We start from the raw sequence: 576,716 nt of genomic DNA on the forward strand, positions 1-576,716 counted from the left end.
TGTAGAAGGAAATAAATCATAAAACTCAAAGCACAAATAAATGACATAAATATATATATATAGATCCATGAAATAAAAAACTTATTTGAAGATAAATGAAATTGATAAACACTTAGACTATAAAACAACAGAGAGAATTCAAATATGTAGAATCAGAGATGAAAATGGAGACATTGAAACTGACGTCACAGAAATACAAAGGATTTTTGGACATTATTGTAAACAATTATATGGCAAGGAATTCAGTAACCTAGAAGTAATGGATGAATTTTTGGATACATATGCCTTGCCAAGAATGAGTTATGAGAAAACAGAATACCTAAATAGACCATTAATGAATAGCAAGATTGATCAGTAATGAAAAGCATCTCCCATAAAAAGGAAGCCCAAGAATGGATGGCTTTACTGACAAACTCTACAAAGCTTTCAAAGAAGAATTAACACTAATCCTTCTTCAAGTATTTCAAAAAATGGAAAAGGAAGGAATTCTTCCAAACTCATTCTATGAGGCTAGCATTACCTTGATACCAAAATCAGACAAAGACCTGACCAAAAAAAAAAAAAAAAAAAAAAAAAAAAGGAAAGAAAGAAAGAATGCTACAGGCAAATATCTTTGAGGGAAGTTATGGGGGGGGCATTGTAATCCATAAACTGTACTTTGGAAATTTATATTTACTAAATAAAAGTTTAAAAAAAAAAACTCAACAAAATAATCTCAAATTGAATCCACTAGCACATTAAAAAGACTTACCCTGATCACTTATCGGGATGCAGGGAAGGTTCAACATATGTAGATTGGTAGATGTATTGTGCCACATCAAAAGAATGAAGGACAAAAGTCATATAATCATTTTCATAGACGCAGGAAAGGCCTTTTATAAAAGCCAGCAATGCTTTATGATAAACGCTGATCAAATTAGGTCTGGAAGGAACAAACCTCAATAGTTTGAGGCCATATATACAAACCTGTAAGCTAATGTATTACATGAAGAAAATCTGAAGGCCTTCTCTAGCATCTGCAACAAGACAAGAATGCCCACTTTCACCATTTTTATTCAACATAGTACTAGTGGTCCTAGCTAGAGCCATTCAACAAGAGAAAGAAACGAAGGGCATCCAAATTGGAAAGGCAGTCAAACTGCCCATTTACAGACACCATAGCCTTTCAAAAGGAAAACTCCCACAGACTCCACCAAAAAGCTGTTAAAAAACGAAAACACAAATTCTGGGAAGTTACAGGAAATAAGATAAATATAAAAAATCAGTAACATTGGTATATACCAAGAATAATTACTATAAAAAAGAAATCATGAAAGCAATTCAATTTCCAATAGCTACAAAAATAAAACAAATGAGTAAAATATCTGAAAATAAATTCAACCAGAGATGAAAGATTTCTACAATGAGAACTTTCGTCATTATATATGAAAGACCTTGAAAAGGACACAAAGAAATTGAAGATGTTGTGTATTTGAATAATCACTATCATTAACATGTGCATACTATACAAAGCATTTTTGGATTCAATGCAATCCCTATGGAAATCCCACATACATTTTTCACCCAAGTAGAAATAACTACAAAAGAATGCAAATAGCCAAAGCAATCCTCAGGGAAAAGAACAGTTTCACCTTAGAATGCATTACAAAGATACGGTAACTAAAACATCATGGTACTGGTATAAAAACAGATCCACAGACAAATGGAACAAAATAAAAACCTTAGAAGTAACCCACACATATAAAGCCAACTGATTTTTGACAGAAGTGCTAAGGATATATATTGGAGAAAGGATAATCTGTTTTTAATAAATAATGCTTGGAAAATTGGGTATTTACATGCAGAAGAATGAAATCAGATTGGTATCTCTTGCCATGTATAAAAATCTACTAAAAATGGATTAAAGACCTAAAATTAAACAAAAATAGATTAAAGTCCTGAAACTTTGAAATTATTAGAAGGAAAAATAGGGAAAACAAATTCAGGACATTGGAATAGGCAAGGATTTTTTTGGACTGAAACTCCAAAGCACAGGAAACAAAAGCCAAAATAGACAAATGGGATTTCATCAAATTACAGAGCTTTTGCCACAGAAACAGAGATCTTCAACACAGTGAAGAGACATTCTACATGAAAAATTTATTTACAAGGTATCTCTCTGACAGGAGGTTAATATCCAGAATATATAAAAAGCTCAAACATCTTAATAGCAGAAAATCAATTTTAAAAATGAGCAATGAGCAGTGTGTCTAAATGAGCAGTGGATAGCAAAGGAAGGCTTAAAAAATGCTCAGCATCACTGATCATCAGCAAAATGCAAATCCAGATCACAGTGAGGGGACAGCACCACATGTTAAGCTGCCACCTGCAGCACATCCCACATGGGCACATCTTTGAGCCCTGCTGTTTTATTTCTGATCCAGCTCCTTGCTAATTCACCTGGGAAAGCAGCAGCAGATGATCCATGTGCTTGGGCCCCTGCCACCCATGTAAAAGTCCTGGATGGAGTTCCAGGCTCCTGGCTCTACCTTTCAAATAAATAAGAAAATTAGATAGATGATAAATAGATAGATAGATAGATAGATAGATAGATAGATAGATAGAGATATTACCAGAGGCTGGGAAGGGAAGTGGAGAAGGAGGGATGGGAAAAGGTTGATTGACAGGTACTAGCGTACAGCTAGATACAAATAAGAAGTTCTGAGATTCTATTGTGTAGTAGGGTGACTATAGATAGTATTATTGTACTATGTATTTCTCTATTTAAAAACCCATAACATAGATTTTTAGATGCTTTCACTATAAAGGAATGTCAGATGCTTGAAAGGATAAATGTATTTATCCTGACTGGATATTTCAAAATGTATACATGAAACAAAGCATCACATAACACTCAATAAATATGCACAATATTTACATGTTTGTTAAAAAATAAATTTAGAGAAAGAATTAAACATTTTTGAGACAGTTGATCTCCCAGAATTACAGAGTAGAATTGTGGTCACAGAGGTTAGGAGAGATTGAGGGGAGAAGGAATTGGAAGATGTTCGACCATGGCACCAAAATGCAATTACATAAGGAGAATTAGTTCTGGTGTTCTATTGCACGGCAGGGCAACTATAATCTACAACAATTTATTGCACATTTAAAAATAATGAGAAGAGAAAAATTCAACATTCTCAACACATACAAATGATAAGTGTTTGAATGCATGGAAATGCTAATTACTCTAATTTGGTCATTATTCATTGTATTCATGTATCAAATTAGCATACTTCAACCTATAAATATGTATAATTATTATGTGTCAATTTAAAAAAATGAAAAAAATTATATGAAATTTGAACTGTAAGAAACATTAAAAGATATTCTTGAGAAATTTAGAGCAATGCAAAGAAGTAAAGAAGCTTAAACATTGTAAATATATAAGTAAATTAAATTTTTTCATTTTCAAATTTCTTCAAAAGATGATCAACGGTTTGAAGCAAGAGTAGTAATACATGCAGATGTAAAATATGTGACAGCACGAAGGTTGGGAGGGTGGAAATGGAAGAATACTGATGTAAGTGGTACAGTAGTATTTGAAGGTAGACTGTGATAAATAAAAATGTTTATTTTAGGGGCTGGCTTTGTGGCGTTAGCAGATAGACAGTGCCTATATGGGCTGGTTCTAGTCCCAGCTGCTCCGCTTCTGATCCAGCTCTCTGCTAATTGCCTGGGAAAAGCAGTATAAGATGGCCAAAGTTCTTGGGCCCCTGTCACTCACATGGGAGACCCGGAAGAAATTCCAGTCTCTTGGATTCAGCCTGGCCCAGCCCCAGCCATTGTAGTCATTTGGGGAGTGAACCAGCAAATGGAAGATTGCCCTCTCTGTCTATCTCTCTCTGTGTGTGTGTCTAACCCTGGCTTTAAAATCAATAAATAAATTCTTAAAAGAATATTTATTTAAAACCCTTAAAAGCAACCACACACACACCTCCACATGCAAACAGAAAATTGAACAACAGAAAGGTAGAGATGTGCCAATAGTAGAGATAAAACTCAATCATAAAATACAGCATTTAATTTAATTTAATCCAAAAGGAAGTTGGGAAAGAACATAAAAGAAATAATTATAGGACAGATAAGAACAACTATTGAGACAGTCACTTCAAACTTAGCCACAAAAATAATCATGATAAATATAATCTCTTCAGACATTTCAGTGAAAGAACTGACATTAGAATGAATAAATAAATAAAATCAATTATTCTTATTTTTATACACATATGAAAAGTTTATGTGACTTTAAACAAAAAGTCACAAATAAAATAAACAGATGAAAATATACACTGTATAAGCACTAATCAAATCAAAACTGGAGTCATTGTTAATAGCAGAAAAAGTAGATTTCATAACAAGGTTGTATGTTACCAGGAATTATGAAACAGGAAAAGCATTTCAAAAAATATAATCCTGTTCATGTTTCTAAGTCTTAATAAACAAGGGTTAGAGGTACATTTTATTGTGCTTCTGACTTAGAGTGCCTACAAAAAACTGCAGTGAATATCATACTTCATGACGAACAATCCAATATTTTCCACTTAAGATTATGAGCAAGTCAAGGTTGCTCATTTTTTTATTATATTTTTAGGATGTTTGTTTCCATAACATGTATTGAACAGTTTGCCAGTAATCCCTAGCAGGTTGTGACGGTTAATCTTATGTGTCAACTTGATTGGGCTAAGGGAGGCCTTTATTAGCTGATAAAATACATTTTCTTAGTGTGTCTGTGAGGGTCCTTGTGTAAGAAGTTAGCATGTTAATGAGTAGACTGAGCAAAGATTACTGTTACCAGTGTGGCTGGGCACCGACCTGTCAGCTGAGGGCCCAGCTAGAACAAGCAAGCGGGTGGAGGAAGCACACAGGCTCTCTGTGCCCACACCAGGGACTTCCACTTTATCCAGCCCTGCTACATACACATTCTGGCCCTCTTGCCTTGGGGCTTGGCCAGAGGTACACAGCCAGCTCCCTGGCCCTCGGACTCAGGGTAGGACTTACACGATTGGCTACTCTGGTTGTCTGACCTTCGAGCTTGGACTAGAGTCACATCATCAGCTTTCCTAGTTCTCTAGCCTACAGACCAACTGTGGGTTTCTCATCTTCCATAGTCATGGGAGCCAATCCTTTCTAATATATTTCTGTATACTTATAGATATCCTGTTGGGTCTGCTTCTCTGAAGAACCCTGAGTAATTCACAGAAGGATTTTACACACACACACACACACACACACACTCATGCGTATACAATTGCAGACAGCACAATGGTTGTTACGAGGTGACTTGTGCTTCTCTCAAATTCATATGTGGAAGCCCTAACTTCCAGCACCTCAAAATGTGAATGAGGCTATTAGGATAGGCCCTGTTCCAATGTGAATGGCGTCTTTATAATGAAAGAAAATTTGGACACGCGAAGAGACATCAGGGGCGCACCTGTATGGAGGAAAAACCACCTGAGGGCACAGAGGGAAGACGGCCATGCTCCAGTCAAGGAGAGAAGCCTCAGGAGAAACCAGCTCTGCTCCATCCTGATCTCGGACTTCTGACCCCCAAAAGTGCGGGTGATGCTTTTCTGCTGTTGAACTACTCAGTCTGTGGTATTTTATTAGCAAACTAATGCAATGATATAGTTTAATTAAAAACCTGAAAATATTTTAAAATAAATATATTAGAACTACTAAATAAGTTTTCTAAGATCATAGGGTACAAGATTAATATATAAAAATCAACTTTATTTCTACATACCAGCTACAAACAATTAAAAAATTTAGACTGAAATGTAATACCCTTACAATATCCAATATAAAACACAAAATCACAAATTCTTAGGGATAATTTAGCAAAATACTTTTAATGCTTGTGTAATGAAAACTTTAAAGCATGGATAATGAAAACTAAAGAATTAAATAAATGGAGAGATATGGCATGCTTCTGGATCCAAAGACTTAATATTCTAAGTCAGTTCTCCCTCAAGTTGGTTAACAGATTCACTGTAATCCCAGCTTTTATTTCATAAGTTCTGTGTAAATTGACATGCTCATTCTAAAATTTATATGGAAATGTAAAAGGTCTTGCATAGCCACAACAATTTTAAAAAAGCAAAACAGAGTAGGAAGCATTATACAAAGCTACAGTATTCAAAAGAGTGTCCTGCTTGTGTAAGGATAGTACATGACACAAAACAAAGTCGAGATGAAGACCCCTATGGATGTGGCTGATTCGTTTTGACAAAGGAGTAAGGCAAAATTCAATAGGCTAGTCTTTTAAGTATATGATGCCAGAACTAATGACTATTCATATGGCAAATATCAGCCTTGAGCCTTACTCTCTATCTTTTTTTTTTTTAAAGATTTATTTATTTGAGAGTTAGAGTTACACAGAGAGCGAAGGAGAGGCAAAGACAGAGGTCTTCCATCTGTTGGTTCACTCGCCAGTTGGCAGCAACAGCTGGAGCTGTGCTGATCCAAAGCCATGAGCAAGGAGCTTCTCTAGGTCTCCCACATGGGTGCAGGGGCCCAAGGACTTGAATCATCTTCTACTGCTATCTCAGGCCATAGCAGAGAGCTGGATTGGATGTGGAACAGCCAGGACTTGAACCGGCATCCATATGGGATGCTGGCACTGCAGGCTGTGGCTTTACCCACTACGTCACAGTGCCAGCCCCACATAAACATTCTTTTTTTAAAATATTTATTTATTTATTTATTTGAAAGTCAGAGTTGCAAAGAGAGAGGAGAGGCAGAGAGAGAGAGAGAGAGAAGTCTTCCATCCCATGGTTCACTCGCAAGATGGCCGCAATGGCCGTAGCTGTGCCAATCTGAAGCCAAGAGTCAAGAGTTTCCTCCGGGTCCCCCACGTGGGTTCTGGGGACCAAGGACTTGGGCCATCTTCCACTGCTTTCCCAGACCATAGCAGAGAGCTGGATTGGAAGAGGAGCAGCCGGGACTAGAACTGGCACCCATATGGGATGCCGGCGCTTTAGGCCAGGGCGTCAACCCACTGTGCCACAGCGCCGGCCCCCACATAAACATTTTTAACATAAAAGTTTAAACTATGAAACTTCTAGAGGAGAAAAAGAAAAAAAATCTTTGCAACTTTGATAAGCAAAGCTGTATTTTGACAAAGAAAATATGAAAGAGTGATGACTTAGACTGAATCAAAATACAATCTCCTGAAAAGCTACTATTAAAGAAGTCAGGACATGGATTGAGAAAGAATACTTGTGATAGTGTATAAGACAAAAGACTTGTATTTAGAATATATAAGGAACATTTGCAGCTTCAAAATAAAAATAAACATAGTCCAATAAGAAATGGCAAAATGTTTTATCCACTTTGCAAAGAAGACATAGCACAAGCATTTAGCCCAACAGACAGATGCTGGCTTCTCATATTGTAGTGCCTGGGTTTGAGGCTCAGTTCTGTTCCTAATTCCAGCTTTCTGCTAATATGGGCCCTGGGACATAGAAAGTGATGATGGCTTGAGTAGCTGAATCTGTAGCACTCATGTGGGAGGTCTAGGTTGAATTTCTGGCTTCCAGTGGGCATTTGGTGAGTGAACCAGTGGATGGGAGCTTGCTCTTGCTCTTTCTCTATCTCTCAAATTATATTTAAAAAAAAGAATACACCTAAGTGGCCAACAAGCACATGAAAATATACTTAATAGAATTACACATCAGAAAAACAATTAAAATTACAATGACATTCCACTACATATTTACCAAAATAGAAAAAAAAATGACTACATGAAGTGCTGACAATAATGTGGCACAATTGAAACTCTTATACCTTGCTGGTACAACCAATTTGCAAAAACAGTCTGGCAGTTTTTTTAAATAAAGTTACACATATGCTGTACAACTCAGTAATCCCTTTTCAAGAGAAATGAAAACACACAAGATTTGTACAGGATGGTTCATAGATACTTAAATCATGATAGTTCCAAACTTGTGGATTGTCTACTTGTATGTAAGATGTACATATTACATGCCCTTGAGCAGTCTTGACTAGCACTTTCTGCAAAGAGCACTACACACACACACACACACATGTGCACACACAGATTTACACACACACAAGCTCTGCACACATGTACACACTCACACTGCAATCTCAATATGACTGGTTGCAGGAGGTTTGTTACATATGACAGTGAAGAAAATAAACTACTACTAATATGTGCAACAACACAGAGGACTCTCAAGCGCATTATGCCATATGAGAGATGCTGGATAAAAGAATGCATACTCCATCTTTCATTTATAAGAAGTTCAATAACTGATCAATCTAATCTATAACAGAAGTCATTAGCTGTCTAGAGCAAGAGGTAGAGAAATTGACTGGAACAAATGGGAACTTGAGGGTGATGGAAATGGTATATAATGATACTTCAAAATACTCATGGAAAGTGTAATTAAAGCATGTATTTATTTATTTGAAAGAGTTACAGAGACAGGTAGAGACAGAGAGAGAGGTCTTCTATCCACTGGTTTACTCCCCAAATGGCCACAATGGCTGGAGCTGAGCTGATCTGAAGCCAGGAGCCAGGAGCCAGGAGCCAGGAGCCAGGAGCCAGGAGCTTCTTCCAGGTCTCTCACATGGGTTCAGGGTCCCAAGCACCTGGGCCATCCTCTGTTGCTTTCCCACGCACACTAGCAGGGAGCTGGATCAGAAGTGGAGCAGTTGGGACTCGACCTGGTGCCCATATGGGATGCTGGCGTTGCTGGCTAAGGCTTTAACCTGCTGAACACTAGCGCTGGCCCTGGAAGTGTAATTATAAGGTAGGTTTATTTTGGTGCCAAATTATTTTTTGAAATTCATGCACATGGAAAACCTCCAAAATGTTCATAAAATATGTATTATGAAAAAACCGTGCATGGAGTATTTTTTTGCCAAAATAAAATTTGTCTTTTAATTATTTCTTTTCATGAATAGTATACTTAAATTAGGTATTTTGGTTTGTGAAAATCATTGTTCACTAATGATGACAAAAATATTTTAAAATATTAATAAAATACTAAAATAAATATAATTTGATATTAAAATATTTATGTGGTGCCCTTTACAGAAACAATGCAAGAGGGACAACGCCAGGCCAGAAGACAATGCTTCTAAGCTTCAGATTAAGCCTGAGTTGTTCCAGACATTTCGTGGGAGAGTATGGATTTTGACAAATTTAGGAATGGTATGACTCTTCAAACTGTGGAGGGCTCTGTGGGGGTCGCTGGCTCCCTCGCTTCTCAATGAGAACTACACCACTGACTTTCTTGGGTCGCCATGATTGTTGAGCTCACTCTTCACAGCCCCTCTCTCTTTCTCTCATCATCTACATCTCCTGTTGTTTCTGTTTTTCTAGACAACCTTCACTGGCACAGATTATCTTTCACTTGTTTCCCTCAAACTCTACAGCTCTCTTTCATATTTCTCTCATATTCTTGTTACTTGGTTATAATGTTCTAGATTTTTGAGCAATTTCATTTTTTCACCTTTTTAACTCCAAACAACATTTTCCCTAGTTTCTTCATAAATTGTTTCAAAAAGAACCACCTATTTCTTTTCTCTCACCCTCCTCTGCTTCCTTCCCTACTTCCCACTTGTTAAGATGTTTACCAAAATGGAAAGTATGAGAAGAAAAACACAGCACAGGTTAGACAAAAGGTTGGAGAGTGGATTTCTCATCTTAGCACTTCTATAAACCAGTTGTTTTATCTTGTTACACTTGGCTAATTGCTCATTCCACAAACTTTCCCTGATTCTGGCCTCAATTTCTCCATCTGTGCAATGAGAGGATTGAGATCCATTATCTCTTCTCCCTCCTACAGGTTTTCACTGAAGGACTGGTAGAGGCCTCACAATTTTCTCATGGATGCACTGTGTCCTGAGTTAGATGACGTTCGTGTCCTGCTGGCGTCTTGAGAGTGGAGGGAAATGCATTTCAGGTACCTTCTGTGGGCTCAGGTGAAAGGCAGGCAGCCTATATGAGCTTGCCCTTGAGGAGTCATGACAATGACCACTTTCTCCAAGAACACCCCTGCCACCCGTACCCCACATGCAATCTCAGTGTGGCTGGGTGGGGGGAGTTTCATGACCCTCGTTTTGCAGTAACTACCTGAGAGAGACTAGAGGATACTCCATGATACTCCGGAACGTAGCCCAGATCCACCTCTGGAGTTTCCCTTCACCGTGTTGATTCAGGTTAGCAGACTGCGACCCCAGGACAAAATCCACACAGGCTCACTTTGACTCAACCCTTGATTTGCTGCAGCTGGGGCTCAGCACGGATAGTAACCTTTTGATAAAACAGACTTAAAAAAAAAAAGTAAGTGTATTTCCCCCATGCCTTCTTCATGAGATGATTCCATTTAGAAGAAATTTTGACTTTAATCAAATTTTGGGCATGCCTAGGACATCCTGGTGGCAATGACAGACTAGAGAGGGCCAGGCTTATCCATGATAGAGGGCAGCCATCATCCTCCACCACCAAGGTGACCCTCACCCAGGGTGAAAATCTCTTTTGAGCTCCTGATGTGTACTAAGCATTGTGGAAGAAACAACACAGAATAAGAACAAAGGCCTGGAGTCCGACTGCCTTGGTCCTAGCCCTGTTTTACCAGCTGTGTGATCATGGATAAGATACTCATGATATTCCCTAGACTTTAGTTTTATCATCAGTAAATGAGGGAGAACTAAAATATATACCTGCTAAAATTTACCTGAGATAGTGCCCATAAAACACAGAAAGCTATATTTGGAACTTGGAAAATCTGTAATAACTGTTTGCAAATATCATTATCACCAGGGGAGAGGAACTTGTAAAAATGATAGCAGGGCAGCACCCAGAGGAAGCAGCCATTATTTCTGACCAGGGTGAGGGGAATGCTTTCCAGAGGAAAGGATCTGAGACAGCTCTAGAGAATGGCTGGGCTTGGACAGAAGGGAACTGCAAAGGGCACGCTGGTGAGATGGGTCAGCAGTGCAGCTCCCACATGATCTCATCCAGGAGGCTGCCATCACCCAGACTCTAAAAATAACGAGCCCCATGCTCGCAATGGGGGTGACCACGGTGGAAGGTCGGTCAGGCAGCAGCCTGTTCATAGACTTCCTGCTGAACCTAAACAGATTTCTCAGACCAGTGACTCATCAACAAGACAAACTGGATGTACCTGTTGCATAAATCCGGTGCTTTTGGTTTATTTTTATCTTGCCTCTGTAACTCTTCTTTGTTGCATTATTCATACCCAGTGCACTGGATGAGATGGGCTCAGATACAGACTCAGACTTCCATTTTGGAATTGTTTACCTTTTATGCATTTTTGTGGCCAAGGGAATGAGTTTTATTTATTTATTTATTTATTTATTTATTTATTTAAGAAGTGGAGCCACAGACAGAGAGAGGGAGAGACAAAGATTCTCCATCTGCTGTTCACTCCCCAGAGGGTTGCAATGGTCAGAGCAGGGCCGATCTGAAGCCAGGATTCAGGAGCTTCCTCCGCGTCTCCCACATGGGTGCAAGGGTCGAGGCTCTTGGGCCATCTTCTACTGCTTTCTCAGGCCATAAGCAGAGTGTTGGATCAGAAGTGGAGCAGCCAGAACACAAACAGGTGCCCATGTGGGATGCCAGCGCCGCAGGTGGAGGCATAGCCCACTACGCCACAGTGCCAAAATATGGGGAAGAGCTTTGCCTCTGCACTCCATCCCACAGTGTGGAAGCCATTATTCCCTTTCTGTGGGTGCGTGAGTAGAATTAACATTTACTGATGTTGCATTAGGCACTTTCGTCTGTTTCTCATGTAGTCCTCACAACAACCCTTGGAAGGAGGTGTTGCTCTGTTTTGGGGGTGAGACTCACCCTGGTGAAGTGAGCTGGCCTGCATCAGCTGGAGCAAATGTGAGACGTTCTGCTTTGGGGGGACTCTCTCTAGTGGCTCTTGCTCTTGTCACAGGATGGCATGTTTTCAAGACAGCAACAGTTGGGAAGGGCAACCGTGTGTGAGAAGGCAGAGCTAGGTCTCCCTCAAGCTCATGTCCATGGTCATGGAGTATCTCATCACCAGTGCAAGATTTTCAGCCATGTCCTTGGAAGTCAAACAGGGAGAGCTTAACTCTCCACTTTGTGACAGGCTTTCACACACCTAACGGAAGTGTAGTTGTCAATACCATCCTCTCACCTGCTTTAGTATTTTCTTTCGATGGCAAAACAGTTCCCACTAGGAGGCAAAGAAAAGTAAGTGGCAGCAGTGGTGTGATTGCTTGTGTCCCTCCTAAATCCCTGTTGTAAGTTCATTGAGTAGTGGGACCTTCAGAGCTGAGATTAGTGCCTTTGTTCAAGGCTTGAGGGGAGATTGGGCTCTTCTGTCCCTTCTCCCTCACCAGGGCAGAGTCTGTCCCTTCAGGAGGATGCAAGAACGAGGTGCACTCTGGGAAACAGGGTGGACCCTCCCCAGACACAGAATCCACCTGTACCTTGACCTTGCATTTCTCAGCCTCTAGACTGAGAGCACTAAGTTTCTGATGTTTGTAAACCACCATGCTGAGGTATGCTGTTAAAGTAGCCAGAGCAGACTGAGGCGGCACTCATGTGACAACCCTCAGAGATCTGAGTGGCTGTTGAATTTACCGTATACATGAATGACATTTGTTTGTGTGAATGGGTTTTCTCAGCTACTGAATGAATAGTGACACCTGTCTTCGCCGTTTTCCATTTTATTGGACTTAAAACATCTGTATACTTCCTGCTCTGTGATGTTAATGTGAATAAAATAGGAGAACTCTTAAAAATGAGTAAATTTTCAGAATGAGTGAACCTACAATTCCCATACAAGAGTTCCATTCCTCCCACATTCCCATCTTGATAGAGACTCTTCCTCGCTATTCCTCATCAATTAGGAGAAGATTTCTGTTAGTTAAAATGCTCTTTTCTCATGAAAAAGCCAACACCACAATGGCACGGTCCCCTTTCTTCCCCCGCCTGCCTTGCTTTGACTGGTGCTGAGATTAATTGGGCCACTATCAATCTGCTAAAAGACAGCAAATCAGGAGTGGCAGGTGCAAGGAGGGAAGCATGAATATTAATTAGCTGAGATTCCAAACAGAAGCCTTTTAATTATATTAAATTGTACAGGCCTGCAGGCAGTGAGGTGGTTCCTGCTGTAAATCTGTCGACAGGCCATTACCCTGGCAACGTCAATGCGTTTTAATGAATGAATATATACATTTCAAGTGGGGGAGAGAAAAATACTTTCATGTTTATAAATATTAAAAAGAAAACTATCAATGTGAGGAGATATCTGTGACAGCTCTTCACAGGCCGGAGGTGTTTTGGGGGAGGCAAATCCCAGGCTGTGAAACTAAAGCCTGTGGCTAATATGGAGACTGATACAATTAAAAACAGGTGCCTGGAAGCTGGGGCAGCCAGAGGCTCCACTTCTCTGCAGGGCAGAGACTGAGGCACTTAAGGAAGTCACACTGACCTTTCAGGCCAACTCAGAATCCTGCACGACAGGAAACCAGGAAGTCAGGTGTCTTTCTCTGGCCCTTGTAAACATGCAGGAAATGTTGCAAGGTTGAAGGGTGGCTGGCCACCATGGAAGAAGGAGCCATAAACTGAGAAGACCTCAGAATTCCAGGCCAATAACGCAGTGAGATTTGGGAAAGCATACTTTAGCAGGTCTACGGTCACCTTGGAAAGGTCCATGGAAGAAAGAGTACATCAGGGAGAACGGGAACACGGGTGGAAAGGAAGGCTGGTCATGGGTTGCTACACAGAGGTCAGGATGCAGTGCTCAGCTCGTCCAGCCCATCCGATTCTGAGAACACGAGGAGAGCATTGCCAGGGAAGTCTCTTACCCTCCTTCCTCCCTCCTACTTAGCTATTTATCTATTCATACACCACTTCTTTCTATTGAGTATTCAAGGTTTCCCACAAGTTTCCTGATTCTAGATCTGTCCAATTTTCTAATGCTTCTGAATGTCCTAATTTTAAATAATAAAATGCATTTGAGGAACCCTGGAGTGCCATGTCCTATGAGCACCTTAGATAATCTTGAGAGTGTCAAGTCCTGGGCTTATATAAATGCAGAGAATTGAAAAAAATCTGTCCTGGTTGATGGAGATGTTAGCCAAAGACTTCATGCCTTTCTGGAGCTACTCTTGATTTATGCTTGATTTTGGAAACCCTGAGAGGAATGAGGAGAAGGGGTAGGAGAGAAAGCTGTCCAGAAGACTCCTAATAATACTTAGACCTTTCTCGTGTTGTAGCTTGATGCTGGCAGCCCGGAAGGGATGATAAGCAGAAAATAATCCTTTTAAATGCAGTTATTTTATCTTTTATTTATTTTTTTTTGACAGGTAGAGTCATAGAGAAAGAGAGACAAAGGTCTTCCTTCCATTGGTTTACTCCCCAAATGGCCACCATGGCTGGCGCTGCGCCGATCCGAAGCCAGGAGCCAGGTACTTTTCCTGGTCTCCCATGTGGGTGCAGGGGCCCAAGCACTTGGGCCGTCCTCCACTGCCCTGCAGGGCCACAGCAGAGAGCTGGGCTGGAAGAGGAGCAACCGGGACAGAATCCAGCGCCCATATGGGATGCCGGCGCCGCAGGTGGAGGATTAACCAAGTGAGCCACAGCGCCGCCCCTTAAATGCAGTTAAAAATTATTCCATGCATTTGGAAATCCAGTCAAAAGTCCTTATTATGCTACAAAGTTTTGTGTGGGTTTCTCAAAGTTAAACTCAGAAGCCATCCACAGTCATGAGTTGTTCCCCTCAGTCTGTGGGGCTGCACTCCCAGAGTGGATGTATATCTCACAGACATTTGCCTAGGAACACAGGCCAGAATATGGAGAACTTAGCAAAAGAAACTTGCGATAAAAAGAAACTCAAAGTGTGTCTCAAATGAAAAAAAAAAAAAAAAAAAAGAAAGAAACCTGAGAAGTATTGCTGTTCAATCACAATAACGGAAGTGTCACACATGTTGTTTTAGAGAGCAGGGATCTCTAAAAAAGTTTAAAAAGTCTTAGACTGCCCTTAATTTAGCATCCTGACTATGAGACATATCAGTATAACTTACTTGCTGTCATTAAGGAGAAAGAAATGATGTTAAAATCACATAGCAGTATGTCTGATATCCATTTAGTTCAATTCATTGGGGACTCAACACCTGCCATGTGCCATTCGTGGGATTAGAATCAAACGATGCAAAGCAGAATAAGACATAATCCTTCTCTCTACCAGACCCTCTTCTTGAGAGATACATGCACAGGTCCCTTGCACACCTCCGGGTAAGTGCAGTAGCAGGGTGTGTACAGGGAAGAAATGGCCATAGAAAGAAGCTCTTGGCCTCACCTGGAGGGTCAGAAGAGGCTTCTGAAGAAGATGGTCTGAGAATGAACCAGAAGGGCTGAGACGAGGCTCAGGGAAGGGGATGTGGCAGGGAGGGGAGAAGGCATGACCTTTGGGCCTGACAGCAAACAGCACAGGGAGGACAGTCTGGAACACTTCATGCTTTTCCAGTCCTTGCTTTCTTCTCCTTGGAGAAAAACCTCTTGTGTTGTTCTTGCCTCCAGATGCAGCTCCAAGGTGTTCTGAATTAGAAATTTGCCTATCAGTGGGAGGATAGTAGGGAAACCAATGAAACACAACATTTAGCAACCCCAAGTCACTGCACTGAGTTGTTCCTGTTTTCCCACCTAGGTGTTTAGAAGATCTGGCTGCTGATAATCCCCAGGAAGTGGAAGCAACACAAATCCCCAGGAAGTGGAAGCAACACAAATCCCCATCACCTGTGTGGATAATGAATTATAATTAATCAATAGAAGCCAAGATATGGTGATTTATTACCAACTCCCCACGGTTGTTGATAGCATCTTTCCTTTTTAATATTCATAAGTAGACAGCGAAGCTGGAAGTCAGAAGTAGGCTACAAACTGCAACAGGAAGCAACTTTTGTTTTCCTTTGATTGTTATCAAGTCGTCCTCTCCTGGGCTGCATTTCTCCCTCAGGGAAACATGCACTGGAGGTCACTGTGCTTCATCCCGGGCACAGAGCCAGTCAGTAGTATCTTTGGGACAAGGTCTTCACAGTTGGTCTTCAGGTCAGAGTCTTGGCTATCTGGAGAAATGATAGTAAGAAAGTCATCTTAAAATATTTACTTGTTTTCTTTATTTAAAATGGAGAGAGAGAGAGAGAGAGCTCTCCCATCTGCTAGTTCTCCCATATTGGAGTACCTGGGTTTGAGTCCTGGCTCTGTTTTTGACTCCATCCTTTTGCTAGTGTACACTTTGGGAGGCAGTAAGTGATGATAGCACAAGTGACTGGCTCCCTGTTACCCTCATGGGAGACCCAGATAGAGTTCCCACCTCCCAATTATAGATGGGTTTTGGGAGCTTTTGGCTTACTCTAGACCAGGAACAAGGTGGGACTTAGAAATATCACACTACTCTTCTTCCTCTTCATTCAACTCTGTCTTCTATCTCCCTACCCCACACCTCCCCAAGCATTTTGCTGGTCTTGGATCCACATGCTAGTCTGGGCAGGGTCACATACTGTGGAGGGAGAGAAGATGAGATTTGGAGATAACACATTCATGAGAAGACATGAGCTACAGTACCTCAATCTGTGCAGGTTTTTGTTATTACCATTGTAACCCTGATACTAGCCTTGTCTTCTCCTCTCCTCAAGATCAAAATGAGGTTGGTTCAGCCAGCAATTCCACATTCCATGAGACTGTCTCCAAGATTACTATGAATTCTCGGGACATCATGTTTTCCTCGCTAGCCCTGTATCCAGACTTTTGCTTCTTCCATTTGTGGTTGGTCTCATTGTCCCACTTGTGCTGTTTCCATTTCATACAATATCTACCAAACCACAAAATTAAAACCACCCCTTGCATTTCCACAGTTTTTATGCCTAAAAGCAATCTTTGTGATCAGCAGATTTTGATAAGGAATTTTGAGGTGTAAGAAGAGAATTTGAAGTTGTATCAATATGACTGTCAACTTGAACCTGAGATGATCCTCATTCTTTTTTTCCCAAAGAAACTTTTTATTTAATGTGTACAGATTTCAAAAGTGCAACTTTAGGAATACAGTGATTCTTCAATTTCCTTGGTTGCCTTGACACTGGAGAAATTTCAGTCACCCTCCAATTTCTATGTCATGGTTCTTCTCACCTCCTTCCATCTTTCAGTAGAAGACAAACAACCCAAACTCCTCTTATTCTCTCCTGTAGAACATCTATATGTGTATTACACTCAGTATCTCACCCTCCATCCTAAGCAGCTTGTTAGGGTATTTTCCTCTGCAAAGACAGTTGTCACTCCAGGAGCCATTATGGTGCTAGTGGTCATAGTAAAAGGACTACAGTCTCTCACTTTCTACCTTGCTGAAAACACTAGCGTTTCCCACATGGGTGCCCAGTGTCGGTCTCCTGCTCCTGATCTGGCTCATTGCAACTCCTCTTTCTTCTGCCCACTGAAAGATGGAGACAATGCTCCAGTAGGCATACTCTAAAGTGTTGCTCTCTTTCCAAGTATTCCACCTTGCATGGGTGAGGAGGGAAGAGTTCCTGCATCTCCTGACACAGGGGCTCTTGCTTCCCAGGTCAGCCTCCTCTCCTGGACTCAGGGCAGTCAGGCCTTCTGAATGAGAGATATGTATGGGATGTAGGTGGACTTCTTAGGATCAAACGGTGCAACGTCTTGGCTGAACATGAGTGCCACTTTTCACTTTTCACTGCTGAATAAATTAGGCAAGATTTCTGCCAAGCCCAGAATTCCCTAATACACTGTTTATTGTGCGCTTGCTTCTCTGAGGGTAGTATGGCTAAATCTCCAAGCTGGTTTTTCAGGCTACCTTATCCAGAGTAAATAGAAATGATTCTGTTCTTGAGTAGCCCCTGAGTAGGCTGAGAATTGGCATCATTTTGTGGGATCTAAACGTACTCGATGCATAGCTGCTATTGTGTCCTGACCAACGCCAGCCTCTTCCCATCCCTATCTGCCTTCTCTTTCTCTTCCGAACTTCCAGAGCAGTCTAATCTCTCCTCTGGTCAGAACTGCACTCTTGGGTGTGGGCAGAATTCCCTCTTCATTCTTTTCATTTCACTGCCTCTGCGGGATTCTTGATATAGATATAGATCTTTCACGCCACTACCTCTGCAGAACTGAGCCTGTCTGGGAATCCTGATGCTGTCAGCTTATCTCTGGTCCTGAAAAGTAAGGCTGCGACAAGCTTGAGCGCCGTCCACAGCTTGAGCCTGATTCATCCCTAGTTCAAATTGATTTGTCTCCTTTGGGGAGACCTTGACACTGGGGATATTTCAGACCAAAAGAATCTATGTGGACCGGCACTGTGGCTCACTAGGCTAATCTTCTGCCTGCGGCACCAGCACACTGAGTTCTAGTCCCGGTCAGGGCACCGGATTCTGTCCCGGTCGCCCCTCTTCCAGGCCAGCTCTCTGCTGTGGCTAGGGAGTGCAGTGGAGGATGGCCCAAGTGCTTGGGCCCTGCACCCCATGGGAGACCAGGAGAAGCACCTGGCTCCTGGCTTTGGATCAGCGAGGTGCGCCAGCCGCAGTGCGCCGGCCGTGGCGGCCATTGGAGGGTGAACCAAAGGCAAAAGGAATACCTTTCTCTCTGTCTCTCTCTCTCTCACTGTCCACTCTGCCTGTCAAAAAAAAAAAAAAAAATCTATGCTCAGAACTCCTGAGATTTTACATATACATATATAAAATACACTACATATACATATACATATACATATACATATACATATACATATACATATATATGTTATAAGCAACATGCCAGAGCTGGTGAGTGGTCTGTCTCACCTAGGAATTTATTCATTTATTTTTAATTTCTTTGGCCTGACTCTGTAGTAGACACCCAGGAAGTCATATATGAATGCGGCATAGGATCTCTGTTTAGAAGAGCTCATGATTTATAACAACCATACATCCCCAGGTGGCAAAATAAGTGTCCTCTGAGAAAGGGGGGCCCTAACAGATCCATAGTTACAAGGGTTCTATGTGGCACAGTCCCCATCTAAATACCTTTTTCTACTTGAACATTGGCAAATGGCTCTTCTCTCCCCTCCAAAGTCTGAAGCTGCAACTGCAATGTTCCTTCAACCACATTCCCACATTTATCTGATGTCCTCCTGGGCCCCTTGTGATATCACAGGATCCCTCCCTCTGGTTTCTTCTCATCCATGGATGTTTCCTTGAAAAATTCCAACATAGTACTCTTTGTGTGTTTCTTCTAGGGCTATCATTTGTAAATATTTTATCAGTCATTATTTGTCAAAACTGTTGTCTATCTACATAAAAGAGATGGCGGAGAGACAGAGAGTGTGGCTATAATGGAATACTCCATACCCACTGCAGACACACTCAGCTCAAGGTAGCAGGGCACATGCTCTGTGGCAGGGAGAATTCGCAATAGGATTCATTAACATAGCGTGCCCTGGAGCTCCAGATCAGGCTGCCATGCCAGCTCTCATAGGTTGGCGCTTAGCTCATGGGGAAAACAACTGTATAAGTAGCACTGCTTAGTAAATTTCTTTCCTTTAAAATATCTCCAAAATTTTTTCCATTTAACAAGTCATCAATACAAGGGCATGGGAGATAAGGTTAAAACAAATATACAAGGATAGGGGACTGGCCTCACATAAATAAAATAAATAGAGAGCTTTCAATTTTGGCTCTGATGATGAGGGAAACTTTCTAGAGGAGGTAGCTTTTGATATGGCATTACCTTCTTTAGAATGAGTAATGAGACCATTCACCATGTGGTAAACAAGTTGCCTCTAGATGGATGATATATATTTAAAGGAGAAGAAGTCTGATTCCTTCCTGTGGAGTTGCATTTGGCTACTTCCAGGAAGCAGCTATAGCTGTAGCTTTTCTTTCTTTGTGTCTGACAAATGGGAGCTATTTATTACTCATTTTTATATTGCTAGACCCCAGCATGGTACCTGGAAAATTGCACAAGAAGAATTTGTGGACTGGTTGGCTGAATGAGTGAGTGAATCAATCAGCCTCATGTCTTCATTCTTTTTCTTTCTTTTTTTCCCTAAGGTTTATTTATTTGAAAGTCAGAGTTGCAGAGAGAGATTGAATGCTGGTTCACTCCCTAGGTGGCCACGACAGCTGGGGCTGGCCCAAGCTGAAGCCAGGAACCAGGAGCTTCTTCCAATCCTCCCATGTGGGTGACAGGATTCAAGCACTTGGACCATCCTCTGCTGCTTTTCCCATACCATTAGCAGGGATCTGCACTGGCAGTGGAGCAGCCAGAACATGAACCAGTGCCCATATGGAATGCTGGCATCACAACTGATGACTTTATATGCTACGCCACCGCCCTGGACGTCATCTCTTCATTTCAAGTTCAAATGTCTTTACTCACATGGTGGTGCATTTCTCTGTGCGTGTCAAACTCTGGAAGGTATAACACATTAGGGTTGCATTATGCTTTACTTAACAAATTACAAAGTAGGCAAATGGGGATATCCAAAATGTTCAAGATTCTTTTACTACCTAAGCACAGTGCTTTCTAATGTGAATTCATTGCATTTTCTCTTTCTCCAAGTGGATGTGGGTAACCATGTGTATTGGGATTTTCAGTCAGTTTTAGTTTCAAGTAACCTTTTCTGTTGTTCTCATGAGAAGAGAAGGGCTCCCTGGTGTGCATGCCTGGAGACTTAGTCCCACAGGCTCACCAAGGTTATGCAATCTTCCCAGTGATCCGAAGCCATGAGGGATCATCTCACTATACTTGTTGCCTCTCCTTGGTGATGCATTGACTGGAGGCTTGGAAAGTCTTAGGACACGTGCATGTATTCCTCTGTCCTTGCAACAGCCCTGCAGAGAAAATGATCTCTGGGGTCCTCCCTTTGGTGGGTGGAGTATTCCGAGGGCTGATAAACTCCAGATCATTGCTGGTTACATCTGGGAAATTTACTGTTGCTTACTCTAGGAGCGAAGATTGCTATGAGTCCACCATACCCCACTGCCGTTTCCTCGTGGGTATGAACCCTCACTACATTTTCCAGCATCCCCTGCCGTCAGGCATGTGACTGAATTCTGGGCAATAGAATATGGGCAAAAGGGTCGACTTCTGAGACTCTCCAGTGTAATTCTGTGCCCCTTTGTCTTTCTTACATCTTCAGGCTGAATGCTGCAGGCAAGAAAGCCTTAGAAGACAGCAGAACCTCATGGAAGGAGAACCCCATGGAAGGAGCGGGGTCTCGGGATGATGCTGTGGGTCTTCGCAGGCCTTCCTGGGAGGTCAGAGAGCCCCGGACACGAGTCCACATGCGAGAGGGCTTCAGAGGCTCCAGGAAGCAATGGAACTAAAAGATAAGTGCACCTTGGTATAACAAAAAACAACAATGAAATCCATGCATTCTTTTTTTCCATAATACACATCTTACTTGAACCCTTTGAAGACCTCTTGGAGGACTTCTACACAGGCCAACAAGAACTGTCACGTGGCTCTGCCAGGGCTGCCGTGCAGGTCGGCTGGGGCTCTCCTGCCATTGGCCCTGCTGAGCCATCACAGGCCAGGCAGGGCAGCAGGGCGGTGCTGTTAAACCTCAGCTCTTGCTCTTGCTACCTCCCTACCTACATCACCACTTGCTATGCCTTCTCCCTGGAATGGTCTCCTCTCCCACTTTCCTTCTCAGGATCCTGCCACCCTTCATAGCCTCCTGAAACCTTTCTTGGTCCTTTCTTCTCTTGACCTGCAGTCAAAGGCACCTGGCACCAGTGATTGCCACAACAGCTCGTTCTGTGTATTAGGTCCCATGGTCCTTATGGGCAGGAAACACGCTGTCCCTTTCATTTTACGACCTCCAGGATGACCTGCACAGGAATCTGCACGTAGTAGGCAATCTACACATATTTGCTGAAATGCAGTGGAGAGGATTAAGGGAGGTGATTTTGATTTTCCCTAGAGTGCGACTTGGATTTGGGGCAAAAGTGAAGCTGGCAGGGTGCATTTGGGGAAGATCAGGTGGGAAAACAAAATGAACGATGGAAATAAAGGTGAGAGAATGCAGCCAGCAACTGTTTCATTCTGGGTTTCTGGAAAGCGTCCTTGGGAGCCAGAGAGCAATCTCTCTGACCTCCAATCAAGTGTCAGAACACGCCTCCCTGTGGCTTCTGACCTCCAATCAAGTGTCGGAACACGCCTCCCTGTGGCTTCTGACCTCCAATCAAGTGTCGGGACACGCCTCCCTGTGGCTCCAAAGCCTGTTCAAGGTCTCCCTTCTGGTCTGCAGTTAACCGAGGGGGCCAGGCAATCCCAGAGCATCCCGGATCTGACCTTTGGGCTGCTGAATTCACTGAGGCCCACACCGTGAGTGGCGGGGAGGTCTGATACACGAAGGTCCATGGCATAGCCTTCTATCCTGGGGTGAGGGGAGAGGAAGGCAGGAGAGTGGTTATCAGCCCAAGAGAGCTGCTGCCCGAGTGAATGCTCGCTGAGAGGTTGGCCCCACCTCCCCTTCCACACACGGCTCTTCAACTGTGCCCTGACTCTGTACTCTCCAACCCAAACAAAGCACTTGGAGAAAAAGTGATTTTGTGGCTAGCTCTGTTTTCAGTGCCCATGGAATATTTGCCCCCATGGTGATCCATCACCAGATTTAAAAAAAAAAAATCTTCAAAATGGCCACTTGCCTTTTTTATTGGCATGTTTGCATGCATGTTGCTACTGACTTGCACTCAAGGCCAAGGTTTTTTTTTTTTTTATGATTTTTGCCATCTGTGCCATATTTCTTTAGCGTTTTTCTTCTCCAATCCCTTCTTTGATGCCAGGAGAAGTACTAGCAATGGGCTGGAGAGATTCCAGAGCCCGATGCACAGAGACTGGCTAGAAACCTCAACATTACTTCACATACATTTTGGAAACTTCTGTCTTTTCTTTTTGCAAGGAGACATGTAAAGTTCCCAATCCAGCCCTACGCAGAGGCTGATGAGCAACCTGCTCTTAGAACATAGAAAGGTAGGCCCAGGGCCCCTGCTGCTGCCTGCTGTCAGGGGAGACATGAGACCCCCTGTGATTTGAGTCAGGTCTATGAATTTCAGCTTTAAGTAAGAGAAGAAAAATCTCACCCTTCCACCAGGACTTGAACTCGGTCATAAGTAAGGAGCTATGCAATCCATCAGCATTTTCAGGAAGGTTTAGAAGACCTCGGTACCCCCAAATACCATACTCAGTGGGACAAGACCAGCCAAGAATGCAGGTAATGACCAGATTAATTAAACAGATAATTAATTAATTTTAAAAAGCCAAACTGCAAAATTCCACATCTCACTGTCTAGAGACCTTGGAATATTTTGGTCTGGCCTGGAGAATAGGTGCTCTTACATAGTGTGTCTGCAGAGGAATATTTAGTGACCACTGTACCTTTTAAAGTATTTAAACACATATACGTTAAAGCAATTATATCTTCTGTAAATGAATGTAAAAAATCACCTCTTGTTGGAGAAAAATAAAACAGCTGTAGGAGATTGTCCTTTTCCTCTTAAATTGTGAGACGTCTAAGAAAAGGAGACTTTCACCAAATAAGTTCGTGGTCTTGGGAAAGTCATTTAAAGCCCCTGGATCTTCATTTACTGATTTGTAAATTGTATGAGTTGGAAAAAATCACATAAGTCTATCTTAAAAGTATATATTTCTCTTGGACAGTAGAGTTTCATTGATATAGAAAACAGGGCCTTAAAATCTGGAGCCCAAAGTGTTATGGCCAAGGAAATTTGTGCATTTGTTTTCCTCTTACTTTTCACCCCACTTTCATACATTTCTACTTTTTACTTCCAACCGGGAGAATCAATTCTACAACCACATGAAAGTCTCATTAGACTCAATATCTTAGGCCATTTTGGTAGTTCATAAAAGACAAAGCTTTAGTTCGGTCTACATGAGACTACCAGGCCAAACTGGAACTGAATGTTCTAATTTGTGTTGAATTATTTGCCAAGCAAATATGGAGCTCTTTGGATGTGAACAGGAGCATTCACACTAACAGGGTTCCTAGCAGCAAGCAAGCCAGCCAGATCCAACTTGGATTCCATCTGCTTCCAGTAGGCCTGCACTGTGTTGATGTGGGTCAGTCCAGCTTGCTCCTGGTGATGATCAGGGTTCACCATCACTGGTTTTCAGCATCTTGTATCAAGACCCAAGGCTGTCAGACAAATGACTTCCTGAACATGATGGGAGCTGCCTGGGTACAGGGCTGTTTAGAATATTAATACACATGGTGTAAAGGTGTCCATGATCCTAGAATCATAGCCAGAGGATCAATCAGTATTTATTGAAAACCTGTCCTAGGTACTAGAGATACAGCACTGATGACTCTTTCTTTAAAAATGTGCTTCTTTATTTGGAAGGCAGAATTACAGATGGAGGAGGGGAAGAGAGACAGATTGAGAGAGAGAGAGAGAAAGCGAGAGAACAGGCACACTATCCCTTCCACCTGCTGGTTCACTCCCCAAATGGCCACAACTGCCAGTGCTGGGCCAGGTTGAAGTCAGGAGCCTGGAATTCCATCTGGGTCTCTCACACGGGTGCAGAGGCCCAAGCACTTGGGCCATCTTCCACTGCTTTCCCAGGCACATTGGAAGGGAGCTGAAGTGGAAGAGCCAGGACTCACCTTGAACCAGTGCTCATATGGGATGCGGGAATCACAGGCATTGGCTTAACCTTCTGTGCTACAGCGCAAGTCCCTGATGGCACTTCATGAAGTGTTATTTACCTGTTTTGAGTTTCTCCATATTGTCCACATTCCACTAATTTCATTGAGAAAAGCAGTCACTGTTCTACCTTCACAAAGGTGGGTATAGGAGCTGCTTTTCTTTCAGTCATGTGGGGCAGCTCTTTGGTGAGGATAGGCTAAGAAACTGTTCAACAAACAGCTGATGCCCAACTTAGAGCACAGGCAGACCAGAGATTCTCTTTACACCTATCCGCAAGATTTCCTTTCCAAGTGACGTGTGAACAATACACAGACCAGTTAAAAATACAAATATAAAATCAAGCGAGGACCCTCTAGTATTTGACAGACTTGAGCAGAGCCTGAGCTGGTCCGCTGGGTGCTGGCCGGTTGATGTGAGCAGTGGCCCGTCTCTATCTCGGGAACGGGGCTCTCTCAGGAGCCTCCTATGTTAAGGGCTGCCTGTGGCTCAAGAATTGGCCCTAACATTTTGGCAGCAGCACTGAAGCAAAGCTGTCTCTCACTCGGAGGTTTTTCAGTCCATAAACCAGCAGCAATTTGGTTGTGGAAGACCCCGGCAGAAACAACAAGAGAAAATTGAAAACACAGAAGCACATTTGCCGGCTTTAACAGCCCAGCTCCCTCTCACTACCTCCGGTACCTTAGGCATAAATTGCTGACCTCTATTTAATTTTCTGAACTGCAAGAATTATGGGCCCAAAGTTCAGTGAATTGGAAGAGGTAAGCTTTTATGCCTCTGAGCCAGCTTCCCCATAAGCATTAAGTCTACAAATAAAAGCAACACTGCTATTTATACTTCCTGGGGTTTGTGTGTTAGGGAAGCCAAGCATGTCCCCGCCGCACGGCGAAGGTGACTGCATGGTCAAATCCACGTCCAGTAATGCGACAGAGCCTTCCGATCTGGGCCAGAGGGAACAGCTGAAGCAGATGGACAAGAGATATTAAAAACAACACACGCAATTTCATTCGGGAAAGGGCACCTGCTCAAACAGAGTTTGTTTGACTCTGCCCCTGGTCCCGGGGAGCAAATGTGTGCTAGGGGAAGTCCTTACGTCCATGCCCTTCCTGGCCACTCACCTCTAATCAGCACAAGAACCTGACAGACCACCTGGCTGCCTGTGCGCCGGGGGCTGCGGTCAACACAGCCGCGCCCTGTCACTTCCTGCCACATCCACATCACATCTTCTCCGTGTGCCTGCCTGACCCTCGCTGATATGGGTACTGCGGATCTGTCTCTGCCTCTGCCTCCAGCTCTGATGCCCGTCAGCACAGTTGTTTGATTCCACACGTGGGTTGGACTCCCCCTGGGGGCACCTGCTGCAGGACTAGAAGCTTCTCTGCTCACTCCAGCGTCCTCTGGATGCCCTGGTGGAGGCATTGATGCAGGCTTGTTCATGGCTGGCATGTAGGTAGCTCACGGCGAGGGCTGTGGAGGTGGCAAGGTTCCTGTCTGATTCCTTATTGCTGCCTGTCACAGCCCGGCCTTCCTCTCTGGGCGACTTTGCTTGTTTCCTGTCTCAAAATGTTCCCTATTCCTGTCAAAGCTTTGATTTTCTACTCTTTTTCTCATGCATGTGACCTGCAGACAAATTCTCAGTGTGGTGTGTCTAAGCCTAAATTAAGCACCTCGCCTCCAGGGATGAGCTTTGCATATTGCCAGGAGCTTTTTGGAAGTAACCCCTCCATCCAGACATGTGAGTCACACAGTGAGGGCTTTAAGCACCTGGGCAGATGGCTGAGGGAGTTATGTTGGAGAAGCCGGGGTCTCTGTTGGAACTACTCCCTGTGACTCTGTTCATACACTCTTCCTTGTCAAAGGCCTGGGTTGAGGTCACCATCACCTTAAGGCTGAGCCCAGGGTGCTGCACCATCCTGGCCTTGAGCTGCAGGAGTGTTTTGTTTCTTCATTTGGAGCACTGTGTTATTCCACTGCAGCATTGCTTATGTTTCTTTAACTTATCAGCCAGAGGAATGAGGAAATTGTACATCCTCTCTTTGCCACTTCTGCAGCCACGCTTGTATTTTCATAAATGTTTATCACCTGCTGTGCTCTTCTGATGACTTCTGCCTTTCCTAAGGCAGTATTCTCAAACTTGAACGTGCCTAGGACGTCAAGAGCTTGTCACAAGGCAGATTCTGGTTCAGTGTAGCTGCTTCAGACTTGGCCATTCTACCAAGCTCCACACTGATACTGATACTGGTGCTTGTCCTTGGAACATATTTGAGGCAGAAAGGGTCTACACCTCCTCTTCCAGTTACCCCACACAAGCCAGTGTGGAGCCAGGAGTATAATACCCAGGGGTATACTTGCTGCAAGCACTGGGACTCCCTGCTGGGCGAGTCACTACAAGTGTTGGTGTAGAGACAGTTTCCTTTCCCATGTATGTGGGGAATGAGAGCATGTTCCTTAGGTTTTGTGATTCTCCCGGAATAGCGGTTAGGGCACAGATACACCAGGCTACTGAGCTCTGGAAATGCAGATCATCCCAACAGAAACTTGCCCTAAGTATAAAATACACATCAGATTTTGCAGACTTAGTACATAAAAAAGAATGCAAAATGTCTCATTAGTAACTTATAAATATTATTTTATATTTTGAAATGATAATATTTTGTGTTTTTTTTTATGTTTAAAAACATTTATTTGTTTGAAAGGCTGAGTGACAGAGGGAAGAGAGAGAGAGAGAGAGAGAGAGAGAGAGAGATTTTTCATCTGCTGGCTCACCCCGCAAATGGCTGTAACAGCCAGGGTCGAGCCAAGCTGAAGCCAGAGCCTGGAATTTGTTCTGGGTCTCTCATGTGGGTTGTAGTCATCATCTGCTGCAACTCAGGATGTGCACTAACAGGGAGCTTGATCAGAAGCAGAGTGGAGCCCTGAACCTTGGCATCTGAGGCACAATGCTGGTGTCCAAGCATGCACTTTCTTTCTTTCTTTCTTTCTTTTTTTTTTTTTTTGACAGGCAGAGTGGACAGTGAGAGAGAGAGAGAGAGAGAGAAAGGTCTTCCTTTTCCATCGGTTCACCCCCCAATGGCCGCTGCGGCTGGCGCACTGCGCTGATCTGAAGCCAGGAGCCAGGCGCTTCTCCTGGTCTCCCGTGTGGGTGCAGGGCCCAAGCACTTGGGCCATCCTCCACTGCACTCCCGGGCCACAGCAGAGAGCTGGCCTGGAAGAGGAGCAACCAGGACAGAATCCGGCGCCCCGACGGGGACTAGAACCAGGTGTGCTGGTGCCGCAGGAAGAGGATTAACCTATTGAGCCACGGCGCCGGCCCCAAGCACACACTTTCAAGGAATATTTTAGATAGATTTGATCATATACAATTTTAATCATGTATTTTCTCATATTGAATATTTTAAAATTTATTTTACCTGTGCTTTTTACTTTTTTTAAAATGTGGCACATGGGAGAGTGAGTGTTTAGGGTAACAGTTAAGACACCTCTTGGAATGCCTACATCCCATACTGGAGTGTATGAGTTTAAATCCTGGCTCACTCCCAATCTCAGTTTCCTGCTAATGTGGGTTCTGGGATACTGCAGGTGATGGCTCAACTCGCTGGGCCCAGGCCAACCATGTGGGACACCTGGATTGAATTGCCAGCTCCTGGCTTTGGCTTGGCTCTTCCCCAGTGGTTGTAGGCATTTGGAACATGAACCAAAAGATAGGAGATTTATTTTCTTCCTCTCTCTTTCTCTCTCCCTTTACATCAAATTTAGAGAAAAAAAAATAGACAAACTTTACATAGGGTTCAGGCTACATTTCCCTCACCTTTTTTAAGATTTATTTATTTGGAAGGCAAAGTTAGAGAGAGAGAGGAAGAGAAGGAGATGGGGAAAAAAAGAAGGAGGGAGAGAGAAGGAGAGAGGGAAGAAGAAGAAGGAGGAGGAGGAGAAAAGAAAGAGAGTGAGAAAAAGAGAGAGAATATCTTCCATCTGTTGGTTCACTCCCCAAATGGCATCAATGGCTGGGACTAGGCCAGGCCCAAGCCAGGAGCCTAGAATTCCATCCTGGTCACTTGCATGGTACAGGGGCTCACGCACTTGGGTCATCTGCTGCTGCTGTCTCAGGTGCATTATAAGGGAGTTGGATAGGAAGTGAAGCAGCCAGAAGTCAAAGCAGTACTCATATGGGATGCTGGTTTTGTAGGCGGCAGCTTGACCTGCTGTGCCAAAATGTTGGCGCCTGGCTTACATTTTTATTGTTGTGCAATATAAGAAGATATAAGCAGCCTTTAGAAAGGAATTCTACAAAAGAGTCTGCTACTCAACAGCGTCACGAATGGAAGCGCAGGCCCTGGAGTGAGACGGCTGAGTTCACAGCTGCTCTAGCAGAGTCTGACTAGGAGGAGTCTGCAGAAACTCATGGAAAACACTCAATACCTTTCTCTCAAGGGAAAGTGGAGCCGGAGGAGCACGGTAGAGCCAAAGAGCAGCATCTGTATCTGTTACAAGAATAGGGTCAGACAGACTTGGGTTTTCATCTCAGGGATGTCCCTAACATGTGGCCTTGTCATGGGTGATGTCACTTCTCTGGACCTCAATGTTATATTTTCAGGGAGACCTCAGAAAGCTCATGGAAGATAAGTTTGTTTCGGTGTAAAAAAATGTAAATTGTAAGTGATACAGTTTTTTCCTGAGAGGAATAGGTCAGAGAAGGCATATGAAGTGCTTAGCATAGCGCCTAGCATGCTGTTACTGGAGGGGGAAGGCAGGAAGCCCCAGGGCCACGTTCTTCGTGCCTTCGGTTTTGATGGTGCCCTGACAAGCGCTTTCTTAGGCCCTCACACTGCAACGTCTCTGTGACAACATATAAAGCTGGATTCTAAGCTGATGCAAGCAGGGCTCCTCACTAATTAAACTAATTAGCAATTCATCCTAACAGGCTGTGAGGTTCCACTGTCATGGGTATCTCTACTCACAAGAAAAATAATAGCATCATTAGCAACAACCTGTCAGGAAAGCGAGGCAAAAAGTTTTGAAGTAGCAGCCACCTGCTTCTTTGTTCGAGTGTTTTCTCTTTGTCTGGAAAGAGTAGCAGATTGTAGAAAGATGTTTGCCTTGACAGGTAGGTGGGGCTATTTGAGCCCCTGTGCTCCTCTTGAAAGTAGTGGTTATGATAATAGCGACAATAGCCATCTTAATAATAGCGTATCTAGTTATCTGTCCCCACACTAATGGTATACAGCAATCTGGTAACAACACAAAGCCTCAATGGCACACACCAATCTGGATTAATTTGGCTCATGAGTTTGTTGGGTCAGTTGACCTGACATGGCTGATCTTGGTTAGACTAGTGTGTGTCTGTCAGGTTAGATGCTGTCTGTCCGTGCAGTTCTGTTGACCTGGGTTAGGTTCACTTGCCTGTGGGGCACTGACTAGTGTTGATTCAGCTAGGATGGTCAGGATGGCTCATCTCTGGTCCTGAAGGCAGTTTTGAAGCCTCTGCTTGCTTATGTTTGTTACCCCCCTGTTGGCCATGCCCAGGGTCAGAGTGAGGGCACCACAAAGGCAGATACAGGAAGGGTGAGAGCTGGGGCCATTGACCACTACGTCACATGCAGGATTGCATATGTATAGCACATTCTGGCGTTGTGGCTAAGCTCTGTGTATCACTTCATTTAATCTGTCCACAACTCCATGAGGGATGTACATCACAACTGTGTGGATGAGTACTGAAGCTTAGCAAGCGCCTGTACAAGGGGAGGTCAAAATGTTCACATAAAAATGAAATTAAAAGATAATGCATGTTTTCCATGAACTTTGGAGGACCCCTTATACTTAGTGCTTGGTGGAGCATGTGAGTACCTCAGTCACCTCACTGCACAGCCCATGAGGTTAGCCTCCGTGACACACAGCTTCTGTGCATGGCCTCCTGGAGGGTATTTTCCTGAGAGACTTATTTTTCAAAAGATCTTTTCGTTATAGATTCTTCTAGACCTGTTTATTTTTAATTCATTTATTTATTTGAAAGTCAGAGTTAGAGAGAGAGGGAGAGACAGAGAGGGAGATCCTCCGTCTGCTGGTTCAGTCCCCAAATGGCTGCATGGCTGGGATTAGGCCAGGTTGAAGCCAGGATCCAGGAGCTTCTTCTGGGTCTCCCAAGTCAGTGACCGGGGCCCAGGTACTTGGGAGATTTTCTACTACTTTTCCCAGGCCATTAGCAGGGAACTGGTTTGGAAGTAGAGCAGCTGGGACACAAACCATTGTCTCTATGGGATGGTGGTGTCACAGATGATGGCTTAATCTGCTATGCTGCAATGCCATTCCTAGACGTGGTTGTTAATGTAAGGTAAGCATGTTGTAGAAATTGTTTTGGGGCCATTGTTGTGGCATAGCTGATTGAGCCACCTCCTGTGATGCCAACATCCCATATTGGGGTGCTGTTTGAATTCTGGCTGCTCTGTTTCCAGTACAGCTCCCTGCTGATGCTTCTGGGAAGGCAGTAGATAACGCTCCAAGGCTTGCTCCCTGCCATCTGTGTTGGAAACCAGGATGGAGTTCCTGGTTCCTAGCTTCAGCTTGGATCAGTGCCTTCGTGGTCATCTGGGGAGTGAACCAGTGGATGGAAGAACTCTCTCCTTTCTGACACTGAAGCTTTGAGCAAGATTCCAATCTGCTAATTCATCTTCTCAGCATAGTAACTCAGAGTCTAAGATTCAGGGTTTGTTTTAAGATTTATTTACTTATTTGGAAGACAGAATGACAGGGGTGAAGGTGGTATAGATCTTCCAACCGTTGTTTCCCTCACTAAATGTCCACAACAACCGGGAATAGGCAGGCCAAAGCCAGGAGCCAGCAACTCCATCCTGTTCTCCCACATGGGCAGCAGGAGCCAAAGTACTTGGGCCATCCTCTGCTGCCTTTTCTAGCACCTTAGCAGGAAGCTGGGTTGGAAATAGAGTAGCCAGGACTCGAACTGGTGCTGTACTGTGGGATGCTGGCAATGCGAGTGGTGGTTTAACCCACTGCACACAGCTGGCCCCTGAGATTGTATTTTGGTGTTACTGCTTCTCACTGTTCCCTCCTGACATTTCATTCCATTTGTGTGCACTCCTGGGTGGCAGGTTTTCCTCTTCCAAACCCCTCCCCACCCCTTCCCTCAGTCCTCTTCCACTAGGAAGGACTATTCTTGAACACACAGTAGGTGTCCAGAATGAGCCAAATACTTCACATTCATCATTTTTTTAAAAATCTTCACAACAACCTGGAAGGCCAGTACTGTTATTTTCTCTACTTCCTAGAAGTGAAGAGCAGGGCTCAGAGGGGTGAGGACGTTCACTTAAGGTCGCACTGATAGTAAATAACACCAGGCTCCAGAACCACGCGTGAGCCATGCCAAGGCCTGTGTCTTGATCCACTACATCCTAATCCAAGTTTCCTCCTGAAGCCAAACCAAGTTAGATTTTTCTCTGAACAAGCTCCCGTGATTGCTTTTAGAGATGAGGGGGAAAATGAAACTTAACAACCGTCCTCCACTCTCTGTTGGATCAGCTTGCTTCTCTCTGTCTCTCGCCTTACACCTTCCCTACCCCATCACGGTGGCCCCATCCCTCAGCGGATTTGCACTCAAGCGTCTCTTCATAAAGTCCCTGTACCCCACCACCAGACAATACCTCACAGCTCTGTGCCACCCGTACACCCTGCTGCTGGCTCCGCACTCACAGGTCTTTGAAAGGCAGACTCATCAAAGGGGCCCACTGAGATTCTGATTCTCAAAGTCTCACAGTCTGCTTTTGCTTGGCCTCACAGGTTGAAAAAGTTTTGGTTAAATTTATGGCTGTTGACATAACCTTTATGAATTATCCCTCGGATTCTTGAAGAGACTTCAGTCATCTCTGAGCCCCTTTCCTTTCACCTACATGTTAACACTTTGGCTGGTTCCAAGGCTCACATGCTGGTGAATGAAGTTGGGATTCAAGTTTAATAGGTGCTAAGTAGCAGCCTTTAATTTCCCTTCAGGATAAGCCCCTCACTGAACTCTTCAAGTTCAAAGGCCTGGGTGTTGATTAGGCCAGGCAGACAACAATCCCATAGGACTTAGGAGCTGCTCCAATGTCCTTATCTGGCTGCCAGGGTTGGTATTGAGTATAGGCCTCAAGCTGGGGCCCAGTGAATTGTATGGGAACCAGCTAGACAGAGTTGCCAGGGGCAGGGTGAAAGCAGATAGAATGATACACAGGCTCAGGCTATGGTGGGCTTACCCAGCCGGAGCCAAAGGTGCCTCCCTCAGAAGAGCGACCCCTCGTACATAGCTGTCAGTTCTGTTCAGTTCCACAGCCGCCTACTGTGGGTCCTGTTTTGTTGTCCTGGCTCTGTATCAGGCTCCAGGGACACAGAGCTGAGTAAGGAAACGTTCGTGCGTGTAAGCATCTCCTAAGTTGCTGAGTTTAAGGGGGAGGGGAGACAGGAGTGCTGCAGGTGCTGGTTACAACTTCAGCTGAACCCCACATGGGTCTTCCTAGAAAGCAGTGGCACACATTGGGTGTGTGGATAGGAGAGGCTCGCATGAGGAAGTGAGTGTTGCTGGCACTCAACGTGCTGTAGACTCCTCTGGACACCTTATCTGCTGCCCGCCATTCCACAGGTGTTTGCTGTTGGCCCTGCTCCATTCTCAGGAGCTCTTGTCCTGGGCAGGAGTCACGGAGCGTTTTGGGTGTGGTCAGGCTTTGCTCTCATGTCTGGTCTTGCCTGAGCTGCAAAGAGAAATAAGGAACAAACAGCCTCTTACTGTTCAGACAGAACGTAGCAGTGGGTACTGTTTCAATCCCCACACACACTTGCTGATCTACTCTGCTGGGAAGGGCTCCACATTCATCAACAGGAAGATGAGAAGGGGAAGGGACCATTTGCTTCTCTCTAGGAAGTTCTTCTCTCCAGTGATGAAGCATCCTTGTGGCTCCGTAATTTTTTTCAGACCACTGAGGATGCATAGCTAAAAAGACATAGGCTGCACCCTGGATTGTATTACAAGGTTGTGAGGGACAATGGCATAGCCATGCATAAACTGTAAGACGTTGCAGTAAGTCTATCTTGGAGGCTTGAGTGAAGTGTCACTCCCTCTCTAGCAAAGCTGCGCACGTGGAATCTCAGTCTCTGTTGAAGATGCTGTGCAAAAGTCACAGCTACCCCCGGAAGTCCCTTTGCCTACTGCATGAGGAGTTGGCTGTTTTTCCTTGCTGCCTGGTACTGCTTCTTCAACACGGATGGCACGTGCTTAAAACTTCCTCATGGTTGTGTCTTTTTCCCTGACGTGTCTGTGAGGCAATCTGAGGCCATGCTTGGGTGTTACTGTCAAGGTATTCCCAGTGTGGTGGGTGGTCCCCGGAAGGTGCTTGGCTTACAGTTTCTGGATGATTAAGTAAGATCATAATGACTTAACTACCTCCTCATTGTAGATCTAGTTCAGAGGGTAAGATGAGGCTAAAATACCGAGTTAAGATGAAGTGTAGCACGTACGCCAAGATCTGAGCCAAAGGGCCAGGTAAGTGGACCTGCTCAATTCAGATCAAAGAAAGCGAGAACTCAGACACCCCTGTGTGCTGCTTTGTGTGGTGAGCACCTGTCACCAGCCACAACCAACTTATGAGATTGTATTGCTTTAGCTCAAGAACTTTAGAGCCCATGTTGGTCCTGGCCTCTGTAACCAACATCTTCTGAAGATAAATTGAGCCACATAATGTGGCATTGGAGGCTAAGGACCAGAATCTATGATTTAAGTATCTGAGTCCATCCTTCTTTACTTATTCATCATTTGTTAAGAAAAACAATTACTTTATTTATTTGAAGGGCAGAGTGATGAAGAGAGACAGAGGGAAAGAGATCTTCCATCGACTGTTTCAATCCCAAATGAAGTTGACAGCTGGCGCTGAGCCAGGACAATCCCAGAACCCAGGAAATTTATCTGGGTCTCCCATGTGGATGTCAGGTACTTGGGCCATCTTCTGATGCTTTCCCAGGAACATTTAGCAGGGAGCTGGGTTGGAAGGAGAACAGCTGAGACTCAAACGGATGCTCCAGTTTGGGATGTCAGCATCACAGGTGGCAACTTAACCTGCTATGCCACAACACCGGCCCTTTTATGTATTTTTAAGTGATGGAGATTGATGGAATTGAGCGAAACCCCACCTGGGCAAAGACAAGGCCTCCGGTAGTATTTAGAAAGGTGATTATTTGCCAGGAGGTGCTCTTTACGTCTTCAGGCATATATAAGGCACATAGCTTGATCTCTAAAAACTATTGAAAAATGCAGTTAGAAACCTTCACATGACTTCCTCACGTGTGGATCTTGGCAGTATGTCAAGAGCAGCTATGGCCGGCGCCGCAGCTCACTAGGCTAATCCTCCGCCTTGTGGTGCCGGCATACCGGGTTCTAGTCCCGGTCGGGGTGCCAGATTCTGTCCCGGTTGCCCCTCTTCCAGGCCAGCTCTCTGCTGTGGCCAGGGAGTGCAGTGGAGGATGGCCCAAGTGCTTGGGCCCTGCACCCCATGGGAGACCAGGATAAGTACCTGGCTCCTGCCATCGGATCAGCGCGGTGCGCCGGCTGCAGCACGCCAGCCGCGGCAGCCATTGGAGGGTGAACCAACGGCAAAGGAATACCTTTCTCTCTGTCTCTCTCTCTCTCTCTCTCACTGTCCACTCTGCCTGTCAAAAAAAAAAAAAAAAAAAAAAAAAAAGAGCAGCTACACATATAAGTGTTCAATCAGAATGGCATGGCCAGCATAAGACTTTGACCTTGCTTGAAATGAGGAGTTCTCAATAAGGGATGTACTGCCCCCAAGGGACATTTCAGAAAGTAGTGAAGATGGCTTTGATGTCACAGTGATGAGAAAGTACTGCGGACACACAGTGGGTATGCACTAGGGACATTAGACATCCCGACAGAGTATGGCCAGTCCTGCAAAATGAATTTTACTGCATCCTACTAGACTCTTGGAAGTCTTGCCAAACAGCTGCATATATGAAAATCCCATTTATAATAATCTGAGTCTAGGAGCTAATTCTATTTTAGAAATAAACAACTTTAACACAAAGTATTTTTTGTACTCTTTAAATATACTTTACCAAGAATACAGCTACCATGTTATTAAAGGAAGGTTGTCTTTTAACTTGTTCATAGATTTCAGCAAGAGCTGTCCTCCACTTTGGAAAGCCACACCATCTGTGGCAATGCTGTCCACAGTACTGTGGTCACTCAGATCATACACCTGTCTCATCTTGCGTCTGGACTCTACAAACATACACTAGCACAAGTTAGTCCTTTGTTGGTCCTTAATTCAAAATGTCAATGAAAAGAAAAAACCTGAGTGTAACAGATTTAGACTAACCTAAGAGCAACAGGAACACAGGAAAAGATCAGTTACCTCCCAAGTATAGTGCAAAGCCTTTGAAAAAAGAGTGAAAACTTGAAAGTGAATACAGTTGGAGTTTGGAAGGCTCTGCCTTCTCCAGGAGTGCTGGTGTTTAGTCATTGCTTACTCGATGCCAGATGCAACGGTGAGAAGTTTACTTGCTTATGGCTGTCACCTCAGCTGCAGGCATGCAATGATTCTCAGTGGCAGTGCTAAAACTTGCCAGGAATCACACAGGCCGTGGGAGCAGAGGGCACATCAGAATTCCCAGTTGTCAGCTTACAATTCCTGCCTTCTCCTGCAGGTCACATTAGCCAGCTTTACTCTGTGAAATCAGTTCCTGGTACCTCCTGCACTGGGTCTCTGTTGAATGGGTTGGAGGACATCTAACAAGCTTAGGGGCTCGGGCTGCCGTGGTTTCATTTCCTGCTCCGGCTGTGGCTCTGATCTGTGGAAAGATCAGGCTGTGCTGGGTTTCAGGAAGGGCAAATGTCCTTTCCCACAGGCCCACTCCTTGTCCTGAAGCCATCTGGGGGGCACATTCATTTAGAAATGATAGTTCCACATGGACCACATTTCAGTAATTAAAAAAAATTCTTTAATGACGCAGCCCAGCACCAGGAACTCCTTTTCAAAGTATTTAAAATGCCTTGGGCTCTGCAAAATTCCCCAGTAGGAGTTCCTTCAAAAAGACAGTTTTAACTTTGTCATCTCCACGCTTGGATTGTTGCTCCTTTCTCTGCAGTTTCAAAGCATGCCACCTATGGCATCTCTGTTACTCTGTCTATTCAGAAAGAGGGAAAATGAGCCCCTCATATCGGCGTTGGCTTCTTCAGGGTCCCCATCTTGGCTGTGGAATCATCGGGAAGCACACATAGGAAGAAGAGGCATCCAGGCCCTGAAAGGCGGCCCATCTGTGCTTCCCTGGACTTCTGTATGTGTGTCTAAGGAAAGGACAAGTGTCCAGCCCACTCTGTCCCCGCTCTGGCATTAGGCAACTAACTCTTCACTCCATTTTTGTGTGTCCAAGGCATGGCCTTATTTAAGAACATCCCTCCAGACTTCCCTTCTGACCTTGTGCTCAATTTCTATGCTTTCCTCTCTGTTTTCCAGACATTGAGCCCCAATTCCTGCCCCCTCTCTGACCTGTCCCCTTCTGTTTGATCACTTTCTGGATGCCCTTTTGACTTTTTGGTTTGTGCTTTCCCATGAGGCTTTAGCTCAGCTACTCCTTCAATTTTGGCTTCTTTGAGGAACTACCTGAAGTCTTTCAGAACCTCACTACCTAGGGTCAGGGCTTCTCCTCCTGTCCCCCTCCATCTCCAATGCCATATCCTGAGAGAGTGGAAGGACTGAGCAAATCCTCTCTGGCAGTGACAGCTAGCTGTGTGTCAAAGACTTAGGCTTTGCGCCACAGCATAGAATTATAAGGAAGCCATCCAGAGCAAGAGAAGGTGTTTCCAGCTGTTTGCTTTCCAGGTGAGGACTTTGACTCTTCACTTCAAGTGAACTGTGAACTGTGTCCCTAAAGTGATCAAGATGTGGGCCCCCTCTCTTTCTCTACTCACGAGTTGAAGGCAGAGGACTCCAAGGTTGTAAAGGATCGGGCAACCTGGATGGCAGGGCCATGGGGTCCTCAGTCACCACTCACCACCAGGAACGCTTTTATTGGGTCCAAGTGAGCAAGAAAAAACCTTATCATCTAAACTACTTAATTTTGGGATTAATCTGTTGCAACATACAACTTTTTTCTGATGTATTCCCTGAACAGTGTCACCACTTCTATATACTGAGTCTCCATGGACATGGCCAAAGCCTAGGGAAGACTCAACTAGCAGACAATTGGAAAGGCCATGTGACCCAGACTCACTGATTTACCTCAGTCCTGCAACGGAACCCTCTGTAATGGCCTTGAGCGAGTTCCCCAACTAGTTCAAATCTCAGTCCCATAAAATAGATCCCATAGAAGTGACAATGTTAATGGCATCTACCTCTGGGGACACAGTGCATTGCTTAGTGCTTAGTATAGGAATGCAGAAGATACTGTACTGCTTAACACCTGATTCTGAGACACAGAGCCTTGTCTTAGAGTCAGCAGTGACCTAGAACTCCAGGATTTAGCCCAGGTTCTAAATATTGAGTGGTACACACATCATTTCTCAACTGCTTGTAAATACAAAATCAGGTTGTTGTTGTTAGACTCAATATTCTGACCATCAATTTGTGTGTGTGTGTGTGTGTGTGTGTGTGTTTGCATGTGTTCTACACATTCAGCAATTCTCTAGTTCTCTGGGAAGACTAACTAAATGTGCTACTCTTCAACTCAATTCTGACACTGTCAACCAGAGTTAGCATAGATTCCCACAGGTTCAGGGCTCATTCTCAGACTACTCCTATCCCTTCTTACATCAATTGTGTTATCCACAATTTCTGCCTAACTTGGCTACAAATCAACATTCTCACAAACCTCCTAAGGGCCAGTTATTTGCTGGCACAACTTGCAGAGCTCAGAACAATTTTCCTGCCAGGTTACAGCTTTATCATGAAAGGATCCAGGTGCGGAAGAGAGCTAGATGGAAGGAACGCATACGGCAAGGGACAAAGAAGGGACCCCATGCTTCCATGTTCTCTCCAGGAATACACCACTCCCAGCACCTCCGTTTGTTCATCAACATGGAGTCTCTCCAAAGTCCATCGTTGAGAATGTTTATGGTGCTTTTATTACATAGGCATAATTGATTAAATAATCGCTCATTGATGTTGAAGTCCATCTCCCTGGGAGTCAGCAAATGGAACTGAAATTGCCAACTCAGTAGTCACTTGGTTAGTGCCTCTGGCAAACAGACCTCCACTTGCAGGGGCTTTCCAAAAGCCAGCTCATTAACATCATCTCAGGTGAATTTGGAAGGAGCTTGTTAGGAAGATGCTTCTTTGGCTTTTGTCTCCATCGCTTAGAAAATTCCAAAGTTTGCAATGTCTGTGCCAGGAACAGGGATAAAGCTCAAATACAGATGCTCCTCAACTTAAAATGGGATTTCATCCTGTTAAACTCATCATCATTTGAAAGTATCATAAATCAAAAATGCACTGAATACATCTAACTTACTGACAGTCCTAACTCTGAATATGCCTTGAGCATATTCAGAAACCTGCATTAGCCTACAGTTGGACAAAATCGTCTAACACAAAGACTATTCTACAATGAGGTGTTGAGTTATTTCATGTAATTTGTTGAGTTCTGCAGTGAAAGTGAAAAAGAGAAAGTTTGTGTTAGTATGCTTTTGTGCCATCATAAAGCAAAAACTTGCTAAGTCAAACCGTCATAAACTGGGGACCATCTGCAGCCTTTTTTAGCTGAGGTGAAGAGATGGACAGGGAGCTAGTTTTTCTCCGTCTTTTTCAGCCATACTTGTTTTCTTCTGGCTTCTCTCTGGCATGACGTCATTGAGTCTCAGATGGTACTCAGTCCAAACGTCCAGTTGTTAATGCACATCCCTGGTATTCCTCATGGAAATGTGATTTCTTTGCTTTCTTTGGAGCCACACTTCTCAGGCTGGGGAGAGTAATAGTGCACATACGAGTGGAAGGCAGTAACGCAGGATTAGCGTGACATTTGTTCCTGGAATACCAAGTTTACTCAAAGGTTTATTAATATCAGAATAAGAACAGACAGATTGTAGAGTAACATATAAATTTATTTATCTTTAATGATAGAATATGAAATTTACTTTTCTTTATCTAGGGCTGTTTCTTGGAAAGTTGGAGAAACACTGCTCTAAAACCTATAATGCCCCTTTTGCTGAAACAGGGTGATTTTTGCTACCCATTTTGAGGTAGAAAAAATGACAGACCTATAATTTAGACCCCCTGTCCCTGCTACACAGCACTCACTATATCTTGGGATATTTCAGTGCTATTGTTTTTTTTTTTTTTTTCTGTTTCTCTGGTATATAGTATAGGGATATCAAACACAAAGTAATGGTAGGCAATTTAGGTTGGAAGTACAATAAGGCAATCAGTCCTAGGTGAGAGAACAATTTTGAAATATTTGAGAAAAATTCTTCATTTTATTTTTTGCCAGGCAGAGTGGACAGTGAGAGAGAGACAGAGAGAAAGGTCTCTCTTTTTGCCGTTGGTTCACCCTCCAATGGCCGCCGCGGCCGGCGTGCTGCGGCCGGCGCACCGCACTGATCCGATGCCAGGAGCCAGGTACTTATCCTGGTCTCCCATGGGGTGCAGGGCCCAAGCACTTGGGTCATCCTCCACTGCACTCCCTAGCCACAGCAGAGAGCTGGCCTGGAAGAGGGAAACCAGGACAGAATCCGGCGCCCCAACTGGGACTAGAACCCGCTGTGCCGGCGCCGCAAGGCAGAGGATTAGCCTATTGAGCCATGGCGCTGGCAAAATTCTTCATTTTTTATAGGTTAGCCCCCCAAAATTGCAGACAATCAAAACTTTTTCCCAGCTAATAATGAATATTACCAATATATCTAATCAACAGAAATTAAATCTGATAAAGAATAACATTTCCCATTATCAAATTTACATTTGAAAATTTTGTCCTAGGGAAATTGAATTGAGTAGCAGCACTTACTACAAAAGAAAACTCACAACAGTTGAAGCTGCTCCTGTGGACAAAAGCTGATTTATAAACCAATTTTTTTAAGCAGACAAAAAGCTAAGAATTGGTCTGGGTGAAAATTGATTTGAGTAAAATAGACATATAAATGGAAAATAATTAAAATAATTTAACAGCACTGATAAGAATTGATCAAACAAGTAAAGTAGCTTAAAAATTTTGCTCTTAAAATGTAATCAGTTTTAGGGGTTGGTGCTGTAGCGAAGCAGGTAATGCTGCTGCCTTCAGTGCCATCATCCTATATGGATGCCAGTTTGAGTCCTGGCTGCTCCGCTTCTGATCCAGCTCTCTGCTATGCCCTGAGAAAGCAGTAGAAATGGCCCACAGCCTTGGGCCCCTGCACCCATGTGGGAGACCTGGAAGAATCTCCAGGTTCCTGGCTTCGGATCGGCGCAGTTCTGGCAGTAGTGGCCATCTGGGGAGTGAACCAGCAGATGGAAGACCTCTCTCTTTCTCTCTGCCTCTGCCTCTCTGTAACTCTGCCTTTCAAAAAATGAATCAATCTTTTAAAAAATATAGTGTTTTAGAATTATGCAGAGTTTATTTTTCATTAATGAACCAATACCTTTTAGACTTTAATGTTATTTATCATAAAGTGGGATCAAGTTATTTATGAGAACTCAACATGATGGCTTTGAAAGCTATGCTGCTTCTGAAATTAATCAAAGGAGTGGGCCAGATTATCAGGAACCTTTGACTTGGCAGTGGAAGTTGTCCAGTGAAAGATAAATTATATCAGCATTCATTGTGCCTCTCTCCATGTCAGCATTGCACAGTGCACTTCACATACAATGGTTCATGCTTTGGACAAGACGGTTTAATATCCCTGTTGTGCAGAGGTGGATGCTTCATGTCTGCCTGGTCATGGGACTTGTCTGGAAGGATCCAGCTCTCTATGAGTTTGCCTCTCAAGAACTCTTTACAGGGCCAGTGCTGTGGTGCAGTGGGTTAAGCTGCTGCCGGTCTGTAACACGAGCATCCTGTATCAGAGCACAGGTTTCAGTCCACGCTGCTCTACTTCCCATTCAGATCCTTGCTAATGCACCTGGGAAAGCAGCAGAAGATGGCCCAAGTCCTAGGCCTCTGCCATCCAAGTGGGAGATCCAGATGGAGTTTCAGACTCCTGGATTCAGCCTGGCCCAACTCTGGCTGTGGCAGCCATGTGGGCAGTTAGCCAGTGGGTAGAAGATATCTCTACTTCTCTCTGTCTGTCACACTATGCATGTCAAATGAATAAATACATCTTTAAAACAAACAAACAAAATGCATTTATTGCACTCCCACCCACATACCAACCACCCTGGGATAGCTTCAGATCCATGGTCACCGGTTCATTCATTGCCCTCAATAATAAGTTGTGGTGTTTTGCATTTTTTTTGTAATAATTTGTTCCAATCCCTATAGGAAGATTATATTACCATGCTACTGCCCTGTGAGTTGATTTTCCTGCCTCATTGACATGGAGCTGGATAATTACTTACTTGGGCCAATAGAACATAGAAATGATCTATGTGGCACCCAAACAAGTTTTAAGAGTCATTGCATGGTTTTGTCATGACTACTTTCTCTGTACTCTGATGTTTTGGGCCAGTTTGTTCCTTTTATTTTTTTTTTTTAAATTTCAAGTTATTTGAGAGACAGAGAGAGAGAGAGAGAGAGAGAGAGAGAGAGAAATGCTCCCAACCACTGGTTCACTCCCCAAATACCCACAGCTGTGCAATCCAGGTCTCCCTTGGGTGGCTTGAGCCATCACCTGTTTCCCCACAGGAGTTGCATTTGGGGGAAGCTGAAATTAGGAGCTGGAGCCAGGAATTGAATCCCAGTACTAGGATTTGGGGTGTGGGCATCCTAGCTTGCAGCCTGGTAGATTCTTGGCTCCCAGATAATCCTCTGTTGGTGTTGAAAGTGGGGATTTCTTCTGTGCATTGAGAATGTTTATCAGCGTCGTTGGCCCCTACTCACTAGGTACCAGTAGTTCCCTCTCAGAGTTGTGAACAGCAAAGATGTGTGGAGACATAGCATCAGCCCTGATCCAAAATCCTTCCTCTGCCACAAAAACGGCATGTCCCATGGAGCTGTTCCTTTATACTCAATTCCAGAGTTTCAGGAAAAAACGTTTCAGGGCTGGCCTTTTGTCACAGTGGGTTAAGCCACTGCCTTCAGTGCTGGTTTGAGTCCTGGCTGCTCAACTTCTGATGCAGCTCCTTGCTAATGTGCCTGGGAGAGAAGAGGAAAATGGCCCAATTACTTGGTCCCCATCACCCATGTGGGAGACCCAAATTAGAGTTCCAGCTTCCTGGCTTTGGTCTGGCTCAACCCTGGCTGCTGTGGCCATTTGGAGAATGAATCAGAGGATGAAGATGGCGCTCGCTCTCTCTCTCTCTCTCTCTCTCTCTCTCCCTCTCTCCCTGCATTCCCCCCTACCCCAGCCTCATCACTCTGCTTGTCAAATAAACAAACAAATCTTTAAAAAATATTGTGAGGACTAGCACTGCAAGTGACCCACAAGTACATTTAATATTTGAGAAACCTGTCTTTTCTTGTCTAAGTCTGAGATTTTCAGGTTGTTTGTTTGACACAAAGCAACCTAGTGAAAGTTGACTAATACAAAAATTTAGAAGAAAGAGCAGCATACATTTGGGGGTAATCCTGGCTTATTTTAAATGTGATTAAAATGAAGTGTATATATTTTTAATGTTAACAGACCATCAACTGATAGCCTTTAATAGTATTAAAAGTCAATATTAGTTAAACAGATGACCTCGCATTTGCCCATCTTGTATGACTCCTTGCAGCAGGAGTTAAATGAGTTTGGTAAATGACTTGTTTTTCCCTTTACAGTTTGTTAGTTATTTGTCCCCCAGAAGTCAGTGGAGACATGATGGATCCAGGATGCAAGGGTAGTGGGGACAAAAGCTCTTGTGGCAGATACTCAGCATGGGCAGAAGTTGGACTTGCCCTTGGAGGCTCCTATCAGTTGGGGCCTCTGTTCTTGGAGGCATCTAACACTTACTCAGAGGAGACAGTAGATAAAGGCTTAAAGATCCTTCTGTGACTCCACAGAAAGCAGTGAGATGTCCTCTTCAGGAAAGTCTGGATTTGTCATGCAGGAGTTCAGTCTTAATCGTGTCTCTGTATCTCTGTGCCGAGGCAGGTGCAGTATGGTGAAGAGAGAGAACTCTGGAGACACGAAGTTGTTTTCCAGGTCAGTAAGCTTCTATCTTGAACTTACTGTGCCTCAATCTTCCCTTCTACAGTGAGGCCATAGTGCAGCTATCTCATGGGTCACTTGCTGGATTCAGCAAGGTGTTACACTGAGTATGTGGTATGTGCTCAATAAATGTTAGCTGCTGCCATTATTCTTCATGTGACTGTGGGGATAAGAGAAGTACCTGTCTCCCAGAACCACTGTGAGCGTTGATAAATATAAACACAGAAAGCATATACGAATACTACAGTACACATATACATTTGTAAAATGACCAGGACAGTGCCTACTGTATTTTAAATAATAAATATTAGCTTTTATTATTTTTTAAAGATTTTATTTTATATACTTGAAAGACAGAGTTTCAGAGAGAGGTAGAGAGAGAGAGAGAAAGAGAGAGAGAGGTCTTTCACCTGCTGCTTCACTCCCCAAATGGCTACAATGGCCAGAGCTGAACCGATCTGAAGCTAGGAGCCAGGAGCTTCTTCTGGATCTGCCGTGTAGGTGCAGGGGCCCAAGAACTTGGCCTGTCCTATACTGCTTTCCAAAGTGCATTAGCAGGGAGAAGGATCGAAAGTGGAGCAGCTGGGACTTGAACCAGTGCCCATATGGGATGCTGGTGCTGCAGGCTGAGGCTTTAACCCACTATGCCACAGCACCGACCCCAGCTTTTATTACTAATACTTGTATTGTTACCACCTTGGGGAAATGACTAAATTTTATAATTTTGGCACAGTACCACATTTTAAAACGGCTTCCCTCTGAGTATTCTCACACTAATGCCATGTCCTCTAATATTTGTTTTATTAAATACTTGGCAGTGCGACATAAGTACCAGGCATCTTTCTCACCATAGCAGCAGAACTCTACAACTCCCTCTGTGACACCCCAGTTTCTGCATATCAGCGCCTTAATGGAGTTACATTTAAATATATGACCTTCCTGAAGGACCAAATTAAGTGTACTGACTGTGAATGATTGATGTACACTTGGGTATCTATTCATGAAACATGAACATGAGTTGTTTATTTTTGTTTTTATTTTTTAGTTTGTTTATAGTCAAGAAGGAAGAATCTTAGAAATGTATTGGTGTGGGCTGAAAAATACAGAAACTTACATATGACCTAAAAGAGAACTTGGAGGTGTCCCACTCCAATCTCCTCATCTCACAAAGAGATCAGAGAAGTCTATTAAGTTGCCCAAGGCCAGGCAAGAATGGCAGCACAGAGCATACTCATGGAGCAGGGCTTGGCTAGTGCTTGGTTTCTTGATTTGCTGGGCTCAAGTGGGTTGACGGCGCTGGGACTGTAGGCCCGCTTGGTTCTCCATTCGGTCTGGTTCCCCAGGTTCCTTCAGAGGCTAAATGAGAGAGTTCAGATCCGGAGAGGCGCCTGTCACCTGCTCCTTTGGTCTTTGGGCACCTGTAGAGAGAACAGTGTATTCGACGCTCAGAGTCCCTGGCTCCACTCCTGGCTTCCGTTTGCAGAGGAATAATTTCCACACAGTAATTTTTTTCCAGACACAGTTTCTTGAGTTTTGACACATGCACACACTCATGCACCATCATTACAATCAAGATAGAGAACAGTCTCATAACACCCAAATCCCTTTCTGTTTTTTCTCTTTCTTTTTTTTTTTTTTTTTTTTTGAATCCAAATTTTCACCTACACTCCAGTTTCTGGCAATCACGGATCTACTCTATGTTCTCATTGTTTTGTGTTTTCCAGAGTCTCAGAAATGAAACTGTGCAATATATAGTCTTTGAGTCTGGCTCCTTTCCCTTTGCGTATTGCATAGGAAATTTGTTCTGGCTGTGTCCTGTCTGCCTGCAGCTCTGTGGGTAGGTCATTTAGCTTCTTCCAGCCGCTGTGTCCTCTGTAAAATGGGCATCACACTTGTGTTCACATCGTTGTGGTCAGGAAGAGAGAATGCACACAGATGTGCATCAAGAAAGAGGATTTGCAAGTGTCCGAGTGTACCTATTTTTCTGGTTATGAGGTTGCCCTTTGAAGAGATTCTAGGTGCAGACACCCAGATTGAAGCATAACATGGCGGAGCCTCTGTTCATCTGATGAGCAGGGCAGGATCCAGCATCACTGTGAAACTCCTCCCCAGCTCAAGGGCTCCAGAGGCCGATCTCGAGGCTCAAAACCTTACAGGAAATACTTACCCCACCAGGGCTGTCACCAGGGGATAGAGGTCTCTGGCATGTTGCCTCGGCCACACTGCGCCGAGGCGCTGGGAAGCCTAACCTGTCCGCGACACACTTTGATCTGTTCGGATGAAAGACAGTCCTCAAAGCATGGCCATGGACTTCACTAATAATTTATAATAGCAATTGTGTTGTGGTAAAAATAGGACTGTCTAACATACGGAGCGCCACACAGCTCGGCAAGAAGCTAGGGCTCGTCTTGGCTCAAAACCCACAGGGAGGAGAGTGAGATCAGATTTGCATTTCGCTCTGAGGGCTGCGTGATTCTGACTTACAGCACACACATGACCAGCACACATTCCCCAGGCACTTCTACCAGGGTGTGGGACACGGCAGGCCTCCCCCTCCAGCTAACTGTCGCTTGCAAACCAGCAAGACAGGTGAAAACACAGGGAAAAATACTGGCCTGGGACGCAGGAGATCTGGCTGCCGTGTCTGGCCCTGTCATGAATTCTGAGACTTTACTCTTGTTCCCTCTCTCATACAAAAGGGGGCTGCAACAGGCTACCCTGCAGGCATCTCGGCCACCCCAGGAATGCCAGAGCCACTGACTCCCAGCTCCGAGCAGCAGAGCAGGGAGAGCAGAAAGCAGCAACCTTGAATCTTCAAGTGGAATCCTTCAGAGAGTCTCACTGTTTCCAGCACAAGCTGAATAAGATTCCAATAAACATATTGCTGAAATGTTTGTTTCCGGGTGTCGTTTTAGACTGCAAGTAGCTAAAACAGATCCGGCGCCTATATATAGATACTGCATTTGGTTGTGTTCAGGGAGGTTTTTATTACTACGCTCCCTGGCTGGCTCCCAGCTGAGCTTTCCCTCAAGGGACCAGATTTTAGAATCAGAAAGTCAGAGAGGATCAGTGACCGTGCCCAGGGGTCTTTCTCCTTCCTCTCTCCTGCCTCTCTCCCGTCTGCCTGCCAGCGCTCTCTGCTGCAGGTGACACACCAGCGTGGACACGCTGCCCTCTTTGCTCAAAGACTGAATAATAATGATGACAGTGCTAATGGAGACTGACCAATGCCACTATGGCAGTAAATACAAGCAAAACAGCCCTGACGTCCTGGGCTTAAAGGAAACAATACAATTTGGGTTGAAATGAAGTGCAGATGGTCACAACCGCCCAGGCATTGGGTTCCTATGAGGACCCAGCATTCTCTGAGGATAGAAACAAAGGGGCTGTCAAGGGTGGCTTTTTTGGGGTGTGTGTGCGCACACACCCGTGTCTGAATCTTACTGCTAAACTCTCCAGGGGAAGATACACGAGGAGCAAGCAGATGAAAGAGGGAAGGTGGAGGTGGGTGTTGGAGGAAGAGCTGCAGGGAGGAAAGAGCAGGGAGCAGGGCTTCTTTAAGGAGACAATGTTGAAGCCTGGCAATCCGATTTTCTAAAACTGTGCCCGGCCCCTGATCCCTGCGAGGCAGTCCCTCTGCTGTGTACCCTTTGTTTTCTGTGCCTGGAGCCTACCCCCTGCCCCTCTCGTGGGGTCTCCCTGTGTCACCTGCCCCTGGTTTCTTTGTGTTGGACCACCAAGGTCTAGCTGCTCTCCTGGTCTCCATAGTTTACGTGCGTCTCCACCTCTTGCTCTCTCCTCCTCCTGCCTGGCTCCTTCTTCCCTCTTCCCTTCCCTACTTCTCTTTTTCAGCCCTTTCTCCTCCCAGACTCTTCTCCTTCCCTAGCCCTCCTTTCCTCCCCTCCCCCTCCCCTTCCCCTCTGCTCCCCTCCTTCTCCTCCCCCCCTCGCCCCCTTCTCTCCTCTCCCCTTCTTCCCCCTCTCCATGTTCCAATCTCCCCCATCCCTCTCCTTCCTCTCCCCTCTGCTCTTTTCCCTCTCCCTCCCTCTCCCTCTCCGTCCTGGTCCTTGTTTATCTGTAAGCTCCAATTTCTTGCCTTATAGATTTACCTGCAGAACAAGACACCGCTCCTCTTGCAAAACTGTTTAAGAAATCCATATCCTCTCCCTTCATTCCTTGGACATTTCAGAAATGATATTCCTCCCCCAACTACCCCCGTCAAAATGAAATGAATGCAGCCAGCTCCTGCTGTGTGTCCTTAAATTCATTCCCTCTAGCTTCGCTGGTTTGAAAGCTGTACCCTAGAAGGGGCCTCCTCCGTTTGCTGGCAACCCTGCTCCAGTCTGATCGCCACAGATAGTGCTTTGGAGTGAAAAAAGGGGGAAAAACCCTCTCGTTGGAGATTTCAAAACAGATTCTACCAGCTTTGAAATCTGTGCACTTGCGGAGTGGAAGGCTTTGGGGAAGAGGGGTAGAGGACTTGGGGTGTGGGTGTTTGTCATAAACAAATAAGCAACAGAATTTATATATGTATAAATGTGGGCTTCCCTTGGCATGTTTGCTGTCTTTCTCCCTGGCATCGAGAGTGGGGGGTGCTGTGTGAGTCTGACTTCTCTCACACTTTTGCTCAGTGTGTGTGTGTGTGTATGTGTGTGTGTGTGTGTTTGCGTGTGTGATGGAATTGAGGAGGGGGTTGCTGTGTTTCTGATCTGATTCACTTGACAGATTATATGAATCCAGCCCACCTTTCCGCACATGTCAAACAGATGGGATCATTGTTAAAAGGCTTGAGAGAGCCGAGGCTGAGCGGTGGGTAAGGCAGGGAGGGGAAGAGAGGAGGGGGCCGAGGAAAGGGAGGGGCACTCCTGGTAGCTTTGTATTTTTCACACATTGGAGCTGACAGGAGCCCTTCTTCTCCGTGGGGGGTGGGGGGAGTGTTTGGGGGGTAGGAGGCTGGTGAGGGGGGGTGGGAAGGCAGAGAGGTGGGGTGTTGATGGGCAGGGTTATGATGTCACAGCCAAAGTTACAACAGGAGGAAAACACAGAAATGGTTCAACATTTTTTTTTTTAACTTTGGACTGCCAAGAGCTGAAGGAGAGTGGTGAGCAAAGGAATGAAGGGGAGAGAGAGAGAAACTAAACTGGAAGCTTGAGTTTTGTGTAGCTTCTTGAAACCTTATGAATGGATTACTGGCAGCTGAGAGCCAGGAGAGCCCTATAGGGGATGCAAGAGCCCTGGCACACTAAAAGGGGGAGACAAGCAGGCTGAATTCTTCTTCCTTGCTGGGTTATCCCTCCTTCCTGAAATGAATGGTAGGAAATCTTTTTCTGAGGGTCTTGGGGGGTGGCACGTGGCGGGAGGGGGGAGTTGACTTTGCCCTTTCTTACCTGAGTATCTTCCCTTCCCTTAAGCTAAGACTCCTCTCCTCCCCTCCTCTCTCTCTCTCTGTCTCTCCCTCTCCCCCTCCTTGCTGGCTCTCTCTGCCCTGTCCCCCTCTCCTCTCTGTCCTTTCAGCCTCTGCTTGAGCTACGTCAGGGGACACAGAAGACTGAGTGAACAGTGGAGTGAGCTGGGAAATACAATAGCAAGAAAGGCTGAGGGCTATCTGTGATGACTCCACGTGCCTGGGTTGAGATCTGCTTTGCGGCTCTGCGAAGCAGGGCAGGATGCTGGAGGGGTGTCTGGGGGCACAGCATCTTTGAAGCCAAGAAGTCAGTTGTGAGCTGGGGTCAAGGAGTTTAGTTGCTGCTGAGGACACTCAAGGCAGAAGAGACAGCGTGAGTTTACTCCAAAGTATGTGGCTGCATGTGTGAGACGCAGGCAACACCAGAGTGATTTTTAAAGTACAAGTGATTTTTCTTCCTACTTGAGTGGAGGGCCCCGTCTTTTTCTCTACCTGTTTTGTAGCACCTGTGTTCACCTAGCCTGACTTGTGTAGAGAATTCAGACCCAAGCTCTGTGTGTCCATGTTTACGTGTGCGTGTGTGTGTGTGTGTGTGTTGGTGCACATGTAGTTGGGGTGAGACCCTTTGAGAGAGCCTGCATCCAGGCATCTCTGCAAACCTCACAGAAATCTCCATCACAGTATTTCTGTCCCTGTCCTTTCCATTCATTTCAAAGCAATTGAAAAATAGTCGCTTGGGTCTGGCTGTTCACTTTTGTTAATTACTTATTTTGAGCATCTCATTTGTTTATTTGCTCACTCAGCATATGGTGACTTTTGCTAACTTCAGACAGAGAAACTTCTGGGCAAAAAAGATCCATGTAGTATGAATTCATGGCATTCCATTGAATGCTTCTCAGAGCAGGATAATTGATTTCTCCCCTCTCCTTCTGCCCAACACAAAGTGAATTTAGAGTATTGTTCTTTTAAACCCCACATGATTAAAATAAGAAAAAAGACAAGGTGTTTGTGGCAAAACAAAAGAAAGCCAGGCAAGTGGTCCCTGAAAGGCTTGCATGGGTTTATTAAGCAGTGGGCAGGTCTGTGCCCAACACTTGTGTGTGTGTGTGTGTGTGTGTGTGAGAGAGAGAGAGAGGGAGAGAGAGAACACAGAGAGTGCTCCAAACAGTATTGATCGTTCACTATTGATTGTGTAGGCTGCTGCTGAAAGAGAGCGCCCGAGATGAGATGTTTACTGGGGAATGAGGAGTAGCGTCTGCACCCTGTGCCTCGGTGAGGTGGGGAGGTTTTCAGGAGGAAGGAGGGGACAGGCAGTAGGTGGAGTGATGCACCGAACTTATTAGCTTTGACATCATCATTGTCTTTAACTGAAAAAAAAAAAAAAAAACAAAAAACAGAAGAAGATAATTACAGGCAGAGAGCAAGAGAGAGAAGGGGAGCAGAGACACGGAGAGAACAGGTCCCCTGAGCACGTGCTCTGCTCTCCCTTGTCTTCCCAGGGACCCACCAGACCCCACGAGGGCGAAGTCACGGGCTCTCAGGCTCATCAGGTTATTAGAACAGCAGACTGGCACCCCAGAGGAGAACTTCACGGAGACTTGCACCATACCAACAAGTTGGAAAGGGAGAGAAGTCCTTCAACAACCAGCAACCCCACGCACCCCTCTGAGGGCAACAAGCACTGTGCTGTACACGGGCAGACTGGAAGCCGGATGGGCACCTGGCTGAGCACATCTGCAGAGTGAAAGTTAAGTACCAGCTCGGATTTCTGTGCCCCAGATTTTCCTTAGCCTTTTTAGATAATACTCACCAAATTGTGTGTCTCTGTATACAAGTCGTGCTAGCCATTTGTTTTAAGGTGCACATATTTGGGGTTTGTAGTTGCAAGAAAAGAAAGGTGTCCTAGGGAAGGAAGAAGAGCGAGAAAGGACAATGAGGAAATGAGATTATGTTGAATGGCCTCAGGTAGCCAGGGGGTTGTGAGTGTGGATTTGACAGAGTTTAGCTCATGCCTGTGGGTCTCTTCCGGTGTCCGTGAGGGGAGGGATTACTGAAGAAGGAAAAAAGAAAGAAAGAAACTTGAGCTCTCCAGGAGGAAATTCAAAGGAACCCAGAGAAATTAAGTTCATTCTGCAAGGACGAAAATAGAGGCAGAAGAGCCAGGTCAAGGGGGAGGCGTGAGGGCAGCTCACGCAGCGGGGTGAGGCGCAGGAGCCACGCTGGCACAGTGTCCAGAGCTGGGAGCCAGCAGAGGCACTATTTGGGGACGACTCGAGAAAGTTTGGTCTGTGCACTAAACAATTTCCTGAGGACTGCAAATCCACTGCTAGCTGCCTCCTTCTGTCTCCCCATCACTGTGGTGTGGTACCCGGGAGTTGACTTCTGGTCTTGTACCAAGAGCTGGGGGAGGGATGATGTGCGTGCAGATATTGCGGTTCAGCCTGGTGATTCTGGCTGGGTGGGCTCTCAGTGCTGCCAGTGCCGAGCTGGGCTGGGCACGCAAGCAGTCCTTGGCACAGAGGGGACACCTGAATCAGGTACCGTTGGAAGGAGACCGCTGCTGGCTGGGGGCCAAGCTTCGAAGACCCAGAGCTGTTCCCCAGAATCACCTCTTTGGGGTCTACCCCAGCAGGCCCGGGAGCCACCTGAGGCCCTTCCCCATAGGGGAGCAGGGGACCCATCAGGCTGGGCGCATGAAACCAGACACTGAGGGCAAGGCTGCGAGCCTGGCTCCCCAACACCTGACTGACAAGGCAGGAGGAGCGAGCCGTGCGGTGGAGCAGCCCGCTGCCCCGTGGGTAGGGGACAGTCCTATTGGGCAATCTGAGCTGCTGGGAGATGATGACACTTATCTTGGCAACCGAGGATCCAAGGAGTCTCTAGGTGAGGCTGTGGCTCGGGAAAGCTCGTCCCCGGCTGCCTCCATCACCACGGCCTCCGAACGCCCCTCGGAACCCAGACCAGGGACCCAGAGGCAGGCCTGGGCCAGGTCTAGGCGTCATCGCCCAGTGACCAAGAGGCAGGCAGAAGACGCGCGGGGAGACCCCGATCTCCCGCTCTTCCAGCCCCGGCCTGACCATTCCCCGAAGTCCGGGACCGGCGTTCAAGATGGTGGCGGGGCCCCAGGCTGGGCGGCCGAGCCCACCAGCCCCCCGGGAGGACTGCCTGTCGTGTACTTCTCCGGGAGGCGGGAGCGGCTGCTGCTGCGTCCAGACGTGCTGGCTGAGCTTCCCCGGGAGGCGTTCACAGTGGAAGCCTGGGTGCAACCCGAGGGAGGACAGAACAACCCGGCCATCATCGCAGGTAAGAGCCCCTCCCGGGCTCCCCGGGACCTGGCGGGCGGCTGGCTCCAGTTCTGACAGGGTTCCTTACACACGGGAGGGGACGGGGGGAAGGACAGCCTGGAAGGGCTGGCCCGGAAGACGCGGGGGGAGGGCTTCCTTGGCCGGCGCAGCACTGCGGACACCCACAAAGAGAAGACAGCGACTCTCCAAGTGCAGCACGTGGCCCTTGTATTGATTTCGTGTAGTGCCACTGCACTTGGGAGACCTCGAGCTAAGCCCTCTCACCTTGACTTAAGGGGGGAGGTCTCTGGAGTCCTTCCTCAAAGGGGACATGGGGGCAGGGGCGGTCCCCAGTTCCTCTCTCATCGTCCGGGCTGAGATACCCAGGCCGCTTGGGCAGTGGACGAGAGTCCAGGGGCCGGAGCAGTGAGTCATGCCCGGGCTGGTGCAGACAGCAAGGAGCAGGGCTGCCAGGTACACTGCCAGCCGGGTCCTTGCTGGATGAGCAGCCCTGGCCCCTGGCCAAGATGCACCACCCCAGGCAGGCTCTGGGGTCTCCTGCACTTTGTCCCAACAGTCCTGTCCCCTGCGTAGGAGCGGCAGGATCTCCTGACGAGCCCGGATCCTGGCTTCCAGCCCCGACTGTTGTAAGAGGGACCTAGCAACGAAACCTTGTATGACTCAGTGGTTTTAATCAGAGGCACCTGTCCGGGAATAGGACCCATGTTTATTTTCTACGGCACTCAGACCTTGGCTTTCGTGGAAAGTCACCCAGAAGGGCAGAGGGAAGAGTGGGGTTAGGGGCAGCTCACTCCCTCTGCCTTACTGAAAGGTCGATTCGAAGCAAGGGGTGGGGGACTACACTTCGTATTTCATCATCCTGGGTCTCCTTATCCTTGCTGACTCACCATGACCGCCCAACACAAAGCAAGGTGTGCAGTGAAAACATTGAAATCTCATTTGCTTGGGTCAGCCACGTCTCTCTTTGGTGTGTGCTGGTCCCATTCCCTGGATGGGGAAACTGAGGCAGAGAGCAGCGTGCCAGAGGCAGGCTGGGAACAGAATAGCTGGATGACTCCCCAGATTCCTCTCAGGTTGCTGGGTGCCTGCAAGTAAGCTTCAGTCTAGGGACAGAACTCTGGAAGGAGGGGGCCCCTCAGTGGGGGTTGCTGGAACATCCCTTCTGGGCTGTCTCCCCCTTCTTGGCTGTGATTTCTCCTTTGGAAGCTGGGATTCCCAGACACTGAGCACTCGTGAGTCTTGTGGTTTTGCTTTATTTTATTTTGGGGTGGGAGGGGGTGAAGGAGGGGAGGGAGGGAAAGGGCTGGGCTATGAGTTAGGTGGAGGCAGAGAACAAGGAGAAGGAAATCCTCCTTCTGAGGCCAAATGGAAGAAATAATGTGACCAGAGTTGGCAGCGCACAGTTTTCCCAGATGACATCTTGCTGCCTGGCCTCGCTTCCTGGGACCCATCTTCCAGGGAGGCTTGCAGTCTAGGCCAGGGCCCACAGCTCTGCTCGCCCCTCCTTGCGCAGTAGCACCCTAGGGACCTGGGACTTGCTCCCTGGCTGCCAGGAGTTAGAGAAGGACTACATGTGGGAGGGTCTCAGGGACCACTGCCTTGAGTTATGAAAGCCCAAACCTACAGAAACAGGTTCCAGACCATGGGCACCTGACCTCGGTCCCGTCCCTCCCATGTCCTCTGTCTCAGCTCTGCACCAAGGAGAGTAGCGCCATGACTCGGTTCCCGGACCAGTGTTCCTTGCTGCTCCGTCCTCCCCGGTCTGCCTCCCTCCCTTGCCCTCTTGTCCATTGCCACCGCTGACTGCCCCCCCACATCCCTGCTACCACCGTGGCACACACACACATAGCTCCTTCTGCCAGGCACCCACCTGACCTTCTGTAGCCCCCGTAGGTTTGTGAAGTTGGGCAGGAGGTCGTTTACGGTCTAGCTTCTGAGAGTCCAATTCCACTGGAGGTCTCCTCCGGGAAGGAATACCCAGGCCCATCTCATGTCCACTTCCACCCCATCCCTTTCTTCAGAAAACACCCAGTGAGGAGTCAAGGGAAAGTGGGGGTTGGGAACAAGGTCTTCGTTCTTCCGGCGCGCAGGCTCCTGAGGACGTGGACATCCTTGTCTATCCATCTGCTTAGCTGCTTATACATCACATGAGGACCTGCTGGACCTCCTGGCTGAAAACCAGGAGGCTGCCAAACGTCGCCCCCCTCGGGGTAAAGAGTCCAGTTTACCCTGCTTCACTGCTGCCTATCAACTGATTAGCTCATCTTCCCACTCCCACCCTAGCCCGTGGCCTTGAGCTGCACCACCTGTTGCTACCATGGTGGGCGTTCACCCATGCAGAATGACAGCGGCAGACTCAGGACCCTGGGAGCGACCTACAATTCAGCTATTACCATTCTGCTGCCCGCTGAGGCTAATTCAAGTGCTGCACCCTTTTCTCTAGCAATTTTCAAGCCTCAGCTTCTACCTGCTAGACTGAAACCCGGCTTCCCAGGCCTCACCCTACTAAACTTGGGGCCTTTCCCCTTCAGCGAGGGCTTCAAGCAATTCAGCCACACCAGCCATTGTAGCAGAGACCCCCCCCCCACTGCCCTTAGGGAATACTTCCTGCACTGGGCACTAGGTGGCAGTGTTGCTTCATGCACAAAAGCGTGAGGAGCCACGTAGTGGGGAACCTCTCTGATTTCTTGGAGGGATGTCCTACCCTGGCCCCTGAGCTGTATTTAATCAACCTCTCCCAGAGTGTTGGTAGGCAGCCCTTAGGGTTGGGGTCAGCTTTTTTGTGTGTGTGTGTGTGGGCTCAGGCGAAAGGGCTAAAGTAGCATTTTGGGGATTGTGACTAACAAGCACTTTTAACAACTAGTAAAGAACATAAAGTTAAGTCAAGTTACTTCTCTTTGCTCACTTACAGTTTCTGAAAATAGGAAGCTGGACTCCAGGAAACTTTGATATAGGGTGGGAACAATACAAGGCAAGGCTCACAGACCTCAGGCGCCCAGGGTCTCTCCGGCCCTTGGACAGGCAGTGATGGTGCCTGGGTCTCCTACTAGGGAGAGCCTAGGAATGCACTTGCTTTCCATCTCAGAATCAGAGCAACTGAGGCCCAGGGGAGGATCCTTTGCAACTGCTGGTCAGGGGCCTGGCCGCCCAGGGCAATGTGGCCACCTCAGAGTAGTCTGAGGTCAGCAGCCCATTTGGTTGGGCCATTGGAACTGGGTAATGGACATAAGCCAACTTTTGTCTCGTCCTGGTGAGAAATCTTTAAGCTCCAGCACCCAACCCTGGAACCTTCCTGTTCCTTTCCCTCCGTCTCAACTTCCTTTCCTCTCCTTCAACCCCAACGTACACAGAGGAGCAGGTTTTAATAGGTTCCTCCTCACCCATAATTGATTTCAAATGTTCCCTGAAGTTGCCCAGCTGAGTAACCACCTGCAGCTCCAAGTTGCAGGAGCCTGAGTCACTAAGTCCATGGCGGATTTGGAGCCCAGGCCCACGTTCCCTCATCCAACAAATATTTGTTGAGTGGCTTGCCATGCGAAGCCCAGCAGGGCTCTGTGGGGAATACAAAGATGTCTAAGAAACTGTCCCTGACCTGAAGCGCATTCTCCTGCCCCGAGGAGCCAAGTTTGGGAGCAGGTCCCAGTGCAGGACTTGGGAGGCAGACAGACCTGGACTCAGACCCCTACTCAGACACTGGTCAGGACTGTGGGCCTCGGTACTGCACGGAGCTTTGCTGAGCCTGGGCTTCCTCACATTGAAAAATGAGTTGAGGGAAAGAATATGTTTTGATGTCAGCTGCTATTTAAATAAAATTTTTAAATCTCCAGAAGCACAATGAGCTGATGTCTTACAGGGTTGTTAGGACATTGAAATCAGTCACATATGAGGGGTCTTCGAGAAGTTCATGGAAAAAAAGGATATTATGAAAAAAGCTATGGAAGGCTTTCAAAGCTTTTTTGGCATCAAAATAAACTTACCTTTTTATTTCATTTTTGTGAGAACTTTGTCAAGTACCCAGTATGTGCCACACCCCGCAGAGGGATAGGCCTGCAGGATTGTTTGTGACTTGGTAGGTGCTAATGGCAGGAGGTGTCCACTCCTAAGAACAGTGGGGTTATCTATTTGTCTTTGGTTCTAACTCACTAACCCATCATTTTTTCCTATGGGTAGGGGCTATTTAGTTTCATAGGAATTTAGTTTGCTAATCTGTGAAATGGGACCAATGATAAATGGGGTTTTTTGCCACATGGTTTTAAGATAGTTAAGAGCAGGATAGATCAAGGCCTGAGATGATCCATGTATCTTATTTCTTTTTAAAGATTTATTTATTTATTTAAAAGGCAGAATAACAGAGAGAGAGGGAGAAAGAGACAAAGAGAGTGAGATCTTCCATCCACTGGTTCACTCCCCAAATGGCCACAACAAATGGAGCTAGGCCAGGCTGAAGCCAGGAGCCAGGTGCTTTTTCCAGGTCTCCCATGTGGGTGCAAAGGCCCAAGCACCTGGGGGATTTTCCGCTGCTCTCCCAGGCTCATTAGCAGAGAATTCGATCAGAAAGTGGAGCAGCTGGGACTCAACTGGCTTGCATACCGTATATCAGCACAGCAGACTGTGGCTTAACCTGCTATGCCACAGCATTGACTCCTTATTTTCTTATTTTTTAAAATCTGCTCTTGTTGGTCTGGGCAGTTCTATTTTGAATGCATTGCACAATGGTGCTAAGGTTTTGGGGGGCCATCAACCCTGTTGAGAATCTAACAAAAGCTATGCTCAGGACCTAGGAAAATGCCCATGTTCACCTAATTTGCATAACACTGGCGTTTTCTGGCCCTCCTGATGGCCAAGAACTGCTGCAGTGACGTTTAACACTCCTTGTTTGCAGCCTGTGGATGACCTCTTTGCTTGGGATGATCTCTGGGAAATGAGATTTCACCAGGTGCTGTGCAACACCCCCTTTCTCTCAATAGGGGCACTCTGTACTCAGGGCAAGGAGTTCTGTTCATGTGGACTGTGGAACTTCACAGAAAGTAGGTTCAGGGAGGCATCCAGAGTGTGTAAACGCTGGGTCATGGTGATGTCTCCCTCTTTATCCAGCGAGTGGCTGAATAGTGGCCGAGAGATCTACTCACCTGCAAAGTCTAAGCTACGCACTGAGGACCCTTGGTAGAAAGGTATTGCTCTTCCAGTATTGATATGCACTCTTACGATGTCACGGCTGCTGTAGGAACACACCTGGCAGCAGGTGCAATGAGACTCTGCCTTCCAGGTCTCCAATGCCAGGGAACTCCACTGCCCTTGCACTTCAGGCTCTGTGATCTGCTGGTGCTCACTACAGTTGCACAAGTATACATAATACTTGTGTGGCAGGAATAAAGGCAGACCATTTCCTGCGAGTCAATCCACTCCAGCTCAAGGAAGGAAAGCCTTGCAGAACCCTCCCTAGGATGCATGATGGCCTACCAAAGTTGCACTCAAAGTTCACCCCCTCTCTGCTGCCTTCAGGGTCAGGTTTGCCTTGTGGATGGTGGCTCACCGGCCTTTGCAGGTTCCCTCCTTATTTTCTCTCGCGTTGCCTCCCCTGATGCAGTGCTTGCCCAGTTAGTCTGGGCATCTCTTTCTTGTACGAACACAAATGTAGCTTGGCACTCCGTAGGTCCAGAGCAGCGGGAGTGGCTCCCAGGTGGTGGTGCTGCTGCTCCTGTGTGGACCCTGCTGGGAGCGGCAAGACGCCAGGCTCCTGCAGCTGGTGCAGAGGCAGGCGGACGCTTTCTGCAAAGGGACAGATAATGAACAGTTTGGCTTCACCTGCCTCCCAGGCTTTGATGTGACTGCTTAACTCTGTCATCAGAACATGCAAGCAGCCACAGACAGTCAATACACCTTGCCGTCATGACTGTGCGGAACAACACTGCATGGAGGAAGACAAGTGCTAGCCACTTTGCTGGGGGAACACTCCCGTGGAGAAGGTTCTTCCTGTTGCCAGGATTCTTCCACGGCCCTCTGCACTGTCTCTTCCTACTTCCTCACTATTCAGAGTGATGCCCACAGAGAGACTGTGCACTGTCCGTGCTAGGGAAACCCTTGTGTTGGAAACAAAACTCCCCAGCAATTTCCTGCAGAAAGTAGTCATGTTAACTACTTGGTGTGATCACTTATTTCTTTTCCTTTTGTTTGTTAGTGGTGCACTGAGATTATAACTCCCACACTTTAAGGTTCGCGTGTTTGAAGTGTACAATCCGTGTTTTTAGTATGCTTGCAGAGTTATGTAAGTGATACCACAAGTTAATTTTAGGACCTGTTCATCATACCTGAAAGAAAGACTGTACCCAGGAGCTCTAACCCCTTCCCTAATCCGCCACAGCCATAGGCAACCGCACATCTATGCAGTCTTTATGAATTTGCCTGTTCTGGCCATTTCTTGCAAGATGGGCTCATAGGACACACATCTTCTGACCCTCCCAAATGAGACAGGCTTGCGTGACATCCTTGGGAATCAGGGCTTGGCCACTGCCAACCAGCCTCAGTGGTCTTGGAGAGATGTGTACAAGAAGGGCAGACACCTGGGCCTGAGGTGCCATGACCCCTGCAATGACAGGGAACCCTCGTTGGTTGAGAGGAAGGCTTTCATCAGGCTCCCTCCCTGGCTTCTGGTGGTACCCTGTGAGCACCCTCCCTTCTGTGAGCTGGGCTCTGCAGGACAGCGTTCACCTTGCACTTGAAGTGCACTACTTTCTATCACTTTTCACCTGGATGAGCCCCGAACTGCAGGCTTCCACGAATCACTCAGAAGTCACAAAGCATCAACTCAGAAGCAATAGCGCCTTCAGGAAGAAAAACAACAAGAGAAACAGAAGAGAGGAGGAAGGGAAAGCTCCATAAACTTTCTCCTGGATTCCAGCTCTGGGTCTGGCCCCAGCTGGGTGCTTGGACCAAGTGTTCAGGGATTTGTGTGTGACTCACAGGGAGATATCTGGGACTTTGGAGTCATCCAGTTGTCTGTGGTGCAGGCAAGGGGAAGGAGAACCCCTCACAGGCCATGGCTCAGAGGGCTTGCCTGACACCTGCTGTGGCCCTTCCTCCCGCATCCGCCCATCTGCTGTTGCTCATAGACGCTCTTCTTGATCCAGGCAATGGCTGAGGCTCTCCCCAGTGCAGGAGCTCCAGCAGCTGCTTGCTTCCCATCCTGTCTGCCCTGTGTGTTCCCTCTCAGCCCTCAGGGGCAGGAGGGAAACTCACAGGGACTCTCGGTGCTGTTCTGAGGTGGAGCGCAGGTCGCCAGGATGGAATATTCAGGCTCAACAGCAGGAGAGCTGGAAAGTAGGAATCACCTTTGGCAGTTTGAATAAATCCAGCCATTTGCTTGTCACCACGACACTGTCCTTCCTCACACCTGCTTCCTCCTTTGTGTGCCTCCTTCCTGTCTCTCTGGGGTTGACCGTCTGATTCATTCAGAAAGTGTGTGTGCCAGGAGGTCTGGCTCCTCTTCTTTCCTGTCCTAGTCCACGTCTTGAGAAGGCCAAATAAACACCTTATTTGGTGTTTATTAAGAGGAAGGCAACACCTTAGTTTGGATTCCAAGCCTGCATACCCAGGACATCCGTTAGCTTTGGTTCCTGGTGTCATAAACAAGTACATAAATCCCTTGCTTCTGCCCTGGAGTCCATGGAATTAGGTTACTCTGGGGGCCCATCAAATCTGTGTCTGCTCACACCGTACACCCCTGACTCTAGCACCTTCCAGTGAGCATATTTCTGTGCTGTTTGTGTCCCAAAACACAAAGCATTCTTTCCTTCCCATATTGACCAGTTACCTTAACACAACTCTCCTCTTCAGATTTTTTTTTTCCAAAGGAGGACATTCAGGAAATAAAACTCAGTGGGCAAACAAAAACATCCCAGTTCTTTGTATGAGTCAGAAATGAGTGGGGTGAAAAGAAGTGGTACTGCCTAAATATACAACATGGTAACTGGAACCCAAAGTCTCAGAAGCTTTTGAAGTGGACGCATTGCCATGGCAACCAATTGGGATATCAAGACCAGTCAGGATGGCTCATTTCTGTATTACAAGTCCAGTTATCTGATCAGAGGGGAAGTCACAGAGCTTGAGAGCTCATCAATCAGTGAGTGAGTCATCACTCAAACAGTGACTCAGCGTTTGCTAACTTTGTACAAATAGTGGGCGTACATTCTAGGCAGATTACAAAAGAAGTTGTTTGGTTGCATTTGTTCATTTATTCATTCACTTATTCATTGGTGAAACACTGATCGAGCTTCTCCTGGGTGAGACAAGTTCAGTTACCCACCAGCTGGGGAAGTAAGAGTGGTTGAGGCAGGGGCCTTGGAAGGTACTCACACAGTGGTGGAAGCCGAATGGGAAATGGATTGTCACAACCACGTCCTGCCTGGGTGAGCCCAAGCAGGTAACTAGAGTGACAGAAGGAGGAGCAGATAGCAACATTTGAGGAAAAGAGGAAAGTGTTGCCGAAGCATCAGGGGGCACAGGAGCCCCAAAGGAGCCATCGGGCCTGAAGTGGGGGCCAGAGATCTAGCAGCTAGGCAATGCCTGGTGACTTAAGGAAGGGAAGTTTCAGTCCAGAGTTGGGGGTCAGGGGAGGGGTCCACATTACAGTAGAGATACAGACGTGCAGTGAGGAAGCTAGAGAGCAGGTGCAGGGTGCTGCATGCAACTGTGAAAGAGAGTGTCAGAGTGGACGCAGGTTCAAAGAGACTTCATGTTAGCATCAGAGAGATCCAGGGCCGGTGGCCTGGTATTGAAGAGCTAGTAATCTAAGTGGGAGGCAGCACAAGACCACAGGAAAATAATGGAAGATAAATGAACGGAAATATGAAGCATGCAAATGCAAGCTCCATCATTCCAAGAAGTTATTGCAGGCCGTTTTCTTTGACAAATACTTCTGTAGAACTTACGCTCTGCCAGGCAATACTGTGGTCACTCTACAAATATTAACACTTGTACTCCTCAGCACAACTTGAGGAAGGAGATGGGAGCACAGAGAGAAACAGGACACTGCCCAAGGTCGCACGGCTAGCCCACGTACAGCCACGGACACACGACCAGGCCACGCACAGCCGAGGCCACATGGCTAATCCATGGATGACTGAGGTCGTGTGGCTAGTCCACGCAGAGCCAGGGTTTGAACCTGGGTGGTCTGTCCCCAGAGAATGAACTCTTTTCCACTATGTGATGCTGGCTCCAAGTTTTTACAGCAGGAACAAAAAGCAGTCAGCGGCCTCTTCCTGCCTCTTCTGAGCTCTTCTGTTCCAAACCCACGCCTTCGCCTGTTTCCTTTATCTCGGTGAAGAACCACAGCTCTACAGACTAGAACTCTGGGTGCTGCTGTCTCACACCACCACCCTGCCCGCATTCCAGCATCACATGGAGAACAGTCATCCATCACCAAACCATGCCTCGTTTGCCTTTGCAGGATCTTTCGGCCCCATTGTGTTCATCCTTAGAACGCCTAGCTGAGTTTTGGCCACAGTAATTCTGGCCAGCTCTCACAGAGAGAACAGTTCATTCCTCAGCTATTTAACTACAACTGAAGGGCATGTTCTCAAATATAAAGCAGCTCACATCATTTTCCCGCTTCAGTTAGCCAGCTCTGCCGTGCCCTCGAGATATGGTCCAGCTTCCTTCACAGAGGTCACATGGGGCCTTACTGATCTCCACCTCTAGGTTAGACACACACTAGCACACCCCTAGGTATGTATATCTATGCATGTGTGTACAAACACTCACACACACTCATGTGCACACACATGCCCAGAAGTGTCTACATACATGCACATACGCACACTCACACATGCATATCCATGCACGCCCCTAGCTACATGTGTGCACACTTGCATATACACACACACATAACCATAGGCACATGTGTACACACGTACACATACATCCATACAGATGTACATATGTGTGCACATAACATGTTTACATGCACACACTCACACATGTACACTTCCAGTTCCACTCCAGAAGCTCCAGACTGCTAACAGTGATGCTTGGTAGCTACCTTCAATTCCTTCTCTCCCAGCAGGAAGCCACTTCACAAAAAGACATTTACCTGACTTGCTCTTATTCGCCCTGGGTTTTTAGTGACTACAGCATAGCTTCCAGGAAATCTTCCTTTGTCTCGCTAACAACTGATTTGGGGTTGTTCCCCAGTGTGTTTTCCTGGTGAGCCTGCACTCTTCCTTATGAAGAGTCTGAAAACAACTTACCATAGTGTCCACTTTTTTTATTTACTAGACATATACTCATTGAGTTCCTACTGTGTGCCTAGCACTGTGCTGGGTGTTGGTATTAAGAAGACACACATGGCCCTACTGTGCAACCATTTCTCTTCTGGCATAGTTACCCAATGGGGAAGCAAGCTACTTGGGGTCAGAGGTTGTGGCTGGTTCATTGTCCCAATCATAGCAGCTAGTACCTTGTCTGCCAATAACAAATAAACTCTTCCAGTAAATATTTGATAAGAGAATGAATAGATAAGTGGGTAAATGGAGGGCGAGATTCAGTCTTACAAATTGTGATGTGAATTATTCTGTTTGGAAATAAGCATGGGAAGTTCTGGTCATCTTTAAGTTCTATTGATTTAGAAGATGAGTGAGAGGTTTGAAGTTTCCTCAAACATAACAAGAAGATGCAGGTCTTAGTCTTCTTCAACTTCCCCTTCTCAGCCTTTCAAATGTATCTATATTTGATAAATATTAACCAAGAACAAGTATCCTAGAAAAACAGAGTACAGTTTATAACTTAACAATGATTATTTCTAAACTTTCCAAAATAATCTATCCTGTTTGCTTGTTCCAGCTGGTTAGCACATACTGTCTTTCTCATTCTCATGGAGGTTTTGTTCGTGTATTTGTCCCATGACTCCTGCAGGTGGGAGGAGGAAGGTGGAGGGAATGACTAGAGATAGGTCAATCCCGCCCTGAAGATGTGGACGGGGCCCAGAGCATCCTTGGTGCCACATCCTTCCAGCCTTTGCTTCTTCTCTAGTGCTTTCAAGTTCAGGAGTTTTTATAAAATCCTCTTTGGAGTGTACAAGTTTTCAATGTCAAAGATGCCTAGAGGGAGTTCCTGGTTCAGTCTGCGTTTTATTCATTCACTCACTAGTTCATTTACTCAGCAGATGGGTGGTGAGCACCAAGTAGCTCTTTAAGAACTATTTTTAAATAAATCCCAGCTTTTTACCAGATCACAATGAACACCACAGCAGAGGTCTACTTTATACGCTCTTTGTTTTTGAGACACATCGATATTTTGAAATAATTGCACAATAAAATATGCTCATATTGCCACCCGTGGCAGGGATCCCAAAGGTGGAGGTAGTGTCAGCACAAGTCCCTCCCTGGGTGTGGCATTCTTGCTAGGCATTTGGACAGGGTGCACAGAGCCGCCAGCATCCCACAGGGCAGTGGTCACACCGCCTTTCCTTTGCTCACAGCACTTCTGGGAACTTCGCAGCCACCTGGTGTGTTCAAAGCTGAAAGCGGGGCAGGAAAGAGGGAGGCAGCTGCTTGCCTTGCTGTTCCTCTTGCTTCTGTCATCATGGTTCTTCCTGGTTCTGCCTCTCCCCAGGCTACACCTGCTCCCCAGCCAATGCCATCTCCAGTTCCCACTTTCCTGCCCAGCAGTGGACACCTTCGGATCACCTACAGGCTTTTGGGGGTCTTCTCTAGATCTCTCTGACCTGTATCTCACGCTTGCACCCAGGCCTGGAGTGCAGTGGACACATGGGTTGGATGAATGAATAGAGAATAACCTGATTCCTGGTGTTCACGGAACTTTGTGCGTCCTGACTCTGTAGCATGAACTGTATTCCTGAGTCACCGAGGCCTTACCCTCCTGTCTTCTGCTCTGTTCCAGGGCACGAGCGGTCTCCTTGCCTTGAATGTCTGGCTCCAGTGTCATGCTCTGTCTACTTTCTGGGGCTATAGTCTGGGAGTACATGGTAGGGAGAAGCTGTTAGAAGGATGACCTTAACACCCTTCAAAATGAGCCCGGAGACCCAGATTCCAGGTGTCAACTGGGGTGGGGGAAGCAGCTCAGCCAGGTGACGACTCCACCCAGCCTCTGCCTCTCAGACAGAAAGGCAAGGAACAGGCACTTTCCCGATGTCACACGGGGACAGGCTGCGACCACAATCCAAGTTTCCTGGCTTCTAATTTGGTGTTATTTCGAGTCTTCCAGGCTGCCTCTGGTTGAATCTCTTCCTGGAAAGCAGACGAAAACATTTGAAGAAAAATTTCAATAACAGAAGGAAAAGTGAGGATGACCTTAGTCCCCCGTTTAACCTGAGATTTCAATGAATTCGATCCCTGATTTTCCTTGTCCGTTCCCTTTCTTACTCGGGAGCCAGGTGGCCTCAAGTCACGGCAGAGGTTTATCACGCACCCTTCTGGAGCACTGGACCCTGAAGGCTCACCTGGGTTCAATCTGAGAACACCGTGCTCTGTGGCCTCCACTTTCCCTCATTTGTTGAGACTGGGGGAGACAAGGTGCCCTGAGCCTTTAGGTTCTGACAAGTACAATCCTCTGCTTCGTATGGTCCCTGATTCGCCTGCCTCACTAATACCCTTTGCCTCCTAGACAGCAGTCGCTCTCCTTGGGTTATTTGTGACTGCATGATTGAGGCAAAAATGTGCAGGTATTATTATGTGAGCAACTGGCAGTGCTGGGCATGGAACGAACATAAGACACACTGGACGAATACAAATGCTGCGGACTTCCGTGGAAATCTGACATGCAGACGTCTAACCTGAGCTGACGGATACACTGGGAGTTATTTCCACCCTGAGAGGATCCCCAAGCTGGCTGAGACTGTCTCCTGTGATGTCCCTGGGTTGTTGAGTACATAGTCAACACTATTTAGACACTTAGTCTTAGGGTAGCGTCAATTCTGTAAACTGTACCTGGCAAAATACATGTCACAGCAAATTTCTGAAGGAGATCTCGAGATTATGTATTTTGCAGAGGAGAGGAGAAAGCAGGAAATCTGTACTGGTGCTGCTTAGCGGGAGTTATAAAAGAGTTCTTAGAAGAACCTGCATGAGACGGGGTGAGACTGGAGAAGGGTGGAGGCCTCCAGCTCTGGTGCCACTGTGTCTCTCCCAGGACTCCCAGGTGCTGGGGACTCAACTGTCTTATCAGGATGAAGGATTTCAAAATACTCCAAGCTTTCTGACCTGTGGGACTTCCCACTGCTTTCCTGGCTTTCGCATGACTTGCCTTCTGTGTTTGCAGATCTCTATCCTTTCTGTTGTGCCACTGGGACTCTATGCAGATACTTTTCCAGTTTTGTTAAGGCGAGAGATGAGCTTGACAGTCTGAGAAGGCTGCAGGCAGCTCTCCACCTGTGTTGGGGTCAGCAGCACCACTCCGTACCTCCTCACATGGTAGATGTCCCTTATGAAAGCCACTGGGAGTGGATGTGCTGGTTAGGGAATTCCACAGTTGCAGGTCCAGCAGTGTGTTCTGAATGCACAGGAAACTCCATATTGCTTGTTCTTAAAGGTTATTAAGAAAATGATCACCCTGTAGAAAAAGTCCATGTGTTTAAAATTACCCAGGAGAGCATGTGCACTTTGTCTATCCCTCCTTTTTTTTTTTTTAATAAATGAGGATGAGTAGACATAAGGAACATTACAACTTGAGTTTTTAATTAATTTAGGGAAAGATAATGTAAAGTTTCTCAAAGGTCTTGAGTTAGTGGTTGATATTGGGGCAAAGAATTTCAGAGTGTGGGTGACAAGTCTGATGACAGCTCTTGATTCTTCCTTATGTATAGGGGTAACGTGGGAGTAAGTGAGAAGCCATCATGCTTCTGTATGGAACACTGTGGGCAGAGCTTTGTTGAATAGGTCAGCAGCTGCTGCTCCTGTGGGAGTGACTGGTGTAGAAAGAAGTGGAGTTCCTAGTGTCACAGGATACACCGTCAACTGGGAGGATGCCCTGGCACTCTGCTGACTGCTTCTTGTAGATTCAGTCCATCAGTATATTGTTTATTCCTCTTGTGGGCAAGATGCTGGCCTTGATTCCATGGGGTATGGGGAAATACAAGGCAGAACTGCCATCTCACCAGGAGCTCACAATAGGAATTATAGGAGTTACATACGGTTAAATAAAAATGGTGACATTACCAATGAATGATGCCGTTGAATAATGATCATGTGCAGAGCAATGCTTTATTTGTTTAATATGTATTAATTTAATTTTCTCCTAAATTAGGTACTATTATTATCTCTATTTCATGGGTTAGGAAAACGAGACATTGAGCATCATTCAAATCACTCCGGGTACTTGTAGGGCTATTACGTTTGGCTGATGTACTGGCTCCACAGTCTGCTCTTTTGACTATGATAATATCAGCCCCCCTTTCTGTTCTCAGGTGACTGCTGGCTGGCTTCCTTTGGTCATCAGTGGGTCTGTTTCAAGGCCATGGAGAGTCTGGGGATATGGGGAACAGGGCTGGATTGTCCCAAGAGATCCTGGAGAGGTTCCTGGAGTCACAGGCCACTCTCTGAAAGGCAGCTTAGAGCTCCAGGTTGACCATACAGGTTTCTCTCTCTGGACTTTTTGGGTCACTTTTTCAGCAACAAAATAATAACGTGGGTGATGAATGTTCAAAGGCAAAGTTAAGGTGCTTCTTGCTGGGAGATAAGGAAGCTTCCTGGCTGCCTCCAATTTGCTTCAGGCAGTAGTAAGCTGCACCTGCCTCTTCACAGCTGTGGGCTTCCCAGTGGCCCTGCTCTTGGCTGTCTAGGCTTTATAAGCAGTGTGAAATTCCTTCACTTAGCCTTGGGGCCCTATAGAACTGGCAATGGTCAAGTTACTATTTGCATACTAACTTACCTTTATCCCTATATTATCATTATCATTCTAGTTTTCTAACAAAATTGGATGAGGTCACCCTTTCCCATGTTCTACCTTTCTCCACTTAAAAGCCTTCAATGGGTCTGGTTTGTTATCAGACAGTAAGGGCAAGTTAGTTCCCTCTCATTAAATGGTGTCTTCTTATGCCGTCTATTTCAGTGAGTACATCGGGTTTTAATGCCAATGCCCTATATGCAGTACATAATTCATTAATTTGTTCAACAGATATTTACTGCATATCTAAGATGTACTAGTCTTTGTTCTGGGCACTGGAGAGACAGAAGTAAACAACACAAATATGCCAATAATTAATAAGAACTTACTTTTTCTGAGGTTTTTCTACAGCTATGCTTTGCCTGTAGCTGTATTTTCAATCTTCAAATGAAGTAGGAACATCATTAGTTCCATTTTATGGAAGAGCGGATTCTGAGAGGCTGCTTATTGCAGAAATTTAGATAGTCCTTACTCAGGAAGTCAGAGTTAGGGGCTGGGGAAGAGGGGGAGGGGAGAGGGAGGGGGAGGGGAGAGGGAGGGGGAGGGGAGGGGGGATAGGGAGAGAGAAGTCTTCCATCCACTGATCCATTCCCTAGATGGCTGCAGTAGCCAGCACTGGGCCAGGTTGAAGCCAGGAGCCATGAGCTTCATCTGGGTCTCCCATGTGGGTGACAGGGCCCCAAACATTTTGGCCACCTTCCGTTGCTTTTCTAGGCCGTTATCAGGAAACTGGATCAGTGGAGCAACTAGAACAGGGATCAGGAATCACTGCCCGTAGGGCATGCCAGCACTGCAGGCATCAACACAGCACCAGCCCCCAAAATGTAATATATTTTCTTTCATTTCACAGGTAGAGTAATAGACAGTGAGAGAGAGAGAGAGACAGAGAGAAAGGTTTTCCTTCCATTGGTTCACCCCCTAAATGGCTGCTATGGCCGGCGCTGTGCCGATCTGAAGCCAGGAGCCAGATGTTTCCTCCTGGTCTCCCATGCAGGTGCAGGGGCCTGAGCACTTGGGCCATCCTCCACTGCCTTCCCGGGCCACAGCAGAGAGCTGGACTGGAAGAGGAGCAACCGGGACTAGAACCTGGCGCCCATGAAAATGTAATATTTTTAATGGAAGGGTACACTTGTATTGTTTGTGTGGACGGTACAGCTTTTCTATTATAGTTAATATCCTTGTTCAGCTTTCTGAACATTCCTCCTAGATTGTTTTCTTAATTTCCTAGAAGTGATATTATATGGTTAGAGGGTGTGGATGTTTTTGGCAGATGATTGCCGAATGTTTCTCCAAGGTGGTTTACCAATTTCCTCTGTCCCCAGAGTGCATGAATGTGCCTTTTTCTCCACAAGGTCACCAAATTTAGAGACAATTAAGTTTTTCCTTGTTGCCAATTTGAGGGACCAAAATTTTTATCTTATCTTTATTTGCATTTGTTTGAGCCTGGATACTTACTGCATTCTTACGTCCTCTGTTTTGAGTTTCACCATTCACATTTTTATACCCCATACTTCTTTTTTCTAATGTTGTCACCTAATACTATTGTGCAGATGTTAGGTGAACAGAGAGAAGTGTTGCAAATGGTCACCAGGAACACATGTCTATGGTGTGTGTGTGTGTCTCTGAGTGTGGGTGTACATGTGTTTGTCATCCATGTGATGAAGGGAGGGGTGGAGGAGACTAACCTGTGGGAGTTAGTGGTACATATGTCACCAGATGAACCCCTTACTCACCGCTGATAACGGCCCGGCCTCAGAGACCCAGACCTTGGTCTGCTCCGACTTGGAGCTCTGCTGCTCACAGTGGGTTCGGCGGCTGGGAGCCAGGTGGGCGGCAGACGAACAGGTGCCACTTGAGAACCGCTGAATCCAAATCCGCATTTTTTTAGGATTTCTGAGTTGTTCGCGGTACACTCTGAGTCGTGGAGGTCTGGAGTTGTCTTCCCGGAGGCCAGTACGTGGTTGCAGCCTGAGCTCCAGGCGTGTGCTGTTGCTATTCGGTGGTATACAGGTGGGGCTGTTTCGAGTTAGCATCCTGTGCTCCCTGCAATCAGCAACAGAAACTCAAGTCAGGGACAGTAATAACTCTAAGATTAGCTAACGTGTCTTGACACTGTGCCAGGAACCACGCTCACCACTTTCTCCGGGTGTCACATTCGAGGCACCGGCTCTGAGGTTGTAAACTCCCGAGACTCCTGTGGCACTGTTCCATCTCTCCTCTCCCCCAGTGCTGACTCCCAGCCTACACACGGGTGGCCTGTGGAGAGCAGGGGATTCTCCCCTCCTGGTTTCTCTCATCTTTGCAGGAGAGAGCATGACTGAAGTGAAAAGTGGGCCTGGAAGGACAGGTTGACATGTTTCCAGAAGGACTCTGGTCAGACAGTCTCCGGGAGATTTGCTCCACTGTGCGCTCTCATTTGTAAAAGCTTGGACTCACAGATAAAAAAAGCTGAGCTGAATCCTGCCTTAAGAGAAGTTATCTAGAACAGCTGAAGTGCTTCCCTGGGCTGCTTTTTTTCCCACTTTCTCCCACTTTCCCGCTCCCACAGTCCTGCCTTCTGCCAGCTTTCCTGTTCTTTGATGGGTGGCTTTGCTCCTACTCCTTCTAGCTCCTTCTCATTCCTTTGTACTCTCTGGGGGGCCAAGGTGTTGGATGCATAGCTCTGCTGAAGGCTGCAGACATGAATGTGTCTGAAGTGGTCAGGGCAGGACATCCTGAGAGAGAACCTTGTATTGGGCTGATTTATGGTCATGACCTAACCTGGCCCTGTTTTTTTTTTTTTTTTCCCCTCCTTTTCCTACTAAAAACAGACTTGCACCACATAGCATGTTTTTTTAGTTACCAGGGTTGATGACACGGTGCAGGAGGCCTCCGTTCTGTTGAGCACAGCCTCACCTTCCTGGAAACTGGTGGTGCTTCTTGGAGGAGCAGCCCTTTTCCTCTTGCGTCTCACTCCCAGAGGTGCAGAGCAGAACTCTGCCACGGGGATTTCCTGGAAGTGAGGTTCCCAAGGCTGCGTGTCTGCCAAGAGCAGCGTTTCTCCTGGACATTGTCTCCGTCTTCTCCCACCTTGGCTTCTTCTGAAACCATCTCCTTGTTGAGACTTTGGATGAATGTTCCCTGTAGGCGGGGATTTACCCGAGAAAAGCTCTGAGCACATTTTATCACTTGTACTACAATCCAACTGTGCAGGATCCAGAAGGAAGCAGCTTATGATGTGATGGCTGGGGAAAAAGCACATCCAACGTTGCGGGGAAAGTCAGACCTCTGTGGCTGCACAGCACGGAGGATTCGTAGCCCCACTGGCTCGCTCCTCTAGGTCAGGTGCGATTGCAGGGTTATCAGGCCGCCACCCAAGAGCATGGGCGGAAAATCCTCTTCCTTAAGATCAAGACTCTCATGACTCAGTTTGACTTCAGGAGCAAGATGGGTGCTGTTTAGGGACTAAAACACATCTTTTTTGGCCCCGAGGGAAATTCAGAAGTTGTCTAAGACAGACTGTTGTCAACCAGAGAACTCTCGATTCCGTGATTGGATTCCAAACTCTGCAAGCTGACGAGGGTGACCAGGGAAGACTGAAGCTTCAAGGTTTCTTCTGAAGGGAGTACGCATAGAAGGGAGGTACTGCAGACAGGGAGAGACACGGTGTTGTTCTGGAGCTATGACTGTGCCTGGAATGTCGGTGTTAGGAAAGTCACCGACTACGGCTGAGAGTGTTAATGGGGAGCTCAGAGAGCAGGAAACCTCAGTGTGTCCTTCCAGCACTGAGCCTGCACCGGCTCTCAGAGGGGGGCAGTCTTGGCTCTTCCACTTATCTGAACACTTGGAATAAGTTGGCAGAATGTTCCTGAATTAGGTCGTCTCTGCTTTGAGGATAAAAGGATATAGGATGGCACTTTCCCTCGTTTGTCAATACCATAAAATAAACATGCCAAGGACAAGAGGATTCCTGACAATTCTGATTTTTTTTCTTCCCTGTTTTACTGGCTCTTGTAACTCCTTGGTTGAGGATATTTTTTCTTATGATGGTGCCAGGGGTGGTGTTGATGCGTAAATTCCTCTCTTATCAAGTGGTCAAGGGACTGCACTGCCTCCAGTGGGGGAGAGGGAGCGATCTAGCAGAGAAGGGGTGCCCATCAGAGCAGTCCTACCAGAGCCAGCGAGTAGCAGTGGCTCCTAGCTCTGTTGCTTCCCTGCCTTCCGTTAGAGTCTCGTCAAGTGAGATTCCCCTCTCCCAGGTACACACCTCATGGGGAAGCTGGAAAAGAGGCGATGGCAGTGGCAGCCACTGGCAGGCAGGCAGTTTCCAGTTGCATGCCCTCCACACAGCTTCCCTCCCACCTGCTCCAGTCTGGGCCCGCAGTCCTGGCTTCAGGGTGACAAGGCCCCCATTTGCCTCAGGGCACTCGTGAGGATTATGTGTCACAGCAATCCTGAGGGGGCCACCCAGACCTCTTACCAAACGTGCAGCAAGGCAGTTTGTCAGTTTAGGCTCCGGCCAACAGGGAGCTATAAACGACTGTGACAGTCATTCTGTTCTCCCCTCCAAACTGTTTCCAGGTGCGGCTGGGAATCTGAATGCTTTGTGAAAGTCACATCCAAGTTGTCTTCAGACAATAGTCTGCAAATTTTTTAATGCCATGGTCACCAGCCCATGTCATTCCTCTTGCTCCAAAACAATAACTAACAACCCATTTTTTTTAAGTAGGTGAAACATTGTAGTGTAGTGGAAAGAGCATGGGCTTTTTGGTTGAGCAGGCTTGGCTATGAGCCCTGTCTGCTAGACGAGAGAGTGGTGGATGCCTTGCGCAGCTTTTCTGGTCTTGTTCTGGGGTCTGTAAAGGAGGATATTAAAAGTCAGCTCACATCTGGAACATAATAGACATTCAATAACAGGTAGTTTAAGTCTGTTCTTTCTTGGCATAAGCAGCCGATCTCCTGAGTACAAAGAAAGAACTCAAGAAATGGAAAGAGACAGGATTACTTCTACATTAACACATTAAAAATTCTCCCCCTTAAAGAGTTGTTTGTGACTTTCCAGCTATGATGTTCACTGTTTTATTAGAATTTTCACAATCGCTCTGGGAAGCTGTATTCCAATTTCAGTGAAGGACTTTCTCCTTGAGCGTAATTGGCTTTATTAATTCCAAATGCTGATAGTTACTAATATAGTAGAGAACTAGATGCTATCGATTTTTTTTAAGATTTATTTATTTGAAAGAGTTGCAGAGAGAGGGAGAGAGGGAGAGAGGGAGGAAGGGAGAGAGGGAGGGAAGGAAAGAGGGAGAGATCTTCTATCCGTTGGTTCACTCCCCAGATGGCCACTACAGCCCGGGCTGGGTCAGAAGTTTAATCTGTTTCTCCTACATGGGTGCTAGGGGTCCAGACATTTGGCCATCTTCCATTGCTTTTCCCGGGCCACTAGCAGGGAGCTGGACTGGAAGTGAAGCAGCTGAGACTTGAACGGCATCTATTTTGGATGTGAGCACCACAGGTGGCAGCTTTACCCACTATACCACGATGCTGGCCCACAAATGATTTTTTAAAACACACATGGATGTATTGCCCTCATGGTCTCTAAATATGACTTTTGATGTTAAGATCAGGAATATAATGAACAAAATATATTCCCTTAATTTCCTTTTTGTCAAAACACAGCTTAAATACAAGGTGAGGTTTGAACATTGTAAATTAGTACACAGATTGAAAAGACAGTTGTAAGCAGGAGCTGAAAAAATAATTCTCCGTGAGTTTTAAGATGATGTAGTCCAAAGGTTTGGCTTCACCACTATCCACATCTTTTGAGTTAGCATCATTTGATCTGATTTTTCTAACCCATGGGCTATCACGGTTCACTTAGGCATTGAGTGATTTCATAAATCATACTCGTGACCTGGTCCCTCCATTGGGTAGTTATTAAAAATTCTCCCCCTTAAAGAGTTGTTTGTGACTTTCCAGCTACGATGTTCAACAGCAGTTATAACATGTCTGCTTATATCACATGCACATCCAAACTGATTACAAAATCACAATGTTGCACCAGATCGGAGTTTCACCAACTATGCTGTGTTGGCTGAGACTGTGTTAGTATCGTCAGCCTTTGCAGTGTGAGACTTAGAAGCAAGGCGAGTCTCCTAATGACTCTATAACTATTTTTTAACAGATTTATTTATTTTGCATGAAAGGCAGAGTTACAGCAAGAGGGAGAGGCAGAAAAAGAGATCTTCAATCCACTGGTTCACTCCCCAAATGGCTGCAACAGCCAGGGCTGAGCCAGGATGAAGTCAGGAGTCAGGAGCTTCATCTGGGTCTCTCACTTGAGTGGCAGGGGCTCAAGGACTTGGGCTATCTTCTTCTTTCCAAAGTGCAATAGCAGGGATCTGGATCAGAAGCAGAATAGATAGGACTCGAACCAATGCCCACATGGGTCACTGGGTGCTCAGATAGGCGCCAAACCCAGGGAGAAGACATAGTTGCCCCTTTTAAATTACAAAAAGTTGGATCATCAGCAAAGTAACCACATGCACTTGAATAGTCAGGGGCAGAGGAGAAAGGTGACGGCCTGCGTCTGCTTCCCTTTCTAGTCTTTGCTGTGCAGGACCCAGCTTATCATGGTCCACTAGAGTCCACTGTACACATCTCTTCCCAACTCATGTTTAGTGACATCATATTGGTTACCGGAAACTGAATATTGTGGGAGTAATTTCCACCACAGAAATTATAAATCTCCCCCTCCTTCTTCTCCTTGTGACTGCTTGCTAAACTTTTACTTGCATTCCACTAGTTTTATATCTATTTTGTTTTCCCTTTGAGATCTCATGAAATACCTTCTCCTGAGCATAGCTGTTGTTGACTGTCTTACGTGCATCAGGTACTGTCCTACCATCTTTTACATGTGTTTTTACTTAATGATCACAGCCATCATTCTAGGTAGTTCTGTGGTCTCATTTTCTGGTTGAAGGATGCTGAAAGCTGACCTGGGGTGCACAGATTTTATGTCTCAGGTACAACTTGCAGATGAGGAACGTGGGGCTCAGAAATGTGTGTGAATTTTTCTGGGGACACATAGCAGATAAGTGTAGACTTCACTGGGGGCCGACATTTCTGGCTGACTCAGGCTTATCATCACCCTGTAATGGGGTCTTCCCCAGCACAGGTGTGGTAAGGATCACTACATCCTGATTCTAGCACACCTGTTCTCCTAGAGCCTCCATTTCTCCACCTACAAAAGTGAGGCTGGTGGTAATAATTCTGCTTAGCTCACCAAATGACTTCACCCCTTAAGTGAGAGTATCTACAAGATTGATTTAGAGAGCTCAAGTCATGTATGAATGAGAAGGACAAAGGGAGTCACCAGAAAAAGACAATTTTAGAGGACTCGGCCGAGTGGTCCTTTACAAAGTGTAGGTTCTAAGGAATTTGGCAGTATCTCTGAGTGGCAGGACTTCTGACCTGACAACATTTGAACTTATCTCTTGGAATTCTTTGATATCCAAGAATAATCAAGGTAGCTGTAGTATGTCGGTAGACTTGGAAGGGCAGTTTTTAGGCTTTTGAATTATTAACAAGACAGAGCAATGATGGGAAGTTGATATTTCGTAACTGGAGACAACTTTTGTGTCATGTTTTAGTAAAAAGGCCCTTTGGTTGTTCCTATAGGTTTAATACCTTCTACAGTCAGCATATTTTGCTGCAGTTATTTATCTTAGATTTATCTTCTACATTATACTGAACTTCCCAGGATGCCAGATAATCACTCAATCATTACAGAATCCTTAGCACCAACTGCTGAGATTGGCAGTTAGGATTGCTTCAGGACTCTACTGAACAGGTGCATGGGTGAGCTAATTGATTTTGTGCACTTATTCATAGGGAGTTCTTGTTTCTTTTAACTACCCCTCATTCTGCTAGTCTGCTCTGCTATTGTGTGAAGACCTCAGAGATACCCAAGCTGCCTGATCTGATATGATTTTAAAGGAGTAGTTTACAAGAATTACAGATGAGCTGTCTGCTTCCCTCACTGCTGATAACAACCTTCCCAATTACTAACCTTCCCCGGTTAGTAAATGCCGCAGTTCCTTGCTCTGAGCAGAAGCGAGAAGCCGGATTTTTTTTTTTTTTTTTTTTGATATTGGGATATCCACAGTTCTCAATGTGGTTTCACAAACATTTGTGCTCGTGAAAGCTCCACATGTGATTGTAATCCACAGCTAGGGTTGGGAGGGTGCATTAGAGAGTTCTGATTTCTAAATTTGCTTTTTTTTCTAGAAGGAGCACGGGACAGTATTCCAGCAACCGTTTGCTTTCTGTATAGATGCAACATGAATGATGGAGCACAGAGGGTAAAATGCAGCGATCCCAGGGTGTAGTGAGGTTTCTCATGTGCTGCTTGGACACCTTAATAAATTAAAGAGCAAAGAATTGTTATTTCAGTAATTGTTTAAGAAAATCATCATTCTATGTATTTGCTACACGTCTCAAGTAAAATAGATTATTTTAGTGCCCTTGGATAATAAATCTTTTGTGATATAATTGCTAAATGTCATTAATCAGAACAAAACTAGTGTGATAAGAAAATTCTATATTCTATATGTCTCAAGAAGTTAGAAATATCATTTTAGATACACTATCAATAATATAGCTTCCTATGAGACAGGTAAGTGAAAAGAATATTATTGATAATAGAAATTCTAAGAACAGTAAATTAAAGTGCTCAAAATTGTAACTAGATGCCTGGAAAGTAATCACGTTGATTCCATGGTTATTTATATATCAAGTCTAATAATAATTTATCCTCAAAAACATACACATACCTATGTGTATGTAGCAGATATAAAATAGCTTCTTCAATTCGTTCTGCTAAAAACCAGCAAACAGGGTGGTGCAGTGGGTTAAGCCGCCACTTGTCATGTCAGCGTCTCACTTTGGAGCACTGCTTCCAGCCATGACTGCTCCACTTTGAATCCTGCTTCCTGCTAGTGCACCTGGGAGGGCAGCAGAAAATGGCCCAAGCAGTTGGGGTTCTATTGCCCACATGGGAGACCTGGGTAGAGTTCCAGGATCCTGGTTGGTGCAGCCATTTGGGGAATTAACCAGCAAATAGACGATATCTCTCTCTCCCTTTCCCTTTCTGTTACTCTGCCGTTCAAATAAATAAAATGAAACTTCAGCAAAACAGCAGATACCTGATGTATTCGTAACTCCATGTTTCTATAATGTATATTATCAGAAATGTATATTGTATATATACAATGTATATTGTAGTGCATTCATTCATAGGTTAGCAGATGGATAGGTTAAGGCTAAATAATGCTTATTAAAATAAGTGAACCAAAGAGAAAATTTGAATCAGGGAACATAGTATTGATCTCTTTGGTTTAGCTTGTTTTTGGAGAACCCACACAATATAATCATTCATAAAGCAGTCTTTCTGATGATCCATTACACTTCATTGTAACAACAAGCCCCAAATAATCAAAACTGGAATATCCCCATTGTGTTTTTAATATTTATCACCAGGAGCCGGTGTTGTGGCATAGTGGGTTTAGCCAGTGGGTGTGGTGCCAACATCCATGTAGGCGCTGGTTGGAAACCTGGCTGTTCCACTCCCTCGTCCATGGAGAGGTGCAGAGGGAACAGCAAGTTAGCAGCAACATTTGGGATGGTATAGCTTCCTCCATGAGACTCCTTGATACACCAATTCCTTGTTGTCCCCATAAGAATCATCATTTTATGTTAGGTAGAAAAGGATGACTTTCTGAGTGATACGAGATTTCTCTCATTTGCAAAGTCTGTGACTGTCCTCAGGGTATCAGGAAATTTAAAGGGGCAGGGGTCAGTGGGTGAAGACGTGGATTCCACACGTTGTGGCACCAAGAGCACCCGAGGACATGTGCCAGGGCCTGGTGGTCATTTGCATCAGGTATCTGCTCCCTAGCTTCTGTTCTGGTTACATAGACATGCAAGAATATGTTAAATTGGGTGGAGGAGTCTCCAATCAGATTGTTTCTTCAGATAGAATGGCCTGATGGACAGGCATCCCAGAGGGGGAATCGGCAGCACCTGTTTTTTTCCCCATTAAAAACATACTTCCTTGCTATTCACACGGGTTTTCCTCTCCTTTTCTCCGTTTCCTCTGTGTCTGGCATCTCTCCCCTCGGTGCCACCTTCCTTCCCAGGTGTGTTTGATAACTGCTCCCACATCACCAGTGATAAGGGCTGGGCCCTGGGCATCCGCTCAGGGAGAGACAAGGGAAGGCGAGACGCTCGCTTCTTCTTCTCCCTCCGCACGGACCGCATGCAGAAAGCCACCGTTGTCACCGGCCACAGCCGCTACCAGCCAGACAAGTGGACCCACGTGGCAGCCACTTACGACGGACGGCGTATGGCCCTGTACGTGGATGGCACTCGGGTGGCCGGTAGCGCAGGGCAGACCGGCCCCCTGAACAGCCCTTTCATGGCATCCTGCCGCGCCCTGCTCCTGGGAGGGGATAGCTCTGAGGACAGGCACCACTTTCGTGGCCATCTGGGCACACTGGTCCTCTGGTCAAGCGCCCTCCCACAGAGCCACCTTCAGCACGGTCCTCAGCACCCAAGTGGGGTGGAGGAGCCCACCACCCTGATCCTGACAGCCAGTTTCGATCTTCTGAAAGAACAGTGGGTCCCCTTCAGGGATGGGGCATACCCACGGCTTGAGGTGCTCCAGGGTGCTGAGCCAGAGCCCGAGATTCTGTCACCATTGCAGCCTCCACTCTGCGGGCAAACGGCCTGTGACAACGTGGAACTGATCTCCCAGTATAACCAGCACCGGCCCCTCCGGGGAGAGAAGGCGATCCGCTACCAGGTGGTGAACATCTGTGATGACGAGGGTCTGAACCCCACCGTGAGTGAGGAGCAGATCCTCCGGCAGCACAAGGAGCTGAACGAGGCCTTCAACCGCTACAACATCAGCTGGCAGCTCAGCGTCCACCAGGTCCGCAACTCCACCCTGCGCCACCGGGTCGTGCTCGTGAACTGTGAGCCAAGCAAGATTGGCAATGACCACTGCGACCCCGAGTGCGAGCACCCGCTCACGGGCTACGACGGGGGCGACTGCCGCCTGCAGGGCCGCTGCTACTCCTGGCACCGCAGGGATGGGCTCTGCCACGCGGAGTGCAACAACATGCTGAACGACTTTGACGATGGAGACTGCTGCGACCCGGAGGTGGCGGACGTGCGCAAGACCTGCTTTGACCCTGACTCGCCCAAGAGGTAAGGACCGGGGGGTTGGGGCGTCCCACTCGGAGTCTGCCGTTCCAACATCAGTCTGCCCTTTCAGCTCCAGAAGCCAAGAGGGATCTTGCACAGCCCCTAGATACAATGCTTAGCCACCTTTAAGCTATCTCTAGGCTTCCGTGAAGTAGCAGGTGTAGGGTTAAGTCATGAGGGATGTAGAGGTGACTAAGGCAAAGGACGGCCTCGTGGAACTCGCCATCCATGGAGCAGGCAGGTGTACACAGTGTCATGTGCACTGAACAGCCTGCTCCACCAGAGGAGGCCGAGGGAGCTGTGCAGAGAAGACACCATGCTGCCCGTTCACAGAAACCAAACCTGAGCTTACCCAACTCTTTTTCCTGTAGTCTTACGGTCTGGGTCAAGTAGCAGATTCATAGAGAGGCCTCGTGTCTGCCCTGGCCTGGTGCAGTCTGAGCATTTCGGCAGTTTCATGAACACCAGACTGTCCATCTACCGCAAGCCTCCCGAGGTGACTGGAGTCCTCCTCCACTGTTGGCTCATCCAGTTCCATTCTATGTGCAGTGAGCCAGTCCGATCCTGTCATTCCCCTCCACCGTCATTTCCTTCACTGCACTTGGGATAAAATCTCAACTCCTCACTGGCTCACTCTGCTGCAGTGGGGCCCCTGCCTGTCCCTCCAGCTTCCTCCTCCCCACCACGCCCCCAACCCAGGAGGCTCGGACTCTGGTTCAATGCCTCCCACTGACAGATCACGTTGGCTTTTGTGCCCAGTGCTTTGCACTGGCTCATCCATCTCCTTGGAATTCTCTTTTCTTAGCTCTTCCCTGGGTGCTCTGTCTCTCATCACTCAACTCTCCACTTCAATGGCACCTCCTGGGGAGGACTTTCCCAATCCCAAAATTTGAAACAGCTACGCCATCACTATTGCATCAGTCAGTTTTAACTCCCTGTACAGCACTTACCACTTGTGATATTTTTTTCTTGTGCATTCCTGTGCTTCTCTGCATTTCCTATGTCTGAAATACCAACTCCATGAAATCAGAGACCTTGTGTGTCCTGTTAACCACTCCTTCCCCAGCGCTTAGAACAGCAGCAGGCAACTAAGTGGCTTAGCTCCTGTTTATTTTGATGAAAGAATGGATCTGATGTGTCTTTGGTTCTGAAAGAAAGAAACCAATAAAACAATTATCATTTTGGAGTGATGTGGGGTTTGGAGTTATTAGAATGAGGGAGGCAGGCCATAAACTGTTACCTTATGTTTGTGAAAAGGCTCACCTGAGCACAAAGTACAGGGCTGTGGTTGGTGGGAGGGCTGAGGGCTGAGGGCTGGGTCTCAGCTCCCATCCAGCACCAGGATGCCTGCCTTTGCATGGAGCAAACACCATTCCTGTGCATGGGCAGTCCTTTTGGAGTCAATTAACACTTATGGGCTAGCCAGTGTTGTTGCAGGTGGTAAGATTTGGAATCAAGGGACAAAGATTGTAGAGAACTTGCGACCCAACAAGGTAGGCAAGTTTACACAAATCACTTTCTAAAAAGGGTGTGTGTGCAGTAATATTTTTGCATTGTCTGTATCCTAGAGTTGCTTTGTAATTCAAATGAAATAAGGTACAAGTACATGGTAACTCTGAAGCTTTCAGTTACACAACTAATTTTCAGTATATATTAGTCATCACTATCAATTTTAGAACTGACAGATGGGAAGCCTTTGTTTACTTAATGCACGGTGAGCTGATCACTTTTGTTTTAAAAACCTATTTATTAGAAAGGCAGAGTTACAATGAGGGACACACACACACACAAATCTCGCATCCACTGGTTCACCCTCCAAATGGCTGCAACCGCCAGGGCTGGACCAGGCTGAAGCCAGGAGCCTGGAGCTTCTTCTGGGTCTCCCATGTGGGTACAGGGGCCCAAGTACTTGGGCCATCTTCTGCTGTCTTCCTAGGCACCTTAGCAGGGAGCTGGATCAAAAGTGGAGCAGCCGGGACTCAAAAAGACATCCATAAGGGATGCCCACGTTGCAGGCAGCCACTTTACCTGCTATGCCACAACGCATGCTGATCACTTTACCAGAAATATTTTGTTGCTACACCAGAACACACGCCTCCATGCTGATCACTTTACCAATAATATTTGTGTAGGAAAATTCTGTCTGGACTTGGTGTTTTAGATTTTGATAACCTTAGGCAGACACCAAACTCACTACCGTGAGTCACTGTTAGTGCCTCATGGGGTCCTGGGGAGAGATGGAGAAGCTTGGCCCATTCCCGCTTGTCTTGCTAGCTTGTCGCAGTAGCCACTGCCAGACGAAGGGGACCCTCCTCCAGGGAACTGGTCGGTCCTTCTCAGAGCCTCCTGCAGCTGGCCACATTCCTCACCATGCAGAGTTGTCATGGGAACTCACTCCATTCTGCCTGTAGACCAAGAAGTGTTTTATCCCTTCATTTATAAGCAACTCTCTTACCCCTACGTGCAAAGCCTGCTTTGTGTAATATAAATGCAATATCTACACTTTGTGATACTGAAAAATATTTAAATCAAAGTCATACATGCTCATGGTGAACGCTATCAAGTTGTACCCAAAGGTCTAAGGAAGAGCAACTGGCTCCTGCCCCATTCACCTGTGATTCCCCACAGGCAGCCACATGCAATTCTTCCTCTTGTCTTTTCTGCTCCTTACCCCCAGATCCCCAAATATATTAACATTGCTTAGTTCATCCACTTTAAACAGGACCCACTGGCTACCTCTTCTGGTGGAGCTGAGACTAACTTTCTTGTGCTACCTCCTTACCCTGCTAATCTTCCAATACAGTCACTTTACTAACACTGTCAAACCAGTTACACTTGTCCCTTCAAGTCCTCAAAGAATTCCTCTGGGACCTGCCTGCGGATGGACACCAACATCTGCAAATGCGGAAGTCCTTTTATAAAATGGTGCGACATTTGCATAACCCCCATGCTTCTGTACTAATCATCTCTATATTATTTATGACACCTCATACCATGTAAAATCTATGTAAATAGTTGTTCTAGTGAATGATTGAGGGCATCGTAACGAGGGAAAAATCCATGCGTGTTAGGACAGATGACAATTTATTCCGAATATTTTGGTTCCTTACCCTACCCATTGACTCTGTTTCATTCCTTCTTTCTTTTCCTCCTTCCTCCTTTTACTTCTACTTTATGTTTTCAGTTGCCGTCCAAGGCTTTGTCATTCTGGATAGTTTGCAGAATGTGTTTTTAGACTTCTGTTTTGCGTCTCTCTGGTGCTCTTTTATGGCCTATTCTGTCTGCTCTGCCAACCTTGACCAGTCATCCTTAGACCGCTGCACAGTTGTCCTTTTGGGATTTCACTTAGCTGCTGCTTGCATTTGGTGCCACTGTGCCTCTGAATTTACTACCTTTATTTCCAGGAAAAGATCCTTAAGTAACTTTCTGAGGAAAGATGTTTTAGGTAACCTTCCCCAAGAAAACACTTCTCAGAATGTTTTCCTTCTTTCTGCCTTTACACAAAACTGATCATTTGTCTTGGTATAAGATTTTGAGATGGAAAGCACATTTTCTCTCAAATTTTGAAGAAATGTATTAATTGCTTCTAGCTTCTCTTGTGATCATTGTGTGTCTTTTTATAGTAAATATATATATTTTCCTTCTCAGAATCTTTCAGAACATTACCTTTAGCTTGTTACTTTGGGATTCGTGATAATTTGACTTATGCCTGGCCTTTTATTACTCTTCTATTGAGTGCTCAGCAGGTCCTTTTAATTTGGGTACTCATGCCCCTCAGCTCTCGAAAATTCCCTTCAGTTATTCCTTTGATAATTTTTTATTCAGTTCTTTTTCCTCTTTTTTCTCCCTGAGATCACTAAGGTTTCCTCTCATATATTTTGTCTATTAGTTCTTTTGTGTTTTTTTGAGCGCTCCTTATCTTTAAATTTGTTTTCTTTTTTTTTTTTTTACATTTTAGCAATCATTTTTAAAGATTTTATTTTTACATCATGTATATAAATGTCTTTTATTTTGAGGGTGAAAATCAGATTCATTTGGAATGTGTTTTCTGAATATTTGATTAATCTAGAGTCGACGTTCCTTTTTCATTTATTAAAAATTTATCTTTTATGCTAGTGAACTTCCTCAAATGTGTAGTACTTGCTTGTAGTAGGAGTCACATTTTAAAATCTGTACTATGATAATCTAAAGAAGGATAATTACCTAGGGATTTTTTCTTGGAAGGCGAGATAGGGTAGACACATAGTGAAGGGGAGAGGTTTTCTCCCTTTATGCTCATACGTATCTCAGAGGCCTCATTGGGTTCCTTTCCCCCTGCACTATACTTTGCCTTATATTCTTTGTGGTCTATTTTTATTATTAAGATACTGATTTTTTGTGACTTTTATTGACAAGAATAATATTTTGAAAAAATACTATTTATCAAGTTCCTACATTGTGTCAGGCATGGTAAGCTAAGCAAAAGACAAATATAATGAATATATATGGGATAACAACATAGTGGAGGAGTGTAGGAATTTTATTTAATTCTCTGGGTTTAAAGGTAGGCTAAAAGCAGAACATGGGACATGGATTATTTTCTTGTGCCATGTCTTAGAGTGTTTGAAAGTCTTTTTGGATTCATAGCAACCAAGGTCTCCAGGTTTCTGTGAGGACCTGTGATTTGATGGAGTCACTGGCTGTCTCAGAACCAAATTACATAAATATATATACATGTGTAGCATGTTCACTATTACAATAGAGTCATGGAGCTGAAGCCCACAGTGCATTATAGCATGAGTATGAAGAGGACCCAACGTCAGCAGATGCTTGGGCAGGCGCTTGTTGGGCAGATAGGTTGCTGCAGGTAGCCCTTCCACTCGGGAGCTCACGGCTCCATGGCGGGGAGGGCTGGGAGATGGAAGTCACAACAGCAGATACCCACCATGCTAGCACAATGACTGATAAGAGTAAATTTTCCCCATTCCCCAGACCCGCTCAACCTCTCCCACTAATTCCAGCCAGAAACCAGAAATCTAGCACAAAGAAACTCCTCTCCCAAATGTTCTGAGAAGAGAGCCCAAGTTGTCCAGCATCAAACATCTGTAACCCAGATGGGCCTATCAAAGGGGGAGTATTTATCAGGCTTGGGCTGGGCAGGAAGAGATATGAGTTACAGATACGTTACCCAGCCAGTTGAACAGTATTGCCGAGAGAGGACTTGGCTTGGGGGTGAAGTGGACTACATAAGCCAGATGTCCACTTCTGCAGAGCAGCTTCCTGAGAGAGGGTCTGCGAGGGTAGTGGAAGGAAGGGATTTGGATGTCCACTGCAGTAAAATCACAAAGGTCATTGAGCCTCCCCCGTGGTGCATTTTAGGGAGCCGGGCCAAGGGAATCTCTGTGCCCTCAGGGAGACCTGGCTGCCCTGACCTTCACAGCCTTCCGTTTCTTTTTGTTTGGCATATCTGTCATCTTTCCCCTAAAATGATGTCTCAGAGTTGGGACTCTTTGTGGCTGCACCTATTTTCCATTATTGCTCTCGTTCCTCTTGCAACAAGGTGGAGCTGAGTATCCAGCCAACTCTGGCACTCTGTGCCTATCTCTCAGATCTCAGAAAACTGCTACGATGTAGAGAAAAATCGTCAAATAAAAAGGAGTGGCTGAGCACAGCTTGGGCTAGACATCCGTCCGCTTGTGTCAGACCACCCTGGGAAGCAGACAGTGGGGCTCTGTGCATTTGTTTTGTGAGCCTGCCGTGGACTAATGGCTCTGGGTGTTGCTGACTTCCTGTCTCTTCTCTGCCTCATTTTCTCAGTTTTGCTGCTGCCAAGTTCAAGGGTGGGAGACTGCTATATATGACAATACTAGCACCTGGCCCACTTCTCTCTGAAGAGTTGCCCAAGAGAGTGGGCTGGGAGAGGATGTGCGGAAGCATGGCAGAGTGGGGTCTGCAGTGGTGCACCAGTGGTATCTGCCCCAGTCTTGGGGCAAGAAGGCACAAGCATGTGGCATCAAAGGAGGAAACAGGTGGAGAAACCAGTGCTGCGCAGACCTCAGTGTTTGGGATTAGCTGTGCTTTGCTCACTCACACTCTGGCTGTTGAGCCAAAGCAACGGTCGGGCTGGGCCCCTGCAGCGGCGGGTCTGTTCAGCATCAGCCAGCCTTCATTATAGGTTTCTTTTGAAGTCGACATTCAAAGTTTCCTGAAGCCAAAAAAAACATGCACGAGGAAAATAAGTGTAAGGGATAGAAGAGGGCAGGGAAAAAAGAAATGGAAGAGAAACCTCGAAACTGAAAAGCGAGAAAACCTCTCAATCCTTCCCTGTGCAAATGCATAGTGGTGCAGAGTCCAAAAAGAGAAGTCTCACTTTCCCATACTCAGGTCACCTGGAAGAGAGTAGGAAAGGAAGAAATAAGAGAAGACCCCAGAGAGAAGCTCAGAACGTAAAAAAGTTTGCCTAAAAATAAAAATGACTCCTGCATATTGTCCAACAGGCTGATCTCTTCATAGTTCCTAAAGGGACCATAGTAGTGAGTAAGTTAAAATCTACAGTTTTTTCTGTTCACCTGGTTTGGTGAACTTTCCTCCCCAGGTGAGTGAGGAGAGACTGTTTTTCTCCTTTTTGTGGTTATTTCCTAGCCAAACAGACAGATTTGTGAGTGAGCCATGTGGTCTGTCTGGGTTAAAAATATTTCCTCTTAGGAAATTTTTAGGAGAGACCCTACACTCCAACTACATTCAGTTGTTCAAGAAACCTGGGCCCTTTCCTAGGAATTGGGATCTAGCCATGGTATCCTGTCCTGATGCCAGTCTCTCTCTGTTGATTTCGCTGAGGGATCCCTTGCTAGAACTTAAGCCTGAGAATCTATGACAGTGGCACACTTACAAACATTTTCTCTAGGAAATTCACTTAACGTTACTTTAGTGACTGAATCCAATTCACATCTTATTACTAGGTTTTCTGCTAATACAGAGCATCCTTCTCTTGACTTCCAAGATGTAGGCTGGTGAAGCATATAGTCTGCCCTGCAAGGGGTTTGCATTAGAGCAGCGCCCCCTGGAGGAAGTTGCCGACCTCTTACGTTCTAGAACACCAAGGTTTCTCTCACTTCTCACCCAGAGCTCCCTCCAATGGCTGTGAATCTGATTCTACAGGCACAGCACTTGGATAGCTAACTCCTGCATTTCCTTCAAGTCTCACTTAGGATGCCACTTCCTCTTTCCAGGGAACATTTCTTTGTCCTCACATATGAATTTGCTTTCCTATCCGTAATACTTCTCATCCCTCTCCTGCTACCACCTCATCCTAGGTCCTGTCATCTCTAACCTGGGTTATTGAAATAGCCCCCTAATTCATCTCCTGCCTCTACTCTTGTACTTGTGCCCCTAGTGAATTTCCCACACTGCAAACAGAATAATTCTACTGTAGTATAACTCAGATCAATCATTCCAATAGCTTCCTGGCTCATTTATTATCCAGCTCTACAGGGCAATATCTGACACAGTGCCAGTCGCCCTGTGGCCTTATATCTTGCCATGTCCTGTGCCTTCTCACATTCCAGCCACCTTGGCCTTCTCCTTATCCCTTGGCTTGCCAGACATATTCCTTGTACTTGACCTTTCCAGTGACTTTTCCCTTTGCAGGAATGTTCTTTCTCTAGATTTCTACATGGTGACCTTACCACTTCCTTCTGGTCCTTTCTCAAAGTTAACTGTCTCAGTGTGTCTAAGATTTCATGCATTCCCTCAACTCTTCATGGTTTTCTTTCCTGCTTTATTTTTCTTTTTAGAACTTACCACTAGCATGATATTTTGTTTCGTTTGCTTAAGATCCTTCTTCTCCACTAGGAAGCAAATTCCTCTAGGGAAAGGGGTTTCTGTATGTTTGGGTTTCTCTTGTAACCCTACCATCTAGAACAGTAAAAGGAACAGAGTAAGTATTCAATCAATAATTGTTATGTAAAGCCATATTCTTACTCTAGTACAGTGGTTGGCAAACGGTGGTCCAAGGACCAAATTTGGCTGACCACCTGTCTTCATAAATAGCATTTTGTTGGAGTGCAGTCACACCCACTTGTTTACATATTGTCTATGGCTATTTTCATGTGGCTGGGTTGTGCAGTTACAACAGAGACTGTGTAGCCCACAAACCCTAAAATATTTACCATCTGCCCTTTACAAAAGCAGTTTGCCAATCCCTGTCCTAGTACATATTTATCACACTATATTGTAATTACCCATTGTTGCCTGTCTCTTGCACAAGACTTTAAGCTCTTTGTTCATTGTCCTTGGAACACAGGAAATGCTCACTTGATATGTTGAGCATGAATTAACATAGATGGAAATGAGAAGTCACTTACATGGGGATAATGACCGTGTTGGGCAAGGCTTTGGGAAGGCTAAACATTCATAGGCAAAGTATATAACTTTTATTGAAAAAAAGAGGGGCATTCAGAATCTAATACTCTAATACTACTTGCCAATAATCTCATCACTTTGGTAGAATTGCCACATTCAGCAATAAGCAAAATAACTGAAGACATTCATGAAGTTTGAATATGTTAGGGAAAGATTTTAAGCCATTTTATTCATTAACACATTAGTTGAATGGCTGGGTTCCCAGATGACTCTGAAAGCATGAAACATGGAGTAAATTTTGGTGAGCAGAGAAATAACAATAGAAATAAGATGAATCTCCTTCACTTAGGGAGGCAGTGAATGAGAAAGAACAGACCCCCAAAGAGGGTACAGGAGCCTCCAAACAGAGTCTGTTTGAAATGATGTCATGGTTTAGCCAGCATTACTGCCGACATGGTTGCTGGTCTTCTGTAGTTGTAAGAAACAGAGATCCACCTAATTTAATCAAGAAAATAGGTTGATTGTGCCATGACCTGTGGACTGGAAGTTGAGCTAGAAGGCTGATGGTAAGTGAGGCAGTTTCAGATCTGTTCTCTTAGAGCCTGAATATTTCTCTATGTCTTAGTAACTCTGAACTATTCATTTCTTGTTATCAATACATTGAATACTCAGTTTCTGCTCCAGTATAGCTTTAGACTCTTGCTTTGGGGCAAGCATTTGGCCAAACAATTAAGACATCCGTTTCCTATTGCTTGGATTTTATACCCAGCTCCTGACTCTCCCTTTCTGCTAATGCAGACTCTGGGAGGCAGTGATGATGACCCGAGTGATTGGGTTCCTGCCACTCATGGGTGGTTAGGGTGAAGAGGGGACAGAGCTCTCTTGAGCGTCAGGCTCCTGACCTCAACCTGGCAGGCGTTCGGGTAGTAAACCAGAAGATGGGGGCCCTCTCTGTCTTTGTCTCTGTCTTTCTGCCTCTGAAGTAAATTAAAATATGAGAAAAATTGCTTCAGCTTGCTGTGGCTCCTGGTTTATCTCATTCTATCTTTTCATTTTTTCTTCAGATTCATATCCTACTGCTAATTACCTCTGCATTTTGCAATATCTTGGTTCAAATTCTGAAAACAAGTTGGCCCAGCTTATCTTTACATGTCAGGCCAGAAAGTCATACATTTCTGGCCAACACTGGGTTCAAGTAGTGGTGGCTAAAACACTGGGATAGGTGGAGGACTCCCCAGCTGCTGCAACACTAGGGTAAAGTGAGGGGGGATACAGTTTTACTTCTTGGGGAGGAAGTACCTAGCAGGCATAATTTCTGGTATTTTCCTATTGTTCCATAGACCTTGGTACTCCTGTACTGTAACTATTACTGATTTTTGTTTTTGTTTGGTTTTAAAATATTTACTTAATTTAAAGACAAAGTGACAGAGAAAGGAGGAGTAAGGGAGGAAGGGAGAGAGAGCAAGAGTGAAAGCGAGAGAGAAAGAGAATCTTTCATCTGCTGGTTTACTCCCCAAGGATCTGCAAAAGTCACAACTGGGCCAAGCCAAAGCCAGAGGCAGGGACTCTGTCCTGGTTTCCCATGTGGGTGGCAGGGACCCACGTAGTTAGGCAATCATCTGCTGCCTTCCCAAGTGCATTAGTGGGAAGCTGGATTGCAAGTGAAGGTGCCAGGACTCCACTGGGAGTCCAAGGGATGACTCAAACCACTATGCCACAACATCCAGCCCCTCAGTGAATTTTAGTACTAATATTATTCCTGGGGTTTCATGATTTAGAACACAAAGCCAAGTACCTTAGGACAGTACAGGCAAAGTACCTGGTTCATAGGAAGACTGCATGTGTATATGGATTATCTTATTCATTACTCACAATAGCTCCAAGAGTAGATATTTTGATAAACTCTATTGTAATGTAAGAAACCTGAGTTGGCATCTCAAAACACTAAATAACTGCCATGGTGCCATGGCCGAGGAGGTATTAAACGCTGATCTCAGAACCTGTGTCACTGAACACCCTTCTGGATTGTGGGTCGGGAGAAGACTTACACACCCAGCAAAAGGCTTGGCCAATATGGGTAAACAGTAAGTATTGGTGGACTTTTAATTCTACAATGGTTGTTTTAGAGAATATGTACTTGATGAGATGAGAGGAAAGGGAAGGAAATCACTGCAGGCTTCATGATGAAAAAAAAAGCCTTAAGAGGAGAGAGAGTTCCTGGAAGCAAGAACAGTAGAGAGCAGCAGAAAGACTTAGTCAGGCAAAGGAAAAGATTCAAACTAACTTACAGACCACCGTGGGCAAACATTAAGGCCACCATTAGAAGAACAAGTTAAACAGAGGGTAACTTTGCTAGAGAAAGACAGGAACTTGGGAAAAATTACGTCAGGGTGACAGTCATTACTGATTTGACCAAGAGATTTCAGTGGTAAGCAAGCACAAGTCATAGGAGAGTCATGGGATGTATGTGTCTGTGTTATTAGCTATCACCTCTCTTGAACTCAGGTCTCCTTCTGGGATCCGTGTCCTCATCCCTGAAAGATACCTTTTGGAATTCCCTTCATTAAATATTTGCTAGTCATGCACCTGCTCATTTTTCATTTCTACAACAATGCTTTCATACTGTAGCAAACTTTGTGAAAGGTAACTTTGCCAAGTATACAATTTTACATTGCCTATCATTTTCTCTCATTATTATAATACATTGTCTTCTGGTTTCCATTAATCCTGTTGAAAAATCAGCTATCTAATTGTTTTGTATTTGTGTTGAGTCTGTTCTTTCTCTTTGTTTTGGAGATTTTGTTGTTGTATATTTGATCTTCTGCAGTTTCACTATGATATGTTTGATGTGGATTTTTCTTTATTATTATATTTGGGATTTATTTTGTTTGATTAGTCTGCTTTTCATTACTACAACAAAACTTCCAAGGTTGGGTAATTTTATAAAGAAAATAGTCTTGCTTAGCTTACAGTTCTGGAGGTTCACGTGTATGGTGCCAGCATGAGTTTGGCTCTCATGAGGACCTACGAGAGATGTGTGCAGTAATACTTTTGGGAAGAAGAGGTTGCAGATAGCTGGAGACGTAAGGCCAGAGAGACCAAGGGAGGGACTGATTTCTCTCTTTTTGTAACCATGCTCTCTCCAGAGGAGCAGGGACCACAGGACATTTCTTCAGTTCCTTTCTAGAGTACACCCTGGTTGACTAAGAACCTCCCACTTAGGCGCACCTCTAAAAGTCCCAGGCCTCCTCCCAAAGCCACCACTCTGAAGACCAGGCTTCCAACACGTGAACCTTTGGAGGGCAAACTCACACCACATCTAGACCAGACCAGTGGTTGCCCCTGAATCGGAGCATTCACAGCATCATCGGTTATGGGATAGTGTGAGTCATAGTTCTTCAGATATGTTTCCAGTTGTTCCATTATCTCCTGGGTTTCCTATTCAATATCTAGTACTTCCTCTCACTCTGCTCTCCAAGTAGCTCAATGGCTCTTCAGTTTTTCATTATCTTGGCCTGTCTGTGTGGCATTTGAATAAAAATTTTTGGATGTGTTGTCCAATTGACTCTTCCTTCTGGTTTGGCTAACTTGCTCTTGTAACTCACTAATAAATTTTTTATTTTTATCAGTATATTTTTCATCTCCATATGTAATATTTAGTTGTTTGTCATATCTATCTAGTTATTGTTACTGATTCCTGTTACTAATCTATACTTTAATATATCTTTAAAAATAAAAAAGCATAATCAAAGTATAGATACATGAACTTATTCATGGGGTAAAATTGTCCAGGGTCTAAATATACACACAGATGGATATGATAAACTTGAAAAACCTGAGTAAAATCGGTGGATTGTATAAAGATTAATATCCTGGTTATAATATTGCATTACAATTTTTCAGTATGTCACCATTGAGGACACTTGGTAAAGTCCATATACAATTACTCTGTAATATTTCTTACAAATGCATCTGAATCTGTAGCTTATCTGAAAACATTCATTAAGAATATAATAAGTATATTTCTTTTAATTTTCCTTTAGCCATTCTGACTCTGTTATTTTTTAGCATTGCTGGCTCTTCCTCAAGGTGTCTTGTCTGTTCAGATGTGCTTTATGTTTTCTTTCTGTGATTCCATGTTCCTTGAAATTCTACCTATTCAATTTCTCTTAAGCCTGACTACGAGATACATTATTTTACTTCTGCCAGTTACCTAGGTCACTACTAACACGAAACTACTTTAAATATGCTATTGAGGAGTGGGTATCTGGCACAATGGTTAAGATGTCGCTTGGGATGCCTGCATCCCAAATTGGAGTACCTGGGTTCGACCTTACTCTGGACTTCCGTTTCCTGCTAATGCCTACTCTGGAGGCAACAGTTGGGTCTGGATTGTGTTCCTGGCTCCTGGCTTTTACCTGATTCAGCCACAGCTATTGCAGCTATGGGAGTGAGCCAGTGGGTGAGAGAGCTGTCTCCCTTCCTTTCATATACATATGTGTTTATGAAATAATGACAACTATTATTCTTTACATTTATTATTCACATGAAGTATTTTGGACCATGGGGTGTTATGAATTTGGGTGCAAACCTTTGAGGACTTGTTTGTATTTGAAACTTCTCAGGAGAGACTTTCTTCTGAAAGGTTTTGTCAAGGGCAGTGGACCTAAGTTTTCTTCCTGTCCCTCTTGATAATGTGAGCTTTATAGGTTCTTGGTCTGTTTTTTGGTTTGTTTTGTATTCCATTTCATTGGAAGTGTAGTCTTTAGGAGTCTTGACCTTTTCTGAGGTTTTCTTATTAAATTTACTACTTTGAGTAAGCCCTAAATTCTTTTTGGTACCCAAGAGTCTCATGGGACCATCAAACTGAGAATGTATGGGCACTAGGAATGGATAGGGCCCCGAGGGATGCCACTGGCTACAGGAGATGTTTACTTCTCTGGGTTTCTGTTTTTACCCTGTATGTGAACTCTGAAGATATCCATTGATTTTTTTTTTTTTTGACAGGCAGAGTTAGACAGTGAGAAAGAGAGAGACAGAGAGAAAGGTCTTCCTTCCGTTGATTCACCCCCTAAATGGCTGCTACAGCCGGCGCGCTGTGCCGATCTGAAGCCAGGAGCCAGGTGCTTCCTCTTGGTCTCCCATGTGGGTGCAGGACCCAAGGACCTGGGCCATCCTCCACTGCCTTCCTGGGCCACAGCAGAGAGCTGGAATGGAAGAGGAGCAACCAGGACAGAACCAGCACCCCAACTGGGACTAGAACCCGGGGTGCCGGCACCGCAGGCGGAGGACTAGCCTAGTGAGCCACAGCGCCGGCTATCCATTGATTTTGTTACAGATTTGCAATGTCTTTAAAATTTATTTTGTTGTTATTCTAGTTGTGTTCATCTGTTTTCAAGGAAAGGATGATCAGGGCTTCTGAATTCTTTATTCTAGCGTTGGTAGTATGAAGCCATTGAATGTTTGAGTAATTCTTCAGAAAATTAATCTGAAGGCAGCACACAGAATCAGTGTCATGAACTAGGGAGATGTGTTAGCAATCTCTCACCATGATTTAGACAGGAAGGGCTAATAGGATAAAAGTGGCTAGGAAAATTAGTGTGACATAGTCGAAAGAACTAGGAAACTAGAAATGATAAGAGTTGATACCAATCCTTGTTCCAGTCAGTCACAGATGTAGTCATTGTTCTCTCACATTCATATTCATTCACATTCATCAGATGTTAATTGAGTGCCTATTGGAGAGTAGGCATTGATTTAGGCATTGAAGGTACTGTGGTGAAAGAAGAAGAACAAATTTCCCTCAAGGAGCTTACAGTGTAGAGTGAGGAGACAGAGAATAACTGGAGAAAATCCAGTGGAATAAGACAAACAGGGAATGCTTGCTGTGGGATAAGGGTCAAGGGTGTCTACAGAAGGCCCAACTGAAAAGGCAGTACTTGAGCAGATGTCTGAAAGTGAGTGAGTGAGTGAGTGAACTCCTTGTGCAGACTTTGAGTTTTCTCTCAGTGGCCTGTGCTCACTGACAAGGCTGGGCAGTGGGATGACACAAGCAGTAGAACTTTAATGGGAGATGTGAAGGACTTAACTACCCAGTCTATCTCAAAAGGTAAGGTAAAATTCAAGTGAGATCACATTTATTAGGCATGTTTTACAAACTGGAAATATTTAGTAAATAAGTGTATTCAGTAATACATTGCTTTGAATTCAGTAGTGAGTTTGAAGAGATAATGAATTATATTCAAGGAGATGATTTTAAAACATGTGAAAAAGATACTCATTTCAGTGTGATACTTATGGGTCAGGCTGTGATTTCTGTAGTAACAAGGATTTATCACGAAGCAGAAAGCATGAGACATTAATCTCCTGACCTATAGAGAAGCTATACTCAAACCTCCCCTCGGAGGCCTCTTTCAAAGAAAAGTATAAAATTACAAAACTGAGTATAATGAGAATCTCCTTTCTACTGTACCTTCAAAAAAGGTTTATTGTGGGAGGCTGGCAGTGTGTCACAGCAGGTTAAACCACTGCCTGTGATGCTGGCATCCCATACCAGAGTATCTGCTTCCTATCCAGCAGCCTGCTAATGTGCCTGCAAAGCAGTGGAAGGTAGCACAAGTACTTAGCTTCCTACCACCCACAGGGGACGTCCTGGATTGTGTTCCTGTGTCTTGGACTTGACCTGGCCAGCGCTGGCCAGTGTGTCCATCTGGGGAGTGAACCAGCAGAAGGAAGATCTCTCTCTCTGTAGCTCTGACTTTCAAATACATAAATAAATCATTTTTAAAAATAAAATATGCTGCTTAGAATGCACATATCCCATATTTAGCTTGCTCCCTAGGCACATTCTGGGAGGCAACAGATGGTGACTCAAGTACTTGAGTCCTTGCCACCCACCTGAGAGGCCTGAATTGAATTCTAGTCTTCTGGCTTTGGCCTGGCCCAGCCCTGTCTCTTGTGGGCATTTGGGGGAGTGAAACAGCAGATGAGAGATCTGTCTCTGCCTCTCAAATAAAAATTAAAACAAATTTCAAAAATAAAAGATTTGTTATTCGAGAAAGCTTATATGTTCCAATTATACTGAGTACCTAGGAGGTAATCAGAATTGCCTATTGAATGGCTATTGCAAAGTTTGGGGCAGGTGTCATAGCACTAAGGACTATGATAGGGAAAGAAGGATTCGGCATTATTTAAAAAGGGTTAAATGCTTGGGTCAAGCAAGCATGGGGATTTACACGATGGAATTAGAGTTTGGAATATAAAAGGTGTGCAGATGACACTGGAGGAGACCTGTGACCGTAACTAGCTGTGTGAAAATACTCATGGATGTTGGGTGGCTGTGAGCCTCGTACAAGGCAAAAACATGGTGTAGCTGTTGACCTTTTGCTAATGGTCTTGAAGAACTCTCTTAAAAAGGAGAATGTGTCCAGACTGTTGGAAGAGAGTCTCCTCTAAGACAAAGTCCTGGGCAGATGCTGCCTGGAGTCCGTGCTCAGCTCTGGGTCTCAGGTTTTATGAGGCACATTGTCAACCTGCAGTGCACCCAGGTTTGTAGAAAGAGTGCCAGTGGTCATGGTAACATGGCCCTGTCCCACTGCAATATGGAGTTTGCCCTTCTCCCTGCTTGATGGAGGAGCTCGCACAAAGAGATTTAAGAAGAGTGTCACAATGACAGTTTTCATTTCATTCATTCTGTTCACTCTCCCAGTCATTCATTACTTCTTTTAGCTTACAACACACGCTTATTGAATGTCTGCTCTGGTTCAGACAGAGTAGTGGTCTCTAGGGTCCTGATCCTTGGTCTCTATTTCAGACTTGTTAGACGGATGTGTCATGCACAAAATTTCAGGCATGACTAGAAGAATAATGCCAACTGCTATCTCCAATCATTTTTGCCTCCCAAGTCTCATTTCTATGGTAACTGCCAACTTGTCTTTCTACTTCTAGTCTTCCTTCTTTGTAACCCAAAGTTAGCTGTGTTCTGTCATCAGAATAAGCATTTCAAGAATCATTTGTATGTTCAGTATTTCCCAACTGGAAGACTCACCCTGAGAAAGGAGGGAATTTGAGGCTGTTCTTGAAAAAGGGATAGTAGAGATCAGAAAGGAGAGTTGATTAAGTGAAGGGAGTGCGTTCAGCAGAGAACTGATAATTGGCACAATTGATAAAAAGATTTAGGATAATAACCATAATAACAACTGCCGTTTACTCAATGATATAACTACAAACTGTGGAAATAAGGCAGCATTATGAGGCATTCACAACCCAATATTAGAAGTACAGTTGTTCAGGTTGGCTCCAAGTGGAGCGTGATATTTGTAGCTCAATTTGTTTTGTAATTGTACCTAATTATCCTGTTCAATAATTTTGTTTACCCCTTGTCCATAGATTTTAATGTAATTGAACAGATCATCATCTCTTCCTTTCAGAACCATTGTAGGCCCTTTGTCAACACGTAGATAAAGTCATTGCTCCTTTCTTAGTAGCCTAATCCACAGCAGGTAGTTTTGATGGGGACACATAGTGAAGAGGGTCTATGCAGTAGTGATCTGTCCTGAACTGAGGGTTCTTGGGGAGCTACCGCAGCACCGTGAGGTGAGCAGTTGGAGAGAGTCATCTTGTTCTAAGACTGTACTGTGACCAATATCAAACGTCAGCTCTGCCTATTCCAAAGCCTTCCATGGTTTTACCTTCTTATACTTTTGGACTCCTTTTCTATGGCTAGAAAAGTCTTATGTTTTCCATATATATTTCTTTTTTTTTTTTTTTGACAGGCAGAGGGGACAGTGAGAGAGAGAGACAGAAAGAAAGGTCTTCTTTTTGCCATTGTTTCACCCTCCAATGGCTGCCACTGCCGGCGTGCTGTGGCCAGCGCACTGCGCTGATCCGAAGCCAGGAGCCAGGTGCTTCTCCTGGTCTCCCATGGGATGCAGGGCCCAAGCACTTGGGCCATCCTCCACTGCACTCCCTGGCCACAGCAGAGAGCTGGCCTGGAAGAGGAGCAACCGGGACAGAATCCGGCGCCCCGACCGGGACTAGAACCCGGTGTGCCGGCACCACAAGATGGAGGATTAGCCTAGTGAGCCGCGGTGCCGGCTCCATATATATTTCTAAATATGGGCTCTCTGGAGTAAAATTTTATTCATTTATTTCATTACTATTAATAAAATACTTTAATGCAGGTGGATTTTGTATTTTGATACAGTAATTTAAAATAATACACATATTGACAAGATGGAGGAAACACAGGGGGATGAGGTCATGTAAGACTGGATTAAAGCAGTGGTGAGTTCAGTTTGCGAGATGATGGTGCACAGACTGGAGTGCAGGAGACAAGCCTCAGATTTATCTCTGAACTCCCCCCCCCAACAATATGAAGAGGTGGCTGGTAGGGGTTATATCCTTCACTCTTTAAAGTGAAAACAAAGAATGCTCAAGAGAACAACTGTTTAGGAAATACCACTGGCATAAGAAAGCATGCAGAATTGTGCCTGTGGACCACATCTAAAAGAAGCCAGGTAGTGCAGAGAATATCATGCGCAGCATCATCCGTATACAAAAACCAAATATTCTCGTAAGCCATCAGTCTTGGATCTGCTCTTATGCACAAGCCAAAGAGCTTCATGTTCTCAATTAGCACCTTTTACAGAATTATTGGAATAATTTCTTAAAAAGGATAAGCAACAGAGTAGCTCTTCTGTGGAGGTAGAGAGGAAGGGTTTCAGAACCCAGGTGCTACAGCAGATGGGAGCTGAAGAAAAGACACCGCCTTTCTTTGAGACTGGAGGAGAGGAGGCATGTGGAGATACGTGCACTGCAGGCATGTGAACAGGGATTGGAGAAAGTCTTGCCTAGGAGCCTGGGTGTTTTTGATGAAGAAGTGGGTAGCTGAAGGGGAAGAGGGTTGCTGGCCATGCAGGGGATTGAAGGAGGTAGAGATTGTTCACAATGGCCTCTTCCCAGGCAGTCTTCAATAATGAGACTGATGGGTGTAACCCATTGCCCTTCTTCCACAAGCTATTGTGAAAAAGATTCTGAAAGTAGCTGCTGCCAACCTCTAGGGAGGTGCAGTTCAAGAACATTCTGAAAGACACCGCACCTGCTCAGCTTCAGAGTTATGGCTCCAAAGTCATGCCTGGACCTTGGCATGGTCCTTGGCATGGTCCTTGGAGACCATCTAGCGGAACCATTTTACTCTGCTTCACATGCGAGAAAGCTTGTCTCCAGTCATTGAGCTTGTTGCTTGGATAAGCTAGGGTGAAATGATCTGACTCTTGTTTATTTCCCCACCACACCTGACTACAAGAGACAGAGAACCCTATGTCTAAGTCTCTACCTCGATTTCTCCACTTCGCTGCATGCCTCCACTTCACTCCACAGCCTCAAAACTATTTTTGGAGGCTCAGAGAAGTTGGTGATCATTGATCTAGAACCTTTACTATATGGCCTTGTGTCTATCTGGCATGCTAGTTTTATGAACTGTAGCCATTAATAGAGTAGATGAAGCTAGAGGAAGAGAAAAATAAGGAGAATGATCAAAAAGTGGTATAAAAAGAAGTCCAGAATGTGAATAAAACCCACAGATACCTGTCAGCGTGGGCAGCGTGACTCCCAGGAAACTGGAATGAGCTGCCTCTGGTGTCCGTAGTTGGTCCCCAAACAGTATCTCTCTTCACACCTGGAGAGCCAGCATGTAAATCCCAACTTGAAAACAGCAAATAGCCATGCTCTGTTGTGATTGCCACAAGAGAGGTTGGAAAATAAGGGCAAATTCCAGTGATCATCAGGCTGAAAAAGTTAGTACATATTCTAGAGCAAGCAGTATTCTGTTTTGAAGAATGTAGAACTCACCAGCCCACTTAAGATAGAGGGCGGGGGAGAGGGTAAGGGTGATAAAACATTTGGATGGGGAAGGGAAAGAAGAGTGTGAGAGGAGGTACTTTTCATTTTGTTCAATTGTGAACTTGCTTCTTAACTTACCAGGATCCACTGAGGATCAAATGGAGATCAGATATACCCACGTATTGCCACACTGAAGGTCTACCTTAGCCATTTCCCTAGAGATGCGGTAGCTCCCTTAAATGGGTCATGGATTTAAGTATAGCAGGATCCAGTGTTGGGGTAGCCTTGATTAAAGCCTCTTGAATCATCTCAGTTATAACGTAGGCACACCTAAAAAGTCACCCAGAGATAAAGCACATTATTTGAGGCCACGTTTGCTTCCTTCATTTCCTCCATGTTGATTTTCATGCATGGGCCTTCCCTGTTCTTTGAAACCTTCACATTGTTTCTAAGCAGGACTCCAAGGTAATGATCAGGTGCATTTCTGAGTAAAGTGTCATATGTAGAGAAGATTCCTAGTTACAGTAAACCACCTAGGGTATTTAAGAGGTGCCTCTTATGGAATGAGGACCTTGAATTGGTTATCATGACCTGCTTGGAATTTTGAGCTGACCTAAAATTGTTCTGGAGCCATGAGAGTGGTGCTTGTGGTGGGCCTGACGGCATGCCAAATATCAGGAACACTGTTAAGTTCTATTGTCAAAGACAGCCTCTGCAATTTTTCTTATACCTGGAAATACTGACCTGTATGGTCTCTTATACTCAGTTTATCCTTTTGGAATATGTGATATTTTTATATCATGCTAAACCTTAAACTCCTTGGCCACTATAGATGGTATTTGATGGTCTCTACTCCTGGTTAATGTCCCGAGACCCACCTTGTCAAAACAGCTTTCCCAGAAGGACCACCTGAATCTTCAGAGGACATCAGCTCCATGCCTCATGTTCAGAGATGGGACACTGTTTACTCAATGTTTATTAAAACCATACCAAAGGGCTGGCGCTGTGGCTCAAGAGGTTAATCTTCCACCTGCGGTGCCAGCATCCCATTTGGGCATGCCAGTTCATGTCCTGGCTGTTTCTCTTCCAATATAGCTCTCTACTATGGCCTGGGAAAGCAGTATAAGATGGTCTAAATGCTTGGACCCCTGCGCCCACTTGGGAGACCAGGAAGACGCTCCTGGCTCCTGGCTTTGGATTGGCCCAGTTCCAGTGGTTGCCACCATTTGGGGAGTGAACCAGCAGATGGAAGACCTTTCTCTCTGTCTCTCTGTCTATCCATAATCTCTCAAATAAATAAATAAAATCTTTTAAAAAAATCAAAATACTCAGACAAGAAGAGTGAATCATATTTATAGACCACTGAAGTAGACTAGGAAATAAGAAAACATAACAGTTGATCTTTAGTGAACTTCTGTCTGAACACTCTTCTGTATTGTTGTGGAGAACATCAGAAACCTGAACAATGAGGCCAATTGTATTAGGTGCAATCACTTCTCATTCGTTCAGACAATCTTTGTAAATCACATATGTATTGTGCTTCTGTGAGGTTTACTGAGATGATTAAGGAACAGCTTCAGTTATTAGAGACCTTGTCATCTCAAACATTATTAATTCAACAGTTTTTTGTGCTTCATGCATGTGAGCCAGTAGAGACGAAAAGAATTAATTGGATTTGCATTCCATGCATGTATATTTTAATAACCATGCATTGTAAATACGACTTTCTTCAGAGTATGTCATACAGCCTGGAAGTGTATTGTAAGACCATAAATTATAGCTGAAAATAGCTGTTTTCTAAAACTATTTATTTGTTTATTTGAAAGACAGACTGAGAGAGAGAGAGATCTTTAATTTGTTGATCCACTCCCCAAATGGCCGCAATGACTGGGGCTGGGCTAGGCCAAAGCCAGGAGCCAAGAGCTTGTTCCAGGTCTCCCACATGGGTGGTAGCAGTCATCTTCCACTTTGCCAGGCAGGTTTGCAGGCAGGTGGATCGAAAGTGGCGCAGCTGTTCTTGGTTCACATATGGTATCCTGGCATTGCCTGTGGCAGCTGAACTCACTGCACCGGTCCCTAAAAATAGCTATTGTACAAAGTAAATAATTTGTCACATGAGAGCTACTAAGTACTATGGGGTGTTCGTGGCAGCTGTTCTAAAACTGGATCATCAGTAGGATGGGCCTATCATTTCTCACACGTACTTGGGACACCATTGAGAGTAAAAGGGTATAGGGTTACTTAGTATGGCAGGGTCAGAACAAACTTGAGCTGCCCAGGTAAGCAGGGACATACTGTCACAACTCAGGGAAAGATTCATGGAGAGATTTTTCACTTAAACTGGACCCTGTGGTAAGTTTCAACCAGAATCACAAATCCTCTCTTAATTACACTGTACTTTCACACTGTCCTTTAAAAATTTTAAATTGTCTGAAGTCAGTTGCAAATTTAAGATTGAAATCTCAAATCCAATTGTTCTGTGTGATCACTTATTTTCTTTTCTAAAATTTTACATTTTTAAGTAATTTTAAATAGTTATGTGGTACAATAAAAGAATTTGACATGTGTATACAACATGTAAGGATCAAATCAGAATAAACAGCACTTCTATTTCTAATCTGCTAAAATTTTAGCAACCCATTAGTGAATCCTATTATGCTGTTAAAGAAAACCGAGCAAAGGGACTTAGAGTGGTTTCTAAGAGAAAGCACCGTAAACTCATGATAAAACAAGGCATTTATTTGGGTGGCTAATTTAGGGGAGGTAATATGGAGCATTGAAAATATCAGAGTTGGCATCTAGATATCTTAATCCATTCAATCTTCTATACCAAAGTACCGTAAATGGGGTGGCTTATAAATAACAGAATTTTGTTTGTCATAGTTCTGTAAAAGTGTGAGATCAAGGTGCTAGCAGATTCAGTGTCTGTTGAGGGCCAACTTTCTGATTCACAGATGGTGCATTCTCACTGTGTCTTCACATGGAAGAAGGGGTAAAGGGTCTCTCTCAGGCCTTTTTCATAGAAACCTCAATCCCATTTGTGAGAATTCTACCCTTCTGACCTAATCCATGGCCCCACTTCCTAATACCATCATTTTAAGGATTAGGATTTCAGCATGTGAATTTGATGGAGGTAGAAGAGAACACAGGCATTCATTCAGACCATAACACTAGAAAACTTTTATTTTTTTAAAGATCCATTTATTTATTATTTATTTGAAAGAGTTACAGAGAGGCAGAAAGGGGGGGGGGTCTTCCATCCACTGGTTCACTCCCCAAGTGGCCACAATGGCTGGAGCTGTGCCAATCAGAAGCCAGGAGCCAGGAGCTTCTTCCCAGTCTCCCACATGGGTGCAAAGTCCCAAGGACTTGGGCCATCCTCTACTGCTCCTCCAGGCCTCAGCAGAGAGCAGGATCAGAAGTGGAGCAGCTAGACTCAAACCAGCGCCCACATGGAATGCCGGCACTGCAGGTGGCGGCCCCACCTGCTATGCCACAGTACTGGCCCTGCAAACTTTGATTTTTGCACAACTTTGCTATTACTTATATGATTCCAGAATGTACCAGAACACTACTGCTTAAAGCCAGTTATACAAAAAGAACAACATAGATTATTACCTGAAATTCTCTTTCCAAATCAGTGGTGATCATTTCAAATCAAATTTATTCTGTAAATGCAGGGTTAATACACTTTACCAACAAATGACAGATAGTAAGTAATGGAGTCTTTATAGACCTTGCAGTTTCTGTTTCAGCTACTCAGTGCTATTGTTGCAGTGTGAAAGCAGCTGCAGACAATATGGCTTTGTTCCAATAAAGCATTTGCAGATATAGGCACTGGCCTTGCAGCTCCAGTGTTTCAACCCATGCAAGTATAAATCTATGTATTCAAATATTAGTTATTTGTTGCAAATAACAGATTACTGCGTGGTGCTTAAATCAACAAGTCTCTTTTACATTCTAATTTCTAAAGGTCAGAAATCTGGGAGTGTCTGATTTATCTGGGCAGTTCTTGTGTAGGGTCTCTTAGGAGGCTGCAGTCAAGGTATCAGGCAGGGCTGTCGTTATCCAACACTTGGCTGAGTCTGTATAACTCACTCATGGGTCTGTTGGGAAAGACATGAGCTTCTCCTCCAGCATGTCTCTCCTGGAGGCTGCTTCACTACACGGCTTTCCATAGAGCCTGCAAACAGTAAGAAAACCCAAAGTGGAAACTGCAGTCTTTGTAAAGCTTAATATTAGAAGCACATCCTGTCTCTTCTGCTGTAATGTGTCCATTAGAAGTGAGTCAGTAAGCCAAGTCCACACTCAAGGGGAGAGGATTTATAAGAGAGCACTTAAATTTATCTTTTAGTTCAATATTTCTGTGATTTTTTTATTTGATGTAACATTTTTAAATCCATGCATAGTTTTTTTCCCCACAATATGTTTTCTTTGGATTTTTGAAGACTCTCGATACAAGAATGAAAATACCAGGAGGCAGGGATACTTAGACCCATCATCAAGGGGGTGTAACACATGCCTTTATTATTAATCCTTATTAAGAAATTTAAGAACATTTTGAAACATGAAATAATCCTATGTACTATTTGAATTTAGTGCTGGTGACCTCAAGTAATGGGAATTATTGTAAAGACATAACTGTTCTATTAATACTGAAGTAGACCCAGAAATTCTGTTCAATACTCAAGTAGAATTTTTGTAATTTGTTTTCATTTTATGTGTGTGTGTGTGTGTGTGTGTGTGTGGAGAGAGATTTATTTATTTATTGATTGATTGATTGATTGATTTTCTTTCCACTGGTTTACTCCTCAAAGACCAACAACAGCCAGGGCTGGGCCAGGCCAAAGACAGGAACCCAGAAATTTATCTGGATCTCCCATGTTGGGTGATGGGGACCCAAGTACTTGAGCCATCACCTGTTGCTTCTCAGGGTGAACATTAGCAGGAAACTGGATTGGAAGCAGAGGCAGAGTTGAGACTCAAACCCAGGCACTCTGACATGGGATACAGGCATCCCAAGTGATGGTTTAATTGCTGGACCAAATATAGACACACACATACGTAGAAGAGAGAGAGAGAGAGAACCAACGTACTCAATGAAAATGCTTTCTGTTAAGCATCACAAAGGCACACGGTAAGCATATGTTCTTGTAGAATTGTATCACCAAATTTCTGTTAATACCACTTTGGGTATTAAGAAGTAACTCTTGGCGGGTGCCACGGCTCACTAGGCTAATCCTCCGCCTTGCGGCGCCGGCACACCGGGTTCTAGTCCCGGTCGGGGCACCGGATTCTGTCCCGGTTGCTCCTCTTTCAGGCCAGCTCTCTGCTGTGGCCAGGGAGTGCAGTGGAGGATGGCCCAAGTGCTTGGGCCCTGCACCCCATGGGAGACCAGGAGAAGCACCTGGCTCCTGGCTTCGGATCAGCGCCGTGCGCCGGCCGCGGCAGCCATTGGAGGGTGAACCAACAGCAAAGGAAGACCTTTCTCTCTGTCTCTCTCTCTCTCTCTCTCACTGTCCACTCTGCCTGTCAAAAAAAAAAAAAGTAAAAAAAAAAAAAAAGAAGTAACTCTTGTGAACATATTTAGCAATTCATTCTTGACATGTCAGGTTACTGCCTGGCAGTTAAGTTTCTTTAGATAGTGGAAGTCAATGAGAAACCGTTGAAAGTGTGACTAAATTTATAGAAATTTACTCTGTTATCAATACTCCCAGAAGGAATTGGGTACCCATGATAATGCAAATCTCTATTTACATTTAAATTTTCTGTACATTATCTCAAGGTAGTCATTGCTTAGTTTCTCCCTTGGCACCCTGCCTTCCTGACCGATGTCAGGGGTAAATGACATCTCTGTTAGCTTTTATCTATTCTTCCCAATCAGAGTTTACTTTCTCCAGCAATCTTGCACACTAGATCTTCTATTTTTAAAAACTTGAAAGGGAGGGGGTACATAAAAGGCAGTGGAAGTTGTGTTTTGACAAAACCAATTTCTCAGGAGTAAAGATTAAAATTCCGTTCAAAACTCCAGAAAGGACCAGTTGATGGCCTTGAGTTTTCTCTGGCACAGATGACTCCCACGAGGTACCTTCTCTGTCAGCGAGGAGTTGAATGGGGTCAGTACTATCTTGTAGTAACTGCCTCTAGTAAACATGGCACCACATCACACCAGGAAACACTGCTGTCACTGCTTTTCTCTCTTAAAAACAGTGATTAAGAATGCCTATAACAAGTTGTGAAGTGTCTTGGAGCAGAGCTTTCATTCATGTCTGTTGTCACCTGACTGCACCTTCGTGGCATCCTCCTTACTCAGTTAAGCTCCAACTTAAGATATTCCCAAATTTTATTTCAATTTAACACCTAGAGAGAATGGTAGAATTAGGATCTGGAATGCATGCAGGAGAAAAGTCTTGTGGGAGAATAAGGCTTAGATCTGCGCTGGGAATAGCTACTTGCAGGACCCATGAAGGTGGATTGGAAGCAAAGAGCTATGGATAATCTCCAGTGAGGTGATTCAAGCAGAATTTACTCTGTGGGTTGTCTGAGGGAAGGCAAGTGCTCTGATTCACCTTCATACTGCCATAGGTGAAGGAAATGTCTACTAAGTTCTAAGTTTGTGTCAGGCATTGAGGTAAGTATCTCACAAATGAACTTTGTTCTTATTCGATAGATGAAACAAGCTGAACCTCCCAGTTTTCCTGTATAATCTAGCTTGGAGAATGTAGTAGGCACTCAATACATTTTTGCTAAATAAATGTGCTGAATGTGTAAGTGTGAAACCTGTGATTCAGGGAGCCCATTGGTGCGGTCAGGAAATCCCTGGGGCTGATGGGTCCTAAACGCTTAGCTAGAACAGAAACTGTCCCCAGAGGTTGCGTATCAGCTAATTTTCCTTTTGTGTAATGTCAAAGTGTCTTGAAGTAAACGCCCCTACTTACTTGGCAGTTGTAACTCATGAACATTTCAATTTTCTTCTGAGATTAGGGATTGACTTTGAGTACAGTTGAGGTACAAAGAGTTGGTAAAACATGATGGTATACTTGGTATAATTCCAAAATCACACTGCTGATGTGAACTCTAGTTGTGTTCACTTAAAGCCAAGAGAAATAAATGTTGGGTAAAATGGTAGCTTAGTCCCTTGGCTGATATAAAAAAGTCTTAAACTGTTGTAATTTGTAAACAGCAGACATTTATTGATAACAGTTCTGGAGGGTGAGAAGTCCAAGTTCAAGGTGCCAGCAGATTTGGTGTCTGGGTCAGTTCCTTTTGTGTCCTTGTATAGTAAAAGGGGCAAGGGAGGTCTCTTCAACCCCATTCATGAGGGTGGCTCCCCAGGCCCTGCTTGCTTCCCATAGGTTCTACCTCTCCATGCTATCACATGGGGACTGTATTTCAACACAGGAAATTAGGAGGGGTAAAAACATTCAGACCACAGTGAACGGTAAGGGAAGTCAAGATCAGTAAGTAGCTACCTCTGTTATTATTATCCCCACTCCACATTTGTCCTAAGGACATCCATTTTTAATCTCACTCTCAGGTCTAAGTTTTTCCCTTTCTCATTCTATTCTGAACACAGTCGTTTTGGCTATTTGAGTCAGTGCGCCTCTGATTCAGAGAGGTGAGCAGGTCCTTGTGTGTCTCTGATGATTCACCATTGACCACGTGGCTCTCTGGGCAGTAAAGAGGTTCTGGCAGTCAGGAAGTCATTGAAATGAACAGTGTAAACTCCAGCAATGCCAGCAAGAGCTGGAGCCAACCTTCATTGTGGTCAGGCCGAAAAAAAACAGCCAGTCCTCATTTCACCTGGGACTGTCGCTGTTGAAGATCTCTCTCCTGGAGTAGAGAGCTGCCTTTTCTCCAGGGGACAAGAGAGAGAGATGGAGAGGAGTGAGCTGTATTGGCGTTTAAAGAAATAGAATTGAATGTGCAGAATTCTGGGGAGATTCCCTGAAGGGTCATTTTTAAAATTCAATTTAAGTTCTTACCCTGATAGTTTACCAAGTGCTATGGTCTGAATGTGGTTTGTCCCCAACAACACTCATGCTGAGGCTTTGTTCCCATTGCAGCAGTGTTGAAAGGTAGGGCCTAGTGGGAGATGTTTGCGTCGTGTGGATGGAGCCCTTGTGGATGGATCACTGTATTTCTCACATTACTAGATTAGTCACTGCAAGAGCATGTTGTTCCAAAGGTTTGACTTCCTTGACTTTCTCTTGCTTCTTCTGCGTGCGTACCCATTTGCCGCTCTGCTTTCCGCCATGATGTGGTTACCCAGTATTGGACTTCTCAACCTCCAGAACTATGAGCCAAAGTAACCCTCTTCTTTATAAATTACCCAGCCTTGAGTATTTTGTTACAGCAATAGAAAGCAGACTAAGACACTGAGCATCTCATATGCTCCTGTCTTTACCTTGCGACCTTAAATAAATTCATTAAAATCACTGAATCAAGGCACATGCAGTTCCTGCTTATAGCAGCCACCTGAGGATGTGCTATGGATGACTGAAGCAGTATTGAAAGGGCTCCGAGTTCTGTGAAAGCTAAGCCTCATAAATCATGAAATCATGGGTGAGTGAACTTCACTAATTCCCAAATAACAGAATGTATTGCTTTATTTCAAGTCCGGTACTCCATCACTTTTGTGATTATAATACACTACATGCATGCTACCTTTGGTACATTCTTAGCCCCCACCCATTTCTATTCACTAAGCTCCTTCCAGCCTGTCCACACAGGAGTCTGCCTTGCAATCTGGTTAGGTCACTTAGCCCCAGCCTCACCAACTTCTTGCTACTTCCTCTTTTTTCCTGAACAATCCCAGGAGGCTTAGTTGGTTATGTGTTCATTTTTCTCTTATGTGTTGCTCTAGCTCTAATTATAATCATTGCCCGAATATATAAAACTTCTTGACTTATTGTTGTTTTCTACACATCTCAGACTTCTTTCTAATTGATATTTTTGTGTTTTAAGGGTTTATTTGTTTTTATTTACTTGAAAGGCAGAGAGGTTGAAGAAGAGGGGAGAGAGAGAGGGAGGAAAAGAAGGAGAGAAAGAGGGAGGGAAGGAGGGAGGGAGGGAGGGAGAGAGAGAGAGAGAGAGAGAGAGAGAGAGAGAATGAGAATCAGTCTTCCATCTACTGCTTTATTCTCCCAATGTCTTTCACAGCCAGGGCTGGACCAAGGTGAAACCAGGAGTCTGGAACTCAATCCACATCTCCCATGTGGGTGGCCAGACCCAAGTTCTTGAGCCATCACCTATCGCCTTCCAGGGTGCACATTAGCAGGGAGCTGTAGCTGAAATGGAAGTGGGGTTTGATCACTTGGACGTCCCAAGTGGCTGTTTTACCAGCTGTGCCATAACACTTGCCACATACATTGATGCCTTTGAAGGGGTTATCTCTTCTTTCTGGAATACCACTTTGCTCCTGTGCTTGGAAAGCTTATTAGGACCCGGCGTACCTGTTCCTTCTACTCCTATCCTCATCATGGATCTTCATCCTGCTTCTGTAGCACTCCGTAGGCACTTCTGTTATTGCACTGTTGTGATTTTAGGACACTTGAGATCTAAGCCTCCTGGGATTGTTCAGGAAAAAAAGAGGAAGTAGCAAGAAGTTGGTGAGGCTGGGGCTAAGTGACCTAACCAGATTGCAAGGCAGTCTCCTGTGAGGACAGGCTGGAGGGAGCTTAGTGAATAGAAATGGGTGGGGACCAGTAATAGGCGACTCAGCCTGCAAAGATACTGCAGCTCAGGGTCCTTGAGTCTTCCAGGGTTCCTCCATACAGAGGAGATGAGGGGGTCCACATTCTAGGACATCCCTCAACCCAAAGTAAGACTATGGTATGTGGGAACCCGGCTGGCAGGCAGAGTTCAACACCATTGCTAAAAAGGGAAACTTGACAGTAGACTTGGTCAATATCACAAGGGTTAAGAAGGCAAGAGCTCACTCTGGCCTGTTGACCACTGAGTCTGACAGCACATTAAACTCCATACCACCAAGTGATGGATCCCAAGATTGCTGAAATGATTACTGGCCTGTGAGTTGGCTTGGGAACCAGAAAGTGGGACATCAGGAGGAGAGCATCACAGTAGCTGGGAGGAGTGGTACAGACAGGAAAGGACCTTCACCATGGTAGATGAGAAAGGTGCTAGTCTTCTCACATGAGGTCACGTGCTCTTCCGGAGTGGTGTGTCTGCCTGCTTCGCCTTTGTACCCCTAGTGTCTGACATGGAATACATTCTTAATAACCCTTGATTGAAGCAAAGAATTAGTGAATACACGAATACTCCTCAACCTCTGTATAGCATATTCCTTCTCTCTCTTCCACAGTCTACTGTCAGTTGAATAGGAATCTTAAGCCAATACATTAGTGATGCCATCTGCAACTGTCTGAGTGTAATTTTCTTTCCCATTTTCTTGTCTCATTGTTTTCCCAAACTGAAAAATATGAATCAAATTTGTTTCAAAAAGGGAGTTGGAGTTAAATGTATTTTTTATTATTAAAAGTGTCAAACTTGGAGACAAGTATGTAAAATGGCTAGGCATTACTTGAGGAATGAATGCAAAATTGTCATCCACCACCCATGGTGAGATATAGAAAATTATCAGTGTCTCAGGAAAGGCCTGTGTGTGCTCTTCTGTCCCTGATTTCACCCCTCCGTCTCCTGCTATTCTAATTTTCCTGATAATGTTTCTTCAATTTCTTTACAGTTTTATCTTCTGTACATGTATTCCTAAAGCATATATTTAGTTTGCCTGGCTTTGAATTTTATTTAAATGGAATATTCCTACATGCCTTTGTGTGCCAATATCTTGTTTGTCTAATTTTCGTACTGCTGTTGATGTCAATTTATTTTGAGATTTTCTTTTTAACATTTTTATCACTGAAGGAACTGGAGAGAGTATGTCTGCCTTCTATTCTTGGGATTGAACTTACTGAATGAGCTATGATGTATATCTGTGGTTTTATTTCAGAAAAGTCAAACTGGAAAAACAAATGTTGAGAGTGGTGTTTATTTTACTAAAGGATTCACCATAGCAGCCACTTAAAATATGATTAGGCTAGAAATAAAAAATGTAGACAGTGTTTTGGAATTTCTTATTAATTGACTTAGTACCTGAATTAATTTCATATGGGAATAAAAAGCAACGGCAATTGAGGAGTAGAGAAAAAACAACAGTGTATTTAGAATGGGAGCTAGGGAGGAGGACAGTTGGAAACCCGACATTTGGACAGTACAGGGTGGTGGGAAATCTTACTCTACTCCTGCACAGAGATGTTTTGTTTCTGTTTTTGTTTTTGTTTGGATTTCTTTTTTTTTTTTTTTTGGTAAGAATATTGAGTGTGCAGATACCTTGTACATCATGGTTTTCCTCTTTCTGCCTATTGTTTTCAATGATTCAGACCTTTACATTGATATCTATGTTGTTTTCACCAAAAGGAAGATTGGCATCATACATTAAGGCATCCAGCTGGTGAAAGAAGAACATTTTCCTGCTAATTACTCAGCTAACTTCAATGTATAGTCTTGATTTAAGACCACTTGTGTGCCCACTGGTTTGTCACAAATGCAAAATACTATCAAGTAATCAGTTTTGTCTCTGTCTTTTTATTTTAAAATATCTCAAATAACACCAAAAAGTATAAAGAAGAGTTCAGTGAGCACACATAGACTTAGCTATTTTTAATATTTTTAGTTGTTTTAAATTTTATGTAAGTTAAACAAGTTTCACATATGTCATACTTACAGATTCAGGAGCATAGCGGCACTTCCTTCCCGCCCCTCCCTCTGGCCCATGCTCCAGCCCTTCCTCCCCATCCCTCTTGAATTTCCACTCTTAATTTTTGGAATGATCTATTTTCAATATATGTAATGATCATATATTTAACCATACTCTAAGTAAAAGAGGCCAACAGACAGCATGAAAAGAAATAAAATTAAAGCCGGCGCCGTGGCTCAATAGGCTAATCCTCCACCTTGCGGCGCCGGCACACCGGGTTCTAGTCCCGGTTGGGGCGCCGGATTCTGTCCCGGTTGCCCCTCTTCCAGGCCAGCTCTCTGCTATGGCCAGGGAGTGCAGTGGAGGATGGCCCAGGTGCTTGGGCCCTGCACCCCATGGGAGACCAGGAAAAGCACCTGGCTCCTGGCTCCTGCCAGGATCAGCGCGGTGCGCCGGCTGCAGCGGCGGCCATTGGAGGGTGAACCAACGGCAAAAGGAAGACCTTTCTCTCTCTGTCTCTCTCTCTCACTGTCCACTCTGCCTGTCAAAAAAAAAAAAAAAAAAAAAGAAATAAAATTAAAAAAAAAAATACTGTTCCTCAACAGAAGAGACAAGGGCTATATGCAGTCATCAATTCTTAAAATGTGTATTTCACTCCAATACATTGCATTTCCTGTACTCTGCTAGTTACATAGGATCAGGGAAAACATATGATATCTGTCTTTTAGGGACTGGCTTATTTCACTAAGTATAATGGTTTCCAGTTGTGATATTCTTGTTGCAAAAGACAGGATTTCACTTTTTATTTTTTTTCCAGCTGAGTCATACTTTATAGTTTATATATATCATGATTTTTTTATCCACTCAACAGTGATGAAACAAACAATACAGTTAAGAAATGTTAAAAGGACTTGAACAGGCATTTTTCAAATGGAAATTCAAATGGCCAACAGACACTTGAAAAAATGCTCAGAATCACTAGCCATCAGGGAAATACAAATTGAAACCACAATGAGGTCTCACCTCATTCCATACAGAAATCAACAAACAACAAATACTGGCGAGGATGTGGGGGAAAAGATACCCTAATCCACTGTTGGTGGGAATGTAAACCAGTAAAACCACTATGGAAGACAATATAAAAATACCTCAGAAATCTGCATATAGACCTACCATATGATTCAGCCATCCCACTCCTGGAAATTTACCTAAACCAAAAGAAATCAGTATATTAAAGAGTTTCTGTTCTCCCATGTTCATTGCAGCGCAATTTACAATAGCTAAGATAGGGACAACGCTGATGTCCATCAACTGTTGACTGGGTAAAGCAATTTTTAATATTTTGCCATATTCACATACATGCTATTTTTTCAAAGCAGGAGTGAATATGTTAACAACACATAATGTGGGACTTATTATGAAGATCATAAAATGAAGAATTAAGGAGTATATTATGTAAGGAGTATAATTCAGTGTTTATAAATATCTATGTATGAAATAATATGATACCACACTTTTTAAATCATATATGTATTAGCTGCCACATAGGAGAGAAAGCATGTGATATTTGTCTTTCTGTGTCTGGCTTGTTTCACTTAGCCTGATCGTTCCCAGTTCTAAGCATTTTGTTGCAAATGTCAGGATTTCCTTTTTTTTTTCTTTATGGCTGAAGACTATTCCATTGTGTATAGCCATGTTTCATGATCTGCTCACCCACTGATGATGTTACTGCACAACACCAGCCCCACAATGAGCATCTTAACTGCTAAGCCAAATGCCTGCACTGAGCTCATTATGAATCATATGCTTAGTCCACCCTCCTAGGTGCTCTGAGGAATGCATAAGGAGCTATCCTATTATTTCCACCCTAGAAAGGTTTATTATCTAAGTGATGAAAAGAATATGATGTAAAAAATATTTTAAAATGGGAACTAAAGCCTTTTGTGAGTGTTTGTATATTTCATAAAGCCTTTATTTGATTTCTATTGGATATTTCCTTGGACTCTTTGCTGTCTTTTTTTTTTTTTTTAATTTTTTGACAGGTAGAGTTAGTGAGACAGAGAGAGACAGAGAGAGAGTTATAGACAGTGAGATAGAGACAGAGAGAAAAGGTCTTCCTTCCCTTGGTTCACTCCCCTAATGGCCATCATGGCCGGCGCTGTGCCGATCCAAAGCCAGGAGCCAGGTGCTTCCTCCTGGTCTCCTGTGTGGGTGCAGGGACCCAAGCCCTTGGGCCATCCTCTGCTGCCTCCCCGGGCCACAGTAGAGAGCTGGGCTGGAAGAGGAGCAACTGGGACTAGTATCAGTGCCCCAACCGGGACTAGAACCCAGGGCGCCGGCGCTGCAGGCAGAGGATTAGCCAAGTGAGCCACGGTGCCGACCTGTTTGCTGTCTTTTAAACATGTGCAATTACAGATTGATTTCTGGTAGACATAGCCAAGCAAACCAGAAGTAGTTGTGATAGGCCCAAGTGGGCTGGTTTCAAAAGTTTACTTTAAAGAGGTAATCTTGTATTAGCCTTTTTATTTGGTTTATCTTCTGGCATTGAAATTGTCTGTGTTGAATAAGGATTTGCTGTCCCTTATTTTAACAGAGCTTGCTTACTGATAAAATTCAATCTTTCTTGCTGGTTCTGCTCTTTGCAAGATGTATTATATTTGACAAGTCTTTTATGTTAACAACTGAATATGGAATCCCAGGCTGAAGTTGTGATTTATGCTACCCATAAAATTTAAGGCCTTCACCAGCAATGGAAAAGCTATCAAGAATGGTTGTAAACAGACCAACCTGACCCCCATTTGTTGTGGCTTGGTATTTTCCCAGAGAGACATTTATTCCAACAGTTCTCTGATGTTAGTAGGAGGTTACACATAGCATCACAGCCAGCTTCCTTTGGAGAAGGTTGATAGACGTAGGTGAACACAGATGGTATGATTGCAGTCTCCAGGAGAAATGCAGCCCATCAGTAGGTGGTCCTCCCTCTACTAGATTGATAGTATCTGAACTTTTTTTCAAAGATTTATTTTATTTATTTGAAAGAGTGACAGAAAGAGGCAGAGACAGAGAGAGGGGAAGCTCTTCCATCAGCTGGTTCACTCCCCAGATGGCCAAAATAGCTGGAGCTGGGCTGATCCGAAGCCAGGAGCCGGGAGCTTCTTCCAGGTCTCGCATGTGGGTACAGGGGTGTAAGGACTTGGTCCATCCTCCGCTGCTTTCCCATGTCATAAGCAGGGAGCTGCATCAGAAGGAACAGGCTGAAGAAGCTGAACAGGCTCCTGCATGGGATGCCAGTGCTACAGGTTGGGGCTTTAACCTGCTGTGCCACAGCACCAGCACCAGGTACCTCAGCTTTTATAATTAAAGCACTACTTTTGTGATTTCAGCCAAATAATGATTTATGCCCTGTTAAAATGAAATGAAGCTTCAATCCTATATATTCTTACATTATATATTTATGTAATTTAATCATTGATAGATGAAACATACAACATAATGAGTTTCAAACATGGTTGATGACAGAGATGATGGGAAGTGTTGGTATATATGTATATCAAACACAAAGGCTGGCAGGTGGGCAACTGGCAATGATGGGTCTGTCAGAGCTCAGATCAAGATGGATTTAGAATTTCAGACCCTTGAAGGAGTCTATGTGTGAATTAGGCTAGGGTCTAATTCTGTGTTGGCTCAGGATACTGAATAGGTAATAAGAAAAGGAACCTAGGGACAATTATACAAATACAAGTTCAGTGATCATGACTGGGACAAACAAGGGCACTGCTAAAAGTGCATGGAAAAGTATAATTAAAAGATAAGTTGATTTTGGTGCAAAATATCTTTTGAAATCCATGTGTGTGTGTGTGTGTGTGTGTGTGTGTGTATAAATATATAAAACTATGCATTTTCCATGAACTTTTTGAAATGTGCTCATACGATAAAGAGTGGGTCTTATCATGAAAGTCAGTGTATTCATTCTTACTCATTTATTCTTCAACAAATCAAGTGTGTATTGAGCATACATGGATAGAGGGGTGATAGCCAAAGGATATAGGGTATCTGTCTATGGTAATGAATATATTCTAAAATTGAATATGAGAATGCTTGCAATATTTTGAATATACTAAAAATAATCAGTTGTACTCTTAAATGAATGTTATGTCTTGTGAATTGTATTCGAATAAAACCGAAAGAAAATGGTATGGAGTAAAATCATCAGCTTTAGTGATCTGTAAAACAAGAACAGAAAATTTTTATTAGATTTGACTATGTGGAGAGATCATTGGCAAATGTAGTGGGAAAATTTAGTGATATGGGGGAGTGAACTACAGATGAAAGTTGTTGAGGAGTGAATGAGAAGTGAAAATGAAGAGATTATCTCTGTTGAGAACCATGCCTGAGAAAGGAATGAGGGAGCTGGAAGCTAAGGCCAAAACCGGTATTTCTTACAGAAAAAAAAAAAGAAAAGAAAAGAAAGCCAAATGTAGCTCCTTAGCTGCCATTATGGACTTCCTAAATGTTAGAAGTGAAAATAATCATTAACGGAATTTTAATTCTTATAAAAATGGGGAAGATTTAAGCATATTTCTATATGGAGAGATTCTAGAAAGCATGAACGTTTCAAGATTGAGGTGGAGTGGCTGAGAAAGAAAACTGTGAAGAGATGGGAAGTGATGGCGCCCATTGCACAGCTGGAGGAGAGAGGAGGGAAGTGTAAACCAAAGGAGAAGAGATGGATGATGATGGAGACGCTCGTAGCTGGGGAGGAGCTAGTTCAGGGATGTTGCTCTGTAGACTCTTTTCTCCTTAGGTTGGAAACAAATCTGCTGAGGCTGAATGTTGTTTGGCTTGGTAGGTGGTTTAAGGGGGGAAGGAAGGAGGATTGTGAATAGTGAAGGAAATAAAAGAAGGAGATTACTAGAAACATGTTGGATTGCAGGGAAACAATGCACTTTAAACTGAAGTTGAAGACCAAAAATTAGTAGTGACACCAATGTGAGTGTGTGTGTGTGTGTGTGTGTGTGGTGCTATTGAATGTAAAGAAAATGTTAAATGGAACAGAATGTCAAGATGAATGACTGATGTGATTGGCTGGGTGGGAGTAAGAAAGTGAGGCCTGGCTGCGCTAATAGTGGTTTAGTGGCCTGAGAAATGGTCGTTCTAACCTTAACTTAGCAATGGAGCTATTTTGCTTAATGAAACCAATTTAGTAAACAACATGCAAAGGGAAGAAACAGAGCTAGTCTGGTGGGACAGGACAAATGACCTGAAGATAAGCCTATAACAATGCCTGTGTGTTCTCAGCTGTCCCCAAGTTGTCTTACATGGTTCTAGGGTTCTTGAAACAAAATTTAAAGACTATTGATCTATGAAGGACTTAATGGAGTGGAACAGAAAAAACGAAGGGAGATAATAATATTAACAACCACCACCATGAAGGTGATGACAGGAAAGGATACAGAAGATAAGAAGGAGGATGAGAAGAGGAAAGGAGGAGGAGAAATAGTTATTGGGCATTTACTTGTACTAGGCACTCATCGATGTGATTCACATGTAAGATTCACAGTAAATCAGTAAGTTAGGAAAATCATTGTCTATCTTTTTATAGATTAGGACACTGAGGCATAGAGAAGTCACTCGATGAAGGATACCTGGCTAGCACAGGGAGCATCAACCAAAGTATGTGGTGAGAAACCCAATGCTGATCTCAGAGGAATTGTGAAGTCTCCTGCCCTGGTCTACAGAAGGAGCTTTGACTAGGGCTGAGTCTAGGATCAAGTGGTGCTTGATATATATTTCATATAAATACGCAGAGCTTCTTCATAATATGCCTTTCCATGAATTTTTTAGATTTTATTTATTTATTTGAGAGACAGAGTTACAGAAAGAGACAGACAGACAGAGAGATAGAGACAGATCTTCCATCTGCTGGTTCACTCCCCGTTGGCCACAACAGCCGGGACTGGGCTACACTAAAGCCAGGAGCCGGGAGCTTCTTCTGGGTCCCCATGTGGGTGGCAGGGAACTAAGTACACGGGCCATCTTCCACTGCTTTTCCAGGCACATTAGCAAGGAGTTGGTGAGAAGTGGAAGAGCCAGGACATGAAATGGTGACCATATAGGATGCCAGCATCACAGGCAGGCTGAGGCTTAACCCAACACACCATAACTCTTGGGCCTTTCATTAACTTTTTGAAGACCCCCTTTTTGCATAGGTTTCAATTTTTTGCACTAAAATAAACTTATCTTATTGATTGATTTGAAAGGCAGAGAGAGAGAGAGAGAGAGTGAGAGAGAGAGAGTGTTCATCCACTGGTTCACTCTGCAAATGCCCACAATGGTTGGGGATGGGCAAGGCCAAAGCTGGAATCCAAGAATGACTCAGTCCAGTTCTCCCATGTGGCAAGCAGGAGTCGATTAACTTGATATATCACCTGCTGCTTCCCAAGGTCTACATCAGCAGAAAACTGGAGTCAGGCACTGCAAGCAGGACTCGAATCCAGGTACTTCATGTGGGATGTGGTCATCCTAACCAACATCTTTTTTTTCCACAATAATATGAACTTTTTTCTAAGTTAAAAAAAAATCTCCCCCCAAAAAACCTTTTATTTCAGGAATACAAACTTCACACATTTCATAAGTACAACTTTAGGAATATAGTGATTTTTCCCACCCACACTCCCATTCCTTCTCCTCCTAACCAACAGCTTAACTGCTAGGTTGAATGCCCAGCTCAAGCTTGTATTTAAAAAAAAATTGTTTACTCATTTAGTTGAAAGTCAGTGAAACAGAAAGAGAGAGAGCTTTCATCCACTGGTTCACTCCAGTTACAACAGCCAAATCTGGGCCAGTCCAAATCAGGATCCAGGAACTCCATCCTGGACTTCTATGGGTAGCACGGGCTCAAGTACTTGGGCCATCATCTGCTGCCTTCTGGGGTGCATTGGCAGGAACTTGGGTTAGAAGCAGAGCACCAGGGACCTGAACTGCCACTGTGATGTGAGGTACCAGCATCATAACCTGCTGCACCACAATGCTGGCTCAACAAACTTTTCTCTTAATTTCATTTCCCCTGAACTTTTCGAGGCCCTCTCATATCATACTAGTACACAGAAAACAGCAGAGCCAGACTGAAGACTGAACTGCAGAGGAATAATCACATGTTAGAAGCCAGGAGGTATGGAAGAAGACAGATGTTTTAAGAAGTAGAAAATTTGGCTCCCATAAGCAGAAGCTTTCAATTTTTTTTTTTTATCCTGACCTCTAGTTAGACAAACATTTTGCATTACAACCCAGTGTGTGTGCATGCACATACGCAAACATGAGCAAACCACAAGTTTCTGGAGACAATATTTACTGCTAACAGGGTATGATACACACTGATATTTCTCCTGTTCTTAGTAAAAATGCACGTTAGCAATAGTAACCCACTAGGTTTAGTTCACAACTTTATCCTAAGTTATAATCCAGTGTTTGATAATATTGCCCTCAGACATCCAGGCTGGCTTGAGGACGTGGTGACTCTGAGTTGTCAGGCTTGGACAGTCATCAGACTGATAGCACGTATGAATGACTCTCGAGCAATGGTCTTTTCATGATTTATAATGAGAAATTGCAACAATAGCTCCATCTTTAAGGACCATTCTCTTTCTGTTTCCCTGACCCGATATTTGTTTTCCTCTCCCTTAATTTCCTGTTTTCCACTCAGCTTTCCTTGGTTCCTCTGGTTTGAAAATTAATTCTTCTTGGGTTTGTTCTACGTTTTATTGTTTATTTTTTCTAAATGAATTAAAATAATTTTAAGGCTGACCTTTCCATGTCATTTCAAATCTTCCCTTGTGGCTGTTTTATGCTTAAGTATACTGTACCACAGTAGGAGAATGAACATTTTATTGTGTGGTGCATAGTTTTCATTATATAATAATTTAATTATGTGACAAATGAGGTTGCAAAACTGATGTTACTCACAGCACCTCATACCGTGCTGCCAAATGCCCTGAGCTAACCTGGCTTTACCAGGAATGAATCCTGGAGACCCAAAACCCACAGGTCTTGGGATGCCAAGTAAAGTTTGTCATGAATTCTGAAACCAGGCAATCAAAGTAAATAACATGAAACAGCTAATCCTCAATACTCTTGCCTCTCTCTCTTGCACCCACATAAAATGGCAACTTACTGATGCATTTTGCTTCACAGACTTTGAAAGGGACATTGTCAACAAACACAGCAGTAAAATGGCAGTCACATAAATTACTGAAGGTCCCGTACGGGAACTTCCTCCTCACAGAAGTAATTACAGACTCTTAAGAAATATTGACTTTACCTACTTCTTTTTTTCTCTCTATATTTTAACAAGGGAAATTAAAGCTTGAATGTTTAAGTGGCTTAAAGTAAGGTTACCCTATACTAATTTAGACAGCTTGGAGTAGATTTCAATAGTGAACTTAGATAAGCTCTAGATGTAAAGAGCTGGCAAACCTCTCTGAACTAATTCTTTCTCAGAAAGGATGGTTATATCTGTTAATCCCCTAGAATAACCAGTCAAATAGAAAGTCAGAAGGGGATATTGGGCAAACAAATTTGTTTTTGTTAACTTGGTGTGCAGATGGGAAGGTTGGTAGAATTGGTGGGTTGATTTTAACTTCTAAGCTGAATCCAAATATTTGGGATCACTGACTCATATTTTTTCTATTTTAAAATTCTGTAGATTTATAACTCACAGGTTTTATTGTGCATTGAAATCACCACCAGTTATGAAATAATGTCTAGTGCTTACACTCTACTCAAATATACTTTTAATAAATCTGACAGATGATTGTGATGCTTGGAAAACTTTGGAAGTCCCTCATCTAAAGCATCAAGACCTAGGTTCATGCATTTGTTATATAAAATAATGCAGTCCTTGAAAAAACAAGGTTCTTCCAAACTAGAAGAAAAGCAGTAGACATGTACTTAGTGAATCTGCATTGTGGTAGAGAGGATATATACACATGTAAAGATAAAAAATGTGGAAGAGAATTGTGTTCAAATGAGGTATGGGGTGTCACTGTAGGTATAGCACAACCAGAGTGAAGAGGTAGGAGTTAGGTGAGACTTCTGAAGGAGTCACGTTGGTAAGTGTTGATGAATCCGTGAGAGTTTGTAGGTGGAGGTGTGGATTGCAGGCAGTGGGAAAGCATGTCTGAAAGTCCGGAGCAATTTTCTAGGTATAATTGGCGCATAGAGAGCAACGCCATTCAACTGGATCAGAGTATTCCGAGGACAGGGAAATAAAAGGCAGACAAGCAAGGGCATAAATGATCTTTGACTTAAACTAAGGCTTTTGAGTGACTCACGCAATCAGCATTTTTCCTTAAGAGATTAATCTTGCAGCAAGGTGCATGTTGGATTGGCGGACGGACGACCTGCGTATGAACAGGTGGGCTGGGTGACTCATTACGTTACTCAGGCCAGAGCTTCCCCGGGGCTGGCTTCAGAGCTCTTATCGGTAAAGTTGTGTGCAGGGGCACTTTCACATGCTCCTTACCTACCTTGTGAATCATTGACTCAATTGGCAGGTTCGCCAGGGTCTTCATGTAGGTGGTGAACGTGGCACTGAACTCAGGCAAAGGGGTGCTCAAGCGACTTCTTGAGCCACACAAATTGCAGTGGAAACAGGGGATGCCTGTGGTTTTCACAGGTGTTGTATTACATGAGAAAACCTGAAGACAATGTTAAAATCATAGTGATTGTACTCCTTTGAAGGAATTTGAAAGAACTTCATGATTCCTCTTGATAATTTGGGGTGAGAGGGTAGGGGATACAGTTTCAAGTTCCTGCTTTTAATTTCTTTGCTTGTACACAGATGGACAACAGTGGTCTTGGTAGACAATATGGGTTCTTAATTCCATTATTTGTAGCTTTGTCTATTACAAACATTGTGTTTTCTCTTCTGTCTACTCTTTTGCTTCTTTCCTTATTTTATTCTCTGAACCTAACTATTTTTTTTCTTTCTTTCTCATTTTTCTTTATTTTCTCCAGACTGCCAACCTCTTCTTTAGGTCTGACCACAGGGTCACCATGACCCTTTTTCTTGGGAACAGAGGGGGTGGGGACCATTTGTTAATTGTTGTCTTGGGTGGAGACTTTTTCTTTTTATTTGAATTATCTCAGTGTCTTCTCAAGTTGGAGTGTCTCAATGTCTTCTCAGTGAATGTCTTCACAGGGCAAGGAAACAGCAAGTTCTCAAACATATTTTTGAAAGACAGTACATTAGTGGTGAATTAAGTCTGTGAATATACAGTGGATTAAAATTATGTTCTTGCAAAAAGTGATGAAGTTGGGGGGAACAGGAGAGTGAGGGAAGTGTGATTGTCTTCTTTGAACTATACTTATGCAATGCATGAAGTCTGTTCTCTTTATCATGATAAAAAATAAGAAAGTACAGCATACTACATCAGGCCTGTTTATGCTCTTAATAGTGAAGATTGAAGCAACTTAGTTTTTTTTCAGGACAGAAATGATTTCAAATATCATGCTATTGTCTTAGAAAGTACACTTATACTATAAAGCCATGTTCTGATTTTTTGGTTTGAAAATATGTTCCCCAGAACCATAGCAAGTAAACATGAATCTGTGCCCCAAGCATAATACGTATTGGAAAAGATACATTCTTTGGGTATTTTACATGCTCCTCCTGGAAAAAGCCAAAATTAAAAAAAAGAAAAAGAAAAAATAAATGAGTGGTAGGAAGCAGGCGGTGGTGGGTAGAGATTTGGCGGGCTTGGTTTAGCCCCGGTGGAAGGTTCTCTGGAACAACTTAGCCAGCGTTTTCGTTGGCAAGCCTCAGCAGAACCATTAGAGGTATTAAGCGAATGTATTGTTTTGAATTTTGTTTGGCCCACATGCCCCTTTATTTAGGGAAGGGGAATCGCACATTCACAGGGAAGAGGGAAGACCGAATGTCAGTGAACTCGAACCCTCTGTCATGGCGCTCTGAAGAGGAGCAGGCCAAAGAGCTGGGGCAGAGCTGAGAATCCCTAGCCCCACAGATCTTATGTGCCAAGTGCAGGATTGGATCTGGTTAGGATTCTGGGATGTATTTTCTCTCTTTGGTTAAAAAGTAATCAGAGCTTTGTGAAAGCTCTGCTAATAAATTATGCAGTGGCCTTTTTATATCTGGCCATGGAGCCTTTTTAGAATGTCTGCTAGGAGCAGAGGGCCCTGATCTGGAACACCCAATTGCTCTGGCCTAAAAATAAACCTGGGTTCTAAGAAACTGTGTGTGCGCGTGTGAGTGTAGGAGAGGCACATGGAGAATGCTGAATGTCAAAGTTACTTGGTTAATAGATCCCGGAGTTGGAAATACTGACTTTTTTTTTTTTTTAAATAAAGGATGAGGCTAAACAGACGGCTCATCCGTCCTCCTTTTCAGTTTGTCAGGAGTGACTTTGGGAGAAATGCCAGATGCAGAGAGCTAGGATGAACTCACTTGGTCCTTTATCCCTTGTGTTTCTATTTTCTTTGCTAGTTATTATTGGTTGACCTCCCTTTTGCTTCCAAATGCTAGAGGGAAGTTAGAGGAGCAGAGACTAAGCCGAGTGGACTGCCTGGAGAGGCACAGCACCAGGTTCACGGGCAGGACAGCTGCTTTGGCCACTGCGTCCTGGCCCTTCCCTTTTGTTGCATCCAAAAGGACTTCATGGTATAGGGTGAATACTCTGAACAAAGTCCAATTTTCCACCTTTGTTCTCTAAAAATTGAGTTTTTCTTCTAAAGTAATGCGTTCGCCTTGTGAATTTTTGAGCAGTAAGTTTAAAAAAAAAAGGAAATCAGTTCTTTGTTCTGTTTTCCCTGCCCCTTTCTCCTATCTTTCCACGACTCTGGAAAGCAAAGCCCAATTCTGAGTTTAGGTCGCTTTGTGAAACGGTGTTCCATTGGTTTTCAAGTAGACGCTATTTGAAGAACAACAAACTCTGCCCTTTTTGAGTATATTGGAGGATGCTGGGTTAACTGACTGCTTCCTTCTGTGTACTTGGTATTTTGCCTTTTACTTTCCCTTCATTAATTCAGTTCATTGGAAAGGAGTTACATTTTTAGGTAAGTTCTTGTGCTTAATTTTAAATGATCACTATTCTGATCACAGAAGAGATTCTTATGTAGTGCTCCAAATCCTTCAGAAAGAAAATGGCAAAGCCTGGATGAGCCCAGGTGATGTCCACTCAGAGCCACAGTCCTCATCCCTGCAATTTAAAGAGCTCGCAGTGTTACTCTGATCTAGGGGGCCTCACAGCCTCGAAACTTCTGAGTCTTTGCGTTCAGAACAGGAAGACAGCCCACTCCTGGCCTCCCTTTCACGAGGAGCGTCCTGAGAAGCCACTGTCTTGTCTCTCCCGACACTCAGTCTCATCTGAGTGGGCCTCATCATCACGCTGCCCTTACTTAGGGTTTCTTGATGATGGAGGCTTCCCTGATAGTCCTGAGTGTTGTAAGAGCACTGAGAACAGCCACGGAGATCTAGGTGAGTGTGTACAGGTTTGCATCAAAGCAGGCTCGAATAGTCTCATTGCTCCCGGAAATGCCACTTGACTCTATAACCACACTGCTACTCTTCTCTATAAACAAATTTAGATAAAATTGCAAAGCAGAAAGATCCCATGTTCTCAGAATTTCCTTTTAATTCCATGAATGCGCCAAGTGTCCAAGATGTCTTTTGCTCTACAGGAATACCTCTGAATAATATGGAAAAGTATTTTGCCCTAAAGTATAAATGACTGAGGAAGACATCATTGTTAGTTATCTGTGGTTTATTTCTATTTAAATGGCAATAGTTACAAAGGATACTTGATTGCATATTTGGTTGAATGAAATGAATTCATGCAGTTCAAAAAACTGATAAAATAGCAATTACTGAAGATCCAAAGAGATAATGTCACCAGTTAATGACAATTGTCACCAATTATGTAAATTATTATGTGGCTAAGCACACAGAAAAAAACAATAGAAACAAATACATAATCATACCAGTACCTCTAAGAGATGATAATTTGGCTCCTAAGTAATTTTTTATACTTTTTTTGTATTCTCACTTAAGACAGGCATGCAGTATTTTTATAATTTATAAAGGATTAGGTGGAAAGAATAACACAGGCAAAAAGAGAGGGGCCATAGTTCCTTGATACTGACGAGTCAGAGAGTGACAAAAGACTGCTGTCAGATGGACTGCTCCAGCAGCTAGGTAGCTACTCATTTGGGAAGGTGGAATTGTGGAGAAGACGGAGGACCGCTTCTACCCAGCATTTGGGCAGCAGACACTGAGGGCTTGTGGTGGCGCTGCCGGAGTGAAAGCCATGGAGCTGGGAGCAGTAGTAGAATAGGTAAGAGCCAGCGACGCCGTGTGTATGAGGAGTGGGGGCACAGCTGCAGGTCGCGGGATGGCTACTGCTGCTAGATCCCTACTTAGGGAGACACGTGCAAGCAGCTGTAGGGCAGGTGCTTGTCACAGCGGCTAGCCTGCTGCTCGGGACACCGGCACCCACTTGGGAGCAACTGAGTTGGAGTTCCATCTCTGCTCCCACTCCCAGCCCTCTGCTAATGTGCACCTTAGAAGGCAGACATGATGCTTCCAGTAGTTGGATCCCTGCTTCCCATGTGGGAGACCTGGATTCCGTTCCAGAATTTCTGCTTCAGCCTATGCCAAGCACAGCTGTTGTGGGCAATTGAGGCAGCAATCAGTGGGTGGGGTTTCTGTTTCTCTGTATACCTATCAAATATATACACACTTATATCGTTGTTTAAAGAAGAAAATGTAGCTTTGAAGGCTTCTCCCACCGAGGGACTCTGCAGTTTTATATGGAAGCATTTATCCTATTCATCTCTAATTTTACACAACCATGACTGTGACATTTCCTCCTTTTTTTTTTTTTTTTTTTTGGGAGAGAGAAATGATCCTTTGAATTAAGAAAATTGTTCATCTGTTGGTCTGAAAGTGCATTGTTTTTGTTGGGTGTTGATTTTTTGCTATATGAGCGTATAAACTGTATTAGACCTCACTGAATCGAAAGCAATGACTAAGTATCTGTTGACTCTACCTTTCCTGTAAGTAGGCTCTACGCTAAGTGTTTTATATGATTCTGTTTTTTTCCTCACATCAACTGTGAGAGTTAACTCTTACTTTATGAGAAGATGATGAGAAAACAGAGGCTCATTGAGACTAAAAAATATGTCTAGGCCAAAAAATTAGCAAATGGCAGGACTAGATGGTAAATCCAAATGTGTCTGAATTCAGACCCACGCTCTAGGAACACACCTTGGTATGGAGCAAGAGTTGACAAATCTTCTCTATAAATGTCCAGACAGTAAATATGTTCAGCTTTGTGGATTTGCAGGCTATGAATGACATTGGATCTCTGCTGCATTTTTTTTTTCTTTCTCTGCTTTTTTTCTCATGCCTCAAACTGTAAAACCATCCTTAGTTCCTAGGCCCTACAAAGCCGATCACATGCTGGATTTGACTGCAGTCCATAGCGTGCAGACTGCTGCTCTAAACTCACACACATGTACACACACACAGAGATCTTTTGGAGGATATTTCTAGTGAAGTGATTGGTGGGGAGTGCTGAGGTGGATGGAGAAAAATGGAGAAATTTTGCTTAGCTCCAGGCTTCCTGGGAAAAGGGAAATCCAGCTGGAATAGAATCTCCATGGTAAACAGCAAGACCACAAGAGTGTGCGTCATCACTAGGCCATAGTCTGGATCTGACCACTCAGCCAACAAATGATCCTCAGATGGCTTCAAAACATTGCTGTGCGGGTGGGAGAGGGACCGAGAGAGGGGGAGGGAATGTGCTCTCTAGATAGAATGCTGGCCCTAGCCTTCGGAACAAGGAAGGAAGGCAGTGTCTGCAAGGGTGTGCCTTCCCGGGCACTAGCTCTCAGGAGAGGAGGGTATGAGGGACAAAGTGGGAGGTGGCAGTGGAAAGGGGAGGGTATGGTGGGCGCCTCTATGTTCACTGATGTAATTCTCTTTCCTTTGCTACCACAACAAGCTGAAAATTTTCAGCTGGTCTGGCATGATTTTAGCAGAGGATCAAAGTTTACAAATGACAATACGAAAGACAGAAACTTTCTCCCCTGAAAAGCTTAACGCCTTCACCAGGATCCACGTATGTTAACTGTCTCTGTGGGCGCTTTGGGCTTCTGATCATTTAGCAGGGCGGGGAGTAGAATTAGGAGCTATCAGTCCCCTAAAGCATGATGATAAGTGAATGGTGGCTGCAGGTTCAAGCTACTTCTGTGAAATTTGTGAGCACTTATTAGAAGGGTCCACGTATGTTTGTGGATTGAAATCCACCTGTGTTTTATTTCCTTATAGCCAATAGAACTTGTCCTGGGGTCTGTGAATGATAGGATTTTTTAAAAAAAGATTTATGTATTCATTTAAAAGACAGTGTTACAGAGAGAAAGACACACCCAGAGAGGAAGAGAGGGAGGGAGGGAGAGAGAGAGAGAAAGAGAGAGAGAGAGATCTTCCATCTGCTGGTTCACAACCCAAGTGGCTGCAATGGCTGGAACTGGGCCACACTGAACCCAGGAATGCAGAACTCCATCCAGGTCTCCCCCATGGGTGCAGAAACCCAAGTACTTGAGCCATCGCCCACTGCTTTCCCAGGCACATTAGCAGGGAAATGGATTGGAAGTGGAGCAGCAGGGACTCAAATTGGTATACATAGAGGATGCTGGCAATGCAGGTGGTGGCCTATCCCGTTGTGCTACAACACCATTCCCAATAGTATATTTTTAACTGCTTATATTTTGTCATCTAATTGTCTTCCATACTCTGTTTCATAAAAAGGAGTAAAATATGGCTTGGAAAATTCAGATTTTCTGCATTTATCATCTTTTTTATACCACAGTTGGGTTTTATTTAAATTTCCCCCAGGAATTCAATATTGAGAAATAGTTACTTTATCATTGGAGGTATTAGTATATTATGATTAGAGAAAGAAACAGAGTCAGAAGAATCAAGGTTCAAGTTTCATCCTCCTGTCAGTCACCTGCATAATGTAACAGGTCTAAGGGTGCGGGTGCTAAGAGAATTCTCCAGAGTGGTCCAGCAGTGATGGGTTAGTAGTGGAGCTCACAGCACTGGGGAGGAGGACACCTGCTTGGGTAGGGCACCAGTGGGATCCAGCACATTCCTGAGGTGGCCGCCTCCTGCTGGGTTCTGCTTCTCACTCCCTCAGTTATCTGCTCCCTTTTGTCACTCTTCCTTCTCCCCTTCTTTCCAGCTTCTTCTTATTCAGCCAATCTAGTGTCCCTTAAGTCTCTGACGACAAAGACCTTCCCATCCTCTCCCCATGCTGACGCCCCTCGCCCTCTTCCCTTTCTCTGGGATTCTCCTCTTTACTCTGTCCTGCCATCTGCTTCCAGTCTCTCCTGTTCTTCCTAGGTTGCTTTTGTCAACGTGAGCAGCCTTTTCCTTGCTTCTTCTTCTGATGGACACTTTTCTGTTCTTTTACTTTACTTGCCAGGAACATCTGGAATGATCTTTGCCTGGCTTTGGAGATGCCGACTCTGCTGGATTCGGTCCTGCCTCTTGTTGCTCTTCTCTGGCCTCTTTGCCAGTTTCTTTCCTTCTGCCTATTCCCTAAAATCTTAGGCTTTGTCCTGTGCCTTCCCTTTGCTTGTCTTTGGCCAGACCTAGGTCATTGAGACCCTCAGAAAAGATCTGCCTCTTCACTGTTCCATAATATGTAAACACTTACTTTAAAAACAGAGCAAAACTAATATTGTCTGCTTCTAGATTTTCAGGTTGCATAATGTTGAATGTTGGATATGTTTTTGAAAATGAGCTCTCTCTTTCTGTTTGCTGCTTTCCTAAGCATGTGTTTGCTAAATGAACGTACCAGGAAGTCAGCAAGACAGCACTTCACTTTTTTTTTTAATTTATTTGACAGGTAGAGTTATAGACAGTGAGAGAGAGAGAGACAGAGAAAGGTCTTCCCTTTGTTGGTTCACTCCCCAAATGGCTGCTACAGCCGGCACTGCACCAATCTGAAGCCAGGAGCCAGGTGCTTCTTCCTGGTCTCCCATGCGGGTGCAGAGCCCAAGCACTTGGGCCATCCTCCACTGCACTCCTGGGCCACAGCAGAGAGCTGGACTGGAAGAGGAGCGACCAGAACTAGAACCCAGTGCCCATATGGGATGCCGGCGCTGCAGGTGGAGGATTAACCAAGTGAGCCACGGCGCCGGTCCCCAACAGTACTTCATTTGTCTGTAGCTTTTTTCTTTGTACATGCTGACGTTTTCTAAATCTACATACTGCTCAGATCTACAGAACTATATATATATATATATATATATATATATATATATGTAACTATTAAGCATCTTTAATTACCATCAGCTTGAAACTGTCACACCAATCTGACCCTTCTTCTGTTTCCCACCTCCTAGGGGACTGATCTACCCTATTATGCAGGTCTAAAACTCAGGAACCATTTTGGACTCCTTCTCTTCTTCACTCCACCTCATCCAACTCACCATCAATTTCTCTTGATTCTATCTGCAGATATTTCTCCAGTTCTGCCACAGGCTTTTCACATACTTCTCCGCCCCCTGTCTCGCACTCCTCCAATCCATGTGCCACACTTTGTCAAGACTAATCTTTCAAAGACGTGAATTAATCATGTCACTTCTCTGCTTTAAAGAACTCCGGATCCGGCCACTCTCCATCTCATCAGCATCAGTCTTCCTACTCTCCACCAGTTCCCGTGATCTACTTCCCTGGCTTTCCCAGACTCCTGGAACTTGCTTCCAATGGCTACCTCTTCATCTTTTCTCTCCACCTCTCTTGGGTCACCCCCCTGTGGCTGCTAGGTCTTGATGTGGCTGTGAATTCTCAGAAGACATCTGTAACACACCGAATCCCTGTCACGTGCTCTTGTCTATGAGTTCTCATGGCATCTTTTCCTTTTCCTCCCAACCAGAGCACCTGCTGAGCACTGCTCCTGGTCACCTCCGCTATTGGACCACACCCTCTGTAAGGGTAGGAATGCTGATGCTGTCCAGGATTGTTCAGCAATTTCCTGGATGTTCTAAACAGGGACTGAGACTTTGTAGCTGTTCAGCAAATGCTTTCTGAATTAGTGGAATGAAAGTGTAAAGATTTTTAATCACCGAAATTCTTATGTAATCCATTGGTTTTCCCGCATTTAAGAATTCCCTTCATTAAGAATGAAGCTCAATTTGGTGCATGTCTATTGTCAAAAATAATTGACTTAGGGAAGGGGTGTGTGTGTGTAAGAGACATATTACAGAAAGAATACTTTGCCAGCAAACAGGAGTTGAAGAAAATCTTTTAAAGTGTTCTAAAATAATGGGGAAAGAGCTTTAGGAGTAGAGAAAACAAAGACGAGAATGACTAAAATACCAAGTGACTTCACGAATTTTTACCATTAGCTGAAACACATCGTATCCGCTCCAGTTACCCACAAGGGCCACTCCTCCGGGGAAAAACTTGCTATTTTTAACCCAGTGTAATGCCTGTGGAATCACATTGCCTATTCCCACTCAGGCCACAAGAGTTTATCAAGAACCCACTCTGCCTTTACTCACCGTGCAGAGTTGTTGAAGACAAGGAGGGGGATGTCGGATGTACTCTTGTCCCCTGTTGCTGCTCAGTCTTATATACTGCTTGTTGAAGTTCAGCATTTTCAGATATAATGGGACCCTGTGACTTAATGGGATTCTACAACAGAGGCAGTACTGGTAAACTTGGGAGAGGGGAAGAGTGGGGTATTGTCTGCTCTATGTTCTGTTAGTACAACTTCACTATCAATGTAGTCAACTAAGATTGAGTAAACACTTGATAGTATACCAGGTGATGTACTAAGTTCCTGTCAGGCTGAGAAAGGTGTAATACTTGGTTTTTGAAAAAAAAATGTCCACCTAATGAAGAAAGGAATGCTCTGAGTTATATGTATACATATATATGGGTTTTTCCTAAAGTTGAACTAGGGGTTGGCTTGGAACAGTGCATTAAGCCATTGCTTGAGACTCCAGCATCTCACAGCAGAGTGCCAGTTGGAGTTTCAGCTGCTCTGCTTCTGATCCAGCTCACTGCTTAGGCTAGGAACATAGCAGATCACGGGCCAAGTCCTAAGCCCCTGCCACCTCCATGGAGACACAGATGGAGCTCTAGGCTCCTGACTTCAGCCTGGCCCAGACTGGTTGTAACGTTCATCTCGGGAGTAAACCGGTGGATGGAAGCTCTTTCTTTTTCTCTTTGTGTCTCTCCTCAGTTACTTTGCCTTTCAAATACATAGATCTCTCTTGAAAATTAAACTAAGTTTATTTTGCTGCAGAAATTTTAAAAATCTGTGCTTAGTTTCTACAATATTAATTTTCCATAAACTTCTTATGGATTTATTTCTTTTAAGATTTTATATATTTATTTTGAAAGGAGTTACAGAGAGAAAGAGACAGAGGAAGAGAGAGATCTTCTATCTGCTGGTTCACTCTCCAGATGGCTGCAATGGCCAAAGGCTGGAGCCAAGCGCTTCTTCCACATCTCCCACATGGGAATCAGGAACCCAAATACTTGGCCATCTTCCACTTCTTTCCCAGACCACTAGCAGGGAGCTGCATCAAATATGTAGCAGCTGGGACATGAACTGGCACTCATATGGACGCAGCATCACAGGTGGTGGCTTGACCCGCTGCAGCTCAACAATGGACTCTTCTATAAACTTTTTAGGGGTCCCATACATGTGTGTATAATTTATACTTATGTTTCTGTAAAACTATGCAATATGAAAAAATACAGAATGTGCAAATCAGAAAAAAAGTGCTCCAAGTAACACAGATTTTCTCAACTCCTTCTAGAAGTCTAGATATTTGGATTGACATATGTGTAGCTTTAAATAAATAGGATTACATCACATTTACTTTTATACTGTTTGACTTTTAAAATCAGTAATGTGTTGGAGGTTGTCTCAGTTTGTTAGTTTATTTTGCCATAGCAAAATACCAGAGACTGAGCAATTAATAAAGGTCAGCAATTTACTTTCTTGCAGTTTTGGTGGCCAGGAAGTTTAAGATTAAGGTGCTGGAAGATGTGGCTGCCTGACCTTCTACGCTAAGATGGCACCTTGCTGCTTTAGCCTGCTAGGAAAGGAATACTGTGTCCTCATGTGGTAGAAGGTATAAGGGAATTGAGCTGAGCCCTCTATGAAGCTTCTGTTACAGGGGCATTGATCCCGCTTACGTGGGAGGAGTCCTTATGCCTCAATCACCTCTTTAAAAAAAAGATTTATTTATTTATTTGAAAGGCAGAGTTACAGATAGAAGGAAGGAGACACACACACACAAACACACACACACACACACAGATCTTCCATCTGCTGATTCATTCCCCAAATGTCTACGACAATTGAGGCTGGGCCAGGCTGAAACCCTGAGCCTGGTATGCCATGCAGTCCTCCCATGTGGGTGGTAGAAGCCCAAGTACCTGGGGCACTTTCTCCTGCTTTCCCAGGTGTATTAACAAGGAGTTGGATCAGAAGTGGAGTAGCTGTGACTCAACAGGTACTCATATTAGATGTTGGCATTGCCAATAGTGGCTTAACCTTTCACAACACAACCCTGACCCTATAATCACCTCTTAAAGCCCCTATCCAACTGCACCCTAGTGCCTGTCAACCATAGAATCACCAACCCCTTTCTCTCAAGTCCCCCTACCCCAAGACTCTGGTAACCACTATTCTACTCTCTATTTCCATAACTTCAACTATTTGAGCTTCCACATATAAATGAGAAAGTGCAGTATTTGTTTTTCTATGCCTGACTTATCTCACTTAACATAATGTCCTCCAGTTCCATCCATGTTGCTTCAAATGATGGGGTTTAATTTTTTAAAGTTTGAATAGTACTATGTCATATAAATATACATATATACGGGTGTGTATGTATATAAACATCATTTCTTTATCCATTCATTCATCAATGGGCACTTAGATTGATTTCATGTCTTCACTGTTGTGAACAGTGCTGCAGTAAATGTGGGAGTGCAGATAGCTCTTCAGCCTACTCGTTTTCAGAATGGGTAGATACAAATGAACTAGAAAAAAACAGAAATCAAGAAAGCAATCCCTTTATGATAACTACCAAAAAATTAAAATATTTAGGAGTAAATTTAATCATGAGGTAAAAGCATTCTAGACCTTGTGTTTTTAATTATTTTTTAAAATTTTATGTAAGATATACAAATTGCATGTATTTCCTATATATCAGATTCAGGAACATAGTGATATGTTCCACCCAACCCTCCGCCCAGCCTACACCATGTTTACATGATTAGCCTACTCATTAGACCAAACTTCTTGAAAGCAACAGTCATATCTTAACATCTTTTCATGCTAGGACCCAACATAATGACTCACAGATAATAGGGAGCCCGATTTAGAACTGAAGAAAGAACATATGCTTTGGAGTTAGGGGAATGTAAAACTTACAAGCTGTGTAGTTTTGGGTAAGATATTGCATCTATGTAAAAGAAAAAGATGTGTTTGAAAGACAAAGAGACAGAGAAAGAGGGAGAAAGATCTTACATCTACTGGCTCATTTCCCAAATGTCTCTAATGGCCAGGACTAGGCCAGGCTGAAGCCAGGATCCTGGGAATCCATCAGAGTCTCCCACATGGTAGCAGGGGCCCAAGTTTTGGGACATCATTTTCTACCTTCCTGGCACATTAACAGGGAGCTGGATTGGAAGTGGAGCAGCTGGGACCGTAGCTCTAATATGGGATGCTACACCACAATGCCACCTGAGCCTTAGCTTCCAATCTAAAATAAAACAGCTGTGCTAACTTCATAAGGCTGTTTGAGATTTATATGAGCAAATGAAGCAATATGGCTTATATTTGGAACCAACTTAATTATGCTAACTGCCATTCCTCAGAGAGAATAAATGGTTGTCAGGTAAAGGAATTATTGAATTATTGAGTGTGTTTCCACTTTATTATCTATGCTGGTAGCAAGGCCAACTACTCAGGGTTCAGTTTTTCCTTCCTTTTGTCTCCTCTGTCACTACAGTGTCTTCCTGCTTTGCTTACTAGACTGAAGAATATATATTTTAAAGTTTATCACTTGCAGTTTTTTCCATGTTGATACTGGTTCCAAGGCTTATCTTTTTTTTCTCTTATTTTTTTAAACCATTTTGTGCATTTCTTCCTTCCAAAGTCTACATATGTTCTCTTAACATTTTGACTCAACACTGAATTCCTTTACAGAACATGGTTCTTTTTGAGACTTTGTATCTCCTATCTACTTTATTCAGACCAAATAAGTATAATGTGTTTTTTTTTTTTTTTTGACAGGCAGAGTGGACAGTGAGAGAGAGAGAGAGAGACAGAGAGAAAGGTCTTCCTTTTCCGTTGGTTCACCCCCCAATGGCTGCTGCAGCTGGCGCACCATGCTGATCCGAAGCCAGGAGCCAGGTGCTTCTCTGGTCTCCCATGCGGGTGCAGGGCCCAAGCACTTGGGCCATCCTCCACTGCACTCTCGGGCCACAGCAGAGAGCTGGACTGGAGGATGAGCAACCGGGACAGAATCCGGCACCCCGACTGGGATTAGAACCCGGTGTGCTGGCGCCGCAGGCAGAAGATTAGCCTATTGAGCTGTGGCACCGGCCTATAATGTGGCTTTTAAAACTTATATTCTTCTACCTACAGGGGCCATGCTGCCCTTGGCAATCCCAGGCGGTGGGCTCCTTCCTCTTTTTTGGGGGAACCTGATTTGCTAGAGCTTGAGTCGGTGTGGTTAGTCTTGGCTATTGCATATACTGAAACATCATGATTTCTTTCATTGAAGGAACTCATTCACTCCATGAAACCAGCTAGTTCTTATTCATGAGAATGGAAATCAAGCTATCATATCTCTTTTTCATTTCCTGAAGTTTTTGAGAGTCCACAAAAGTGTTTATGAGAAGGGCCGCTACTGATATTAGCAGAATCTGCCCTCTGGCAGAGCTGTTCTCCCTGGAAGCTCTCACTCATCACGATATCTGTTCTGTGGTTCAGCTTTGGAACCTGCTTTGGGAGGTATAAGCACTACTGTTTGGACAGCTCAACCGTAGCTTTTGCCGAGAAGTTTCATCTCTATTTTATTTTCATTAAAAGGTTCCCATCCTGGAGGTACTTCAGATCTTGGACGTAAGTGTGTTCTCGGCCTTTTTGCACTGTGCCGTTGCCTCTCTTCCATTTCATTAGCTTCCTTTAAGCAATGTATGCCTTCCCTTAGATGCCATCTGTGACTAACTCTCCACAGTCTTTCAGACTTTGCATTCCTATCATTTTCTGAGATCTGTGGATGGCTAAGTAAACACCTAAAGCCACACACATTGCCATTCATAGCAGTGTATTGAATGTTTATATGTCACATTGCATGTTACTGTTTTTCCTCCCAATAATTATAACAAGTTCTCATTTTACAGATGAGGAAACAAAGGTTTAAGGATGGTAGGGAGCTTGCCAGTGCCACCTGGCCAGTGAGTAAAAGAGGTGGGGCTTGAGAGCCCGTGGTCCCAAGGGTTTGATCATTTTTTCTCAAAATGCCTTTCTTATTTGTGCCTTGTATTGTGTCCTCCTGTGATATCTGGGTCTAACGAGTTTTGTGAGTATTTTTACCTTCTCCATCCAGATGAGCTATAGATAAACTGCACTGTACAGTCTCTTGAAATGGTAGCCAAGATACTGCCAAGAACTAAAATGGTGGAATGTACTCTTGTCCTCTCTCTGAGCCCAGCATTCTGGGGCCACAGGACAGGGTCTTTGGAAACAGATCCTTTCTTTTGATATCCTCTTGTGAAGCCAGATGTCCACTCCCTTTAGGCTCTTATTTTCAAGGATATTATGTTGAAGTGAAAGGAGACGTATCAGCTTTCTACTACTGTGGGAACAAGTTGCCACCATGTACTGACTCGAGACAACGTGTGTTTATTATCTTTCAGTTTTGTAGGTCAGAGTTGACATGAGTCTCACTAGGTGATGCGGGTTCCCACAGGGCTGTGCACCATCCTGGGAGCTCCAGAAGGGAAGCCGTTTCTCTGCTTTTCCAATTTCTAGAAATCGCTCACTCTCCTTGGCTGGTGGCCTCCTGCACCTGCTCCTGTTTCCATCACCACCTCTCTCTGACCACAGGCAGGAAATTGCTTTGCTTTCTTTTTTTTAAAAAAAAAGGTTTATTTATTAGAATGGCAGAGTAGAGGGAGGGGGAGAGAGAGAGAGAGAGAGAGAGAGAGAGAGAGAGAGAGAGAGAGAGAAAGAGAATCTTCCTTTTGCTGGTTCACTCAGTTATGCAACAGCCAACACCGGGCCAGGCTGAGGGAGCCAGGAGTTTCATCTGGGTCTCCCATGTGGTGTCAAGGGCTCAGGTACTTGGGGCCATTTTCCACTGCTGTAGCTAGGCCATTAGCTTGGAGTAAGCTGGATTGGGAGCAGAGCAGCTAGAAGTCAAACCGGCACACATATGGGTTGCTGGCATTGCAGGTGAGAGCCTTACCCACTATGCTACAACACCAACGTCAATGTCTGCTTTTAAGAACTCATGCACTTAGATTAAATTCGATAATCCAGAACAATCTCCACAATCTCAACACCTGGGTTTTCAGTCACATTTTCAAAGTCCGTTTTGCCCTGTAAGGTAAAATATTTCCAAGTCCCAGGAATTAGGACATGGACATCTTTGGGGACGTTATTCTGTCTACCATAGAAGATAGTAAGATGTTAGCCTTGAAGTCCTTGCAGTCTCCAGTTACTTGTTTTATTTCAACCTCAAGTTATTTTGACACTAAAACATTTCTAGTGAAACATTCTTTTTCACTTGTAGTAGCATTTATTCTCATGTGAATCAGCAAAAGTGAGTAATATTTTGGGTGTGTCAAGTCTTGACAGGTTCTCCATATTTTGATAGTGAAAAACAAATATATTCTTTTTTTTTTTTTTGACAGGCAGAGTGGACAGTGAGAGAGAGAGAGACAGAGAGAAAGGTCTTCCTTTTGCCGATGGTTCACCCTCCAATGGCCGCCACGGCTGGCACGCTGCGGCCAGCGCACCGCTCTGATCCGAAGGCAGGAGCCAGGTGCTTCTCCTGGTCTCCCATGTGGGTGCAGGGCCCAAGCACTTGGGCCATCCTCCATTGCACTCCCGGGCCACAGCAGAGAGCTGGCCTGGAAGAGGGGCAACCGGGACAGAATCCGTCACCCCGACCGGGACTAGAACCCGGTGTGCCGGCGCCACAGGCGGAGGATTAGCCTATTGAGCCGCGGCACTGGCCCAAATATATTCTTGTTTGAAGATGTCTAGTCAGTGATGCTGTTGGCCTATTGCGTGGCCTCCAGACAGGAGATAATAATCCTACGTGTCTCTCCTTCCCAGGGCTGGTAGCAGGTGGGTGACTCTACTAAGGAAGTGGGGTGAAGGGAGGTGCTCATGGGTGAAGGGGTTATACAGATGGCATAATTCAGAGAGAGATCTTTTGGAGGAGAAGTGGCTGTGGGTAGGACTGGTAGTTTAATATTTAAGATAATCTGGGTATCCCCCATCCATTCAGCTTGGGGCATGAATGAGATCACGCTATATGAACAATCAAGTTATATTAGCCCAATGCATAGGTATACAGTATCTCCTTTCCTTAGTGTTTCTGGGATCCTCCAGCAGGGCAGTTCATGCCCTCCAGCTTCTGCAGTTTTCTTGCTGTTTGCCATTGAACATCAACAATGGCCATTCACCTGTGCACTGACACTCAGCGTCTCCAGATGGTTCTGCACTCAATATTTCTCCGAGGAGAAACTGGCCCATCAGGAGCTGACTTTTTATTTTAAAGATTTATTATTTGAAAATTAGAGTTAAACAGAGAAAGAAGGAGAGGCAAAGAGAGAGAGAGAGAGAAAGAGAGAGAGAGAGAGAGAGGTCTTCCATCCGCTAGTTCATCCCCCAATTGGCCACAAGCTGGATTGGAAGTGGAGCAGCCAGGACTCAAACCGGCACCCACGTGGGCTGCCGGCACTGCAGGCAATGGCTTTACCCACTATGCCACAGCGCCAGTCCCAAAAGCTGACATTAATGTAACTCAAGACTGCAAAGCTTTCAAGTTCCATCAGGGGGTTGATGTCTCTCAATTCTTGCCAGAAATGAGTGTAGTGGCCCTTATCCTCAGTTGGCTCTATGTTTATTGTTGATTCTTAAAGCATAATTGCTTGTGTGTCCTGGGTTCACAAATAGTCTTATGAAGAATTCTCTTAGCTGCTTCTTAAGGAGCTTAAAATCCAGTCTGTAAAATCAGGTAGGGCTCAAAATACCATCATGTTTCTTCCCTTGCCCTTTCCATGAACACAGGCACAGCAGTCTTCTGAATTTAACCAGATACAACCCTTCATGCACACCTGCTCATGGCAAAAGATGACCACAGGTTTGTCACCTGAACCACGATTTCAGGTGCAATGCAATTCTCTGTGTCTGAATTATCTTGTGCTAATGTAGAACCACCCACTACATTGGCATGTTGACTTCAGCTTGTATTTTGGTAAGCCAAGGAGAGGTCTCCAATTTCAGAGGGAAACAAGAATCCATGGTGGGGGAAACGTGGGACTAGATACATATATAAATATTTGGGGGCTGTGGAAATAGTAAAGATATTTCAAAGTTTAAGAATAGGGGAGTTCCCACTGGTGAATGTGGAGTATGATTCTAGAGTGAGCCCATGGGAAATGTGTTGCAGGGATTAGAAGAGGGGAGAGGACAGTCCGTGTCAAACTCAGTAGGAGAAACGGGAAAGAATATGCAGTGACAGCAAAGGAAACAGAGCTTTAAGAAAGACAAAGTAGCTGATGTCATAAAAATGCAACAAAAATTTCCAAGAAAGGGGTGACAACATTTAAAAAAAAATTGTGGGAAGGCAAAATTAAGAGGCCATTGACAACTTTAATGAAAGAAAGTTTGATAAAGTGGTGCAGTTGAAAACCATGTTATAATAGGATTAGGGGATACATGGAAAAAATAAGTGAATGGGAGATGAGAAAATTATTCTTTTAAGAAGTTTGGATTGGAAAGAATGAAGGAAAAAGTGAGGCTGTTAGTTGTGATTTGCTGAGAAAGCCTCCTCCTATGGGACCAGAGGAAATATAAGTAAAAAAAAAATATAGGGGAGAAAATAAATAAGTTAAAGTGCATATCTGTAGGCATGTAGGAGGGAGGGGTGATAGAGTTTATGATGAATTGCCTCAATTTTATAATCAAAGAAGGATCCATGATCATCTACCAAGACTCAAGGGAACATGATATTGAGCTGAGGAGGAAGGAAAAGAATACTGAACATTCCACATCGTCCCTGGAGAGGACGTGGCCATCCATACACATGTAAAAGTCTAGACAAGTGGAACTGGAGATCAGAAATGAAGAGTAATGACCCCGAGTAAGGGCTGCAATGACTACAGGTGGCCAGAGGGGAGTGACTGTGGGTGCCCGAGGAAAGGAGTCAGGAACACTGTGGTTTTAGTGAGGTTTCACATAAATGTTGAAATTTCCTAGCAGGAGCTGTGTAAAGGAGGAGACTGCAGCCCTGTGCTGAAGCCCTTGGTGTATATGGAGGAACCAGGACAGGGCAATAAAAGGAAGTGGAAAGCGCATGGTGATGAGACCGAGGGTCATGTGCCTACAAGAAGGAGGAATTTGACAGGAGCAGAGTTGCACTGGGCAGCCAGGAACTGCTAGTTGGTGTTTCTGGGGGCCTACAAGCTCTAAGGTGTGGGCACAGTGTGAGGGCCAGGGGAGCACATCAAAGGGGATGTTCATTAGGAGGAGGAAGCACAGAGTAGCAGGGAATGGGGGTGGCAGAGTCTTCTGGGTGCAGAACCAGGACTAACAGTAATAGCAAGCAGGTTTAGCTATAAGCAAACCTATTCCTGCAGTTTGGGCACAAGTTCCTTCTGTGAGAGTACTCAGCCTTGGAGCACAGTCAGGGTCCTCCTCTGGGGGGCCGTGCTTTGACTTTGGCAGGTGTGTCAGGGGTTGCACACACAGGCTGCACATTGATCATGCATCTGCTGCTGTTCAACATGCCAGTTTCTTAGACCAGTTCAGCTTCCTTCAGACCTCTTAGTCTTTCCCTTAGAGGCAAAGAAACAGAGGTAGACAGAATGAGCTCCTCTCTGCTTGTTCTCTCCTCAAGTGCTTATAATTTCCAGAGCTGGGCTGGACTAGAGTCAGAAACTTGGAATTCAGTGCATGGATGGATGGCAGGGAGCCAACTATTTGCGTCTTCCACACTGCCTCCCAGTGTTTGCATTAGCAGGAAGCTGGAGTCAGGAGCCAGAGTAAGGAATTGAACCCAGGTACTCTCCTAAGGAACGTAGGTATCTTAATGGATGTTTCAACTGCTAAACAGTTGCCCCTGGCTCCTCTCTTGAATTACTTCTATCAGTCTCTGAAGGAGTTAGTGAACTGACTAATATAGTCAAGCATAGTTATTTTTTCTGCTCTTTTACTTAGAAACTCAACACAAGTTGGTGCTTGTATGTGCACTTAGGGGATGTGGTGTGGCTGGGGTTAGCAGTCAGGCCAGCATGGCCGGAATCAGAGTGGATGCACTGAATCTAGTAGACCAAGAAACATGATGTACTGGAGATCAGGCAGCAGCTGACCTCAATCCAGCAGGCCACCCCTGTGGAGTTGTAAGCTGGTGTGCCTCCTTACAGGGCCACGTCAAAAACACAGAGCAATGGACAGAACAACTTGATAGGTCAGCTTCAAAGAGAGCTTGTTTCTGGGACACTTTTTATCTTCTTATATAAATCAAGATGTACCTTTGGTTCATCAGAATTCTTCAGAGAAGCGTAGGACGAGTATCTCTCTCTAGAGTGCGAAGAATGTAAGGTAGAGACTGGAAGAAATTATGCAGAGTCATGCAGCTCATCACCTTTAATTGCACGTTCATGGTCAGTTCATCACCCATATGCATTTTACTGCACTTATATATGCCATTTCACCCCCTACCTTGAAGATTAAGCTTGTTCGAATGGCAGTTTATCTCTTGATCAATCATTTCTGAAGCAAGATGAATTTAAGAACAGCATCAAATCTGCCCACTCTACATCTGAGCCTGGTCACAGTAGTGGAGAAGCTAAGACATTTATCTTCACTAGCTCTGATTAGACCCGTGTCCCTGTGTTACAATAGGCAGGGCTTTCTGCTTGTAAAGCAGACACTCTAATCTCTATTCTCTTACTCTCTTTGTTTGGAGAACAACCTGGGCACCATTATTTGTTTTCAGCAAAATAAGACTTCCCTCAGTCAATTCAAATACTGACTGTTTCCAGATTTTTACAATGCATTCTCTTACACTTGCCGACTGCTATGTATATTTCTGTGGAGGTCAGGAGTCGGAGTGACCACGCCCATTTTGCTACCATCATGGTGTAAACACTCCCATCTGGAAGGGTTCTATGTGACTGGGGAGAGAATCGGGCAAGGAAGAATAGGGAGATGAGTAGAACCAGCCAGTGAGGCTGGTGGTGGAGGAGGAGGCCTCTCAGAGGGCACTCAAGGGAAATGAGCAGAACTGCTGGGTTGAGAGAGGACAGACAGAGAAGCCAGTAACACAGAGATAGCCCAAATAAGCCATGCCAAGAACAGGGCATTGGGGAAAAGGGAGGGAGGAGGACAGAGAAAACTGTCAAGTTACTGGCTTCCAAATTTTAATCGGAGCCCTGGAATAGGAACAGAGAACGTGTGCGACTTTTCTTCACTGATACCTTGGGTTATGTGTAGGCTTAGTCTCTAATTCTCTTTCTTTTCCCATTCCTTCCCTCTCCTCTCCCCCCACTTCCCTTCCCCCCCTCCTCTACTCTTTCATCCTCTCTCTTCTGACATACTGAAACATCTCCATCTTGATGTCATCATCTCCCCAAATCATCCAGAAAGGAAATCGTAATTACTTTTAATGAAGGAGAAATGGAAAGGGAACGTGACCATTGTCCAGGGAAAACTAGATGACAGCCCCAAAACATTGTGTCTCCAGGAAAGCAGCAGAAGGAATATCCGCTGAACACATATGACGTCACCTCACGGAGCTTGGGTGATTTCTTGCAGCTGAGAGCTATTTTTCCAAGATATTATAAGTCAATAAAAAAATAGCATTTTACAAGCACTTTTTCTCCCAGGAATCTTTTGTTCTAAAGTGAGGTGTTTTTTTTTTTTTTTTTAATTTTATCCCCCTTTTTGGTTCTGTTCCAAAGAACACAAAAGCAATCTTCTTTGGGATCTGTCTTTCTTGGGGGCTCCTTGCCAGCCCACCCTACATGTAGATTAAATAGATGGCATCAACAGCTTGGTTGGGAGGCGGAGCAAGTCCGAGAAGAAGGGTCATGCTGTCCTAACACGAGTGTCTGTGTTGGGGGATTTCAGTGTCTGCAGCTTGTCTGCTAGCAGTAGTAACAGCAACGCAAAGTCTGTGAGAGAAATTCCACCCTGTGTCCAGGGGCTGTCTGCCCAGCTGCAGCTGCGGTAGGAGCGCTCCTCTCTCTGGAATGGCAGACCATGGTCCCTGCAGAGTCTGGAGAGTCTCAGGGTCACTGAGCTCCAGTTCCGTGTTTCCACCTGAAAACCCCTCTCAATCGGGACGGGAAGGCTACGTTTGCTCGTGGTAGAGTTTGACATTTCCCGGATGCCAGAGAGCTGAGGGTCTTTGACATTGTAGGAGCTTATAAAGAGACCAAATGCTTGTTTCTTGTTTTATGGGCCGTGTGGCATGTGTTTTTAATAGACCTTTAATTCTGCCCGTGAGTGCAAACGTAATACTGCCTAGTGCTTTAAAGGCCACCAATAAAGATACGTGGTAAGAATAGAAGATAGTAATAGTAGCAGAGGTAGAAATTTTACAAGAGACCAGAATGAGAAATGTATATAGAATTACCATTATTTGCAGTAGCTTTGTGATGTCTATTCTTACCTATAATTTAACTCACTTTTCCTGCTTTAATTTATGCCTCTGGCTGCTATTTCCTTTTTCCTCGTACAAACCAATGACTGCAGAAGCATATGCTGAAAGAGAGATTCAGCTGAACTCCCTGTCCTGTAAGGATCATGCAGAGTGATGAAAAGCACCAGACACTGAGAGCTGGAAAGCCTTCCCTGCTGTAGCCTGGGGCAATTCTCAAGGCTAAAGGATTACTAATATCATTGGGTTTATCTCGAAGAAATAATCTGGGTGTAGAGTGGTGATTTGAAAAAGACATCAAGCACTGAGTATTCATACAGACACAATATTTTAAAAGGGCAAGATAGTATTTCTCTTGGAACAAATATTACAAATATGTACCAATGTAGTTTTTTCTTTTAAAAAAAAGGCTTTAATTTATTTTGAATGTCAGAGTTAGAGAGAAAGAGTATCTTTGATCTACTGGTTCATTCCCCAGATGGTCATAGCACCCAGTGCTGGACCAAGCTGACACTAGGAGTCAGGAGCTTCATCTGAGTTTCCCACCTGGGTGGCAAGGCCCCAGACACTTGGGCCATCTTCTGCTGCTCTCCCCAGGCCACTAGCAGGAGCTGAATTGGAAGTTGAGCAGCCAGGACACAACACAAACTATCTCCCATAAGGGATCCTGGTGTCGTAAGTGGTGGCTTTATCCTATAAGGCGCAATGCTGGCTCCATAATACCCCTTTTATCCCCTGATCTTCATGACAGATTAATTTCTGCCTCTGCAAAAGGCAATGCTAGTGTTCTCAGAGTCTGATTTGTGCTGGTTCTGCTGTCCTGTAAGTACTGAGCTTTGGCATGACATTTTCTCTTCTTGCTTGCTCCCCAGGGCATATATGAGTGTTAAGGAGCTAAAGGAGACCTTGCAGCTCAACAGCACTCACTTCCTCAATGTCTACTTTGCCACTTCAGTTCGGGAAGACCTTGCAGGTGCTGCTACCTGGCCTTGGGACAAGGAAGCTGTCAGCTATTTGGGTAAGTGAATTGAAGACCAAATTTGTTGTTGTTGGGGGGGGGGGACCCAGGGAGATCTGAGGGGAGTTTATGAATGTGAGTTTGAGGAAAAAAGGAAGAAAGAGAAAAAATAATGGTATGTTAATGAATTAGCTGCTTTGGTCTGAGAATCGCTTTTGAGAAAAATTGTCAAAATGTTTCAAAGTAAACAAGGGGAATTAGAGCAAACAGTGGGAAATATTCAGGATGCATTTATAGTCTAGATGCTGTCATAGAATAAGATTGATTTTAAGTGTTAGAAAACTCTGAGGGGAAAACTATTAAGAAGGTGGCTAGACCGAGACACTTGGTTTATATTAAGAAGGTGGCTAGACCGAGACACTTGGTTTACACTGATCACTCTCTCAGGAGATTGGTGAGCTTCTTGCGTGGATTGGACTCTCACAACAGGTGGGGCTTGCCTTCTCACTAAGGAAGAGCATAAACACCTCAACACTGTGTGTAACTGCTGAGTACTTGTGCAGACTAACCCCTTTTACAGTATCTTACTGTGATAAAAGGATCTTATTGGCCAATGAACAAGGGTCAAAAACTAAGTTTAATAAACATCGACAAAGAAATAATTCCTTATAATTTGCATAGGTTTTAATGAAGTCTTAGAATTCTACCAAAATTTATTTTTGAAATGAATTACCAAAATTCTAAGGGATATTTGCTGTTGGTAAAAATAATTACAAAGGTCAGAAGGAATTTTAGAAATGACTGGAAGAATCAAATGTGAAGCAGGGAGAACAAACGAAGGAAGATCACATAATTCTGTTATCTGTCAAATTGCAGGTGTGATAGAGTCATTGTGAGGTGATGTCTAGAGCATACATTGAACAGACAGAGAAAATGAGCAAAACGTCCAAATAGCTAGTGTGCACTGGGGAAGGCAGAAGATGAGCAGTCGATTCGAAGTAGATGAAAACTTGCTGTTCAACAAGGAACCAAAGCATGGAATCTGTTGTGGAGAGCTGGAGAGTGTATAGATATCAGACCATGGGGAAGAGAATCAAAAGTTAAACATGCGGGGATCCAAGCTAAGATCCTTGCTGCAGGCATGGTTGATTTTCATTGGCTCTGTAGCATCTGGAACAGTTCCAGGGCCCTGCCATCCTCGTGTCCTTAACTTTCTATTTATAGTTCTTAGTCCATGAGAATGAAGAAATCTGTGACCTGAGGCTGCCAAGTCCAGAGAGTTGTATATGGCCATGACTGATTGCCAGCTGTCCCCCAGTGAATCCCTAGGATTTCCAGGGATCTTATGATGAAACAATTAATATATTCAGCTTCATCTGTGATTATTTCAAATGGATCACCAGGGAATGGTGGCTGTCGGGTGGAATGAGGCATTTATAAGTCCCTGTCAAAAGAAAGGGACTTATAAATCAACGAACGCATTATGTAGCTGATAGTTTCAGGAAAAAAAAATACGCAAAGGACTTCCAATAAGGTTGATGGGGGGCATATATAGGTTTCAGTTACTCCTTTCCAAGGTTGACAGGTGAACTGAAGAAGTCTCTTTGCTCCCCAGGTGAAAGCTAACATGAGTCATTCTAGTCTCCATGGTAGCAACAGGTAGACAAGGAGAGCATACAAATAATCCATTTAGTAGTAAAACTAGATGGTAACGGAGTGGGGGTAATACTCTGTGAAAGTACTTCCAAACTGGTGCTCACCAAAACCACCATGGGTAACCTTTTCAGTGCACGTGGGAGGGGTCCTGACAGCAAGCTTCATCCATAAACCTTCATGAGCCCTGGGTATGGCATTGGGAACTGAATCCACTTGGCTAAAACGCTTATAAGGTGATCTTCTTGGCCATCGGGGAGATAAATCTTGGCCTTTTGATGACAGTTATTTGGCTGGAGAATACTACTGCGTATTTTCTACCTTTACTGGGGACTGGGGCCTTGGCAAGAGTCATTCCACTGTAGAAGATTAAGAATAAAACACTTAAAGCATTCACTTACTTGAAGTATCAGACAGTGACCAAGGCACCAAAAATGTGAGGGGCCCAGCCCCAAAGAGAGTAAAAATACATTGAAGCGAGCCTTGTATATAACTCATTTTTTTCTCCTTTCATGGAAATTGCCAAATTCTCCTTAAAAGGAATAGAAACAGAGCAGAAAGCAGCAGCCTAGAGCTTGCTTCAGTCTCACCATGGGGGAGACAAAAACTAGAGTTCCATCTCCCAAGGCACCCAAGGCTTGAAAGAACAAGACCTCATACAGAAGGGACATCACAAAACCACGTGTGCCTGATATTCTGCTGCTCAGAATATCTGTGAATTATTACATTGTGCATTCTCAGGTCAGTGGTACACAAAACAAGTAGGACTGGCCGGTGCTGCGGCTCGCTAGGCTAATCCTCCTCCTGTGGCACCGGCACCCCAGGTTCTAGTCCTGGTCAGGGCGCCAGATTCTGTCCCTGTTGCCCCTCTTCCAGTCCAGCTTTCTGCTGTGGCCTGGGAGTGCAGTAGAGGATGGCCCAAGTCCTTGGGCCCTGTACCCACATGGGAGACCAGGAGAAGCACCTGGCTCCTGCCTTCGGATCAGCATGGTGCGCCGGCCACAGTGGCCATTGGGAGGTGAACAAACAGAAAAGGAAGACCTTTCTCTCTGTCTCTCTCTCACACTGTCCACTCTGCCTGTCAAAAAATAAATAAATAAAAAATAAATAAAACAAGTAGGAAACACCTTCTAAAATATCTAAAAGTTAAACAACAATTTCAGAAGTCTCAAAACAAGGGAGAAGCAGAATTCAGGGACTGGCACTGTGGTTCACTGGGTTAAGCCACTGCCTGTGACTACAGCATCCTGTATCAGCGCTCCAGTTCGAATTCCAGCTGCTCTGCATCCAATCCAGCTGCCGGCTCATGTTCCAGGAAGGCAGCTGGTGATGTCCCAAATACCTGGGCCCCTGCCACCCCATAGGGAGACCTGGGTGAGTTCCTGTTTCTGACTTCAGCCTGGCCCCGCCCTGCTGGCTGTTGTGGCCATTTGACAAGTGAACCAGGGGATTTAAGATTCTATCTCTCTCTGAGTGTGTGTGTGTGTGTGTGTGTGTCCTCCTTTCTCTCTCTTTCACTCTGCCTTTCAAATAAGTAAATAAATATTGAAAAAAGATATCAGAATTGAGTCTCTGTCAAGGAGGAGAGGCTCTGGCACAAGCTGTGTGCAAAGACAGATGGGAACAGTAGCTTACACAAAGCCTGCAATCCAGCTGGAATTTCAGGCCTTGTGTTTAGAGGCAGTTTACCTGCTTATATTCTAACTGTCTAACAAGAGAAAATTAAATATTCTCAGGAGAAAGGCAACATCATTAACTGACTGTAATGGTTTCTTAGTACTCAATAAAAGAATTAACAGCTTTCTCAAAAGACAAGTTCAAATGATGATAAATAAAACAAGTAAACAAACAATAGAAACACACCCAAATTTCATGACACTGGCTTTAAGAAAATTATGGTTAATGTCTTAAAAATAAGAATGAACTGGATAATTTCTTCAGAGAACTGGATTTTCAAATGAATCAAATGGGGCTGGCACAGTGGTGTGGTGGGTTAAGCCTCTGCCTTCAGGGCCAGCATGCCATATGGGTGCCAGTTCAAGTACTGCCTGCTCCAGTTCCAGTCCAGCTCCCTGTGAATATGCCTGGGAGGGCAGTGGAGTGTGGACCAAGTGCATCTGTGTGGGAGACCCAGAAGAAGCTCCTGGCTCATGTCTTTGGCATGGCCTAGCTCCGGCCATTGCGGCCATTTGGAAAGTGAATGAGCAGGTGGAAGACCTTTCTCTCTCTCTCTCTCCTTCTCTCTGTCTGTAACTCTGCCTCTCAAATAAATAAATAAATTTAAAAAATAAAACAAATCAACGGACATTTTAGAACTAAAAGAAATACTAGTGTCTGAACTGAAGAAAATAATAGATGGGTTTTTGCACAGAAGAACAAATTAAAGAACTAGAAAATTATATAAAATTTAAAGGAAGCTAAATATAGATCTTTGTAAAAATTAAGAGTGAATATAGGAGAGAGAGGAGGGAGAAGGCTGGGAGCACAGACGGGAGGGAGGGTATGATGGGAGGAGCCACTATGTTCCTAAATTTGTATATATCAAATGCATGAAGCTTGTTTACCTTAAATAAAATTCCTAAGAAAAGATATTAAAGGCACAGAATTTAAAAAATAGATACTATAGACATAGAATTTTTTCAAAAAAAGAATTTACAGATTGAAGCTCAGAGTGAACATGTGATGGAAAAAGATAGTAAATGGCTTAAAAACACTTGACACTTGATTACAAACTTCTACTGTAAACTAGAGGTTTTTAAAGAAAAGATTTCTTTATTTAGTTGAAAGTCAGAGTTGCACAGAGAGAAAAGGAGAGGTGGGGGTGGGGAGGAGGTCTTCCATCCACTGGTTCACTCCCCAGTTGGCCACAACGGCTGGAGCTGAGCTGATCCGAAGCCAGGAGCAAGGAGATTCTTCCGGGTCTCCCACAGTGGGTGCAGGGGCCCAAAGACTTGGGCCATCTTCTACTGCTTTCCCAGGCCACAGCAGAGAGCTGGATTGGAAGAGGAGCAGCTAGGACTAGAACCAGTGCCTTTATGGGATGCCAGCTCTGCAGGCTGTGGCTTTACCTGCTACACCACAGCACCAGCCCCAGTAAACTAGAGTTTGCATTAGGGGTAAGGGGAAGTTGGGGACAGAACAATATTCAAAGAGATAAAAGACAAGAATTTTGAAAACTTAAAAAAATCAAATTAGAGATTTAAGATGTTTTATAAACCCCAACAGGAAAAACTGAAATAGAATCACACCTAGATGCATTCTTCAGCAAAGATGCTGAAAACAGAAGAAAAGAGATGTCAAAGTAGCTTAGAGAAGGATGGTCGCATTAAAAAGAGCAACAATGAAACTGACATTCTGACATGTATAAATCATAAGACAGCGGATTGGCTTTAAAATATTTATTTGTTGGGAAGGCAAAAGGATACCATAGATTGGTTCTCTCCTCAAATGCCTGCTTTAGATAGGACTGAGCCAGGACAAAGCTAGGAGCCAAGAACTCAATTCAGGTTTCCTTTGTGGATTTCAGGAACTCAAGTATGGAGGCCATCACACACTCTCTCCTAGGATGTGCGTTACAGGAAAGCTGGGAGGGGAGCAGAGCCGGGACTTGAACCCAGGTGTAGACACTCCAAGAAATGGCTCAGAACAGCAGTCCTAACATTTGTTTTAAAATGCTAAAGAAAGCAGTCACTAATTAAGAAGTCCTCATTTGGCAAAAATATGTTTTAAGAGGAATAAAAATTAAAGATATATTCAGACAAATAAATGGCTATAATTTAATGCCAGCATTAAGAGAAATACTGTAGAGAGTTATGTAGTTGGAAAGAAAAGGATCATGGATGGAAGCAGAGAAATGTCAGAGGAGACAAAACATAGAAATAGTAAAAGTAGTAATAGTGTCTTTTTGTCTTCAAAATACATGTAGAATTAAAATATAAAAACGATCTGACAATATAGGAAGAAAGTAATTGAAATTGAAGACTTTAGGCCCTTTTTTGCTCTACTTAGGAAAGGCTCTGATTTTAGATAACTTTGTGCAGCAATAAATCAAAAGTACATTTTGTAATCCTTAGGGTAACCATTAAATTATATATAATTAAATTATACTGATTTACCCAACTAAATAGCTAGTAGGGCATGAAACAGTTCAGATTAGGTAACAAAGAATGAGAAAGTTGGAATAAAAATAGATGGAATAGAAACAAAAGTGTAAAATATCAATTAAAACTGATACATTACTAAGTAAATTAAATGCAAATGGACTAAATACGCTAATTCAAAGCCAAAAATTGGCAAACTGAAAGTCAAACCCGGGCCAGCGCCATGGCTCACTAGGCTAATCCTCCGCCTTTCGGCACCGGCACACCAGGTTCTAGTCCCGGTCGGGGCGCCGGATTCTGTCCTGGTTGCCCCTCTTCCAGTCCAGCTCTCTGCTGTGGCCCGGGAGTGCAGTGGAGGATGGCCCAAGTGCTTGGGCCCTGCACCCCATGGGAGACCAGGAGAAGCACCTGGCTCCTGCCTTCGGATCAGCGTGGTGCGCCGGCCGCTGCGCACCTGAACCAAAGGCAAAAAGACCTTTCTCTCTGTCTCTCTCACTCACTGTCCACTCTGCCTGTCAAAAAAAAAAAAAAGTAAAACCCTACTGAATGGTGTTTGAAAGAGATACAAAATTTGAAAGTAAAATCATGGGAAAATATATACATTGAAAATGCTAAGCCGAAAAAGTCGGCGTAGCTTTCAGTTAAAGTGAACTTCAAGGCAGTATTGTCAGAGTTAATAGTATTTTTATTATTATAAAAGAGTAATAAATTCAACTGGAAAAATCTAACCATGATAAGTTTGTGTGTGTACAGTAACATGTCCTAAAAATATATAAAACTACCTTTCACAAAAAAATTAAAAATCAGATAAATTTACCACCATATTGGTAGTTTTAAATAATTTTCTCTGAATGAATACTCAGTAGAGATAAAGAAAAAATTTGAAAAGCATGATTAATATGCTTGACTCAATTAACAAAATTAGAGCAATATACTTAAACAAGACAGAGTGTACATTCTTCTCATGTGCCATGGAAAATTTGCCAGAAGAGTTCTGTACCAAAATGAAAATTTCAAAGGATGGAAAATCACAAAGATTCCGTTTCTTAATCTGATGGGAAGTGAGCTAGAAGTCAATGAATAATCAAAACCTATGTAATCCCCAAATATTTGGAAATTAAGCAAGATAATTCTAATTACTCAGTGACTCAAGGAATGAATAAAAATAGAAATAGGAAAATATTTTAAATAAAATTATTTTGATAATATGGCATATCAAAACATGGTATAAGCAAGAAAACTTACATAAGGGAAAATTTATAGTTTTTTTAAATTAAAAAAATCTGATCTAATTATCCATCTCAAGAAGCCAGTAAAGAGTAGCATATTGAATTCAAAAAATAAACTCAAAAACTCAAAGAATGAAGACAGAAAAAGATAACAAAAATATGAGAAGAAAAGAATAAATAGAAAACAAATTTACGTTGGAAAAAATTAACAAAACAAAAAGGTTATTTTGGGGGAAAGGTTTGGAAGGAAGGATTGATAATCATTTCTTGACTGAACAAGAGAGAAAATATATAACAGACAAGGAATATATCACCACTATGAGGAATACAGGGTTTAGCATCTTCATGTACACCATGACCGTTAGCAGGCAGTAACTAACAAATGATGGTGCAGCAGTTGGACATCATGATAAAGAAAATAATTCTGGACCTTGTACTTAAACAGAACTAAGTCAAAATGGGTCATAAATTTAAATGTAAAAAGCAAAGCTATAGTACAAAACCTTTAGAACAATCTAGGCAGAGTATTCATATCTGACACTAAAAGCATGGTTTATAGAAATAAAATTTGATAAATCAGAACTTCATTTAAACAAAACTTTTTCTCTGAGAAAGACTCTGAAATGAAAATGCTAATGACCTGATTTGATCAGTACACACTGTATTCATGTGTTGAAATAGTTCACTCTATCCCATAAAAATGTGCAAGTATTACATGTTAATCCAAAAAAAATTTTTTAAAGTTACCAAAAAATAAGTAATGACAATCATGGAAAAAATATTTGCAAAGCAACTATCTGGTAAAACTTTTACTTAGATTATAAAAAGAAATCTCAAAACTCAGGAGGAAAATAAACATTTCAGTTGGAAATGGACAGACATTAATGAAATTCTACCAAAGAGGTTCTATAGGTGGAAAATAACCACATGGGGATGGGTGGTTGGCGTGGCAGTTAGGATGCCACCTGCGACACTCACATCTCACTGGGGGAGTGCTGAATTTCAAGACCTGGTTTCACTCCAGAATCCAGCTTCCTGCTAATGTACCTCCTGGGCAGACAGCCAGTGATGGTTCAAGTGGTTGGGTCCCAACCACCCATGTGAGAGGGACACAGGTTGAGATTCAGCCCTGGATATCCCAGGCATTTGGAGGATGAATCTGTGATGGGGAGATCTCTGTCCATCTCTTTGTCTCTTTCTCTTTTCTCAATCTGGCTTTCAAATAAAATGAACGAATAAAAATCTAAGGAAAATGGACATATGAAAAATTGTTCAACATCATTAACTACTGGGGAAGTGCAGACAAAAACCATGATTAGGTTTCACTACACACCTATCAGGAGAGTTAAAATAAGAAAAATGATGAAGTACTAAGGACTGGTGAAGATATGGAAAAACTGGATCTCTTCTGTATTGCTGGTGGGAATAGGAAATGGTATAGCCACTCTGACAAATTGTTCAGCATTTTTAAATAAAACTAAACATACATTTTTTTTTAAGATTTTTATTTGTTTATTTGACAGGTAGAGTTACAGACAGTGAGAGAGAGAGAGAAAGGTCTTCCTTCCGTTGGTTCACTCTCCAAATGGCCGCCACGGCCGGAGCTAGGCCAATCCAAAGCCAGGAGCCAGGAGCCAGGAGCTTCTTTCCTGGTCTCCCATGCGGGGGCAGAGCCCAAGCACTTGGGCCATCCTCCACTGCCTTCCCGGGCCACAGCAGAGAGCTGGACTGGAAGAGGAGCAACCGGGACTAGAACCCGGCGCCCATATGGGATGCCGGCACCACAGGCGGAGGATTAACCTAGTGTGCCACCACACCAGCCCCCGAAACTAAACATACATTTACCATATGCTCCATTACTTGAACTCCTGGTTATTGGTCTATGTAACAGCACCAAGCTCACAATGACAAAGTGCTGCAGTGATGACTAGTTGAACAAACTGTGGGCCGTCCATGCAATGGATTACTACTCAGAAATAAAACAGAACAAAGTGTTACCACTTAAAACAACTTACTGAGCAGATCAAAGGGCAATCTGTTGGGTGGAAAAAAGTAAACGTCCCAAAAGTTCCACGTTGTATGGTTCCATTTATGTAACATTCTCAAAATGACAGAATTATAGAGAAAACACATTGGTGGTTTGGCAAGGGATTGGGGTGGGCTGGAGGTTGACGGGGAGAAGGTACAGGTGTGCATGTGTCGGGAAGGCTAGCAGATGGGAGAGCTTAGGAAGGACCACTTCTGCTATCTGGTCACAGTGGTAGTTACGTGTGAGTGAGTGAGTGAGTGAGTATGTGAGAGAGAGAGAGACAGAGAGACAGAGAGAGAGAGAGAGAGGTAAAGTTGCATAGACTACTACTGGTGCTGCTACTGCTTCTACGACTAATAGTATTACCACTGACACACATATAATTGCATGTAGAACCCAGCAAAATCTGGCTTAGGTCTGTGACTTCTATAAATAAATACCCTACTTTGCATACAATAGATGATCTGTGAATGCTTAGTGATTGAATGAATAGATCAATAATTATTTATTGATTTATTTATTTATATGAAAATATTCAATGGTTTTGAGCAATGTGTAAAATCATCTCGCGAGTCACTGACTCATAGGAGGTGCAGAAGAAGCTAGAGATGTTTTTCTTTTGTGCTTACACCTTTGAGGGATAACTGCATAAACAGTGCCTGATTCCTAGTGTGCTGTTTAGAGACAGAAGACTGAACTGACAGCTTGCACATCTGACTCCATAGGAAATTGTTTGCGTTTTTATTTATTTAGTCTTGTTCAAACATAACTGTAACTGAACAGGGGAATCATATTGACATAAATCAGAGAGTAGTGAAGAAAGCTGGCACACTATGATAAAGGAAGAGACATTTAGGATTTTCTACACAGCGCTTTCTCAAGACTGAAGATCATGTCATCTGTTTGTGTCAACAAACAGGCTCTGCATTTTGAGGGTCAGCTTAGGGACATAGCAGATAAATACAGAAGCCCCAAAATTGCAAAACTGAATCCAATTTATGACTACCAAAGCCTAACATCACCATCTGGAAAGATCCATGTAATTTTTCTGTCCCATTCTGCCATCAACACCATTTCTACATTCCAGCATGATTTTGTATATTTAATGCTTTAGTAATGAAGGGAAGAATTTTTTTTTTATTTTTGGATGAATGAATCAGACCCCTTGAGCTCTAAGGTTCAGTGTTTGAATGCCTTTAGTGATAGTAAACAGAACTGAAAATATATCTTCAAAGACAGGATACTTAAATCAACAGTGTATTAGCCCTTTTATGAGCCATGAATGCCATACTGACAGTCATTTATGCTTTCAAAGAACACCTGTAAAATCTGCTTTAGGTCTATAACCAGAGATTTAACAATGGAAGAGCTCATCCTTAAGGCATACACAGCATAATTAGGAGATGGATGCATAATTCATACTTGTAATACTGGATTATGGCACCACACAGAAGGCTGGAGGAGTATGGAAGAGATAGTGCCTAATGGTGTTGATAGCACCCCGGAAGAATTCCTAGCAGGGCTGAAGCTTGAGATGAGAACTCAAGGAGAGGCAGTTCAGCAGGGGAAGCTTCCAGAGTGAAAGAGCTTAAAGAGGCCAGTGCTCAGGAGCATTAAAAATCCTGCACCTCCTGAGAAGCAGAAAGGACCACGCATGACTACAGCAGTGCTCATCAAAGCTACACTTTCTCTTGTATCCCCTTAAAGGCTTTGAAAAAATTTAGACTCCCTCAAACATTCTTAGAATAGCATCTAAAAATTTAGCCATGAGTTAAAATAACAGAGAAGATGTATTTATGGCATATTACTTTAATGTTTTAAAACAAATCTTAAATTCACCTTTCCAAATGAGTCCTTGGTACCATATTAATTTTATAACTACTATCATTCATTCAAAAATTCATGGGCATGTATTATACATAACATTTGGACATTATTCATTGTTTGTTCTCTTTGAATTTGTGTTTCTATTCTATTTCTCCCATAGAACTTTACACTAGTGTAACATATACATGTGTTTCTTTCAAAGTTGTTAGTGGGTCAACTGTTTATCTACTAAATATATATTTATTAAAACATTTTTATGATCATAATTAGATTTTAATTTTGAGATAATTGTACATTCACATGTAGTTGTAAGAAAAAATCTTTCCCCAATGCTAACATCTTTTAAAAATTATTTTGTAAGTAATTTTAAAAAATTATTAATATTAAGAGAACAATTTTCATGTATTTCATAGGTAAACTTCTAAGAAGAGAACCCTACATCTTGCCCTGCCTTTCTCCCTCCCTCAACACCCCACTTTCTTTCCTTCTTGTTTTTTTCTTAAATTTTTTGTGGAGACATAATTTCAATGCACTCTATAATGACAGGCTTCACCTACCACAAACCATAATATTCAACAAGTAAAAAGTAGGAAGACCACAGTTGCACAGAAGTATAAACAAGGGCTTAAAAATACCCAATCATATCTCAAAATGTCCATTTCATTACTATATGCTTTTGTGTTCTATATTAACTTCCCCATATCAGAGAAACCATGTGATATTTATCTTTTTGGGACTGGCTTATTTCACTAAACATAATGAATTCCAGTTTCATCCATTTTGTTGTAAGAGACAAGATTTTGTTCTTTTTTATGGCTGAGTAGTATTCCTTAGTGTATATATATATATATATATATACCATATTTTCTTTATCCAGTCATCAGTTGGTAGACATCTAGGTTGATTGCATAGGTTAGCTATTGTGAATTGAGCTGCAGTAACCATGGGGGTACAAATAACTCTTTTAACATGCTGACTTTATTTCCTTTGGGTAAATTCTCAGGAGTGGGATAGCTGCATCATATGAAGATCTATTTTCAGATTTCTGAGGAATCTCTATAATTATATCCATAATGGATATACTAGTTTACATTCCCACCTACAGTGGATTAGGGTAACTTTTCCCCCATATCCTCACTAGCATTGATAGTTTGATTTCTGTATGAGAACCTTTCTGACTGGGTTGAGGTGAAACCTCATTGTGGTTTTTATTTTCATTTCCCTATTGGCTAGTGATCCTGAGCATTTTTTCATGTGCCTGTTGAACATTTAAACTTCATCGTTTGAAAAATGCCTGTTCATGTCCTTTGCCCATTTCTTAACTGGATTGTTTGTTTTGTTATTTATGAGTTTCTTGAACGCTTCATAAATCCTGAATATTAAACCTTTATCAGTATCATAATTTGCAAATATTTTCTCCCATTCTGTCAGTTACTTCTTCACTTTGTTGTATTCCATTGCAGTGCAGAAGCTTCTTAGCTTGATGAAATCCCATTTGTCTATTTTGCTTTTATTTCCTGTGCTTCTGGGGTCTTTTCCAAGCAGTCTTTGCCTGTGCCAATGTTTTAGTTTCCCTGATGTTTTCTTCTAGTAATTTGATTGTATCAGGTCACAGATTTAGATACTTGGTACATTTTGAATTGGTTTTTGTATAACGTTTAAGGTAATGGTCTTGTTTCATACTTTTGCATTTATAGATCCAATTTTCCCAATGGAATAGAAAAGAAACCCTAGAAATTAGTTCATGCAGCTATAACCAATTAATCTTTGACAAATGAGAGAAGATGAATCTCTGGAGATTGGATTTTCTGTTCTCTCGTTTGTCAAAGATTAATTGGTTATAGCTGCATGAACTAATTTCTAGGGTTTCTTTTCTATTCCATTGGTCTACATGTCTATTTTTTGTGCTAGTACCAGGCTGTTTTGATTATAACTGACCTATAGTATGTCTGAAATCTGGAATTGCAATGCTTCTGGCTTTGTTTTTGTCATTTAAGATTGTTTTAGCTATGTGGTGTCTCTTGTGGTTCCATGTGAATTTTAGCATTATTTTTTCTTTTTTTTTTCTTTTTTTTATTTTTTATTTTTGACAGGCAGAGTGGACAGTGAGAGAGAGAGACAGAGAGAAAGGTCTTCCTTTGCCATTGGTTCACCCTCCAATGGCTGCCGTGGCCAGCGCGCTGCGGCCAGCGCACTGCGCTGATCTGATGGCAGGAGCCAGGTGCTTCTCCTGTTCTCCCATGGGGTGCAGGGCCCAAGTATTTGGGCCATCCTGCACTGCACTCCCTGGCCACAGCAGAGAGCTGGCCTGGAAGAGGGACAACCGGGACAGAATCTGGCGCCCCGACCGGGACTAGAACCTGGTGTGCTGGCACCGCAAGGCAGAGGATTAGCCTAGTGAGCCACGGCGCCGGCAGCATTATTCCTTCTAAGTCTGAGAAGAATGTCTATGGTATTCTGATTGAGATTGCATTGAATTTGTTAGTTGCTTAGGGTAGTATAAGCACCTTGATGATATTAATTCTTCAAATCCATGACCATAGAAGATTTTTCCATTTGTGTGTGTGTCTTCTATTTCTTTAATGTTTTTCATTATCATTGTCGAGATCTTAAACTCCTCGGGTAAATTTTTTCCAAGGTTTTTAGTTTTATGTGGTTGTGAATGAGACTGATCTTACAACTTCTTTCTAAGCTGTAGCATTGTCTGTGTATACAAAGACTATTGATTTTTTGGGTGATGATTTTATATCCTGCAACTTTACCAAACTCTTTTATAAGTTCTAATAGTCTCTTAGCGAAGTCTTTTGGTTCCCTTTTACATAGAATCATGTCATCTGCAAACAGGGATAATGTGACTTTCTGTGACTTCGTCCTTTCCAATTTGTGTGCATTTGATTTCTTTTTCTTACCTAATGGCTCTGGCTAAAACTTCCAAACTATATTGATGATGATGAAAGTGGTTATCTTTGTCTGGTTCTGGATCTTAGAGGAAATGCTGCCAACTTTTCCCCATTCAATATGATATTGCCTTGGCATTTGTCATATATTGCCTTGATTTATGTTGAGGCATGGTCCTTCTATACCTGATTTGACTAAGGTTTTTGTCATGAAAGGATGTTGTATTTTATCAGATGCTTTCTCTGCATCAGTTGAGATAATCATATGGTTTTTATTCTTCAATTTGTTAATGTGATGTATCATATTTATTGACTTCTGTATATTGAAGTATTCCTGCAAACCAGAAATAAATCCCACTTTGTCTGGGTGAATGATCTTTCTGATGTGTTGTTGGATTCTATTAGATAGCATTTTGTTAGGCCGGCGCCACGGCTCACTAGGCTAATCCTCCGCCTTGCGGCGCCGGCACACCAGGTTCTAGTCCTGGTCGGGGTGCCGGATTCTGTCCCGGTTGCCCCTCTTCCAGGCCAGCTCTCTGCTGTGGCCAGGGAGTGCAGTGCAGGATGGCCCAAGTGCTTGGGCCCTGCACCCCATGGGAGACCAGGAGAAGCACCTGGCTCCTGTCTTCGGATCAGCGCGGTGCGCCGGCCGCAGCACGCCGGCCGCGGCAGCCATTGGAAGGTGAACCAATGGCAAAGGAAGACCTTTCTCTCTGTCTCTCTCTCTCACTGTCCACTCTGCCTGTCAAAAAAAAAAAAAAAAAGATAGCATTTTGTTCAGGATTTTCGCATTTATGTTCAGCAGTGATATTTGTCTATAGTTCTTGTTGTTTGTCATATCTCTTTCTGGTTTGAAATCAGGGTGATACTGGCCTCATAGAAGGAGTTTGGAGGCTGGCGCTATGGATCACTAGGCTAATCCTCTGCCTGCGGCACCAGCACCCAGGGTTCTAGTCCCAGTTGGGGCGCCGGATTCTGTCTCAGTTGCTCCTCTTCCAGTCCAGCTCTCTGCTGTGGCTTGGGAGTGCAGTGGAGGATGGCCCAAGTGCTTGGGTCCTGCACCCACATGAGAGACTAGGAGAAGCACCTGGCTCCTGGCTTCGGATCAGCGCGGCGCGCCAGCCACAGCACACTGGCCACAGCGGCCATTTGGGGGGTGAACCAATGGAAAAAAGGAAGACCTTTCTCTCTCTCTCTCTCTCTCTCTCTCACACACTGTCCACTCTGCCTGTTAAAAAAGAGAGAAGTGGATGTGAAAATGGGAGTGTTTTTGGATGGTGAAGGTGTGGTAGAGAATGAGGAAAGAAAAGAGCAAATGGGGGTGCTGGGTTTGGGAGTTCTCTTGAGAAAATGGCTTTTGAAAAGGGCCTGCCACTGGAACAGGAGCAGGATTTAGAGGTATTACAGAAAGCAAACAAGAGTTTTGAGAAAGTCTCCTGTGACCCACAAATACAAAGAATGCAGGGAGATGAAGGAAGCAGATGGGCATTTTTCCAGGTCAGAGAGTCTGTCCGTCTGACACAGAGAGGGGATGCCTCACAGGGCTCCAGCCACCACTCAGCCCAGTTGTTCTAGGGAATGTGTGTACTGCCACCATCTATGCAGAGGAGCCAATAGGATCACAGGCACCTTGCCCCAGTGTGCCTGTGGCCAGAGGACCTGTGAGAAGGAACTTGAACCTGGCTCATGGGGATCTAAATACAAGGGATCTTCAAATGAGTTCAGAAAGTATGGCCTTTTATAGGAAAAAATTGTTTTGGAATGATGGATTTGGTCATGGCTTCACACTGGTAGGAGTAAATGGAGTGTGGAATAAATTGCCTTCCTGGGCTTGGTTTCTTCATAAATAAAATGCGGCTGGCAAGTTTGAAGACGGATGCTGAGCTTGTAGCAGGGACTCAATAACTATGAGCTTTAGGAATAGTAGCATGAGTTCCAGACACTGCGTGTTTATGGTTGTCTTTCCTGCGGGAAGTCTTTGATAATCTCAATGGACTGATTTTGTGGTGAGCAAGTGCCAGAAACTAAAGTGTGATAGGTGGAAGAGTCTACAGGAGATAAAGAGAGGTGTGTTTGGCTATGAAGTCATAAAACACTAATATAGAAAAGGTGATAATTGGAGTATAATGGCGAATTTAAAAATCTTTACATTGAAAGAGACTGAACATGTTTGTAGTCAATAGGAGGATGCTGCCAGAGAGGATCCAGTAGGAGGGCACTCTCAGAGGCACTGCAGCAGTTAGAGATGGTGATGGTATTAACGGATTCTGTGCACTCTTACTAGTCCATAAATGGTTGGCCCAGGCAAAGCCCATCCTGCCCCTACCCACTGGTTTTCTCTTTACTATGACAGAGCAGAGTGAGTCCTCCTGTAGACAAGGAATAAATAAGGAGTGTAAACTGGAGTGCACTATGCAAGTTTGAGGGACTGTGCATTCATTCCTGAGGCAGGCTGCACAACACTAATAAGGGCCATTTCTGCCTGATGCTGCCAAATGTTGTTGGAAGATGGCATTTAGCAATGGCATTATTCTGGGTGTTTTGGGGTAACACAGTATCACTTTTAAATATTGAAAAATTGGACAAATTACCTTAGGATTTGAACTTCATGCCCTAAACTTGGAGTACACTATAGGTAGCTTCATGTTCTTATGAGGAGGGAATAATCACTTTTATATGTGGTGACTCAAGAGGTCTTCTCCTTTCAACCATACCCCAGTAATTGTTGAATCCTTGGTACCACCACAACAGTGCCTGACATGACAAGCCACAGGTGTTACAGCTATTTGGGGTGTGAAACAGAAGATGGAAGTGTGTTCACTCTCTTGCTCTCTTGCTCTCTAACTCTGTCTTTCAAATAAAATACATCTGTTTAAAAAGAAAAAAAAAACATGGAATTATATTTTAACTCAACTTACTAACCATGTAGCCTTAAGCAAATCACATCTCATTTCTAGGATTCATCTTCCTCATCTATAAAATGGGAATCATAAAACCCTGCAACAGGGCTAGCACACAGAAAACACTAAATAAAAAGCACCCATAAGCATGCTTCATGCCAATCAAGAACTGGGCATTAACACCTAACTGCTATTGGGTAGCTTGCTTTCATATGGAAAGGAAAAGATTTTGAGCACTCTAGGACAAAGGTACCTTGTATAAGTCTAACTTATAAGTCAGGTCTATGAAGAATGACACTAAAAGGCTGAATTCCCCATCTTTTCACAGTCCCTAATTTCAGGCTGCTTGGAATACTTGATGAAGACCAGGTTGTCTTTGAAGAAAATGGGCACTTGACTGTTTGTAACCCTGACAGAGTCTTGTCTGCTTTCTGGTACCTGTGGGTTTCAGAAAAATGTGGAAGCAAAGTATGAGCAGCGTTCTTTGTGTGAGGGTGGGTTTCTGCCTACCTGGCCTGGCAATGTCTGGTTTCGCTTCAGAAGGTCTGCCTTATTGTGGTCAAGCCCCAGATTGTATTGTCTTGATGAATGACATGGTTGGGTGGGAGCCAATAGAAATTGGGGTGATGAGCATGTCCCCACAGACTATTATGGAATTATAGTAACATGGATATGGGCTCTAATATGTGTCTTCAGTCACTTTGTGCTAGGAAATAAGCCACATGCTTATTTATCTGCATTACAGCTTTGGTCTTCATAACCACCGTTTGAAGTAGGAACTCAAGTTATCACCATTGAACGGATCAGGAAATGGCCTTGAGAGCTTTTAAGGCTAGTCTCAATGCATTCCCAGTGAGCCCCTAGAGCCAAAGGAGACCTGGTCCCTCCAAAGGCTGTGTTTGCAAGACAGACTCCTGCCCAGCAGTGTACACCATTTGTAACCACTGGGAATTCGACCCATGGTTCTGAGCACATTAGTGGAGGGAGTGTGAGGTGTAGGCGTAGCTTCGGAAGATTGTGCTGCTCTGTTTGGTTGTTAATATGAAACGGTCCAGACAAATAGCACCATTTCATTTTTCCTACAGTGGTGCTCTAGGGAAGGGATTTTGCGTTTCCCTGGAAGGGTGGCAATGACCAGATCCTCAGATCCAGCTTGGGCGGACCCAAATGTTGGAGAGGGCAAGGAGGGGCTGTCATACTGGGGATGCCATTTTTATTCATTATGTATTATGTCTCCTTTCCTCTCAATGAAAAGATGTTCTCACCTTCTGTTTTTAGACTTTGGGCAATGTGTCTTTATGCTTCACTTGGGCTTTGGCATGAGTACATGTGTGTGTATGTGTGTGAAGTTTTTACTGAAACATGAATTTTCCTAAACAAAATCACAAAATAGATTAATGTCTTTGCTATCACCCATATGAGTATAGAGTATGTGTGCTTATCTGACAAATGATTGAAATCTACTCCCTAATAATTCCATACATTGGTTTTAGTTGGATCAAGAGTGAGAAGAATAGAGTGCATGTAGAAGAGAGGATGGGGAGTGTAAAGTAGTAGGAGGGGCTGAGGACTAACAAGCAGGAATCCTGGCCACTTGGAGATCTGTAGCAGATCTCAGAATAGAACTCTATGGCAGCTCATCCCCAGCTATCCCCCTTCCCTGAATGATGAGACTCGGAGCACAAACAACAGGGTCAAGGAGACAGTTCATGTTCTCACAAGTATCTTGGCATGGTATTTGTGAATGTCTCACCAAATCCTCAGACACATAGCATGAGGCTAGGAAGAAGTCACAGAGATAAGCCAGGCAAAACCTGTTCTACAGTGGAGGAGGCCTAGGAGTGTTTAAACAGCCAGGTCAAGGCAGGGGGGCTAGTCAGGGGCACTGCCACACTACCCCTTGCTTTAATTTTAGGCCAGGTAATTCCAGAACCTTGTGATCTGGAGCATAGAACTACTGTGAGAGGTCTAGGGTGTTGAACGTTTCTCCCATCATATACTGGTGTGTACACATGTAGGTGTGTACAGCACCTATCCCTGAAGTAGAGCAATATTTCATTCTTTGTGTTCTGGGTTTCTAAATTTTATAAAGTATTCTATTTAATACATACACAGTTACTAAGCCCATTTACTATATGTTCCATACAGGCAATTTTTTAGCACAAGTCCCATCTCTCTGGGGTCAAAAAGGTAACTCTTATAAATGTGTGTTAACATGTTTATGTTTTTAAATGAACATTTAAGTGCTATCTGGTTAAATTCATATTGTTCTGTTTTGGGGAGTGTGCATTATAAATGTAACATAAGAAAACTCCAGCCAGTTGTCCTGGGTTTAGTGGGGGATTTGCTGGGGCGTAGAGGGCTTACGTTTTTATGTGTCTTCCTCTACTTATAAATAAGCTGGTTTGTTGAAAGCTGGCTATAAATCCATTGCAGAACATTCTTAGATTTGGAAATATCTCATTGGGAACTGAGACAGAAACTTCTAGAAGTTGATGCAAAGCCCTCTGTTAGAATGGTCAGCACTGCATTCTCCTCTTTGTCCCTAGGGTCACACTTTCAGTGGCCCTTTCCCCCTGCCACATGCTGCTTTGGCCATTCCTTATTTTTAGGCCCTTCTCTCTGTTCACCTCTCATCCCCTCTCTGTCACTGGAGGAGAACACAAAAGGACTTGGACTGAGCTGGCTGCAGGATGAGGGGATCTTTTCTCAGAGGAAGAGGTCTGGATGAAAAATAAGGATTAGTTGGGAGTTTTCTTCATAGGTGGTAATGTTTCTTGAATTGTGCTGCAAGAAACCCAATATTCTAATGATGTCAAAATGAATTTTATCCCAAGTGGGGTCTGGGTTCAAAAGAGTTTGGTGAGCAAAGGGTTAAACACAGTTGCTTTAGTACCTTTCAGAGCCCTTAGTATAACAGTTCTCAGAGACACTGTGATGTCCAGGAGGAGAGTATGGCAAGCTTCATTTTTCTCAAACATTTAACCACTGATAACAATTTTTCAAAGTATCACTCAGGACCAGAATTTATTAACACAATTTGGGAAATATTAATCATGTGGATATTTAAATCTTAAAGGTGCATTGTAGCTTTTAAGTCCTGTTTCTTAAAAATTTGCTTTTTTTTAAAAGTATTTGTTTATTTGAAAGGCAGAGCTACAGAGAGAGAGAGAGAGAGAGAGAGAGAGAGAGAGATCTTCTATCCACTGGTTCATTACCCATTTGGCTGCAATGCCAGGGCTTGGCCAAGCCAAAGCCAGGGGCCTAGAACTTCATCCTGGTCTCCCTCATGGGTGGCAGAGGCCCAAGCACTTCCCAAGTGCACTAGCAGGGAGCTGGATTGAAAGTGAAGCAGCCGGGACTTGAACCAGATATGGGATGTCTGCATTGCAGGTGGCAACTTAACTGGCTGTACACAACATAGGCCCCTGCTTTTGTTCTTCATGCAAAGCTGCATTAGAAGTGGGGAAAAAAGAGAAGGGCAGGGTTTAAGTATATGTGGAGGGAGAAAGTGTGATGGAGGAAGAAGGGCAAGAAGTTGGAAGTACTTGACAAGACAATTGGAAGGGGACAGAGACTGTTCTCATAAGGGTCTCTTCTCTCCCTTGGTGCTCCTGTGGACATCTGGGAGCCACGGGAGTGACCATATTCCTAAGCACCTGTGACATTCTGAGCTTCATGGTAGTCCAGCTGGACTTGTCTTTTGTCTCACTGGATATTAGCTCCTTGAGTATAGGGATTGATAAATACTTAAAATACAAGACACTCTTGTTATCATCCTTACTTTATAGACAACAAACTGAGTTCTGAGAGGTCAGAGAGTTGAACAGGTCCTCAGGGCTGACATGTGGAGGGGTCTGGTTTCAGAATCCGAGTTCCCTGGCTCAAAACCTCAGCTACTTTCACCAATGGTTCTCCTACTGGAAAGTTCTAAAAACAATGGTGATGCATGAATTCCATATTCAAATATTTGGATTTGGTTCTTTTGTGGTTGGGATTCTGCATTTTTTTAAAGACTCATTTTATTTATTTGAAAGACAGAGTTATAGAGAGGTAGAGACAGAGAGGTCTTCCATCCACTGGTTCACTCCCCACATGGCCACAACATCCAGAGCTGCACTAATCCAAAGCCAGAAGCCAGGAGCTTCTTCTGGGTCTCCCAAGTGGGTGACACTTAAGCCATCTTCTACTGCTTTCCCAGGCCATAGCAGAGAGCTGGATCCGAAGAGAACCATGGAATGTCAGAGCTTCAGGCCAGGGCTTTAAACCGCCTCGCCACGGTGCCGGCCCCTGGGATTCTGCATTTTTCAACTACCCCAAGTGATTGCTTTATTTTTAAAATAATTTCTGTATTTTTTAAAATAATTTGAAAGTCAGGAAGAGAGAGAAAGAGAGAGATCTTCCATCTGCAGGTTCACTCCCCAGATGCCCACAATAATCGGGATGGGCTAAAGCCAAAAACCTGGAACTCCATCTGGGTCTCCCATGTGGGCACCAGGGGCCCGAGTCCTTGGAGCATCATCTTCTGCCTCCCAGGGCATTAGCAGGAAGCTGAATCAGAAGGAGAGTAGCTGGGACTTGATCTAGTCACCCTGATATGGGATGCAGTTGTCCCAAGGAACAGCTTAAATAGCTGTGCCACAATGTCTCCACCCCACCCAGGTGATTGAGTGTGCATACATGGCTGAGAATCCTGGTTCTCTCTTGTGATAGTTTGTTGGTATTGTTATCCCTGGCTCATGTATGGCATTAACTCACAATACAGGTTGAAGGAATGTTTATGGATTACTTCAGGGTGGCTTGTGACAAGAGAGAAGAGCAATGATTGGATGCTGCTGACATTACAGGTGTCATCTTAGAGACTAAAGTGGAATACCTGATGTTATCAGAGGTCACAATTAAGGATTGGAGGGCTGCTATTCATTCTATGCTCAGCAATTGTTTCTCAACACTTCCATTGCAGGTGGTGTGGTCCTCAACCCATCCTATTACGGCATGCCTGGCCACACCAACATCATGATCCATGAGGTGGGTCATGTCCTGGGACTCTACCACGTGTTCAAGGGGGTCAGCGAGAGGGAATCTTGTGACGACCCCTGCAGGGAGATGGTGCCATCCATGGAAACAGGAGACTTGTGCGCCGACACGGCTCCCACTCCCAAGAGTAAGCTGTGCCGGGACCCAGAGCCCACCAATGACACCTGTGGCTTCACACACTTTCCAGGGGCTCCATTCCGCAACTACATGAGCTACACAGGTATCACGGTGGTCTTGATGCATTTGTTTTCTTCTGAGGTTGCCCTGGGGCTCTCTGGGGGCCATGAGGGTAGAGAGGATTTCCATAGGGTCATTTATGTCTGAGTGCATTCATTACGGGGTATTCTTTGTCATGACTTTAAAAATCTTAGAGAAATACTGAGACATGAAGGGGTCTAGTGACTGGATTCTCTTCTACCAAAGATTAAAGGAAAAACATACTTGTATCTTGAATAGTAAAAGGAGCAAAGCCAAAGCTGAGACTCCTCCAACTTCTGGAATATGGCTATTTGTAGGCATGTACTCTGCAGGAGAGTACAGTAGTGATGGGGGAAAGATTTCAGGATCTTTGAATTACCATTAACAGTCAACAAGGTGGCTTGGTTAACTTAAGCTCAGAATTCTTGTTTGTGTTACTTAAAGTATATTTCAAATTTTCCTCATCTATCTCTAGCCAAATACTGATTCTTACCTTGCACCCCATCACCACCCAAAAAGGGGCCATCTCATTTTAAAAACCAGTGTGTTCTTGGCCCTGTACTGATTAGTCTTGCTCTTCCTAGATTTAGCTCCTAGGTTATCTTTCTTTCCTGTCTCTCACATTCCGTGTTACTGGCGGAAAACAGTGCTAACCAGTCTCCTAATCATGGATTCAGATTTATCCCAAAAATTCAGAACTGATTTGGTTTGAAAATCTACTCTAATGGTAGGGAAGGGAATTTTCCTTTGAGTTCCAGAAGGCTTATTTAATGATGGGTTCTAGAGGATTCACCTCTGGTCCCTGGTGATGGCTTTTAAGAGAAGACAGAGTGGTGAGCTGGTCCCATGTGTTACCTATCAGGATACTTCCATCCATTTATCTTTGTGGTGCATAAAATTCATAATCACCAGCACTTCTGCCTCCCACAATAAGGATACAGTGGCTTTTACTGGATGCAGAGAAAGCAGATAACAGGGAACAGAGGCCAGAGCTGTTCAGGTGCCACCTTTGAGGTTTGTGGAAGAAATATTTAAGAAGCAGTTCGAGACAGTATTTGCCTGGTATGTTCTCAATGGAAAAGTCCCTGAAAGAGAGAGAACTCCCTTTCCAGCCCTATGAAAAATGTTACCTAATAGGGAGACTTTGCCTGCTCCAAAAGTCAAGCTGGGACCACCATGCCCAGACCCACTGCCTCCTCCATGTTTTGACTTTCTCCCTTCAAGCACCTCCACTAAATACTCATTAACCTTGGCAAGAAAGCAGGTGTCTGCTACTCAATGTTCGCGAGTGAAAAAGTCATCTGCTAAAACACTGCCATCTTGTGGTTTGTTGAACAAGCAGCCATCCGCTGAGAGTAGCCCTGCACCCCAGGGCCTGAGTCTCAGCCTGGGCCAGCCTGGCCTTAGAGATAACAAAACGCTGTGCCTTTGCCTTTCCTGCCCCACTTTTGGCTTACCTGCTTTCTGGAGAAAATGCCTTTATTCTTTCAAAAATTGTCTACTGATCCTATTGAGTCCAAGGTGTTAGGTTGGGTGCTGGACACTCAGCCGTGAACGTGGCGGGATGTCTCCCTGTGGGGATTTACTTCACACGTTAAAAATTTCTATCTGCTGTGCTCCCTTTTGTGTCTTTGCAGATGATGACTGCACTGACAGCTTCACCCCTAACCAAGTGGCCCGAATGCATTGCTATTTGGACCTTGTATATCAGCAGTGGAGTCAAAGCAGAAAGCCCACCCCTATTCCCATCCCGCCCATGGTCATCGGACAGACCCACAAGTCCCTCACTATCCATTGGCTGCCTCCTATTAGTGGGGATGTATATGACAGGTAAGCTGGTGTGTTCTCCCTGTGGCATTTTGTATGAGCAAAGAGAAGAGTGCGAAGCAAGGGGGACCCTACCTGGAGGCCTGCGCATGTGCAGCACTGCTCAGGGCTGCCTCCTCCAGTCTGCTCTGTGCAACAGAGCTCGTGGGGCTTGCGTGCGAATCCAGTGGTGCGTCACGTGTGCTTCCTGTTCCATGAGCAGCCTGAAGAGGTTGACCAATGTGATGGGGTTGAAGGGGCTGAACTGAGAGGGCTTTTGTCACCTGTCCCAGGCAGCCGCTGCTCTGTGGCGTGACGGTGCAACAGTGACTCACTGCTTGCACACTTGTTGGAGGGTAGCAGGAAGGCAAGTTCTGGGGTGAGGTGCTGCCGCAAGCTGTGCAGCAGGGGCTTATCTGACGCATGAGGGCTTTTCTCGTACATTCTGCCTGCTGTTGCACCCTAGGAAGCCCCCTCTTTTGGCCTGTGATGGATTTGTCATGGTCTGATCATTTTCCTATCTGCCCCTCTCAATTGGCAACTGCTGGAGGTAAGGCAGGCTTGTTTTTTGTATCTTTGCCTCCTGGCCTGTCACAAAAGACACCTAATACATGGTTATTGAAGAGAAGCATGATAATTAAAACCAGCTGTCATTCTTCCTGTCCATATTGGTATAGATGAATGCCAGGGAAATGCTTGTAAAAACAGACAAAGGTAGGACGGAGAATGACATCTGACAGTTGATGGGCAGGAGGAAGACAAATGTGGCTTAACTGGGAGGAGCAGAACCCCATGGGTTACCTGTGCCCAAGCCTCTGTCAACACCTGCCAACATGTTGTGACAGCCAGCACCCGCTGGGTCCTACTTCATGGGAATGTTGTGCTAGGCATTTTGTCAGCCCTTGTCTTGTGCAGCTCTTATAGTTAGCATAATTCCTACTAGATGAGTGAGAGACTTGAGGCATTCAGAAACATAGGGAGCCTGGTCCAAGACCTCACAACTCAACAGAGATGAATTGGGGAGTCCACTGGGATTCAGACACGATGAACACAGAATAGAAATTTCTTTGAATTTAAGGTAGAAATTTAGGTAGATAGCCCCTCTTCTCTGTGTCACTCCCATCTCAGGGCCAGGCTCCAGTTAAGCATCTGAATGACCCTGGAGCAGGCTTTATGTCTTCCCCCCAATTTTGCCTAAAAAGAGAGGACAGGGAGAGTCAAGGGTGGGATTAGGTCAGTGAATCCTTCTTCATGGTGCTGTCCCACCTCCTAAGATCTTAGTACCTGTCCTTACGCATGTCATGTGTAACATCCCCACAATGCTGCAAGGTAGTCTTCCCTATCATCACTCTGGGGCTCACACAGGCTCCATTTGTGAGTCAACACACATCTATGTGGTGTGTGTAAGAACCATCTTCCTGCGAGTGTGACCCCGTGCAGCTTCGGTCGGACTGGCTGAACAGTAAGTCCTCTGTGGGTATGTGCAGACCGGAGTTTTACATCAGTTTATGTAACACATGTAAACAATTTAATCTTTCCATTCTCTCTCTGGTACAAACGTTACGATAAAGCAGACATCAGTGCTGGCCTGCTGAGAGCCTGCTGGCAGAAAAGGCTACAGTTTGCTTCCTCTGCTCAGCGAGGTGGGCTACAGTTTCGAGGCCTCCCAACACGTGTGTCTGGGGGACTCACGTCACATACCCAGCGATTTGTGTCATGCTTGGAGTTGTGTTTACTCCACCCCAGTTGGTATTTGGAATCCTTATGTCAGAGAGGAGCCCCAGCTACGCACTCCACAGCGGCCCAGGAAGGGCCAAGTGCATCAGGGAAATGTGGTTTGGAGCTGTGTCCACGTTAGACGTGAGTGCTGAGTGGAGTCAGCGAGGTTGGATCTCGGCTACACCTTTGAGTTGCCAGAGTGCTAGATACTAAATGGCGTTTGGGAGCTTGCTCTAAGAATGAAGGAGCTTGTAACCTGTGGCAGTTTCCTGAACCTCTCTGAGTCTGACTCTCCTCATTGGTAAACACAGGGTTATTACGGTGATCAGAAATAATTTATGAAGAGCACGTAGTGGCACCACGCCAAGCATGCGAAGTGCTTAACAAGTGGGAGCTGCTATCCTAACTGTTACCCTTATTTAACAATCTGGGTTTGGTGTTTTTTTTTTTTTTTTTTTTTTTTTTTTTTTTTTTTTTTTTTTAGCATTTGCTATTGCTCTTCTCTCTCTACTTTTTTGGAGGCTCCAAACTGAGACTTTTATTTTCATGTGTGTCCTTCACCATTTGACATCTAAAAAGATTCTAAGAATCAGAAATAATCCTCCTTGCTGTTTGGCTATTATCCCTACCTCTCCTGGTTACTCCAAAAAGGTGCTGGTCGAGCTCTTCACAGACTCCTAATCGGCTCAAGGCCATCCCCCAAACCAGCGTTCACAGTGCGACTGCTGAGGTTAGAAGGAGAGCAGAGACTGGTCTGGACCTAGTCACATCAGTGGCGAGGAGAGCGCGCGAGCGGAAATTCTCGGCACCACAGAGCAGTGTCCTGAGCTAGGAGCCATGCGCTTCCGTGGGTGCACAGAGAAGGGAGTGCCGGCCAAGCAGAGGAGGAGGCCACGTGCCTCTGCAGAGGTTCCATTTGACTGGGTCTTGAAGGGTGAGTAGAAGGTTCACTAAAGAGAGAAGCTCAGAGAGGCAGTTTGGCAGCAGAAAAAACAGCATGAGCCCAGAGCTGCGCTGAGGGTGTGATGGCTTTGTGGAATGGCAATATGTTCCTTGTCATGGAAATACAGTGAGTGGGAGCTATTTCAGGAAGAACCTAGGAACCTGGTAGGGCATTCAGAGTAGCCCCTAGGCAACAGAAAGCCCAGGGACTTCATGTTTCGTATGACTTCAATATTGTGTAGGTGGTTAAAAGTAAGCATCTTCAGACCTAAGAACACATACACTCAGTAAATATCTGAGAATTTTGGACAAGTTTGGTATGGGCGGTGCAAGGGGTCTTTGGATGATTTCTTGAGGGTCAGGGTGGAGAGGATTTTTGTGCTGAAGGACGCAGACTGTAATTAGTGTTTCCTGTTCCTAGGACAGACTGGCCAGTTGCGTCTCTATAGGCCTCCTTTCTGACCTAGTTAAATGTTTCTGCTTTGTGACCTTGGGATTTTTGTATCACAAAGAATATTTGCAAAAATGAGGTCTACGTAAGAAAATATATTGAAGTAGTTGTGTTCCGAGTCGCCCTCTAGGGCCTCACTAACTGTCACCCTGCCCTTCTCAAAGACCTTCCTGATTTTCTCATCCAGCTGCTCTGGTGGACTCTCCCCACCTCCGTCCCTTTGTCTCCCCAGGACTCCAGGCAGTGTGTGTGGCTCCTGCAGCGAAGATGGGACTTTCCGTCAGTATGTGCACACGGCTTCCTCCCGGCGGGTGTGTGACTCCTCGGGTTACTGGACCCCGGATGAGGCTGTGGGTAAAGTATCATGGATTTCAGATCTGTTCCCTGGAGGAATGGGGAGAGAGGGAAAGTGTGGAACAGTGGCATGATGAAAAAAAGGTGGGGTGTGTGTGTGTGTATGTGTGTGTGTACGTGTGTGTGTATGTGCGTGTCTGTATGTGGTTTGCTGGACCCCTCCACAGCCTTGGGAAGACTGCCTGTTGCCTCTATGTGCAGAATGTCCGTTATGTCCCTTATGTCCATCTTACCAAGTAGTTTTGGGCAAGTCCATGGGCTGTGGTGAGGTCATGGCCAGCATATGGGACTGAATGATAGAGAAGTTGGCCGACTCAGCTGGTGACTTTAGGGTGAGATAGCTGCGGCCTGTGGTGTTACTTGTGTCAGCTGGCCCTGGAGCAGCCCTGCCACATGGCAGTGCAAGCTAACCTCTTGTTCCTCTGTATCAAGATAGTAACAGAGAACATGCTGCAGGGAACACTCACACACTGGCTGAGCAAGACTGGGTGAGGGTAGGGTGGACTAGGTGTTCCACACTGCTCGTTCTCATCTGTGCTGTTTTATGAGTCTATTAATCAGTGGGACTGGTTGTGCTCTGGATATGACCTAAGCTAGGCTCTCGGATGGGGAAGATGTTTTTCGTTATCTCTTTCCTGTCCCTCCCTCAACTCTTCAAACAGTCACATACTCACTCACATATGCACATCAGTGCCCCTGAGACAAATTACAGCATGAGGTTTTTTCCTAGCTCCAGTCCAGAAATGCTGTTGACATGATGTTTAGCATCCCCTGATGGATGGCTTGACTTTTTCCATCATCACTGTTTACCCAGTCATCACCATATCACCAATCATCATCTCTGTATTTTTCCTTATATTTATTAAGATCCTGAAAACTACTTGGTAAGATGGATTGGCCCAGTCCTGCTTGAGTTCATTTGAAGTTTTGGCTAGGACAAAAAAAAGGAGGACAATGATCCTTAGATCTATGGCACCTGTAAGAGGCCAGAGAGTTGGAGAAGTCCGTCACTGGGTTCCTGGTCACTCAAGTGACAGATCCCAAGGAGAAACCTGGAGGAAGACCATTTACTTGATTGATTGTATACGACTTGCTCCAAATGAGAGTTTTCAGGGAAGAATGGAAAGTGAATATAAAATTTACAACATTGGACTCAGAGAATGGCATTTCATAAAAAGTCCTGTCTGTGGCTAACAGTTTGTCCTGTGCTGGTAGTATAACACCTGTTTAACTCTCTGACCCAGTACTTTTTCTTATTTTTAATACTTGGAACAGTTCAAAGTTATTTCACAGAGGTGAAGGTAATTGGAAATTCTGGGTTCTGATTTTTGCATTGTGTCTTGAGGCAAACCAAGTCCACTTTTAAGGATTCTGCTTCGTGTTTTAGCACGAGTGCCTGATTTAAGTCCTGGTTACCCTGCAGTCCCAGTCCAGCTTCCTGCTAATGCTCCTGTTCTGCTTCTTGTTTCAGCATGAGCTCATAATAATAAAAAGGTTTTATTGGAGTGCTTGATTTAAGTCCTGGTTACTCTGCACTTCCAATCCAGCTTCCTGCTAGTACTCGTGGGATGCAGCAGAGGATGGCCTAAGTACTTGGATCCTTGGGAAATCTGGATGTAGTTCCTGGATCTTACTTTGGCCTGGCCCAGACCTGGCTATTGTGGGCATTTGGGGAGTGAACCAGGGGATAGAAGATCTCTCTCTTTCTGTGTTCCTGTACCCACATGGGAGACACAGAAGAAATTCCTGGCTCCTGCCTTTGGCCCAGCCCTGGTCCTTGCAGCCATTTGGGGGAGTGAACCAGCAGATAGAAGACCTCTGTCCCCGGTGGCTCCATTCCCAATTCCCTGCTAACGGGCAGCCTGCAGAAGTGACAGAGTGAAAAGGAACGTAACACTTTGCACTTTTACACCTTGGTCCTTTGTCGAACTTAAATCTAACCCACTAAGCTGAGCAGTTTCTGTAGGAAGCCATGGTCCTCTCCTTCTTTATCCTTGTTTGGGACACTGGAAGGGGCTGCGCTTTTTCAGATTGTTCATGGCAGCTCCTCCACGTCTGCCCACCTCTCCCCCAGGTCCTCCCGATGTGGATCAGCCCTGTGAGCCGAGCTTGCAAGCCTGGAGTCCTGAGCTGCACCTGTACCACATGAACATGACGGTGCCCTGTCCTGCAGAGGGCTGTAGCCTGGAGCTGCGTTTCCAACACCCGGTCCACGCAGACACCCTGACCCTCTGGGTCACTTACCTGTCTATGGGCTCCTCCCAGGCCCTCTTCGACACAGAGATATTGCTGGAACAGCAGGGGTCTGTGCACCTGGGCCCCTTGGACACTTTCTGTGACACCCCGCTCACCATCAAGCTGCATGTGGAGGGGAAGGTCTCCGGCGTTAAGGTCTACACATTTGACGAGCGGATGGAGATCGACGCAGCCCTCCTCACTTCTCGGCCCCAGAGTCCTCTGTGCTCCGGCTGCAGGCCTGTGAGATACCGGGTTCTCCGCGAGCCCCCCTTCACCAGTGGCTCGTCCGTGGTGGTGACGCATCCTCGCAGGAAGTTCACAGACATGTGAGTAGGGCAGCAGGCGACTTCTAAACCAGGGGGCTTCTTGGGGCTTTGGGGATGGTCTGATTGCTTTTGTCCCCACCTTGTAATGTTCTGGAATGTCCTTAGTTGGAAAAATGGCTAGAGTCTCAAAGAAGATTTTATTCTAAAGCAGCATATCTAAGGCCAGGCAGGACATGTCTCAGATAGGGCCAAGCCTGATGCTTGATGCTTGATGCTTGATGTGCTCTGATGGCTGCTGCTGTCATCATGATGATGGGGAAAGAATGGAGGTCAGTGTTCGAGGGGTTTCCATTGGACTGAATGTAATGGTCACAGTTGAGCTGGTGGGAACTCTCGGTTCCTGTCAGGTGACAGTTTGAGTTCTGATCCCTTGCTGTAGCTTTTGGACAATCTGCCATGGCTCCTATAACATTCGCAAATTACAGTCAACTCTCCCTTAGCTAAGCACAGAGGCCAAGGGCCTGCGGACAGCACGCTCGGTCCTGTGACCCATTCCTGTTGTGTGTTCCATTCTTGCCTCCTTTCCCTGGCCCTCCCTTCCCCTCCTGCCTTCCCTCCCTTCGTCTCCTCTGCCCTCCGCCTCTGCCCATCTCTTCCGACTCTGCTTCCTCCTACTTCTGTTCTTTGTTTCTACATAGAGTGACTCCAGCTATGTTCCTGGCACTGGGTGCTTCAGGGCTGGGGGAACACAGAGGAAGCAAGGTGCTTACCCCAAGGTCCTCAGTAGGAGGCTGCTGTCTCTGTAGATGTAGTTGTCCTGAAATACCACTCTGTGGACAGAAATAGGGTAAAACAAACGTTTTATCAGAGATGCTGTAGCAGTTTTCATTTTTATTGTTTTGTTACACTGGTAGCCATCCCACAACGTAGTGGGTTAAAACAGCAGACCTCATTCCTCATGATTCTATGGGTGGGCTGGGTATTCTTGTCTGGGCTGACTTGGCTGGAACTCAATGGCCTGGGACGACCTCAGGCACATATTGTAGGCCTCAGCTGAGACAGCTGGCATGGCCGGGAGCATGAGGGCCTCTTTCCTCACAGTCTCCAAAGACCTGGCCTGGGCTGCCTCTCATGGCAGTGCAGCAGGGAGAGCAAGCCGCAAGGCGTTTGCACCCCTCAGATCTCTGCTTTATGGACCTCATGAACATGCTCCACCAGCCAGAGCACAGCACAAAGTGGATTCCAGATCCAAGGGGGATCAAGCTAAATAGGCTCACCCTGGGCTGGGAGAGGCAGCCAAGTCACCTTGCTGAGGGTGCCTCTGGGCCGAGGAGATTCTGACAGTCTGCCACAGCCATAACAACACTAGACAGAGTGATCCACCCGGAGTTCCTGACATACTCTTCCCATACCTGTTCTCTTCATTAGCTCTGGAATACAGTGAAGTGGTAAAACAAAGCTACAGTCTCATGCAAATGGAGGATGGATCACTGGGTGAACTTAAAAAGGGAAAAAATATCAGTTTTGAGCTTCTCTAGTAAGACAGTTACTATGACATTTGTTTTCTAACTTGATACATAAATATTTAATAATAAGGCCAATAGAATTCCATTTTCTACATGAGAGAATCCAGACTTGGCTTTCATGTGCTTGAATAGCCACTAAATGGCAGACTCAGAATTAAAGTCCCATTTTCCAGGGTGGGCATTCAGCCTAATGGTTGCCTTAAGGTGCCTGGCATCGCACATTGGAGTGCCTGGGTTCGAGTCCCGGCTCCAGCTTCTGACTCCAGGTTCCTGCCAATGCAGACCTTGGGAAGAAGCAGTGAGAGCGTAAGTGATTGGGTTGCTGCCACCTGTGGAGACCTGCATTGTGTTCCAAGCTCCTGACTTTGGCCCAGCTGAGTCCTGGTCATTGTGGGCATTAGGGGAACTCACCAGCAGATGAGACAGAGTTTCTCTCTCTCTCTCTCTCTCTCTCTCCTCTCTCTCTCCCCTGCCCTCACTCCCTCCCCCCCCAAAGAATCTTAAATAAAATCCAATTTTCCAGCCAAATTTCATTTTCATCGTCTTTCCTCAGTCACATGCTACCTTTCATGAAATCAGATGATTGAAGGCTTGGGCTGCCTACTGCTGAGTGTCTCCCCACAGGGAGTTGATGAATCTTGGCATTTGCATCCAGTCCCATCCCTAGTCAGCCCTGTGAGCCCTTTGTGCATGGCTGGACAGGAAGTACAGTAGAAACCATCAACACTGATTAGGATGTAAAACTGCTTTTGCTTTAGAAATACCTGTCATTCTCATGAGAGGATTGCTCCCTGAAAGGGAACATTAACTTGGAAGTGTCAACGTCTTTAGTTTTCAGGTGTCTTTCCCATGAAAGTGCCTACAAGCCACTAGGATGGCCTTTAAAAGTGTTGTTAAAACCCCAAGCCATGTCCCGTTTGCCAGTGGCTGTCTCAGGTGGGAGTGGAGGCTTTGTGTCTCAGCGCAAGAGTGTGTTGAGGAAGGGAGGCCTTGGTCGATTGCTGATGGCAACTCCCGCAACCCTTTGAGAATCTGTCCTTCAGAGTAGCTCCCATACTGGCTAGACGTCGGCAGTAGTTTTCCAATTAGAGCAGGCACTGGACAAAGTAGAGATGAAGAGCAGATTTGTCTTTGGAACCAGCAGTTCCTCTTCTTGAACCCATTCTCCTTTCTACATGTGCCACTTCTCACGTTGTCCACCAGATCAGTGCACCTGGGCTCTAGGGAGGGCCACTCCTTTTATCCTGATGTCAGCGGCTGCTACTTCGTTCCTGGAATACAGGCATTGGGAAGTAATTGAATGCTTTTCCAATTCTGGAATTTCTTGCATCCCCAAGTTGACAGCAGAAGATGTTCTCATCTCTTCTATAACAGTTGCTCTTACCCCTAAGTATTTATTCTCCCTAAGACAAGAATTATCTTGAGAAGTAAGAAAACTGAGATCCACAGACCCAAGAAAGTCCTTGCAGGGCTCAACCTCTGAAGCGTTTTATTGTCTGGTTTCTTGGATTAAAGCTACCAAAGACTGAATTTTCAATAGCTGGTTTGTTTTGCTCTGGAGAAAACACACTTGTGAAGTACCGTCCACTTAGATTCTCTGGGGCTGTTAAAGTCAGCATTAGTTCAGCAAGCATTTATTGCTCATCTGCCAGGGTGAGTATGGAAATAAACTTGGTTTCCAACATTGTATTGCTCTGTAAGCCTCAATCTGGGTGTCAGGTGTGGTGTGGGTTTAATATGTATGTTCCCCATAAGAGTTCCCTGAACTCCTCCAAAGCACTTACAAAGGATGTGGATGTGTCTTTCTTTGTGGATGTTGTGGTCTCAAGCTCCTTGGTTTCCACAGGGAGGTCACACCTGGGCAGCTGTACCAGTACCAAGTTCAAGCTGAAGCAGGGGCAGAGTTGGGAGAAGCTTCCCCTCCCCTGGTCCACATCCATGGAGCTCCTTACTGCGGAAATGGGAAGGTGGAGAAGTGAGTACTGGGGGGTGAGGGATGTGTGAGCCAGGACACCCTGTCCTGGTCGTAACATACCACGTTCCCAGCAGGAAGCTGGAAGCAGGAATTAGCTTTGTCTTAGATTCTCACTCCTTTGGTTTATTTTTTTAAGATTTTATTTATTTATTTGGGAAGTAAAGCTACAGACAGAGAAAGGGGGAAACAGAGAGAAAGGTCTTCCATCCACTGGTTCACCCCCAGATGGCTGCAACAGCTGGAGCTGGGCCAGTCTGAAGCCAGAACCCAGGAGCTTCTTCCGTGTCTCCCACATGAGTGCAGGGGCCCAAGCACGGGCCATCTTCCACTGCTTTTTTGGGCAATAAGCAGAGAGCTAGATCAAAAGAGGAGCACCCGGGACACAAACCGGCACCCATATGGCATGCTGGTGTCACAGGCAGAGACTTAACCTACTACACCACAGTGTTGGCCCCACGCCTTTGGTTTCTTAACACACCATGTTCCTTTTCCTGAATCCATTCCAGTCTGCCTGGAGTGTTCCCAATATTAACACTGAAAAGTTTCCAAGGCCCAGGAAATCCAGGCAACTGGTCACCCAGCATCAGTGTGCCATTAGTGCTCTCCTAAACCTAATTTATTGCTTGCATTAAACTCCTGGGAACAGGAGGCTAGAAGACCAAGCACTAGGGTCTGCCTTAGATTTATATCCTATTAAGATGGGCTATTTTAAGTTTCCCAGACCAGGTACCTTATAGTATATATTATATACTATATATATATAGTACATATATATATATAGTATATATATATAGTATATAGTGTGTATATATATATATATACTATATAATATATAGTATATATTCCCATTGTACCTTATAGTCAATATGGAATCCACTCAGAAGCCTTTCTTAGGATCCCATTCCTTCATTTAGCAATCACTAAAGCTATAGGGTAAACCTGTTTCTTTTCATGGAAGTATGAATTTCAGGGGCAGGCGTTGTGGTACAGGGGTTAAGCCACCACCTGCAATGCTGGCATCCCATATAGGCACTGGGTGGGGTCCACCTGCCCTCCTTCCAATCCAGCTCCCTGCTAGTGAGCCTGTGAAGGCAGTGGAAGATGGCCCAAGGTCTTGGTCCTCTGTCACCCATGTAGGAGACCCTGATGGAGCTCCAGAGACCATTTGGGGAGTAAACCAGTGGAAGGAAGGTCTTTCTCTGTCCTTACATGTCTGTCTATAACTCTGCCTTTCAAATGAATAGGTATGAGCAGCAATTAGGCCTCTTTAATGTGTGGAAACGATTGGGGTCATGTTCATGGTACCCACATCTTGCTAGTTTGCTGCCCTCGCCTGTCTCTCTCAGCATCTATACCCACCTCCCCTCCCCCATCTCAAATCAGATTTCTGCCTGGGGTGGTTCACATGCCCACAGAACAAATCTGACTGTCACTGCTGATGCTTTCCCTGTTCTGGCCGCTTCATTTTAAGTCTGCAGCCTGCCAGTTAAGATCTCTGGGGGCTGGGTTACCATGATGATGCTGGCAGAGCCCTCACTGAACAAAACCTTCTTCCCTGTGTCGCGGAACCTCTTAAGCCCCAGGATGCCACACCTGCCGTTTGGTGAAGAACCCTCTTACTACTCTGGGTTTTGCGCATTTGCTCCTCTGCCTTCTGGGAATGTCACCTGAGGCAGCACTGCTTGGCTACCAGGTCTCATGCATTTCCTCATCAAAATGTTCTTCAGAATGTCTCCCTGTGTTGTCTCTCAGTGCAGAGCACTTAGCACTGCTGAATGAAAGCTTGCTTCTGCTCTGGGCACTCCATTATACATGGAACTGGAAGGAGCCACACAAATCAGCCAGCCCGCTGGGATATCACTTGTCACTAGGAACATCCAGACGGACACAGTGGATGTCCCTGAAGCTGTGAGCAGTAATCATCCACAAACTGGTCAGTGGTGTCTGGGCCATCTAACCCAGGAGCCACTGGCCACCCAGAGCTCCCGAGGCTCTGAAATGTAGCCCATGAGAGGTAGCATGTGGAACTGAAAGTTTAATTTCATTTCTTTTAAGTATTTTAGTTTAAAAGTTAAAATCAGTTCAGTTATAACATTGGAAAACCTTTCAGTATATTTGGAGCAACCTGAGTAGTTTTAAAACTTTTATTTATGTATGTATTTGATTGACTTACGAGGCAGAGAGACACAGAGAACAAATCTCCCATCTGTTAGTTCAGTCCACAAATATCCACAACAGCCAAGGCTGGATCAAAGTCAAGCTGGGAGCCAGGAACTGCTCAGGACTCCCACATGGGTAGCAGGACCCAGCTACTTGAGTCATCATCAAATATCTCCTGAGATGTGCATTAGCAGGAAGCAGGAATCGGGAGTGGAGCTAGGAATCAAAGCACTTCAATATGGGATGTGGGTGCCCAAGTAAGTGTCTTAATTTTGAGACCAAATGCCCATCCCAACAACAATTTGTGTTAGTTGAACCTAAATACACAAATACTTGATTTGTGCTATGTTGTAACTGTAACTGGAAAATAAAATCCAGATTTCAAAGGTTTAGTCTGCAAAACAAAAATAAGAATGTAACATACTTCATTATAACTTTGCATTGATTTCAGATTGAAATGGTGGTTTGAATATGTTCCATGGACTCTATTGTTGAAATTAATCTTATGTGTGTCTTTTTTTTACCTTTTTAATGGCTACTGGAGATAGAAATTATATACGTGGTTCATTGTATTTCTGTTGGGTATCACTGCATATGGTTATCCTCTAAGTATTTAGGTTATCTTCAAAATGAACATATAAAATTGCCAACCTCCAAGTTACAATCTACATCCCAGGTAGAGAAACACTGATGTTTCAATCCTCTTCCATAGAGGAAAAAATTGAGGCATAATTGATTTGGAGCAGGGTTGGACATCACACATCAGATGGGATACCTAATACAGTCTCTTGTCACTGCATCACATGTCCTTTATGTAGGAAAAGAACTTGAAGTATTCTTAATTCCTCCAGTTTCTTTGTTCTAAATCTCTCGTATGTCCTTTAGGCACCTCCAGCTTGTTATTTAAAATATAACTATTGAATCACTGTAATTACTATATACTTTGACTTCATTTTAGAGCATTTGCATATCTAATTATTTAATCTTTAATCCATCTCTGAGGAACCCTGTAAACAATGGTTAGAGATATTAGTGATGTCCTGTATTGGAAAACACTCAGCATTATAAAGTCCTTTATCTGTAGGGTAAAATACACATTCATTTTGAACACAGTGAAGAATCGAGGCAAGGGTCAAACCTTGCGTTCTGGCAAAGAACTTCAACTCAAGTTTGCCTATTTTGTTCTCATGTCATGCTTTACTTCCTCATCACTATAGACTCAGCTCCCCCAGTTCAAGTCACATTTAGTCATTAGGTGTATGAACATTTAAACTTCCAAACAAAAGAACACCTTTACTGCTCTCATTAGTTTCTCTCTTGAAATACACACTGTGAGCCACTGGGAAGTGGTAAGCAGTAAAACGGGGACTGGGCCCTAGAAACGTGGACGGAGAAAAGATCCTAAAGGGGCCACCTAAGACTCCTGGTATATGAACAGGAGACTCAATCCCACAACATCTCAGACCCTGTCTAGATAGAACAAAACAACGGAAACATACAGAGATAGCAGGCAACACTGAAGAGAAAACCAGACCAGAGATGCAGCTTTTCTCTCTTTTCAAATTTACGTATTTTCATTTTATGTAAAAGGGAGGGAGGGAGGGGGAGAGAGAGAGAGAGAGAATGAATGAATTTGCCTGCCTGCAACAGGCAGTATTTAACCAGGCCCAAGCCAGGAGCCTGGAACTCAATCTAAGCCTCTCACATGGGTGACAGAGACTTCAAGTACTTGAGCAATGATCTGCTGCCTACCAGGGTGTGGATTGGAAGAGGTGGAGCTGGGACTTGAACTAGCACTCGCATATGGAATGTGGTCATTCAAAGTGGAGATTTAATTGAAAAACATCCACCCTCCAGGTAGCTATTTCTAAGACTCTACTTGTTATAAGTCTTGTGGGCTGTTTCTAAGGTTCAGACATTCTAACAGAAACTGTGGGGATCCCCTTATATCTCCTGAGTACTTCAGAGCCCTGAGCTACTTGACTTCTGGGAATTCCCACTCCCCTCTGGAAATGCCAGTCAACACTCATAGCTGAGCCGGTATCCACGTTACATGTCCATATACTTGCATTTTTCTGTAAAAAAAAATCCCTTAGATCCTACTTTTTTCCAGATTATACTTATACTTTTTAATAAATAATGATATGTTTTAAGAATTTAAATGATGGTAGCTGGAAAAGAACAATCATTTCGACTACACACACACACACACACACACACACAATTTGTTTTATCTCCTAGGAGCCTTGGGGAAGAGTGTGATGATGGAGACCTTCTAAATGGAGACGGGTGCTCAAGGGTATGTGAGCTGGAGCAAGGATTCAACTGTGTGGGTGAGTTCAGGACCTCCTTCTTAGAGGCTTTCCTTATTTTTTGCAAGGGTCTCAGTATATTATTTTATGAGTTCTTGATATCTTGTAACGTCTAGTTTAGTGATATTGTAATAATCACAAAACATTTTGATGTATGCAACATAATTATTTTCGCATATATTATCTCTTATAACCCCTAAAGTAATTTTGAGAAAATTAAACTAAGGCACAGAGAACTTAAGCAACTCACTTTCCTTGTATAGCTAGATGTGGTAAAGTCAGGATTTGAACCAAAGAAATATGGCTCTAGAATCTGTGTGTTAAACAATTGGGTAATACAACTTCCTAACTTACTGTTAGTAAGATTTCTCTTAGGTCCTCCTGTGTGACACGAAGCCATCAGATGGGCAGCACGTACAGGTTCTGCCTACAAAGTACCGTAAGGAAACACCTGAACCCAGGGGCTGCAAGATACCTCTGGATGGCAGTGTTTAGTAGATAATATCATGAAGGACATCGGAGGCCATAGCATGTTTCAGTCCCGGAGTGTCACTGAGAATAAATTTTTTTTTGGTTCTATTCTTTTTATTTTTTTTAATTTATTTTTTATTTATTTAATGAGCATAAATTTCCAAAGTACAGCTTATGGACCACAATAGCCCCCCCCCCCCGTGTCTTCCCTCCCATCCACAACGCTCCCCTCTCCCACTCCCTCTCCCCTTCCCTTTCACATCACGATTAATTTTCAATTATCTTTATATACAGAAGATCAATTTAGCGTATGTTAAGTAAAGATTACCACATTTTGCTCCCACACAGAAACATAAAGTGTAAAATACTATTTGAGTACTAGTTATAGCATTGATTAAACACCTAAGAGTAATTGTGTATTAATTACAGAGCTCAACCAATAGTTTTAAGTAGAATATAAAATGCATCTTTTGTATTGTTGTGGCTTCCCCCCGACCTCCCTCCCTCCCGTGGCCCTCCCCTCACCCACTTCCTCTCCCATCCCGCCCTTCATCGCGTTTCATTTTCAGTTACCTTCATATACCGAAGATCAATTTAGTATATATTAAGCAGGGATTTCAACAGGTTGCACTCACACAACCGAACCAGGTATAGGGTATTGTTCGACTAGTAGTGTTGTTTTTGAGTTTCATAGATAAACATGTTAAGGACAGAGATCCTGCGAGGGGAGCATGAACCCAGTGACTCCCGTTGTTGATTTAACAATTGGCACTCTTATATATGACATCAGCAATCACCCGAGACTCTTGCTATGAGCTGTCTAGGCTATGGAAGCCCCTTGAGTTCACCAACTCTGAATTTGTTTAGTCAAGGCCATATCACAGTGGAGGTTCTTTCCTCCCTTCAGAGAAAGGCGCCTCTCTCCTTGATGGCCTGATCCTTCTGCTGGGGTGTTGTTCACCAGGATCCTTCATTTAGATTGTTTTTTGCCACCGTGTCATGGCTTTCCATGCCTGCGAGACACTGAGAATAAATTATAACTAGTGTGTTTGACTCTAGATTCTTGCCACCAGGGGAGACAGTCCAGAGCACTTCCTTCAGTTCCGATTCAAGTCATCATCAGCAGGTTTCTTTGATGCAGATTGCTTTACGTTCCCATCTGCACGCATTGCAATGATTTTGTGGTGCTTAAACACACATCAAAGTTATTTCAAAGAGCAGTGTATGTGAAAATATTTTCATATCTTTAAATTTTTGGATAAAGTTGGATATGATCATAATTACACAAAATTTAATAAGGTGGTAAGTACTACACAGAACACACAAATGCCCCTGCTTTCTAGAGCCAGAGCAAAGTCTTAGAATCATAGACCCTCGGTCACTGTGCATTCATCCATCCCCTCTCCATCCATCCAGCTATCCATCTGACAAGTATGCACTGTGTCTCCTGTATTCCATGTCACCCATCCATCCAGCTATCCATCTGACAAGTGTGCATTGTATATCCTGTATTACATGTCACCCATCCATCCAGCTACCCATCTGACAAGTGTGCATGGTGTATCCTGTATTCCATGTCACCCATCCATCCACCCTATCCATCTGACAAGTGTGCACTGTGTATCCTGTATTCCATGTCACCCATCCATCCAGCTATCCATCTGACAAGTGTGCATTGTATATCCTGTATTCCTTGTCACCCATCCATCCGGCTATCCATCTGCCAAGTGTGCACTGTGTATCCTGTATTCCATGTCACCCATCCATCCACCCTATCCATCTGACAAGTGTGCATTGTGTATCCTGTATTCCTTGTCACCCATCCATCCAGCTATCCATCTGACAAGTATGCACTGTGTAATCTGTATTCCTTGTCACCCATCCATCCAGCTACCCATCTGACAAGTATGCACTGTGTAATCTGTATTCCTTGTCACCCATCCATCCAGCTATCCATCTGACAAGTGTGCACTGTGTATCCTGTATTCCTTGTCACCCATCCATCCAGCTACCCATCTGACAAGTGTGCACTGTGTATCCTGTATTCCTTGTCACCCATCCATCCAGCTATCCATCTGACAAGTGTGCACTGTGTATCCTGTATTCCATGTCACACATCCATCCAGCTATCCATCTGACAAGTGTGCATTGTATATCCTGTATTCCTTGTCACCCATCCATCCAGCTATCCATCTGACAAGTATGCACTGTGTAATCTGTATTCCTTGTCACCCATCCATCCAGCTACCCATCTGACAAGTGTGCATTGTGTATCCTGTATTCCATGTCACCCATCCATCCAGCTATCCATCTGACAAGTGTGCACTGTGTCTCCTGTATTCCATGTCACCCATCCATCCAACTATCCATCTGACAAGTATGCACTGTGTCTCCTGTATTCCATGTCACCCATCCATCCAGCTATCCATCTGACAAGTGTGCATTGTGTATCCTGTATTCCTTGTCACCCATCCATCCAGCTATCCATCTGACAAGTGTGCACTGTGTATCCTGTATTCCATGTCACCCATCCATCCACCCTATCCATCTGACAAGTGTGCATTGTATATCCTGTATTCCTTGTCACCCATCCATCCAGCTATCCATCTGAGAAGTATGCACTATATAATCTGTATTCCTTGTCACCCATCCATCTAGCTACCCATCTGACAAGTGTGCATTGTGTATCCTGTATTCCATGTCACCCATCCATCCAGCTACCCATCTGACAAGTGTGCACTGTGTATCCTGTATTCCATGTCACACATCCATCCAGCTCTCCATCTGACAAGTGTGCACTGTGTATCCTGTATTCCTTGTCACCCATCCATCTAGCTACCCATCTGACAAGTGTGCACTGTGTATCCTGTATTCCATGTCACCCATCCATCCAGCTATCCATCTGACAAGTGTGCATTGTGTATCCTGTATTCCATGTCACACATCCATCCAGCTCTCCATCTGACAAGTGTGCACTGTGTATCCTGTATTCCTTGTCACCCATCCATCCAGCTACCCATCTGCCAAGTGTGCACTGTGTATCCTGTATTCCTTGTCACCCATCCATCCAGCTATCCATCTGACAAGTGTGCATTGTATATCCTGTATTCCTTGTCACCCATCCATCCAGCTACCCATCTGACAAGTGTGCACTGTGTATCCTGTATTCCTTGTCACCCATCCATCCAGCTACCCATCTGACAAGTGTGCATTGTGTATCCTGTATTCCATGTCACCCATCCATCCAGCTATCCATCTGACAAGTGTGCATTGTGTATCCTGTATTCCATGTCACACATCCATCCAGCTCTCCATCTGACAAGTGTGCACTGTGTATCCTGTATTCCTTGTCACCCATCCATCCAGCTACCCATCTGCCAAGTGTGCACTGTGTATCCTGTATTCCTTGTCACCCATCCATCCAGCCACCCATCTGCCAAGTGTGCACTGTGTATCCTGTATTCCTTGTCACCCATCCATCCAGCTACCCATCTGACAAGTGTGCACTGTGTATCCTGTATTCCATGTCACCCATCCATCCAGCTACCCATCTGACAAGTGTGCATTGTGTATCCTGTATTCCATGTCACCCATCCATCCAGCTATCCATCTGACAAGTGTGCATTGTGTATCCTGTATTCCATGTCACCCATCCATCCAGCTATCCATCTGACAAGTGTGCACTGTGTATCCTGTATTCCTTGTCACCCATCCATCCAGCTACCCATCTGACAAGTGTGCACTGTGTATCCTGTATTCCTTGTCACCCATCCATCCAGCTACCCATCTGACAAGTGTGCACTGTGTATCCTGTATTCCATGTCACCCATCCATCCACCCTATCCATCTGACAAGTGTGCACTGTGTATCCTGTATTCCATGTCACCCATCCATCCAGCTATCCATCTGCCAAGTGTGCACTGTGTATCCTGTATTCCTTGTCACCCATCCATCCAGCTACCCATCTGACAAGTGTGCACTGTGTATCCTGTATTCCTTGTCACCCATCCATCCAGCTATCCATCTGACAAGTGTGCACTGTGTATCCTGTATTCCATGTCACCCATCCATCCAGCTACCCATCTGACAAGTGTGTATTGTGTATCCTGTATTCCTTGTCACCACATGCCCAGTGCTCACCTTGTATTACAGTTCTGATAGAGACCTTGTCCCTTCATGCGTACAGTCAAGAGTGACTCAGAGCTCAGGTTCACTGTCTTATAGAAATCCCATTTAACAAATCCTGAGAGATGCACAGTGCTAGCAGTGGCACATGTACATGTAAGCTGACCATTCTGTTTAAAGTTGCTTCGTTAGTTATGAAACACTGATTCCCCCTTTTTTTTGTTTGGAAACTGAGGCTCAGAACATCTTAGTGACTCCTCCAAGGGCCTACAGCAAGTTCTCTGCAGGGCCAGCCCTGGAGCTCAGCTTTCCTCAGCCTTAATCGAGAGCGTTTTCCTTGCTCTGAAACTGCAGGAGGATACACATTTTTCCCCCTGTTTTATTTGACTACCACTCAGATACTTGAAATACCTCCCCATTATTCTCCTTTCCAAGCCAAACATCCCCTCATGTGATTCAGTTTCCAGACCCTTTCCTATTTACCCCAGCCTGGCATGCTTCCTGTGGTCCATGCCCAGAAAGGAATCCAATACTCCAGATGTGGTCTGGCTGCGCAGAAAACACTGAACCGATTACGTCCCTCTGCTGTACACAAGTATTTGCCTATGCCACCTCCATCTGCATCCTTTCTTTTTGGTAGCCACATAGTGGTCTCATATTGAATATAAATATGCATTCTGCAAACATTGTGCCTGCCCCCATGCAGTTCAAGTCTCATTTAACTTCAGCGCAAGTTTCCGTTTCTATCACATCTGAGCTCATAAGGTTTGGCTCATATTTCTTTAGCCTTCAACTCCAGTACGATTATATCTAAATTATCTTAACTATATGTGAATACTATATTTATACATTATTTACAGGGTAAAGTGAAAATGATATATTTTACCATTAAACATCTATTTCAAGGAGTAGGAAGTTTATCACAGGCTAAGCACATAGTGCTATTATTTCTCGAAAGATTAGGTTACAAAAATTGTTGTGAAATGGATTTTAAGTAGCCTGTCATTTTCAGATAGATATGAAAAAAATTACAGACAAAAATTTCAGTACATGATGAAAATAAGATGCACAAGCAGCAAGAAATAGTAGTCATTGATTCACAAAGAGAAAAACAAAGTATACAAACTATATATTTACACTATATACATACATACATAAAAGTAAATTTCAAAAAGGTCATGGAAAATGGGATTAAAAGTAAGTTTATTCTGATGCCTACTTTTTTTTAACATTGTGTCTTTTTTTAAGATTTATTTATTTATTTGAAAGAGTTACACAGTGGGGGGGTCTTCCATCCAATAGTTCACTCCTCATATGGCCGCGATGCGCCCATCTGAAGCCAGGAGCCAGGAGCTTTCTCCGGGCCTCCCGTGTGGGTGCAGGGGCCCAAGGACCTAGGACATCCTCTACTGCTTTCCCAGGCCAAAGCAGAGAGCTGGATCGGAAGTGGAGCAGCCAGGTCTTGAACTGGCGCCCATATGGGATGCCAGCGCTTTAGGCCAGGGTATTAATCTGCTGCGCCACAGCGCCGGCCCTGATGTCCAATATTTTGAAATACTCAAATGTGAGGGATCTTTGAAAAGCTCATGAAACAAAATGCATGTTATGAGAAAAAAACTGAATGAATTTCCAAAAAATTTTGGACCAAAATAGACTTTTCTCTTTTAATTCTATTTTCCAAGCACATCTTGAAGTATCTGTATGTGTGTGTGTGTGTATCTGTGTGTATACAAGTAGGATGGGGGCAGGGCCAGCACTGTGGCACAGTGGATTAATACCCTGGCCTGAAGCGCTGGCATCCCATATGGGCGCTGGTTCAAGACCTGGCTGCTCCACTTCCTGTCCAGCTCTCTGCTATGGCCCGGGAAAGCAGTAGAGATGGCCCAAGTGCTTGGGCCCCTGCACCCACATGGGAGACCTGGAAGAAGCTCCTGGCTCCTGGCTTCAGATCAGTGCAGCTCCGGCCATTGCAGCCATCTGGGTAGTGAACCAGCGGATGAAAGATCTCTCTCTCTCCCTCTCTCCCTCTCTCCCTCTCTCCCTCTCTCCCTCTCTCCCTCTCTCCCTCTCTCCCTCTCTCCCTCTCTCCCTCTCCTCTCTCTGTGTAATGCTGACTTTCAAATAAATTGTAAATCTTTTAAAAAAATGGGGTGGGGGCAATATTGGAAAGTTATTCCAGATGCACATACTTTGTTTCTAGGTGGGTAGTTTTAAATCAGACCCTACAGACAGTGACCTATTCATGACGAGTGGAGAGACAAATGGCAAAAGGGCCTTAGATGGAAGGGAATTTTTAAGGGAAGTAATAAATAACTGTATATTGAAGAGCAGCTGACAAATTCCTGAAAGAGCCTTGCAGTGTAACTGTGAAGAATGAAAAATAAAAAGAATGCTATAGCGAGAGTGAACTTCAGTAATGAGATCCTGAATACATACTTGGATGTTAATTTATTTTGCATATTGATCTTATTTACATGTCCTATAATTATGTTAAAAAGGGAAATTAAAATTATTCCACTAACTTTAATTGTCTTACATTTTGGTAGAAAATGCACTAGATAATACATATGCCATCATCATAAACCTGGAGCCCATAATTGTCCAGACTTGGAGCAGTTACACTGCTGAAAGAAACGTAATTCAGTAGCAAAGTGTGATTAAAAACAGGTTTCTCAAAGACTGTAAGGTTTCCGGGACTGAAAGACACTCAGATACAGAATGCAGCATACGATTAACTGACGTTTCTCACACTCACCCTCTCGCATCTCCACCTTGCCCTAGTGCTTAGGGCTTCCTTGCATATCCAGCCTGCAGAGTTTGCTGCTCCCTGATCCTTTCCCCCGATCAGATTCCTTTCTATACCTGTGCCGTGCAGACGCTCTGACCCGGGTATGTGTGTGCACGTCTGTGTGTTGGTGTATGGGTTAGACAGGCCGGCGATGACAGGATTGTTTTGTGGGCGGGAGAAGAAATGCCATGAGCACTACAGTGTTAGTTGTTATCCGGTGAGGTACAGAAACACTCTTATGTTGCCATACGCTGCTTCTTGGCAGGGGAGCCAAGCCTTTGCTACATGTATGAGGGAGACGGGCTATGTGAGTCTTTTGAGAAAGAAACCAGCATCTTCGACTGTGGCCTCTATACTCCCACGGGATACTCGGATCAGTGGGCTACCCAAGCTTACTCCCCTCATGAAGACAAGAAGAAGTGTCCCGTTTCCTTGGTAACCGGAGAACCTCATTCCATGGTGAGTTGAGTCAGGTGAATAAAGTTAAGGAAGAGCAAAATTGCTCAGCCAATCCCCAGGATGTCTCATGGGAGCGTACTTTTCATTTTGTTCTTTTATTATTATTACTTTGTTTAAGGAATGCAACTTCATGAACTTAATATATACAGATTTGGGAACATGAAGATTCTTCCCCCCACCTCCCTCCCACCCATACTCCCCCCTTTCTTCCTCCTCCCTCTCCCTCTCCCGTTCTTATTTTTCACAGAGATTGATTTTCAGTTAATTTTTATACTCATAAGAACTTTGTTCTTTGGTTTTAGATTTTGTCCATACTGGTTTGAGAACAAGATAATGTTAAGTGAAAAGCTTGTGGGCTGGTAATGAAATCCCCTCCCCCACACTTGTGCCCCGTATCCTTACACGTTGTCACCTAGGAATGCTTGACTGTGTAATAGACACCAAGCTATATATGAAACTCTCAAATTTCAACTCACAGATATACATATCAGAAATTAGACTTGGGCTTTGTGTTTGGGAGGATATATTTTAAAAGAAGAAAAGGAAGCATTAAGGGTACTTACGACTGGGGTAGTTACATTACTGGAATAACTATTAATGCAGTATTACTGTTATTACTAGTTGATATTGGACAAGTCACTTAACCTCTCTGGATTCTAGTTTTCAGTTGGTAAAATGAGTATAGAAATATATTTGCATTTAACTCAATGGTGTAGTGCAAAGATTAAATCAGATTTAAATATATATTGAAAATTAAAATATAATCTGATTTAAATAATTGTTAATGAAGAAATCCTAGAGTTAGTATTAAAAACAAAATCTATAGGTATTCAATTATCCTCGAATATCCACCACCTATAGAAGAGTCTCTGAGGACGTATAAGATACTATACCAATGGCCTCTCTAAATTCCTGCTGAATACTAAGCTGCACCTGGGGAGCAATCCAGATGCTTCCATCACCAGATAAACTGTTCACCATAAGAAGAAGCAACACAGTCCTTTCACAGAAGTGAAGTAGCCCTCTAGCTACATGCTAGGCCAGGATGAAGTCATTGGTTTTTAGAGGAGACATCAACCAGGAGACTGAGGAACCAGCTGATGTTGGTGCAACAGTTCAAGGTCGTCATCAGGAACCCCTACAAGTTCAAGGTCGTCATCAAGAACCCCTGCATCTCCTAGATTCCAGCTCTGGCACCCCTGCCTTACAGCTTTCTTCTACCTGCTCATTGCATGACTGCTGTTGGTTGAGGCATGAGGCCATGATTTCAAGCAGGATGAAGGGAGTGGGCCAAAGTGTAACTGCTGTTACCTGCCAGCTGAGTCTCTCTCCTTTTATTGTGAAAACGGCAGCTCCTTGCAAGTTCAACACCATAGACTCCCACGCCATCGTACTGTCCAGATCCAGGCCACTTCATCACCCTTAGTTCAGGACCCCTGAGGAGATGAGTATTTGTGTGACTGGACACTGTCACCTAAAACAAAACTGGAGTTTGTTAACAAGAAAGCAGGAGGAAGTGGGCATGATTAGGAAGCTAGCTGTTTCTGCTGCCTTCTCTCGGCTGAATTCTGGCACCTTTTGGAGACCTGGCACTCCATGACCAGACGCCAGGGAAGCCGGGCAACTCTGAGTTAGTGAAGCTACTCTCTGAAGTGGCTTTCCGTCTAGCCTGTGGGTCTTCCCTAAGGACAGTGGGAGAAGTTCCCTGGAGTTTTGTCTCTGGCTCCTTTCCTCAGAGGAATGGTCAGTGGGTCCCTTACTCAGCATCCTCCTCACCTTCGCATGTAAGGACCTAACCATCCTCTTGGACTACTTCCATAGCTAACCTTGGAGCAGTGACCTGAAATGCGCTGACACTGTGTTGTTTGTGGATGGTGGGCTGGGAGTTGTCCTGGCTGCCATTCTACCCTGTCAAGTCATATCTTGAGACTAACAGAAAGCATGGAGAAATTCAGAATGGTGAAATGCCATCTGCCGATAGTGTGGTCAGTAGGTGCTGGACAGGTTCATTCTATTCGCTTCTCTCTCACACTCCATACTGAAGTATTTGGCTGAAATTGCATTTCAGATTTGTACCTCATACCATCCAGATTTACCCAAGCACCGTCCCCTTACTGGCTGGTTTCCCTGCGTCAGCAATGGAAATAGACCTCAGGATGAAGGACGTAAGAAAGCAGAGGGTAGCCTGGAGAAAGAGGACGAAGTTTGGCTCCAAGTAAGTGACCGGAATGACTTGTTTTGAAGACTGCAGATAGGGCTGTGTTTGTATGCACGCATGTGTGGGACCTTCAGAAAGTTCATGAAAATGCACAGTTTGAAAAAACTATGCATGGATATAAATTTTTTCATATCAGAATAAATTTGTCACTTAATTCCATTTCCATGAACTTGTTGAAGACTCCTATATGTAAAATGGGGCATTGGAATGGCTAATTTGGTAATTTCCTTTTGTTCTTGCAGTTTTTATATTTTGAATTTGTCTTCACCTCTCTTGAGTTTTTTACTTCTTCCTGTGTGAGTAACTGATTTACAAAGTGTAGCATGCACGTGAAAAAAACACAAAAATCATAAATGCATGATGTCCTCTCTGGTCACCACAAAGATCAAGAAATGACATTAGTGCCACCCATGAGACTCTCATGCCCCAGCTAGGTTAGTATATCATAGAAGTGGCTGCCATGTTTACTTCCATCACCATGGATTAGTTTTCCCTGTTTATGAACTTCATATGAAAAGCTCACAGTCTGTACCCCTTGTCTCTAATTCTTCTATTTTTTTAAGATTTATTTATTTGTTTGAAAGTCAGAGTTACACAGAGAGAGGAGAGGCAGAGAGAGAGCGAGAGAGAGAGGGCTTCCATCCACTGGTTCACTCCCCAATTGGCTGCAATGGCTGGATCTGTGCCCGATCCAAAGCCAGGAGCCAGGAGCTTCTTCTGGGTCTCCCACGTGGGTGCAGGGCCCAAGGACTCAGGCCATCTTCTACTGCTTTCCCAGGCCAAAGCAGAGAGCTGGATTGGAAGAGGAGCACCTGGGACTAGAACCAGTGCTCATATGGAATGCCAGCGCTTCAGGCCAGGGCGTTAACTCACTGTGCCACAGTGCTTGCTCCTCTGATTCTTTCTTATTCAGTCCTACTGCTTCACTTAGTAGTAGTGTTCATTTTCATTGCAACACAGTAATCCAGTGTTGGAACTCACCATATAGTTAATCATTCTAATCCTGATATTTTGGAGCATATATATATATATAGCTATGTTGACTATGTGGGTTATTTTCAGTTTTTCTCTATTGTGCTGTCATAAATCATTCTGCCATAGCATGTCTGCATTTCTTGTGGTGAACACATACAAACAAGTGAGTATGACTGGAATTGTCAGATTATAACTAGATCAAATTTACTATATAATCTTAAGTAACTTCAACCATGGTTACTCTAGTTTATACACTCACCAGAGGTTTATTAGTATTCAGTTAATTGCTTTACATCTTTACTGACACTTGGAATATTAACTCAATTTTAACCATTCTGTTAACTATGTAAAGATATCACCCTCTCTGGTTTCAATTTACATTGCATATTGACTAATGAGATTGGGAGTCTTTAATATGTACTGGCAGCCAGCGCCGCGGCTCACTAGCTAATCCTCCACCTGCGGCGCCGGCACCCGGGTCCTAGTCCCGGTCGGGGTGCCAGATTCTGTCCTGGTTGCTCCTCTTCCAGTCCAGCTTTCTATTGTGGCCCGGGAGTGCAGTGGAGGATGGCCCAAGTACTTGGGCCCTGCACCTGCATGGGAGACCAGGAAAAGCACCTGGCTCCTGGCTTCAGATCAGCGCAGTGCGCCGGCCGCAGCGGCCATTAGGGGGTGAACCAACGGCAAAGGAAGACCTTTCTCTCTGTCTCCTCTCTCTCTCACTGTCCACTCTCTGCCTGTCAAAAAAAAAAAAATATGTACTGGCTATTTGTAGAAATTTTTTTGTGTGTGAAAGGCATAGACTAGTCTTTGATCAATTTTCTATTGGATCATGTGTCATTTTATTTTTCATTTCTTTGTCATTTTCTAAATATAAATCCCTTTGCAACTATATAGTATTTAATATCTTCCAACACTCGATGGCTAACTTCTTGGTTGTCAATGGTATCTTTAGATGAACTGGAGTTCTCAGTCCTGCTGGCACCCAATCTATCCTTCCTTTTCCTTTTTGCTTAGTATTTTTTGTATACTGTGACAAGAAATACTTACATTCCACAAAGACGTGCTTTCCTATATTACCTTCTAGAAATGCATTATTTTATGTTTTCTAGTTAGGTCTGTGATTCCTCTAGGATTTTTATGCATTGTGTGATGTGGGATAAATACATTTTTCCTAAGAATAGCCAATAGATCTAAAACCATCTTTATTCAAGCAAACAAACAAACAAACAAACAAAAAGTGCCCACTGTGCTTCACTATTGCCACTTTTGGCAGAAATCAACTGACAGTGTATACATGGAAATTTTTTGGTGCTGTATTATTCTACTAGTTTGTGTATATTGCAACAATAGTATAGTCTTAAGTGTTGTACATTTTTAATGAGCCTTCACATCTAGTAGTCTTCAAATGTAAACTAAAACTAAAGCTTTGTTCACTTTCTTCAAAGTTTTGTTCACTTTTATTAGATATCCTCAATTGTCTAAGTTTTATATAAATTTTTAACCAGCATATCACTTTCCACATGTTGGAGAAATTGGTGCGTTTTTCATTGGAAAGTTCATTGAATCTGTAAGCCAGATTGAGAAGAGTTTTCTTTTTCTCCAATTCCTCTTATTAGCAGATTACAGTTTTCTGGGGAAACAGTTGGTTTCCTCAAATGCTTTTCTGTATCTGTTGAGATGATCATTATCATTTTCCCTTCCTCTGTTAGTGTATTGACTTACACTGATCAACTTCCAAATTTTAAACCAACCTTAAATACCTGGAAAACAAACATTGAAATAGAAGTGATGTCTTACCCTTTTTTAAAAAGTTGTGTGTACACTTGAAAATATTTTGTAAAGTATTTTTTATCTACATTCTTTAAAGGTTGGCTGCTAATCTTTTTTTATTTTACTGTCTTATCAGGTTGTATGATCAAAGCTAGATTATCTCCTAAACTGAGTTTCTCCCCCTCCCCACACCGAGGCCCCCAGTTCCCTGAAGTGTTTTGTGAAAGGTTAACGTTAATTTTTGACTTACTCATCAGTAAAGCCATTTGAGCCTAGAGTTCTGTTTCAGGGAAAAAAAATGGTGTGTGTGTGTGTGTGTGTGTGTCTATATATAAGAGGAAAACTACTATTCATTTAGTGCACTGTGATTTGAAGCATTAGACTCATGAGGAATGCATGTGCTTCTTTCTCTGTAAAAGAATCCTACCAAGAGGAGTTTGAGCATTCCAGGCTGGTTTCCATCACATGACTTACCTGACCAAACAAGTCGTTTCCCATGCCTTGGTGAATGGTCAGATTCCTGGCTAAGTGTAGATCATTTCTGGCATTTTGTCCTTTATACTTTCAGTGTTCTGATATATCACTGAGTTTCTTTAGCATGACTTTTTTGTAATCACTTCCTCTGGGACACACCTTTTCTGGTGTGACTACCTTTTTCATGTGGTGATGATTTCATTGTCACTAGGTTTCTCTGGATGCTGGAGTCTCTTGAATGAGGGTTACAGAAGCATTCTCAGAGTCACCTGTTTCTTCTAAAAATTCATTTAAGTTTGATTTAGATTTCATTTTCAACACTATCATCTAATTTCTTTGCTGCATTTTCATTGGCCGATTCCATCTTCTGATTACCCATTTTTGTAAAATGGCATGTGGGCTTATCACTGGAGGACAAGGGGGCAACACATCTATGCATTTTTCTTGTCTCTGTGTAAACTGAGTAACGAATACCCCATAACCAATCAGTGATGGACTTTTAACCAAGTGATGTGATTGATCACCAACCACAATCTACATTTGTTATGTACAAGATGGTTTTTGGAATGAAAAGTTAGCAGTGAGGTTTGTATGGAGGTACAAATAACCCTTACATGTGCTGATTTCATTTCCTTTGGATAAATGCCCAAAAGTAGGGTGGTTGGGTCAGATGGTAGATCTGTTTGCAGATTTCTGAGGAGTCTCCATAAAACATTAATGAAAACATTAGTTTACATTCCCACCATAGTGTATTAGGGGGTACCTTTTTCTCTATATCCTCTCCAGCATTTATTATTTTTTCCTTCTTCTATTTTCAATTTTTTTCTACGTGCTATAGTCTGATTGTTTTATACTGATATCTCTTCTGTTTCAATAATCTCAACTCCATGTAATCAGGTAGTAAACTACTTATTAAAGCTTTAATTTCAGTTATTATAATTTAATTCTAAAATCTTTTAATGTTACTTAAATATTCATATATTCTTTAAATGTTTCTGCCTTATGGTGTATTAAAATGTTAATCATAATCATTTTGACATCTACATCTGATAGCATCATTATCCTGGTGATTTGAGATCTGTTCATATTGAATGTTTTTTCTGTTAATCTTCATTCACTTGAACTTACCTACTATCATACTAAATACTGTTGTAACTGAAAGTTAGACTAAATAAATTGCAGGGAATCTGGCTAATAATCCCTTCCTTTTAGATGATTTTTAACACATTTATTTGTATATATATAATAATGTATGTATATTATGCAGATATACATTTGCATAATGTGTTTAACACAGGGCTTTTGGAACGATCTTCTGATCCACTCAGTCCTGGAGAGGTTTTGCTTCTTCCTCCGTGAGCGCTTCTGCAGTCTCAGCTGAGAGCCTGGGTTGGGCAGTCCGCCCTGATCCTCTCTGGAGTACAGCCTCGGGCTCCTCAGCAGTGAGGTCTGCCCATCTTCTTCAGGTTTTGCCCTTTCTCTTGCCGGTTTCTGCTTGGCTTCTTATACTTTCTCTGCATAGGATGTGAAAATTACTCCCAAGGCTAACGTGGCAGAGAACGTTAGAATCCCTTTGGTATTTCTTTTTTTGGATATTGAGTTCATAACTCTTAATTGTATGGGCTGGTTTCAGCATTTTCTTGCACTTACTTCATATTTTGTGACTTTTTGTCAGAAGTGCGCATTCTAATGCTCCTACACAACACACAGCTGGAAGCAAAAATCTCCAACTGGACTCCTTTTTTATATGTCAGTTACTTACTTCACACATTTTAGGTTGGTACCCTATTTCACTACAGGTGATCTAGCAGTAATAATCCTTATATTAGAAAAAAGTCACTAGGGCCAGTGCTGCGGCTCACTAGGCTAATTCTCCACCTGTGGCGCTGGCACCCCGGGTTCTAGTCCTGGTTGGGGCACCAGTTCTGTCCCGGTTGCCCCTCTTCCAGGCCAGCTCTCTGCTGTGGCCAGGGAGTGCAGTGGAGGATGGCCCAAGTGCTTGGGCCCTGCACCCCATGGGAGACCAGGAGAAGCACCTGGCTCCTGGCTTCGGATCGGCGCAGCGCCAGCCTTAGTGGCCATTTCGGGGGTGAACCATTGGAAGGAAGACCGTTCTCTCTGCCTCTCTCTCTCACTGTCTAACTCTTCCTGTCAAAAAAGAAAGGAAGGAAGGAAGGAAGGAAGGAAGGAAGGAAGGAAGGAAGGAAGGTCACTAAATCATTAAAATTGTTAACATATAAACTTAAGGATATTTGGTTTTGCGGTCCACTGTTGTGGCACAGCAGATCAAGATGCTGCTTGCTACTCTGGTAATCCCATACTGGAGCGCCAGTCTCAGTCCTGTCTGCTCTTCTTTCCAGTCCAGCTTCCTGCTAATGCATCCAGAAGGCCTGGAAGGTGGCCACAGGGAGACCAGGATGGAGCTCCTGGGCCCTGGTTTCTGCAGCCACTTGGGGAGTGAATCAGCAGATAGAAGATTTCTCTTTCTCTTTCTGTCTCTTCCTCTTTCTCTGTCACTGTGTGTTTCAAATAAATATATCTTTTTTAAAAAAACAGACTAGCTTTCACAAATCCTCATAATACCAAATAAATTAGTGAGTGATTTTCCAAATAAATTGGTTAGTTATTTTTTTTTTTAAGTTTTCTGAAGGCTGCGAAATCTCTGGGCCATTTATTATTCCTTTTGGTACACTTTAATCTTGAATTGATATACAAATATGATTTGTATGCAGTGGATTAGAGACAAATTTATTGCACAAGTAAGAAACAATAGTACTGGAAAACATTAGTCTTGAAAATATCTTTCCAAAACCCTTCATTTACCAAAATGTGACTTGCCCAACAAAATTTCTGTCGTTTTAATCCACATTTACTGAAGTAACATTCTGTTACTTTTCCTTGTTTTCTTCTGATCTTGAGCCAATAGACTAAAATCTAACAGTTTTCTTTCATAGAATAAGTGTAGATTTGTTTTATTATTTACAATTGTAAGAACCTTTGAAGGAAGGGGATTGAGGGAGGGGGCAGATGAGGAGAGGAGAATATGGTTCTCTTCTTAGAATCACACTTAGGAAATACATGAAATTTGTCTTCTTTATAGTAATAACAATTTTTAAAAATTAAAAAACCACTTATGGTTCACAAAATGCATTCACATGCTTTTTTGGTTGTTGTTTGCAAGAATAGACTGTGAGTTGGCAAGGTAGGTATTTTCTTGTTTTACACATGGGGAAAATAAGAATCAAAGACTCCAAGTGTTTTTTCTGCATCATTCAAAAATACAGTGGTAAACGTGAAACTCAAATTTGTGCCTCTAGACTCCAGTCCCATATTTCTCTATACTGTTGCCTCATTCAGTCAGCGTTCGTTAAGCACCTGCAATATGCCAAACCCAGAACTAAGCACTGGGGATAGACAGGGAATATGACACAAGCAAGAAAACAAACTAAAACGTATGTGGATTTGGAAAGAAAGGATTCTTGTCTTCTTGTGTTGGATTTTTTTCTAAATTCTTGAAAAACCAAGCATCTGTGAATTTAGTTCAGAGGATTTATTAAGTATTTATTGTAAACTCTAGGTGTCATGGGGGGATAGAGAGAAAAAGCAGAAAGCATTGGTCCTTCCAGAAAGTGCTTTGAGTCTAAATTATGGAGACAGCAAATGAAGCCATTTTAGAAGGAGATACTGAATAAGCACTTGTTGTTTGGTTTTACAGGGAGCCCATCAATATATGCAAAATCATATGTTCATGTTTATCTTCATGGCTGTTTTAAAATGTCTCCAATTTGGAACGCCTCACTTGGGCTGGACTGGTTAGCAATCCTAACAGAAACCACTGGGTGCTCACAGTATTTGAAATACCAGGGTCTTCCACATCAGTTATAAATTCAGACCACTGCCTGGAAACCTGTGCTACATAAAGCCCAAAGCCTGTTAACCATAGTTCTGTTCCAGATATTTTATTATTAATTATAAAACAACTCTCTGAGAGATATGATTTTTCCCATTCTAAAAATGATTACCTGAAGATTCAGAGATGGTCCAGGTTTTGGATAACATAACTGGTATGATACAGATAGGATTAAAATTAAAATCCAGATGATTCCAAAGCCCATGGTCCTCCCCCTCTTCCCAGATACTGGGAAACATTTTCTGTAAAGATCCAGATAAAAGATAATTTCGGGCTTTAGGACTATGTAGCCTGTATCTCTACACATTTACCTACTGTTTGCATAAAAGAAGCCATGAGAAACATGGAAGCAAAGAGCACAGCTATGTGCCAGTAAAATGTTATTTATGAAACAGAATTTCGACTTTTTTTTTGGTAATTTTCACATTATTCAGACTATTTCCTTTAGTGTGTTTTTCAACCACTGGAAAATGCAAAAATCATTCTTAGGTCACAGACCAAAGAACGATAGACAGTGGGTCAGATTTGATCAATAGGCCATAGGGTGCTAATTCCTATTCTGTATCACGTTTGTTTCTATAAATATTAAAGATATTTATAAGCATTTACCTTATTCCCAGACCAGGACAATATCCACTTTTAATTCTTCTTAATAAACCCTGCCACATGTGAACAGTACACTATGCTGTGGCTGGATTCAAAGATACATGAATTATCATCTTCACCCGTCAGGTACATATGAGAGGGTTGGTCATGGTGGCATGCACACACCGTCAGAGTGTCATGGTGTTCTGGTCTTGGCTACTGCCCATCCTGTTCACCTTCCTGCTAATTCACCTGGGAATCATCACATGCTGGCATATGGGAAATCTGGATAGAGATTCTGGCTGCTGGCTTTGGCTGGCTCAGTCCTCACTGGTGCAGCCATTTGGGGAATGAACCAGCAGATAGAAGATCTTTTTCTATGTCTCTCTCTCTCTCCTCCTCCTCTCTCTATCACTCTGCCTTTCAAATTAATAAATAATTTTTAAATGTACATATGAGAGTATGTTTAAAACTTCATAGAAAATGGAATTAAAGTTTATTTTGTTGCCAAAGAATACTGAAATCCATGCATAGTTTTTCATAATATGCATTTTCATGAACATTTTGAATATCTCTCATATGCCTGGTTTTCAACATTTTGGGTGAAAAAATAAACTTATCGTAAATTCCATTTCCATGAACTATTGGAAGTATCCTGGGCATGGTTACCCAAATACTGAAAAAGACAGAATGACGTAAATCATGGGCTAGAATTAGAGTGAAGTGTGAAATAGATGCAAAAGGACCTGGGAACTGATTGGACGTAGATAAAGCTTAACTCTGGCTGAATGCCCCCTTTATTGCATTTTCCATGTCCTTTTACACACACACACACACGGCTCAAGGATTATTTACTTTATAAAATCTGTCATTTCTGATCTTCTCTCCAAAACCACAGGTATTATAATTAATCAGTCCCTCCTCAATATGCACTTATATCATAGTGCCTGTAAACTTCACTGTCTTGTTACCTGTCCATCTCTCCATCCTTTGAACTGTAAAGATCTTGTGGGCAGAGACCACATGTAGTCATGGTTGTAAGTCCTATCTCCAGTACTAAGAACAAAGCCTTCTGGTTACCATCTTCAAAAATGGTGAATGCTTGAATAAATGATGAGATTTTAGACCTTAAATCTTGGAAATTGTAAGAATATTAATATATTACTATGATGCAGAACAGAGGTGAATAAGTAGGGCTAAGCAGTGAACAAGTTTGAATAGGGGAGGTGGCAGAGATGAGAAAAGAGAGTCAAGCCACCTGTTTTTGTGACATTTCTTTAAAAAGACAGTGCTACTATCAGTTCATTACATTACTTGTGAGACAGTAATAATATTTTAATGTAGATTATAATTAGAGTTGCATACTATAATCTCTAGAGCAATCTCTCATACACACACATGTATATACATATATACATATTCACAAATAGCTATAGCTAAAAAGTTAAAAGAGAATATTAACCATAATAATAAAACAGCTTGATTCATCCAAAAGAGGTCAAAAAATAATGAAGTAATAAGTAATGGATGGAACCATAATACCAATATCAAGATAGTACACTTAAACTCTACTGTAATATTAATTCCATTAAATATGTTGTCTGACAACTCTATATAAAAGGCAGAGATTATCAGTTTATATGAAATAAAAATAACCGATTAAATACTATTCATAAGAGAACACATTTTAAATATTAAGCCACACAAATTGGAAGTAAAAGGATGGATAATTTAGTACTATGTAAGCAAGGCTTAAAAAATTGATGTTTTATGTTAGTATTTGACAAAATAGACTTAAAAACAAAATATTACCAAAGACAAAGGAATATTTAATAATGATAAATGTGTAAATTTGTCAAAAAGGCATAAGAATATTACAAATCATATCACCTAAGAGCGGAGCTCACAGAAAATGAATTAAAAATTGACAGAAATAATGGAAGAAACAGTCACATTCATAATCCTAGCTGGGGATTTTTGTCATCCATCTCTCAGTAACTGATAAAACAGGTAGACAAAAAGTCAAGATTATTATTAAATATCTTGACCTAATTGACATTTGTGGAAACTCTGTCAAACACATGAGATATAATCTCCAAGATAGACCACATGCTAGACTATAAAAGAAGTTTTCATGAATTTATAATGATTAAAACAAGGTAGACTATCCTCTCTGTCATCAGCACAACTAAACTAGAAATAAATAACAAGATATATGAGAAATTCTCATTTTTGCAATTAATGAATACATTTTTAAATAATCCATGGATCAAAAAATGTTTAATGAAGAAAATTAGAAAGTAGTTTGAGCTGAATGATAATAAAGCAATATAAGAAAATGTGGATGGAATTAAAACAGTATTTATAGGGAAAGTTATGTTTTTACATGTGTAAACAGTATTTAGAAACAAGCAGTATAAATCAATAATCAGAATTCCCACTTAGGTATTTGGACAAAGAACAAATAAATCCAATGTAAAAGGGGACTGGCATTGTGAGGTAGTGAGCAAGGCTGAGTGCAGTGCCAGCATCCCATATGGGTGCTGGTTCATGTCCTGGGTGTTCCATTTCTGATCCAGCTAGTGGCCTGGGAAGTCAGCAGATGATGGTCCAAATGCCTGGGCCCTGCCCCTCACATGGGAGACTCAGAGGGAGCTCCTGACTCCTGGCATTGGCCTGGCCCAGATCTGGCTGTTGAGGCCATCTGGGGAGTGGACCAATGGATGGAAGATCTCTCTGTCTCACCCTCTCTGTCACTCTAACATTGAAATAAATGAATAAAACTTAAAGAAAACACCAATGTAAAGGTTAAAAAAACTGAGAACAGGTATCAATGAAAACAAACTCTAATATTGTGATGTATCACATTTATTGATTTATCAGTTATTTTACTCTCTCTGGAAGTAAAAGCCAGTGCATTCAGACTTGACTTTATGAGACATAAAAATCATTAAGCATATCACATGGAAGAAAGAGGTAACATTTTGGTTGTTTTCTCATAAATTGGGTTAACATATGGAAAGAAAAGAGAGATACCTGATAATTACTTCATTTAGTATAGCAGTGAAGTACAAAGTAAAGATGAAAATGAATGTTCCCCCTTGTTTTATGCCGCTACCAATAAAGAACATATGGGCAAAGAAAATATTTCATTTACAGTAGCAGTAAAATTAGTAAAAGACTTAGGAATAAATCTAAAAAGAAATCTGAAATATTTATAGGGAGAAATGCTGTTGAAGAAGACAATATTACTAAGGAATTGAATAAATGAAGAGCTACAAATCGGTTCTGCATAGAAGCATCATATGAATGTCCGTTCTCCTTAAATATTTAACCTTTACATATACCAACAAAAATCATTACAATTTCTTTAAAGAAAAGATTTATGAGGCTGGTTTCAATGTCTTATGAAGATAATAAAGAAGATGAGTAATGTGGGCTGGCTCCATAGCGCAGTGGGTTAAAGCCCCAGCCTGTGACACTGGCATCCCATATGGGCACTGGTTCTAGTCTCTGCTGTTCCACTTCCAATCCAGCTCCAGGCTAATGCACCTGGGAAAGCAGCAGAGGATGGCCCGAGTGCTTGGCCCCCTTTACCAATCTGGGAGACCCTGAAGAGGCTCCTGGCTCCTAGCTTTGGATTGGCTCAGCTCCGGTCATTGCGGCCATTTGGAGAGTGAACCAGCAGATGGAAAACCTCTATCTCTCTGTCTCTACCTCTCTCTTTGTAACTCTGCCTTTCAAATAAGTAAAATAAATCTTTAAAAAAAGAAAGAAGATGAGTAATGGAGGGCAGGCTTTGTCAGATGGTAAGGTATAGAGTAAAATTATAGTGATTAAAGCAACAAGGTACTGACAGCTGAATAAACAGATGGCTATGTATACAGATGATGGATTTGAAGTTAAACTTCATCATTTGAAGAAAATTATGACAGTGTACTTATTTGTACAAATCCTTGCAGAAATATGACACTACCCAATTGCCTAAATTTAATTAATCCATTGGAAACAAAGCAATATCTTCTATCTTCTATATTTTACATTTTTCTGATTAATAGTGGATACAGCATCACTCCATGTAATAATGATGATTTATAGTTTCTTAACTACAGTAATGATCAGTTTATTCATTTGTGCTAGAGTTGCAGAAATATTTTCATTTTCTTATTTTTAAATTATTTTATTTATTTTTATGATTCTTATTTTTCTTCTTATTTTTATAATTATCCTTACTATTCTTATAGTTTTTTCTTTCATACTTTAGCAATAGCATATTTAAATCTTTTATATAGAATAAGAGATCCACTTTAAAAATATATATGATACATCAAGTTTTCTAACACTGTCCTTTGGAACATTCACCATGTCCTGAAGACTTATGGTGCCACACTGATGATAAACCAAGTTCTGGACAATATTTGACCTATTTTTAACCCTCTATTGTATTTCATTGGCCTCCCCACCTCCCTCCTGCACACCGTTCCTGGTACCAACAATACACTGTTTTTAGTGCTCTAGCTTGTGCTGTGTATTCATATCTGATAGGAGAGGTCGCTCTTTCATGTTTTTGAACATCTTTTTTCAAAGTTTAACTAGTTATATGATATTCACAAACATCCATTTTCTCCATAAGTTTTAATATGAGACTAAGGTCATTTCTTCTATCTCTTGAACAGTGTGCATGTGTGTTGAACTTAATCACTTGATTTGCATAGATTGGTATGATCATGTGATTTTTCTCCTTTAGTCTTCAGTATGTTGAGCCATATTGATAGATTTTTAGATACTAACACTTTTTTGCATGAAACCATATTACCTATTTAAAATAGACTTGGAATTTTTTGTTTGTTTTGAGCAGTAAGCATGCTAGCCAAGTTTAAGGAAAGAATATACGTGGTAGTCCAAGTGAGCATTTCAGGAAAGAACTGAGCACCAAGTCTGTATGCAGATTTGAGTTTTTATAGACATGGATATGCTGTCCCCTCCCCTTCTTCCTCTTCTGGGATATTGCTGGGTGGACGACATTCTGGGCTTAGAATTCCCAAAATTCCTCCCAGGATCTTGTCAGCACAGTGGACCTAATAGCCCCCATGGTGCAGGCCAGGGAAGATTATTTAAGCTGCCTCTGGGATAGGGCTGGGACCCACCTAACAAGGTTATTGAACAAGGACAAAACTTTTGATGTGCAAGTGTTGATCTTCTTCCAAGGCTCACTTGTACCTTTTTTCTCACTCAGACACACAAAAATTTCCATTTTATTGAAAAAGTTCCTATTTTCTTCAGTTTCTGTCACACACATAGACTAATGTCTTCCTTGCTACTTAACATTTCCCCCTCTAGAGAAGTAACCCATAATCTAAACAGGGGGTAGGTTGGCTGAAGGTCCATCTTCCGTATCTTCTTAAGCAGACTATGGGCATAGGGTTGGTGATGAATATTCTTTTGCTCTCTGTACTATGGTATGCAAAGATGGCCTTGGAAAAGATTGTCCAGCATAGCCCAGAGGGATGGTCATAGTGTGAAGTGGGATGGGCTGGATGCCCAGCCTCATGACTATCTGGAGCAGGATGGCCTATGTCTGTTAGAGACAAACTGAACAAGTGCAGTAAAGACACATGGTCCAGAGGCTGGCATTCTGGTGCAGTGGGCTAAGCTGTCACCTGTGATGCCAGCATCCCACATGAACACTAGTTTGAGGAGCAGCCGTTCGACTTCAGATTCTGCTTCCTGTTAATGCACTTGAGAAAGCCACAGAAGATGGCTCAAGTACTTGGGCTCCTGACATCACATGGGAGAACTTGAAGCAGTTCCAGGCTCCTGGCTTTGTCCTTGTCTCGCCCTGGCGATTGTGACTATTTGGGGAGTGAAGCAGTAGATAGAAGACCTCTCTTTCTCTTTCCTTTTCTGTAGCTCTGCTTTTCAAATAAATAAGAAATTTGAAAAATGAAAAAGACACTTGGACCAAAGAGAGTCAGTAAGAATGTGGAAACCATAGGGCCAAGGAAAGACAACAACCAGGATTTCTGTGACCCAGTTCTGGACCAGAAATTACAACTCTGTTCAGCCTGGTCCTGGAGTTGTCTGGGCTCATCCAAAAAATAGTGAATATGGTTTTGTACCTTTGTACCTGTTCAGTTTGACACCAAACCAACAGTTTTCATGTGGCAGGTACAGATGTTCCCTTGAGTCACAGTTACCATGTCTAAGTCCTGCCTGTTTTGAAAGATGGAATTTCACAAACCTAGCCTGGGGTTCCTAGTCATGGCAGCATTTCAGTGAGTGAAGGCTATGTTCAGTTCTTTTTCCCAAAGGAGAAGCCCTGTTATGGCTTGCATTTGAAGGCCTAGTTAGACCTTTGCTATAAACAGCCTTTGCTATTTCCCCTTATCTAGGAATCCATAATCTGTTGGTCTGAAAAATGGTCAGAGCTATCTTCAGGTTGTGGGAGCAGGAATTTGCTGCATGGCTATGTCCCCAAGAGCCCAAAGTAGTTTATTTCTTGACAGACAGTCATGCTTCTTCCTTGTACACCTGGTAGCCACATTCTGTTAGGAAGCTAAGGGTGCTAGTTAAACTCCCAAGATCAGAGTATCAGGTAGCAGAACAGGTAGGCAAGTCACCTACATGCTAGATTATCTTCCCAGCCCCCTAGGTATAGGTACTTGAAGTCTTCCGTGAGAGCCTGAGCAAATACATGTAGACTATTTCTGAAACCCTGCAGAAGGTTGTCTCAGGCCATGACAGTTAACCCATTCAAAGGCAAATAGGAACCCACATAAGGGGTCTCTAAGAATTCAGAAAATGACATCTTTAAGATCTAGGATGGTGCCGGCACCACGGCTCACTAGGCTAATCCTCCGCCTTGCGGCGCCGGCACACCGGGTTCTAGTCCCGGTCGGGGCGCCAGATTCTGTCCCGGTTGCCCCTCTTCCAGGCCAGCTCTCTGCTGTGGCCCGGGAGTGCAGTGGAGGATGCACCCCATGGGAGACCAGGATAGGTACCTGGCTCCTGCCATTGGATCAGCGCGGTGCGCCGGCCACAGCGCGCTGGCTACGGCGGCCATTGGAGGGTGAACCAACAGCAAAGGAAGACCTTTCTCTCTGTCTCTCTCTCTCACTGTCCACTCTGCCTGTAAAAAAAAAAAAAATCTAGGATGGAAAACCATTTAGTACTGGAGGTACTTCCCCTAATATCATGTAGAGAGTGGGCACAATGGATTATTGGATTGTATTAACCAATTGTTTATATTGGATTTTTGCATATATATCATTTGTATATTCATTTTTGAAGCCTTTTAAAATTGATTGTTCAGTTTTCCCTCTTTTATTTTCTGAAGTCACTGGTATAAAATAAGGATTATCTGAGACAGGTGTTCTGATACATTGAGTTAATTGCCACTTGGAATGTGCACATCCCATATTGGAGTGCCTGAGTTTCGGTCCTGCCTCCACTTTTGATCCAGCTTCCTGCTAATATGCACTGTTGGAGGCAGCAGGTAATAGTGCAGATACTTAGGTATCTACCACCTATGAGACCAGTTACAGTCCTAGGCTCCTGGCTTCAACCTGGCCCAGCCTGGCTATTGTGTGTATTTAAGGAGTGAATGAGCAGACAGAAGATATTCTCTCTCTCTCTCTCTCTCTCTCTTTCTTAAAATACAATTGAATTGGTATTGGCATAGTGGTTTAGTGAGTTAAGCTGCCACCTACAATGCCATCTTCCCATATGGGCACTGGTTTGAGTCCTGACTGCTCCACTTCTCCACTTCCAATGCAACTCCCTGTTAATGGCCTTGGGAAAGTATTGGAAGATGGTCCAAGTGTTTGGGTTTCTGCACCCACGTAGGAGACCCATAAGAAGCTCCTGGCTTCTGGCTCCTGGCTCCTGGCTTTGGTGTGACCCAGCCCTGGCTGTTGCAGTTATTTGGTTAGTTAACCAACAGATGGGAAAATCAATCAATCAATCAGTCTCTCTCTTTCTCCCCCCTCTCCACCTCCCTCCCTCCTACCCACCCTCCCTCCCTCCTTTCCCCCTTCTCTCTGAAACTTTACCTTTCTATTGAATGAATGAATCAATAAATAAAATCTTTTAAATTTGAATTGATAAAACTTAAATAAAATAAATAAGATTATATGCTCCTTCACATTTTGACAGGACCCATCTGTAAAACCAACTAATTCTGGGCTTATATGAGGAAGATTTATGACTGTCATTTAAACTTTAAACTTCTTAGGTTTTTATTAAAGTATTCATCTTTTGGTTTCTTATCCATTTTTGGGATATTAGATAGTTGTATAAAGGTATTAGTTCTTGGCCGGCGCCGCGGCTCTCTAGGCTAATCCTCCACCTGAGGCGCCTGCACACCAGGTTCTAGTCCCAGTCGGGGCGCCGGATTCTGTCCCGGTTGCCCCTCTTCCAGGCCAACTCTCTGCTGTGGCCAGGGATTTCAGTGGAGGATGGCCCAAGTGCTTGGGCCCTGCACCCCATGGGAGACCAGGATAAGTACCTGGCTCCTGCCATTGGATCAGCGTGGTGCGCTGGCTGCAGCACGCCGGCCGCGGCGGCCATTGGAGGGTGAACCAATGGCAAAGGAAGACCTTTCTCTCTCTCTCTCTCTCACTGTCCACTCTGCCTGTCAAAAAAAAAAAAGGTATTACTTTTTTCTAATATTCAAATTTAATACTGATAGTTGTTCACATTGCATTCATACTGTTAACTCTATTTTTTCCTGAAAATGAATGTTAACTCAAATTTAGCTATTATTATCGCTTTTATAGGGTATGTTTTTAAACCTTTTTCTCTTTTTGATTGCACATGTCTGAGATTTGTCTAGCTCAGTAGTGTCATCAAAGAACAAGTTTTAGTTTTACTTATCTATTTGCTGTAGTTCTCTATTTCATTATTTTCTACTATTATCTTTATTCTTTCCCATTTCCTTTTGTTTTTCTGGATGTTCACTGATTTTCTTTTTCTAGCTGCTTGGGTTGAATGCTTGGCAAACTTGTTTTTGGTCTTTGCTAAGTTTTCCCTGAAAGTACTACTATACCCTGTGTCCCATACATTTCAATGTATGGAAGTTTTATTGTCGTTTAGCCTTAAGGGTTTTGTAATAGCCCCCACAATTTCTTTTAAAACACTGTATTTTAATGGTATTTTGTTTATTTGATTTGAGCTCTGATTTTTCAGAGCCTGAAAACTTTTTATTGTGGCAGTTGTGTCCTTACTATTTTTTCTCCTGCTTTGACCCTACATTTTATTAGGAAGCAGGTAAGCAGTGAGTGTTTATTCATTCAGGAATTAAGGCCAGTCCGCCGTTAAGATATAAACTCTGCCACCTGTCAAAAACCGTCTGTCACTCTTACTGAGCTTCTCCAGTGTCTCTGAGACCCCTTCCTCTGCTCCTCTGAGCTTGATTTTGATTCCCTGATCTTCCTTCTTCTCATTCCCTTACTTCTCTTCCTTCCTCTCCCACTTCCCATTCCCCATCCTCCTCCTCTTCCTCCACCTCTTCCTCCTCTTCCTCTTCTTGCTTTTCTTATTGTGCACTGTTTTTTAGCTTGTCACACTTTTTACTTTAATAACTGATGGTTAAAAATTATATTTACAGTGCACAATGTGATATATATATGTAAACATTGTGAAATGATTACCACAATCAAGCTTATATAATTACATTCTTTTACATTTCCAATATTAGGTTGCAGGAAAAAAACAGTTAAATTTTGGATACATGGTGAATAATTGTTTTAAGTTTAATTGCATGGATGTAGTTAAACTGAAAAAAAAACATTGTTTATCAGATATTCAAATGTAAGTGATCATCCTGTTTTGTGGTTTTTGCTAAATCTGGCAACCTTTGTCATCTTCTCTTTAATCAGTCAGATGCTAGTTACTTATTCAGAGACAACTTTAACCATTCAGGTGGGATTTGAGCTGGGTTTGCCTTCTTTCCCATATCTAGAACCCTACCCCTCTCGCTATTGGGCAAAACTCCAGCTGATATTCTGTACTGTTCATTTATACTACAAGTGAGGCTGCAAGCACTGGGAGTTTTATGTCTCATACTGCAATCACAATGAAAAAATCCACTGCAGAAGGCACCAAGTCTGATCACTACTTCCAATTCTTTGACTGTATTTATGAGAAATTCGATAGGAGCCTTTGTCATGAGGTCTTACACAGACCTTTAACAATATTTGCTATCTGAATTTTCAGTCTGATATAGAAAATGAGCAACAAATCAGTAGGAGTCTAGAAACTGTCAGAAAGCATACTCAGAAGAACAGCATTATAGTCCCTGTTTTCACCATTAACTAGTAAAATAATATCAAACCATCTATTATCTGCCCCCCCCTACCTGGGCATCACTGTTGCTTTCAAATTTCATCCAAGCAGGCATGGTTCAGTCTGGCTTTGCATTCAAGTGTAAGATTGATCATGATTTTTTTTTTAAAGAAGATAATAAGCAAATAAGAATAAAAGTGTTTCAGTCAGACTAACTGCTGGGGTCAAGATCATTATATCTCCCAACTACCTTTAAAGCCTCCCTCCACAAAGCTTCTTGGAAAGGCAGGATCTGAGGTTTGCTAACTCATATCTGCATCCTGACAAGGTCCTCTGATGGCTTCCCTGCATGGCTGAAGTTGGAGGAGCATTGCTTCGAAGGATTGTTAACCTTAGCATTCAGTGAAACCACTTGTTCAAAACGATTGAACATTGCCTCCAGTTCATCAAAGGAAAATTAGGTTAGGTATAGAATTCTCTGTTCACGAAGGCAGAAACTTTTCTAAGATATGTTTCAATTATTTCTATTAGCACAATTGCAATTTCTAAGAAATCCTTGTGCTTTTTCTGTTGTTTGGAACATTCCCTCTTAAGGGTCCCTGTTTTCGTTGGGAATCCTGTCGCTCCCCCTCTTCGTGGAGGAGCAACACAGGACCCTGCGCTGTTCTTTCGTCTGCTCGGCCCTCCCCGGGTTTGCTGCTGGTTCTTCCCGGGTTGGCTACTATCCCTTCCACCTCCGTGGAAGGGCAGTTCCCCCTGGCCACATTCCCCACTTCCGCAGGGGAGCGGCACACCGCCGGCCGGCTTTCTCGGGGGCTGCACGGGTTCCCTTTAGATGTTCCCCATAGATGTTCCCCGGTGCATGCCGTCTCTCTCCTCCTTTATAGTCCTCCTCCGCCAATCCTAACTCGGCTGCCCACACGCCGAGTACGCTGCTCTCCAATCAGGAGCAAGTCCTACAGTTTATTAGCTGAACTGGAGGCAGCTGTGCGGAAGCTGTTTACTTCTCTCCCAGCGCCATATTGTGGGAGAGCAGATACATAGAATAAGTCTTAATTCCAGTAACTTAGTCCAGTCCGGATGCTCCCCACAGAATCCTGCAAGAGCAAAGGTGACCGTGTGTGTGATTTCCATCTCCACCAAAAACTGTCCTAGTGCACTAAAACAGGAACCCTACCTCCCACCGGCGGCATGGTTTATTCCCAGAGGTTAAAACATGCAACACCCCCTTCCCTCTTTGATTGCTGCTGTTCGCTGATTTTACATGGAAGTTTTTGGAACATCACAGTCTCTAAGTTCTGTGAGTAACTGGGATGCAGGATGGAAGCTTGCCCAGCTGCACAGTACTCTCATCCCTCCCTCACTTACTCTCAAGCGAGTCTTTTTCAGCAGTGTTTCATAACACTTTTTCTCACTTTCTGGCTTTATCTCCAGTGGGGGCTTCTTAGGAATCAGTCTCTGAAGTGAGAATTTACCTGCAGATAGTTTGTGAGAATTCCCTTCAGGATCAGTACTTGTAGGGGATGGAAGGAAGAGCAGGGTTTCGAGCAGCCAAATGCAGGTGTCAGCATCCTGCAAGGAGCGGTGATGGCCTTTCAGGATGATCGCATTCTGTGTCCCACTCACTGCTATCAAAAAGGTCATAGGACGTGAGCTTCCCACCCAACCACCCAACCTTAGGACAGTGGCATGACCCTGATAAAAAGGATTTTTCACTGAGGACAATTTCCAGAAAGGGACTTTGCTATCAGCTGAGTCGTAAAGAGGACCTGTGGCTGCTTATCCCAGTAGTTTGGTTCTCTCCCCTTCTAACCCTCCTACTGAGTCCTATAAGCTCTTCTAACACAGGATCTGCAGTTAGTACTAGTGTCTAAAAACACAGTTTGAGGGAGTGCTGTTAGAATGAATGGAGCAGATTGTCTGTCCCTGGCCCAAGCCTCTCCCACTGACTTGTCAGATTACATATTTTTACATGTCTATCCTGAGATGGTGGAGGCCATAATAGTGGTTCCTTCTTATTTCACAAAATGATGAGTTTATCTCATTCTTTAGAATAAAGAATAACATAAAACTCCCAGTGCTTGCAGCCTCACTTGTAGTATAAATGAACAGTACAGAATATCAGCTGGAGTTTTGCCCAATAGCGAGAGGGGTAGGGTTCTAGATATGGGAAAGAGGGCAAACCCAGCTCAAATCCCACCTTCTCATTTTGACTCCTATGCTGAAGACAGCCCACAGGCAAGACACTAGATGCCTCCTACCCTCCCTCCCTTCATTAGTTTAGAGTTCAGGCCAAATCCTCTGGGATTAATCTCCTCTTTGACAAAATTTCTGAATTCTACATAGATAAAAATATTATGGGGTGATTTATATGAAATTGGCAATATTTGATAAATGTTTTCTACAGGTGAGGACCTGAAGAAAAGGCACATGGTTCAACTCACAGAGCAAGAATTCTTAATCTGATTTCTGTTGACCCCCTGCTGGAACCGCAGTAGCTTTCCATTTCCTAAGATGCTTATATGACTTCATTTTTGAAAGGGCAAGAGTGCCAAAATCTCAGTAAATTTTCTAAGGAATCTATTGTTCCCAGTACATCTCAAATTAAAAACATGGGTACGATCAGAAGTGTACAGAACTCAAAGTGGGGAAACCCCAGTTCTTTCCCATCTATTATTTACCTACAGGAAGTTTTAGAATTCCACTTACCACTCCATAATGTAATCTTTGTATCCCCGGGGCTGCTATAATTCAAAACTCTCGGGTGGGACTAAAGACCCAGTGAGCTCAATACAGGTCCCAGCCGAGGGTGTGCTGCTGTAATGTAAGCAGAAGGGGATGCCTGCCTCCTCTGTCCTGCTCAAGAGCCTTCCCTTCCCCTCTGGTATCAGGAAGTGCCACAGACAAGTGAAAATGGAAAACCCAGAAAGAACAACCACACAGTAACTAACTCAAAGCACTTTAAAGCCTCAGGGAAGATTCTTCTCAAGTTTGTGGTATAGTTTCAGGGTGTGCTGTCCAGTGACCACCGCAAAAGATGACCTGGAAGTTGAAATGCTTGGCTTGGGAGCATGTTGAGTGTGTCTGGGCCCAGCAGGCAGACTGCAGTGGGATTTCTTAAGCCCCAAGGGTTCTGCAGTAGAGAGGCATTCTTTCAGTTTTATCCACCACCAGCAACTAGTGGTTAGGTTGGGTATTTACTGTGCAATCTGTGGATGAAAAAGCAACTGAGTGTGTGGGACTGGCTTTCCCCATGTGTCTGTCAGTGTCTGTCTTTCTTTCTATCCCCCTTCTATTTACTCTGTTTTTTCCTCTTCATCTCCAAGTATTTTGTGATAGATTCAATGAGCAGTCATTGGCAATCCCTCTATATTTAGACCATTCTTAGGATTTGAAATTTGCTTACTTCCCTATATGGCCTTGTATGTTCTCCCAGAGAGCTAGCTGTAGTATTTCTTCCTTGCAAAAAGCATGTTCAAGTTCCTTTCACATTGCCCTTGTAGTCCATGAAGGCAATGTCCTTGTTGAACATTAAAATGTTATAGTTTAAAGATAATGATCCTTTTATCTCTCTGACACTCTGGATTTTTCTCAAGGGGGGAGCCCAGTGCACATCTTAGATCTGAGTGGTCCTTAGGTGTGCTTCAGGTGAGCTTTGCCCTGAAGGGGACAGCCATTAACAATCACGCATTCAATGTGGTGATCAGAGGAGACTCACACGTATAGTTCAAAGGTGACATGTGGATAGAGTCAGTAGAGCTTCCTGTAGCCAAAGATTCAGTTGCAGCCACTTGTTTTTCACATTTAGGAACATAAAATTCATTATTAATTTCATATAAAGCAAAATAGCCTGTACTATACATATATTAAAATATCTTTGAATATGGAATGCAATTTTAGTTTTCTAATTACATTGTCAATTTTAGAAGATTCTATGTCTCTATGTACAGCAGTAGCAGATTTTTAACAAACACATGTTGAATTGAATTTTCTGAAAAGTCTATTAAAAGAATTACACACACTATTTATATAATGTATTTTTTCTTGGATTCCATTCATAAAGCAAAGGTACATTCTATACCAGCAATCTCAGATATTGACGTTTCTATGGAAACAAAACCTGGAGAAATAACTCATATCTGGGAGCATCAGTTGAAAGATAGGACATATAAAATTTCTAAGCCTGTGTAATTTTTCAGGGAAGCACAATTCTCTCTCCATTAAAACATGCAGATATATATTTAATTTTTTGCTTAGACTTTATTTTCTGTAAGATTTTTTAGATTCACAGAAAAAATGAAAAGAGGGTACAAATTTGGCACATGCAACCCTCTTCACCAAAGTGGTACATTTGTTAACAATTGGTGAAACTATATTGATACTTCATTATCACCCGATATCCATGGTTTTCATTAAGATTTATGTTTGATTTTGGGCATTCTGTGTTTGAACAAATTTATAATGATTTTTATAATTGTATTTGTACACCATTATAATATCACACAGATTTTTTATTGCCCTAAAAATTCTCTGAGTTCTATATTTAATTTTAAAAATTTATTCTTTCAACCTTTTCTTCCTGCAGTGTAAACAGGATAAAAGAATTTCTTCTTGGAAGTTAGGATTACTGAGCACTGAGTCCTTAGTTTACACTAGGCACTGCCCTACCTTTAATCTTAATCATAAATAGGTAATATCTCTGTTTCTCAGTTGCAGAAAACGGAGCCCCAGGCTCAGGGAGGAGAGATGAGTTATTCAGATTTACCGAGCTAGTAAAGATTGATTCAAGACTCAAACCCAGGACCTGTGCCTGGCTGACTCTCTTTCCAGGAAGGCAGATTCATCCGATTGCCTTTTGTCTTTCTTGGACTGAGTGTGCATGGCTATTCAAATCAGTCTCGGCGGCTCCAGCATGGGGAGGGTGAAGGCTTTCTTGGGCTTCTAGTTGCCGTTGTGAGGCACACATGGGGTTCAAGTGAGTGACACTTGGCTGCCCTTGCTGCACCATGGTCTGCAAGAGGAAGTGCCCGACACGCGGCATCCATAACTCGATCAAACCCTTTTCTCTCCTTGTTGTGTGTAGTTCAATAGTCCTCTGTCTGTGTCTCCTTTGTAAGTCCCTTCTGTGGTTTTCCTACTTACACCATGTCCTGGAAATCCTGGCGTAGCTTCTTCCCACAAATCACGCAGGCCACCGGGGGCAGGCTTTCAGGTTGGAAGGCCTTCCAGCAAGGAGGCATATTGCTGGGAGATGCAAAATGTTCTGGGAGCAGGTCCTCTGGGTGGAGGAACCCACAGCACAGGGCCTACCTCTTCTATCCAGTTTCAGGTGGGTGGTATCTATTTTGGGATCCAGCTGAAGGTGGGGAAACTGAGCTCTCCTGTTCCTTGTTGAAGCCACCTCATTCTTCAGGTCTTAGGCCCACTGGGGTAAACCCACCACGTACACCATCTGTTCTTGGCTCAGGAAATAGCCCAGATCTTTCTTCCAATACTCAGGTATCATTTGTGGTGTATGGAAAGGAAGAAGTTGTGGGAATTCCTAGGGGGTTTTGATGTCATTTGTTGCTGGAGTTGAGGGGGTTTGAGTTAGACGCTTGGCTACCTTAGGGTGTGTTTCCTGTCTAGCCCTCATCCAGCCAGGCACAAAGGACTTCATATTAGAAGTTATAACCTATGGGTTTGCATGTTTCCAAAGTTATGAAGGAATATTTATTACTTCAAAGGGGGGGATGAAAAGGGAAGAAAAGACATCATAAAAAGGAAGTGTGGTTGGCCTTCGCCTCAGATGAGAAGAAGGGAGATCTGTGCTGCTTTGACTGCTGCAAATCATAACATCGCCCTAATTAAGCCAGCAGTGCAAATGGGCACTCTGTAAATGTGCCTCCAAGACTTAGGAAATGTCAGTCTGAGGACAAGGAAGAATTCTTGTTAAAATGGAAAAATCTGTCTTACTCTCCTGCTCCCTACTTTTGGATGAGATCCCTGTCATTAGATGCTGGACCCTGATTTTACACAGAGAATAGCTTTCTTGGGCCTTCATCGCTCCTCAAACCTCATAAAAAGCCCAAGAAATACACACAGAATTCTGAAAGTTCCATCAACTGATTCTAATATCACACCAGTATAACAACAGAGAAAGTTGGAGTTTATTCACAGCAGAAATTAAGAGGAATATTCAGCAATAGGAAATCAAACCAAAGTAGTTACTGCATTAATTAAGTCCAATGTGGTAAATAAGCACTTATCTCTCTGCAGGCTGAGCCGAGGGGCTATGCCTCATCCTGTAGCTTCTAAACACCTTTTTTTTTTTTTCCATTAAAAGAGTCCCAGGTGAAACACTTGCATAGTTTACTTTGAAGGTCTATTTTAGTGTTAATCATCCTTACCATCTAGGAATATTTGCAGTTATTAACTGAATTTGCTTTGCTTCAGTGTTGGCTCATGTTCCAGCCATAGATGGGGGCTTGAATAAACTGTATAAAAATAGACTGTTGGACAGGTTGTCATCTCAGGAGCAATAGATTCTGCCAAAACCTCTTTCCATGTCATTACTCCACATTCTCAGTGAGAGGCACTGATAAAAAAATTAGAGGGATGGGGACACATATCTGTAGCAGTTCAGAACAACTCAGCTTGTTAACAACTTGTTAATGTTGGCTTGGCGATCACCTTGTCCACTTCTTTCCATTTGATGGTAGAGAGTGTTGACTGGTTATGTGGAGCCTTACTGTCTCCAGCTTTGGTCTCTTTGTGTGATCTTTGTGAGAAATTTAAGAGACAGGTGCAATGGGTAAAACATTTCAGAAAAAGATGGCAGGCTCAGCCTAAAATTATCTTCTTTCCATCTTGTTTTTTTTTTTTTTTTTTGAAAGGCAGAGTAGACAGTGAGGAAGAGAGAAAGAGAGACAGAGAGAAAGGTCTTCCTTTTGCCGTTGGTTCACCCTCCAATGGCCGCTGCGGCCGGCGCACTGCGGCCGGCACACGGCGCTGATCTGAAGGCAGGAGCCAGGTGCTTCTCCTGGTCTCCCATGGGGTGCAGGGCCCAAGCACTTGGGCCATCCTCCATTACACTCCCTGGCCACAGCAGAGAGCTGGCCTGGAAGAGGGGCAACCAGGACAGAATCCGGCGCCCCAGCCAGGACTAGAACCCAGTGTGCCGGCGCCGCAAGGCGGAGGATTAGCCTAGTGAGCCACAGCGCCGGCCTCCATCTTGTTTTTGACTTCAGTGCAACCTTGGGCACCTTTCTGTGCCTACTCCATGTTTTTTTTTTCCCCCATTTGTACAGGGGAAGGAAGCTTATTTTATGAATGGTAAGCTGTCTAGGAAGAATACAATGGTACATGGTACATGCCTTGATAGCCTGGTGGAAACAAGGGCTCATCTATATCTATGCTTATGCTTAGGTGTGTTTCAGTAGACCAGGAGTGGCTACGGCAATTTTCATTTTCTTGGCGTCTGATGGCCTGGCTCCCGGGGAGCGTCGGCAGCCAACCGTGACCGTCTACCTAACTGACATCAGTGGAAGCAACCACTCTCTTGGTGAGTCTGACAGTTTTCTCTTCCGGGTTGCTAGAGGATAACCCAATAGACCCAGGAGTTAGCTGATACCTACCTCTGATATTGTTTGGAATCTTACCCATATCATACTGTATGTTGAGAGACCAAAGTGAGTTCTGCATATGAACACGTGGTACTCAATGATTAGTGTATGATATTATGTATCCTCTTATTTCTCTTTAGGAACCTATGAACTGTCATGCCAGCAAAACCCAGTGGTTATCAATGTGACCCATCACACAACTGCCCTGTTGCACCACACTGCTTCAGTGCTGCTGAATTTTTCCTCCCCACTAGTGGGCATCTCAGCGGTGGCTCTGAGGACACCCTCCCACATCAGTTTTTCAGCTCCTCAAAGCTGCATCCCAGCGAACAGGGGACAGACTCATCAGGGACAGAGGTATGCAGGTCCTTTCTTCCTCTCTCTTCCCATTTTCCTGTGGCTGGAATGGACTGCCTTTCTGTAGGTATGTATATAGTGCTGTATATTAGAGGACAGTGGTTGTTTAATCACCAACTGAAAAAAAAATTGGATTTGGAAATGCTTAAACACACATAGGAAACAAGCAAAGAACAATCTGTAGAAGGCACACTTGGGTTTTACATTTTGCTCTTCTTTCCTTAGTTGACATAATTTTTATGTAAATATTTAACATCCTTACAAGGTCTTAACATCTTTTTTACATATAAAACCACTGACTTCAAATCAACATTGTTATATAAACTTCCAAAATTGTCTGCCAAAAACTCAATGTTCCCTAAGCAATGTATATTTTTCCACTTGCTTCCACCTGGACAGTGTATATAGCAAGTTGAACTGTTACTTACTGAGGCACATCATACGATCACTTAAGGTTCTATATGGAAAACAGGGACTGCGTTTGCTGCATGTGTTTCTGCGGCCATCTGTGACTGTCCTCATCTAGACAGGTGAGCTCACTGGATTCCCAGCAGCAGCTAGTAGAGGAACTGCTGTCACAATGTGGGTGAGAGCTCTCCAGATACAGCAGGTGTGCTGTCTTTGAGCTGGCATCATCCTCTAATCCATCTACTCAATCGAGTGGAACTAAAGGTAGCGGAGTGCACTCCATAAGTGAGGGAGGTGAGCTCACCTTCTTCTTATTGTGTGATCAGGACCCTGCTCACAGACGCTGGAGTTCTAGATGGTGCTCCATTATCAGGGAGGAGGTATGCCCATGCCAGGTATTCCAGAACACATTCTTCACAAGGGTGGGGAGGAGACAATGCAAGAATTGGACATTAGATATCTCTTGCTGGGTAGCAAATTATACCAAAAGTTAGTGGCTAACCATAAACATTATCTCAGAGTTTCTGGAGTAAGAAATCAGGATGTAGTTCAGCTGGATGCCTCTGGCTTAAGTTCTCCTAGGAAGTTGAAGTCGAGCTGCTGGTCAAGGCCACAGTTACCTCAAGGCTTACTGGAGCTGAAGAACTTACGTCAGAGCTTACTTGACTGGTTATTGGCAGGTCTGAGAAGAGCTACACTCAAGCTCACTCATATAGGTGCTGGCAGCATGCATGTTCACATAGACAGGGCTCAGAACTTTGCCACAGGGGCCTCTCCATGAGTTTTGAGTTTTCTGTTGACATGACAGCTAATGGTCTAAGGGAGAGAGAGCCAGAGAGGGAAAATGCATGAAAGATGACCCACGAGGGAAGCCACAGTCTTCTGATACCATAATGTTGGGCTTGACAGCCCTTTATTTCTGGCATATTCTTTTCATTAGAGATGAATCAGCAAGTCCAACCCATACTCAAGGTAAAGGGTTTGCATCAGAGCATGGATCACTGGGGAGGGCTGTGCTTGATGGTGTGGCTCACAGAGGACTGTCACGGCTCTCTGCCACATGCAGAAATCAGCTCATGTTGATCGAGCACTAACTGTATGCCAGGTATTGTTCTAAGTGCTAAGAAACGAGAAAAAGTAAGAAGCAGTTCCTGAATAATGAACATTGCAATGTAAGCTAGTTCATTTACAACTTTTTTAAAAGAATTTATGTATATGGAAAGGAGAAAGAGAGAATGAATCTTGCATTTGCTGGTTCATTCCCCAAATGGCCACAACAGCTTGGATTGGGGCAGGCCAAAGCCAGTAGCTCAGAACTCTATCTGGATCTCTTATGTGGGTGACAGGCATCCAAGCACTTGGGCCATCCTCTGCTGCCTTCTTAGGTACATTAGCAAGAAAATGGATCAGAAGTGGAACAGCTGGGACTCAAACCAGCACTCAGCTACGCAGGCATCCCCAACAGAGGCCTAACCTGTAATACTTTCCCCTCATCTGTAACTTTAAGATCATCTTAGTGAGCAAGCACCTTCAAATATTAAAACAAAAATGGAGACTAGTAAAACAACAGTATTGGAATTATTGCTTCTCTCTCATGTATTTTCAAATTGTTTTCTCTGTTGGCTCTACTTCTGGTCTTAAGCCATACAGAATTTCTTTCAGGTCCCTGCAACATGTGTTCTTGATGAGCATTGCACATAATGTTCCTACTTTCTTGAATGCCTTCCAGTCTTTCTTCACGTCAACAAATACTCCACCATCAGGATTCACCTCCTGTGCAGTTTTGGCAAATTCTCTCCTGTTTCCATAGGACACAGTACATAATCCAAACAGTACAAAAGCAGCTATCCAATTGGATGGTACTTATTTATTTACTTGTTGTTCTCTCCCTTAAACTCTGAACTCCTATGGTAGGAGTTCCGCTCAGTATCTTTCAGTACCTACAAGAGGCTCTGGCACATAATATGTACCAGAAACTATGCTGCATGACAACAGCTGACTTTGTCTTTAAACATTCTGCAGAACAGAAAGGAACGAGAAAGTAAAGCAAGTAGAAGTTAAAACCTCTCTAGACACAAGGGACAGAGATCCCCTTCACCATTATAGCCGTGAGGCTTCAACAAAGCAGTTGATTAATTGTGATCACTGCTGTTAGTTCTGCACTTATTTTCATGTGGCACTGTGGGAAAAACAAGTTTTATATGCATGCATGCAAACCAGTAGAAATAGGATATGATTCTCCAGTTTACACAGAGTGTATCTGGAATGCATAAGCATTTCCAAACCACATGTGACTGACAGGAGCCATGCAAATTGGCTTTTCGTTCTCAGCCAGCAGATTAGTGCAATATAGTAAACTTTCATACACAGGGAACCTAATAGTTCCCTGTGTTCCAACGTATTTTCATTGTGAATATATTTAAAATCTGAATCCTTATGTGTTCTCAAAGAATAGAAGAATGTTTGCAGCCTTGTATAAATCACAGTGGTATATACAGAAACATCATAATTTGAAATCCTCAAATTCTGGGTACAGTGAAAGGGATTTCTGGCTACCTTCTTCTTACCCATTGTGGCCTGAATTCCATTAATACTTTCAGGAGAGAACTGACAGATGCCTGGCACTAGAAAATGCATTTCTTTTATTTAACCATTAATGACCAGTTACCTTTCCCTCCTGCAATAATATGTCTTTACTACAGAATCTCAGCAGAAATCCAGTATACCTAAGTCTTGCCCCCCAGAAATGATCATCATCTTTGTGTTAGACAAAGTAATTGCTTCCTGATTAAATACATAAAATGTGAAAACTCTTCAAGTACAAAAATCCAAGACTGGCCCTAAAAATCTGTATGGATTTCCTCCTGATTGCAAAATGTGTTAGCATTGAATTGAGAAATATCATTGAAAACCTGAAACATATACTCTTTGTTTTCTGAAATATGGCAAATAAGAAATGGAGTGATATGAAAGAGAATAATACAAGGCACTTTTTTCTTCATTCCCTGACCTCTTTGGCTTTGTTTTGTCTCCTGCCTCTGTTTCTCATTCAGTTATGATGACTTCCCAATTTGTGACCCTTGGGGCTTGGTCTACTGATCACGCACCCCTTAGTTTTGAAAACCAAATTTAGTCTTCCTATTTGTGGTCATCAGTGCTCACTAAGAGCTCAGGTTGTTCTTACTCTCCAGCTGTTTCCAGCTCTAGCCACTCAGGGAAAGGCTCTACACTGCCTGCCACACTGTTGGGACCAGACTGATCTCCAACCATCCCTGTGGGGAGCAGGGTCCGTCTCCCGCAACATGGCAGGGCCCGTCCCCCAGGAGACAAATAAGTACTAAGACTGTGGACAAATAAATACTGAGGACAAATACTGAGATTACCAAGACTAGACTAAACTACTGGAATTGCTAAGACTAACTCTATGCATCTGATCTCCCACCATATGGTGCTGAGAGGGAGCAAGCAACTTCCACACAGCTGCCTCACCAATTCGACTAACAAGCTGCAGGAGCTGATCCTGCCCCTGATTGGAGGAGAGCAGCGTGCTCAGCGCGTGGGGAGAGAACGCCAGCAGAGTTGGGATTGGTGGAAGAGGTCTATAAAGGAGGAGAGAGACAACATGCAGGAGGAACAGCTGAGGAACCCCTGAGAGAGCCGACCGGCGGTGTGCCACTCCTGGGGGGGGGGGGGGCAGCAAACCCGGGAAGGGCTGGGGAAAGAGAACAGTGCAGGGTCCGGTGTCATTCCTCCACGAGTGGGGGAGCGACAATCCCTACATTTTTGTTGATGGCTTTGGGAAGTGTACTTTTTTTTTTTATTAACATAATGGGATTTGGAGTGTGTTTGAGGTATAAGCCAGGCATTAATATGTTAGTTTGCCCAAGTAGATGGATTAACTTGAATATAATCAGGGATGTTAGTTTTCTATTTCATAAATTCACAAGAACAGAAAAAATTACCAACAGATAAGAATGTTTTGATGGGCATGTGGTTTCTCCTACAAAGGATTTCTGCTCTTCCATTCACAAAGATACAATGGAACAATTGATTTTAACTTCTCTGACTTTAGCTGGTGGCACACACATTCTGGAGATGAAGAACATGATTGCCTCTTCCCAGACATGGGCTGATGACAGCATTCAAACTTTTGACTACTCATCTTTTTATAATATTTACATTTTCCTTTCTACCTGCTTAGATTTCTCTACCTGCTCTGTAAAAGGATGGGGATGTGATATAAACTTTCCAAATGATTGTGCTTCTTTCAGCTTTTGCTTGTGTCTCAGACAGTTCTTGCTTTTTCTCATGTGAGGAAACATAATTACATGTATAAGTTTTTGACTGTATGATCTTTATTAGGATCTTACCTCTTGCCAACACTTTTGCCGCTTTAAATGCTTTTGGCTTTATGTTTGACTTTGCTTGGAATTAAAATTTCCATCCCTGCTTTCCTTTTGTTTGTATTTGTTTGATAAATATTTGCCTTTCTTTTATTTTTCAACCTTTCTCAATCCTCATTGCCAATGAGCCCAGGGCACATTGTTTCATTTCACTGTTTACAAAGACAGTAGAATTTTACTATGTAGAAATATTCCAAGATTTTATTCTGAAGATTTATCTCATGATCCTTAAGCCTCTGAGAGTCTTTAGGACTCTGTAGCATCTTTACTTTTGGGATGTTGATCTCTCAGGATAAAAAGTCTTTTGCTAGTGATTCCATACCCTCACCATCCTCCTCCACACCTCCCTCCCTCCCACCTCATCAATGCCTTTGTATTACTCACCTAAGTATTGAAAGGGGTAAAGACAGGGTGGTAGTGATGGGAATAATTAATGGAGTGCCCAGTTTTCTAGTTATTACAAGGGCCAGGAGATGAAGAAAGAATGACCTGTTTCCCCTTTTAAATGCAGATAACATAAGAGAATGAAGAAAGAATGACTTGTGTCCTTTATCATGGCTCTATGGCTCTATTCTTATTATTTTTTTTCAGACAAACACAGGCTTTGGCTTTCAGGGTTGTTTCTCATCTTGACTCCAGCATATTTACAATTGGAGAGAAATCCTTACAGATATTGGCTCCTCTTCTTGGTCCTGGTGTCCTTTTTCTTCTTTTCCACTGTGACATCTCAGCCAGTGGTGTCAGGACAGCTGCAGTCAAGTGCAGTAGACGCTGGTGTTCCCAAGGCAGTTGTTGCAGTTGGCTCTTCCTCAAAATCAACCAAGAGTGACACTTTGGTTAGTTGTGACACCACTGCATACCATAGGTTACTAGCATCTCAATGCCTGTTGACAAAGAGCTCAACATTGTACACAGTCTCAAAGAAACAGCCAAACTGATGTACAAAGATCTTTGTGAAGACATCTCCAAATACTGGTCCCAGAACTATTCCATGTCAGCTGGGGCTCAGTTAGGACAATCACTGGAATAGGGGAAGTCTAATATAAATCACTTTTAGCTAGCACCAGGAGATTAACTACCAAAGGGTAGAGAATATAATAATGGACTAAAGGAGCAACAATTATGATGGGTGGATGCTCATCCAAAAAAGGAACAAGTGTGGAAGAGGCTCCCTCCTCAGAGCTGAGATCCAGATCTCACTGGAGGGGAGGGGTGGGGCTGTGGCACACTGGTGACAGAGAAGTTGGCTGAGATTCCACAGGACGGGGCTGGAGTCAGGAATCCAGCCATGGTATTGCTGATACAAGCTCAGGGAGAAGCTGCTTGCTGGGACACTGTTAGGACTTCCTAGAAAGCTGCCCACGGATGCTGCTAAAACTTTCTGGGAGGACACCCATGGGGCACTGATGAACCCTGATGAGAGAGCATCCTTCAGGGTCCATTGAAACTTGCTGCAGAGCCAACTAACGTGCTGGAACCTGTTGGGGTGTGGAGAGTGTCACTGAAATTCACTAGGTGGTGAGTGCCATTGGCTGTCCAGCACTTCCAGACATCAGTGCTGTGGAAGCAAGGAGGGGAAAGCACTTAGGAGAGAAGAAGATGAGTCCCTTCATCATGCGATGTCTTTCCAGTGGTGTCTACTGAAAAAAAAAATGACATCCTGCTAGCTAGCAAGAGAGAAATGGTTATGTAGGCCAGCTATAGTATCAAAATTAGGGCAGTGACTGATGGATTTATAACTGAGAAGCAAAAACTTGTAACTGGCAGGGAAATTTTGCCAAATATCCAAGAAGAAACTCCTTTTCTCTCTATCTTTTATTTGAGTTAGGATTTTCTTTAAGTTCTTGGCATTAATACTAAGACCATTTTTCAATATAACTTCCAAATAGATTGAGCTAACTAGAATGCATGTTTTCTTCTTTTAATGTTTTGAACTGTTTTCAGTCCAAGGCAAACATAAAGTATAAGTGCCTCATATGTTTATTCAATATAAATACACATTTTGATTGAGATGGAAAACAAGTAATAGATACTCATAAATATAAAACTGTAGTGGGTTCTGAGGTTTGCCTTAAACTATAGCTTATCAAGGCCAAGTATTCTAATATACAATTGAATGGGATAATAATCTTTCAAAGTAAATATCCATGTAGAATTCTGAATTCTTCCTTTTCTCTCTTTATCTATCATCTATCTATTATCTATCTATTTCCTTCAGAGAATTTATGGAAATGTGTATTGTGAAAAAAACAATAAATGGAATTTAAAATTTTTACACTGAAGTAAAATTATTTTCAATTCCATTTTTCTAAGAACTTTTTGAAGTACTCTTTGTGTGTATATTTGTGTATGTGTGTGTGTGTATTCATTCCTTGATTCTTTTTATCTCTGTGGTAATTTTAGATGTGATTTTGGGAAGAATTTAGGTCAAATACAAGTGATGTATGTATGTGCACATTGATGTATTTTACTTCAAGTAAAAAAAATATGAAAAAAAACTTAAATTATTTATATATTCATTTGATCTGAAAGACAGTGTCAGACAGTAAGATCTTTCATCTGCTGGCACACTTTCCAAATGTCCACAACAGCCAAGGGTTGGCCAAGCCAAACCAGGAGACAGGAACTCAACCCAGGTCTCTGTGTGGGTGCTGGGGTCCCATGTGCTCAAGCCACCACCTGCTGCCTCCAAGGATGTGCATTAGCAGGAAGCTGAGCCAGCACTCACACCCAAGCACTCCTGTATGGGATGAGATCATCCCACCAGTGCCCTAACTGCTGTGACAAAATCCCCACCTTGAAAATCTTAATGTGAATTGATTCATTAAACTAACTATTCTGTGTGATGTGCTTGTGTGTGTGTGTGTGTGTGTGTATGTGTCTATGCATGTATACTTGTGTATAGAAAGAAACTACCTATTGTTCAAAAAATGGTTAAGTGCCACAATGGCCCAGAAGTCCTTTTTCAGTTGAGGAAACAGACTCAAATTGCGCAGATTCACCTGATTTGAATTGGGCAAAATTAAGATGAGAGTGCAAGTCATTTGCTTTCAGTAAAGAACACTTCCGTTATGTGAATAGCAAACTCTTTCAGGAACACTCATGTCTCCTATGCGCCAAGAATTCCTGCCACCCTCTCCAGATTATATGTGGATTGGGTTGCCAAAAGCTTAACTGGCCTTGAATAATCAAACAGCACTTACATTTTAGATACATTAAAGGGCTGCAAAAAGTTCCTGTAAATGTATATTATAGGTATGGAAAAAACTATACATGAGTTTTAAATGTTTTTGCATTGAAATTAACATTTTAATTCCATTTGCTATGAACTTTTTGTAGCACTCTCACACTTATGTAAATGGATATTTTTATTTTGAGTAAATAATGAAACATAGTGGGCCAGTACTGTGGCAAAGAGGATTAAGCCTCCGCCTGCAGTGCCAATTCCAGTCCTGGCTGCTCCACTTCCATTCCAGCTCCCTGCTAATGCACCTGGGAAAGCAGAGGAAGATGGGCCAAGTGCTTGGACCCCTGCATCATGTGGGAGACCTGGTTTTGGCCTGGCCCAGCCCCAGCCATTTCGGCCATTTGGGGAGTGACTCAGCAGATGGAAGAGATGGAAGATCTCGGTCTCTCTCTCTCTCTCTCTCTCCTTCTCTCTCTCTCCTTCTCTCTCTGTAGCTCAGCCTTTCAATTAAATAAATAAACCTTTGGAAAAAATAGTTCAATCTCAGAATTAAAAAAAAATGGAACATAGACATGAGCTGCAAGTAGTGTAGGTGAGCTTGAGAAGTTTGATGGAGTAGGTTATAAAGAGTGAAACTCTAAATGGACTTCGGCCTTTTGTGGAAATTTGGGAAATGTGTAATCTAAATTAGGTCCATTTTATAGACAGAATCTAGAAAATCTGAGATCATTAGAAGAAAGTCTTGATCTAGCTTCTGTGGATTTCTAGACCTCTTGTTAGAGAAGAGAAAATCTGAGAGAAGATATTTCACACTCTCCGCAATTAAACATGCACGTAAATCTAGGAAGAAAGAGGCTTTTGCATGTCTGACTTACGTATGTGTTAGTTTCCTGTTGCTGTGTCAGCATTACTGACAGTGGTTTAAACCAAGACACAGGGCAGGAATTTGGTGTAGAGACGAAGAGGCTTGGTTGGGATGCCTGTTTTCCATAATCAATGGGTGCCTGGGTGTAAGTCCCGGCTCCACTCCTAATTCCTGCTTCTTACTGATTTGCATCCTGGGAAGCAGTGAATGATGATCAATAACTTGGGTCCCTGCCACCCCCATGAGAGACCTGGATTGGGTTCCTGGCTCCTGACTGTGGTCTGGCCCAGCTCTGGCTGTTGTGAGCATTTGGGAAATGAAACAACACACAGGAGTTTGGCCTTTCTCTGTTCCCCTAACCCCTTTGAAATCAGTGGAACAAATTTTAAAAATTAAAAAATCGGGGCCCGCACTGTGGTGCAGTGGGTTAATGCCCTGGCCTGAAGCGCCAGCATCCCATATGGGCACCGGTTCTAGTCCCGGCTGCTCCACTTCCAATCCAGCTCTCTGCTGTGGCCTGGGAAAGCAGTAGAGGATGGCCCAATCCTTGGGCCCCTGCACCCATGTGGGAGACCCAGAGGTGGGAGACCCGGAGGGAGCTCCTGGCTTCAGATCGGCGCAGCTCCGGCCGTTGTGGCCAACTGGGGAGTGAGCCATCTGATGGAGGACCTCTCTCTTTCTGCCTTTCCTCTCTCTGTGTAACTCTGACTTTCAAATAAATAAATAAATCTTTAAAAAAAATTTAAAATCAACCAAGGTACATCCATAACCTCGTGGCTTCTGAAGGTCGGTAGTCTAGACAGAGCTTAATTAGGTCCTCTATGATCTAGCAGGAAGTGTCACCCAGGCATGTGTTCTCAACACACCCCAGTTCATGTGGTTGCCTTACAAAGGGGGGGGCAGGAGGGCCTCAGGTTCCATCTGGACACGGTGCAGAAGTTGTCTTCCCTTCCAAGTCACGTTTCCCTCTCCATCAGGCACCTCACACCTGGCAGCTCAGCATGAACCCCTTAGGTCTTGACAGGAATAATCAGAGGCAGCATCTTGTCACCTGTGCCATGTTCAGTTGGTTAAACACAAGTCATGGGTTGCTACCTGCACCCCAACTAAGGGGAAAAACCAGGGTGTGGATTCACAATACATTAGCCTGGGCTATGTCAGAGTATACTTGGACCTTGTGGTTACAAATAGCTAACTGTGTGTGTCTCATACACCGATAAAGGCGCACGCTACAGCCATGCAGCTTCAGCTTATTAGACAGGGGAACATGAGGGACCTGCAGAAATCATGAGGGTAGAGTGGTCTTCACATAGAAACCCCCAGCTCTTGGTCAGCAGGTCATCTAGGCAGCCCCTCCCAGGGAAGTCCTTTCGACAGTCTTGTTCAGCTGGGACACCCCTATTTTTATGAGGGATCCCTGTCCGTATTTATTCAAAAGCCCCTTTTCCCTTACTCACTATGGTGCTTCAGAGCTAGCTTCTCCTTCTCTAAACTGAAATTTTTATAAGATTCATCAAAGTGAAATTTACTCAGTAATACCAATTTACTGCCTAGAAAATAATAAATATACAAAATTTTAAAAATGTGATCATTGTTGTAATTTATCTGTGTTCTGGGATAGGCTGTTGGCTCAGCACTTAGGATGTCCATGTCCCATATCTAAGTATTTAGTTCCTATACCCAGCTCCAATTCCTGGCTCCAGTTATCTGATAACACCTACCCTGGAAGGCAGTGGTGATGGCTCAAGTAATTGGGTTCCTGATATTAATGTGTGAGACCGGGATGGAGCTGTGGGCTACTAGCTTTGGCCTAACCTATCCCTGTCTGAATGTGGGAATTGAACCAATGGAGGGGAGCTCACTATCCCTATTTCTTTCTCTTTCTCTCTCTCTCTCTCTCTGCCACACAAATAAATAAAATTAAAATTTTTTGCAAGGGAATATCATACTTATAGACATTACCTGTGATCTGCCACTTTCATAACAATGAGTAATTAAGATTTAGAAATTTTAGTATAGTAAAATGTGGTCAAATATGTGTATATGTTTCTGTGTGTGCATAGGTTTTTTATTCAAAGGAATATACTTGAAAAGGTTAATGTAATGTGCATTGGCTTATAAAACTAATTTTTAAAATAATATAACATTTTAAATGGTTTTTCATTTCAGAAGAGTATTATTATTTTTTAAAACTTTATTTGCTTTGAGATTTAGGTGCACAGCAAAATCTAGAGGGAAAAGCAGAGATTTCCCATAATCTCTCTACCCCCGCCCATGTGTACCCACCCTATTATAAATGTCCCCATCAGGGTGGAATATTTGTTACAATGGATGAACCCTACATTGACACATCAAAATCACCCAAAGTCTGTATCCTCCATTGGAGTCCGCTCTTGGTGTTGTCTGTTCTATGGGCTGGGACAATTGTATGATGTCATATATCACCCAATACAGTATTCTACAGAAAAGTGTCACTGCCCTAAAAGGCCACATATTCACACTCTTCCCCCACAAATCCCTAACATCTGCTGACCTTTTCGCTATCTACAAAATTTTGCCTTTTCTATGACATCTATACTTGGCATCATGTGGTGCGTAGTACTTTCATATTGGCTCCTGGGTAATATGCATTCGAGAGTCCTCCCTGTCTACTCACCACTTCATAGCTCATTTTTCACTGCTGAGTAATAGTCTGTTGCCTGTGAGTACCGTTTCTCTACCCGTTAAGCTACCAAGGGCATCCTGATTGCTTCCAGGTTGTCATGAGTATGAATAAAGCTGCTGTACATTTCTATATGCGGCTTTTAAATACACTAAAGACCAGAGAGTATGCGCACTAGATTTTTATGGTAAAGATTATGTTTAGTTTTGTAAGAAAATATTTTTAAGTAAAAAATAGTTTTATTAAAAGCATTATCATCCTCAGACTTCCTCCTCCTCTGCCCTTCTTTTTTTTCCTCATCCTAGATCTCTGTTTTCCTATTTGCTTAGAACAAAGTGAATATGATCACATAACAACTGAGTCAAGGAGAAATAATAAGCCTACATGTTGTGCTCCTGTATGGTTCTGTATTGTAGGCAAAAACACTTACATGTTTTGCATTAAAAAGTGTTTACCATTAGATTATAATTGTGACATCACAATAATAAATCTCCAACTCTTGTATATGTATCATCAATATGTACATATGCTTATGTATAATTAATATATGTGCCATACTTTCCTAACCAAGCTTGTGTAAAGGACCGGGTAATTTTAAAAATCAATAATCAATGCAAATGTGTGTTAATTTTATTTGGAATGCTACAGTATCCACATAGAGAGACCTGAAAGTTTAGGTACATGTATCCTAAAGCAGAAGTAGCGTTTACAAAAACAGATAATTCATGGAGAAAAATCAATAATTAGCTATCACCAAGTAGCATAATTTTTGTTTTCATATTATGAACTTGGCTTACCTACAGGGCCTGAGTGATCCCAGGCCAACTTACCACAGTCATCTGGTCTCCTCAGATGTCCCTTCAGGGGCACCTGTGTGCTTCCAACACAAAAGATGCCTTCAGCCCTAGAAAGCCATTCTTGGAAAAGTGATTCCGCTGGCCGAGGTGACAGAACCTGCATCACCAGGTCCAAAACAGACGCCTGTGTGTCGCCCTCCACTGTTCAAGGGGGGTTTACTTGGACATGCGGTTTTGATTTTTTTCCTTTTTTTGTTTTTTCTTTTTTTTTCTTTTTTTTTTTCTTTATGTATCTGCATGCATTTCATAAATACAACTTTAGGAACACAGTAATTCCTCCCAATGTACCCGCCTTCCCACCCACAGTCCTACCCCTCTTCCTCTTCTGTCTTTTTTTTTTTACTAATATATATTTATATTTAACTTTATACACAGAAGATTAACGACATAAAGATTGTGATGTGGCATAAAGGAAAGCAACTTTTCATAGAACTTCTATGACTTATCATGCCCAGAGAATTTCTGGGAGGAAGAGGCTGTGTTTGCCATATAGGAGATGTAGGGGCTCAGGTGTGAAATTGTTTCTGTCTGATTATACTCTAGGTTATGGGTAAAACTGGGCCTAGGTCATAGGGCCACCATGTGTCCGTCCAGAGACAGGGAGCCAGGCACAGCCCAATACCTTGGCATCCCGTCCCTGCTGTAATCAGTGTTTGAGCATGGTCCTGGAAATAGGTCGTTCCATCCCTTAGCTGCCATTCTGCCTCATGCTTCATTGGTCCCTGGACCCCTTGTTGCTGCTGATTTAGCAATTGCTATTGTGCTTCATTTATTTAGAGCACAAATAGGCAATGCCAACTCCTCCTCTCCTCCTCTGACCGGGTTGGGTCTTGCTGCCTTGCCAGGCCTCTCCTTTGCCTCTCCTCTGAAGTGGAATCTTCACATTAACTGTCTTGTGTTTGGGGGTACAGGTGAAACCGTTTCTCTGCTCCTCAGTTCCTCCTCTTTTATCTTTAGCAGAGGCTCCCTCTCAAAGCTCCGGAGTGATGGGAACTGTTCTCTGTCGTGCTGGGAAGAGGCACTATAGAAATGAAATATGTATTGCATTTCTACTCATTTGATTATCTTCTTCCCCAAAGCAGTGTAGCAAATTAACGTTGAATCTGTTTTTGTTTCTGCCCAGTTTCTTTGAAGCAAGGAAAGAATTATAGCTGCTCAATTGTTCCCTATTTTTCTTGCCCAACTTCCTTTTCCCAGAATAATTTGTCCATAAAATAAGAGGGAAGGAGAAGAACTCACTGGACAGGATTCTGCTTACCCTGGCCAATGGCAGATGGCCTGGTGGGTGATAGGTCTGCTTTGGGAGGCACAGGGAGGTAGCTGAGTCTTTTTAACTCTTTATGCTTTGTTTTGTCATAAGATTATAGAGGAAACATGAAAAGGCCATTGGCCTGGTCTCATTAGAGTATGGCTAAGACTATTCTAGAATAGCCCTTACTAAAAACCTTGCCCTTTCTGAGAGGTTTTTTTTTTTTTTTTTTTTTTTTTTGTGTGTGTGTGTGTGTGTGTGTGTGTGGGCTATACATTAAGAACCAGTTGGGTGGCAACTTCTGGTCAAAAGCTAGGAATAGGCACAGTCAGCTCAGGAGCCACAGTGTTGACGCCTTCTTCCAAGTTCAAAGCAGTGACTTTCATCACGCTGTCTGAAATCCAACACCAGGAATTATTTTCTAAAACTCTTGATATTTTCTAGAGTTTTCTTTAAAACAGTAGATAACTATATACTAGAAGTAGAAATGTCTTACGTCTTTAGCAAATATTTATACCAAAGGTGTTCTCTCTTAGACCTTGATAATTAAAAAAATAGACTAAGGCCCTGCTGATATGCAGCCTAGAGTAGCCTAATGTACTTCTGTTCTGTGGAGAACAGAAGTAGAAAACGTGATTCTGAGAAGAGGGATGCATTAAAATGTCACCAGTGTCCCAACACTGCCGCAGCTGGCCCTGTCAGAACAGTCTGTGTTCACGGTAGCTGGTAGAGAAAGCACAGAAAATAAAACAAACCAATGTTTCCCAATTCTGTGATTTTGCCAGGCTTCCAAGTAGACAGACTGTTTACAGATCTGACCCTCTGGTGGGAATGACTCTTGGTTCCTGCCTCGTTCTGTGTGCAGCTGTCCCTGTGGAGGCAGAGGAGCCTGGTGGCAGGAGTGGCAGCAAGGCCGGTGTGCAGACCCCTGCCTCACTGGCTGAGCCATCTAGGTTCGCTAGATGACTTTGGTATGGTCCCTCCCCTTCTTCGGGCCTTTGTTTCTGCATAAGCAAATGAACCGTTGGTGTCAGAAAGCTCCAGAGTGCTCAGAAGAGCAAAAGAACAGAAGGCGACCTGATTCCAAGTCTGATGTCAACCAAAGCCTGGAAAGTTCTGGAATTATGAGATGAGAGGTACATGAAGAAGCTTCTGTGGGAAGTACAGAAACTTTGTCAGGAAAGGAATCCAAGAGGGGAGAGGGAGATTCCAGTGGGGCCTGGCATGTGTTTTATTTCCGTATTTGAACCTGGGACCCATCCCAGGTGCTGGTGCAAATCCCCAAGGGCTCCATTTGTGCGCAGCTTAGGCAGAGCCCACAGAGGATCCAGACTACCCCATCGTCCTCCCTGGACATGATCAGGAACTTGGGCCCATTAAACTTCACCAGTGCTGCTACTTAACTCCACGCTTCATGGTGCCCTGGTCTTGGCCTGTGAATGTACCTGGGGAAGTGTCACTCCTGATCAGGGCCAGGAAATGTGTTTTCTGCCAAGGGCTATTTGGATACTTTATGACATCATTCACAGACCATACAAAATTATCAACTTAAAAATTGGCCTGTGGGTCCCCTGGCAAGGCCAGAGCAGATGATTTTGTGTGTCTTATATATGGCCTGTGGCCCAGACATTCCCCACCCCTGGCTCACCTCCAGGGAGGAGTGTAGGGAGGGAGGGCATCAGCAGTATAGTCACCTCGAGGGCTTCAGTGATTGCTCATCATTAGAAAGACCCTTACAGAGATGGCTAGCACCTTTGAGTGTGTGTGTGTGTGTGTGCTTTGTTGTTTCAAACGGTTGGTTCTGCTTTGCTGAACAAGTGCTTGGAAGCACATGTGTGTGTGTGTTCATCAGGGATTAAGTTGTTTTGACTCTTTCTTTGGCGTTCCACATATTTTATAATCTACATGAGAAGCATGGTTTCTGCAACTTGGTGAGACAGGGCTTTTGAAAGGGAGCATTTTGGCTGTGTGTTGGGAGTCTGCCTCTCTTTAGGAGGACAGGGGGCACTTAGGTGAGACATCTAGTGTTGCAGCCAGGCGTGGTGAAAGCCATGCCCAGGATTAGAAGTGAGTGAAGCCCATCTCCCAGGCCTGGGTCCTTCGGAGTCCAGTCCTCAGCTTAGGAGGAGGTGGACAAGTCCAGAGAGGATGATTTAGAAGAGCCAGACTCTGCGGAGACTTCAGTGAAGAGGCAGGGGACACCTCCATCTTCCCAGGACTCGGGAATGGAGGGAGAAGTCTGCTCAGTGCAGTCCTTCATCGCGTCTCTGTGATGTGCAGGAAGGACTTGGATTAGTATTCCCTTTTCAGTGGGTGTGGCCCTCAGTCCCTCAGTCGGAGACCTAAGAGTATGGGCATCTGGCTGCTGGGGAAGGCTAACAGAACTGTGTTTAACTTGGTTTTTGTCCTACAAAGTTGAGGAGGAGGAAGGATAGGGAGCCAGTGAGGAGACTTGTTTTCCTTTTATTTTATTTTTTTATTGGTTTGAGGAAACAGCAGAGCTGTCTAAGGAATGGTGCTGTTATTTTTGCTACATTTGGCTTTGCAGTGGTTGGTGGGCAGATTAATGAGGAGTCTATATCTTCCAGTCCACTCCACATTCTGCACATCCTACCCCTATGTGCTGCCAAACGCAGACACATTCTGCACATCCTACCCCTATGTGCTGCCAAACGCAGAGCATGCATTCCTCAGAGTCCACGCCCTCTTATTTCAATAAGAATCAATAAAACAGCATGGGGGAAAGAGGAGGAATCTGATCCTCTTGGGCTATTTAACCTGAAAAGAGCCATTTCTAGAGAAGCCACTGGGATTGCTGTTTAGTCAATAGCGGCACTTCTTGCGTTATTCTGTTTAACTAAACAATTGAAAAATTGAGACATTAAGTAATAATCTTATCCTGCACAAGAAATATTGTGAGAAATTCTGTCTTGGGTTTCCCACTACATCCTGCCTGTTCATGGGTTGTCTGTCCTACCCCAATACCACCATCACCTCATCTATGAAATGAAATACCATGTTAAATCTGGAAGGGACCTCTGATAGAACTTCATTCAACCCTGTCATTTCACAAATTTGGAGATGGAGGGCCAGAGTGGTTAGGAGACTTGCCCAAAGTCATAGAGGTCAACAGAGGCAAGCCACAGCCAGAACACAGGTCCCATGGCCTCGATCTGCTCTTCCATCCATCAGATCATGCTACTTCTTGAAAAGTGTGATATGCATGCCATACCAGCTCTTTGAAACTCATGTACAATCTAGAACAAAGTTTTCACCAGACTCTGGGATACCTGAGGGAGGGTAGGCTGTATACCTCAGAAAAGTTCGTGAACTGATGTCATTCTGGCTTCAGTGTGGGCCAAAGCTCAATTACATGCCTCTTTGTTGTTATGCTAGGGTCTTGGTGTTTAGAAGTTCTGGGATGTCCTATCATTGTTCCCCCCGTTGGAGATGTATTCATGAAATTTATTGAATTTTTTTTAAAAAAGAAAAATATCATTTCTTTAGGGCTCAGTTTTCTTGTCTCTAAAATGAGGATTGGGGTGGAATGACCTTTAAGGCCTGATTCAGTTTTAATGATCTGCTAAGGCAACTGTAAAGTGCCAGTGGTCACAACCAGGAATTGCGGATTTTGTTCCAGAACCTTCTGTCAGCTCTTACATGGAGAACCAGGCTTCCAGTCCTGATTGTGCCTGACTCTTACGTGTTGTCATCACCTCTTGTGGTTCATCCAGGGTAGCCAGGAACAGAGGTGCAGGGTGGCCACAGGTACAACAGCCAGGACTTCACTCATCTGTCAGGAATGACCCAGCTCCCCAGATGTGGGAACTATGCCAATACCCCTGTAGTGGCCTCAAGAAATGCAACAACTTAAAAAGGTGCTTGGTTTGGCATCCTCCAGGGGACACCTCGTGACAAGTGTCCTTGTGACAAGTTTGTTGACAATCCATCTGCAGAGAATGAATGCCATTTTCTGGTGCTGGCCTTACCTTCTTCCTCAATGACCAGTAGAAGATATAAGAAAACATTGGGTTCTCCCCCCTAAGTCTATTTCAGATATAGCTGTTGACTCTTCTCACTAGAGAGTCCTCTAAATGTGTGCGTCAGACGTTCAGTGTTTCCCGCATACTGGATTTTATTCAGTTCGTGGTGGTAGGGGAATGGCGTTTTTATACAAGTGTTGAGATTGCAACCTGCCCCCGTGTCCTGTCTATAGAGCCTCAGAGATAACTTTTCAAGATATCTCTTTGGCCCTTTCAAATACTATTTCTTCACTGAGGTCAGATGCAATGAATAATAAAACTTTCTCTAAAGCAGCCAGGAATTTATCATCAGGAATACAGGATTTAAATATTTTCTCTCTCCATCTGCATTCAAGTATTTTCCGGAACAGGGGAAATGTTTTATGCCTCTGCTCTCTCCTATGGCTTCTACGTGACAATTTGTGTTTAGTCCATTAAGACACAACGATGGAGCAATGGAACAAGTTTCTCCATTTGGAGTCCGCCTTGCTGGTTTATAGTCTTGGCCTATAGAATTTATAGACATATCTGTCAGGTTACATAGATCCAGCTATTTATAGAGCTGAAGCTCACTCTTGGTGAGCATCAGAAACTTTGAGACCTAAAAGACATCGCAGATGCTAACAGTCCACCACAGGCCCATATATCCAAACCCCCAGGGCGTAAAGCCTGGATATCTAAGTTTGCTCAAAGCTGCCTAAGTGAGTTGAACGGGCAGTCATGGCTGAGCAGACGCGCCTCTCGGCACAGGAGGACCGCTGTTTCATGAAACTATGCCCACGGAGGCGTTCAGACTGTAGGCATCACTGCCTTCCCCCATCCAGCCTGGGGAAGGCACGTGTGTCTCTTGCAGGACATGGCTAGGATTGAGTCTGGGAGGCCTGTGAGCGGGTTTTGGTTAGAGGGGAATAGCCTGGGGGTAAAAGACAGCTTGAATAGGACTTGCTCAGTGGAAAGAACATTTTTAAAACTGTCAAACCACTGACTCTGGGAGTGAGGACGAGATGGAAGAGAGGAGACTCGTAAGAGGAGTGGAAGGACAGAAAGCAAAGCCCAAGCTGTGGGCAGATGCCCATCTACACAGTGCGATTCCTCAGGGCCTCCCAACTGGAGATGCCAGCTTGAAAACATTGTCTGCTGTCAAAACGGAAATGCCTGTGAATCACATCTGACTGGTTCATCATATCCTTACCTGAGAACACATTGTGATGGGAGAAAGATCTGGAAAAAAATGGGTGGAAGGGTGAGGAGGTGTTGCCAAAGGAGGAAACACACTTAACCGAGCATCTTGGATACAGCAGCAGCTGGATGGATGTTGCCCCTTTATCTGCCATCATTGACAAAGAAAACTGCTTAAAACTAAGTGGGTCTTTAATATTCTGGAATTTTCTTCCACCTACCCTGCTGAGGACCTGGCTTGCCTTAGCCCAGCCTATGCTTCTAGCTCCAGAACTTGGAGGAAAAGCAACTTCACCCGTAGGGAGATGGCCTCACGGTGCAGACTGGCCCTGAGTGGGAGGACTCCGAGGTCCAGCCTGAGGATTTTGCTCTGGCTCTCTATGTGGCCCCCAGCCAGTCCCCAAGAGCTTAATTTCCCTGTACGTCAAACCAAGATGAACATCCAACTTCCCACCTCTCTGGGCGTTGTAAGGAGTCACTTCTGCCATTCTTACTAACATCTGTCCAAAGGCCATAAGGAAAAGGTTTGGAGAAGTTTCAAGAAAAGTATTTTTTACTGTTAGCATTATCTTCACGCTTTCCAAGTGTATGTAGCATCAGGTAGATGGAACAATGGTCTGGAGGGTGGGATGCTGGAAACCCAACCGCCTAACTCAGAGAAGCAGGGATTGTGGTGGAGGAGAAACAGGATCAGAGGTTTGGTGTAGGGGTGCAAGGGAGAGAAGTCTACAATTGGTACCAGATGCCACCAGAAGCTAACGACCTGACAAACACCGTCCTCGTAAAACAAATTCCTTAAAAAGGAAGCAAATGGAAATATAAGCTAGTGAAAGAATTTGCAGCAGCTGGCCCAAAACCACTTCTCACTTCATAAACAGGTCTGGGCTCGGTCCTTTTCTTTGAGTCTCGGTCCTGTTTCACGCCACTTTTCCTCTTGTGTGCTTCCCTGTCCCCCTCCTCCTCCCTTGCTGCCAGAGCTGGACGGACTCTCGCGCCAGCATTCACAGCAGCAGTCGCTCGTGGAACTCCATCCTGATGGAAGAGACTCATCTGGAATATTTGGTGTCAGTCTCAGCATGTATTTGTCCTCAGTGATGACGTAGATTAACTGGATGAAGTCACAGAACAACAACATGTGCGCTCTCACATTGAATTTTTGGCAAAAGGCTGGCACCAACCAGAACGTTAATGACTGTTTTCCGGTACCTCCTGCTCACCGTGCTGAGGAAGAGGTTATGTGTGGATATCAGCGGCATGGGGCATCCATAGAGTTTGGCATTCTTTAGCATCATTAATGGGGTGTTCTGATCCCATCCCATAAAGGATGGTTAACCTTTAGCTCCATTATCCAGATATGCTGAATAAAAGCTCAGAAACAAAGGCTTATTGCCTGTGTCGCCCATCTGATTCTCACTACTGGACTTGTAGAACTCACGCTGACCCATTAATCACTGCCCACACCCTCAACCATGTATCTCTCCCTTCATCAGACCCTGTGATGGAGACCACATCATCACAGGGAATTACCAGGGCACCAAGGATTTCAGAAAGTTTCCCTCATGCCCTTCAACTCCAGTTTCTCCATTGCGTGCCTAATAAGCAAGAAATGAGGACAGCACCAGCTTATGCTATCAATCTCATGGGTACAAAATCAGGGACATCAACTTTAGCATATTCAGATAAAATCCGCCTTTGGGGGCTAGTGCTTTTTAATCAACTCCAGCTTGTTTCCAGGCAATATGTCTATACCCAATGACTTTTTTATTTTCTGCTTACTTTTGCTGTTGCCTAGCTCTTTGATAAAGCCCTTGACTGCTGACACAGTTCAAGGGCAGCATCCACATCAGCGGTGATGAAATTCACAGTAGTCACTTTGGCTAACAATTAGTACCACTGTCTACAACATCAAGTGCAAGGAAACATTTTGATGGTCTCCCCCAGTAGACCTTAAGGGTGTGGTTTTTATTAAACTGCCAGTACTCAGACCAATGTTTTGCAAATAGTAAGTTCTCATTAATTCCTTATTAATAAATGAAGGAGTAGAGCAAGATGTTTGAATCATTGTTGCATAAAGGTGTTTTTATATTTCAGAACCCTGTAAGTCACTGTGAAATTTAGCTAACATCCCTTTTCGAAAGTATAGATTTCCTTTGTTGTTTATACTGTGAATAAATTTACTTCATCAAACTTTTATTGTATCTACTATAGCAAAATGTGTGCTGGATTAAAAAAAAAAAAAACTTATCCTGAATAGTAAAGGGGAAATTGTGTATCCTTATTAACTGCAAGAAAGAAAGGCACATATTGTAGTAAAAGCAACTAGAATAATATAGGAACATGGATGGATTTTTTTTATAAAAGTTGTGGATAAGAGTCCATATTTTTCCTTAAGAAACACATAATCTAGTTGGGAGAGTCACCATTTAAGAGACACTCAGGTACGAATTTTCTTGTGGATAAAAGGATGAATAACTAATTATAGAGTAAGAAAATGCATACATTAACTTTTAAGAGTAAAAGAAATATCAGAAGGGAACTATTTTTAAAATTCCACTAGGGAGTACAAAGGATGAAGATTTCTAGAAGGGTTTCCCGGAGCATAAATGTCTTTTAGAAATCTCAAACAATGAGCACAAGTACAGAAGAAAACTGAAGAGTAGAATAGCTGTCAACAAATGGGGCGGGGGCAGGATGGAGGGATGGGCACTAGGCCAAGTGCGGTGGATGGTAGAGGAAACCAATCTGGGAACAAAAACAAGCCTGTGAGACATGCACCATTAGAATTCCTGTCTATAGAGGATGGAGCTGAAATACTGGGAGGCAGTAACTCACTTTGAATCTTGCAGCTAATACACACTGGGGTCAGAACTCAAACCCAGACAGCCTGGAGCCAATGCCACAGTTTTTCACCTGTGTGGTTTTGCTGTGGCAAGAGGGTAGCACTCTGTGTGCACCATTGCCTCTTTGCTGCTCTTGTGGTCCTGGCTGATCCTCCCTGAATCCTAGGAACTTCTTTTTTCCCTGGTTGATGGACCCAGTGATTAGGGCAGCAGTTCTCTGCTGTGAGGATGTCTGGAAGCAGATATCACACAACGCCAGGCATGTATGGGGATTCGGTACGTGTGAGTTTTCTTTAATAAGCCACATTTCTGATTAGCCTGTGTTGATATTCAGTGATGTGTATTCCTATGGCTGTTCCAGTGTCAAAAGTATTTCCATATCAGTCCGTAAACAGATGTTTCCTTCTCTGCCACCTCAGATGTCCAGACCCCCTGGGGCTGCCCTGCAGTTGACACAACCAGACAGCTGCAGGGTTTACTCCACAGCTTGATCCTGGGTCTGTTCTTGCTGTTTAGGACCTACAGTACTGGTGGTTCAATTTGTGGGATTGCCCCTGATCCATTCATCTCTGAGGTCATCCAGAACTCCTGGCATCAGCTGTCATCCCATCACCATGTACCCTTCCAGAAGAGCCTTTGAAAGTCCGTTATTCTCAGATGTTTTTGTTTGTGTTTATCACACTGCTGATCTGATCTGCCACGTAGAAAAAGGTGATTTAGGCAGTGTAGAAGTGATGATTTGAATGTAGGTTATGGAAAATCACTATTCCCTCTGTTTCAGGGGCACTTCCCGGCAGGAGCTGTGAAGTCATTGTGGCTGTGTATGGGTTCTGAGCCAGTCCTAAGATGCTTCTGTTTCTGTCGTCCCCAGCTGTGTCTACCGGCCCTGTGGGGAGCAGGGCAGCTGTGCGCCGCTGCTGCTTGACCACGCGGATAGGGTGAACTGTAGCTCTCATGGCCCAGGTCACATGAAGTGCGCCATCGTGTGCCAAAGAGGATTTGCCCTGCAGGCCAGCAGTGGGCAGTACCTCAGGCCCATTCAGGTGAGTTGGAAACGCGTGGTCAGGGAGACCAGCTTGGGAAGAAGCTCTGCATGCTCTTCCCCATGGGTGGGTTGGAGAAGGACAGGGTTTTCTAAACGACCTGGAAAGGAAACAGTGAGGGCTCTAAGAAGCAGAGGGAAGCGTGGCTAACAGAAGAGCTTGTGCAGCTCTGATGAACTGGGCATGAATTGGCTCTCCAGTTGGGCAAACACTTCCTCTGATGTTCTCTCTTGGCTTTGTCTTCTGCTCAACAATTATGTTCCCTACTTTCACCTTTAGGCTGAGAAGGCCCCAGTGTAGGCCTGTCTGTAACTGGCAGGTCAGCTGGTTTGCAATCAACTTGTCCAATTAATTGTCACTTGTCCCCCTCAACCCTCGAATAAGACAGTTGGATAAATAGGGTCTGATTTTTCTCCCCCAAAACATTACAGCTGTTACTGGGGCAAAGGTTCTATCATGATTCTAGTTTGGCTAAATTTTCCAAACCTCTACAAGTTCAACTTAAAATTCCTGCAGCACCCTTCTCAGGAAGTCAAGTAGGGTCAGGTGGAGGTACTGCAATGCTTTTGTAAGGAGCATACCTCAGGAGGCAGATCTGTATCAAATCTCAACTTCCTTATGTATTATGTGTGTAATTTGGGGTCAAAACAAACACAGGAAGCTCGCCTCTTGAAGCTTGTTTCGACATTTGTAAAATAATTAGGGCAAAAGAACTTATGTCATTGAGCCACTCTGCGGACAGACTGGAAAGAATTTGAAAGTTTTGGCCAGCGCCGTGGCTCACTTGGTTAATCCTCCGCCTGCGGCGCCGGCATCCCACATGGGCGCCAGGTTCTAGTCCTGGTTGCTCCTCTTCCAGTCCAGCTCTCTGCTGTGGCCCAGGAAGGCAGTGGAGGATGGTCCAAGTGCTTGGGCCACTGCACCCGCATGGGAGACCAGGAGGAAGCGCCTAGCTCCTGGCTTTGGATCGGTGCAGTTCCGTCTGTAGCAGCGGTTTTGGGGGTGGGGGTGGGGGTGAACCAACAGAAGGAAGACCTTTCTCTCTGTCTGTCTGTCTCTCTCTCTCTCTCACTGCAAATAAATGAAAAAAAAGAATTTGGAAGCTTCTAGCACAAGACAAGGCACACAGCATTCTGACTAGTAAGCTGCATTATTTTTTTAAAGATTTATTTTATTTATTTGAAAGACAGAGTTATAGAGAGAGAGGTAGAGTCAGGGAGAGAGGTCTTCCATTCAGTTGGTTCACTCCTCAAATGACCACAATGGCCAGAGCTGAGCTGATCTGAAGCCAGGAGCCAGGAGCCTCCTCTAGGTCCCCCATGCAGGTGCAGAGACCCAAGGACTTGGGCCATCTTCCACTGCTTTCCAAGGCCATAGCAGAAAGCTGAATCAGAACAGCTATGACACGAACCAACGCCCATATGGGATGCCGGCGCTGCAGGCTGGAGCTTTAACCTGCTGTGCCACAGTGCCAGCCCCCAAGCTGCATTATTATAAGCATAACTAAGAATTGTCATTTCTTTCCTTTAGAGAGTTTACAGTACTCTGCAGATGAATTTGAAGCATAAAACCAGCCATTAAAAACAGGACCCTAGTATGGGATAGAGAAAGGATGCACTGGTGCTTACAGAGGGAAGAGGGGAGATGTGGGATCATGAGGACAAAGTGGACACATGATCATTAGTCAGATATCAATGGTCTGGAAGCCTGAATTTTTTTCTTCATTTTGTGCCAATTGATTGCTTAACAGGTTGTGAACTTGTGGGAACATTTCACTTGGATAGTCACAGTTTAAAGTCAAGATATTGGATTTCAAGTGGTTTAGGTTCTGCCTTGAGGCCCCAACTTCTTGGTCCATGACACTTTAGTCAGAAAAACAGAGTTCTTTTCACCTATTGCTATCCTATCACAACTCAAAGCTTTGTCCACTCTAGAAATGAGATAGGAAGAAATGAAAAAGAACAAAAACAAAAAGGTAGGAACTGAATTCACTTCTGTGATAGGTAAAGAAGGGAGGGAAGAAAAGATAGTTTGCAATGCATTGAAATTAGGAGCAAATTCAAAACAAAACAGTCAATATCTAACAAAGCCAGGAGAAAAACCAGGCAACACAGCCAGAGTTTGAGAGATGTTTTTTAAATGATTAGTGGCTCCTGGTGGCTTGAGCCAGATGGCCAGACTGTGATAAGTATGGAAGGGGCAGAATCTGGGCTTGAAAGGGAAGGTGGGGGCTCATCCTTTGCCAACCAGATGGTGAAATTAGCAACAGGGCTGTACAGCTGACCACACTTCTGTCACCCGAGGCTGGCCCCATGAAAGAAATCATGCTTTCCCAGCTCGTGATCACAAGACAGTGGGGATATTAGCCTTTTGTTGACACAAGAACTGAAACTAAAAAGAAAAAGATGTCTGGCTTTGAATTTTGTCCTTCTGGCAGGCAACAGGGAAACACTGGGAAGCTGGGAGAAGCAGCCAGCCAGGAGTTGGTGTTGGGGTGACAGGTGCCTTCGGCAGCATTCCACCTTTGGCCTTGGTGTTGCTGTGGTCTTCTGGAGCGATGGCTGGCCCTCCTTTCTTCTTACTCTGGACACCTTCCACTTCCTGTACTGCTAGAAGCCTGATCGTCTCGAGAGGCCAGCCCCTGTGGTTACTCCGGGAACTGCCCATGTGTTCTCCCTCCACGCCCAGCTTCTGGGGCTTCAGCTTATGTCTTTAGTCCCCACAATGCCTTTGTGCCACCACACGACAGCACAAAGGACCTGCAGAAAGTTTTGACTAATGGATAAAATGTCCGTATCCCTTATCAGAGCATTGGGTTTGAGTGCCAGCTCACCTGGCAATTCTAGCTTCCTGATGGCGCATACTTTGGGGGGAAGCAGTAATGACTCAAGTAGTCGGGTCCCTGCTACCCATGTGAGAGACCTGGACTGAGTTCTCATCTCCTGACTTTGGCCTGGCTCAGCACCAGCTGTTTTAGGCATTTGGGGAGTGAACCTGTGGTGAGAACTCTGTGTGTCTGCCTTCTAAATAAATAAGTAATCTTTTGAAAGTTGAAAACATGTATGATCAAAACAAAACAAACTAGGCATGGATTTCAAAATATTTTCACCAAAATAATTCTTTCCTTTAGTTCCATTTTTCCATGAACTTTTGAAGCCCCCTTGGATTATATGATTATGGCTTTATTTTTTATGTATTTATATTTTCTTTCTACTCAATCCCAATTTTCTACTTTGCTTTTATTATTTCAGTATTTATACTGTGTTCTCTCCAAGTATTACAAAACAAAAATAGATCTCTACCAATATCCTTCCTCCTTTCCTGACTTCTTCTCTTTTCTCCCTCTCTCCACTCTTCCTCTGTCTGACTCTTCCTGAGCCAGTTTCAACATACGATTTGCTCCAGGAGAGCATCTTGTTCCGCACAGGGCTTGGTCCCCTGGGTGCTCCATACATATGTCTTCAGTTAATTAGCAGTGATGCGCTCTAGGGCTACCCGACTGAACTGACAGCCCCTGGGAAAGGCCTGGAATTTGTCATGTCTCTGCTCTAGGTCTTGACGGTGCCCTGGAGGTATTCACTCTCGGCTGTTCTTGGATACCTGCACCGTTCTCAGTGGTGGTATCAGCTGGCTTATTAATAAGGGTGCCAGCAGGACACAAACGAGGAACTCAAAACTGGGCGGCTCTTGAAAGAATTTAATAAAGGGACTACTTACAGAGCTAGAGGCAGGATCCAGAGAAATCACAAGGAGATGGCGCAGTATCCCGGGATAAAGACCTGCTGTTACCACCCCTCGGCCTGACAAACAGACTGCAAGGAGCAGTGGAGTCCACAGGAAGAAAGAGCTGCCCGAGGATGCGTTGACAGCAGCGACCCCATCTGGAAGGAAAAGGAAGAGCAATCTCTGACCTCCCTCTCCCTTCCTCTCCACTCTCCTGAACCCAGGCCAGGAGGAGGGTGGTGGACGGATCTGGAAGAGCAAAGGGAGGACAAGCAGTAGAACTGGCCTTGAGAAGCCTGGCCATTCAGGATTCTCTTACCCTAACTAATGGGTTTCATTCTTCAGCATCAGGCCTGGGTATTGTGAGATGGTGTATGAAAACAACTAGGGATAAAGAAGCAGAAAGGCAAAAATAATTTTACCTGTTTTGAATATTTGGACAAATACTCACCAGGTTGTTTCCAAAGCCTAGAAACTGCAAATGTTCTGATGAACCTGTTTATGTGAACTTGACAGAGGCAAATTTTCTGTTTCTAGAAGGAGACCCTGCTCACATGCTCCTCTGGGCACTGGGACATGGATGTGAGTTGCATGCCTTTTGACTGTGGGATTCCTGACCCATCTTTGGTGAACCACGCCACCTTCTCCTGCCCAGAGGGAACCGACTTTCTGAAGCGCTGCTCTATCTCTTGTGTCGCACCAGCCAAGCTTCAAGGTACTGTCTGGCCAGTCAGGAAATACATGCAAACTCTGTTCAGCTCCTCAGCCTTGGGGACTTGTGGTGCCCTGTGCAAAGCTCCCTTCCCATTGGCTTCACCGTGCCACCCTCCTCTAGTAATGCCAGCAAAATCCCAAAGGGCATCACTGTTCTTTGTTTCCAGCTACCTGAAGGATGCACCAGTTCAGGATCCCCTTAATGAACCTTTCCTCTGATTTTAGTTGATTGTATGCATCCCAGAGTCAAGCCAGCTAGTACAATTGTCCTGATAATATTAGTAATCAAGATGTACTTTATCATGCATAGTTTGAAATTTAAGGCTTTCAATCATCCTGTGAGTTGCATGTGTTTAGTTCTGTCTTACAGATGAGAGCACAATTATATAAAGGGTCTTCAAAAAGTTCGTCACAGAGGGGTGGGTATTGTGGTACAGCAGGTTAGGTTACCCCTTGTGATGCTTGCATCCCACATGGGAGCACTGCTTGGGTTCCAGCTGTTTTGCTACTTACTCATGTTCCTTCTACTGCATCCTGAAGGTCAGCAGGTGACAGCTCAAGCGCCCGGCCCTGCCGTCCACATGGGAGACCTGGATTGAGTTCCAGGCTCCTGGCTTTGGTCTGGCACAGCCCTGGTTTTTTCAAGTGTCTGGGGAATGAGCTAGCAGATGGAAGGTCTCTCTCTCTCTCTCTCTCTCCCTCTCTCTCTCTCTCTCTCTTTCTCCTTTCAAGTAGATGAAAAATAATTTTAAAAAGGTCTTGGAGGATGCTTGTTAAGAAAAAAGTATCCGTGGATTTCAAAGTGTTTTTCACCAAAGTAAACATACCTTTCAATACCATATTTCCATGACCTTTTTGATGTCCCCTTGTGTGTGTGTGTGTGTATGTGTATGGACAGGTAGAGTTATAAACAGTGAAAAAGAGAGAAAGGTCTTCCTTCCATTGGTTCACTCCCCAAATGGCCACTACGGCTGGAGCTATACAGATCCAAAGCCAGGAGCCGAGTGCTTCTTCCTGGTCTCCCATGCGGCTGCAGGAGCCCAAAGACTTGGGGCATCCTCCACTGCCCTCCTGGGACACAGCAGAGAGCTAGATTGGAAGAGGAGCAACCAGAACTAGAACCCAGCACCCATATGGGATGCCGGTGCCACAGGTGGAGGATTAACCAAGTGAGCCACAGTGCTGGCCCCCTTATATATTTTTCCCCTGCTGTACTGCTGGTTAGAGATGAAGATGGGGAGGAACCTGATGTACTTGACAGCCCCCCACCCCCACCCTTGACCTCACCACCCTCCAGGCTTTGGTGCACCTAACAGGTACTCAGGAGGCTTGTTCCAAATGCAGATTCCTGAGCCTCACTCCAAGAGATTCTGATTTAGCAGGTCTGGGGGCTTCATGGCACTAGTGTGAGTAGTCGATGGAGTGCACTTGAGCGAAGCCATGAAGTGTACTGGGGTGTGGTATTTGCAAACAGAATTCCACATCCTGACTGCCTGAGTTCAAATCCTGCCTCTGCCTCTTACTAACTCGGGCAAGTTACCGAACCTCAACTTCCTCGTCTGCAGACGGGATAATAACAGAATATATTTTCTTTGGGTTCTTTGAAGTTTGAAGTTTACAAGAGTTAGTCCATTTAACAGGCTTAGAACAGTACCTGGCAGTGATCCGCACTTTTAAAGTGTCATCTATTATTACTTTAATGCTCCCATGATGCTGTCAGCCCTATGTTTTTATAATTTATAGGTGGGAAGAGAGGTAATGGTTTGGTTGATAACCATTCTTCCCTCAGGCTGAGAAGTATTTATCTGACCCCTCATCAGTAATAGGAGCACACGGGCACTCTGTGGGTAGCAAGGTATCAGATGAACATTTCATGTGCGAGTTTAGAGACGCTGCTCAATGAAGATGTGTGTTCCCAAGAACGCCAAAGTTGGCAGACTTCCATTTCTGCGATTTCTGGACTCCCTGTTCTGAGCACCCCTGCTTCTCTTTCCTGGAGTCAGGATTGAGCCCGTGGCTGACCTGTCTGGAAGATGGGCTCTGGTCTCTCCCTGAAGTCTACTGCAAGCTGGAGTGCGACGCTCCTCCTGTGATTCTGAACGCCGACTTGCTCCTGCCTCACTGTCTCCGTGGCCAGCACGACGTGGGCACCGTCTGCAGATACGAATGCAAACCAGGCTACTACGCACTGCAAAGTGTGGAGACTAAAGCCAGGAGGTGAGTTGCAGTGAGCCTGACCTTCACAGCCCTACCTGCTCTCGTACCTTACCTCTGTTCTCTCTCTTGGAAATCTCACACTCTGGTTTTTGGAGATAATATTGAGAACTTCTGGGTTGCCCATTGTTTGTGTGTTTTTTTTTCTGTATCTCTCTTCACTTGCCATTTTCTGTTAGGACAGGTGGGTGACCTGCAGTGTTTTCTGGAAAGCCATTCTCTCCCACGGGAGATTCCACAGTCTCACTTAGGTGCTGTTTGTGTTTTTAAATTCTATTTAGATTGTATTTTCCCTGGAAAGTAAGTGTTAGAAGTATCCTAAGTGTGGTCCTTGCCGCTGAATCCCACTCTGCTGCACAGCCTACCCACCCTCGAGTTTCAGGAGAAACCACCTAACTAGTCCCCAGTCAGACAGCTGGGTAGCTTTGTGATATTGGGAGGTTTATTTCTTTGACTCACTTTTCCCACCTGCCTCATGGGAATTGGCTTAGTCTGTTTTGTGCTGCTGTAATAGAATACCACAGACTGGGTATTTTATAAACAGCAGTAAGTAATTTGGCTCAGAGTTCTGGAGGCTTGGGTGGTCCAGGTTGAGGTTCTGCACTTGTAGTCCCACTCCTGAGGGCCTTCTTGCCTTGTCATAATGTGGCAAAAGGCATGATACAAGGGAGAGAGCCTCAAGTGCTTTTATAATCAGCATCCATCCATTCATGACAGTGGACCCCTCCTAGCCTAAACACCGCCAATTAGGCCCCATATCCTAACCTTGTTGCATCAAGAGTAATTTCCAACACATGCATTTGGGGGGAACACATTCAAACAACAGCAGAGATAATAGCAATGACATCTATCTCATGCAGATGCTAAAAGAAATAATATGTGTAAAGCATAAAATTCAGCCCATTTATTTTTGGAACTGGACTCAACACATCTGAGCTTTACTAAAACTCCTAGACCCATAGCCTGGAGACCTTTCGTCCTAAGCCATCAGAAGTTGGAAGTGGGGTGCAGAACGCCTGGGACGAACATAAGCTTTAAAGCATGGTTTTGAGGAAGGGCTTTCAAAAGACTCATGCTGGGGTTCAAATCGCCACCCACCCTTCACAGCTGAGTAACCTCAGGTGAGCTGCTTACCTCTGGGTTTCAGGCTCCTCCTTGCAAATTGAGGATAATGTTGGTGTCACACACCCATCCCAGTGCCTGGCTTTTGTCAGTTGCTCAACAAATGGTTTAAGAAAAATAAACTATTTCTGAACAAGAAAACAAACAAAAAAATGTTTCGAGAAGGAAACTCCATGTATTTAGTAAGTAGTAGCTACATTTTTCCTATCATAAATTATGTAGGTACAGGAAAAAATCCAATCTACTTGTTATCAAGGACTTACTCAAAGTCTGACTATAGGTTTTCTTAATTTTAATACTGTATTTTTTAAATAACAAATTCCCGGCCATGGCATTACCAGTTGTGCCAGGAGATACAAACTTTGCTTGTAAGCCAGAATTCTCTAAGGGGACAGAGGAAAATGAGGCGATGTCCTCTCTGCTCACGCGCACCCTTCCTCTGGATCCGCAGCCATGCTAACCTGTGGCTCTCAGGCCTTCCTAGCCACAGAAGACCAGCACAAGCTCCTTTCCCATCCACCCGCCAGAGGGAAGAGTCAGACTTGCTGGAACATGGATACTATGAATGACAGTCATGGTAGATGTACTCTCTGTGAACTCTCACAGGTGTAGTCATGGTTTTTGACAGCCACATGATTTCCATGGGCTCTAAATGCAATGAAATACATTGACAGATAGTTAATGCTCAGGTGGTCTTCAAGTGAGAATGCTATTCCGCGTAGACTGAAGACTGCTGTTTTCTTGCTCTTTCTCTTATTTGTCTCCTTTCACACCCCAGCAGCCAGTTCAGACATTTGCAGAATAGTGTGGAGAAGAAGAATCAAGGAGGAGAGAAATGTCTTGGGACCAGGAGGAATTAAGGGTAGAGAGATCATGGCCAGCTCTGCAGGTCCATGGCTGAGGTTTATGTTGAGAAAAATGAGGCTTCCTCCCATTTGCCTGGGGTCTTTTGCCTCATCCCTGCATCCCTGTCCCCTGGCAGGAGCACGTGATGGCCGTTTTGTGGACAGAGCTTTTCTGGCTGAGAAATTGGACGCTTGCATCACAATGTCAGCATCAATTTTGGCTTAAACATTTACATTCGCAAGCACCGCGCTGAGGGGAGATTAAATTATTTACCGCCCTGTGTAAACTGATTAAATCCTGGTTTACACCTGTTTACATAGCAGGCCGTGGATTGGTAATCAGAAGTCCGCAAGCTGCACGTAAATCACTGTCACTTGCCGCTGATGTTTACTGAGAGAACTATGTCAGCCTTGCCCTTCCCATGTGGAAAAAGTCCAGCGTTGTACAAATGGGACTCTAGAATTCTTTCTGGGACATGCAGACACGAAGAGAAGAGATTGGGAAAAGCAGGCAGGAAGACGATCAGGAGAGAGAGGATGCAGGCTAATTTCACGAATCTGAACAGTGTACTGCGGGGAAGGGGAGCACTGGAAAGATTGCAAATCGTCATCATGATCCTGAACATTATACTCAATATTCCTATGTCTCAGTTTTTATATCCATATTATTTCTATCCAGCCACATCATTTTAAACTTGACATTTGGATAAGATGCTAAAAACATTTTATTATAAAATATATTCTTAGTTTTTAAATTCACACATAGTAATTGCACATATCTATGGTTATAGTGTAATGTTTCAAGACATGTATTCACTGTGTAATGATCAGATCAGAATAACTGGCATATCTGTCACCTTCAAAATTTGTCATTTCTTTGCATGGAGACATTCAAAATCCCCTGTCCTCGCTATGCTGAAATATGCAATGCATTGTTGTCAACCATAGTTATCCTGGTGTGCTATAGAATGTTAGAAGTGATTTCTCCTATCCCGCGGCATGAAAGTATTCCATAAACTGTGGAACCCACTACATGTGCTATGCTAGGTATCGCTTTTGTTTCATTTTCTTTAAAAGAAGGAAACAGCTATCAGAAGGTGGGTCAAATAGATTCTCTTCTTGTTTCTTCCCTCACCTCTTGTTTCAAGACAAGTGTTAGATCCGGCGTTCCAGCTCCAATGCACTCCACCTGGAAGTGGCAGGGGTGGCACATTTACCCCTAGGAAGCTCTGTGCCAGTCTCTGGGTTAGGAATAAGAAGGAACCCTGAATAAGATGTAGGCAGCCAAGATAAAAAATGGAGTCTGGCTTTTTGTGGTAGCAGAGCTGGTCACACCCTCCTTGAAATGCTTCTTTTTTAAAATTTTGTGTCATCTTGTGTCCTAATTTTCCTTCTTCCTCTCTGTCTCTTCAATCTCATTTTCTAGCCTTTTCCTCTCTGCTCATTTCTTCAGTGCTGGTGTTTTTCTGAGCTCTGTTTTCTCTCTTGCTGTGTGCACTGGTCAGGGTTGGGGCTCCTTTACCCCTTGGCCTTGATTTCTATCCACTTGCTGATGACTCCTGAATTCATACCTGCCGTGTAGTCTCTCTCTCTGAGGGCCTGAAGGCCAGAAGGCCAACTGCCCATAGAATAGCCACTGGGTATCCCATCTGCCCCTCAAACTCCTAGCTGTAGAAAACACAGCCTATTGCAATGTCTTTCAAATCTGAGCATCTTTATGTGTCCCAAGAGGCTGGTGGGGCCAGGCACCTGCGCATCACACAAGGCTCTTCAGCGTCTGTCACCCTTTCTGAAATCAGGGGTCACCTCTGCTGCATGTCACCATCTTGCTGACTCTCAGACATGCCCATTTCAAGGCTGGCATTGTGGCACGTCGGAGTAAGCCACTGCGTGTGATGCTGGCGTCCCATATCAGTGTGCCAGTTCAAGTCTCAGCTACACTGCTCCCAATCCAGCTCTCTGCTCCTGTGCCTGGGAAGGCAGTGGGACACGACCCCATTTCTCCCCACCTCTGCTGCCACTTCTCATTAGTTAAGCCACCATCGTTTTTCACTCCAGAGCTGATCTTTCTGACTCCACTCTTTCCCCTTTCAACTCATTCACCGCTTTTCAGTAAAAACAATCTTTAGAATACCCACATCTGATTATAGTATTCCCCCACGTACAACTGAATGACCAGTCTTTCTTCCATCTTACCTAGGGGGGAAAACTTAAAATAGCTTCATAATCTATCCGGGCCCTGCTTATTTCTGGTCTCGGCTCGCACTCTCTTCCCTGGAGAAAAGTTCTCTCCAGCTGTCACGATCAACACCTTCTGTAGCATAACAGCGCTGATGTTTCTCAGCTCTTCTGTTGCCATGGAGCCATAGCAAGCATCTCTCTGGACCTCCAAATGTGCTACTCCTGCCTGGAGCTCTCCCAACAGTGACGTACTGCTTAGCTAAGTCCTCTCCTACATTCAGTGTACATGTGGTTTCTTCCAGGAAGTCTACCAGACCTCCCCAGAGTGTAGGAGGGATACCTCCCTGAGGGGCTCTCTCTGCACACAGAACTTCCCTGAGGACATGACTTATGCCACTGATTATAGTCTGATGACTCCTCCAGATTCTCCAATAGCCTATGCCTATTTTGTTTAGTTATGTGCCCAACAGCTATTATAACCATTGTTGGGTACTCAATAAAACATTTTGAATAGACGAAAGCATCACACTATGTGGAAACTCACATTAGGATTGTGGTGTTAAAGTTGATGTTAAAAAATGGTGAGGGGAAAAAGGAGACATTTTAAAAATATTTATTTGTGGATTTGAAAGATTGAGCTAGAGTGAAAGAGATAGAGAGAGAGAGAGAGATTCCATCTGCTAGTTCATTCCCCAAGTGGTGCCAATAGCCGGAGCTGAGCCAGGCTGAAGCCAGAAACCAGGAACTCTATCAGGAATTACTACAAACAGCTATATGCCAACAACTTGGAAAATCTAGAAGAAACTGATAGGTTCTTGTACATACACAGTCTACCTAAATTGAGTCATGAAGACATAGGAAACCTAGAGAGACCAATAACCAAGATGGAGATTGAATCAGTAATGAAGACCCTCCCAACAAAGACAAGCTCAGGACCAGATGGCTTCACTGCCAAATTCTACCAGACTTTTTAAAAAGAACTAATTCTAATTTTTCTCAAACTATTCTAAACAATTGAACAGGAGAGACTCTTCCCAAACTCCTTCTATGATGCCAGCATCACCTTCATTCCAAAACCAGAGAAAGATACAACAAAGAAAGAGGACTATAGACCAATATCACTGATGAACACAGATGCAAAATCTTTAACAAAATACCAGCTAATCAAATCCACAACAAATCAGATCATTCACCCAGACCGAGTGGGATTTATCCCTGGTATGCAGGGATGGTTGAACATACACAAATTAATAAATGTGATACATTACATTAACAACTGAATAATAAAAGCCATATGATTATCTCAATAGGTGCAAAGAAAGCATTTGATAAAGTATGGTATCCTTTCATGAAAAAAACCTTAAGCAAATTTGTTATAGAAGGAACATTCCTCAACATAATCAAGGCAATATATGACATGGGTTCAAATGTGCAAGTTCTTGGAGCATCTTCAGCTGCCTTCCTAGGGAGCTAGATCAGAGGCAGAGCAGCCAGGTCATAAACCAGCACTCTGATATGGGATGCTGCGTTGCAAACAGGTGGCAGCTTGACCTGTTGTACCACAATGCCAGCCTCAAGAGGAGGTTGTCGTTATAAAATGGTAGAGATCTCAACGTTAGTGCTTTAGGGTAGAAGAAAATGTTAATAGTATATGTTTTCTTTCTAGGAATTATCTTGGCAGCATGGAAGGAATGGTCATTCTGCAAAGATGGTTTCAATTGCATTTATTCAACAAACATTTATGCTTGGTTAGCACAACTCTATATAGTTAATAGTGACAGAAAAAGGCATAGCCTCTCAACAAGCTCGTCAGAGCAATGGCTCTTATAGTTGATAATAGATTAGAACACAGGGAGATTTAAAACATTCTAATGTCCATCTCATGCCTCAAACCAACTAGAGATTGTCCCTAACTACAATGTTGTGACTTACAATTTTCTGATAAGTGGTGGTGGGAAAGCAATAGGCATTTAGTAAAAATTGAACTTCAGATTTAGATACTTCTGTTTGTTCCCCCAGGGTAACTGTTAATACTGTCTTGTGGAAGCCACACGGTCATACGAGTAAATAGCTGATACTCTGTAGTGTGCTGTGTTGCTAATGTTGAGTAGGATAGGTGGATTAGAATGCATGTGAATATACATATATAGATATATATTTTATTTACTTTTCTTGAAAGGCAGAGTGACACAGAGAGAGGGAGAGATAGTCAGAAAAAGAGATCTTCCATCCACTGGTTCACTTCTTAAATGGCCACAGTGACTGAGACTGGGCCAGACTGAATCCAGAAGCCTGGAATTCCATCTGAGTCTCCCACGTGGGTGTCAGGGGCCCAAGAACTTGGACTGTCATCCACTGCTTCCCCAGGAACGTTATGGGGAGCGGGGCTGGAAGCAGAGCAATCAAGACTTCAAATGGTGCCCTGATGTAGGATGCTGGTGTCAAACAACAGCTTAACTCGCTGTGCTACTGCCCTGGCCCCTAAATGCATATTTCACGTGGGACATCTTCAGTTTCGAATGGATTCCTCAGCACATAGGCCCATATTCAAACAATGAGTATCTGTGTGTTGGACTCTCTGGGGGTGGGGCCCAGGCATCAGTATTTTACAGAGCTTCCCAAGTGCATACCATGTGCAGCCAAGGTCAAGAAGCACTGGTCTAGTGAAACCTTTACTCCTGTGAGAACACTCATTTTAGTTTCCCTAAAAATGTCTTTGTTCAAAATTAGTGGAGCAGCACTTTTGCATTTCAGATTGCACATGCCTCTTTGAGGTTTATTTATTTTTGAAGGTAATAAAGAAAATGCAAACAGAATTGTAACTCTAAAGAGCCCATAAGTGTGTGTGGTTTCGGGAGCTCTTCCCACTTGTATAACACGCAGCAACTCTCCTTGGAGCCATTTTTCTTTTTCTTCCATGCAATTTACTTCCACGCACCCATCATCATTAATCACACCTCTGTTTCATTAACCTGACTTCCCAAGAAGCTAAAATAAATGCATTTGACTTACAGTTTATCAAAAAAAAAACATATTATATTCTTCCTTATCTTTCACTTCCACAGTTGCCTTTTCTCATTACACATTATCTTTATGTGTGAAGGTTAGGTTAACCTCATTAGGATTCATAATTAATTAACTTCTAATTGATTCCAACCTTCTAACTTTACTTAGACAGTCTCTCCTTCTGTATTTCATTCATCGAGATGCCATCTGCAAGGAGCTGGAGCAGTCAGATCTTTCGAAGGTAGTTGTCAACAGCCATCCTTTTTGTATCAACTTTTCCGAAGTACATAAATCTATTTAAGTTCTGTAAACACAACTGTAGGTCAAGACTGCAATAAATAGGCCCTAAGTTGTGACTACTTACTGTTTAACAAATGTTTGGTTGGTGAACACCTTTAGTGGAGCCTTGTCTGATTTGAATTGGGGGAAGAAGCTGGGAGCGACTCAGGCTCCGTATGCGTACTTGACCTTTCTCTGTTCACTTTAAATATTGGCAGAGAGTTAAATAATGTAAAGCTTGGGCCCAATTCTGTTGAATTGGTGACAAGGCAATGATGATGTTGATAATTAATCACTACATGTTACATGGACAAAGTATTTTGCACGCATTACCCCATCTATTTCTGTCATAATAATGAAAGTACATTTTAGCACTAACAAAATAACAGAATAATGTAATCATTATGATATTATAATGTTACAGAATGTGGTATTTTACGTTGCATTTAGTTATTATTGTCTACTATTACAGATGAGGAAACTGAGACTTATAGCGTGCTAACGTAGCACTCTGTTGCTGGAGTAGCCAGTAGATGCTGAGGCTAGGATTAAAGCCATTCCAACACTAAAGTCAGTGCTCCTTGCTAACAAAGCTTTTGATCTTGAGCAAATCATTTCATTTCTCTGGGCTTCTTTTTCTGCATTTGTAAAGCAAACAGAAATCTAAAAGTATCTATATTAACCAGTAAGAGCCAACGCAATACAATACAATACAATACAATACAATACAATACAATACCATTGAGAGAAATAGTAGATAATCACTTACTATCACCACAAAAGGAAGCAATGATATATTCTAAACACAGATACTACAAAGGCATGAAGTAATCAGAATGCTGAGGGTAATCTTGAGGTAAGACTTCAAGAACTTGTGGTGTTAGTGGAGAGCCAAAAGTTTATTCTTTTTTCTTGATGGCTTTTGGTTGCTCATTCTCGATTCACACCCCAAAGAACTGACTCTACATCTCTCTTGAAATAGACCTTTGGGAATATTTCTAAGATTTCTATAATTGAGTTTAAAATTAAGCACTTCCCTGAAACCTCTGAGGACAATTTGGCCAGACTTCTAAGAAGGGTTTCCTTAGCCCGAGATTTATTTCCTGTCTTAGTGGTTAATTATACAGGCGCTGGGCTTCGGGAGATCTACGTTTGAATCCTAACTCTGTTGTTTATTAATTCTTTGACCTGGAGCAAGTTGCTGATCTATACTGAGCATCACTAATTGTATTTGCAGAGTTCAGGCAATGAAGGTGCTTACAGGTTTGGGGAAGGATTGTGTAAGATCATAACTGAAAAAGAGATGAGCACCATTTTTGGTCATGTTATTCCTTAGTTCAGCAGCAGCTGCTACTGGTTATCATCGTCACCACCACCACCACCACCACCACAACCAACAACAGCAGCAGCATGATTTCCAGTGTTAATGCCCACGAGGTGCCCTTCTGGTGTGTTTAACAGGAAAACTTTTTAAACAAACGATGTGCTCAGCCGCATTTCCAGCTGCGGCCATGGTCTCCCATCTGTGGTTGTCTCCTGTACTTCAAGAAAGCAGCACAGAGATCAGGAAGCCTGAAACTGGATTCAACATGGAAAATACAGGTCTTCAGTTACCAGATGGGGGAAAAGACACATTCCCCACCACTAACAGAAGTGCACATCAAAATATAAAGTTCATTAAACTGAAAAATAAGAAAGAAACCCCCCTACTCCAGTGTATTTTACATCATCCCACTGTCAACTCAGTCCTGCAGTGGTGTCGAGTAGACGCTGAAAAGAAAAAGAAAAACCACAAAACAGTGATGTGGGGAAGAAGAGAAGAAAGGGAAATGAAATAGCAGTGTAGACTTGGACATACTTACAGGTGGAGTGGGCAAACAGGGTCGTGCTGGTACACAAGGAGACGAGCCAGGGCATGTCCTGGAGACATGACAGATGTTCAGACTGTCGATCTCCTAGCACAGTAGCTTGAACCTCTGAGGTTCAGCAGCTTCTGTACTGGCATAGGCAGGGAAAGAAGGACCCAGTTCATGAACTGCAAGTATGCAGTCAACGCAATGTTAAAATTTCTTAAGTGTCCTCGATTTATAATGTTAAAAGACATTGGGTAGTAGGGCAGTGTTGTGGCACAGCAGGTTAAGTTGCTGCCCACGATGCTGGCATCCTGTATGAGCGCTGATCCCATGGCTGCTCTACTGCCCATCCAGCTCACTGCTAATGCACCCAAGAAAAGAGCGAAGGGTGGCTTAAGCACCTGGGCATCTGTCACCCACATGGAGGACCTGGATGGGATTTCAGGCTCCCGGATTTGGCCTGGCCCAACCCCAGCCATTGCAGTGATTTGGGGAGTTAACCAGCAGATGAAAGATCTGTCTCTCCTTCTTTACCACTGCCCCCATAACTCTGCCTTTCAAATAAATGGGTAAATCTTTTTTTAAAGAAACCTCAAGTTGCTTTTAGGTCAGGAAGTAAATTTAATATTTGATAAGAAAAACACTGATATAAAATATAGAAAAAGGATCAGAGAGGTCAAGGATCTCACAGAAAAACAAAGTGAGCTGCTGAACTGGCTGGAAGTGAAAGAGGCTGGGGGTGATGTGGACAATTCTGACAGTGGCAGTGAAAAATGAGGGAGATGAGGAAGATACCCCAGTCTTCACGTCAGGTGTCTAGACCTAGGACTAGGACCTCCGTGCACCTCCCAAGCTGGAGACCTCAGAGTTAGCAGCAGAAACATCAGCATGAGTATTGAGGCATAGAGCAAGAACAGCCCATACAGTTGGGAGTCAGCAGGTTGCTCACTCTGAAAGAGAGGCTCTGTTTGCATGGAAGAAAGCAAAGCACTTCACCGTTTAATGCTTTGTTTTCCTAACCTATAAAGTGAATGTAGTATAATGCAGTTGCCTCTCTCTTACATGTCCTTTTAGGGTAGCAAACTACACAATTGCAGTAACTAGGGAGAGGTGTTTGTTTCTAACTCCATTCCTAGGGACACAAACAGTTCCATATTATGATGTAGGCGTCATGGTACCTTCAATAGTTTGATAACCCCAGGAAAGCTATTTTCCTTTTCCACACCTTCCTTACCTGATCTATACAATGAACTCTCATCCACTCAGTGTACCAGTATTTACTGGCCCCTACTATGTACCAGGCCTTGTCCTGCGTACTAGGACGTCATAGTAAACAAGGTCACCAGGCTCATATTCCAGTGGAGGGAGACTGGCAATAAACAAGCAAAACCAATAAGCAAAATAATTACAGGCTATGCAGTCCATGAAAGGAACAAAGATGCTTTGATTTAAAAAAAGTTAGGGGGTGAAATAAGGATCTTCTGTGCTGACGAGAATTATTCTTAGATATGAAGACAGAGAAGGTGCCAGCAAGAGGAAGAGCAAAGGAAAATCATCATGAGCCAAAAGGATGGCACTGGTGTCCTGTGGCAGGAGCTCTAGGGTGGCTCAAAGACGGGTCCCTGCTGACCACAGAGGAGATTCAGGCTGAGTTCCCAGTTTCTCCCTTCAGCCTGGCCCAGTCCTGGCTGTTGCAGGCATCTGGGGAGTGAACCAGCAGATGGAAGGTCTCTCTCTCTCTCTCTCTCTCTCTCTCTCTCTCTCTCTCTCTCATTATCTGTCTTTCAAATAAAATAAGTCAATAAAAGTTTTTAAAAAGAAGGTGGTTGCGTGGTATTGAATGAGGCCAGATCACTCAGTGCCTCGTAGGTGAAAGCAACATGTTGGATTTTATTTTTTTGTGCAACCAGATGTAGTTGAAGTGTTCTACACATGGAAATTACACAGTCTGATTCATTAATTTACTTCTGTGAACATCTCCTCTGGCCAGTGCTAGGGCATGGAGAGAAGTCGGGTGTGCAGTGAGTGAGTGATGGTGGCTTGCACTGATGTCGTGACTGTGGAATTGGAGATGTATGGAGATAGACTCTAGAAATATTTGGGAGATGAGACAGATAGTACCTACAGATCAACTGAATAAAACTGGATGGGAGCTCAGGAGGGGGTAAGAGTTTGAGCAACAGGTAAATGGCACTGTTGCTAACTGAGGATCATGGAGGAGGAGCATGTGTGGAGACGAGGGAATCGAGGGCTCAGAAAATGGCAGTCCCCCATCATGCCGGGTAGGTTTGAGGATAGAAATGGTATTGCTATAGATACATGCTACTCTGTACAATACCTAGCACTTACGTGCTTAATGTTGTTTTCCTGTTAGTATTATTACTCATGAGGGATTACCCATTGGAGTGCTGGAGACACCAGATGCCCTGGATTGGCAGACACATAATGATTCTCCTGGATTCAACAAATCATGCTTTTATTTACTTTTGAAAACTGTTCAGTGGTGATAGAAGGATGGGGTAGATTCATGTGTTTCTCATACAGCATCAATCAAACTCTCAGCCAAGTCTTGATGACAAGATCTCCATTTCTGCCAATGATGTAAGAAGCAGAAAGAGTTCAGTTGGATTGTCAGCACTAGGTGGATACCACAAATTCTGGAAATTGGGAAAAAACCTTTTAGCTTGGAAACTGTGGTGATTTGTCTGGAGAAGTTGGAGAGAAAATAAATATAAACCTTACCCTAACCCCAATGCCTCATGATACCATTTAGAGTAAGAAATCAGAGACTGACTAGCAGCCCTAGCCCAATCTAGGTGCTTAGAAAACCCACACAGTACAGCTACAGGGTTGTTAAATGGGCAACCCTGCACTCTGTTTCCCTCACCTATGGATTATTTTATTACCATGAGAAATTCACGGGTATTTTAGCAGTTTGCCAACCTGGTTTCATATAAAACCTGTTAGGAAGTTGAAAAATTTGGAGTCCTAGGCCAGCCCCAGGAGATTGGGTTCTGTGGGCTTGGGAATTTGTGTTTTAAGAGTAGTTTCTACAAGACTCTGATGGGGCTAATCCACCGAAGTTGCTTAGAAACCATTGGTCTAATGGTTGGGTGTTATACTATGAGCTGAAAACTTTGAGATATTTATTGCTTTTGCCAATCACTTGCTTACTCTGTGATATTAGGCAGGACATCTCTGTGGTAATAAATGTGCAGTTTTCTGACTATAAAATAAGATATTTTAGATCATTCACTCCACATGGATGAAGAAAATATAGGGTTTTGCTAGATGTGAGTAGAATGTTTTATGTGAAAGGTACTTGGAACGGACTATCAAACAAGTCTTGGAATCTATGTCTTGATAAGTGCCTGTATGTGTTCATCAGTCTGGTATCCAATGTCATCATTCTTTGAAATGCAAATCTATTCACCTCATGACTTCAAAAAGTTTCCTAGTTTTTTGATTTGTACACATTATGTGGAGGAATTAAACCATTGTGAATAAACCAATTTTTTCCCTTAATTATCTTAAATAATAAAAAGTTACTCCCTTAACCTCACCACACTAGAAGAAACGCAGAGGCAGTTGTAGCACACTAGACAGGTCAGAGTCTTGCCATTTCAGGGTCTCAATCCACTCAGACGGGTCAAGCAGAATACCATAGATAGGTGTCTTGAACAGACATATGTTTCCCACGGTTCTGGAGGTGGAGAAGCCCAAGATCAAGTACTGGAAGATCCCTTCTCTGATGACATCACCCTTCTGATTTGCAGGTGGCAAGTGGTCTCTGCTGTGTTCTCACATGGCAGGGTACAGAGAAGGCAAGCCCTGTGTCTCTTCTTATAGAGGCATTAGTCACATCATGTGGGCTCCCCTCTCATGAGTTAATAACTTTCCAAAGGCCCAGCCTCTTTCTAGGACATCAGGGGTTAGGGTTTCACCAAGTAAGTTGGAGGGAGTGGGACACAGTCAGTCTATAACACTAAGTAATTGAAACTTCAGCAGATGAATGGTAAGATTTAGGCTTTATTCCCCTTCAGAGGCTAGATGGGAAAACCAAATTTCCTGGCACTGGGAAGAATCCAGGGTACTCTGATTTCCTGACACAATCATGGTCTCCTTTGGAACAAAATAGCCAGGATCAGACCATGGCACTCAATGCCGAAATCCATACTATTGGATCTGAAGACTCAGGCTTATAGGTACAGATAGCAAGCCAACAGCAAGCCAATAGCAAGCAGAATGAGACAACCCTCACTACTGGGTCAAGAGGAACAATCAGATGCTTTGCAATAAATCTAACTAACAGTGGGTACTAAGTGGCATCATCTGATATATAGAGAGGCAGAAGCTGTGAAAGATTGTTCGAGAGATGGGTGGCCATACATGAGGTCAAAAAGGGCCTAGGAACCCTTATTGAAAGGAAACTGGGGAACTGTGTTTTGGTGTAGCAGGTTAAGCCTCCACCTGCAATGCAGGCATCCCATATGGGCACCAGTTCGAATACCGACTGATCCACTTCTGATCCAGCTCTCTGCTAATGCTCCTGGGAAAGCAGTGGAAGGTAGCCCAAGTTCTTGGGCCCCTGCACCCATATAGGAGACTTGAAAAAGCTCCTGGCTCCTGGCGTCAGCCTGGCCTAGCTCCAGCCATTGCAGCCATTTTGGGTGCAGATGGAAGATCTCTTTCTCTGTCTCTCCGTCTCTCTCTCTGTAACTCTAGCTTTCAAATTCATAAAATGAAAAAAAAAAATTTAAAAAGGAAACTGGGTCTAGGGAGCCAGAACCCTGGTAGCCTCTCCTCACTTATGCCCATAGCACCTTCTCTCAGGTCCACTTGTGTAAACTCTGCTGCCTTTCTTGCTACCCTAGAACTGTCTATCTCCCATTATTATTGGTTGTTTGCAGCACAGAGCATGTCATGTTGTCCAAGTGCCACCCAAAACACCCAGACTCACTCTTCCTCATCCAAGCTTGATCTGTCTGTCCTCACCCCCAAGGTTATTAAACTGGCAAAGAAACATGAAAATTGGCATTCTTGAATGGTTCTTCACTCTGGGCAGGAAAAGAGAGGACTATTTTCATGGTTGAAGTGTTCCAACAAATTCAGAGAAAAATACCACATGAAGTCAAAATATCGTCCTCCTGGCCAAGCAAGGGCTCTCCTTTATAATCATGCTGACATGCAAGGTTTCACAGCCTCACTGCTCCCCTGGTGTCAGTGGCATTGCCTGCTCTCTGCAGCTTGAAGTTGTCAATGCAGCAGAGGTAGGGGAAGAATTTAATCTGTGGGAGGTGGTGGAAAGAAGAGAGTCCCTGGGAGAATTTAAACTGTGTAGTATGAAGGAAGGTAAGATATCCAGTCTAGGAAAGGTACAAAAGGGAGCTTTATGACAGTGACAAGAATCGCAAAGCTTTCATTGAAAATATACTTAGGACAACATTTTTAAATAGCATCTTCTTCATGAGACAGAAGCTGTATACTAAAGAGTACACAATGTGTGATTTCATTTGCATCAAGTTCAAGAGCAGGCCAATGAGGGTCAGAAGTGTGTTGTGGGAGTGGGAGGATTTTATCCAAGAAGAAACACAAGGGGGTCTTCCGAGGGTTTGAGAATGTCCTCGCTCTTGGCTTGAGGCACGGCTGTGCAGCTGAATTCCTGTGTGAACACTTCCTGAGCAATACACTAAGATCTGGGTCCTTTTCTCTATGTAATTTATTACTCAAGACAAAAATTGTGGTAACTCCTCTGTTCTGCCACATTTACAAATGTGGCATCAAGTCCAAGGGTGTCTGGGGTGCTCAGGGGGAAAAGGTGCTGTTAGTGGTCAGAGTGGTCCACAGATAAAGTAGGAACAGCCAGAGCCCAGCACAGCAGGAGGACCATGGGCTTTTGAGGCAAGTAGATCCAAGTCCATGTCCTGCCTACAGGTGTGACTGTGGAGATTTGAACAAACTATTTTTTCTTGATGCTCAATTTTCTTCTCTAAAATGCTGCCATTATGTGTTGTTTGATGGACCCAATAATATAATCTATGTAGGTATCTTGCCAAACACCAGAAATGTAGATCAAAAGAGGTGTTTATCATTGATGGTAGGTCCCTGTCCACATAGATTATAATACCAAGAAATTCTAGTCAAAAACAAGATTTGTATCCTAAGACGTCCCTGGAAATAGAAATATGACTAAATTTTTTTGACAGGCAGAGTGGACTGTGAGAGAGAGAGACAGAGAGAAAGGTCTTCCTTTTGCCGTTGGTTCACCCTCCAATGGCCGCCACGGCTGGCGCGCTGCGGCCGGCGCACCGTGCTGATCGATGGCAGGAGCCAGGTACTTATCCTGGTCTCCCATGGGGTGCAGGGCCCAAGCACTTGGGCCATCCTCCACTGCACTCCCTGGCCACAGCAGAGAGCTGGCCTGGAAGAGGGGCAACCGGGACAGAATCCGGCGCCCTGACCGGGACTAGAACCTGGTGTGCCGGCGCCGCAAGGCGGAGGATTAGCCTAGTGAGCTGCGGCGCCGGCCCTCTAAATTGGTTTTTAGTAATAAACAAAACACTTATGTCTAGGTATATATTATTAAATATGTTAAACTATGAGACCATTTTATTATGAAAATTATTTTAAATTAAATACATTCTAAGTAAAGGCAGAGAGACAGATAGAGATCTTTCATCTGCTGATTCACTCCTCAGATGCTTGCAACAGCTAAGACTGGGCTAGCCCACAGCCAGGAGCCTGGAACTCAATCCAAATCTTCCATATGGGAGACAGGGATACAAAGACTTGGGCCATCACTTGCTGCCTCCCAGAGTAGGCATTAGTGAGCAACTGAAATTGGAAGTAGAGCCAGGACTCAAACTCAGGCACTCAAATATGTGATGCAGATATCCAAAGGGGTATATTAACCACTGCACCAGGTGCCCACCTCTGGTATATTTTAGTTTGTGGGAATTAAAAAACAAGAATAATAGGCAGCTTCTGCCTTCTAGAAGCTTCCAATCTAACAGGAAAGACAGACACACGCATGTTTTTAAGACCATGCGACATGGGGCATTTTGCAACAGTCAAAGTCAGCTTGCCACGGATGGTGGACATATTTAAATTTAAAAAATACATTGTGACTTTGGAAAATTGCAATTTAAGGTCATTGTGTAGTTAAGAGTCAGTGGCTAAAGGGTTATTCACGTTTTAGAGTCACAGGTTTATGTGTGACCAGAAGTATTCTGAAACAGAAGGGGATCTATTAAAAGAGTCACGTGGAAAGTGCCTTCAGACTGCAGTGAGTCAGAAGGGGAGTGGCATGGCATTCACAATAGCAAGAACCCTGGTTCTGTTGACTCCTGTCCACCTCCAGGGCCGTCTCTGGCTGGGACCACGGCTGTGCATGAGGAAGAGCGGGGCTTCCAGGCAGCACTGAGTCATGTCTTCTTGTGAGACTCTAGGGAAAGGTAGGGGCTCTTTCCAAGGAAAGAGGGACTTGTAAACAAAACAATTGCAGCGATCTTGGAGAGATGGCTGTTCTAAAGCTTAGGCTGAGTCTGTATCTTCAAACAAGATCATATCACTACACCTTCTCCCCTTTCTGGAGAACATACATCAGCAACTGCATCAGTTATATCACCCTATCAACACTGGCAGTCCTCAGATCACAGCTGATTCATCCCGTGAGTGTGAGATAATCTCTTCTGTGCTTCATTCTACCTGGCATTTCCCAGTGTACCAGGTGTGAGACTTACTTCTTCAAGATGAAAATCTCAATTAAAACTTGACTATGGGCAACCTAGATACTGCACTGTTTATCAAACTTTTTTAGAGTATTACATAAAATATTACTATCTAACTCCTACTACTACCACTGCTAATACATGAATATTACTATTTTTAATAGAAATCTCACTATTTAAAAAGATTTATTTATTTGGGGATGGCGCTATGGCATAGTAGGCAAAGCCTCTGCTTGCAATGCCAGCATCACATATGGGTGCTGATTTGTGTCCTGGATATTCCACTTCTGATCCAACCCTCTGCTGATGGCCTGGGAAAGCAGTAGAAGATGGCCCAAGTGTTTTGGCCCCTGGACCTACATGGGAGAATTGGAGGAAGCTCCTGGCTCCTGGCTTCAGATTGGCCTAGCCCCATCCGTCGATGCCGTCTGGCAAGTAAACCAGTGGATAGATGACCTTTCTCTCTGTCTGTGACTCTGCCTCTCAAATAAATAAAAAAATATTTTTATAAGATTTATTTATTTGAAAGGCAGCAAGACAGAGAAAGAAATCTGTCATCTACTGCTTCAGTCCCCAAGTGGTCATAACGTCTAGTGCTATGCCAGGTCAAAGCCAGGAGCCAGGAACTCCATCTTGGTTTCCCACATGGGTGGTAGAAGCTAAGCACTTGGTGCATCTTCCGCTGCTTTCCCAAGAACATTAGCAGTGAATTGGATCAGAAGCAGAGCAGCCCGGACTCACACCGTTACTCTGCTGTGGGATGCCAGCATCACAAGCAATGGCTCAAGCCAGTGTGCCACAGCGCTAACCATTGAACACTATCAGTTTTAATTTTGTAACTTAGACATCAGAATGAGATGGTGGGATGGTGGGTAACAAGAACCATGTGCCTCTGCCTGTCCTTTAGTCCTCATCACATATAGCTGAGGATCCTGTCTTTCTCACAGCCTTCGTGTGAGGGTCTGATGAGCAGTTTTGTTTCCTGTCTCATCAGCAAGTTCCTGAAGATACAGTGCCTGGAAGGTGGAGTCTGGGAGCAAGGAAGCTGCATCCCAGTGGTGTGTGAGCCGCCTTCTCCCGTCTTTGAAGGCATGTATGAATGTACCAATGGCTTCAAGCTGGACAGCCAGTGTGTGCTCAACTGTAACCAGGAAGCTGAGAGGGTAAGGACCGCTTCTTGAACTCTGTTTGGAATCAGGCTGTCTCTAATCATAAGGGTCCCTACCAGATTGTTGAGTAGAAATGGTCTGCAAGAGTCCTATCACACAAGACATTACTCAGCTGGGATTCCAACCAGAGGTATTGATATCATTTGAAAGGGAATTCAGAAGATGCAATGATTTCGGACCATTCTCTCCCATTTTCAGGACTTCCTCTGGAATGAGAAGAAAAACCCAAAGGGTAGGGTACCTGGGCATATGCTAAAAAAAAAAAAAAATGGGATCCTGATTTGGCAATGTGATCTGCTTTCATGCATGCCACTGACCTAACTTGGATAAGAATGATAGTTTTTTTTATTTTATTTTTTTTTTTTAGTAGTAGAACAGAATCCTGAACAGAAACACAAATTCCTCAGCAAAGCTGAAAGTGTTGTTTGACTATTATCCTCCCCAGGATTTTGGCTCAAGAGGTCTCAAATGGAAACCACAGTCTTATCGTGGCTGTGTGACTAACATCAATTTTGTTTTAGAATACTTGTATGCACCACACACACACATGAGACAGGAAGTCAGGCAGACTTCCTGGGCAAAGATCAATGACCTCAAGTGCTCCTTTGGCACATTATTTTTAGCCCAGTGCCAACACTCAAAGGTGAGCCCCACAGAACATGTGTGAAAAAAAATGCCATAAAATGAGACCCCTGAGAAATCAAACACATCTGTTGGCACTGATGGGTTAAGGAATGAAGAATTGGCCAGATGAAGGGAGAATTGTCTACCTCTCTAAAATCTTACTGTTTGGATTTTATTAGAAGTGCTAACTTCTGTGTTCTAGACAGGGCATTTTTTCAGACTATTTGGGGTATAAAGCCAAGAGTTACACAAATGAACACACATGTGAAGAAAGGGAGAGGACTTTGGCGAGATCAAAGTAACTATAATGTGTCCATTCAAGCAGAAAACCAAAAATACACCTTTAGGAAAATTATGATTTGGTTACATTGGATGAAATTCATCTTGAAAAAATATCTGACATTTGCCACAAGCAGCATTTGTGTGATAGTGTGGATGAATCAATGAAAAACAACGCCATCTGGGAAAAAATTCCAAAAATAGCTCAGAATACATGGGCTGTGGTTAGTAGCGAAGCATGCCCCTTATATCCGAAGGAGAATACATTGCTGATGAGTTTCATCAATGACAAGATTATTCATGATTCCTTGTGATGGAAACAGCAAAGAAGTATCTTAGTGTGTGTACATGCACATGTGTGCCAATTAAAACATACTTTATTGTTTCAAGAGTGTCCTTTAGTCTGGGATCTAGAAGTCAGGGACAGTCTGATTTAAACAGCTCACCTTTGTTCCTACTCTAAATGAAGCTAACAAGATAGTAACGTGGAGATGTTCTCTTTCTTGGTATTCCAGTCTCCTATCCTCTGCACTACAGAGGGACTGTGGACCCAGGAGTTCAAGCTGTGTGAGAACCTGGGAGGAGAATGCCCACCGCCTCCCTCCGAGCTGAATCTCGTGGAGTACAAGTGTGAACAGGGATACGGGATTGGTAAGGAGGTTGTGAAGTCTGTTCCCAGGTCATCCCTTTATTGAGCCCAACTGCATCTTGAATCAGAGACACTCTTTTCCCAGACGAGAAGATAGAAATACAAGTTGACTCTTAGCTGCTTTGGTGAAAATGAAATTCATAGCAGAATTATTCTTTTTGGTCTCCCGCATGTGTGTAACGTTGGTACAACTGCTAAGCCACTTGCATCACGTCTGGTCATGTCACCCGCTCCACTTCAGGGCTGTGAGTTGATGGATCTGTCGTTCCAAAAGGAAAGGAGGGCATGTGTGGCCACACACCACCGTGTACTCAGCTCCCCTTCTCCTTGTGGCTGTTACTGGAGCAGAGAGTTCCTGAAAGAGACAATTGGAGACTGCCTCACTGCTTCTTTCTCTGCAGGGGACTAGGCTCCAGAACAACTTCTTACTCGTGTTGTTGCCATGACCAGAGCTGATTTATGGTGGTGTTAGCTCACTTTTGCCCTGGCTCACCCTAAGCATCCTAGACAAGGGTTGTAACTTCTGTGCAACTTCATGAGCTTACTCGTGACTAAGTGCTGCACCACACAGGCGAGGCGTAAACGGACGGATCATTCTGTGCAATGCCAGAGTGTGAGTGGAGCTATTTAGAAACCTCATGTATTTCTTAAATGGATCCCTACCATCTACAAGGTACTCTTTGTACTGTGCCTCGTGGTCAGGCATGGACTCTTCAGAGCTCAGATTTGATTTGCCTCTTGAGCCCCATCCTCCAAGCCCCTAATTTCTGCAGTGAGATAACGTATAGTCTCATACACATAGATATAAATACATAGTCCTTAAGAGTTACATAGTTGCTTTGAATACAATAAACATTACTGGGAAACACAGAAGCATAGTGAGAGCTGAAAATCTTGGATATTATCAGACCTGTAGATGAGGAAATAGAGAACCTGAGAATGTATTTTCTTTGACTAGAATTCTGTGAGACATGTTCTCAGGGAATGCCCCAAGATTCCCCTTCAAGAAGCCAACATGTGGCCGAAGTCTGCTTCTGATTTTCCACTGCCTCCTGCTTTAGTCACACAGGTCTCTTGGTTGCCAATAGAATGACCTGTATTCAGTGCGGCAACACGCAGGATATTCCTTAGGGTATTTTGTAGGCCATTTCCCCTCAGCTAGTCACGTTCTTGGGTAATGGTTGCTGCAACCATAAGCTTCTAAGAGACCTTGTAAGCAGAAGTGACATTAAAGATGCTTCAAAGGCATCGATCAATCGTGATAGACATTGCAAATCAACTGGATCAGGATCTAATCTTTAAATTGCTGGAGCACCCAGAGATTTAGGCATCCCGAAGGAGAGGTTATACTGGATAACACAAGAGAGAGAGCACTTGGAGCAAGAGGAGTTAGTAAAGAGCCACTTGGGGCAGTGCTCTTTACTAGTCATTGTCAAAGTCTCCCCACGGTACAGGACAGATGAGTATGGACCTGCCTAGGACCCTCGTAACAGGACGTCTGGTGATGTCGAAAGCTCTTGGCAAATCAGAGCTTTTGGTTCCAGAGTGAAAAAGCCTGACGTCCAGGCAGTTCAAGCTCCTGCTGTGAATGTCTGTCCTTGCAGGTGCAGAGTGCTCCCCCTTGTGTATGATCCCCCCTAGTGACCCCGTGCTGCTGCCCGAGAATATCACCACCGACACGCTGGAGCACTGGATGCAACCCGTCAGAGTCCAGGTGAGAAACGGCACACAGCCAGGGGAAAGCTCAGCACAGGAGGCCAGGGGAGGCTCAGAGGCCTAAGGAGTAGGAAGGAAAACGAGGGAGGGAAAGTGCTACCAATGAAAAACAGGGCAAGAGAAGTTAGGTTAGGCTGAAGAAAGTATGAAGATGAAAGAAGGATGCAAGGATGGGTTTTGAAGATCACAACAGAACTGAAAACAGAGCAGAGTCAAAGGACTGAGACTGCCTTTTCCCTGAGTTGTGTCCACCTCTCTTCCTTCTCAACCCTGAATCCTTTCCCTGCACCCTCTGCTATGCAGTCAGTCACCATCGAAGTCCACTGCACGCACAGCCCCTTCCCTGGGCTTTCCATTGGCTCACTTTCCAACTGAAACCTGCCCCCCCCCACCCCGAGGGCTCTGCCTCCCCAGAGGACGCACCGGTCTCTGCTTTCTGTCTCCTACCCACCACGCCTGGGACTGCAAGAGGGGTAGGTGTCCTGTTCCCTTCTGCCTCTTCCAGACTGTCCTCCTCCCCACCCTCCCCCAAATATCACCACTCCTCAAATCTAATAAACCGTTCACTGCTCTCATCACTGCCTGGTAGTGTTCTCAAAGTGCTACAGAGCAATTTCTGGGAGTGTATGTCGAGTAAGGATGAGTATTTTAAGGCGTCTCTGCTCTAACATCAGCCCCACCCCTACTTCCCAAGCACTTCGGGGTCATTGACCCTTCCCCCAGCACTCCTGCTGGACCACCCTTGGATTCCTGCATCCACGCCTTAGATTCCTTCAGGACCCGGACTCTCAGTCCCATGCCGCCTTCACTGGTCTTGCTCCGTCTGCCACCTTCTCTCCTGGGTTGTTTCCTGAACACGCCAGGTTGCTTCCTCCCCAGCACCTGTGCCGGGCACCTGTCTGGCTGCAGTGCTCCTCTCTGAGTTAGCTCCATGCATGAGTCCTTTGCTTTTCTCAGATTTTTATTCAGGTCTCAGAAAGTTCCTCTTTGGGCATTGTATCTAAAATTTTAACTTCCTGAACACTTTGTCTCCCTTTCTTCCTTTATTTTTTCTCTGTAGGACTTATAATTGCCAAATATTGCCAAATATCTTCTTTTAATTATTTAGCTCTTAAGCTGTATCTCCCTGCCACTAGAATTCGAGGTTAATGAGGGATTCTTGTCTATTTTGTTCACTGTCACATCATCAGATCCTAAAGTGATGATTAGTAGATTGTAAGTGATAAAATGCCCAAGTAATAAAGAGGTAGGAAAGACTACACAAGAGCTAAATGGAGAAGTCTGATTGTAAGTTAGTTCTTTCTTATTAGCATAGGGAGCAGGAGTGTCTCATAGCCTGGGAGCCTGGTTGCTTTATCAGACTGTGTAACAAAATCCTTACACGGCTTTTCCCATGGAATCACCAACAGATGGATTCTGGAGAGACCACATTTCATTCAGAAATCATGCCCATGTAGCCTCTTTTTTCTCACAGGCTGACATAATCCACAGGGACTCGTACAAAAGCTGGAGGTTCAGGAATAAAGTTCTGAAAGTATTATTAGGATTGAAGGACAGGTCTAGCACAACCCTATTAATCCAGTTATCATTCAGCAAATGGTTATTGAGGGTTACTCACTATGAGCCTTGAAATTGGGCTAAGTGCATGAATATGTAGTTAAAGAGGACAGTGCCTCCATGGAAGGCAGCCATTGTCTGGCTATAAAAGATAGACATTTATAATAAGACACAGGGAAATGTCTGGTTTTGGTAGAAATGCTAAGGGATCACCCATGAGGACACAACCAACCCTTCTGCTCAGGAGCCTGCTGGAGCTTGCGACTGACCAAAAGGGTTTTCCTCTGGGTCACTGACTGTGGTCAACAGGGATGTTCTAGAGGGTGGGGACAGGTGGGAAGTCCCATGTGACTGAAACCAGGGCACGTGTGGCAGTGAGAATGGGCGGTGGTTGTGGGTGGTAGAAGCATGAAGTTACAAACGGGCAGATTAGTGAGATCCCACAGTCACTGCATGCCCCCTCTGAGGACAGCAAATTTATGAGAACTGCTGGGGTGAAGATGAGGCATACAGGTGAGGGCAGGGTGAGCACTGGATTGGAACAACAAGGAGAAATCCAGAGAAACACCTCAGCCCGTTCACCCATTCCCAGGCATTCCAGACTTCTGAGTCCCACCCTGTACAGTGGATTGCTAAAGTTCTGCTAGAGAGCAGTAGTTAGAGTCCTCTTGAGTGGTGCCTGCTGGTTTGTGAAGCGCCATATGATCTAGACTCTTCCTTTGGGCCCTGTCAAGTCAGCGGCGATGATAAAAGACGCCTTTCTCTAAGCAGTCAGAAAAACCAAAGCTCGGACCAGTCAGCGCCTTTTCTTCCTCTTGGGACATAACTGCTGCAGGCATCTTTCTGCATCTCCTTCGCTGTCTACCCCACAGAGCGTTTGAAGGGAGCATTCACTAGATGCAGGGCGGATGATAGCCAAGTACACACCCTCCAGTGAGTGGGGATACTGCCACGTCTGCTTTCCCAGTGGGATGTCCAGGAGAGAATAGTTCATCTGTGCTCATGGAGATGCCACAGACACCAATGAAAGAGACTTGCTCATTTCCACCCTGGGAAACTATTGGCTTTATTTTATGAAAGCCTTACTTTTTTCAACTATATTTTAGGGGAAGCATTACTGCTTTTTAATTTCTATTGCATAGTATGTTGTTCATGCTTGTATTCCTAATATCTTTTTCAATGCCTGGAAAACATTGTAAGTGTCTCATAAACATGGGTTGAATGAGCAAAGAAATAGTTTGCAGTGCCCTCTCCTAAGATTGGGTGCATTTCAGCAGCTTCTTACTACTGTGGGCAATTTTTCAAAAGAAAAGCTCCATTTTAACTCACTAGCTTGATTATTTGAGAACCACATAACCATGCATTATCCACTCTACAGTCCCGTGTCTCCTTTGCACCATGTATCAAGGCAGTGGTTAGGGAGTTAATACCTACCTCATTGGGTTCGTATCAGTATCAGATGCAAGACAGCTGGGTAGAACTCAGCTTCTGTGAGTTCAGCTGTGGCTGCCTCGTCTCATCCGCAGTGAAACAGCCCTGCCCATGTGTATGGTGGTGGGAGTGGGTATACAGCTAAACTATGTAGCCAGTCACAATTTGCAGCATTGTTAGGGGCACAACTGCTTTTGTGGAGCTCTTTAAATTTGTGTCATATTTCTATGTGAAAACAAAGTGAAGTCACTAAATTAGCCAATTCAATGCTTTAGGGGAAGTAGTGAGGTAACACACATTGAGCCTCATGCTTACCTTACGTACCATAAATATATACAATTGTTATGTGTTGATTAAAAATAGCATAAAACTTAGAAGAGTAATTTGTTCCTGTAAAAAAAAAACAGCAGTCAGAAATTCATAAGTTGAAAACATAATTAGACACATGGCTATGTTTTCCTAAACTCCCAAATCAATATCCTATATGCCAAGAAGAGACCAAGTGTTAATCCAATAGTTAGCACTAATTATGATGGAGGAGCAAAACCAGCTGTTACCTGTGCATTGGGAGTTCTTTCATAGCGATTGTATTAGGAATTATTGCCTACACACAAAGCTTGCAAGGGGTGCTGAGAAAGTTGCAACTTTACTGTAAGAGAAAAACAGCAGAAAGAATCCAAAGAATTCCATAGAAATGACAGTGAAATTGGTGTCCTGATGCTCCTAAGGTCCTCTGAGATGATCTCATGGTGTCTGTCCTTTGAGGCACTTGTGGCTCATGAAGGATGCAAAATCTAATCTTGTCCTCATAAATAATAAGAAATACCTCATAGGCCAGAGCAATTTTGTTAGATGAAACTCTACTTTGAGTAATATCCTACTAACTCAAGTTGACTTATCTTTGGGATTGTTTCATATCGTACTTAATCCTAAATCTCCTTGTTCTTAAAAATCACTTGGGCCATATATAAAAGGAACAGCTTGGATTCAACCCGTCAGAGAAAGGCTGCAGATGCCTTGGAATACATATCTTTAACAAATTCTCCAAGAAATTCCACTGTACAGCTTTGAGAAACATGACCATTGTGAAATAAAATACTGGCAAGATAAATATTTTAAGTACAAGCACACCTCTCTGTGGCATGGTTCATTTGTTTTGCAAATGATGTCTGCCTATTTTGTGGAAATCCCTGCGATCTACCATATTTCAAATGCCTTTATATCTGGAAACAGTACAGAACAATGGAATAAATTGCCTCATTTTCTCTAGTCTGCTTCCAATGATTTCATGTTTTGTAAAAAATGATGATATCTTATATTTTGAAAATATTGTCTTCAAAGTCATATATATGAGTATATTCTCACATATGTATATATATGCAATTTCATTTGAATCTCACCACAAAGCAATAAACTAGGAAAAGAAGGTAGTGTTATCTTGATTTTACAGCCACATTGGATGTTTTGAGATGGTTCCTCCAGGACTGAATAGCTGGCAAGAAATAGAGAAAGAAGATCCAGCCAATGTTTCTGACTCTTATGTCCAGCACACCATGAAAGGCTGCCACAGAACACACCAAAACACTGGAGTAAAAAGAAAAGCTTTATTGTCGGGAGCCAACAGGCTGTCTCTCCGTGCACAGTTAGATAACAGGTTTATGATAGCTTTGCAGAGAGAAGGAAGTGGGAGCAGCAGATTCCGTGAAGGTAGGGGGAGGAGTTAACACTTGCGGTTGGGTCATCTGGACATTACCTGATTTTTGGACAACCAGGCCCAATTTCAGGAAACTGAAACCTATCTCTAAGCAACTGATACTTATGTTGCAAGATGATGCCTAGGCCAAAACTTACCTTGCAAGATGGCACCTAGGATAAGATGGTATCAGTCTTGCCAATATTCCCCCCTTTTGTTTTTTATAAAGCAAGTGTTGTATGGGACTATATCAGCCCCCCAAAGAAGCCCAGGAGGGGTGCAAGGACATCAGTTAATCTTCTGAAGCTACTTCCTGCTGGCATGGGGCAGATTCTCAAGTCATTCTTGGGTAGGGATCCGGGTGTATCCCTGTAACAGCATCCGCTTGGTGGACTTTGGATTATTCCATTATTACTTCCTGTAAGCATCTGAACAGACAAGGCAGTGTGAAAGCCAGGGTAAGTGTAGTGGCAAGTAGCCCTAGGAGGGGCAGCAGCCAAGTAATGAGAGGACTCCATAGAGGAGAGGAAGTGAGGGGGTCGCTGGACCCTATGTGGCGATCTGTTGAAGAGTTTTAACACTTTGTGCCACCTGGCCTGAGTGGTTAACATAATAACAACACTGTTCTCCCAGAAAGATACAGGTTCCCCCTTTTCAGCTGTTATAAGGTCTAAAGCCTATCTGTTCTGTGGTAGGACTATCTAAAGCCTATCTGTTCTGTGCTAGTGAGGTGATTTGACTTTGGAGACCTCGGAAGGCATTGGCTGAGGTCTTAATGGACCTAGCGACTTCTTCTTGTAACTGTTGGAGTTTTTCTTGGAATTGGTTGGTCAAGATAACATTGGGGCCCAAAGCTGCTCCTGAAATCACTACATAGAAGAGGAAGGCTGTGAAGCTGATCCCAACCAAGACCAGAAGAAACGCTGCTCGTCTCCTGCAGGTAGAGGGGTTTGTCTTTAGAACAAATTCTGAATGATCCTAAAACATTAAGTGAGGGGAGAGGACCACCAATGCACACGGGCCAGGAGGGGAGTTGTTGATGCAGGAGTGTAGAGTATGATTACAAAGGAATGAGGCCCCAGGTGGGCTAGACAGGGAAGTAGTGGAATTGACGGTGATGTTGGTAACACAGGAATGCTGTGTTGTAGAAGTTCATTATGTTCTGCAGCCACGTTTGTAACCCAGCACATTGCATTTTCCCTCCTGAATGTAAAGGAAGGTGACCGACAACCCTCTGAGCATAGGGAGTACAGGTATTTCATGAATAAAGTGGCTGCAATGGGAGGTTCCTGAAGGGGCACACAGAAAACAATCTTGTCTGTAGAGGGCAGAAGGCAAGGTGGAAGAGGCCAGCGGACGAAGCACAGTAAGTGATAGATTAGTGAGCTGTAACCACATTAGAGGTGGTTTAATAGGTTTAATTAGCTGGGCTAGGTGTTTAGAAGATTCCTTTACTATATCAACTACCGCATCTATGGGGGCTGTCGGGAGCTGAGTGTAAACCCTGATGATTTTTACAGTTCCGTGTAGTCTCCTAATTGGAGCCAGTATATAAACTGATTGAGCCTTCAACCCTATTTTGCCAGTCCTAAAGATAAGGATCAGGTATGGTAATAGTCAAGAGGGACTGGACGTGTTGGGAGTATGAGGACTTGTGTGGGAACCATGAGGACCTGTCTTCATCCTGTGGCATGATTTTGGAGAGTTGTTTTCCAGGGAGACCATAACCATAGTCGGTATAGTAGTATTTACAGGACCATGATGGACAGCCTTTCCAGTATACATCTTCACATGACCCCTTGTCGTCTTTGGTCAGGCAGAGATAGTATAGGTATGCCTCCAGTTGGGATATAGTGTACCTGGTCTAGTCAAAGTAGGTGTGGGAGCAGGCCTGAGTGAAATTGAAGTACAGAATGATGGGGCCTGCACAGCCTGTAATAGGACAGAAGGCAGAGTTAAGTAGTTTAGAAGGAGTGGAAGTAGAAAGAATTTGGAATTGCCATGTGTGGCATGTCCCAGGAGCAGGTGCTGGTTTAGGGCAGGCACAAAGAAGCAAGAGGGAGAAGGATACTAGGAGTTTTATCATGGTGCATGGAAGATGGAGGGAGACAGTAAAAGGAGGTAGAGAAAGGTATAGATATCAAGGGGAGTGAAGTCTGAGAGGGTTCTTTGGAGGTGTAAGTCTTCAGTATCTGAAAGGAGCCAGGAGGGGGAGATGAGCAAGAAGTGTGTTTGATATTCACTCCACAGAAGTTGTAAGAAGAGTTGGTAGTGATATAAAAGAGTGTCAGTACTTATGCTTTGTTGGAAATGATGGATGGGTGGGTGTTCACCATTTCTCAGGGGCTGGTTCATCAATGGCAGAAGGGCCTGGGTCTTCAGATACCATTGGCAGTGGAGCTCAGATCTGGATAAACTAAGCTGTGATTGGCCCTGTGGGAGTAATGGTGTAAGGGGCAGGGGGAGTGCTTAATGTGAATGAAGTGGACCCACTGGGGGCTTCCCTGCAGTTCTGCTGCTGTAGAGATAGTTAGGATGACCGATAAGGTCCAGTCCATTTAGCCTGTATCTTGTTGGGGTTAGAGGGTAAAGAGGAATGTAAAGAAGACAGGAAGACACTGTCTCCCACATTTATAGGAGAGGAGTTGCCTGGAGTATCTGGGTATGGGGCTGGGCAGTTTCTGCATATTTCCATATATCTACTTGGAGGTACCTGAAGAAGGGTAGTGGAGCCACTGGAGGCAGAAGGTGGTTGAAAGGCCTTGGCCAGCATTTGAAGTCTGGCCTTCTGGGCTCTCCTGTCCTTCCCTTTATAGACCTTGAAGGCCACCTCTAGAATCTCCACCTGGGCCTCCTTCAAGGTGTTTTAGTTTTGCCTTGATGTCTAGGATGCTATGGGAAAAGAAATGGCTCATAAGACGGCTACGACCGCCAGGAGACACTGGGTCTAAGTTAGTGTATTGGAGGAGAGTCTGTATAAGGCACTGCACAAAGGCACATTTTCCTTTTTGTCTTGAATAATCTCTCCCAGTTTATCATAATTTACATCCTTTCTGGTGGACTTTATGAGTCCAGCCAGCAAACAAGTAATAAAATGATTTCTGACAGTGACACCATTAGGAGAATTATAATTCCCACTGGAGTCTTGTTCCGGGACCACATCTGCACCTACGGGCTGGGCTGGGTCTGTTTGATGGGTCTCATCGGCATGGAGACAAGACTGTTCCCAAACTTGCCTTCGCTCCTCCAGGAGGAAGGTGTTAGAAAGCGTCATAAAAACATCATGAAAGGTCAGGCCGGCGCCGCGGCTCACTAGGCTAATCCTCCGCCTAGCGGCGCCGGCACACCAGGTTCTAGTCCCGGTCGGGGCGCCGGATTCTGTCCCGGTTGCCCCTCTTCCAGGCCAGCTCTCTGCTGTGGCCAGGGAGTGCAGTGGAGGATGGCCCAGGTGCTTGGGCCCTGCACCCCATGGGAGACCAGGAAAAGCACCTGGCTCCTGGCTCCTGCCATCGGATCAGCGCGGTGCGCCGGCCGCAGCGCGCTGGCCGCGGCAGCCATTGGAGGGTGAACCAACGGCAAAAGGAAGACCTTTCTCTCTCTCGTCTCTCTCTCTCACTGTCCACTCTGCTTGTCAAAAAAAAAAAAAAAAATCATGAAAGGTCAGATCATAGGACTAGTTAGGTATTGAAAATCTTTGATGTGAGAGGTGGGGTTGGAGGTGAAAGAACTTACTTTTTCTCCAGTTTGTGATAGATTGCTGACTGAGAAAGGAACATGGACCCTGACTATGCCCTCTGCTGCCCCCACTTCCTGTAGGGGTAACAGGGAGGGGGGCTCCCTGGCTATCCTTCAAGAGTGACTCGGGTTAGGCTTAGGAGATGGGGAGTTGGGGGTCTGATACAACAAGGCAGGGATGTATACTGCCTTGGAGAAACGGAATGGGTGAAGGTTGGAGATGATTTTCAAGTGGGGGCCAGGGGGCACAGGCAGAGTAGGACTGGATGCCGCATTTTGAGATCCCATGAATGGGAAGGGGTTGTGCCAGAGGGGTGGTGGGAGTAGGAGCTGATGGTGCATTTTGAGATCCCTGAATGGGAGGAGGCTGTGCTGGTGCCTGTGGTGGGTCTAGGGGTGCTAAGGATGAGGCTCGTCTGCAGAATCAAAAGTAGAAGAAGGGGGTTCTGGATCTTTAGTATGAACCATGGAAGCTAAGAGAACCCGAGCTGGAGAACAGGAGGTGCAAAGAGAAGCTTTAGAGTGGAGATAGGAGAAGGCATGGACATGGGGCATGTCCTTTCCTGAACACTCACAGAATGGTCGAGATCCTGAGCAAGGTTGGGCTCAAGTGTGCCGTTAAGTGGCCATTTGGACTGGGCCATGCCAGACAGCAGAGGAAGACGAGGCGATGGCATTTAATATCCAGGGCCAATTGGAGAGGAATGAGATTACTCAGGAGACAACAGAGAGGAGGTTCTGACAGAATGTAGGACAAGGAAACTCCTGTAGTGACCTGAGAAGTCGGCTGACAGGTGGTAGGCGTCCCCAAGACCACATCAGTCTGACAATGAGAGTATGGGAGCCGAAGGTGAGGTTGTCACCCGCACCCACTGGTGCCCTGCACATAAGGCCTGTAGAAGCTGTGGTGCCTGGTATCAGAACTTCGAGGCTAAGTAGGGCCGAACCACAACCCAGAGTGTAGAAGTCTCGATGGGAGAATCCTCCACTCTCTCCACCTTACCTCAGGATTTTGAAAGGCTGAGTATGGTTGGAGATCATGCAGCATTTGGTAGCGAGGAAGTAGGTCCGGGGATGGGGGGTGGGTTTCTGTGGTTGGCTGAAATCCAGGATCCCCTGCAGGGCAGGGTTGCCAGGAGAACCTGGGTCCGAGTCAAGGCACCAATGAAAGGCTGCCGCAGAACGCATGAAAGCACTGGAGTGAAAAGCAAAGCTTTGCTGTCAGGAGCCAATAAGCTGTCCTCCGTGCACAAGAGAGCAGCAGGTCTTATTATAGCCTTGCAGAGAGAAGGAAGTGGGAGCAGCAGACTCCATTAGGGTAGGGGTGGGGTTAACACTTGTGGTTGGGCCATCTAGAAATCACCTGACTTCTGGCAAACCAGGCCCAATTCCAGGACACCAAAACCTATCTCCAAGAAAACGAAACTCATCTTGCAAGATGGCTCCTAGGCGGAAACTTATCTCCCACCTAGGATAAGATGGCGTCTCTTGCCAGTACAACATCCCCTGCTTCACCCTGTTTGCTGTAGTCTTTATTTTTCCTGCTGTGTATTTGGGTTTGCCTACCAAATAGAAAACAAGCCACCCCTCTAAACAGGAGAACCCCTCTTTTCTATATTCCATGTTTTCCCTATGAACTCTAAAAAATAATTTGAGACATTTGTACTTATGTGAAATAATGTGTCTCTATTTTGATTTGTTTTTAAAGAATAATCAAGTATGCATTTTAGATGCCTACAGGGTTTATTTCCCTTGCTCTGGCATTACATTTTTTTTCTGTTTTAAGATTCACTTATTTATTCAAAAGGCAGAGTTGCAGAGAGAGAGGAGGAGAAACAAAGAGAGAGATCTTCCATCCATTGGCTGCAACGTCCAGGGCTGGACCAGTCATAAGCCGGGCAACTGGAGCTTCTTCCGGGTCTCCCATGTGGTTGACAGAGGGCCAAGGACTTGGTCCATCTTCTGCTGCTTTCCCAGGAGCATTAGCAGGGAGCTGAATTGGAAGTGGAGCAGCTGGGACTAGAACCAATGCCCATATGAAATGCCAGCACTATAGGCAGAGGCTTAATCTGTTGTGCCATAGTGCTGGCCCCTGCTCTGAGCATTCTGTAGGTTTTCAAGCTTGCAAATGATGTCAGACTCCTCAAGTAATATGCTTTTTTGTTAAAGGAATAATTTCTAAGGACTTAGGTAGTCTAGGGTTAGGTGAAAAACCAAGAATAAGGGCCTCCTTGGTTCAAATACAATGTGACTTAACGCCTTGGAGCCTGGCTTCTCATCAGCAGCCCTACCTGGCAGAGTTGCCAAAGAAAGTAAAAAGAACACTGGAGAAATGTGTTGCACAATTTCTCACATAGTTCTTTTTTAATATTTATTTATTTATTTGAAAGTCAGAGTTACGCAGAGAGAGGAGAGGCAGAGAGAGAGAGAGAGAGGTCTTCCATCTGCTGGTTCATTCTCCAGCAATGGCTAGAGCTGCGCCAATCCGAAGCCAGAAACCAGGAGCTTCTTCTGGTTTGCTGGGGCCCAAGGACTGGGGCCATCTTTTACTGCTATCCCAGGCCACAGCAGAGAGCTGGATTGGAAGTAGAGCAGCCAGGTCTCGAACCAGCGCCCATATGGGATGCCAGCACTCCAGGCCAGGGCGTTAATCTACTGTGCCCCTCACATAGTTCTTAATTAAGTAGAACTACTTCAATTCACCAAGTAGAAATCCTGCATCTCCTCAAAGGTAGCACCAGCTGTCTATGAGAAAGAAAAATCGAAAAATGGTGTTCTAGTCTTTGTGTGTATATGTGTGTGTGCACGCGCGTGCGTGCGCGAGTTGCAGAAAAGAATGGATCATTTGTCTTTTTTGTGTCCCTTATACAAACTGGGCTGGGAAGAGAATTAGTGGCAGTTAGTGTTTCCCGCAGGAACAGGTCTGACTGAAGAAGCAGTTTCTAAAGCTTTTGTTTTGAGTCTGAGAAGAGAGGAGTGAACGTATGCCACCTTTTCTCATTGTTCCCAGGGCCTGATAGCTATGGGGAAACTGTAGGAAGTCTGATTTTCCCAGAAGGCCTCCCTGGGCCTCTGTTGCTGTAGTGTGGTGCCTTCTACCTTCCCCCTACACATAGGGGCTCGACCTTTCTGTGGTGAGAAATGTCCTGACATAAAGGAAAAAGGACTCACGGGGGCCCAGCAAGTGTCTGAAGCCAGGGCGACACACTGAGGGATCTGGTGGTGGTGATGGTGGTGGCGCCAAGTGCGCATGCTCTCAGACGCCCAGCAGGCAGGGCCTCCCCTCATACCTGCCCTGGGAACGGTGTCGTTTTCTCATCTGCTTTTCTTTCTCTTGATGTTTTTTCTCCTTTCCTTCTTGGTGCCGGGCTAATCCCATTTGCCCACTTATCTGTTAGGTTCCTGAGGGTAGGAAGGAGGTTTCCTTTGTCCCCAGCCTCTCCACAGTGCACGACTCCCTTCCTTTGTTGCACACAAGGAAAGCTGTGTGATTCCCAACAGCCCATAGGAGAGGATTCCCACAAAGAAACCCTTTCAGTTTTTCCGAAAAGCCTACGTTAAGTTGGATTACTTTATGATTGTCCTTAACCACTGTTGTCAAGAGGGTTTTATTATATCCCATGACCTTAAAATAAGAAAATTAATGTTTTAACTTACAAAGTAGTCGTCTTTTAGGAAGCTGATTTTATGGAGAGTTTTTTTTTTTTTTTTTTTTTTTGTAACACAGTGTGGCAATCGTTTGCATGTAAATGAGTTTTTCTAAATACTATTTGAAAGTGTTTCCTTTTGAAGTGCAAAAGCTTCCATCACCACATCGCATTTCACCTATGATTTCACTTCATAAATTCCTTGTTCACAGATTGAACAATGCTTTTCTTTTATTCAGTGCTCTCCAGACTATGAATTAGTGAGGTCCAAATTAATGAGATTTCCCTGTGCCTACACAGGGCAGGTTTGCAAGGATCCTTAACACTATGTGAAATGGCTCAACTCCCCCAGCTCATCAACCTAACTGTTCAGTGCTTTCCAATCCTATAAATTCACTTTTTAAATGTTTATTTTATTTATTTGAGAGAGAGGGAGATCTCCTTCTTGCTGGTTCACTCCCCAAATGCCACCATCTGTTGGGGTCTGGGCCAGGTCAAGGCCAGGACCCAGGAACTCCATCCAGGTCTCCCACACGGGTTGTAGAGACTACAGCTTCTTGAGCCATCATGCGCTGCATCTCAGGATGGGCGTTAGCAGGAAGCTGACAGCAGGAACAGAGCCAGGTCTCCACCCCAGGCCCTCTGATAACGTGGGATGCCAGGATCCCAAGTGGTGCCTTGACTTGCTAGGCCAAATGCCTGCCTCCAATCTTCTAATTTCTGATTTTGTTTTCCCAGATGTATCTCCATCATTCTTTAACTAGGAACAGAATACTTCCAAGGGAGAATCGGGATTGAAAAGAGAAAATAATGCCCCCCAGGAGCCATAGTTTCCAGAAGGTGGTCTGACTCCGCCTCTGGCTCCTCAGGCTCAGACCTTACCCCACCGGATGTCTCTGGAAGGTTACAGCTGGAGGGAAACAGCTCCGGAGCTTGCTGCTAATTGGTGCACACACAGATATATGGCTTGCAGAGGTCTGCTTTTTCACATTTCAAGTGTGAAATCCACCCCTCTAGACAGCAAGTGCTCCTCATTGCAGAAGAATAGGCAAGAGAGCCTCGGAGCAAAGGAGAAGAGGAACCAAAAGGCAGGGTGCTAAAATGTCCCAAGTAAACATGCTAAACAACGCCAGATTGATGGGCACAAGCATATGCAGCCATAAGGAAATTGTCTGAAACCTGGGCAAGGGCAGAACTCTGTGGCCTGATGTGATTGGCACCCCATTCTGTCAAGTAACTATTTCTAATGAAAAATAATTAAGCAGTTTTCTATTAGATGTTAGTGTTGGTAACCGACATTCTTGTGACGTTTAAGAAGACATTTACCCAGGCCACAGCTTTCATACAGTCTTATGACTATCCTGATTATCCTGAACAGGCCCACCTACCCATCTGTCCATCCTTCCTCCCCTCCTCCCCCACCCTCATTCCCTCCCTCTATCCCTTCATCATTTTTTGTACTTTTTTCTTTCTTTATTTCCCATATTCTTGCTTTTTAGAAATTTCCAAATGACCTGGCCTGGAGGAAAGTTTTGAACTTGTCTTCTTGTGAACCTTTTGTTTTTGGGAAGTTCCAAAACAGGTCCCTGGCACTTAATTGTTTGCATCCAATTCATGTGAAAAAGCTGCTTGCTAATCATATAATAGCAATAGGTGTAATGTGCTGTGCTCTGTGTCTTTTCAGATGTACTGTATATCATCATAATTTATCAAAAGTACTCCAGAAAATGAGAGGAGCACACTCACCTGTCACCAGGAGCTGGCCCCTCCCCTTCTGTCATCTCACAGTTTTCTTCCTGCTTCACTTCCCTTTTGCACCTCAATTGTGTCCATAAAATACAGTTCTAAAAAACATTTGAAGTTTTCGTCCAGTTGGGATCAATAAATAGTTGTTCAATTCATGGCAAATGCTTCTCTTCATAGGCCTGGGACATCTTAATGAGATGAGGGATGGGTGACTTTCACAGGCCAGAAGATAAAGGAAACACCTATAGATGAAGCCTAGCGTTAAGTGGTTGGAAGATACTCACTAACTGTCATTGCTCTGCAAGTCACTGAGATAAGAACCAGGAGAGGTAGACAGTCCCTGTTCTCAAGTATGTGGAAATGTAGGAGGGGTATGACACAGGGAGCACCGACTGTTGCAACTTTTATACAGACCAAGCTAAGTCGTTGGTCTGAACCAGCCTCAAGACTGAATTATAAAATATGTTTAAAAATCAATGAGATAGAGATTGTCAATTCCGCTACCAGGAATTTATTCTACAGATATACTTACACATATGTGAAATTATTTATATATGTCTTATTTGTTATAACAAAAGTCTGGAAGTAACCAGAATATTTATCAGTATGGTCTGGTTAAAAAATTAATGTGCATGTATTTAATCAAATACTATGTAACCAATAGAATGCATGAAATGAACACAACTCCAGGTAACATTGTAGAGTTAAATAAAGTAAGACAATCATAAGCCAAACCACCATATAATAAAACTATAATCTTCTACAATGTGTGTAAAGAAATAAAGAAATTATATGTATACATACCTGTTTATGCAAACAATATATATGTTTATCAAAAAACTAAAAAAAAAGATTAAAAAGGCTAAGTGGCTGAGAAGCAGGAGTAGGAAGGAAACTGCACGTTTTATGTCCTTTATATGTTATACTATGAATATGTATTACGTTTTAATAAGTTAAGCTACATAAAAATACAAAGATAGAAAAAAATTATAAATACTACACAGTGGTAAAAAAAAATGAAATCCTGTCATTTGCAACAAATGGATGCAACAGGAAAACATTATACTTAGTGAAATAAGCCAGTCCCAAAAAGACAAATGCCATATGTCTTACCTAAACTGTGGTAACTAATAGAGTATCTAATAGGTAATGTGTATTAGTTATATAATATGTAATGTAGTAATGTATATTAGTGCGATGACTTTGAACAGCCCTAGTCTCCAAAGTGTTTTGTTTCTCCTCACACTATTTGTTGAACTCTTCACTTAACATAGGGTTAATTTTATTTGTATAAAGTTAATTGAGAGTAGATCTTAGTAAAAAATAAGGATGGGAATAGGAGAGGGAGGAGGAAGAAGGGTGGGAGTGTAGGTGGGAAGGAGGGTACAGTGGGAAAAATCACTATGTTCCTAAATTTGTATATATGAAATGCATGAAGTTTGCATATCTTAAATAAAAGTTGTCTAGGTAAAAAATAAAACAGCAAAAAAGTCAACACTGACCACTTCCAACATTGAAAGATCCTTAACTTCAGTTCAGAATATGAGGGGTGAGCATTGTGGTGCAGCGGGCTAAGCTGCCACGTGCACCACCTGCAGCCATATCAGAGTGCAGGTCTGAGTGCTGGCTACTCCGCTTCTAATCCACCCCCCTGCGAATGCACATGGAAGGCAGCAGATAATGGCCCAAGTGCTTGAGTCCCTGCTACCTATGTGGGAGAACTAGATGGGGTTACTGGCTCCTGGCTTCAGCCTCACCCAGCCCTAGATGTTATTGGCATTTTGCATTTAACCAAAGAGATGGAAGGCCTCTCTCTCTGGCCCTCCCTATCACTATGCTTTTCAAATAAATACATAAATAATCTTTAAAAAGATATCAGAGAACAAAAAAAAAAGAAAAAATATAAATAATGAGAAAAATAGGGCAAAGGAACATTAGGAAAAGAGTTGAAAATAAAGACAATGGGTGGATGTTTAGCCTAGTGTTGAAACACCAGTTAAAATGTCCACATCCCACGTCAAACTATTTGGGTTCAATTCTGAACTCAAATTTCTGACCCTAGCTTCCTGCTCATGTAGGCCCTGAGAAGCAGGGAATTTGTGGCAGCCAGGTGGGCTCCACTTGGTCTGGGGTTACATGAAGGTAGCAGCTGCATTCTGCCCAGACCTAAGTTTCCCCACAAAGCACCCCAGGACAACACTGGCCTTCAGGGTTCTTATCTGTTGGAGAAGCAAATGACCCTTGAGTCCAGTGATTAGAACCTTGTTGGCCAGTTGGATCACTCCTTCAAGTGAATTCCTTTTGATAAAGGACACCAAGGACACCTTGGGCTAGTGGGGATAAACACGAGGCTGGGTCCTGTTTTTACATCGTAGGAGTTCAGTTCCAGAAGCCTTTGTACTTCTCCCTGCCTGACCTTGGTGCCTCTTTGAGTTCTGCTGATTCACAATAGGTTTATTTGTCCACTGTGTGGACGCCATTTTACTGTGAAAGGCTGAATAGTACTAACCAGAGATACAGAGAGTATGCTTTGGCCTCTGATCCTGGTTTGGGGACTGGAATCTTGTTCTCTAGGATTCCTGAGATCTGCTGCATGAGTTTGTTTTCTGTTGCTGTAATGAAACAACACCTGAGACTAGGTACCTGATAAAGTAAGGAAGTTTGTTTGATGCACAGTTCTGCTGACCAAGGGTCCAACCAGCATAGCACCAGCATCCTGGTGAGGCCCCCTGACTGCATTACAGATGGCCAAGGCATCATACTGGGGACCTGGGGGAGGGAGAGAGCAAGTGGCAAGCCAGGAAACCAGAGAGACTTAGGGGCCTAGCTTGCTCTTTTTATTTTTATTTCTCAAGATGTATTTCTTTATTTGAAAGGCAGAGTGACAGAAAAGAGAGACAGAGATCTCTGTCTGCTGGTTCAGTCCCCCAAATGGTCACAGCAGCCAGAGCTAGGCCAGGCTAAAGTCAGGAACCAGTAATTCCATTCAGGTCTCCGGCATGGATGGCAGGGGCCCAAACACTTAGAACATATTTTGTTGCTTTCCTAGGCACATTAGCAAGAAACTGCATCACAAGCAGAGCAGCCAGGTACCCCAAACAGCTCTTTAATATGGGAGGCCAGTGGCACACGTGGCACAGGCTGGCCCCTTGCTATTTTTATAATAATTCATTCTTGAGGGAACCAACTGGGTTCCTATGAGACCTACATCCAGTTTCTTCCGAGAGCAACATCCATAGTGACCTACCAGCCTTCCACTAGCTCATACCTGTTAAACGCCACCACGCCAGGAACCAAGCCTCTAACATGTAAACTTTTGTGGACCCCTCAGAACGTACCCAAACAGTAGCATCCGCCTTAGGTGGAGACTCTTCTTACAAGGTTGTTCACCTCACCGGCCTCTAAAAACCCACAGTACTTTTTAAGCAACACGCCTGACTCACAAAGTATTATAACATTATTTAAAATTTCAAAACATGTGGAATCAATATTATGCCCCAAACTGAATTAAACTTGTTATAATATGGAGGATGATTTTTTTAAAATGTTTAGTTTGAAAGGCAGAATGACAGAGAGAGGAGAGACAGAGATCTTCCATCCATGGGTTCATTGCTCAAATGCTTGGATTAGCCAGGGCTGGGCCAGACCAAAGCCAGGAGTCTGGAGTTCTAACTGGGACTCCCATGAGGGAGGCAGAGACCTTAGACTTGGGCCATCACCTGCTGCCTCCCAGGGAGCACGTTAGCAGAAAGCTGGTTCAGAAGTGAAGTAGCCAGGACTTAAATTGATTCCGGGCACTCTGATATGGGATACCAGCATCCCAAGTGGAGGCTTTGCCCCCTAGGCCAACCATCTGTCCAGGAAGATTTTAACACTTACAGCAGTCTGGAAATTTTGGTACCTTGTAGAGGAAGGAGAAAGAACGGGATAAAGCATCCTTGCGCTCAGAGCTCTGCCCTGTCACCACCTAGCGGGCGAGCAGTTCCCACAGGAAAGGCCAGAGGCCGCGTTTCTCCAGAGGCGATCAGGGTGTTGCCACTTGGGGCCTGGAGTTGGCTGGTGGGAGAAACTCAGGGTTCACTTTTCTTTATACACCTGATGTCATTTTTGTTTGTTTTCCGTCCTCTTTGTCTCGCCTGTTAGAGCATTGTGTGCACTGGCCGGCGTCGATGGCACCCAGATCCCCTGCTGATCCACTGCATCCAGTCCTGCGAGGTAAGCCATTCCCCCTCCCGAGTCCCAGGCTCCTGCCCTCAGGTCCACGTGCCCTTCCTTCAAATCCTCCTCCTTCCTCCACCTTTGTCAGTGTTTAATCTGTGCAATGTAGTTGGCTGCAGCGTCTCAAATTCACAGAAATGATGATTTCTGATTTTTGCTATTTTTTTAGCAAAATCTTCAGGGCTCCACTCTAACAAAAAGTAAGTTAGAAAGCAGTGAGAATGATTTAAAGCTTTGGGGTTCTGTCATGAGGCCTTGTTTGACATTAGGGAGATCAGGAGTCCACACACAGTTTTGTTGGACCACCGCAGTTTCTAGAAGCAATTTTATTTTGGTTGTCAATTGTTAAAAATGGGATTTTTCCATAAAGTCTTTCTGTACATATATAACATTGTGTGCATATGCACACACCCCCAATAAAAATAAGTATAAAAAGCTGTTTGTACAAAGATTTTTCTCTCGAGGAAGCACATCTAGCAGTTGTGGAAACAGTTAGCTGAGTGTGAGTAGCAGCTACAGCCAACCCCAGTGGGTGACTGTCTCCAGTTAGCAAACCTGGCCTGGCCCCACAGCTACAGGCCTGCCATGCCTTCCTCAATACCTTAACCACTGATGAAGCCAGACTAAGCCTTGACTGCCCCCAGGAACCCTGTCTACCTCTGTACACAGTGGATTCCACTTCCCATAGGGGAGCGGACTCTGGGTGCTGGGATTCCTTAGCTAGGTTAACCGGAGTTACCAAGGAAGAGTCAAGAATGAGACAGAGCCTGGTAGAGGGACAGTGAGCCAGCATCCTGACTTGGGGGAGGAAGAGTGTCTGTCTGTCTGTCTCTCTCTCTCTCTTTCACACACTAATACACACATGTGCACGTGGGTGCGCACATCAGCTAAGCCTCCCACCCTAGGAATAGCCCCTGACAAATATAGATACTCTCTTCTCAGTCACAACAGTCTTTGTCATCCAAGCCCTGGCTGGAAGTCACCTAGCCAGGCTGCAGGGGCGGGCCTGGCTTCTGCTTGTGTGCTGTGCAGGGAGCTGTTTAACTGCCACTGATTTCCAACAGCCTCCCCCACTGCAGACCCAACCACACACATGTTAATCCCTCTGTCCTCCACTATCTCCGTGTCTCCGGATCTAATTCTGGGAAACCGGGATCCACGGGAGGCCAGAGAGGGGGAAAGGGTGGGGTTAAAGAGAAAAGGGAAAACTGGGTGGGGAATGGATACCAATAAAACAGCGCCTTCTGAGAGTGCATGGGGAAAAATGCTAGCCTGGAGTAGGCCAACAAAACAGCTCATCTTCTGCCATCATTAGAAAAACAGATGGCAGCAGGGTGGGGAGGCAGGAGAGAGGGGAGTGAGTCATCAGCTGGGCAGGGAGTAGGAAGAGGGGAGAGGAGGCCAGGGAAGGAGGGAGATAAACAGACAGAGGACTCGCTCAGGCTGCTGGGAGGAGATCAAAGGTATCCTGAGAATTCCCTTCTGCTACTTCAATGCACAATGGCAAGTGGGAGGGAGGGTGGATGACAGGGTTTGGAGCTGGCGATGGTGCTTCCCAGGTTACAATACAGAGCTTTCCACATGCGTCCTCCCCGCTCCCCACACCCAGAACACCCTTCCTTGGCCCCTGTCAGTCCTTTTGTTGATGTGACCAGGACCAACGCTGCTTTCCCCGGATGTCCTCCCTGCTCCACTGCGGCTCTGCACAGCTGAGCTGTGAACCCGGTAGACTTGTTCTCAGTGCTTCTCAAAGTGCGGGCCCTGAACCAGCATGCCAGCATCACCTGGGAACTTGTTAGCCATGCGCACTCTCAGGTCCCTGTGCAGACCTGCTGCATCAGAGAGGGGCCCAGCAGTGTGTGTTTTAACAAGGCTTCCAGGAAATTCTGATGACCGCTCAAGTTTGGGAACCACCGCCCTAAGTGCTGTGGGAGCGAACAAGAGGGTTCCTAGGCTTTGCATCTGTGTTTGGAAGCGTTCTTTGTCCGGGAACAATTATAGCCAACATTATTTGCTCTATTTCCTGAGATCCCATGGGCAGGACAGGGTTTGAAAAGCTGGATGTTGGCTTCTAGTCTCTCAGCAAAGGCCAAGAGGACAGAAACCCATTCCGCTGGGAAGGGAAGAGCAAGGAAAAGGAGAAGCAATGCCCACAGGAAAGGAAAGGAAGCTGGACAGGGGAGGAGACCTGCAGAGCAGGTGAATGAAGTGAGAGAGAGAGGAGAGGGACTGAAACTGGCACGGGCAAGGGGCAACTTGGCGCACACTTAATTCTTTACTGGAAAAGGTCAGCTAAATATGTTAAGGAGAACTGAAAAATTCCAAAGCCCGAAAGAGAGAAGACAGACCCAGAAGCAGGACGAAGCCAAGGAATTGGGTGGGTGAGAGAAGTTTTAAGAAATGCGGCACGGAGATCTCAACTGAAATTGGGCCTTTTTCTGCCCAGAATCTGAAAGAGCTTACTTGCTTGCTTGCTGTTTTATTCTAATACAAAGTGTAATCCTGTGATACCCTCCTTCAGACATTCAGCCTTGCAGGAGTGGAGTGCATCATTCATGTTTCTCCATTAAAGCCAGGCAATAAGTCCATCACCCCACCTCTCCAGCCTCTGTTGTATTTTTTGTCTTCTGCACCTTTGTCCATGTCATGTCCACTCACCATATCCCCTTTTGCCTTCATTTCTCCACCATTCTAGGCTTCTCACATTTCTTAAGGGGCCTGTAAGTGTTCCTGTAAAAAAGATCCTGTCCAAATCATTCCATTTTTTTCTTAATACTTAGATTCCCCTTTTCGCAGCAAGAACATACATATTGCATATCTGTAAGCCAAGCTTGTTCTTTGGAAGCTGCAAATGGACATGGACTGGCAACTTGTTTAGCTGAAAGGATTTGCAGTCCAACAAACCTAGATGCAAATCCTCACTCAGGGAGGCATTGTCAGCCTCAGTGTCGGAATCTGCACTGGGAAGTGGGACAGCAGAGTCATTTTATGGAGTTGATAATGAGGATTAATGTGATAACCCACATAAAGTACTTAGTGTCGTGCTGGGCCCCTAAGAGAGTCTTATGAAAGGGTGTCTTTTGTTGTGCGCTGTTAGCTGTCTCATGAATCCTTACTCAGTGGACAAAGCAGAGCAGGGGCATTGCTGCTGGAATGACCTTGATATAATTAGGTACAAACTCTGAAGGTGGGAAAAGGGAATGAAAAGAGAAACAGAGTGTTCCCATGGAGAATCACTGAGATCGACAATTCACTAATCGCTTGGAGACGGTTAGCCATTATGTCTGATCGTCGCCAGGTCAGCTGGCCAGCAGATCCTGATATGAGTGGCTCTATTCATTCCTGTGGACACCACCCGGTTGGGTCTCAGTGTTTCTCCCCTGGGCTGCTGCATTCGTTTTCTCATTGTTCTGCCTATGCCCGCACCTGTGTCCGTCAGTTACCTTCATCCTCTCTCCTGCTATGCATGATGCTTCCTGTCGAGTCTGTCTTCTACTAGTTATATTTCAGGAACTCCCAATTGTTCGCACATTTAAGCCACATGCCTTTGTGTGTAGTAAATGGACCTTTGTCTTTCAACCTCTTGTCTTTTCGTATCTCTGTGTGCACTCTTTTCTCCAGACATAAGAAACTTTTGCAATCCAGTGTTCTGAAAGTGCATGGGTTTTGTACTCTGGGCATGCTTGCTGTGAGATTGAACATTGGTCCCACTTGCTGGGTGGCACTCGGCAAGCTCCTTTGCCTTCTTGTACCTCACTACCATCAACAGTTTTTATAGGGTTATTAAAATAGGGTTTTAACAGCAATGCCTGTTTCATAAAGTTGTTGGGAATGTTCCTTCATAAAGCCACATTTACAAATGGAATACTATAGGCAGTGAACTCAGTCTAATGTTTTGTACATTAAACTCAAGAAATATTTATGTACTAATATACAATTTAACTTGCACATTGCTTATGAAGTGATAGATAAGCATATTAATCTTCAGTGATAAATATGTAGGAGAGAATAATGTGAAGAGTATCCATTTTATTTATTTTTTAAATTTTTTATTTAGTAAATATAAATTTTCAAAGTACAGTTAATGGATTAAAATGACTCCCCCCATAATTTCCCTCCCACTCACACCCCTCCCATCTCCCGCTCCCTCTCCCATTCCATTCACATCAAGATTCATTTTCAATTATCTTTATATACAGAAGATCAATTCAGTGTATATTAAGTAAAGATTTCATCAGTTTGCACCCACACAGAAACGCAAAGTGTAAAATACTGTTTCAGTACTAGTTATAGCAATTACTTCACATTGGACAACACACTAAGGACAGATCCCACATGAGAAGTAAGTACACAGTGACTCCTGTTGTTAACTTAACAATTTGACACTCTTGTTTATGGCGTCAGTAATCTCCCTAGGCTCTAGTCAATAGTATCCATTTTATCAATCATAGAAATAATATTATTATTCCACACAATTCCATGCCCCTCATCTCTGTACCTGTTGTATCCCCTTCCTGGATTTCTGATCCACTCCATGTTTCTCTCTGTCAGTGACTCTCAACTGTGAATAATTTTACACCCTGCACCCCCTACTAGGGGACATTGGGTAATATTTGAAGACATTTTTTTTGTCATGAGTAGGTGAGCGATAAGACCTACTGAAGTCTCGTGGGAGGATACCAGGAATGCTGCTAAGCATTCTACAGGGCACAGACAGCACCACGCAGCAGTTATCCTTCCCGAAGTGTCAGCAGCTTTGCTGTTGAGAGACTCTGTGCTGGAGCATCTCCATTGATTCTCCAGCGCATTTCCAGACATCTCCTCCTCTTCTGCCACCACCCGCCCCTATCCGTAGACGAGGTTTGCAGCCAATCTCTGGTCTCCATTTTACCACTTACCACCTTAGGGAAGGTGTTGGCTTCCTGTGTGTCAGTCTGCCTACACCATGACCGCTTGCATGCTGAAAACATCATCTTTCTGTTAGTTTCTTCTGTTGTCAAGAAACAGCCCATTATACTCAGTTTATGTCTTTATGACTATTTATTACATACTGGCGGTTGCCAAGGTTAATCGATGTTCTTAAGGCCATCCATAAGAGTTATGAAGCCCTTTAAGATTTTTTTTCACATAAATTTCCCTAGGTGTTAACTACCATTTTTTCTTTCTTTTTTTTTTTTTAAGATTCATTTACTTATTTGAAAAGCAGAGTTTACGGAGAGACAAGGAGAGAGAGAGAGAGAGAGAGAGAGAGAGAAACAGAGGAGAGTGATTCTGTCTACTGGTTCACTCCCTAAATGGCCTCAACAGCTATGGCGGGGATAGGCTGAAGCCACCAAGCGAGAGCTTCTGGGTCTCCCACATGGTTGCAGGAGCCCGAGGACTTGGGCCATCCTCCGCTGCTCTCCTAGGCACATTGGCAGGGAGCTGGATCAGAAGTAGAGCAGCCCAGAACCCAAACTTGCACCCATATGGGATGCTGGCATCGCAGGCATCAGCTTTACCCACTATGCCACAGTGCCAGCCCCAGCGACTGTTTCTTGTAGAAGCTCTTGCATATACCCTCCTAAATGCCTGCCATCTCACCTTCCACATTATTTCAAGATGAGTCACTAGGTCTGTCCTCTCATGGGTGCTTTGTTAACTCCACACCCCCTTCAAAGCTGCAGATCTGGTTCGTCTGGGGCACCTGCTTCTACTCCATTACAGATGGGGGTGGGAGCTGAGAATAGGACTTTGACTTAGAAAGTCTTCAGCTGGCAGAGACTGAGCCAGTCTGCTGTGGAATGGCACAGAGGAAGTAAAGGCAGAGAATAAAAGCCCTGTCATGGGTAGAATCAAAAGTCCTTGGGGCCACGTAAAGGTGGCTTACAGCAGCAAAGGAAAGCTCCCTAGGGACCTGGAGGCGGTGCTGGGCTCCGATCCATCCGTTTTAGATATCTCTTTGGGCAAGTCAGTTGAGTTCTCTGAATTTCAGTTTCCTCTGCTTTGAATGTGGAGAGAAAAAATTTGTCTCTTAAAACTGTTTTCAGAATCCAGGTTCAGGAACCAATGGAGACACTCCCAGGGGGGAGTGGCCTGGGGCCTGTGGAAGGTCACAGCTTGGTCAAGGGTGGGTCATGCTAATTTCTTAGGGCTAGTGGCAAACCTGCCCTTGTTTCTGGGACTTCTTTGCCTTCCACATGGGCTTTGGTCCTTCTCTTATGGAGCCCCTTTGCACATCTCTGACCTTCCTCTTGGCTAGCCTTGACTTCTTACTCACTGGAGGAATTGTATCAGGACAGTCCTGTTGGTACTATCCTTCCCTGACAATGGATCCAAGGCCAGTCCTGGTTCTGGTTTTATTACTCTCATCCTGGAACTAACCTGCAAAAGAAAACTCAGTCGGAGGTTGAATAGCTGTGAGAGTCAGAACATGGTAAAGGGTGCACAGTTAGCTATTTTATGAATGCCTGATAAACATTAATTGAGAGAGTAAGGAAGAATAATAAAATTTAACTTCTCAGTAATACTGAATGACTCTCATTCAAAATGAAAGTATTACTTTCCCCCACCATTAAATTTTCGTAAGCTAGTGGCAGGCATCGTGTGTGTGTGTGTGTGTGTGTGTGTATTAAGAGAGTAAAAGGCCAGCACTGTGGCTCAATAGGCTAATCCTCTGCCTTGCGGCGCCGGCACACCAGGTTCTAGTCCCGGTCGGGGTGCCAGATTCTGTCCCAGTTGCCCTTCTTCCAGGCCAGCTCTCTGCAATGGCCCGGGAGTGCAGTGGAGGATGGCCCAGGTCCTTGGGCCCTGCACCTGCATGGGAGATCAGGAGAAGCACCTGGCTCCTGGCTTCGGATCAGCGGGATGCACCGGCCGCAGCGCGCCGGCCGCGGCGGCCATTGGAGGGTGAACCAACGGCAATGGAAGACCTTTCTCTCTGTCTGTCTCTCTCACTGTCCACTCTGCCTGTCAAAAAAAAAAAAAAAAAAAAAAAAAAAAAAGAGAGAGAGAGTAAGAAATCAAGCTAGGCTGGGGGAGATTTGGTTAAGGATTGCTTAATATACTTTGGAACCCTTATCTAACCATTTTGATGTTCTTAAAGAAAGGAGCTGTCAGAAGAATAGATGAAAAGCAATGTAGTTTATACCTTGTTAAAAGAAGAAGGGGTTGAACAATAAAAAGCTGCTTTCTTGTAAATTTGATTTTTCTGCTAGAAAAAGCTCTAGGACAAATTTCTCTAGGTCCAAGTCTTTTATTTATAAGGAACATGATTGCATGTTCTGTGTCAGATGGTTTAGTCACTGTGATAAAGGAGAACCCAGATATGCCAATCCAGGCTAAATGATATGCCCCTAATTTAAGAGGGCAAATAGGGAGTTGGCCACATCATGGATTGTTACCATACATTGTGCTGCACCGGGAGACTCATCCAGGGGAACACTCAGGGCTTGTTCTGGCCATACCGTATCTTCCAACGTTCCATGTGGGCAATGGATTCAGTTGATGAATTCTTTTTAAAAAAATAGCATATATTTTTTCATGTGTCTGTTGGCCATTTGGATTTCCTCTTTTGAAAAATGTCTTTTGAGGTCCTTGGCCCATCTCTTAAGTGGGTTGTTTGTTTTGATGTTGTGGAGTTTCTTGATCTCTTTGTAGATTCTGGTTATCAACCCTTTATCTGTTGCATAGTTTGCAAATATTTTTTTCCCATTCTGTCAGTTGCCTCTTCACTTTCCTAACTGTTTCTTTTGAAGTACAGAAACTTCTCAATTTGATGCAATCCCAAATGTTAATTTTGGTTTTGATTGCCTGTGCTTCTGGGGTATTTTCCAAGAAGTCTTTGCCGGTACCTATATCTTGCAGGGTTTTTCCAATGCTCTCTAGTAATTTGATGGTGTTGGGTCATAGATTTAAGTCTTTAATCCATGTTGAGTGAATTTTTGTGTAAGGTGAAAGGTGGGAGTCTTGCTTCATGATTCTGCACGTGGAAATCCAGTTTTCCCAGCACCATTTATTGAATAGACTGTCCTTACTCCAGGGATTGGTTTTGTATCCTTGATCAAATATGAGTTGGCTGTAGATGTTTGTTGGTGAACTCAAAAGGCTTCCATAGCCTTGGCGACTCACGACAAGAGCCTAGGGTGATTCCTGATGCCATAAACAAGAGTGTCAATTTGTTAAGTCAACAACAGGAGTCGCTGTGCACTTACTCCTCATGTAGGATCTCTGTCCTTAATGTGCTGTACATTGTGATTTAATGCTATAACTAGTACTCAAACAGTATTTTTCACTTTGTGTTTCTATGTGGGTGCAAACTGCTGAAATCTACTTAATATATGCTAAACTGATCTTCTGTATATAAAGAGAATTGAAAATGAATCTTGATGTGAATGGAAGAGGGGAGTCAGAGGGAAAGGGGAGGGTTGCGGGTGGGAGGGAAGTTATGGGGGGGGAAGCCATTGTAATCCATAGCTATACTTTGGAAATTTATATTCATTAAATAAAAGTTAAAAAAAAGAAAAAAATAATAAAAAATTAAAAAATAAAAAATAAATACAGATTAATATAGCTGAAAAAATAGTATATATTTATTTATTTTGAAAGGCAGAGAAAGAGAAATGCAGGTAGACACACACATACACAGATATCTTCCACTTGCTAGTTCATTCCCCAAATGCCAACAATGGCCAAGGCTGGACCAGACGGAAATCAGGAGCCAGGGACTCAGCCCAGGTCTCCTATGTGAGTGGCAGGGGCACAACCACGCCTCTGCCTTCCAGGGTTGTCATTAGCAGGATCCTGGAATCTGGAAGCTGGAGCTTGGAATCAAACCCATGCATTCTGATATGGGGTACAGGTGCCCCAGCTGACACATTAATGACCATGCTAAACACCCGTCCCTGGTAGTTTTTGTCTTGAGAATGTTTAAGAAGTACCGGGGTGGGGTGCTTATTGTTAAAATTCAGATTCTTGGGTTGTATCCCTCTTTTCTGGTTCTCACATCTGAAGCGTGGTGTGACGTCCAGGAATCTGTTTGCACAGCACATACCATAGGTGCTGCTGATGCAGGTGCTGCTGAGCTGCCCTTGCAGCTTACTGATGATCCTACACAGCAGACCCAGGCTCACAGAGAGGGAGAACAGGATCCGGCTTCTGACAGTTCTTGCGTAAATGAAGACATTTGAAACAGAATAAAGTTCAGAAGGAGCAAGGGAAAAAGTAAAAGCACCTGGTAGACTCGGGTACAACTAAAATTATGTAAGAAAGAAAACACTGGGTTGCTTTAAAATTGTAGTTAGAATATTCAAACAATTATAGCTTATGGGTAAGCAGCAGCCTGGCTCTGTCCTTGAAGCAAGCCACAGGCAGATAAGTACAAGTGAGACCAACAGAAAACGAGCAATCCATTGTTTTATTGTGATTCTCACCATTGATCTTGTCCTATTTTCTCTTTAGGTTTAGCCTTTTTAAAATACAGAACATGTTGAAGAGAACAAAAATGATATAAAACCACCTTTGGGGAAAAAAAACAAAAGAACTGGAATTTTTAGTCTAAAATGAAAAGAATAAATGTCAATGTAGAAAATATCTTTGTGTATGAAATATTTTACATAGAGAAGGAAGAGTTAATAGTTGCCACTCCCCAGTAAAGATAGAGTAGAAAACAATGGCTTAAAATACTAAATGAATCCTTTAAAATCAATCTGTGTGAGAATGTCCTGAAAGTGTTAACTGCTACACAAGGTTATAAAGGGAAATGTTTAAGTGGGATATTAGTCTTTGGAGAGTTTTAAAGGGATAGGTTTTCTACTGTCTCTTGACACAGCTCAGCGTTTTCTTCTGTCTCAAACAATGGAGGTGGTTTGGAATTCTCTTTACCTGTAAATCTAGCACTCTATGGATTTAAATGCAAATATATGGTGTTTTCTTAAAGCAGCCAATAGAGATATTTTTATGTGTTATTACCACATCGGGATTTATATAGGAGGGAACTTATAGTGGAAAGATGAGACCTGGGGGACAAATTCAGCTTCATCGCAGTGGATGCAGTACTGAGATGCAGGTAGAAAGGCGTATTGTTTTTGCACGCGTACTAGCTGATACCAGCAATGCTCCCATCACTAATGCCTTCCATCTGCCACACCATTCCTTGAATTCTTTCTTTGTTGTCTTGGACCTCTCTCTGCCTCACTTTTATTATTTATATTCCAGATGGTAGCCCTGTTAGCTGCGTCTGGGCCTTGTGCTTGTTGATCACCCACGGACACTGCTGCAGCTCTACAGGAGTCAGGGGCCAATATATAATTCATGAGGTGGAAAATAATGGCATGAAAATTGAGTTTTTATTGCCTGATCTTTTCTTGCCCAGAATTTGAGCCAAGAAGGGGCTGAGAGTAGGAGTAGCTAAAGTCTGACTCATAAGTCTCAGTTTCGGGGATGTGCCTTATTCTGGGGTGCAGCATGCTTGCATAGAGATCTGGACCTAAGGTGTTCAGAGGAAGGGCCGGAGAGGGTGGCCGGTTGCCCGAGACGGCACCTGGGCTTCTGCACCAAGAGGAGGGGTTTTGTCCCTGTCTGAGTTTTGTTCTCTGGTTTGTGTCCTCTAACATAAGTTTGTGTGTAGAAAAATACCTGAACACGTCCTACTCCTTCCTGTTTGGGAACATGAGCCCGCACTGCACCATGGCGCACCCTGGCAGCCCAGTCATAAACGCCAGGGCTCTTATTCTAAAAAGTGAATTGAGATGTGCAGCCTAGGAGACTCCAGGGCGGCGGGAGCGGGCTGAGACCCAGCTGTTTGGGAAGCAGAGTGGATATTCTAATGAGGTTAAATACTTCAAGACATAAGTGAGGCGGTTTTGTATTTCGCCCTTAGAGCAGTGAGACTCGGGACTCTTGAGTGAACGGGACTGAATCCTGGACTTGGGAAGAACTAGAACACTCTAGGGAAGTGGTGTGGTCTTTGACCAGCGGCAGCAGGCTCATCTGGGAAATTTTCAGAAATGCAGGAGCGCAGGTTCTGCTCTGGACTTTTGAATCCGAGTATTGGGAGTGGGAGCCCACCGGTCAGTTGTCCTGGGCCCTACAGGGGGTCACATGCCTTCTCAGGGTCAAGGCCAGATGGTCAGGCAGTAGATGAGGCCTGTCTTGAGGGCCTAAAGGGTACATCAGTGCCAAGGTCCCTCCTGTGATCTCAAGTCTCTCGACTTTCCATTTAATTCAGCTGCTTGGTGAAAACTATTTAACTCTTCTCCCAATCTTTCCCATCTGTGGTTTATCTCCATTACTATTCCTTGGTCATGTATTTTTCTTCCCTGCATGGTCACACATTACTCTTGATAAATACCCAGACTTGAGAGTATTATCAGAGCCCCAAATGGACTTAGAAGGGTGACCAAATTGGAATTGCTACTGATCTTTTGAAAAAGCGCTCTAACTTGAGTATCTTTAAGGATTCCTACGTAAAAAGACAAAAATAAATTGTATGTATGATATCTGCGAAAGAAAAACATTCTATTCTAATTTTATCACTTATGCACTGTGTGATTCTGAAGTTGTTTAACTTGTCTTGTTTCCTTTTTATTTATATGTTGTCATTTAAAAAATAGTTCACAACTAAACTTCTCTTTACTACATTTTAGCTGTTTGCAAACCAGATATACTAATCATCCCTTCCCTGCTTCTCAGAGGACAGATCTTCTGGGCATACTTTTAATTCTTGCCAAGTTCTTTAGAATATATGGGTAAGGGGGTTCAAAAACACTAATTAGGGCAGAGATGATAATGACACAGAAGCCAGTAATGGGATCAGCGACTAGATTCTGGTAGGGGTAGTGTAGGACCTTATAAATCTAAATCTGTGTTAGACTTGTTAAAATCCAGAGAAAATTTGAAAATTAGCTTAAGTTGGAGCTGTGTTCCAGGCTCTCCGACTGCCAATTCCAGTCCCCTTGAGAGTTGTCTGTGAGTGTCCCTGCCAGTTTTGAGCAGTATCGCACCAGCCTGTAAACCCAGGCCTGTCTTTAGCTTGTCCAGAGTCCCATTTGGTTCACGGCTCTACTTCAGATTCTCCAGCTGGAGTCTCTGAAAATTAGACTCCAACCATTAATTAAGATGAGGCTTCACTTTGAAAGCTAAAACCATTGTTTTTTTTTTTTTTTCTGCCCCTCTGCTTTTTTAAAAAGTAAAACATTAGAAGCACAACCATGCAAATTGTAAAACCTCATTTAGATTAACAACACTCATCAGAGTTTTCTCGTCTAAAACTCCCATGGAGCCTTGCCATTGGGAATTGAACTGGTGGATGGAAGATATCTTTCTCTCTCTCTTTACTGCTCTGTCTCTTAAATAAACTAAGAAGAAAAAAAAGACGGGTGTAGAGTTATGTGTAGACATAATACAACTTTGCTGACATATAATTCTTTTTTTTTTTATTAATTTTAAAGTTGGTTTCAGAGTGAGTGAGAGATCGTTTTCCCATTTGCTGTTACCCTCCCCGTAGGCCGACAGGGTCCTCAGAGGGGAACCAAGAGCTCAGTCTAGGACTGGTGGTCATTGTCCTTTTGGCCTCCTGATGGCACCACTCTCTCACTCTGTTCATTCTCTATCATGAGTGATCTGTTTTCTTCTCTCCGTCCTCTTTTTCAGATTTACCCTCTGCTTTTCCTTTGGTGGTGGTTGTTGCTTTCTTTCTCACTACTCTTCCATTTCCAGGCCAAGCCTGCACATAATTTGAGTGTTACTCACCTGCAAATTTTGCATCACAGAAATGCTACCTTTTCTCCCCCGACACCTACCAGACCTTCCAGTTGCTCCGCAATGATAACACTAGAAAAATTAGCAATAGAGGCCTGTGTTGGGCCTAATGGACCCCACCTAATGGTTAGGATGTCCTTAAGATGCCCACTTTCCATATCCAAGTGCTTGTGTTCAATTCCCACTTCCACTCTGGACTACAGCTTCCTCCGAATGTCGACCCTGGGAGGCAGCGGTGCAGAGAGACCTGCACAGTCTCAGGAAGCTTTCTGGGAAGTTGAGTAGCCAGGGCTCTAACCAGGCATTTGGATATTGGATGCGGTCAATCCACATGATGATTTAACCCACTGTGCCCAAATGTCTGCTCCATCCTCTTTTCATAGGAACTCTATCCACTAAGAATTCCAGCTGTTTTTCTAAAATATGTTTTAAATATATTCTAATCATGATACAAATATACTCACAGACTATTCATGAATCCTTTAGGACATTTATTATTTTTAACATTTGCCATCATGATCATAGCTTCTTTATTAAACAGTCATATGGACACATTCAGAAAATTCATGGGATCTGCATTTCTAATTCATCCACTGAAATAGGTTTCTTCAAGTGGGACAATTTCATTAAAACTTTGTTATAATGACAGAGTGCTAATAATCTATTAAGTTTCTCACACCTTATTTTTAAGGTATATAGAGCATATATGCATATATATATGTGTGTGTATATATATATATGTATGTAAATACTGATGGTGGTGTATGTGTGTGTTTCCATCTATTTTGTTAGCTGGCTCAACAATGATATGAGAACAAAGTAAAGAACACCCATTCCTACAGTGATCATGAAGATTTGCAAATTGCAGCAAACAACATTTGTAGTGGAAAGAACACACATGTTAAATTCTGACCAATAGATTTGAATCTCAGGTCCACCCTTATGTATATGTAATCTGTGAACCTAATTCTGATTCTATGAGAGTACTAGCTGGCCCTTGTGTGAAAAGCCAGTTAGTACCCTTAGGTTTGTTCAGAGAACCTTCAAGTTCTGCTCCTCTGCTCCTTGACCTCAGCCTCTCCCTCTCTCACAGAGGCCACCCTTTCATGTCTCATTTTGCTTCTTCTGTTTCACTTTTATTTCTTCTGGAAATTCACACACACACACACACACACACAGCACGTTGGCTGATCTTGATATTTTGGACTGAGGGCATTGTCAACTGACTCCTTGATGTGGAAGACAGGGTTTCAGCTCTCTGACACCATCACACAGGTACACACAGGAAAACACATACGCATCTATATCTGCACTCCTGCTGTCAGAGGCCCCCGATACTCCTAATTGTGCAAGGAAGGTGAATGGGAGCTGGGAGGGGAGAAGGCCTGAGAGATGAGAGGCAACGTAAGAACAGAGGAAGAGAAGCTAGCAAGGGGGTAGAGAAAGAATGATTAGACGAGAAGAAGGAAATAAAGGAGAGAGTGATCCTGGGAAGACCATGAAAGAAGAGAAGTTCTAGGGAAAAAGAGAGTAAAGAGTGTTTTATGCGCCACCAAGGAGACCAACAAAGTAAGCATTGATGAGAAGCAATCAGGTTTATGATTTATGTGTTCATGAAATCCCGTACATGATGGTTTTAATGAGTGGAGGAAAGAGAAACCAATTGAGAAATAGGTAAAAAGTAGATGCAGTCAATAAAATACTGCAAGGAGTAGGCTGGGCACTAACTTGATTAGGAACAGCATCCATGGAGAGACTTTTTTTTTATTTAATGAACATAAATTTCCAAAGTACAGCTTATGGATTACAATAGCTTCCCCCCCCCCCCATAATTTCCCTCCTACCCACAACACTCCCCTCTCCCATCCATGGAGAGACTTTTACCAGGAGACTGGAACACATTGATGGACTGTGGACAACAATCTGGTTGAAATCACGGAGACCCAGGATAAAAAAGGAACACAAAGGATTACAAATACTGAGGCCCGAGTCCAGTGCAACAGGAGTAACAAGGACTAAAGACAAATTTGTGGCATAGCAGATACAATTCCAGAATTTACGATATTTCATAGACAATAGTTTCTCAGTGTCTACTTTCCTATTTCTGTTCTTGGCTCCTTCTTTCTTCTGGTTACTCAGCATGAAATCTTTGATGCCATCTTATTTTTCCTCTTCTTCACACCTTTTACTTTGAATTGATCAAGTGGTCCTGTTAGTTCCAGCTTTAAAATATATCCACAAGTCAGCCACCTTTAAACATTTAACTGCTGCCACCCGGTGCAAACCACTACTCTCTGCTGTCCCCACCACTGCACCCACCTGACCAGGCTCCCTACTGCCTCTGGCTCCTCAGTCTCTTCTTAGAATAGTAGCCAGAGAGCCTGTGAAAATGAACGTGAAGCTGTATCACCCCTCTGCTAAAGCCTCCCAACACTTCCCCATTATACCCACAGAAAACTCAAGTTCTCCAAATGCCCCATCTTTGACCATTGGATTGAAGATTACCAGTATTCCCACTCCTTTATTCCCTGCCCATCCCCCAACCCATGTCACTCCCAGTTAATTCCCTTCCACTGCCACTATTTTCCAGCAGAACTATAACTTCTGGGGCAGGCATCTGGCCCAGTGGTTAAGACACCTGTGCCCCAGGACAGACTGCCTGGGTTCTAGGCCCAGTTCTACTCCAAATTCCAGCTTCCTGGTAATGCAGATTCTGGGAGGCAGCAATGATAGTTCAGCTGGGTGAGTCTCTACATCACATTCATGAGTCCTGAGTTGAGTTCCTGGCTCCTGGCTCCCACCCTAACCCAGTCCTGACTGTTGTGGGCATCTAGGGAATGAACCAGTAAATACAAGCTCACGTACTCTCTCTCTCTTTCATTTTCTGTCCCTCAAATAAATAAAATTTAACGACATAGACTTTGAGAAATAGAATCATTGCTTCCTGATTACCTATATAATTACTTCTTTGTTGTGGTTAATGTCCGTGTCCCTATTGGGATACGAGCTCCACAGGGAAGCAGTGTTTTGCTTATTTACGGCTGCATCTCCAGTTATTCGTGCTGTGGTGTGGTGTGGTGACTGGCACACTGTAGGTACTTCCTGTTTTTTGAGTGAATGAATGAAGCAAGCAGTTAAGGACATCTTTAGATCAGGAAAAGGGCTGGCAGCTGTGTCGGTGTCTTAGAAAGCAGTTTGATGGCTTTAGGGAAAGGAAAGTTTTGTTAACATGTGGAAAGTAAAACGTCAGCCAGGAGACCCTGAGTTTTATGAATCCTTTACGAGTCTTTTCTACTGATTTTTTTTTTTAAAGTCTGTGGTTAGCATCTTCCATATCAGTGATTTGGGGATTGGTGAAGTTTGGACTCCCAAGCTCCTTTCATCTCTTTGAAAACTGTACCCTCAAGAGAAAAGACTTGGTTCTACCTATTGCCCTTCCTCTGCTTGGTTGTTTGAACTCAAAGTCATTTAACTTCTATAGCAAAAGAATGTCTTCTGGTTAGCTTAGACAATTCTTCAGGCTCTCACATTAAACAGCATTTGTGAAGGCATCCATAGACACCAAAATGCTGCACACATGCATGGGCTTCTCTTTGTGACCATCATCCCCATGTGAGAAGGCTTCTGCAGCAAGTCCAGGTTGGGTCCTGGCCACAGAGCAGATGACACATCCTGGATCCCAGCCAAGGACATGAGAGTCTACTGTGAGGCGTGTAAGTCAATGTGCAGCCAGAACTGATAACCCCTTTCATGCTACAGCGTTGAACAGATTTTTTTCTTCTCTTTGGTTCTGCCTTTCCTAGGGTAGGCACCAGTGTTGGGTATAGGAATCCTGATTAAGGAAGCTACCAGCTCAAATCTGAGGCTCCTGGCTCCAGCCCAGTAGCTTGAGTAACCTTTCTATAGAAGCTCATCTTAAGAGGTTGCCTGCATTCTGTGCATGATAGAAATCCTTCCCTTACTTACCCTCTGTTTCATAAAATAATATAACAAGAAGAAGAGAGAAAACGAGGGTTTGTATTTAACCAAACTAAGAGCAAAACTGAACACAAAATACCGCACACCCATTTTTAAAACAGACTTGTTGCCATACCCTTATCTCAGTACGCCTAAAACAATGGCCACTCCCTCACCCCCAGGAAAGTCATAGCCTCTTCCACCTTATACACCATTTTGCTTCCTATTTAAGATCAGTAATGAGAATCTGGCAGATGAAAGATTCAAATAGGTCAAGAGGCCCTTGTGGCTTTCTACAGCCCATTCTAGCCTGCAGAATAAAAAATAAATTGGCTGGAAATCTAACCACGGTGAGCCACCACCACTGAGGCAGCATTTCAGACGAGTGAGACTGGAGCCAAAAGCAGGCTTCCTGAAGCACGGAGCCTGGGTCTCTCCTTACCAGGGCACATGCACACACACACGCACACAGAGCACTGCACACCAGGGGTCCTCATCGAGAACAGATGCTGCCGCCCCCCCTGTGCCAGCCACGTGTCATGTACAGCATTCTCGTCTGTGTTTTTCCTTTCTTCTCCCCTCCAGATGCCCCTCATCCTCTTTTCCCACCCCTTTCACCCACTGCATGTCCAAATTCTCTACTGATTCATACTGGCCAAGCCTCATAAATTTGTTGTTGTTATTAGTATTGCAAACAGTAGATGCTTCCAAAGCTGGAAAAAAATAGAAAGGAAGAAACCACAACAACCCCCAATGAAAACATGTCCTAACCCAAGAATGTACGCCACTTCATGCATGGGAAGCATCTTCCCACCTCTCCAAGTTTAGCTACGGAAACCAGGACTCCAAATTCCAACACCAGGAAAAAACACACACTCCCCAGCTCTTTTGTAGGAGCCTGTCCCCGTCTCTCAGTCGTAAGTTTGCTGCTCCCTGACAATGGCTAGGGTTTTCAGAAATGTCATGGCCTCCGTCCCAGCTTACACCTTGGTAACAAAATCATGATCACTCACTCCTACGGAACCGTTTTGTCAGCTCTTCCCTTGAACGCATATTTCCTGGCACCAAATATTTTATACTAGACTACAAAAATGAGTGAGGATTTCTCAGCACAGTATATTCCATGGAGATCATTAAAAAGTCAAATCACTATCCAATGAGTAATAATGGAAGGATGTGAAGGTACCCATACATTAGCAGAGAGAATAAAGCAAATAACTCCTCCCAAGCACATGGAGGAGGACTTATAAAGGGGTAACCACTGGGCATGGATTTGTAAGACAAATAAATAGCATGTGGAAAGGCAAAGATATGGAAGGAAATGATAGGAAGCCATCATTGAGATTTTCTGTAATCATCCTGCATAAAAAATAATCCAAATACATCAGTGTCTGAGTAACAGAAGTTATTTCTCACTCATGCACCTGCCCTTTGACTTAAGTGCCTCTGCTTTAGATTGTAAGCTGCGTTCAGATGCACACTGTGTGTCTCTCCCTAAGGCACCCAGGCTGCAGGATTTCACGGTCAGCGGTTACTCAGGGTGTTTTTCTTGTGGTGGATAGTATGAATACAAAAGGCTGCTCAAGGTATTTCAGTACATTTAATACGTTAAGTGTAGCATATATCACATAAAAGGGTACTTCGAAAATTTCATCAAAAATACAATTAAAAGATAAGTTTGGTTTGGTGTCAAAAAATTTTGAAGCCTACATATACTTTTTTCATAATACACATTTTTCATCAACTTTTAGAATACCCTAAATATGCATGGATTTAGAAGAATGCACCAAAATAACTTTATCTATTCATTTCGTTTTCTACAAACCCTCTTTGTAGTTTATGAAGTACCCTTCTACAGCCACATTCCATCAGACAAGGCAAACACATGGCTAAAACAAAGTTATTAGGAAGGAGAGTTGTCATGTGCTGATCGTGAAGTCATGGCAAAGAAAGGGGACGGTAAAAAGAACTGTAGACACTGCCAATATCTACTTATCAGCCTTTCCAGCCCCAGGAATTTGTTAGACTCAGATTCATTCGACTTTACTTCAAGTCTTACCCAGTTGTAGCATCAGGTTTGAAATCCACGTAGCATCTCTTACTCTGGAGCCTCACTTGGAACCAATCACAAACTCCCTGACTGCCTCCCACCCCATACCAAAGTAGCACAGAGATAAGACAACCATAATAAACATTTTTCCCCACAGAGCATAGTGAAACACATACAAGTCATTGATCCACAGCAATTCTGAAATTCTTTGAGCAAAAGTTGTAAAACCCTGCACTCTGGAACTAGGGCGTATATCTTATTTAATAACATTGCACTGTTCCCTGGGTGTAGCTTCCCAGTTGACTGTTTTTCCTATTCTCCTGGAAGTCCTTCCTTTCCCATCATCCTCTTTGGTCACATCAGGAGAGCACTGGAGACCACCACCTGTTGGGAAGCTAGGCAGGCTTCCCTATCTGCTGTCTGTAGAGTATATAGAGCCCCAAATTCCTTATATGTTGTCTAAATGAGAAATTCCTTTTAATACTAGCTGATGAAGATTTTGGCAACTCCAGTCTCATAGGTTTAATTGGTTCAGTATATATTTAATTCCAATCCAATCTGCTGTCAAGAGCTATACTCAAATCTTTCCGAGACATGACTCTATACAGATTCACTTACAGGTATTCTGAGCTTACAAGGCTTGTCTTAGAACAAGTTTTTTGTCTCTCTTCCAAGACACATTTTTGTTAGCTGCAAAGATCTCCTAGATACTATTTTTATTGCAATTAAACTTCCTAAAAATAGTGTAATAGTTCATCTGTGATTTGATTTTCACCTGAGGTTAAGTCTTAAGTCTTTTTTTAAAAGATTTATTTATTTGAAAGGCAGAGTTAGAGAGAGAGAGAGAGAGAGAGAATCTTCCATTCTCTGGTTCACTCTCCAAATGGCAGCAACAGCCAGGGCTACACCAGACTGAAGCCAGGAGTCTACAGTTTCTTTAGGGTCTCCCACATGGGTGCAGGGGCCCAAAGATTTGGAACATCTTCCACTGCCTTCCTAGGCACTTTAGCAAAGGGATAAATAGGAAATAGAGCAGCCAGGACTTGAACCAGCACCCACATGGGATGCTGGCATTGCAGACTGCAGCTCAACCCTTTATGCCACAAATCTGGCCCCATAAATATTTTGTTAAAAATAAATTTATTTTTTGCTTATTTGCACAGCAGAGTTAGAGTGAGGGAGAGGAGAGAGAGAGCGATCTTCCATTCACTGGTTCACTTCCCAAATGGCCACTACTGCCAGGGCTGGGTGAGCACAAAGCCAGTAGCCAGGAACTTCATCCAGGACTCCTATGTGGGTAGCAGGAGTCCAAGTACTTGAACCATCTTCCAAGTGCATTTCTTTCTCAAGTGCATTAGCAGGGAGCTGGATGGTAAGTGGAGCAACTGGGACTCAAACTGGCCCTGATGCCGGCATGGCAGGTTGTGGTTTAACCCACTGTGCCACATTGCCGGCCTTCAAGTCTTAAGTGTTAAAATCTCATTTAAACATAAGGCATTACAGTAAGCCCTCCATATCCATGGGCTCCACGTTTGTGGATTCAACCAATCATGGGTCAAAAATATTCCAAAAAAAAAAAATCTCTGGCTGTCGCCGTGGCTCAATAGGCTAATCCTCCGCCTTGCGGCGCCAGCACACCAGGTTCTAGTCCCGGTCGGGGTGCCGGATTCTGTCCCAGTTGCCCCTCTTCCAGGCCAGCTCTCTGCTGTGGCACGGGAGTGCAGTGGAGGATGGCCCAAGTGCTTGGGCCCTGCACCCCATGGGAGACCAGGAGAAGTACCTGGCTCCTGCCATCAGATCAGCGCAGTGCGCCGGCCGCAGCTCACCGGCCGCAGCGGCCATTGGAGGGTGAAGCAACGGCAAAAGGAAGACCTTTCTCTCTGTCTCTCTCTCTCTCACTGTCCACTCTGCCTGTCCAAAAAAAAAAAAAATCTCTACAGAACATGTGCAGACTTTGTTTCTGCTGTTATTCCTAAACAATAGAGTATAACAACTCTTTTCTTGATTTTTACATTGTATTAGATATTGTAAGTAATCTAGAGATGATTTCAAGTAGTTGAGAGAATTTGCACAGGGTATATGCAAATATTATGCCATTTTATAAAGCACGTGAGCATTGAAGGATTTTGATATCCTTGGAGTGGTCCTACAACCAACTCTCCTCCGATTCTAAGTGATGGCTGTGCAAAATTTTATCTTTTGCTAAATAGAGTTGAAGACAACTTGATTTTTCAGTACTACAAGTCAGTTTCTAATATCTTCTATTCCTTGTCAGTTCAGCTGACAAAGTAGCAATCTTTCCTGAGTCCATCTCTTCTTGTAGTACCTTATCAGATGAAAGTAATAACCACTTAGTAACCGTGGTAATGTTCTTCTGAGTCCCTTTACTCAAAGCCAAGAGGGCATTAATGCATTTTTGGATCTGCGAGTTGTAACAGTTCACAATATAACTTCCCCCACAAGTGACCAAAGGAATAGTATTCTCATATATTTTGGTACTATGTAAATGGGTACTGTAATTTGTCCAGCCTCCTTAAACAGTTCTTTTTGCTCCATCCCAGAGACAGTGCCATGCATTTTAATGGTGTGCTGTGGTAGCACCCACTTCTGATTTAAAAAAAAAAAAAAATCTCTGCATTAGTTAAGTGTTGCTGCAATAGTGTCACATAACAAATAACCCCAAAATGCTAGTCTGCTCCGTGACATTTGTCTTGAGGTATACAAAGATGTGTAGACTGATTTGAGGTTGAAGAACTCATTAGGAGTCTTGGGTGCTAAACGAAGGAGTTTGAACCTTATCCTGTAGCCACCGTTGATCCCATGAGGGTTTATAAATAGAGGCAAATGAATGGGAGCAGCTGGGCTGTGATCACAAGTGAACCCTGACCGCTCAGTGATTTCATGTGCAAGGGCCCATTTTTCCCTTGGCCGTCATCTGGTGTGACCAGCAGTGGTTGTCCTCTCATTCACTTTCCTCCTCTGTTCTCTCAAAATGAGCCTCCAAGGAAAGAAGAAATATATAGAGAGGGGGAGAGAGGCCAGTCACTCCTTGAGTCCCTTGAGCCAAAAGGACCGCATCATTTCTATGGGGCTTCCCCTTCACCAGAACATGGCCCCATGGTCTCAAGCCCACTGTAAGTGAGGCATGGGAACTGTGAGGGAGCACACATGTGACTGGTGACCGTGTAGGAAACAGAGGTGGGAGTTTTGATTTTGGAAGAAGTCACTGTGGCAGATTGGGAGGGTGAAAGTCATTATCTCATCGGCTCACACCTGACCAAGTGTGACAGCCCCCATGCTGCACTGGGGAAGTGCAAAGGGAAGGGAGCAAAGAGGCAGGTTGCACGCCAGTGTCTGCAGTCTTCAGTGGATGTTTGGGTGTTGGGTGTTGACGGTAAAGCTAGCCAGAATGGGAGGGTGGTGACGATAAATGTGGGCTTGCCTTGCATACCGTTGTATGTCAGCACATAGTACCTGAACATCTGCTGTAGGCACCCAAAGGCCTGGCCCCTGCCCATGCAGTCAGAGATGTCTGCTGTGGGTGTTTTTGTTGAAGTACCGACTGTTTTTCTACTTTTTAACAAATTTATTTGAGAGGCAGAGAGACAGAGGGAGGCAGACAGACAAAGAGAGTGAGCCCCCACCTGCTGGTTCTGTGTAGTTGGGAACTGATTCCAGGTCTCCTGTGGGAGTGGCAGGAATCCGACCACTTGAGTCATCATTGCTGCCTCCCAGGGTGTGCATTTGCAAGATGCAAGAGTCGGAGGTAGGGATCAAGCCCAGGTACTCTGATATGAGAAATGGATGTCTTAATCAGTGTCTTAACTGGCAAGCCAAATGTCTACCTCAATGCGCCTATTTCTAGTTAAACCAGCTTCTATGGGGCAGGGTCTGCGTTGAATTCTGTGTTTACACCCAGCCCCAAGCACACATATATAATCTAATTTAATGCTAAATGATCCATTAAAAGTTAATAGATATTCACCTTTAACTAAGTAAAGTTTATTTTAGTCTCTTCTTTGGCTGTTCTTGTCATATATTCTTTGTGAAATTCCTTGTGCATGAATAAGGAATACTGGGGTTCAGGTCCAGAGTTAGTGTTTTATTTTTAAATTAGAGAAACCAAATAGTGAACAACTGGAAATGAAAACCCCTCCCTGATGGCCTCCCCTCGCACACTGGTTTGGATGTTTAAAATGCTTATATTTAATTTTCACCTCTATTGCTCATCCCCCAAGTGACCTTGGGGCACGGTCCTTTGTCTCACTTTCCCCATCAGTGGAATATGGATCGTCATATTAATCTGCCTCACCAGGCGATATAAGGACTAATTAAAAATGAGACTAGATTCAACCGAAGTCTTTCTAATGTGAGAAATACTAAACTTGGTGGTGCATGTCTGATATGCTGTTAGATTTCTGGGAACAGTCTCTGGCTTTGGAGCCATTTGGTGACCCTGATGACATCATACCTGAGGCTGGAGTGCCTGCAGCCTGCCCAGCTTGTCAGCCAAATCCCCCCTGTGCTGATTTCATGCCCTGTTGGCCCCACCCGAGGGCCAGACCCGTCTGCAATTGCCTGGTAACTGACTGGAAGAATCCTACATCTTTCCACTGTGTCCTGTCAGATGCCTGTTTCCAGCCTGCACTCACCTTGCCTCCTCAAAGATGCTCTTTTCAGACAGGCTCTCTGGGAATTCTTTGTGCTGATGAATCAGTCAAATAGCTAAATGGACAAGTTTGCCAACTAACTCATGTGTTTTTCTCTTGCTCACTTCACCTTGGCAGAACATTCCCTCATAGGTAGAGCTGGCTTAGTAAGTACCTCCCTCCACTAGGTCATTTTGGGGATGCTATACATGTCCCCATGACTGCCCCACCTCATCTCACAATTAAAGTCATATTAATGCCTGATTATTTTTTCTTTCATTTAGTTGCAAATACATATTAGTTGTGGACCTCTTAGGATGTCACCTGCTTTCCAGAGTAGGAAATTATGCAGTAGGGTGCTGCAGAGGGGATAGGAGTTGTCAGAAGGTACCCAGAATCCAGCTTGGGGGTGAGGATGATGGGAAGAGGAGAGGTCAGGGGACTGAAGACAAACTTTTACACAGCATTGCTACTATAGCTCAGCCATCAATGGCAGAACAGAAGAGAGGTGATTAGGTGCTTCAGGTAACTTTGCTCATGCATTTTGCTGCCTCGAGGCCATGTTATGTATTATCATTCTGTCCTATTGGTTGGACAAGGTAGATGATAAGATCTGTGGGATTGCAGGTAAGGCTCGAAAGAGGGAGAAAATGACAAGGTTGTCCAATAGCCATCTCTCGGAGGGCTGTGCTCCACCTTCACATACAGGGGACAGTCACTGCCCAGAGGATCCAAGCTCAGTGTGCTCAGGAGACAAAGAAGTAGCTGCTGGCCCACATGTGCACTCAGTTGTTGAATGTCAATGCTAGCTGCACACTGGGAGGAAGTATTACCATGATTATCATTCCTGTGTCCCTGATGATGAAACGGATTGGCAGAATTCAATTAGCTTCCCATGTGGAGTCCAGTAAATGAGTTCTGATTCTGAAGCCCATGTTCTTAAACAAGCAGAAGATTAAAAGTGAAGAAACAAATGATACATAAATTAAGAATGAGAGACCTTTAGAAAACTTGACTAATAGATGAACACAGGGTGCCAGCCACCTGTTGGGACACCTGCTTGGGCTTTGCCAGCTTTAAGCTAGAAGAAGAAGAAGAACAAGAAGAAGAGGTGTCCCAGGGGACACTCCTTAGCAAGGAAATGAGACTAAAGGACATGTTTTGAAACAGATGTGGTCCATCAGTGGATGAGTGGATAAGATACACAGACAAGCATCGCGTAGATAAAGGGAATGTAAACAAGACACTTGCAAAGAGAATAGGTTCCATATGGGTAAAAGCAAGACAGGATGGAGCAACCAATTAACAGGGAGCAGGACAGCCAGGCTGATGACCCAGGATGGCGTGACTGAATGACGATGAGAATCACAATAGTCAGCCACACAAATTGAGCTGTCCATAGGAACTGAAAATTAGACTGGGGCTAAACGAAGCAAGTCTATTGGCAAGAAAATATCCTAGAATAAACACGACACCTCCCTCTTTCCATTTCCCAGCTCAACTGGACCCAGCTACTATGGAGGGTGACAAAATAGTTATGTCTGAGTTACAGAGAAAGCCTGGCAGACACTGGGCAGGATAGAAATGTGCTGGGACCCCCTAGACCTACATTTATATGGGGAAATATGGAATGTTTCTCACTGTGAGCTAGGATGAGATTCACTGCCCGATCAGGATCTCTGCCCCCATGAATCAGGCCCTAGATTGTGATCTGGATTCTTTGTAGTTAGTTGTTCAGCAAGCAAATTATTTGAGAAAAGCATATCATGATTTCAGTAGTCAAGCTGTCATGGACAGAGCCTCTGCCTCCATCATGCTTCTCCCCAAATGGAAACATTCCGCAAGCTCTGATGATTTCCCTTCACAGTATTCCTCCTCTCTGCTTCGTTCTGCTCTGTTTTATGACCAGCCAACTGTGTTCATTGCTTGATGTTAACTTCTACCTGATCTGGGTCCTAGTTCTCTCCTGGTCATTGTTACCAGAGCCCGCCATGGAAGCATAACTTTATCAAGTTTTATTCTGCTTGAAGTAATCTTCAGCTGCTTCCATTGTCTTCAGGATACAGAACAATTGCTCTGGATAGACTCTGACCTGGTTCCAAGCCTGGGTCATTAATACAGCAGAAAGCCACAGATATATCTTTCCCATCTGAAATCTTGATTTACATTTGGCCTTCCTGCTGGGAGGACTATCCCCACATGACTGCCCAAAACCGGTCCATCCTTCAGAAATTAGGTCTAATCCCATAGGCCCCACAAGGCCTTTCTAAAGTGCCCCAGCACAGTTCCCTCCCTGAACTTCTGTAGCGCTGACTGGTGGTGTTACTATTCTGTGAATTGTCCCACAGTTTGCCCCTGATTCCTGTCTTCTCAGATGCTGTTCAGATGGCCTCTGATTCAGTACCCGTGTGGCAGGTGTAAGGGAAGGGCCTTATGCTGGCAACCTACTCTTGTGCCTTGCCCATGAGACGCATCCTAACATATGTTGACTAGATGGCCTGGAATTGGAGCTGTTCACCCCATGCCTGGCTTGCAGTGGATATTTTGCTGTTGAATATCCCATAAAATATATTTTCATGGATGTACATGATGCTGGCTTTTCCTCATATGGAAATACTCATGGTTTCAGTGAGAGATTGGCCCAGGTGTTTGGTAAGAGAAGTGGGCTGAGGCACACCGTGAATACATGGTGATAATACTGGGGGCAGCATGACTGTGTCCGGATGCTTACAGCACAGGCCTGGACATCAGACAGTAACTCTGTATCTTATCTTCAGGCACGTCCCTTAACTGCTGTGGCCCGTGGCTTTTTCGTCTGCAGAATGGGCATCATAATGGTACCTACTTCCCAGGGTTATTGTAAGGATCCAGCCCAAAGCTGCTTACAAACCATGTAGTACACAGCGTGTACCATATATATAAAATACTATTTTGCTTTACATGATGGTTTATAATTTATAAAAACAGCTTTAATTTTATGTTTGTTCCTTATGCCTGGAGCTTCCAGAGAATGTGTGTGTAAAATAGAAACATATGTTTTATGCTATATATTTATAGCATAAATAGCTGATAATATTATATACATGCATTACATATGAGAGAGGAAGCATGTATCCCGTGTATGTCATGTATGTGTATATACATACATATGCATACCTATGTGCTAAATATGTTTCAGTATACACTTAGGTAACCACACACACTTAGTGCCGATATGTATGAAGAGAAGTTCAGTGCTGTGGGCTGCGCTTCATGAGCACTCATGAAAACTCAGAGTGGTGTAGACTTAGGTCTGTTCCAAAGTGAGACACATTCATCTTGCGAAGAGCTGGATGTGGTATCAAAATGGGGAAAGATGTTGTCGACTACTTTGGTTTCCTCAAACAACTCTTCCAGCCCTAGGAGCTTTTCCTTTCTCTTCAGAATTTCTCTGAGTGTGCTGGACTGCTAAGGAGAGGGAGAAGGATGGGAGGGGGGGAAAGGGAGAGTGAAAAGAAAAAATAATAAGACATTCAGCAAACAGCAGGAAGGCCAAGAAAAATATTTAATCCAAACAATGAATATTGTCGTTTCCTCCCACAGTCTGCATTCCTAGGCATCTTCCATGGGCAGGCTTGGAGAGCCAAGAAACGCTGAGCTGCCTGGCATGTGTGCTGTGTGGGGGCAGGGGGTGAGCACACGTGTCCAGCACTGCTGGAACATTCTAGTCACCTCAATACCCCCTGAGCTGAAGTCTGACAACAGAGTCAGGAGACACAGACAGAAGGAAGTAGAAGCCGGGAGTCCACACAGGACCCAACAGTCTGCCTGAAACCCTTTTTCAGGATCTGTGTGTTTTTCTGTCTTCTCCCAGAGGCAGGTCTCTGCCTCTAATACCTGGTTCCTATCATTAGCTATGCCAGATATCGAGCAAAACAAGTCTCACTTAATGTCCCAGTCATGTGCAGTGTCGCCTTGGCAGCATGGCTGGTCAAGACCCAGGAGGGCAGGGGCTGAAAGACTACCCACCTAGGAGGTGATAAAAGGGAGGCAAGGGAGGGTCCTGCCCTGCTCTGCAAGGTGCCTGCAGTGGTCTTGCAGTTCTGCTTTCAATCTCAAGGCCCTGAATTTTTAAGTTGGATGGTTGTCGTCTACTGTGTATGAGCGTGTACCTGGATGGCCAATGCTCACCTGTTTTCAGAGAGAGCAATTGGCAGTGAAAAGGAGGACCTAGAAAGCTAGGGAAGATGGCCAGCGCCGCGGCTCACTAGGCTAATCCTCCGCCTTGCGGTGCCGGCACCCCGGGTTCTAGTCCCGGTCGGGGCGCCGGATTCTATCCCAGTTGCCGCTCTTCCAGGCCAGCTCTCTGCTGTGGCCAGGGAGTGCAGTGGAGGATGGCCCAAGTGCTTGGGCTCTGCACCCCATGGGAGACCACGAGAAGCACCTGGCTCCTGCCATCGGATCAGCGCCGGCCGCAGCGCGCCGGCCGCGGTGGCCATTGGAGGGTGAACCAACGGCAAAGGAAGACCTTTCTCTCTCTCTCTCTCTCTCACTGTCCACTCTGCCTGTCAAAAAATTAATTAATTAATTAATTAAATTAAATTAAAAATAAAAAAAAGGCTAGGGAAGAAGACAGGGAGATTGTTGTTGTATTGTAGGAAAGTCAAGCAGACTGGAAAGCAAAAACTGTTCAGACTTCTCACTTTTCTGAAGTTGACTTTGGAGAGGGTCTGCCAGTTTGACTTGACACTCATTAGGCACCTACTGTAATGTGTCAGAGATTGTGCTGATCACAAGACTCATTGCTGGTGGAAGGAAAAAAGAATAGAAACTGGAGCAACATGAGAGTATCCCTGACCCCACTGTCTTTACAGGGCTCAAACCTCCTGGGCTCAAGGTTTCTAGCACTGATCTCCAGACACAATAGGCTGGCTCTTGATCAGTGGAGAGAAGGCAGGAAAATTCCTGGGGGAACAAAAGCATTGTTACCCAATTGTTCTCTGAAAGCAGAAAGCCGCATGCCATAGCAAGATGGTGTCAGGAGACCTTGTTGGCCCTCTACACTACACTACACTGTGGAAACAGCAAACAGAAAATCATCAGAAATAGTGGGCCAAGCAGCTCACCATGGAGATGCCATTGGTCTGATGCCACTGGACATTGCAGCTGAGATGCCACTGGTCACTTGTCATTCTTGAGGGAGCTCAAGAGTGGACTTTGTGTGTCAGAAGCATCAGCACTCTGGTAGCCCAGCAATCAGGCCTCCAGGAGGACTGCTTCCTTGACTGGATGCCATGGAAGACAGGTTCTGGAAACAGGCCTCTCTTCAAAACCACGGTGTGACTGGACAGGAGGGGTGATGATGCTGTCATAGAATCAGACCTGGATACAGGGGACTGGGGAGCACTGGCATGAAATCTGTACTGTCTGCACAAGACTGTGACTCAGGGAAAGACTGGTCACACAGACCTCAGCAGTGACACTGATAGAGGAGGAGAAAGTGGGCGCGTGAGTGCTCTTGTGATCAATGTAGGACATGAATTGGGAGTGGGTTCAGAAAAGCCACAGAGTGAGGCTTATGGAGATTTAAAGAGGAAATGAAGGTAGCAGCAGAGAGTGGTGCACTTGGCACTTCTGCAGTCTGCAGAGTCTCTCTCAGGTGGGTTTGGTAACAGGTGGGAAGAGGGACAAGGACAAAGGGTACTGGATGCCTTAGTGTTTGTATCAGTGAGGGGTCTGGGTCATCGGAAGGCCAGAGCACATCCCCTTGGATGTGGCTTTCACCAGAGGGGCAGACGGGAACCTTGCAGGAGCTATTTTGTGGGGAACTCTGTGCAGAGATGTTCTCTTCTCCCATCCGCATCCCTGAGAAGCGTGACTGACTTTGAGGCAGACCCCACCCCAGCAGTCCCCTACTGCCTTCCACCATGCGAGGCTCCGTCCACCCCCACTGGGCAAGAGCCACTCACGTTGGACCAAAGGGAGGGGCCCTGTAGGGGAGCAGGTTGCGAGTGAGATGGACAGCACGTGTGAGTCACAGACTTTATTTGAGCTAAGTGAAAGGGGCTGTGAAGCGGTTATTTTTGGCTGAAAAGTCAGTCCCAGACAGTCTCTTCCCCGTCCTGTTTTCCTGCGGTGCAAGTCGGGGAAGAGCTATCCCGGATGCTTGGGGTGTTTCAGATGCTTAGACACACCGGTCACCACCACGGTTTTGAAGAGAGGCCTGGTTTCCAGAATCTGTCTCTCTGATCTTACAAGTTCCAGGCCCACTTCCCTTGTCACCTGAGCCTCTCTCCTTCATAACTCCTAGAACGCACATTTGTGGTGGAAGTGAGCAGCCCAGGAAGCTTTTGGAGAAGTGCAGTGTGGCCTCTGAGGTGTTGGTGGCCAACTCTTGAAGTTCTGTGAGCAGAGACTGTGAAAAGAACCACGACACCAAGCCCTGGTACTTTTCCTGCTGCCTTCATAAAACTACAATTTCTTGAGTGAGTTCTGTGGGTCAGGCCCTCTGCTAAGGAGTCTCCCCCACTCACTCCTTTATTCCTTAGAGCAGTCCTGCTCGGTGGGTGGTATTATTCTCCCACTGCTAGTTTCGGTTAAGAGACGCTCAGACTCCAATAACTGCTAGGGCGCAGAGCTGGGATTGGGGCGCTGCTTTTTCTAAGATCATACCCAGAGCTCTTAATCACCACACCCTACAGTGTTGATATTTTCCTGGGCAGGAGCTATTAAGCTCTGGTTACCTTCAAATAGAAAAACAGTGCAGTGAAAGAAAGTGTTTGTTTTACCTTATTTTACTTCGTTTACTTTTTGCATCTCAATTTATGCCAACTATTCTCCTCAGAGGAGTTTAATCTCTGTACTACTTGATTATTTTTATTTTAAGCCTTTGCTCTGGTCCTGCTATCAGATATAGATAAGCTGTTCATAATCAGGCTTTTCTTCAGCCCTGAGAAGGCAGACTTTTGTCTGTGAGTGTCTGCGGGATGGCACAGGCAGAGGTTGCGACCCTTCAGAAACATTCTAGAATCTCAGCTGGGACAGGAACGCACAATGTACCACAGTGCTGGGTGTTGTATCGGCAAGCTTCTGACCACCTAACAGAATGGACATTTTCACTGTGTTTCTTTCAGTTGTATGTTGCTTCTTTGCAGAATCAACCCTTGACCTCCAGGGAGGGACCCTTGCAGGTTTAACTGTTGGCTCGTGAGCCACAGGTCCTTAACATCTCAATGATCAGTGACTTTGCCAAGGCCTGGATCGCAGCCACGTAAGCTTCAGGAATAGTAAAGCAGCGTCTCTTGGCTCCAAAGGGAGAGGAGATGATAGGTATCATCACCATTGGACTGTGTCATTCCGTGTCAGCCTCACAAACACAGTCCTCTTGTAAGAACACTAACGGAGTCACTGGAAATATCCCCACCTTGCAAAGATCTAAGACCTGGGCTCCTACACCCAATCAGCTGTTAATATCCAACCACCTGATGACTGACATTTACAAATGTTTCTTCACCGGACAGCCACAGTCCACTGCCTTTCTGCTCTGGTGTTCAGTTGCTCTCTATCTGGGGTCCTGGGGGAAATTCCTTTACTTTCTACGATCGATCCCAGATGTGGATCTGAGATAATATTGTTGAATTTTATACAAAATTTTCAGATGGTTAATGAAGGGAGAACTTTCAGGTAGTGTATTTTACTACCTTTTCCTACTTCCAGGAATGAATATATGTCAAAACTCTGCAGCTCACTAGGCTAATCCTCCGCCTGCGGCGCCAGCAACCTGGGTTCTAGTCCCAGTCTAGGTGCCAGATTCTGTTCTGGTTGCTCCTCTTCCAGTCCAGCTCTCTGCTGTGGCCCGGGAGTGCAGTGGAGGATGGTCCAGGTACTTGGGTCCTGCACCCGCATGGGAGACCAGGAGGAAGCACCTGGCTCCTGGCTTCAGATGGGCGCAGAGCGCCGGCCGCATCGGCCATTTGGGGGGTGAACCAACAGAAGGAAGACCTTTCTCTCTGTCTCTCTCACTGTCTAACTCTGCCTGTCCAAAAAAAAAAGAAAAAAACTTAGTGCAAAGTAGGAATATATATGCATACACATAAAATCTATACATACATACATGATGTATATATGTATATGTGTGTATGATCTGTCTCAACTCTAGTATCTACAGTGTATGCAGCAAGAACGAAAAGGACTAAATGCCCTTGAAAGCCAGTCCTGAGTCTAAGCCGTATAATTCTTACGAAGTAGCATGCCTAGAAATCTTTCTGCCACAGAGGAATGATGAAAAGGAGGACTCTGCTCATAAAGCATGCTAAGGAAAGGTAGTTACCCTCCTCCCACTGCAAACTAGGGCGAGCACTCGGGGCTGGGAGACCACTTCCCTAGGCTTCTTCTCCCCTCGCCACCCTCTTTGGAGTAGCATCGGCCTTACCTTCTGGGCCAGTCTGCTGCCTTCTCTCTGCTCTTTCTAGATCTTCTGCCTTCCTTTAACCTCTGTTGGGCTTGGGAATCTTAGTTGTTGTTTTTTTTGTTTGTTTGTTTGTTTGTTTGTTTTATGTCCCAGCTACTCATTTTTTTTCTCCTCATCAGTTTGTTTTTTAAATAGGGCAATCATATTTTTTTTGTTGTTAGGAAGATACTGTACATCAGGTACTCAATTAGTGACTGGGACCTCAAAGATGTTTAGATATATTCAGAGGCAAGAGGGAACTCTGGTCCAGAAAGCCACCTGAGAGTTTCCCGAGGAGGTTGTATCTAACAAGCTACTCCTACATAATGCATTTTAAGATTAATATCTTGGGGCTGGCACTGTGGCAAGTGGGTACGGCCACCACCTGCAGTGCTGGCATCCCTTTGTGCACCAATTCGAGTCCCAGCTACTCTGCTTCTGATCCAGCTCTCTGCTGTAGTCTGGGAGGGCAGTGGAGGATGGCCCAGGTCCTTGGGCCCTGCACCCGCATGGGAGAACCTAAGGAAGCTCCTAGATCCTGGCTCCTGGCTTCGGGTCAGCTCAGTTCTGGCCATTGTAGCCATTTAGGGAGTGAACCAGCAATGGAAGACACCTCTCTCTCTCTCTCTCTCTCTCTCTCTCTGCCTCTCTGTAACTCTGCCTTCCAAATAAATAAATAAATCTTTAAAAAGTACTTGGGCCCTGCACCCCATGGGAGACCAGGATAAGTACCTGGCTCCTGCCATTGGATCAGCGCGGTGCATCGGCCACAGCGCTTGCCGTGGCGGCCATTGGAGGGTGAACCAACGGCAAAGGAAGACTTTTCTCTCTGTCTCTCTCTCTCACTGTCCACTCTGCCTGTCAAAAAAAAAGATTAGTATTTCAGTTTCCCATTTTCTAAGAAGATGTAACAAACCCATTGGAACTGTCGCATCCCGAAGGGTGAGGACTGCAGGACGGAGCAACTCCTTTCCCATTTTCCTCACCTGACTGCAGTGAGCAACAAAATGCCTGGATTTAGCATTTTGAGGCCCAGAAATAAGTAGTCCTGGGTCATGGATGTCTGCTGATATAATAGGAGTCTTTGAAGGAATTGTAGTGCCACACAGCGTATGTAGGGTGATCCTTGACCCACAAATGAGAAAACAGCAGTGAGTTTGTGGAGCTTCAGAAGAACTGAGCTTATATAAACACCCCCTTACTTTTCTCTGTGTGGGATCACTGGGTTCACTTTATGTTAATGGTTGCAGCCTCTTTTGTAGAGGTGCCAAAGAAATTTAAGTTGCCCCTTATTTCCAGTAAATTCAAAGACTAATGAGGGATGGGCATTGGCATAGTGGTTAAGATGTCACTTGGAATAAATACATCGCTTATCAGAGTGCCTAGATATGAGTCCCAGATCCACTCCCAATGGCAATTTCTCCTGCTAGTGCAGACCTCAGAAGGCAGTGATAAGAGCTCAAGTAGTTCAGTTCCTGTTGCCCACGTAGGAGACCTAGGTTCAGTTCCCCACTCCTGGCTTCAGCCTGGCCAAATTGGGGCTGTTGCAAACAATTGGGGAGTGAAACAGCATGTGGGTGATCTTTCTGTGTGTATGGCTCTGCCTTTTGAATAAATTAAATAGGTAAATACATTTTAAAAATGCTAACGAAATAATCTGATAGTGGTACCATGGCACAGTAGATAGAACACCAGAATAGAAATTAAAAGAGATCTGAGCTCTGTTCCAGAATTACCACTCAACAGCCTTGAAAACAAGATAGTTCAACATTTAAAACTCCATCATTTGTAAAACAAAGACCTTTCATTAAATAGCCTTCAAGACTCCATGGAGCTTTGGAATTTCATGCATCTATGCACCTTTAAAAATTTAAAATCTGGGGCCGGCGCCGGCGCCGTGGCTCACTAGGCTAATCCTCCACCTTGCGGCACCGGCACACCGGGTTCTAGTCCCGGTCGGGGCGCCGGATTCTGTCCCGGTTGCCCCTCTTCCAGGCCAGCTCTCTGCTATGGCCAGGGAGTGCAGTGGAGGATGGCCCAGGTGCTTGGGCCCTGCACCCCATGGGAGACCAGGAAAAGCACCTGGATCCTGGCTCCTGCCATCGGATCAGCGTGGTGCGCCGGCTGCAGCGGCGGCCATTGGAGGGTGAACCAACGGCAAAAGGAAGACCTTTCTCTCTCTGTCTCTCTCTCACTGTCCACTCTGCCTGTCAAAAATAAAAAAAAAATAAATAAAAAAAAAATAAAAAATAAAAATTTAAAATCTGGCCGGCCATGGCTCAATAGGCTAATCCTCGACCTAGCCTAGCGGCGCCTGCACACTGGGTTCTAGTCCCGGTCGGGGCACCGGATTCTTTCCCAGTTGCCTCTCTTCCAGGCCAGCTCTCTGCTGTGGCCCCGGGAAGGCAGTGGAGGATGGTCCAAGTGCTTGGGCCCTGCACCCCATGTGAGACCAGGAGAAGCACCTGGCTCCTGTCTTCAGATCAGTGCAGTGCGCTGGCCTCAGCGCGCCAGCTGTGGCGGCCATTGGGGGGTGAACCAACGGCAAAAGGAAGACCTTTCTCTCTGTCTCTCTCACTATCCACTCTGCCTGTCAAAAAAAAAAATAATATATATATATATATATATATATATATATATATAGCCAGTAGTGGGATTACTGGATCACATGGCAGTTCCACTGTTAATTTTTTGAGGATTCTCCATACTGTTTTCCCACCAGCAGTGTGTAAGTATTCTCTTTTCTCCATTGCCTCTCCAGCATTTATTTTTCATCCTTTTAATAAATATAAAGGTACTTAAAGGGCTGGCATTGTGGCATACTGGATAAAGCCTCCACCTGCAATGCTTGTATCCCATGTGGGTATTGATTCATGTCCTGGCTGCTCCATCTCAATTCCATTTCCTGCTAATAGCTTGGGAAAAGCAGTGGAAGATGGCCCAAGTGTTTGGAGCCCTACCACCCACTTGGGAGACCCAGATGAAGCTCCTGGCTTCTGCCTGGCCCAGCAGGGAGTAAACCAGAGGATAGAAGATCTCCCTCTCTCTCTGTCTCTCTCTCTCTTACTTTAAAAATAAATAAACAAATCTTTAGAAAAAATGACTTCAGTATCCCACACCACTGAATGTCTAGATCCAATGCACAGTTCCAGCTTCTAACTCTGGATTCCTGCTGATGCAGATTCTGGAAGGCATTAGAAGTTGACTTAGGTGGTTGGGTTCTGATAACCATGTAGAGGACCTGCATGGAGTTCCCAGCTCCTGGCTTTGGGCTGGACCTAACCTCAGCCATCATGGGCATGTGGGGAGTTAAACAGTGGGTAAGAACACAAACATACACAGACTCTATGTGTATGCATGTGTGTGTGTGTGCGCGTGTGTGTGTGTATATATGCTCTATATATGTATGTATATATATATAGTCTATACCTTTGTGTGTGTGTATAATATATACATACACATATCTAATACATAGGCATTTTTTAAAGTTCACACAAAATATAATCAAAAGGTAAATTTATTTTTGTGCAAAAAAACTAAAATTGGTACACTGTTTTCTCATACCATGCATTTTTCATGAACGTTTTAAAGACTCCATCTAGTGTTCTTGTGATTAGGGTTCCTTCAAGGATCTCAAAGACCCCCCTAATTCCACCCTGAGATCCTAAGAGAGGTCTTGCAGTAGGCTCCACTTTTTATGTTCTTTGCAGTCTTTGGGTATGAAGCCAGCAGATTCATGGAATGAGGAGAATGACCACCAGGCCAGAGCTCACACCATTCATTGAAAAGTCAGAGAAAAAGAGGCAGTCAGTGCACAGATTTGTACATTCACACTGTTTGCCTCTGTTTCAGGGACTCCCTAGGGTGCTGCACCACAGCTATTCTGAGACAGGGCCACCATGGAGGCTGGTGAAGCCTAATCAATGTGAAGAAATGGCCATGGGTTTGGCTGCCGTTCATATTACTAGAAAGTTTGTTCAGAAATGATGAGGGAAAGAGAAAATAGTATTTGTATCAGGCAAAAATGTGATAAGCATCTTCTGGTCTAAAACATTATTTGAAAAAATAAAGCAGGACTCTTCCCCACACCTTACATATAGGGATATAGCCACTTGTGATGAGATTCCAGTATATAGGATAGCAGATCTGATGGTAAGAAGTCCAAACTACCTCCTAAAATACTAGTATTTTCTTGAGTTCTGTTGCAGAATGCAGAATAAAAATGTTCTCAGTCTGATTGAAGTAAGGAGGCATTAGCCGATCTTTCAAAGTGTATGGAGCTCTCCCTGATGTGGGCTCTGTGATAGGCAGTCTGGGACTCCCTCCTCCATCATTTTGTCCTCTTCTTCCCCTCAGACTCTTCTTTCACTCAGAATCGGCCTGCACAAAGGGCTTCTGCACTGGGGGGACACATGTAGCAGAGCCAGCCCAAAAAGCAGAGTCCCTCACTCCCAACACCCACAATAGACCCTTGTCTCCTGTCCACGTCTGGTGCTAACACACAGCTTTCGTGCTGAGCTAAAATTACTTGTAGTGTTTTTTCTCAAGGACTGGAACCAGGCTTGATTTATCTCCATAACAATACCTGGCACATCTAGGAATGGAATAAAGAATATCAGTGATTAAATGAATGACTATACCCATAAACAACAGAAATGGCCACTATCTCTGTCGCCAACTTCCCAGAGCAATCTCAAAACAGAAAATATCATGGATTATAAAACATAAAGAAGAAATTACATGTAATTTTGAGAAGTTTCCAAAGTGATATAGATAGGTAGATGGACAGCATTTTCTCTCAGCATTCAATCATTTATATTTGGCCATTTATTTATTCACCTCATATTCACCTCCATATTCCTGGAGCACAGATAACACACAAAGAGGCTGGCAAGAAAAACTTTCCTATAAAAACTGTAGAAAAAGCCTTCCTGTAACAACTAAAACTGGTATGGTAAAGCCCATACATCATAAGGAGAGCAACCTGATCTTTCTCTAATCTAGGTGTTTACTTTAGGTATAATAGTAAGAGTTTAACCAAGGGGTGTGTGTGTGTGTGTGTGTGTGTGTGTTAGAGGAGGCACATCTAGCAAAAGGGATGGCCTCTCTGTGCAGTGAAAATAATAAATGGTCATGTTGATTATTTTGTACTTTATAAATAGTTATTTAAAAGGGGAGGGAAACAGACATTTTTATATTTTCTTTTATCAAAAATGATGAAAATGAAAGTGACAAAGGGATAAGCTTCAGGTATTTGAAAAATGCACTTGGGTGAAACACTTCATTTTCTGACCTCATGGGGTAAATGGGGTATGGTTGGTGAAATTCACTCAAGTGAATTTCAGTGCAGTGTGTAAAGAAGCCAAGCCTGGTACCTTCGCTTGGGCAAGTTTCCTGCAGGCACAAGTGATGTCCCCATCCAATATCTCTCAGTTACTTAGATTAAAACCTCCTAGTCTACACCCAGTCTTCATAAGCTCTTAAACTTGGGATCAATTAGTCATTTTCCCCCTCCTATTTTTTTCCATTGTAACTTTGGACGCAAACCATCAAGCTTCCCAGGCACATGTTGCCATAGGAGACTCTGTTTGTTGAGGGTGGAGTGGTTGTTTTTGGCAGGTTGGGGGAGGAGCAATTAATTCTAATAGGTGTATAGTAAATTAAACACTTGAGCTTTTACAACCTTTTCTCTGTATTTCTGCTCCTTTTACTAAATGCCCAGATGACCCTTTAAAAAGTAGAAGAGAAGGAGCTTCTAGAAATCTTTTCTGGGCCATCATAAGCAAAGTCCAGCGAAACCTAGAGAACATCACCTGGGCCATTACTGCTTTTTTTCAACATGCATTCTCTAATGTTATTGAGAGTAATAGCCATCCTTGGTGAAGACTGGAAAGAATTCCCCAGGTTCTTCAAGTGTGTAGGTTGTTCTTACGGAAGGGAAGAGGAAGATTTCTCTAGATCTACCTTCATTTCTCCATGAGGAAGACAGTACTTAGACTCAAATATGTAGGAAAAGTATTTGGGGTGCTCTTTGTGTTTTTTTTTAATAGACAGTTCCATGGAGAAGAAAGAAGGAACAGATTACATTTTGCCAATGAGTCAGTCAGGGTTGGAGGAAAAGTAACAGATGTAGTGTTATATGAGCGAGATCTACTCCAAACACTAGAAAAAGGAAAATAAAGCTCTGTGGAATGGCAGTAGATGCATTGAGTCTTCCTGGGAACACCCAAGAGTGTCCAGGGGTATTAAGGATGCACTCATTGCATTATGACTCTTATTATCTGATTGTAATAGTAATATATTGTGACTGTACAGTTATTCCACATTCTCTACTGCCAAAGTAACTGACTCCAGTGTTAAAGACAAATGCTCATCTTGGAATCTCTGTCTCTTATCCCAGTGAAGCTTGTGTTGAAAACAGAATTCATTTTCACTTCCTGCTCTCAACTGACATTACCCTGCAGCTGGGCGACAGCTGTTGCCTTCCACCCCACAAGTAGCAGCTTTTCAGTGGTTGGCAAACTGGTATATATCTGGAATGATGTTCAAATGACCTCAGGACCCCATAGAATAAATCAAAACATTGAGGTAATAATTTGGATGAGCTCATTCTGACATAACTCAATTGCTGAAAATTATTTAATGGCCATTTTTGAGTTGAGTGATTTATCTCATCAAAGCAGGGAACAGTCTTCTAGTTGACATTTTTTCAAGGGAGGGGGACGAGAAAACGATGTGATCATGCAAACTGGCAAGTAGCCTCTGAATTCAGTTCTATGGTGCAAAGAGTTTGACCATGAATGATTTCCTGTGGCTTTCATTTGGGTATCAGCTCCGTATGGAGACCAGCCAGTGTCGTTGAGTAGGTGGGCTAGTTCATGTGCCCTCCAGGGTGCTGTGGCATCAGTGTTTCCCTCCAGATATATTTCTCTGAGGAAATAATGCATTGGGCGACAGCCCTTTTCTAACCGCTTGTTGCTGTTCTTATCACACATTCCCTTTTGGGGTGAAACACTCCATTAACTCTGGTTTGGCACGGGCCCATACCCATTTTGGTTCCTGTTAACTTGCAGAAGTAGGCAAGTAGATGGAAACAGTTTAGCTTTCTCTGCTCTAACCCTGTGTCTGGCTGCTGTGCATCAGGTGGCTGTACATGTAGGAATGTTCTTCTATTACACAACTTGTGCCCTCAACTTAAGGGCCTCATTTGAGTCTTCATAGTACCCAAGGACTGCTAGGATCTCTAAGTACCTGTCACTAGGAGAAGGGACAGAGACTATGGTCTGTGATAAATGAGAAGCAGCAAAAAGCCAAAATATGTGACATCAATGCCAATCTCTGCCTCGTCGTAGCTGTGTGAGCTGGAGGATTCCTATCATCTCGATGAGTCTTCCATTCTTATTGATAAAGTGAGACTTTTCCTTGGTGTAGGTTTTTCAGATGATAAACAGATGAGAAACGTGTGAAACTGTTTTCTAATCTGTATAATACAGTAAGACAAATCTGTATACAGTAAGACTAATCTGTATAATACAGTAAGACAAAAAAATTGATCAAGGAGTTTAATCGGCTCATCCTTGATCTCAGAGTAGGCCAGTATCAGCTGCTTCAAGGAAAATTTGACCATCCTTTTGGCCCTTTGGTCTTATTGCCAGATTCTTTTTTTTTTTTTTTTTTTGGACAGGCAGAGTTAGACAGTGAGAGAGAGAGGCAGAGAGAAAGGTCTTCCTTCTAATGGTTCACCCTCCAATGGCCACCACGGCCGGCACACCGCACTGATCCGAAGCCAGGAGCCAGGTGCTTCTCCTGGTCTCCCATGGGGTGCAGGGCCCAAGCACTTGGGCCATCCTCCACTGCACTCCCTGGCCACAGCAGAGAGCTGGCCTGGAAGAGGGGCATCCGGGACAGAATCCGGCACCCTGACCGGGACTAGAGCCCGGTGTGCCGTCCCCGCAAGGTGGAGGATTAGCCTAGTGAGCCACGGTGCCGGCAGCCAGATTCTTCAACATCTTGAGGCTATTAGGACAATCTTTAGCCTGCCAGCCCTGGGGTGTCCTCCTCTATAACTCTGCAGTTCTATGGATTATGTTGGGTGTGGGGTTGTGTGGGAGAGTAGGGTTCGCACTGGAGAATATGGACTGAGAAACTAACCTGAGGCCTACTTACAGCCTTTTCAAGCAGATGGTTGGTGTGATACCATCAACAACCGGGCCTACTGCCACTATGATGGGGGAGACTGCTGCTCTTCCACTCTCTCCTCCAAGAAGGTAAGTGAGGGCCCCTGGGAAAAGGGGAGAATCAAGACAGGATCTTGGGCTCACTCTCCTTCACTGTGTATCATAATCGAATTTTATCCAACAGTCAAGAGGGAATTATAACCTTATAAACATTGGAGCTTCTAAAGTGACAGGATGAAGAGTAGTGGTAGTTAGCACAAGTTCTTAGAAAACACTAGTCCTCTGATTGTGAGACCCATGATCCCATCATAAAAGCTATTACTTTTACTCCTGCAAGACTCACGTGTGCTTATTGTAGTCCAGGAAACTTCTCTGTAGAACAGGAAAATAATGATCTTTACCCCACTGGGAGTCTGGACTACCAATGAAGTGCTGTCCAGTTATTGTTCATCTTCACGATTAAATTAATAAACTGATGTAATTCTTGATAGCAAAATACAGGCCTACGTCACAAGTCACCTGGCTCATTCTCTGGACAGTAATGCTTTCCACGATGCCCTTCATCCCTATTACTCTTGGTTCTATTGAATTAGCAGATAGATCAGGCTAAGCCTACAAAACTGAATAGGTTGAAACTGTTAAAGCCTGGGTAAAAATCCCAGTACTCAAAAGAAATCTGAAGCTAGTTGGCCAGTCTGATGAGTCAGGAATGTACAAGGGATTATTTCCTTCCTTGTATGTCTCTTTATGATAGAAACACCTCTACCATGATAACCTATGTGCAGACCTGAATGTACTTCCTCCTCAATGACTAATATTTATTACTAATATTTATTGACTGCTTACTATGTGCTAGGCACTTTTCTCTCCATTTATGTGAATTAGCTTAGTGAACACAGAGCACTGAGAGACTTATCTTATCTTATCACTATTCAATTTGGCACTATTTCACTCTAAACCCAATAAATCCTGAACTAAAAGAAACAGATCAAGAGCTTGGACTGCAGGTCAGAAATTGAGCCAGCTGGTTTCTTCTCCCACTTGTGAAAGCAACTGGTCAAGGATCCCTTCTCTGCACAGGAAAGCAAGTTGAGTTAGGAAGAAAGCACGCAATCATTTCCCCATCTCACTTTCTGCAAAACTGGGGCTTAATGGATTTTGGTGCCTTTGGCCAACATACACAAGAATCAGGATGGTAAAGGCGCTTCACTTCTCTGTTGACTTCTAAATACTATTTTATCTGTGCAAATATTCTGGGAAAAACCCCACCCATTCTGCAACCCACTTGCCCAATAACCAAGCCCATCTCTGTGGTGTACTCAGGCTAGTAACGCATGTGATGTGCTTGTTTATTTTTATCTCATTTGACCTTTAATACCCAAAAGGTAGAATCTGTATCCCTTGCACATCATGTCTCTCAAATTCCTGTTTCTCTTTAATGATAGTTACAGACACTCAGAGTGGTGCTCATCTGTTGATACCAGTGCAAGCAGAAAAGAGAGCAACTTTTACAGGACCACCCTCTGGCATGGGAGAGGGATAATTTCACAGAATGAGGCAATCCAGTCACAAACATTGGTGGGGAGATACAGTGTCTCGCCAAGTCAAAGTATGTCCTGTCTGAAGAAAGGCAAAACCTTGTGCTTATGAAGATGTCGAAGATGAGCCTATTGTCCAAGAATACTGAGGAGTAGAAGCTGTAGAACTAGTATATGTGGGAATGCTTCAAAAAGTTACCAGAAAGTGGGATTAAAAGATAAGATTATTCTGGTACAAAAAAATTCAAAATTCTACATAGGTTTTTCTCATAATATGCATTTTGCCTGAACTTTTTGGAAAGCCCTTTGTAATTCTTGGCTTTTCATGTAGTAGTCATTACCTGAGCTAAATCACCTAACCTCTCTGGGCCTGTCCTGTGAAGAGAAAAACTAACATTCACCTCCTTATTTTACAAGGATTTCATAAAGGTAACAGCAGCAACAACAACATCAAACAGCAGAGGTAGTTTTAGACGTTAGTGGAAACACTAGAATTGGTGGTAATGGTGGTTACAGGTGCCTGGCAATGCGTAAGTATTTTGTGACCATCATCTAATTTAAACCACACAAACACCCTCTGGGGTAGTTTCTGTTGTCCTCCCCACTTTTTAAAGAAGGATTACCCTGCCTAAGGCAACATGCTGTGTAAGCAAGAGAACTGAGTGTTAATGGCAGATCTGAAATATTAACACATAGTCTTGCACTTCCTGATGGACCAAGTGGGAGAAGTGAAAGCTGGTTGAAAAACAATGGCACAGAAATTATGTTCTTTCCACTTCTCTCTCATTCCCCTAGGTCATTCCATTTGCTGCTGACTGTGACCAGGATGAGTGCACCTGCCGAGACCCCAAGGCAGAAGAAAATCAGTAATTGTGGGATCAAGTCCCTCTTCTACTGCCCTGGAGGCAGTAAGAGAGAGAGGGTGCTGCAGGAGCAAACGGAGGTCGAGGAAGAAGAAAGGCTGTGAAACAGAGGAAGGTGGCAGAGTAGTAAGGATCTTTCCAGAAATGCAAGAGAATCCTTGTGGGTGCCAGCAAGTGCATCAAGTAGACCAAACAGGAAGACTTACAGGCAGAAGCTTCTTTAAAGTGGCAGTAGATTTAAAATGGAAGGAGGAAATACGGTAGATATACAAGGACCCTCCTCCCCCATTTATATTCTACTCAAACCCATTCTCCACTCTTGCTCTATCCTCACTCTGCACCCTGCCAGCTATTCAGCCCCACCCAACTTGTAAACCAACACTAAAATGCTAGAAAAGAAGTTGCCAGGGACACTCTGTTAATACCCCTTTCTGGATTGTCATCTTTCAGGGCTTGTTGATTCTAAACTGGCTCTATCCCTTTCTTTGGTGTAGTCTTTCTTAAAATAATGAGGTTAGTTATTAATTCTTTATAAGTATTTAAACATAATTATATAAATATATTATATATTATATTTTTTGCTGTTTACTAAGCTAAAAATTATCCATTGTTCCACACATGCTGCTGTGAAGTTCATGTCCAACTGAATGCCGAAGCTTTGGAGACAGAAAGACAATTTCTCCTGCCATCTTTCTCTTAATGAGGACTAGGAGGTTGAGTGGAAAGTGGAGAAGGAGAGAGAGAAAGAAACAGAGAGAAATTGGATAACATTCTGGATGCTAGATTGTCAGCTAATCCTCTTTTTATGAACTGGAAGCTGGGCCACTTGTAAGAGTTTGAGAATTAGGTTGATAATACTAAGAGGCATGGAAATTTGAATGTGAGTACCTGTTGGTGAGTCCAGATTTAGAATACAGTTCTTGAATATCTATCCAACATGATTCTATTAACTCTCTACACTTTGCAGAACTCTGAGTTGGAACTGGTATAACCCAGTATTTCCTCCACTTTCCATATGTGCCTATTCCCAGCGGGGCTGTCAGCCAGGCCATCAGTCAACAAGTTTATATTAAGGATTGTTTTCTCATCACCAGGATCACAGGGACTCCCCCACTTCTCATACTTGGCTTATGGTCCCATGACTCCCAAGGCTGACCATCATTGATAGCCACATCACCAATTTTTGATTTTATGGGGGGGGGGGGTTAGGATGTTATAGAAATTGTGTAGGGGTAAGAGGAGAAGTAAGGAAAAAACAAGCTAAATGTAGGCCATAAAGAGGTGAGAGGTCAGAGTTAAATCAGGGCCAAGGGCAAAAGTATGCATGAAGTAAGGAGACGAAGTCCTTTGTTCTAAGACTGCAAGGAAATCTACAGTAGATTTTTGGACAATGCAGAATCTGAGATAAATTCTATTCAAACATGATGTATAAAATCTGTGGCCCAGAGATTTCAATTTGAGCAAACTATGGAAACACGTGGAGCAAGGGTGACACTCTGTGGGAAGAAAGAAGAATTTCAACTATTTAGGGTTCATTTTGTTTTCTGTATCCTTTCTTATTCAGTGGGTGAACAGGAGTGCCTGCAAATGACCACATTAACCCAGCCTCTACTTAGATCCCAGGCACATTGCTTTTTTGCAGTTACATTTTCTTGAACACTTCTGGATTCGACCTTGGACAAACACAGTGAGAATCCTCTCTGTTCAGCATGCCAGTCCTATCATCTTAGGAAGGGCTGTGGGCCTGTTCCCCTCAAAGTTTTTCCCCCATGGAATCCAAGAACAGGCAAAATTTAGAGCTCAGTCGTGGTCTCTCCACATCATCTCCTTGTTAGGCCACAGTTTTTCTCCTCTTCCCATCAACCCTGGAGCAATAGCTCTGCAGATAGGAAGAGGAAATATTGTTCACTATTACCAAAATATTACTCACACAGTCATGTAGGAAAGAGCAATATTACGGGGTATAATGAAAGAGAAGATAAGGCAGTATACAAATATTTGTATGAGTATGTAGAATGAAGGTGGCAATGTCACTGGGGAAAGAGAAAAGCAGATTTTGCCCATCCAAATAATCCTTGTCCTCTTATATAGCCAGGAAATGTATAACCTAGATACCATTCATCGTCCGGGGTCAAACTTACTGGTCCCAGGAAGGCAGTAAATATTATTTCTGGGATTTTGGCAGTCTTCGGGATGGAAAACACAGAGGAGATGTATGGCTTCGCTGTTTTAAAGGATTCAAAGCACATATTGTGAAATTATTTTCGTGGGGAACATACCCAAATTCCTGGAAGCCTGCCAAGCTCTGCCTTGGGCATTCCTGCACTGTCTGAGATGGAGGCAGAGGAATAGCCACACCAGGCCTCATTCAGCTCAGGTAACTGAAACACACCACTGTGCGTCTATGTCTGTCTCCCCACGAGGACAGTGTGAGAGCATTTCTTGCCGTGCTTTGTTTGAAACCATTTGATGCTCTGTTGGGAGCATCTGCAATTCACAATTGTCCTGGGAAGACAAGAAGTGGAGTGAGAAAAGCTCTCCAGCGGAAGGCTGTCCAGCCATAGGCAGCTGTAGCCGTTCAGAGATGGCAGGTTTTCCCAGCCCTTGTCCCTTGGGCCTACTGTCCTGAGTAATTCAGCTCACTGATCAGCTAAAAGACTAAGATACCATGGTCACAGATCCCCAAAACTATCAACTCATACTCCATGTGGTGGCCTGCAAGGTGCTGCGCTTACCCCTTGGGGTCACTGAGGCCCTCTCACAGAGACCCTTCTGTCTTTTTCTGTCCACATCACTCTGTTTCATAGTAATCGGGGGCTGTGGTGCTCAGATTGTCCAGGCCTGGCTGACTCTGATGACCAGAGAGACACAGATGAGAGGACTAGAGAGCATGGGTTGAGCTAACAAGGAGTGCAAGTAAAGAGCTCTGGGTTCTCTCCTTCCCTTTTCTCCATCGCAAGGCATCGGACGTGGCACTTCCTCTATTCTGTGCGATCACTATTGAGTGCATCAGCGTGATTGAAAACATAGTGAAGGGAGCTGATCTACTGTATTGTAACGTAAAACAGCTATAGCCAGTTATTTTGTAAGATTCTGAGATGTTCATTAAAAAATCAGCACACAAAACGTGAAGTGTCTCATTCTTTGGTTAAATCATCCCATCGCCACTGAATCACTTTCCACTGCCTTGTGCCGGGTCCAGGCACTAGCCATTGGTTAATTGAGTAGTTATCATTCCTTTTGGTGATTTAGAAACTACTAAGTAAAAAGGATGTGTAAGAAGATGATCATGAAAGTTCAAGAGAAGAGGTTACCGACACAAAAGTAGAGTGTGCTATAGTAATGTCAAGAGCCTCGTGAGAGGTGAAATAAAGTCTTAGGAACACTTAGAGTTCAGAGGAAGTAGACAACACCCTTGGACGCCAAAGGCAGGTAGTACTCAAAGGATGGTTGATCAAGAATGTATATGATTTGATGGGCAGAGTGGGGGTTGGGAACAGAGGATCCAGGCAAAGTTGAAAACAGGGTTGGAGATGTGGAGGTAGGAATGGGACAGACTGGACATTATTGGACATCAGTGAGGCATTTAGCTTAGCTGGAAGGTAGAACTAAGCTAACATGTACCATGCATTTGGTGAATGCCATCTTGTTCAGTCCTTATAACAGACCTGTCAACAACATAGATTCAGTTCAGAGATGAGACCCCAAGCGCCAGTCTGATGAAGAAAGATCCCTAAGGTCATATGAACTAAAGTTGGGTCTCAACCTGGTTCTGTGGGATACCAAAATGTAAGGAGGGAAGGAAAAGTGGTGATTAACCACATGGGGAGATGTACAGGTAATGTTAAGGACCTTTTCTTTGCATTAAGCCTATATAATATGTAAATGTTATCATCACTGACAGAGAGGGGGGCCAGTAGGAATAGGTTGTTGAAAAATGCATATATTGGCCGGCGCCGTGGCTCAATAGGCTAATCCTCCACCTTGCGGCGCCGGCACACCGGGTTCTAGTCCCGGTCGGGGCGCCGGATTCTGTCCCGGTTGCCCCTCTTCCAGGCCAGCTCTCTGCTATGGCCAGGGAGTGCAGTGGAGGATGGCCCAGGTGCTTGGGCCCTGCACCCCATGGGAGACCAGGAAAAGCACCTGGCTCCTGGCTCCTGCCATCGGATCAGCGCGGTGCGCCGGCTGCAGCGGCGGCCATTGGAGGGTGAACCAACGGCAAAAGGAAGACCTTTCTCTCTCTGTCTCTCTCTCTCACTGTCCACTCTGCCTGTCAAAAAATAAAAAAAAAAAAAAAAAAAAAAAAAAAAAAAAAAAAAAAGAAAAATGCATATATTACTTTTCCAAACAAACTCTGTTTGAGAGCCAGATTGGTAAGTAGCTGGAAATGCCATTTATTATAAAGCAGTGTTTAACACTCTGTAGGAGGCTTCCATAGCTGGGCAAACTTGCTATATTCTTTGCTGGCCGGGCCAGGGACCACCTGACAGCTCAAAGGGCACAGTGAGTATCTCAGCACCCCTATGACCCTTTTGGGAAGACCTGCAGAATAGGTAGTTGGGATTGTGAGTTTGACTTCGGGGTAGGAGTGGTGGGTGGGAATAAGTATTTGAGAATAGAAAAAATATTACCTGGTGGCCGGCGCCACGGCTCAATAGGCTAATCCTCTGCCTAGCGGCGCCGGCACCCCAGGTTCTAGTCTTGGTCAGGGCCCCAGATTCTGTCCCGGTTGCCCCTCTTCCAGGCCAGCTCTCTGCTGTGGCCAGGGAGTGCAGTGGAGGATGGCCCTATGGGAGACCAGGAGAAGCACCTGGCTCCTGGCTTCGGATCAGCACAGTGCGCTGGCTGCAGCGCGCCGGCCGCGGCGGCCATTGGAGGGTGAACCAACGGCAAAGGAAGACCTTTCTCTCTGTCTCTCTCTCTCTCTCTCTCACTGTCCACTCAGTCAAAAAAAAAAAAAGAAAAGAAAGAATATTACCTGGCGTTTTCTTTATGACTGACAAAATGGCGTCCTATGCTCTGTGATACCCACGGGCAAGGCAGAGCAAGAACAGTTTTGTATTTTTTCATTGCACAGATAAAGAAACTGAGTGTCATAAAGATTGTTAGACAATTTAAATTCACGTATTTAGGTGCAGGTTGGGATAGGAATCCAAGTTTGGCCTCCCCAGATGTGATAGGTTTTCTTCCATATAACGTTCAGCTCCCAAGAGGGAACCTAGGCCCAGCTGCGATGAGAAAGTTGAATATCTTATTTGTTGATGATTGAAGGTGCTCACTGCTGTGCCTGTGGCTTTCTAGGTAGACTGGCCTGCCTGCTGTGCATGGCAGATGTAGGAAAACTTAGGACAGAGCCTCCTGAGCACCCATCTAGGGCCCTCTTCTCGTGCCAGGCCCTGAGCATAAGCAGATGCCCCTCCACTTACCAGTTAGGCCAGCTGGACAGGAACATCTGGCAAGCCTGCGTTCTCCTTAATAACTTCCCCAGGGAGAGTCCTGGACAGAGACTTCGGAGCTCTGGTTTCTGCTGACTCACAAACTTAAATGACATGGTGAGTCACCCATCAGCTGGGAGACTCACTGCTCTTAGATTCAGGACATACGGAAGGTAAGGCGCTCAGGACAGACTGGGGGAAGATAATGAGAAGGCTTTGCATTTAGAAATAGCTCCAGGGCATCTCTGGAGCTGGCCCTTGGGGCCATAGTTTTTTATATTACCCCAGGAATACTGTTGATTCTGAACTAATTTTGGGTTTCCCAGTGGCTGGCTCAGAAGAAAAGTGGGTGGGGGGTGATGAGAATATTATATCCCATAATAACCCATGCCCATAAAACTTTTTACATATATGTTAGATATTTGGCCTGGTGAAAGACTGGTTTGGAGGGTAGTTGGCTGTTCTCAAGTCTGCTGTAATCTGAGCCTGCTTGGGCCTGAATGTGCATTTTCAGGTCAGATTGCGGTCTGGTGGTCCTGGACTCAGGGTACGTCATTTGCTGATGATCTCTGTGTCTGTGTCGTTTTCCTGATCCTGACATTAGATCTTAAAGTTGTGCTGGTCAGCGTTATTAAGAATTGGTTTGACAATGGCAGAGAATTTCTTGAAAGAAATCTGTAAATCAAATCTAGTTACATCCCAAATGAGTATAATAAAAACATTTGTAAGCTCTGAAAGATAATTCAGAGTAACTGCAATTTGCTAATGTTCTTCAAATCAAATTTTCTTCTAAGGATAATTTGATGTGGACAAGCTTCCTCTTCTTTGTCTTCGTCAAACTAAAAGATATTTATCTGAATGCAAGAAAAAGCAAATAAATAAAATGAGAGTGTTGACTTTTTTATGACTCCCAATCATGTTGAATCAATTTGCTTCTGTCTCCATTAGGTAACTGTTATCTGAAGGTAGTTTCCTTTTTTTAAAAAAAAAATTATACTTTTACAAGTCACATTTAAATTTTACAAAAAGGCTGTCAAAGTTAGAGAATTTTCTCCCACCACAACTGAATATGTGCAGCTCAAAGTGGTTTCTGAATAATGGTGAGCCACGTCATGTGTTAGCACACAAATGACTTCAAGCAATGCCTTTGTTGGTAGCGACACAGTAACTGTTAGAATGACCCGTAAGAGAATTCCTATAGTTTTAAAAACACCCAAGTAGTCTCCACACTGGAAACCAGTACTTATTAACCCAACACTGTGTATGTCTTATCCACAAGGAGGCTGGGGCCAGGGATGTCTTTGAAGATCAATTTATAGGATCTGTCAGTCACCTGTGATCTGTGGGCAACAGCAAAATGATTGGCAAGAATGAAAGCTTGAGTACTTGGAATTCTGTACTTGAATTCTGGCTCCAACGCTGACTAGGTAAGTTATCTAGTTACCAAATCTCTCTAAGTATCAGTTTCCTAAATCTCTCCCTTTGCCTAGTGACTAAGCAATGTGAGACAGGCAGTGGGGAAGGAAAGATTGATGGAGGCAATAATATAGACTATTAAGAAGTTTGATAATGGAGAAGAGAAGGGAATTGTCATTATATGGCTTCTAAAGACCCATCAAACTCTCAAATCCCATGCTACTCAGGGTGTCTGAGATGTGCACCATCATTAGTTATATTCTCAGAACAGTTAGAACAGGTGGAGATTCCCAAGTGGTTTGGCTGCCAAGAGATGTGCCCACTGATTCACAGAGAAGCAAAATGGATTTGTAGGGTAACTGATAAAGCTTGGCGCTGAGCAAAAGGAAGAAAGCTTAGGGGAAAGTTTTTGAGTTTTGCAAAAATATTGGTAAGCTTAGTTGGAATATACCTAGAAAGTTGCATTAGCTATGTGGAGTGCTGGTTACTCTCAACTGAACTTTGAGCTTCTCCAGTTTGCAGAACACTGTTCAGTGCAGCTTTCTACAGTGATAGAGAAGACCTAGATGTGCACTGTCCAGTGTCATAGCCAAGAGGCACATGTGGCTGGGTAGCACTTGAAATGTGACAAGTGGCCTTGAAGAACTGAGTTTAAAATTTTACTGAATTCCCAAATTAAATTTAAATAGCCATATGTAGCTTCTGACCAGAATATTGGGCAGTACAGTTCTGGAAGATTATGCACATGAGTTATTCAACTTGCTTTTAAAATATGATTTGGGCACAATTTTTGAAAACAGGCTACTTATATGTGACCACTGAAGTAAAGGTACACCATTCTTAGTTACATATTTTGAGTTATAGTATTCTAGCTCAAGAAAACAGATTTAATACATCATCTATAATTTATACATCCCAAAACTTCAAGCCATAAATAAACAAGCACATAAAAAGGCCTCCTACTGCATATAGCGCATATAAAGCCTATGCAAATTTCAACAGACAAGAGAAGCACCGTGGGGATTCAGCTTTGGGAAATCAGACAGTGACTGAGAACATCAGAACCCGGAACATCGCTGAGACATGAGAAGCATTCCCAGAGATACAGAGGAATGCGAGGCAGTACAGCCAGCAGCTGGCCAAGCCAGAATTTAGACCTGGGAATGTGGCTGTGAGATCTGCGCATTAACCCTGCTACTCTAGAATACCCCGTGTCCTGGGAAATAGACACCTAAGGCGCGACACTTTATTTTGTAGGTTCTCCGATTTGAAATGGTCCCTAAGGTCACTATAACATTTCCTCCAATGAGTTGTCCTACCTGTGAGTTGGTCTAGTATTATGAAAGTCACGTAACACCAGGCATTGAAAGTTGTACATTTTATATTTGGCCTTCCATGACTTGAGTGAAGGAAGCTGTAACTGCATAGCTGTTAATACCATGGTATTTTTGTTGGGCACCTGTATATTGCCAAATGCTAGAAATACAGCTGTGAATGAAAGGTCTCTGTCTTCCAAGATCTTGAGGTGAAGTTGAAGGTGACAGAGAATATGCACGCGAACACATATGTCAGCTGGAGAAGAGTGCTGTGCGGGAAACCAAAGGGTGTTTAGCTTCTACACTGAGCGTTTGCAGTGAGCGTCTGCTGCTTCTCCGCAGTGCGCCATTCTCTGTAAAGGGGATGTCTGCCCGGCCCCTGATGCTGCCACACTGTGTTCATGCCATTGCTCAGCCTGGATGGCTTGTCCTGCTCCCACACGCCTGTTCTTTACCTGCGCGCTTCTCTCCTATCTCCAGCCTCATGAAGCGTTTCTTATTTGATGATATACATTTCATCCATGGTCCCTGTTGTCCTCTCCTTGGATAACCAACATTTCTACAAGTTTTCTGTTGTTAGATGTATTCTTGTCTTTCCCCACTATTCAACTGTTAAACTCCTTTAAGGCAGGTGAACCCAGAGCTCCACATGACCATTTGATGCTTTTTTTGGGAGAGCTAGGAAAAGTATCCTTTCCTCTGGGTAAAAGCAAGCCAGTGTTGCAACCTTGGCTTGAAAACTCAGGTAGTGTGGGCTGGATTACTGGACACATCACCAATTGGACAAGGCAGCCTTGGGCAGGACACAACCTCACACCTCCACATGGTGGTCAGGTTTATTTTCAAATCTCTTGCACTCCGGGTTCCCAAGGCATTTGTATATTTCAGGTCTGACTTTCTTAATGTGATATTTGGTAGACGTTCTAAGCGCTTTTGTATTCACATATCCTCATTCAAAGAGTACAGACTTCAGAATCGAGACCTCACTAGGAATCCCAGCTCAGGGGGATCTTGGGCAGCTAACAGTCTTTCTAGGCACATAGGCAAAGAGAGGGATAAGTTTAAATTTGCCAGTTTGTACCTTCAAATGGGTAGTACCAGAAACCCTTGAAAGCACTTGGCACATGAGGTGTTCCATGTGAGTTCCTTTCCCACAATGTAGCAAGAGCCCAACAAATATCTATTGGTAACTCATATTTGTCAATAAATATTTATTAATGAATTCTCTTCCTTCATTCTCAATGATGAGCCATTATACCTTATTAGTATTTCAGATGTACTCCAAATCTTGCCATTTTGTCTCTAGTCTCCATTCATGCTACATATTAGACAAGAGTCTTCTCTGAGCTAATTAAGGCTCATAGTAAGATAAGATAGGACAGAAAAGAATGGAGTCTGGAGAAATGAGATTAGGTGGCAAGACCTGGAAGTGAAGGCAGGTCAGATGCTGGTGCTGTTTTCCAGGCCTTCGGGGCAGCTCCGGGTGTCCCTCATTGGAGGTAGCCTGGCCAGGAGTTTACCTCATGGTTGCATTCTTATCAGGCTTTCTAGGAATCTCCTGACTGGTCAGTGTCTCCGGTAGCCATTGATCTTCTGACCTGACTCTGCACTGACCTCGGGCTTTTCACTGAACTAGCTCCCTGTGTCAGGCCAGCCTCCAGCCTTCCCTGTAAATGTGGCCTTGTCTTTCCTGGCTCCAGCTTCTTTCCAGCTCAGCCTCTTCCATCCACATTCCCACTGCTAACACATGCCTTACGTTTGTTCCAACTATTAGGACTGTGAGCTCCAGGTCCATCCCCATGGTGGGAATGCCACCTTGGAGCAGGGCACAGGCAAAGGAAAAGACAGATGGGAACTCCCACAGGGACGGGCTTTCAAAGAGCCTCCTCATACCCTGAGGAATGTCAGACTCAGAGTTGTGGGAGAAAAAAAAAATAATGTGTAGATCAAGTCTTTTGGCTCTTTGAGGAGTTTTCCAAATTTATTCTGGGAGGCCCCCATTCTGTGGCTGGTGGTAGGAAAACCTACACCTGGGAGGCCTGCTTGTATTTTCCAATCCTGTCTTCATCCTAAGCATTCCTGAGAGGTGTGGGCCATTCCCACTAGTGGCCTGGCCCTGGCTCTGTGGGAAGGAATGCAGCTACACTCAAACATTCCATTGCTGCTCAAACCCAGTGGCACTTCATTAAGTCCCAGGCCACACCCTCTCCTTTGACTGTTTGCTGGTTTTCCATGGCAACCAAGTGCCCATTCCTTATGTTTCTTCTCCGTACCTCACTCTAGTCAGCTCCATCACCAACACCTCTCTTGTGGGCCTTCTCCAATCCCTTCTTACTTGCCAAGGGACACAGGCCACAGGAAGAGAATCAACACAGTTTTCCCTGTGAGACACTCAGGACTGAGATGGTCTGGGAAGTCTAGAGGTATGAAGTGCAGAGGGCTGATCTTGGTCAGGAGCTCCCAAGGTATGGACACAACAGATCAAGACGAGTATGTTGGAATGCGGCTGTTCTGTGACTCTACAGACATTTGGTTGGCTGGGATGGCATATCTGAGAATGAGGCCAGGCTAGAGGATGACAGTTACACCTTGACCCAGGATAGACCAAAACTCAGTGAGACCAGAGATGGGAGTTCTGGAGTTCTTCTATGTAGGCCAGTAGTCACATCACTAGAGACCATGAAAGCCCATAGGCCCGGCTTCATTGTTATGCCTTCTCTGTAGGGGGAACAGACACTATGCAAATGACCTGGATGAAGCAGTGAGATTTAGAAATACGAAGATCACCATGTCTTGCTTACCAGACATGCAAGAACCACATGATCCCTGCCCCTCCCAAATGAAACCAAGCAAGCACAACACTCGCTCAAACGAATTTTGCCAATAGCTCAGCTTCCCCGCTGGAACAAAGGTGATTTAAGTGGGTTCCACGTCAGCCTTGCAGCGTGGTGGGGCGCTCCCACACGTAGTAGCTGTATCACCTTGAACAAGTTGCTTATAATGTCGAGTTAGTCATTTATAAAAATGTGCATAATGGTAATCATCTGTTCACAGGGCTCTTCACAGGGAGAATGAGACGAGATAAGCCAGGTAGAAGTGCCAACACGGCGTCAGGCACATTATAAGCAATCAACAGATGTTAGTTGCTGTTCAACACAATGGACTCTCCACCAGCAAAAGACATTTCATGTAAAACAGTAAAATCTCTTAGAGGAAGTTAAATTTTAAAAGCTCGAAAGGCTCTTTAACACATACTTTTTTTTATAAAAGCTTCTAAAAAGATTTCATTTATTTATTTGAGAGAGAGAGAGAGAGAACCTTCCATCCACTGGTTTGCTACCTAAATGGCTGCAATGACAAGGCGTGGGTCAGGTAGAAACCCAGGAGGCAGGACTTCCACTTGGGTATCCCAGGAGCCCAAGCACTTGGGTCATCTTGTGCTGCTTTCCCAGGCACAGCCGCAGGGAGCTGGATAGGAAGTAGAGCAGCCAAGATTTGAATCAGAGCACGTACGGGATGCTGACATTGCAGGCTCTGGACCAACCCACTGCCATAATGCTGGCCAAGGATCCTCGGCATGTTAAAAAATTGCATAATGTGAATTCAGAAAGTGTATTCTTGTAACCCAACCATTTCTCAAGAGAAAGCAACCGGGGAAGGATAACAGTGGTGAAGCGAGTACTCCCGTTTCATTGTCACCAATATGGTTGAACAGTTGCAAGAAATGTTCTAAACATTGTCCTGAATGCCTACAAAAGTGTTATCTCATCCAGTCTCAGGCCGCTCAAGCCCTGTGTCTTGGCTCACATCTGTTCTTTTGTGCTCTGCTTTGTGGTGCTGCTTTGGAGCACTGCAAATTTTGGATCCTATTTGCCAGTCAGTTCCGTTTTTGTCAAGAGAGGGAGACTGAAGCAAGAAAGGAGTGGGGCTGTTCCTTCCTGTGAGTTTAAGCTTCATGTCAGCATCATCCCACCAATGCCAAGGGCATCTTTGTGCACTTGAAGAACTGGTCTCAGTATGCCTCAAAGACATTCCAGAACAAGGAACGTGGTCTCACCTCCTTGAGAGCATCTAGTTGCTGGTGAACCAGCTTCCTGCCTTTGTTCCCAGCTGTAGGAGTGGTAACTGCTTCCTAGCATCACAATCTGTATTTTTAAAAGATTTATTCGCTTGAAAGAGTTACACACACACACACAGAGAGAGAAAGAGAGAGAGAGAGAGAGGGAGAGAGATCTTCCAGCTGCCGGTTCAGTCCCCCAGATGGCTGTAATGGCCAAGGCTGGCCCAGTCCAAAGCCAAAAGCCAGGAGCTTCTCCTGAGTATCCCATATGGTGGCAGGGGCCCAAACACTTGGGCCGCTGCTTTTCTCAGGCATTGTCAGGGAGCTGGACCAGAAGTGGAGCAGCTAGGACATGAACTGGCACCCATATGGGACACCAACATTGCAGGCAGCAGTTTTATCTGTCATGCCACAATGCTGGTCCCTCCTACCATCACAATTTATACCTCATAGCATACATTTATACATCATAGTATAAATCGCTTTCTCTCTAACATCTTTTAAGCAGTTTCCTGTATTAAATTCTCTCTGTTGAAATCTTGACTGGAGTTTGACACATTGTTCACATGGAGAAAACACATGGAGACTGAAGTCTTTTGTTTTATGACACCTAAGATAGCAAAGTAACATTATTTTGCCAAAAAAAAAAAGGTCTATTTATTTGAAAGGCAGGGTTACACACATACAGACACACACAGAGAGACGGGGGGAGAGAAAGAATCTCATCCACTGGTTCACTTTCCACATAGCTACAATGTTCAGGGCTGGGCTGGTGCAAGCCAGGAGCCAGGAGCTTCATCCAGATGTCCCTCATGGGTACAGGGCCTCAAGCAGTTGGGCAATCCTCTGCTGCCTTGTCAGGTACATTAGCAAAGAGCTGAATTGGAAGTGGGGCAGCCAGGACTTTAACCAGTGTATATAGGATTCCTGCATTGCAGGTGGCAATTTAACCCACTATGCCACAGTGCTGGCCTTGCAAGGTAATATTTTTTTAAGATTTATTTGTTTATTTATTTGAAAGGCAGAGTTACACAGAGAGAAGGAGGGGCAGTGAGAGAGAGGGAGAGAGAGAGGGGTCCTCCATCCTCTGGTTCACTCCCCAACTGCTCACAATGGCCAGAGCTGTGTGGATCCGAAGCCAGGAACCATGAGCTTACTCTGGGTCCCCGATGTGGGTGCAGGGGCCCAAGGACTTGGGCCATCCTCCACTGTCCTCCCAGGACATAGCGGAGAGCCAGATCGGAAGTGTAGCAGCCGGGACTTGAACCAGTGCCCATATGGGATGCTGGCACTGCAGGCAGCAGCTTCACCTGCTATACTACAGCGCCAGCCCTGCAAGGTAACATTATTAAGACTACCTTCCGGCCGGCGCCGCGGCTCACTAGGCTAATCCTCCGCCTAGCGGCGCCGGCACACCGGGTTCTAGTCCCGGTCGGGGCGCCGGAGTCTGTCCTGGTTGCCCCTCTTCCAGGCCAGCCCTCTGCTGTGGCCAGGGAGTGCAGTGGAGGATGGCCCAAGTGCTTGGGCCCTGCACCCCATGGGAGACCAGGAAAAGCACCTGGCTCCTGGCTCCTGCCATCGGATCAGCGCGGTGCGCCGGCCGCAGCGCGCTGGCCGCGGCGGCCATTGGAGGGTGAACCAACGGCAAAAGGAAGACCTTTCTCTGTCTCTCTCTCTCTCACTGTCCACTCTGCCTGTCAAAAAAAAAAAAAAAAAAAACTACCTTCCTAAAATGGATTTAGAAATTAGTTACAGTTCAGAACATATAAGAACAATACTAGGAAACTGGTCATGTAAGAGTGAGAGCAGAGGCCGGCGCCGCGGCTCACTAGACTAATCCTCCGCCTGCGGCGCCGGCACCCCGGGTTCTAGTCCCGGTCGGGGCGCTGGATTCTGTCCCGGTTGCCCCTCTTCCAGGCCAGCTCTCTGCTGTGGCCAGGGAGTGCAGTGGAGGATGGCCCAAGTGCTTGGGCCCTGCACCCCATGGGAGACCAGGAGAAGCACCTGGCTCCTGCCTTCGGATCAGCGCGGTGCGCAGGCCGCAGCACGCCGGCCGCGGCGGCCATTGGAGGGTGAACCAATGCCAAAGGAAGACCTTTCTCTCTGTCTCTCTCTCTCACTGTCCACTCTGCCTGTAAAAAAAAAAAAAAAAAAGTGAGAGCAGAATATATGAAAAATGCATTTTGTTCCTTTGTTTCATTTCAATTAGCAATGAACCAATAACCATATTTGTATATGTTATGTGCAACAGGAATTATATACTTTTGTAATATATTTTCCTGGATAGTATTGATTTCAAGTGTTCTATGCCTGTTCTGTTCCTAAAAATCGGGATTGACAAATGCCTGACACATATCCTGTATTCCTCATGTCCACGCCCACTCTCTCTGGCCAGGCACAGACCCATTCTTAGATGCTATGCAAGCCACTTGTCCAGGCAGCTGTTTCAACTTGATCAAATTTGCACTTAAGTGGAAGCCTACTTACCATCCCTGCCATCAACCCAAGTTCATGGAAATGTATTTACTCTTGGTATCAAAATTCCAGATTGTCACTCAGCCCCTAAAGAGTCACAAACTCCCTCAGATGATATGTAACAGTGCTGTGTTTGAAGTGTGACTCAGTCGGGAGAACAGAACACATCTTAAATAAATCCAGAGTAAGTGTAAAATGGGCATCCATGAAAAAGCCTTGGTAATAGTGGGAATCTAACACAGAGCACCTAGGGAATCGGGAGACAACCCTAAGATAGCAACTCTGAGGGCATGCTTGGAGGGACACTCAGAGGAGGCAGAAACCCGTGTCAGAGAGAGGGGGAAGTGTCTGGCTTCGTCCAATCTCCCACAGGCGCCTCCCAGCGTCCCACCATGCTGGAAGCCTTTTGACAAGGGAGTCTGTGAAATGTAATTCGTAAGAGTCAGCTCTATGTGATACAGAACAGAGCAGAGGAAGTTAGGATCTGAGAACAAAGAGTCAACAGCCTGGTAAACTATATATGTAATACCATGCTGTATACAGTGGCCATAGGACCAAATGGCATGTGTGGTTGTCCACCCTTAGTCTTACCCATGAGTGGTTAAGTCCTACCATATCAAGGGAGTGTGGTGTGGGGTGTTTTCATCTCTACGCGGGTAGGTTAGAGAACATTGTCTGACTCATTGGACAATAACAGCCTCGAGGTCACTTGGCATTTGAATCATTTAAAACAAAAGAAGTTGCTCCTACTTATTAAGTCCAGAATACGGCAAGGCAAGGTACTAAGGAACCAATTACACTAATTTGTACCCCATGTGAGCAGGCATATGATAGGTCTAACAAAGGCTGTTTGGGTAAAGAAACACGATGTCAAAACCTGTCCATCTCTAACGGAATAAATCCAATTACAGAACACACTGCAAAGTCCCAGAACAAAGTTGTTTATTTTTTCCCTCTCTTTGGAATAGTGCAGACATGAGCCAAGTCCTAGACTCTCTCACACGTGTCAAGAGAAATTGTTATTTTATTCTATACAATATTGGGGTTTCATCTGAAACTAAACTACTTACTCATTAACTGATTCATTTAAAATGACAATAAAATAGGAGTGAATAGAAGGAGGATAAAGAGGCGTGACATTGCAGCCAGCGCTGTGGAGTGGGTAAAGCCGCCACCTGCACCTTTATGGGATGCCGGGTCCAGTCCCGGCTGCTCCACTTCTGATCCCGCTTTCTGCTGTGGCCTGGGAAAGCAGTGGGAGATCTGGAAGAAAAAGAACAAGAAGCTCCTGGCTCCTGGATCCGGATCCGCACAGCTCCAGCCTTTAGGGAGTGAATCAGCAGGTGGAAGACACTCTCCCTCTCCCTCCATGCCCCCTCCCCTGTCCCTCTCCCTCTCCTGCCTCTCTGCTTCTGACTCCTCCGCCTTTCAAATAATATCAAGCTCAGGGATGGGTTCTTGGTCCAGATGTCAAGCTGTGCTGTCCTGAAAGCTCTTGGTCCTCAAAGTTGGGTGTTACCATTAATCATAGATAACACAGAGAACAGAGCACAGGCCAGCACAGGGCAGTGCTGGGCGTCCAGAGCTAAGCGCACAACTTCATGGCTCCACTTCGCACTCACATAATAGACAAAATAGCTGAACCCCAAACCAAGCCAAACAAACCAGTGGCAATGCACTAAGCTTGTGAAAACCAGCTGCTCAGCCTGAGTCCTGGTCCCGATGGAAGTGCTGGTTTTACAAGGCACCAACCACATTCTCTCTCTCTGCCTGACGCAGGGCAACTGGGCAGTGCTCTGCAAAAATTTCAGTAGAACAAGTTCTGCCCTTTCTAGGAAACTGAACAAGAAACAAACTTGTTAGTGGTGGAGGTAGACTGGTAGACTGGTGGGCAAGTGATATAAAGCCTCTGAGACTCTGCATCTTCTTTTGTTAGAGAATTGATTTCCGATGCAGTAAAGATTGAGGAATATTATGCTAAAGTACTTAGCACAAGTGCCTGGTACATATTAAGTACAGGGTGTGTACATATGCATCAAGAAGTTCCAAATGCACAAAGACAGATAAACAGAGTAATTGAAAATAAAACCATCCCTTGCAACATTTCTTTCTCATCCCAAATTGTCTTTTTCCTTCTCTTTTCTTTCCTTGGCCCTGGAACAAGGCTCCCCTTCTTTTTTTTTTTTTTTTTTTTTTTTTTTTTTTTTTTGACAGGCAGAGTGGACAGTGAGAGAGAGAGAGAGACAGAGAGAAAGGTCTTCCTTTGCCATTGGTTCACCCTCCAATGGCTGCCGCAGCCGGTGCGCTGCAGCCGGCGCACCACGCTGATCCGATGGCAGGAGCCAGGTGCTCAGGTGCTTCTCCTGGACTCCCATGGGGTGCAGGGCCCAAGCACGTGGGCCATCCTCCACTGCACTCCCTGGCCACAGCAGAGAGCTGGCCTGGAAGAGGGGCAACCGGGACAGAATCCAGTGCCCCGACCGGGACTAGAACCCGGGGTGCCGGCGCCGCAAGGCGGAGGATTAGCCTAGTGAGCCACGGCGCCGGCCACAAGGCTCCCCTTCTGCAGTGTTTCCATCCAGGCTCTGAGGCTCATGCTGTCAGCATTATAGGGCTCCAGTGTCTCGCCCTCATTTTTGCTACCCTTTGGTAAAGTGGATATTCTGCACAGGAAGCCCAGCCTGCATGTGGCCTCTGCTCCTTCCATGGTGAATTCATGCCCACTGTAGGGCCCACGTGGATGCTTTGGCACGAGATGGCTCCCAGACTCCCTTTATGTAAAAGACCCTCTCAGTGGCTTAAAACAGTTACTATTTTATCATGTTATGTAACCGGGGTGGGGGGCTCAGGGATTCAGGAGGGGCTGGGCAGAGTGAATCTTCCTTCCCACGTAGCACTGATGCAAGTTGCTTGTTGGTAGGCAACTGGCAGAGGACCTCCTCATGACCATCCAAGACAGTCTCCCTCTCATGTCTGCTGTCTTGGCTGGGACTGTGGACAAGAGTTCCCACACATGGCCTGCCAGCAGGGTGGCCCCAGCATGGTGGCCTTGGATTTCTTGTGAGGTGGCCCAGAGCTCCAAGAGCAAGAGTTCCAGAGGAGTATGCAAAGGCCCCCCTGCCTCTGTGCCTCAGTCTTGAAAGTTACCTATCGTCATTCCATCTTCATCAGTTGGCCAAAAAGAGTCACAAACCTGCCCAGATTCAAGGAAAGAGACAAGAGAGCACATTTCTAGATGGGAGGAGGGGTTCCAAGAATGTGCACCATGGTTCAAAACCACCACAGTCTTCAACTTCTTTTAATCATCCCTGTTAGGCAGGAAGTCCAACTTTGATCCTAACTTTTCAAGAGGGCCTATTAAGCCCAAACACTTAACATTTGATTATTGAAGAATTTAAAGGGAATCACATTTTGGCAACAGCCAAGATAACATCTGAAGTTGCATTGTGGAGAGAAAAAAAGAGATTAAGTATTTCATAACAGCCAGCCTATCCCAAATGCCTTCACAGAATGCAAGACAGGAATGTGTCGGCGAGGGGGGGCGGGGGAGCTTTTGCAATGTTTCTCTTCCATGTCCGTAGGATAAATCCTAGCAACTTGCAACGCACCCTGTGCTTCTTTGTCATAGTTCTCCTCACTCCTGCAATGATAGTTCAGTGTCTAAATGTCCACATAAAACACCATGCTCAGGCTCAGAGAACAAGCACATATCCTCCACAGCATATGCCATGTCTGGGATACAGTAGGTACACATGTCATTGATTAATCATTGCCGCAAGTGGTAGAGAGAAGATAAGACCTTTTACTTCACACTAATAAACTTATAGCTTGCTTGAACAGACAGTTTTACTTTTTTCCTGCAGTCAGGATGTGGCCACTGGCCTCTACACTTGGCATTTAAGATACAACTTCTTCAGCCTTAGCAATTCCCCAGCAGACCCAACCAGATTACTCATTGTTGAATGACACAAATAACATCCACACACCCAACATTTACCAACAGCTTTGTTTATTATTTAGTCGATTATTTAATTTTTAATAATCACACAATAATTCTCTCTTAAACAACACTGTTATACCTGAAGATGGCCACATTATATTCTTTCTTCCTTCTACAGTAATAAGGTGGGTGTTTTCTTCGCACTCAGTTTTTTAATAGAACATCTGAGTATCAGGAAGTGAGGTTAACTAAAAACAATGAATGGACCATACTCCATGGAAAGTGATGCACGCGCGGTTAAAGGTCTAATGCTAACACAGAGGTTCGTGGACATTCAAGAGGAAACACCAGAGGTCTCAAGGGGCCGCCAGAGCTGGGAGAGTGGGGGTGGATGTGGGCACTCCCTTAAGACCTGGTTTGGCAGCTTGAAAATCTGAGGTTTAATACTGGTCCCATAGCATCCTTTTTCCTAGCCAAGATGGGTTCTTCCCAGCCAGCTTTGGGCAGTGTCAGCAGGATGTGATTGACGGTGCCTTCCCGGGACAGAAATCCTCCCCTTAGCTGTAACACCATCCTGAGATTACCCTCATTAGATAATTCATATTGAGCTCTGTAACTTGAAAGTCAGTTGGACACAGCCACAGGAGGGGTGTGTGTGGTTGGGGGGGTATGTGTATGTTTGGATGTGCATGTGTGCGTGTGTACATGCCCTACACACACACACACACACACACACAGTGAGGGGACATGAAGGGTAACAAAATCAGAACGAGAACTGTGGGCAGCAGGGAGTAGAGGAGGGTCACAGAGAGGCAAAGCAAAGGATAGGGATGGGGGTGCATGGGTGATGGACAGCCTCATGAGGGTGGAGAACAGCCAGGAGAGAGGAAGACAGGGCGCAGGGCGTCTAAAATAGAGGGAAGGGGTCAGGGCATGACCCCAGTGCATCCTTCCCCTCCCGCTTGCCCGTCAGCTCCCAGCTCACCACACTGGGGCAGGAAGGCACTGGCAGCCTCCCCACCGTCCCACAATGACGTGAATGAAAGGAGGCAACAGTGGCAACAAGGTGTTGTAGGCCCTGCCCCATCGGCCTGTGACAGCTTCCTCTCCGGCAGTGGTAGAGCACTCGCTTGCCCCTTAACTGAGGGTCCTGCACTGAGACAGCCCAGTCTTCTGCCAGCATTTTGCTCTGGAAGGAGGGGAGTCTCTGTGGCAGGCACATCTCTGTAGAAAGCATGATATAAAGCTCTGAGTGTTTCTCTGGAAATAAACAGGGAAGGGGGTGAGCTGAACTGGTGCCTTCAGTCCTACCACAGGCTTCATTCCTGTCACCAGTGGGGAGGCTGCGTGGGTGAGGGCTCACTTTGGCTCCTCCCCTCCACGGCACAGTGGGCATACAGCGGGCACACCCATGCCTTGTATACTAGGGAAAGGCAAAGCTCCCTGGGCAGGTCCCTGTGGAGCTTAGCACTCAGACAGTCGCACGCTGCAGATCCTGACAGCGGTATTGAGGATTGCAGGGCGGTTAAGATCTTGTGCTCTGAAGTCCAACAGCCTGGGCTCAAACCATGCTGGGGCATACAGCGCTGGAGAGAACTGAGGCCAGAGACATTACCTCTGTCTCCTCAGTTCCTCATGGCTGAAATGAGATAAGAACAGCATTTTCTGCAAGGGGTTGTTGTGGGGACTCACTGATGTGTGAAGTTCTTACTGCAGTGCCTTGGCTCACAATAAACACCCCATCAACCCTACCTGCCACTATTCCTATTTAGCAAAGTTCAGCATAGTTCACACTGGCCTTACAGATCCTGCCTCTCCTTGTAGATCTCCCTCCTGTGTCCACCCCAGCACAAGGCAAGGTGGCTGATGTACGTGTTTGGGCCTCACAGGTGTGGACGACAAAAGCCATTGTGGTCCAAATGGCCTTGAATGGCTGTTCGGGAAAGACTGAGCTTCCTGTTACCCAGGCTTCTGCTGGTGCCCACATCAACACCAGGGCAGTAGGGTGGAGATGCCCTATCAGCCCTTCACTGCGGTCAGTGGCACTTGCCTACACCCAGCAACTCAATGGGCAGTGACCTTCGTCCTGCTGATGTTCATCACAGGAATAACTTGCAGAACTGGTAAACATGGTTAAGCAAATATAAGAGCAGAAGGGACAGTGGTTCCATGTATGTCATCAACAATAGTTGTAATTCACTAAAACACTGACAAGAAAGTTTGGACCCCTCCTGGACCAGGTCACATGTCAATCAAGCCTTATCCGTATGAGGTTCAGGGAGTGAAGAGAATCCGGACGCTTAGACTTACGGCTCCAGAGAAGTTCATCCAAAGGAGGCACAGGAGCTTTGTAAAACAATGAACTCCACTTCTTTTCTAGAACGTGGATGTCTGAGTTGCCCAGGTAGACTTCTCTGAAGGTGCACTTGCCAGGAGCATTTTGTTGTCTCTGAAAAACACCTTGTTCCAGAAGATTTCGCAGTGGCATCTCCTTGCCTCTCTGAGGGGTGTTGTGCCAAGGAGATGATAGAGATCTGTCAGAGGAAGACTGAATCCCAGTCCTGGCTTAAAACACCCAAGTGGCTCCCGGGGGCCTACCACAGAAGCTGGGTTCACCTCTGAGGTGTGGAGATAGCAATGGGAAGGCCTGGGAGAAGAGACAGGAAGCACAGACAGGCACCACCTTCCCTCATTTTCTTGCTAACTTTGTGAGCAGGGTGTGGGCTCCCAGAGTAAGGTGCTTCCTAAGGAATGCCTGAAGGCAGAGCTAACAGCTTTCTGGCCTCACCTGTGTCCCCAACTGCAGTGGACTCAGAAATTGAGGCACAGATGCCTCAACCTGGTAGACCTTCCATGGGAAGCAAGACAGAACTTCTTGAGCATGTTGATGACCCTCTTGGAGAAAGACCAATGAGGAAAACAAATGACTGGCAAAACAAGCCTCAAACTCAACTTCTAAAGAAAAAGCACTGCTGGAGGCACTGGCTGGCAGGTGTCGTTCATGCAGATGGAGAACAGGAAACTGAAAAAATCGCGAGGGGCCAGTCTCCCTTGCTTTGGGTGTTGCTTATGGAGGTGCTAATGTTCCATTAAAAAATATTAAAAATCCACAAACCAAGCCAGCTGCCTCCCTCCCCGCTCTCTGGCTTCATTCTGGCAGCCACTCCCTGGCTGCACGGTGCTAGATGTCTTTGCTGTCCCCATAGTCATTGTATGGGATGCTGAGGGTCTGCTCCTCACAGGTCTTCCTGAGGTCCCGGCTGAGCTCGGACCAGTCAAGTCCGTAGGGCTTGATCTCACTGTAGCGGCAGCCCAGGTACTTGAGGGAGCTGCGGCGCAGGCTTATCCTGGGTTCCTGAAGAAGTCCGTTGCACCAGCTGCTGAGCTCACCAAGCTGGGAAAGGATAAGTCCGGCTTTCCTAGGGATCAAGGTTCAGGAGACGCGGGTTAGAAAGAAGAGGGAGGCAGGAATAAGCAGAGCCACTGTCAGTGTGAGACCCCACGCCCCTGGAGGGCAGAGCCCCGTCTGTTTGGCTCACTGCTACCTTCAGCACTTAGAAGAGTGGATCCCCACACATATCTGTGGAATGGGTGAATCAGATGGCTCTGTAAGTGGGGCAGACTCCAAAAAGAAACAGAGGTGACATGAAGGAAGGAAAAATAAAGAAGAGAGAAATCACCAATATTTTAGTGGAAACGTAAACCTTTTAAAAATCATAGATCTGGCAGTCTTGGGAAACAAATCAAATCAATTTCCTTTAAAGCCAGTAATTTATCATCACTAAATGACAAACAATGTGCTTGGCTGAATATTTCTCTTTTCAAGGCTATTTCTGAATTGGTAAAAAGCATCTAGTATTTTGCACTGAAGGGGATATCCAATGTCACCAATTAGGCCTAGATTGAGGTAATTACAGTGTACAAAGAGCAAGGACAATAGTGCCCTCAGTTCCCTCTGACATGGGGTCCTCACTTAGGTAAGGCAGACTTTCAGTTGCATATATCACTTAATTAACCTCAGGTGAACTCTTGTTCCCTCCCCCATCTCTCAGAAAGTCAGGAGGCCACTGCCATTGCAATTAAGCCCTTTTTTCCATAAAAGTGGGAAAGGGAGGGGATTAGAGGGTGCCTGAGCCACTGCAGATATCAGAGAGAAAGGAGAGGGGAGAACAAGGTTGCCCAAGTTCACACTGGAAAGAAGTCACTGCTCTGAGCCACAGTGTGGAGTCTCTGGCAAAAATCTGGGGGTAGTGGAATGTCACCACAACCTCACTGTGTCTCCCTCTTCCTGGTACCTGGGTCTGGCGTCAGAGGCTAGGACCACTGGACAGTTCTCAGTCCTCAGACCTCACTGGCTTTGACTCTGATCACTTGGGATGGATGACGGAGTGCGATTCCCTCACTCAGTTGTACCTGTGTTCTTCAAAGCCTTACGTGGCCAGAGACCCACAAGCTCATGTGAGGCTACAAAATCCTGTTCTGGAAGATTTAATGAACACCACTCCTCGTCCAGTGTGTTGACTGTCAGGCTAAATTCTCAAAAGAGGAACCATCCCTTGTCTAGTTTAATCAACAATTCCTTCCAGAAACTCAAAGTTTCTACACCCCATTTAGAGCAAGCTTTCAAAGAACAATAACCACATTCATTTCATTCCTCTCCTGGGTCCTGGCAAAGAGCGTCACCCAGGGGTGACCTCAATGCATTCCTAAGAGGGCAGGCTGAGCGATGGGTGGAGCTGACATTGGAGGGAAGGTGTGGAGCTTCCGCAGCAGAGTCCAGGCTGGGGGTGATGTGAAGTGGCATTTGCTTCATCCGCAATGGTGGGTCGCAGGAAATCAAACAAACACTCTGCCTGCCGACTAAATAGCCTCTCAGACAGATGATCTGTACTTTCCCCGTTCGCCTGTGCAGTTGGCCAAGCAGGTTTTCCAGAAGTTGTCACCAACAAGGTCCTCAGGGCCTCTCCTCTTAACCCATCCCACTGGATGCCTTTAGTTGCTGACGACTTCTTGGGACGAGGCAGTGGGAGAAAAGGAAGGGCAGGGAGCATGGACATCTCGTTCAACAGATGGATAAGGAAACACACCCTGGCCATCCTCCCAAACACAGAACGTCAGTAGCCCTTGGAGTCTTTCTTCCTGCTTTCCCTGCTCACTTAAAAAATTACACTAGGTCTGCCTTTGACCACCTCGAAGTCTGCAGCCGTCTCTCTTAGGAACAGTACAACCAGTGTTCTTCTCCAGGTGTTTTCAGTCCCTGACTCCGTGTGGCGCTCTCCAGCAGTTCCAGTGGACGTGGGTTTACTGGAATCGAGGGGGTGAGTCCTTTCTGCTCCCAGGAAGAAGGAACCACCACCCTCTGTCACTCATTCTCACGCTCACCCCAAAGGGGCCCCATGTTGCTCAAGACTTTTCCTTTCCTGTGGTTCTCCCGGAGATCCATGACACAAGAAAGCAAGACTTTATTTCCCCAAGCTTGTGAAACCACTCAATGTCTTCTAATCCATAGCTGTGAGAGGCTGGTACTGCACAGGGAAGAGCCCCCTGGGAGGAGAGTTTGGGGAGGGTGGTGTAGAGTCAACAGCCGGCTTCACTTTACAGGAAGATCCACAATTATTCCCGTGCTCCCTTTCTTCAATAGCTGATTTTACTTCTGACTCTCGACTTACAAAAGAGAACTTTTAAAAGGACTCCAATGTCCTTAGAAATCAGGATGATATACACGATGCTATTCAATGCTATTTAAATTGTAACATTTCTGTTCACTGAGAAAGAACTGTATATGCACACTCAGAAGAAAGGAAGGAAGAGAGAAAAGTCAGGAATACAGAACAGAGAGGAAGAGACAGAGTGAGGGAGAAGTCAAAGGGTGGGGGAGAAATTGACAGGTGTGGAGAGAGGGCATAATCTTAGATGTGAGTAACAATAAGATTAGGGTATGGAGTGAAGGGATATCCCTCTTAAAATGCATCTACTTTATAACCCCGGGTTTGGGTTATACCAAAATGGAACAAAGCCACAGTAGTGGCATTGGTTTGGCTAGGAACTACAACCCCTTATAAACATTGGGAAACAACTGATGGACTGTAGAAAGAGCCTGCCTGCCTTTACACACAAAATTATTTTCTTTCAGGAAGATAACCTAACATTTCTTCCAACCTTTGAAAGTGAGATAACAAAAGGAAACTGTCCCGAACATTGGTACTTTCAGGAAGTCTGTTATTTCAGAGGACAACAGGCTCACTGAGGCTGGGTCTTGTTCCACGTGGGTCAGAGGGAAGATGCATGGGGTGACTTCTAGCTGATGTGATTTTTTCGTCCTGCTGGCTTGAGTGCAAAAGTTCTCTAGATCCAGAGGATTCTGCAGCACTGATTTTCTTCCTTTCATTTTCTCTTCTACTTCTTCTGCTACTCCTTCTCTTTTTCTTCCTCCTCCTCCTTCTCCCTTTTCTTCCCCCTCTCTTACTGGCTAACAGTCCTTGTCTTACTTTTGTTTTTTTCTTCATGAGCCCCTAAATAATTGGAAAACACTTAGGCGCCAAATTTTATTTGAAGATTCTCTTTGAGGTTGGCATTCAGTGAGCAATTAAGACGCAACTTGGGACAGTTGCATCGTATATCAGAGCACCTAGTTTGAGTCCTGTCTCTACTCCCTATTCCAACTCCCTGATAGCATGTACCCTGGGAGGCAGAAGGTGATGGTTCAAGCACTAGGCACCCACTGGAAGATCTAGATTGAGTTCTGAGCTCTTGGCTTTGGAATGGCCCAGCCGCACCCCCCCCCCCCATCTCTCTCTGCCTTCCAAGTGAAAATATTAAAAAAAAAAAAAAAAAAAAAAAGCTTGGGGCAAGCGCTGTGGTGTAGCAGGTAAAGCCACCACCTGCAGTACTGGCATCCAATATGGCCACCGGTTTGGGTCCCGGCTGCTCCACTTCCAATTCAGCTCTCTGCTGTGGCCTGGGAAAGCAGTGGAAGATGGCCCAAGTCCTTGGGCCCCTGCACCTGCATGGGAGACTTGGAAGAAGCTCCTAACTCCTGACTTCGGATCGGCCCAGCTCCAGCCATTGTGGCCATTTGGGGAGTGAACCAGTGGATAGAAGATATCTCTCTCTCTCTCTCTGCCTCTCCTTCTCTCTCTGTGTAACTCTGACTTTCAAATAAATAAATAAATCTTGTTTAAAAAAACTTATAAAAAAAACTCTCTTTATTATGGCCATGTAAAAATGTCAATATCTCTAAGGAAGTCTGTTCTCTAATGCTGCGATTCAGTCATGATGAACAGAGTCAAATAAATAAATAAATAAATGGTGACATCTCTATACATTCTTCTTACTCCTTATTGCTTACTTTCCAACAGTTCTCTCTGGGATGAATAACCTAAAAGTAGTGGGTATTGAAATATTGAATATTAGGAAGTAGTAACCTTTGACCAGCAGAGTTGGCCAACACTATGCATCCTAGCTTTGGCCAAGACATTTGTCGATGTGAGTATTTAGCAATTCTCATATTGCCTTTTAAGAGACTATGGATTTTAACTTAAAATAAGTATGTAGACTTTTCATAATAAATGTAAAGTCCACAAGAAATATTTTTGCATAATCTCATTAATAAAATCCCTAATTTCCTTCCACAAGACTGAGCTTTGGGCTCCTACCGTTTTAGCATTAAGAACGTTGTGTCAACATGATAAAGGAGGTCAAGAGCAACGTTTTTTTAGAGTTCAGGAAATGCATTCATGACCACTTAAATAGAGCTTATCCAAAACTAATCTGCATTCTGAACTGTCTAAAAGCCAAGGAATTACTCCTCTGAGCACCTAAGCTCAGCCAGGAAATCGCTGCACCTTCATGAATGCAGTATTACAGTGTGAGAAAGGCATGGGATTGCAAAGGCTCTTGCAACCAGACCATGTGCTTCATTGACTACCTGGGTCCTAGTTCATCCTCACACCGCCAGGTGAATTCGCCAAAACTCTCGTAGTGCTGGTTATAATGGTAGAGGACTCGATGTAAGGTGGGAGATCCCAGGTCCAGAAGAGTGTTGTAGGCTGTCTGCTGCTCCTTCCCACTGGTGTAGCCATTGAAGAGGTTGTAGATCTTGTCGGCTATTTCTGAGGAGGAAAGCAAAGGCAAATAAGCAAGATTGCACTTATTCAATATAATACAGCACTCAGTAGGTTACGTCAAGAAGGTCATGCACAAGGCAGGCACTGTGGCCTGGCATGGGATGCCTGCATCTTGTAGCAAAGTGCCTGCTTCCACTTCTGATCCAACTCCCTGCTAATGTGCACCATGACAGGCAACAGGTGATGGCCCAAGTTCCTGGGTCTCTGCCATCTATGTGGGGGCCTAGATGGAATTCCCAGCTTTTACCTTCAGTCTGATCCAGCCCCAGCTACTGTGCTCACTTGGAGAGTGAACCAGTGGATGGAAGATCTCTCTCTCTCTTCTCCGTCTATATTTCTCTTTCCATTGCTCTGCCTCTCAAGCAAATAAATAAATTGACAGAGTTTTATGGAAAATTAAAATCAAATGTTTGAGCTTATTTTGGTGCAAAAAATTTTTGGTACCAAGAAGTAATATTCATAATTTGTGAGAAATGTGTACTACAAAAATACAAGGCAAGGATCTCAAAAGATATTTTGACATCAAAATAAACGTATAGTTTCGATGTTACCTTTCAATGAACTTTTTGAAGTACACTCATATACACATGTTATGTGCATGTATATTTGTGCACATGTATATATATATATGCACGCATACTGGTGTGTGTGTGTGTGTGTGTGTGGTAACTTAAGACTATTGGGTCTTAGGCTGGCACTGTGGTGTAGCAGGTAAAGCTGTCGCCTATAGTGCTGGCATCCCATATGGGCACCAGCTCGAGTCTCTGCTGCTCCACTTCTGATCCAGCTCTCTGCTATGGCCTGGGAAAGCAGTACAACATGACCCAAGTCCTTGGGCCTTTACACCCATGTGGGAGACCTGGAAGAAGCTCCTGACTCCTAGCTTCAGACCGGCCATTGTGGTCATTTGGGGAGTGAACCAGTGGATGGAAGACCTATCTCTCTCTCTCTCTCTCTCTCTCTCTCTCTCTCTCTCTCCCTCTCTCCCTCTCTCCCTCTCTCCCTCTCTCTCCCTCTCTCCCTTTCTCTCCCTCTCTCTCTTTCTCTCTCCCTCCCTGCCTCTGCCTCCCTATTACTCTGCCTTTCAAATAAATAAATTAATTAAAAAAAATTACTTGACCTAAAGCCTGGAGAAATTAAGTTGAGTAATTAACTTTATCTATGTCCTAGAAGACTTCAGTTTTCTCTTTCTCCCCCTCCTCTCTCTCTCAGTTTTAACAAAAGATCTTTTGACTAGAATACCTATAAGGTCAGTTTCAGTATGATATTCTTCAATAACCTTGATTTTTACGCAATTTCCTAAAAATACATAGTCTGAGGCAAAAGCTCATATATTAATAGTTGCCTGAAACGTTCGTATCAGGGAAGCAAGAATAAGGATAAAGAGATATAACGCAAGAAAGGCAGGAGAGGAAACATAGGAGAATGTATTAAGGAGCCATCCACCCCTTTCTGGTAAGAGGATGCTAAGTTTTGCAGGAGAGGATATGTACAGCTACTCAAACTCCACTGATCCACCCAGAGAGGAAGAAACAACACTTTATCTCTAGCTCTCATGCCCAGTTTTGATCCAAGTTGCTTCTGTGGGGACTTAACAACCTTTCACCTCTAGGTTGCATAATCCTGGATGCCTTAGTGGTACTGAAAGAGAAATTGAAAATTCCTGGGCAACAGGCGACAGACATTTGACTCGGGATGAGGTGCAGCACTTGGGGTCATGCTGTGAGCAACACGGAGAACCTTGTGTGGCTGTGACTGTAGGAACACAAGACCTTGCTAGGATCACCTGGACTGCATACAAAGGCAGCCATGTAGCTCTGCAATGACACAGATACCAAGCTCTGCAGCTCCTAATCTCTCAGGTTAAGTTATGCCCTGGATATATCTGCCTCAAAGGTATACAATGCTAAGTCTGAACTTGTTGATGTGGCATAGTGGCAATGGTTTTTGTATAACCTTGGCAATTTTTCCCAAAGAGTTCAAAATAATTTTTCTGTTTTCTTTTTAAATTTTATTTAAGGTATACAAATTTCATGTATTTCATATATGCAGATCAGGAACATAGTGATATTTTCCACTCTACCCTTACTCCCGCCTACACTCTCACCCTTCTTCCTCCTCCCACTCCTATTTCCATTCTTATTTTTTACAAAGATCTATTTTCAGTTCACTTTATACTCATAAGATTAACTCTACACTAAGAGTATGAAGAAAACAAAAAAAATTGTCCCTCAACAGTCAAAACAAGAGCTATTAAAAAATCATCGCATCTCAAAAGGTCAATTTCACTCTTATACATTACCTTTCAGGTACTCTACTAATTACCAAAGATCAGGAAGAACATATGGTATTTTTGTTTTTGGGACTGGCTTATGTCACTAAGTATAATGGTTTCCAGTTGCATCCATTTTGTTGCAAATGACAGAATTTCATTTTTTTTACTGCTGTGTAGTATTCCATAGTGTATGTATACCATAATTTCTTTATCCAATCTTCAGCTGATGGACATCTGGGTTGATTCCTTATCTTAGCTATTGTGAATTGGAGCTCAAAGTACTTTATCATTAAACATTTTATCATTAAATCTGTCAGAGGGAAATGTTTTTATGTTACCTCCATAGCCAGTTCTACTCTTACCCTACCCAGACATTGCAATGACTTTCTTACTTTTGTATCTTGACCATTGCCTATGAGGATAAGAGTCAGATCTTAATTCTTTAGTGTCCAAGAGTGGCTTGCAGAGGGCCAGATGATGCAGTACATCAATAAATGCAAGCTACATGAATGGAACTCGTAACTTTGGGAGCAACCCGAATCTACCTGGGGGAAGGGCTTCTCATCGATCTCTCTCCACACCAGGTCATACCAATCCTTTAGCTCCCAGTCTCATGGTCAGCACAGGCAGCTGCATGAAGCATAACTTTGGTTCAGAAATCAATTTAGATTTTCAGGTTGTTAGAATGGAAGCAAGAGATAAAGAAGATGATGACTTAGAAAATAGGGATCTGGGCCGGCGCCTTGGCTCACTAGGCTAATCCTCTGCCTTGCGGCGCTGGCACACCGGGTTCTAGTCCCGGTCGGGGCGCTGGATTCTGTCCTGGTTGCCCCTCTTCCAGGACAGCTCTCTGCTGTGGGCCGGGAGTGCAGTGGAGGATGGCCCAAGTGCTTGGGCCCTGCACCCCCATAGATGACCAGGAGAAGCACCTGGCTCCTGGCTTTGGATCAGCGCAGTGCGCCGGCCGCAGCGGCATTGGAGGGTGAACCAACGGCAAAGGAAGACCTTTCTCTCTGTCTCTCTCTCTCACTGTCCACTCTGCCTGTAAAGAAAGAAAGAAAGAAAGAAAGAAAGAAAGAAAGAAAGAAAGAAAGAAAGAAAGAAAGAAGAAAGAAAGAGAGAGAGAGAGAGAGAGAGAGAAAAAACAGGGATCTATGATATTCCTCGTTATTTATGAAAGCATATTCTTGACAACAACTTTGCATGTGTGAATTCAAATGCTTACATAATCACTGAAATATGGTTATGAATATCCTTGTTTTACAAATGAGGAGACTCAGACAGAGGTTGTATTTTCTTTTTTAGGTCTCCTAGTCAGTGCGAGCTGGAGGCAAGGTTTAACACTGTCTGCCATTGCTATCTTGCACCAGTCCTCAGGAGTTGAGTATGGGAAAACAATTTAAGGTACAGGAGGCAGAGTCTGAGGGGTGGTAAATTTGGGACATCTATTTCCAAGGACGTGCATCAACCTGGAAGGACCATAGGTGCCCATTAAGGAGTCTCAGTAAGTGTGAGGGAAGTTTATCATTTCGGTTCTAAGTCAGAAAGTAGCAGAGAGACTATACACATAGCTGAGTTCTGTCTACTGAGAGAAGAATGAGCAGGGGAAGAAAGCTGCTTTTGGTCAGATCAAAGCTTACATAAGGATCTCTGAGTCTCCTCTTCCACTCCCAAGCTGATGCCAGTCTGTTCTTGTTTCTAGTGATACAAATAATGGCCCTGGTCCCCATCCCTAGCAGTGGCGGCCTCTGCTGCGGAGCAGCAATGGCCAAGGAGATGGTTACTGGCATTATTTGCCATTCTCAGAACACAGCTCTAAATCTAGCTACAGAAAGCTGGTGCCTCCCATCATGTGCAGCATATGGGACAGGATCAGCCCCTGTGCAAGTCTCCTAAGAACAAAACACTCAAACCCCAGTGGGTGCCTCAGTGCCCACACCAGCAGACAGGATGCTATGTTCAGAAGATCTAGCCTGGGTCATGAATGTTTCTGGCCCCTGCTGTCTCCACTGAGAAATTTAAAGATTTCATTGCATTATAGCATCTCAGGAATTATCTAACTCAGAGATGCAGGTACATGCAGCCATCCTTGCACCTAGTTTTCAGCTGCATGGACATCTTGAGTTCTCCAAGGCTGATGCCTCTTTGCCTGCTCTTTAACATGCATTATATTTAAAAACAGGTAAAATGCAGCCAATACAAACAGTCAGCCTACACAGCCGCATCACAGAAAGAAGCTTCGTTAGTAGAAGGAAATGAAATAAAGGGACAAGGACAGAACCGAGGCTCTGAGACTAAGGGTATGGTCAAGAGCAGGCACCATGGCATCAAGTAGAATAGGGCTCCACCACAGTATCTGGTGGTCCTGGACAAGTTGCCCAACTTCTCTGGGTCTCTAGTATAATTATCTCTTCAATAATGAGTAATAAATATTGCCCTCCAAGATTACCGTGAGCACAAAGTGATATTAAATATAAAACCTTTCTTTGGCACAGCGTCTGCATGCAGCAAGCTTGCATTTACTCATTCATACAACGGGATTTTAATTGGGTGCTCACCGTGTGCCTGGCATTTTCTTTGGCACTGGGGCTACACCAGTGAGAGACGCTGATAAAAATAACAACAACTGCAACAACAACGAACACTCTCACCCTTTTGGCACGTCTAGTGGCCAAAGTGGAAAGACACAGTCATGTCAGCAATACACATGAAAAGTGGAATACACCACGTGGCAGAGTGGAGAAATAAAACAGGAGAATGAAAGTTGGGAGAGGAGCACGGGGCGCCGCACGTTTAAGCACGGCAGTCACGACAGATCTCATTGAAAAGCTGACACCGAGCCAAGACTTGGAAGATGAACTCACAAGGAGCTGCAACAGCAGCACCCGGCTCCCAGGCTATCAGACAGCACATCTGCAGACAGCAAACAGGCCAGTGTGTCTGGGTAAGGAGGGGGGCAGGACAATAGTAGATACTGTTCATTTTCACTATTTTCAGTCCTTTATTGAATCCTGCTGTTCCCAGTACCATGACAGAGTGAGAAAAAGTCCAAGGGAATGGGGGACATCATCTGAGTTAAATGGGAGCAGCCACTCTGGGGACAGACATGAGCTTCCTCATCACCCAGTGGTGTCTAATTAAGAATCCTGGGATGCATCTATGAGTATACGCTTCATTGACGGCTTGCCTGGCACTCTAACAAAGGCCCCCAGGATACAGGCTCCAATTCAGCACCTTCACTATGCCTCACACCGAAGGGCTTGATGACGCAATTCCACACGGGTGTCTGAAGACAGCCAGTCCCAATCGACCTTATCTGTTTGTTCTCAGCACTGTCAATATAGCAAGGTCCCTTCCCACGCCCTTCACCTAACTCGTCACCTCTCCATCAGCTACTCTTTGTCTCCCCAGCATCAGTAGTTCTCAGACTTGGGTCCACCAGAATCACCTGGGAGGTTTGCAAAACAAACATTGCTAGGTTCTACTGCAGCTCCTGACTCTGCATGACTCAGACGGAGCAGGAGAGCCGGCATTTCTGACAACTTCCCAGGCGATGCTGGCAGGGACAACCCAGGGACCTCACCTGGAGGACCACCCTTCTCCACTAACTTCTTCTCTCAAAACTCCATCACTGTCTCTGGGACCAGCATTGTTACAAGGCAAGTAACCCTCCCTTCACCCTTTACCAGGGGATACATTTCTCTTTCCCTTCACATCCCTGTGTTGGCTGACGTCTTCTCCAGGTCAGAGAGATCCTTCTCCCAGTCCCAGAAGAGAAGACTGCCTGCATCTCTCTCTCTCTCTCTCTCTCTCTCTCTCTGTGTGTGTGTGTGTGTGTGTGTGCCTGTGTGTGTGAAAATCCTCCCACTTTCAAAACCCATATGTCTCTGGTTATTTTCTCCTATTCATTTACTGACCATTTGTCTACATCCGTTGAAGAATCTGGCTTCTGGTCACCTCCATTTCTCATTTCCACTGTAGGTGACTTCACTCCCCATGTGAGAACATCTTAGTCTACAGACTGTCAACCAGCAAAGCCAACCATCATCCCTGGGAGCTGCTCCGCTTTGAACTAGTAAATCTTAATATCACCAACCACGAGCACAAGCTCCTTTCACAGCTTCCAGACTTCTTCCTGCTACTTCACGTGCTCTCCAGTGATGTGAACCCGAGTGCTTCAGCTCCTCCATTCACTCCGCCCTGCATCTATTTCCTTCTCTGCCTGACCTAATCCACACTTCCCATTGCTGGTGTCCTGCATTAGCTTGCTCCCTCTTTGGCCCCTTCTCTGCCTCCCCAGGTTGCTGGGGTCTTCTAGGAGAAATTAAAAGCAGTTGAACTGGGAGAACCAGGCTGTGTTCTCTCAGCATCTGTGCATGCCTCTCTGTACATACAGCGTCTTCACAACACACCCTAAGGCTCTTCTTCCTCTCACGCTGCACATCCAATGCACTGGCAAATCCTTTTGGTTCTTCCATCAAAATAATTTCTAATTAGACTGTCTCTTATCACCTCTATCATAGTCATCCTAGTCTAAAACAACGTTGTTTCTCCTCTGAGTTTCCGTAACCTCCTGATTTGTCTCCTCAGTCCTCATCAGACTCCTCCCCACTCCCAGTCTGTGCTCCACACAGCAGTCAGGATAATCTGCAAATCGTGGGTCTCATCATGCCACTCTTATACTCAGAGTTCTTCAGGAAGTCCCATCCCAGTCCCAGGCAGACGCCAGGGTCCTACTGACCACCAGGCCCAATGGCAGGGCCCCAGAGCCTCCCCCTCCCCCTCTTTTCTTCAAACATGCCAAGAATCTCTGTGCTGCTGCTCTTCCATCAGGAATCATCTTCCTCTAGGTGGCTTCCTCCTTCACCTTCCTCCCAAAGCATTCTAGTTAAAAGTCTCTCTTTGGACTTCCTATGCTGCGTCCTTAATTATTTTTTTCATAACATATATAATCATCATCACCTGAAGTATTATATATATATATATATAATTGTTTTTTCTGTGGTTGTCTCACACCCACGCTAAAATATAAGCTCCGTGAGGCAACGTTTTGCTCCTAATACCTAGGTATTTAGGAAGGGCTTAATATTTTGTTGAATGAATAAATTCATGAAATATGGTTACACTTGCAAAATTCTGGAAAACAATCTGAGTCTAATTATTTCAGTTTCTGTAGCATCTAACACCAAGGCCCAGTAACTGACCATGGAAGGGCAAATGAAGGGACGGACGAACAGCTGTGTTTGGCGTCGGGGCAGGAGGACGGAGGCTGCGGAGAGGTGGAGGAGGATCAGCCTTTCCTGAAGAAAGATCTGAGAAGAGCTCTTGGAAGATTCAACTCTCAACCTAGACACGAGCCAAGAGGGTTGATCCCATTATAGACACAAGCGTTCCCCTGCAGGGGGAGGCTGGCTCCAGGAAAACACTGGTAGAAAGTCAGTTACTCAGTGACTTCAGTGTCACTGGTCACAGAAAGTAACTTGTTTAGGAAAAAGGCTCACATAAAGGATAGAGTTGCTTCCAGCTAAATTACTGCAAACTGAAGTCATGCTTCGGGTCACTTGAAAGATAATTCCCATTTGTTATTAGATTTAGGCTCATAACCAGCTAAATTATATTTGGGATCACCATCTGGATTTGAAGGAGGCAAGCATATGGTTTTTTTGGTAGAACTGCTAGAACTGTATTAATTTGCAAGGATACCCTCAATTAGTCGGACTCATTAGTCTCCAGATGTGCCCTGTGCAGCCTCCTTCCTGGCTGTAGCACACACGGACCTAACAGCCGGCCTTCACTCTCTCAGCACTAGACTGGTTCTCGTCCTCCCAGCCGGTCCACTGGGATCTCAGAAACTCTCCTTCGTCAGGAAGCACGAGCAGGCAGAGCACATCTTAACACACTCTGCGGGGCTAGAGCTGGCCCTATGCGGAGAGCAGAGCAGTGACCGGCCCCTGGCAAATTTCCCCACATTGGCCACTCTTTGTCCCAAAGCTGCTTTCTATCCATCCACAGGGCAGGCAGCATCAAGCCACGTCCCTCCACCTGCTAGTCACCTCCCTGGTGTTGCACCAGCTTGCTGCCACCTCAACAAGCAACTCCAAAGTCTCCCACAACCTGCAAGGACCCTGGCAAGTCTCCAAAGCAGAAAAATAGAGACAGCGTCTCATCATTTGCTCCCTTCTGGCTTGCAGCAAGGAATCAACAGACGATAGAGTAAGGTTGCTGCTTCACCTGGTCCAACGGTCTCTCACCTAGGGGTGTTCAAGCCCAGGCTCTGCTTTCATCACCAGGGAGCTGCAGAGCCCTTCAAAAGTCATAGCAAGGGGCCGGCACTGTGGCATAGCAGGTAAAGCCACTGCCTGCAGTGCCAGCATCGATGCCACATGGGCGCCGGTTCAAGACCCGGCTGTTCCACTTCTGATGCAGCTCTCTGCTTTGGCCAGGGAAAGCAGTGAAAGATGACCCAATTCCTTGGGCCCCTGCACCTGCATGGGAGGCCCGGAAGAAGCTCCTGGCTCCTGGCTTTGGATCAGCCCAGGTCCAGCCATTGCGGGCATTTAGGGAGTGAACCAGTGGATGGAAGACTTCTCTGTCCCTCTCTTTGTCTGTAACTCTACCTCTCAAATAAATAAAATCTTTTTGTAAAAAAGAAAGTCACCATGCTTTTAAGACACAGATTAAAAGTGGAAATCTCTTCAGCAGCTGTGCAGTGGTTTCAATCAAAATTAGTGCACTGTTCCTCTGTGATTTTGCATTATCTCGGTGCTACCACTTGGGTGCTCCAGGACTGCTTCATCTGGTCGATCTGATACAAGCAGAGTCAGCAGCCACAGATAAGGTGACCTGAGGGGTATCAGTGAATCATCTTGGCCACAACATTGCCCTTACTGAAGCTTGCACAACCAAAACTACCAGTAGCAGTAAAGGCCTCTGTTAATATGCAACTGTTATCAGTTCAATCCTACAGAACAGACCTTCGTGGCTGATCACATTGCTTTATTAGTGTTGGAGTCCTGTCAAAGTGGTGGCCAGGCTGGTGCGATCCTGGCTGTGGAGGGGACATGAAAACCTCAGAGCAAGGGCTGATGTCAAGGCCAGCCAGGGAGCCTCATGGGGCAACAGCGGTCACCCTGCTGTGCACTGGCTGTTGCCAGAAGACAAACTCTTCCTCATCACCCAGGTCTAATGTTGCAGGGGCTTGTACGGAAGAGGGGGACTTGTTTACCAAGGAGCTTCAAAATACAGAATTGAAGATTCTGATGCAGTTTCACACGGGAGAGCGTGATAACAGCAATTAATTCCAAACCCAGAGCCTTGCAGGTAAGCTTTCAGATGCATGGAAACCTACGGAGAGAGTCAGTTTCCCATTGGCATGGTCACAGGCACTCCATCAAGTACCTAAGGACTGGTGTGTGGCCATGTACGCTAGGGAGCTTCATCAGCGTCTCCCACAGGCTCCTTGACTTATGGACAACGGGGAACAAAGGACGCGATGGAGACTTCTGCGGGAGGGCACAGGGTGCATAGTGTGTCTAGAGAAGCAGTGCTGACCCCCTTGGTCATGGATTCTTCTCCACTGAACTCCAGGTCGGTTCATTTGACTGCTCTGGTCCCTCTTTCTTCATGGCAACGGAAGTCTCCCGGGTGTCCCTCCGCAGACTCTGCTAAGCTCAGCGTCTCTTACCTTGAGCCTTGACATCATCCACCACAGGGCAAGGCGTCTTCACAATCACATCACTGGGCCTGGAGCGCCGTCCTGTGTTGTCCACGCCCCAGAGGGTGAACCTGGCGGGGAAGTGGGGGGACAGCATTACCAGAGGGAACGTGGCTGGCGGCTGGGGCTCTGTGGTTTGGCCAGCACCGGCTCTGCCCAGATGCGCAGGCCCCAGCCCTGGCTGCTTTTGTCATCCTGAGGCCTACCTCAGGCCTTCACCCAATCAGAAAGCTGAAGTCTGGAGCCTCTTGCCACTTCCTGGTAGGGGTTAGGCTGCCACCTGCTGTCTTGGGTGTAACAGCTGGAAGCAAGCATCATGGCACGGGGCACTGGTCCCCAGAGCAGCAAGACTCCAAGACCAGCAGCCTCAGTATCAGCTGGCAACAGGGGAGCAGAAGAAAGTCTCTAGCCCCACCTGGACCTCCTGGGTCAGAAACTCCAGGGATGGGGACCATCTTAACTAAGCCTCTCATGTGGCTCTGATGCCAGCCAGACTTTGCCAAATACCAAGGCTGAGGTGCAAGGCCTTCGGAAGCCACGTGGAGTTATGGTTAACTCCGTGAGCTTCGGGCCCCCTTCTCTGCAGAACAGAGATGAGTACAAGAATCCTTAGAAGTCACTGCAAAGATGAAATGAGATAGCAATGTACAGAAAGGCCTAGAGTACAAGATGATTGATGACCTCACGTACAGCACGTCAGGTCTCTTTGGTTTGTCCTGTGTCCACTCAACACCTTTATACAACGGGCTGAGGGCCACCTCCCCTTCCTAAGGTCCAAAGCAAAGCACCCAGAGGGGAGAGGCTCTGGGCCTGTGTGTGGCTGGACGCTGCACTGCCCATGCTCAGCCTACACTGTTCCATAGCATGCTGCCCACCACAACCCGGGACCCACAGTGCATCCCTGTGACGACCCAGATCTAACAACCCTTCCAGGAGGAGGATGAAAACCTGGCTATCAAGAGCTGAACATAAGATTTTCCCTGCGGTGATGGAGCTGGACGCAGAAGAAACAGAAAAACTCCATGTCTCCTTGGAGGGAAGTGTGACATCAGCACGAGATGAGCCGAGGTTTCTGCCCAGGGCCTCTCGCAATGCAGCCAGTTGGCCGGAGGAGCATCATGAACACTGCCTGTCTTGTCCCTTTTGTTCTCGTGCTGCCACAAGAGGCTGCGTCTATCAGCCAACACGGATTTTCTTTCCTCTTGGCAGCGACACAGGAAGGAAGGGGGTGGGGGAAGGAGGATACCCCACATCTGAGTGGCCCAGGGAACTGAGCAGCAGGCTGGTGAAACAGAAAAGAAATGGAAATTGCTCTGTGATTAAACCAAGGGGTATGTGATCCTTTCAAAAGGGGAAGACAGTATCCTGTCCACCAGGCCCTCTGCACGTGGTGGCTGGCCTGGGGCACGGGCCTGGCCCTGGGACCCGGATCTCAAAGTTGGGCTCTTGCTCTTACTTCAACACCTGCCCTTCCTAACAGAGTTTGCCGCTGGGCTAATGTCTGGGTCACTGCTGAGGCCCAGATGCCACCTGCCCCCTCCCCTGTAGGTCTGTCTCTGCTTTGTTTTCCTGGCTGCTCTCCAGTGCTCTGAGCATGGCCTTGGAAGTGCAGGTCAGAGCTTCAATCTTGCTAGCCACCAACAGGCCGCACAAGGCTACCTGCCGCTATGTTTATCGTCACTGGGCTTAGAGTGTCCATGGCTTGGTTCCAGCCACTTCCGTTTGTTGCCTATCATTACTCAGTCCCTCACCCTTTGTTTCTAGCAATTCCCCTGGACTATGACCTGAAGGGTCCTAAGGCTCAGTTAATGAGTTGACTGTCCAATGGACATGGCCTCCCTCAAGGCCTGGGGCAACACCCATCTCCAATCCCCTGTCCCCACACGGGTCCCACCACTCCGGTCTGCTCTGCTTTGCATCCTGTATTGTGAAAAGTGCCAGTCAAACTCTACAGGATCCTGTCCATGTCTACATTAATTCTCCCAGTACTCTGATGGGAGAGTTGATGTAAAGTTTAGACTCTACACTCCTGCTGTTTTAATACTGTGCTGATTCTCAATGTGAAACAGGCATTGAGGGGAAGAAAATGCTTCACACAACCTTGCAAGATGAGAGGGCCACTTCGGAGCCAACCTGGCCCCCTCGGCACTGGGGGGATACTCAGAGGGCAGCTGGCTCGTCTCCCTGCTGCAGCCTGAGTGTACTTCCCGCACTTGCCTGTGGAGAGCCCATGGGCCATCATTGCAGAGACGGACTTTGCTGTTTCTCATTAACATTATTGTGTCTGGCACGGAACACTCACAGGACAGAGACAGGCAGAAAAGAAAGTGCTTGGGGCCAGTGCTGTGGTGTAGTGGGTAAAGCCACCTCCTGCGGTGCTGGCATCCCATATGGGCACCAGTTCAAGACCCGGTTGCTCCACTTCAGATCCAGCTCTCTGCTATGGCCTGGGAAAGCAGTGGAAGATGGCTCAAGTCCTTGGGCTCCTGCACCCACATGGGAGACCTGGAAGAAGCTCCTGGCTCCTGGTTTCGGATCAGTGCAGTTGCAGCTGTGTGGCCCTCTGGGGAGTGAACCAGTGGATGGAAGACCTCTCTCTCTGTCTCTGTCTCTCTCTGGCTCTGCATTTCTCTCTCTCTCTCTGCCTCTCCCTCTCCCTCTCTCTGTGTGTAACTGTGACTTTCAAGTAAAATAAATACATCTTAAAGAAAAGAGAAGAAAAGAGAGGAAAAGAGCAGAAAAGAGAAGAGAAGAGAAGAGAAGAAAAAGAAAAAGAAAAAGAAAAAGAAAAAGAAAAAGAAAAAGAAAAAGAAAAAGAAAAAGAAAAAGAAAAAGAAAAAGTGCTGTTCCGGATCCAGAGGGCTCAGGTTGAAGTGCACTTACTGCTTTGAAAAAAAGCCTCTGGACCCCTTCCACGGCCACTAGGGGGCAGCTCAGCCCCTAGTTACAGACTTGGTGATGACGCTGCTCAGAGCATGTGTCCAGGGGACTCCTCACAGACCAGCTCTGGCTCCAGGGCTTTTTTTGAGGGGGGGGGGGGAGAAAGAGAAGAGATAGCGTCCATCTGCTAGTTCATTCTCAAATGCTTGCAAGGCTTGGGGTTGGGGTGAGACTAAAACCAGGAGCTGGGCACCGAATCCGGGTCTCGCACATGGGTAGCAGAGATCCAGCTGCTTGAACCATCACCACTGTGTTCAGGTGCAGTTAGGACCAGAGCTGTAAATCACACCCAAGCGCTCAGAGGTGGGGCTCAGGCATCTTAACAGGTGTCCTAACCACTCAGCTGAACACCCAACGCAGGGCTCGCGATTTGATGGGTATGAGGAGCCCTCAGGCTCCTGGCAGGGGTGGCTGCTGGGTCAGCCACTTCCCCGTTCCCCCAGCGATGGCGGTTCCTGTGGCTCCCTTTGTTGAATGACCTGCTTGCTGCCACCTGTCCAGAAAGGTGGTGGCTGCCCTGGGTGTATGTGTTGAGTCTGGAAGGCAGGCAGGTCTCCCCCCCCCCCCAACATTTTGTGAAATGAAGATGTTGGAACAAACTCTAAGATCCCTCTCACCAAGAGTTCTCAGTAGTTTGGGGCAGGGACCTTTCTCAGGAAAACTTCTTTCAACACATGAAGTAAAATCAGAGGATGGCAAAGGCACTGCTGCCTCCACCAACCAGCTCTGCGCTGCAGCGTGATGGAGACAGACCCTGGAGTGGCCAGGAGGAAAATGCAGTGTGTGAACAAAACACAGGCCTGATCCATCCCTCCCCAAACTGGCCGGGTGACTCAGGGCAAGTTACTCAGCACCCACAACATGGGAAAGATAACAGGAAGCCCACTCTTGTTAAAATGGAGGCTTCCATTTTAGTCTTGCTGTGGTCACTTGGTGCTTAGAAACTCAGCTAGGCTTGGGGCCAGGTGGTCTCAACTCCTCCTCCAGGGGCTTGCTACACAGCATGAGCTGGACCCTTCCACAGAGACAAGCGCTCCCAGGCCCGCCCCCATGGCCCTCTTCCTGTGATCTGCAGTGCCACCTAGTGGAAGCTAGCCGTTCTCTGGCTCAGCCACAGCCGCTGTCTCCAACTTCCCCAATAATCAACCTTGATGGAAGTTCGTGTTTTACAAGACATAGGAGCGGAATACTGGAAGAACAGCAAGACCAGCAGGCTGGGAGGAGGCACTGGCCTCAGCTCTTTGATCAGCAAACATAGCCAAGTCAGGGCAAGGTGAGGAGGGTCACTGGTTGGGTTCTGGTTGGCAGATCTAAAAGGCAGCCATGCCAGACTCATGCTCAGAGGAACACTGAAATTCTGGCCCAGCAGCTGTGACCTGGTGACAGGAATTATTGAGGGCTTATTATAAATGATAATACAAGTTTCACTGAGAGTGAAATATTTTACGGCAGGTCAGGTGGCGGTCTGTGTTTCCAAATCTTTGTTCACTTAACCTGCTCCTCTCCCGAGGAAGGGCTGTGATAGCCAAATAACAGGAGACCTGATGAGGTTCATGGCCCCATCACACAAAGAGTAGACGACATTCGTTGGCTTGGCATCATCGCCTGCGTCTCTATATACGTTCCAAATGCTCTGGCACATGGCTTGTCTTTATGTCTTTCACTTTCATTGTTAAAGGCCCACAGATACCTCTCTCAACTCCCTATATGAAAGATATTCAGTCTAAGCATCTAAGTTCACCTTGTAGTCAGTGCCACTCAGATTTCGAGTGCTTTTTATCCTTGAACTTGCTAACTGTAGGCATAGGAATGATTTATTCCGGAAACCTTGCCTCTGCTCTCATGACCTCATCTGTAAACTGTTAAATGTTTTTCATGCTGGTGGTGTCAGAGGTCTCAGACTACATCACTATGGATTCTGCCTTAGCCCCCCAAATTTTTCCATCATGACTTAGATTCTGTCACTCTCTCCCCTCTTTTGGCATCTTTTATGTCTCTGCTTCACAAATATTTCACCATTGTTCACAGACCAAAGGGAAAATGGGAGAACAGTTCAGAGAGAATAGGAAATGCCATGATATAGTTCACTGTATTTTCTTTGAAGAAAAGTGCTGACCATTTCTAAACTCTATAACTGATTTCAAGGCCACCAGACCTAGCTTTCTAACGCAGAGTTAATGGTATTCTACTCCTTTCCTCGAAAAATATTAATAATCTGCCTTGACTTACAGCATTCACTGTTTTTCCAGTCTCACCCCCTTCCAACATCCCTCTGTGTGGTGAAATCCCGTACAACCCAGTTTAGATGACGCCTGCTCTAGCTAGAGTTCAGCACTTTCTTTGTTTCTTCTACAGAATATCCCTTAGTCTTCTAGTAACATCTATTCCATGTTGCCTTATGTTAAAATTGTTTATCGATCTGTCTCTGTGCTGCAGACTTGTTCGGGGATTAGACTGCCCTTCTTTGCGAGCGGCCGAGCACTCAGGAAGGTTCTCTGTGATGCTGACCAGGATAAGATTTCAGAGTCTTGAAATCTGTTTCTGTAATTCTCTCGCAATTCAGGAAAAGTCCAAGATCAAGGTGCGGGCAGGGTTGGATCCAGAAGGAAGCTCTGAGAATCCATGCCACGCTTCTCTCCTAGTTTCTGGTTGCTGCCAGTGATCCTTGTTCTTTGCTTTGTAGATTCAGCACACCAGTTCTAACTCCGTCTCCACGTGTCTTCATGGCGGGTTTTCTTTCTTTCTTTTTTAAATTAAAAAGGTTTTAACAAATACATAAGATGTCCATGGTCATGGGGTGCTATGTGATGTTTTGATGCATGTGTGCATTGTGCAATATTCAAACAGAGTAAGTATATGAGTTTCCTCAAACATTGGACATTTCTTTATGATTAAAACATTCACAATTGCTCCTTCTTGTTTTTATATAGTGCAATAATATTGTCTATAGTCCCCTATTTGTCGCTCCCCCTCTTCGTGGAGGAACGACACAAGACCCTGCGCTGTTCTTTTGTCTTCTCGGCCCTCCCCGGGTTTGCTGCTGGTTCTTCCCGGGTTGGCTACTGTCCCTTCCACCTCCGTGGAAGGGCGGTTCCCCCTGGCCACTTTCCCCACTTCCGCGGGGGAGCGGCACACCGCCGGCCGGCTCTCTCGGGGGCTGCACAGGTGTTCCTTCAGATGTTCCCCTTAGATGTTCCTGGTGCATGCCGTCTCTCTCCTCCTTTATAGTCCTCCTCCGCCAATCCCAACTCTGCTACCCACATGCCGAGTACGCTGCTCTCCTCCAATCAGGAGCAGGATCAGCTCCTGGAGGTCAGCACTCAAGTTGGCAAGAGGCAGCTGCGTAGAAGCTGTTTTCTCCTCTCCCAGCGCCATATTGTGGGAGAGCAGATGCATAGAATAAGTCTTAATTCCAGTAACTCAGTCCAGTCCAGGTTGCTCCCCACACTATTCTGCAATAGAACCCCAGAACATTAATCTTCTGACAAGTAGCAAAATTGAGCCAGCAGGGGCCAGTGTTGTGGCACCGTGGATTAAGCCACAACTCTGACACTGACATCCCATATTAGAGCTATGGTTCTGGTCCCTACAGCTCCTCTTCCAATCCAGCTCCTTGCCAATGTGCCTGGGAAAGCAGTAAAAGATGGGCCAAGTACTTGGATCCCTGCCACCCATGTAGGAAACTGGAGTGGAATTGTAGGTTCCTAGTTACAGCCTGGCCCAGTCTTTGCTATTGCAGACATTAGGAGAGTGAACCAGCAGATGGAACATCTCTCTCTCTTTCTGTCTTTCAAATAAATAAAATAAATTTTATGAAGTGGGGGTGTAGGGGAGCCAGCAGATAAAACCTTGTTCCTTCCAGGCTAGGGCATTGCTAATCAGCTGTGTGCTACTCACATGTAAATGGTGTCAGGTTCCAGGCACCGTATGATGAGAGAGATGGTGCTGAGTTGCTTGTCTGGCACCTGCGACGGCATAGCACACGGAGACTTTGCCCCAGAGATGATGTCGTCCACAAAGCTCAGCACCGTTTCTGCCCATAGGGGAAGGAATGGAAAAGGCGTGAGAGAAAACGACGGGTGCAAGGAGGAGATGGGATCAATTCAGTGAGGACTTAACGTTAGCACTGCTTCATAAATTCCTAGCAGACGAAGGAGACCTGGAAGGCAGGTCTTTCTGTTGCATATCCAGCTGTTCAGTTTGTAGCCATTTATCTAAAGTTAGTCCAAAAACAGCCATGGCAAGACATACACACCACCTCTGCCAGCTCTTTGATGGCGTGTTCGTCCCCTGGACTGAGAACAGCTATGTTGGTCAGTGGTCATTGTTGTGGCCCAGCAGTGCCGTGTGCAGATCAGGACGAGGGCTCAGAAGCTGCAGTAGACAGCTGTGTGTGCAGGCCAGCAGCAACTGCCTCTGAGACTCGGTGATACGTTCACCAGACGCTCTTTGCCCTGACTGCTGGCAACCACGTCTCACGTTTAAGTTTTAGGGATTATGTATGTTGACCTTTCCCTATGGATAGACAGTGAAATACTGAGGCATGGAACATTTGTCACGGGGTGTTTCCACTCCTTACAGGCCGGACTGGACAAAAGCAGAGTTTGCTTTAGGACAAGACATGGGGCTAGAGCATCTGTTTGCACATGCCTTTGCCTGGAGGGGGGTTATTAGTCAAGGAATTTTTTTTCTGTAATCATGGCAGTGGTTAGCAGAGAATTGTTTCCTAATTGTGGGCTAGGATAACGAGTGTACTGTGCTGTTGTTTCTCTGTGAGTGTGCCTAGAGGCAATGAAATGGACACCTCTTTTATAAACAAAAAGAAAAGCAAAATCAAAACAAGACTTTGTCAAATGCTCACCATGCAAAAAACTCTTAAATGAACAAGATGGCTGCTCTTCGAAGGAGACCACAGTGCCTTGCCCCTGCCTGGATCCTCCTGCATTGCCGTGGGAGCAAAGCCACGAGGCAGGCAGGGCATTTGGGGGGCTTTTTTGGATTATTTTATTTTTACCACTTTGGAGCACGACTTGTCCATGACATGGGGGACACTCACCTGTCTCCACTTTGGAGTGGTCCATCCTGTCAGTGACTTTCTCTTGACGGATGAGGTAATCAACAATCTGCACCCCAATTGGTGGCTCCGAGTGTCCCCACTCCAGGACCACGAGGGTGCTGCTGGGCTCGTGAACCATGGAGAGTCTCAGCCTGGTGTAAACAGAAGGGAACAGGAAATGGGGACCCAGTTGAGACTTGCACTGGTCCCTGACCACCTTGCACTTGTTAATCAGTTGCTAAAGTGATCACTTTGAGGTCCTGTCTCTCCCACCACATAGTAAGGTTCTTGAAGACCTTTGGAATCTATGCTTTATGCAACCAAGTACCTGTTACCGATTAGGAACTCAACAGATATCTGTAAATAAATAGATAGATGAGCCAAAGGTGAATGAATGTCTGCCTATCACATGGGGTAAAGGATGGAGATTCCGGGGTAATATTCCTTTATATGACTTGAAGATATAACCTAGGGAATCTCTTTTGAAAAATATTATGAGACTGTGTGATGTCCATACAAAGGCCTTCTGATGGAGTGTCCAGGAAACCTTGCATCGGCAAGGCCACAGTTTGGTTGCCATAACGTAAACAACATCTTTCCTGGTGGAGGAAACACTGGAACATTTTCCCTCTTGCTATGGTTGTTAATGTATCTTCCCCAGGCTATCTACTGGCTGGACTTTGAAACAGACTCAATTGGAAGCAACTCCCATAGACGGTTTCACTGGTCTAAAGAAAACAACCATAATTCAAGTTCTTCTTGAAATGATGTCCTGGCCCTGCTCATTCAGGTTCTGATTCCACTGTCTGTCTTTGCTTTTGAGTTTCTACGAATATTGCTTCTTTCAACTCGTGATCTCCCCAGTCTCTAGAAGTTAGCCTTTTCGACCACTAACTCGCCTTGCCGACTCATCTCTCTCGTACCTTGTAGAAACTTCATAGTCATTATTGGCATTCACTGGTACAAATCTCCTAACTGTTCAAGTGGTTTCAATTTGCTGCCTTGTCTGACTTCATGTATGTGTCTCAGGTTTCCTTCTTGATTCCAATCCCCTGTTTCTTCCTAGACCACTGGATTCCGGGAATGTTCCCAGTTCATGTTCACTCCAGCCTCACTGCCTTATTAATTTTCCTGCCATTCACCCTATTCTTAGTTCCCAGATCTCATGACCAACCATAATACTGGCCATCCTACCCTCCACTTGGCTCCTGAGTGCCTGTCATTGGTCTCAAGGATCACTGGGCAACAAGCTATGAATGGATCACACTAAACAATCTGCAATGTTCAAATTTAATTCCACAAATGTTTATGAGGCACCTATTACTGGTAAGGATATGCTCAGTGCTATGATACAGGAGCCTACTCCACCCCTTTCTTCTGTGGAACTCAGAGCAAAATGGAAATGCACCATTGTACATATGCAACCATAATCACGTGTGATAAAAACTTCAACGAGAATTCATGGGAGGCTGTGGGAACAATTGTAAGGAGTTCAACAGTGAGAAAATAACACAAAACACATGTTCTGCTGGTGGCTTATTATGAGGGAGTGCATAGTTTGCATATGACATTAGGATGGAATAGACCCAAAACAGTGCGGATATTGACAAATTCATTAATTAGAGTCATATGCAGAGTGCTATTTTGAAGAAAAAGCATTAGGAAGCCTAAATAAGTAAGTAAGCCTTTCTGAGAACTCAAATTCTGTGAAAATATGGACTAAGGCCTACCTCTACCAAGAATACTGTGTGTATTATTTACATGGACTTGTGTAAAATTAGGGAGCATTTCTATTTCCTACCGCCAAGTAAAATGCAAGAGCCTAAAGTCTGCTACTGAAAGTCAGCAGGATTAACAAAAACGTGAAGTCCTTCATAGACATTTCCTGTTTATGAAAATTCAGCCCACTTTTATCTTTAGCCCTGACATTTAGCAAGTGTAAGTTTCAAGGTGAAATCATTCCTTGGACATAATGGCCAGAGCCTGCACCCACCTGACAACTCTTTGGAAGCTTCAGGATTCTACTTCAAAGGTAGAATCTGAGTAGAATCTACTTCCTTACCTGGTGGAATAGACTAACAGCACAAGATTCTCCTGGTAGTTCCCAATGAACCAGCTTCTCTTTGGCTCAAGAGGTTCAGATCATGACTACAAAGAGCAAGAAGCCATTGACTAGTGTGTACTAAACCACCTACAAAGCAAAGGCAGGCTATAGACAGGAGACCACACTGGCTTGTAGTAACTCGCCACTAGTGTGTCCTGTTCTTCTTGTTCAGTCCTAGCTCTGAAACGACCATTGGCACCTCCATGAAGCAGGCCAAGGGCCAGCCTTTCTGGCTGGCTTCCTCCTGCAGCCTCTTGCTGCTGCACACACTCAGCCTTGCAGTTACCACAAGTCCTGATCCTTGGGCTTTCTCTGCCTTGCCTGCCCATGGAGTCACGCCCTTCCAGTTTGTCCTACTGGAACTCTTTATCAGATAGACAGTATATTTCTGTGATTCTGCTCCCAAGGCAGACGTCAAAGTGGAGACCAAGAGAGCTCTTGCCTCAGATCCCAGCTCCTGAGGATCTTTGCAGCCGTGTCTTTCTAGCTTGCCCTTGAGTGACTGGAAATAGGACATGTTCAATATTTCAGCACTTCATCCTCTTGCCTCCTCAAATGCAGACATCCCTGATGTCAATCTGACGCCCTCTGCCCTTCACAGTTGACACCTGTTCCACAACATTCTTCCTCAGGTTGTGCTCCATCAACTCATCTGTCTGAAGTTGATTGAAAGCTTATCTCTAACACTAACTTTTAGCAGCACTCCACACCATCTTTCTCTGTGCACTGAACATCTCCGTAGAACGACCCCATCGTAACTCCAAGGCCATCCTAGACGGGATGCCTTCTCCTCCAATCTGTGTATCCATTGACGCTTCTTTTCTCAATGGTAGCCTATTCATCTTCCCAGCTAAGCCTTTAAGTCCATCTTCAGATTCCTTTTCAGCCTCACTCCAATAGTCACTGTCACCGAGCCCTGTAGGTTCTACCCCCAGTTATCTCTATTCTATCCTCTCCATACTGTGATGGCTAAGAACATAGCCTCGTAGCCATGGCTCAGCTTCTTGCTGTATGATTTTGGAAAAATTAATCTACTTGAAGCCATATCCTTGTCTGGAAAATGGGATGTGTTAGCATTACACAGCTGCTCCACAAATTGCTGTTGCCCAGTAAGAATTTGACAGGAGACAGTGTTGTTGATCTATCTCAGATTTCATTGTAGCTCTCCGACTTCCTCCAGTGCTTTTTGCTCTATTACCTTTTCTTCACCTTCAAAGGGAAGTTCAAATGCCACCTCATCCATGAAGTCATTGTGCAAATCCTGCCTTGGCCATTCCTTCTTCATGCTTTCTTTAAATGTCAACTACTTTTACCTACTTCTACTATAACCCTTTGTCTGCCTGCCTCTCTAGGTAGATTAAAGTTTCCCTAAGGCAGGCACAATGCCATGTTCTTTTCTTTGTTACCCCATGCCTAATCTAGTGCTTTGCAACTCATAGACACTCAATATCTTTTTGCAGAATGACACTGAGGCACACATGCGTGAGAGGCAGAAAAGGGGAACCGTACACAGGCTGGGGGAGAGGCGCACAGGTAGGGAGTCCATCAGCTCCAAAGGCGGTGGAGTCACATCGACACCAGTCCTCGATGACATCTCCAGTCCCTGAGCACCAGAGAGAGCTCATGGTGGCCTCTTGCAGGAGCTGCGTAAGAGCAGAGAAAAGAGTGAGTGTCGGGAAGCCAGGCTCAAGTCATCAGAATCCAAGGACAGAATTCCAAAGCTCTGCAGGGCCCAAAATTACTTGCAGTCACAAGGTTGTCATCACTTCACTATTTTTGGTCTAAAATCTCACTCCCAGAGATTGTTTCCGGGGTGCCCCTCTCCCTTTTGTTTAACAGTTCATCCTTGTGGTTTAGGGCTGTTACCTTAGACGCAACTCACATTCCACCTTCCAACTCCTTCATATTCCATTCCATTATTCCCACTTTGGGTTCAAGAAACAGTGACCACTTCACCACGTATCTTGTGGGCCGGCTGCCTTCTCCACTCTTCCCTCCGCCCGAGCCACTTAGCCCTTCCTCTGAGTTTCTCTGGCATCCTTAACTGCCTCCTCCCTCCCTTCTTTTCACCCCTTCAACGTGCCTTGCATCCCTCTTAGGATACTTTTGCAATCTGCCTTGGGTTCTCATTATGCATTAGGCATATCTCAGTTGACCATAAATAAGAGAGACCATGTGGTACAAAGACCAAGCCACCCTCTGGAGCAGTTTACCTTGGGCAATAAGCCCATCTTTGCTAAGCCATGTGACCTTGGACAAGTTATGTCAACGCAAGTTCTTTGAGGTGGGCATCTGGCACAGTGGTTTACACATCACTTGGGATGCTTGCACCCTGTGTCAGAGGGCCTGGGTTCAAATTCCAGCTCTGCTCCTGATTCCAGCCTCCTGCCAATGCCTTGGGAGGCAGCAAACTGGGTCTCTGGCGTTCGTGTGGGAGACTTGGATTAAGTTCATTGTTCCTGACTTTGGCCTGGCTCAGCCCTACCTTTTGTGGGGATTTGGGGAATGAACCAGAAGATGGGAGATATCTCCCATTCTTGTCTCTGTCTCTCTTTCAACCAAATAAAAATAAACAAAAATTTTTAAAAAGATAGCATTTTCCAAATGGGGGTTAGGAAAATTAAATGCAATTTTTGTATATAGTTTATATAGTTTATGTAAAATATATTGCATATGAAATATAATATATGCATGCTTTATATATTTTTATAAAATATACATTTATATTTAACATAAATATATGAAAGCATGTTATATATAAATATGTGTTTATATAATATTGTAGGTGTTATATATAAAACTAAGTTATATATGTGACATATTTCTAGTATCCTGTACAAATTTACCTCCAATAAATGCCAGAGGTTTTATTATTGTCTTTGAACTGCAAGGGTGAGTCCTTAGTAGAGCTCTATGCCCACCTTGAACTTAGCACCTTTCTTTTCATGCAGTGCTGTCACAGAGATGGTTTCTGATTACACTAAGGACCAGAGGATAAAGTTAGAGCCCTGAGGTAGCAGAACTTGCAACAGGGGTAAAACCTTCGTGAGGAAGTGGGTCCTGGTGACATGTCTAAACCTAAAGCCAACATGCTCTGTTCCATTCTTTCAGAATTTGGCAAAGCCTACATCAGGTTAAACAATTGGAATAAGAGTCCATACCAACCCCCTCCAGGTTTGGTGGCCTCCAGGGAGTGGGAACAATTTTTTTTAAAGAATAATTATTTATTTGAATGGCAGAGAGAGAGAGAGAGAGAGGGAGGGAGGGAGGGAGAGAGATAGATTCCATCTGCAGTTTTACCATCAAAAAAGCTACAACAGCAAGGGTTGGGCCACAGTGGAGCCAGGAGTCAGGAGCCAGGAACTAGGAAGTGCACGTGGGTCTTGAGCCATCTTCTGTTGCCTTCCCAGGCACATTAGCAAGGAGATGGGTCAGACGCAGAGCAGCTGGGACTGGCTGAACAGGCGTTCCCATACGGATGCAGGCAACACAAGCTGCGGCTTACCTTGCTGAGCCACAGCACTGGCCCCAGATGCTAACACTCTGGTAGTTATCAAGACTTACAGTGGGGGCGAGCAAGCTCACAGAGGTCCAGTGCCTTGCTCGGGTCGTAAGCGAATGGAGCAGTGGCAGCACCTGGGGTCTGCACAATCCCCTGGGCTTCCCAGGACTTCCCAGGCTCTCTCCACGAGATGCTCCACATTAATGCTGTGCCCACCACCCCCAGCAGGAAGCAGGTACACACAGCAGTCACTAACTTTATCTTTCCCTGGCTGAGCCAAATTCAAATCAAAAGCTGCATGGTTGAAACCTAGGAAAAGAGGAGCTGGTGCTGTGGTGCAGCAGGTTAAAGCCCTGGCCTGCAGCACCGGCATCCCATATGGGCGCCAGTTCTAGTCCTGGCTGGTCCATTTCTGATCCAGCTCTCTGCTATGGCCTGGGAAAGCAGTAGAAGGTGGCCCAAGTCCTTGGGCCCCTGCACCCATGTGGGAGACCCGGAAGAAGCTCCTGGCTCCCGGCTTCGGATCAGCGCAGCTCTGGCCATTGTGGCCATCTGGGGAGCAAACCAGCGGATGGAAGACCTCTCTGTCTCTACCACTCTCTGTAACTCTTTCAAATAAACAAAATAAATCTTAAAAAAAAAAAAAAAAAAAAAAAAAACTAGGAAAAGAGCCTTACAGGGCCCTCACTAGACAATTATTTGCCAGGTACCTGCAAGAAGGGAACATTTCCTGTGTTGAGTATTCAGGATGCATATAAGAATGCATGAGACACAGATGGCTCCTATTTCCACAAATCTTAAAGCCAGATATAAACAGACATTAAAAATCATGAAAATAATCAAATAACCACCATGTCGGCAAGAGTGAGTTTCTGTGAGTGTCTGTGGCGGCAGGAGGGGTAGGGAGGAGTGGGCCACCTCCCGGACAGATTTGGGAAGGGCTCCCTGAGGAGGCACATCTTTACCTGGCCTCTGTGGCACAGACCAAAGAGTATCTGGTCACTAAGAAGACTAGTGTTCCAAACAGTAACGAGTGACGTTAAGAAGACTTCCAGGATGAGCACTGCTCCCTGCAGCACCTGTGTTCCCTACTAGAGTGCCCTGACTTGTAATTCCAGCTCTGCTTCCCGGCCAATGTCCTGCCAGGGAGCACTCTGGAAGGGAGTGGTGATGGTTCAAGTAGCTGAGTCCTTGTCGGCTTCATGGGCAACTTGGACGGTGGCAGACAGACATTTGACTGGTGAAACAGCAGACAGACTCTCTCTCCTCTCTCTCTCTCTCCCCTCTCTCTCTCTCTCTCTCTCTCTCTCCCCTCTATCTCCATTTCAAACAAATAAAAACTTGACAAAAATAGGAAGAGCTCATCCCAGAGGAAACTTGACTTCTAAAATAGACCAAAATCAGGCTGGTCTGTCTGTAAGAGACTACAGACATGTGGGCGAAGTGATGTTGAGCCCATGAGTGAGAGGGAGGCAGGGCTGGGTTACCGAGGGTCTATGGACCACGGCAAGGTGGGGGTCACGTGGAGAGCAGCGGTCAGCCATCAGCAACAGGCTCTGTGTCTCAGTCCAGTGGAGGTGAGGACGAGGAAGGCAAGCACCTGAAAGGCCATCTCTTCCCAGCTTTGACTTTTCACCCTCAGTTCACACCCAGCCCTGACAGCGCCTGCTCGCTGAATCCTGGGCCACAGGTTTCTGCAGAGTGTGTTGAGGACAAGACAAGAGTGGGAGTCCTGCTGGAAAGGAACAGTAAAGGAAACTGCATTTTTCTTGGTAGCTACAAGACACCAGACGTGGCAAAGGGAATCTGCATTGGTTACCAGATTTAAATCTGATTCCAGAAAAGAAAGCAACCAGAATTTTCCAGTTTTTGCTATTGTTTTTCTTCAAGGAGGAGAGCTGAATTTTCAAGCCAAGCTCGCCTATCCACTGGCTTACTAGCACAGCAGTGACTGTGCATGGATCACGGAGAGGCACTGGAGTTTCCCAGAACAAGTATTTCTCACAGTCTAGAGGGGGAAGAGCCACGGGAGCAGATGATCTGTGCTGGAAGAGACGCCTGCACACTCGCGATGGACAGTGCATTGAGGACCACAGCTGCCCCAGAGACTACGGGAGGGCTCTCGGTGACGAGCGGCTTTTCAGTGAAGTAATAGTAGGAGTTTGTCCGAGACAGAAATGTGGGAAAAGACATTCTGGGACAGGGAGCTGCAAAGCTGAAGGACAGATGCATGAGAAAAGGGATAAGGAGTTAACTTTGGAAGGTAGAGTATAAGATATAAAATAGTAATAATCTATGGGGCTGACGCTGTGGCGTAGTTGGTTAAGCCCCCGTCTGCGGTGCCAGCATCTCATACGGATGCCAGTTGGTGTCCTGGCTGCTCCTCCTTCAATCCAGTCTCTGCCTATGGCCTGGGAAACCAGTGGAGGACGGCCCAAGTGCTTGGACCACTGCACCCATATGGGACACCTGGAAGAAGCTGTTGGATCCTGGTTTTGGATGGGCCCAGCTCTGGCCATTCAGGGAGTGAACCAACAGACAGAAGGCCTTCCTGCCTCTTTCTCTATCTGTCTTTAACTCTGCTTCTCAAATAAATAAATAATCTTTTAAACAAATAGTAACAACCTAACCATATAAGTGAAGACAAAACTGGCTCATGAACTGCTTTATAATGACGTGCTAAGGACTTTAGATTGTATTGCACAGATTCTGCAGTCATTGGGTCACTTTGATGCAGAACAGAAGTCCACAGTGGATAGATAAGTCTGGGCTGTCTAATAGAGAGAACAGGAAGAAGACTACTGGCATACAATGGCATCCTGATATTACAGTGGATGCTGAAATAATTAGGCTCTGACAGAGTTACCATGAAAAGAGAGTGGATTCAAGGGATAGGTGTGTCTCTTGGTGATGGAACAGATGTTGGGAATGATAAGAAAATTCTAGGAAACATCCGTATTCTCCAGTCCAGGCAATTTAACGGAAGTGAGATGGAGGCACAACAGGCGTAGGGTAGAGAGGAAGAGTGTGAGCTCAAGCTTGTTGGGTTTAGTTGGTCAGATAGTTTGAGCTTCTCATTTCTTGACCACAGTTGTAGAAGAGACTGGAACCTGGCATGAGCAATTCTCTATTTCAACAGAAAGCAGACAAGGAGATAAAGAGGGGTAGAAATGGGCCCACAGACACAACAGAGGGACAGAGATAAAAATTCACACTGAGCTGGTGTGAACCGGCACCTGTCTCCTCCTGCACGTCTTCCCTCCTTACCCCCGTTCATTGAGAGAAAGGGTACAATTAGCAGGAAAAAGGGCAGAAGCAGCAGGGTGGTTGGGACAGGACACGCCTGCCTACGGAGGAAAGGGGAGGGGAACTGGGTGATGCTGGCTGAACTCCAGCACGGGCCACTTGTCCACATGATTAGACACTCCAGAGAATCCCAGGGCAGCCGGGCCACTTGTCCACATGATTAGACACTCCAGAGAATCCCAGGGCAGCCGGATGGAAGGCATCTCCCACCCCCCTCCGAGGACAGGTGCAGGGAGCAGAGACGGCCAAGGCATGGTGAGTAGGGCATCCGAAATGGGTCTACTGCCTTCCTCCTGGACTGACTCCTCTGCAGAAAGCAGGGGAGCACGTGCCCTCCTCTCCCTCCAAGACCTCACACACCCCATTGTCTGCGTCTGACTCTGGGACCCCCGCTGTCTCCAGCAGCCTTGGGTAAGACACAGTGAGGCAGCTCCAAAGAGGGCTGGGCATTGGACCAAAGCCACTGCAGCTTGGGGTCTCTATGGCAACCAAGCTCCTCCTTTTAATCCTCTCAACACCCTCCTCCCCACCTCACCATGGCTTCCTCTTCCCCACCCCCTTCCTATAGCCACCTCTATCAGATGGAAGAGGAACTGCTTGGCCACAGGAACACTCTGTCTTCTTGTTCCTGTGAAAAACCTTATTTTCAAACATGCAAACAAATATCTGTGGCAGAGGCGGGTGGGCGAGAGAAAGACACACACATCCTATGGGTCTGAGACAAACTGTGACACACCAGGGGTCCCTTCAAAGAGAAAAGAGAAAGCAATTATCGCCCCACCTGGCTGGGCACACCCCTGTGACTCATGCTGTGTCTTGCCCGCAGCCCTGCCTCTGCCTACAGTCTCAGAAGTCCTGCACCCCACAGCTTCCTTGTTTTTGCTTTTGTCGCTGTCCTGATGGCTGCGGTGAGTTTCTAACTCACTCTGCTCTTTGTGTCCTGGAGCATGTGGGAGCTGAGCAGGGGCGACTGACATCACTGCCTGTCATTCCTCCACTTCCTCTCCTTTGGGTCCAACCACTTCCTCCTGGCATCGTTGGAGAGGAAGAGGCCGAGACAAAGGCGGAGTGGCAAATGTCCTGACCTCTCTGCCTGGGGGCTTTGTTTCTCAGAGCCACAGTGAGGGCAGCACCCTCACCCCCGGCCTGGGGCGGCCAGCCCAGCCCTTGCCTTTGGACTTGCACCTCTCAAGCTGGCCCCGAGCTTGGGGATCAGTTAGGGGAGCTGGCCCACTTCCCGTGCCAACAGGGGAGGGACAGACATGGGTCTTGTCCCCAGGACTGCCCCCTGAGGAATGAGGGCTGGCTCCTTGAACAGTGCCTCCCACACTACCTTCCTCCTGCCCTTTTTTGCTCAAGGACCCAAATGAATTCTCGGCTGTGACTCCTGAATCCCATCACTCTGGGTGTTGTGGATGCACTGATTTGCCTTAATAAGCAAACACGCACATCCAAGCAAATTAGCTCATCAACAAAAAGCCTCTTATCCACGTGCTAGCGCCAAGCCCAGCTGCACTCTGCCACCTCCCCGGGCCCCTGGGAAAGCCCTGCAACGCTGCTGATGGCCCCCAGAGCCCAGAGTCCCAGGCGTCTTACCCTCTGGGTCTGGTTGTTGGTCACCAGTTCATAGATGGGGGCAGCCCTGGTCACTTCCAGGAGAACCGGCTCGGCGGGGGTGTCAGGGCTGGACGTCACATGGCACAGGGGGCAGGAAGAGGGGCAGCGTCCCTTGCTCTGGCACTCCATCCGTACTCCGGCCGCCACGCGCTTGGCTCCAGAGTCAGACAAGCTTGCGATGTATTCTGGGAATGTCAGCACCTTGGGGTCTCTTTCCCGCTCCTCCGACTCATCTGATGGGGAGTTGCCTGCCAGACACGGAAGGGAAAGAGAGGGTAACGGTGAGCAACCCTGGCTGCTGGAGGCCAGAGAGCGCCACGGAGTGGGTGGCAGGCACACATTCTGTCTCCACCGTCTGGGGCTCCCACTCTCCCCGCAACCCACGTGGCTGGAAATGGCTGGTCTCCTCCAGGGGCGCTCTCCCAGGGTCTGTGCTTATGGTCCCAGCGCTAACCGCCATGACTGCCTCATCACTCAGTTTCTTCATCGGTAAAGTAAGGAATTAATAGCACCTACCTCCAGCAGTGCAAAATGGATAGACGGCCAAACCTCGTCACTACCACCTGTCAAGTCATCATCAGAACGGAGCCAGCAACGTGGAAGTGAGAGCGTTCAGTGTCTCCTTTAGGCACGATCCTAGCTCTCCGAAGGAGGTCTATCACTAAACCCATTTTAGACGAGCAAAGTCGGGTTGAGAGCCTCAGGGTCACCGAGCAGGAATGTTTGGGGTTTGCAGCCAGTGTTGTCTGATTTTAAACTCTTTAAGGAAGAACAGAACTTCCCTGGATCATTATTAAATAATGTATTGAGGAAGGAGAGGCAATTTTGACTTTGTCAAAAAGTCTTTCATTCTGAGGCCGGTAAGATGGGTCTCTATCGCTCTCGTAAACCTCGTTAGAGAAGCTCTTGGTATTTCTGGTGACAAACATGAGAAACACCTATCGGAGAGCAATGGTTTCTGCCCGTACAAGAAGCCACAGAGTCTGTGCACAACAAGCACTGGTTCCCTACGAGACCCCAGATTGCTTTCTGCGTGAGGCAACACCACAGAACCAGTGGACTTCCGGAAATCATGAGCACGCACACAGCGTTCACTCTGGGCCTCTCGGCTCATCCAGAATGCAGTACTCGATGAGCCAGATCTCTGGGGGACTGAGAGGCACGACTCATGGGCTTTGTCAAGGGCCCGCTCTGGCGGGGCCCAGGGGGCTCTGGGGACTCCTCCTCCTGTCTGCTCTGCCACATGAGCCCGCGTGTCCCCCAGATGCGCGTCACCATCATGGGGCTCCAGGGATCTGGGATTCCTCCCTGCGCCAAGGCCAAGGATGCGCTCCCTGATTTCCCATTGACGTTGTTTAGCAGTTTTCCAGGGTTGACCTGGACCCCTCCCTACATGGATTACAAGTGCACTTCGTTTACTTATTTATTTGTTTGTTTGTTTATTTATCTAACAGGTAGAGTTATAGACAGTGAGAGAGAGAGACAGACAGAAAGGTCTTCCCTCCATTGGTTCACCCCCCAAATGCCCGCTACAGCCGGAGCTACGATCCAAAGCCAGGAGCCAGGCACTTCCTCCTGGTTTCCCATGTGGGTGCAGGGCCCAAGGACTTCAGCCATCCTCCATTGCCTTCCCGGGCCACAGCAGAGAGCTGGACTGGAAGAGGAGCAACCGGGACTAGAACCCGGCACCTCCATGGGATGCCGGCGCTGCAGGCAGAGGATTAACCAAGTGAGCCACGGCGCCGGCCCCACAAGTGCACTTCTTAACCGGCCACACCAAGAATAAGGACGATAATCTCAAGTAAGAGGCGCAGGAGCCCACACCACATAGTCCTCGGATCACTTCACCCACAGGTGCACCTGGGTTGACATCCAAGCTGACAACGCAGTCACCGCACGGCTGGGAGCGTTTGCAAAGCCGCCACGTCTGGCCCACACCTCTCCCCATCCTGGCCCTGCCAGGCCTCCAGGCCTTCCCCAGTGTGTGATGTGGACCGGACAGGAGTAGGAGAGGGTGGAGTGAGGCCTCCCTGCCCTTGGTGGGATTTCTGAACAGACCTTTACTCGGTAGGGAAATGTTCAAATCGGTACAGATGTACTGCTTTCTTGGGCGAGGGGAGGGGTCTCTCGGTTGCCCCTAGCAGCTGCAGGTACCTACAGGCACCTCCTGACCAGCCCACCAGGCCTGCGCTGTGCCAAGACCTTCACCGGGGAGCAGGAACAGCACTTCCAGGAGGTGACCACGAGGTGGCGACATCAGGCCTAAAATGACTGTCCACGAGCCTACGGAAGAGACTCGATCCATTTTGTGAGGACACTTTGCCACGGCAGAAAATGAATACATATGGAAAAGGAACCTAGAACTACCTTGAAAAGTGCTGCAGCCGTACAATATTTTTTCATTGAATAATGAGAAAGAGGGAGTAAGACAATAGTGTGACACATGTTAAGGAGAAAAATAGAGAAAGGTGATGATGACAGGATAATTAAGAAAACCCACTCAGAAAAATAAAAAGTCCCTCAATATCCCCACCGTGCAGCAAAAGTCCCCTCAAAGGGGGAGTAACGGGACACTAAATTCCTTTTCTGTCTCCCACCTCCACGCGGGACAGGCAGGCACGGCCGCCAGAGGGCGCTGCAGGCGCAGGCACCGCCTCGGAGCCCATGCCGGGTCCCCAGGGTGCAGGACTGGGGCAGACCCTTGCAGGGCTGGTTCCCTCTCAGAGGCTGTCATCCGGCCCTGAGAGCAAGGCAGGGCTGGGGAGCCGACAGGGCTAGGAGGGACGGTGCAGAACGAGATGGTGGGAGGCCGTCAATGCCTGTGTCCCCAGGAAAAGGCCCCTGGGGGAGGCCAGGGCCACCTGGCCCTCCAGTGGGCCTGTCCCGCAGGACAGAGCATCCCGAGAAGAGGCTGGGTCCCCAGTAGTCACGGCCAGCAGCTCCCCAGGCTACAGCCTTCCAGGGAAGCACATGTGTGTGTGATGGAGGCCGGCCGTGAGAGCCCAGATAAATCTGCCTTAGCCCCAAGACACCACCTACAACCATACCCCTGCCAAGGTACAGGGCAGTAAGGTGCTCAGAGCTCCAGGCGAGGTGGGCCTGGGGCACCTGCTTTTCACCCCGCCCTCTTGGAGTAGGGGGAGGGCAGAGGTTTGCCTGTGGCTCAGGGGCACTCCCCTTCTGTCACCACTCCTTGTACAGTTTTGTCACCCGCCTGCCTTCTTTGGGTCTCCATGACCTGCGTAAGACATGTGCTAGGGATTTGAGCCACTGAGGTGTCTGCTAGTCAAATGAGTATTGATTTCACTCAGTCCGTCCACAGTCTCTGGACATGAGGCATCAGTGAGGGCTGACAGTGGTTCTCTGTGGTCACCAACGGGCAGTGGAGGCTCCAGTCACCACTGTTGGGCTCCCAGCATGGCGCTGGAGCGGAACATCCAACCTGGAATGCAGTTAACAGCCCTAAAACTGCAAAGCATTTTGCAAATACAGCTTGCTATAAATACATGCCATTTGCTTCAGGCTAAATCTGTATCCTACAGCTCACAGTGGCTGAGTCTCCCAGTGGACCATCCTGCGATGAGAAGACCAGCGTTCTCCACGCGCAGAATCCGACAGCAGAGAGGCCCGTGGCCTTGGGCTTGCACACGTTGACCCGGCTGGGCTGGGGACCCGTGAGGGCGATCCAAGGGACCAAGCCCTTCTCGGACAGGGGCTGCCGGGCGGGTGGGGACCGCCAGGGCATGAAGGTGAATCCGTCATGATGAAGTCAATTGGTACAATTCCTGCAGGATTCTGGGGCTGCCTCAGAATCTCTCTCCTGAGCTGGTGCCCAAGGCAATGAGATGCTAATGACATCACAAGCAGTTCATTAGGCAGCAGAGGAATCAGATGCAGACTAATGGGACCCAGCTTTGGAGACAGCCTCGGATGCCCGGGAAGGGGGCCCGGCGTGCGGCAAATGCAGCACAGCTACGGCCCCTGGCAGCCCGCGTGCCAGGCGGGCCCGCCCTCGGCCTCCACGCTGGCCTGGTGCTCACGCCGGGCACCCTGGGCTGTCAGAACGCACGTGCCCTCCAGCTGCCCAGGAGCCAAGCAGCCCCTCGGGGAGTTTTATCACTCCTGCACCTGCGCGCTGACAGGCTCTGGAAACCCCAGTACAATACAGTGCAATGACTCACAGTTAGGGCAAGGAGGAAAGGCACAACTGACCACTTCTCTCGCCGGGAGATCGCTCTCTGCACGAGACAGTACCCCGGAGCCAGGCACTGTGTGTTTCTCACCTTTGAAGCTCCTTTGATTACTTTGGGTCGGTTGGTCTGTCTACCTATCTACCTATGAATCTATCTCTCTACCTATCATTTATGCATTTCATGGATACTTCGGAATGACCATAGATTAAATTTTAGGTAAAAGTCAAAATGGACAGAAGCCAAACATCTCTACGCAGCTCCCCAGTCCCTACTAACGTTTCAGATAATGGAGCAGGAAGACAACGCATTGCTGTGACGACAGCCAACTCCGTACCTGTATTTGAGATCTTGCCCACAAGTAGCAGAGTCTTGGTGTGCTTGCTTGGGCATCCACTTGCTCCAGCTCAGCCTGCGCAAGGCTGCAGCCTCCGTCTCCTCCACGCTCTCTGCACAGCTCTTTCCTCCACTGTCACGTGCTGGCTCACAAAAGGCACAGCTAACTTCCTAGCTTCCGGGACAGGCACTGGTGCAGCCACACCCCTATCAGTGTGTCTGGATTTGAGCTGTGGGCATGTGGGGACTGCACCAGTGGATGGGAGACATTCTCTCTCTCTCTCTCTCTCTCTCTCTCTCTCTCTGTCTCTCTCTCTCTCTTTCCCCTCCTCTCTGCATTTCAAATAAATAAAATAAATAAGCTTTTTAAAGAAATGCTCAATTATAAAAAAAGAGGGAAAAAAGAAGAAAAAAATCCTAGTTTCTTGCTGCCTTTCTCTCTTTCTCTCCCCACCCCCAATCATCTAATCATCTGAAATTTATGTTTTTTTTTTAAATGCAATTTGATTTGAAAGTCAAAGAGACACAGAGACAGAGACCAAAAGAGATCTCCCATCTGCTGATTCCTTCCCCAGATGCCCGCCACAGCCTCCCATGGGACACCTGACCCCAAGCAGCATCTTAACCACAGCATCCAGCGCTGGAAATCGCATCCTTTATCCTCCCAAACCATCCGCTTGTCTCCACGGGCTGCCACTGGAGCAAAGCAGGCGGGTAACAACTTGTGTCCTCACCGCTAACAGCTTGCTGTGTCCTTAACCTTTCTGTGTCTGGGCTTTCTCATGTATAAAATGGAGACCACTGAGCCGATTTGGCAAGGCCGACGGCATCCACGGGGAGATTTGAGAGCAGTGCCTGGGACACGGCCGTGCCCTCTCGCTCACCCTATCCTCACGGCGCCGCTCTCCTTCCGCCCTGCCTGCCGTCAGCACCACACAGTAGGAGCCTTGCAGAACAGATGATGTCTTGTTTCCCACCATGCTGCCCCGCAGTGACTACTGTGAAATACACACAGATGCATCCGCCAATTCCTTAAACAAACATTTATTGAATGACTACAAGTATTTGTTGAATTAATCATTTCTGGGGACTTGTGTATAAAGTGACTGCACTCTGTGCTCTGCTGGTACTGACTAGACAGGCTGGGTTTAAATTCATCCTGGCCCGTGATGGTCTGTTTCCTTGAGATTTTCTACTTTTATCCTCCGGAGCAGGGCATCAATCCAGAGAGGATCCCAGCTCCCTTCAGTCACATACAAATGAGAATTGTTCAGAGACGACCTGAGCAACGACGGCAAAAAGTTCACTGGGAGAGTTCTGTAAAGCATGAGCATCTCAGGGGTCCTTCACGTGTTTTGGGTGAGTGATTCCCTCGGGATGGAAGGACTTAGGCTGGACACCGGGAACAGCCAGATCTGGTACTGAAAGGCCAAGTCGTGGCCAGCAACACCACAACGTGAGAAAAGGTGGCGCAGGTCTGTGAAGCCCCGGGGATCGGAGAGTGCCTGGGGCGGGAGACAAAGGCAGGCGCTGGGGTCACGGCCGCCCAGGGGAGCAGGGCGATTGTAGCGGGACTGGGCCCGGCACAGGCTCCCCTTTGCACCCCAAAGGCTACGGCACATTGACAGCAAAAGAACGCACCGGCCAGGACCCCAGGGTGGTCGCAGACCGAGACATGGAAGCCTGTAGTCTCAGCCCACCCACGGCAGCCCAGCATCCTTCCGGCCTCATGGCCACCACTCTGCATTAGCTCTGACGAAGCACTTCACTCCTGCGGGACCAAATCTTGGGGAACCACTGGTTCACAACCATCCAGCACTTTCAGAAACCACCCCAACTCGAAGAAGTTAACACCCTTGTCCCTTCCTAAAATGAATTCACAAGTCAAGAAAAATACTCAGCTGCCAGCGTGCAGTTCCCATGTTTCACTCCAGCACCAAGGTTACTATACACTTCAGATCCGGCTGTTTGGCATTTCTTCTGGAAGTTTCTGGAAATTGCCAATGGTTTTGTTGTAATCACACCTTGCAGGCAGCTCCTTGTCAAGAGCAGCTCCTAGGGGTGTACAAGGAGGTCCAGCCAAAGTCAGCAGTCCTCAGACACCCACCGGGCAGCTCAGCACTACACCCTTAACCGAGATGTGCAAGAAAAGTCGGGTTCTGAGTTTTTGTGTAATTGCTCCTTGGCCAGGAAATGCTTCCTTCACCTTCAATCCTTGCTGACATTTTTCTTTTCTCAAAATGCAGTGTTCCGATTTCCTGCCTGCCTCGTGAAGCATTGCCCAACAAACAGAATTAACCCCTTCCCCCAAGGCGCCTCCAGGTGCCCACTGTGTTCATCAATTGTGACTATGCAGATTGGGAAGCTGTAGGAGACAGAAACAAAATGGTGTCTGAAGCCCACATGGCCTTTCAGAATTGATGGATAACACAAGATTATATTTTCTTCAGATTGTCCCTGTTTAACAGGCAGGTTGTGAAACAAATAGCTGTCTGGTTGAGGTTCTGGGATAATCAGGCTTGTGTTCAATTGAGGTTTTGGTGTAGATGCACTGCTCCGCCTTTGCCAAAAGTCGTTAGTCAATCCTGGCATGGGAACGGTAAACTGAATAACAATTGGCTAAATGTGCCAAGCCTCCTGGATGCCTCCTTTGGGTCATGATGACAGGCAGAGTTAAACGAATGGCAAGACAGCAGAAGCTACCCGGGGATTAATAAAACCACAAAACAGCCTTTACAACAGCTGTGTCCCCTGTTACATCCCCTTTCGATGGTAAACTTGGTAGGAACAGGAAACCATGAAGAGAGCTCATGGCTGTGAGACCTCCGTAAGCATTTCTGGAGATCTATGCAGCCCACCCATCTCCAGAGTCAAATCCAAGAAGTCCTGGGAAGCCCTGAAGATTTTAATTCAAAGTGAACTCTTCTAGAATGTTAGTTTCCAGTGGGCGGGGAGCTGCCTCCTGCTATGTTAGATTGTATGGCCTTCACCCAACGCCCTGCACTTGGACGTGTCCAACAAATGCATGGGGGTGGAAGGATGCAAAGGGAACACAGACCCTGCTGGTCTCTGGCTGCCCAGACCTTCTCCAGTGACAACCGGAAGCCTCCTTGAGATTCGCCAAAAAGACAAAGCTGGGGAACGGGGAGGGGGTCTCAGCAGGGGCTATGCAAAAGTACTTGCTGAGTGCACACTGGATTTGTCCAAAAGCATCTCCTAAGTAGTGCACATGCGTGAGGCCTGTGGGAGACTGGTGGACACCAGAGTCGCCTCCCACCCTGTCCCCCTAGCATCCAGGCAGAATAATATTTTCCTCTCTCTCTCCTTCCTCTCTGCCCTAGGCATTTCCCGAGAGCTGCTCCAGTCTCCTCTTCTCTAGAGAAAGTGACTCCCCTGACTGCATCCAGAGGAATGCCCACCACGGGGTCAGCCTGCACCTGCTTCCTGGGTGAGGACCCACTCGACTGTGTGTCCCTAGAGCCTGGCACTTGGCCAGGAGGCTGTCCTCGGTCTTGGCGGAATGGTAATAGATCTGGTGTGTGTTACCCGACTCCCCAATTTTGAAGCCCGTCCTTGGACAATTTAAAGTTTATCTGAGTCCTTTCTTCTGCCTCCTACAGTCTTGCTTCCTTATTCACCAAATACCTTTCATGACTCTCAAAGCTGATCTCCAAAGTTTTTCTTCTTATCAACTCTCCCTCTAAGTTTCCTGGGGCTGTGACAGCAAATTACCACCAACGAATTGAGCGGTTTAGGATGACAAAAATTATTCCCATCCAGCCCTGGAGGCTTCCAGTTCAAAATCAAGGTGCAGTCAAGGCAATGCTGCCTCCAAAGACCCCCGGGTCATACTCCTGCTTCATCCCGGCTTCCGCTGGCTCCCAGCTAACCTCGGCACCCCTTGGCTTGTGGCTGCCTCCCTCCATCCTCAGCCTCCATTGTCACATGCCCTTCTCTTCTGTGTGTCTCTGTCCAGGTCTACCTTCTGCTCTCAAAGACTTGGGGTCTAGCTGAAGTCCCAGATCGCCTCATCTTGCTCACATCTGCAAAGACCGTATTTCCAAGTCAGCTCACATCTTGAGGGACCGGGTAGGCATGGGGGAACTACTCAAATCACTGCACTGTCTGTAGCCTTCAAGACCATGACACTGACCAGCAAGGCCTCTCCTGACCCATGCCCATGACAATTCATTTGGCAGCCGTTTAGGGACTCGCCGTCAACCCCCTCGACTTCCTCCTGGGGCACCCGGCGGCGAGGGGAACCGGAAACGAGTTCTCAGCTCCATCAGCGACCCACGGCTGAGCAGCAGCTGTGTGCAGCTTCTTGTCAGTGTCAAGATCAGCCTGACACAGGGATTCAGAGTCCCAGCCTTCAGGACATACAGAGCTGTGCTGGATTATCCCCGCTGCTTCGCCACAAACAGCGGCGTGGGGAGCGGGAGGGGAGGCGAGGATAAGGCCGAGAGAGAGGTGAAAATGAGGAACACCTGCGGCATTTGCTATTTTCAAATCTCCATTAGCAGAGAGACAACGTGCACGCCCAGCATGCTCCCAGAAAGAGCTGCCACAAGCTTGTCTAGAGATGAAGGCTCCCCCGGACCCTCTCGCTTTGCTTGTCTGGGAGGCTGAGTGGAGAAGCCAAGTGCACAGCCCCAGACTCCTCGGGAGTCCTGGTCCTCCCCAAGAAGCAACCCAGGAAAACCCTCTGAATAGCGGAAGACAGGTGGAGGGAGACGAGTGACAGAGGGCAGCAGAGAGCCCCACCATCTTTGGCCCTGCTTCTGTTACAGAGTGGAATTAATGATGGCTCCCTCCATGGGCCATGCAGCATTATTTCTCAGCTGGGGCAGGGGCAGGGGCATGAGCCCCTTAGCTTGGCCAGAACCATCAGTTGGGCGATATTCTCTTTATGACTGCACCTGCCCCTTCGAGGGCTCCTGAGTGCTGGTCCATTCCTGACCTCTCCAAGGTATACACTGACGGGCTCCTGCCTCATCGGCTCTCCTTCCTTCCGGCCTCCCAACCAGGACTGCAGCACAGGGGCAGGGAAGGCCTGATAAGTTCAGAAAGGGGTGAGCTGGCGTGTTACCACGGCTGCCCTGGCTCCACGTTGCACTCAGCCGTGCATCGTCTGCATGGAGGCGGCTCACGCTGAGTTGCACGTGGGTGGGCACTGCAGCTGGAGATGCATCGCCTTGCTGGGACGCTGCACAGGCTGGCTTCTAAATATCTTTAACCACCAAATGGTCTAGAAACTTTTAATAAAAATATTATTCAATAATAATACTACTCCAACCGGCAAGGGAGCGTTGTAATAGTCTCCATTTTCCTCTGGATACTCATCTGGCTTCTGTTTTTCAAATGAATTTGGATGTTAAATCCTTTCGCTGCCCTGACCAATTTATTCTGCAAATTAACTATATATGACAGAACTTAAAGTCCGTTACCACTTAGCTTTGCCTCACTGAAATTTATGTTGCTTCCCTGCCCACTGGAGCCACAATCTCAAATAGACTGTGGCTCGCGGCGGCGGTCTGGGATTCTGCACGCTGCTCTCACCTCTCGGGCCTCATCTTTTGCGTTCTAAAATGCGCTGAGTGGACAAGGCTCTCTTCACCTCTCGATGACCCACGCCCTCTCTTCTTAGATACTCTCCTCTCTGCAGCGGACTCTCCCAGCCCTAATGCAGCTCTCACCACGGGAAGTGGCTTCCCCCGGAGCTGCAGTCCTAACCGGGCTGCACGGGAGACTCAAGTGTCACGGGCAGGGCTGTGGTACACTTTGGAAGTGGTGGAAACAGCTGGGCACAGAGGAAAACAAAGGCTATGAGAGGAGAAGCTCGTCATGACGGGAGGGTGGCTACCAAGCCAACAGACCGGCCCCCGCTCGGGGTAAGAGAATCTGGTGACCTAGGTGACAGAGAGAATAATGCCATGGGACACCACTCACTAGGAGAGAGCTGAGCAATGACAATGGGGGCTGCGAGTCCCTGGAGACGACGTCATACCAGCAGTGGCTGAAGGAATTGGGGGAGTTCAGAGTGGACACAGGGAGGCTTGCAGGCAGGCTCGGCAGCTCTCTCAGTATTGAAGGTTCTCACTTGGAAGCAGGATTGAATGAATTCTGCATATTTCCAGGTGGCATCAGGACCCAAGGTGGGCAGTGATTATAGGAGGATTTACTGAGCCACAGATTTCACTGAGTGCCTACTGTGTGTCAGAAACAGGACTCCGGGTAAGGAAATAAGCTCTCTACCAAATGAAAGAAAAAATCTCATTTTCCAGGGTGCACGGGCGCGGGGACAGAAAGGTGGATGACAGTGATATGATCGGAGGGTTGTCAGGGGCAAGGGAGACGAGCTTTGGCACACACAAGACGGAACTGAAATTTCTCTGGTAAGGGAGCAAGTTAAGGGAAGTCACCTGATCCCTTGAACAGCAGTTTTGTGATCCTGTTTAGCTTACAGGAAAAGTGGGATGGGCAACCCACGATGGTGAGCTCCTGACCAGCACAAGTGTTCATGCAGAAGCCGGTCAGCCACTTGTCAGGGACTTAGAGTGAACATTTCAGAGGAACGAGTTCTATGTCCATTTTGATAAACAAAGGGTACACCTCTATCGTTACACAGCCTGATCTTCTTAGTACCTTCTCACATTGGTGGAGCTGTGGAACCTGTGTTTTATCAGGCAGCCCGAGTGATCCTGACTCAGGCTTTCTTCAAGTGGCACAATGAGTGAGATGCCATGCCCTAGACAAGGGTGGCTTACACTCTGTAAAGTGTAAAAATACACTCTGTAAAGCTCTCACAAATAGGCACTGGTGTTGGGGTATGGTTGGTTATGCCCACATCCCACATCCGAGTGACTGCAATGGAGTCTCATCTCTGCTTCTGATCCAGCTTCCTGCTAAGATGTACCCTGGGGGCAGCAGATGATGGCCCATATACCTGGGCTCCTGCCATCCATATGGGACACCTAGGTGGAGGTCCAGGCTTCTGGTTTCCATTTCGGGGAGTAAATCTGTGAATGGAGGACCCCCCGTCTCTTTCTGTGTCTGTCACTCTGCCTTTCAAATAAATTACTACACATAACATCAAAAAAATTTTCTACAAGTAACCACAATATGAGATAAAAGTCAGGAATGGACTCCTTAGGCATTTAACATCATACTGGTTGGTAAAAATCGATAATTCCATTGTTTACCAAGCCATTCAAGCATCCACTCAGAGCCCCAGGGTACACATGGCCTATTGAAAGTGCTCGTTTGAACTCTGATGACCTTGGAAAGAACTTTTCCAGGAGTAACCAAAAGCGCTTCCTATCCAGGAGGATCACATGCTGACCCTGAGCTGTCTTGACACGAGTAGCAGATCTTATCCCTAGCCATCGTTGGCTTGCTTCCCAGACTTTGCTAGACAAAAAGTGCTGTGTATTCAGCCCTACTTTTGGGGAAAATAATAAGTCAGGGGGGCTGGTGCTGTGGCTTAGCAGGTAAAGCCACTGCCTGCAGTGCCAGTATCCCATGTGGGCACCAGTTCAAGTCCCGGCTGCTCCACTTCCAATCCAGCTCTCTACTATGGCCTGGGGAAGCAGAGGAAGATGGCCCAAGTCCTTGGACCCTGGCACCCACATGGGAGACTTGGAAGAAGCTACTGTCTCCTGGCTTCAGATTGGCACAGCTCCAGCCATTGCAGCCATCTGGGGAGTGAACCAGCAGAGAGAAGACACCTCTACCTCTCTCTACCTCTCTCCCTCACTCTCTCTCTCTCTCTCACTCTGCCTTTCAAATAAATAATATTTTTTTAAAAAATAAAATTCAGAGCACATACTCTTGATCAAAGAACAGGTCTTCATAATCATGCAACATTATCTTCATATAAAGAAGAGACCTGATGGGGCCAGCGCCGTGGCTCACTTGGTTAATCCTCCACCAGTAGTGCCAGCATCCCACATGGGTGCCAGGTTCTAGTCCTGGTTGCTCCTCTTCCAGTCCAGCTCTCTTCTGTGGCCCGGGAAGGCAGTGGAGGATGGCCCAAGTGCTTGGGCCCCTGCACCCACATGGGAGACTGGGAGGAAGCACCCGGCTCCTGGCTTTGGATTGGCGTAGCTCCGGCCGTGGTGGCCATTTGGGGGGTAAACCAACAGAAGGAAGACCTTTCTGTCTGTCTCTCCCTCTCACTGTTTAACTCTATCTGTCAAATAAATTTAAAAAGAAGAAGAAGAAGAAGAGACTCCATGGCCATACAAGAGAAGAATGGCGACATTCTAGTGGACTGGCTGTTTCAATGGTTTGGACCCTGATGACAAAGGCCAGACCTAAAGCTCTCCTCCAGACATGGTTACAAAGGAGTGTGTGTGTTAATCAAGCACATTAGTGACTCATCACATTCAAATGCCACAAAGATAATGTTGCCACGTCCAACCAAGATGGAGCTGTCTTTAGGTGATAGTCCTCCATTCTTGTAACACTGGCAGATATTAAACCGATTGCACCCATGAAGGCAAGTGACTGCATGGTTCCATACAGGCCCCTGCCAAGGACACTGGAGGCCATTACTGATGTTGCAGGGTCCATTTGGCAGTTATGATAACCAGTAAAGATGGCCATCTTGCTATTTTTCCCATTAAATCCCCATCACCAAGGTCTCCTTTAACATCTAGCACACACACACACAGTTTGATTTTTCTGTAAAGAAATGATTGGGCTCAGGCTGGGTAAGGAGCAGCATCAGTATCTTAGCAGCCAATACACAACACATGGACCTGGCCTTGCTGGGCATGGGAGGACACGGTCTATGAGGAGGTCAGAATCCCCGAGACCCTTGAGATTGGACCACAGATAAAAGCAGACATCTGGTCCTGGAATTTAAACAGAAAGCAGGAGAGGGCTGTGGCAGCCCTACTGTGTCTCAGCATAAGCAGAAGCAGGAGAGGGCTATGGCCGCCCTACTGTGTCTCAACATAAGCAGAAAGCTGGAGAGGGCTATGGCAGCCCTACTGTGTCTCAACATAAGCAGAAAGCAGGGGAGGGCTGTGGCAGCCCTACCGTGTCTCAGCATAAGCAGAAAGCAGGGGAGGGCTGTGGCAGCCCTACTGTGTCTCAACATAAGCAGAAAGCTGGAGAGGGCTATGGCCGCCCTACTGTGTCTCAACATAAGCAGAAAGCTGGAGAGGGCTATGGCCGCCCTACTGTGTCTCAGCATAAGCAGAAAGCAGGGGAGGGCTGTGGCAGCCCTACTGTGTCTCAACATAAGCAGAAGCAGGAGAGGGCTGTGGCAGCCCTACTGTGTCTCAACATAAGCAGAGGTCATCAGGACGTCTTATTTGAAGCACCATCTCAGCAGGCTGAGGCCTGCTTTACCCAGAATTCACAATCTCATGATACAAGGCACTGAGTCTTGGGTTCAAACACAAAGCTCTGACAGATGCCATAAGATGTTTAACCTCGGGACTGGCATTGTGGCGTAGCAGGTTAAGCTGCCACTTGCAATGCCAGCATCTCATCTGGGTTCCAGTTTGTGTTCCAGCTGCTGCTCTACTTCCTATCCAGTTCCCTGCTAATGGCCTGGGCAAAGCAGCAGAAAAAGCTCCTTCCACCCACATGGGGGACCTGGAAGAAGCCCCTGTCTTCCGGCTTCAGCCTGGCCCAGCCCTTTCTGTTGCAGCCTCCTGGGGAGTGAGCCAGCAGACGGAAGATCTCTCTTTCTCTGTCTCTCTGTGCCTCTGACTTTCAAATAAATGTTTCTTCAAACAGATACTTAACCTCTTTGGGCTTTAGTTTCCTTGTCTAGTAAAATGGATTTATAACAGAACTTATATGGTTGATCTATGGGTTGCATGTAATAAAATATGTATTTCCCTCAGCATGGCTTCTGTTGTATGTATGTGTGCACACGGTGCGGGGTGTGTGTGTGTGTGTGTGTGTGTGTGTCTAAAACTCACAGAAATGCATATTATGGAAAAACTGCATTAATTTCAGAAATTTTGGCACCAAAACAAACTTACTTTTTCATCCCCATTTTCCACAAACTTTCTGAAGCCCCCTCCTATGGTAGTAGTTACTGTTCACTATTGTGTCTCTATGACTTCACACAGTCTTGGTACCCAGTAAGTGCACAAAAAATTTGTGATGAATGAAAAAAGAGCAATGCTCTCCAAGGACAGAGACAGAACAAAAATGTTTAGTTGTATATGGAGACTGAACCCGTAGGTTGAAATCTGCAGGGGTATAATCCACCAAGATGACCCAAGGTCAATTCTTCCACAGTAAGGAGAACAAGAGCCAGGCCCTCAGGCGAACTGAGGATTGGGGAAGGATTCCACCACTTGCTCCTCAAAATGAAGCTGAAGAAGCCATCACTCAGCTCAGACCTCTGACACTACCGAGCTGCCTGTTCCAGAAGGGAACACAGCCAGGAAACGGGGCCAGCTGACTTGTGGCTTCAGTACTGGAGCCACACGGTCCCTGAAGCCCCAGAACGGACCAGAAGGAAGGAAAGAATGACAAATTCACAGCTAGCTTGTGACAATGACCTTCCATGTGAAGTTCTGATGCGTGACATCCATCAACAGATGGAGCTGGTTTGTCTAATGATGGTGTCTCGGGGCCTCTTTCTGTGGCAGGCATGCTTGGTCAGAGTGCCCAAGAGACCCACAGGGCTGGCACCACTCTCTCTGGGAGTTGGGTGATCCTTTGATTAATGCTGAGGGGAGACGGGAAGAAAAGATGCAGTTGAGATTTAAGTTCTTCAAAGAAAAATGCACCCCAGTGCAATAAGGCTTCATTTTGACCCCCCAGCCATCTTTTCTAGTTACAAAGGATTTCTCCCTGAAATGAAATACTAGTCCTTGCATGGGAATGGATGGCATACCAATGGCAGCCTTTATACTGCATTCCATACCTTGAATAACTATCATGGTACTTAGTTGTTAGTACTAAGAGAGTGCTAGGATTTCTATCCTTTTTTTTTTTTTTATTTATTTTCACAGACAAGAGGAAAGACTCTCCCTCCTAGGTATCAGCAAAACCCAGGGGTATCTTCCCTTGCCTAAATCTGGAATGAGAAATCCATAGAGAAAGACAGGAAATAAGCTACTCAGATACACGCTTATTAAGTCATGAATTCTACTTCCAAAGCTTTTAGCTATAGGATCCCGTATTTAATTTCCATTCCTGTAGTAACAAATCTACTGTAGAATAATTCAGATATTATTTTTAGGCTACTACAGCATCTAATAAATCAAACCACACGATGGAATGCCCATCTTGGTGTGTATGTGTGTGCATGCATACATACACACACCCCTAACAAAACACCCCCTCCCAATGCCAGGAAATTAGATGGTGTTAAGAAAGCCGAGAGAACAGGATTGTTTTTAAATGGTTGATAAAAAAAATTCATTGTTAGTATTTCCAAATCCCTGAGGCACATCTGACTTCTTTCAGAAGCGATTACTGTCAACAAGTTACCGATGCCAACATTTAGCATAATGGTAAGTACCCATCTCAAAGTGTTGCCATAATTGCTTTTTTTTTTTTCTGAGTACAAATCTTTCTAGAGCTTTCTCATGTTTTTGTTGGTAGCCTCCCAGGACTTTCTTTCCATCAGAAAATTTGTTGACATCAGGCACAATTCAGAAGACCCAAACTGGAACTCAATTCCACAGAGTCAATACAAAGTTATTGAATGTCTGTTTATGAAGCACCGTGCAGGTCTTCTGAATATATCAAAATGAATTACGTGTAATCCCTACATTCAGAGGGCATATTATCGTGTAGGGGAGCTACCAGAGACACACAGAATATAAGGACCATTCCACACAAAAGAGTAAATAAGGACCAGATCCCATCAGGGTAGGGAGAGTGGGAGAGGCTGTGCTGAGGCTGGGACCTGGGGGATGGACTGCAAGGGATAGGAGTGTGCTGCCCTCTATGCTGCAAGTTGTCTAACTTTCCCATCAAAGATCACAGAGGAAATGTTTTAGGCTTTGAAGGGCTTCGGTCTCTGTTGCAACTGCTCAGCCATGCCTTTGTAGTGTGAACGCTGCTGCAGACATCCCATAGATGAATGGGAATGGCTCTGCTCCAATAAAACACTTATTTATGGCCATGAAAATTAAATTTTATGTAATTTTCTCATGTTATAAAATATTATTTTCCCTTTTTAATGTTTATTTTTCAGGCACTTGAGTAGCTGGAAGCCATCCTTAGGTTGAGAAGCACTTGAAAACAAGCAGCAGGCTGGATCTTCCTGTGAGCCCAGGCTGACTGCCCCCCCCCCCCACGTCTGATGACTTTCACCACCAGTAAGGGCTTTCTAAATTATACATGCTCTCTTCCAATTCTTACACCTGCTCTGAGAGGTGGCTATGATCATTTCCATTTTCTAGGGAGCCAAGGTGAAGCTTATGGAACTTAGGTCACACGGATTTCAAGGGCTTGCTTTAACCACTGGACCCTCCTATCTCCCTGTATTGGTAAGGAGAGCATGGGAGGTGGAATAAACAGGCTTTCTTTAGCCACAGTCACTGAAGAATCTCAAAGTCACCTTAACAAACAGCATGAGGTTTGCTGTCATGACTTTTTCAGAGTAAACTTGTGTTCTGTCTCGGTAATCACCAGGCTTTCTCCTTTTCCAAATCACACAAGGGGCTGGAGATAACACTCAATAACCCCTCCAAGCCAGAACACACTGTCACTCAACATTTGAAAGCAACAGCCCCTGAGAGTTCCAAGGAGGTGGAAGGCCTTGCTGGCTCTGGCAGCTCTGGGGACGCTCGGGGATAGAGTTCTCTCAAAGCTTCTAACTTCTCTCTCTCCTTCTCCCTCCTGATTCTCTCTTCCATGACTTCCTTGAGCACAGCAAAAATAATAGTTTATACTATCTGAAGTTCTTCATAAATGTAGGCTCACGTTCAATTGTCAGCTTCTTGATGATCCCAACAGTCAGCATGTTTCTATTAAGATCTGTCTGCTGGGGCAGGCGTTCGGCAGAGTGGTTAAGACCTCACATGGGATGGGCCAGCGCCGCAGCTCACTAGGCTAATCCTCCGCCTAGCGGCGCCGGCACACCGGGTTCTAGTCCCGGTCAGGGCGCCGGATTCTGTCCCGGTTGCCCCTCTTCCAGGCCAGCTCTCTGCTGTGGCCCGGGAGTGCAGTGGAGGATGGCCCAGGTGCTTGGGCCCTGCACCCCATGGGAGACCAGGAAAAGCACCTGGCTCCTGGCTCCTGCCATCGGATCAGCGCGGTGCGCCGGCCGCAACGCGCCGGCCGCGGCGGCCATTGGAGGGTGAACCAACGGCAAAGGAAGACCTTTCTCTCTCTCTCTCTCACTGTCCACTCTGCCTGTCAAAAAAAAAAAAAAAAAAAAAAAAACCTCACGTGGGATACTTACATCCCATACCAGAGCCCCTAGGTTTGCGTAACTGCTCCCTTTCCGATTCTCGCTTCCTGCTAACATGCAGTCTGGAAGGCAGCCATGATGGCTGAAGTGCTTGGGCTCCTGCTACCCACATGAGAAACCTGGGCTGAGTGCCAGGCTTCTGTCTTTGCCCTTGCTCAGCCTCAACGGTTGCAGGGATGCGGGGAGAGAGCTAGCAGATGGGAAATCTTCCTAATTCTGTGTCTACCTCTCTCTCTCTCTCTCTCTGCACCTCTCTCTTTCTCTTTTAAATATAAAATAAATAAATAAATGTTTAAAAAAAAATCTGTGTCCAACATGGTGCTAGACAGTATCAGATTCTTCCCTCAAAACATTTACAAGCCATTTAGGATACAAGACTAACAAACATGTGCTAGTAATCACGGTCGTAACAGAAGCCACTCTTTATCACACATTGTCCATGTCCCTAGCACACTGCTGGATATGTTGCAGAAGCTGCATTCCACCAGAGACGCAATGACTTGGACTTCAGGAGAAAAACCTCATTCAAAAGGAATATTGCTGGGGTGCATGTGGTAGCAGGGAGGCACTGCACGAAGTGCAGGGGAATGCTCGCCGTGATGAGAATGTCCTGCTGGGGTCTGCAAGGCAAAAAACGTGTTCAAATGCTGTAGAGAGAAACAAACAAAACCGGGAAGAATCAGGTGTGGGAAGCGTTCTGTTGGACAGTGGATCAGAGCAGGTCCCACCCACCCAGAGCTGGCCTGCTTGTTCATATCAGTGGCTGTCTGCAGGCTCAGGCTGAGGGATGGTGGGCCTGAGGGGAGGAAGGAAGTTTAACCAGGGTTGGGTGAACAAGCATTCTTTTTCCAACTTGTGAATGGGGCCGGGAACTTGGCTAATCACTGAAGAGGCAAAGAATGAGAGTTTAGAGAATGTTGCTGGCCTGTTGCTGGCCTGTTGCTGGCCTGTCACTGGCGAACGAGAGGGGGCATGCAGGAGTCTTCTCTAAGCCCCATGAGGACGGATGTTCTGCGACTAAGTCATTTTCCAAAGCACAAGGGAATGAGAGCATTTCTTTAATACCCACATCTATCTGAGTCCAGTCTATGCAATCAGTCGTAAATTACACAGGGGAGACCATAAGAGTTACAAGAATTAGGAGAAAAAGAACACAACGGAGGTTCAGAGACATCACTAAAGTCTGCATGGCATTGGGCCGGAATTGTGGCACAGTGGGTTAAGCCCTGGCCTGCAGCACCAGCATCCCAGATGGGTACCAGTTCAAGTCCTGGCTGCTCCATTTACAATCCAGCTTCCTGCTGGAGCACCTAGGAAAGCAATGGAAGATGACCCAAGTGTTTGGGCCCTGACATCCATGTGGGAGACCCAGTGAAGCTCCTGGCTTCAGCCTGGCCCAGCCCTGGCCATTGTGGCCATTTGAGGAATGAACCAGCACAGGGAAGATCTCTCTCTCATTGTATCTTTTTCTCTCTCTCTTTTCCTCTGTCTCTTCTCCCTGTTATATTTCTTTCTTTCTTTTTTTTTTTTTTGACAGGCAGAGTAGACAGTGAGAGAGAGAGAGACAGAGAGAAACGTCTTCCTTTTTGCCGTTGGTTCACCCTCCAATGGCCGCTGCAGCCGGTGCGCTGTGGCCGGCGCATCGTGCTGATCCGAAGGCAGGAGCCAGGTGCTTATCCTGGTCTCCCATGGGGTGCGGGGCCCAAGGACTGGGCCATCCTCCACTGCACTCCCGGGCCATAGCAGAGAGCTGGCCTGGAAGAGGAGCAACCGGGACAGAATCCGGCGCCCCGGCCGGGATTAGAACCCAGTGTGCCGGCACCACAAGGCAGAGGATTAGCCTATTGAGCCACTGCGCCGGCTCCCCTGTTATATTTCTAATAAATACAATAAACAAACAAACAAACAAACAAAAAGTTTCCAAGGAGGACAGGTATGCAGAATGGACAGGTGCTGCCTAGGGAGTTGGGGACCACAAAGTCAAAGAAACAGGGAAGGTGGCCATAGAGGGTCCTTACACAGCTGAACTCTGCGACCCTGAGGCTGCGCTGGGATGAAGAGTGAGCCTGAAAGTGATGCCAGCAGGGAAGGCCAGTGTCGGCAGGCTCCTGAAGACCCACCTAGGATTTCAGGCTTGAAGTCCCTGTTAGGGGACAGCCATTGTCAGAAGCTACATGGCAGTGCTGTGGAGGTGAAGAAGGTGAGTCTGGCTGGGAACTGATCCAGCATGAGTAAATGAATGGGAGGTAAAAACAGACAGAATACCACCACAAGAGTGCAGGCTTAGGCTAGCGCTGCGACTCACTAGGCTAATCCTCTGCCTTGCGGCGCCGGCACACCGGGTTCTAGTCCCGGTCGGGGCGCCGGATTCTGTCCTGGTTGCCCCTCTTCCAGGCCAGCTCTCTGCTGTGGTCAGGGAGTGCAGTGGAGGATGGCCCAAGTGCTTGGGCCCTGCACCCCATGGGAGACCAGGATAAGTACCTGGCTCCTGCCATCAGATCAGCGCGGTGTGCCGGCCACAGCGCGCCAGCCGCGGCGGCCATTGGAGGGTGAACCAACGGCAAAAAGGAAGACCTTTCTCTGTCTCTCTCTCTCTCACTGTCCACTCTGCCTGTCAAAAAAAAAAAAAAAGAGTGCAGGCTTAGAGGTCTGGGGTCAAACTCGGATACCAATCAGGGACGGAGAACAGGGGGCAAGCCAAGGGGGTCGAAAGAAATGACAGGATTTGCTGCCAGATTTGGACAGAGGAGATGAAAGAGAAAGCTCTACTTTATTAGAAGCTGCATAATCACAATTCAAAATTTTCTCATGGAGGTGTATAGAACTTTTGTTTTTAGGATCTTTTAATAGCATGAATAAAATAACAATAGACAAACAAAAAGATTTCCACATTCTAAGATGAGTTAAAAGTCAGCAGGTTTCTTGCAAATCTTTGAAAATCTCTTAAAAATCTAATATCTGCTGCAAATCTCTAAGGAGGAAATCTGAGCATGCAACGCTGATGAAAAATAATTTGAATACGGAATCTCTTCCTACAGAATGCTTTGTTGGACTGGTGTGCTACCAAGGCCGCGTGGGGAACTCCCTATGGTGCAGTCTTGAGGCGCTACTCTGGACCAGGTGCATCACCAGCCTCGTACCTCGGAGTCCTCACGGTGTTTTCAGCATCCCACTTCGCACGCGAGGACACCACAACTCCGAGAGAGACTTTAAGACACTTGCTTTAGATCATGCAGCAACCGAGTGTCTCACCATTAAATCCTCCTCCCTCTGCATCCCGCTGTCTTCCACATAATAAAGACATATGATCTTCAAAATCAGACTCCTTCAGCTACCTCAACCACACCTCATGACTGGATTTTTCCAAGTTGTTTTCGACCACTTCTGAAGGCCTTGCCTTGGACGCGGGATGTCATGCATCCTGAGCCTGCTGATTCCAGCTTCCAATCTATTGGCATTCACCTGCCGTTCTACACGGCTTCCAGGGGTATCACTCGGGTTTTAGATTGCTCCTTTCTCTTTGTTCCTCAGAACCCGGCATCTATAAACATGACAACCAGGCAGGAAAGGGCACCATGAACAATCTCCGGCTTCTTAATGCGGGCTGGTGTGATGTGGGGAGGAGAGGGAGGGCACAGATAAGGTCCTGATGTCTCACACGTCCCTGGAATTGACATGCACCAGGCTCGTGTTGGCAGTTGCTACCATCAGGAACTGTTGAGTGTTAAATTTAGAATAAAAACCAATTAAAAGATAACAAGGAAACATATGCCCAGAATGGCAAGATCCAAACATGACTGCTAGCTACTGCAGGGAAGTATTAGTGTGTGTTACAAAACGGAATCTTCCCTCACTCATTCTCAATCTTTCATTCACAACTCTGGGTTGTCTCCAGCCAAATGTCTTTCAATGGGAAAACTGCTGGGACTTTTACTCTACTGGATAGACTAGCCTACATCTGTAAAACAGAGAACGAAAAGAATCACTGTTGACCATCCCCTCTGCTCTGAGCCAGGTGTGTGGCCACGGCTCCAGGGTGTGTTAGAATAATGAAATGGCACAAGTGTACAGTGCTTCTCTTTGGGGTTGTGAGATAAGGACACAGGTGAGCACAGAGGCTTCCCATTGCCCTGTTCTGCCTCGGGAAGCTGTGACTACAACTTAAGAATCTTGGACAGACACTGCTGTTGGCATTCCCAGCCAAGCCAGCATCCAGAGGCAAACTGTGCTATCACAAGTGGCAGTCATTCTGCAGCTCAGCATCTACAGGTTTAGTGTCCGGGCTGAAGACCCTCTCATTCTTACTGTGCCATCACATCACTGAGAATCACCTAGGAGATGCCAGCGGGTGGGCTTGGCCCTGGCTCACCACAGCCTCACCCTCCACCTGCACACAAGATCCTACAGATCACCGTCACATCCACATCCCACTTCACCGTTCTTCCACAAACTTCCGTGGAAGTCCCCACCTGACCTGTAACAAAATATTCCTGGTTGCCCGACCTCTCGTGAGTCTCTGCATTCCCCAATCATCCTCCAGGTGGGCATGAGACTTATGTCTCAAAGCAGAATCAGCATAGCATTCCCCACTGGAATCCCTTAGAGACTTCAGAACAACTTGACGGTCAAATCAGACAAGGCGATCTGACCGGCAGGCCGTTTCCCCACACTCCTGGGCTCCTGTCTGTGGCCATTCCCCCCACTGCCCAACGTGCACCCGGTGGACGGTGCTCCCTCTCTCCCTGGGCTCTTGCACCTTTTGTAGAACTTCTCCAAGAGCTGGCCTGCCCGATGTTCCTTACCCCTGGTGCTCGGTCCTGCCACCACCGATTCTGCGGAGGTTTTCCTCAGCATCCCTAGCCCCTTTGGACCAGGAACGCCTCACTGTGCTTCCCGCCTGTATCACACTTTGTCCTAATTGGTTTACCAAACACTTCCCAGGTATCTCACAGACAACCTGAGGGTGGGCCTGGTTCACGTCCTTCAGTGTACTACCAAACTTCCCACGTGGTCTGGCACTCAACTACATCCCCTAGGAGAAGCTGTGGAAAGGAGCCCTCCCCCAGCAGTCTGGTAGTAAGATGAGCAGGTAAGGGTTTTCTTCTGTTTGCCATCATGCTAAAATTGCCTAGTAATAATACCACTGTTCGTGTGGATGGTCCTGTCTGATTTGGTGTTCTCATGGTAGGGGAATCTTGTCCAATACAGCTTTGTAGGAAGACCCAAATGTCAGAAGGAAGTGCCAGGGGCCGGCATTGTGGCAGAGCAGGTTAAACAACTGCCTGCAACACTCACAGCCCATACGGGCACCAACTCAAGTCCTGGCTGCTCCACTTCTGATCCAGCTCCCTGCTGATGGCCTGGAAAAAGCAGTAGAAGATGGCCCAAGAGCTTGGGCCCCTGCCACCACCCACATGAGAGACCTGGAGGAAGCTCCTGGCTACTGGCTTCAGCCTGTATGTGTACATATGTGTGTGTGTGCGTGTGCGTGTGTATGTGTGTGTGTGTGTGTGTGTATCTATCTATCTATCTATCTATCTATCTGAGAGACAAGTGCCAGGAAATAGAACAAGACCCCAGAACCTTCCTGGTTTCAACACAAGGAGAAACCAACACATGGTTCTATGAGGCAAATCAAGCCCTGGGTCCCAGGCCCAGCTCTGCCCCTCTTGTGTGAGCACAGACTAGTGTCCTTGCATTGTGTGTGTCCGTACTTCCCATTGGAAGCTGGGAGTGCAAAACTGCCCCTGGGCAGGGTGCAGAGGGCAGTCCTGGTACAGGGACACAGAGTTTGCTGGGAACAGTTGCACTGCCCTGTACCCCAAAGATCTGGAGCATCCCCCCAGAGATACCTCAAGGTGCAGAGTGCTGCTACCCAAGGTACATTCCATGGTATCCCAAATAAGCAAAATCATTACGATTTACCACAACTCAGACCCTTTGCCAATCAGGCTCACAGTGTGGGAGCTACCTCCTCATCCCACAGGGTGGTGAGAAATACAGTGCTAATCATTGTACACTCCTGCACACGCATTGTCACTGCAGTCCTTGCTCAGGGCGTTTGTGGTCCTCATACTTTGTGATTTTGGGACTGAAGAAGGCAACGACGCGTGGCCTACCACCTCACGCCACCTCTCAGCAGCACGAGGCACAGCTGCTCACTCCTTTCTGCCACTGGAACCCTCCCCGGATCCTCACACGTCCTGGCTGCCCCTTCACAGGCTGCCTGGCTGCCTGCACCCTCTCTGCTTCCTGCTTCCTCTCTCTGATCTGTCATTGAAGGGGCTTGGTCCAGGGCGAAATTCTCTTCTGTCTCCTTTTCTCAATGAGTTTGTCCATCCCCAGTGACTTCTGCAGATCAGACTTGTCTCTCCAGCTCTGAGCTCTCCCCTGAGTTGAGACCTGCATCTCCAAGAGCCTGCTCAACTGCTCCCTGGGCTCTCTCCAGCAACTCAAAACAGAGAGGTTTACCTGAAGCTCTAGCCCCACCCTTCCCCACCCTGCTCCATCCCAGAGTTCCCACATTAGCGGCTGCTTCTTCTACATAATTGGCTGCTTAAGCAAATATCTGGGTGTGATCTCGGGTTCCTCCTCTCTCTTGCAGACCCGCCTCATTACCAAGTTTCTCCGCCCCCTAAACAAACCTAGATCTGTTCTCTCCCTTTCATGTCCACTGCCTGGATTATTGCTTCAGGCCCCCAGCTGATGTCCTTGTGTCCACTCTGGCTTCTCTGAAGCCATTCTTCACCCAGTACAGGAGAGACCGTTAAACGTACAGCTGTCTGGCGCATTTCCCATGCTGGCTTCCTACCTGCTGTCCCAGCTCGGGTGTAAGTGACTGGGCATGGCCAACTCCAGACTTTCCAGCCTGCAGCCAGGCTACTGCTCCCTCACGCACTCTGCTCCCACCCCACTAGGCTTCCCCACCCCAGGCCCTTACACTGGCCTTTTGCTCTCCCTAGGTTCCCCCTCTTCCAGCTCATCTTCTACATCTTGACGGAAGTGTCACCCAGTTGGGCCTTGCCTGACCTCCTTTTTACTCCTTTTTTTTTTTTTTTTTTTTTTTTTTTTACAGGCAGAGTAGACAGAGAGAGAGAGAGACAGAGAAAAAGGTCTTCCTTTGCCGTTGGTTCACCCTCCAATGGCCGCCGCGGCCAGTGTGCTGCGGCCGGCGCACTGCAGCTGGTGCACCGCGCTGATCTGAAGCCAGGAGCCAGGTGCTTCTCCTGGTCTCCCATGGGGTGCAGGGCCCAAGCACCCGGGCCATCCTCCACTGCCTTCCCGGGCCACAGCAGAGAGCTGGACTGGAAGAGGGGCAACCAGGACAGAATCCGGCGCCCCGACCGGGACTAGAACCTGGTGTGCCGGCGCCGCTAGGCGGAGGATTAGCCTATTGAGCCACGGCGCCGGCCTCCCTTACTCTTGTAGCCCACTCAAAATGCTTAATCAAGGGGTGGGCAATTGGCCTAGTGGTTAAGACGCTGGTGAAGATGCCTGAGTCCCATCTCAGTGTATTTGGGTTCAGTACCCAGTCTGGCTCCTGAATCCAGCTTCCTGCTAATGCACTCCACGGGAAGCGGCACTGGAGGCTTAGGTAATTGGATTCCTGCCATCTACATAGAAGACATGGATTGTGTCTCCCAACTCCCAGCTTTCGTGCTGGCCAATGTAGGCAACTGGGGAGTGCACCAGGGGATGAGAGCACTCTGTGTCTGTCTTGCCACCTCTCAAATAAACATTTAAAAAGAGGGGAAAAATACACAGTGCCATAAATGCCCCCAAATACATCCAGACTGTATAGAATCAACTACCACCATGATCGACTTGGTTTATCACAAGCTAGCAGGAGGGACCCTGACAGCCTGGGCAGTGGGGGCGCACACCAAGACTTTGTAAATGGCCCGCCCGCCTGACTAACGGAAACCCCAAGGAAATCACAGGCTGTGGGTTTACTGTGTTAATGCTGCATTCCCTGAACACATTTCACCTACAAAGTACACAATTTAACTGGCAGATTTATTGACAAACTGAGTGGCGCGATGCTTCTCTCTGCCTTTCTTTTTCTTGCTTGCTTGCTTTTTTTTTTAAGTCAGCTGAAGGAAAAATATTTTAATGTCTTTTTTAACCCGCTTTGTTTTTTTTTTTTTTTTTCCTTCTAAGCTGAAGGCCCTGGTGATATTAAATGCTAAGTAAGTAGACTGGGGGATATTCTTTGCCAGACGTCCCACGTGGTTATGACTCTGCAGTGCTGGCTACTCAGGGCCATAATGGGGACAGCGTGACCACGTCTGTGGAGCCCCAGGGATGAGCCCTGTTTAGGCAGGGAATGATCCCTCTCCAGTGATACGTGAACCTTCACAAGCTGCAAGGTTGAGGTCTGGGCCTCACTTCTGAGGGATGGCCGGGTGTAGCCCAGCAAATCCTCTCCCCTGAAATGCGGCATGTTGCAAGGTGTCTTGGAGCGAGGGTCTCTGCGCCTGCTGCCTCACTTCTCCCTCGCAGTGCCTCACAGAGCCCTCCTCTGCTCAGCCACTTTCGGTTGGGGAACTGACGTTGGACAACCAAGCCCTGATGGCTGTGAAACTCCCCAAGAAATGGGACGAAACATCAGGGTAGAGAGTGTTCCGGACCTTGCAGTAGCTTTCCTTGCCCCTTCCCTGGGGCCCAGCTCTGCCTCACCAGATTCTGATGTGATGCTTTGCCCACGGGATGAGAATGCGTCAGTCGGCGAGGAGTCTTCTTGTACCGACCATTATATTCCTAATGCCCAGCCCTGTGCCTGATCCACAGTCAACACCTGATACCCAGTCCTGAATAAATGCATGAATGTAATTACAGGTTGAATAGCCCTTATCTGAAATGCTTGGGACCAGAAGTGTTTCAGATTTGGGGTTCTGGCATATTTTCAAACACATAATGAGATATCTTGGGGATGAGACCCAAGTCCAAACACAAAATTCATCTGTGTTTCATATACACCTTACACACATTGCCTGAAGATAATACACACAGCCTGAAGGTAATTTTACACACAGTTTTTTAGTGTACCTGTGTTTGGACCAAGACACATCACATGAGGTCAGCTATGGAATTTTCTACTTACGGTATCATGTTGAGATTCAAAATTTTCAGATTTCTCATTTTCAAATCAGGACTGCTCAACCTGTACCTTACAAAGAAATTCATAGCCGTCCCTCGAGGTGCCCCTAGATACCCCTGCTCTGCAGGTGGCAATATATCAACAATAAAGTAAATGTGGAAGTGGGAATTGTTGAGAAGCAAGTTAATCTGATTGGGAAACCATTACCAATCCTCATAACGGAGAGGGAAATGATGTATTCTGAGGACTTTGACTGTGGTCGCATTAATCACCTGCATTTGTAGTGGAGCTGGCTATTGGGGAAGATTTAAAAATGATGTCATTACCTGCAGTTAAAAAAATGTAATTTTTTATCTTAGCTGTTGTTTGTTGATTTCCTTACCATTCATTTTGTTCTTCTATATTGGTGTTTTCCCCTTTAATTGACCGAGTCTATTTGTTGAAACAATTCCCAAAGAGTGCAACGAGATTCAGGAAAACTGCTCTGACAACAATGAATGGACTGAAAGTGGCCCATGGTCTTAGCTGGGAAGGTTTATTTGTTGGTTTGGGTCAAAGTATTTTATGTCTTGGGTATCAGTTTAAACACGGGTTGCATGTTACGCTTAACACATATCTTTTACCCCCCACAGAGAAAACCTTCCTACTCGCTGTATAAAGGAAAAGCAATCATCACAAGAGTAGTGAGAGAAAAGCAGTTATTGACTCCTACACTATTTATTGGTAGCTGGAAACTTGGAGTAGCAATCACAAATTGAGATAGATGAGTGGCTCTAACCCAGTTCCTAAAAATTGATCCCAGTCTGAGCTTGCGTTTGGTCACACGGTTTTCATCTCTAACCTGCGGCTTCAATGTCAAATTCCTGGAGATGACATCGTCCACTTTGCCCACACCTTACACATAGAAAACAATCGCACCTGGAGGTACAGGAGGAGGGATAAACAGCTGTGACCGCATTACCTTCAGGATGGTGAAAGGTGGGCCAGGAGTTCGGAGGGGAGGGTATGTGGGGAGATGGTCTCTCTCTTTTTTTTTTAAGAATCTCAAAATCCCTCTCTCTATTGACCCAACAATTTTTTAAAAGATTTTATTTATTTATTTGAGAGGTAGAGTTACAGACAGTGAGAGGGAGAGACAGAGAGAAAGGTCTTCCTTCCGTTGGTTTACTCCCCAGATGGCTGTAACGGCCAGAGCTGTGCTGATCTGAAGCCAGGAGCTTCTTCCTGGTCTCCCATGTGGGTGCAGGAGCCCAAGGACTTGGGCCATCTTTTACTGCTTTCCCAGGCTATAGCAGAGAGCTGGATTGGAAGAGGGGCAGCTGGGACTAGAACCAGAGCCCATATAGGATGCCAGCACCACAGGCAAAAGATTAACCTACTGTGCCACAGTGCTGGTCCCAGTGATCTCTTAAATAATAGCTGTTGGGGGCCGGCGCCACGGCTCACTAGGCTAATCCTCCACCTTGCAGCGCCAGCACACCGGGTTCTAGTCCCGGTTGGGGCGCCGGATTCTGTCCCGGTTTCCCCTCTTCCAGGCCAGCTCTCTGCTGTGGCCAGGGAGCGCAGTGGAGGATGGCCCAAGTACTTGGGCCCTGCACCCCATGGGAGACCAGGATAATTACCTGGCTCCTGCCATTGGATCAGCGCGGTGTGCCGGCCGCAGCGCGCTGGCCGCAGCAGCCATTGGAGGGTGAACCAACAGCAAAGGAAGACTTTTCTCTCTGTCTCTCTCACTGTCTACTCTGCCTGTCCCAAATCAGAATGCCTAGATTGAACTTCCAGGTCCGGCTTCTGACTACAGCTTCCTGTTTGTTGGACCTTGGTAGGCAGCAGGATGACTCAGTTACCTGGGTTCCTTCAATCTACACCAGAGACCTGGATTGAGTTCCTGGCTCCTGACTTCAACCCCCTCTTCCGGCCATTGCAGGCATCTAGAGTAAACCAGGAGGTGAAAGTTTCTCTCGCTCACTCGCTCGCTCTCACTCTCTCACTTTCCTTCCCTCCCCTCTTGCTCTCTCTCTTTCTTAAAAAAATACATTTTTTAAAAAAAGCAATATGGCATGATTTCCCTTGGAAAGAGAAGAGAAAAAGACTTTGCATTCACACACTTACTCATTCAAACAACACTGATACAATGCTTGCCAGATGCCGTGTTATGACATTATGTATTGCAAGAGATAGGGTAGGAGTAGAAGTGCACTAAGAAATTTGTAGACAGGGCCCCCTTTTGGCAATTGTTGACCCTTTTATGCCTCTGAGAATGCACAAGTATCCCTCGAAAGCAGGAAGATAACTGAAATCAGGAAACACACCACGCTATCCCTGTTATCTGAACCCCAGCATCAGTTGATTTACATGGGAAGGATTGTCCCTAGGGCTGCAGCCCCACCTCTGAGCACAAGAGAAACCTGGCTCTGCATCTGTATGCAGCCAGTGGAGTCGGGCGGCACAGACCTGATTCCCAGGTACCAGGGAAGGCAGGTGCAGCTGTGCACTTCCACGGGTTTTCCCCTTCTTCGGAAGACGTGCCTGACAGCTCCTTTGCACTTAAAAGAGAGTAACACCCAGGATGCTTATCAAAAAGCTTCCCCAGGGATCCTTTTCCATGGAGAGCACATTCTCACAGTCTTTCCCCACTCTCCCCACCCCCCCACCCCGGGAAAAATCCTTCTCACAAGGCTGGGAGATGCAGTATTCATGTCTTAGTCTTTTCCCAGCAGTGGGACTACAACTGGGACCAACATCCTCCGGCAAAGGCTGCAATCCTGACCCTGATTTTGGAAATGGAGTATGACATTCCTGTTCTGTTAGCCTGGTTAGGAGGGGAGTTGTGACTTCTGAAATCTCCATCAGTGTTTCTGTGAAGAGTGAATTTTACCTAGGGCAAGTTTTACTGCTATCCCTTGCAAATTTTATCAGTTGTTGCTTTGGTGAAAAATAGGAAGATGAACTTCAAATTCCACTAAGATGAAGCTAATAATAATAGCAATAGTAACAACAGGATGAGTCCCAATGCACTGAACATGTTGAAAATGCTTCATAAATAGTCCTTGCATTCAATCCTTTACAATCTTCAAAATCTGTACAGCAAATATTAATAGTCCTACTTTATAGACATGGAAACTGAGTTTCACACCCTTTAAGTAAATTTCTCAGGAGCCGCATCTCATAAAAATTTTTATCCATTTCTATTTGACATTAAACCCTTACTACAAACAACTACATTAAACTCCTTCCATCGAAAAATCAGTTGAGTTAACCTATTTAGCCTTGAATCAGGCATTATTAAATGTTGCATTCTGGTATCAGAAATAGAAATCATTTGCTGAGTTTATGGAGTCACAGAACATTAGAAGCAGAAGAAACTCTAAGTATAATCTAATTCAAGTTCATTATTATACAGATGAGAAGATTATTTTGAAGCAGGTTAAGTAATTTACTCAAGGTCAGCTGGCTGCCTAATGGCTCAGCTAAGACAAAGAATCTAGTTTCCCTAAATCCCAATCTCGTGCTCTTTTCCTCGGTGTGGTACCTTTGAGTAGGATGGGCAATGCAGACACAAAGCCCTCACCCCAAAAGATGTGAAAACTTCAATGCTGTCAAGTGCAGGAGCTTATATTTGATGAAGACTCTCCCCAGTATCATCCTATATCATGTGATGTTTTTCCTAACATACTCTGTGCAGAGATAATTGGTTGAGGAACGGAGCCCATAACTTGATCAAGATAAAAAATTGGTAAATATATGTGTTGTACTAGTAAAGCTCCAACCATATGCTATTTCTCCTGGGTTTGTATCAACATGGCTAGCCACGTGGCACATTGAATTACATCTTGGATAAAAGAGGGACTGAATATTTTAGCTTGCAAAATCTAGGAAACAGAAAACATTTGGCCATCAGTAGCGTTCCTCCTCTTCATATCCCATCAGAGAATCCTCCCCCTTCTCCACAGCCATCTTGGTTATCTGTCTGACATTTAGCAATTCCCTCTTATAGGTTATTTCAGAAGCTATGGTGATCCAGAAACACCTTGGGGCTTGGTGTTCACTATTTCACCAGCCTGGATTGTTCTGCCCAGATTTTACGTGGCCAGTTCTTTTTTATCTTCACTGTTTCAGCCAAAATCACACCTCATCACCACCATCAAGGCCTTCTGTGTCCACTTCCTTCATCTGTCCCCAGTCCTCCGGTAAAGCCATAGCACAACAGCTCTTCTGGTGTCTTCATTGCATCAGTCGCTAGCTGAAATTACTGCTTTCATGGCCATTTTATATCTCTTCTCAGTCAGACATAGATTATCACCACAAAAGCAAGGGGATTTTCTGTGTCATTCATCATCATATGCCCAGTACCTACACCAATGTCTAGATATGGGAAATGTTGGATAAAAATGAATGAATAATCCCATTCCCAGGATGCCATCAATCAAGTTGTGAAGGCAAAGCCTACATATTTTGAGTAGTTGAGAATAATCCAGAAGATGATATAATTAATTACTAAATGGAATGGTGTGGACAATATATTTCTACTGTGAGGCCCCTAATAATATGAAAGGGATTTTGATATCATACCCAGAATTCTTCCATCAACTCTTCAAGTTAAAATATGAAACTCTATAATAATTTGTGGATTCTAGAAGGAAAATACAATGCTTTCCTGTTTTAAGTAACCTAGAAACAGTAGGCTTGATAGAGTAAGATGAGGATAATGTTACCTACAGGACTAAGATAAAAAAAAATCAGTTTACCACCTTTAATCCTGATCGTTGGCACAGCTGTGATTCCTTTAAGTGCCTGAGAATGTAGACAGTTCAGTTCTGCACCTAAGCTCTCTCTGCACAAAGCCTAATGATCAATGCCTTCATCACACAGAAGTCCCGCTCCAGAATGAAAAGCAAAAACCACTCAGGGAAGTCCACCTGCCTATGACACTCCTCTCTGGAGATGGCAACAGGATACAACCGTGGAGGTCAGCTGTCATGACGCCAGTGTTTAAGTCTGCACTGGATGGGATGAAAATGGGCAATGAGGGAGGCCGCTGTCTTCCAGAAAAATCTATAGCCTTGCTACTCAGATGGTAGCGCTAGAACTAACATCTTTGGCATCTGGGAACTTGCTAGGAAGATGGAGTTGGAGGCACCTCCCAGACTTACTGAATCAGACTCACAGATCACAGGTGGTACACATGCACATTAAATTTTGAAAGCATCACTAGCTATGAGAACAACAATCTTTACAACCATATGAGTACAACCACCTTTGCAGAAACTGTCCTCATCATGTATCATGGCAACAATGAAATCTCTACAACAAACAACCAGAAATCCAGAAAACTTGGGGTGGGTGTCTGGTGCAGCTGTTAAGGCACTGATTGAGATGCCCACATTCCATATCAGAGTGCCTCAGCCGGAGTCCCGGCTCCACTCCCTATTCCAGCTTTCTGCTAATGTATATCCTGGAAGGCAGCAGGTGAGACCCCAAGTATTTGGGTCCCTGACACACAGGAGACCTGGATTGGGTTCCCAGATACCCAGCTGTTGCAAGTCTTTGAGGAGTAAACCAGTGGAAGCTCTTTTTGTCAGTCTGTCTCTCTTTTCTCACCCTTCTCTCTGTCTCTCAAACTAGAAAAGAAAATCCAGAAAACTCCAGACGACTGAGAGTTGATCATCCATGAATACTAACCAGGCTTAACATCCAGTCCCCCATGGGTTCACCTTAGAGCAGGGTCTCGGATCTTCTTGATCCCACCGCATTTTCCCTCTGACGTGGCTGGCAGGCAGGTGCCATTCCCGGTACCACTGAGCAGGTAAAGGCATTCTTTTACACTTGTCTCTGCTGCTTACTTGTTTTGTGACCACATGTAAGCTACGCAAGCTCTCCGAGACTTTATTTTCTTATCTATGAAATGAGGATGGTAAGACTTAGGAGACAGATATGTTTGAGGATTGAATGAGAGGCTATGTAACATGTTTAGCAAAGTGCCTAGCACAAAGGAAGTGCTCAAAACGTGCTAGCTGCTTGGCAATATTATTCTTGGTGTCTTCCTCCCTCCACCTACAGATCCAGCTTACTCGGAACTCATTGCATCAGAGCCTAGACATGTGGAGACGCAAATGAAATCCTCACACATATGCTTGGGCAAGCTTAGGGCCCCTTCTGGTGGCTCTGTCTATGACACCACTGGGCTTAGCCTGGCAGCACCTACCTCAGGCCTGTCTGCTGTGAGTGCTATAGAATAGCTGAGTTCTCTAAATCTCCTCTTGCTCACTGCAGAGATTTGCATGGAGCAGGCCCTCAACAAACGTTTGTTGAATGAATTAATTAATCGTTGAGAGAAAATAGCTTCATGCCATAATTGCTTTGCTACTTGAGTGCTAACGCTGTTGTGTCTAGATAGATCCTTGGAGCTGGTTTGTAATCCTGGAGCTGTAAAACGTAAAACACTATAGAAATCTAAGGTCCGACGCTTCGATGCATTTCACCTAGTGTGTGTCCTTAACTTAATCAGATGTCTATGTTGCATGCCAGGATTCTGCAAGCTGCTCTAAGCACGGCACCAGCTTGCAGGTCACAGCTGAGCAGCACTTACTGGCCAGTGTCCAAAGGCTGACCGGCTTTGGTTGAGCCTGGCAGAAGTCTGGTCACTATCCTGCAAGGGAGACTGGTCGATCTGTCCTGGGTTTTACCCCCACAAAGGCAAACTGTGGATGCTGGGGAACACAGCAACCCATTTGGTAGAAACACAGTGCCATGTGACTGGCTTATTCCCTCCCCTGAGTCTAACCTGATTTGTGACTCTTTAGAAATGTAGGTTCTTTTACAGGGAAAGCTCTCAGCCTGTGTCTTTGAGGAAGAAGTCATTCTTCTCAGATTGTCCCATGGGAAGGAAGGAACTGACTAAGAAAAAAACACGTGGATTACAGACTAGAAGTAGCAGTGGAAGGGTACTGCAGGTTGTCCAGCAAGATGACCCCTCTGATATGCACCAAAAGCAACGATGAGAAAAAGTAATGGCTTAAGGTCAGTCTAAAATAACCATGAAAGTGATACTGGAAAAGGAAGGGAAGAAAGACCAGAGGAAATCTACTCCTGAATGGAGTATTGAAGGATAGAAAAAAAGAAAGAAGACATACTCTGCCAGTGTGTCATGTGGAGGACTAAAACGAGATCCCTGAAGGTTCTATTTGAAGAGGTTCATTTTTCTTGGTTACTTCTCCAAAATGTCAGGTTTGGAGCTCCTCCCTGGCTTCTCTGGAGGAAGAGACAATGGACTCACTCCATCAACAAACTGCAGATGCCAATTAATTCCAGGAACTGTGTCCGGGATGAAAGATTAACAAGATGTACTCATACTGTTTTGTATTTCCTTGCTGACTTCTGTCCGAAGCCAGCTCTCTGCTTTGTTTGTTCCAGTTAATTGTAGAAATCTTCACTCAAGATAACATAAATTTTCCAGAATATTCTTTTCAATTTTCAAAATGAGTTTTGTTATAAGGCATGGGCATTTGGCCCAGCAGTTAAGATGCTCATGTCATTCATTGGAGTACCTGGATTAAGTCCCTGATTGGGTTCCTGATTCCAATTTCCTGCTAATGCAGACCCTGGGGGCAAAAGTGATGGCTCAAAGAACCCAGTTTCTATCACCCATGTGGGAGACCTGGATTGCATCCCATATGGGATTCTGGCACCGTAGGTGGAGGATTAACTTACTGTGCCATGGCACCAGCCCCTCTTGCTAAACTTTTTAAACATTTGAATAGAAGAGCTTTATTATAAAAGTAGCATTTACCTATTGTAAGAAAAGTCATATGGAGCCATTCTAACTGGGGTGAGGTGAAACCTCATTGTGGTTTTGATTTGCATTTCCCTGATGGCTAGTGATCCTGAACATTTTTTCATGTGTCTGTTGGCCATTTGGATTTCCTCTTTTGAAAAATGTCTATTGAGGTCCTTGGCCCATCTTTTAAGTGGGTTGTTTGTTTTGTTGTTGTGGAGTTTCTTGATCTCTTTGTAGATTCTGGTTATTAAATCTTTATCTGTTTGTCCTAAATAGCACTCTGGCCTCAGAATCAGCCCTAAAGGCATTCGGATCTGGCTGAAAAGCCCATGAGAGTATTTCAGGCATGGAAAGCCAAGACACTCTGGCAAAAAGATCTCTGTGAGTGAGATCCCAGTGGAAAGAACAGGTCTTCAAAGAAGGAGGTACCTTTCTCTGAAGGGAGGAGAGAACCTCCACTTTGACTATGACCTTGTCTAAACAAGATAAGAGTCGGAGAACTCAGAGGGCTTCCATAGCCTTGGAAACTCATGACTGGAGCATAGGGAGATTACTGATGCCATAGACAGGAGTGTCAATTGGTAAAGTCAACAACAGGAGTCACTGTGCACTTACTCCTCATGTAGGATCTCTGTCCTTAATGTGCTGTACATTGAGATTTAATGCTATAACGAGTACTCAAACAATATATTTCACTTTGTGTTTCTATGGGTGGGGGGCAAACTGTTGAAATCTTTACTTAATGCATACTAAACTGATCTTCTAAAAAAAAAAAAAAGAAATTATCAATTCCCAACTTGACTCTCACTGGGATTAAACATGACAATAGGTCTGATCTGATTTCAGCATCATTAAAAAAAATCATCTATTATTTTTCACTTTATGTTTCTGTGTGGGAGCAAACTGTTGAAATCCTTACTTAATGTATACTAAGCTGATCTTCTGTATATTAAGATAATCGAAAATGAATCTTGATGTGAATGGAAGGGGAGAGGGAGTGGGAAAGGGGAGGGTTGTGGGTGGGAGGGACGGTATGGGGGGGAAGCCATTGTAATCCATAAGTCGTACTTTGGAAATTTATATTCATTAAATAAAAGTTAAAAAAAAATCTTTATCTGTTGCATAGTTTGCAAATATTTTTTCCCATTCTGTTGGTTGCCCCTTCACTTTCCTGACTGTTTCTTTTGCCGTACAGAAACTTCTCAATTTGATGCAATTCCAATTCCTAATTTTGGCTTTGACTGCCTGTGCCTCTGAGGTCTTTTCCAAGAAGTCTTTGCCTGTGCCTATATCTTGCAGGGTTTCTCCAATGTTCTCTAATAATTTGATGGTGTCAGGTCATAGATTTAGATTTTTAATCCATGTTGAGTGGATTTTTGTGTAAGGTGTAAGGTAGGGGTCTTGCTTCATGCTTCAACATGTGGAAAACCAGTTTTCGCAGCATCATTTGTTGAATAGACTGTCCTTACTCCAGGGATTGGTTTTGAATCCTTGATCAAATATGAGTTGGCTGTAAATGTTTGGATTGATTTCTGGTGTTTCTATTCTGTTCCATTGGTCTATCCATCTGTTTCTGTACCAGTACCATGCTGTTTTGATTACAACTGCCCTGTAGTATGTCCTGAAATCTGGTATTGTGATGTTTCCGGCTTTGTTTTTGTTGTACGAGATTGCTTTAGCTATTGGAGGTCTCTTGTGTGTCTACATATGAATTTCAGCATAATTTTTTCCAGTATTTTTGGTATTTTGATGGGTATCTATTGAATTTATAAATTGCTTTTGAGGGATTGGACATTTTGATGATATAGATTCTTCCAATCCATGAGCATGGAAGATTTTTCCATTTTCTGGTATCCTCTTCTATTTCTTTCTTTAAGATTTTGTAATTCTCATTGTAGAGATCTTTGACATCCTTGGTTAAGTTTATTCCAAGGTATTTGATTGTTTTTGTAGCTATTGTGAATGGGATTGATCTTAGCAGTTCTTTCTCAGCCGTGGCATTGCCTGTATATAAAAAGGCTATTGCTACCAACAACAGATGCTGGAGAGGATGTGGGGGAAAAAGGGACACTAACCCACTGTTGGTGGGAATGCAAACTGGTAAAGCCACTATGGAAGTCAGTTTGGAGATTCCTCAGAAACCTGAAGATAACCCTACCGTTCGACCCAGCCATCCCACTCCTTGGAATTTACCCAAACGAAATTAAATTGGCAAATAAAAAAGCTGTCTGCACCTTAATGTTTATTGCAGCTCAATTCACAATAGCTAAGACCTGAAACCAACCCAAATGCCCATCAACAGTAGACTGGATAAAGAAATTATGGGATATGTACTCTATAGAATACTATACAGCAGTAAAAAACAATGAAATTCGGTCATCTGCAACAAAATGGAGGAATCTGGAAAACAACATGCTGAGTGAAATAAGCCAGTCCCAAAGGGACAAATATCATATGTTCTCCCTGATCGGTGACAACTAACCGAGCACCAAAAAGGAAACCTGTTGAAGTGAAATGGACACTATGAGAAACAGTGACTTGATCAGCCCTTGTCCTGACTGTTGAGGAATAACTTAATACTTTTTCCCTTTTAGTATTTCTTTTGTTCTACTTAATACTATTGGTTGAACTCTTTAAATAATACAATTATTCTTAGGTTTTTAAATTTAACTGAAAAGTGATCCCTGTTAAATATGAGTGGGAATAAGAGAGGGAGGAGATGTACAACTGGGGACATGCTCAATCTGACTTGCCCCAAATGGTAGAATTAGAAACGTGCCAGGGGATTCCAATTCAATCCCATCAAGGTTGCATGTACCAATACCATCTCACTAGTCACAGTGATCAGTTTCAGTTCACAATTGATCATAATGATAGGATTAAGAGTCAAAGGGATCATGTAAACAAGACTAGTGTCTGCTAATACTAGCTGATAGAATAAAAAAGGGAGAGAACGATCCAACTTGGCAAGCGGCATCACAGCAGACTCATAGAATGGCAGGTGTCCTAAACAGCATTCTGGCCTCAGAATCAGCCCTTAAGACATTAGGATCTGGCTGAAGAGCCCATGATAGTATTTTAGGCACAGAAAGCCAAGACACTCTGGTGAAAAAAAAAAAAAAAAAAAAAAAAAAAAAAAAAAACCTAAATGAAAGATCTCTGCGAGTGAGATCACAGTGGAAAGAACAGGGCCTTCAAAGAAGGAGGTACCTTTCTTTGAAGGGAGGAGAGAACTTCCAATTTGACTGCAACCTTGTCTAAATAAGATTGAAGTTGGTGAACTCAAAAGGCTTCCATAGCCTTGGGAACTCATGACTAGAGCCTAGGGAGATTACTGATGCCATAAACAAGAGTGTCAATTTGTTAAATCAACAACAGGAGTCACTGTGCACTTACTCCCCTTGTAGGATCTCTGTCCTTAATGTGTTGTTAAATGTGAATTAATGCTATAACTAGTACTCAAACACTACTTCACACTTTGTATTTCTGTGTGGGTGCAAACTGTTGAAATCTTCACTTAATTATACTAACTTGATCTTCTGTATATAAAGATAATTGAAAATGAATCTTGATGTGAATGGAATGGGAGAGAGCGCGGGAGATGGGAGGGTTGCGGGTGGGAGGGAAGTTATGGTAGGGAAAAGCCACTGTAATCCAAAAGCTGTACTTTGGAAATTTATATTTATTAAATAAAAGTTAAAAAAGTAATATGGAATGATGAATTTTTTAGTACAAGAAACAAAAATCTTTCATCTACAACTTTAATCTTGCAGCAAACAGATAATTTGTTCTCATATATCAATGAAGTTATTTTGTGATTACCTGGGCATAGTTCATTAAATATATAGAATGCATATGTGTGTGAACCCAAACACACACAAGGGGGCTTGAAAATGTTTGTAGAAAGATAAATTAATGTATACAGGGGATCTTCAAAGTGTTTGCTAAAAATGTGCATTATGAAAAAGCTATAGATAGATCTCAATATTTTTGCACCAAAACGAAGTTATATTTTAATTCTATTTCTCAGGAATGATTTGAAGCATTCTCATATATTTTGAGGGAAAAGATAAGAGATTTTTTGACCATAGTTCTTCCTCTACAGCTTGCTTTGTTCACTCCCAAATGGCTTGGTCTACCGGATGGGTAGACAATTAACTGACAGCAATGGCGTCTGATTGCCTCTGAGCAGTGGAACTGGATTACTGGGAAGTAAGAGTGGGAAAAACACTCACTTTTAGTTTTATTCTGTTTTATGCATCTTGAATATTTTAAATAAATAAACTTTTGAAAATAAAAAGAGAAATAGGATAAATGCTATCAAGGCTATTATTGTGAAAGACAGAAATACAGGGAATAACAATACCAAGGAATGTGCCCAGGGCTGTAAAAGGAGGCAAACAAGGAGCTGTAAGAGCACATAAAAGCAGCAGCAAAGAACTCTGCCTGCAGCCTGCAGGAAGGCTTTGTGCAAATGGTGACATTCCTGCCAGCTCTCACAGAGCAGGAAGGAGCGGGCCACAGAATGGAGGCAGAAGGCAGGACAAGCTTAGCCAGAATGAGAATCCCATACTCCAAGGTTCACAAGGGTGCAAAAACCTCAATGCCCTCTTCCAAAGCAGGGCAACCGGGATCCTGGAATCAAGCTGGGCCCTGACACTGGGCACAGCATCTTTTCATTGCAAATGGCAATTTAGAGAACCAAAGGGGGTAAATCAAAATGCAAGCAACAAAGACAAACTATAGACAGGAGTGTGGATTCTATGGGTCTAGAAAGAGAGGGAGATTCCCACCCCTACTCCCACCCCCCACCCCTCACCTGCCAGAAATCAGGCAATGGAACAGACACCAGCGAATAGAGAAAATAGAGTTTCAAGTTTTCAAGCAAGAAAGAGAGCCAAGATTTTAGAGAGCACGCCTGAGGCCTTGGTCTGGGGCAGGGGCAAAGTCTCAGTGGTCCTAACCTGTGCGGGAGCCAATGGCAAGGTTCAGATGGACAGCGAGTGACCCTGGTCAGTGATGTAGCAGCTGGAGAGGCCGGAGGGGTGGCGTGCTGAGTAATGATCCCTAGAATCCTCACCTCCGGGATTTGTGAAAGCTGCCTGTGCAAGACAAGGAGTGTTGTAGGTGTGACTCGACTACCACTTTCACGATGGGGAGGTCTGGAGTAACCACAGGAGTCCTTAGGGCACTCAGGGGGAGTCAAGGTGAGCGTCACAGAGAAGCCTGTGTGACCCAGCTGGAGCGATGCTTTTTGGAGATGGAGGGAGGGCCACAAGTCAAGGACTAGAGGTGACCTCCAGAGCCAGAAAGGACAAAGAAGGGGGTTCTCCCCGAGACCTCCCAGGAAGAACCAGCCCTGCTGACTACAGCCCAGCGAAATCGGTTCTGGATTTCTGGATTCCAGCACTGTAAGACAATCACTCTGTGTTGTTTTAAACCACCAACTCGTGATCGTTTGTTACAACAGCCATAGGAAACTAGTACCAGGACTCAAGTCTCACAGCTCACGCTGAGAAGGCAGACAAGGTTTAGTGAATGCTTCGAGCTGGGCAGCGATGTCACTAAATCGCGTTTTAAAAGAAAGTAGATGGGGCCAGCGCCGCGGCTCACTAGGCTAATCCTCCGCCCGTGGCGCCGGCACACCAGCTTCTAGTCCCGGTCGGGGCGCCAGATTCTGTCCCGGTTGCCCCTCTTCCAGGACAGCTCTCTGCTGTGGCCAGGGAGTGCAGTGGAGGATGGCCCAAGTGCTTGGGCCCTGCACCCCATGAGAGACCAGGAAAAGCACCTGGCTCCTGCCATCGGATCAGCGTGGTGCGCCGGCTGCAGCGCACTGGCTGCGGCGGCCACTGGAGGGTGAACCAATGGCAAAAAGGAAGACCTTTCTCTCTGTCTGTCTCTCTCACTGTCCACTCTGCCTGTCCAAAAAAAAAAAAAAAAAAAAAAAAAGCAGATGGTAGATGGTAAATGGTAGGATGGAGCAGGGAGGCGGGAAAGGGAAGCAAAGGAGACACACAAGGAAGCTGCTGCAATGATTTTTATCACAGTTGATACGGTGAACTCAACAGCCCTGAAGAAATGGACAGGAGGAGACCTCCGCTGAGAAATGGACAGGAGGAGACACGGACAGGATCGAGCAAAGGCTGGACGGGAGGATGGAGGAGAGCACCAAGAATCCCTCATGCTAATTTTACCCATCAATGGAGTCTACAAAGCTGCCGGTGGGCGGGGAGAGCTGATCTCAGGGACTGCTCTCAGAGATCCTGTCTGCAGAACACCCAGGTGGAAATACTAGACACGCAAGGGCAAATGTTTTCAGCTTCTGGGGAAAGGGAAGAATTTGAGGTGGAAGTTGCTGTAGATGTAGGAGGCAATCACCCAGCAGCAGTGAAGAAGAGAGGCATTCAGGACACAATCTTGGGTTACAATTGAAATGTAGATGTTTTCTCCAGAGGAGTAGGGGCAAAAAGATGAGAAATACCGGTCACAGGCTTGTGAAGAGAATCTGCACAGGACAGTTCAGAGACCAAAGGAAGAGAGAATTTTCAGAAGGAAGATCTGATCACGAGGGAGAACTACTTAAGTGAGATGGCTGCAGTGGGCACAGGATAGACGTCAGTGAACCTCTGACGAAGAAGCCTGGGTTTGCTTCTCCACGGCCATTTCCACAGAGGAGTACGACTGTTGAAAGCAGTAATCCGAAGAGTAAAACGGAATTGGAGATAGAGAGAAGATGCCTGAACTACTACTCTTGAAACATTTGGTGGGAATACACTGAAGAGAAGCAATGGTGAACAGCTTTTTCAGAAGCTGCACAGTTGAAGAAGAAAGAATTCAGTGGCTGAAGAGATTACAAAGACTAAAGGGAAGGAGGATAATGAATGAGTGAGGTGTAGGGCGAGACTAGGAATGATGGGAACAGGTGCATAGGTAGAGGGCTCAGCCTGAGGAGCAAGAGGCTCAAGACATTTGCTGAGACAAGAAGGCAGAAGCAACGCGGGTTTAGTTGGGGTGCAGGAAAGATTGGAAAGTTCTATTTCTAGTAGTCTTTATTTGCTCTTTTTTAAAAAAATAAAAGGTTGGGCTAACCTTAGACAATTAGAAAGAGAAGTCTATTCTGTCCAGGATCGCATCAGACTTCTGTAGGGACAGGTGATCCTAAATGTTGGCATGGCCACACTACACAGCGCAAACGACAAATGAGTGCTTGCAGAATGGAAAGCTGCCTGCTGAAGATCCAGCTCAACCACCCATCTCTGGATGCACATCTGCCAGGCACAGCTAAAGCACGGTATCTGTAAGAAAATCCACAGGGAAGTTACAGCGTCAGAGAGCTTCTACCACCACTACCAGTGCCACACACCACTGCTGGCAATAAGAGCAGCAACCATAAACTGTTGGTCGCTCACCATATGCTTGGCTCCGGTTCAGACTCCGGCAATTTAAGCCATGGCATCTGCTCTGGGGAATACAGTGATTTTGTAGAAAGAAGAAGAGGTTTGTACTCGGCGGCCTCACCCGAGAATGCTGCCCAAAGACAGCAGAATTCGTAAGGATTCATCAACTGTCAAAGCTGGGGGACTACAGAGCACCTTACTGTACTGTAATGAAGTCACTAAGGGAAGCAAATTCACCTGCTCACCCTACAGGTCCAACCCTATGTCCTGTACGCTTTGCATTTCATTCCATCCTGATAAGTATTTTCTTATTCAATCCCAATGTAATTTTAAGTAACACAGGTGCAGAAGTAAAGGACAGAGAACCCCTTTTCATTGGCAGATTTTAATGTCAGAGGAGACAAAGACATGTCATCAAAGCACTGGAGTCGGCAAACGTGCCACATGCAAGTCCTGGCAGGAATGTCACTCTTGGGGCACTGGTCCCCTCTCATGTAAACCTGCATTCTGTGCCAGCCCTCTCAGATTGTACCATCATAGAAGAACATCTCCCCTTGCCTTCTGGGCTTACAGACCTTAGTAGCATGCTCTCATGGAGGGTTTTAGAATACGAGAAAATTAGTGATCAGGAAGGAGAAAGATATCCAAATCTGGAGCTAGTGTAGTGACACAGAGGGCTACGCCACCACCTGGGGAGCCAGCATCCCATATTGGGGCACCAGTTGGAGTCCCAGTTTCTCTGCTTCCAGTCCAGCTCCCTACTAAAACACACGAGAAAGCAGGGCTGCTACCCACATGGGAGGGAGTCAACCAGTGGGTATCGGAAGATCTCTTGTGTCTCTTCTTCTGTCACTCTGCTTTTCAAATACATACAATAAATCTTTTAAAAATATCTACATGTAAAAACTAGGCTAAATAGCAAAGAGCAGAAATACCATAACTCAGGGGTAAGGCTGAGAGATGGTAAACACAAATGACCGGAAGAACAAAGCAGTCACACCAAAATGTCTGAATATTGTTTAAGGTTAACAACAAGAAAAGGACTGTATAACTCCTATTTTCTATAACTGAAGTCAGTGGCTGTCCTATGGCAAACCAGCTCCTAAGTGGCAAGGCAGCGTAGGGCCCAGTGCCAAGGCCATGACTAGTTTCTCTCCTGGGCTTGGTGGTGAACCTTACCAGACACTGTGATACTTGGGATAAAAGCAGAGTGCTGAACCAGGAGCTCTGAGTAAGCCCAGACTCCTCTATGCTAGAACCCCAGGCTCTGGCAACCCTTGAGCCACTGGAAAATGATAAGAGAGGAGGACACAGCCCTTTCGGTTCTGCCCTCCAGGCTCTGGCATGGAAACATCAGAAAGCTTTGCCAGCTACATTTGCTCACACTACACTGCTCTGTGGAAAAACTGGAATCAGAACAATGCAGAGAATCTGAAGTCTGAAGGGCTATCAGAAGCCTGTAGTTGTATCTGGATTGAGAGGAATCAAGGCTCAGTAGGAAACACCTACGGCAGACACAGCCCAGACACGAAAGTCTTGCTCCTTCTGGAAGACAGTGCTCAGCCTGAAAGCAGACTATCACGCCGCTGCTACCTCTTGAACAATGCATGTGGAGCTCAGAGATCCAAGAGCACTTCAGTCACAGGGGCACGTCTGCCCCCATGGCGGTCCTGCTGGCAGCAGAGGTCCCTCACTTCAGAGGGACCCTTGATCATCGAGTCTGGAGTGCTCAATGTGCTAACTCATCACTTGCCCATTAGCAACTCACCGACCCACAGCTTGGCCGCATCAGAACACCCTGTGGACAAGCTCAGGAGAAATTCATGAATGGCAACTCGAAAGCAGCCTGGGTTGATCAGACTATAAATACACTGGCCAGTCCTTCCACTCTGCCAGAGGGTAATTCAAAGGTTTCAGAAATTCCCATTTCTCCTACTTGGACTGAATATGAATTTGCTTCCAGGCAGCAGACAAGCATTTATTTGTAAGACTGTCATCCATAGCTATACAAACACATGGGCCAATGGAGACTTCTCATAACACAGATCAGTAGAAAAAATGAATAGGGCAGATGGAGTGATCAGGGGTTTACAGGGCCACAGATGTAGGGGCTGCCAGGCAGTGTGTTGTGGTTGCTGGAGGTAGGAAGCAGTGATGTAGCTTGAAACATGTTGCTCCTTCTCTCCTTCTCCATAAAGCCTTCTAATATTAGACTCTCACTGCGGTAGCATAGTGGATGGTGGCTGGTATATCCTTTTGAATGGTCTCTCTTTGTTAACTAGGATACTGCTCTGATCCCATCCTGTAGCTAAAATTCCACCAAACAGCCTCATTTTGAGATTTGGATTTAGCAAACAAATCGTGGAAACTTTAAGGACCAGCACAGAGGATTTAGCAAAAATCTGAATCAGTCCTCTCCCTGCCGACTCTTGAGGTTTGCTTCTATGGGTTGTGTGTGGGTTTTTGAGCACGCCACTCACCTTTACTGATGTCTTCATATTCTAGCCAGAGTCGCCGCTGCACCTGCTTGTTTGGATACCAGATAGAACAGGACTCCTCAAAGCCGTAGATGGCTTCCTGGATATAGTGATTGCCAAACTGGTCCAACAAAGCCACAAAATCTGCACGAGATGTAGCCCCATCCAGGGAATGGAGAGCATTGCTGAGGGCTACGGAGAAAGACAGCCAAGAGTAAGAGGGGGGACCCTTGATCTGAGGATGGGGATTGCCCAGGTGATGCAGCCCAGCTGTGGACGAGCCTGTGTGACACCAAGCGTTGTCTGAGGACTGGCTCAAACTATCAGGTGTGTTTTCCCATTTAGCTAAGTCAGGTGTTTCAGCTCCTACATGGATATCTTTGTGTTCTCTTTATGCAAGTTAAGCAGAACATTGCCAAATCTCCACTCTCACCCCACCTTCAGTTAACATTTTTTTCTCCCCAAACTAAAGGTCATGACTTTAAATCAATTCAGTGAGTTCAAATAATAGCATTAGAAAAACAGCAGAAAGAATAGCACAGTCTAAAATAGAAATACAAACACCAGCAGAGAATATTTCACGAGTAAGATGAAGTATGGCTTCCAGAAGCTTCTGGTTTGAGTGTGTGTGGGAGTATGTGTATGCACAAGGTCATGACATAAGATGTGACCAAAAATGTTTGCAAAATATTGCCTTCAGATACAGTGATGGGCAATGGGAAAACAATGAGAGGAGAAAGGGAAGGAAATCCACTGGTAGGTGCTTATATTTCAGTCCAGAAAGTCAAAAGTAAAAGGAGTGAGAAATGACAAATGGAAAAAGGAAACTGTTTGCTTCCTTCCCTTCCTCCTCCCCAGTTAAATCTCCTTGAGTTTGCTGTCCTTCTTTAAGGGAGTCACACTTATGGGAAAACTGTTTTATGGGAAATTTTCCAAATACAACCCCCTCTGTACTAGCCAAGCTTATACAACCCTCCTTTCTGCACACCATATCTCATCAACACAAGTTGATGTGTGCTCAAGCACAAGACCTTGATCACTGAGATCTACATCACTTGAGACACACTGTGTGACGGTGGGCATGTGTTAACAGGGACACCAGACTGTTGAACCTGGATGAGCACCGCACCTGTGCTGGGTACACACTGAGTCTGTCACCAGGATGGGGTCTCTGTGGCCATGTCTTCCTAGAACGCAGCATATCTTAATTCTTTCTGCATATTCTGTGCCAGCAGTTACCTTCAGTAAGTTCCCCATCCCCTCTCCTTGTTGACAAGAACTGCTCTGTACTTAAAAAGTGAATTTCTGGGCTGGCACCGTGGCTCACTAGGTTAATCCTCCGCCTGCAGCGCCGGCACACCAGGTTCTAGTCCCGGTTGGGGCGCCGGATTCTGTCCCGGTTGCCCCTCTTCCAGGCCAGCTCTCTGCTATGGCCAGGGAGTGCAGTGGAGGATGGCCCAAGTGCTTGGGCCCTGCATCCCATAGGAGACCAGGAAAAGCACCTGGCTCCTGGTTTCAGATCAGTGCAATGTGCCGGCTGCGGCGGCCATCGGAGGGTGATCCAACGGCAAAAAGGAAGACCTTTCTCTCTGTCTGTCTCTCTCACTGTCCACTCTGCCTGTCAAAAAAAAAAAAAAAAAAAGTAGATTTCTGAGTCCCTTTGTGTCTTATGGAAATGTCCTATATCCTTAATGCATTTTTCTGTATTCACAAAGTGGCCCCCTTGTGAATATATGGCTCGCTTTTCTTCATAAGCCTGTATTTGTTCTGTAACCTTGATCTTCCTACTGGCCCTAGGGCTCCGTCTCCCTATGACTGATCTTAAGGCTCTAAAGTAATTTTAGAACTCGCTAATGCTCAACTTACTAGTTATAGATAAAATATCTATTTCTCTCTGTCATCTACTTGCTATTTGGAAATCTTAAAACTGTTTTTCTGTTTTCCCCTCCCTTCTCTTTTCTTGCCCTCTTTCCCTTATTTCACTATGTGGAATTTCTAAATTGTGCTACTCGCACTTAAAATGGTGTATTCGGTCAGTTGTGAAAAGCCTGCTTTTGCACATCTTCTCCACACACTGGGTGACCCTCGGAAAAATGATATCTTCTTTGGTTCCAGCCTTTCCCTTTCAATCTCTCCTATAGTCCAAGGTAAAACATACAATTTAATCTAAACCTCGAAAGGGACCCAATTCCAGCCGTTGGTCTTTTGAGGATGAATCTGAGTGAATGGATGCCATAGCTCCTACTAGGCTGCATCTCCTACCATGATACTGCACCCTTGTTTCCTCAGGGAGGAATTCCCAGCCATGTGGAGGGTAGGAGGGAGGGACTGCTTGCGGAACTCACCCTGAGAGACGGCCACTTGGTTGAGTTTGATGTGGTACATCACAGACCGGACCTTCCAGTGCTGCAGCACGGGGTACCCAGACACTTCACTGAAGTTCACCATCCCTGGGGATACAGGAGACGCAGGCTCAGAGTGTGAGACTGATTGGCACATTTCAAGTCAAAAAAATGTGACCCAACTCCGCCAGCTTAGGGGTTTAATCGTGAGATGACTCCAAAGCTGTCTCGGATGAAGAGGATTTCTGGAATCGTGGCAACGGCAGCTTTTATTTATGGAACCCTCACTCAGGGCCAGGTCTGTTGCATATATTAAGCCATTTGATCCTTGTGAGATAGACATTTTTATTTGCATTTTATAAATGAGGAAGCTGAGGCTCAGAGAGAAGGAGCATATAAAATCCCTAAGACGCCAATCAGTCAAGATCGGGTGCCACGCGTGCCTAAGGCCTGGGTCAGGGTTCTTACTCACTCTGCTATAATATCCCCATAATGTATTTATATTAAACTGTGGTCTTTACTGTAACACATGGATTTCTAGTCTTTAATGCTTGCAGTAATTGACTCAGCTCACATGCCTGATAACATTGATTTTTCTGTCTCATTTAACTGATTTGTGTTCAGTATTTAAGTTTTAATTACTCTGACGCTGATAATACTCATTTCTTCTCTACCAAAAAGGACAATGTCAGGGTGACTAAATCATTATGAGGCAGGGATGGCCAAATGTCAAGTGCCATCCATGTGCCAGGCACTGTGACAGGCACTCTGGTCCCCCTTGTAGTGATGAGAAGACCAAGGCCCTGAGAAGGCAGCCCAGGGTCACTCTCAGTATCCTTGGAGCCTCATGGAGACAACGTTAATCAGCAGTTCTTCCTTGAGCACCTCAGAGAAGGAGTGTCACCCTATTGGAATTCTAGCCATTCCTATAAATACAAAATGCTAGAGAAACAAAATAATTAGGCCATAGGAAGTAAAAAAAATAACACCCTGCTAAGTTTAGAAAACCAATTTTAACTTCATTTTTATTCTTCGCTGTGTGTGTAAGTTACAGAATATATTTTATATATATACACACACATATACACATCTATATTTATATATGTGTGTATATATATTGCATATATACAGAAATACAATGGCAGTTAGTGGTCCACAGTAAATTTACATACATAATACATAGAGAGGATATGTACAAATATAATGGCAATAAGACATATACAGTGAATTACTCTGCCGTGTGATCCATGTTTCCTTCAGGCTAAATCAACTAATTTAATACTTAAACTGGATGAGGAGTAGGCAGGATTAATTAGCTGCTTGTCAACCCTGATCAAATTAGGTGAGTAATTACCAAATTTCCATTTCTGTGTGAATCATATGGGAATAATTAATGGGAAGGCAAAAAGCAAAAAGGTCAGGAAAGGTGCTTAGTGAATCAATTGCTTAAATTTTATTTTATCAAAGATAAGTTACCTGAAACTAAGAGTTTTTCAGCACTTTAAAAAAATGCTCTTCATTTAGGGAATTTAGCTTCAAAGGCATGCAAATGAGATTCCAACTGGACAAGTTCAAGATTTTGTAACATGCCATGAAAGTACATTTCTTCAGAGAGTGAAAAACACATGATATGCAGCACCCTGCCATACGTTTTCTCTATTTACGTAAGCCCATTCACAAAAAATAGCAAATTCCGTACATACGGATGTTTCAACCAATTAGAAAAAGCTCCCTTTGAGCTGTTTTCTAGTGGAAAAAGAAACGGGCAAGAAATTAGGAGGCCAGAGTTCTACAACTGTCCAGTTTCAGAAGCACAGTCAGACATTCAACCCATGTGTTTCTGGTTTCGTAAGTCCTGTCTTCTCTCTCTGGCTACCTGGAGAGAGGGCCTTCCGGGTCCCCGCCCCTTCATCTGTGAATGACCTTCATCTGAGATGAGCCCTTGTTTCCTTTTCAACTCTGTGAGCCCCACCCGCTGGCTGACTTTGGTGGGGGCCGCTCTCGTTTGTTTCAGTTTTCGTGATGGACAAATGGGAACCATGAGATTCTATGTCATCTACAGATAGATTGTGAGAACAAAACAAAAGTGCAGGCAGGAAAGTACCCAGAGAAAAGACAAGCACCAATCACAGGCATGCCCTCCACAACGCCAGCACCACCCCCCTCCTCACCTCGCTCCTACCACCCCTACCTGTGTCTGCCTAACAGTTTTAAGCTGAGGCTTTTAATATGACTTCCCAAGCTTCAGCTCAGAACCACAGAGGGGAGACAAGTAGAGAAACAAGCCCAGTTGTGAGGAGGGCATAGGGATGACAGGGCACCACATCCACCCGGGCTAAGACAGACCACTGAACCCCACTGCTTGACTGCTGAACAATTCTACTGGATGCTGGGCCAGTGAGACAGCACATTTTCTGTGTCCACTCACAGACACTATTTCCACTGGTTAAAAAGAAAGAGATAGTTCAAAGTGTGTATCTTCTAGCTGAGTCATGGGATTCTTTCTCAGGGTGTCCTTGACATGCAGTCAGGTTTAGTTATTTCCTTTCTTTTATTATTATTGTGGGGAACATTTCTGCTGAATGACTCTTTTTCAAATAAAATATCTCTGGCTTGGTTTTCTCAAGAAAGAATATTATTTTTTTCCTACTTAAATTTGCAAATGGAATGACTGAGCAGACCTTCTGAATAATCTTCAGGGAAAAAAAGAAGGAAGGGAAGGAGGCAGAGAGAGGAAAACAGAGAGAGAGGAGAGGGGGAGAGGAGAGGAGAGGAGAGGAAAGGAGATGAGAGGAGGGGGAAGGGGAGGGGAGGAGAGAAGATGGAGAGAGGAGAGGAGAGGAGAGAAGATGGGAAGAGGAGAGGAGAGGAGAAGAGAGGAGAAGAGAGGAGAGGAGAGGAGAAGAGAGGAGATGGAGAGAGGAGAGGAGGAGGGACAGAAGAGGCAAGAGGAGAGGGTAGGGGAGGAGAGGGGAGAGGAGAGGAAGGGAGGGGAAGAGAGGAGAGGAGAGGAGGAGGAGAAGAAGAAGAACAGAGAGGAGAGGGGAGGGGAGGGAAGAGGGGAGGAGAGGGGATGAGAGGGGAGAAGAGGAAAGGGGAGAAGAGAGGGCAGGGGAGGGGAGAGGGAAGGGGAAAGGAGAGGGGAGGGGAAGAAAGAAGGGAGGGAAGGGGAAGGGAGGGGAGAGAGGAGAAAAGAAAACCAGCTTTTTCGTGAGATTTTATTTTAGATGTCAGATGGGTACATGTTAGCCCAAAGTTCTAAAGCCAAAGTGTTTCCTTACGATGGACTTGGCGAAGTTCCAAGAGCTCAGAGTTCTACATCTTTCCATAGAGAGTGCCTGCGGCACCCGAAAGGCCTATGAATGTGGCCAGCAGCTCTCTCCACCTCCTAGGTCAGTATCTGGACTCCCTCCTTTTTCTCAACTGAAGGACTGATCTACGAATGGGCAGTGGCCAGCCCCCTGACCCACAATCCACAGCGAGCAGGTGGGGCAACAGTGCGCTGTCCACAACAGCCAGCAGGAAAAGCCAGTCTATTAGCCACCATTCAGTCTTGTACAAGGGATCTTCCAAGAGTTCATTAGAGATGCACACTGTGAGAGAACTTTGCAGGAGTCTCAATTGTTTTGGTACCACAATAAACTTATCTTTTAATTCCATTTTTCCAAAAACTTTTTGGAGCACCTCATAGAAAGTTAGAACTTGATCTCTGGCAAACAGTCCAAGAAGCCAAGCAACAATCCATGTTTGGCCTCAACAAACTGGGACATGATGAAAAGCTGACAGACTGTTTAATCTTTGTGCCTGCTTCCCATGTAGGTGCAACCAGAGACAAGGAAACATGCCCCCTAACCAATCACACAGGATGCCTACTTCTGGCTACCCTCCTTCCTCTCCCTCTTGCCAACAGATTCCAATCTTTGGAGCCTCTCCTTTTTGTCTGCTGTTAACTTTCCCCACTCTTCTGCCTGCCTTTGAGTCTCTGCCAAAGCACGAGTGACCGGCTTGAGTCCCTCGCTAGAGCGGACTGGTATCAACAGCCTTTGCCCTTTCTCACTGGGTTGGTCTTCACTTATCTCTGCACGACTTACAGCACCCAAAGACCAGCTGTGCTCAGAGTTCTTCATGGCTATCTTCATGGAGAGGGATGCCACCAGCAGGGTAAGACACACAGACCAGTGTTTTCTAGTGTATTCTTCAAACTGATGATCTGCCAGGTGAAAACAGGAGCTTCGTGTGGGAGGGACTCTAGTTACATGGGCTTGGGATTGCTATGTTAAATAAAGCGATGGGGATTCCTTTAGGGCGGGCTTCTTTGAAGTCTTCCTAATGCTAAGGGCTATAAATTGCTGACAGGGGGGTCCTATACACATTCCTTCCATATATTTTCTTAAACATTTATTCATTTCTTTATTTGAAAGAGGGAGGGAGAGAGGGAGATGGAGAGGGAGAGGGAGAGGGAGAGAGGGAGAGAGGGAGAGAGCGAGAGAAAGAGAACAAACTTCCATTCTTCCATTTCTGGTTTATTCCCCAAATATCTGCAACAGTCAGGTCTGAGCCAGCCTAAATCCATGAGCCATGGACTCCATCAGTGTCACCCACGTAAGTGGCAGGGGCCTAAGTACCCAAGCCATCATCTGCTGCCTCCTAGGGTGCACATTAGCAGGAAGCTGGGGCAGAAGTGGAGGCAGGACTCAGTCCCAGGCCCTTCAATATGAGATGCATGTGTCCCAAGAGATGGCTTAACCTGCTGTACCACAGTGCTTGCCCCTTTGCAAGCGTATTAGAAGACAGAACCCATTTCTTGATGGAACCCTGATGTTTCATAGAAAAACAAAGGTTTGCAAATGCTGATATAAAGGATTCTAAAAATCACTCTGCCCTTAATTCTTCTAAGCTTATGTGTTTGTAGTGATAAGGATCTCTAATGGTATTCTGTGACTCTCAGGAAAGATACAGTTATAATGTTTCTAAAAATAGATAATTAATATGGAAGAAATCTGGTCAAGCACTCCTTTAATCAATTCTAGTTATTCTGAATTTTATTTAAAACAAGTCCAATTCCTGCTGACACCAAGGAATATACATGGTTTTGGTCTAACTGGTACCTAATCAAAAGGGATTAAAAATAAGCATCAAGTGCAAAAGTAACCAGATTTAAAAGGTCCCTTCTACCTTTTAGGAAACGTTAGACTCCTCTGCCTCAAGACCATGGAAAACGGAAGCATCCCATCTGGACACCTTCTAGTCCTTTTGTTTTCAATGAGTAAAATTAGGAGCGGTCCACGGGCATGGGGAGAAAGGAGAAAAGACCAAGTGTGGATCTTTTCCTTGTCCCCAAAGGTGACGATTCCAACTTGTGTTTTTCTGGTGTTTCTCAGACACATCCACCTGCTCCCTGACACATCCAGATCACCACGGGTGTCCTCTGAGCCTGGTGGCTGCATTAAACCCCCTCCTCAAGGACTCGGGAGCTGTGTGAGAGGTGTCCTCTGAGCCTGGTGGCCGCATTCAAACCCCCTCCTCAAGGACTCGGGAGCTGTGTGAGAGGAGTCCTGTGGGCCTGTGAGCAGAGGCCAGCAGCACGGACGTGGAACCTTCCCTGTCTGGGGGCACCACCACAGGCCTCCGTCGTGGGGCATTTTACACGTGCAAGCAGCGTGTTTCTCGGGAAGTGATATGGAATAGGGGAACCAGAATCTCTTATGTGTGTAGGCTTTAGGGGCACAACCAGAGGTTGCATTTCATTTCTTCAGGGGTGTGTGTGTGTGTGTGTGTGTGTGTGTAGTCTTGTAGGGCAACTGATTTTGAAGAGGTGATTTCCTAGTTTAGAATATATCTAATTATTTTCCTTGTTCTTCTTCTTCTTATAGGAAATACACTACTGGATGATTTTCATATTGTTTTCTATCTTAGTTGAGTATTTACTTAACAAACATAGCTCTCACTATCTGTAGAAACTCTTCTAAAAACATCATAAATATTAATGTTTTGATTTTTCATAGTAGTCCTATGAGGAAGACCATGTTACAATCCCCATTTTTGTACCCAAGGTACAGAGAAGTATCTTGCTTAGACCATGCAGCCAATGAGGAACTGAGCCCAGCTGTCCAGGGGCGGAGCCCTTAGTCACTGTGCCACATTGCTTCAGACAGATACACTTGTAATCCTACTCAGGTCTAAACTAAAGTTGCAGGGGCCAGCACTGTGGCACAGTGGGTAAAAGCCCTGGCCTGATGCACCAGCATCCCATATGGGCACCAGTTCTAGTCCCAGCTACTCCTCTCTTATTCAGGTCTCTGCTATGGTCTGGGAAATCAGTAGGATGGCCAAGTCCTTGGGCCCCTGCACCCACGTGGGAGATCCAGAAGAAGCTCCTGGCTCCTGGCTTCGGCTTGGTGAAGCTCTGGCCAATGAGGCCATCTGGGGATTGAGCCAGTAGATCGAAGACCTCTCTCTGTGTCTCTACCTCTCTCTCTAACTCTGTCTTTAAAATAAATTAAATAAATATTTAAAAAAATAAATAAATAAACTAAAGTTGCTAACAGCATTTGACATGTAGAAGAGATCTATACTCAGATCACTCAATTCTTCAAAAAAGAAAGAAAAAGAGAGGAAGGTATAGAATGAGGAAGACATGGAGTGGATAGGAAAGAGGCGTGATGAGGAAGTGAGCTGAGCCTTCCAGCAAGACATGCCCAAGTCCACGTTGCTGCCTCTCACGAGTCCGTGGGACACCTGAGGCACTTCTTTGGCTCTGGAGATGCAACCTGGGAGTTCCTGCCTCTTCTAATCATGAGCCCAGAGGAGGAACGCACTGGACTCAAACAACACCGGGGGCCGGCATTTGAGCGAGTGGCGAAGACACCTGCACTCACGCTGGAGTTCCTGGGCTTCATTCCTGGCTCTGCCTCCAGATCCAGCTTCCTGTCAGTGCAGACTCTCGGGAGCAGCACACGGTGGTTCAAGTAGCTGGGTCCCTGCTATCCTTGTGGGAGCTACGGACGGGGGTCCCAGTTCCCAGATTTCACTCCAGCCATCACAGGCATTTGAGGGGTGAACCAGAGGACGGAGCTCTTGCCCTCTCTTTCTCACAGATAAATAAATATCCCACAACCTTGAGGAACACGCATTGTTATCCCATCTTAAGGTGAGGGATTGTGGTGCAGACTGTACTGTCACAGAGCTAGAAAATCGCAGTGTTGGGATGCAAATCCAGGATCATTTGACAACCAAATTCTACCCCTTTCTCTCTGCTCCCAGTGCCCATAGGTGAGTTTCAGGGACTCCAACAGTAGCAGCCATGGATAGTTAGGTTATTTAGGTGAAGATAACAATTAGCTTGTCTCTCTGACTCCACTCTGACTGGCTACTTCTTCTAATCCCACCAAAAAGAATTTTTTTTGACAGGCAGAGTTAGACAATGAGAGAGAGAGAGACAGAGAGAAAGGTCTTCTTTTTCCATTGGTTCACTCCCCAAGTGGCCGCTATAGCTAGCGCTGTGCAGATCTGAAGCCAGGAGCCAGGTGCTTCCTCCTGGTCTCCCATGTGGGTGCAGAAGCCCAAGCACTTGGGCCATCCTCCACTGCCTTCCCGGGCCAGAGCAGAGAGCTGGACTGGAAGAGGAGAAAACAGGACAGAACTGGCGCCCCAACTGGGACTAGAACCCAGAGTGCCGGCGCCGCAGGTGGAGGATTAACCAAGTGAGCCGCGGCGCTGGCCTCCCCCACCAAAAATTTTGAACCCCTACACACTTGTTCTCTTTGTTTCAAAAGAATCCTTATGAAACTAGCAAGATATTATTATGACCATTTTGCAAATGATTACATAACATTAAGAATTTTACTGAAAAATAATCCTGTTAATGTTCAGTTTTACGACTGAGCACTTATTGTGTATCAAGGAAATTACTAGTTTAGAGACCAAAATTAGCAAGGTCAACACTCTTGATTTTGGGGTGGCATTGTGGCACAGTGGGTTAAGCTGCCACCTGTAATGCTGGCATCCTATATGCGTGCTGGTTTGAGTACCGGCTGCTCCATTTCTGATCCAGCTCCCTGCTACAGCTCCTGGGAAAGCAGCAGAGGATGGAAGTACCTGGGCCCCTGCACCCTTCTGGGGAGACCTGGCTCCTGGCTCCAGCCTGGCCCAACCCCAGCTATTATGGCCATTTGGGGAGTGAACCAGAAGATGGAAGAGTCTATCTTGGTAACTCTGCATTTCTAATAAATGAATAAATATTTTAAAAGTCTTGATTTTATGAAACCATAGAGAACTGGTTCAATAAAGGCAGGAGGGCACACTCACCAGTCAGGAAGTCAGGATCGGGAGTGGGCTCCGAGATTTCTTCTAGGCACTGATTCTCCAGGGGGACAGTGGCCACCACAAGTCCATCTGGCAATTGCTGGTCTAATCCACGAGCAAAGTTGTTTTGCCTAAAAACAGAGCAAGCCATCACTTCTGAATATTCAAGTGATCCCTCTACTTCTGGTTGGGCCATCTACATTTCAACCCACCATGTAAAAATTCTTCCTGGACCAAAACGTTTCCCTCACCTTGAACCCCACTCAATATACAGGTCAGGAATGAGATATGCTGGTGTGGGAGACAGGCTGAGGGCTGGGGGAGATGAGAAATAAGCCAGCTGAAAATAGCTACTGAAAAGGTAGCAAATATTCTTCCCTCCCTCCCAACCCAATCCCTACTCTCTGACCCTCCTCTTCAAGATCCGGACACATCTGTTTCCCTTGTTAGACAAAGTGAAGACTGCAGATGCCACAAGACTACTTCGCACATCTCACTCATGCCTTTAGTAGACCAATTCCCAGGCTATCACCGAAAGTTTCTCCTTTTGTAACAGAGAAAGCAACGGATTCCAGGAACCGGCATGGGCATTTGCCATCCGTTTGTTCTTGCTGTTAACTACTGCTTCCTACCAGAATACTGACAACACCCTCACCACCTCCTGGGCAGCACTGCCTGATGGGTTCTGAGGAATACGTATTCCAAGCACAGGGAGAAAAGGGGCAGGGGTCAAATGGAGACCCTCCCAGAAATACTCTAAATCGTGGCTTGAAATACTTTGTTTTCAGGACTCTTAAAAATAACTGAATGTCTCAAGTAGTTTTATTAAAGTCCCCATTCTTCTACTGGTAATTCACCATGTTAGAAGTTAAAACAGAAAAAATTGTAAAATGTACTTATCCATTTAACAGTGACAATAACAAACTCATTCAATGCTAACATACTTTCAGGGATATAAAGAGAAGCAACATTATCTTATATTCTTGCAAGTTTTTATAAAATCTGATAATAAAAATCAGCTGGATCCTAGCATTTGAATTCCATTCATTGCAATAGATTGTTCAGGTTGAACTCTGTGAAGCAAATAGAGGCTTTCTGCAGCTGGAAAAGGCAGGACCTTGAATATGCCCTCAAAGCTTTGCAGGCATCCTTGGATCTCATTCTCAGCACCACCAGTCTCAATGGCCCCACACACTGGCTCTTTCCTTTGGAGGAAAATGGAACTTAAGCATTTTGTGGGTGGTGGGGCTGCCATGAAAAATCTGGTAGTCTCTGCCTGGGCAAGGTGAATTCTCATTTAGAACTTTATTGTTCACTCAGAGGATGCACACTTCTTGGATTCTGCAAGGGAGAATGAAAGAGATCATGGGCAAGAACATAACCTATCGCTTTAGGCATATTGGGTTTCCCTTACGCCAAGGCACAAACTTTACGCTGAGTAGAAAGCCCTTCAAAGGCAAAGCCCCACCAATGGCCCCGAGCAATGAACTCCACGCACATGCGGTTTACCTGAACGTTCCTTTCAGCACCTGCCCAGCAGCCACCTCCTTGGAATGATTGTTGTAACCAAAGAACATCTCCCCAAAGAGGGTCTGGTTCATGGAAAGCTCCCTGCTCTCCCCACAGTCACCTCCCTCTGGGCAGGTCTCCGTGATGAGCTGGCAAGAACGTCCATCCACGCCAAGCTTGTAATCCTCGATGCACCTGACACAGTGGAGAACTCAAGATAAGAAGCTATTTCATCAGTGAGCTATGCAGACAGGCCAACTCTGAACGGGGAGAAACGCCACTGAGAGAATGCTGGGTAGCCAGAGCTTACAAATGTTCAGCTTGACTTTGGCCCCTTTATAACACAGTGTCTGTAGCCTGCAAACTGAGGATTCTTCCATGAAGTGATCACACCAATCTCTCACCTTTCCTTTGCAGATAAGTTCTTTCAGAACTTCAAAGTGTTCTCTCCTCTAACAATTGTATGATTTCCCAAATAGGTCAGGGGAGGAATCACTAGGGAGAAGCATACAGATAAATCCACACACTTAACCCCAAGATCTTCTAGAGTCTTTCTGGAGAACCATCTATATGGCCAGCCCTTCCATTTGTTTCAAAGGTAATTAGGCAGTGAGAGGAATGACATTGTGTTTAAGAAATTAATAACTTTCTAATCTGGTCCTGTGACAAGTCAACTAAGAAATTAAAAAGATTTATCATCTCCTGACTGTGTTCTGTTTGAATGTGTCCAAATACAAGATGAACCCACGGAAACTCCCCCTCCATTCAGTGCAGCCTTCCTGAACTAAACAGACGCTGGGGCACACGGTGTGAACACCTTGTGCGCTACTGACTGAGACCTGCCTCGCCGCATCCTCCCCACGTGCACTTACAGTTGCTCTAACAGAAAAGCAATACTGATGTGGGTAAACTCGGGTCAACAACTCATAAGCCGTTAATTGACTTCTTAATTAATCATTTGTAGCTACATTAAGAAGAATATACACTTGTTAGCTCAAGTAAGGACAGCTTCTTTGATAAAGCTGGCTACCACTGAAATGAATACTGAATCTGTAACTAGATACACAGAGAACTGAGAATCGAAAGATGATCATGCTATTAGAACACATCATTTCTTAGCATCGAAAGGACAAATGGCCTTAAAAAGTTCACAGAACACGTGTATTATGAAAAACTCATGTGCAGATTTAGACATCTTTGCACCAAAATACATTTCCTCTAATTTTATTTTCCACGGATTTTGTGAAGTAACTTCAGACTGTTGTAATGAGAGAAAGCCCTCTGTCCCATATGGAGGAAACAGGTTCATTGTTGTAAGTGGTGAGAAGCAATATCAGGCTTTGGGAAGGAATGGCAATGATTCGTCCCTTTCCTGAGTGGCTGTGGGCCAGCTGACAGAATTATCTGAGCCTCAGTTTCCAAAATATAAAAACCAGAGGGTGGGGAGAAAGTGGGCACTTTACTGGGTTGCTGGGGAGGCTGAGATGCAGAACGCGAAGAGTCTGAGCAGCATCAAACAGAGCTGGGAGTCGCCGAACGCTGCTGTTATCGATACTGGCAGATGCGGACGAGCCCATGTCAGCGCACCCTCACCTGCGTGTCTCCCCATTGCCCTGTTATGTGCTTGTGTGAGCAGGTATGTGCAGAGCTCTCCAATTAAAAGTGCGTGTGGTCTGGTCTTTATAAAAGCACCTCAAACCAAAGACTTCCTGGACAGGCTCTGTGCAGGGCCATGCAAGCTGATTGAAAGGGGAGAGAAAGCACAGTTGGGGACTACTGCGTCAGGCCAGGACGCCTCGAGGACTCCACGGCGCCAACCTTGGACTGGGCGGAGAGTGAAGTGGCTCCCTCTTTGAGCCGTGACACAGTGTGTCTAGGATGAACTCTGAAGCTGGCTGCTCCCCTCTCAGTCCACCACACACATGTCGACAGCTTCTCCTTTCCCCGCAGCCCTGTCTTCCCATTCTCCGGACTGTGTCCCACTGCAAACCCCCGCCAGGGGAGGGACAAGGTCTGGTATCCCCCGTTTTTCCTCTATCATCAGACAACTGCAAAAAATAGGTGCCCAAACATGCGCTTATTAAATAAATCAATCCATGGAACTTCAACTAAATTCACTTCTATTTACTGAAGTGGGTCAACCCCAGTGATAACATTATAGACAACATTAAAATTTCGAGCAAGCTTCCATTAACAGAACAGGGTTTTACAAGAAACTGAATATGAAAATTGCTCCATTGCAAAGAAATAAAATCCAACAAAATGCAATAAAATAACATTATAACTTCACCAAATAATCTTTTCATGATTATTTAGCAGGCACCAGCTTTTAGCGACAATCCACATGGTTTTATTACTAAAAACATTGATTTTCATTGCAAGCCTATTAGATAGCGGAATCCTTGAGGGCAAGAACTATATGTTTGTCATTTTTGCAGTCGGTGGCCAGTGTGGTATGCAGAGGTGTAAAGTCAGCCCTGCCTGCCTTGCAGGGAGAAGAGGGGCTGGAGAGAGGGCAAAGGGGGAAGAAAAGATGGACAAGCAAACCACGGTGTAGAATGGACTAAATCTCTATTCACTTCATAAATAGAGCATGAAAATGTCTTTAAATATAATCCCAGCCAGCAGTGTAAATTTAAAATGTGAGAGAACAGCACAATGTTTCAAAGCCAGGGAGGGCCCGAATTCTAGTCCTGATCCTGCCGCTGACCAATTCTCTAGTCTTGAGGGAGCCACTGACCCTCACTGTACATCAGGACTTTCTCCTAGATGCCTGCTCTGTTCCCTCCCAGTTATCCTGAGAACCAATGGAACAGAGTGTGTGACCCAGCTGCTCCATGTACAAGGACCCTGTGCACTGAGGAATCTCTGTGCCTCTGTCGGGCGTGGGGCTGGGTACAGGAATGATAATGGCAGAATGTAAAGAAACTTCTATTGTTTCCATTCTATTGTTTGCCTCCTCTTTCTTTGGTAATCAATTCATTGTGCACAATCTTCTGCAAGCCTCAGGCCAGGGAATGCTCCTGTCACAAAACACCTAATCAACACAGCTTCACAAAGCACAACTTGGGATATTCTGGTTTAAGCGGGTAATTATTAAAATAAACATATGGTTAATTTTTCTTGGCAGGTAGGACAGCACTTCAAAAAGATCATGGAAAATTGAGTTAAAAGGTAAATTTATTTTGGCCCAAAAGATTTTGGGAATCCGTGTACGAGTTTTTCCTAATACACATTTCTGTGAGCTTTTCAAAACATTTACTTATTTGAAAGGCAGAGTGACAGAGATGGGAGAGAGGGAGAGAAGGAGAGAGGGAGAAAGAGAGAGGGAGAGAGGGAAACAGAGAGAGGGAGAGGGAGAGAGAGAGAAGGAGAGAGGGAGAGAGGGAGAGAGGGAGAGAGGGAGACAGAGAGAGGGAGAGAGAGAGAGAGAGAGAGAATCTTCCATCCACCGGTTCACTCCCAAATGGCGGCAACAGCCAAGGCAGGGCCAGGGCGAAGCTGGGAGCCTGGACCTCCATCTGTATCTTCCACGCGGGTGCAGGGGCCCAAGCAGTTGGGCCATCTGCGGCTGCTTTCCCATGGACAGCAGCAGGGAGCTGGGGCCAGCCTAACCCGCTGCGCCACAGCGCCCCCTTCTGTGAACTCTTGGGAGAGCCCACCTTAAATCTCTCAGGCTCAGTTTCCCATCTGCTTCCTCCCAGCCCAGAATTTAAAAGTGGCCCCCTTTCCCTGCTACAGGCTCTTACCCCCGCTACAGGCTTATTAAATAAATCAAGAATTAAATATTAAATAAATCAATAATCCTCAGGGCTGGCCTGGGGTGCCCAATCCATGCACTGCCTCCCGGGGGCCAGGGTCTCCGCACGCCTCCCGGCCCCCACTCACCCGCAGAACATAAGGATGTTGTACAAGGTGGGGTCGTCTGGGAAAGGCGCCATCTGCTGGAGACACAGCTGCTCGCAGCCGCCGTTGAAGCCGTCCGAGCAGTCCACCCCGATGTGGCGGTCGTAGCAGCCGGAGCTGTCTTTCATGGGGCTGAGTCCGGCGGGGCACTGGCACAATCAGAAAGACCGGCACAGGAGCGGGATCAGGGCCCTGGGTCCTCTGGGAGCCGGAGCGGAACCACTGACACCTATTTTTAGCACTCAGCTTTGGAGGAATTCACATTGGCAACTCCCCACGAATTTCCCCCTGCGCTGGACTCCCTTTGAAAGCCAGTGACTTGTTTGACATCTTGGGCACAGATAGTCGGAGCAGAGGTGCGCCTGGCCTCCCAACAGAGCCTGGGGCTGGCAGAGAGAGAAAGCCAGGGCCAGAAGCAGAGGGCACTAGCTGATACCCCTCGGGACTTGGAGGAGTGCCGCTGTCTGGACTTCGAAGAAGGAGGACTTTCCTAATGTTCAAAACACTGTGTCGGTGTGGGTGCCAGTCAGCAGTGTTGGAGAGAATGGACCGAGCCAGGCTACAGCCGCAAGGAACAAGCGGACCCTCTCTGCGACCTTGGAAGGGGTGTGTCCGCTCTCGCAGTGGGGGTGCCTGCTCTCATCACTCTCCTGTATCAAGGATGTCCTTGGAAAGACACTTGAGCAAGGCACCTGCTACGTGAGCACCCACAGGTGCTTCACTGGAGTTTGGGCTAGACGTTCTTATTGCCAGGTATTTCTCTGCATGACCTTGTCCTCAATAAACTCCCGAGAATTGAAAGCAAAGGAGAAAATCTAAGAAGAGATGTCAGGGGCTTAATGAGCAGCTGCAGAATGTCGGGAGCGCCCGTTCTGTGCCAGGCTGAGCCTGACTCCGGCGCTAGCTCATTCAACCCTCACAACGCTCCCACGAGGTGGGTACTGATCACCCCGATTGACATTCGAGCAAACCGAGGCAGACTTCAGCTCTCCTGAAGTCACACAGCTGCTGCGGGCAGGACCACCATGAACCCTGTGGGCTGTAGAGGTAACGACCTAGCTGCCTCATCATTAGCACGTGGTCAGTCTCTTATCCAACAGGCTTGGTTTACTGAACACTCACTAGCAGCCTGCACTTTAGGTATATTACCTCACTGCACCCTATGTTAGCCCGGGTTGAAGATAAGAAAACCATTAGCATTGTCAAGTAATTCATGAACTCCTCAGTGCACTGGACTATGATTAAAAGCTGATGATTTTTTTTCATCCTGCTTCTCCTGGCTGTGAAATGAGTTCTGTACGTTTGCATGAAAGCCCGTCCTTTCTATCAGGCTGCAAGGGGGCAAGGGGCTTAACTTGCCCAGACACAGGGAGCAAGAAGGGGGCAGGGCTGACAGGGGTCTGTCTAGATCCGCCTTCAAAACCTGGGCTTTGAGTGTCTGTGTCAGACACCTGTTGTCAGCCTGCAAACGTACACGTCAAAAACCAAATCCAAACCAAACCAAACTTCCAAAACCCGGTGGCACACAGCGTGCAACATCTCCTGGCTTGTTCTTTCTCTTGTCTGCCAAGCACTTTGGCCTGCGTACCCAGAACTGCTGCAGGTGCACCTCTGAACACCCACCTCTCCTGCCTCCTCCATCCCTAGTCAAAGACTGCAGAGAGACAGGCACTGTTTGCTGACATTAATCCTGCCATTTCCCAAACAAATGGCCCCCTGTGGGCCTGCCAGGTCCATCCTCTCTCTCCCCATGAAGGCAGTTGGAGAGCTGGAAGGTGACAGCATTTAAGGAAGTTTCCAGGGCTGCCCAGTGTGGTGCGAACCCAGATGTTTCAGATGATGGTAAACAAACAAACGAGGCAGCTGAGGATTGCACCCCATGTTTTACTAGCCCCCCATCCTTCAGATGCCTTGCCCACCCAGCTGTCAGGCCAGATGTGTCACCAAAAGGAAGCTGGCTTCAACCTGTGCAGCTGCCGAGGCATAGATGTGGGTATGGAAACGTGAACGTTTGATTGGAATTAAATGGGCTGCACGGATTGCTGTGAGTCCATGTTTTGTATTCTGTAAGGCTTAGTAGACACCAGCAGGCAGAAATGAAGCCAGTCCTGTTACTCCCACCTGCAGACCTTGCACCCACTATCTCAGTCACCAGGCAGGACTCCCATCGTCCCTCCACCTGCTTGTCTTCAGATTGCTCCTTCAAGCATGGTTTTTGACAAAGACTTCACCAATGAAACAGGAGCAGGCTTTCTTTGTTCCAGAATTTCAAACCCCGGCCTAAAAGACCATTGTCATGCTACATTGGATCACTTGCTATATACACCGCCCTAGGAGATTGAGAGAGAACAGTCAGTTGCCTTGTTCAAGCTGAATTTTCCTTTCTTATAAACAGAGCTAAAACTAATAATAACAGCCACCAGGAATTCAGCAATTCTTTGTACAGGACTGTCTACAAATATCATCTTCAATCCCAACCACACATACACCATTTTGCAGATGAGCAAAACTAAGGTCACAGCACTGAAAAGTGGCAGAATCAGACTCTGGGCCAAGATCTGTCGGACCCCCAAGCTTGTTATGTGTTGTATCCATTCCACCATGCTGCTTCTCAGATGTGATGAAATATGGATTAGCTAGAATCCCCACAGCAATTAAGTCAAGGTGTCAACAAGGTAAAGCAACCCTGTGTATTCATGGTTGATCTGGTTGTCTTAAGAAATTCTTGGAGTATATTCTGAGATCAATTATGAATTATGGGTTTGTAGACCCAACCTAATAGTTTCTGTCTCTGTGTCATCTCTGTCTCTCTCTTCTTCACACACACATACACACACACACACACTATGACTGCAAAGATTTCAGGACAGAACACCACACACTGTTCAGAGTGATGACCTTGAAGGCAAGACAAGATTCTCAATCATTGAAAAAGATGCAATTATCTTTATGGCACTATAACTTACTTGGGCTGCATTTCTGACTAAAATGTTTTAGAAAGATTTCCTGGAAAAAAAAGACAAACCAAAAATAGTTTTCTTCTTAACCCTTGGGAACCTTATGACCCATTCCCCAAGGAGTTAATGTAAAATGGTGTATGTGTGGTTGGATTGAAGATGATATATGCAGACAGTCCTGTACGAAGAATTGCTTAATTCCTCAAGCATCTCTCTGTTGCGTGTACATTCAGCCTAGGAGAAGTCAAACCCTTACCCCAGTGTCTTTGACGTAGACTTTATCAGGCCTCAGTATCTCTCTTTCCATTCCCAGTTACTCTATAAAGAGTAACTCATAAATTAAAGGAGTGTCACAAAGGTAAAACCAGAACCAAGACCCTGAACCACAAAGACTTAAGTTTTCCCTAGGGTTAATTTCTCAATGCCAGCCTCCATTCCAAGAACCTAATAACAGGAACTCACAGGTCCTGATCAAATAAAGTCATAATACCCAGTGTACCCTTAGGACCAGACACACAGGCACACACCTTTGCCATTCCAAAAGAAACACATTGACTTCATCAATGACCAGTCAAAGGAAGGTCACACCCACTGTGAACCAATGGGAAGTCCAACCACGGGCTGATCATGCACTGCTCAACCCCCACTTTTGTACGATTCGCTGCCTTTAATCCCTCAGGGAATCAAGGAATTGAGCCATAGCTGCCATAGCCGCCTGACTCCTTGCTCTGTTGCACTGCAAACAAACTTCTACCTTCTCCCATCATCCGAGTGTAATTGGCTTCCAATGCTTTGCACAAGTAGACCCACCTTTGGGGGTTTTATTGCAATACCTCTAATGGGTTTTGGGGGTATTCTATAATACAGGCTCCCTCAAAATTTACATTTAAATATAAATGACACTATGATTTCTAAACCATGCTTTCCTTCTTCCTGCTGTGTCTGTAATCAAAGCCCAGTGGTCAGGAGGAAATCCTGCCTCCAGGAGGAGCCTGGGTGTTCTCTGGTACTAGCTGTGGATGGAGCCTCCAGTCGCTCACTGAAAGAGAGCTGTTTGCTTAGGAGAGAGGCCCAAGGTCATATATTAACCTCTTTTTGCACAGGTTGGCAGTCCTGGGGACTTTATGAACTACAAGCACAAGAAGAAAACTCCATTTATTATGGCAGCAACCCTCCCCCTTCATGAAATTCTAACAAATGAGCTCATATTTCTGTGACCCCTAAAATACACAAGGTTAATCATCTTTCATGAAATGCTCATGGCTTCTTGACTTATTACTGGTCTAAGGCATAATTTGCTAATGAGATTAGAATGATTTTCCCCATTCAACTTTTCTTTGCCATCATTCCCCACTTTTTCTGCCAGTGATTGCTGGTTGATGCATTACCGAGGAGGCTAGTGAAATCTCGCGAAGCCTGACACATGCGCACTGCTGTTCCCCGCGGCCAAGTGCTGCTCTGTTGGCAGCTGACTATGAGCCATGGATGCCTGAGCATCTTCAGGTCCCCTGGGAGTCGAGGGACACGCGCCTACCGCTGCGCCTACCTCGCATTGCCTGGGAGACTCACACGATGTGCAGCCTAATTTCTACTCACAGTAGGTTTGCCTTTACTAGCTAACAATCTTATTGCTTTCACAAATAATGATTTCCACAACTTTCTGACGGGCTCTGACAGGCAGGCCCAAGCCACACTGGGCCTCTCCCAAGGGAAAAAGTTGGACGAAGCTCAATTTTTATTTCAGGCTCTGATAGCTTCGTGCTCCCATTTCTCCAGAAGCCTCCGAGGCATTCTCTCGCTTACTGTCCTACAGCAAGCACAGGAGATGGTCAGCTCTAATGGTCTCCACACATCTGTGCTCTGACAGGGGTGAAATGACACATGTCATGGGAAACACTGTGGGCTGCATGTGGAGGGAAGCGTGGCAGGGTCACAGGGTAATTCAAAGCTCATTAGAGCCAGCGCCGTGGCTCAATAGGCTAATCCTCCGCCTTGCAGCGCCAGCACACCGGGTTCTAGTCCCAGTGGGGGCTCCGGATTCTGTCCTGGTTGCCCCTCTTCCAGGTCAGCTCTCTGCTGTGGCCAGGGAGTGCAGTGGAGGATGGCCCAAGTGCTTGGGGCCACACCCCATGGGAGACCAGGAGAAGCACCTGACTCCTGCCATTGGATCAGCGTGGTGTGCCGGCCACGGCAGCCATTGGAGGGTGAACCAACGGCAAAGGAAGACCTTTCTCTTTCTCTCTCTCTCTCTCTCACTGTCCACTCTGCCTGTCAAAAAAAAAAAAAAAAAAAAAAAGCTCATTAGAGCGTGATGCTCCGGCCACGGAGGGTGTGTGCCCAACACGTGAGAAGGCTTGCAAGCTGACCGCTCTCTCTTCCGTCACCACAGCCCACTGTCCAACGGAGGCTCAGAAACTCACACAGCAAAGACAAGTTTTTGACCACTTTTACAATGAATGTGAAGATGAAGAAGGAACATGACAATGCAGGCTTTCTTTTTTCTTTAAAGCCAGGCATTGAAAATCATTTCCAAAGTTCCCAACCAAATTGATATTGAACTTCAGTGGGTGCCTCTGAAAGGAAGGAAGATGCCCTAGTTCTAAGCTGGGAGGAGGGGGGAGGCTGGAGTCCTGCCCATGTCTGCTCCAGTCCCCACTGCCATCCCCAGGAATGGTCCCTTCAAAGACGTCTCGTGACATGATCCCAGGAACCTCTGAACACATGACCTCCCCTGGCAAAAGGGACTTTGCAGATGTGATGAAGTTAAGGATCTCGAAAGGCAAAGATTATCCTGGATTATCTACGCAGGGCCCAAGGTGATCACGGGCTTCCTTAGAAGCGGGAGAAGGAGGCAGAGCTGGATGGAGCAGGTGATGCGTCCAGAAGAATGGTCAGAAAACATGCAAGGGTGCTGGCTTTAAAGATGGGGAGGGCGGCGCTGAGCCACGCGAGGTGAGTGGGCTGTAGAAGCCTGAACAGACAGGGGAAAGGACCCTCTCCAAGAGCCCCCAGAAAGGCACACAATTTGAGACACGCTGCATTGTAAGAAACTGGGCAAGTTCAAAGAAGTTCATGGGAAAATAGAATTAAAAATCAACTTAATGGGTGGAACGATTTTTGAAAACACACATGCTTTTTTCATGAAATGTATCTTCCATGAATTTGTTGAACATCACCCATAAAAAATTTATGTAGTGGGAAGCCCTTGAATCTGCACTGATTTTTTAACAGCAGCAGCAGAGTAATACAAGAAAGGGACAGAGAGCTGCCACTGCCCCCACCTCCCGCAGTGAGGACAAGCAGCAGGGTTTGCTGGGTGGCTGACATCTCCTCTGGGGACATTGCTGGGACTTCAACAGTCCCCGGCTGCTGAGTGTTCTGGTTGGGAACAGCACGACTGTGGTCTGTACAGGTCTGTGCCTTTCACACGTATTTGTTTCCAGTCCTCAGAGATTATATAAACAACAAGGCAATTAACCGGCTAGCAATTAACCCTGTGGGAGTCCATGCACCACTGAGAAACGTGCCCTGCCTTCCTAGAAAGAAGAAGGGTTGAGCGGCTGATGTGGACAGAACATGAATCCCACCCATCAGTCAGGAAAACGTGTAGGTGCACTCTCTGTCTCTCTCCACATCCTTGTCCCTTTCCCAGGTTCCTTAAGGTCCAAAGTGCTATGAGTTCTGCATCTCTTTCATGAAAGTATGGGAAGCCTTCCAGTTCAGCAGCCAGAGGACTGAATATAAGGGTTTATGTGCAGAGGAGGAAGGCGGGCCAGTTCTCCAACTGTAGTTAGTGCAGCTGATGCCTTTGTCCACCTCCAAATGACAAAGGACTGCTCTAATTCCCCAGGTATTTGGGGTGGTGGCACTGATGCCCAGTGGAGTCAGACCAGGCTCAAAGTCAAGTCTCTGATCTTCTCCGTAGAGTCACAAGGCTCATGATGTGATGCACCAGCTGTCAACCCATCAGTCCTCCTGCCCCAGGGATCATACGCTTCCTAGCCAATGAAAAATAGCCAATTCAATGTGCCTGCCAATCAGCCTGCCCCCTTCTTCCTCCAGGAGTCACGTGGACCATGGACTTCAAAGCATTATGCTAATAGCAAATACTGGTATAATTGGGTGACTTTCAGCAGTGGCTCCAATTCTAAAAGGCAGCAGCCTTATTGCAAATGCATATTCATTGGAACTATTCCTGCTGGTTCTGTCTCACAGATCACAGTGCTTGAAGTACCAGCTAGATGCCAGGCTAGAGGGGCTAGGATCACCAAATGGTGGTGTCAGACCCTGAGGGGCTCAGGAGAGGGCAGAGAGGGGAACAAGAGATGGGCTAGCTATCCTGTGCATGCGTGTGAATGCGTGTTCATGCTTAACTCATAAGAGGGTCAGGAGGGACGTGCATGCATGTGCACACACAGTGAGCGTTTCAGTGTTCGAATGACCCCAGAGAGTAATGAGGAATGAAAGGCTGAAGCCTAGATGAAGACATGCAGGCTGAATAGTTTACAAAATAAATAAATTAAAATCTCAGCTTGCCACTCCTGAGGGACCCAGTAGAGGAGCTCATTGCTTAAGACCAGTGTGAGAGTGGATCAGGCAAAGGGAGGAAGACCGTGGGACACCAACTTAGCTCATGGTGGTCTTTGGAAGACTGACTTCAAGAGGATTTTTCTGATAATCCCCTCAGTTCTTCTCTCCCCTCCTTATGATGCATCTGCCAGTTCTCCTTCTATCTGCCCCCTCAGCTTTCTCCCTTTCTCTACTCTTATCTTCATTTTCTCTCCCTTTTCAGACAAATCAGACTCTTGTCAACTGTAGGCTAACTGCTCAAAGTCTGCAGAGCCCTTAGGGCTGGGAGAATTCCACACAGGACCCCAGGTGCAAATCCATTTTTGATGGTGAACAGCTCCCCGGACAGAAGAGCAGAGCAGATCTGGGGCCAGGGGGAGGGTGAACAATGCCATCAGCTCAGCACCCAGGCAGCTTGCCCTTACTCTGGGTTCCCTCACAGAGCCCCAGATGTCAAAGTGGGAAGTAAGGTGGTCACCATAACCTCCACACAGCTGGAAGTCCCTGGATCTGTGCCCCAGTGCTGCACAGCTATGGGTCTCAAGGGATGGCGTTCTACTTCCTCACTTAGCATGGTTTGCCTGACTGCCTTCTCTGTCCCACTGCCTCTCCTCTTGGAGATCTAGAGTTGGCTGCAGTGTGGAGGGGCATGGAGATGACCAACAGAAAGTATCCAGCATCTGATGGCTCCCTCAGCCCCTACCTCCATTACCTCCATTACCTGGTGGTTCCTTGCAATCTTCACATCCATTCCATCTTCATGCCTTGTCCATACCGCCCCAAATAGTCTCACTAGTTAATAGCACTATGCAGGGTAAAAGCAACCAAAGTCCGTAGAGCCAACATTAAAATAGAAACCCACCTTTAAAGAAGCAGGATCATTGCTGTGGTCTCAAAGGGGACACAATTCTACTTAGATTTTTCTCTGCTGTTCTGGGAATAGCTTACTGCTCTCCTTACCATAGATTTAGATGGGTTTCTCCCAAAACTTCCTATTACGTTTCATAGTACTAAGAATTAATTTGCTCTTAAAGCGTCCTCACTAATCATCTTGCAAAACTGGAAAGATATTTATACTATATGATTCATGAAACTTCCCTTGGTGAGCTATAGTACACATAATAGGTGATCCATAGCACTTCTTGATTACCGGGCTGGTGATGAACTCCTCAGCCCTAGCAAGAAAAAAGGCCTAATTGACACTAATTGGTGCTTACAGCAGAGGATCACAGCACTTTCTCCTGTGTCCCTTCCCTCTCCATCACGCCCAATGGGAACGGCTAGCCCAGCAAGGCAGACTCACCACGCAGCCGGTGGAGTCCAACTTCCGATCTGAAATGCAGCGGAAATTCTTACTGCAGCCCCCGTTATCTTTGCTGCAGTCACGCACCGGCCCGAAGGAATCTAAGAGAACCTCCAGGCTGTCGAAGGACGAGGACGTCATCAGCTCTTCTCTGTGGGGAGAAACCGCGGGAGGCAGGAAGGAAATCAGGGGGATGGCAGAGCAACAGGTGGCATCGCATCCCTTGCCCATGTCGGGTCAGCTGGAGCGTGCCTCGCTCTCCCTCCTGGAAGTAGAAGGTCAACTATACTGCGAGCCTTGAACTAACAAGTTATGGGCAATCCTCACGTCTGGGAACTGAGCCAAGGCCTGTAGCACCTGGTCAGAGAGGGAGGTCTAACCTTGAGTGAGGAAATTCATATTTTATTGCCTGTCAGTCCTTAGGGGATGTGGGAAGTGCTTACAAACTCTGACTTTATGTCTTATTCCAGGGACTAGGCCTTGGAGTGCACATTATTGACCCAGATGAAGAGAACATCCTGGCACCAGGTCTGAGGAGTTTGAAGGCAGCCTGCCAGCTTCTCCCGTTCAGCTTATCATGAGCCCATGCCCGGCACCTAGAACCTTCAGGAACTACCGCTCTCAGCCTCCCGAGCCCAGCGCTGGCCACTGTCCCCGGAAGCTGGGCTCACCTGACCTCCACGGCGTCCTCCATCACAGTCATGTCTGTCTTACACTTCGCGGAGGGGTTGATGGCCAGTTCAGCTGGAGGAATCACAAAGCTCTTGCTGAGCGGCAGCCACATGCCCTCTCCCAGGGTGTAGGTAAACCTGCGGGGACACCAACACCGGGGGTTACGGCTGGGGGCCCATTGCCTTGCGTCTCCCACTGCTGCCGCTCCTCTCCAGGCTGATTGGCTTTGACGGAGTCCGAGGGAGGCAGACAGCCCCGCTCCTGCTCACACGGCCAGGCAGCTGCAGCAATGATGGTGGCGCCCACGCACCAGGTATTAAAAGTGGCTTTTATCAAGTCATAAAAAGCAAGTTTCAGCTTTCTTCAGACTGGAAGCTGGGCTTCCCCTGTCTTAAGTCAGATATAATTGGAATCATTTTAATTGAGGAGAAATGCCAGCCTCCCACCGTCCCCATCCCGCAGGCTGCACACCCACAGCGGTAGCCATGGTTTCTCCCTGTGCCTGGAGGAGCCCTAACAAGGAAAGGGAAGGGAGAAAGTTCCCCTCTTCTGCTCCTGTGTGAAGGAAACAGACATGACTGAAGCCAGCAGCCTCCAGAGAGGAGAGAAGAGGGATGAGCAAAGGAACAGGTCCAGATCTATTCTCTGCACAGCTACCCACACCCTTTGCTGACAGTGCTAACCCTTGGGATAGAGGGAAGAGGTTTTTTATTATTATTATTGTTATTCTTATAACAAGGGCTAAAAGGAATAAAAGAATTAATCAGCATTTCAAGGGAGAGCTTAAGGAAACCATGAGACATTATTTGTTTATTTATTCATTCATTTCATTTCAAAGGCATTCAAATGCTCTGTGTTCAGAGTCAAAAATAGTCCAAGGGATAAAAGCCAGTGTGGGGTGGGATGTGGCAGTCTGCAGTCCCCTCCCAAGCTAATGTGGAAGGAGGAACAATGCAAGGATGCATACAATTAAGTGAACTTGGCAGTGGCTCCATCAGCACGCGGATCACAGAGCATCATTTCAGAGCTCTTTTCTCTCCCCTGCCACGTGTGCTCCTCTCTTCTCTCCCTGGGTTGCCTGAAACACTGATGACTTCTTTAGAATACTGGCCCCAGGTCAGCTCCTGGCCTGGCTCCTAGTTACCCGGCAGCCCAGTGAGAGGATTCCCATCCACACCGAGAGACAGACAGGCAGACAGACACTGACGCAGAGACAGACAGACACAGAGAGAGTGCGCCCCGGCAGAGAGAGGCTGAAAGAGGAGGAGGCAGGTGCCACCTTAACTGTAGGACATTCCTAAGGAAGAGGCACGGTCAGCTGGGTCAGCGGGGGCATGCCAGGATCTGCAGCCTTTCTTTCCCATCTCCAACTGCCTCGTGGTTCACTCCTTCTCTGGCTCATTGGACGGATCTCTGCATTAAGCAGCACTGAACTATTAGGTGCTTCTTGGGCTGGCACTGTGGTGTAGCAGTGCTGGCATCCCATATGGGTGCTGACTCGAGTCCCGGCTGCTCCACTTCTCATCCAGCTCTCTGCTACGGCCTGGGAAAGCAGCAGCAGATGGCTCAAGTTCTTGGGCTCCTGGACCCTTGTGAGAGACCTGGAAGAAGCTCCTGGCTCTTGGTTTTGAATTGGCCCAGCTTCTGCCATTGCGGCCATTTAGGGAGTGAACCAGTGTATGGAAGACCTCTCTCTCTGCCTCTCTCTCTCTCTTCCTCTCTCTCTTCCTCTCTCTCTCTCTCTCAACTCTCTGTCTCTGCCTCTCTATAACTCTGCCTTTCAAATAAATAAATAAATCTTAAAAAAAAAATAAGAGTTGCTTCTTGCTCTGTGGAGGCATCCAAATCGTCAGGGGCATGAGGCGGTGGGTGGACAAGGTCTGTGCAGGGAGGGGCCTGCAACCCATGAAGACAATCATTATTTGGGGACAAAAGAAGTCCACTGTGTCGGGGCTGGCATTGTGTCGTGGTAAGTTAAACCTCAGCATCCCATATTGGAGAACCATTTTGAGTCCTGGCTGCTCTGCTTCTGATATAGCTCCCTGCTAAAGTGCTTGGGCCCCTCCCACCATGTGGAAGACCTGGATGGAATTCCTGGCTCCCAGCTTGGGACTAGCGCAGCTCTTACTGCTGTGGCCATTTGGGGAGAGAACCCGCAGCCAGAAGATCTTTTTTTTTCTCTATCTCTCGCTCACTCTCTGTCACTCTGCCTTTCAAATAAATAAATAAATTTTTAAAAGAAATCCGCTGCAGCTGGTAAAATTGAAGGCTTGACTATCTGTTAACACACACACACACACACACACATTCATGTGGCGAAATTAAGGGATCAGATTCAGCGTGGGGATTGTTCCAAGGCATCTGGAATCTGGGGCTTAAAGAACATGAGGAGTAGGTGCTGTGGGTGGTAGGTTAAGCCTCTGCCTGCAGTGCAGGCAACCCAACCAATATGGGCACCAGTTCAAGTCCCGGCTGCTCCACTTCTGATCCAGCTCTCTACTATGGCCTGGGAAAGCAGTAGAAGATGGCCCAAGTCCTTGGGCCCCTGCACCCCCATGAAAGACCTGGGAGAAGCTCCTGACTCCAGCCCAGCTCTGGCCACTGTGGCCATTTGGGGAGTAAACTAGTGGATGGAGGACCTTTCTCCCTCTCTGCCTCTCTCTCTGTAATCCTGCCTCTCAAATAAATAAATAAATCTTTTTAAAAAATGCACATCAGTTGAAGTAAACAACCTCTGAGATGCTTGTATGCTGTCACTTGTATTCAGCACAGGCAATCTTGAGTTAGCACCATCTTAACAGGCAGGTTCTGGTGAGGACCCCACAAATATCGTGTGTGAGTATTGTGTCAGAGAGAACATCTACAGGTCTGCATGGCACAGGGAGGGGGCAGCTCACTGGGTAGAGAGATGAGTTTTTGTTTTCTGCTTTGGTTTTTGCATTAGAATTGTTGCACTGCTACGGAGCAGTCAGTTGGTGACCTGTGGTGGATAACTTATGTGACAGACATTAGGAAACAACTGGCAGTTCTAATACGATTCCCATGACTGATTTTCCTTTTGGGGAGACAAACGTCCATGGTCATCCATCTCACAACTTTCCTCTGTAGACAATTAACTCCTAACAAAGAAATAAACCACATCTTTTCTAAACTTAAACTCTTTAATAGAACCCATGCTCTGTAGCCAGACTCAAACCTCCAAAGGTGTCTCTTCCCACACCTCTTCAGCTTTGCATGCCTCCAGCCCTGACTCTGTACACTGCACACCTACAGTGCCACCCAGCTGTAGTTCCTGAGTCATCCTGACGTGCCCACCTCTGCCTTTGCTCCTAACATTCCTACTTTCTGAATTTTCTTTGACCTATTTTTTTTTTTCTGAATTTGACTCACTTTAAGACTCAGTTAAAGTCTTAAAGACATATCATTCCAGGACCACCTCGAATCTTCACCCTCAAACTTCAGGCCGAGCAAGCAGCTCTCCGCTGTGTACTTTACACACAGTCCCCGCGATACTGAATTGCACCTGTCTTCACTTGTGTTCATAGCTACCAATGAGAATGTACTCTCTTGGATGGCAGCAGTTAGTACGTTGTCACCTTTGTATTCTCCACTGCCCAACACAGTTTCTCACCCAAAGAGATCACTCATTAAATAATTATAGACTGACCAGGAAGGAGATTTCCTTAGATTCCTTAGTTTGCACAGGCTTCTGGGGGAAAACATGCCAATGTTCACACTTTGAGGTGGTAGTGGGGATTATCCCCTGTGTGAAGCGGGGTAAGAGTTTGCATGGATTTAATGGTCAAGATGGATCTGAGTCTGATACTGGGAGGACTTTCTGTAGGGTACAGCAGCCTCTCAAACACTACATGGGAAGTTAACAAGGAAAACAATGCAACTGCCTTCAATCTCTGATATACTTGAGATGAAACCCCATAGGGGAAGCAAAGTGGGATGAGAGTGACCTTGACGGACAGCCCTCAGGGGTCAGGTACTCTGCAGAGCTTTCTCCATTTGTCCTTGCCACAGGTCACTGAGGTAGGTAATTTGGCCTCATATTACCAATTCATCAATTAATAGTTTTAAAAGGTTAGCAACTCCTACAAGGTCACCCCCAAATAAATGGTTAAGATCAGGTGGTCTGATTCTGGGTGGAGAATCGCGGCTTTCCAGCCATGCTGGCTTATGCCTATGAAATTCTAAAATTTTCTTTCATCTGCAAAATCTACTGAGTAACTCCAACAGCCAAATATAGAACAAACTATCAGAGCAAAGCTGTGTCCTGAAATCTCGGCTGTCCCCAACTGATGCAGACTTGGCAGCAATGATTCAGAAAGCCACCCAAGAGATGTTGAGTGAGCCTCTGGAAGGCTTTCCAAGTTGGGCCTCCTCTTGTGACAGCTGGTGGTGACCACTGCCACTGAGGGCTCAGCTGTACACCACATGGCCCTATTGAACTGGAGCTAACACTCACCCTAGAGTGTTGGACACAGGAAGCCTGTGTTCTTGCCACAGCATGGCATGGAATCAAATGTGGAAAACTGTTAACAGCTCTTGACCTGGCATCTTCACTCTTCCCCAGAGCAGGCTGTTCCAGGAGGAGGTGTTGTTCCCAGGGATGCAGGTGCACACTTGGGGGGAATTTCTCTGACAATGAATCCTGGTCTACACCAATCCCTGTCACCACAGAGTCTAGTGGAATGCAGTGATCCTCTCCCAGCCCCAGGGGGAAGAGACACAGACTGGCATGTATTTGATGAGAAGATTCAGGCAGGAGGTCTGTGAGCCTTTGGGTCTAGCTTGGGCCCTTCTCGGGCTACTTGGGATTGCAGGTTACTGAGGTAAGGATGAATACAAAGCTCTTTTCCTAGTCTGGCTTGAAGTCCTCAGAAAATACCTGAGATGATTTCCTTCTCCTTCCTTCCTTCCTTCCTTCCTTCCTTCCTTCCCTCCTTCCCTCCTTCCCTCCTTCCCTCCTTCCCTCCTTCCCTCCTTCCCTCCTTCCCTCCTTCCCTCCTTCCTTTCTTTTGACAGGCAGAGTGAACGGTGAAAGAGAGGAAGGTCTTCCTTTTCCATTGGTTCACCCCCAATGGCCACTGTGGCCCGGCGCACCATGCTGATCCGAAGCCAGGAGCCAGGTGCTTCCTCCTGGTTTCCCATGCAGGTACAGGGCCCAAGCCCTTGGGCCATCCTCCACTGCCTTCCCGGGCCACAGCAGAGAGCTGGACTGGAAGAGGAGCAACCAGGACAGAATCTGGTGCCCCAACAGGGACTAGAACCCGGGGTGCCGGTGCCACAGTGGGAGGATTAGCCTATTGAGCTGCGGCACCAGCCTGAGATGATTTTCTAAAGATGTCTCCTGAGGCTACTATGTTTAAAATTATATGTTAGATACTAAATCTGTACTGCTATATAGGCTACCACCCCTTCCCTCAAGAAAATTATGTCAGGGGCCAGCACTGTGGCATAGTGGGTAAAGCCACTGCCTGCAGTGCTGGCATCCCATATAGGCTCCATTTTGAGTCCTGGTTATCCCAGTTCCTATCCAGCTCCCTGCTAATGCACCAGGGAAAGCAGAGGAGGATAGTCCACATCCTTGGGTCCCTGCACCCACGTGGGAGAGCAGGAAGAAGCTCTTGGCTCCTGGCTTCAGATCGGCTCAGCTCTGACTATTGTGGCCATTTGGGGAGTGAACTAGCAGATAGAAGCTAGCTCTCTCTCTCTGTCTCTCTCTCTGTCTCTCTCTCTGTCTCTTTCTCTCTCTGTCTTTGCCTCTCTATAACTCTACCTTTCAAAAAACTAAATAAATGCTTTTTAAAAAAGAAAATTATTTCATTAGGGCAGCATGTAGGCAAATTAAAAATAAGAATGAAATAAAGGACAATTGATGCTATCATTGTTATAGAAATTTGGAAGGAGGATGTCTTCATAAATTGTTATAGTAGATGGCAAAGTGTCAAAGAAGCATTTCTCAATCCTAGCTACAGGTTAAATGCACATTGTCTTCTTAAAAAACCGTCAAGACCTGGTCAAGCATCCTTGAATGTCTGAATTAGTTGGTGTCTGATGAGTACAATTGCTGGTCATTTTAAAAGCACATTGGGGCCGGCGCCGCGGCTCAATAGGCTAATCCTCCGCCTAGCAGTGCCAGCACACCAGGTTCTAGTCCCGGTCAGGGCGCTGGATTCTGTCCCGGTTGCCCCTCTTCCAGGCCAGCTCTCTGCTGTGGCCAGGGAGTGCAGTGGAGGATGGCCCAGGTGCTTGGTCTCCCATGGGAGACCAGGAGAAGCACCTGGCTCCTGGCTTCAGATCAGCTCGGTGCACCGGCCACGGCGTCCATTGGAGGGTGAACCAACAGCAAAAAGGAAGACCAAAAAAAAAAAAAAAAAAAAAGGAAAAGCGTACATTGGGGATTCCCAGAGAGGACTGGGGATGATGACCACTTCATGTATGAGACTGTAAATTCTTGAAGTCAGGGACTATCTTGACCATATTTGTGTGGTCCTATCTATAGCACTTGAAACAGTGCCTAGACTGTTGGTGTTAAACAGATGTTGGGTTTAGATGAGACTTTGTCTTGATCATGAACATGGGCAGTATTTCTATTAGGAGAACAACATGCATTCTTGCTACAGAAAAGGGTATAAGCAAATATGCAGAGTGGGAATATTCAAGTTTTTCTGACAGTAGATAATTTGGAAGATAGATGGCAGGTCATGGAACTTTCCAGCGTAGCTATAGTGGCACTAGGTGGCAGGTGGTTTACTCAACCCCAGACTGGTTGCTAATGAAGTCCCTTGTACCTAAAATATACAGATTATGACCTATTGCTTTCATCTGAGAGACTAGTTGTTGTTAGCTAAGGATCAAAAGAATTAAATACTTACTAATTAGCCCATTGGCCCCTGAGATAGTTGATCTCAAGAACCAAACCACACAATGGATCTCCAGGTAAATGCTGGAGATCACATCCAGTTGGCAGTTTGAAAAAAATGATATGTGTGGGATAGAAACACAGTTTTTGTGCAAGTCCTGTCCTCATAGCAATTTCATTAAGATCCTTGTTTTTTATTTGTGACTCTCAGGGAACAGGGAACTTATCTGTGCTAATCAAACTTTACCAGGTTCCCCAAATCACCCTTTTTGAAGGCTCTAGTAAGACTAGCAATAGGAAAAAGGGAGAAAAAAGTCAGTCGAATGATACATCATTGTTGGGAAATTTAAATGCCCAAATCACAGTCCAAGGAACCTAGCACCAGTTCTCCAAAGCAGCCTGCAGCCAATGTCATTAAGGGGACCCGGCCTGCCTCTGGAGAGACACTTGGGAGAGACAAGGGCCAGTGACGGCCTGCGGAGGACGCGGCTCTGCAAACCCGCACTCCAGCCAGAAGCACGCCTTAGGAGAACTCTGCTGTAGTCGAGCTGTGCTCATTCCAAGTTACCAGGAGGAGCAGAACAAGCCTTGCCGAGGAGTGCGTTCAAGGAGCAGAGGGCAGGAGCAAAAATTAACACCTAAGTCAAGAACGGCTAGCCGGGAAAGTCCGGGAAAAGGTGTGGAAACCTGGTAGTGTGTGAGCCTTGGCACAGCGGGAAGGAAGCAAGCCTTCCATGTCTCCCTGCTGCTCACCGCTTGCCCAACAAGGGATGCATGGAGGAATGCACTCTCTGACATCAGCCCCCTGTGCAGGACTATCTACGTTCTCCAGCAGAGGATCTGTCCACACTGCCAGGCCAAGCACAGCCTCTGGCACGTGTTAGGCACCGGTCAAATGGATGTTAAGTGAGGAGCACACTGACAAAATGAATGGATGATAAGCTCTTAGTTTGGAAATAAGCATATGGCCCAACTGAGATATAGTGTGAGTTAAACTTTATGAAAATCTAATAATTCAAGACTGCACCCCAATTCCTTTTTTGCTTAAGGGACTTTCTAATATGTGCTATTCCCAGGTGTGTAGGTAGAAGTTTAGGAGGGACTAGAAGCATTAAATATGATTAGGAGGATTGTATATGTGTGTGTGCATATATACATATATATATATTTTTTTTTTGACAGGCAGAGTGGACAGTGAGAGAGACAGAGAGAAAGGTCTTCCTTTTGCCGTTGGTTCACCCTCCAATGGCCGCCGTGGCCAGCGCGCCGCGGCCGGCGCACTGCGCTGATCCGACGGCAGGAGCCAGGTACCCATCCTGGTCTCCCTTGGGGTGCAGGGCCCAAGTACTTGGGCCATCCTCCACTGCACTCCCTGGACACAGCAGAGAGCTGGCCTGGAAGAGGGGCAACCGGGACATATATATATTTATGAAAATAATAATGAGGTAGTTTAGAAAAGCAGGGAGACAGGGAGGATTCATTTTGAACAACTCAAGACTCTGCGGAAGGTATAAATTAGATACAAAATGGAGACACAGGAACTGGCATTGCCTGCTCTATGTCAGTTTCTTTGCCAGGGACTTTGGCTGCATTGTATCATATGTCGCCCACAACATCCCAGCCAGGTGTGTAACAGCCCGGATTAACAACTGAGGAAGCTGGAGGCTCCAAAGCTTCTGTAAATCGCCGAGGTTCACAGAGCTGGCAAGGAAGGGAACCAGGACCCAAACAGAGCCTTTCTGACTTCCAGGTCTTCCATGCCATTACCGGGCAGAATTCCGGAGCAAGTGCTTTGGCTGCCAGGGGCCGGAACTGCTAAAATTGCATTTTACATTTTACATGTCACCTCTAGGAAGGGAAGCTCCATGGGAAGTGGGACACTGGCCTTGCAGACATTCATAAGCAAGTCCCTAGACAACCACTTACCTGAATATTTTATCAGAGGGCTGCTCTCCCAAAACCAGGTCAAAACCTCGCTGAAATATTGTGTAAGGCCAAGGCCTAAAAGGAGAAACATCATTCAGTTAAAGTCCACTCAAAAAACACTTGCTGAACACCTACTTTGAGCCAGGCACCATGCTAGGCTGTAGAGACCCCAAGATGAAGAGGACAGGGCCCTGTCCTTAAGAAACTCACTAAATGTGAGCTCACGCATGACCTTGAATCTTGGAATCTGACCAAGAACAGGAGCAAAATAAAAACCACTGAGCCACTAGAAAAGTGGGATTTAATAGACACAATGATTAGAATAACATGTAAGGGTCATATAGGGTAAAATTATATTAAGTTGGGCCTCAAAGATCCCTAATTTATGGTCCCTGAGACACAGATTTACAGTAAGCTGACTTTGTTCCACTTAAGAAAGAAGGGCAGCATGATTTCTTGAGAAAGGCAAAGCCTTTGCAACCAGAAATTTCTGTTCAAACCCTGCTCTGCTATTGAACCAATGGTCCAACTTTGGGTGGATTATTGCCTCATGGAGCCAAATTTTCTCATTTGTAACAAAAGAATCAATAACAGACAATTATAAAGACTAAGCAAATCTCTTGGGCCAAGGGACACAGCTCAAACAGGACCTCCAACATGTTCCCTTTCTGTCTCAAAATGCCCTGAGGGTTCTGAGTCTTTGATAGGTCCAGGATGTTGTCAAATATTTTAATGGTGCCACTCAAATACACATCATTGAAACTGTGTTTCAAATAACTCATAATTACAAGTCTTCCTAATGAACATCTAGGCTTTTGTCACATATTCTAGAAAGTAACAAGGCTATTCTTTTATAGTGTGTAACTCTTCACTGGCCCAGATATAGGACACGACCAAAGTCATTTACACACTCAGGCAGGACTTAGCAAAATCCTGGTCTTGTGCTGGTCCTGAGCTACTGTGCCCACGGGAAGTAGTTAGCCCTTCTTCTCATGACACAGCTTCATATCAAACTCAATTACTGAGCCTTTTGTTGGAGATATTCCTTTCTCTTTCAAGGACTACAAAACATCAGAACATATCATAATTATTACTTGGGGCTAACTTTAATAAGAGTTAGCTCATGGGTTGTTGATGCGGAGGTAACACCTTGGGAAGTGTATGGGGTTGCTCTTGAATGACACAGTATCGGTAGGCATCACCGACATTGAGAAGGTGGAGCTAGGTGGTTAGACTGGTACAGTGCTCAGAATTGTTCTACACAACAAAAAGCTTCCCCACATTTACAAGCTCTGAACATTACGGTGGTATTCACACGAGTGTTGAAAACCTACTTAAGACGCATTCAGCCTAGATGCTAACTTCACTTAACCTATGAGCACTAACTGGCTTGTACAGTTTAAATGCAGGGTGGGTTTCCAGACACAGTAGCTAGTACGTCAGTTGAGGGAAGATTATACCTTATATAATTGCACTGAATCACCAATGTGGCACATCTATCCCAGTCCGTGATGCTCTGTCATACATCACACATTTATGTTACCTCTTATGGTACGTATCACATTATACTAAATCAACGTTGGGTGCAAATGTCTGCCAACCTTATCACTTCCTTTATTGTAATAGAGCATTTGCATATTAAAATAGCTATTTGATCATTACAAAGCACTTTATTATTTCTTCATTACTATTAAAATATAGTTTTATGTTGAGATGTGTATATAAATTTTATTATTTATGGATTTCATCTGAAGATAATAAAAGGGGTTAAATAATATTTGCTATGAAATAGCATGTAAGGTATTATAGAATCACTGACTTAATCCATCCAGCTAACCAGGTAACTACCCAATAAAGTTAGTAGTTGCAAGGGCAGGCCATTGAAACTACAGAAGGGAGTGACAGAGATGAATGTGTTCATTTTTTATGTGTACTATTTATAAACACTTTATTCATGGGATTCAATTTAGAACCACCCTGCGGAAACAAGAATTGGCTCCAAAAAGTCCCCAGACACTGGTCCTGTGAATAATCCTTGCACCAGATGAACAGTTCCCTCCTAGAGGCTGTTCACATTTGCTGTGCTCATTCTAGGTAATCCTACAATGAGCAGCATTTGAATCCAATTCTTTCCTGCTCAACAGTAAGTGGTGGCTCATGGGTTGCTAAAAAAAGTATTAATTCAAGAAAAAAATCTAAAATCACAAGAAAACAGGTTCCCTATGATCCTAGACACCTAGAAAGAGCGATTAAAAGAGGAGACCCAATTTTGTCTCTTTTTGAGGGGGCAGAATAACATTTATTTACAAGCAAGTTTAATAATTTTAAATGACACACATTTTGCCTTCCAGTCATCCCTAGTACTGAAAACTGGTACAATATGTAATTAGAGTTAATTCTTGGCATGGTTCCTAGGTTGTGTGAAAATATATTTTGACGAGCCAAATCTTAGAACTGCATGGATTACAATGTGGACAATTAACTGCACAGAATGACACAAATAAACCTGTATTCAGGCCATGGTTATTCAATGAGCTTGGAAACATTTTTTAAGCACATGCCCACATGTTCCGGGTAAGTTAGGTCACAGCAGTGACCTGCTCTTGAAGGGCCTGGAAGTTATTAAGTCCACATAGATTTGAAGGCCACAGATGTACAGCATAAATCTTGCCCTGGTCTCAGTTGAGGCTGCAGGGCACACTGATTAGGCCATGGATGGGGGCCACCATTGTGCTGCAGCCGGTTAAACTGCTCTCTGCAATATGGCACCAGCTAGAGGCCTGACCACCTCACTTCTGATCCAGCTCCTGGCTAACATGTCTGGGAAAGCAGGAGAAGGTGGCTCAAGTGCCTGGGTCTGTATCACCCATGTGGGAGACACAGATGGAGTGCTAGGCTCCTGGCTATGGTGTGACCCAGCCCCAGTTTTTGCGGCTATTTGGGGAGTAAACTGGTGGATGATAATTCTCTCCCTCTCTCTCTATCTCTGCCTTTTTAATACATAAATAAATCTTAAAAAATGAAAATGGGGGCCGGCGCCATGGCTCACTTGGTTAATCCTCTGCCTGCGGCGCCTGCATTCCATATGGGCACCGGGTTCTAGTCCCGGTTGCTCCTCTTCCAGTCCAGCTCTCTGCTGTGGCCCGGGAGTGCTTGGGCCCTTGCACCCGCATGGGAGACCAGGAGGAAACACCTGGCTCCTGCCTTCAGGTTGGTGTAGCTCTGGCCGTAGTGGCCATTTTGGGGGTGAACCAACGGAAGGAAGACCTTTCTCTCTGTCTCTCTCTCACTGTCTAACTCTGTCAAATAAATAATTTAAAAAATTTAAAAAAATGAAAATGGACATGGATTCTGAGCTAAACCTGCCTATTTCAAATTCTAGCATAGCAGGCGCCTTGCTTGACCTTGGTCAAGTCCCATAATCAACTTGTGTCCTCATGTCCTTGTCTATAAAGTGAGGCTGATGGTAATAATTCTGTCTACCCTGCAAAGTTGTTATGAGGAGGAACTAGTTAATACAATTACAGGGCTCAGAACAGTGCCTGGCATTTAGTAAGTGCCATAGAAGCATTTATTCAATAAGTTAAATTCACCAATTTCCTGGATCAAATATAAATCCTATAATAAGGAGTGATTCAAAAATTTCTATAGAGGAGCTGTCTTGCCCTAAGGTATAAATGCAATGCCAGCACCAGGCATTACCTCAGATTGTAAAAGCATTCGCATGGCCTGGAGAGGGAGTGACGGGGACTAGGACACTGAAGCCTCCCCCAGCACAGCGAGCACTCTGCAGGGCAACTAAATATACAGTATTGACATCACACACAGAGGGGGACTCATGTTGTGAGACGGTAAAGGAAGTCAGAGAGCTGCAAATCACACAGCAAAGGAATAAGGGCGAATTCACTTATTTTCTTCCCTTTAGTTAGGGATAATCTGGCAGAGAAATGAGAATTATTGAGTTGATTTACTTAGCAAATATTTATGGAGGCCTTCAGTGTGTGGACTGGGACACTGAGCAATAGGAATTAGAACAAGGAGATTGTTGCCTTCAAAGGAATCTAGTCTTTTTGAAGGAAAACATGCAGGCCGGACAAACTGAAGAGCCTGTTAAGAGGGAAGAGGGATGGAGTCACCGGAGCTAAGGGGTAGTGGCTGGTGGTGGATCACCGAGCTTGGTGCAGGGAAGGCTGGGTGTGTGGAGGGATCAAGGGGAGCTTGGTTCATATGAGTAGCATGGCCACAGGAGGTCTTCCAGCAGAAGTCATGGCCAGAGCAAGGCAGAGCTGGACTTAAAAGCACTGAAAACACTTTGAAGCTGACCCACATGAGACCAACTGAAAAAGCAAAGGATTCCGAATTAGGGCTCTTTGGGTACAAGTCAAAGTAAGAAAGCCAAGCTGGCCTCACCAAAGAGAGGATAATTATTAAGTCACACCCCGGGCTTAGATAGAAATTACACCTGGGAGGCCAGAAAGGAGGGAGTAAAGGCCCTTGTCACTGTCCCTTGCCACTCTTTGCTGTGTTTCTCACACTATGTACTGGTCTCCCTCGAAATCAAAGACACCCCTGTGGGAGACAACCTTGGACAGCTCCTGCTCCTAACTGCACAGGCTCAGAATACAGAGGAAAGAGGCCAGCGCTGCAGCTCACTAGGCTAATCCTCCGCCTTGCGGTGCCGGCACCCTGGGTTGTAGTTCTGGTTGGGGCATCGGGTTCTGTCCCAGTTGCTCCTCTTCTAGTCCAGCTCTCTGCTGTGGCCCAGGAGGGCAGTGGAGGATGGCCCAGGTGCTTGAGCCCTGCACCTGCATGGGAGACCAGGAGGAAGCACCTGGCTCCTGGCTTCAGATCAGCACATCTCTGGCTGTAGCAGCCAACTAGGAAGTGAACCAGCAGATGGAAGACCTGTCTATCTCTCTGTCTCTGCTTTTCCTTCTCTCTGTATAACTCTGACTTTCAAATAAATAAAATAAAATAATTAAAAAAAGAAGAAGATAGTGCCTTTCCCTAATAGATGGGCCAGTAGGCTACCAGGTTAGATACAGGGCCAGAGGTTGAAGTGCGTCCCCAAAAAGAGCCCTAAATATCTTACCTACCCTTGGATACTTGGTCTCCAACATTCTCTCTTAAACTGGGCAGCATACTCACATCTTATTAATTTAGGAAAATTAGCAGAATCAGAAGCCAGAGCAAAGCCCATTTCTTTGTTAGCTAAGATTCTCATTCTGACAAATCAAGATCTTGAAGATGGTGGCCCCCTGTGGAGGCAGTTCCAGATGGCCCCCACTCAGGCACATCGCAGGCCAGCATGGGAACATCTTGGATCCACCGTCTGAAGAGAGAGCACAACCTTTGCCACTGAAGAGCCCCACGGTCCTGGCAGCACAGCAGCCAGCAGCGCACTCACGCAAACGGGATGTGCTGAGAACCATACCCAGCATCTGCCTCTTCTTCTCTCAGTCTTTCAGGGTCTCCTCTAAGCACTGGCAATCTCCAAGCTTTCAGCTTCTCTCCACAACGCTCCTCTTCCCCAGGACACAGCCGAGATCATGGGTATTTTTTTTTTTTGACAGGCAGAGTGGACAGTGAGAGAGAGAGACAGAGAGAGACAAAGAGAAAGGTCTTCCTTTGCTGTTGGTTCACCCTCCAATGGCCGCCGCGGCTGGCGCACCACGCTGATCCGAAGGCAGGAGCCAGGTGCTTTTCCTGGTCTCCCATGGGGTGCAGGGCCCAAGCACTTGGGCCATCCTCCACTGCACTCCCTGGCCACAGCAGAGAGCTGGCTTGGAAGAGGGGCAACTGGGACAGAATCTGGTGCCCCGACCGGGACTAGAACCCGGTGTTCCGGCGCCGCAAGGAGGAGGATTAGCCTAGTGAGCCGTGGCACCGGCCTAAGATCGTGGGCATTTTTCCCTTAGTCTTGGTGATGTGCCGGGCCAGAAGCTGACTATGGCTTTGATTTGCTGCTTGGCCTTCATTTGGCTGCTTGGAGATTTCTTGTTCTACGTATCCTAAACCCAGCTGAGCCAATGAAACCCCGTATTGTCAACCTGGCCCAGTGCTCCACTCACAGGGGCTATCTCCTGTAAACAGGGAGTGCTTCTGCTCTAGACAAGGGTCCATTACATGATGCTCTTTGATTAAGTGCTAGTCCCAGCTTCCCACCTAATGGTGGCACCTGGAAGCAGAGCTCAGAAGATGTTGGCTGTGGAAGACTAATCACCTGGGAGGAAGCAGGGGAAATAGAAGTAAATGGATAGATGATTGAGATTGATTGATCCATAGATGACTGGCTGGTAGATCAATAGATGAGATATAGATATAGATATAGATAGATAGATAGATAGATAGATATAAAATAGATGGGAACATGGAAAGAGAGAAAGTGTGTATTTGCATGTGTGTGCATGTTTTTTTGTGCAGTGTGTGCATTCTCTGTGGTACAGTTCAACGTAGAAGGAATGTTTCAGCAGGTCACAACGAGGAACAAGATATTTCACTATGAACTTTAAGAAACTGGGAGCTTTTTCGGAACTTACATGGTCTCTTACCTGACACTAAAGGGAGCATTTTCTGAGTGGAAATGATTGGCCCATAGTTAAATGAAAGTACATGCTTTCAAGTCTGTTCCTGGCCCACATTAGTTAAGTTTCTGACAGAAGCTTGGCTTTCAAAGTTTCTTCCCAGCTACTCACAACACTTTGGGGTCCCAGCGTAGGACATAATACTTCATAAGGAGCCGGCGCCGCGGCTCACTAGGCTAATCCTCCTCCTTGTGGCGCCAGCACACGGGGTTCTAGTCCCGGTCGGGGCACCAGATTCTGTCCCGGTTGCCCCTCTTCCAGGCCAGCTCTCTGCTGTGGCCAGGGAGTGCAGTGGAGGATGGCCCAAGTGCTTGGGCCCTGCACCCCATGGGAGACCAGGAGAAGTACCTGGCTCCTGCCATCAGATCAGCGTGGTGCGCCGGCCACAGCGCGCCGGCCGTGGCGGCCATTGGAGGGTGAACCAACGGCAAAGGAAGACCTTTCTCTCTGTCTCTCTCTCTCACTGTCCACTCTGCCTGTCAAAAAACAAAACAAAACAACAACAACAACAAAAATACTTCATAAGGAAAGGGAGAGGTTTTGAATGTGCCTTTCCTTAACCATCCAAATGCATTTGCAAGAAGGCCGAAGTGAAACAAAAAGAGAACATCGGTTTATTTAAAAAGTGCTCCTGGAGAAAGGTAATTTGCAAGATATTCATGAGAAGGGGTGAGGAGAAAAGTGGCAAAAATAGGTTTTTTTCTGGCTACACAACCGGCTGATTTTATCCATGCCTCAGTTTATCCTAATAATAAGAATGGGGGTTACGGCAGGCCTCTGCCTTCACAATGATACCAGTTCCGGGAGAATAAGTGCCTGGAATGACCGATCCCAGCATGACCTGGCAAACCTCTGGCTTTACTCAGAAGTTAATAAGGGTAATAGTGAATCAGGGTGCCCAGAGTTTATAAAGAATGATAGAAGGCTTTGAGGCCTTTGCAAATACTGTTTCTTTACCTGGAATCTTCCCCTCCCCATTTACTTGGGTAGGTTATACTATCCTTGAAGCCCAATTTGACGGTTACCTCTGGAGTGGTTGTTTGGCTTAGCAGTTAAGTTGCCCATATCCCATGTTAGAGTGTCTGGGTTTGATTCCCACCTCCTGCTCCTGATTCCAGTTCCCTGCCAGTGCACACCCCGGGAGGCAGCAGGTGACAGCAAAAGTGGCTGGGTTCCTGCCACTCGTGTTGGTGATTTGGACTGAGTTCCATGCTCCTGAATTCAGCTCAGTCCAGCATCGGCTAGCACAGTATTTGGAGAGTGAGCCAACAGATCATCACCCTCTTGCTATCTGTCTGTCTACCACTCTCTCTCTTTCTTACCTGTGTGTGTGTCTGCCTCTCAAATCAATAAATAAAAACATGTTTAAAAATTACCTCCTAAATTAGGCCTTCCCTAGTACCAAGACGAGGTTACATCCGCTTGTTATATTCTCCCATGGCATCATGTACTTCCCTTTATAGAAAGTGTTATTGTTAATATGTTAAACCCTTAGTTAGTATCATCCCCTAACATCACCATGAAGGCTGTATTCTCAGGGTCTAGTGTAGTAGCATTGCACAACAGAGACTCAATAAAGAGCTCAACTATGTCACAGTGAAGCAGAGGACTGGACGGCATCTGAGCCCTGGATGAGGCTGCCATGATCTACATGACCTCAGATAAGTCACTTGCATTCTCTCCATCTCAGCATTTCCATCTATGAAAGAGGGGTAAAATAATATCTAAAGTTGTTACATGTTACATAGCACTGGGCTATATATTCAGAGTCCGTTTGTGGTTGGTAGTCAGGGATTCAAAATGAGAATACTCAGTGTGGTCTCCAACAGTATTGGTTTGTGCAAATACAGAAACGCAGCCACAGGGTCATTATGTTTAACCAGCTTGGGAGTGTTCTGCTGGATAAAATAACATGAGGATAAAACAGCACCCAGGGTGGTTAAATGAGCATGCCTATACTTAGCACAGCATATGGTGGACAGTATAAACCCAACAGATATTAGCTATTATTCACTATAACTAACATTCCCATTTGGTGAACTGAAAATGTGTCATGTGTCTCTAACATTACACTTAAAAATAAATCATTATGATCATGGCATATTTTACAAGCCCATTTATCTTTTAACATATCTATCTCATGTAAAGAAAAATTAGACACTGATATGATTGTATTCATTATTTAATGTCTATGAATAGGCAAACATATTTTTAGAATTATTTATACAGAAATAACAATCATCAGTATCTAGCAAAATAACTTCTCAGGCAGACCGAGAAGGTTTAAAACTTGGCTCCACCATTTATTAACTCCGTGACCTTGGTTAGTGATCACTGCACGGCCATCTACCCACTACCCACTACCCACGCTTGTGAAAATCATATTCTACCCCCATCTCCCCTCCGCCCAGCAGAGCCTGCACCACTGTTCCCTCCAAAGCTTCTCCTCAGTTTTTGGTGACCTCCGTAGCCAGCCACTAAGATGGTCCTTTCAATACTCAAGCCACTCAGCTGCTGGACTCTTCCTCCCTGGGTCCGTATCTCCCACTCTCACTGCCACGGTCATATCCTAGACTACCAACATCTGCAAACCACACTGGATCTCACTTTTGAGAACCCCAACATCTGACCGCATCTGCCACCTTCCCAGCTCACTCTCAATGCCACAACAATTTCTACCCTGCAGGGACATGAAGCCCGTTCCTCCTGCCGTGGGCTTCCTGACCCTCACCCACCTCACACACCCTGTCTACTTTACCCAGATCAAGTTCTGTCACCCATTACTGTAATCGTTCCCCATCATAGCACCTCAATGCCCACGCCCCTCCATCTCTTCATTATACTCATCTGAAACACTCTGACACTTGTTGAACACAACCACACTGTGGCTGCATTTTTTTGCACAAATGAATGCAGTTGGAACCACATGGAACAGTCTCTTTCTGAAACCTTGGCCACTAACCTCAAATCAGCTCTCCATACTGCCTGGTTATCAAACCACCGTTTCCTTGCCCGTCTCCTCTCCTCTCCCATCCTCACTCTCAGCTAATGATGTACTTCCTACCTAGCTGAGAAAATAGAGGGAATCAGGTTCACCCACCTGCCTGGCCTGACCCTATTCCGTGGGGCCCCCTTCCAGTAATTAGGCATGGACAGTTTATGTCCGTGACTAGCATGCTGCTGTCCCAGTGCACTCTTTGGCATCTTGTTGGCAATGAGATGCAAGGATGGAGCCTAGAGAGAAGTTACCAGCTCAACTCCCTTCTGCTCCTGTGATCTCAAGCAAATAAGAATAACACAGAACCTCAATTTCTTCCCATGCAAAATGGGAATTGGGAGGTGAAGCACAGTCCACACACACCTTACGATGTTGAACAAGGCGTGTATAAATAAATCTCAAATCCTTGATAATCTTTGGTTATTAGTAAAATATGACTGCAATCTAGCCTCAGAATTCACTGGAATCCATTTTTTAAATTTCTGACTAATAATGAGAGGTGAAAAAGTTGAGTTTTTCCTGTCCCCTTTATTAATGAAATAAAATATCCCAAGTCTCTTTGCAATTGCATAATACATACATTTGTTTTTAGAAACTGTCAGTCATTTTGATTTCAGTGGCTCAGCATTTTCATTAAAACGGTATTATATAGAATTGAGTTTTTTCTACATTAATGAATATATTCCCAGATACAAATGGTCCCCCAAACATATGTGGGCCACGTGCACACACACACACTCACAAGCTGTCATGTATTGGTACAGCTGCAGTATTTCCTGGATCAGGTGACTGGTGGGACTTAGGACCGCTCCCCAAGCCTCACCCTCCGGACAGGTATAGCAGACACTGAATGCAGTCATGAAGAACAGAGCGCAGAGTAGGGTCCCTTGCAGACCAACACTGGGCCTATGGTCACTCACTGAAATCTCCCCCAAAAGGCTCGCCGTGGCCTGGATTTCTGTGGGTGGGCTCTGGAGTCAGGGACCGGATTGGAGTTCTTTGCTAGCTGTGTGAAACTGATGCAGCTAAAATCTGTCATCTTTGCGAGTCTCCCCTTCCTGTCTGGGAAGTGGGATGATGGTAGCTGCTCCTGGCAGGACTGAAGGAAGATGAAGTGAATGAGCGAATGTTGTCTCAGGACAACGGCTGAAATACAGTTGTGACTTTGTGAAGGTAAGACTCCTCCCCCATTGCTCGCAGGATTCCGCCTCTAATGGCCGTGTCGATTTTGTTCCAGGCTAATGTAAGCAGGGTCTCAAGTTCAGTCTTCCTGAGAGCTAACTCCTGCCCACAGGCACACCTGCCGTGTGGCTCTGACACCCATCTCTGCTCACAAATGAACAGGATGGGAACTTGGCACTGGATCTGCGCAAATTCACCCCTGGAATTTCTTACAGGTTCAAGTTCCCTCCCTGTGCCAAGGACGATGGAGACCCGGGACCTGCTCCACCACGGACACACACACTACATCCCAGTGAGAAGGTGGGAGAGTGAATGGCACTGGCAGGAGAGGAGGGCAAAGGGTATGGAGCAGAGGGCGTGCAGTAGAAGACGCAGCAGCCTACATTTCCACCCTTTCGTGTTGGGCGAAATTGACCACACACATAAAGCAGACAGGGAACAGGTACTGAACTTACTACATAAAAGTTTCATCTTTCCCCAACGTCCTTTCCTATCTACTAATTTGTTTTAGTTCAGCACACCAGTATATTTAGCAAGTTTCACTGTTAATTCAATCACTCATCGGCATATTCATTCATTTATTTACTTGAAAAATATTAATTAACCAATTTCCATGTAACAAACACTTTGCTAAACACTGTCAGGGGACACGGAGATGATTAATACATAGTCTCTGCCATCAAGGACTTCATTAATGTGCTGATTCGTTCCCCAAGAATTTATCATGTACCTCTGATGAGCCAGAGCCAGTAGAGAGTATGAGGACACACAGATACAAGGCTGCGTTCCAGTCCTGGATCATGGTCAAATGGAGTAGCAATGACAGGTAAACAAACCATAGCATTTAGTTGGCCAATTGGTTGCTGTTGTTGAACAAGGAAAATCCATTATTTATTTTAAAATTACTAGTAGTTGATGTGCAAGTGGTTTACATCAATTATTTCACTCCTCATACTTTAAAGATTTATTTATTTATTTGAAAGAGTTACAGAGAAGGAGAGGCAGAGGCAGAGAGAAAGGGGGGGGAGAGGGGGGAGGAGGAGAGAGGGTAGGGAGAGAGATGGGGAGGGAGGGAGAGAGAGAGAGACACAGAGAGAGAGAGAGAGAGAGAGAGAGAGATCTTCCATTTGCTGGTTCACTTCTGAGGGCTGGGCCAGGCTGAAGACATGAACCAGGAGCTTCATCCAGGTCTCCCACATGGCTGCAGGGGCCCAAGCTCTTGGGCCATCTTCCACTGCTTTCCCAGGTGCATTAACAAGGAGCTGCATAGAAAGCAGAGCAGTGGGGACTTGAACTGGTGCCCCATGTGGGATGCCGGTGCTGCAGGAAGTAGCTTTACCCAGTACACCACAGTGCCAGCCCCTCACTTACTTTTCATTAAAACCCTGCACCACAGTGGTGTATTAGTCTCATTGAACAGATGAGGAAAGCGAGGTTTAGGAAATTTAAGTGACATTAGCCAAGGTCTCAGATCTAACACATGGCAGAGCCAGGTCTCAAACCGCATGCTGTCAGGTGCCAGAGCCCTTGCTACACTGTGGGGGAGCTCCCATCACCAGATACTTAGAAGAACAAAGAGACACTGAGCTGGAAGGATTCAGTAGAAGAGAACTGTCCTCATTGTGAGGCAGAATGGAGAATCTCCAAGTGAAATGGGAGTGGGGGGAGGATGAAGAGACTGCATCCAGGTCAAGGGTCATGGGAAATACTCATGCAGGAAGAGCTTAGTTAATACAGGCTGAGATTGGGCACCGGAAGATGCAGAAGGAGCCATGAGGACAGAGGGACGGATGTAGGTGGGTGTGGGGGGACATTGTACAGTTCATCCAAAATGCAGAATTCAGAGAGAGGGGAAAGCAAATTACAGCCATGGCAGGATGGTACTCGGAAGTGAATCTATAATCTCTTGTTCCACGGGGAGCCACTGATGGATTTTGAGGAGACAAGATATTTCTTGATTTTTCAATATTTCAAGATATTTCTATGATTTTTACCTCTGGCAAAGCCAGATAAGTGACAAAGAAGTAACCCAAAGGTAGAGAGACGAGTAAAGTGGGCTTTTGCAATCAGACGAAAAACTAATTAGGACTTGCATTTAGTGGATAGATGCATGTTTGGTAGAGAAACATCCTTGGGCAGAATCTCTGGATAGCTTTTTTAAGCAGTGGTTGTGTAACAGAGAATAGTTTAAGATGGCCTCAAAATTTTGAGCTGAGACCAGAGTTGCAATACAGTGAGTTAAGCTGCCACTTGTGACAACTGCATCATGAATTGGAGTGCCAGTTTTAGTCCCAGCTAATATGCTGCAGCTCCTGCTTCCTGCTCAGACACCTGAGAAGGCAGAAAAAAGATGGCACAGTGCTTGGGTCCCTGCCACCCATGTGGGAGACCAAGATGGAGCTCATGGCTCCTGGCTTCAGCCTGGTGCAGCCCTGGCTGTTGTGGCAATTTGGGAAGTAAATCCGGGCATGGAGATTCTCTCTCTCTCTCTCTCTCTCTCTCTCTCTCTCCTCTCTCTCTCTCTCCCTGCCACCTCCCTGTTACTCTGCCTTTCAAATAAATAAGACTTTTAAAAATTGAGCTAGCAGGACAGGAAGAGTGACTCCACTGTGAATTGAATAGAAAGCAGCAGCTCCAGAGAAAGACTGTATGTTATGAGTGAGCAGCTCTAGGCAGACAACAAATGTTGCGGCTATCCTGTGTTTGGTGCAAGCAGCTAGGCCACTCCTTTGCATGTCCACACCCCATATCACATTGCCTGAGTCTCAGTCCTGGCTGCACTTCCAACTCCTCCTTCCCTGCTAATGCACACCTTAGAGAGCAGCAGGTGATGGCTCAAGTAGTTGGATCCCTGCCACCCATGCAGGAGACTTGAATTGAATTTCTGGCTCCTGGCTTAGACCTGGCCCAACTCCAGATGTTTTGGCCATTTGAGAACTGAACCAATGGATATAGGATTTCTCTCTGTGTAGCTGTGTGTGAGTGTGTGCCTTTCAAATAAACAAATAGATAATTTAAAAGGAAAAGAAAAAACACTGAAAAGACACAGTTTTACCTGGAAGTATCTGGTGAGATGTATATCAAGTGGCTAGATGAGCAGGACTGGCACTCAAAACAGAGGGGTGTACTGAGAGAGACTGAGACTGGAAACAGAGGGTATGGAAATAGAAGACATAGCACTTTGAAGAATTCCAACAATCAATCATTTGATACCCATTTTATAGATAAGCCCACTCAGGCTCAGAAGGCCCAAATTTATGAATGGATGCAGAAGATAAATAAAGAAAGGTCACTTCTTTCATTCACTCACTCAGCAAATATGTATTTGGTAGCCAGTGTGGGTCAAGTTCTGTGCTCTGGGGCACAGAGGTGAACAGTGGCAAAGTAAGTGGCTTCTGTTGTTGGAGTCTAATAAATGCATAGCCCAAGCTGAAGAGAGTGCTATGAAGCAGGGAAGGTGGCTACTGAGTGTATGGTCAAGGAGACCTTCTTTGAGAAGGTAGGGGTTAAGCCCTGAGCGAGGGGTACCACGTCACTACCTTGCCAACAATTCTTACCCAGACAGCTTCACCTGCTATGGCACAGAACTGGCCCCCCTTGGCTAATATTTTAACTAGTCTTTTTGTATTGCTGTATTCATGTATTTACTTTTAAAAACATTTAAAAAGGCTTTGATGAACAATAATAGTACTTAATTATTGAGTTCAGTGAAACATTTCCACACACATAGGCAATATATAAATTGAATCAGGGAACTTGACATTCCCCCCTGTTTGTCATTGCTTTATGATGGATACCTTGGAGCTCCTCTCTTCTGTTTGTTCAGAAAATAAACAATAGGCTACTGTGAAATAGTCACCCCCTCTGCTGCGTAACACCAGGAACTCACTCCTTCTACCTAACTTGGATTCGACACCCATAATCCACTGCCCCCCACTTCCCCTCCAGGCTCTAGTAATGACTGTGTGAGGACTGAGTTCTTTTGTTCACTTCCACTTATGAGAGAGAGCATGTGGTATTCTCTTTGGTGTCTGTCTTATTGCACTTAACATAACGATCTCCAGTTCCACTCAGTGTGCTACAAATGACACGATTTCATTCTTTTTTGTGACTGAATACTTCACTGTATATACAGATACCACATCTTGTTGGTCCACTGACCCATTGATGGACACCTTGGCTGCTCCTGTATCTTAGCCACTCGAAGAGTGCTGCTGCCTATCAACCTCACTTTACCTGTTTGCTCTGGTGACTTTCCCACCCACGTGAGGGCAGGGACCCTGCACGTCACTCCCACTACTGAATCTGCAGTGTGTAGCAGAGCTCAGTGCAGAGCAGCGCCCTCAGGGAAAAGAAAAACAAACGTTCAGTGAATGATTGAGTGGTCATAAATTAGTAGAAGTACGTGGTTTGACGAAGAGTGACTTCTATGAGTGTAGTGTTTGTGTTTTGAGAGGGATGAAAAGAGAAAGAGCAAGAGAAAGACAGCCAGAGATCGCCAGAGTTCAAAGTTTCACAGTATCAGTAACTTTCATTAAGAAATTAATTGATGATATGATGAAATAAAAGCAATATACGTTTTTCTCTTAAAGCATGGGCAGGGGCCAGCACTGTGGCGTAATGGGTAAAGCTGCTGCCTGTGACGCCGGCATCCCATAGTGGTGCTGGTTTACGTCTTGGTCGCTCCACTTCTGATCCAGCTCTCTGCTAATGCGCCTGGGAAAACAGAATATGGTTCAAGTGCTTGGGCCCCTGCCACCCACGTGGGAAATCCAAATGATGCATCTGGCTCCTGGATTCAGCCTGGTTCAGGCCCCAGTCATTGCCACCATCTAGGGAGTGAACCAGTGGATGTAAGATGTCTCTCTCCCTGTCTGTCCATCTATAATTCTGACATAAATAAATCTTTTTTTTTTTTTTAAAGAAAGAAGAGGAAAAAAAATGGTAGGGAGCTCATGCCACGTGGTTCTGATTTCATTAAGTGGGACCTGCAGTTCAGGGCCAGGAGAGAGCTGAGTGTTTGCCTTGAGAGGGGAAAGGCGTTGGACACATGACAAGAAGTGAGCAAGCAGATGGTGCTGCTGCAAGTCCCTGGTGCGATTTCCAGAATGAACTCACTGCACAAGTCTCTAGGGGATCTGTCTGGCTCTAGAACACTCCACTGCAGCCGAGAAGGAGTCAGGAAGTCATGGCAAGGCTTGGATGCGCCAGGCAAGAGTGGCCGAAGCAAAAGGGATGGAGACGTGGTGGTGGTGGTGGGGGGACTGGGAATGCATTTCAGAAATGGGTTCCCATGCAGTCTACGATGGTGAGGGAAGCAAAAAGAGCCCGAAGAGGAAAGATGGGCTTAACAAATGTCAAGAAAGGAGGTCGAAGGGTGGGATTTGGCAAGGGATACAATGGGGCAGGAAGAAGCCAGGGAGCCTGTGGAGAACTTCTGGGTTCAAAGCTTTTAAAAAAAAGGATACTTTTAGGGCAATAATGATAGCAAAAGGTGGTCTTGATGGCCATCACCTAGAATAAAGAAGAGTTTGAAAGTACTCAGAAACTGGGACATCTATTAGAAGGAGAATTAACATCTTTGTCTCTCCATTTATGCCATCAGCAAACATTCTTGAGGAGTCACTCTGGGTCAGACACCAAAGCAAGTACTGAGGGAATGAAGTCAAATGCGGTCCCTCTCCTCAAAGACCTGCAGCTCAATGAAGGAGGCAGATAAACCGGCAGAGGACTGTACTTGGTCACGCGGTTGAGCTGTGAACTGCGGGAAAGGCATGTTGGAGCCGTGACCTTATGTGGAAATGGGCTTTTTGCAAGCTTATCTAGTTCAGTCGAGGTCAGAGTGGAGTAGGGCGGGCCCAGAATCCTGTACAGTTGGTGTCCTTACAAGAAGACGGCCATGTGAAGACCCAGACACACATGCATTGTGCAGACAGATGGGAGCAATGAATGCATCTATCCACCATGGAGGAGCTGGAGCTATGGAAGGTGGAAGAGACGGGGAATCGTCCTCCTGTAGAGGCCCTGTCCTCAGTTTCAGACTTCTGACCTCCAGACTAGTGAGGCAGGGTGGTTCTGCTGCTTGCATCCACCCAGCTGGTGGCATTTTGTTGTGGAAGTCCTGGGGAAGCTCCTACACTTGGCAAAACACATTCGGTGCAGGGGTACTTGGGGTGTTTGAATACACAAAGAAGCACCTATTGGGAGCTGGGAACAAGCTGTGTGGAGGAGATGTCAGCAAGATAATGTTAGTTTATTGGACACAAGTCAGTTATCACAGTGGAGAGAGGTAATAAAGCCTTGCATTTAGTCATGGAGACGCAGTTGGTGCTGATGCTGATGGTGTGTGAGAACCATTGTAGGAATGGTTTGAACATCCAATAGGAACCAGAGTCACATAGGGCGCTCCTAACCCTTACAAGTTTCTTTTTTTTAAATTTATTTTACAGGTAGAGTTATAGACAGTGAGAGAGAGATCAGTGAGAAATGTCTTCCTCCATTGATTCATTCCCCAAATGGCCGCTACAGCCGGCACTGATCCAATCCGAAGCCAGCAGCCAGGTGTTTCTTCCTGGTCTCCCATGGGGTGCAGGGCCAAGCACTTGGGCCATCCTCCACTGCACTACCGGGCCACAGCAGAGAGCTGGCCTGGAAGAGGAGCAACCAGGACTAGAACCTGGCGCCCATATGGGATGCCAGCGCCGCAGGCGGAGGAACAAGTTTCTAATTTGGTAGATCAGATAGGGCACAAGGCCATGGGTATTTAAAAAAAACCTTATTAATTTATTCTCATCTACTTGAAAGGCAAAGTCACACACACACACACAAACACAGATAGGTGTACAGAGAGAGAGATCTATTAGTTATTTGAAAGGCAGAGACATAAAGAGAGAAAGAGAGAGAGATATACCGTGAGAAATCTTCCATCCATTGGTTCATTCCCCTAAATGGCAGCTTTTTTAAAGACTCATTTTATTTATTTGAAAGACAGTTACAGAGAGAGGGAGAGACACATAGAGAGAGGTCTTCCATCTGCTGTTTCACTCCCCAAATGGCCACAAATCTGAAGCCAGGAGCCAGAAGCCTCATCTGGGTCTCCCACATGAGTACAGGAGCATGAGCACTTGGTCCAGCCTCCAATGCTTTCCCAAGTGCATTGGCAGGGAGCTGGATCGGAAGTGGAGCAGTCTGGACTCGAACCGGTGCCCATATGGGATGCTGGCACTGCAGGTGGATGTTTAACTTTCTGAGCCACAGCTCTGGCCTTGAGAGAGATCTTTCATCTGCTCCGTCCCTCCCAGACAGCTGCAATAGCAGGGCTGGGCTGGGCTGAAGAAGACAGGAGCCTAGAACTCCATCCAGGTCTCCACACGAGTGACAGCTACCTAAGCAGTTCAGTCATCATCCACTGCCTCCCAAGTGCATTAGCAGGAATTCTAGGGCTGAGACTCAAACCAGCACTCCATCAGGGGATACAGACATCGCAAGAGGCAGCTTAGCCCACTGCACCACAACACTGGGCCCTGGATATGTTCTGAGATCTCCAAGAAGGGTCCACAGGGCAGCCTTGGTAGAGAAGAACCACTTTATGTTGTACCTGGCACCATGACAGACAAGCTAGGAACAGACTGTGACCCCCAGGCCTGAACCTTCAGGAGTTCGTGTCTGGCTAAGCGAAGTGTATGCACATATGTGTTTGTGCCAGGAGAGGCAGGTAGGTAATGGAGGGATGTAAAAGTACAGTGGGAGGGGCCGGCACTGTGGCATAGTGGGTAAAGCCGCCGCCTGCGGTGCCGGCATCCCATATGAGTGTCAGTTCAAGACTGGACTTCTCCACTTCCTATCCAGCTCTCTGCTGTGGCCTGGGAAAGCAGTAGAAGATGGCCCAGGTCCTAGGGCCCCTGCACCCACGTGGGAGACCTGGAAGAAGCTCCTGGCTTCGGATCGGCACAGGGCTGGCCCTTGCAACCAATTGGGGAGTGAACCAGTGGATGGAAGACCTCTTTCTCTCACTCTGCCTCTCTGTCTCTCTCTGTATAACTCTGACTTTCAACCAAATAAATAAATCTTTTTAAAAAGAGTACAGTGGGAGGCTGAAGGGAAGCAGGACAAACCACAGGTGCTGACCGAGGTGAGATTTGTAGCAGGAGCCTGGAAGACAGAGGTTTGACTTTTCCAGGTTTGCAAACAGGAGGAGGAGAGTGGCAAGGCTGGAGCAGGTGGGCCTTGGTGATGGAAGGAAGGGATTCCAGTCCAGGGAAGGGGGAGCACCTATGGATCTGTGACACAGTACTTTGTTTGGAGAACGCAGGGAGTGGAATGTGGCAGGTGCACGGCGACCATGGAAGTGATGAGACAAGGAGGTGGCAGGTGGCAGAGCAGGCAGTGCAGGTTGAGGGAGGATGCCTGGCTGAGGACAGGGCTCTCTGAGGAGGCACGGGGAACCCAGTCCACAGCCTCCAGCACTCCCGTGGGGACCCATTTCCTAACTCCCAGTTACAACCTTTCCCTGAAAGCCATCCCAGCTCCCGACATTTTTCTTATTATTTTTCATGTAGAAACAGATAGGAAAAAGCAATTCAGTGCCATGGTCTTGTTAGACTCAGTAGATTTCAATCCCCTTTACTTATTTATGGGCCTATTTTTCCCAAGTGCTGCTTTTCCCTGGTATATTTGTAAACACCATTTTTATTCCACTTAATCCTTCTGGCAGCATTAACTCATTCTGCACTCACTGCCTTTATCTTTCCAGTGAAAAATGTTCACAGACATAGTTAAAATTCACATTTTTTGTGTTCTTTTCCAGACTTTTTTTTTTTTCTGGTTTGGGGTTTGGGGACATTTCCTCACTAGGCCATTTTTTGCTGAAGGCAACTCATTCATGAGCTCAAAATGTGTTTTCTGCTTTTCACATTTCTGCGTCCCTGTGCTGTGAGCACCAGCCCCTCCCATGCCCCCCAAGCCTAGAAGTATTCATTGTGACCTTGGACTTGGGCACAGCAGTCAGGCAGCTTCAGGCCTCTGGACTGACAAAAGGTTTCAGGTCCCCACGGCTGTCCCTCACGCATCTCCCACCCATGTGAAATGCACTCCTATACTCAACAGCTGCTGGGACGGCCACTGTTGGATTGTGCCCACTGCGGAATGTTCTGGTCGGAGTCTGACACATTCTGTCAAGCCCAGGGCAGGTGCAGACTTCAGGAAGTCCAGTGTTTATAACAGCCCAGCCAGAGGCAAGCTAGAGACAGAGACAGCAGAGGAGGCTGTCCTCTGTAGCTCACAGCGGTCGTGAATACTTTGCCATTTCTGGGGACACTCAGGATTCTCCAAGACGGGGCCTTTATTCTCTCTCCACACCACGGGTGCGGCAGGCAGGAACAAACGCTCACACTCCATAATTACTGAGGACAGCCGGCCGCGAGCAGGGAGTGCGGGAGAGGGCATTCCGCGGCATTTGGCTTTTGATTTCCTCTCTCTCTCGTGTAAGTGACCGGGGATGGAAAGCTGTGCAATGGGGAAAGGGAAATGGAAGGACTTTACCTCCATTAGAAACATCCAGAAACTAAATCATCACCTTGGAAGGTAGTGAGGCCGCCATCCCCCGGAGAGCCCAGAGGTTGCACCCTTTTAGAGATGTTGTCAAGGCGATCACAGCTTCCAAGGGAAAGACCGGAGCTTATGAGATCAAAAAGTCACAGGACTTAGGGGCTACAGCTGTCAGGTAAGCCCAGCGCCATGTGCGAGGACTGTCACTGTCCACCCAGGGTTTCAGAGGACGGGCTCTCCTTCTTAGCACAGAGAGTCCTGCTTTGACATGGTGTTAGGCATTCAACATTTTTCTGGAGTCTGCACTAAAATCTGCTTCCTTCTAATTTGTAACTGCTATTCATGGGTCTGTCTTCCAGGGGCAAAACAGAGCCAGTCTAACTTTCTCGCTACCGTTGTTCGTGTCCTTTCTTCACTCCTCCTGCTCCAGGCTCAGCCTGCACAGGGGTTACCCAGCCTGCAGAGGGACTGGCTGGCATCTGGCCGCTCTCGCCTGGCATTCTCCAGTTTGTGACTGAACTGCCCCGACTTCAACCTCAAAACCCAGGATTGATCACAGTACAGCAGAGAGCAGGACTTAGGCAAAGCTCCACACCACCTCCCACTAACCCTTGCCTGGACACACACTGGTCCTAGTGACTCCATGGAGGACCAACTGACATGTGGCACGGCAAAGAGCTCTCCTGCCTCGGGGAGCCTGGCACTGGGGGAACTGGTGACGAGGACACTCATGTCCTCACAGCCACCTCTGCTGCTGTGGGTGTTCAGAGAGTCCCTGCAGACCCCAGGGTGGGTGTACGGCTTCTGAGGGACTCCCCCCACTCCCTACACACACATCTCCATGCCCTTATTGGGAATTGCATGCAACTGTGTTGACTGATGGAGGCTTCCCCCTCGGAGCAGCCCATACCCAATGGCCGGTCAACATGGGAGTCAAAGGCCTGAAGCCCTGACCCCAATTTGGGACAGCTCCAAAGGGCCAATGCAGCAGGGCCGCCCGCAGGCCAGCTGAAGACTCTCCTGTCACTGCTGTCTCCTGCCCAGCTGGCCCCTCTCCCTCCCTCACAGGGGCTGCTCCTGGGAACCCAGCCCAGTGCACCTGCAGGTTGTGAGTCCTGCCTCGGAGGCCACACCCAAGACTGACCTCCTTCACACTCCCACCTCCCCTCCCATGCAGGCAGGCCTCACACCCAGCTTTTAGATGAGCAAGCAACCTCACGGCTCTGCCTCTCCTAAGTTCTCATTTTCTGCTTCAAGCCTGGGGTCTTGGGTGCTCTATACACCTGTCTGTCCTGGGGGAGAGATCACCAGCAGGAGGTGCACCAAAGGCCCTCTCACTTCCCTCATCAAGGGGAAACCAACGCCTGGGTAACAGGGGCACAGTAACGTCAGTGAGGCCGACCCAGAGGCCTGGGCACATCCTGTCTCCATTCTCCCCTCTTTGGCCGTCACCTCCTTTGCCCCTGTCTTGCCGTCTCCTGCCCCAGCACAGCCATGCCTGGTACTCACTTCTCTCCCACATATACCCTGGTCCTCAAGGCCACTGCAGCTTCCTGCTTCAGCTTCATGCTCCCTGCTCTTGATGGTCACTACTCCCCTCATACCCTTGGGAACTTAAAAAAGAAATGGGGCTGATCAAACAAGAACTCTGGGCTGGAGGCCCTGGATGATGCGACTGTGCTGTCAGGAGTGCCCTTTGCTGCCACTGCTAGCTGGCAGCCCCCTGGTGCCAGCCCAGGGCCAACGACGCAGGTTTGCAAGAGCAGACCCTCCTCCCCACTCCTTATTCCTCCGCCCAAGGCCCCTGGCCCAAGTGCGGACAGCACCTCTACCTGGACAGGTACTGCCCGCTCCCTCTAGGGGACAGCTACTTGATCCTCCTTCTCCACTTGGTAGGACAGCTTACTTTTAAACTGTAAGTTCTTAAAAGATTTATTTAATTTATTTGAAAGGCTGAGTGACACAGAAGAGAGGGAGAGGGAGAGGGAGGGGGAGGGGAGGGGGAGGGGGGAGAGGGAGGGGGAGAGGGAGAGGGGGGAAGAAGAGAGAGAGGTCTGCTATCTACTAGTTCATTGCCTAAATGCTTGAAATAGACAGGGCTGGGCCAGGCCAACACCAGGAGCCAGGAATTCCACCTGGGTATCCCACGTGGGTGCCAGGAACCCTCCTTGGGCCATCACCCACTGCCTCTGAGGCATATTAGCAGGAAGCTGGATGGGAAGCAAGGAGCGAGGTCCTGATCCCAGGCCCTCTGATACCAGATGCAGGTGTTGCAAGCAGCAGTTCAACCTGCTGCAGCACACTCCTGCCCCTAAGGTGTACTTCTTAGTTCTAGCTTATGTATCGCCACCCGTTCTTTGATACACATAGACACACACAAGCACACATGCACCTTCTACCTCCCACCCAGGTCACTGTCTGAATTGGCAGGGCGTTTCCTTTTCTCTCCAATGCAGAGGTCGTGATCTGTCGTGATCATGCTGAAGCCCTGACAACTCCAGCAGGCTGCAGAGCAGGAAGAACTGGATGTGACAGTTTTCAGAGGTGGCGAAAGAGACCCGGCTCCCAGCGCTGCCCCTGAAGCTGAATCGCAAACCTGCCCTCCTGTCTCCAGAGGGACTGTCTCCCTTTAGGAACATCTTCTGGCTTATTTCACTTTTCCAGGCTCGTCTTCCACCTGTTTCTCTTTGCAACATTCGCTCTCTGTGTGAACAGAATGACTAGGGAGATGACAGAGCCATTGTCAAGTCCGAATAGGAAATAAAGGTGGCACTGTCCCAGAGGAGGGGACTCTGATCACTCCATACGAAGAATAAGAAATCAGCACGTATGTGATAAAAAGTGTTACCACTGGGAGAAGAGCACCTGCTCCGAGAATCCAAAGCACATGGGCATGCACATTTCTTTGGGGGTGGGGGTGAGGGGAGTGTACGTGGGTGAGGAGTAATAGGGCACTCAGCGGAACACCATAAAGGGGCAGAGGTGTCTAATGAGATTCTCCAGCTGTGTGCGGCTCAAGTGAACTAAAAATGGTTTGGCAATGGGGAGAAGGAGATAGCTCAAAATGTGTATTTCCTACAAACCTCATAAGCCACCGAGACTGATCAGTTCTTTGTTCTCCTGTCCCTCGTGGTCTCATGGGGAAGAATGTGAATTCAGGAGCCAGACTCCACAAATTCAAAACCCAGCTTTGAGGGCTGGTGCTGTGGTGCAGCGGGTAAAGCTGCCGCCTGCAGTACCGGCATCCCATATGGGCACCGGTTCTAGTCCCAGCTGCTCCACTTCTGATCCAGCTCTCTGCTGTGGCCTGGGAGAGCAGTAGAAGATGGCCCAAGTCCTTGGGCCCCTGCACTCACATGGGAGACCTGGAAGAAGTTCCTGGCTCCTGGCTTCAGATAGGCGCCAGCTCCAGCTGCTGCGGCCAATTGGAGAGTGAACCAGTGGCTGGAAGACCTCTCTCTCTCCCTCTGCCTCTCTTTCTCTCTCTGTATAACTCTGAATTTCAAATAAATAAAACATCTTTAAAAAGAACTAGTTTTGACACTACCTAGCTTGGTAACCCTGAGAAATTTTACTTCTGGGTCACATTTCCTCCTATGCAAAAAGTGATACTAATGATAGTCACCTCACTGGTCACTAATGATACCATAGCATCCACCTGATGGGAATGCTGAAGAGATTAAAGGGATTAACACATGTAATGTGCTTATAGCGGCAGGCGCATGCTAAGTGCCATGCAAGCATCTGCTGCTATTATTACCATTATTACATGTAGCCACTTGTTCCCACACGGTCTCCTACACTGCTGGCCTCACTCTAACAGAATGCTGTGCCCTCCCCTCTCCAGTATCTGAGGGGATGGGGGAGGGGGAGGGGAGGTGCTACATGTATGTGGTGGAGGGAAGTCAGTGCACAAGATGCCCCTGTGTCCCAGTAAGGAATTACCTAACCCAAAACATTATGTCGAGAAACCCTGTTGCAATTCAGGAGTCGTCAAACCTTTTCTGTAAAAGACCAGGTTGTAAGTGCTTTTGGCATTGAGACTATACTGTCTGTGTCACAATTATGTCATGTTGCAATTGAGGTGTGAACGCGACACTGGACACTCCATACACTGCTCCAACAAAACCTTGTTTACACAGACAGGTGGCTGCCCAGGTTTCTCCAGAACAGTAGTCGGCAGGGCTTTGTTGTAATGAGCCTGTGCTCTCCTGTAATGCCATCGTCATCATCCCCTATCCTGCACAAAATGCTCTCTACAGTATCCCGTTTCTTACGAGGTAAAACACACATTCCACGTTTGGAATTCAAAGCCTGTGGCTGCTGTCCGTCTTCCTACTTCACCCTCTCCGCCTCTCCCACCAGAATCCACTGCCCCCTCATACCCGCTCTTCCCTGGATCAGTCCCATGCACTTTCTCCTCCCACTGGACTCTGTCCACAGCCACTTCTCTACCATGCCCACCTTCTAATTCCGACCCTCTTGTCCCTCCCTTTCCTTCAACAGATGTGCCTACTGGCATTGAGAACAGATAGAAAGACATCCCAAATTGTTAGGAGTCACGGACTGCCCTTGAGTAGGGAAAAAGTGCTGCGCATGTGACTGACTCAGGTGGATCTGAAGGGGCAGCAGATGTTTGCTGAGAGAGGCCGAGATGGTAGGAATAGAAAGATACTAGCCAGAAGGCTCTGAATCCCAACCAAGGAGCTTGGATTTTACCTTGTAAGCTTTGGGTATAAAAAGAAGCAGCCCGGTTGGAGAGACTTTTGTGAGATGAACAGAGAATTTGGTGGCTGAAAAGGCATATGCAAAATGATATGGAGAATGATCCCAAAGTTTCTCATCCAGAAGACCCAATGATTTTTTTTTTTTTTTTTTTTGGACAGGCAGAGTGGACAGTGAGAGAGACAGAGAGAAAGGTCTTCCTTTTGCCGTTGGTTCACCCTCCAATGGCCACTGCGGCCAGCGCGCTGCGGCCGGCGCACCGTGCTGATCCGAAGGCAGGAGCCAGGTGCTTCTCCTGGTCTCCCATGGGGTGCAGGGCCCAAGCACTTGGGCCATCCTCCACTGCACTCCCTGGCCACAGCAGAGAGCTGGCCTGGAAGAGGGGCAACCGGGACAGAATCCGGCGCCCCGACCAGGACTAGAACCCGGTGTGCCGGCGCCGCAAGGCGGAGGATTAGCCTAGTGAGCCACGGCGCCGGCCTCAATGATTTTTAATACTGTTTATTCAAACCAAGACTGATGGGAGTTAGAGCAGGTATCAGGGTGGGAATACGTTGCATGTTCAAGTCTGGATAAGTTTGTTTGAGATACTTGTAGGAAATTCAAGAACAAATAACTACCCAGAAGGCACTTGGCGATTGGAGATAAAAGTCTGGAAAACACAAGAACATAGATCATGGTCAAGATTTTGGGGGAGGGGCACTCCTCAGGGGAAATGTGCCGGCTAGTGTGGTAGGGGGCCCAGGGCCTCCCCAGCCTACAGGAAGAAGTAAGAATTGCAGAGAACGCTACTGGAAAAATGAAAGCAAACCTTCACTTTCAGATTCTCAAATGTGCGGACTTTGTCCTGGACAGTTTTATCATGGGGAAAGGCGAAGGCCAAAGTTTCACTTCAGGTTATTTGCAAATTAATAGACATGAGAAAAAAAAATCAACTCTTATCCTTGGGCAGAATAACAAAGCAATTTTCAAATGAATTTTTGATGCCTGCAAAAGAGCTTGGCTCTGGGTCTAAGCCTACTTTGTATCCAAAGTGAAATGTCTGGGCATCTCCGCGTGATGTGAAATCTACTCTTGGATGTGAAGTTCCCGGGCAGTATCTACTCCTCGATGGAACCCTGCACTTCTCTCCACTCTCCAAAGGCCTTTTAATATAACGATCTTGGACACTTTTCAAAATTGAATTTAATAGCTTTGGGTATCTCCATACGCCTGTCTCCTAGTACCAGGTCATGACCCTAAGAACAGGGGTCAGAGGAATAGTTCACAGATGAAGGAGATCAAGATGCAACTGGATGTTCACACACACACACACACACACACACACACACTCCTCTGTCTGTTTGGATGACACTAAAATGATTGATTTCCTATGCAAGAAAGCTTGCCATCACAGTCACTGTTTTGTTAACGTTGCAAGCCTGAACAACGGGATTGGCATGGGGTCTGAATGTACAAGTGTCTACAGTTACGCGGGTTGACATTTCACCAATGGAGACATCTTCAGGACTTAACAGGAATCCAAGATATCCCCGCAGCTTTGACTTCGTTCTGGCCCTTTATGGAATATGGAATTGGGGAAGAGACCTACATATGCCACTATTTTGCCCACATTGGGTTCTAAGTGTGGTGAGGGAAAAATACTACGACAAGACAGTTCACTTTGGGCTTTGCGATTTGTATTCCCTTCTGATTGACTCCAGGTTTAGGCATTCAATTTATTCTGATTTAGCAACTTTTTATCCAGCTGTCAGAGCATTAGATCTAATCACTGCCACTTTCCTTAGAGAACAGCAACCTCTGCAAGGAGATATTTGTCCTTCTTTTCAGCGGTGGGAAAAGAGCCAATTAAGCTTCATCCTGCAGAGGTACAATGGTCTGACGGACAAAGCACAAACCTAGCAACTCCATCCGATGTCTGCACTTGTATCCCTAGAAAAACGGAATGGGCAAAGATGATGTCAGTCACTCCAGGTCTCAGAAGTTCACTTCCTCTAGGAAATGAAGAGAATATGTGGTCCCTCCCTCCAGTTGTTTCTTCTCCTTCCCTATGGAGCACAGGGAGAGGAGGAAGAAGGGAGAAGAAAAGAAGGGGCTAGCCAGCACCATGATTTTTTTTTTTGCCAGTAATGGACGAATAATGGCTTATTCCAGGAAGACAGAGAAAATGGGCTAAATTAGAAAACATTTCACAAGGCTGGGCCTCAGTACCAAGTGGAGCCAAACGCAGTCCAGCACAGCAGTTTCCCACCTCCCAACTGTTTCTGCCTGTGCTCAAAGCTCCAATTATATCAGCCTGAATGCTTCTCCCAAGACTTCCACTCTTGTCCGCCTTTCCCTGCCCCCATCTTGAGCTCTCTCCGGCTCCAAAAAGGAGTTTTGACTGTCAGTGGATGTGGGCTTCCTCCCCTCCTCCAGCTGTCTCGAGCTGCCTCTCCCTTCTCCAGCTTCCTTTATTAAAAATGCTAATGCTGCCATTTTCTGCCTGGATTTCCGACAAACGCTGTAAAAAGGAGCTGTGGATGGGAGGGAACCGAGCAGAGATGATCCCAGCGAGGAGTGGCTTTTTATCTGGCTGTCCCTCCCCTGATGCTGACAGCCCAGAAAGCACCCGGAGCGCAGCAGGGGGTGGAGGGGAGAGGAGGCGGACTTTTTTTTTTTCTTCCTTTTAAAATTAAAACCCCCTAAAAAGAGAAAATGCTGTCCTTGTTACTTTGGCAGGGACTTTCGGCTTTTGTTCTCTTTGTCAGAGTGGCAAATTTCATCTTCTATTTTGGAAGAAGAGAGAGGAAGAGCAATGGCCTGGAAACCTGGAATTCACCAGGTACTAAAGAAAGACACAGAGAGGCTTGGGGAGAGGAAGAGTCAGGGTGAGGAGGTGGGGGAGGAAGGGAGAGGCAGCCAGGAAAGCGGAAAGGAGGGGCTACAGTGGATTTACAAGATGCAGAGAGGAAACGCGGGAAGAACAGAGCAGTAGGTGGGCATTCAGCACAGCGTTAAGACTCCACTTGCGATTTCCACGTCCTAGCGCGAGGCCTGAGCTTAGTCTCTGCTCCCCTCCAATCCAGCTTCGTGCCAATGGACACCCTGGGAGGCAGCAGGTGCTGGCCCAAGTACTGCAGTTTCTGACTCAGGCTGGTCCAGCCTGGCTGTTGCAGGGATTTGGGGAGTGAACAAGCAGATGGATGATCAAACCCTCCTTCATTCCCTCCTTTTCTCTCTCATTCTCCTCTCTCTCTCTCTTTTGTTCTGCCTTTCAAATAAATAAAAATAAATAAATACAACTAAACACACCCACAGAACAGAAGGCCAATACGAAAGAATGGCCATTAACGAACCATAAAACTTGCAGAAAGGAAGCACTAGGCAGTAACTCCCCAGGATCAGTGTAGCCATTCCCTCAGGTATTTTCCACATCCAACTTTAACTCAATTAGGCAAGGCAGGGTCTTTGGCCATCCCCACCCTTCCCATTGCCATCTAACAAATAAAAACATCACGTTATCAGCTTCCATTTTTCTTCCTTCGCTTATCCCATTTCCTGGTTGTATGCCCTAAGTAATTTCTCTTGTCCTGTCCTGTAATATTTATCTCATTTGGATATTAATAGACGATTGTTGCATCTTAAGCCAGGTTATACAGTGCAAGTTTGTTCTGTCAACCCTACCTCTAAGCCAATCCCATTGCCCCATACACACTTTTGAAGTTCTTCCTTGAAGTTCCTCCTTTCTCTGTGCTTCAGGTAACAAAGCACCATCTATATTTTGACCATGAATATTACAGAGCCCAAATGGGTGGTTGCCCCAAGCTGGTTAGAAAGAGAAGCACAGGGAAGATGAAATATTGCAGAACTGGGAGTCAGAAGACCTAATCTCTAGACAGTTCAACGCTAGTCAGCTGTGCCCGTGGGCTGGAACATAGGTGTAGACCCTAGGCTGGGTCACCTCGGAAGCTTGCTTTAGGACTGACAGTCAAAGGCATGCTTTTCATTGTCTCTGCACTGCACCCAAGATTTGGATGTGGTGGACCTCAGAACCTGACAGTCTTGGACCCAAGTCTTGGCATCACCACTTACAAACCACTTAACCATGGGGCCGGTGCTGTGGTGAAGCAGATTAAAGCTCTGGCCTGAAGCGCCGGCATCCCATATGGGCATTGGTTCCCATCTTCTACTGCTTTCCCAGGCCATAGAGGAGAGCTGGATCAGAGGTGGAGCAGCCAGGACTTGAACTGGTGCCCATATGGGATACTGACACTGCAGGCCAGGGCTTTAACCCATTGCACCACAGCACTGGCCCTGATCCTGTGGATTTCCTCAAGTGAAAACTATGTATAACTCGCCCCAATCTTCACACAAGCTGTGTGGTCGTTCAGCTGCATATGGTGACGCACTTTGCCCTTGACAGAGAGTTGTCAGGCTCAGAGAGCAAGGGAGGGCTGGAACCTCACCTGTGCTTGCATGGCAAGCCGGCTCTGAGACCAAGGGCACATTTGTCTAGACAGACACCTTCTTGTCATTGTCGCAAAGGCCCTCGATGAACTAATCTTGATCCCGAGGTCATTACTAGCCATGCCCTTTGCTCTATTCTCAGAGGTGTTCTAGTCCTGTCTGCTCCTCTTCCGATCCAGCTCTCTGCTGTGGCCTGGGAAAGCAGTAGAAGATGGCCCAAGTCCTTGGGCCCCTGCATCCACATGGGAGACCCAGAAGAAGCTCCTGGCTCCTGGCTTCAGATCAGTGCAGCTCCGACTGTTGCAGCCATCTGGGGAGTGAACCAGGGGATGGAAGACCTCTCTCTCTGTCTCTACCTCTCTCTGTAGCCCTGTCTTTCATGTAAATTAAATAAATCTTAAAAAAAAAAAACACTTAACCACATCATAATTTATTTAACCTTTGGTGCCTTGGTATCTTTGAGGTAAGTTTGAGAAAATAATATCAAACTTATTGGAGGCATTATATTAAGTAAAGAGACGTTCTCAAACTTCCTTGGTTCATTACACTCAAAGTGACTCACTCATTTGCACAGCTCCCCTAGGCCAAAAGAACTATCTGTGGTCCTAATAACTCATAAATGTTTACATTTGAACAGCTTAGCAGCCATTAGAACACAATAATACCCATAAACTGAAAGCAGTTTGTGTGGTATCTGACAGGCACTGCTGTGCTTCCTTTGACAATTTAAAATATCCTAGAGTCCCTGCAAGAGTATTGCTGTGCCCCAAGCTCCTCCAGGCATAACTGGGAGCCATGGCAGTTAAATATGAGTGTGAAGTTCTTAGAAGCACAGGGTAGGCACCCAACCAAGAGCACCTGTTTCTGCCACCAGCAGCAACATCCTCCCAGCATCTGAATTAGACCCAAGGGGGTGAGTTGAAGTTGACCTCATGAATTCAGTTTCATTTACTTCTTCATCATATCCAATACAGTTCTGGCTGGAGGAGACAGAAGAGAACTGAAAAATGACCTGGATTGGATTTTTCTGGTTTCAGAATAAAGCATATAAATGCCTTGGACATTGTGAAGAAGAGGTAGAAACACAATCACAAGGAGGGAACATCTTGCTCCTAAGATGAGTTGGGTTCTCCTGGCCACAGACATGAGCAAGCAGGCCAGACCAGGGCAAGAAGGCATTCCTTTCGACTGTCCAAAGTAAATAGCAAAAGAAACTTGATATCCGTTCCTCTCTTGCCAATACGATTTGGCATCTCTTCCGTGATTTTGCTTGTAGCTTCTGTCATTAGGTGTTGCTTTGGTGGCAAGTGAAAGAGTGAAGGGAAACTCAGAAAAGTAAAATTCCTGTTACCCTTTCCTGCCACAAGACGCCCACAGTGAAACTATTGACCATCAAGCACTGTCTGTCTTATGATTCTGTCACTGATTTAATGATTATTGAACACATAAGCCCCACCATTTATGTTGAATATTCAATCTCTTAGGTGACTGAATTGGATCTAAGACCTTTAAGGAGGTGATCAACTTTAAATGAAGTCATGAGAACAAGCCCTAATCCAATAGGATCAGTGCCCCCACAAGAAGAGGAAGAGCTCTCTCTCCACTTTAGGGAGAAGGCAGCCGTCTCCAGGCTAGGAAGAGAGCCCTCCAAAGAACTCAACCATGCCAGCACACTCATCTTGGACTCCAAGGCTCCAGAACACTGAGAAATACAATCCCTATTGCTTAAGCTCCCCAGTCTCTGGTACTTTGTAGTGGCAGCCTGAACTGACTAATGAAAACACCTACCATATGACCAAGAGGTTCAGGTATCACAAGCATAAAGCCAAAAAAGGCCAATCTGTGTCCTTGAGGAATTTCTGGACCATGGGCAAACAAGACAGGAATACCGATCATTACACTGAATTGAGCTTTTACTTGGCTAGATATGTACTATGGAAGTCTGGGGAGAATTTTTTAAACCATGACAGCAGAGAGGACAAATAGAACAGAATCAGAGTACTCTAGGAAGGCTGTGGGGATAGGAGTTAGAGGTAAATGAGAGCAGGATGGCATTTATCCTTAATGCCTCCACTGCCACACACAAACACACCCAAACCCTAGTAGCTCTCTCAGAAACGCTCCCCTTCCAGAAGAACATCTGCTGTAAAGTCTAGCATCCATTTCATCAAAACACACTTGGGTGTCTTAACCTAAGCTAATGGGGCTTCCTCTGGATTCTCATTTTGCTGTGAAGATAACCTTCATTCCATTTGCATTCATACTCTGATCATCGTGGGGTCTTTTCAGGATTACTCTGGTTTCCTTCACTGGACCTACCTAAATCACGCTTCAAGACGCTTCTCTCTCTTTCATTTATTCATCTCAACTCGTTCATTCATTCACTCATCTGCTCGGTAGACATTTGTTGTCTACCAACTTTTCTATTTTCAACTCTCTTGCATCCTACACTTGTAGCACATTGATCCACGCCAAACGTGAATTTTCATCTTAGTTCTGATGGAGATTCCTCACTTAAGAATGTCTTTATCAGAGATTCACTTGAGCGTGAGAAGTGTGTGTGAATGTGGTGGACAGCCTACATTTCATTCATTCTGACATGATGATGTGCACTGAAGTCAATGAGAACTAGGAGACTGGAAAAAAAAAGATACATTCCTCTGCCCTCCACCCTCCACTCACTGTTGAGAGATAAGGACCTGAGTTTCCCTCGAAAACTCAGGCTGAAATCTAATTTTCATTTTTTTTTTTTTTTGACAGGCAGAGTAAGACAGTGAGAGAGAGAGAGACGGAGAGAGAAAGGTTTTCCTTTTTCCGTTGGTTCACCCCCACAATGGCCGCTGCGGCCGGTGTGCTGCGGCCAGCGCACTGTGCTGATCTGAAGCCAGGAGCCAGGTGCTTCTCCTGGTTTCCCATGCGGGTGCAGGGCTCGAGGACTTGGGCCATCCTCCACTGCACTCCCTGGCCACAGCAGAGAGCTGGCCTGGAAGAGGGGCAACCGGGACAGAATCCGGCGCCCTGACCGGGACTAGAACCCGGTGTGCCGGCACCGCTAGGCGGAGGATTAGCCTATTGAGCTGTGGCGCTGGCCCATTGTAACTATTTTAAGAGGTGAGATCTTTAAGTAGAGAATAGGCCATAGAATTCTGGCCTTATGAATGATTATTATCATTATTTCAGGAGTGGGTTACTTTTTGTTTTGTTTTTCAGGAGTGAGTTGGTTGTATTTTTCCTTCTGTTTCACACATGCTTCTTTCCTCTTCTACTGTGTTATGACATAGCACAGAGGCCCTGGGTAGATGCTGGTACCATGCTGTTGGACTTCCCAGCCTTGTGAACCATGCGCCAAATTAACTGCTATTATTTGTAAAATTACCTAGTCTGTGGTATTCTATTATAGCTGCAGAAAATTGGTACCACAAGAGGGGCCAAATACCAAATACTTGAAAATGTGGAAGCAGCTTTGGAACTGGTAATGGGTGCAAGTTGGAAGAACTTGGAGGAACAGGCTATAAAAAGCATGGATTATCATGGACGGTGCTTTAAGGACAAGTCTAGTGAGGGCTCAGAAGAAGACAAGGGCTGAAGGGGGAGTCTAAATCTACTAAAGAGGTTGTGATCAGAACACTGATCGAAATACAAATAATAAAGGCCACTCTGATGAGGTCTTACATGAAAACGAGAACCAAGGCATTGGACACTGGAATAAAGGCCATCCGTGTTTTACAGTCACAAAGAAATTAGTGGGCTTGCTTCTGTGCCCTAGAACTTTATGGGATGCAGAACCTATAGGGATGAACTAGGATATCCAGAAGAAGAAGAAACTAGGCTGTAAAAGTCTTCAGGCTGCTGTATGGCTACCTTTAAACTCAGATAGTGAGATGTAAGGGCAAAGAGATAATTTAAAGTTGGAATTTATAATTAAATGAGAGGCAAAATGGATGTTTTTGGAAAACTCAGCCTGGCCAGATGAAGAGTAAAAAAACAGGATTTGGGGGAGAATCCTAAGGGTGTGGCTAAGTGTCAGTTTGCTTGAGAGATTAATATGAATAGAAGGCAGCCAGGCAGGTGTTATTAATCAAGACAGTGGAAGAAAGACCCCCAAGGCATTTCACACAGGCTCACAGAGTTCCAGGAGGACAAAATGATGACAAGAGATGGACCCCCAGGCACCTCCCCAGATTTGCTGACCAGAGCTACCTCAAGTCTCCTGCCCACGGGTAATACTCCTCAGCTGTCCCATTCAAGGCTGGAATAGCCCCAGGTTTGGCTTGACCCCACTACTCTGGCAGCCACCCTAGAAGACACAAGTGGTGAACCTTGGTAGTATCCATGTGATGTTAAGTCTGTAGGCTTGAAGAGTGCAAAAGTTGTGGGTATATAGGGACCTCCAGCTAGATTTCAAAAGATCTTAAAGACTTTCTGCTGACCAAGGCAAAATCTGACACAGTAACAATGCCACTGCAGAAATCACCTAACTAGGACAATGGATAGTGGAGTCACAGGAACTAGGCTGCCCCCAAGAAACCAGATTTGTATAGGTACTGGCAAATAACACCAGCCTAGGAGAACCACAGCACAGGAATTGCACCTGAGAGAATGGAAGCATTGGCTGAGCCCATCAGAGCTGTAGAAAAGGGGCTTACCAAAGCTTTGTAGGCTCTACATCTCCAGTTTGTGGGATATGGAGTCAAAGGAGACTCTTCTCCCAGCGCTAAGACTTAATGCTGTTTTTCCTGTTGTTATTTTGGGCTTAAGAGCAGTTACACCCTTTTTGTGTCTACTGCTCATTTTTAGGATGGAAATACCTATGCTATTCCTGTCCCACCACTGCAATTTGAAAGTAAATAACTTGTTTGATTTCACAGGCTCACAGCTGGAGGGAATTTGCCTTAGGATGAATCATGCCTTGAGTCTCACTCATATTCAATTTAGAAGAGAATCCAGACTTTGGAGTTGATGAGGAAGTAAGTTAAGGCTTTGGACCTATTGTGATGGAATTCGTGTATTTTGCTTGGGAGAAGGACATGAGATTGGGGGGAGGCAGGCAGAGGCAGAATGCTATGGTTTGAATTTCCTTTACAAAACGCGTGTTGAAACTTAATTGCCATCATAACAGTTTGAAGAGGTGAGTAGGTCATGAGGGCCCTGCCTTCATGAATAGATCAATATCATTATCACAGGAAGGGCTCATTATCTCAAGAGCGGATGTGTTACAACAGTGAGTTGGCCTGATCTTTTCCTTCTGTGTCTTGCATGTACAAGCGTACACTTCCGTCATGTGATGATGAAGCATGGAGGCCCTTGACGGATGCCAGCAGCGTTCTCTTAGACTATCCAGAACCATAAGCCAAGTAAGCTTCTATTGTTTATAAACATCACACCTGTGGTAATCTGTCAGCGAAGCAGAAAATGGACGAGGACTCCCTGTCTATGCTACATCCTGTGTCCAAAATGGTCTTCCGGTACAGCTTTTGCAACACACTCATGCCCTGTGTTAGTTTTGCTTTTCCTCCTTGCTAACTCAGTTTTCTCTTCTCCTCACTCAAGCTGCCCAAGAGCAAAACTTTTTTTTTTTCTTTTGACAAGCAGAGTGGACAGTGAGAGAGAGAGAGACAGAGAGAAAGGTCTTCCTTTGCTGTTGGTTCACCCTCCAATGGCCACCGTGGCCCGCGCATCGCGCTGATCCGATGGCAGGAGCCAGGTACTTATCCTGGTCTCCCATGGGGTGCAGGGCCCAAGCACTTGGGCCATCCTCCACTGCACTCCCTGGCCACAGCAGAGAGCTGGCCTGGAAGAGGAGCAACCAGGACAGAATCTGGAGCCCCGACCGGGACTAGAACCCAGTGTGCCGGCGCCGCAAAGCGGAGGATTAGCCTAGTGAGCCGTGGCAGAACTTTCTTATAAAGCATTAGCATTTAAGCTTCATTATTATAGGATATTGAGGCAGAGGCAGGCTACATACAGATGATTCCCGACTTACAGTGGTTTGACTTACAATATTTCAACTTTACAATGGTGTGAAAGTGATAGGCATTCAGTAGAAATCACACTTCAAACTTTGAACTCCAGTATCTTCTGGGATAGCAAATGTGGAGTGTAATGTTCTCTGGTTAGGCTACACAGCACGGGGGAGCCACAGTTCTCAGTGAGTCAGGCCATCACAAGGAGAAACAACTGACACGCCACAGAGTACTGTCGTTGCTAAGCTACGATGTTGGATGAGTTAGGTGCCTTACATGCATTTTGGAATAATGACCTTTCCAGCTTACCATGCATTTACCAGGACACGACTTCACTGAAAGTCAAAGAGCACCTGTCCTACAATTTCCTCAACTGTAACTGGAGATGGACAATAATAGCACCTATTCATAAGGTTGCTATGAAGATAAAATAGTTCATGTCAAGTGCCGTAAATGGTGAATGACTGTTGGCTATTTGTGTTTTTCTCTTTTTCCCAGGTTTCTGATATAATCCTTAAGATATGGAAGGCCATCAGTAAATGTTTCTTAAATGAATGAATGATGAGGGCACACTAATTTAGTGATACTAAGAATACAGGTAAGTTATCTCAGAAAAGAACACCGTGTCAAATAATAAATATAAAAACACAGACTTTTCTTTTGCAGATGAAGAATCTTAAGCACTAGGAAAGGCAATGAGAAGATCATGCAGAAGCATGATAGAAATCACATTCATAATCTTACATGCGACCATTCACTTATTCATTCAATGAACATTCAATCAGTTCTTAAAAGCAAATGTGGGCCAGCGCTGTGGCTCACTAGGCTAATCCTTCACCTGCGGCACCGGCACCCCGGGTTCTAGTCCCAGTCAGGGTGCCAGATTCTGTCCTGGTTTCTCCTCTTCCAGTCCAGCTCTCTGCTGTAGCCCAGGAAGGCAGTAGAGGGTGGCCCAAGTGCTTGGGCCCTGCACCCACATGGGAGACAAGGAGGAAGCACCTGGATCCTGGCTTCGGATTGGTGCAGCGCACTGGCTGTAGCGGCCATTTAGGGGGTGAACCAACAGAAGGAAGACCTTTCTCTCTGTCTCTCTCTTTCTCACTGTCTAACTCTGCCTCTCAAAAAAAAAAAAAAAAAAAAAAAGAAAGAAAGAAGCAAATGTGAAAAGAAATGCCATTATAATGCATAAGACACAGCCCTGAACTTTCAGCTTGGGATAGTAGGGACAGAAACAGAGAAATGAGCAGATGATTATAGTTATCAGATCACTGTAATTGTAGTTCGCATACAATGGCAGGGATATATGAGAGTGTCACAGGATCAGGAAGAGGGTCACTTTGTAAAGCCTGTGGTAGCATTAGACAAGCATCTTGGAGGAGGCTCTCTTGATGCGGATTTAAACAGTGAAGTAGGAAATAACCAGAGATGTTTGGGTGGGAGAGGGGAGGGGTTAGAAGTCACTGGAGGTACAACACACCCAAGGTCAAACGCTCAGAAATGTAGTATAGCAAGGTGCAAGTGCAGGCTTTACAATGGATTCAGTGACACTGAAACACAAAATTCCAGGCAGAGAATGACTGCAGGTGACTGAATGGAGTGGCTGGAGGGACTGGCAGAAAGCGCATCTGGGAAAGCTTGGAATTTCTGAACGCTGCAGTTCCACATTTCTTCTCTGGAAGGTCATAGGGATCCCTGGCGAGATTTTGGCAGGATGCAAAATGGACAGATCTTTTGGATGTATCTTTGTCGGTAGCCTCAGAGAAAGAACTTGAAGACAACAGAGGGCAAGGAGCCAGCTGAGAAACCTATCACAGTGGCACAAGCGAGGGATGAAGTCCCGGCCACAGAGCAGCGGTGGTGCAAGTGACCGTGTGTGAGTGTCCAGGGGACCAGCTTGATTAACATTAAAATGATGAAGAGGGGAGGCCCCTGCTAGACCTCGGCAAACTCCACACACACACACACACACACACACACACACACACACCACACACCAGATCTGGATTTAACACACACACACACACAGCTTAATAATTCCATGAGAGGGCTCTACCAACTCGGGTCCCAAAGAGAGCGTGGGTGAGGCTAGACCGGTCAGAATCCATAGACTTCAGTACTGAAATCTGAAGCTCAGGTTCATGCAGAAATCTAAAATCCACGTCTAGGAAAATGGCTTTGTGGAGCGATTATTTCATTCACAATGGCCACTGCGCTTCGAAGGGCTCAAAAAACTGAAAGCTAGAAACAAAGGGAGCCCCCAGCTGCCCATGTAAATGGCAAGTAAGAGGCGAAGCCATGACAAAAGCCCACCCCTTCTCTGTCTTTGTCTCTGCCTTTGCCTGTCTCTGTCTCTCTTTGTCTGTCTCTGTCTGGTGTGTGTGCCTCTCTTTCAAATACACACACACACACATTTCTAACTTCACAGCAGACTCCTCCTAGTAATTATCAAGTACATTCTCAGTATCTAGATCCACACAGCCAATTTCTTTCCCTTCCCAGCACCTATCCCACAGCGCCTTAGATTACCAACTGGAACCTTAACCATGCTCTACATTCGGTATCCTTGGCCCTAGCAAGTTTAATCGCTAAATTGGTTGAAGACTGAAAGAATGGGGAGAGGTTTTGCGATAGCATCACCAGCCTTTCCCTGGGCTTCAGTTCAAAGGCATCACGGTGCAGGGCCACAGGAGAGAACAGCAGACTTAATGCACATGTAGACTCTTGCCTCCCTCCCTCCCTCCGCAATCCTCCGGTGCACAAGGGCACAGTGGGGGTTGCTGGGAAACAGAGTCTTTGATGATGTGCTCTCCCTGCTGTGAAGACTAATGACTTCAAAGAGGGCAGCCTGCCACGCTAGGGGCTTCCGTGAAAATCTGACTGCAGTGTAATTAGGCAAGAGGCTCCGGTTCAGGCTAGTGTGTCCAACAATGCCCTCCCCAGCCTGTTAGAAAGCACAATTTGAGGAAGGGAGAGACACGGCTTCTGAAAAGCAAGAGCGTGTCTTTGATGCCGGCAGAGAAAAGGAGAAAAGTTCAAGCCAAACCAAACCAAACAGAAGCGATGGTTGTCCAGTGGTCAAAGTTGAAAGATTTCAAATAATGCAAGTAGACCCTCCCTGCTGCAAACCATCTTCCCGGCAGGTGTTCAGGAAGCCTCACTCCCTGGTTCTCAGGGGAAGGACCAGTTGACTCCACTGCCACTGGTACTATCAAGCACATCCTTCCTGAACTAGACATTCTGCAGTTCAAGAATCTATCACTTACTCCTCATTACAACCTTGTGAGGCAGGTACTGTGGTGATCCCAGGTTCACAGGAGAGGACGTTAAGGCATGGAGAGCTTAAGAATCCACCCAGGGAAGGGGGTAATTAGAGAATTATAGAAACAGGATTTGGACTCAGAAGGTCTGCTGGTAGAAGCTTAGCATTTCTTTGTTATGGGCTTTGTTCATTACAGACTTAAGCATTTTTTTTTTTAATCTTATTTTATTTATTTGCAAGGCAGAGAGAGAGAGAGAGAGAGAGAGAGATTGATCTGTGGTTCACTGCCCAGAGACCCTGATGGTCAGGGCTGGGCCTGGCCTGTCACCAGCCTGTAACTCCACCGGGGTCTCTGAAGTGGGTGGCCTGGGTCCATGTACGCAGCAGAGGGCTAGTACATCTGTTGCTTTCCCAGGTGCATTAGCAGGGAGTTGGATTGGAAGTAGAGTAGTGGGGATTCAAATTAGACTCTGATAATGGGATGCTAGCATTGTAGGCAACAGCTTAAACCAGTACACCATAACACTGACCCAAGATTTAAGTTTGTTCATGGGATCAGGGATGTGGCATAGAGGGCTAAGCTGCCACCTGTGACGCCAGCATCCTGTATGAGCAATGGTTCGAGTTCTGGCTGCTCCACTTCTGATCCAGCTCCCTGCTAATGCACCTGAGAAAGCAGTGGAAGAAGGCCCAAGTATTTCAGCCTTTGCCACCATATGGGAGACCCAGATCAAGCTCCTAGCTCCTGGCTTCTAACTGACACAGCTTCAGCCATTACAGTCATTTGGGAAGAGAACTAGTGGATGGATGATCTCTCTCTCTCTCTCTCTCTCTCTCTCTCTCTCTCTCTCTTTCTCTCTTCCTTCTCTGTAACTCTACTTTCAAATAAAACAAATAAAAATCTAAAAAAATACTTTGCACATCTGACATGGGCTGGGACTCACAGCATATTTTTGCTGAGGTCCGCAGTAGAAGTGCTGTGTCATCAAGATTCCCTCCTTCATGCCCCAACATCTTCCTTGCTTGAAATCCCACCAGTACCAATTTTTCTATTTTTCTTGAGCACCCACCCTACATGCTTGAGAATGAAATAAATAAAAAGAGCCCTTTGCTCCCAAAGACTTAGGGTATAGTAAGAGGTGAAGATGGCAAATAAAAATAACTGAGGCAGACTGGGGCGACTTCCACAAGAGAGTGGCAGGCCTGAGGCAGCCGGAGGAGGAAGAGGCTGCCACCTGGGAATTGAGTTTGCAGTGAGCAGGTATTTGGGCTGGGCCTTGCAGAATGGGTGGAATCAAGCAGGTGGAGTACTAGAGGGAGGGACCTAAAGGGGAAGAAATGGCATGAGCAGAAGTGGGGAAAGGCAAGCAGGGTCAAAAGCAAGAGGTTCTGTCAGGCTGGAAACAAATGCTGGGTACGTGTCACTGGGCAGCTGCAGTGCCAGGAGGGTCCTGGTCCTGAGAATTTACATGATGGCCATACTCATCCCCATACACCACTCCGACAGCCTGGCCTCTGAGCTCGACTCTTGGGGCCATCCTAGCTCCTTCCACTCCTACTGTGTGCTTGCTCTCACTGAAGTTCTTGGACCCCTCTAAGCCACGGTGTCCTCGTCCGTATGACGTGATGAGGAAAACATGCACAAGCCCACGGAGCATTTATGGTAATGCCTGTCTCACAGAAATCGCTCGATAACTATAACTGATCACTATTGGAAAAAAGGTAACAGATACAAAGCCCTAGAAGAGGGCCTTGACTCTCATAAAAGAGTCCATGACCTGTGACCTCCCTCCCTTACTTCTTAGACCATGGAGCATCCCAAAACATTCTGCAAATGCACTTCATTGTTGCCTTGAGCATTCATTCCTCTGGATTAAACTCCACCTCTCCACAGGATTCTTTAACAATACAAATGTACCTGGGACTAGGGAGGAAAAATTAAGTGGCTGACAGTGGAGAGAAGATAAGTCCATCAGCTCAAACCCTGAAAGCTGGGGAACCCAAAACCCTGGATGGAGGGCAAACGGATTGGGAACTTCACCCACTGACCACTATGCATGCCATAGGCTCAGCTGTCTAACTCACATTACCCTACCTTCCAGAGGAAGAGAAGAGAGGCAGGACAAGATATAAAATCACACGCTCTTGCTACCCACAGATCTGCACTACCTCCTTGTCAGAGTGCACAGGAGAGCACAGTACATGACTTGGGTCAGACTGCCTACGTCTGATGCCAGTCATGCTACTTACTAGGAGTGCAACTGTTGGGTCAAGTTCCAGACTTCTCTGTGCCTCAGTTTATTCCTCAATACAAAGGGAATAGACTTGTAGAGCTGTGTGCAGCAAGACTGAAACAGACAGAGAGCTCTTAGAAATGTGCCAGGTACCCAGTATATGAAGTCCCTGTTCATATTAGCTTTGAGCATTATCACCTTTACCTTCACTATGAAGTAAGAACCCACTGAGGGTCCTAATGCTAGAGCTCCCTGTGAGGCAAGACTCTAAATAAGAGGAACTGCATGGAATGAAGAAAGAGAGAGCTTTAGCTCATGGGGAGGGTGGAGGCAAAAGTCTCAGCAGCTTTATACTCTCTAGAGAAAGAGGCTGCATTAATTAAAAATATTTTTAAAGGAGGCTGGGGCCGGTGTCGTGGCTCACTTGGTTAATCCTCCGCCTGCGGCATCAGCATCCCATATTGGCACCGGGTTCTAGTCCCGGTTGCTCCTCTTCCAGACCAGCTCTCTGCTGATCCTGGGATAGCAGTAGAAGATGGCCCAAGGCCTTAGGCCCCTGCACCCACACGGGAGACTGGGAAGAAGCAGCTGGCTCTTGGCCTTGGATTGGTGCAGCTCTGGCTGTTGTAGCCATTTGGGGAGTGAACCAATGGAAGGAAGACCTTTCTCTCTCTTTCTCTCACTGTCTGTAACTCTGTCAAATAAATAAATAAAATCTTAAAAAAAAAAAAATAAAGGAGGTAAAGATGTCTAAGATCTAGACTGGATTCACTAATGAGCAATCCCAAGCCAAACTCGTGAGCATTTCTGATGGCATCTACAGGTTGACATTTCAAAGGACAGCACAAAGTCATCTTCTTTGATTTTTAAAGGAATTTACATAATGGTTTAGAAAACATTGAATGCACATTCTGGGCCATACCTGTGACAAACTCTTTAATAGTGACTACATGGAAATACATTGAATGACTTGTATATTTGATGAATACTTGTGTGGTTGAACAAGTGTAACCAACAGGTTTTGTGAATGGAGTGAAGTCAACCTGCAGAAGAGAACCTGACCTTGCAATCTTTAACAAGAGACTTAGTGAAAGTCACTGAAAGTGTGTTAATTATTCTCCCCTTCTATGGAAGGGCTACATTCTGAAGCCTGAAACCATAGGTCCTACTGAACTCTGCACACACCATGTTTTCCCCATATGTATATATACCCATTATATAGTCAAGAACGTCTGCCTTTTCATTTAAAGGAAGCACTTCACAACCTCTCTTTTTGCATATCCATATTATCAACATAACTACTCTGATGCTTTCAGGCCATCATTAAGTAAACATTACTTGCACACAGGCCTGCATTACATAACAGAGGATCTGAAATCAAAGATGGCCGCTAAGTGACTAACAGGCAGGTGGCATACGCAACACAGATACTCTGGACCAAGGGATGATTCATACCCCGCACGATATGGAGCAGGATGATAGTTCGTCACACTGCTTAGAACTGCAATTTAAAACTTATGAATATTGTTTCTGGAATTTTCCAGTTAATGTCTTCAGACTGAGGTTGACTATGGATAACTGGAACTGTGAAAAGCAAGACTGTGGATAAAAGGTGACTACTGGCAGTTGGAAAATAACAAAAAATAGAATGGAGAGTTAATGCATAGGATAACAGAGTAAAGATTTAAAGATTTCAATAGGTTACAGGCTAAAATTTAATAAGGTTTCATATAAGACCTGCATTTTCATTGAGACAAGTGTTTTCAATGTCGAATGTATTTTCTCTTCCTTCTAACAAGCCCTTTGAAAAAAGATTTTAGTAGACAACAAATTCATACATATCAACACAGTGCATTTTCTTTTAAAGGACTTAGCCTAAGCATGACTTAGAGTTCATTAATAGAACACACAGGGGAAGAAACAGGCATGTTATAAACTCCGTAAAATGTTTTGACCAGTTCTGGGCAACATAGTCTACAAAACATAATGACAAACTAGGGAAATGCAGAAAATGGCTATCTGGTAAGGTTTTTAACAGTCAGGAAAACCGTAATCTAACGAAGAGAAGGCTCAGTAGAGAGATCATCCTATGCACCGTTATCCAATTCATTCCCATGAAGCCGGCCTGCACCTGGTGGGCCTGTTGGTTCACAGGCCTGACCCATTACAGATGTTGACACCCAGCCCTGAGCACATACTTGGACTGCTTTACTCTAGGCCTCAACGCACGGAGTGTCTGCCCCCATCTTCACTCTGTTCATTCTGAGACTCTCAGAATTAGCAGTTCTTGGGGTGTTTGGAAAGAGAAAGTCCTCTTTAGGGACCACGATTCTCTCTCTTGTTTTTTGCCAGTGAGATTCTCAATATTTCTACTCAATAGATTCATCTGTAAAATGGGAACAATAATAGTTCCTGGTAGAGCTGAAATTAAAAAGCTGTTGGCACTTGAAAATTACCAGAAGAATGGCCAATGCATTGCAAGAACCACATAAATGCCAGATACTCCTGTTACCAGTATTAATATCACTATTGACACTCTTGCACCTGCTGACCAGAGTGTGGGGAGTGCTGTTTTACCAGGCACGCAAAATACTCTGGTTCACTGGCAGTGTGGAATATGTGCCCATCATCCCCCGATGGTAACCATTTGCTCCAGTCAGAGTCAACCCTCTCATAAACAACAAAGTCTCTGCAGTGTGTCAGGAAGGAGGAAAGCAAGCTGAGAGCTGTAATCTGAGCCGCCCTGTGGGACACCTCCACCTGGAGGACTAATTGGGCTAATGTGACCTCAGGGTGTGGAGCAGCTGTTTGCAGTCTCTTTCCACCGTTCTGCACAGCAGAAGTCTAGGGACCTTCCCATGTTCAAAGGTCTTAAATCCAAACACCAACTCCCAGCGGTGGGCCTGCAGTTGGCTGTTATCTCCTTCTGCCTACAGTGCTATTCTGCATGTGGAAAGTCTTGTGGAAAGGTTAATGAACTTGGTGGGAAGGAGACCATAAGGAAAGGAAAAGAGATTCCAATTGTGGAACTCCACCGTAGTTTCACACAAAGGGCCTCGATGCTTAGCCAGTGTATTACTGAGCCTTAGATAATAATACACACTGTTAGTGCACACACACACACACAAATACAAAGGTAATTCAAAAAGTTCATGGGAAAATGGCATGAAAATATGTGTATTTTGGTGCCAAAGTTTTTGGAACCCATGCAATTTTCTTCATAGTATGTTTTTTTATATTGTGGAAATATATGCTAAATATATCAAAAACTTTACTTTTGACATCAAAATACACGCACACTTTCTGAAAAATATTTATTTATTTGAAGGGAATAATGAGAGAGAGAGAGAGAGAGAGGAAAGGAGAGGAGAGGAGAGGAGAGGAGAGGAGAGGAGAGGAGAGGAGAGGAGAGGAGAGGAGAGGAGAGGAGAGGAGATAGAGGAGAGAGGAGAGAGGAGAGAGGAGAGAGGGGCGAGGGGCGAGGGGCGAGGAGAGAGGGGAGAGAGGAGGAGAGAGGAGGAGAGAGGAGAGGAGAGGGGAGGGGAGAGGAGAGGGGAGAGTGGAGGGGAGAGGAGAGGGGAGGGGAGAGGAGAGGGGAGAGGGGAGGGGAGAGGAGAGGGGAGAGGGGAGAGGAGGGGAGAGGAGGGGAGAGGAGGGGAGAGGAGAGGAGAGGAGAGGAGAGGAGAGGAGAGGAGAGGAGAGAAGAGAAGAGAAGAGAAGAGAAGAGAAGAGAAGAGAAGAGAAGAGAAGAGAAGAGAAGAGAAGAGAAGAGAAGAGAAGAGAAGAGAAGAGAAGAGATCTTCCTCAAATGGCTGCAACAACCAGGGTTGGTACAGCCTGAAGCCAGCAGCTGAAGCTCCCTCCAGGTCTCCCACATGTGTGGCAGGGGTCCGAGCACTTAGGCCATTCTCCGCTGCTTTCCCAGGCACATTAGCAGGGAGCGGGATCAGAAGCAGAGCCGCTGGACTTGCACTGGCACTCTGATATGCAACACCAGACATACAGGTGGAAGTTTAACTCATTGAGCCACAACGTCAACCCCTAAACTCATACTTTTTTTTGGTAAAGATATATTTACTTTATATGAAAGGCAGAGTTACACAGAGGCAGAGAGAGAGAGAAGCCTTCCATCCGCTGGGTCACTCCCCAAATGTCCACAACGGCCTGCCTGGAGCTGGGCCGATTTGAAGCCAGGAGCCAGGAGTTTCCTACCCTGTATTCCCACGTGCGTGTAGGGGCCCAAGCATGTGGGCCATCCTCCACTGCTTTCCCAGGCCACAGCAGAGATATGGATTGGAAGTGGAGCAGCTGGGACTAGAACCGGCACCCATATGGGATGCTGGCACTGCAGGTGGCAGCTTTACTCGCTACGCCACAGTGCCATCCTCCAAATTCATAGTTTTTTTTTTTTTTTTGCATATCTTTTTTTTTTTTTTTTTTTTTTTTGACAGGCAGAGTGAATAGTGAGAGAGAGAGACAGGGAGAAAGGTCTTCCTTTACCGCTGGTTCGCCCTCCAATGGCCACTGCGGCCGGCGCACCACGCTGATCCGAAGCCAGGAGCCAGGTACTTCCTCCTGATCTCCCATGTGGGTGCAGAGCCCAAGCACTCGGGCCATCCTCCACTGCCTTCCTGGGCCACAGCAGAGAGCTGGACTGGAAGAGGAGCAACCGGGACAGAATCTGACGCCCCAACCAGAACTAGAACCCGGGGTGCCAGCGTCGCAGGCAGAGGATTAGCCTATTGAGCTGTGGCACCAGCCTAAATTCATCCTTTCAATTACACTTTTCCACAAACTTTCTGAAGTACCTTCCTATATGTGTATATAAAAGCAAAGCAAGAGATAGAACAACATGAAAATATTTGTGCTTACAAAGCATCTTACCTAGAGAAATAAGACAAGAAGTATACATTCTATACAAGGGATGGGTGGCATTTCAAGTGACTTGGGTTTTTTTTTCCTTTTGTTTCTGCCTTTTCTAGATTTTTCTATGAGTCACTTGTTCCTTTAGTACAAAGGGGAAAAAAAAGATGCAAAAAGCAAGATGTGCAAGGACAAAATGTTTGCTCTCTAATTTTTGAAATTATATAAAGTTGAAATCTCAGGAAAAAATAATTATAGTATGAGTGTTAGAACAAGAATGAAAAGTACTTGTCTAGGAGAAATTAACCTTGAGATTACTTTTATTCAAATTGTTTTAACAGAAATTGTAGGTGGCATACATATCATTAATTGCTCAACTCTTGAAAAAAACCCTGTTCATAGGATTTTTATTCAGATTCATGGGGCTATTAAAAATAAACCTAGCACAATGTCCAGTATTACATGCTTAATACGTGATATCAATTAGCATTATGTAAGGGATTGCTCAAAGTCTTCTGTGACACTGAAGTTGCATTGCATTGTGGTGTTGAATGTGTGGGTCACTAGCTGGTATTTATATAGACTAATTAAAACTACACCAAGTTATAGGGAAATTTGCATTAGAGATGTCTGACCTGGATTCCAGATCTTGAGCCACCTTCTTTTAGGTAAAACTGAGGGTTTTAAATTAAACATCAAGAATGACTCCCAGGGCGGGCACTTGACTAGAGACTAGGACACCCACAGCCCATTTTGGTGCGCCTGGGTTTGATTCCCCACTCTGGCTCCTGATTCTAGCTTCCTGCTAATGTGTATCCTGGGAGGCAGTAGGTGATGACTCAAGTGAGAAGTCTGACGCCGGCATGGGAGTCCTGGACTGAATTCTGACGCAGGCTTCTGGGGAGTGGGCTGGCAGACTGGTGCTTGCTGTCCCTGTATCTGTAGCTCTGTCTCTTTCTTGTTGCTTTCTGTCTCAAGAAATAGAGGGAAGAAAGTAGAGCTTCCCCATGGGAAATGTTTTGACAAAATTAATGTAGCACCATAACACTTTTAATCTTTTTTTTATCTTTTCCCTATTTCCTGATTATAAAAGTAATATTGCTCATTGTTTAATTGTGAGAGAGAACAAAAGCATATGCAGAATTGAAGGCAGAAGGGGAAGAAAACTCTTGGTGCATAGAAAAAGAAATTGGGAGGAAATACAGCAAAATGGTAATGGTCGTTTTCTCTACGCATGGCAGAAAAAAAAGGATAAATAGTCAAAATCTTCGACACTAGGGAAAATGTCCACACTCTGCACACAGTATTCTGCGAGGGGAGCCCAAGGAGGCACAAGGCCCAGGGAGCACTTCTGCAGAAAACATGCGTGCATTCCAAAGAATATATAAATGCAGGCCACTGTCTGGAAAGCATAGGCAAGACATAAAACATTCATTTCTGTAAAATTGAAACAATTTATCTTCCATTCTTGAGCAGATGGGAGGGTAAATTGAGGTTGATTTTTTTTCACCCTGGTGGTCATGTTGGAGGAAATATGAATGTTCTCGCCTTCAGCACTGTTTAAAATAAGTCTCTTGGTGTGGCAGTGGGAACAGCCAGAGAGGACAGTGTGGGACAGTGTGGTGGAGCATCACCCCTCCCTGGAGGGTGGGCAGGCAGGAAAGGATGCCGATGCGAAGTCCTGGGGCGTGGGGTCCAGCAGCATGTGATAACCACAGAACGCTGACTTCCATCTCCCGACGGGGACTGGCTTTCAGAGTATTTCAGGCACTTCTTTTAAACCTCTGTCTATGCCACTGATGCATCTGTGATATCCACCTGTCGCTATAAAGCCTGACCCCTAGCTCTGTGACTTCGGGCATGTTACTCCCCCTCTCTGGTTCTCCATTTCCCAATCAGTAAAATGCAAGAATCTTTCAGCCACTAGTCTATTGTCTGCTTCTTGTTTTCATGGGCAGGGGATGACATACTGACAACAGGACACTCTGCTAGGGGTGTGGCAATGCCACATCTCTATTAACAACTGCCTCCAAGTCTGCCTGGACTTTACAATCACCTTGAAGAGTTGAACAAATGCACGGATTCTGGAACTCCTCCTCGGTCTGTGAAATTAAAATCTCTGAGGATAGAAATAGCAACCCAGTAATTTTAAACAAGCTTATTTGGTAATATTTAAGAAGCTGTTCCAGCTGGCGCCGCGGCTCACTAGGCTAGTCCTCCACCTTGCGGCGCCGGCACACCCGGTTCTAGTCCCGGTCGGGGTGCCGGATTCTGTCCCGGTTGCCCCTCTTCCAGGCCAGCTCTCCGCTGTGGCCCAGGAGTGCAGTGGAGGATGGCCCAAGTGCTTGGGCCCTGCACCCCATAGGAGACCAGGAGAAGTACCTAGCTCCTGCCATCAGATCAACGCGGTGCACCGGCCGCAGCGGCCATTGGAGGGTGAACCAACGGCAAAAAGGAAGATCTTTCTCTCTGTCTCTCTCTCTCTCTCTCACTGTCCACTCTGCCTGTCAAAAAAAAAAAAAAAAGAAAGAAAGAAAAAAAAGAAGCTGTTCCATGGACTAGCACGTGGGAGCCACTCACTAGGGTGTATTTTGCTCCTGTGTCATTCTGAGTTACCACGGATGTTATAGTCACCTCTGAGAGTAGAGCAAAGGGCATGGCTAGTAATGACCTCGGGATCAAGATTAGCTCATCAAGGGCCTTTGCGACAATGACAAGAAGGTGTCTGTCTAGACAAATGTGCCCTTGGTCTCAGAGCCGGCTTGCCATGCAAGCACAGGTGAGGTTCCAGCCCTCCCTTGCTCTCTGAGCCTGACAACTCTCTGTCAAGGGCAAAGTGTGTCACCATATGCAGCTGAATGACCACACAGCTTGTGTGAAGATTGGGGCGAGTTATACATAATTTTCACTTGAGGAAATCCATAGGATCAGGGCCAGCGCTGTGGTGCAATGGGTTAAAGCCCCGGCCTGCAGAGTCAGTATCCCATACGGGCACCAGTTCAAGTCCTGGCTGCTCCACCTCTGATCCAGCTCTCCGCTATGGCCTGGGAAAACAGTAGAAGATGGGCCAAGTCCTTGGGCCCCTGTGCCTACATGGGAGACCTGGAAGAAGCTCCTGGCTCCTGGAGTCAGATCAGCTCAGCTATGGCCATTGCAGTCATTTGGGGAGTGAACCAGCGGATGGAAGACCTCTTTCTCTCTGTCTCTCTCTCTGTCTCTGGTTCTACCTCTGTCTGTAATTCTGTCTTTCAAATAAATAAAATAAATGTTAAAAGAAAAAAAAAAGAAATCCATAGGATCAGATGCAGCTGTGGGACACGACCCTGTTAAGGGGATCCTAGGAGATCTTGAGGGAGGAGACCACCTTCAATCTGCCTGGTCACCCAGGGTGGGGGTTTCTTCTCCTTCTAAGGGACAGTATTTCTGCTGGAATCAGTCTCTGCAGAGAGAAGGAACTAGGAACTTCAGCACTAATTCCAAGAACACACTTCCTCTGGACAATGAAATGGGTAGGAGAAAGGACAGTCACCACTCTTCCATTGATTCCTGTCGAACAGAAGATGGAAGTTAAAAGAGGGCAGGTGAAGGGAGGAAGAAAAAAGGAATGGAAAATAAATGACCAAACAAATACACAGGGAACCCTTGTCAGGGGCAGTGACAATGATGACAATGAAGAGAGTGGGATGGAGAGGGACAGAGAATTAAAAGAGAACTAATGGGAAGGTAATCTCATTTGTGGAAGGCTTGGCAATGACAGGAGCTGGGCACAGACTCGGACGTCTGGGCTGGAGGGCAGGGAGGAGGGTGCCCAGAGATAAAGGAGCAGCCCTGGCCTGCAGTCTTGTCTGAGGTTGGAGGAAGGTGAAGGTGAATGGGGCGACTGGCCGCAGACAGCAGCACTGGGGCGGAGGGAAGGGCGGGGAGCCAGATGGTGATCTAGAAATAAACAAGGGGACGTTGGGAAATATCACATGTCGTACAGGATTGTCTGACTCCATCTGGGCCACATATGAAGAGGTATGGAGCGGCCAAAGAAGGACAGCTGCAGCCTAAGACCGGGGCATGGACCTGGCGCTACGCTCGGCCCGCCAGTCTCTTCTCTGAAATGCTGCAGCTTTTGCGCTTGGTTGTCCCAAAGCTGGCAGGAAGTTCCCAATCGGTTCTAGGTAGCCAGGAGAGGTGAAGAGAGGTTTGGGATCTTTTCGAATTATCAGTGGAGGTTGGTCTCAGTTCAATGTCTTGAACTCAGATGAGTTGCCTCTAGGGGAACACTAAGGATGACATCATTCCTTGAAGCATAATTAAATCACCCCCTGGCAAGGACATGTTTTGAGCAAGACAGGGGGGCTCAGGGTAACATGGTGAACACAGTCCTCATTCTCAGTATGTAGAGGAAACTGGATTACAGGTTTGGGACACTTGCTCCTCTTGTCGATTTATCCTCTGAGCATTCACTTCTGGGAGGGTGAGAGGCAGAGAAAAGTTGCAGAAATAGAAGCAGAGGAATAAAAAGCACTTGAGGTGTTGGAAGAGAAGGATATACACATTAGGGCAGCACTGACCTCTGTGTGTGTGTGTGTGTGTGTGTGTGTACACACGTGTGTGGACCCAGCTGGAGAGGTCGTGTGAGCAGGCAGGGTGAAGAGGAAGGATTCTCATGAATAGGGCCATTCCTGACCACAGCTTTTAAATCTTTGGAGAAACACCTGTTCATTCATTTTCAACAGTGGGTCTCTTCTCCTCTCATGAATTTTCCCTCCGCCGCCATCCGTCAGCAGAGAAATGTAATGATATTTTATATTTCTCTAGTGCAGAATCTCCTTGGTGTTGCCCTCTATATCTGAGATGCCACAATAGGAAATCGGACTATTATTTACCAGGAATCTTCCAGTGCATGCATTTAATCTAATTGTGGTATTCTGAAAAATGTATCTAGGGGCCCTTGGGTACACTTTTAATTTAACACAAAAACATCATTATAGCCTTTCTTAATAATCTCCAAAGTAGGGAAATAAATTTGCTTTTTCTCCTCTAATAGTTTCATGTAAATCAATCTTTTGCCTCCTCCACACTCATTTATTGTTTTCATTTCTCATCTTTGAAAATTTTCAATTTGTCCTCACGGTCCTAGCAGATAAACATCAAACATAGACTGTAATAGTCTCTGGCTGTGTCTATGCAGCCACAGGGCTGGCAGGCTACAGAGTTATTCGGGGAATTCATGCACAGTAGACAGAAGACACAGTAAACCACTCCTCTGTGGTAGGACCCTTTCACCCTGGGGCTCCCGTCTGGCAGGTGGGGTCATAGAGGCTGCAGTGGCAGAAAATGATTGATTTTTTTGCCAACCTCAAAGACTGGTGATGTAGCCTCCAACATCCTGTGTTCTTTTAATAACCCATTAGAAAGCCGTCATCCATGACTTTGTCTAAATCTTTGCAAAGCTATTTTTAGCTTTAGTGATAGGGCCTTCCTGTGTAATGAGTTTGATGATTTTACCTAGACCCTGTCACTGGGGTGAGCTGCACAGAGTGGCTTCACCTCCCAGATCAATACATATATGTCTCTGCCTCCCTCGCTCCTCACTGGGCATTTTTGGTCAAACTGGAGTGGCCAGAAAATGACTCTAATCCCTTTGATTCTCATAACTTACAGTCTTCAATTCTCTATGAGTCCTTGCTGTTTGGTCTTGCAGACTTCCATCTACAGTATAGTTTTGGAATATGTTTTACTTGAAGATTCCAGATAAATAAAAAGTCTAGATAGTCCCATGATGTTTTGGGTTATTTTTGTCTTTCTGCATTGGAAACAGTTACATTATTAATTATGAAGGGTCCCCCAAATCAATGAGTAGTAGAGGGGATATCCTGCCATTTTTGAACTTCTCTCTCCTACTAACAAAAAATTCGAAGGGCTTGCTAGTTTGTGGGAGGGTCAATGTCCAAAGCCTTAAAAAGAGAGCTCTTGGAGATCTGGTGAGATGAGATCACTTGTCAGCCTCTTCCCTGCCACTGTAAATGACATTCTTAAACTTATACTGAGCTATTTATTTATCATTCCCAGAAAACCCATGTTTGTAATAGCTCCTTTGTACATACTTTTCCCTTTTCTTAGAATTACTTTTGTCAGGTGTCAGACAGAGCAGTTTGAGACTCAACTTCTGGGCTGGCATTTGGTGCAGCCGTTAAGAGCATTTGGGATGCCCGCATCCCATATCGGAGTGCCTGGCTTGAGTTCTATGCCCTCTCCCTCCTATCCAGCTTCCTGTTAATGCAAACCCTGGGAGCCGACAGATGATGGCTGAATACTTGACTCCCTGCCATTCACTTGGGAGACCTGGATTGAGTTCCAGGATCCTGGCTTTGGTGTAATCCAGACCTAGCATTGTGGGCATTGGAGGAATGAATCAGAAGATCAAGATTCTCCCTCTGTCTGTCTCTGTATCTCTGTCTTTTAAGCAAACTAAAAATACACAAATAAAAATTTAAAAGAAAATCCAACTTCATGAAGCCTAGTCTATGTCCTCCAACCTCATATAAGTCAACCTCAAACCACAATCTCATAGAACTTTGCTCACACTTTTAATAGGTCATAGAGCTCTTGTAATTATTTGCTGTATTATCACCTATCTATGTGAACTATTCCACAGTAGAGGCTACATCTTCTTCTGATTTCTTATTAATAGCATCCTAGCATACCCTGGACAATAGGTAATGGGGTAAATCTTTGTTGAAAACATGGATGAGTGGGAGAATAAGTGATGGAGCATAATGATGACAATATTCTTTTAAACAAACGGGCTCACTCATAGACACACACACACACACACACCACAGAATCATACAGATACTGCACACACACACACACACACACACCATCCTCACCGTAAACACACACACAGATTCCAGCCCAGGTAAGCTGGAGAACCTCACAGAGGCGGAATAAAGTTCTCTGCCTCACAGGGTCATCCCTTCGTAGGATTTGTATTAGTGCTCTTGATCAAGGTTCTCCCTTATGTGAAACATACAAATGTTTATGGCTACTTTCTCCTGGTACATTAACCTCGATTGTTCAGAGGAATTCTAACTATTCCTACTCTAGGATCTGGTTGTCCTACTTCAAAAGAATGCTTGCTTATTTTAGTGCAGGCAGTAGACGAATGCTAAGTGTGAAACACTCATACCCACACATGGGCTGCTTACCTCTACCTTCTGCAACATTATATAAAATATTCAGGAAAATCAAGCGTATCATTGATTTTTCCATAATAACCCCAATACTTATCATTAGTTGGCAATCTGTCACGCAGTTTTCAATTCGAGTGACAGTTTTCACATTCAAACCAATTTCAATTAATTTTGTGAGACTCGTTTGAAGAAACATGGCATTAGATCCCTGGTTTAAATCAAGATGTATGGCGGCTTCTGCTTTTCACTTATCTTGTCATTTTAGGAGGAGAAATGCAGTCATTTGTCTGGTGCCTTTTTTATATACATGTAAACTCACGCTGCTTATCAATCCTGGTTCCATTATCCTCAAGATAGTCACTTCTTTCCCCCTCCTAACAGTTACTCCATTATTTTATTAGTGTCCAAAATGAGACCTCATAGACAGTGATGATCATAGAATAATGGAAATTAGAGATGGAAATGACAGATTAGGTCTCCTTGTCTATTTCCCAGGGCTAATGTTCTTGTCAGCCCATAGCTCAGTGCTTCAGCCTGTCTTGTTCTAAATGACACCCATGCTGGGCCTCCACCCTTCCCCTGGAGGCTCTAGTCTACATCCTGTTCACATAGCCAGAGGGAATGGCAAAGCTCCTCCAATTACCAAGTGGAGCCAGACCATCCTAGCATGATCAGTCTACAAGGCAAGTGATGTGGCGGCTTGAGCGATTAACCACCAAATCCAATCACTGCCGAGAGCTGGCCTGGATCATTCAGGGCCAACGTGAAATGATATTTTGTAGTTGTTTCCCTCAGCAGCAAATTTTCAGGCTGAGATGAAAAGGTGGCTATCCATCACCCGCTACAATATTTTACTCCATGAGAATCACGGTCAACTGAGACTATAGCACATCACGTTAGTTAAATTCCCGGCAACCAGGCAAACATTTCAGGAGTTAAGAGAGTAGAGGGACCAAGCAGAATTTACATAGCAAATGGCAGTCCTCACTGATACACTGCTGGACATCCAGGAGCCATGTTCTCTGCCCTTCCCTCCAACCTTCACGTAAAAGGTGCCTGTTAGGTGTTTACCCTTCCACATAGACCTCCCGCTAAATTCTGTGCACTGCTTCTTTGATATGACCTCAAATTCAATTGAAACGGAACAATCCTTCATGCCACTTACAGAAAAATGTCACAGTATTTTGACTTCCCCAAGTTTCCTGAACTGGGACTCAAAGTCCCTTTCCCTAACTTCATTCTCTCTTGTCCTTATCCCTCAACTTCAACCCATTGCAGAACATTTGCCCTCTTCTAACATCTGTGGGCATCTATCATGCCTTGACTAGTCATCAGCTGGCTAAGTTCTCAGAGCTGAGTTCTTCTATCCCTTTATCATAAATCACTCTCTGGGACTCCTCAATCATTTTTATTGCTCTTCTCCAAACTCTCACCCATTTGTCACCATATTTATTGTGTGAGAGTCTAGGTTTGGGCTCATCAGAATCAAATAGATGGGGCCAGCCATTGATCTCAAGGAATGAGAACTCTGTGGCAATGTCTAAGAGGGTGCTGGTTTCTTTCCCCCCATCTTGTCAGGCCACAAACCTTACTTAATCAGTCCAAGCAATCACTCTAAGATGGCTTTCACCTTGACTTCTTTCCAGTTTTCCCCTGTTCCACTGATTGCTATTATTGGTTAGCATATATTGAGAACTTTGTCTTCCTACCCTCCTCCATGACCCAGCCAATGCAGAAAACAAACTCAGCATCCAGAACAAAGTAGAAAATTGCTTTACAAAAGCAATACAATCGGGACGGCACTGTGGCTTAGTGCGTAAAGTGCCAGCATCTCATTTGGGTGCCTGTTTGAGTCCTGGCTGCTCCACTTCTGATCCAGCTCTCTGCTATGGCCTGGGAAAGCAGTAGAAGATGACCCAAGTGCTTGGACCCTTGCACCCACATGGGAGACCCAGAAGAAGCTCCTGGCTCCTGGTTTTGGATCCACCCAACTCTGGCCATTTGGGGAGTGAACCAGGGGATGGAAGACCTCTCTCTCTCTCTCTCTACCTCTGCCTCTCCATAACTCTGCTTTTGAAATAAATAAATCTTAAAAAAAAAAAAAAAAGCAATGCAAGTTGAATGGTGGTGATGATTGGATGATTGCATGACAATGTGGATATGTCACTCAATTGGACAATTAAACATGGCAAAAGTGGTACATTTTATCACAAAAAATGATTCGAAGATATATAAAAACAGAAGTGCAATAGACAAGGTATCTGGTTTGTCTCAGTCAGGTGTACTTGGTGTTGGGGGGAGGAGAGGGAAATTGTCACAGAAATGTGGTAACTGGGGATCAGGTGAAAATACTCTCACTCAACACAGAGGATTTCCTGAATCTTTGCATTTCACCCCTGCTGACAGTCCTGGGGAAAACAAGTTTCTACTCATGTCAGCTTCGCCAAGCTCATCAAGCTCTGGGAGAGCTACACTGGAGGCTGTGTGACTTCGCGTGTCTCCAACAAAATCATCAGCCGAGTTCTGCCCGTAGAATCCGCACAGCTGGCAGCAGCGTGGAAAGGAAGAGAGGGACAGCTTGATTTTCAGCTCCCAGCTGGAGGCTGCAGGGCTGCCAGTCAGAGGCATCAGCTCTTGACTCAGAAATGGAGAGCAGGAGGATATGGACGTCACTGGGATGGTACAAATAAGGAGATGCACAGTGGCATTTTTACCCGATTGCTGTTCAGAATTTAACTACCGTTAGGTCTACGCTACTCACAGTTGATCCTCGTCAGATCTGTGCACAGGAGTGACGGCGTGGGAACTGGCTAGCGCGCCATCCCCTCACTTACCCCTGGTTTGTCCCCCATTCGTTCCGAATGCAGAGGTGCTTGTGCACTGGGTCTTTCATGTAACCTTCATAGCAGAGGCACTCCCCTTGGAAGCAGGGCAAGGAGGAAGAGAGAGAAACACAAATGAGTTGACGAACAAGTCTGTGGTCAAGAAGCTGCACGTGAAATGGCCAGACAAAACAGTGTCGCTGAGACACCTGCACAAACGCAACAGTGCCTCCCACGGTGTCACACACTCCCCTCTCCACCACCCACATGGACACACACACCTGACAATGTCTCCAGTTTCCAGTACACGATCATTCCCCCAAGTGGAAGAATCTAGCACGTATGAAACACCTGTTCTACAGTCTCTGTAAGCACAAAGACCAGCAGCTCTCTGAAGGAAGGGACTTCTCCTCTATTTCCTCAATGCTGGTGTACCACAAGACACATAGTAAGTGATCAATACATGCTTAAAGACTGCAAATGAGAGTTATTTCATCAAATATTTCCCAGAATCTCTACGGGGAAGTACGCTGGAAACTTGTTGACAGCTACTAAGTGGCAGAGTTAATATCTGAGCCTAGTCTACCTAATGACAGATTTTTTTTCTAACAATGCCACGCCACTAGCCCACAGAACAATCACTATGGACAGAGGAGGCTACTGATACATATTGTAGTTTTATAGGAACTCTGGATTTTGACTTCCAAGTGAAAATGGCTAATTATCTTGGAGCTGGTAAACAGAAAGAGCATCTAAAACGCTGTAATTTTTTAAAGATATTATTACTACGTTTCATTATCAACTGTTCCTCCTTTGGTACAGCGGGAGGTCCAAGAACCCTCTAGAATTGCATGCAAAAGTGTGTTAAGTATAAACACAATTTTCTGGGGCAGAGTTTCATAGTATTCATTTGATTTACAAGAAAATCCAAGATCCCCAGAAGATTAAGAATCATTGCTCTATTTTGTACAGATATTGAAGGAAATTGTCACTACTTCCTTCTACTAATATTTTCTTCTGCAATGCTATGTATCACTGAACTACTGAGGGCAGTTGCACTTCAGCACTAGTTTTTTTTTTTTTTTTTTTTTTTTGTCTTTAATGGCTGGTTATTTAATTTAGACTGGTGAAATAAGAGTGTGACTTCCTGAAATTTGTAAATAACCAAGGTGCCATTCCCTAAGGGGAAAATGAGCATACGGTTTCTTTATTTCCCAAGGAGGAGACGCTTAGAAAGGATATCAATAGAACAATAGCTTTGAGTTACATTTGTGTTTCTGAAGATGCAATCCAGTGTAAATGAAATGCAACAGATTCACTGTTGAGGGGAAGTGACTGGCAGGGTCCGAGCAAGGAAGGTTTTGAGTGGATCATAGCTCAACCATCCATTCCCAGACTGACCCCAACCCACCTCCATCAGGATCACACACTTCCAGGTCACACTCAATTTTGTCTCCCACACTCACTAAACTCAATGTGCTGAGGAGTGGAATGAAAATAGGTAATTTCTTAGTTTGTGAAAAATCCACAAAAAGTATTGTGTTGGTACTTTGTCTCCTGTGAGGCAAATTCTGCCTTCCACCTAGGCTACTGTAGAATCTATTTGTTCACAATGGGCTCACATTTACTGGTTTCAGCGTTGCAGAGTCATATCTAGGAATGGTCAGGGAGCTAGGAATCAACCCTAGGAAAGCAGAGCTTGAAAGGAGGTGTGGAGGAGGACCACGCTCGCCAGGGTACACTGACTCTCTGATAAACCCAGCTCCAAAGAAGCCAGATGTCATGGAGAGCATCAGACAGCAATTACCAGGAGCGACCTTTGACCCTGACCAAGACCAAGTGCCGCATGGACCCCGGACCACAGTCTGCACAGGGCAGAGAAAGCTTAGTTTTCCCCTAAATGAGTAGGCCTTTCATAAATGCTGTGTAATGAGAAATCAATCCATTAATTAAAGGGATTGTCTTAAACTTACAGATAACACCAGCACCCCCTACACTCAGACACCCAAGCCAATTAATGGGTCAAGTGCTCAGCATTGTTTCTCCCCTAGGGAAACACACTCTCCTGACTGTCCTTGAGGACTGCAGGGGTTCCGGTTTACCATTAAAAAACAAAACAGGAAGTATTCTCAGGAGGGTGCCAAACCCATTACTCTGACTCTTAGAACAGTCTCAACTGGTTGCCTTGCCTAAATTTAAGGGCTGAGAAAAAAGGGAGTCCTCTCCCACATTTCATCTCTAGTTACCACACAACATGTAAAAATAAATGCAGTAACAACTCTGGGTTCAAGCAGAGCCTGATTTTCCTAATGATGGCAATACCGACGATTTGTATAGTGCATTTACCTTCTCAAATTGCCTTCACAGTCATTATCTCCTTATGAGGCTCCCACCATTCATTACTACGCAGGACGCACTGCTGACAACAGATACAGCTTTCCTCCCTATAATGGCAAATGCAGCCCAGAGTCATGGAAACAGAGAGATTTCCAAACATACTAGGCTACAGTCTGAGCACATCCAAAATTTGCCTCTCAAAGGATCCTCAATACTGGAACCTATCAAGCCAGTTTGACCATCTACACTGAAAAGAGTTCAGATAGGATGAGGCAAGTTGCTATGGCAACCAACTGCTAAATCTTGACTTTAAGAGAGGTTTTGTGCAAGCGCAGGCTCCGACTGTTAGCTGTGAATTTTAAAGACCCCACAAGGGTGTTGGATGCCCTCCTAAGCTAGAAGTGTTACAGTTTCTGCATCTGCCGTGACAGATGGCGGGGAACACATGAGGCGCCGACTTGGTGGTGGTACACATAGGAATCGCATGGAGATGTGTCATGGCCACAGCCATGGAGACAGAGTCCCACGCAGGAGGCACGCAGGCAGCCGCACTGCCAGAGAGGAGAACCCCACGGAGAGAGGTCGCTGCAGGGTCTGAGGCAGGCTACACCGAAATTGGGCCAGGAGCCCTGAGGGCACAGGCCTGGAGCAGCCCTGTATGACAGCCAATGTCTTGGGCCATTTCCCATGCTACAGAGGAAGGGTGAGGCACAAATCTCAGACAGCCTTGAAGCCAGCACTCCTCAGGCATGGTGGTGTGCCAGGAGCTCTTCACCAAGTAAATTCAGGTCAAGACCAAAAGGCCTGGGTTGTCTCTGAGCATCAGGTAGCGGCTGGCTTTTATTAAATGGAATTGAATGTTCTTGGTCTCAAACGGGAGACCTTTGCAAGGCGAGTGGATTTGGGTAGTATCTAATTGTCTGGTATCTCCACTATGGCGACATCAGGCAGGAGGCAGGCCTAGGGACAAGGACTTGCACACACCTCCGGCAGGGGACACAGGGCTATGTGCCAGCAGTACATCTCGAAAATGCTTTCATGGTGCCACAAAGATGAGTATGGAAAGACTGCGCAATTTCAGTGGCAGGAATGAAATGAAGACTGAGGTACTCTGCAAATTGTTTTTTGTTTTGTTTTGTTTTGTTTTGTTTTGTTTTTGACAGGCAGAGTGGACAGTGAGAGAGAGAGAGACAAAGAGAAAGGTCTTCCTTTGCCCTTGGTTCACCCTCCAATGGCCGCCACCACGGCCGGTGCACTGTGCTGATCTGAAGCCAGGATCCAGGTACTTCTCCTGGGCTCCCATGGGGTGCAGGGCCCAAGCACTTGGGCCATCCTCCACTATACTCCCTGGCCACAGCAGAGAGCTGGCTGGGAAGAGGGGCAACCGGGACAGAATCCGGCACCCCAACCGGGACTAGAACCCGGTGTGCCGGCGCCGCAAGGCGGAGGATTAGCCTAGTGAGCCGCAGTGCCTGCTGCAAATTGGGTTCTAAAACCCAGGGAAGGTGAGAGGGAGAGGGAGAGGGAGGGGGAGGGGGAGGGGAAGAGGGAGGGGGAGGAGGAGGGGGAGGAGGAGGAGGAGGGAGGGGGTAAGAAGGGAAAGGGGAGAGGGCAGGGGAAATGGGGAGGGGAGGGGGAGGGGAAGGTGGAGGGAAAGGGGAGAGGGGAAAAGGGAGAGGGGAGGGGAAAGGGGAGAGAAAGGGGGGAGGGGGAGGGGGAGAAGGGAGTGGGGAGTCAATGGCTTAGAGCAAGGGAAACAGAAGAGAGCTGGACTGGGTCTGGAAGTCAAGTCTGATGCCCCTTGGCAGGTTTAAACATTTCCTTGTGGTTGGGTCTGGTCTACGGAAAGACCTGGACAGAAGACATTTCAGTGAACATCTTGGATGGAGATTAAAACTTGATTTAGCTCAGAATCATGGGCTCCTTGCAGACCCATAAAAGCTACATATCTTGAAAAGGGCAATGAGGGTCTGTGGCCAGGATTGATGGGGCCTGTGAAATTAAGCAGGTGTACAAAGCCTTCACAGCTGCCTGGGTGGCCAGAACAAAGGCCAGGAATGGAGCAGAGAGAAAAAGCGCTGAAACCAGTAATCTGTATTTCCATCAGGGAGTGAAGCAAACACAATCTGACAAACGCACGACAAAACCCCTTAGAGAATTCAGGAAAAGCCAGCCTCTGGCTGGACTCAGTGGGGCACTGCGTCATACCACCAGATTGCTTTACACGTAGCCCACCTTGCCCAGGGCTCCAAAAGTGGGACGTCTGGGAGGGCTCCTCACTACAGTTGGTAAAGTGTTTTCTGGGGGCTGGGTTCTGCTGCAACTACTTGAAAGCAGGATTCTCAGCCTCCCACCCTGGCCCCCTCCCTGAAGAGTGAATGCTACGTGCAGGGTTACATAACGAACAGGAGGTCTGGAGTCAGCAGCCTGTGTGTGAAATCCAGCTAGGCCAGGACCAGACAAGTGACTTGGGCCAAAGGGTCCACATCTCTAAAATGGGGTGAAGAGCGTCATGGCGAAGCTTCACCTGTGTAACCCGTAAACTGTGGTGCTTGCCACCTAGTAAGTGCCCCGTAAGCATCACCTGTCCTGTTCTTACCGGTTTTACTGTTCCCACTGGTTCTCCCTCTGGGCAGGCAATGTGGAGGTAGAAGATGGTACGTTTTCTGAAGTTATCAGCAGGTGCAACCTAAGTGACCTGCATCCTGAGCTGCTAACCAACCAAACAAGGAACAGACCTCATCAGTTGGGAACTGCTAGGAGAGGGTCCTGGTGCTCAGTGGACGATGAGAAACCAGAGAAAAATCTGGGGGCATGTGCCTCCCATTTCTCAGATGCACTCCCATGCCAACCAGAAAGCCTGCAGAGCCTTGCTAATGATAAGAACGCTCGCCAGCGCTCACTGTGTGGCAGGCATTGGGCTAAGAGCCTGAGGCTCTTTCCACCCTCCCAGCCAGTGTGCTGCTAGCGTGTGAATGCAGTGAGAAGCTAGAGGGGGAATCAGGTCAGCAAGCGGCCTGCAGCTCCAGTTCTTCCTGGATTTCTGACACATAGAAGGTCTTCGTATCGGCTGGGAGGACGTGAAGACAGAGCACCACGGTACTTGGTTTTCTCTCTTTGTCTTCCCTTCCCTGGTGTATGAGTTTTCAATATTGCCACAAACATAAGAGGGTATGAAACACTATTCTGCAGGACAGAGTGTGCCGTGGGTGTCGGTGTGCTGGCTGACACCCTGCATCTGTGTGGCTGTGCTCCCTTCTGGGGGCTCTGGGAGAAATGTTCCCCAAACTTCGCCATCTTATGGAGGTCATCTACATTTCTTGCTTTGTGTCCCTATCCTCCAACTTTTTTATTTTTTTGACGGGCAGAGTGGACAGTGAGAGAGAGAGACAGAGAGAAAGGTCTTCCTTTGCCGTTGGTTCACCCTCCAATGGCCGCCACAGCTGGCACGCTGCAGCTGGCGTGCTGCAGCTGGCACACTGCGCTGATCCGAAGCCAGGAGCCAGGTACTTCTCCTGGTCTCCCATGGGGTGCAGGGCCCAAGCACTTGGGCCATCCTCCACTGCACTCCCAGGCCACAGCAGAGAGCTGGCCTGGAAGAGGAGCAACCGGGACTAGAACCCAGGGTGCCGGCGCCGCAGGCGGAGGATTAGCCTATTGAGCCGCGGTGCCGCCCCCATCCTCCAGCTTTAAAGCCTAGCTGAGTCCCTCTCCCATCACTCTACTCTGACCTGGTCTTTTCCTTGCTCTTCCATGTTTCAGGGTCCTTTTGATTCCATGGGGATAATCCAAGATCATCTTTCTATTTAAAAGCCAGTTGTTAGCCAATCTACCCCACATGCAACTTGGATTCTCCTTTGCTGGGGACCCTCACACAGTCACAGAGTCTGGGGAACAGGATGTGGGCATCTTGAGGAGTCCACTATTCTGTACCTGGTACTCTGGAGCTCTGTGCTGGTGACGTGCAAACACATGCTTGCCTTTGAGATGCTCCGAGGAAGGATGCTGAGAGCCCCAGCACCACAGTCCCCTCCTTTGCACTGAATGAGCATCTGTGTGTGTGCACGTGTGTGCTTGTGTGTTTATAGATGCGTGTGTGTGTGCATAAGGAAATACACAAGTGCACTTGCACAGTTCTGCACATCCATATGGGCGGACGCCTCAGAATGGCTGGGAAAGCACATGTCCCAACACTATGACATTTCCAAGTAAGCTAGCTGGAGGACTGCAAAAATAACGTTGTCTTGACTTGAAGCCAATTCCCACACTCGGCTCTTTGGAGAGAGGCTCTAGGGTGGAGTGTGGGAGGCGATGAAGTCCCTTACTGATGAGCGCGTGGGATGACCACATCATCCCCTGTGAGAAAAGAAGCAGGGTGGGGGAGAGGGGGCTCTCCAGCTCCAGCATTAAGGAAAGTAAGGGTCTTGCGATCTCGATTCTCAGCTGCTCCCCCAAGTGAAGATGGGGCACCTTAGCTCTGTTTGAGGGGGCAGGGTTTGGGTTCTTATTTTTAGTCTTTCTCCATGGCTTTCCAGTTGGAAATTCATCTCAGATCTTGGGAAGCTATTTGCAGGGGTGGGGCTTCTCAAAGCCGTTTCAGCAAGGATTAGAAAAGAGACATCTGGGAGGGACTCAAAGTGGATGGAGCTTCCTGGCACATGCAACAGTGGGGCTCGGCCATGACTGCTGCTTAAGTAGCTTTGAGTGACAAATATGTTGGATCTGACATGTCTGTGGAAATTGAGCAAGCCTTTATAATGCCACCTCTGTTCTGATTCCATGACAGATTAAACACACACTCTCAGAGCCTTAGGGAGCTGTGAGACTCAGGGTAAGTCACGTGACTTCTTGTGGAATTCCACTGCTGATCTCAGGTAAGGAGATGGTTCATCTCGAAGACCCCTACGCGTGTGAAATGCCAGGCCCTTCGTTCCGTGTGTCACTAAAGGCACTCCCCGTCCTTTACAGCTCAAGCATCCAAGACACTCTGAAGACGCTGTTCTCAGAAGTGAGTTTAACAACGGAGATTGTCCCCCATCCCGATCCAAACCAGCTGGGGAACTGGGGTACCAGAGACAAGTGCAGTCTCAGGGAGAGGCCCCACCTCTGAGATGAGCTCTTTCATTTCTCCCGAGCACGCTGGCTTTGGGGCACGGTGCACAGCCCATCTGTTTGATTTGGTGTTTGCTTGTCGGCGTGGGAGGAACTGCAAGCAAGCATACTCTTAGGCATCAGATGTCTAAAAGGCTGTCCTTTCTCTTCCATGTGGGGCCCTAGGCTCTCTGGGATGGCCCACGTACAATACTAAAACCTAAGAAGAAGAACTCAAGATACTGCTTGCTTTTTACCTATTCCCCTCTGAAAGAGACGTATTAATGGATTATAAAAGAAGTAAGGACTAGATATCTTAGGCTCAACCTCTAAGAAGATGCCCCCACTAAGAGGACACATCTGTCAGATTGTGCATGCAGACTTGTGGGTACTGGCAATGCGTTCGAAGAGTTGGATCCTGACTCTTGCAACATTTCCCTTGGGAGTCTTTTCCCTGTCCTTTGTTCTAAGACATCATACTACCTGATGGGAGGGATCTCTCTGAACTCAGTCTGTTGGAAACAGGGATTTGTTTTTTTGTTTTTGCTTTTTTAAAAAGGATTTATTTATTTAAAAGATTGATTAATTTATTTAAAAGATATATTTATTTGAAAGAATTACAGAGAGTGAGAGGGGGAGAGAGAGAGAGAGAGAGAGAGAGAGAGAGAGAGATCTTTCTTGTGCTGCTTCACTCCCCAGGTGGCTGCAACAGCTGGTGCTGAGCCAGGCTGAAGCCAGGAGCTTCATCCGAATTTCCCACGTGGGTATCAGGGGTCCAAGCACTTGGACCATCTCCTGGGGCTTTCCCAGGCTGGACCAAAAGTGGAGCAGCTGGGCCATGAACCAGTGCCCATATAGGATGCTGGCGTTGTAGGTTGTGGGCTTTACCTGCTAAGCCACAACGTTGGTGGAAACAGGGATTGGTAAAGACCACTGTAGATGAACCCCTTCTACAATGGAAGTGCAAAGCCTCACGCAATGAAAGATCTGTCCTAGATTTGTTGGGGCTCAAGGAGCAAGGAAAGTGTTCTAATCCACGCCGTGTGTGCATCTGCCCTCTTACCAGCCCCACTTGACAGCCTCACAACTTCAGAGACACCTACGCTCTGAGGCCCAGCAATATTGCTGTAAGACTTATCTGAAGGAAACAGCTTCCCATGTGCAAAGATGTCCACTTTAATAGTATGATTATGTTCAAATTTTAAGGCATCCTAAATATCACATATGGGAGACTGTTTAAGTGAGCGATGATACAGACATACAATGGGGTGCCAAATGGCCATTAAAGTTGTCACTGAACATTGTTTAGTGACTCTGGAACCCCCCACGATGGACTGTTAGAAGAAGGCAGGGAAACTCTACTAGACTCTGTGCTTCTAGGAAGCCAATAAATACGCACACAGAAAAGACACTGGGCGGAGGCATGAAAACATTAAAGCTGACTTCTCCAGGGGACAGAAATACAGACCATCATTTTCTTCTATAAGCTTTGCTAAATCTTCGGGATTTTTCTGCAATAAGCATTCATTAATTTTGTGACTGTAAATCCTGTTGCAGTAGCTAACTGTCCCCTGCCGGGATGACACACAGGCGACAGAGCCTTCCTACACTGAGCTCCTGCTGTGAGGCTACAGTTAGGATCCTCCTACGGCTTTTGCCAGAAGTGACCACACATTTTCAGACAATACCTCAGTGACCCGACCACACGCAGGCAGCCTGCTCTGTCTAGGCTCAGGCCGTCAGCGGGATCACAGAATTGGGAGGGAGGGTCTGGGTTTCGGGAGAGTGATTGAAAGAAGCATGATCTCTCTGACAGTTACCCGCTGCCCGGTGCTCCCGCCTACCAGTTTCGGGGTCACATTGGTGTTCACAGGGATCCAGGAGCCGCCGGGCACAGAGGTCCATGGCCCAGGGCCCGCTGGAGTTCTGCTGAGAGAAGAGAACCACTTGGGCAGGGTTCAACCAGTCACTGGCATCCAGCTGGCTCCCCTCCAGCAAGATGAAGCGACTTCCTGCAGGGCGAGAGAGAGGAGGCATGCCCCTGTGTGCACACACAACCCAGGGGTTAGTCCCAATCCCAGATTATTCCTCCCACCAGTCCTGGCCCATCACTAACCCCAGAGCAAGGGACCAGCAGATGGAGGCTTGGCCCTCACGTGGATGCCGTGAAACTGGGGACGCTAGGCCCTCCAGCCCTATCATCCCCAGCGCCTTGCCCCATCCCTTCTCTCCAGTGTATCCCTAAGGGGATGCAAGGACAGAGCAACTCCATCAGCTACAGCCATGGGCACTGGCAGTCATCCAGGAAACATGGACCTGCCGTCTGCCTTCACGTGCCATGAACTAGCAGGCCTTCTAACGCTGTGAACGGTTGCCACCTGTTTTCAGCCCTACAGCAACCAGCAACAGAGAGCAGAGACGTTAACAAGTCAATTAGGGGCTCTGGGCTTGAATGTTTCAGAGTCTCTCAAAACCTGTATTACTCCCTCATTATGTTGGGGTCCCCCTGGATGGAAGCAAATTATTGCCTCCGAGTTCTGGTCTTACAGGGAGTTACCGAAATTAGGAACTTCTCACCCAGCATACAAATTAGCACAGCTAATTCTTAAACATCTCTACTATTCCACTTGGCTTTTCCCTTCTCAAAGGCTGGCAGAATCTTGCCATCTACCTACACACAGCCAGTAAGCTTTGTTCTTCTTTAAAGGACAAGGGCTTATTTGAAAACACACAAAAGTGGGGGCAGGCACAGAGCAGAGGAGGTGACTTGTAGGGGTGGTTTTGTAACCTGCTGTCCTCATTCATCTGTGGACAATCTTGTGTCCTAACCCTCACTGATTTGGGTTTAGCTCCCCATTGCCCATAGCAGTAGGTAACAGTGACTCTTGATTGTTTTACCCTCTGCCCAACCTGAGAGCTCCCCTCTTTGGGGGAATAGGCTCACCATCGGCGATCAGGTGCTCGGGGACATGCAGGGTGATTTTGACAACGAGAGGGCAGCTGACGTGAGAGGAGCACACGAGGCCGATCACACAGCTGGTGACGCTGATCAGGGTCAAGGTGGTCTTATTCACAGGACTTCTGGGAGAACCCACTGAAAGCAAGGCAAAGGCAAGATGCGGTGGTAAAAACCTTGGCATGCAAAAGCTAACTTGGCTTGTTGCTGCCCAACAGGAGAAGCTGCTGGCAACCCTGGTCCACAGCAAGAAACGCCTCTTGTTGCAGGATCTCAGCAACCTTCAACCTGAAGAACATCATCTCATCCACTGATGAGACTCAGAGGGGCGGGACCAGCAGCTGCCAAGTCCTCGGGGTCAGTAACAGTCAACTGAATGCAAATCCTCGGCCCTCTGCCTGCGCAGATGTGTGGAAGAAATCACAGGAGGAGACATTGTTGCTCTCTATCTACTCATCTTGCGGAGGCCCAAGGGCAGCAGGGCGGCCCTTACCCTGCGCTGCACTTCCCGCTTCTGTCCATAGAGGGTGCTCTAATAGAGCAGCTTCCCCCATGAGCAAACTGCTTGCAGCTCAGAGCTGTGGCTTACCCTACCCATGTGGGTCCTACTGCGTGACCTTGTTCCGTGGACCTGGGAAGAGGGAAGGAGGGACATCTAAGAGGAGAAGATGCCCTCACACCCGGACATCTAAGAGGAGAAGATGCCCTCACACCCTAAAGCTCTCTCCGGTCCTGCAACTGTTGAGGGAAACAACCATTGCTGGGGAACCAGAAATGCTCCCAAGGGTAGGGAGGGAGAGGTTTCTTTCGTTTATTTTTTTATTTTTTATTTTTTGACAGGCAGAGTGGACAGTGGGAGAGAGAGACAGAGAGAAAGGTCTTCCTTTTGCCATTGGTTCACCCTCCAATGGCCGCCACGGCTGGCGCACTGCACTGATCCGATGGCAGGAGCCAGGTGCTTCTCCTGGTCTCCCATGGGGTGCAGGGCCCAAGCACTTGGGCCATCCTCCACTGCACTCCCTGGCCACAGCAGAGAGCTGGCCTGGAAGAGGGGCAACCGGGACAGAATCCGGCGCCCCGACCGGGACTAGAACCCGGTGTGCCAGCGCCGCAAGGCGGAGGATTAGCCTAGTGAGCCGCGCTGCTGGCCTCTTTCGTTTATTTTTGAGTTTAGGATATGTGTTTGTTTGTCCTAAATTAATAAATGTATTTGAAAAAGAAAACAAGAGAGAGAGAGGGAGGGAGAGAGAGATGCTTCCAGCCACTTGTTTACTCCCCAAATGCCCACAACAGCCAAGACTGAACCAGGCCAAAGCGCAGGAGCCTGGAGCTCCATCTGGGTCTTCCACATAGCTGGCATGGACTCGAGTACTTATGCCATCCCCCGCTGCCTCCCAGGATCTGCAATAGCAGGTGTTCTGAATGAGAAACAGAACCAGGCACTCCCACAGGGGATGTGGGCATTCCAAGTGGCATTTTTAACCTCTGCAGCACAATAGTTGCCCCTTTGGTTTTTTTTTTTTTTTTTTCAGTTTTGTTGTTAGCCTTTTATTTTTTTTTTTTCTGCTGAGAACATAAAATGATATAAGCAGAGGGACTTTTCATATGGAGACAGAGCAGATTTGGGGAAATAAGAAAGCGAGGCAGTGAACTGCTTGTCTTTGGTGCCGTCTTATGTTCTGTGTTAATACTTATCAGTGACAGTGATAAAAGGCATCCATATGGCCTTGTGCTGTGTTTTCACACACATTCTTCGGCTTTTCATGTTGGCTTCCTTACAACCAACTTAGGAGTCTTCACAATGGCTACCCACTTTACAGATGAGAAAAGTAAGTCTCATGGAGATGAACTCTATGATAGCTCACCCCCACCGACTGGTAATTATGTGTCAGGCAACAGTGCTCGGAGTTTTCCCTGGTTCCTATCAGTGAACAGTGTCCACACTCTTCTGAAGTAGTTTCCACAGTGAGTGTTAGAGAGGCTGAAGGGCATGCCCAGGGCCAAGCAGTTACTAGGGTGTGAGCAGGGAACAAGGCCCAGGTCAGGCTGAGGCTCCTGCCCACAGGAAGAAGGCGCCACTGTCTCTGGGCTCAGTGGGGCCCTCTCAGGAACATAGGTTGAGTTTTGGTCCACGGCTGCACCCATCCATTAGGGAGCAGGTTCTGAGTGTGAGTTGGCAGAGCCGGGAGGCAGTCCAGGGTGGCCGGGTGCCTCTAGCCCCTCCTTTGCTACCTAGAGATGGTCTACTCACATCAGTGTCCTCTCATCATGGAGCCCGTATTTCCCAACTAACAGATCTGCAGCCCAGCCAGGCCACAGCAACACAGCCACCACCAGAGTGTCCCTCAGGCACTCACGTGCACCACATCCCAGACTGTGCTTGCTACCTTCTCTCAAACCTCACGCCTCCTCTGATTACCACTGCCCAGAAAATGGCTCTGCCATCTGCTTAGTTTCTCAAGTTCAAAATCTCCATCACATCCAACGCTTCCCTCTTGTTCACAAGCCATGAGCTCCCACTACCAACACAATTATCTGTCTGTTTTTCATGTTACACCCAAAGACCCTCTCACACGCATTCTCTTGATCCCTGCCTTCCCCTCTGTGACCTGCTGTGACCTGCTTCAACCTCTCCCCTTTCTCACCAGTGCTCCTCATGGTCCCCAGGGTATCTGTCACCAAGCAGAGTGGACAGAGCGATGCTCTTTAAAAAGCTTCCAGTGACAACAGTGGGAGCATGGAGTCAACTCCTTTGCAGTCAAGACCATGTAGTCCTGGTTTCTCCAGTCTTCCAGCCTGTATCTCAAGCAACTGACTAACGTGCATCCTTACGCTTCACTCCAGTAACCAACCTCCCCTCCTTGGTGAGATCATTGTCGCCTATGTCTCAGTGACTTTGCACATACTAGTCCCTCCTCCACAGAAGACCATTCTGTCACCTTGTCCACCTGGCACACACCTGCTCTTGAAGCCACCTCTCTGTAAACACTTCCCCGGAGGCTGCCTGAACAGATTCGCACTCCTGGATGTTCCAGTCTTCGGTGCACCTGCCGTTACAGCACTGCACACTCCGTGCGTGGCTGCTTACAGACCCTGCCCCGGTTCCAGGCTGCAGTAACCTGTTACTGAAATTTCTGTCTCTCTGGCCAACCTGCATCATCAACACATTCTCTGGCAACTCTACCTGGCTTCAGAACTCACAGTGTATCTCCAGAAGCCGCAGCAGAAGTACAACCTCAGTACCAGGGAACGGGCGTGGCCCTACCAGGTGAGCCTCTCCTGCAGCCGCTGTTTCCTTACAGATTTACATTCTGGATGACAGTGCCGTCCGAAACTACTTCTACTTCCTGGAAAATACTGTGTGCTTTTGTGCCTTCTAGGCTTTTTATGTGCTATTTTCCTCTCCTGAAGTGCTCTTACCCTAGATTTCTCTTCTTTCAAGAAATCCCATACATTGTATATAACCCAGCTCTAATCATTTTCTCCTTTTTTTTTTTTTTTGCCTCCTATTGCTGCCAGGTAGAATTAGTTATTCTCTCTGCCGAGTGCTCGTTTTATTTTATTTATGCTGTTAAATGAAGCCTTATCACTGTGTCGTGTTTTTTTTATTTTTACCACCTATCACAAAGCCTGATCCTTAGTAGGTAGGTTATAAAAGGTTTTTGTCCGCCTTATTGATGTAGCCAGTTCAATTCAACAAACACAAGCATCTGTTATAGGCAAAATCCTTCCTTAGGCGTGTTGGAAAAATAATTAGGCATGCTGCACCTTTAAGAAGCTCACGGTCTGAATAATGGCAACAACTAGCAGATGCACTGGGAGCGTGCGGTGTTTAAGGGGAACAGTTTCATACGGTAGAGGAGCTCATTCTAATTCATTACCACGGATTTTCTCACACAAGATTTTTCTCAGACAGCGCTCTCCTCTGATGTGGCCTAGGTTGGAGGGGCCTACGTGGAGTCGTCACTCTGTATGGATATGTAATGGGAATCAAGGCTGAGGGAGGGAAGACCCAACCATGTCCTCACTTTGGGGAGACTAGGGCTTCAGAGTTGAGGCTGCCCGCCCAGAGCCCCATGCATCTTGAGAGAATGATGGGAAACACTTTTGACACTAACAATGATGCTACAGAAACTGCAATTTACAACCAAAAAGGCTTCTCACTGTCCAGGAAGAACCCTCAGCAGAAAGGGAATCTAAGAGGAGGAGGAGAGAGGCAGAATGAGCATCTTCTGGGGTGCAGGGGCTGACCACTGGTCGGAGGAAGCGGCACCGAGGGCAGCGGCAAGCAATGCCACCCCAACATCTTGCACTGTATTTCCAGGGGGCTCTGTGTGAGACCCCGTACAATGGGGCATTGGAGACACTGGAGCTGTGCTATGCAGAGTTCTGATCAGTGACACAGATCTCATAGTGCTTTAGCAGTCACAAAGAAAATCTCATTTTCATATAATTTAATCCTGACAGTCGCCCTGTGCCTGAGGTACTGTGAGCCCATTTAATAGAGAGCTAAGACTCAGAGAAGTGCTTCCTCTTATCCAGTACCGCACAGCAAGTCACTAATGAAGACGATCGGTGCTCGAGCCCCGACCACCTCAGTGGTGATGGCAATGCCAGCAAGGTGCAGAGACGGGGGCAGCTCCAGCTTCAAGAGCCACACCCGAAGCCACCCACGTTCAGGATGGAGCACCATGGGCAGAGGCTTCCCAGGGGACAACAGACTTAGCTATCTAAATGTGGTCAGGAGAAAGGAGGCGACTTGGAAGCTCAGGGCCCTGGGAGTGTACTGGCAGGGACTGGACGGTCACAGACAATTCCACACAGTTAAGCCACAGAGTACTCCTCAGCCTCCCTGCACCCTTGCCCAGCCCTCAGCCCAAGGCCCACGTGACCAAACCGTGCAGGGGCACATTCGTTATCCATCTTTCACCTATCACACAATTTATCAACTTTATTCCCTTCCTCTAAGCAGCAAAATAGGACTCCTGAGGCTTCCAAAAGAAATTGAGAGTCTTCTGACCAAAAAATAGCCTTTCAAACAACCGGACACTGGTTTGAGAGTGCCATTATCTGGGAGAGATGATCCCTGAGGTTCTCCACTATAGGCTCCGGAGACGCCAGCTGCAGTCCAGTAACCCTACCGAGAGGGGTAGGCGCTCCCCTGCGCAGCCCCAACCCAACCCAACCCAACCCCGCCCCTCCGCAGCCCTCCGCCTTCCTCTGCCTGCCCGCCCCCGAGCCCCATGGATGTTCGCCCCACGCTGTCCTCCCTACCTCGACTGCGCCTCCGGCTCCGAGAGGGATCCGTGTAAAACGTCAGCTGAGGGTCGTTCTCGGCCTCTGTGCTGGAGTCCCCTTCAGGGTTCAGGAAGGCAGAGCCCGCTGCAACGAGGAAGAGCACGGTCAAGAGGACATCTCCCATTCTGTCCTTATGACACCAAATCACTGGTCGAGTTCAACAGGAAGACAAGAGCGGCTGGACAGACAATCTGGGAGAAGTAGCCGTGGGGACCGGGGCCTCCTTCTCCACAGATGTGTTGGGGAAATGGACCTTTCTGGTGGCAATCACTGGAGCCCCACCCCACCAGTCCCAACAGCCCTTAGCCAAAGCTCTATTTCGGGAACCTGCCTGCCAGAGAGGACCCCCGGGAATGAGGGTGGAGAAGGAGGAAGGGAAATTTCCCCCCTTGCAGGTGAAGATTCTAGGTGCTATGAGACGGGAACTATGTCATGGAGGCATGGGGCATTAGACATCACTGCTTTTTTATTTTTCTTTCTGATTTCAGAATTCATATAATTTAATGCACAAAGAGAATAAAGAAAATACAAAAAAAGATGTAAAGGAAACATCCCTAATAGCCTCTAAATCCTCTAAATTAGAGAGAAAATCTTACCATTTGATGAGTACATCTCTCATCTTTTCGGATACAGAAATAAGAGTTTCTTTAAACCTCCCTTAAAAGGGCATTATGCTGACCTTCTCTTTTATAATCTCACTTTCTCCCCTTTTAATAGATAGCTGGACAACTTCCCACATTAACAAACCTAGATCTAGGTGGTGACTTAAAATGGATGCAGGGTGATCTGCTGGACAGGAGACAGATGTGGCAGGTAGTGAGCAAATTCCCTGTCCATGGGCATTTAAGCCATTTCCAATTTTTAGCTCATTTAAACAGTGTTGTGATGAACAGCCTTTTACACACGTCTTTGCACACTTGTCCAATTATTGCCTAAGGATAGACTCTTGCAGGTGAAATTACTTGGTCAAAGGTTTTTACGTTTGCAACTTTTGATAAGTAGCATTTAACTGGCTTCCAGGGAGGGTACTGATGGCTATGCTTCCACCAGTATTAAAGAATGACACCCTCCGGCTCCATCCGCAGACACAGATACCTCGTGCTTTGTTGTTGATCCGCTTTCTCTGGCTACTGGAGGTGTGGGAGAGCAGGGTGGCCTGCTGGTGATTGGAGTCCACGGGGCTGGTGGCAATGATGTTGTCTTTATACTTGTTCATGAGAGACAGCTTGGCGTTGTCACTGCCTGCACAAGGAAAAGTTGACACAAACACTTTAAGAGAACAGACCAAAGCACATGAGGGCAGGGAGAGCTGCGTGAACCCAGTCGACAGGACTTCACAGAACTGAAGCGAGAATCCTGGAAAGGGGGAAGAGTTGCAGAAACTCGAATACACCTCTGATTTCTAGGGTTCCTCCTGTAACCCTGAAGTTATAGGCGAAGGAGTGAAATAAGCTGATTACCACCGACAATCCAGTTCAATGAATTCTGTGTTGCTAAGGTCGCCGCTCGCCACCCTTTGGCTATGCAGACTGCAGATTTCTTTCTTTGGTCAGTACAGGATTCGCATTTGTGTGCAGTCAGGCAAGATATGTTCTCTCTTCCATCAGGATTCCCTCTTGTCTGACCTCCGGCTACTTCACCTTTCGGCGAGCTGTCTGCCCCCGAATGGCACCGGAGTTTGTAACCCCTGGATACCATACGTCTACTTGTTGGGCTTAGAACTTGGCTAAGTGCTGTGTGAAATAGGAGAGATATTGAAGACATGCTCTCTCAGTTCTTAAGGAGCTCCCAGACTTCAAATCTTAGGAGGAAATGACGGTAAGACCTCATCTAGGCTGCAAGCTGCAAGGGAACCGTCAATTCCACTCTCTCAAGCCAGATGGGAATGCTGTGTATTTTAAAGCACCATCAGTATCAAACATGTCTTCCTAAAAAAAAAAAAAAAAAAAAAAGGCAGTTTCTTCAAGGATTCCTGTCAAGGGTTTATCTACGGAGATTTGCTTATTCACAGAGGTTCAGAAGGGAGATAGATGGGCCACTAGGAAAGAAAAATAGTCCTTTCCTGTCTGCATTGTCTTGACCCTGGTCTTGCTTGGCTGGATGAGGGCCAGATCTCTCCTACACGCAGGGCCTCCAGACCACCCCCTTATCTTTAAAGGGGTACAGCCCTGACAGAGACAACAGAAGCATAGGCAAAATAGCATGATGGAAACAAACCCCCGGACCCAAGTCTCGGGAGTTAGAACAGCGACCACCACCTCTCCCTCTCCTTCAGTGGAAAATTCAACCACCTAAGCAAGAGACGATGTATAAAACAAAGTCAACACATGGTCATTTTGCCTGAAATCTTGTTTCCCAGAGGATTGCTCATGAGTGCCAAAAAGTCTCTAACCCACTCCTCTGTCGGGTAGGAAAGTACCTCTGCGTCCAATGCAAGGAGGAAGTAGGAAGGGATCCAATGTACAGGTCTTCTGATTCAGTAAATTAGAAGAGGCTCCCTTCATCTCCCTTTGCCCACCTAGGGAAGGCTACTGGCACATCCCGCTATGCTGGGCAACTAGATGTAGTCACCAGCCGTTCCTACCCATTCCCTGCTTCCAGTTCCCCAAAGCAAAGTAGTAAACCTTCCCCACCTGGTGTGAGGTCCATGCCTGCCTTCTCGTTGCAGCCCTGCAGGGAGTCCAGCGTGCGAGTGACCTGGCTGGCAAAGTCCTCCCCGCCGTTCATGCACTCCCGCTGCAGGTGGTGCCGCAGGTCAGTGATGTCATACTCATAGCCGTCCAGGATGGGCGTCTCCCGGATGCTCAGGGTACCACTGGAGTTGTGGCCCTGCACGCGGGCATTGCGCAGACTCTCCCGCCCGTGCCCGCCGATCAGCACAGACGGAATGTAGTGAATCTCGTTGGCTGCCTCGGCACTGGCACTCTTCTGCGGCTGAGGCACCCGGCGGCGTTTGCACCAGCGCCGGCGCGTGTACAGGATCATCACCAGGCACAAGATGGACAGCAGCAGAGCGATCATGCCACCCTGGGAAGAGAGGACAGCAGACGATGTGTGAAGATGGGAGGCCGTTTTTAAAGGGCCATCGCCGCGTGTCTTGCTGTCATTCATTAATTCACTCAGTCTGGTATCGGAAGCACTTGCAGCAAGCATCATTCGGCAGTACAGGGACAGTGTGCTATGACCAGTGTTCACGGGCAGAGAAAAACGGAGCTGAAACGACTGGGGGTCATTACAAGTGATCTAGATGCTTCTGGCTTAGCCAACAACTTCAAGAAAGAAATCGTGATTGTGCGTGTGTGTGTATGTGTGTGTGTGTGTCTGTGATTGACAGAGGGAGGAAGAGGAAGAGGGAGAGATGGGAGAGATGGGAGAGATGAGAGAGAGAGAGAGAGAGAGAGAGAGAATGCAGACATAGAGGAGAAGCTTTGTTTCTTAAGTCAAATCTACCACAGGTTCAGTTGGCTTCAGATCATTTGTTAGCAGTTCAGGATAGCATCTGGTTTCTTCCTGTCTCACATTGCAAAATCAATCCCATGTGGATTCTAACTCTGGCTCCACCAGTTCTCAACAAGTCCCATAAATTCTAAACCTCAGATTCCTCACCTGTGTAATGGAGAGGACACCACTTCACGCCCCGAGGCGGTTGTAAGAATTAGGTTAGGTAACTATGTAAAGTGCCTAGCATGATGCAACACAGCTCATCAGGGCTGTCCTCAGCACAAGCTTAAATGTTCTCATCTGCGCAGCTGGTTCAGCAGGAAAACCAGCCAAATGCAAGAGAAATTTACCTCCATCAGTGTGGGGAGAAGCTGCACCACTGGAACATGACTGGGCCACAGCTTTCCTGGAACCGCACAGTCCTGAGTGGGAGGGATTGCGACCCCTGTCCTGGAGGCAGAGAATTCCCTTCTGAGCCTGGAGGTGCTAAAGCCCAACACCTCGGTGGCCATTCTTACCAGCCAGGTGTCAGTACTGGCGAGGACCCAGAGCTCAGTGGGGCTGAACACTTTGCACTGACACCTACCAGGGCAGGGTTTGGAGGGAGGGGCCTGTGAGCCCACTCCTGTGCAGCACCAGGGGGTTATAAATCTTCCCAGGCATGATCTGTAGCCACTCCCCTTATTTTGGTCAATATCCCTCCAAACCTGGCACACTAGACCTGGATGTGCCAAATGGTTCATCTCTCAACCTTGGGCTTCAATCACTGCCACCCTATCATGTAGGCTAGAGATGAAAACTCCTTATTAATTTCCAAGGAGCCTGCCCACACAAGGCTGGATAGAGTATTCTCGCAAACGCATTAAAGGGGGCATTTGCCAGTCTCATAATACTTGCATCCTGGATTTATAAGTTCCTTTCCCCATAAATTTTCCCATTTATCCTCCCTCTCCGAAGATCACTGTAAGCAAAGGCACACACACTCACACACACCCTGCCACTTTGAAATAGGTTCCCCAAAGAAGCAGGGACACAAAGCAACGGAGAGCTGTACAGTGACAGGCCACATCACCCGACTCGTTGGGGACATAGCCTGACCTCCTGGGTTGTGAATTTTTATTTTATCCGAGAGCTCTTTTTCCTGGTGCAATCCCTTGTATGAGTACAGAGAAAGCATAAACATCGTCATGGAGGTGGGAGTCCAAAGCCAGGTACTGCAGACCCTTGCCAACTTGCCACCTGCCTTGCAGACACACAGTGTCCTTCCACGGTGCACAGTCCAGCCTGCGTCAGCCCAGTGACAGTGAGGGCTGTGTCCAGCTCAGTATTTTTTCAGCAGAATCTTTATCTCAGACTCAGACCCACTGTCCTTTCCTTCACCCCAAATAGAAACTCTAACAATAGGTAATTAAGCCATAGAGAAGGAATAACTCCCTAACTGAGAGAGGTTGTCAGACGTTGAATTAGGCCAGTGAAAGCGAGGAGTAATTTTATTCCCTAAAGAGCTGTAAGAGTAGCATGAGCATCAGTCTCTGAGGAACCGTGTAAACGCCATCTTCCCTGCTTGCACGGTGCTTTGTGGGAGCCCCTTCCACTCTGCAGTCTCCTTTCAGATGGTCATGAGAGGGTTAGGATAAGATCCAGGCCACAGGTCCACTCCCCAAATCAGGCAATCATAATACAAGAGCAGGTGTTCCTGACTGGGCTTTTCCTGTGTATTAGACATTTCTCCAAAACCTTTACATTTTTAACTCTAAGGAGGCAAGTCAACTGTTTCCCAATTATACACTTGAAACAGCTTAAGGCACAGAGATTAAATAATGTGTCCAAGGTCACAGTCAATGAGCAGTAGGACTAGAATGGGACCACTGTGATTCTCATTTCAGAGCCTATCTTCTTCTTTTTTTAATTTTTATTTTCCCATTGCATTCATTTGAATGAGAGAGGGAGAGGGAGAGGGAGAGAGAGAGAGAGAGAGAGAGAGTGAATGCATTCCCATCTACTAGTCACTCTCTAAGTTCCTGCAGTAGCTGGGGCTAGGCTAGCCAAAGCCAGGAGCCAGGAACTCAACTTGGATCTCTCATATGGGTGGCAGGGACCCTACTACTTAAGCTATTATTTGTCACCTCCTGGAGAGTACATTAGCGAGAAGATGGAATTATGAACAATGCCATGTTGTGGCTTAGCAGGTAAAGCTGCTGCCTGCAGTGCTAGCATCTCATATGGACACCAGTTCAAGACCTGGTTGTTCCACTTCTTTTTTTTTATTTATTTATTTGACAGGTAGAGTTACAGACAGTGAGAGAGAGAGAGAGAGACAGAGAGAAAGGTCTTCCTTCCATTGGTTCACTCACCAAATGGCCACCATGGCCGGAACTGCACCGATCTGAAGCCAGGAGCCAGGTGCTTCTTTCTGGTCTCCCATGCAGGTGTAAAGAACCAAGCACCTGGGCCATCCTCCACTGCCTTCCTGGGCCATAGCAGAGAGCTTAACTGGAAGAAGAGCCACCGGGACTAGAACCCAGCGCCCATATGGGATGCCGGCGGTGCAAGGCAGAGAATTAACCAAGTGAGCCACGGCGCCAGCCAAAGGTCAGTGTTCCACTTCTGATCCAGCTCTCTGCTGTGGCCTGGGAAAGCAGTAGAGGATGGCCCAAGTCCTTGGGCCCCTGCACCTGCATGGGAGACCTGGAAGAAGCTCCTGGCTCCTGGCTTTGGATTGGTGCAGCTCCGGCCATTGCAGCCATCTGGAGAGTGAACCAATGGATGGAAGACCTCTCACTCGCTCTTGCTCTCTCACTCTGCCCCTCCTCTCTCTGTGTAACTCTTTCAAATGAAATAAATAAATTTTTTTTAAAAAAGGACGTATTAGAGAATCCACAGAACTTTAAAAGACACTGCGCATTACATCTGGAATACATCTTTTGGCCCTCAATGTTGCTGAATTTCAACAAGAAAATTGTGTGCTCTTCCAGTTTAGAGACTCACTGGAAATCTCTCAGTTCAGTCCGTCCTTGTCTGACAAAGAAACCAAGGCTCAAGAAATGACCACTCTGGACTTCACAGAATAGGCTCCAGGCTCTCTGTCACAGAACCATTTCATATGTTCACTGAAAATCCCCTTTACCAAGTATGGAGCCTGATGCCCACTAAGGATTACTTTATGTTTATTTTTCTAAAAACCTATGGGAAGCTATAACACATGCTTCACTTGGAGGAGCTGGTACATTTAGCATCCCCAATCTTGCTTTAGTGAAAGGACTCCTCTGGTTAGGGTCAGTGACTCTGACGACCTCAGCTTTCTAATAACCAGTTACCAGGAGCCAGCTCCACTCCTAGGTGAAAGTTGACAGAGGCACATGAAGAAAGGATTCCCACGTGGGGCTATGGTTTTTCTGCTTCTGTAACCCAGATTGGTGACAGGTGTCATACCACCTTGCAGTGACTTACTAATTGTGGGTTATTATGTAAATAATAATATACATACTCTAATGTTATACATTATTAATGTAATGTTATTTAATATTTTGTAGTAATTTGTGAAATTGTCATAAGCAACTTCCTCTGAAATGTTTACCTGCACAATCCAATGAACAGGTAGGAGGTGGGAAAAACATACAGGCCCTCTGCACAATTGATAGCTGTCAGTCTACAGTGAGGATTCTAGTGTTCATGTTCAAGTTCTGGATTCCTGTAACAAACCACAATTCTGACATTTCTATGTTTTCAATCAGTCCACTCCCTTTTTTTTTTTTTTTAAAGATTTATTTTACTTATTTGAAAGAGTTACAGAGAGCCAGAGAGAGAGGTTTTCCATCTGCTGGTTCACTCCCCAAATGAGGGCAATGGCCAGAGCTGAGCTGATCCAAAGCCCGGAGCCAAGAGCTTCTTCTGGGTCTCCCATGTGGGTGCAGGCCCAAGAACTGCTTTCCCATGCCATAGCAAAGAGCCAGATCAGAAGGGGAGCAGCTGGGACTCAAACCAGTGCCCATATGGGATGCAGGCACTGCAGGCTGGGGCTTTAATGCTCTGTGCCACAGCCCCGGCCGCTCAGTCTACTCCTACAGAGACTTTCAAGAAGCTTCGAGGTAAGCCATGCATGATGTGAGATTATTCTTTCACAGACTAATGACACAAAGAGGTGGCTGGTAGACATAGAAGGAAACATTGGGTCAAGGGCTGTCTCTGGAAGATGCCTGATAACTAAGTCAGAAACAGAAAAGCAGGAGGCACGCATCCTTTCTGACATTCATCGCCAAGTCCAGTTCTACCTACAGGCCACACTCGAACACACAGCACACCTGACGGACAGGGTCATCTCACCAGGTGTCAGCGAGTGCTTCCTAGGTGCTTGCTTGACTTTGTGTTTCAGTGTTATCCCAGCTGTGTTCAGAGTGTGTTTTTTATTTATTTGTCTTAGCTTCAGTTTTTATGGCATCAAAAAATAAAACTAAAACTTTAGGTGCATCTGGACCCAGGTGATAAGTACCAAGTTGCAAACCACAAACATTAAAAACAAAACAAAACAAAACAAAACAGCACCATCACTAAGATATGGGATTATTGTGCTGTTTGCTCAGCTAAGCGTGAGTTTTCTGGTTATTCTATTGATTCTTCTCAGGGTTGTTAACATTTGGTAACTACAAGTGTGTTTGAGGTATATGAAAACTCCACATCTATTACCAAGTTCCTTGCGAATAAAACAAGGAAGATTTAAAATAGATCTTTCTCACAGGATCTACAAACGAGGACAGAGTCATTATTAGAGGCCCTAACAAACTCGTTAGGTTTGTTTGTTCCAGACTTGAAAAAGTAAAATTCTAGGAGGCCATGTACATGAACCCTCTGATGGAAGCGGTTTCTACAAGCTGGCACTGCATCCCCCGCCTCCCAAAAAGCCACCTCCTGCAGAGAAGCCACCTCCTGCTGGAACCCCATCTTGACTCCACATCCCAAAGATGCCCCTTTTCAGCACGAAGCAGCCAGAGCAGTCACTGTCCGGTCCCACCTAACAGATGTTAACTGGGGATGTGAGGAGCTAGATGGGTTAATGGGTAGTCAAGTGGACCACCTTGAATTTGGGGGTGTAAAATATTTGCTTCCTTACCCAAAAAATGTTATCTTTAGCAAGAACAAATAGGCCATACTCCATTCTTCAAAAACTCCAGATTGACCATGGGAATAGCAAGGGAGCTCTTCCTGCTGTCACAGCTTTGGTGAAAATAAGTTACCGCTCCCACCCTCCTGGATGGTCTTTTGTTTTATCCTGAGCAGGACGGACAGGATGGAGAGTTGTAAATCAGATCTTTTGATGGTTTTTGTCCCTGCCAGGTAACTGAATGTGTTTTTTTCCCCCTTGGAAATTGTACTTAAAAACCTGAATGGGTTTTTTTTTTTCCTCTTTTGGAAGCCCCCTCTATGCCTCTCTGGCTGGAGGTCTTTGACACTAATAAATCTTTTTAAATCTCAAAAAAAAATGAAATATATCTTTCTTTTAAAAAAATCAATAAATCATTTCTACCAGCTTTAATAGGGATCAAACAAATGAAATCAGCTTTATTTTATTATAAAATTGACATTTGTAACACTTACCTGAGGGAGCAATATGAAGTTTGTCACACAATTTGTAGGTTTTGGAGTTCTCCTGTAACCATATTTCACATTGATGGAGATTGCCCAGTGGTGGGAAATTCTAGGCAGCTCTTTGTTTTATGTTCATTCCAGGCTTCCATCTTAACCACAGACTGTCTCATTATCTGACCTTGTATTCATCCTGGGTCCAAGCCATGGCTCCCTCCCCTAGCTGATTCCTACTCACTCTTCAAAGTCAGTTCAGCGACACAACCTCAGTCAACTCTCTACTGTCGCTGCACTGCCCATAGAACCTTCCACATAACCCTATCCACAAGAACATTTACCCTTGATCTGCTTGGCAATCTCAGACTACAGACTTTATGAGAGTAGGGGGCGTGTCTGACATATCTCTTACAGCTCCACTGTCTAATATAGGACCTGGCATAGAGCAAATACCCAGTAACTGTGGAACAAAGGCGGGAAGAAGGAAGTGAGGAAGGAAGGGAGGGAGGGAGGGAGGAAGAAGGGAGGAAGCGGGGGAGGGGGAGGAGAGAGGGAGGGAAGGAAGGAAGGAGGGGAGAGGGAGGGAGGGAAGGAAGGAACAGGGAGAAAGGAAATTTGAATATATTTCAATATGGACACCTTCTATGTGCCTCCAAGCCAAGCTCCTGCATGTCAGCCACTTACATGGCTCGTGCACTCAATTCATCACCACATCACTCAACAAGCATTTGCTGATACCTCATTTAATGAGGTATTTCTCCAGTGGTCACTTACGGAGATACTGCAGTGATTAATAATAAGGGTACAGTCCTGCTTCATGGAGTTTACATTCTAGCTAAAGGAAATAATATGTGTAATTTGTATTTTAACAGCAAAAGCAGGCAAAAAAAGGTAGACAGAAACAGATCACAAGTGCTAGAAATAGGCAATTTTACTTCTTATAACAAAAGAAACTCCAATAGGTGAAGATATCTTGGGCTAGAGGTGATACTGCGGGTTACTACCCAAGAGCAAGTGGAATCCTTCCCAAATCAGTGCCACCTGATCAATAAATCCTAGAATAAAAGAATCTCAATCTATTAAATGTCACCACAGTTTAGGGAGTTGCTTGGGTTTTGTGATCCCTTGGCAGAAAAATGGAAAAGCTGAAGATTGTGTTTCCAGCTACCATCTGTCAAGAGACTGCAGCCAATCAATCAGCTCACATTTCAAAGCTTAGTTTCACCCTAGGAGTAACCAGAAGAGTGAATCTGAGACATAATTAATTATCCCTCAAGGCAACTGGACATTCTGCATTCAAATTATACTCCTAAAGGTATTAAGTGGTGGTTACAAAATAAGAAGATAATAGACAAGCTTAGTGGCTCGTGTCTCCTGTTTTTCCTCAATAAGGATGCACAAAGACTGGGGCAAAGATTTTCTCTCTTGTATGACAATAATCAGTCAAATCTGTCTCCGGCATTTGCAGGGTCCAGCCCAGGAGAAGAAAGATCGTGCAAGGCCAAATGGAAACCCTTGGTCATATTCTAATCTCGAGTCACCATGCTCCAGGGAGAGGTCCCTTCCATTCCTCTGATCCTAGGAGACCACTGGAAAACCAGACCTAACAACAAGAAGGGCCCCAGTGAAATAAGAGGCCGCCCCAGTGTGACGCTGTGCACATGGCACAGCCTCTGGGGCCCCAGCCTTCCTCTCTGAATCGAGGTGGCTGAAGGAAAGGCGGTGACTCTTCCAACCTGAAGACCCCCAGATTGTAACACCGACCCCTGTCAGACTGGAAACAGCTCTGCATTGGTACATTAACAGTAGAGACGACGCCTGGGAGTGTTTCCTGCACAGTAAAGCCCAAAGCTGCTGAATACAAAAATGATGGAGCTGCCCCTTCAGAGGTCAACCGTAGGCTCGGCAGAGCAAATGGAGCAGCCCCGAAAACCGGTCACCACCCAGAAAGGCCTTGGAAATCAGATGGTGTCATCACTGCTGGTAGGTGGTCTTGACCTTGAAGATCCCTGGCCCACGCTAGACAAGAAAACAGACCCCGTGGTGAGGTCTTCTGGCAGCTCCTCTTTTCTATGGTGCCTAGTGAATAGAAACCCATTATCCCCTGCCCATCTCCTTCCCAAATGGAAGACGAGTGGAATGCTTCAAGCATATTAAGTAGCAAGTTCAATTTATAAATTATTAGGAACATTACCTTCCCACGAGGGTTTTCTGCAGTCTTTAATTGTGTGGAAAGACTTTCCAGTTGCCACGGGCCACCACATTAATTAAGAGGCCTCAATGTGCCTTCTGGGGTTTCTGACATGGATTGCACATCCTGCCGGCAGGGGACAGCCCCACCCCACCTGCTTAGCCTCCCTCTTGGGCATGCCACCACGCTTGCCTGCTGCCTTGAGGAACTCAAGAATCCCCTCCCAACCTTCCTAAGTCCAAGCATCCAAAGCTTAGGAAAGAAAGAAGATGTCCCCCAAGATCTTGCTCGTTAAAATGCCATTTGCTGGATAAAGACAAAGAACAGGCGGAGTCTTCCCATAAACAAGACAGACTCAGATCAAGAGCCTCCCAGGCTAGGCCAGCTGATATTTAAGGGCCCTTCCAACCTAAAGAGGCCACGAGCACGTTCATCTCAGGAGGAACCTCAGCATCATAGCGCTGTACTTACTTAATCAATTAAATTAGATTTTATATCATTTTGCTAGTCCCAGGTCAGAAAGTTTTAATACCGTTCGATGCGATCACCGTGCTTCTTCTTTGATCTGGGAAGTTTGTCTTCCCTTCCTTTGTGCGACTTCAGGAGTTTCAACTAATGAGAGCCCGGAGCCCTACAGGGACAGTGGCTGCAGGCTAGTGTGCTGGAGTCAGCCTGGGCTATTTCAAGTTGTCCTCCTTCAGATTCTTTTTATAGAGCTGCTTTTTTGGTTCTTGAGATTTTTCTTGCCTCAGACCCCTGGCTTTGCTGTCCCAAAGCAAAATCAAGAGAGCACGTTTGTTCCTAAGCCTCTTAGAGGTCTCTCTGACCCCTAGCAGCTTCAGTTACCTGTCGTTTGCCTTAATGAGAGCCATCAAGCCAATGGTGCTGGGTGAAGCAGGGTGACAAAGAAGCAGCTTGCTATGGGCTGGGGTTTCCGGTCCAAGGCTACCCTGATGGATCCCCTAATTCCAAAGGCTGACCTACATATCAGAGGAGTGGTGGCCAGAGAGGAATGAGGCTACCAGGGCAGAGCAGAGGGCCTCTCATCCCTCTAGATGGAGACTTAACAATTGTCAGAGGCACAGCACTGCCTATTCAGACACCATGGATGGTACCCCAAACAGTGTCCGGGATACAGACACTGGCCCTACGTAAAACCTACTGTGTGCAGGCACACGCACAGATATGTGTATCATGCGCGCCAGGCAGGCTCGGAGATGAAAGGCCCACACAGAAGGGAAAGCACTCCAGGTCGCTGCCGCAGCAACCCACGGGCAGAGCTGCGTGAGACAGGCTCCCTCCGTGAGCTGTGTGCACCAGCCCTTCCAAACTTCACAAACCAAGCATGAAGCCAGTAAATAAATATCTCCAGCTGGATCATGCTCAGTGCCTGTTCTTGGCCACGTGCCTTTCCTCTTTTCCTCTTTGTCTTTATGCAGTAGGTGATCTTGATGAAGTAAAATAATGACAATAATCTGCTCCTTTAGGACTAAACATTAAGGGAATTATTGAACAAGGAACAGAAGAGGCAGCAGGCACAGCTCTACTAATGACCATCAGAAAATACCCCTCTTTTTCTCTGAGCATAATGGAGTTATTAAACCCCTCTTCCTCATATCTCTGCAAAAGTGAGGCAGCCCACCTCCAGGGGAGGAGAGGAGATCTCAGGGAGATGATAGCTCCGTGGGCAGCAGCTGAGGCTGAGCAAATAAAAATCAACACACAATGTTAAAAACTAGTCACTGAAGGCAGATTTTCTGCGAGGTTTACATGGGGATTCCAGTGACTTCAGCTCAAAACAGTCTGTCACACAATTAACTGGGTAAAGAGAAAGTCAAGATGTCAAGATTTAGAGCCGGCGCCGCGGCTCACTAGACTAATCCTCCGCCTTGCGGCACCAGCACACCGGGTTCTAGTCCCTGTTGGGGCACTGGATTCTGTCCCAGTTGCCCCTCTTCCAGGCCAGCTCTCTGCTGTGGCCAGAGAGTGCAGTGGAGGATGGCCCAAGTGCTTGGGCCCTGCACCCCATGGGAGACCAGGAGAAGCACCTGGCTCCTGGCTTCGGATCAGCGAGGTGCGCCGGCCGCAGCACGCCGGCCACGGTGGCCATTGGAGGGTGAACCAATGGCAAAAGGAAGACCTTTTTCTCTGTCTCTCTCTCTCACTGTCCACTCTGCCTGTCAAAAAATAAAAATATATATATATATAATAAATAAATAAATAAATAAAAAGATGTCAAGATTTAGGCGAATCTGGCACACGTTCATCAGTTTCACTACCTGAACCAGTCATGATTTAGATGACTTATTTCTTGTCCAGCTAAAAAATGAGGTAGACCCCTAAAGCTGTGTCATTTAGAGATGCCCACTAGTCAGCATACAGCTGGGAGGCCTTACACATGGGTGTGACCTTGACCGTTTTCTTGTCTTACACAGAAATGCACGACTTGTGATTGCCAGGAGGTCTGCTTTGCCAAGGTCTAGCCAAGTATTTAGGGACCCTGCCCCTGCTCCCCTCCACAGTGGAATCACTGTGTATGGCACAGCCCCTATAGTCGAGGAAATGAAGGCTGAACATGGCTGATGGTTAGTTTTGTGAAGATCTCGAAGATCATAGACCTATGCAAGGATTAAGCATTTCTTAGCTTTCCATAGCAATTCCAATACATGTGCTTAATTCCTTCCTAGGTTCCTGCTGGATTTTGTCGTTCTGTGCACACATTGCTTTCCCCCTATGGTACTGGTACAGTAGAGAAGGAATGTTAGTAATAGCTACTGTTGGTTAAGAGCTACCCATGTGTCAGATACAGCATCTAAGTGAATGGCATTCATTATTTTATTTATTCCTACCAATAAATATAAGTAGTAGAAATTACTGATTGCATTTTTAGTTGTAAACACCACTATGCCAGGACCAGCCATTAATTGCATTTTTAAATGTAGAACCAGAACAAGAGAAGGGGTTAAGTCACTCACACAAGTTCCCATGATAGTATGAGGCCAAACCAAGACTGAACTGCTGATTTAATGATGTTGTCCTATGACCTCATTGGGCAGCAAGGGGTTCTCCATTATTGCCTAGGCCCTGGTCACTCAACTTGTGATTTCTAAATGAAACCTGGATTTTCTTACCTCCACACTTAACCTTTACAGTTATGCAAGGAAGAATAGTACCCACACTCAACGCTGTCTACACTGCCTGCCCAAATGACCCCAATCTTCCTCAGTTAAGCTTCATCACTGGGTTGGCCAAATGCATGATCTCAAGCATTGACTGCATGGTGCTGCAGGTAGCCATACTTCTCAGGCTGGGAAAGTCTACAGAGATATCTGCTCTAGGTAGGCCTTTCCTAAGGTAAAATCGACTGTCTTCTTTGGGCTGATGCCGCAGCTCTCTAGGCTAATCCTCCACCTGTGGCACTGGCACACCGGGTTCTAGTCCCGGTTGGGGTGCCGGATTCTGTCCCGGTTGCCCCTCTTCCGGGCCAGCTCTCTGCTGTGGCCAGGGAGTGCAGTGGAGGATGGCCCAAGTGCTTGGGCTCTGCACCTGCATGGGAGACTAGGAGAAGCACCTGACTCCTGGCTTCGGATCCACACTGCGCGCCGGCCGCAGCGCGCCAGCCAAGGCAGCCATTGGAGGGTGAACCAACGGCAAAGGAAGACCTTTCTCTCTGTCTCTCTCTCTCACTGTCCACTCTGCCTGTCAAAAAAAAATCGACTGCCTTCATAGTCTAAGGACACCAGTGCACAATCATTCCCTTTAGAACAGTCTCAGAAACATTCACACAGACCCAGGTCCCTTTGCTGTCTTTAAGCCCTTGTTCTGGGAGGAGACACCTTAGTGGGATAGTAGGCACTTCCCACAATGTAGCAACATAGATAGCACATAGGATGGGGATCAAATGGAGAACTCGGATACTTCAGAGGAAAATAGAAATTTTTTTTTTCTTTATTTAGAGAGAGGTCTTCCATCTGCTGGTTCCTCCCCAGATGGCTGCCATGGTCAGACTAGAACCAGCACCCATATGGGATGCTGGCGCCGCAGGCGGAGGATTAACCTACTGTGCCACGGCGCTGGCCCTGAAACTAGGAATTGAAGTACAATTGGACAGCCCAAAAATTTGCTGGCCAGTAGAATTGGAGAAAATAGGAGAAACCGTGCAGGTCATGTTTTGTATTAGAACCCAAAGACTGATAACAATCACTAGGAATGAGAGCCATTCAGTGTTTGTCAAATACAGAGGTTAAAAAAAAAGAAAAAAACTCTTTTACATTGCCCTTCTCCTAAAGCTTCCCCAACTGGTAGCTGATTTGATTCACAACATTCAAACGTCTAACCACAAGCCCCAATTTCTCCTCCAAATCCAGAGGAGAACACTGGGCATCCATGGTCATATCCTTTGTAACAGTCCAGCTGCGACTCCATCTTGGCATCCGAGTAACATGCATAATAGCGCTGAAGAACTGTAGCAAAGAGAACAGGCCAGGGAATTAAGGATTCGGGGGGAGACGCTGACGTACAAGCGTGATTAAAGCATCATACGCCAAGATCCTTTCCAAGCCCCTCACTTCTTGCCAGCAAGAGGAGAGGCAGAGAAAAGACTGACAGTCCACACAGTCTTCTCCTGGGGCATGCACTAAGTGCTGGGACTCTTAGTTCTCCTCCTTAAGAAAATGTAAAATTCCATTTTTCTTTGGAACGAATCACACACAAAATCTGGAGAAGAGGCCAGGTGAGTGAAGGCAATCTCTGAATGAGACTCTGACATTCTCATTAGGATGGGCTTCGTTAAACCACCAGCTACGACATCAGCAGCATATTGTCTTCAGCTAATTACGTTTTTGCTGGCAAAGCCATCACTCAAGTCTTCAATCCTTCCCATCATTAATTGAAAAACACAAAAACAAAACAAAAAACCAACTGCCTTGCCCTTCCTCCTCCTTCACTGGTATCCCACCCACCCCTACCACATGTCCTCAGCTTGGTTCTTCTGGTCTTGCTCCCTCTCTTACAGTTGCTTTTTCTAGCTGCAGGTGGCGGTGGGGGTAGGGGTGCAGGTGGAGGTGCTGTGAAGAGGTGAGGTGGGGAACCTGCCACGTATCCTTGCCTTCTTCACTCACTGCCTATGGCTTGTTTTGTTCTCAGGACCCTGGGCACAGGCCCAGTGCTCACCAGCGAGGGAGCAGAGAGAAGGGGAGCTGAAACTGGACCCCAGCTCTTCCCCGTGCATCACGGAAGTGACAGCACGTTCAGCTCTGCTCTGGTTTGTCTGAGTTTGGTTTACTGCTCGGTGACCTAACTGTGCAGAGGGAATCCACAGGTTGGCCCGAGTTTGGTTTACTGCTCGGTGACCTAACTGTGCAGAGGGAATCCACAGGTTGGCCCGAGTTTGGTTTACTGCTCGGTGACCTAACTGTGCAGAGGGAATCCATAGGCTGGCCCGAGTTTGGTTTACTGCTCGGTGACCTAACTGTGCAGAGGGAATCCATAGGCTGGCCCGAGTTTGGTTTACTGCTCGGTGACCTAACTGTGCAGAGGGAATCCATAGGTTGGCCCGAGTTTGGTTTACTGCTCGGTGACCTAACTGTGCAGAGGGAATCCATAGGTTGGCCCGAGTTTGGTTTACTGCTCGGTGACCTAACTGTGCAGAGGGAATCCATAGGCTGGCCCGACGCAGCCAGAGACACTCAGATGATACAAAAGCCACCAGGTGTCCCTGCTTCCGAGGCAGACACCCTCTGCCAGCCATTCCTCGGCTTTTCCTGATCCCAAGGGGCTATTCCCAGCAAATAGCAGCATTATTCCAAAGTAATGCAGATCATAGTGCCCATGGAATTTCTGTTTTCCACTTTTGAACAGGTATGATTTGTTTTTTTTTTTTTTTCCTCATTATGAGAGCAGGTGGGAATCCAGGAGAAGAGTGAAGGAGAGAGGGACTAGGTGGAGGGTGACAAGGTTTGTCTGTCCATTTCTACACCTCTGCTCTTCCCCTACCCTCAGAGTCCTTCCTTAGCTTCCCCACAAACCTTTCCAACCCTCTGAAATCCCAGAATCAGTCCTTCTACTTCCTGACACCTACTCTGACTCCTGCAATGCTCAGACGCGCTCTCTTCCAACTCCTGGAGCTCCTGTGAGCATCCTGCGGTTGCCCTCTCATAGCTCTGAGCGTACCTGCACACAGAGACCACGCCTTGAACACTTCCAGATCCCTGGGCTCAGCAGACTGCCCAGCTCAGGGCTGAGTCAGGAAACACCACGGTGCTGCTTGATTAATTACGGGAGGCACACTCCACCGGCTCAGCAAGGTCAAGAAAACTCAGAGAGCATCACTCCTACACTGTTTGTCAGTTCAGACCTAGAACCTCCATCTGGAAGCCCATCTTCATTCACTTTTTTTTCAGTTGGCTTCTTGGCCAGCTCTGAGGGGCACAACCTTGGCTGCACCCTCCCCTGGGGTGGAAGTCAGCTATAGTAGGGTCATAGTTTCCTCACGTACAAGTCTGTTCAAACAGCAGGTGCATGCTATAGATCCATCACCCTCTGGATGTAGATATGGTTTCAGAGACTGGGAGGGTTACCTTTACCCACCTCACTCTAGCTCATATGAGGGTATTTCCAGAGTTTGCAGAAATTGGAATTAAAATCCAGGTTTATTTTGGTGTAAACATTTTTGAGATCTATGCAGGATTCTTCCTCATATGCTTTTACTATGAGCTTTTTGAAGACACTTCATACGCATGGTTTTCTAAATTTCCTGCACCAACATAAGTCATCTTGCAATTCCATGTTCTATGAACTTGTTGAAGTAATCTCATACTTTTGGCACCATTAGCCAGCAGTTATGGATGGCTAAGGGATCACTAAAATTGAAATATTTTTTTCCTAGTAAAATTGACTGAATTATACTTGGGTCTAGCTGTTCCTGCCTACTCCAAAGAGTTTTGCATGAATGACATCTAATCAACAGAGAAGTCAAAGGAATTTATCATCATATTTAAAATATCTATTTAGCACCTAATTATAGGAAGAGCAGTGCTACATGTTTTACTAAACTAGTAGTGTAAAAATAAGTCATTTTCTTAGGAACTAAAACTCTAATTTTTGTTTCATTGATCTATGCATTATGCATGCATATTTATTTATGCTTTTACTTCTGTTTCTGCAGAGTGACTGTAGGTTGGATGGAGAAGTCCTTGTGAACTTCATTCTATAATTGGGGAAACTAAATTCAGCTTAACAAGAAGACCAAACACTGTCAGGACCAGCAGTTTTCTCTGACACTGCACCATGACAGATGAGGGCTATGAATTGGGCAGACCCTACAGGCACACTGAGGGCTCCATGTACTCCCACACCTGCTGTAACTCCACTTATTTTCTCTCTTAATCAAGAAAGCATACCAGAATGCAAGTGCAGTGAGAATGACCTTATTATAGAGCATTTATAACTTTGCCTCTGCTCTAATGAAAAAAAATGGAAACCAGGTACAAATTTCAGCACTTTGCCTATTATTAGTATCAAATGCACCTGTCACTTCTTAAAATTGATGAGGACATATCAGACATCATGACACTGTGGCTGCAAACTGCAGAACTGTGAAAGCAGACAGTGAGGACAGTTCAAACAACAAGCTGTTGGCCTTGCCCAGCAGGCTGGGTAGGGACTGCCCAGACTCTCAGCCTTGGAAGGAGCCCTCCATACTGTGGTCTCACCCAGGTGGCTGTGGTTGGAAGGTGTCCTTCGGAAGTTCCCATGTTGGAAACTCAATCTTTAAACGTGAATGTGAATGGAGTTTGGAAGTAGGGCCTTTGAGGGGTAATCAGGATTGGATGAGGTCTTTAGGATGGGGCCCCTATGATGGTAAAAGTGTTCAATAAGAAGAGGAAGACCAACCCAAGTTGCCCGCTTGCTCTGTCTCACCATGTGCTGCCCTGTGTCCTGTTAATGATGCAACAAGAAGGTCTGCACCAGCTGCTGGCACTTTGTTCGTGGACTTCCCAACCTCCAGAGCTCTAAGAAATAAATGCCTCTGTAAATTAGTCCATCCCAGGTATTCAGTTGTAGCAGAAAATGGACGGGGACACCAGGCCTTACACTATGCCTCATAACACTCAAAGTGGGAAACCTCACTCTGCAAATCCTTTGCACTAATTTTCTCAGCTCCAGATCATTTTTAAAAAGATTTATATATCTATTTGAGAGGCAGAGTTACAGATAGAGGGGGTAGAGACAGAGAGTCTTCCATCCACTGGTTCACTCTCCAAATGGCCACAACAGCCAGAGCTGGGTCCATCTGAAGCCAGGAGCCAGGAACTTCTTCTGGGTCTCAAACAGAGGTGCAGGGTTCAAGTACTTGGGCCATCTTCCACTGCTTTCCTAGGCCATCAGCAGGGAGCTGGATTGGAAGTGGGGCAGCCAGGACTTGAACCAGTGCCCATATGGGATGCTGGTGATGCAGGGGGAGACTTAGCCCACTATACTACAGCTCCAATTCTTTTTTTTTATTAGACAGGCAGAGTTAGACAGTGAGAGAGATACAGAGAGAAAGGTCTTCCTTCTGTTGGTTCACCCCCCAAATGGCCACTACGGCCGGCACTGCACTGATCCAAAGCCAGGAGCCAGGTGCTTCTTCCTGTTCTCCCATGCAGGTGCAGGAGCCCAAGCACCTGGGCCATCCTCCACTGCCTTCCCGGGCCACAGCAGAGAGCTGGCCTGGAAGAGGAGCAACCGGGACTAGAACCTGGCACCCATTTGGGATGCCAGCGCCGCAGGGAGAGGATTAACCAAGTGAGCCATGGTGCCGGCCCCTACACCTCCAATTCTTAAAAATTATATACATACATATAAACATGTATTCAATATATAGAAAGACAAAGGGAGACAGAGTGAGAAGTGGAAAGAGATGGTCTTGTGACCTAGCCACATCTGCTGTGTGTGGCAGGCTTTCTCTAAGGTTCCTGTTCCAAGAGTGTGTGAAGGGAGGCAAAGAGGTGAGGGTCTGGTTCAGAAAGACAGTCAAGGGACGGGCGTTGTGGTATAGTGATAGAGTAGTACAGCAGGTTAAGTCACCAAATGTGTTTCAAGTCCTGTCTGCTCTACCTCCAATCCAGCTCCCTACTAATGCTCCTGAGAAAGCAGTGGAAGATGGCCCAAGTAATTGAACCCCTACCACTCACACGGGAGACCAGGATAGAGTTCTAGGCTCCTTGCTTTAGCCTGGCCCAGACATGGCTGTTGACACCACTTGGAGAGTGAACCAGCAGATTGAAGATCTCTTTTTCTGTCCCTTCCCATCTCTGTAACTCTGCCTTTCAAATAAATGCATCAATCTTTAAAAAAAAAAATAAAAGACAGTCACAACACCAGAGAGGAGATCTGAACAGAACAGTCCATTCAAGGCCTTGCCAAACAGGTGGGCACTGACTGGTCACCTGGCTCCAGTCCTTGCTCTGCACTGACCTACCAGTCACTCATTCAGCCTCTCTGACCCTCACCTTCCTAATCTGTCAGATTTGCTCAGCGTTCCTCACCAAGTAGTTCGTTCATTCCCCAGAAGTCCCTTCTGCCTTCTCAGCACAAGGCTGGGTCTTCTCCTAGGGTACAGATACACAGCCCCTTCCAACAAGGAGTTTCCAGCAAGGGAGAGACAAGGTTGTGCATGGAACAGAACAATCCAGAAACACTCATGGAAGGAGTTGGGGGGGTGGCTTTGTGGCATTGTGGCATAGTGGGTAAAGCTGCAGTGTACATCCCTGGCATCCCATATGGGCACCAGTTCATGTCCTGGCTGCTCCATTTCCAATTCAGCTCCCTGCTAATGGCCTGGGAAAAGCAATGGAAGATTGCTAAAGAGCTTGAGCCCCTGCACCCATGTGAGAGATCCGGATGAAACTCTTGGTTCCCAGCTTCAGTCTGGCTCAGCCTTGGCCATCATGGCCATTTGGAGAGTGAACCAGTGGGTAGAAGATCTCTCTCTGTCACTCTGACATTCGAATAAATATTAAATAAATCTTTAAAAGGAAGAAAAATAAAAAGGAAGGAAGGGAGGGATGGAGGGATGGAGAGAGGGGGAGAGGGAGAGAGGGGAGGGGAGAGATGGGGAGAGGAGAGAAAAATAAATATACACCAGAAACTGCATAGCACTACTTAACCCAGCCCAGAGGGGAGGGACAGGAATGTTTTCCTAGAAGTCCTGGGGTAAAACTTATTTCTTAATTAATTTATTTGAAAGAGGGAGACAGAGAGAGAGATACAATCGATTGGTTCACTCCTCAATGCCCATCATAGCCATGACTTGACCACATTAAAACCAGGAGCTTGGAACTCAACCTGGGTCTCCCCTTTGAGTGGCAGGAACCTGATAACCTGAGCCATCACCTGCTGCTTCCCAGAGGTCACCTTAGCAGGAAGCTGAAGTCAGGAGCAGAGCCAAGACTGGAACCCAAGCACTCCACTTGAGACATGGGCATCTCAAGCACTGTTTTAACCGCTGTCCCAAATGCCCATACTAAAGCTGAATTTCAAAAAGAGTAGGAAGAGGAGAAGAAAGACATTTTGAGCCACACGGCCATCTTCAGTCTGTGAAATTGTGGGTGAATCAAACAGCAAGGGGGATCCAGGTAGCAGAACTGAGCTGGTGGCACTGGCTAAAACAGACAGGGGGAGGCAGAACTGGACTCCTTGGAATTTAGACTTTGCAGTGGAAGGAACTCCCCACTCCCCAAGGGTTTTCACCAGCAACGTGACGTAATTCATGCTGCATTTAATAGGAACAGTCTGGTGACAGCGAGAGGGAGCAAGTCGGAAGATGAGTGGGCAGGTGATCCACTAGCCATGGCCCTGGAGTAGACGCCAGAAACCTGTGGGAAAGAGCATGAGCAGAACTGGGTGAAAGGGAGGGCACAGAGGAGAATCCCTCAGCCATGGTGGGCACAGGGACATTGATAAAGAGGATCTATCTGTTCCCAAACAATGACAGTGCACTGTTTGTGTAGGCGAGTGTCAACTGACCACATTGTGGTTTTCCTTCCAACTCTGCTTTCTAAGCAGTCCCCGTGACCTGCAGTGGAACGAGCTGCAGCTGCATTAAGGTTGCTAAACACAGGCCTTGCAATACAGGTACAGCATCACTCAGGGGGAGCTGCTGCGGCTGCTGCGGCCGCTTCCCACTCCAACTATTCATTCAGTTAAATCGGGGGTGAACGAGTCTCAGAGTCGGGCTTGAACTGAGACGGGCAGCTAAGGGCAGAGGCTGGAGCGTCCCGGAGTGCAGAAGAAGGAGGCAGGGAACAGGCCCTGAGTCTCAGAGCCTCAGCAGAGGCTGGAGCGTCCCGGAGTGCAGAAGAAGGAGGCAGGGAACAGGCCCTGAGTCTCAGAGCCTCAGCTCCCACAATCCGGACGGACCTGCCCTTGGCTGCCCTCTTCAGGCAGCGCCAGTGGGACCCACCTGAACGGGAGACCGGGAGCTGCTTTGCAGGTCCTCTGGCCAGGCAGAGCCCAACATCCTATCGGGAATTTTCCTTCCCAAACTGCTGTCTTGAGAACCACGGCAGGAGAAAGCAACGTGGAACTGGGACCGGCACCGTGGTGCAGCGGGTTAAAGCCCCGGCCTGCAGCGCTGGCATCCCATATTGGTTCCGGTTTGAGTCCTGGCTGCTTCACTTCTGATCAAGCTCTCTGCTTATGGGCTGGGAAAGCAGTAAAAGATGACTCAAGTCCTTGAGCCCCTGCACCCATGAGGGAGACCTGGAAGAAGCTCCTGGCTCCTGGCTTCAGATCTGCTCAGCTGTAGCTGTTACTGCCATTTGGGGAGTGAACCAGCGGATGGAAGAACTCTCTCTCTCAATTCTGTCTTTCAAACAAATATTTAAAAAAAAAGAAGAAGGAGAAAAGAAATGTGGAACCACCAATGGGCTGCCTGGCTTCAGCCACATCATGTGAGGCAGGACAAATGTCCTCTTGTTAGAAGACTCAGTCCTCCAGAGTGGGAGATGTCCCAGTACCAAGTTCCACAGAGCTGGAGGCTGGATGCCCATCTCAGCCTGCTCCCTCCCAGTCCTCGGCCACTCCGTGCTGAGGATCCAGGAGGCTCCCGTAGTCCTTCCTGTCCTCAGCCACTCCATGCTGAGGCAGATCCGGGAGGCTCCCAGAGTCCTTCCTGCCTGCCTGGTGAAGACAAGGAGGAGCTGGCCGAGCTCTGGGTGTCCTGGGCCAGCTGGTCAGCAAATGTAGCCTCCTGCAGAGAGGCCCACGGGACCGTGTGAAGGGTTCATGGCCAGAGGGTCACAGCTGGGGACTGACAGCTCCCTCCCAGGATGGAATTTCTTCCATCCAACCTGACCTGTAGCCACACAAGCCCATTCTCCCCATCTCATGTCCATAACTGGACAAAAATAGAAGCAGAGGTTCTGTGGGGAAGGAAAGAACATTGCTTCATGCGTTCCTTTCCCATCTGTGTCACCTGGAAATCGATGGCATCCCATACTGTCACTTCCTTACCGTTCTTAGAATGTGAAGGCCAGAGGCAGCTTGTGAGGGCATCTAGCTGGGAACTCTCAAGGGAGAGGATCTAGCCTATTTCTGTGCTCCTGGTACACGGCATGCCAACTGCTGGCAAAGTGTTGAACAAATGTATTTTATCAAATATCACTTTTCTGGGCGGGCGTTTGGTCCAGTGATTGAGAAGCTGTTTGGGAATCCACATCCCACACAGGAGTGCCTGGGTTCAAGTCCTGGTTCTGTCTCTGATTCCAGTGCCTGGGTTCAAGTCCTGCCTCTGATTCCAGCTTCCTTCTGATGCACACCCTGGGAAGCAGCAGGTGACGGCTCAGGTACTTCGGTCCCCACAACTCACATAGAAAATGCAGACCGAGTTTCAGTCTCTTGGCTTTGGCCTGACCCAGCTCTGGCTATTGCAGATATCTGTGGAGTGAACCAGCAGATTAAGGAGTGCTCTCCTCCTCTCTTTCGAATTAAAAAAAATAAAAATTTTGAAAGTATTTTTCCTAAAGGTATTTTCATCTCAGGTAAGACTGAAGGAAGTTTAAACTAGGAAAGCCAACCAATTGAAATGGAAATATTCAGAAAACTAATACAGATTATATAAAAAATAGGAACAACGATCATGAATGCCTAACGTTTCGAGAACACATATCGCATCCAGCCTGCTGCTGCTGCCTCGTCCTCATCCAGGTGGAGTCCGGGGCTGAACATGCCCGAGGGAGGCCGGAGTCGCTGGCACTGAGCTCCAGAGCTCCGAGGACTGAGGGGCTAGGGACCAACACAAGCAGCCCGAGGGTGGTGACTTGCATGTCGACACACCAGACCTTTAGGGAATGAAAGAGGGCTGCTCCCACTGCACGTCATCGGTGTGCAGAGCCCTACAGAGTGCCCTGGCGCGACAGCTTGCCTCACTTTGTCAGGATGTGTCTACGGCTCACAAATGACAAATTCCAACAGATTCACTCTCACAAATCCCAAGTGTCTACAGGACTTGGTCCCAGGGTCTTCCATTTGCTTCCCCAGACAATAGAGATATAGGAAGGGAGAAATGACAGCTGAATTCTGTAATGAGCGTGTGCTATTGGATACCCACGCAGGCCTCCCATACAGTTCTGGCTTCCTTATGGTATAGGCAGCCAGAACTCACATCTCAGGCCCCTTTAAGCAACTGTACAAATCCTGAACATTATGATGGGATCCAGAACCCAGCAGGTCCCAGATACGACTCGGGGACTCACCCACTCGTGTTAGCTGCAGTGTGACATTGCAGTAAACTGACAATCTGATTCATCCCGCGTTGAGGGCTCCGATTCCATTGCTATTCATAGATGTCAGCAGCAGCCACAGAGGTACCAGGAGGAGGAAATCATAAATAACAAGGCAGCAGCCAACAAGCACCTGACCTTCCCGGGCGTATCATGGAGACCACTATACCACCCCAAGGGTGGGGACAGGGCTCCTGACATCAGCCTCTCGTGTGTGCAGCATGCTCACTGAGCCTCAGCAGCTATTTAAAATGATCACCACCTGATTTTATTAAGTGATGCCTCAAAATGCTTTGTGCACCCTCAAGCAGCACGGATGGGAGAGCCACCACTGATTCTCAAAGACCTTCTGAATCCGTCTCCAACCCAAACCAGCTTTGTTACGGCATCACATCTGGGAGCATAATTCTACTTCCATTCTTACTTGGTTGTGTGAGGTATTGGTTCTAAAGGTGTTTTTTTAACAGATCCGGGCATTGCACGGAAGTCTACTGTGTCCTTCAGAATAGAGGCCATGCAGGAGCCATCAACCTGCTAGGGAAGAAAAAATTGCATCTTTGCTAATAAGCATCCTGTTTATATTTCTCTTGTCAAGTCTGTTTATAGTTTTGTTTTCATCAACATCTGTCTTTGCAAAACCCATCAATACCTCTCAGGAGAGGCTATGTGTTTAGATTTCACCTGGTTTTGTGAATTACCACCTGCCTTGAATTTCTAGCAGGAATAATCTTTGTCCATGGAAGCCTTAAGTGACAATTATAATCAATCTACCAGTGGTCTGAATAAAACTAGCAAGTTATTATCTTTCGTGCTGAAAATAGGACCCCAGGCTTCTATGAAGTTGCTACATTTCAGTCTGTTTAGGATCTGAAAATAAAATGAAGAGCATGTCCTAGATTGGGGTCAGCAAACTGTGGCCTCCAGGCCAAATACACCCCACTGCCTGTTGTTGGAAATAAAGCATTACTGGAGCACAGAAACACCCATTTGTTTCTATATGATGCGAGACTTCTTGGGCACTGCACTGGGTGTGACTGAGTAGTCGAGACAGAGCTAGTCCAGGCTTAAACCTGGAAATGCCGTTGTCTAGAGTTCTCTTGTGGATATGTGACAGGCTACATCTGTGATCTGTGATGACCAAGTCTATCTCTGGCCAGGGCCCAGGGATGTGGGTTTGAAGTCAGATTTAAAGGTGACCCAGATCTGTGAGTAGATCCCAAAATGTTAGGGATGGGCAGAGGAGAAAGGAATCACAACATGGTTTGGAGAAAAGATAAGAGCTCCTGGAAGCAAACTCCTTGAGTGTTTTTTTTTTTAACCAGTGCTGACCAAGGCTTCACCCACTGTTCTATGCCTTCCTTTCCCTATAGCACATGGGAATGTTGCATAACAATCTTTGTAGAGGCAGACACCTGGTCAGGACAAGAATTCCCATAATGACATCATTGGGTTGCATTAGAAAATAATGAGGTTCTTCCAGGGAAGTTACAGCTGGGATTATCATCCTAAACTATAGGATGCCTGCTAGGAAACCCTATAAACAATGAGACAAAGATGGCCTAATAGTGCCCTGAATGTGCGTGATTGCATCCCATGGCCTCTCACATCCAGTGTCTTCTGTTGCTCTGACGTCCCTAATTGCCTTGGTCTTTTCCCTGAACACAGCTCCTCTAGGACTCCTATAGGATGTTGCTATGATCCCAGCTGCTTTGCTGTTTCCCTAAGGTGGTGGGGCCCCTGGGTGACGCTTTGCCTGCAGAATTGTTGCAGGCAGCTTGCGTGGCATCCCAAGGGTTTACGCAGCACATATTTGCTGGGCACTTCCCAAGGGCCCAGCACTGTAGGAAGTACTTCATAAGAATCTCCTCATTTAATCATCAAAACTGCCCTATGGAGTAAGCCTATTATTATTCCTATTTGGTGGATTAGGAAAGTGAGTTTAGCGAGATTAAGCAATCTGTGCAAGGTCACTAAAAATCCTAGTGAATGGCAGAACCAGGATTGCGATTTGCCTGAGAGCAAAGCCCTTGCTGCGAACTACCTCAGTAAAATCAGTCTCACAGAACTTGGAGTCTTCACTGGCTTCTCAATGACCTGTGCTTCCCAGAGCCAACCTCTGACCGGGTTTTGCAAAGCTTGATCCTGTTGCCAATCAACTGCTCCCCTTTCTGAATTATCTCAGAATTGTAAAGAGCAGAAGGGACAGGAAGAGACATAGACACTCCACTGGGCTCTCAGTTCTGCCAAGGGCAATCCTCAACTGCTCAGTATTAATAATGTGATTAAATACTCCCTGGAAGCAGACCCTTGTCTTACTCATTTTCTATCTACTTAGTAGCTTAAAAAAACTGATGTCTGGAAAATACTGTTAAATAAAAGAAACAATATCTAAATGAATTAATGAGTCAATGGTTCTTTTAAATCACTGATGGATTAATCCAGTAGCCTCCCCCTAACTCCTTATGCACAGTCTCACTTGGTACAGTTTCATTTTCCCAGTCTGAAACTCAGGACCACCAGTAGCAGAAAATTCTCCTTCTAATGTGTACGCAAATGGTAACACTCTATCACAATGCCTACTCATCTCACTTTCTCTCTTCAGGTAGGCATCATATATCTCAAAACATCACAAGAAGAAAGGAAGATACAGTACAATAAGACATTTAGAGAGAGAGGCAGAGACATCCATACCACTTTATTACAACACATTGTTAATATTTGCTTTATTTTATTGTTTTATCTGACTTGTCTAATAAATTAAACTTTATCATAGGTATGTATGTAAAGCAAAATCTCTGTCAATATAGAGTTCAGTTCTATCTGCAGCTTCAAGCACCCACTGGGGTTCTTGTCTCCCCTACAGATAAGGAGACACTTCTCTAACACTTTTTAAACAGTTTGCTAGTTTTTAAAAAATCCCTGAAAAGTGATGGGAGTACATATATGGAGAAGCCTAAGTTTACTATTACATGGCTTTCACAATTTCAGGGTTGTAATTTCCCAACTACCTTCTCTCCCTTCCTGCCAATAAACCAACTGCCAGCTGTGAGATGGTATAGCAGAAGCCAAGGTTAGCAGGTGGGCTTAGCCGAGCTTAACAGAATCTGAGCTTTTGGGATGAGCTCCTGGGGTAGCCACAGGAGGAGAGATCTGTGCTCCACCACAGTTGTGGGTCCTAGTGCTCACGGAGTTCTTACTGCTGAAGTTATACTGGGAAAAGTGTCAGAGGATCTCAACAGACAAGAGGGGCAACAACCCTGGCAAAAGGACAGTAATAAATGTGGATGGGCACCCACTGTGAGCTAGGAGCTGAACTGGGCATGTCTCAAAGTACAGAACCTCGACTTCCCCTACTGTTTCCATTGAAATCCTGGCCCTGCAAACTAATAGTTGCTTAACTCCAGGTGAGTCACTGAGCCTGACCACGCTTCAGTCCTCTCATCTGTAAAATGAAGTAACAACAAATCCTACTCATGGTTTTTGGTGAGAATTAAACAATTAGCTAATACATGTTGAAAGCACTTAAAACAGTGCTGGCACACAGCTGGTGCAAAACAAGATTTTGATGGTAATGGTGATTATGATACAATGATATCCTGAAATCATTTGATCCTTACAACATTTCTAAAAATTAGATTTCAAAATGCTTGCTGTGCTGAACAAAGGAGTCATGAAATCACCACTTTCCAGTTTCTACTACTGGAAATGATTCTGAGCCACGCCTGGGGCAAGAGTGTGAGGCATAAGCGCGCCTCCCCACAACTCACCCAACAGGGAGAAGGTTAGGGTTACAGCCACCGATGAGAAACTTGGTCTGAAAACTCTGAACAAACAGGACCTATGGTAACTATCTAGATTCATCTGCACCTCCCCTTAAAGAATTGGACTAAGTCATAGGAGGGAGAACGGAAGCTGGCAGCAGTAACATCCAAGCTGGAAACACTGTGAAGTTGAGAGAAGTCAGAAGGGGTAATGATGAACTAGGACTTCAAATATACAAAAGCACTGAAATGGAGAGTCACAGAGCAGACGCCCACAGAAGTTAATTCACAGCAACGGGAGTACTAGAAGCAGGTGCAAGAGCCAAGCCACAAACTGTGGAGACGGGGCTGATGAGATGACTTGGATCCTGAATCACCTTCCAGTTCCAGTCTTCATGGCAATCTGCTTTATGGACTTTTTCAGAGTCAAGAGAGTGCTAGGTCCTTTTGCCCCAACTCCACCACAAAATAGTCCTGAGTGGATCTCCACTCTCAAAAAGCCTAACCAAAGCATTCGCTTTGCAGATGAGGAAATGAAGTTCTCCAAGATGTCAGCAAATGAACTGAAGTGGCCAGGATTTGAAGCCAACTCTTCCAACTCTGAATTGTGTTTCTTTTCACACCCCAGCTCCCACTTTGTAGAAACGTGGAAGCCACCAAACAAGAGGAAAATGCATGAGCCACAGAAAAATAACTCATATGCACCTAATACATCCCAGCAATAGATGCCATTCTATCCGATGGTGCCAGGTGAGGGAGTTTTGCAGGCCAAACCTTACTTGGTAATGGGCATCATCCCCAAATGGACCCTGGCATCTCCAGGCTTATCCACAGTGGTTTTTAGGAATTTACCCATAATTTTTAGACAAAATGCACAGTGATGGCTGTGGCAGATAAGTATAACCAGTAAGTCAGTGCTGTCCCACATCATTGTTGCTTGAATTGCTATAAAGGTTTTTCCTGAACTGAATCAGGAGTTGCCTTTTCACCCTTCTACTTCTGACTTTCATGGGAAAAAATAAAGCCTGACTCTTCCATTTGTTTCATAAATTTCAGAAGGACCAGACCTGATAAATTAGGGCATCCCAAGTTAAACAAATAATATTAATTGGCCATAAAGATGGGAAAGTGACCCTAATTAATGGTTGTTCTCATGAACTTTTGTAACAAATTTGCTGACGGCCAAAGGTGCTGACCAAACCAAAAGCAGGTAGCCCTTTCTCCTGTGTCCAGGAGCACTGAATAAGTGCCTGATTGTGACACACGGTGACTAGCACTGCTGCAGCTGCCTTTCTTTTTTTTTTTTTTTTTTTTTTTGACAGGCAGAGTGGACAGTGAGAGAGAGAGACAGAGAGAAAGGTCTTCTTTTGCTGTTGGTTCACCCTCCAATGGCCACCGCGGCCGGCACACTGTGCTGATCCGAAGGCAGGAGCCAGGTGCTTCTCCTGGTCTCCCATGGGGTGCAGGGCCCAAGCACTTGGGCCATCCTCCACTGCACTCCTGGGCCACAGCAGAGAGCTGGCCTGGAAGAGGGGCAACTGGGACAGAATCCGGCACCCCAACCGGGACTAGAACCCAGTGTGCAGGCGCCACAAGGCAGAGGATTAGCCTAGTGAGCCACGGCGCCGGCCAGCTGCTTTTCTCTACCCTGGAAGTTGCTGTACTCTAGGCGTGAAATGAGGCACAGCCTCAAGCAAAGTAGAATGTGGCGCTCAGGCAGCTGGGCTGAATTTAAATGCAACAGAAAGAGCTAAGATGGGGTGTTTTGTAGCCCTGCAAACACAATGCTAAAGGTTTCCTTGGGTGTGTCCTCTGGGTTCTGTACTACCTGGGCCCCCAGTTTTACTTCTCTAGACTGGAACTGCCTTAGAACATCCATTCCGATGGCTGGGTGCTGGGACTCCAATAGCATCTATGGCCTCTTTTCTCCCCAAACCTTCTTCTCTCTGTTGTCTTTCCCAAGAGAGAATTTTGTGCCTTGAATTTACCTTCAGTGCCCAGAAACACGGAGCCTAGGAACAGGCTGAGACCTCTGTTGGCAGCCAGCAGTGAAAGGCCACAGGAGGTGCAGATACTGGCCAGTGGGCTTCACACAGCTAGAGCAAGTGGTTCTGAGCAGGGCGCAGGGCTGATTGACGGGGTCTGTTGACAAAACGCTTAGGGGAAAACACAGATGCTCCATGACTCGTTCCCCTAGAATTGTGGATTGCACATAAAAAGGCTGAACTGCAAAAGATATTCTATATGTGTGGGGGTTATCACTACAGAAAATTATGTGTGTATATATATATATATCCAAAGCATATTTTGAAAGGCTACTTGCTGTGAATAATGTACTTAATGAACCTATATGCATATAGGGAATCTATTAACACTGTCATCTGTAATTTCAAAGATGAAATGTATAGATAATACATTTAAGCCCTATTATGCACCATTAGATTCTCTTGCATACTTTAAGAAGAAAAATGTACATCGTATGGTAAATTAGCAAAAGTACAATATGGAAATTTAAATTTACATGGTCTGAATATCTAATGTAAATCATATTAAAACCTGGTCTTCTATGAGGTGAAAAACTGGTGTTCTAACTGAAGAATTCCTTGACTTTCGGTTTAAACTCACACTCGGTTTTCACTTGCCACTTCTGCTTTCACTTTCTCGGGAGTTTGCAAAAGAGTATGCTTGTGTACTTTCATCGTTCTAAATGTCAATTATCTTGCAAAATCTGAAATAAATCTCTTCAGCCAAGTTGGAAGCACGCAAGAGGTTAAAACACATCATTTGACCCTCAAAGCAATGATGTGAGATTTCAGAAGGGAAATCCAATTATTCCACGCAAGGAGGAGATGGTGCCTCTTTGGAAAAAAACTAATTCAAAAATTTTAGGATGTGATTGAAAAATAAGAAAAGCAAAAGGTTTTCAAAGTTTTAAATTGCCAAGTGCCCATCTAGGGTATTGGCTTTCTTGCAACCTGTGATTTCATTTATACCAGTCCCAGTTTAAGAGGGGACTTCCAAATTCTCATTCACACAATGTCATAAGGATACAAAAACAGCTTCCCTATATTTCTCATTCTTCCATGACTTATATTTTATATTTAAAACTGAACATGGTGAATGCAAAATATAAAAATAAATAGTGGTCCCTCCATTGAGGCAATATGGATGAGAAAATTGTCAATGCGAAATGAGAGGAATGTGAACTTTAAGGTTTTCATGGAACCATTAATTCCTTCTGCACATATTGGAAATACTTAGGATTATCAGTTAAGCATTTAAACATACATTTTCTTAACAAGAGAGAAAAGGTTGGACATATTTATGTTTTGATAATCACCTTAACTTTTCTCTGTTTCAAATTATGCTATTTTGATCCAATCTGAAAGCTGAATCAATATTGATCACTAGAGTTAATGAAAAATAGCCCTGCTATTGTTATTCCATACCAAACAGTCTTTAGGTAATAAGATTTAAGTGCATTTTGCCGCCCAACACTGTTGCTAGTCGAAGGATTTTGCTATCTTCTGACATTTGTAATGCTGTCTTTCCAGATGCCTCGAGAAGCTGCCTATGTTACCTCCTAAGACTGCGCTATAAAGTCTATCAGATGAAGTCCGCCAATCCCAGAGCCCCTTCAGAAGAAGCCGTCAGAGGCCCTGGGAACAACATCTTCAAACGGGATGCCCCCAGGCTTGATTTCTAAGCTGGGGCAGGTACTCCACTGCAGACTTTGAAACGCTTCTAGAATAGAATCCTAAGGATAGAAGATGGTGCGTGGTGTGGAATGGGAATGCAAGGCAGTGAATTGGCTGGGTGGGCTGCAGCGGGCTCTGTGGACCAACTGGTCTTCGACAAGGATGCGAAGGAATACTGACATCTTCAGGTCACCCTGAGCCCCTGTTGTCCTGCACGAGTCAAAGGCCTTCCTGCACTCTTCATGGAGATGGGGCCTAAAGGCATCGAGAAGTCAAGCCAAGGACAACACAAAGCTTTCCCACCCTCTCGCTCCCTTTGCCTATGTCCTCTTAAACTCTGCCTGGTCCAGGCTGGTGGAAAATAAGAGAACAACGTGAACTAAAGCAGAAGGAATGTATCTTCTGTTTTATTTGGAAAATAGAGTGTCATTGCTGGTCTGTCATGGGTGCATAGAAAGCAAAGGTCTTAGAGACAGGTTTAAGGCCAATTCTGTTCTCTCTCCATTTCTACTGTACATTAATCCCTGCCCAAGGGATTTCATAAAAACAGCATTAGTGATGCAAAGCTTCTCATAAGGGTTGTTAGATTTTAAGGGCACAACCTATTTTCTAAAATCCTTTATCCTCCTTGATCAGCATAATTCTGTCTTCAAAGTCACCCACCCCCACAAACCTGTGCATGCTTGTGCGTGCACACACACACACACACACACATACTGCTCTAGAGAGCTCACTGGAGCACCTAACTCTGAGGATAGACAGCAGGGTCCTTGCTACCCTGAACAAATGATGCAACAATTAAGACAAGCTTCAGGCTGTCTTTCTTTTCTTTCTTTCTTTCTTTTTTCTTTTTTTTCTTTTTTCTTTCTTTTTTTTTTTTTTTTTTTGACAGGCAGAGTTAGACAGTGAGAGAGAGACAGAGAGAAAGGTCTTCCTTCCGTTGGTTCACCCTCCAAATGGCCACCACGGCCGGCGCGCTGTGCTGATCTGAAGCCAGGAGCCAGGTGCTTCCTTCTGGTCTCCCATGCGGGTGCAGGGCCCAAGCACTTGGGCCATCCTCCACTGCCTTCCCGGGCCACAGCAGAGAGCTGGACTGGAAGAGGAGCAACCAGGACAGAATCCAGTGCCCCGACTGGGACTAGAACTGGGGTGCCGGCGCTACAGGCAGAGGATTAGCCTATTGAGCTGCGGCGCGGCCCAGGCTGTCTTTCTACAGAACCCCATACTATGCCTCCAGCCTGCCCTAAACACCTTCTGACACATTACCTGTCTTTAAACCCTAGTATTCAAGGCCTATCTTTCAGACACAATGGAACTATTACACATGTTCAACTTCCATTAATTAGTTAATTTCTATTTAGTTATTTTGAGAGGCAGAAAGGCAGAGAGCGAATGAAACACAGACGGGGCTCCCATCTGCAGGTTCACTTCTCAGACAACCACAAGAGCTGGGGCTGGGCTAGGCCAAAGCTCCGAGCCCGGAACTCAATCCAAGTCTCCCATGAGGGCAGCAGGGACCCAGCTATTGGAGTCAAAACCTGCTGCCTCCCTGGGTCCACATTAGCAGAAAGGTGAAATTGAGAGAGGAGCCGGATCTCAAATCCAGACACTAGATTATGAGATGTAGATGTCAAATGGTTATGTTGGCAGTGAGGTCAAAGACCTGTCCCTGTTATATACTTTTCTTTAATATTTATTTATTTATTTAGAATGAGAGAGACTGAGTTTTTTATATAGTCTTGTACCAAATAAAAGAAAACCAAACCAAAGCAAAAGCACCCACAGCCACGACTTCCTCCCACGTTGACGAGAGGCGGCAGATTACTGATGGGAAATCTACCACCACAGCCTTCTTTTCACCTGAAGACAGCCTGGCTTCTGCATTTGTCACCCCGTTGGTGCCAGGCCCGATAAGCTGACCTACTTGTCTGGTCTCACCACTCTCCAGAAACTACAACCTACGCTGAAGAGGGAGTTCCCTGAGAGAAGAAACCCTGACCTTTGATGAAGGCTGGATGTGTGTTGCACCGCCCATGTGGTAGTCTTCGGTTAATTTGTAAATGTGAGGCAGAGTAATCTCATTTACCTGCTAGGCTTCTGGCCATATCTCCATGTTAAGGCTTACCATTCACTGTTCAAGGGCTTTCTTCTCTACCACAGAGTTAAATGAAGTGCTTTGTGCACTGCAGGTAACCTATCAAGTCAGTTATCTGTGGGTATGTTGGTTGGGGAAGAGATGGAAAGCTTACCTTCTGGGATTTTATCAGAGATTTATAGGGATATTTTACATACCAAATTTTTGATAAGAAGCATTTATGTATGTGTGTGTGCAAATATATATAATCATGTATATGTACATTAAATTAGATATACATATATATATATATATAATGTACTCAGCTTCCTTCAGTCTTCTATACAAAATTAAACATTACTGATGGTACTAGCACAATAGATGAGTTTAAGATTATACTAAGCCCTAAACTCATTCTGTGGTGAGTGTCCCTAACAGTGAGATAGCCCATGCCCCCCAGCGCATATGGCCCATGAATAATCAGGAAAGTCTCAACCTGTTACTAGGCTACCCCAAGAGAAGATAACATATTGGTTTACCAGTAATACTAAAACTCACAATAGCAAGTGAAGCAAGTATTTCCTGTGTCCACTGGGAAATTTCTCATGTATTCCACAAATATTGATTAAATATTAGCTTTTTGCATGTTCCAGGTGTTGGGGTTTTATATCAGTAAACAAAAAACACAAACATTACTCCTGCCTGCCATTGTAGCACTTGGTTTCTAGTGACATTCTAAAACAACTCTTTCCATTTTAGGAAGAATCTTCTAATTTTCTTGAAGCTTCCAATTTCCAGATAACAGAAGAGCTGGTTTCTTAACTGGACAAGGGGGAGAAGCAAGTATCTATTGATATTCCCTAAATTATAAGAGGGGAGAAATCCAGGATGCCGGATTTTCCTGGCTGCAGAAAGAAGAAAGAAGGCTTGGCAGCAGTAAGCAACCTGGAGATTCAGTTATTTAAGAAACACTTACAGAACACCCACTCTAAGATATTCTGATACAGTGAATGATTCCTTGGTAAGACTGTCCATTCCTCTACCTGATATTAACTCTGATTTGTAAAGTTACTCCCTAGCTGGGCATCTTCCTAGAGAGAACAGTTTGGGAATGCTGCTATAGAAATAGCTAACAAATTTTGCTTACAGTACAAGTGGGTGTACTTTCTACAAATGCAAAGTTTACTTATTAACATGATCAGTGATCATTATGGAGTTGGGTTATGTAGAGCTATTTGATGACACCAAGCCTTTTTATTTTTGCTTATTCATTTTTTATTTGGGAGAGACAAAGAGAGACAGACAGAGAGACCTCCTGTCCATCTGTTCACTCCCCAAATGCCCTGGAGTCAAGAACACAATCCCTATCTCACAAGGCAGGCAGGGACCCAATACCATGAATACCTGCTGCCCCCTGGAGTACAAATCAATAGGAAGCTGGAATTGGACATGGAGACAGGACTCAAACCCAGGCACCCTGATACGGAATGCGGGCATGGCAAGTCGAGCCTTAACCACTGCGGTAAACACCTGCCTCAGGCTGTTGATGTCCAGGTGACAAAGCTAAGGGCTAACGGCCAAGGCCACGCTGCCCTTACCATGACGGAGATGTGCAGGATCCTCAGCTCCTCTTCTGCAGATTCGTGCTGCGGCTCCTCAGTGGGATCTTGTCCAGGGAGGCTCGGGGCACCGTCCTGGTGATGGATGTGGAAGAGCAAAGTGCCATTCTCCAGCCACTGCTGCCTCCAGCGCACCAAAGGGATGTCCTCCGTGTTCCCCGAGATCTCTAGAGGACACACACCCAAGGCACAGGTGAGGATTTGGTCTAGGCCAAGTTTTCCATCTTCCTCCTAGCCATTGCTGCAAAATAGCACTTTTCATTAGAAGGCAAAAAAAAAGGGGGGGGGTCCAATTAGACTTAGGTCAGAATGACTGTTACTCCAAATCTCAAGGAAGCGAGAGATCCTGGGAAGAGAATTATCCCCCGTATGTTTTCCCACCGTAACTCTAGTGAGCCAGGCTCTCACCCATTGAGAAAAACACCACGGTGAAAATTCAAGTTCTACCTCTATTTCTGTGATCAATAGCACCCTTTACGAGGCACAGTTTGAATAGCTGATAACCCTCCAAGGTAAATGCAAGGTTGTTTGCCTCTTTGAAATTTGGAAGTGTGAGTCCCCCTAGCAATCACTCGTAGACACACCGAGAATCTCCCAAGGAGAGAGCTGGTAATTACTGTGCACAGAACTGGCATTTATGGAATAGTCCTGGGAGGTTACTGCCGAGCAACTGGGGCTGACAGGCTATTCCTAAAACCGCAGTCATTCGCTGCATAGTCCACTGGAGATGTTTGATAACTTTCTGTGGCAGGTAACGTTGTAATTCCTCTAATTTTTCTCTTCTGTTTCTCCAAGCCGAGGTGGTAAACATGAAGAGAGTAGTGAAGAATTGAGCCCTTCTCACAGACACAAACACCTACCTCCTACCTGCTTCCCAGGGATCTAGATCAAGGCACTGAACCATCATCAATGAATTTATAACAAAATACCCAAAACCTCCTGTGCCCTTTACGCTGTAATAGGCGCAAAGCTAATGTTGCAGAAATGTACTGTGTATCGCTGTCACATCTCAAAGCTTGGAGACACCCCAGAATAGAGAAAAATGGTTGACCCAGGCTTTTCCAAACATCATTTGGTCCTCGGGCCGTTTCTTCCTTAAGAATATTAGCACACCAGGGAACTAGCATTCTTTTGAACACCATTAACAAATCATTGCTTAATAAAGCTCTATGTTTTTAAAGGCATTATTTCTCTCAAAATTTATCACCTTTGACCAAAAAAAAAAAAATTCTGACGACATAAAAAAGATTTAATAGACACATTTAGAATGCATCCTCATCAAGTATCACAACCATAAAGAGGAAAGCAAATTTAAATATTTATGGAGTTTATAAATATCTTTCACTATCTGTGGGAGTGAGCAAATGCTATTCATTGACCCATTCATTTATTCAACGGGCACTCAGTAGACATATACTATGCACCAGGCACTGTTCTAGGCACTCAGTTTCTGATCTACATGAGGAGCTCAACAAATTCTGCAAAGAGCCCACCATGAGTAAAGGGGTAAGTCTCACAGCAGGTGCACAACAATGCTGTGTGGGAACCCAGAAGAGGTGATTAATCTTGCCTGGGTAGAGGGTGTGAGAGCGGAGGAAAGTAGCCTTCTTGGAGGGAGGTGATACTGGCATTGAGCTTGGAAGAACGAGAGCTCTTCCTTTCCGTAGGCAGAAAAGTGGAGACAGGATGCTGAGGCACTAGAAGGAGAATACGGACGAGAAGGAGGGAGACTCCGGGCTGATCCTCTGCGAGTAAGCTGGTGAGAAAGCTTTGTTCTGTCCCAGGCCAGTAGCCTGCTCCTGAAACACACGGACAGGGTCCTCCCAGTTGTCCCTACAGTCACAGAGGCCAGGGCAAAGGGTCAGCTAGAGAGAGTGAGGAAGGTGAGAAGGCAGCAAAGACCAGGTCACCAGAGCTCCAATTCGCTGGAGCCCCTCTCCCTCTTCACGCACAGGGCTCGTCCACCTCGCCTCTGTCCGTGGTCTGGTATGTGACCCGCCCCAGGGCTCAGAAAGCTGCAGTGAGCAGAGGGAGCGGAAACAGAAGATCCCCTGCCCAGGCTTGGTTTCCCCAGGCACAGCCCCACATGAGACGGTGATACTGGCTCGCCAAGTCCACCCTTCCTCTCAGGAGGCTTCCAGATTCCCAGGTGGGGAAGAACCATCAGGTGTGCGCTGGGAGCAGCAGTGGGCAGGCAACTCTTCAGGCACGCCCAGAAACCACAAACCCCATGGGCACTTACCCTTCCAGTCACTCCTCAGGCCTCCCCATCAAAGCACAAAAGGATGCCCCTGGAAACAGCCCCTCCTCTGTAAGTCCCTGCCCTGTCACTGCAGTGGAAGGAAACCAGACTCTGCCTCCTGTCCTCGCAGGCATCAAATCCAAGCTCTCCCAACGCCTAACGGAGCACTGCACGGTGTCATTAAATCACTCAGGGCAGCACACACCTAGCCTCCTCCCCTTGCCCACTCCGAGGCACTTATTTATTTATTCCACACATGTCTGGATGCCATGAAGAACCCTGTAACTATGCAGCAGGTCTAACACCCCCATACCGTCACATCTCTTAACATTTTTTTATTTTACATTTTATTTTACATTTTTTTTTAATTCCCCAGGAGATCCTCATCAAGTAGGCCAGGCTCTTCAGCTCTGTTTTAACTATGGAAGTAAAGATGAGGGATTACGGAACCCAGGTCATCTCAACATGACACAGAACAGGGACTGAGATGGATGAAAGATTAGGTCCCCTCCACACTAACACACACTCCAGACAGCAGGACCTCAGAGCATGGACTGAGAGAGGAAGCACTTGAGCAGAAAAGCCATCTGGTCTTTCAGGAGCTTTTATGCTACAGTATTTTCATTTTTTCAATGAGGTCTTAATATCTCATAGTTTGTTTTAGAATTGATATATTGGAACCAACATAGTTGCCTAGTGGATTGAGCCGCCACCTATGACACTGGCATCTCATGTGGGTGTCACCTTGTGTCCCGGCTGCTCCACTTCTGATCCAGCTCCCTGCTAATGTGTCTGGGAAAGCAGCGGAGGATTGACTAAGTGTTTGTGCCCCTGCCACCCACATGGGCGACCTAAAAGAAACTCTTGGTTCCTGGATCCTGGCTTTGACCTGGCCCAGTCCTAGCAGTTGCAGCCGTGTGGGGAGTGAGCCAACAAAAGGAAGATATCTCTCTCCCTCTCCCCCACTTCTCCCTCTCTCTCTTTTTATGTATAGATAGATATAGATATATAAATCTGCATTTCAAGAAAGAATTGATATATAGGGGGGCAGACACTGTGTTACATCCCATTAAACCACTGCTTGGGATACCAGCATCAAATATAAGAATGCTGGCCCAAGTACTGGCTGCTCTGCTTCCAGTCCAGCTCCCCGACAATGTGCATGGAAAGGCAGTGAGGGAAAGTCCAAGTACTTGGACCTCTGTCAGTCATATGGGGGACCTGGGTGCAATTCAAGCCTCCTAGCTTTAGCCTGGCCCAGTTCTTACTGTGGCCTTTTGGAGACTGATCTAGCAAATATAAGATCTCTCTCTCTCTCTCTCTCTCTCTAACTCTCTCTCTCTCTCTCTTCCTTCCTTTCTCCCTCCCTCTCTCCCTCCCTCCCTCCCTCCCTTCCTTTTCTCTCTCTCTCTTTCTCTCTTTCTTTCTCTCTTTCTTTCTTTCTTTCTCTTTCTTTATCTCTCTCTCTTTCTCTGTCATTCTGCATTTCAAATAAATTAATAAACTTTAAAAAATAAATAAAATTGGATTAAATTCATGCACCAAAAAGCTCACCATTTCAAAGCATATAATCCAGTTGTTTTTCATATATTTACAAAGTTTTGCAACCATCACCACTGTAAAGTGCCAGAATATTTTCATCAGCTCCAAAAGATGTTCCACTGGTGTTGTGGCACAGTTGTTAAACTGCAGCTTACAACACCAGCACCCCATTCCAGAGCACTTGTTTGAGGCCTGGCTGCTCCACTTCTGATCCTGGTCCCTGCAAATGCACCTAAGAAGGCAGGAGAACATGGCACAAGTGCTTTGGCCCCTGCCACCTACGTGGGAAATGAAGATAGAGTTCCTGACTTCTGATTTCAGCCGGGCTCAGCTCTGGCTGTTGTGGCCATCTGAGGAGTAAACCAGCAGATGGAATATCTCTGTGTGTATTTCTCTGTCTATGTTGCTTTGCCTTTCAAATAAATAAATACATACATATTTTTTTAAAAAGCATCCTGAAACTCAACAGCAGCCCAAACCATTTGATGAGAGGGAAGATATTCTGCTCCAGGGTCCCAGGAGTGATGGCACCAAGGAAAGAAAAGGTGCAGTAGCGATGTTGTCAAGGTGCTCCTTGGGAGCTGGACTGAGAGCACAGAGTCTCTGGCATGGGCTTCCAGGCCAACCCTCCCAAGCTCTCTGTGGCTACTCAGGCCCATCCCTGTGGGTGGTGAGATCAAGATCCTGTCTCGATGAGGCTCATCAGAGAAGGCAAGGCGTGAGGGAAAGAGGGTACTTTTTACTTTCAAAACTGATTATGAAATAACAGGTTTTTCCCTTGTGTTTTCCCCTCTCGTGGCAGGATCTGACATGGAAGAGCTAAAATAAGTAAATAAGTAAACCAAGGACTTGCTTAGTTATGCTATCTCTAGCCTGGGTCAACCAGTGACAAACCACAGAGGAAACAGGAAGTGTCTCATAGATTTCTTCACCGAAAAGACTGACATCAGAGCTTGGGACATCAACATGATTGCCTGATCTGGATGTCAGTAGAATGTGTCAAGAAGAGGAGGTGCTCAGGCTTTTATTTTTTTTATTTGACAGATAGAGTCATAGACAGTGAGAGAGAGAGACAGAGAGAAAGGTCTTCCTTCCGCTGGTTCACTCCCCAAATGGCCGCTACAGCTGGCGCTGCACCAATCTGAAGCCAGGAGCCAGGTACTTCTTCCTGGTCTCCCATGTGAGTGCAGGAGCCCAAACACTTGGGCCATCCTCCACTGCCCTCCCGGGCCACAGCAGAGAGCTGGACTGGAAGAGGAGCAACCAGGACTAGAACCCGGCGCCCATATGGGATGTCGGTGCCACAGGCGGAGGATTAACCAAGTGAACCACGGCATCAGCCCCCAGACTTTTTTTTTAATCGATGCAAGCCAGCCATGAGACTACAAAGGAGCAAATCTGAGAAGGGCTAAAATCATAGTTCCAGCCCAAGGCCACTTGGGGGTTGCCAGTGAGGTCCAGACAGAACCCTTACACAATCTACTGAATGAAATAAGTGCCCACAGACTCCTACACAACCATCTCAAATTACCACAGACGGCAAGGACTCCAATACCGTCTTCAGATGTGAAGCTGAGACATCCACACAGGCATGGCTTCCTTTCTTCATTTTCAAGAGCCTCAAACCTCTCAACCCCTCCCCAAATTCTGGAACTACTGGAATCCACAGAAACCAGGGTAGTGTTTATTCTGATATGGAATAAATCCTTTTGCAGCACATTATACTTCCCTCATTCAGCAAATGTGCTTCATGGTCCCTCTCCCAAGGAGTTTGTATCTGGTAGCAAACCTAAGACATGGCCATGAACACAACCACTGAACATTATAGCAGTGAGTGAGAGGGTGGAACTTGGCTGGGCATGACTGATGGGAAGAAATAAAATGGGGACAATGTTGGAGCCAAGTCCAGAGGAAGAGAACAGTCTGTGCAAAGGAGCAGAAGGAGGACGCCTGCGTTCAGACCCACAGGAGGAGGGTGCCTGCGTTCAGACCCACAGGAGGCCTGGCTAAGCTGTGGGGAGAGGACATGGAGAGGAATAAGGGAGGGCCCAGGCTAAATGTGCACATGGGTGTGAACCGTGAAAGTTGTGAATGCCAGTTTAAGGAGTTCAGAGCCAGAGTTGATTTAGGTCTTATTAAGCAGGAGAATGAACTAAGCCAAGATTTAGAATGATTAGAGAGACCCAGAAGGAGAATGGCAGACAAAGAAGACCCAAGCAGGATCTCACTGTGATTCTGGTCCTATGTGCAACAGGGACCTGAACAGTGAACAGGGACTAGAGGCCCAGGTATGATCCGAGTTGCCGGACAGATTACCTTGCTTTGAATCTTCTCTTCTGAACAAGGTTTGACTGCAGATGAGCTGCAAGATGACTCTGTGGCTTTTACCTGCCATGATTTTTCCACCTATAAAGACGATAAGTTTGATGTCCCATGCAAGATGAAGCTTTTCCTTGAATTGCACCTGCTGTCCACCCTTGCTTTCCCTGTGCATGTAGTGGAACATTTTAGAATGAACAGGGCCTTCCAGACACCCAGGGCCATCGTCACACTGGACTTCAGGCTGGTAAGAAAGACTCTCATCCACGCTGGCACCGAGATGTGGTTTCTAAAAAAGAAAGCTTAGCACTTCTTCATGCAATAAAGGAATGGAATGATGGGTCCTTGGGCAGGACAAGTCACAATAGGGAATAACCTGGAGTGGTGAAAGGCAGGGGGAAGGAGTATGAGATGAAATTATTTTAAATTAGCCTTAGTCATTGTTCTAATGTTAGCTTGTGAGCCATGAGCTGGTAGTCTCTTCGTGGAGTCAGCTTAGGACACCCAAAACTTTGGTATAGAAATGTCCCTTGCAGCCACTACAACTTCCTCTTCCTTTCGCACTTCTTTCTCCTTCTCTGAGCCTTTCTGCTGGCAGTCCCTGCATTGAACTGCCAAGAAAACACATCATATCAGAATCAGTTTCCCCAAAAGATAATCTCATTGAGGGCAAGTTTCATTTTGCCCTCTCTCAAGTAATTTGATCATTTAAATTCAAATATGGACTCCAACTGGGGACATTCTCAAGGATCCTTTAATTCACTGAACTGCACGGAGTAGCTGGGAGAAACCCTGGCATTCTGGGACCCTCTTCACTCCCAGCCAGTCTGAGTTTCAAGCTGAATCCAGCTGAGCAGTAATGAGGTTGCTCTGGTTGCTAAGGTCACGGTGGAGGGAGCATTAACTTGTCAATCATCCACCTCATGTGAAGGGGGCTCAGTGAACTGACCCCATAGTCATTCACTGTTGAAGATGATACCCCCTGATGGCCATTACTGATGATCGAAAGACCTAACTTAGGTCAGAATTTTCCTACTTGTTGATAATCTTAGGACCACTTCAGAAGGGGGTCCCAAGTGCAGATTTTTAAAAAGAATAGATCAACTGGGGCACAAATGTAGTGTACTTCTGTGGGAGCAGACGTTTGGCCTAGCAGTTAAGATGCTCCTGTACCATATCAGAGTGCCTGGATTTGATTCCTGGCTCTAGATCCTTACTCCAGCTTCTGGCTAATTCAGAAGCCGGGAGGCAGCAGTGATAGCAAGAGTAATTTGGTTCTTGCCAGCCACACTGGAAATCTGCATGGTATTCCTAACTCCTGGCTTTAGCTCCATCCACTCCTGGCCATTTCAGGCATTTGGAAAGTGAATTAGCAGACAGGGACTCTCTCCCTCTCTGACTTCCAAATAAATAAAAGAGATGTGAAGATCCGTATTTGTAGGGGAGTTGGTGGGCCCATGGAATATTAGTCTTGTTTAGTTGTTTTTCAATTTTATTACATGTATCACTATGAATACTCTTAGGTCCTTTATGAAAGAGTTACAAGGGAAAGAGGACATCTCTAAAAATAGAATCTAGCCACACCGTCACCCTATGCTATCTTAAGTGACCATTCCAAGTTTCCCTGTGAGATGAAGATGAATCTCACAGCTTCAGCAGTGATAAGCCAACCATCCGAAACTGAGAATACCAAATGTGTCTTGTATATCAGATACTATCATTAAGATCGTCAAAGATAGGCCTGTGATAGCATTACCCCCTTTTCCTCTGTTCTTTTTCACTTTCCTTTTTCCACCCTCTAATATCAGGCTTTGAAAGATATTGATGGTCAATGTGGTTTCCCACATGGTTTCATTATGGTCTTTGGACTGGAACTATTAACAGTAGTATTAACTTTCAACACCCTTGTAAGAAAACAACCTGCTGAAGTCAGGGGTTAATAACAGTAGGGGACCACTAATTATCCTGCGAGGCTGCATCCTGGTGGCGGATATGACCCAAGTCTTTAATGGTTTTGGAAGAGCAGCCTCCGAAGACCCCAACTTGTTTCATAAACATAATGACAGCGGCACATTAATGTGCTGACCATCTGTGAAGAAAGACGAGGACAAAAACAGAGGAGAGATGCAGAGGAAAAAG

The 576,716-nt window shown here is 45.5% G+C and overlaps 2 protein-coding genes and 1 long non-coding RNA gene across 8 annotated transcripts in view; 1 reads left to right on the forward strand and 2 right to left on the reverse strand.

Annotated features, from left to right (window-relative positions):
• Positions 1-44,987: 44,987 nt before the first annotated feature.
• Positions 44,988-48,212, reverse strand: LOC138850466 (uncharacterized). The gene is made up of 2 exons (XR_011390254.2): positions 48,079-48,212; positions 44,988-45,387 (listed from the first exon to the last, which is right to left on the reverse strand). It is a non-coding gene; the product is annotated as an uncharacterized LOC138850466 (long non-coding RNA).
• Positions 48,213-49,037: 825 nt separating this feature from the next.
• On the forward strand, positions 49,038-329,672 carry PAPPA2 (pappalysin 2). Of its 2 annotated transcripts, XM_051856951.3 has the most exons (23): positions 49,038-49,281; positions 50,873-52,676; positions 77,752-78,823; positions 141,557-141,702; positions 163,241-163,534; positions 165,150-165,342; positions 168,663-168,784; positions 170,859-171,348; positions 174,661-174,789; positions 179,191-179,282; positions 186,911-187,104; positions 189,173-189,319; positions 214,731-214,866; positions 215,068-215,284; positions 237,828-237,999; positions 242,260-242,437; positions 244,440-244,653; positions 262,661-262,829; positions 264,254-264,389; positions 265,992-266,101; positions 284,056-284,127; positions 324,121-324,219; positions 326,463-329,672. In XM_051856951.3, exons 2-23 carry the CDS (start codon positions 51,785-51,787, stop codon positions 326,535-326,537), a joined length of 5,349 nt encoding a protein of 1,782 aa, XP_051712911.3. In that variant the 5' UTR covers positions 49,038-49,281; positions 50,873-51,784; the 3' UTR covers positions 326,538-329,672. The 2 variants fall into 2 exon arrangements, with proteins under 2 accessions (XP_051712911.3, XP_089155568.1); XM_089299442.1 differs by lacking the exon at positions 49,038-49,281 and having other exon boundaries at positions 50,781-52,676.
• Positions 329,673-345,224: 15,552 nt separating this feature from the next.
• The window catches only part of ASTN1 (astrotactin 1), a 340,316-nt gene continuing 108,824 nt past the window's right edge, over positions 345,225-576,716 (reverse strand). Inside the window, exons 2-23 of one of the 5 annotated variants that reach the window (XM_070077166.2) lie at positions 568,454-568,641; positions 534,981-535,374; positions 533,443-533,589; positions 532,324-532,431; positions 527,038-527,187; positions 525,914-526,105; positions 516,678-516,762; positions 460,854-460,928; positions 452,053-452,190; positions 451,382-451,532; positions 442,535-442,701; positions 438,647-438,841; positions 437,141-437,268; positions 428,837-428,941; positions 426,495-426,683; positions 381,792-382,060; positions 374,897-375,030; positions 371,284-371,435; positions 370,125-370,260; positions 363,258-363,358; positions 353,100-353,283; positions 345,225-348,591 (exon numbers count right to left, since the gene is read on the reverse strand). In XM_070077166.2, coding sequence (XP_069933267.1) covers positions 348,354-348,591; positions 353,100-353,283; positions 363,258-363,358; positions 370,125-370,260; positions 371,284-371,435; positions 374,897-375,030; positions 381,792-382,060; positions 426,495-426,683; positions 428,837-428,941; positions 437,141-437,268; positions 438,647-438,841; positions 442,535-442,701; positions 451,382-451,532; positions 452,053-452,190; positions 460,854-460,928; positions 516,678-516,762; positions 525,914-526,105; positions 527,038-527,187; positions 532,324-532,431; positions 533,443-533,589; positions 534,981-535,374; positions 568,454-568,641 — 3,626 coding nt within the window. In that variant the 3' untranslated portion in view covers positions 345,225-348,353. Of the gene's footprint in view, positions 348,592-353,099; positions 353,284-363,257; positions 363,359-370,124; positions 370,261-371,283; positions 371,436-374,896; positions 375,031-381,791; positions 382,061-387,491; positions 387,844-426,494; positions 426,684-428,836; positions 428,942-437,140; positions 437,269-438,646; positions 438,842-442,534; positions 442,702-451,381; positions 451,533-452,052; positions 452,191-460,853; positions 460,929-516,677; positions 516,763-525,913; positions 526,106-527,037; positions 527,188-532,323; positions 532,432-533,442; positions 533,590-534,980; positions 535,375-568,453; positions 568,642-576,716 lie in introns of those variants that run through there. The other 4 variants (XM_051858229.3, XM_070077167.2, XM_051858230.3 and 1 more) reach the window with 4 other exon arrangements.

The sequence above is a fragment of the Oryctolagus cuniculus genome, chromosome 7 (assembly GCF_051225735.1).
Source record: "Oryctolagus cuniculus isolate XC-2025 breed Fujian yellow rabbit chromosome 7, ASM5122573v1, whole genome shotgun sequence".
Taxonomy (NCBI): domain Eukaryota; kingdom Metazoa; phylum Chordata; class Mammalia; order Lagomorpha; family Leporidae; genus Oryctolagus; species Oryctolagus cuniculus.

What these genes read in the sequence shown, in the direction of transcription:
- PAPPA2 (XM_051856951.3), top strand. Translation starts at nt 51,785, where the DNA reads ATGATGTGCGTGCAGATATTGCGGTTCAGCCTGGTGATTCTGGCTGGG. An exon ending in CAACTACATGAGCTACACAG is followed by an intron (nt 163,535 to 165,149) that starts GTATCACGGTGG and finishes GTGTCTTTGCAG; the next exon opens with ATGATGACTGCACTGACAGC. An exon ending in GGAAATGGGAAGGTGGAGAA is followed by an intron (nt 174,790 to 179,190) that starts GTGAGTACTGGG and finishes TTTATCTCCTAG; the next exon opens with GAGCCTTGGGGAAGAGTGTG.